Consider the following 576,716-nt stretch of genomic DNA (forward strand, 5'->3'; position numbering starts at 1 on the left):
ACATGGATCTATGCCTTCAATTAGTAAAAGCACCTCCCCCACAGTACACAAACGTTGGCTAGGAACACAGTTAACCTTTTGAGCGCCCCTGATGTTAACCCCTTCCCAGCCAGTGTCATTAGTAAAGTGACAGTGCATACTTTTAGCACTGATCACTGTATTAGTGTCACTGGTCCCCAAAAAGTGTCAGTGTCTGATTTGTCCACCACAATATCGCAGTCCCGCTAGAAGTTGCTGATTGCCGCCATTACTAGATAAAGGAAAATAAATATCCCATAGTTTGTAGACGCTATACCTTTATAACTTTTGCGCAAACCAATCAATATACTCTTATTGTGATTTTTTTTTTTTTTACCAAAAATATGTAGCAGAATACAAATTGGCCAAAATTTATGAAGAAATTAGATTTTTAAAATTTTTGTATTGAATGTGTTTTACTGCCGGTTCACACATATGCAGTGCGGGAACCCTGCAAATCCACTGTGGGTTCTCACATCGCACTCGACTCGCAGGCAGATCACACTGCTATATGCGAATCGCTGGGGGGTGTCAATACAAATTTAACGACACCCCCAGATCAGTTCGCATATCGCAGTGCGAACTGTCAGTTCGGACATGAATCGGATCGCATTGGTGTGAACACCCATGCAATCCGATTCTGGTGCGAACCAAAGAAAGGATCCTATGCTACTTTGATCCGAATTGCAATGCAAATTCAGCCATATAATCTGTATGGCTGAATTCGCAATGCACAGACATCGCATGTGATTTGCAGAGCAGTGTGCTGCGAATCACATGCGATGTCCACATTGCATATGTGTGAATCGGCACTTATAGTAGAAATTTTAAAATATTGTTTTTTTTCAAAATGTATGGTTTTTTTTTTTGTTTGTAGTGCAAAAAATAAAAATCGCAGAGGTGATCAAATACCACCAAAAGAAAGCTCTATTTGTGGAAAAAAGGACATAAATTGTATTTGGGTACAGCGTCGCACGAGCGCGCAATTGTCAGTTAAAGTAATGCAGTGCCGTGTTGCAAAAAATGGCCTGGTCATTAAGGAGGGTAAATCTTCAGGAGGGCAGGTGGTTAATTTTACCTGAAATCCAGCTTTATCCTTTATCACATTTTTGTTCCTTTCTGTGTCCCCTTAAAAAAATTCACCCTCTCTGAGTTCATCTAGAGAAGGAGAGAGCGCATTATGCATGTACACAGTTTGACCCACAGCGCCCACTAGGGGGCGAACAGTTGTATTGTCAGCCCATCCTGCAAATGACAGAATGGAGGGGGATTGAGGCCAGTGACGGGCCCCCAACAGCTGCATGTTTAATGGAAAGATATGCACCATTTAAAACAGGAGGAGCACTGGTGTTTACCATTAAGAGCATATGGAATTGCATCAGGGGATTTTGGAAAAATCCTGGTGAAGGTGGACTTCCACTGTAAAAGGACATTTAAAATACAGTTGACTGCTAGCATTCCCTTTGACATCAACTATGTTAACCATCTGTGCTTATAGTAAAAAAAAAAATTGTTTCTTGATGTTACTTATAAAATGGCAACATTTTAAATTCAGGTCCACTTTTTATGGATTATAATCACAAATCTATGACAACCAGAATACAAAAAAATAAAGTTCATGCAAATCTATTGAAAATAAATGCTGTATTACCAATAGAGAATAAATACTTACAAATTGTTTTTTTTTTTTTCCCACTGTGTAAGGAAAGATTTACATTGTAATAATAAAAAATAAAAAAAAGTTAAGTAACAATAAATGAAGTAAAACCCCCTTAAGCATATGATCACTCCATGAATGTGCTGTTCAGGGCCCTGTTTTGCTGGCACGGGGATCCCCATGCCGGCATCCTATTGATTTTTATTGGGACGCAGCGGCTGCACGGACACAGCTGCTGTGTTCCAATATGACATGCGGGTCCCCAAACTCACCCTGTCTGCATTTGAGGACCTGCACCCACATGGAAGTCAAATTGGGACACAGTTGGGTTGATTTACTAAAGCAAATAGACTGTGCACTTTGCAAAGTGCAATTACACTCTGCAAGTGCAGTTTCTCCAGGGCTCAGTAAATGAGGTAAAGATTCCCTTTGCAAAGAATACCCAAAGAATACCCAATAACATGCAAGAAAAAATAAATAAAAAAAACAACATTTTTACTTGTGTAGCACCCTCCTAGGTAGGTGCTAGGAAAATGCATTAAGTGTCTCCTTCTGCTTATCAGGGGAGCCTGATCAGTTAGTTTTGCCTGTCAGATGTTTCCAGGTGTGATTTATTGGGTCTAAGGGAGTCTCCCCACTGTTTCCATTAAGGGAGCTTGTTGGACAGTGGAGGAAGCCTAACCAATAGCACACCAGGGTTTTATGGCTGTCTCAGTGGGTGGGTATTCTCGCAATGCATCCTGGGATTTGCAATAAATCCTGAGGGAGCATGTGACAAAGTCCCAGGAGGAGATGGAGGTCTGTCTCTCCTCCTGCAGGTGTGAGGAAGGTGGTTCAGGCGGTCGGCCTATTGAACCAGGTGTGGAGCTGGGCTGCAGAGGATCCAGTGGAGCTGCTGGCAGAGTCTTTTGGGAAAAAAGTATCGTGAGTGCCAAGGGGTCTGCCTAGAAAAGGGGACCACTCCAGAGAAGTCACGGGATAAAGCAGCTAGCTCACACAGGAAGTAACAGTAAAGGGGGTGCCGTGTAGTTGACCCTGAAGATATAGGAACAAAGAGGGTGCCAGGAAGGGCCCTGAAGTGGTTCGGCAGTATAGTTTACCTCAGGGTACAGTTTACCTCAGGGTACAGATTACCTCAGGAAACTCATTGAATTCTACATTCACTGCTAAGGGCAAAGTGAAACAGCGGCCTAGCCGTGACTAGCGTTACTCAGTGTTACTCAGAATTTTCAAGTCCTCCCAGCCTATTGTGCATAGTGTATAAAGTTGGAGTATCCAACTCATTCCCTTCTCCTATCCAAGTTCTAAATGAAAACACAAAACCCAAAGCTACTGGACTGTTTCCTAACTGCGCCAAAATCACTCTGAAAATGTTGAACTGTCTTAACGTTGCTAATGGTTACCCAGGGGAATCCATAATCAGCAGCTCCCAAGGGAGCAGTGCTACACTTGCACATGATTGGATGATGGAAGTCAGCAGAGCCTCTGCTCATTTACTAAGCTCTGCAGCAACTGCTATTGCAAAGTGCACAGTCTAGTTGCCTTTAGTAAATCAAGCCCAGTGGCTGTGCATGCAACATGCTGACAAAACACGGCCCTGCACAAGGCATGTATGGAATCGCCCCCCCGTAAATGAGGCCTATTTGTCATTGGTTTGCACTGTAAACGCAGTCTAAATCCATGATAAATAATTTTCCACAGGCCTCTTTCACATGAGCTTAGAGATGCAGCAAAAGGACAAACATGGGTCATTTGACTGTAGAGTTAACCTATGTTTAAGATGTATTTCACACAAGGTAAAGGGATTGTAAAAGCAGAAGGTTTTTTATCTTAATGCATTCTATGCATTAGGATAAAAAAAACTTCTGTGTGCAGCAGCCCCCTAATACTTCCCTAAGCCCGTCTTTATCCAACAAAGCTGCCTAGGACTACCCTCCTTATTGGCTGAAACAGCAGCGCAGCCCAATTGGCTACCGCTGCCGTCAATCAAAATCATTCAACCAATCAGGAGAGAGGGGCGGGGCCAGGTTGCGGCTCTGTGTCTGTATAGACACAGGGAGCCGTGACTCAGCTCGGGTGCCCCGATAGCAAGCTACTTGCTGTGGGGGTAATCAAGAGAGGGGGGGGGAGGAACACTGAAGAGGGATCCGAGAAGAGGAGGATCCAGAATTGCTCTATGCAAAACCGACTGCACAGAGGAGGTAAGTATAATATGTTTGTTATTTTATTTATTTTTTTAAAATTAGACTTTACAATTACTTTAATGTGAGTAGAAAACGCTGCCCAAGCTCCGCCTCTGGTTTTCAGGGTTACTATAAACACTTATAAAATGTGCACTTAACATATTTTTGAACGCCATTGTTTTAAAGTTGTTGAAATTGTAAACCCTTACATATACCCAGTGAAGTGATTGGCCTCAGGGGATACACAGAGATAAAACATCTCCTACAAATCCTCAGACATAGGTTGTAATTGTCTATCTGCAGCCCTCTCTTCTCTATATCCTTTCAAAGTGCTGAATTTATAAGCTTGTCTGAGAGTTCAGAAAAAAGGAGGCGGAGAGCTGAAGTTACACTCTGCAGAGCTCAGTGAGGAGAGCTCTGACAGCTGATTGGAAGGAAGGGACACACCCCCCTTTCACACAGCACACAGGAACAGAGCTGAGGCTGTCAATCAGCTTAAGGTCCCTCCTGTGTCACCTTTTTTCTCCTGGTGTCCAAAAAAAACTTGTCAGAAATGACACTTAGTGCTCCTAATGGAGACAGACAAGTACACACTATAGAGGGGTATGTTTTGTTACAACCACTTGAACTACATAGTATATTGGCAAGTGATGCGGGTGTGTTAAAAACACTTTGCCGCATCTCTAAGCCCATGTAAGAGGTCTTTGCCAAAATTTGAAATGTAGCACAAAGAAGCTGTGTTTTCTTTTCGTACTGAGTAAGAGCACATGAGGGTCATCCTGGCAGGCACATGACGTCATTGTCATTAAGTAACCCAGTAAGTCTGTGGTGTGTCTAATTTATACTGCAGATGATCTGAAAGAAAGCTGTTCTATATGACAGACAGAAATAGGTAGCCATAGAGAACTGACTGTACCAGACTTCTTAAAAGGGCTCATTTACACGCTTTGTCTTCTGAAGAGCGATTAGCAGTGGATCGCTTTTCAAAGGGAGTTTGACAGAAGGTGTTATGTTGTCGCCTCATTGTAAGCCCCTAAAAGCTTGCACCACTGCTGTGAAATAGCATACCTTGCACACGGTTGCAGTGTGGCCCTATACAGGAAGGTAGGTGGGAGTAGATCCTATATACACATAGTATATAGGTAGGAATGAATTAGTAGGCTCTATACACAGAGTATAGAGTATATAGCGTGTATAGAGTATATAGTATAGAGTGTATAGAGTATACAGGCAGGTATGTATGTATTATGGGAGTATGTCAGAAGATTGTCACATATAGCACAGGTCTAAAAATATTTTGGCTGCAGTTTACCATGCAAAGGGCCTCTCTTGGCCTTACCAGCACTCTGCACTGGAGAAATGTAAAAGGGGGCCTTACTAACTACACTATGTTACCAAAAGTATTGGGACACCTGTCTTTACACACACATGAACTTTAATGGCATCCCAGTCTTAGTCTGTAGGGTTCAATATTGAGTTGGCCCACCCTTTGCAGCTGTAATAGCTTCAACGCTTCTGGGAAGGCTGTCCACAAGGTTTAGGAGTGTCTATGGGAATGTTTGACCATTCTTCCAGAAGTGCATTTGTGAGGTTAGGCACTGATGTTGGACAAGAAGGCCTGCCTTGCAGTCCTTGCTCTTGTTCATCCCAAAGGTGTTCTATTGGGTTGAGGTCAGGACTCAAGTTCCTCCACCCCAAACTCGCTTATTCATGTCTTTATGGACCTTGCTTTGTGCACTGGTCCAAATCATTTGGTGGAGGGGGGATTAGGTTGTGGGGTTGTTTTCCAGGGGTTGGGCTTGGCCCCATAGTTCCAGTGAAGGGAACTCTTAAGGTGTCGGCATACCAAGACATTTTGGACAATTTCATGCTTCCAACTTTGTGGGAACAGTTTGAGGATGGCCCCTTCCTGTTCCAACATGACTGTGCACCAGTGCAAAAAGCAAGGTCCATAAAGACATGGATGAGTGAGTTAGGGATGGAGGAGCTTGACTGGCCTGCACAGAGTCCTGACCTAAAACCGATAGAACACCTTTGGGATAAATTACAGCGGGGACTGTGAGCCAGGCCATCTCTCCAACATCAGTGCCTGACCTCACAAATGCGCTTCTGGAAGAATGGTCAAATATTCCCATAGACACACTCCTAAACCTTGTGGACAGCCTTCCCAGAAGAGTTGAAGCTATTACAGCTGCAGAGGGTGGGCCAACTCAATATTGAACCCTACAGACTAAGACTGGGATGCCATTAAAGTTCATGTGCGTGTAAAGGCAGGCGTCCCAATACTTTTGGCAATATAGTGTATGTTCCGGGATCATTTTTATTAGCTTTTTAAGAGGATTGCACAAGTCACGGTTTACATGGCAATTTGTATTGGATTAATTGGAGTGGTCATTAGGATGTACAAGAGACATGGTGGTACAGGGGTTGATTTACCAAAGGCAATTAGACTGTGTACTTTGCAAGTTGCACTCTGCAAGAGCAGTTGCTCCAGAGCTTAGTAAATGAGGTAAAGATCAGTGGCGGCTGGTGCATGAAAATTTGGGGGGGCAGCAAGACCCATCCACCTGCCAAAAGTGCAAGGTGTAAATAAGTACGATAAAACCTAATTATACTATCTGGTATAATTAGGTTTTATCATCCTTTTTTACACCTTGCACTTTATTTATATTTACATATTACATTTTTTGTATGTTCAGACCTGAGCACATTTGACACTTTATTCACATGTCATGTTACCAGATATTTTGGAAAAAAAGATGGTTGCTTTCATCCTACCTTTCTTCATGTTTGTGAATGTGTCTTCAATCTCCAGGGGTCCTTCTCTGCTCTGCTGTGGCGGCGCCGGTGAGGTGTTGCCAAGAATGAGTGCCTTTGATTTAAAAATGGCGCCAGACGGCCCCATTACGTAACTGCGCTTGCGTCCGCCCCGCCGAGCTTGTAAGAGCTTTCCTGAGCCCGGCAGGCGTCGGAACGGCACATGAGCAGTTACGATGCCAGCCCGCAACCATTTTTTTAACAAGCACCGGCTGCCCGTAACGCCGGGTATTTATGGGCAGCCCGATTAATGGGCGCTCGCTGGGACAATGTAAATTATCAAGGACAGTCTCCTATTTGCCGGGACTGTCCCGGCAAAAACTGGACAGTTGGCAAGAATGCAACATCATTTGTGCTTGCTTTTAATATCTCCTGAATAAACTACATTGCATCGTATGTGAGTGCCATCCTCTTTTTGCTTGTCCGTCATCCCGGTACTGATTTTTAGAGCCGCTCGATTGCTATTACAAGTAGCGGGAGGGGACATCCCCCCATCCTGCCGCCTTCAGTCGCTTGCTCGGCTCAACCATCCCCCCTGGGGTAGCCAAGCAAAGCCAGGATCGTTGACCTGGCTGGTTGTTGTGGGCATCTGTAGGCAGGGAGCTTATCAGAATCTGGAAGCCCCTTTTACAAGGGTCGTGATTAAAAAGGGATCTACATTTGGGTACATTTTTAAACATTTTTTAATAAAGGACTTGTCAAAAACTCATGATGTGTCTTTACTCACTTTTTTGGTGACTGGATAGGCGTACTATGTACCCCACACTCATTCACATAGGGGGGGTCAGGATCTAGGGGCCCCCTTGTTAAAGGGGTCTTCCAAATTTTTATAAGCCCCCTGCCCGCAGACCCCCACAACCACTAGCCAGGGTTGTGGGAAAGAGGCGCTTGTCCCCATCAACACAGGAACAAGGTACTTTGGGGTGAGGGCATGTGGCCTGGGATGGTTCAGGGGGCCGCTCGCTCATCCCCTCCCCTTCCTGACCTGCCGGACTGCTAAGGGATAAGGGTCTGGTATGGATTTTGGGAGGGACCCCAAACATTTTTTTTGCCATTTCTTTCAAAATGCACCGCAAAACGCATCAACCGCAGCCGCATAGTTGTGAACCAAGGGTTAGACGCATATCTAAATCTACCCTTAGAGGAAATAAATACCTGGAAGTGTTATAGTTACACGTTCCTAACAATGCCTTCACTGAACATTTTATCTGATGTTCGGTCCACTTTAAAGTAACACTAAACTCTGATTTAAAAAAAAATCCTATTTAAGTGTAACACCCTCCTAGGTTGGTGCCAGAGAGAGAGTAACATTTTGGATCTTTTTTGCTTACCAGAAAGATTGCCAGGTGAATCTATATTGTTCTCTGCCTACCGAGAGCAGGATCTGCTAGTGAGGTCTGCTCATTGTGCTCAGGTGCAGCTCAGTTTGTCTGAAGTCTTTCACACTGGTCCAGTAGGGAGGCATATTGGACAGTGGGAGGTAACCTGACAAATGAGTGCACAGGCATTTAGTACAGCCCTGGTGATTGGCAGAGGAAGGTGCATCGGTGCATGCTGGGACATTGTATAAATGCCTCTATAGAAATTGCCATGTGGCCTCAGGTGGTCAACCTGAGGACCTGAGAGTCAGAGAGGAGCTGAACCCGGAAGTCCTCCAGAACTTACTGGAAGGGAGACACTGGAAAGGATCTGATTCTGCATACAGTACAGATCTGTGTCATGGAGCCTTTCCTGAGAGGGCAATCCCTTCAGCTAGAAGAGTCAGTGGACAGGTGTCAGTCAAGGGGATGCTAGAGAGTGTCCTGAAGATAAAGTAGTTGCATCAAGTTTGCTGATAGAGAGAGAGCAAGAAGACTTAACCCCTTTCTATACAAGTGGCAGTATGGTTAAAGCAGTGTGACTGCTTCCACAAGTAACCTGGTGAGGCCAAGTGAGAGTTGTTCCTTATCAACTGTAAATAGTTGGAGTATCCCACAATTCCCTTCTCCCATCCAAGTTCCACAATAAATACCAAAAACCAAAAGCCCTGGACTGTTTATTGAGTAACAAGTTATTGGGAATAAGAATGGATGTGTGAACTGTCCCTAAAGGCCCGTACACACGTGCAGATTGTCGGCCGAAAAGATTTGGCCGACGACCGATCGGTCGATTTTCGGCTTGTTAGTATGATGCTTCCGACAGCCGACAGCGCACTTTCGGCCGAACAGAATCTGTCATGCAAGCATTAAAATTTTTGTATGCCGACACCAGAACGGCCGATTGTTCGCCAGTCAGTACAGATTTTGGCCGACAGACAGCAGATTTGCAAGACTGGGCATGCTCAGAAAAGAAAAAAGACAAGGAAAGTTAACCATCACATGACATTACTTCTGCAGTTGGCTGTTGTTGGCCGACAAAATTCGTGTGCAGTCTTTTGCACTTTTCAACAGACAAGACAGCCCGCGGACAAAAGACGGCCGATCGTTCGGCCGCCGATCGGTACGTGTGTACGGGGCTTAAGTGACTGTCTGCAGGTAATCAGAGGAGGCCAGAGAAGTCATAACACAGCAAGCCCTACGGGGACAGTGCCACACAAGTATCTATTCCTAACTCAAAAAGGTCCCTACTTCTTTTTATTGCTCTCAGACTTTTACGAATCTCCAAATCCCATTTTTGCTGCTGTGATCTGACATCCTGTTAGAGAATGGCTATGTTCCTCCTCCATGGTCCCACTGTGCGTAGGAAAGTAGTCACCCTCTCTTTTTTCCTCCCGAGATAGACTAGGGACTATAGGATGTGAAGTGTGCATAGAGCAGTGCACATGTTCACAAATAATGGGCACTGCTTGTTCCAAACAAACAGAAGTGAGGGGGAAATGCAGAAGTTTGGGAGCAAATGGAGGACATTACAAGAAAAAAAACACAGTAGAAAACAATTTCACAGAAAATAGATTACAGGGTCATTAAGCAGTGGACATGCATGGATTATTTTTGGCAAAAAAAAGATATGGTTTAGTGTCATTTTGAGATTTACCCAAACCGGGGCGCCACGAATGTGGTGCAGCTGTGCATAGTAACCAACCAGCTTCTAAGTTCAGCTTGTTCAAATAAGCTTTGCCAATAAAACCTGGAAGCTGATTGGTTACTATGCATAGCTGCACCGGATTCTGTGTGCACCAGTTTTAGTAAATCTCCCCCTTTAAGTCCATAGATGGGACATTTGCGGAGAGATCTGGTCTTGTCCTCTCACAGCTGTGCACTTCACACATATTCTATCAGATTGACATGATTTGTAGCAGCTGTCTCTGGTCACGGAAAACGCCATCATCCATGTTTGTTCTGGAATCGGAGCATTCTCTGTAGTCACTTTAAACAGCTTAATTCTCACTAGGTGCCTATTAGGATGTCACTGGACATTTCCAAGAAAGATGATGCCATTTAGTGTGAATTATTACCCCGCCCCAAAGACTGGAGGTGACACATTTAATGATCTGATCACCTTCATTATGACAATCTAGAACTAAGGCTGATGTGGCCCAGGCTGTTTAGCAGCAGACTATACCGGGCTGATTTATTAAGGCAGTGCAGGGAGCATGACAGCGTGTCATAAACTGTTAGTAACCAATAAGGCCCCATGCACACTGGGAATTGAGCCCCTGTGCATGAGATTCTGCTGTTTCAGGTGCAGCATCCAGCCCTGTCACTGGCAGCCTGTGCAACACTGCAGCTGCGGCCGGACGATGCCCCGAGTAGTACTGACATTTTACTGATTGGGATTACATATATCAGGATGGTGTATCTCCCGCACATCGATTTAACAGTTTCCCAGAATATTTAGGGCAGTCCATGAATGATAATCATCACAGGTGCTTGTTCCCACAACCGACCTGTGAAAACATCAAATGGCTGGTGTCATTATTGATCACAGGTGCAGGACCATGACAACTGCTGATTGATCAGAGCTCAAGATGGCAGCTTCCTTGGCTGTAAAGGATAGGAGGGTTTAGTTCCACTCAAAGGAGTTTATTCCAGCATTGAGGCTTGCTGAGAAAGTACACTGAGCTGTGTATCTGCATGTACAGTCTAACACTCTGCTTCTCAATCTTCTATCAATCATGGCACCCTTTTACACTATGCCTAATCCTGAGGCACCTCAGCTAGAAATGGAGTCTCACTCCCCTCATCTTTTTACATAAGATTTCTCAGTCCCCCCCTTTTACATCACCCATCACCCTTACCCCCTACCTTTTACATCAGAGTCCTCAGCCCCAAAACCGTTCACATCAGAAACTTCAGTCCCCCCCCCCCATCCTTTCACTTCAGAGTCCTTAGCCCCCCCCCCCATCCTTTAACAACAGAGTCCTCAATTCCCCCTTTCACATCAGAATTCCTATCTACTCCCCCATCCTTTCACATCAGAGTCCTTGGCTCCCCCCCTCCATCCTTTCACAACATAGTCCTGAGTTCCCCCTTTCACATCAGAATCCTCATCTGCTCCCCCATCCTTTCACATCAGAGTCCTCAGTCCCCTCCATCTCCCCATTCCCCAATCTCCAGTCCCCCCCCATACTTTTACATCAATATCCTTAATCCTGCCCATCCTTTCACATCAGAATATTCAGTCCCCTCCCCTTCCACATCAGAGTCCTCATCGCCCCCCCTTTCACATCAGAATCCTCAGTCCCCCATTTCACATCAGGGTCCTCAGTCCCCCCCCTTTTCACATCAGAATCCTCAGTCCCCCATTTTACATCAGAGTCCTCAGTCTCCTCCCCTTTCACATCAGAGCCCCCCCCCTCCTTTTACACCGGAGTCCATAGTTCCTCCTTTCACATCAGAGTCCTCAGCATTATTTATGTTTAGTTACTATTTTATGCTATATATATATATATATATACAGTATATAAAACAAAATATCCAGAAGAATAGTCAGACAGCAGAGCTAAACAAGAAAGGTCAGAGGAGTTCTGCTGTACATTGTGAACTGGTAAATAAACAGAAGGTATGCAGGGGCCCCATGACCTTAAGGCCCCAGTGCAATGGTATTTACCCCTCAGTCATTATTGAGGATCAACAAAAAACGAAGAAGAAGCATTACATTTGTATGTGACATACTTTACTGGAAAAGTTTGCAAAAGGGTGGATTGGGTTGAATTTTAACAATGTACCATAAATCTAATTACTGGTCTACCACTTGTACAGTCATCATTACAGACCACTGAAGTTTTTTTTGTGGGTTCTGTGAAACCATTTACTAATATTTAAAGTAATCCTCTCCAGCGGTGGCATACATGGTGCTAGCAGGAGGAGAAAGGAAGCACATTGCTGCTGACATGTATGAAGCACATGCCAGAATCCCCTGCTGTGCCTAATGCTGTGAGTTCTGATCAGGGAAATTTTGTAGTACTTCCTGTTTTAGTAAAGCTTTCCCTTCTTCCTTGAACTCCTACTGGCCAGTAGGCTTGTCCATCATAGTGATGGGCCATTAGGAATATGTGGGGGTGGGGCTTAGCTTTAAGCTCTGACACTTGCCTGATCAGACTGCTCACCTTTCTTTTGCTCCCCACATTGCTTTTGTCAGCTGCCAGAGTGGAGGTAAGAAGACCTGTGTAAGCCCAGAGTCACTCTACCTGGAGGACGCTCTCCCCACCCCCACGTGACAACGCTGGGCCAGTTGCCAGCACTTTACAAATAAAGGAAGGGGAGTGAGTCACATGTTCCTCCATACCTGGAAGTACTTTGTTTTTTGTGTGCTGCTGATGGCTAACTAGTACAGAGGGAGAGGAAGGAAAATACTTTTTCATGGGAAACTCCCTGATTTTAGGGGGCTGTCCTTGGAAAAAAGTGCCCCTGATTTTTTCATTGGTTGAAAGAACATGTCCCTGATTTCTGTCCAGCACTAATAATGGTGTCCCTCGCTTGGGCGGCTGCAGGGTACTCCATCTTAGCAACATTTCTGTGATAGAGATGGGGAAGGGTTGTGTCTGCACTGGGCTGTGTCTGGGGTTATTGATGATGTGACATTCGGATATCCTGGGGTCTACCTGGTCCCTCCCCTCTCGGGTTGTATAGATATTTCAGTGGGAGGACAATAGATTATTTACCACCTTTCTCTTCTTTGTGATGGTGACATGCAGGCTGCAGTGCACACCAGGGCGTGAAGCTGGTAAGTCAGCACTACACTAGGTTAGCAGGCCAGGACAAGGTGTGCATTCAGGAGAAGCATCTGCCCCATGCACATGTTTTAATCTGGAGGCCCCCATGTAAATCAGTAGCAGTAGACACTTGTGTAGGGTGACCAGACTTTCCCGGTTTCCTGGGACAGTGTCCCTGGACCAAGTCTGTCCCCGGTTTAGTCCCTGGATTCAGGGCCAGATTACTGTAGACAGGGCATCCGATGCTGGCTGAGAAACAACTTGGAGGCTCGGATGCAGACGATTTTACTGCCGTTCCTGCTGCTGTTCAGTGGAGGAGCGGCAGAGCCAAAAATTGACACTATGGAGGAATGAGAGCAGGAGGTGAGCAGATGGGGGGGGGGGGGCTGTTTGTACACAGGTGAGGGCAGTGGGGGAGCAGGGGTCAGAGCTGATGCAGATGCATGGAGAGATGGAGAGTTTAGCTGTTGTGGGGTAAGAGGTGGCTGCAGAGATAATCTGTGAGAGAAGGGTGCAGAGGTGAGCTATGGATGTGGGCGAAAAAAGTGTTCTCTGTGCATAGCAAACCTCTGAACCCTGCACTCTATGCCTAACTCCCTCCTGTTTATTATGTAGTCTGGTGCCCAGCGCTCTGTGTATTATGTAGTCCTGTGCCCAGAGCTCTGTGTATTATGTAGTCCTGTGCCCAGTGCTCTCTGTATTATGCAGTCCTGTGCCCAGCATTCTGTGTATTATGTAGTCTTGTGCCCAGAGCTCTGTGTATTATGTAGTCCTGTGCCCAGAGCTCTGTGTATTATGTAGTCCTGTGCCCAGAGCTCTGTGTATTATGCAGTCCTGTGCCCAGCATTCCGTGTATTATGCAGTCCTGTGCCCAGCGCTCTGTGCATTATGCAGTCCTGTGCCCAGCGCTCTGTATATTATGCAGTCTTGTGCCCAGCTTTCTGTGTATTATGTAGTCCTTTGCCCGGTGCATTATGCAGTCCTGTGCCCAGAGCTCTGTGTATTATGTAGTCCTGTGCCCAGAGCTCTGTGTCTTAGGTAGTCCTGTGCCCAGAGCTCTGTATATTATGCAGTCCTGTGCCCAGCATTACATCTTTGGTCCTGTCAGAGTCCCCCCACTTTCTTGTGTCCCCCCTCAGAGCCCCGCCATGCACATTTGTGTCCCCATCACAGCCCCTCCCCCCTGCACACATTTATGTCCCCTCAGGGCCCCCTACTTTTTGTTTCCTCCTCAGAGCCCCCCCCCATGCACATTTACATTTATGTCTCCTTCAGAGCCCCTTCCACTTTTTTGTGTCCCCATCACACTCCCCCTCAGAACACAGTGTGCCTCCAAAACAACTAGCAACAAACCACAATCTTTAGTACAGAATTGCTGCACCTTCCAAGACACTTATGCTACCAGTGAACGGGAGCCAGAAGGTGCAGCGGGCCTCCACTGAAGTAATTAATTGGCAGTCCTCGCAAACAATAGCACAGTGCGGGGCCGGGAGGGGCGGGCTTTGTCAGGTTGCAGAAGCTGCTCTGCATTCTGCAGGTGGAGGGGAATAAGCAGCGGACGTCCCGCAACCTGACAGAGCTTGAGCAGAGGCCGGTCCCTGCGGTGAGTCTGAGGACTCAAACTGTGGGACTGAAAAATGTCCTAGCAGGCAGGCCGTACTTTGGAGATCCCTGCTCCACACCCTGCATGTTATCCAGAGATGTATAGTAACTACAACTACTTCACTATTGTACTTAAGTACCGAAAGGCGGTATCTGTACTTTCCTAAAGTAGAATTTTTTTCTCCTACTTCCACTTTTACTTCACTACATTTTTTCGATGATTTCAATACTTCTACTCCGATATTTATTTTTTGTGCTGCATAGTTACTCGTTACAATTATAAAAATTACCACTACCAGAACAGTAGATGGCAGGTTTCATGAAGCTCAAAACATGTGTATTATCAGCGCATACGAAAATAAATGCTACTGTATGTATAAATAAAAGCTGCATTTGAAATAATAAAAAACAATATGATGTTCAAACTTTTGACTTCTTTCTTTAATAACTACATAACACAGTACTTGTACTTTTACTTTCAGTACTTGAGTAGCAATTTTTTTTTTCAAAACTACTGGTACTTTTTGTTTCAGTACTTGAGTAGCAAAATTAAAAAAAAAAAACTACTTGCAATACTTAAGTACAAAAAATGTTGAATACTTTAGTACTTCTACTCAAGTCACTTTTTGATCGAGCACTTCCACTTCTACTCAAGTATGGGTTTCGAGTACTTTATACAACTCTGATGTTATGCACTCTTGACCCAGAGCAAAGTAGGCTTACGTGGTATTAAATCTAACGCCTTTAAGCCACTCCCACTGTTTGGTGTCGCATGTTCCATGTGCAGCTTTTATCCCTGCCCCCTGCTCCGCCCCTGCCCCAACCTTAATAAGAGTGGGCATGATCAGTAAGGTGTCCCTGGATTTCATTTTGAATGTCTGATCACCATAGCTTAGGGGGCCTCAAATTCTGTCACTGACATCACCAAAGGGCCGCACATAATGTTCAATATATGTAATGCTTGAGAGGACTTGCAGAAAATGCAGACCTAACAGAGAAAATGAGGGTCAGAAAGTTTGGACATGCTACTTTATTGGCTGGGGTTATGCTGTAGAAGACAATTAAAACTGGGAACATGTTACCTGAGATTAGTAGAGATCAATGTTATTACTAAAATCAATGTTTCTCTTACGTCCTCCGACAGTCGCCGCCCCTTCATATTCGTCACCAATGGGTTATTGACCTTTGCTCCGTAGGAGTGGCTAGACGACAGAATATGTTAATATCAAAGCTTTTAGCATACCCCACCCCCAGGGGGTGGTCCCCTCAGTCGGTATCAAGGGTGTTGGCTTTTCTTCAAACGATCAAGGGTCAGATTTCTGCTCTGGCCGTTGTCTTTCAGCGCCCTGTGGCGTCTAATTCTTTAGTTGGCACCTTTGTTCAAGGGGTGCGGCATCTGGTCCCTCCTAGGAGGGAGCCTTTGCCTCCATGGGACCTATATCTTGTTCTGTCCGTGTTGCAACATGCTCCCTTTGAAAAAATCAGGGAGATCTCGTTGTCTATGTTGTCCAAGAAGGTCGCCTTTTTGGTGGCAATCACCTCGGCTCGTAGGGTGTCGGAGCTGGCTGCCTTGTCCTGCAGATCTCCGTATTTGGTGGTTCATATGGATAAGGTGGTCTTGCGTCCTAACCCGTCTTTCCTTCCGAAGAGGATCTCGGTATTTCACCTCAATGAGGACATTGTTCTGCCTTCGCTTTGCGCAAAGCCTAAGCATCCAAAGGAAGTGGCTTTGCATTCCTTGGATGTTGTTCGGGCGATCAAGGTTTACCTGTTGTCGACTGAATCCTTTCGCAAAACGGATTCTCTATTTGTCCTTCCAGAGGGACCTCGGAAGGGCATGGCGGCGTCGGCTTCTACCATCGCCAAATGGATCAGACAGACCATTGAGCAGGCCTATGCTTTGAAGGGGAAAGTTCCCCCCATGCCTGTGAAGGCGCACTCTACAAGATCTCTGAGTACGTCTTGGGCCTGTCATCATCGGGCTTCTGTGGCCCAGGTGTGTAAGGCGGCGACTTGGTCGTCCGTTCACACCTTTTCAAAGTTCTACAAGGTGGATGTTCAGGCATCGGCAGATGCTTCCTTTGGCCGCAAAGTTCTTAGTGCGGCAGTGCCTTAGGGTCCCTGGTTTGGGTCCTTGGCTGTTGGGGTATTTTTACCCCTGGGTTACTTGTTCTTTCCTGGGTTGTTGCTCCTGTTGAGCAAGTTTTTTTCACGTTGCCCAGTTGGTTTCCTTCCTTTGGTAAGGTTCCTTTCTCTGATGTGGGTATTGCGTTGCCTTAGGCACGGCTGCTTTTTTTCCCACCCCTCATGTCTACACTGCTTTGGGACGTCCCATTGGTGACGAATATGAAGGGGCGGCGACTGTCGGAGGACGTAAGAGAAAACTGAATTTTTGTAAAATCTTACCTGTAAAATTCCTTTCTCTGAGTCCTCCGACAGTCGCCGCCCCCGCCCCTCTTTTGGGGTTTTGTTTATGTACTCTACTGCTATGCTACTGAAACTGAGGTTGGAATGCAGGAAGCAGGAGGGTATTGACTGAGGGGACCACCCCCTGGGGGTGGGGTATGCTAAAAGCTTTGATATTAACATATTCTGTTGTCTAGCCACTCCTACGGAGCAAAGGTCAATAACCCATTGGTGACGAATATGAAGGGGCGGCGACTGTCGGAGGACTCAGAGAAAGGAATTTTACAGGTAAGATTTTACAAAAATTCAGTTTTTCACTGCGGACTGCTGAGGTCTGAGGACCACACGCCATATGCCAAAGGGCCACAGGTTGGGCACCAAGGCCTTAGGGTATGTGTTGCTGGGGAGGGGGGTAGCAAAACACAGGTTTTTATGAACTATGTTAGCAGTTACTGTATGCCAGGTCAGATAAACAATGATAGAAGGCCTCAAATACTTACCTTTCCCAGAGAAAATACTGCTCTGGTTTCATTCATTTTCATTGCTGGTCATATAACCACACGTCTATGTTATATGGTCACATAATCTCGGTGGAAGTGGAGAATCAGCAGATCTGAATTCCGGCCTTGTATTAAGCTCACCACACGTTACACCCTGGAACTGTACCTGTTAGTTGTTGGAGCTACCACCATTGTCCTCCTTCTGAAAATGCTATACACTCATGGCCCACTTTGTTAGGTACAGTAATCCCCCGCTCCATCGCGGTTCAGTTTTTGCGGTCCCGGTAATTCGCGTTTTTTTTTTGTAATGTTATTTTACTATATAAATCATTAAAAATGAAATATTTTTGTGTTTTCCATAGCTCTTGCTATGTCTCTTAGTATCTTTTATGTGTTTAAATGAGTTTCTATTGTTTTAAAAGTGTGTTTAAAGACCTTAAAATGCTTTTACACGTACAGTGACAGTAAAAAAACATGCCTACAATGCATTTTAATAGGGTTTTTCTATTTCGCGGAATTTCACTTTTCGCGGCTGGGTCCGGAACGTAACCCCCGCAATGGAGGGGGGTTTACTGTACTACTGTTCAATTGCTTAGTAACACAAATTCCTAATCAGCCAATCACATGGCAGCAACTCAATGCTTTAAGGCATCTAGACATGGTGAAGACAACTTGAAGTTTAAATCGAGCATCAGAATGTGGAAGAAATGGGATTTAAGTGACTTTGAACGTGGCATGGTTGTTGGCGCCAGGCGGGCTAGTCTGAGTATTTCAAAAACTTCTGATCTATTGGGATTTTCACACACAACCATCTCTAGGGTTTACAGAGAATGGTGCAAAAAAAAAAAAAAAAAAAAAAAAGAAAATATCCAGTGAGCGGCTGTTGTATGGAGGAAAATGCTATGTTGATGTCAGAGGTCAGAGAAGAATGGGCCAACTGGTTTGAGATGATAGAAAGGTAAGGCAACAGTAACTCAAATAACCACTCGTTACAACCAAGGTATGCGGAATACATTCTCTGAATACACAACAAATTGAACCTTGAAGCAGATGGGTTACAGCAGCAGAAGACCACACTGGGTGCCACTCCTGTCAGCTAAGAACTGGAAACTGAGGCTACAATTTGCACAGGTTTACCAAAATTGAACAATAAAAGATTGGAAAAATGTTGCCTGGTCTGATGAGTCTCAATTTCAGCTGCGACATTCAGATGGTAAGGTCAGAATTTGGCATGAACAACGTGAAAGCATGGATCCATCCTGCCTTCTATCAACGGGGCAGGCTGGTGGTGTAATGGTGTGGAAGAAATTTATTTCTGATGGCTACTTCCAGCAGGATAATGCTCCATGTCACAAAGCTTAAATCAGCTCACCACTGGTTTCCTGAACAGGACAATGAGGTCACTGTACTCCAGTGGCCCCTGCAGTCACTAGATCCCAACCCAATAGATCACCTTTGGCATGTGGTGGAATGGGAGATTCGCATCAGACAAATCTGCAGCAACTGCGTGATGCTCTCATGTCAATATGGACATCTCTGAGGAATGTTTCCAGCACCTTGTTGAATCTATACCACAAAGATGTCGGGCAGTTCTGAAGGCAAACGGGAGTCCAACCCGGTACTAGCAAGGTGTACCTAATAAAGTGGTCAGTGAGAGTATATGGAGTAATGATGACCGCCCTCAAGTGGATTTTTAATTAAAAGTTCCATAAACATTATGGCGCTTTTCCACTGCATAGAACCGTACCGGCTCGGCACGCTTTTGTGCTTTTCCACTGCGGTACCGCATGGTATAGGGTCGGAACGGTTCGGTACGGTACGGTATAGGTTTGCTTTTCCACTGCATGGAACCGAACGGTACGGTACGGTACGGCTCTGAAAAAACAGTACCTACTCGATTGTGGTTCCAACAGGTACCAAACTGGTACCATATCCCACAATCCTTTGCATGCAGTCACTACTAGCCACTGATTGGTCAGAGAATCACACCCACCCCGTTGTTATCCCACCCACTTAACTTTAGTACTACTTTAGTTGAAAAGCAAACCTATACCGTACCGTACCAAACCGTTCCGACACTATACCATGCGGTACCGCAGTGGAAAAGCAAACCGGGCCAAGCAGGGCCGAGTAGAGCCGAGCCGGTACTAGCCGGTACTTGCAGTGGAAAAGTGCCATTATAGACTACCTTGTAATGTTAGGCCCGGTTGAGACCATAAATGGTGCGATCTTGTGCGTGTGGTTTTCAGCTCAATTTCAATGAGCTGCCAAAATGCGCAGGAACACATAAAAAGGGCAGGAGGCGCAACTTTTTAAATTGCAAAACACCAAACAACATGATACTGCGGTACCATGCATTTTGGTGGCCACGAAGGCGCATTTTCAAGATTTATTGACACCCCACATGCCTGCAGCCGGCAGTATGTTCTCATGGGGTGTGGGAAAATGCATTCCATCATCACAATAGGTGTGAATAGCCCTCATACGCTGCTCCTGATGACGTCACTAATGACGAAACGCGTAGAGCGTGGTCACGCCAGTTCCGCTTCCTGTTGACTGAGACGCACATCCGGCCGGTGGAACGCACCGCGTCCCGGAACAACCGCTACACGAGGGTGTTGCGGTCCCTAGGACATACATGCACTTTTCTCTTATATTAAATGTGAGTATTGTATTTTATGATTTAATAAAGCACCATTTTATTACAATACAATTGCGCAGTCGTGCGAGGCTGTACCCAAATTAAATTGATGTCCTTTTTTCCCCACAAATAGAGCTTAAATAAACAAAAAAGAGTGACAATTCTGAAAAAAAAAACAATATTGTTCACATTCTGCTATATAACATTCCCAAAAAAAAAAATCACAATTTTTTAATATTTTAGGCCAATTTGTTTTCTGCTACATATTTTTGGTAAAAAAAAATCGCAATAAGCGTATTTTGAAAAAGGAAGGGGGATCCGTGCTTCGGACAGGGATGAGGCTGCTGCCTACCTTCAAAATATGGCCCTGTGGGGGGCTATATATAAGAAAAGAAAGGGGGGGGGGGTGTATGAGATAGATGGTGCTGCCTATGGAGATATGTTTGGTGAAATCACATGTACCAAAACAATACACTGTATTGAAAAATCATAAGACAATACAAACTCATCAGGTAAAACACATTGCATATGATATATATATATATATTTATATATATATATATATATATATATATATATATATACAGTGCTTTGCGTAAGTATTCGGCCCCCTTGAACTTTTTGACCTTTTGCCACATTTCAGGCTTCAAACATAAAGATATAAAACTGTAATTTTATGTGACGAATCAACAAGTGGGACATAATCATAAAGTGGAACGAAATTTATTGGATATTTCAAAATTTTTTAACAAATAAAAAACTGAAAAATTGGGCGTGCAAAATTATTCAGCCCCCTTAAGTTAATACTTTGTAGCGCCACCTTTTGCTGCGATTACAGCTGTAAGTCGCTTGGGGTATGTCTCTATCAGTTTTGCACATCGAGAGACTGAAATTTTTGCCCATTCCTCCTTGCAAAACAGCTCGAGCTCAGTGAGGTTAGATGGAGAGCGTTTGTGAACAGCAGTTTTCAGTTCTTTCCACAGATTCTCGATTGGATTCAGGTCTGGACTTTGACTTGGCCATTCTAACACCTGGATATGTTTATTTGTGAACCATTCCATTGTAGAGTTTGCCTTATGTTTTGGATCATTGTCTTGTTGGAAGGCAAATCTCCGTCCCAGTCTCAGGTCTTTTGTAGACTCCTTCAGGTTTTCTTCCAGAATGGTCCTGTATTTGGCTCCATCCATCTTCCCATCAATTTTAACCACCTTCCCTGTCCCTGCTGAAGAAAAGCAGGCCCAGACCATGATGCTGCCACCACCATGTTTGACCGTGAGGAACAGGTTAAGCCTCGAAACGCGTCAGCCGTCATCTTATCGGATATGGACTAATTTATGGAGTACTCCTGACATTTGAGCAACTGAGCTCGATATGATCTATTTTCACCTATGTTTGTGAGTAGCCATTTTTACATGTTGCATGAATAAAGCCTGTTAATGAGGATAATGCGCTAGGTCGGTGCGCCCTTTCTTTGTTGTTCTTGTTTTTCTTTGCCTCTAGGACAGAGTCTCCCACCTCAGCTGTAGATCTCTGCAGTTCATCCAGAGTGATCATGGGCCTCTTGGCTGCATCTCTCATCAGTCTTCTTGTATGAGCTGAAAGTTTAGAGGGACGGCCAGGTCTTCGTAGATTTGCAGTGGTCTGATACTCATTCCATTTCAATATTATCGCGTGCACAGTGCTCCTTGGGATGATTAAGGCTTGGGAAATCTTTTTGTATCCAAATCCGGCTTTAAACTTCTCCACAACAGTATCTCGGACCTGCCTGGTGTGTTCCTTGTTCTTCATGATGCTCTCTGCGCTTTAAACGGACCTCTGAGACTATCACAGTGCAGGTGCATTTATACGGAGACTTGATTACACACAGGTGGATTCTATTTATCATCATTAGTCATTTAGGTCAACATTGGATCATTCAGAGATCCTCACTGAACTTCTGGAAAGAGTTTGCTGCATTGAAAGTAAAGGGGCTGAATAATTTTGCATGCTCAATTTTTCAGTTTTTTGTTTGTTAACAAAGTTTGAAATATTTAAATAAATTTCGTTCCACTTCATGATTGTGTCCCACTTGTTGATTCTTCACAAAAAATTACAGTTTTATATCTTTATTTTTGAAGCCTGAAATGTGGCAAAAGGTTACAAAGCTCAAGGGGGCCGAATACTTTCGCAAGGCACTGTAAATAATCAAAAGTGCTTAGTGCCTAGTGCCCGCACGTGACCGACGTATACCTACGGCGGTTTGCGCAGGAGCGGCTGCCTGCGGCGGGCGGTCGTAAAGTTGTTAAACCAGGACACATAATAATTACACAGGTTCTGTGGCTGAATAAGGTGGTAATTAAACTCACTTAGTGCCTTATGTGCATTATATCAGCCTCAGAACCTGTGTAATTATTATGTGTCCTGGTTTAGAGGGATAAGTGGCAACCCTACTTCGACGTGACTTTGCAGCGACTCCGATGCGACTTGAAGCAATGCCTGTGTAATCTTGAGGACTATGGACCTCAAGTCACATCAAAGTAGTGCAGGGACTACTTTAAAGTCCAAAAAAGATAAGTGCTATACAGCACCCCACTCCTGCGCCCAGAACCTGGTCCTCAGGCTGCCTCAATCCCGGAACTCGTGCTAATACTTGGCATCCACTATGGCTAGGCTTTGCTGCCCCTTACGACCGGGGCGGTCGACCAGACACTGTAGATACAAAACAAAGAAAGGGCGCACCAGCCTAGCGCATTATCCTCAGCGAGTTTATTAAATCAAAATAAAAATCAGCTACTCACAAACATTCGTGAAATTCAGGCACATCAATTCCATAAATCCGCCTCATAGCAGAGGTCCGATATCTCATTGAAAGTAGAGGGCTGACGCGTTTTGAGGCTGTGCCTCTTCCTCAGCGAGTTTTTGATTTAATAAACTCACTGAGGATAATGCGCTAGGCTGGTGCGCCCTTTCTTTGTTTTGTATCTACTACTTTAAAGTCGCTGCGACTTGAAGTCGAACAGACATAAATAGTTTTTATTGGAAATCATGGGGTATGACTTGTCATGGGACTTTGCAGTCCCAAGTTGCAGGACAAGTCACACAAGTGTAAACGGGGTCTAAAGGAGAATGTACAATCAGATTGTAATGTGTTTAGAGGGATTTCCCACTTTCTGTACTGACAGGAAATGAGGGGAATCTTCCCAATAGTGAAACAGGTGACAATTAAATACTAGACCAAGGGTCTACCTCTTCCTTGCTTTAGGGCTCTGGTCACATATTGGCGCCCTGGATAGCAGGCAGAACCGGTGCGATTCTGCCTGAGATTCCAAATCACAGCAAATCGCAGGACGCCCGCTCGATTCCCCTCACTTCCAATGGCACCCCAAATGCGGTGCGATTTTGCCGTGATTGTTGCCCGATGAATCGACGTAAAATCACGCAAACAGAATTGGGAGACGTCTCGCCTGTCGCCTAAAATAAGTTCTTGTGCTCCACCTTTTTGAGCTTCAGGCGTTTGGCTTCAGGGGACTTGGAGTGGAGATTTAAACCAACTCCATAGAAAATAATAGATTTTTCTTTCTCCTCCAGCGGTTTTAAGCTACAAAACTCTGAGGTGTGAATAGGTCCTTTTTGTATAACTTGAGTTTCTGTGGCACAATTATCGCAGGACAGCTAGCCCTTTCAGTTCAAAAGACTATCGAACGTATAATGTGCTAAAATGCATAAAGAACAATGTGTCGTAACGCTCAGGTGTCAATGGAGTCTTAGGCTCCGCTCACACCATCGGAGTGTATGTGCGATTTGGTGCGTTTCCATGCGTTGTGTGTACGGCAGCCCATTCATTTCAGCAAACTGTCCTACGTGCAAGAAACGTTAAAAAAAAAGTCCCTGCCCCTTCTGCACAGAATACATGCATTTTTGCGCATGTGAAAATGTGTGCATGGAGATGCCATTAGGAATTCGGAAATGAATTAAAGTGTTACTAAACCCAGGAGCCTGCATTCACTATATCCGGTCTCCCACAGTACACAGAGCATGGAAATGCCATTATTTTAGTAAATATAAACTTCTAAATACCTTTTCTCATCAGCAGTATATAGCAGCTTCTATTAGTGTTTGGTTAAAGTTTTCATTCTCCTCTGACTGTCCAATGAGGCTGCAGGATCCCTGACCCTCTGTCTGGACAGTGTTGATTGGCCCTGTGCTGATCACATGCACCCTCCCAAGAAAAAAAACTATACTCTCTAGCAGTACACACCATTGTGCAGAGTGGCTCCAAAGGCTCTGTGATATCAGCAGATAGATTGGGGACAGTGGAAAATGGGGAGGATCAGAGAAGACACAATCAAACAGGCTTTTTACACAATGCGGAGGATTAACCCCTTAGGTTCCACAGTGAGTATAACAAGCTTTACTGTATATACAGACTTATTTTACCATTGTGGGTTTAGTAACAGTAAGAAGTAATGGCACCACTGCATTTCTGTGTGTTGCAGGAAAGCGCACATTTTTTACATGTTCTCGCAATGCTGTAGTGGGAAGTTCTGTGAACACAGCCTAAAAGAGTCTGGAGAAAAGCTTTGAGCTCTCGTTTACATTGGAGCGATTTGTCATGCGATTTGACAGGTCAGATTGCATGACAAGTCACAGCCTATTGCCAGCAATGATAGGAAAAGGGGAAGGCAGTTTCTATGCCCCCTTTTCCTCATTGGAGAAGTGGCGGGAAGGGAGGTTTCAAGTTCTTCCTTTGGCGCAGTAAGGCAGGCTTTATCCCTTACTTTTTCCTCAGGGAAAAAGGGCGGGAAGAGCTGCCTGAGGTAGTATAATGTAGGCTGAGGAGGTCACGTGTATTGGGCCTATATTCCCCATCCCTCCCTCCCCCACACAGCGCAGAGACAGAGCTGCCATCAGCCTGCTCAGCAGGGGATCGGCGGATCGATCCCCCGCTGAGAAAAACGGAGTTCGCCGACGGACTTCAAGTGTGAAAGGGGCCTAAGTGTTGGTTCACATTTATGCGATGCGGGAACGCTGCGAATATACAGTGTGTTCCCGCATCGCATCCGCACAACAGGCAGTTCACACTGCCATATGCGATACGCTGGGGGTATCAATTCAAAGTTAACTACACCCCCAGATCAGATCGCAGTGCAATCTGAAAGTTCGCACAGAATCGGATCACACTAGTGTGAACCACCATGTGATCCGATTCTGCTGCGGACCAAAAAAAGGGTCCTGTGCGTGTTTCAGTGCGATTGCGGTGCGAATTCAGCCATACAAGCTGTATGGCTGGATTTGCACCGCACAGACATTGCATGTAATTTTAGGAGAAGTGCGCTCTGAATTACATGCGATCTCTGTGATCGCAGAAATGTGGTTGTTTTAATAATATTTTAAACCAATAATAAACGGCCGCGGCCAATAAATTCCCAAGTATTGTGTGTCTGCTTTATTTATTTATTTATCTATTTATTTGATTCAAGTTTTTTATTAAATTGTGAGTGCCGGGTCAGACTTGTGCGATGCGGGAAGGCTGCGAATTCGCAGCCTGTTCCCGCATCGCAAACGCACATCTGGCAGTTCACACTGCCATATGCGATACGCAGGGGGTGTCAATTAAATGTTAACGACACCCCCAGTTTGATTGCATATCGCAGTGCGATCTGACAGTTCGCACAGAATCGGATCGCACAAGTGTGAACCACTGTGCGATCCGATCCTGATGCGGCTGAAAAAAAGGGTCATGTGCGACTTTTGTGCGTGTGCAGTGCGAATTTCAGCCATACAAAGTGTATGGCTGAATTCGCACTGCACATCCGATCGTTGTAATGAAGGAGCAGTGCGCTCCGATATTACATGCGATCGCCGCACACGCTATAGTGTGAACCGGCACTTAAGGTAAAGGTGATTGTAGGAGCTCCTGCCTACTATCCCATGGAAGCATTCCTATCGGTGCGATGCAGCTCCGCACCAATTTGCAAATGTAGCTCCTGCACTACTTTTGGTGATTTTGGGCGTGAAGTCGCACAGATGTATTTCAAGTCGCACTGAAATTCGGCTTTGAAATTTGTGCAATTTCAGGTGAAGTTGTGCGATTTCAAAGCCGTGTTCCATGTGAATGAGGGCTTAGGGACATTTCTTTACCCAGGATTGGTTATCTAATTGCTGTACACTGTATGAGGTTTTCCTAAAAACGCATGCTGTTTATAATGCACAGTGCTTTTATTTCAGAGGTAATGCAATTGTATGCTGAAAATCAATATATGAACCAAGAAAAGCAGAAAAGCCTGGCTTTTGATGCCATCCCCTTCTGTATGTGCACACATCTTCCCAGCCTCTACTTTGACAGCCCCAAGTGTTTCCCAGAATCCTCCCCTCCACTTGTGATTGGTCAGCTGCAGTGTGGGCTGGTGTATGCCTGGGAGACTTGCAAGCTTCCCGAGTGATAGAGAGCACAAGACAGCGCTGTTAGCAAGGCTCATCCTCTGAGCAGGGACTATGGTCCTTGGCACACCACCACCCTATCTTTAAGGCTCTGTCTTCTGATTTGCAGAAAGGAGTGTCAGAGAATTAAACTGGAAGTCCAGGCGTCTCATCCTTCCAGGGGGACTATGAGCAGGATGACTGGGATCAGATCCAGCACTCAGCCGGGGGCAGATGGTAAGTTGGAAAACTTTTTTTTTCTCTTTATAAATCCACAATGCCTGTAAGCTGCTTTTGGGAGAGCAGATTTATGCTGTGTGATTTAACCTGTGCCCTCCCCCCCCCCCTGTCCTGTTTCTGGAAAGCAGCGATAGGGCTTATTCCCTGGAAGAAAACGTGATTTAAGTCAGCTTTGTTATTTGTTAATTTGATGTCTGCATCGAGGAAGTCCCAGGACTGATAGCAAACAATTGCCCAGTGCTGGATTACTACTGACGAGCCCTGATGCTAAATCCGCTCATTTACAACTGAAGTGCTATGGCGTTGTAGTGGGGGGACGGCTGGTGGACTGACGGTTTGGCTTTTGCTTAACGGACGATCATATTAAAATATTAAATTGTATATTGCTTCCATTGTGCGAGATCTATCATGAATGATTGTCATCAAAGGGTACCAATGCAAGAAAACGAAAAATTGGGGGTCCCTGTTCAACTATCAGGTGTATAGATATAGAAATAAACACGTGTAAGCAAAGAGTAGCCTTTTTGAAATATTAAATTGTATATTGCTTCCATTGTGTGAGATCTAACATGAATGATTGTCATCAAAGGGTACCTATGCAAGAAAAAAAAAATTGGGGGGCCCTATTCACCTATCAGGTGTATAGATATAGAAATAAACACATGCAAGCAAAGAGTAGACTTTTTGACACTTTGACCCTCTAATGGTCTAATATGCAACCGGGGACAGACCAAGAACACCACCTAGATCCTGCCACCTGCCTGCCCACATATGGTGTAAATGGGACCCCAATTCCAGGGGGCCCTATTGCAGCTGCACAGTCTGTGTATATGCCATTGTCTGTGATCATAAGGAAGAGGATGCTGTGTATGAATATGGCAGTCCATGGCTGATTGCTGTCATTATTTGGCTAACCTTGATAAGAGTTAAAGTGAGACCATCAGGTTAGATATATGGAAGCTGCCATTGCAGGCTCAAGAGTTAGTTCCCTTTCACACAGGCGGACCGTTCAGATCCGCCTGTCTGTTTTTTTGGCAGATCTGAACGGTCCCCCCATGCATCTCTATGGGGCATCGGATGTCAGCGGAGACATGTCCACTGACATCCGATCCGATCTGTCAAATCTGGACGGATGGAAACCCTATTTTCCATCCGTCCAGCGGATCGGATGAGAACGGACCGACGGTCCGTTCCCATCTGATTCCCCCATAGAGATGTATGGGGCTCTGACAGCTGTGTCTCTGCACACAGTGCAGAGAACAGCTGTCATTCTCCTGCTCAGCGGGGGATTGGCGGATCGATCCCCCCCGCTGAGAAAAACGGAGTCCGTCCAACGGACAGTGTGTGTGAAAGAGCCCTTAAGCAAGCCATAGGTTATTCAGTTTTCTTTCCTTCTACCACAGGTTGAAGGAAAGAAAATAGCTTGATTTCCCCAATAAACACAGTGGGCTGCAGGGGAATCCCGCCTACAGCACAATTGTGTTCTGCTGGTGTGGAGCATTTCCTGACGGCAGAACTTAATTACTGCTGGAGGCTATAGCTGCCGGCAGTAATCGCATGCAAAAACTAGACAGGCTGCTATGCTGAAGTCGACCGATGGATCACTTTCAGTATAACCAGCCTCTCCAAAGATGGTTCTGCTGAACCAGCCAAGATTCGATCCATCTATTACAGGTTTTATTCTAAAGCCCCATACACACGTGCAGATTATCTGCAGACTTTTGTCTGCAGATTTACCAAAACCATATAATATGAGGTCAAACCTAAACACTTTCAATTTGTATGCAATCCGGCAGGCCCTTGCACTACATAGAAAAGGTAAGTCTGCAGACAAAAGTCTGCAGATAATCTGCACGTGTGTATGGGGCATGAGCAAAGCTTCACTGTGTTGTAAGTCACTGACCTACAACATCAAGCCGGGCAGGCGAATAGACATTTTAACCTTTGCTGGGTGCATGCTTATTTTGGGTTAGTGACTCACTAGTTTTGTACCATCAAGGGTCAGGATAACTTTCTGGGAACCTGTGAATTTAAGGGCTAGTTGGGGGGAGATATTAAAAAGCACACTGGTGCAAAGCATTGCGACTGTGTCATTATAACACCCCCTTTGACTGTCTTTGCAGTTTAACGGGGGGCTGTTGCATGGGAACACTAAAAACATGGGTCTAAATGATCCCCTCTTGCATTCTGTGAAAAGTACCGCCAGCGAACGCAACCCCTGAAACAAAAGGGGTTGCACCAGAAATGCCCTGCCACCGAGTGCAATGCACACAATTGAGACGCTTTGGTGTGGCATTAACGGGGTTAAAACAGGTAGTGAGGAGGTGACATGTTGCCTCCTCACCACTTGTCAAACACATCTGAAAAGTGATCTAAATGTGGATCGCTTTTCAGATGCATATCAATTTAGCCACATATCTTAACATAACCTTTAAGGCAAATCGGCAAAGGCAGTGCCCATATCTCTGACCTCCCATGTTCTCTTTAACTGAGCTTTGCAGCTTAGGGGTTTATATTTCATGGCAGTAGCAAGGCATGCAAATCTGTTACTGTCACTTTGGAGTCTCACTTCTTCTGCAGCACAGACAATTTCATTCTTACTGCTTTCCCAGTGATGTGATGGTGAGCAGACCAGCGTAGCCAAGTTCAGGGATCTTACTATCTTACCACCAGAGTCCATGAGAGATGAGATTAAAATTTTCCATGAATCTAAGATTAATGGAATATTAGTTTTGGATGGAGTCCCTCTTTAGGTCTGGGCTTGTAGCCCCCCCCCCCTCCCAGATATTGGTGAAGCTGTGTTCTTGCTGAAGCACTGAGAGTAACGTCCGGGACATATGACTTTGTATAGGGATCGCTCTGACAAATTCCTCTCCAGTAATATAAAGACTATATTGTCTGTACTTCATGTCTGCTTTCAATAGTCCAGACTACAGCCGTTGGGATGGAAGGGTTTATTTTTTCTGCCATAGAGGCCTAAACAGCTCTTATTAGCTATACTGTATGTATATATGTATATATATAAACCCGACAACGGTCCACACTCTGGAAATGAAATCTTTTATGTGTAACAGTCTACATTGACCCAATAATGGCTGGACAATTGTCACCATTGCAGCTGTCAGTTATTCCACTGGAAATCATTGAGCGCTAAGCTGGAAGAGCTCACAGTGCAGCATGGAATGTAGATAATTGGTCGGTTATTTAACCCTTTAATGAATAGGTTCATTCTGTTTTAAAGATGAGTGAATCAATTGATTGGCTGGGGTGCACCAGGTGCTGTGCAGCTGGCCCTATAAGTTATCAGTTGTAGGGCCCAATCACCCTGGTGAGTGCGTTTTTTTTTTTTTTTTTGGTGCGCCAACTTGCATTGCGGTAAAGGCCCATTCACACTTGCTTTGGCCTCTGAGATGTGATCCACATTCAGATCGCTCTTCAGAGAGCATTAAGCCCCGTACACACGTACCGAATGTCGGCCGAACGATCGGCCGTCTTTTGTCTGGTGCTGTCCTGTCGGCTTTAAAGTGCTAAAGACTGCACACGAATTTTGTCGGCCAACAACAGCCGACTGCAGAAGTGATGCCATGTGATGGTTAACTTTCTGTGTCTTTTTTTCTTCTCTGAGCATGCCCAGTCTTGCTAATCGGCTGTTTGTCAGCCGAATTCTGTACTGACTGGCGAACAATCGGCCGTTCTGGTGTTGGCCAACAAAAATTTTATAGCCCGCACAACAGATTCTGTTCGGCTGAAAAGTCGCTGTCGGTTGTCGGAAGCATCATACTAACAAGCCTACAATCGGCCGATCGTTTGGCGGCCGAATATTTACGGCCGACAATCGCTACGTGTGTACGGGGCTTTAGATAGGTGGTGAGGAGGTGCTGTATTACCTCCTCGCCATCTGCTATAACTCCCTAAAGCCCGCACTAGCACCTAAGGTGTCTGAATGATCCCCTCGGTTGCATTCGGTGAAAAGTACCACCAGCAAACGCAACCTCGTGAAACAAACGGGGTTGCGCCACAAATGCACACAGTTGAGACACTTTGGTGTGGCATTAACGGGGTTAAAACAGGCAATGAGGAGGTGACATGTTGCCTCCTCACCACTTGTCAAACACATCTGAAAAGTGATCTAAATGTAGATCGCTTTTCAAATACACGTCAATTTAGCCGCACATCCTAACATAACCTTTAAGGCAAATCGGCAAAGGCAATGCCCATATCTCTGACCTCCCATGTTCTCTTTAACTGAGCTGTGCAGCTTAGGGTTTATATTCCATGGCAGTAGCAAGGCATGCAAATCTGTTACTGTCACTTTGGAGTCTCACTTCTTCTGCAGCACAGACAATTTCATTCTTACTGCTTTTCCAGTGATGTGATGGTGAGCAGACCAGCGTAGCCAAGCTCAGGGATCTTACTATCTTACCACCAGAGTCCATGAGAGATGAGATTTAAATTTTTCATTAATCTAAGATTAATGGAGATATTAGTTTTGGATGGAGTCCCTCTTTAGGTCTTCCTCTCCAGTAATATAAAGACTATATTGTCTGCAGTTGCAGGGAGCTTGCAGAACAGCCCAGTCACTTGAATGGGTCGCACTCATCGGGTGCTGTGCCTGCTAAATGCGACAGGGCCATGCTACTACCCCTGCAGCTAAAGGAGGATCAGTTGGGGGCGGTAAAACGCAGCTCAGTCTCGGGGGTTTTACTGCCCCTCAACCACTAGTGTGAAGGAGCTGTACTGCACAATGTAATCACATTATTCTCTTTGGTACCTGTTACACCAATGCAACATGGTGCAGTGTCATTTTTTAAAAGGTGCAGGTGCTTCTGTTGGTGCAGCATAATGAGTTTTTTTGACGCAAAGACTTTAAATAGAGCCAGGGTGGATAAAAATCAATTATTTTTGCTTTTAAATAAAAAAAAAAAATCAGACTTGTTTGATTTAAATCTGATTTTTTTTTTTTGGATTTTTATAGAATTTATTATTATAAAATGCTTTTGGAGTAAAAAATAAGATACATTAATAATTTAGTTTGTTCAGCATGAAATGGAGCTTAGTTATGTAGCATGAGGCTGTATATTCTGCAATATTTACATTTTTTGGTAAACTCACAATGAATCCAAGCTCTGCAAGCTAAGATACAGTATCTCACAAAAGTGAGTACACCCCTTATATTTTTGTAAATATTTTACTCTTTTTTTTTTTTTTTTTTTCTCATGTGACAACACTAAAGAAATGACACTTTTCTACAATGTAAAGTAGTGAGTGTACAGCTTGTATAATAGTATACATTTTCTGTCCCCTCAAAATAACTCAACGCACAGCCATTAATGTCTAAACCACTGGCAACAAAAGTGAGTACACCCCTAAGTGACAATGTTCAAATTGGGCCCAATTAGACATTTTCTCTCCCCAGTGTCATGTGACTCGTTAGTGTTACAAGGTGTGAATGGGAAGAAGGTGTGTTAAATTTGGTGTTATCGCTCTCACTCTCATACTGGTCACTGGAAGTTTAACATGGGACCTCATGGCAAAGAACTCTCGGAGGATCTGAAAAAAAGAATTGTTGCTCTACATAAAGATGGCCTAGGATGTTCCTAGGACACGGCGCGACCCCAATCTTGATAAAGAGCCAATGACGTGGCTCTTTACCCATATGATCGGCTGTGTCCAATCACAGCCGGTCACATGTAAATGAGGAAGTGCTGTTTATCGGCTCTCCTCGCCTCAGACTGTCAGAGTGTGTGGCCAGGAGAGCCAGTCAGCGGCTCCTCAGAGGAAAGTCCAGGAAAGGTAATCAGGGCACTGACCATCAGTGCCCTGATTACAGTAAATTACAATAGTGCCCAAAAAGTGCCTAATCAGTGCCCACAGTGACCTCAATCAGTACCCATTAGTGATGCCAGTCAATGCCCATCAGTGCCTGCTCATCTGTGCTGCCCATCAGTGCCGTCTGTCAGTGCCCATCAGTGCCGTCTGTCAGTGCCATCCATCAGTGTCCACCAGTGTCATCCGCCAGTGCCAATCAGTGCCACCTATCAGTGTGGCATATTAGTGCCTCCTCATCAGTGCCCATAAATGCCACCTCATCAGTGCCGCCTCATCAGCGCACATCAGTGAAGGAGAAAAATTACTTGTTTACAAAATTTACTGACGGAAAGTAAGAAAACTTTTTTTTTTTTTTTTTTTCAAAATTTCCTGTCTTTTTTTCTTTGTAAAAAATTTTTTTTGTAAAAAAAAAAAAAAAAAACGGCAGGATGTCTGCTGGAGACGTCCTCTGACGAAACGCGTAGGGTGGAGTCTATTAAGTCCTACGTCACTTCCAGTCTTTGGAGCTCGAGCCGTGGAACGCGGAAGCGTCCCGGCTAGCACGCTGATCTATAGCAGCCTACACTGTGAGTCACTACGTGTCTTTGTCATATTGATTGCATTTATATATTACATCATGGGGCTTCCTCTCCTTCGTTTGAGCATATAGATAACCCGCACTGTGCTCATCTGGACTGGAGTGAACCCCGGATATATTTTTTCCAGCTTTGCAATATTGCCAACTAACAGGTTGTATAAAAGGTGCGACACCTAGTGGTCACACAGGTGGATGCACTTTTTTTATTCTCATTGGAACTCTTTTCTATTTATAATTTAATAACAGTTCCTTCACTACTTTTTTGCACGCAGCACTTTCAGGAAGAATTCTTTATTTATTTTCATTTTTATACATTTATTATTTATTTGGAGCTCCGGCGAGCACCTACCCTCACTTGAACCTGCACTGTATAGTATTTCTGATTTGGAATAAATTTATCACTGTTCTTGTCTATTTATTTATTGCACTAGCACTTCATTTATTCACGGCACATTGTCTGTTTTTAGGACAACAATTGAGTATCTTCCCCAGATCAGTGGGGTAACTTTGTCACTTGTGCACTTTACATTTATAATCATACATCTTTTGGTTTCTCCATCATTTTGGTACACCATTCTTTCTAGCACTTTATTATTTATAGGTAGCGCCTTTATCAACCTTCTTGTATCTTATTTCATCTCTAACCCCTAGGGGTTTGGTTGTTGGCAGCTTACACCTCTATATATACCCACTATATATATACTGTCCCCAAACTCCATAGCGCTGGTCACTTTTGTCTCTTCACAGCACTCAAAGCTGGCCTGGGCAAGAAGGGGGTGAAAGTGCACTGTATTGAAGTGGTTAAACATACTGCTCTTACTTTTTATTCAGCACACCCTAGGGCAATGCTAGTGTTCTTTATTGCACATGTGCAGTGCACTAAGGGGCAGCTGTGTTTGTTTTGCCCGTGTATGCTTATTGGTGCTATTTAAAATTAATGGCAAAATACCCAGCATGTTGCACTAAGCATGCAGTTCTATGCTCACACAAGTAGGAATGGGCCCTGACCGAAGGTGACCGAGCACGGGTTTCTAGTGTGGTATTAATGTGTCTGAAATTTTAGGTTGCAGGTTTATATTTGGAAGATTTGCCCCCTACAGGTCAGATTGCCAACTGTACCCTGAATCTCTATTGTTACACTGTGCGTTGCGGTACCCCATACACATGTAGAAAATGCACTATAGGACAGGCAATGAAAGAGTGAAGACATGCCAGGGGTGATTCAGGGTGCATGAAAATATGCGCATGTGTTTTACGTGCAAATTTATTGTGTGTTTTATATACCGTTTAGCGTGTGCTGCATTTTATGAAGTAATTTCCTGACTCCGGTTTTTTTTTTTTAATTGCCCTGATATTGCACTTTAAAATTGGAAATATACTCCCCTTCATTCCAGTGTTGCGGTGTCCCGAAGCTCCTTCACTGGCCGCTCACGACTTTGGCCGGTGGTTCTGGTTTCAGATCTTCAGCTGTTTTGATTAGCCAGTCTGGGGTGACATCACTCATGGGCATGCATTGGAGTTCATTCATCTTGGCAGATGGCAACATTTTACACCAAGTGTGGGCAGGCAGATAAGAAACGTTATGCAGTAAAGACATAGGATGTCTCTTCTGCCATAAAAAACTGCCTATTGGGAATTTTGTTTATTAATAAAGTTCCACTTGAAAGCAAAACTGTGCTGGGGGGTCAGGAGCTCTTAGTATAATATACAAGTATACACAGCATATTGACCCAATATAAAAGACTAACTGTTTAGTTCATCCTCATCCAGTGCTATCAGGGCTATGCTCTCTATTTCTGCCCCACTTCTCCTTCCATACTTTATTGATTTATTGTTTCTTTTTTCTTAGAGCATTGGGCAGCCAATTCTGATGTAACTACTAACCATACAGTACATGTTGGAAATGCATTATGTCAGCACCTGACTCCATTGAGATTCATGCTGACAAGCGTTTTAGTAAAATGCTGCATTATCCATTTAAATACATGCAGCTGCTTTCAAATGGAAAACACAGCGTTTGGCAAGGAAAAACTGTACTTGACCTGTTTTGCTTATAGTTCAAACACTCCTTATTAGGAAATGCTGCAACCATCAGAATGCATGACAGTGCAAAGCAAGTCAAGCCCAGTCTGATCTGTCATGTCCTTAAGGGCTCTTTCACACAGGCGGACCGTTCAGATCCGCCTGTCCGTTTTTTTGGCGGATCTGAACGGTCCCCCCATGCATTTCTATGGGGCATCGGATGTCAGCGGAGACATGTCCGTTGACATCCGACCCGATCCGATCCGTCAAATCTGGACGGATGGAAACCTTATTTTCCATCCGTCCAGCGGATCGGATTGGATGGGATCGGGTGAGAACGGACTGACGGTCCGTTCCCATCCGATTTCCCCCATAGAGATGCATGGGGAACTGTCAGCTGTGTCTCCGCACACAGCGCGGAGAACAGCTGTCATTCTCCTGCTCAGCGGGGGATCGGCGGCTCGATCCCCCGCTGAGAAAAGCGGAGTCCGTTTGACGGACTGCTGTGTGAAAGGAGCCGAACATTCAGGACCCCTGCACACCATTTCCAGTGTGGGAAACAAGCATTACCGCACAAGAACGCATCTGTTAATGGCATCCCAAACGCATCTAGCAAAGTGCACACATTTGCAGCCACCAAACTGCATGGTACCGTAATAGCCTGCAATTCGGTGCAGAGCAATTTTTAAAGTCACACCTGCCTTACTTTTTGCTCGTTCCTGTGTGATCGGCAACCCATTGAATTAAATAGGCTGTCAAAAGTGCTCCATATGCAAACGTGAGTGTTGTGGGGTGGAATGACCCTGTTACAATCAGTATTGTCCAGGTAAAAAAAAAAGTCTCTCTCAAAGCAACTGGATGTGAAAAGGAATCCAAGGTCTTGCAGCTCCTTCCACTGGGTAATCCTCAGTAAAAACTAAAAGAAGTAACAGAGAGTACACTGGCATAGTGTAAAATCCTCAAAAAAATGTATTTATGTTCATAAAAGAACTGCAAGTATACGCATGTTGCAAAATAATGCATAAAGTCTCTGACCGACAGGCATAGCTGTCCAACCTTTAAAAACTGGACCACCAACAAAAGCATTACAGTCAATGTAACATCCTGACACTTGTTTCAAGGGCACATCCTCTTTAGCCATCGAGTTCTGATAAAGAAGGTACGCCCTTGAAACGCGTAAGCTAGGATGTTACAGTGAGCCAGTGCTCTTGTTGGTGGTTAAGTGTTGACGGTTGGACAGCTGTACCTGTTGGTCAGAGACGTTATGCATTATTTTGTGACATACATATACTTATGGTTCTCTTGTTAGAAGAATAGTGTATATAAATAAAATTAAACAGTTTTTTTATTGGGGATTTTACTTTCTTTCTTCTTTTTCCTTCTTTTCCCTTCTTTCTTCTTTCTTCTTTTCCCTTCTTTCTTCTTTTCCCTTCTTTCTTCTTTTCCCTTCTTTCTTCTTTTCCCTTCTTTCTTCTTTTTCTTCATTTTTATTTATTTATTTATTTAGTTTGCCATGTGTACTGCTCAGTTAAGGTCAATAGGATTTTTGCTGAACTGCATCTGAGGTGCATTTTAAATGCATATCAAGTACAAAAAAAAAAAAAAACCCACCTGTCAATATGAAAAATTATAAAAATAATAAATAAAAACATTCACTGCACTGCAAAAAGATGAATACTGCAGCAGGAAATAGTTCTGTTCTATTCATTTTTATTTTGCTTTTTAGTGGAGTTCTGCCTAAAAAAAAAATATATATATACTGTATATATTTATCATCTTTAGCATGTTAATATAACTTTCAAAAGTTGTTTTCATTTTTTTAAAATCTGCAGCTAAAATAATACCTGGTGATCCTGCCATGAATTTCCTGGGGCACACACTTTTGCTTTAGGGTGACATTGCTCTGTCCAAACTCCTAACTGTGCTGTTGTATTGGTACATACTCTCCCAATGGAAATTGCAAGTGACCTTGACAACACACATTGCACAGGCATTATTGCTGCTCCAAAAGATACAATAAACTAGTGGGGTGATTCAATGTGTCATTGTTCACTTATAACTGGAATATCCTTTGGATTGAGTGAATCTGTACATATACAAAGTACATGTGGCAGTAGCGGAAAAACAAACTTAGTTTTGGATAGTGGAGAAGCAAATAACATCTGAAGCGCACAATACTGTAAGTCCAAATTTCAATCCTAAAAAAGTCTTACTGAAAATAGTTTGTATGATTACGCTAACTGAAATCTAATACTTCGTAAAAAAATCCTTTGATGACAGCTGCAAGACTCCTGTATGGAGAAACTAATCGCATGCATTGCTCAGGTGTGATTTTGGTCCATTTTTCCACACAAACAGTCTTTAAATCTTGAAGGTTCCGTGGACCTCTTCGATGAACTCTGATCTTTAGTTCTTTCCATAGATTTTCTATTGGATTCAAGTCAGGGGATTGGCTGGGCCATTCTACTAACTCTATTTTCTTTCTTTGAAATTAATTGAGAGTTCCCTTGGCTTTGTGTTTGGGATCGTTGTCTTGTTGAAATGTCCACCCTCGGAATCTATGACCGTGCTTACTTCATTCTCTCCGCTTGTGGGGCGCTGTTAAATATTCAGCCAATCTTATCTCCCCCCATTTGCCTCTAATGCGTCTCATCCTTTGCCCCATGTTCAAGCCTGGCTATGTTAATCCTCTGCAATTTTCCTGGTAGATGGACCACGGTTTCGTGGACATCTATTCACTGTTCACCCCAACTAAAATGCTTCCCTTTGGCGCTCTTAGATCCTTACATGATATCCCCTTACGTGAACATTATAGATACCCCCGCTCCGACACTTCCTCCAACAACTAATCAAATCCAAACCTTTGCCTTACACGTTGACACCCTTCGAGAGCCTCTGTAGGGCGAGACCCCACTCCCCGGGACTCATATCGCTCTTTTATGCCTCTATTAACTCTCGTGACAAACCTCCGGTCTCCACTTATCATTCGCAGTGGGAAACAGAGTTGGGGAGGCAGTTAGATAAGGAAGACTGGCAACATATGACAGCTCTATCGAAGTGTTCTCGTAATGTACTGATCTTAGAAAATGCCTATAAGGTGTTCTACAGATGATATTGCACCCCTGCTAGGTTGGCCAGGTTTATACCAGCATATTCTCCCCTGTGCTTCCGGGGATGCTCCCAGGAGGGGACTATGGCCCATATTTGGTTGACATGCCCCAAGGTTTGCAGACTATGGATCAGGGTCTACGCTCTGCTTCGCAATATTTTCCATATTAATTTAAAGAGAGACTCATATGAGGCCCTTTTATGTAAACCGATACTTGAACTGTCTCGTCCGCAACGCCTATTGGCTCATCTGTTTACTGCTACGAAATTTGACTATTGCCAGGTCTTGGAAGACTCCATTGCTTTGCTTCGAGGCAGTCAAAAACTTTATGAATGACATTCTGACCAATGAAAAACTGACCGCTATAGTTACTGATTCCCACGATAATTTCCTTAAAGTATGGGACCCCTGGATGTTGTATATTACTCCGTCCAGATTCCATGCGACACAATTTTATGACCACTGACAGATTAGGTGAGTAACATTGATTATCTCATTACAATGGCATCTGAATGCCGGTGGAATATATTCAGCAGCAAGTAAATAATGTTGTCCCCGAAGTTGATGTGTTGAAAATAGAAAAAAAATGGGCATGGTTGTTTGTTGTGTTTGGTGCTGTGTAGCTGCAGACCAGTCATGGTGCCCATGCTGATCCATGTCCACAGCAAAAAGCTCCTACAGTGAGTACATGAACATCGGAACTGGACCAAAAAGCAATGGAAGAAAGTAGCTAGGTCTGATGAATCACATTTTTTTTTTTTTTACATCATGTGAATGGTCTGGTGTGTGTGCGTCACGTACCTGGGGAAGAGATGGCACCAGGATGCGATATGGGAAGATAGCAAGCCGGCAGAGGTAGTATAATGCTTGGGGCAATGTTCTGCTGGGAAACCCTGGGTCCTGCCATTCTTATGGATGTTACTGGACATGTACCACCTACCTAATCATTGTCCTGACCAAGCACACCCTTTCAGGAAAAGGGTATTCCCTGATTGCTGTGACCCCTTTCAGCAGGATAATACACCCTACCAGACTGCAAAAAAGGAGGTTGGGACTTTAAATGAGATGCCAGACTGCAAAAAATTGTTTAACCACTTGCCGCCCGCTGCCCGAATATATACGGCGGCGGTCAACCCCTCCCAGGCAAAGTGACGTACCAGTACGTCACTAGCCTGGGGGCGAGCGCGCACCGCCGGAGGCGCGCTCCCGCCCCCGCTCGTACCCGACGAAGCTGGCGCGTGTGACCGGCGGACCCGATGTCCGCCGGTCACTCGCGATCGTCGGGTAGAGAGGGAGAAAGGCAGGCGGCTAATGTAAACAAAGCCGCCTGTCACTCTCCCCTGTGTAAAAGCACAGATCACTCGGTCCTGCTATGTAGGACCGTTGATCTGTTCTGTTACACCACTAGCCACATCCAATGACAGTTAGAATCACGCCCCTAGGGACACACTTAACCCCTCCCTCTCCAATAAAGTTAACCACTTCCCTCCCAGTGTCATTTTTACAGTAACAGTGCATATGTATAGCACTGATTACTGCAGTAATGTCACTGGTAGCCCCAAAAGTGTCAAAAATGTCAGTCAAGGGTCCGATCTGTCCACCGCAATGTCGCAGTCCCGAAAAAAAATCGCAGATCGCCGCCATTACACGTTAAAAAAAAAAACAACAAGAATTGCAAAAATCTTTCCCTTAGTTAGTAAACGCAATAACTTTTGCGCAAACCAATCAAAATACGCTTATTGTGATTTTTTTTTTACCAAACATATGTAGCCGAAAACAAATTGGCCAAAAATTTAAAAAAAATTAGATTTTTACATTTTTGGGGGGGGGGGGGGGGGGGATTTCATAAAAAAAAATGTGAAAAATATTGTTATTTTTGCAAAATTGTCGCTCTTTTTTTGTTTATAGCACATGATCAAAAAATCGCACAGGTGATCAAATACCACCAAAAGAAAGCTCTGTTTGTGGGAAAAAAAGGACGTCAAATTCGTTTGGGTACAGCGTCGCACGACTGCGCAATTGTCCGTTAAAGTCACGCAGTGCCGAATCGCAAAATACCCCCCTGGTCAGGAAGGGGGTAAAATCTTCCGGGGCTGAAGTGGTTAAGAGTAGTTTGAGGAACGCAACAACGAGTTTGAGGTGTTGACTTGGCCTCCAATTTCTCCAGATCTCAGTCTAATCTAGCACTTGTGAATGTGCTGGAAAAACAAGTCTGATTCATGGAGGCCCAACCTCCTAATTTACAGGACTTATTGGATCTGCTACTGACCACTTGGTGCAGATATCACAGCATACCTTCAGAGGTCTAGTGAAGGCCATGCCTTGATGGATCAGGGCTGCTTTGACAGAAAAAGGGGACCTACTCAATATTAGGTGGGGGGTCATGAAGTTATGATTGATCATAGTGTGTGTACTTTTGTGTATCTATATATGTATAGTGAATATATAATCCTATTATAATAGTACAGTAGGAACAAAGCAATAAAAACCAGTCAAAGGCTATAACACTTCTCTGCTCCATCAAAATCGTCTAGTGTTGGGCAATAAATGGGAAAATTAAATTAAAAAAAAAAGCTCCTTCCTGGTCAGTTATATTTTCTTCTTCCTCGGCACTTCATATAAATCCTTCTCTATTTTTCAGATTTGCCTGCGGCCTCTGTATGTGCAGCGCTCCCCCCCTCCCTCGCTCTGACTGTGCGTTTGTTTGGGTTCCGTATTGCAGACAGGCTATTCCTCAACATCAATTTAATACTGTACTACGGGGTGTGATTATATTTTGTGCACAAACAGCTATTCTTGTGTAGAACTGTAATGATCGGAGATTACAAGTCTAGTTGCCAGACGGCTAATTGCAGGCAAAACATGTCGGCAGCAATTAAAACCTGCTAAAGTGGGCACGGGAAAGCAAAATATGCAGATGTGAAATATGAATTGCGACCGCTACAAAATAGAATACAAAAAGAGCAATGGTTTTCAATGCCGCTAATGCTTCTCTAAGGATAAGACCACATTCACTCCTCAGTGTTTTTCTTGCCTTACATTTTTATAGCTCCCAATTTTCCATTATTTAAACTAAAATTTTCACCTACTTAAAGCTGAACTCCGGAGAAAATTCCAAGGTACTCTTGAAGTTGGACTTTCCCTGCATTGCAAGGGATACATTCTCATTTTTGTCCAGGGAGCCATTCAAAACAGTTTTACTAACCTTATCCCTCGGTCCTGCAGGCTTCCTCTCCATGCAACCGGTCCCTCCAAGTGTTTTGTCTTTGGTGCTCCGTCGGTCACAGGCAACTATGATGTCATCATATACAGTGCAGGCCCGAGCATCTGCCAAAGAAAGTGAGGATGCTAAAGGCCCATCCACACTTACTATGCGAGTGGTAAAGGGAAGAAAAATTATTTTTATGGTACCTTTTAGAAAAAAAAAAAATGCAGCATTTAACCCTTACAGAGCAGGAGGAAGTCCCTCTGTAAAGGCATTTTTAAATATATCTGACTTTCAGCTTTGATTGTGTTGCTCCACAATTAAAATTCTGCAATTTTTTTTGTCAAAAGGGAAATTACACTTTCCTCATCCAGATGCAAGGGACTGACAAATACAGACAGGTGAGTCTTCTCCCTGCACATTTTAGTGATCCTGTTACTGGCAAATTTTTACCAGTACAAGATCGCTAGTGTGACATTGGCTAAATGCCAAATGGTCATACAAAGAACTTGTAATGGGGGAATTGGGTTAAATTCCTTCAATATGTAATGGAATAAGTCTTTAACCGGAAACCCGATCGCCGGCGCAATTTTACTGCAGCAGGCTGGCTCTCCTCCGCGAACCAACAAACCGTGATCGCTCCCTACTGAGAGAGAAGGACGGTCAGCTGTTGTAAATGCAGCCAACCGTTCTTCTCTCTGAAATGATCACAGAGCGCCTGTGAGCCTTCTATATAGGATCACAGGTCTCTATGGTCATTTTAAAAGCCCATCCCCCAAACAGTTAGTAAACACTCCCCTACGCTCACACTTAACCCTTTGATCACCCCTAGGTTAACCCCTTCCCTGCCAATGTCATTATTACAGTAACAGTGCATATTTTTAGCACTGATTACTGTAGTAATGTCACTGGTCTCCCCCAAAAGTGTAAAAAATGTCTGTTAGGGGTTCGGTCTGTCCGCCGCAATGTCGCAGTCCTGCTAAAAATCGCAGATCGCCGCCATTAATAGTAAAAATAAATAAATAAATAAAGATGACATAAATTCCCTTAGTTTGTAGATGCGATAACTTTTGCGCAAACCAATCAAAATACACCTATTGGGATTTATTTATTTATTTATTTTTACCAAAAATATGTACAAGAATACAAATTGGCCTAAAAGGATGAAAATGTTTGATTTTAATTTTTTTTTTTTTTTTTTGGGGGGAATTGTTATTTTGCAGAATGTGAAAAATATTGTGATTTTTTTTTTTTTTTTTTGTTTATAGCGCAAAAAAATAAAAATTGCACAGGTGATCAAATACCACCAAAAGAAAGCTCTGATTGTGGGAAAAATAATTACATAAATTTTACAGCATTGCATTGGATTGCAGTTGTCAGTTAAACTAACGCAGTGCGGCATAGCAAAGCCAGGTCATGAAGGGGGGAAAATTTTCCAGAGGTCAAGTGGTTAATCTACCATTGCAAGAATGACACAGCCATTGGCTACGTAAAAATATAGGTAAACTCCCAGGATGGTGTTGGAACAGAAGGAATAGTGTCATAAAGCCAATGACCAAATGTAGTCCTTTGTGGGGAAAAAAAAAGGACATCAGTTTCATTTGGGTACAGCTTTGCACGACCGCGCAATTTGCTGTTAAAGTAAAGCAGTACCGAATGGCAAAAAATGGCCTGGTCATTAAGGGGGCAAATCCTTCCTGCCCAGAACTGGTTAAAGATGCCTGTCCTGAAAGGGAATTTAATTGGCTGCCATTGCTGATCCTTATAAAATTATATTTTCAAGTTTTTTGAGCCACTGACCTGAAAAAAGCATGCAGCAAGTGAAGTCAAACTAAAGTTAGAACTCCTAATCCAGGTCAGTGGCTCAGAAACCATTGAAGCCAGAGAGAACGCTTTTATTTTCAGGCAGCACACTTTCTTAGCAAATTTAATTTCAGCTCTAATTTAAAGTGTATGTCAAGGTAAAATAAAGAAGAATATGCGGTACATCGCTTCAATACTTTATTCCTTTAAAGTCCCTGCAAGTACAGAAAAGTTCCTGTTGATCTGCCAGAAATGCAGTGGGCTCCTAAGTCCTATATATCCTACAGTTTGTAGACGCTATAATGTTTGCATGAACCAATCAATATACGCTTATTGGGGGTTTTTTTTTTTTTGTAGCAAAATACATATTGGTCTAAATTTATGAATAAATCAGTTTTTTAATTTTCCATGGATAGGTTTTATAAACACAAAGACACAACCACACCATAAAGTCCTGCAAGGTATAGAAAAAATATCCCACAAACAGGTGGAGGGAACTTTTCCACACATATGTGTTGTGATATGTTTTATAGCAGAAAGTAAAAAAATAATTTTTTTTTATTTTTTTTAACTGTTGAAATTTTTTTGTTTATAGCGCAAAAAATGAATGAATAATTAAAAAGTATCACAAAATTTTATTCAAATATAATGACATACAAATTACATATAATAATCATATTTAAAAAATCTACATTGTTTGATCACATTTGATCATTTCATTAGAGAGCTCCCATAAAGGGTACACAGTGATGCATAACCGTTGCTGGAACTACGCGTTTCGCAGTGGGTGCTTCCTCAGGGTTCAGCAAGAGTGTTTATACATTCATATTAAGCATGTTATCATGATCCTTGTTTGGTGGTCAGAGTGGGAAGTGTAGAATTTATATATACATTTTTTTTAAAAACAAATAGAGGAGTCTGCCATAGATCCCTGTATAGCTTCATACAGCGACAGGTATTAGATATAAGAAAGTGGGATCAATTTTTATGCTCTTATACTGATATACTGTCAGTGAAGAGAGGTATGAAAAAATCAAGCTGGGATAACAGATGTAAAGCAAATTAGTGCGTATATGTAGAGGATCTGTCAGAGTAGATCATCTGCCATGCAGTGTTTGTCTCAGGTTTTGATCACCAGTCGGTCTACAGGCTGTTAGCATTCAAGCTTATTTTCCACCATATTCCCATCTTTTCAACCGAGGTAAGAGCTTACACAGTTATCTTAAGAGGCACATTTAAATCCCCCTTGGTATAGCTCGACCAGTTTGGTTGATCTATACCCCCCCCCCCCCCCCCTGTTTTTTCCATATTTACACTATATGGGGGAAGGTGCCATTATACTCTTTTTTTTGATTGTTTTGGGTCATGATCTCCCCCTCCACAGTTGACTCTCCTTGAGTAACTGCCCGTCTTCCAGAATCTCCTCCATGCTCTTGAGACTGTGCTGAAAGACACAGCAAACCTGGCAGAGGCAGGTATTGATGAGCCATCTTGGAGGAGTTGGACTGCCTCTGCAACTTCAATGGGGTCCTGGTATCTTCTCATGGTACCAGTAGTGACACTGGCCAAATGAAAAACTAGTGAAAAACAGTCAGAAAAGAGGAGTAGGGAAAAAAATGTCAGTGGCCTCCGCCTGTAAAACCATTCCCATTTTGGAGATTGTCTCATTGTTGCCCATCTAGTGCCCCTGTTGTTATTTTATTAATACCAAAGCAGCTGAAACTAATTAACAACCCCCTCTGCTACTTAACTGACCAGATCAATATCCAATGTGTTTAATTGACTTGATGCTATACTTTGATTGAAAAATGTTCCCTACATTTTTTGAGCAGTGTATATTCCTGAATCCATGCTAATTAATGTGGATGGAGAAATCTCCTCTGCCTGCTGTTGTATTCAGACAGCCGGAGCGCCCGTGGCTGTCTGAATCCCAAACAATGACTGATAGGTTGATTTGATTGGATGCAGTCATTGTTCGGGAAAGGAATCGGCCAAGATTCAACGTATTGCCAGCGTAAGAAAGCACTCTGATCTGTATAAATATTCAGGATCGGTGAAAGAACTGAAGACACTGGATCAGTATAACAGGCAGGCACCTAGCTTTTTTAAGTGACATCGACAAGAACGCCTAACACTTTTTTCCTTAAAGAGGTTGTAAATTCTGCAAAAAAAAAACCCTTGCATAATGAGGCATGCCCGCACACCGCTGACAGGTCTGACATTTTCCCCGGAGTTTCTTCCGGGTTTGCGTGCTCCGGGCAATGTTATTGGCCAGAGCCGTGTTGATGTCACTCCAGCGCATGCGCGCGGGAGCTGCCACTCACGGCGCGAGGCTCGAAGGGAATGGCACCTGTGGCCGTTCCTTCAGAGCGCGTGCGCCAGTGATGTCACTGGCTGCATGTAATGTAAATATCTCCTAAACGGTATACCTTTTAGAAGAAATTTGCACTACATATAGGTAGGCCTTATTATAGGCTTACTTATAGGTAAATGTCTGCAGAGGACGTTTACTTCCTCTTTAAAGCTCCATTCACACTTGTACAACTCCAAAATTGCGCTGACTTTGGAGTGCAACTTTGACGCAACTTCGGATGGGTGCAACTCGGATACAACTTTGGCTTTGACCAGTGATATTGGACAGCTGTTGCACAACTGTTGCATTGTATAACATTTAGGTACAATGTTCATGCAACTTTTGAGTGTTAACCTTTAAAGAGGAAGTAAAGCCTCCTCTGCCTCCTCTGCAACTTTTACCACTTGTACCTATAGGTACTCTAAATATCTCCTAAACATGTACCGTTTAGAAGATATTTAGCTTGCATGCAACCAGTGACATCACTGGCGCATGCGCTCTGAAGGAACGGCCGCTCGTGCCGTTCCTTCAGAGCCAAGTGCCGTGAAAGTCGGCTCCCGCGTGCGTGCGCGGGAGTGACATCACCGCGGCTCCAGCCAATCAGATGGCCGGATGCCGCAAAGCAGGAAGAATGACTGAACATGTCGCCCCCAGGAGGGAGATGAGCGAGCTGCACTGCGGAGCTTCGTTCTAAGGTAAGTATTTCATAATGAGCTAGTATGCGATGCATACTAGCTCATTATGTGTTTGTGTTTCAGGTGTTGTTTTTTTTTTTTTTTTTTTTTTTTTTAATTCTGAGGTTTACAAACTCTTTAAGTCTTCGCCCCCCAAATTGCCTGAAAGTCGGACCAAAGTAGTGCATAGTCACACATATATGAATGGTTATAATTGGAAAACATGGGAAAGGACAACTGGTGTCCAAAGTTGTGTGTGACAAGTTGCACAAGTGAATGGTGCCTTGAAGAAAAAGGTTTCGAATTAAAATATGAAGGCTTCACTTCTTTTAGTCATTGACCCAGAACAGGTATAACATGATGAGGAAAGTAATGTCAGAAGACTTGAAGATCCGTATGACAGCCAGGAAAGGTTTTCTGTGAACTGTATAAGTTCATGTTCCCAGATGTTCCTCTCGTGTTCAGGTTTGAAGATTGAGTACTTTCATATGTTTCATGTGGTATCCTGGTCTGTAGAAGTGAATTCCCACTGGTGTGTCCTCAGGGTTTTCAGTCATCCTTGTGTAAAGTTAGGTTAGTTACTTCATTACAGATCTCTCTGGAGGGCATTTATTGCAGCGTACCATGTACAGTAATCCCCCGCTCCATCGCGGTTCAGTTTTTGCAGTCCCGGTAATTCGCGTTTTTTTTTTTGTAATGTTATTTTACTATATAAATCATTAAAAATTTAATATTTTTGTGTTTTCCATAGCTCTTGCTATGTCTCTCAGTATCTTTTATGTGTTTAAATGAGTTTCTATTGTTTTAAAAGTGTGTTTAAAGACCTTAAAATGCTTCTACACGTGCAGTGACAGTAAAATAAACACGCCTACAATGCATTTTAATAGGGTTTTTCTATTTCGCGGAATTTCACTTTTCGCGTCTGGGCCCGGAACGTAACCCCCGCAATGGAGGGGGGTTTACTGTAATCCACATTTAGATAAGGCATTACAACAATTATCTATAAAGCAGAATACCTCTGTGAATCTATTATCTGCATTTCATCTGTGTACAACGTGTGGGAGCCGCTCACATTCCCTTTCTGTACAATAGATTGTACCGGTTTTAGAGGATTTGCATACTGTGCATCCGGAAAGTATTCCCAGCGCTTCACTTTTGCCACATTTTATGTTACAACCTTATTTCAAAATGGATTAATTTGATTATTTTCCTCAAAATTCTACAAACAATACCCCATAGTGACAGTGTGTAAAAGTTTGTTTGAAAAAATAAAAAAACAAAACTAAACGCATGTACATAATTATGCAGTCTTTACATACTTGTTTCACCAGACAGGAAGTGAAGATAAAGTTTCAACAAAGAACATGAGCTCAACTGTGCATTTTTACCACCCCCCAAATGCATGTCTAAATTTAGGCTTGCAGAACCCCAGATAGCGGTAAAAACCTTACAGGGCTTCTAACCCTCCTTCACTGACTCTCCCACCCACTCTCCAAAACTAATGTAGTACTACCCCCATGGGAGCTGCTTAGATCGGATTCCCCTGGGTTACCCGTAGCAACAACTTGTAAATTCTTAGCACTTTAAGGGCTCTTTCACACGGGCGTTTGAGAGCTCCGCTGCGGTCCTTTTTTTTTTTTTTCACGGAGCGGATGACATTTCTGTCATCCGCTCCGTGTGTCCGCATATCATCCCATCCGTTTGCGGATGATATGCGGACCTAATGTAAGTCTATGGGGATTGCGGATGACACCGCTGACATCCGATTTTTTTCCTTCCTTTCCGTTTTTTACACGGAGGAAAAATAGGGTTCTGTTCCGTTCGAAAAAACAGAACAGAACTGAAAGGAAGGAAATCGGATGTCAGCGGATGGTATTCCGCTGACATCCGCAATGCCATAGACTTACATTATGTCCGCAAATCATCCGCAAAAAAATAGGATGATTTGCGGACATACGGAACGCCCGTGTGAAAGAGCCCTAAGTCCTTGGCTCAGTCAGTAAACAGTCCAGGGGATTTGTTTTTTTGTGTTTTTATTTAGAACTTGGATAGGAGAAGGGATGAGTGGGATACTCCAACTTGTTAACTATGCACAATCTTGAGGACTTCTATCTGTATTAAATGCGGCAAGGCCGCTGCTTCACCCTGCCACTGAAGTGAAGTGTTGAAAGGCGAACTATACTATAGATTGCTCTTCAGGGTCTAACTTGGCACCCCCTTTCTCACTGACTCTGTGTGCTGACCTTCTGTCCACTGACCTCACTAGAGTGGTCCCCTTCCTGGGCAGACCCCTTGGCAAGCCCCCTGGTACTCACAGACACTGTTTTTCCCAGGTAGCTCTGCTTTCAGCTCCACTGTCAGTTTCCTTAGGACTACTCCGGTTCGGCCCCACACCTGGCTGACTAGGCCGACTGCCTGTGACCAACTTCCTCAGCATGCAGGAGGAGAGGAGAGACAACCATCGCCCTAATCCTGGGATTCTGCTTCCCGCCAAAGACGCCTTGTCACACATGCCCTCAGCTTTTATGGTCAAACCCAGGATGCACTGCGGTTGTGCCCTCCCACTGGGACTGCCACAAAAGCCTGTGTGTGCTGGCTGGGTTTCCTCCACTGTCCAACAGACTCCCCTATTGGATACAGTGGGGACACTCCCTCAGACCAGGTGAATCACACCTGGACACATGTAACAGGCATAACTAACAATCCTGCTCCCTGATAAGCAGAAGAGCAAAACAAATGCTTTTACCTATCACCTGTCTAGGAGGGTGCAATAAAGTTTTGGGTTTAATAGAAACTTTCTGTCTTCTAACACGAAAGAAGACCACATGATATAGCTTTATGAAATGAGGCTGAACAAGTAAAGCGTGCCATTCTTTTTATTTTGGAGGATAAGTTCACTGACTTTAAATCAGTGAGCTCCTCCATGTTTATAAGCACTGTTGTGCCATAGTTTTAGCCATGAACATTTGCTTTTCTAACAGCTGTAGAGTAGACTGAGGAAAGCCAGAGATGTCACGCATGTATAGCAGCTTGTGACCCGGAGCTGTGTGTGCAGAACAGGCTTGTAAAACCTTCATTGTAAAACAGCTGTGTAGAGCCAGGGCGGGAGACGGCGGCTAGGCCCGGCACTGACATAGCTGCCATCTGAGAAGCAGGCAGAAACTGGGCAGCTGTGCGGATGACATGCCATGTGATCCTGTTGTAAGCCTCGTGGCCAGCAACTGCCAGAAGCCAAATGTTTATATACACATGTAGGATGGTATAGCCGTGGAAGAACAATGTGTCAGTTATGTACCGAAAAATTCCAGCAGTAGATTTGTGTTGTTGAGCACTTAAAGCCGTAGTATACCGATTTTTTTTTTTTTTTTTTTTTTTTTACTTTTACCTACAGGTAAGCCTATAATAAGGCTTACCTGTAGGTACAATGAATATCTCCTAAACCTGCACGGTTTAGGAGATATTTGCACTGCATGCAGCCGCTGACGCTAGCGGCGCATGCGCTCTGAAGGTCCAGCGGATCTTCAGAGTTCCTTGCCACTCAGAGCGCCGGAGCCGCCGAACCCGGAAGAGACGCCGAGGGATCATGTCTGCTCCCACAGCGGTGTCCGGGGGTCCATGTCGGGGCTTCGTTCTAAGGTAAGTATTTCATAATGAGCTAGTATGCATTTTTTTTTTGAATATACTACCGCTTTAAACATAAGGGGCCTGTAGAAGCCAAATATCATGCAGAGAAATAAGCAAGCTGACACAGTTAATCTCCTCATAAAATGCTAGTTGCCTGGCAGTCATACTGATCCTTTAATGTCTATACTTCCTCAAACTCTGACTCAGAATAAGAAGGCATAAGGTGAAATCAGAACTCCAGCCAGATGCTGCTTGGTGCCAAAAAGAGGAAAACTAGAACCTCTGTTAGAGCTTTATTTCTGTCTGTATCTGCATGGCAGATTATACCCTCACTTCCTGCGTTTTGAAACCATTGTCACCAGGACAAAGCAGTAAAAACCTGACAGTTCTAATCCTTTTCCATTCTGCGTCTGCAGGAGCTTGGCATTGCACTCGCAATCTGCTGATCGCTGGTGCAATCACAGACTGCAGCGTAAAAAAAATAAATAAAATAAATGCACATTAATTTATTTTTTTTTTTATTCGCGAAATTATGATGTGCGTTTATTTTTTACAAATAGTGAATTTTAGGCCTGGTTCCCACTAGTGCGACATACGCTGTGACTTTGGGAGCACATGTCGCATGACCTGTATAAATCAAGTGTTTCCTATGCGAGCCGCCGTCTTAACTGGTCTGACACAAGTCGGTCTGACTTTGAAAAAGGTTCCTGCACTAGTTTAGTCCGACTTTGGTCCGACTTCAGCCCTTTTCAATGAATTGAAGTTCAATCAAAGTTGGATCATCATCTTAACTGATCGACTTGTGGCATGCGACTTGTGCTTTGAGGATCTTGAAGGCCCTTTGGGTCTGGTATGGATCTTAAGGGAAATCCCCATGCCAAAATGTTTTTATAAAAATGGCGTGGGGTCCCCCCAAAATAAATACCAGGCCCTTATCGGTAAGGAAAGGGGGGATGAGCGAGCACCCCCCCTCCTGGACCATACCAGGCCACATGCCCTCAACATTGGGGGGTGATTGTTTTGGGGACAAGGGCCTCTTCCCGTTAACCCTGGGCAGTGGTTGTGGGGGTCTGCGGGCAGGGGCCCCTAGATCCCAACCTCCCCCCTATGTTAATGAGTACCCCTTCTCATTCACCCAAAATGAGAGTCAAAATTAAATAAAAACAATACACAGGTTTTTGACAAAGTCTTTTATTTAAGTAGCTCCAACGTGTGTTTTCTCCTGTAATGTCTTCTTCCATCTGTTCTTCTCCTCTGCTGGTTCTTCTCCCTCCGCTGGTTCTTCTCCCTCCGCTGATGTTGTCCCCTGACGCTAGCTCCTGCTGTTGTCGGCTCACACTGTCTGCCATTTCTTATATAGCCATGTGGCTATATAAGCCGGGATAAGAGATGGAGTGCAGTTGGTCTCACTCCACATGGGACAGGAGCCAGCACTAGAGGCATCGGCTTATGCGGCTCTTGCTCCCTACTACAGCTCCAACTTTGCAAGTAGTCCCTCTGCATTTCACTCGGTTTGATGCTCTGGAATGGCGGGTCAGCAAGCCCAGACTGAGATCTTCCATTCACCTGGCTGAGATGTACTGGTTGCTTACCCCGCATTACATACAGTATCTCACAAAAGTGAGTACACCCCTCACATTTTTGTAAATATTTTATTATATCTTTTCATGTGACAACACTGAAGAAATGACACTTTGCTACAATGTAAAGTAGTGAGTGTACAGCTTGTATAACAGTGTAAATTTGCTGTCCCCTCAAAATAACTCAACACACGGCCATTAATGTCTAAACCGCTGGCAACAAAAGTGAGTACACCCCTAAGTGAAAATGTCCAAATTGGGCCCAATTAGCCATTTTCCCTCCCTGGTGTCATGTGACTCGTTAGTGTTACAAGGTCTCAGGTGTGAATGGGGAGCAGGTGTGTTAAATTTGGTGTTATCTTTCTCACTGTCTCATACTGGTCACTGGAAGTTCAACATGGCAACTCTCTGAGGATCTGAAAAAGAATTGTTGCTTTATGTAAAGATGGCCTAGGCTATAAGAAGATTGCCAAGACCCTGAAACTGAGCTGCAGCACGGTAGCTAAGACCATACAGCGGTTTACCAGGACAGGTTCCACTCAGAACAGGCCTTTGCCATGGTCGACCAAAGAGGTTGAGTGCACATGCTCAGCGTCATATCCAGAGGTTTTTGTTTGGGAAATAGACGTATGAATGCTGTCAGCATTGCTTCAGAGGTTGAAGGGGTGGGGGGTCAGCCTGTCAGTGCTCAGACCATACTCCGAAACACTGAATCAATGTGGTCTGCATGGCTGTAGTCCCACAAGGAAGCCTCTTCTAAAGATGATGCACAAGAAAGCCCGCAAACTATTTGCTGAAGACAAGCAGACTAAGGACATGGATTACTGGAACCATGTCCTGTGGTCTGATGAGACCAAGATAAGCCTATTTGGTTCAGATGGTGTCAAGCGTGTGGCGGCAACAAGGTGAGAAGTACAAAGACAAGTGTGTCCTGCCTACAGTCAAGCATAGTGGTGAGAGTGTCATGGTCTGGGGCTGCAAGAGTGCTGCCGGCACTGGGGAGCTACAGATCATTGAGTGAACCATGAATGCCAACATGTACTGTGATATACTGAACCAGAGCATGATCCCCTCCCTTTGGCGACTGAGCCATAGGGCAGTATTCCAACATAACGACCCCAAACACACCTCCAAGACGACCACTGCCTTGCTAAAGAAGCTGAGGGTAAAGGTGATGGACTGGCCAAGCATGTCTCCAGACCTAAACCCTATTGAGCATTTGTGGGGCATCCTCAGATGGAAGGTGGAGAAGCACATGGTCTCTAACATCCACCAGCTCCGTGATGTTTTCATGGAGGAGTGGAAGAGGACTCCAGTGGCAACCTGTGAAGCTCTGGTGAACTCCATGCCCAAGAGGGTTAAGGCAGTGCTGGAAAATAATGGTGGCCACACAAAATATTGACACTTTTGGCCCAATTTGGACATTTCCACTTAGGGGTGTACTCACTTTTGTTGCCAGCTGTTTAGACATTAATGGCTGTGTGTTTAAGTTATTTTGAGGGGACAGCAAGTTTACACTGTTATACAAGCTGTACACTCACTACTTTACATTGTAGCAAAGTGTCATTTCTTTAGTGTTGTCACATGATAAGATATAATAAAATATTTACAAAAATGTGAGAGGTGTACTCACTTTTGTGAGATACTGTAGTATCTAATTTATCCATGAGCAGAGGAGTAAAAATAACCATGGAAGCATCACCCAGAAAAAAAAGGGCAGAGGACTAGTCACCAGTCATCAGCATTGCATGTGGTCTCCCTGCAGCAGATCTTTTCCCCAGGATGGAATTACCATGCCTTGTTCTGCACTGTGTCATAGTGCGGAGGCAGGTATTGGAACGGCTCTGCTTCTTCATGGCAGAACTGCCCTCCTAATTCTTGATGATTGGTTAAAGCATATTCAAAATGATTTAGTAGGAAAACTGGAGATTGACAGATTTACAAAATGAATGAATCAGAAAGAGGGAGATCCTTGCACTGCAGGTCTTCATACACAGTGCCTTAGAAAAGTATTCATACCCCTTGACATTTTACAACCAAAAAGGTAAATGTATTTAATTGGGGTTTTAAGTGATGTACCACCGCATAGTGGCACAATATTGTGAAGTAGAAGGAAAATGATAAATGGTTTTCAATTTTTTTTACAAATATCTAAAAAGTGTGGCGTGCATTTGTATTTGCCCCCCCTCGAGTCTATACAGCTGCAAGTCTTTTTGGGTAGGTCTCTACCAGCTTTGCACATCTAAAGAGTGACATTTTTGCCCATTCTTTTTTGCAAAAAAGCTGAAGCTCTGTCAGATTGGATGAAGCGCGTCTGTGAACAGCAATTTTCAAGTCTTGCCACCGATTCTCAATTGGATTTAGGTCTGGACTTTGACTGAGCCATTGTAACGCATGAATATGCTTTGATCTAAACCATTCCATTGTAGCTCCGGCTGTACGTTTAGGGTCATTGTCTTGCTGGAAGGTGAACCTCCACCCCAGTTTCAAGTCTTTTGCAGACTTGAACAGGTTTTCTTCTAATATTTCCCTTTATTTGGCTCCATCAATCTTCCCATCAACTCTGACCAACTTCCCTTTTCCTGCTTAAGAAAAGCATCCCCAGAACATAATGCTGCCACCACTATGTTTTACGGTGAGGATGGTGTGTTCAGGTTGATGTGCAGTGTCAGTTTTCCGCCACACATAGAGTTTTGCTTTTAGTCCAAAAAATTTAGTTCCCCATATGGCTTCTCAAACGGCAAACAGGACTTCTTATGGCTTTCTTTCAACAAAGGATTCTTCTTGCCACTCTTCCATAAAGGCCTTCATAATGCTGTTTGTTCACTAAGGTTCTATAACAGACTTCTGAAGGCTTCACAGAACAGCTGTATTTTTACTGAGATAAAATTACACACAGTTGAAATCTATTTACTAATTAGGTGACTTCTAAAGGCAATTGGTTCCAGTAGATTTTAGTTAGGGGTATCAGAATAAATGGGGCTGAATACAAATGCACTCCACACTTTTACAATATTTATTTGTAAAACAATTTCAAAACCATGTGTCATTTTCCTTCCACTTCACAATTATGAGCCACTTTGTGTTGGTCTATCATAAAAAAAAAAAACGAAATAAAATACATTTATGCTTTTGGTTGTAATATGACAAAATGTGGAAAAATTTCAAGGGGTATGAATACTTTTTCAAGGCACTGTACATCTTCCTCTCCAGCAAGAGAGAGCAGCACTGCAGTGACACCACCAAATCCCACACCAAATCTCATAGTATTTGTCAGAAGCAACAGTACCTTATATGATCTCACACAGCAGATATACAGTGGTGATCTAAAGTTTGGGTAAAAATTTTTATTAATGTGCATAAAGAAGCCAAGGAAAGATGGAAAAATCTCCAAAAGGCATCAAATTACAGATTAGACATTCTTATAATATGTCAACAAAAGTTAGATTTTATTTCCATCATTGACACTTTCAAAATGACAGAAAAAAAAAAAAAAATAGCGTCTGCAAAAGTTTGGGCACCCTGCAGAATTTATAGCATGCACTGCCCCCTTTGCAAGGCTGAGACCTGCCAGTGTCTTGGATTGTTCTCAATCATCGTCTGGGAAGACCAGTTGATGTCAATCTCAAAGGTTTTAAATGCTCAGACTCCTCTGACCTTGCCCCAACAATCAGCACCATGGGATCTTCTAAGCAGTTGTCTAGAAAACTGAAACTGAAAATAGTTGACGCTCACAAAGCTGGAGAAGGCTATAAGAAGATAGCAAAGTGTTTTCAGATGTCAATATCCTCTGTTCGGAATGTAATTAAGAAATTGCAGTCATCAGGAACAGTGGAAGTTAAAGCAAAATCTGGAAGACCAAGAAAAATATCAGACAGAACAGCTCGCAGGATCGTGATAAAAACAATTCAAAACCCACGTTTGACTGCACGATCCCTCCAGAAAGATCTGGCAGACACTGGAGTTGTGGTACACTATTCCACTATAAAGAGATACTTGTACAAATATGGTCTTCATGGAAGAGTCATCAGAAGAAAACCTCTTCTACGTCCTCACCACAAAAATCAGCGTTTGAACTTTGCAAATGAACATATAGACAAGCCTGATGCATTTTGGAAACAAGTTCTGTGGACCGATGAGGTTAAAATTGAACTTTTTGGCCGGAATGAGCAAAGGTACGTTTGGAGAAGAAGGGGCACAGAATTTAATGAAAAGAACCTCTGTCCAACTGTTAAGCATTGGGGTGGATCAATCATGCTTTGGGGTTGTATTGCAGCCAGTGGCACAGGGAACATCTCACGAGTAGAAGGAAAATGGATTCAATAAAATTTCAGCAAATTTTGGATGGTAACTTGATGCCATCTGTGAAAAAGCTGAAGTTAAAGAGAGGATGGCTTCTACAAATGGATAATGATCCTAAACACACCTCGAAATCCACGGGGGATTATATCAAGAGGCGTAAACTGAAGGTCTTGCCATGGCCTTTCACAATCTCCTGACCTCAACATAATTGAAAATCTATGGATAGACATTTAAAAGAGCAGTGCGTGACAGACAGCCCAGAAATCTCAAAGAACTGGAAGACTTTTGTAAGGAAGAATGGGCATAGATACCTCAAACAAGAATTGAGAGACTCTTGGCTGGCTACAAAAAGCGTTTACAAGCTGTGATACTTGCCAAAGGGGGCAGTACAAGATATTACCTCTGCAGGGTGCCCAAACTTTTGCAGACTCCATTTTTTTGTTTTCTGTTATTTTGAAAGTGTAAATGATGGAAATCTAACTTTTGTTGATTATATTATAAGAATGTCTTCTGTGTAATTTGATGCCTTTTGGAGATTTTTCCATCTTTCCTTGGCTTCTTTATGCACATTAATACAAATTTTTACCTGGGGTGCCCAAACTTTCGATCACCACTGTACAGCGATGAGACTACAGAGCAGGAGGGCCTAGGCATAGGCACAAGTCTGCAAGAGCACTGCAAATTTTCAGGAGGAATTGATTTTTCAGTGTACTTCTTAACAAATCTTTTTGGGTATAGGTTCCCTTTAAGGTCACCACAGAAGATGCAAAGCCACTCCTTGTAACTGGAAACAAAGAATTTTAACCTTTTTATATAGAGAAAGTATTCTTCACTGTAATATGAAAATGTGAAATAGCTGCTCAAAGGAACTGGTTCTAGTAGATTCAGTACATTGCATCAAAAAATAAGCTGAATGTGTTACCTAAGGCGCATAGTATAAATAACTATGGCCACCAACAATCCGCGGGAAGGAGTCTTCTTTCTTCATGGAAACGTCTTCAAAGCTCAGTGTAGGCAAAAGGCTAAATGCATTAATATGAATAAAAACATTTAGTCCTATGTGTTTTTTTTTTTTTTTTTTTTTTTAGACCAAACAAAGAAACCCAACGACTTACATTTCTCCACTGCAGTGAAAGCAACACACCTTAGACTAGGCTGTGATTGGTTATAAAAAGATCAGTTGAACAATGTACTCGCTGTAGGTGTAGGTCATTTCCATACCTCATGAAGTTTGACTGGAATACTCCCAGGATGTTGCTAAGTGAGGCCTAGTCATTACAGCTCATCTCCACCATCACAGGAGTGAGCTTTATCTTTAATTCAAACTGCCTCACATGCTCAGTGTTTGAGAACTTGCTCCTGCGATGGTGGAGGTGAGCAGTAATGACTAGGTCTCACTGGGTTAGGTTCACACATATGCGAACTGGATGCATTTTTAACCACTTGCCCCTCCCAGGCAAAGTGATGTACCGGTACGTCACTAGCCTGGGAGCCAATAGGGGGCGAGCGCGCGCCGCCGGAGGCACGCTCCCGCCCCCACTCGTTCACTAGGAAGCCCGCGCGTGTGACCGGCGGACATTGGGTCCGCCGGTCACTCGCGATCGTTGGCTGTGAAGGGAGAAAGGCAGGCAGCTAATGTAAACAAAGCCGCCTGTCATTCTCCCCTGTGTAAAAGCACACATCACTCGGTCCTGCTATGTAGGACCGTTGATTTGTGCTGTTACACACACAGCCACATCCAATGACACACTTAACCCCTCCCTCTCCAATAAATTTTTTTTTGTAAATTTCTTTTTATTAAAGTTTTGAACAAGCAAGACATACAAAAACACAGTAGAAAAAAAGACAGTGGACAGGCTCTCCCCAACATGAGGGAACCATATACAAGCAGTAAACCCCCCCCCCCCCCCCCACCCAGGCTACCCAACCCCCAAATACAACCGGATGTTTCCCAAATAGGCTAGAACAGGGGTGGGGAACCTACGAAGTCATCTGGTCCGGCCCCCCATGCAGCTGAGTCTGTGTCTCTCAGCTTATCTGTCAGAATGGAGCCGATGCTTCCTGTATAGTTCCTGCTCCGTTATGACAGTCTGAGTGAGTCACAGGCAGAGAGATATCAAATGCACTCCACCTGTGACCAATACAGGAAACCACCTCTTCCTCCAGCGTGGCGCTGCTACACTTCTCCTAGCCAGCATTTCCCGCCAGCAGCACACACAGCAGTACCAGCCAGAGCCAGCAGTACCAGCCAGAGCCAGCAGTACTCACAGCAGTACACACAGCAGTACCAGCCAGAGCCAGCAGTACCAGCCAGAGTCAGCAGTACCAGCCAGAGTCAGCAGTACCTACAACAGTACCAGCCAGCAGTACCTACAGCACAGTACCAGCCAGCAGTACCCACAGCAATACCAGCCAGCAGTACCAGCCTGAGCCAGCAGTACCCGCCTGAGCCAGCAGTACCAGCCAGCAGTACCCACAGCACCGTACCAGCCATCAGTACCAGCCTTAGCCAGCAGTACCCACAGCAGTACCAGCCAGCAGTACCTACAGCACAGTACCAGCCTGAGTCAGCAGTACCCACAGCAGTATCAGCCTGAGCCAGCAGTACCATCCAGCAGTACTCACAGCACAGTACAAGCCAGCAGTACCCACCAGCAGTACCAGGCAGCTATACCCACCAGCAGTACCCGCCAGCAGTTCTTTTCAAAACTTACCACCACAAAAAAGTCGACTGTGCTCCCGACTGACTGACGCAAACCTGGAAAATGTGTCGCGAGTAGCAACATCATCAATACCAGCTAACGTCACACACCTCACCAAAAAGAAGCAGTTGCAGCCATCACATTAGGGGGAGTTAATTAAATGTTTGACAAAATATAACAGGCTAATTTTTAAGGTGATAATTTTGTACGGCCCCCGAATGGTTTTATAAATACCCAAATGGCCCTTGGCAGAAAAAAGGTTCCCCACCCCTGGGCTAGAATATTAGGACCCGGAACGACTGAACCCAGGCACACCAAGCATCCAGTCGTCCCGGCTCCCAGTTCACACACAAAAGCATCACTCAATTAGGTGGACAGCATCAAGGCAAATTTCAGAAGTCATTTACCGCACCGTATCAGAAGATTCTACCCATGCCCTCCACACCTTCTCAAACTTCTTGGGGCAGCCTCTGGACAGATAGGCCGCTTTATATAGAGGCAGGACAGCATTCACCAATCCCTTCCAGTACAATAGGGAAGGCGGGGCTACCTTCTTCCAATGCAACAATATGGCCTTCCTCTCCAGTAAAGTTAACCCCTTCCCTCCCAGTGTCATTTTTACAGTAACAGTGCATATGTATAGCACTGATTGCTGTAGTAATGTCACTGGTACCCCCAAAAGTGTCAAAAATGTCAGTCAAGGGTCCGATCTGTCCGCCGCAATGTCGCGGTCCCGCAAAAAAAATTGCAGATCGCCGCCATTACTCGTTAAAAAAACAAAAATGACAAAAATCTTTCCCTTAGTAAACGCAATAACTTTTGCGCAAACCAATCAAAATACGCTTATTGTGATTTTTTTTTTTTTACCAAACATAGGTAGCAGAAAACAAATTGGCCAAAAATGTAAAAAAATTTTGATTTTTACATTTTTTTGGGGGGGGGGAATTTCATATAAAAAAATGTGAAAAATATTGTTATTTTTGCAAAATTGTCGCTCTTTTTTTGATTATAGCGCATGATCAAAAAATCGCACAGGTGATCAAATACCACCAAAAGAAAGCTCTGTTTGTGGGAAAAAAAGGACGTCAAATTCCTTTAGGTACAGCGTCGCACGACCGCGCAATTGTCCGTTAAAGTCACGCAGTGCCGAATCGCAAAATACCCCCTGGTCAGGAAGGGGGTAAAATCTTCCGGGGCTTAAGTGGTTAACCGCATCTAATTTGCATAACGTGAAAGAAGATTGCTTTCTACTGTGCCTGTCCACATATGTCCAGTGCAGCTAGAGTGTGGATGCCGTGCGAATTCACATATGTGCGGCTGCGGTTCCCAGCAGGGGGTCATGTGCATACCCGTTCACCAGTTCAGGTGCCAATCAGGTCCAGATTTATGCCTGAATTCGCACCTGAACCAGACCCAAAGTCACACAGGACCCTTTTGGAATGCGGACTGCAGCCGCCCTGGACCTGTGTGAACCAGCTCCATTGCGAGCCGGGCACACTCGCATGTCATGTAAATTTGATGCAGGGAAACCCGCATCCAATTCGCACATACACTATTCTACCAACAGTATTGGGAGGCCTGCTTTTTCATGCATATGAACTTTAATTTCATCCCAGTCTTAGTCTGTAGGGTTCAATATTGAGTTGGCCCACCCTTTGTAGCTATAATAGCTTCAGCTCTTCTGGAAAGGCTGTCCACAAGGTTTAGGAGTGTGTCAATGGCAATGTTTAACCATTCTTCCAGAAGTGCATTTTGGTCAGGAACTGATGTGGAAGAGAAGGCCTGGTTCACAGTCTCTGCTTTAATTCATCCCAAAGGTGTTCTATCAAGTTGAGGTCAGGACTCTGTGCAGGTCAGTCAAGTTCCTCCATCCCAAATTGGCTCATTTGTGTCCTTATGAACCTTATTTGTGCACTGGTGCGCAGTCAACGTTGGAACAGAATGGGGCCATCCCCAAACTGTTCCCACAAAGTTGCAAGCATAAAATTGTCAAAAATGTCTTGGTATGCTGAAGCTTAAGGCCCCTTTCACACAGGGAGTCCAAATAGGTGGACTCAGTTTTTCTCAGTGGGGGATCGATCCGCCGATCCCCCGCTGAGAAGGCGATTGGCAGCTGTGTCTCCACGCTGTGTGCAGAGACACAGCTGTCAGGTCCCGTTTTTCTCTATAGGGGAATCAGATGGGAGCGGACCGTCTGTCCATTCTCATCCGATCCCATCCGAGCCGATCCGCTGGACGGATGGAAAATAGGGTTTCCATTCGTCCAGATTTGATGGATCAGATCGGAGATCAGCTGACATGTCTCCGCTGACATCCGATGCCCCATAAAGATACATGAGGCATCCGTTCAGATCCGCCAAAAAACGGACAGGTGGACCTGAACGGTCCGCCTGTGTGAAAGGGGCCTCAGAGTTCCCTTCACTGGAACTAAGGGGCCAAGCCCAAACCCTGAAAAACAACCCCGCACTATAAATCCCCCCCCCCTCCACCAAATGATTTGACCAGTGCACAAAGCAAGGTCCATAAAGACACGGATGAGCGAGTTTGGGGTGGAGGAACTTGAGTGGCCTGCACCAGTCCTGACCTCAACCTGATAGAACATCTTTGGGATGAATTAGAGCGGAGACTGCGAGCCAGGCCTTTACGTACACATAGTGCCTGACCTCACAAATGCACTTCTGGAAGAACGGTCAGACATTCCCATAGACACACTCCTAAACCTTGTGAACAGCCTTCCCAGAAGAGTTAAAGCTGTTATAGCGGCAAAGAGTGGGCCAACTCGATATTGAACCCTATGGACTAAAGCCCCGTACACACGTACCGATCGTCGGCATACAAACGTCGGCGGATGAAAGATCTGCCGATTGTACACGTGTTAGTATGGTGCCTCCGACAGCTGTCTGCGCACAATCCGCGGACAAGAGTCTTTCTTGCAAACATGAAAATTTTTGTCTGCGGACACCAGAACGGACGATTGTTCGCCTGTCAGTACAGAAATCAGCCGACAGACCGCAGATTTGCAAGACTGGGCATGCTCAGAAAATAAAAAACACAGGGAAAGTTAACCATTACATGACATCACTTCTGCAGTCAGCTGAAGTCTGCGGACAAAATTCTTGTGCTGTCCTTGTGCTGTCTTTGCACTTTTCAACAGACACCGACATCCCGGGGAGAAAAGACGAACGTTTGTATGACGACGATCCGTACGTGTGTATGGGGCTTAAGACTGGAATGCTATTAAAGTTCATGTGGGTGTAAAGGCAAGGCGTCACAATACTTTCAGTAATATAGTGTATGTGAACCCAGCCTCAAGAAGAGTTTTCTGAGCAGTGCGGTCCGGCTCAGGTGCAACTTCAGGCCCATTGGCCTCTATGGGAACACTTCTGAATAGCACATGTCATTCCGATGTGAACAGGATAAAACTCTGACCTGATCCTGGTCAAAATCTGACCTGAAACGCTAAACAACTTCTTTGTTAATTAGCTGTGAAAACGGTGCTTCAATTCGCACCGCACATGTGTGAACCCAACCTGAGCATTGTCCCGGTAGTATTCAGACTTCATGAGGTATGTAAATGGCCTACACCTATAGCAAGAGCATTATTCAACTTGTTATTGTCTATAGATGCCCCTTATCTGCATAGGGCAGTTTTTCGGTAAAGGTGAACTATCCCTTCAACATGGTTTTTTTTTTGTTTATTTAAATCTGCCTTGACTTGTGCGTCACCTTCTCCTTCCGTCTTCATGTGCCAGCGGCATGCAATGCAAATATGCAAACCATACGTATGTGAGACATTCTAGTAATGCTGCAAATTATTTTAGCTCGAAGTGAATGGAATGGAAAAAGTTATTTAGAAAGTTTCTTTCCTCTTCAACACACTGACAGTTTGACAAATCCTTATCTGAGGTTTAGAAGGGACCACTGGGGTTGGCAGCGCCACTTCGCAGTGCTGATTTTGCAGAATGGTTGGGCGAAGGATTATCGGGCCCTGAACAGATTGAATTTAAAATTTCTGGCATCAAATCTCATGTGTGCAGTTTAAGAATATCATTCGCCGTTAAGACTCTGACTGAAGCGTATTCAGCAGAGGCACACTTCAAGGGAAGGTCATATTTAAACAGATTAGGGCTTAAGGAGATAATTCCCGTTGAGGGAAGACATGCTAATTAGAACATTTCATTTAGTCACTTTTAATGTATGTGTGGAGAATTTCCAATTCTGGAAAAGCCTGACATCAATTAAAGTTTTTAGTAGATATAAGACACATATAAATGGGGAACTGCAAAATATACAATAAATACACTATATTGTCAAAAGTATTGGAACACCTGTCTTTACACGCACATGAACTTTAATGGCATTCCAGTCTTAGTCTGTAGGGTTCAATATTGAGTTGGCCCACCCTTTGCAGCTATACCAGCTTCCACTCCTCTGGGAAGGCTGTCCACAAGGTTTAGGAGTGTGTCTATGGGAATGTTTGACCATTCTTCCAGAAGCGCATTTGTGAGGTCAGGCAATGATGTGGATGAAAAGGCCTGGCTCGCAGTCTCTGCTCTAATTAATTTCAAAGATGTACTATGGGGTTGAGGTCAGGACTTTGTGCAGGCCAGTCAAGTTCCTCCACCCCGAACTCGCTCATGCATGTCTATATGGACCTTGCTTTGTGCTCTGGTGTGCAGTCATATTGGAACAGGAAGGGCCAACCCTTAACTATTCCCACCAAGTTGGGAGCATGAAATTGTCCAAAATGTTTTGGTACACTGACGCCTTAAACAGGAAGTAGAGCTTCCTCTGTAACTTGTACCTATAGGTAAGCTTATTATAAGACTTGCCTATAGGTACTGTAAACATCATCTAAACATGCACCGTTTAGGAGATATTTACTTTGCATGCAGCCAGTGACATCACTGGCGCATGCGCTCTGAAGGAACGGCCGCCTATGCCGTGAACGGCGGCTCCCGTGCGTGTGTCATCACAGCTCCGGCCAGTCAGATGTCCGGATGCAAACCTAGAAGGAAGACGGCTGAACATGTCGGCCGTGTCACCAGTGAGCGAGTGGCACTGCGGGGCTTCGTTCTAAAGGAAGTATTTCATAATGAGCTAGTATGCGATGCTTACTAGCTCATTATGCCTTTTGTCTTTCAGGTTTTTTTTTTTTTCTTCTGAGGTTTACAAAATCTTTTAAGAGTTCCCTTCACCAATAAAAATATCTTTAAAAAAAAAAAAGAGTTCCCTTCACTGGAGCGAAGGAACCAAGCCAAGCCCTGAAAAACAACCCCACACCATAATCGCCCCTCCACCAAATAATTTGGACCAGTGCACAAAGCAAGGTCCATAAAGACAAATGGATAAATGAGTTAGGGGTGGAGGAACTTGACTGGTCTACACAGAGTCCTGACCTCAACCCGATGGAACACATTTGGGATCAATTAGAGCAGAGATTGTGAGGCAGGCCTTCTTGTCCAACATCATTGCCTAACCTCACAAATGCGCTCCTGGAAGAATGGTCAAACATTCCCATAGACACACTCCTAAACCTTGTGGACAGCCTTTCCAGAAGAGTTAAAGCTTTTATAGCTGCAAGGGGGGGGGGCACAACTGAATATTGAACCCTATGGACTAAGACTGGGATGCCATTAAAGTTCATGTGCGTGTAAAGGTAGGCGTCACAATACCTTTGACAATATAGTGTATATATAAATGAGGAATTCTGTGCAAAATATTCATCGCAATACATATGTACATTAATTTGCTTTATTTGTTTCTGATTTGTGAATGTACGCATTTTTTTTTTTTTTAAGGCTGACCTCTAATAATAAAATATATTCTCAATAACTGGAAAGGATATAAATCCAATTTGTGTGCACTTATTGCCTTTGCAAACCCAAATTTTACATTCTGAAGTAGTGTTGACGTCATCACTGTGTTGTATATAGCATGTGCAGAGAGCAGGGCTGTGAGAGGAGTCCAGTAGCTCCGCCCACATCAGGCTGCCTGCTAAAAACTACAGGAGGGGCGGAGATGAGACCAATTACCCTGCACAAGGGTAGAGAGTACCAGGGACTGGTCTTTATTACAGGAAGCTCGAGGCAACGTTTTACACTGGGTTACTGCATAAATCTGGAAGAAATGCACAAATCACACCAAGATTAAAGGGAGAATACATGACTCTTGTATTTAAATGCTATTTACTTATCCTAGAGTTCAGCTTGAATCTCTTGCTGCCCATGTAACATTTAAATGTCCACATGCCACCCATATACGTCAACAGGCTGCAGAGGTTTCTGTGCTCCCTGCTCAATGACTGAGCTGTCAAAGACGGCTCCTGGTTTCTAGTAATGATTGGGAGCTGGCAGGACCAGCTCTTGATCATGTGACCACTGTAAAAGCCAGCCACAGTGGTCATGTGATCGGCAGACCTTCCCACCCCTCAGGCATAATAACCCAGTTACTGGTACGCCATGACTGAACAGAAAGGGTGGGCCCTAAATGAGCAGTTAACTCTTGCAGCATGAGTGCAGGGAGACTTTTCAGATTTTCCAGGGCTCAGCTCTAAAGATGGCTGTATCTTCTTTTAGACATGCAAGACTCCTGTAGCTTCACATTGCTGTAGTTTCAGGATACTGTTTTGTTTGAGAGCTGCTGTACATATGGCTTTTACCAGCCAGGATGTTGCTTGGCACATGTCTGAACCCTTTTTGTTTTACTGGAAACATGACAGCAGAGACAGGAAATGACATCATAACCATGTACAGTAGTTCCATTAAAAAGAACATTACGTTATGCAAACATTAAACATAACCTAAACTGCCACCTAGTAGCTCAACCACTAAACCCAGTATATAATATGAGAATGGTTGTTGCACCTATGATTGCACACACAGCATGCTAACACCCCCACTCAACCACTACTTATCATTTACGGTTACGTCTGAACTTCTTTAGAAGGTCTGGGTCACCATTTGCAGACAAACCCACGTTCATGTTTTGCTAACAATATTCTGTGGGGCAAAATCAATGACCATTTGCAGATACATGTGTAGTGTAAAGCCCCGTACACACGTACTGATCATCGGCCGTCTTTTGTCCAGGGCTGTCGTGTCTGCTGAAAAGTGCAAAAGACTGCACACGAATTTTGTCGGCCAACAACAGCCGACTGCAGAAGTGATGTCATGTGATGGTTAACTTTCCTTGTCTTTTTTCTTTTCTGAGCATGCCCAGTCTTGCTAATCTGCTGTCTGTCGGCCGAAATCTGTACTGACTGGCGAACAATCGGCCGTTCTGGTGACGGACAACAAAAATTTTAAAGTCTGCACGACAGATTCTGTTCGGCCGAAAATGCGCTGTCGGAAGCATCATACTAACAAGCCAACAATCAGCCGATCGGTCGTCGGCCGAATATTTACGGCCAACAATCGGTACGTGTGTACGGGGCTTTAAGCCCCGTACACACGCACCGATTGTTGGCCAACTGATCGGCCAACTTTTGTCCAGTGTTTGTTGGTTGAAATATGCTCTAGACTTGCACTGGACTTTTGTTGGCCAACAAAAACCAACTTCAGAAGTGATGTCATGTGATGGTTAACTTTCCGTGTGTTTTTTCTTCTCTGAGCATGCCCAATCTTGCTCATCTGATTTTTGTCTGCCGAAATCTGTACTGACTGACGAACAATCGGCCGTTCTTTGTTGGCCAACAAAAATTTTATAGCATGCACACCAGATTTTTTTCGGCCGAAAATTCGCAGTTGGTTGTCGGAAGCATCATACTAACAAGCCGAAAATCGGCCGATCGGACGTTGGCCGACAATTTACGGCCAACAATCTGTGCGTGTGTACGGGGCTTAAGCTCTTTCTCATACTTATCAATGTTTTACCATGATTTTTTTAAGATGTTGGCTGTCAATAAAATTGACAAAGAGTTGTACAGCTAACAGAATACTTTTTTAAATCTTAGAATGGAATGCCCAAAAGTTCAGGATTAAAGTGCACGTTTTTTGGGAGGAGATTTCCCCTCCCTTCCTGCCATGGTGACACAAATGGAACTCATTGGGATTTGCCCCAGTGAAAGGAAACCCCTCTTTGTTGCCACTGAGAAAAATATGAAGACTGCTATCTATTATTTCCTTTTGAGACTTCTACTTGACTGTCATTCTCTGGATCAAAATTAAACCAGAACTTCTAATATTCATACTTTTTCCAGGGTATTTGCTTGAAAGGGACTATAGCTATTTGATTATTATGATGTCCAGGGAACTACTCCCTCCTGTGAGGACATCACTGCGCACATATACAGTGCCTTGAAAAAGTATTCACACCCCTTGAAACTTTCCACATTTTGTCATGTTACAAACAAAAACGTAAATGTATGTTATTGGGATTTTGTGTGATAGACCAGCATTTGTATTTGTATTCAACCCCTCCAAGTCAATACTTTGTAGACCCACCTTTCGCTGCAATTACAGCTGCAAGTCTTTTTGGGTATGTCTCTACCAGCTTTGCACATCTAGAGAGTGAAATATTTGCCCATTCTTCTTTGCAAAATAGCTCAAGCTCCGTCAGATTGGATGGAGAGCGTCTGTGAACAGCAATTTTCAAGTCTTGCCACAGACTCTCAATTGGATTTAGGTCTGGACTTTGACTGGGCCATTCTAACACATGAATATGCTTTGATCTAAACCATTCTATATTTAGGGTCGTTAGCCTGCTGAAGGATGAACCTCCAGTCTCAAGTCTCTTTTGGAGACTCTAACTGGTTTTCTTCGAAGATTGCCTTGTATTTTGCTCCATCCATGTTCCCATTAACTCTAAACCTGCTTCCCTGCCCCTGCTGAAGAAAAGCATCCCCACAACCTGATTCTGCCACCACCATGTTTCACTGTGGGGATGGTGAGTTCAGGGTGATGTGCAGTGTTAGTTTTCCGCTACTCATATCATTTGGCTTTTAGGCCAAAAAGTTCAATTTTGGTCTCACCTGACCAGAGCTCCTTCTTCCATATGTTTGCTGTGTCCCCCACATGGCTTCTTGCAAACGGCAAACAAGACTTTTTTTTTTCAACAATGGCTTTCTTCTTGCCACTCTTCCATTAAGGCCAGATTTGTGGAGGGCCAGACTAATAGTTGTCCTGTGGACAGATTCTCCCACCTGAGCTGTGTATCTCTGCAGCTCCTCCAGAATTACCATAGGCTTCTTGGCTGCTTTTCTGATTAATGCTCTCCATGCCCGGCCTGTCAGTTTAGGTGGAGGGCCATGTCTTGGTAGATTTGCAGTTGTATATGTGGTGTGGGGTGCGCTAAACAACAAATAAATAATGAATATATAACATATATCTATGTGTGAACCAAATCAACAAAAGTAAATATATATAACATATATCAATCTGTGAAGCCAATTAATAATGCAAATCAATTGGTGCATAAACATAAAAGTTCATAAGTGTCCATAAATATTTTGCAGGTGAGTAGAATTGTATTCTATCCGAATAATACGTGTATCCACCACCGAGTGAAATTCATCCTTACCAAACGGAAATAAATAAGGTGCAACTATATTTTCTTGTGCTGAAAAAATATCCAATCTCCTTGTGAACAAACACCACGTGTAAATCACCAAGAATTAGCCTCTTACCAGATGGTAATAGGTATGCACTTGTTCAGTGAAACCACCGCCTTGCTTCCTCTTTAAAATCCTGAAGTGGGATGTAGAACCGCTCTACCTTTCTTTCTCCACTAGATGGCAACGAGTACCAGCAAGAAACACAGCCTCATCCTTCTTTACAAGCTCACAAAACCACTGTGTATTAAAGGAAAAAAAAGGGCTAATAGTGTATTACCCTTGAGATTTATTCAAAAAACAGTTGATAATGCACTTACAATTAGATGTCTTGTATTCAGCATAAACATAGGCATACGAATTCCTGCAAAGGCTTGCGGCCGGCTGCAGCACGGACCGCAAGTTGTGTGTGACGTGTGCGCCTCCTAATCTGACCGGTTTCTTCCCATAGGACTTCTACTGAGACAGGAGTACTGGCGCATCGTCACTTCCGCTTTATTTATACAGGTGGAAGCAGATTGTCTAACTTCCGGTGTCTGTAGAGCAGGTAGTATAAAACATTGATCCATAGCACATCCTGGTGACACAGGAAGTAAACACTTCACTTCCTGTCTGCACAGGAAGCAAACACTTTACTTCCTGTCTGCAGAGCAAGTGTCTGCAGAGCAGGTATGCTTTGGAACTTCTGGCTGATAGCAATTTAAGGCAAATTACTTAAATATGGGTAACTTTCCTTGTGTTAAAAGGAATGTATAAAAACATACTTTATTATTTGTTAAAAACAAATGTATAAAAACATCGATCTATGGCACATCCTGGTGACACCGGAAGTAAACACTTTCCTTCCTGTCCTACAACACACTGCTTTAGGAGCGTAGTGGGAAAGGGGTGACACCGGAAATATGTGTATAATAAAATGTATTGAACTATATTAAACCATATGCTCCAATACAAATTTAAAATAAATGTTAAAAGATAACTAAAATATAAAACCTGCCAAAATATATGTGGGGATCAACAGTTTTTATATTTTAGTTATCTTTTAACATTTATTTTAAATTTGCAGACAGGAAGTAAAGTGTTTGCTTCCTGTGCAGACAGGAAGTGAAGTGTTTACTTCCTGTGTCACCAGGATGTGCTATGGATCAATGTTTTATACTACCTGCTCTGCAGACACCGGAAGTTAGACAATCTGCTTCCACCTGTATAAATAAAGCGGAAGTGACGATGCGCCAGTACTCCTGTCTCAGTAGAAGTCCTATGGGAAGAAACCGGTCAGATTAGGAGGCGCACACGTCACACACAACTTGCGGTCCGTGCTGCAGCCGGCCGCAAGCCTTTGCAGGAATTCGTATGCCTATGTTTATGCTGAATACAAGACATCTAATTGTAAGTGCATTATCAACTGTTTTTTGAATAAATCTCAAGGGTAATACACTATTAGCCCTTTTTTTTCCTTTAATACACGGTGGTTTTGTGAGCTTGTAAAGAAGGATGAGGCTGTGTTTCTTGCTGGTACTCGTTGCCATCTAGTGGAGAAAGAAAGGTAGAGCGGTTCTACATCCCACTTCAGGATTTTAAAGAGGAAGCAAGGCGGTGGTTTCACTGAACAAGTGCATACCTATTACCATCTGGTAAGAGGCTAATTCTTGGTGATTTACACGTGGTGTTTGTTCACAAGGAGATTGGATATTTTTTCAGCACAAGAAAATATAGTTGCACCTTATTTATTTCCGTTTGGTAAGGATGAATTTCACTCGGTGGTGGATACACGTATTATTCGGATAGAATACAATTCTACTCACCTGCAAAATATTTATGGACACTTATGAACTTTTATGTTTATGCACCAATTGATTTTCATTATTAATTGGCTTCACAGATTGATATATGTTATATATATTTACTTTTGTTGATTTGGTTCACACATAGATATATGTTATATATTCATTATTTATTTGTTGTTTAGCGCACCCCACACCACATATACATTTATCTATATTCAAAAGCACTGAATACCGGGAGCAGCTTCAACACACTATCAGCGCACCCATCCCCCCTTACAACATTCTTTAATATCTTATTGAGTTGCAGCAGATAGTATAAGATGGATATCTTTGAGTATCATAGCAAGCGCAAACTTGCAATAGAAGAGGTTTTTGATAAAAAACCATCGGAAGTTTCCGATCTAAGAGGTGTATTTATGAGGTTAAAAAATGTGATGGTGGCGGAATTACATGCCTCATGGGATATTGCCTTTTTAGAAAAATACGTGGAAGAAAAAATGGTCCCAAGGAGTCTGAGATGGAATGTCTATCCAGACCAAGGAGACCCGGACCTATTAGAGTGGTCACAATTTTTCAACGGGGCCGGCATGAGCCTCCTAAATTTTTTAATAGACAAGAAGAGAAAAAAAGTACTGAAATTAAATAAGGAGATTTTGGAAATAAAAGAAAAATTATTGCCCTCCATGCAGGAGGAGGCGTATAAAATTTACAATCACGAGTTGAGAGAAATTATGGCGATGGAGGAAGAAGAACAAAAGATCAAGAAGAGGAAAAAGTTCTTTAGAGATCTTGAGGACTATAAAACCTCTAGAGTATTTAAATGGCAAAATGCTCTAGAAGGAGGAGAGATCCTTAATGGTGAACTGGCCCCTATGGAGGAAGGAGCCAGTGAAGCAGAAGCTATAGCCTCTACTTCTAGAGAACCTAGTAGGCCAGTTAAAAGAAGTGAGAATTCTCAAGAAAAGCCGAAAGAGAATATAAAGCTCAAGCCTTTGAAAGAAAATGTATCTAATAACCAGAAAAAAAGTAAAAATAAAGGGAAAGGTGATAATGAAAAAGGACGTCCTAAAGTACAAGATTATAGGAGGGAATACGAATATCGTCATCCCTCATCTGATAGGACGCGGAGACGTTCAAGATCAAGGGATCAAAGAAATCGTCATCCTTCATTTGAAAGGACTTGGAGACGTTCCAGATCAAGATCTCCAAGAAAAGTGCAAGTAGATTACATGGGAAACTACTTGGACACTCCACATACACCTAGACCTTATCCTACTGGTTCTCATAACAGGTATGAGCCTCTTAGACATGAGAGATACGAGGAGAGAAACGATCGGAGAGAAACACCTCCACAGAAGACTCCAATCAGTGCCAAAAAGAAAAATTTTTTAGGCCAGGGTCCCAAAAAAGGGAACCGAAAAAAGTGAAAAGGGGCTGTAGAGGGGGATCCAATCGGAAGCTCAATGTAGAAACCAATGGAATTTTTAATCTCAGTGGGATCACATTGACGAACTCCGAAAAGCATACCCTCAATAAAGAGCTCAAGTACGCTCCAAAAAAACAATTGAATAAATTCGAAACCTTTATTGACATCCACAAGTATGTGAGAAAATTGAATGTCAAGCGGCACTTTTTGTCCAATGCTTATGAAAGAAACCATGTTTCTTATACATCCACCACTTCCATTCCAACAGGTCTTAGGAATGCTTCCTTATTTAACCCCCAAGGAGTACAGAGTCACCATGTGACCATTTTTAAGGACCTAGTTTTAAAGGAATTGGAAGAGAAGGAATTTAAATCACAACCGCAGAGAGATCTGAAAAAAGGTGTGAAATCCCTTTGCGAGAATAAAAACCTCGTGATAAGACCGGCGGATAAAGGTGGGGGTATCGTTCTTCTCAATAAGGAACAATACACTGAAGAAATGGAGAGGTTGTTATCTGATAATGGCACCTATGAAGTTTTGAAAAAAGACCCCACCTTCAAATATAAGAAACAGTTGGAGAAAATAGTGACTAAAGGTTACGAGGAAGGTATTATAAACAAAAAAGAGAAGGAATTCTTGGTACCTTTGGCTCCCAGGATTCCGACCATATATTATCTTCCCAAAGTACATAAAAGCCTCACTAGACCACCTGGGAGGCCCATAGTGAGCGGAATCGATTCCGTTACCTCCAGGATTGGAAGGTATGTGGACCACTTTCTGCAACCCCTGGTCCAAGAAACCCCTTCATATCTTAAAGATACGGCTCAATGTATCCAGGAAGTGACACAATTAGAGGTGGAGGGAGACGTACTGCTGGTCACGGCAGACGTGACGTCTTTATATACCGTGATACCCCACCAGATAGGATATGAAGCGGTATGCACTTTCTTGGACACTGATTATGAAATACCGATGGACCAGAAGAAGTTCATCCTGGATCTACTCATTTTCGGCATGGAGCACAACTATTTCTATTATGGCGAAAAGTTCTACCTACAGAAAATGGGCGTAGCTATGGGGGCCAAGTTTGCCCCCAGCTTAGCCAATTTATTTATGGCACTGTGGGAAGATAGAAACATATATTCCAACAGACCCAGGCAACTGGTTATGTGGAGAAGGTACATAGATGACACGCTGTTAATATGGCAGGGAGAAGAAGATTCACTGAGAAGGTTCATGAGAGATCTGAATTGTAATAATTGGGGGATCAGGTTTTCTTATGAATTTAGCAAGACCTCAGTGAACTTCTTGGACCTAGTCATATCCAGGGTAGGTTCCAGTTTTTCCACCCATACCTATTATAAGCCGACTGATAGGAACGGCTTTATAGCCCTGGACAGCTGTCACCATCCAGCCTGGCTCAGATCTGTACCCAAATCACAATTCAGAAGAGTCAGAAGGAATTGTACCGACAGCCAAGTATTCCGGAAACAAGCTATGGTCCTGAAAGAAAAATTTCTGGAAAAAGGCTACAAACCAGAAGTGCTAGAGAAAGAAATTCAGACCCTGGAGTTAGTTGAGCAAAGAAGTTTGATACAACCTAAGAAAGTTCAGAACCCAGGAAAAACCAGTTCCAAGTTTGAATTTGCTTTCATTACGAGATTCTCACAAAACTACAAGTGGCTAAATCATGTATTCCGGAAACACTGGGGAGTCGTACAGAAAGATAAAATTTTAGGACCCATGCTACCAGAAGTTCCACCTATCATTTACAGGAAGGCACAGAACTTACGAGATCTGGTAGCCCCCAATCCCATTGATCCTCCTACCATCCCAAAATTTTTTCCTGATATGAAGGGCTTCTTTCCCTGCAGGAGTTGCAGAGTGTGTAAAGAAGCTCAAACTATCAGGACTAATAAATTTCATTCAACTGTGACAGGTAAAGAGTACCCCATTAGAAATTTTATTTCCTGCCATACGAAAGGGGTTGTATACCTTTTACAGTGTGAGTGCAATTACCAGTATGTTGGAAGAACCATACGTACTGCCGCCATACGTATTGGAGAACATCTGACCAACATACACAAAGCTTTTCCTGGGCATAGTGTATCCCAACACTTCGCCCAATGTCACAGAAAAAATCCCAAGAGGTTAAAAATCATAGTTATTGAGAAATATACACCACACTGGAGGGGGAGCAATCTGAGGAGGTCTATATCCAGGAGGGAAACCTTCTGGATATATGAGCTCGGCTGCTCCAGACCCCGGGGACTCAACATAGAGTGGGACATAAACGCACACATTAATAACTGTTGATCCCCACATATATTTTGGCAGGTTTTATATTTTAGTTATCTTTTAACATTTATTTTAAATTTGTATTGGAGCATATGGTTTAATATAGTTCAATACATTTTATTATACACATATTTCCGGTGTCACCCCTTTCCCACTACGCTCCTAAAGCAGTGTGTTGTAGGACAGGAAGGAAAGTGTTTACTTCCGGTGTCACCAGGATGTGCCATAGATCGATGTTTTTATACATTTGTTTTTAACAAATAATAAAGTATGTTTTTATACATTCCTTTTAACACAAGGAAAGTTACCCATATTTAAGTAATTTGCCTTAAATTGCTATCAGCCAGAAGTTCCAAAGCATACCTGCTCTGCAGACACTTGCTCTGCAGACAGGAAGTAAAGTGTTTGCTTCCTGTGCAGACAGGAAGTGAAGTGTTTACTTCCTGTGTCACCAGGATGTGCTATGGATCAATGTTTTATACTACCTGCTCTGCAGACACCGGAAGTTAGACAATCTGCTTCCACCTGTATAAATAAAGCGGAAGTGACGATGCGCCAGTACTCCTGTCTCAGTAGAAGTCCTATGGGAAGAAACCGGTCAGATTAGGAGGCGCACACGTCACACACAACTTGCGGTCCGTGCTGCAGCCGGCCGCAAGCCTTTGCAGGAATTCGTATGCCTATGTTTATGCTGAATACAAGACATCTAATTGTAAGTGCATTATCAACTGTTTTTTGAATAAATCTCAAGGGTAATACACTATTAGCCCTTTTTTTTCCTTTAATACACGGTGGTTTTGTGAGCTTGTAAAGAAGGATGAGGCTGTGTTTCTTGCTGGTACTCGTTGCCATCTAGTGGAGAAAGAAAGGTAGAGCGGTTCTACATCCCACTTCAGGATTTTAAAGAGGAAGCAAGGCGGTGGTTTCACTGAACAAGTGCATACCTATTACCATCTGGTAAGAGGCTAATTCTTGGTGATTTACACGTGGTGTTTGTTCACAAGGAGATTGGATATTTTTTCAGCACAAGAAAATATAGTTGCACCTTATTTATTTCCGTTTGGTAAGGATGAATTTCACTCGGTGGTGGATACACGTATTATTCGGATAGAATACAATTCTACTCACCTGCAAAATATTTATGGACACTTATGAACTTTTATGTTTATGCACCAATTGATTTGCATTATTAATTGGCTTCACAGATTGATATATGTTATATATATTTACTTTTGTTGATTTGGTTCACACATAGATATATGTTATATATTCATTATTTATTTGTTGTTTAGCGCACCCCACACCACATATACATTTATCTATATTCAAAAGCACTGAATACCGGGAGCAGCTTCAACACACTATCAGCGCACCCATCCCCCCTTACAAGATTTGCAGTTGTGCCAAACGTTTTTTCATTTTCGGATGATGGATTGAACAGTGCTCCTTGAGACGTTCAAAGCTTTGGATATTTTTTATAACCTAACCCTGCTTTAATACTTTCCACAACTTTCCTTCCACTTCACAATTATGTTCCACTTTGTGTTGGTCTATCACATAAAATCTTAATAAAATACATTTAGGTTTTTGGTTGTAACATTACAAAATGTGGAAAATTTCAAGCTGTATGAATACTTTTTCAAGGCACTGTGTCTGTATATATGTGGGTGAATTCAAACTAATCATTGTCAGAATAAGACTTCATGTAAACTGCTATACAGGGGCCATACAGTGTGCAGAGTCTGTGTAATGACTTTCCTGGGACCCGCTGCTGCTGTATACATCTGTCCATAGAGGTGAATTAGAAGGTACCGCTGTATATGGTGATATGGTGGGCATTGCGTAAAGCATCCCCATGGGCATGGACGTATACTTCATAACGTGTTTGAAGCATATGTCTGTACGCTTGCGGATGCTTTGGACAACACCCTGCACATAATTGCTTTTCAGCACATCTTCCAATTAATCTCCATGGGTTACCATATGCAGCAGCAGCGGGAAAGTGATTTCACAGACTTTGCACGCTGTACATCTAATTGGTTGAAGTATAAGGAAGACCTTACATTCATCGTCCTTTTTTTTTTTTTTTTTCAACCAGCAGGTTAAAGAAATAAGCTGATTGATTCCCCCATCCACGCATCAAATGTGTGGATGGGGGATTCCTCCCTCTGTGCTATTGTCTTCTAATGGTGGGGAGCCGTTCGATGTGGATGGGGGAATCCTTCTGCTGTGCTATTGTGTTCTTACAGCGGGGAACCTTCCCTGTCGTCAGAATACAATGATGAGTGGTGCCGGCAAGGATAGATTGGGAAAAATACAACTGGCTGGTTGTACAGAAGTCGATTGGTAGATCAACTTTTGGTGCCCATACATGGTTTGAAATTCTAATTTTGATCCATGTATGGCCAGCTTAATATATACCAATAATAGCATCTATCTTTTGATTTTGGCTGTCTAGAACAGGGTTTCTCAACTAGGATTTCTCCAGAGGTTGCAAGGAGTTCGCTAAACAATTTCTACCTCTCAGATAAGTTCCAACTGACACCATTGATCATTTTCACTATTTGTAAGGGTGTCATTCTTCCCAATGACTACAAGTGTAAGGAGCATTCTTCCCCCTGACCATCACATTAACCACTTACCGCATACTAACGTAGATCTACATCGGTAAACTTTGCGGTAGTGTACCGGGATGATGCCTCTAGCTAGAGGCATCATCCTGGTACCGTGGTTTAGAGCCGACGGTTGGCTTTCTGTCGGTAACGACCGATGCTGCTCGGGAGCCGCTCGATCGTTACCCGGGTGAGCGGGAGGGGACGCCCCCCCTCCTCCCGCCACCTTCTGTGGCTTTTAACGGGGCTCCCGTCCCACCAGGAGCCCCGAGCACCCAGCTGGCACGTCCGCCGGCTGGATGGAGTCCCGATCAATGCCGGAAACGGCTTTGATTGCGTCTCCGATGACGTAACCCAGAGGCGACCTCCATGACAGCAATTCCGGGTTACTGTGCTGCAAAAGGTGGCAAATTCGAAAAACGGCTGTATGCAAAAACGCTGTTTTCGGCGTTTTGCATACAGGGAAGTGTAGTGGAGGGGTCTAGGGTCTTTTAGACCTTCGATCTCTCCATAAAGAGTACCGGTCACTGCATATTGGTGTCACAAGGGATGTTTACATTGCTTGTGACAGCAATAAAAGTGATCAGATTTTTTATTTTTTTTTAAAACTGTAATAAAGTTAAAAAAAGAAATAAAAAAAATGGGGAAAAAAAAAATTTTAGCCGCCCCCGTCACCGTTAGCTCGCGCACAAAAAAAAAATGTATACTGAAGTCGAGCCGCGAATGAAATCGCTGTTCAAACCACACATGTGAGGTATCGCCGTGATCGCCAGAGCGTGGGCAATAATTTAAAAAAAGAGCTACACTCTAACTCTAAACTGGTAACCGTTAAATAAATTTAAAGTGTCGCCTATTGAGATCTCTATTGACCGTAGTTTGTCGCCATCCCACAGGGGGGCGCAATTTTAAACCGTAACATGTTGGGTATCTATTTACTCGGCGTGACATCATCTTTCACAATATGGAAAAACAGTGGGCTAACTTTACTGTTTAGTATTTTTTAAATGCAGTGAAATTTGATTTTTCAAAATTATTATTTTTCCAAAAAAATGGCGTTTTAAAGACCGCTGCGCAAATACCGCGTGACAAAAAATATTGCAATGACCGACATTTTATTCTCCAGAGTCTTTGCTAAAAAAAAAAAAAAATATATATATATATATATATATATATATATATATATATATATATATATATATATATATATAGATATAATGTTTACGGGTTGTAAGTAGTTTTCTAAGAAAAAATACTGGTTTTAACTTGTGAACAAAAAGTGTCCGAAATAGGGCTGGGGCTTAAGTGGTTAATGTATCATCATTTGTAGATATAGTACTTTAGTACTTTTTAGTAGGGGTTCCCTGAGACTGGAAAGTTATTTCAAGGGTTCCTCTTGTGTTGAAAAGATTGTGGAAAGCTGGTCAAGAGTGTAATCTCCGAGACCAGAGCTTAAATTGTAATATACGTTTATGACCATGTCTGACTTTTTCTAATGAGTGTAATGACAATCTTGACATTAGAAGAACCCTTTTTGCCTATTTTAAGTGGGGAATTTGAAGGAGAGCTGTAATTGTGCATACAATCACTGTCCATTTACCATGAAGGATGAAATAGAACTCTTTTCAGCTTGAAACACAAGAAATGTGCATGATGGATGCCGTATTTTTTTCCTTTTATGATTTGTGTGCAGAGGGATATCCATTGCGCTTTTTCTTTACCTGAAGTGACAACCTGTTTAGAAATGAGTATTATTAATTAATATCATTGTTTTACTTGGATAAGCATTTGTTAAACATTAAACATACTTTTTAGGCTTTGTATGGAAATAATGAACACTAATCTGATAAGCTTTGACATCATGAAATGGAAAAAAATATTTTGTGTGTGCTTTCATCATGTGTTAATTAAGGTCTTTGAGTGGGAATATTGGGGAGGGGTGTACACACCCGGAATATATCCTATCTATGTAACCGGAGCTTGGTTTATAAAATTTTGCCATCTCTACTAGGATGCTCATTGCCCTCTGTTCTGTGTGTAGGGATCTAGAATGCAGCCAATCAGATAAACAGGTAAGATTTAATATATAATTCTATGTGTAAGCAGAAATTATTTATGTGAATCCTTAAAATGACCTTGTTTAATTTGCTCCCTTTCTGTCTCTTAAAATGAGACTAAACTTCCATGTATGATTTTTACCTATAGGTAAGCATATAATAAGGCTCACCTACAGGTACTGTAAATATCTCCTGAATGGGCACCGTTTAGGGGATATTTATTTTAGATGCAGCTGATGATGTCACAGACGCATGCGCTCTGAAGGAATCGCATACCTGTGCCGTTCCTTCAGCGCCATGCTGTAAACGGAAACTCCTATGCGCAGGAGTGATGTCATCGCTGACTCCGCCAATCGAATAGCGCAAACCCAGAAGGAAGACTGGGTGAAGATGGAAGCGTCTTCAGCGGTGACAGCACGCCACTGGAGGACTTCGTTTTCAGGTAAGTCTGTCATAATGTGCTAGCATGAAACTTAAACTGCCCAGGGTCTGATTTATTTATTTATTTTTCTTGATGGGGTTTACCACCGCTTTAAATATACCATTGAAAGCTTTCTTGTATCTCTTCAATAAGTGCAAAAAATACCGGTTGATTCTGCCACAAATCCAGTGAGCTGATAACGTGCCTGTGTAGATTAACAGTTAGTACTGTTCCTAGTTCTCTCTGTGGACTATCCCACAGCATACCCCTATGGTATGGAAAGAATGGAAGGGAAAGGATTTCTATAGTTTTAAAACACTTTCTGGCTTGGGGGGGTCACAATTTAGCTTCTCCATTGATACAGTAAGCTGTCCTGCAGATGTAACAGTTAGAGACTGAGACAAACCATTAACACTGACTGGTGTACTTACAGTGATCAACTTTTATTTAGTTATGTAAAACCTTTATCCCAAAAGGAATAAAACTGTCGCTGTTGTTGCATGCACTATTGTCTCTGTATTCCAGTGTGATTTCATTCAAATGAATAGGCGGCAAAATCGCACTACAAAGAAACACGCAGGATTCTGGTGTGAACCGACTGTGAGTTAGAAAAAGATGGAAAGAGAGAAAATTGTTTTTTTTAATTGCTTAAAAAGCTGGAGTTTGGCTTTAGTTTTTTAGTGTATCTAAATCTGCTAGTGCATCTAACACGCCTCTCCCCCCAGACTGACAATGCTGTTGTCCAAAGGTGTCTCTGTTATTCCTTTATCACAGTCTTTACTTTATGAGCTGCATTCAAGAGCAGGGGGAGACATCAGACCCCTGATGTCTCCTTAAGGTGTTTCTGTCACCTTCCCATGATATCAGATAGTGGGCTGCTATCCCTGTTGTGATGGCAATAAAGTTAAATGAAAAAAATATATTGTAAAAAACAAAACAAAATAAATAAATAAAAAAAAAAGAACCCTGATCCCGCCCCCAGCATATGCTGAAATGCAGACATGCATAATGTCCTGCGTGCTTATGTTAACAGCGATTGCACCACACGTGCATGTGAGGTATTGCCATAAATGTCGGAGTGAGAGCAATAAATCTGGGGCCAAAATTCAAGGTTAACTCTAAACTGATGACCTATAAACCATTGCTGATGAAACATTTTCATACTATAGTATGTAATGAGTTATATGTTTAAAAGAGAATTATGGAGTTGTTCCCCCCCCCCCCAATCATACTTAGGTGGATGTAGCATTGGTCCCCCGCCAGTTCTAACACTGAGAAACAGGCGATCAAACACCGCTGATCGCTTGGTTCTCAGGGCTTCCTAGGCAGAGATGACTGTCAGTCACCACTCTCTGCTCTGCCCCCTCCCCCCTCGCCCACTGCATCGCTGGGCTGTGGAGGAGAGGGCAGGAGCAGCCAGCTCAGGCTCTCAGTGGCTCGCTGAGAAGTTGAGCCAGGTGCCAGACCAGGCATGTGGGCGGATCCCGACTTCATTGTTGCGATCTTGCCCGGGCCTGGACCGGCTCTATGACGTCAGACGACAGTGGGCTTCAGCCCGCTGTCTGCTGAAAATGAGTCACAGAAGTGCAGAACGAACTGCACTTTTAAGATGTGAGTAACTAGCTTATTGATCTGAAACAACTGTAAGATTTCCACTGGCAGGAGAAACTTTGTGGGAACATTGAAAGGAGGTAAAGCCGATGACTCCTGAAAGAGTCACTGGATTGTAAATGTTGCTATAAAGACCCTGTGAGGCCCATCAGTAAAAAGTTGAGTTGGCTCTGTTAATTTCAGAGAATTGCAGATGAGGTTGGTGAATATATTAGTTTGCTTGGATTTGTCATACTATCCTGCCTTTGCAATGAGTGGTAAATTTTATTTTAATTATGTTGGGAGTACGGAGGGATCCAAAGTAAGGATTCTTTTTTTTTTTTTTTTTACTTTTAGTTTTCATCAATACAGCATTTTAAATATACATTTACACAGCATATGCAAATGATGATGATTCTACAATCAAGAACCATCACAATAATAAACAATCGTAGCAAACAACACTCAAACTAATAAGGAAAGAAAAAAAAAGGAAACCTCTTTTTAAAATCTCCTACTGTATCATATTACATATAAACTCTATAGTCAAAATGTGCCATACACAACTAGTTGTAGGGTCGCCATCAAAACTAAGCACAGGAATTTCCGCGCCCGCCCCTATAAATTCGTAAGTGTTAGTGAATATTTCCAGGGTATGATAATATAATTTTCTATGGTATAATATAAATTACACTTACAAATTTATAGAGGCGGGCACAGAAATTCCTGTGCTTAGTTTTGATGGTGACCCTACAATTTGTTGAGTATGGATCAGGGGTGGACTGACAACTCATGGGGCCCCCGGGCAATCAGAGATCATGGGGCCCCCTGTGTCCACACTCAAGCCACACGAAGCCCCACCTACAAATTGCAGCTCAGCCACATAGAGTGGGCATTTAAATATCTACCACAGCATAGCCTGCATGGAAGTTCCTGGCTTCTTTCTGTAGTGTGTAGCCTCTCATGGGGCCCCCTACTGACCCTGGGCCCTCGGGCATTGCCCTAATCCCCGAATGGTCAGTCCGTCCCTGGTATGGATTCTACTGAGATCGGGTTCACCTCCACTAAGACCCAAATTGGAAGTAGCGGGTTTGCTGTATTCTAGTAACCCGAGAGTTGGGACTGATAGGTTGTCCTGATGTTTGTGTTGGAATAATATTTTCTGGTTTAGGCTGAATTTTTAGTACTGCTCCAGTTGAAGGATAGTAGTTTCTGAATGAAGCGCATATGTTGGATGGAATTTTGATAAGGGGCATGCAGAAGGAAATAAATTATTTAGGAAGGAGGATCATTTTGAATGCAGTGATGCACCCCAATCAGTAGATATGGTATTTTTCCACAGTTCAGAAAGTAGGTGGAATTCCCTTAATAGAACAGGCTTGTTGGCTGAATACAAAGTATCTAAAACTGGATACACACTATACAACTTTTGTTGGTAGATTTCCTTTGGATTTACCATCAACTATAGCCCCGTACACACGCACAGATTGTTGGCCAACCGATTGGCCAATTTTTGTCCAGTGTTTGTTGGTTGAAATGTGCTCTAGACTTGCACTGGACTTTTGTTGGCCAACAAAAACCAACTTCAGAAGTGATGTCATGTGATGGTTTCTTCTCTGAGCATGCCCAGTCTTGCTCATCTGATTTTTGTCTGCCGAAATCTGTACTGACTGAGGAACAATCGGCCGTTCTTTGTTGGGCAACAAAAATTTTATAGCATGCACACCAGATTTTTTTCGGCCGAAAATTCGCAGTTGGTTGTCGGAAGCATCATACTAACAAGCCGAAAATCGGCCGATCGGACATTGGCCGACAATTTACGACCGACAATCTGTGCGTGTGTACGGGGCTTATGTAGTGCAAGGGCCTGTCTAATTGCATACAAATGAAAAGTTTTTAGGTCTGACCTTATTGTATGGTTTTTGGTAAGTCTAAAGGAAAAAATCTAAAGATTATTGTATAGTGTGTATCCAGCTTTAGAAAAGGTAAGGCAAACCCCTAAATATTGTAGATGGGTAGGTTCCCAGTTGGAAGGAGAAAATCTATAGCGTGCATTAACCGGTTGCCGACTGCTCACAGTATATTTACTGCGGCAGTCAGCCCCGGCCAGGGAGAGTGACGTAGGTCTACGTCGCTCGCCTGTCACTCCTTTTAGAGCCAATAGCGGGCGAGCACGCACCAGCTGAGGCGCGCGCCCGCCTCGGCTCGTTCACAGAGGAGTGCGGGCGTGTGACCGGCGGACCCGATGTCCGCCGGTCACACTACGATCGCCGGTACAGCGGGAGAAAGACAGAGCGGCTTATGTAAACAAGCCGCCTGTCATTCTCCCCTGTGTAAAAATGGAGATCAGACGGTTCTACTATGTAGAACCGTTGATCTTTGTTTTTACACTAGGAGACATGTCCCCCTACAGTTAGAATCACGCCCCTAGGACACACTTAACCCCTCCCTGTCCAATACAGTTAACCCCTTCCCTGCCAGTGTCATTTTTGCAGTAACAGTGCATATATATATATAGCACTGATTACTGCAGTAATGTCACTGGTACCCCCAAAAGTGTCAAAAATGTCAGTCAAGGGTCCGATCTGTCCGCCGCAATGTCGCAGTACCGCAAAAAAAAATCGCAGATCGCCGCCATTACTCGTTTAAAAAAAAAAACCCCAAAAATGACAAAAATCTTTCCCTTTGTTAGTAAACGCGATAACTTTTGCGCAAACCAATCAAAATACGCTTTTTGCAATTTTTTTTTTTTTTACCAAACATATGTAGCGTAAAACAATTTGGCCAAAATGTTAAAAAATTTTGATTTTTACATTTTTTTGGGGGGGAATTTCATATAAAAAAAAGTGAAAAATATTATTTTTGCAAAAATTACGCTCTTTTTTTGTTTATAGCGCATGATCAAAAAATCGCACAGGTGATCAAATACCACCAAAAGAAAGCTCTGTTTGTGGGAAAAAAAGGACGTGAAATTCGTTTAGGTATAGCGTCGCACGACTGCGCAATTGTCCGTCAAAGTCACGCAGTAAAAAATCACAAAAAATCCCCTGGTCAGGAAGGGGGTAAAATCTTCCGGGGCTTAAGTGGTTAAAATAATACTTAGTAATTCTGCTATGAAAGTCCATAGTATTTCCTGATCACAGCTGTCTCCTAAATGCGCTCCCATTCTGTCACATGCTGTCTTGGTGGAAACTTCAAGTGGCTATGATGATCAAAATTTTGCAGACATGCTTCACTGTTGTCACCATCGCCACCCTGAGCAATAACATGCAGCTCACAATGGAGCATGTGTACAGGGAATGGCTGAAAGAGGCTAGAGGAGATCAGCAGGGTGAAATACCAAGTGGGTAGACACTGATTCCTGAATTCATATCAAGTTTTAGGTTTCAGCATTGACAGTGGTGTTCTTTTTTAATGTAAGTTTCATAATTCGTCTCAGTAAATCACTAAACTATCAGCACATCTTTTTCTCCAAGTACTGTGACTATGTCGGCTATTTTAAGCACCAGTGAGAAATGTGTAATGTTGAAGCAAACAATAAATCCTTATCTTCTAACTTTCCACTAATAATAAACATTTGAAGTGGAAACACACTATCCTTTCATGTAATGGGTATTTTTATGCCATGTTGGAAAGAAAAACAAAACTATGTAATAGTCCATGAACAGATTTCTTTTATATTGAGTGCTCATTCGACAAAAAGTACTGAAATTTTAAGTTTTATGTTCAGAAATTATTTGGTAGAATTTCTTCCATTTAGATGAACGTGTGAGAACTTATTACTGATTATAAGGCAGTGCCTACAGCCATCCAAGGCAAGCAAACTAAGTACAGATTTGTATAGTGTTTGAACTAGAAGTCACCCACACATCAGCTTTGCATCCATTTTTCTTTGCTTGTATCTGAATTTTCAGACATTTTGCAATGAATAGCTTTGAATATACCATTTGTGTGTTTCTTGATTTTCTTTCACTGGAGTTGAAATTATGATGGTAGTTATTATTGTAATTTTTGCTCCTTTTGAAATTTTATCCAGTTGAGCATTGGTAAAGATTTGTATTTCTCAACCTTTTTTCAGTCAAGGCACCCTTTAAAATTATGGACAATCTCAAGGCACCCTCCAAAATTATGGACATTCTAAAATCTAATACATATTCTAATAGTTTTACATAATGCAGCAACATCAATACACGTAGGCAGGGCCGGGCCTACTTTGGGTCCTGCTGGGTCCACTGGACCCAGGCAGAACTTCGAGAGGGGAGGCAAATTGACTCCCAAGAAGATTTTTTTTTCCAGCAGTTTGGTGTGCACCACCGGCACCAGATCAGATGTACAGCTTTCCTCCACCTATCCCAATGGCGCGGCGGGTCTGTCCCTTCCAAAAGATTGCATCACTCCCCCTCCCCTCCCCTACCTTATTTACACAAGACGGAAAGCATGGCAGGTCCGGTCAAAGGGCGGGACTTTTCAAGTTGAGAAGCAGGTGATTTGGTTACTAGACAGCGGGGCGGTCCTAGCAATCATTCACCTGCCTTTCACATGAAAAGTCCCACCCTTTGTCCAGACCTGCAATGCCTCCCGTCTTGTGTAAATAAGGTATGGGAGGGGGGGGGGGGTACTGCAGTCTTGTGGAAGGGGCAGTCTGTAATATCAATGGAGGCCTGTGATAAGGCGGGGCTGTGATGAGGGGGGACTGTGATGGAAAAGGAGTCTGTGATGGGGGAGGGGGGGGGGAGGTGGTGGAATCTGTAATGGGATGGTCTGTGATGAGGGGAGTCTCTGATATGGAGTTTGTGTTTCAGAACTGAACATAATGGTATGTCGTATCATTTTGCATATAGACAAGGTGCTGTTGCATGTAAATCTGACTTCCTGATATATTAAATTTTTTTGTGGAGAGGGGGTGGGGGGCAGCATTTCATTCTTGGACCTAGGCAGCACAATGTCTTGGGCCAGCCCTGCATGTAGAATACCCAATGTTGGAGGTGATTTCTTTTTCCAAAGCAAATACACTTTTGCAAACTGGTAATGACTAGTATTCCAATGTTTCTCTTCCCCCTCAGTTTTTCTACAACACTTAGCTAATGAGACCCCAAAGCTGATGGAGAGGGGCAAGGGAGGATCAAACAAGAATGATATTCAGGCAACTGACATCCTTCTTATCAATTGATGATGTAATTGGCCCTTAGGAGGTTGGCAGCTAGAAGGTTGTAATAGTGTACAATGAATACATTACAATACATGACATCACTTCCGAATGTTTATTATGTCGTACGAGAAATTTCATAACTTCGGTAAACTCTTCAATGTTAATGTGAGACTAGCATGCAAAAAAACAGACAATAATCTCATCATGTGTACCAGGCATAAAGCTATGTATATGACTGCCTTTTGTAAATTGATGCGTTACATAGGTGGAAGGTGGGACTAATAAAAAGCTTCTGTGAAGGCAGTGAAGCTTGCTATAGAAGCGAGGCATTGCAATCCTGATTTTTGTTATTCATGGTGTAACTACACCTAAATTGTAAAAATTTAAATTGTTGTAATCCTGCGAGCTGCTTAATTCCCTGACTAAATGAGCTCAGCCCTTGGCAATGGCCACAATCCCAAATCTCTGCTATTATTCACGTTATAATGAATTGCTGCGCTACTGGTGCCCAACCAAAGCCTCTACATTCAAACACATAAACCACAAGTGTATACTATATTTAGTTGAGAATAATCATATCCTAAAATAAATCAAACTCCTACATTTAAAATATTGTGCAAAATAAAATAGTGAATCAAACTTAAACTAATTATTTAAATACAAAATGTATGCACAATGACAAAAATTGAATGACCTATATATTTATGGAAGAAAGGAAAAACGCTGCTCCAGGTGTATAGTGTGTGGTGATTGCCAGGAGATAGGATATCCAGTAGAGTGCTGGCCCCGGCCTGCCTCCGTGGGAACACTTGTAGGAAAAGAAATAGCCGCACATCCAGGGATTCCAATAGGATTCAAATACCTTTATTTCCAAAAAGTTGCAAGTGATGACACCAAAGACACCAGCATGAAGTCTCGTTGACGCGTTTCACACATACATCTTGTGCTTAATGATTAAGCACAAGATGTATGTGTGAAACGCGTCTTAAACATATTTAAGTGCAGCTTCTTTTCCGTGCATGCAACCAGTGCATCGCTCCAAGATGCTCTCCCCTACCAGGAATAATCTCACCTGGTGTGGTGGACCACCACAATTAAGTGGGGTCAAAAATCGCTTTCTAGCCTATTAATGGTTTCATCCAGCTCCTCCAATCTCCTCCTCAATAGGGGTTATGACGGTCTAGATAACATGTGTACAAAATATAAAAAGAGACCAATGGTGCTTATACCCTTTTAAAAACAATTTATTAACAAAGCCAATCTCGGGGTACTCACTCTTTACTGGGGCTTCCAGCGCAGCAGACTAATACAAGCAAAGCAGTATATTCCGTTACTGGGATGATTCCTTCTGTCTAAGCAAACAGCCTTCTGACACTCTCTAGTCCTCAGCTCCACACTGATTCCTGGTGCCGTCACCGTCCTAGCTCCTCCCCTAGGCATGTCAACACAAGGTCAGGTGTCTTCCTCAGGGGGATTTCTGATCTCTGAAATCCCCCTGAGGAAGACACGTGACCCTGTGTTTCACATACACATGTAGGGTTTATTGCTGATGTGGAAAAAACAGCCAAAAACATTTTGTTTCCTTGTAATCTTAACCTCTTGCTGACCACCCACTGTAGTATTACTGCGGCAGGGCGGCTCGGCTGCGCAAAATCACGTAGTACTACAAGGTTTCCTGCATGAGGTCTCGGCGGCGCATGCGCTCCACCGGTGCTGCTGTGTTTAGACACATCGGGAGGCAGGCCGCGGGAGAAGCAGCCGCAATTGCCGCCGGCCTCCCGCGATCGTCAGAGAAACTGATAGAAGACCTGCCTGCTTATGTAAACAAAGCAAGCGAGTCTTCTGTCAGACAGGCAGGGAGAGATCTCTCCGGTGCCTTTCACAGAACCATTCCCCCACACAGTCAGTAAGTACAGTCAGGTCCATAAATATTGGGACATCGACACAATTCTAATCTTTTTAGCTCTATACACCACCACAATTGATTTGAAATGAAACAAACAAGATGTGCTTTAACTGCAGACTTCCAGCTTTAATTTGAGGGTATTTACATCCAAATCAGCTGAAAGGTGTAGGAATTACAACAGTTTGTATATGTGGATAAGGGGGGGGGGGTGGGTGCTAGGGGGAGAGCTGTGCAGTGAACACATTAAAGTAATTGTAAAGTCGCGTGTTTTTTTTTTTTTTTTTAAATACCAAACATGTTATACTTACCTCTTGTGTAGGTGATTTTGCACAGGGCGGCCCCAATCCTCCTCTTCTCGGGTCCTTCTTCGCTGCTCCTAGCCCCTCCCTCCTGCCAAGTGCCCCCACAGCAAGCAGCTTGCTGTGGGGACACCTGAGCCGAGCTGCATATCCATTCAGACGCAGAGCTGCGGTTTGGCCCTTCCCCTCGCTCTTCTGATTGGCTAACTGAATTTGATTGACAGTCATTGGGCGGGTGTGTCTCAGCCAATCAGGAGGGAGAGTCCCGGGTGGCCGAGGGACTCGTGGGCATTGCTGGACAGAGATGAGGCTCAGGTAAGTATTACGGGGTGCTGGGGAGGCATCTTCACACAGAGGGCTTTTTATCTTCAAGCATACAATGCATGGAGATAAAAAAAACCTCCTGACTTTACAACTCATTTTAAGGTAAAAAACCTTCAGTCTTTAGAACTACTGTACTTTAGATTCTGTTCTGAAATTGGAGGATTTGTGGAACTTTAGGCATTATAAAGCCTCCATACTTCGGTCCACTTCTTACCTGGTAGCCAGACCTCATTATTGGTCTCAGCTGTCCACAGCCCTGTATATTGGTTAGTTAGTGGCTTGGATGAGCAGACGTTAGGTTTGTCTTATGCTATGGACTTGCTGTACAAGTCCCATTGAACTGTTTTCTGCCTTGCTGAATAAAAGTGCAGAACAAACCTGCTTTGACTGTTCCTGGATGTCCTTATGTCATTCATTGTTTACTGCTGACCATAACAGCTGAATCTGTCCCCCTTACTGTGCGTGTCCGTATATATGTATGTATGTATGTGTGTATATATCTATATACACACACACACACAATCTTACAAAAAAGAGTACACCCCTGAAATTTTTTTAATCCTTTTCATGATTTGACAACACTGAAGAAATTACACTTTTGCTACAATGTAAAGTAGTGAGTGTACAGCTTGTATAAATTTGCTGTCCCCTCAAAATAACTCAACACAGCCATTATTGTCTAAACTGCTGGCAACAAAAGTGAGTACACTCCTAAGTGAAAATATCCAAATTGGGCCCAAAGTGTCAATATATTTTGTGGCCACCATTATTTTCCAGCACTGCCTTAACCCTCTTGGGCATGGAGTTCACCAGAGCTTCACAGGTTGCCACTGGAGTCCTCTTCCACTCCTCCATGATGACATCACAGAGCTGGTGAATGTTGGAGACCTTGCGCATCTCCATCTTCTGTTTGAGGATGCCCCACAGATGCTCAATAGGGCTTAGGCCTGAAGACATGCTAGGCCAGTTCATCACCTTTACCCTCAGCTTCTTTAGCAAGGCAGTGGTTGTCTTGGTGGTGTGTTTGGGGTCTTTATCATGTTGGAATACTGCCCTGCGGTCCAGTATCTGAAGGGAGGGGATCATGCTCTGCTTCAGTATGTCACAGTACATGTTGGCATTCATGGTTCCCTCAATGAACTGTAGCTCCCCAGTGCCGGCAGCACTCATGCAGCCCCAGACCATGACACTCCTACCACCATGCTTGACTGTAGGCAAGACACACTTGTCTTTGTACTCCTCACCTGGTTGCCGCCACAAACGCATGACATCTGAACCAAATACGTTTTTTTGGTCTCATCAGACCATAGGACATGGTTCCAGTAATCCATGTCCTTAGTCTGCTTGTCTTCAGCAAACTGTTTGCGTGCTTTCTTGTGCATCATCTTTAAAAGAGGCTTCCTTCTGGGATGACAGCCACGCAGACCAATTTGATGCAGTGTGCTGCGTATGGTCTGAGCACTGACAGGCTGACCTCCCACCCCTTCAACCTCCTGCAGCAATACTGGCAGCTGGATGGATTGAAAATGGCTAATTGGGCCAAATTTGGACATTTTCACTTAGGGGTGTACTCATTTTTGTTGCCAGCGGTTCAGACATTATTGGCTGTGTGTTTAGAGTTTTTTTTAAGGGGGCAGCAAATTTACACTGTTATACAAACTGTACACTCACTACACTACATTGTAGCAAAGTGTCATTTCTTCAGTGTTGTCACATGAAAAGATATAATATTTACAAAAATATGGGGTGGGGGGGATCACTTTTCTGAGATACTGTGTGTGTGTGTGTATATATACGCACATTTTAAGTGCAGTTGCCTTTCATGCAGAATACAGAAGCTTTGAACACTGGTCATTTTATGCTTAAAGTGCTCCTAAAGTAAATATTTTTTCCTTGTTACCAACTGGAGCTGAATAATCAATCATTTCAGAATATTTTTAGTCACATTTTCTTTTTTTTTTTTTCTTTTCATGTTATGCAAGTCAGCTCAGCGATGACCGCAAATGGCTTCAGATTGTCAAAATGAATTACATTCCTTCTACCCTAAATCTGGCACTAGATGTCGCCAGTGGGCTTAAATAGAAAAAAAAATACAGATATTGGTTTAAGTTGGAAGTAGACATCTCAGCTGAAAGAGTAATGGAGGGATAATAGAATGTTCACCCAGATAGCAATCTTCTGTTTGCTTTTAAAATACACAGTAAATAGTAATTTGGGGAACAGAAACTTGAATACAGTGAAAGTCCACTTCTACAGAAGAGGGTTATGTTTTCACAAAGCGATCTTGAGAATAGGTTTTGCTATTATAATTTCTCTTTCTAAACATTCAAGTTCAAATGCTACAAGTCTACAGGGGTACAAGAAAGAATGACACACTGTCACCATTCATATCTCCGGAAAGTAGGCCGTTTACTGAAACATTGCAGCCATTCTTTGAAATACAGTCAGGTCTATAAATATTGGGACATCAACACAATTCTAATCTTTTTAGCTCTATACACCACCACAATGGATTCAAAATGAAACAAACAAGATGTGCTTTAACTGCAGACTTTCAACTTTAATTTGAGGGTGTTTACATCCAAATCAGGTGAACGGTGTAGAAATTACAACAGTTTGTATATGTGCCTCCCACTTTTTAAGGGACAGATTAACAATCATAAATCAAATTTTCACTTTTTAATACTTGGTTGCAAATCCTTTGCAGTCAATTACAGCCTGAAGTCTGGAATGCATAGACATCACCAGACGCTGGGTTTCCTCTCTGGTGATGCTCTGCCAGGCCTCTACTGCAACTGTCTTCAGTTCCTGCTTGTTCTTGGGGCATTTTCCCTTCAGTTTTGTCTTCAGCAAGTGAAATGCAGGCTCAATCGGAATCGGATCAGATGTTTGACTTGGCCATTGCATAACATTCTACTTCTTTCCCTTAAAAAACTCTTTGGTTGCTTTTGCAGTATGCTTCGGGTCATTGTCCATCTGCACTGTGAAGCGCTGTCCAATGAGTTCTGAAGCATTTGGCTGAATATGAGCAGATAATATTGCCTGAAACACTTCAGAATTCATCCTGCTGCTTTTGTCAGCAGTAACATCCTCAATATATACAAGAGAACCAGTTCCGTTGGCAGCCATACATGCCCACGCCATGACACTACCACCACCATGCTTCACTGATGAGGTGGTATGCTTTGGATCATGAGCAGTTCCTTTCCTTCTCCATACTCTTCTCTTCCCATCACTCTGGTACAAGTTGATTTTGGTCTCATCTGTCCATAGGATGTTGTTCCAGAACTGTGAAGGCTTTTTTAGATGTTGTTTGGCAAACTCTAATCTGGCCTTCCTGTTTTTGAGGCTCACCAATGGTTTACATCTTGTGGTGAACCCTCTGTATTCAGTCTGGTGAAGTCTTCTCTTGATTGTTGACTTTGACACACATACACCTACCTCCTGGAGAGTGTTCTTGATCTGGCCAACTGTCGTGAAGGGTGTTTTCTTCCCAAAGGAAAGAATTCTTCGGTCATCCACCACAGTTGTTTTCCGTGGTCTTCCGGGTCTTTTGGTGTTGCTGAGCTCACGGGTGCGTTCTTTATTTTTAAGGATGTTCCAAACTGTTTTTTGGCCACACCTAATGTTTTTGCTATCTCTCTGATGGGTTTGTTTTGTTTTTTTCAGCCTAATGATGGCTTGCTTCACTGATAGTGACAGCTCTTTGGATCTCATATTGAGAGTTTACAGCAACAGATTCCAAATAGCACACTTGAAATGAACTCTGGACCTTTTATCTGCTCCTTGTAAATGGGTTAATGAGGGAATAACACACACCTGGCCATGAAACAGCTGAGCAGCCAATTGTCCCATTACTTTTGGTCCCTTAAAAAGTGGGAGGTACATATACAAACTGTTGTAATTCCTACACCGTTCACCTGATTTGGATGTAAATACTCTCAAATTACAACTGAAAGTCTGCAGTTAAAGCATACCTTGCTTGTTTCATTTCAAATCCATTAGAGCCAAAAATTAGAGTTGTGTCGCTATCCCAATATTTATGGACCTGCCTGTAGTTAGAACATACAGTAGATGTCTGCAGCAGACCAACCTAGACCATACACCAACAGACTGGGTCACCTGTTCTCTTTTGACTGTAGGTGTTTTGGGACTTAGCACATTTGGCCATCCACAATGGTCATTTACTCCCTTTTAATGTCTGTAGCATGAGACCAGTCACCTACTATTTAATTTTTATTTGACTGCCACCTGTCAATGATATAGGGTGCGGGGGAATGACAATAGGTCAACCTTTTGTAACCTATTTACGTACTCTAGAGAAACCCTTTCCAATAATTTTAAATTTTCTGGGAACTCTTGCTTGAATTTATTCATTCTACATTTCATGATGAAATGGCATGATTAGTAAGCTGTTGAAAGTTTTTAAAATAGGATAATAAGCAATGAAAGACTTTGACATATCTAGAGTATTCAACACCTACAACCAATTATTTTACAACACTCCCTTGCTCTATATGTCAATAATAATCATGAAATATGGTCAATAATAATGGCCATATAAGAAACACCAACTGTGAAAATTGTAGTGTCCCCCAATACTAAGTGTCAGTTGTTGTCCGTGAAGAAATGCCCCTTACATTGGTGGTTAGAGATGAAATGCCCCCCTTTTTATATTAGTGACCAGTAGAGAAATGCCCCTTACATTGGTGGTCAAGAGAAAAGCCCCCTTACATTGGTGGTCAGTGGAATAATGCCCCCAAGAATTGGTGGTCAGTGAAAAAATGCCTCTTTACATTGGTGGACAGTGGAAAAACACCCCTCTTGCACTGGTGATCACTGTGTATATTCAGGCCCCTTCACCGAATGTCAGTAGGAAATCACCCTCTTAAATTGAAAGTCATTGTAGGTCCAAATTTTAACAGCTCTGTATTTGGTGAGGTGTTGCCGGCATCAGAATTGCCAGTGTGATCCTACCACAGCCCCCTGACAACCTCCAGCTTCCAAAATAGGGGTCCAAATATAGTACCTAAATAGATACCTACTGGCCTAGAAAGCAGGTGAGGGGCATATACAGAACGGTCACTTAAGATTAGTTAATATTCTTTCAATCTACCAACACGTTTGTAATGCAAGGGCATGTGTGATTAGGTACACAGCGAATGGATGCTTAGGTAGGCTCATAGTTTTGGTAAACCTAAAGAGATTTTACAGATATTATCCAATACAATTTTAATGCATGACCATACTAAAATGATCTCTCCTGGATAATAAATTGAATACTATGAAAATGAAAATAAAATGAAAATAAATAATTGTCAGAGAAAGCTTTGTTGGAAGCTGGCATTGTCTGAATTGGGAGCCACATAGTCCCGGAACAGTAGAGCATGGCAGTATCCCTACTCGAAAGGTGAATAACAATATAAAGAATAGAGTTAACACATTTGATCTGTCTAGGAGTTCATAACTTTTTTTTTTTTACTTCTGTACAATGCAAGATAAATACCACAGCTTAGAGGATGCTTGACTGGAACTGAGTTGGCTTGTGTACTCGTCTATTGGATTCAGAACCCATGGTTTACCATAGGTCTTTAAAAACTGTTCTTTTTCAACTTCCTTTAACAGACAAAGCTGTCCAGCAAAGATTGCAAATATAGAATTGAGACAGGGTGTAATGGTCATCTTTTATTCCTTTATGTAAAAGCTGCTAGTGTATCTAGCACTACCCTCCTCACAGGTTGACAATGCTGCTGTCCAAGGCTGGCTACATTGCTCCTCCATAGATACGGTAGAGGAGTGAGCCACCTTAGGACAGAAAATGTGTTCCTGGCCTGATCACCAGGTGAAAACCATGAAACTAATAAAACTATTTAATCCACCCATCTAGGGGTTGGTAAGCTGACATATACTGATTTTTTGTTTTTGAGTTTAGATGAACTTTAAACTTTAATTTGCCTTTATTTAAGATAGGTAAAATAGTGTGTATTACCAAGTGTAGTAATAGTAACAAGCTAGATTAAAATACTTATTCTCCAACTGTTAGTTTCCTGGGCAGGCTTATTTGCAGTTTTTATATACACCTGCATATTAATTCTTCTACCCATTTATATATATATTTAACATTCCTTCCAAGATTTTATTACAGATATTTATTAACAATTTATTTTATACATACATAATATATTATATTTCTTGCCTTCTCTCCCCTTTTAGCTATTTACATATATAAACAATAACACATATTTATCCTGCAATACATATGTTTATTTATTTGATCTCCTCCCCTCTTCTGCCTTTTTTATTCAATTTATTCAATTTTAATTTTGATTTATTACTTCATTTTCCATTTTTATATGTACAACACATTCATCATGCAATACACATTTTTACCCACTAGATGTCCTCCTTTCTCTCATTCCTTTTTAAATTATATAATGTCTAATATATTAATGTGGAATCCATACTTAATTTTGTTAATAAAATAGTAATTTTAATTCTCCCTGTATGTATTTATGATGGTTTTTGTATTTTTTTACATGGCACGGTCAACATATACATATATTCACTAAGGAATGTCAGGTTCCGTCTGTTTTTTTCCCTTTTTTCTACTTCCCGCCTTTGGATCACAGCAAATTTCTAATAATCGGCATTATCGCTATAGATTGGAATGTTTTTGTCTATCCCCCGCCATTTTTTAGAAGCCTCAGATGCATTACCGCCTTTTTTCCGCTGTCTAGATCCTTAGCGGTTGCCGCTGCCTGGTAACCATCATGTACATAAGGGTAGGTACAGGAAATTATGCGACGCTGCAGAAGACGTCTTACCGCTTGTATCTACTGCTATATTGTGAGTGCCTATTTACTGCATTACTTAGTTTAATAAAACAGTTTAAATGGTATCACACTATTGAGTTCTCTTTGCCCTACACGACCCTCCTACCCCAAAATATCCCGGAGGAGTTGGGACCCACCCACGGACCATCGGACAGATCAATTCCCTGATAGGAGAGGACCTTAGGAGCCTGCCTTTCCGGTTGGAATACCCCGGACCCCCAGGGACGCCCCGCAAAACCTCCCCTCCCCACTATAGAAGGGAACCAGGAGATACCGAAAATGAGCGCTAATTAAATTTTTATACCCGCTCTATACCCCTGTGTGGGTTGGGTATATCTGGTTAGTAGGTTTTTCTTCCTTAGGGGTCACCCTACATCTCGCCAGTCACCCACCACAGGGTCTTTGTAAAAGTTATCATCGGCGTGGGCACTCATCAAGTTTTGGAATATTTATCTTCCTTTATCCATATATCACTGGACTCATAATTACTATTTGGACTTTATCCCTACCAGACACCACAATATATTTGTTAATTTATTTCTGTGCACCTTATTGCACCATTGGTGGTCACATTTTATATATTTATATCACCATTCGCCTTTTATTTATAGTGCAATATTTCCAGCACTTTTTGTTACTGCCACTTTACCTCGATATTTACACTATTATATTTTTACACTACTATATTTATTTATTCATCACTTGTGTGTGTGTGTGTGTGTGTGTGTATATATATATATATATATATATATATATATATATATATATATATATATATATATATATATATATATTCACTTGGTCACTGTAAGTTCACTCTATCACTGGTTTATTTATTATATTATATGTGATATGTGTATTTTATATTTTTATTGTGTTTATTGATTGGCCATATCAATCCATTGTACACTACATTTTTATCACTCTTTTAGTGCACTTATTTTTATCTATTTATTTATTTATACATCATCACTTGTATACAGGCAGCGCCACCACCCATATTTTCATTCACCATTTCATACAGCCTGCGTGCAGAGGTCAAAGCTGAAGAAGGTTGAAAGGGAGATGTGGATGGGGGATGCAGAGGTAAGCAGCCGTGGAAAAACTCTGCACTCTGTGTGTAGCCTACCCCTGAACTTTGTAATCTGTATGCAGTGCACCCCTAAACTCTGCACTATGTACTTACTGCACCCCAAAACTCTGTACTCTGTGTGTAACCCCCCCCCCCCCCCATCCCTTGAACTATGCGCTCTGTACATAATGAACTCCTGGTATTTAATGTCCCTTTAAGACCCTCCCTCTGTTAGTGAAATTTGACCACGACCAATATTTTATGTATGTTTGTGGGGGGGGGGGGGGGTTAGGTTCCTTTTCCTATTTCCTGAAGAAAAAAAAGCCCTGCCTGTCACAGGTGCCTGTACCTTCAACTAATCTGTCAAGCCATTAAACGACTGGTGTCATAACTCATCACATGTGCAGCATGTAGCAGAACTAAAGTCGAATGCAAAAAGATTTGTGAGCAAGCAGGTTATTTGTCACAGAAGAGACATGCTATGTCACCTCTGCAAGAAAAGGAACTTACCTGCCTACTCACAATCTTCTCTCAAATGTTCACTGAGCTGCGCATGTTGCTCATTTCCAACTTGTTGCCTGTGTCCTGGGATGGCTGAACTGCTGTGCATGCTTGGGAGTTAAAGAGGAATTCCCAGTATGGATTTCCCAGTATGGATATATTATATCCAGCTTGCACCTATATACAGTATCTCACAAAAGGGAGTACACCCCTCACATTTTTGTAAATATTTTATTCTATATTTTCATGTGACAACACTGAAGAAATTACACTTTACTACAATGTAAAGTAGTGAGTGTACAGCTTGTATAACAGTGTCAATTTGTTGTTCTCTCAAAATAACTCATTAATGTCTAAACCACTGGCAACAAAAGTGAGTACATCCCTAAGTGGAAATGTCCAAATTGTGCCCAGTTGGCCATTTTCTCTCCCCGTGTCATGTGACATGTTATTGTTAGAAAGTCTCAGGTGTAAATGGAGAAAAGGTGTGTTAAATTTGGTGTTATTGCTCTCACCCTTGCATATTGGTCACTGGAAGATCAACATGGCACCTCATGGCAAAGAACTCTCTGAGGATCTGAAAAAAAGAATTGTTGCTCTACATAAAATGGTCTAGGCTATAAAAATATTGCCAAGACCCTGAAACTGAGCTGCAACATGGTGGCCTAGACCATAAAGCGGTTTAACAGGACAGGTTCCACTCTGAACAGGCGTCGCCATGGTCGACCAGAAGTTGAGTACATGTGCTCAGCGTCATATACAGAGGTTGTCTTTGGAAAATAGACGTATAAGTGCTGCCAGCATTGCTGCAGAGGTTGAAGGGATGGGGGGTCAGCCTGTCAGTGCTCAGACCATACGTTGCACACTGCATCAAATTGGTCTGCATGGCTGTAGTCCCACAAGGAAGCCTCTTCTAAAGATGCTGCATAAGAAATCTCACAAACAGTTTGCTGAAGACAAGCAGACTAAGGACATGGATTACTGGAACCATGTCCTGTGGTCTGATGAGACCAAGATAAACGTATTTTGTTCAGATGGTGTCAAGTGTGTGTGGCGGGAACCCAGGTGAGGAGTACAAAGACAAGTGTGTGTTGCCTACAGTCACGCATGGTGGTGGGAGTGTCATGGTCTGGGCTGAGGTTGCATGAGTGCTGCCGGCTCTAGGGAGCTACAGTTCATTTAGGGAACCATAAATGCCATCATGTACTGTGACATACTGAAGCAGACCATGATCCCCCTCCCTTTTGGAGACTGGGCATTACAACCTGATAACGACCACAAATACACCTCCAAGACGACCACTGCTTTGCTGAAGAAGCTGAGGGTAAAGGTGATTGACTGGACACGCATGTTTCCAGATCTAAACCCCATTGAGCATCTGTGGGGCATCCTTAAACCGAAGGTGGAGGAGCGCAAGCTCTCTAACATCCACCAGCTCTGTGATCTCATCATGGAGGAGGGGAAGAGGACTCCAGTGGCAACCTGTGAAGCTCTGGTTAACTCCATGCCCAAGAGGGTTATAGCAGTGCTGGAAAATAACGATGGCCACACAAAATATTGACACTTTGGGCCCAATTTGGATATTTTAACTTAGGGGTGTACTAGCTTTTGTTGCCAGCGGTTTAGACATTAACGGCTGTGTGTTGAGTTATTTTGAGGGGACAGCAAATTTACACTGTTATACAAGCTGTACACTCACTACTTTAGATTGTAGTAAAGTGTCATTTCTTCAGTGTTGTCACATGAAAAGATATAATAAAATATTTACAAAAATGAGAAGGGTGTACTCACTATTGTGAGATACTGTAACTATATTGGAAATCACTGAAGTAGACATCACTACTCCAAGGATCTCCACTAGCTTCAGGGTCTTCTGCAGAGTGGCTGCCCTGATGCATTGTGAACACAGGGGGTTGGCTCTTATGCACAGGTGCCATTTAAAGAGCGCTCTGCATTTTCTGAATGGTGCCTGTACCAAGTGGGCAGTGTAACGATGTATAAAATATCCACATCTGGAATTCTTTTTTAAAGCTGTTGTAAACCTCAGACATGAAATATGAACAAAACATATCCCTGTGTTCTTGTCTCATGTGTTCCTCTGCTATCAGTATCAGTCACTTCTAACAAAATTTCCTGACCCCAATAGAAAAAAGTGACACTGGAGGAACCAGCAACACCCAGCCTGTGATTGACAGCCACAACTCTGTTCCTGTGTGCTGTGTGAAGCAGTGTGTGTCCCTTCCCACCAATCAGCTCTTAGCTCTCCTCACAGAGATCTAAAAAGTATAACTTCAGCCCCTGGACACTGCTGTCTAGAAGCTCAGACAAGCTGTATGAATTCTTCACTTTGAATAGCTGTAAAGAGGAGAGGCTGCAGATAAACTGGTACATCTTATGTAGCAGGGTTTGTTTTCTCCTTATCACCTAGGCTAGTCACTTCACTGGGTAGATGTAAGAGTTTATAACCACTTTAAGTCTTCACACAGCCTTTAGACTTCCTAATCAAGATGGCTGAAGACTGGCCACCTGGAAAAAAACAGGGAAAATGGGCCAGCTGGGGACTTTGCGAACCTTGGACCATTGGAGAGGAGGTAAGCACTGCTGACTTTAGTTCCACTTTAATACATTAAGGCTATAGTTACTCAGTAGCCTTTTAACACCTCTAAGAATACTTCAGTGGTAAAATACGACAACATCTAATATAAAAGTGTGTTGTACCAGTAAAAGGCTGTACAATTGTATGGATTCTAAGTAATCTACTAATATTCAGAAAGAAAATTTGTCACATTGTTATGATGAACACATTTGAGGCTTGGTCACAAATCATAGAATCGTACAATAAGGATTGTGTATTCTGCAACTTACTGATTGTGATGTGGAAGGTTTTCTGATCCAGCTAATGAGCTGTCACCATGAATCCTGTCTTCCAAAACCGAGATTCTGCCTGCACAGAGATATTACATACACGTTCTTCTCTGTGAGATGGAACACATTAACAGAACACACAAGGGACTAGATTATTGCTTGTTAGCCATGACATTTCATGTGTTGGTGATTATTAATTTGACTGATAAATGAAATTCACACTGTCTAAATGAATAGAAATTTAATTTCTGAAACCTAATTGGCTGGTTAAATATCTGGCCCAGGCACTGGCTTAAAGAGATCTGTGCATAATCAACACATTCTGTACACCAATTTTGGGCAAACTTTGCAAGGCCAGGTGAACAATGCAACAAAATGGAGAGTTAGCAACTTTTTGGAGCCATTCGATTCGAACTTGGTTTCCTAAAGGCACTGTTTGCTAGAATAAGCTTATTATATTTACTGTTGATATTAATGGCAAGACTTATCGGTTGCCCGTGTCCCTATGCCTTTCCATGAGACCATATTGAATGTATTACTTAGACTGTTTTTTACTATGTTAAATATGGAGAATCATGATTCCTTCATTTGATTATCTCAGGTCTGTGACACTTTGGTGGCAATGAGAATTATGGTTTAGATAAGGGATGGGTAGGGTTCCCCCCCCCCCCCAGTCCATATCAGTCCCTTTTGGGTCTGTTATGGATATCAAGGGGAACCCCACGCAAAATTTAAAAATAAAACCGCGTGGTGTCCCCTCCAAAATCCATACCAGACCCTTATCTGAGCATGCAGCCTTGCAGGTCAGGAAAGAGGGGGGGGGGGGGACGAGTGAGCGACCCCCCCGAACCATACTAAGCCACATGCCCTCAACATGGGGGGGATGGGTGCTTTGGGGCTGGGGGGGGGGCTGTCTGAAGGTGGGGGGCTTATCAGGATCTGGAAGCCCACTTTAACAAGGGGGCGCCCATATCCCTGCCCCCCCCCCATGTGAATGGGTATCGGGTACATCGTACTCCTACCTATTCACCGAAAAAGTGTAAATGTAAAAACCACAGAACAGTTTTTGACAAGTCCTTTATTAAAAAGAAAAAAAATTGTGTCCCTCAAAGTAAATCCATTGTTAATCACGACGTGCGCTGGACCCAAAAAATGTACTCTTAAGAGGCCCACCCCCCGCAAATCCCCACAACCATAGCCCAGGGTTGTCAAGAAGAGGCCTCCCCATCAAGATGGGGACAAGGTGCTTTGGGGGGCACCCCAAAGCACCCTCCCCATGTTGAGGGCAAGTGGCCTGGTATGGTTCAGGGGGGGGGCTGCTCCCTCGTCCCTTTTCTTTGCCTGCCAGGCTTCGTGCTTTTATAAGGGCCTGGTATGGATTTTGGAGGGGATCCCGCAACGTTTTTTTTTTTTTTGTTTTTTTAAATTCTGTCATAGGGTTCCCCTTAACCACTTAAATAACAGGGCACTTTCACCCCCTTTCTGCCCAGACCAATTTTCAGCTTTCAGTGCTCATTGGCATCTATGGGAAATATTGGTCAGCTTGACATGGCACTGATCCCTGTCTTTAACATTGGCGTCTATGGGAAATCTTGGTCAGCTTGACATGGCACTGCTCACGAACCATAAGTAATGTGGACACCAAACTTCGGGAAGCATCGAGAGGAGACACAGGACTATAACATATCCATACATTTTAAAAGTGGGGTATGCCTGTACACTATACTGACTGCACTAAACTGACTGAACTCACTATCCACTAACTACCTGCCTAATCACCATTGTCACATACGATGCACGGCTGTCGTGTAAGCAGCAGCCTTATATAGTGTGGGGTGTGGACTTTGCCCCTGCGCCATGATTGGCTAAAGGCACCCTGCCTTTGGCCAATCATGGCTCTGACAGGACATTGTGCTGTGATTGGCCAAGGCATACAGGTCAGGTGCATGCTTTGGCCAATCATCAGCAATCAATGCACTGCAACAGCGCAGTGCATTATGGGGCGCTCATCGGCGGGCGAACTTCCCGCCGAGCGCCCCATTTGTTTGTGTGTTCAGCGAATACACAAACTGCTGATGTTTGAGTTGAACTTACGTTTGACTCGAACACAGAGCCCATCCCTAGTTCAGATAGGTGTTCCAGCTTGACAGCAACTATGCAAATATCACTTTTTGGGTAGAGTTGGTGTGTATATTGGGACTAACCAGCTGCAGAATTTTTCATTAAAGTCCAGAAATGGAACGATAATTGATTAATATTTTAGGAGTTGTATGTTGGTAGCTGTATGTGTTGGAAAACTGAATGTTTTATAGTAGATATACTTCTACTTTTTCAAATTGCAAGCCCAACTATTAGTAATACAATCTCAACTGTCAGTATTTCATTTTTGGGACTCTAGTTGTAATTCTGCATCACATTTCTTAACAGAACCTTATCAAGGAAATATCATTTTTAACAACCTGGGGTCTCAAAAAACTGAATGTTGAGCAAGTCCTTTCTGCTGGTCTTATAATATATAGAGGCCAGGAACTTTCTTTCTCTCCTTTTTTTTTTTTTTCAAATTAGGTCGGCAGCACCACCCACAGTTGAAGTTGAGTATTGTAGCATAGCTAAAGAATGAAAGGGTCGTTGGATGACAGGAACTATAAACACTACAGGTGTCTGTTGCTGTTTATAGGGTGGGAGACTACAGAAGAACTATCATCTCTAGTTTTTACATATATTTTATTATAGTGAACCTGAATTAAGTGTAATACTAAATACTAAAATAACCTCTCTAGCAAAAAGCTGACAACTAAAGTTATCACGTTCCATTTTCATCACACTATTTTCTTCCTGCAATCCAATTGAAGTGGCAGTGCCAACTTTTGCAAAAGGTGAGCACCAAAGGTATGTCCACTCTGCCCATGTGATCATTCCTAGACTTGATGGTAGGTCACCAAACACTAGGCAATGCACTGTGGCATGGGCAGCAATGGGTATATTATTATTATTATACAGGATTTATATAGTGCCAACAGTTTGCGCAGCGCTTTACAGTGTGGGGGAAGACAATACAGTTACAGTACAATTCAATACAGGAGGAATCAGAGGGCCCTGCTCATTGGAGCTTACATTTGCTTCCTTAAGTAGATGTGGTGAGACTTCTAGGCAGCTCTTGGCTCACCTAAAAATAAAAAAATCTCACAAAAATTAATATGTGCCCTCAACTATTAACTATTGGTTATTTGCTAATTCAGTTCCTTTAATATTTTTATTCTTGCCATAGATTTCCTTTAAAGGGTTGTCTATTGCAACAGGTGCATCCGAGCTCTACCTGCTGTGTAATCCCTCATCAGCCTCCAGGACACGGCACTCAGCCTGGGAAGTCCTGGCAAACTTCCATAAGGGCAGCACAGTGGCTAAGTAGTTAGCACCTCCGCCTAGCAACACTAGGGTCGCCGGTTCAAATTCAAACAAAAAAACTTCCTGCCTGGAGTTTGCATGTTGTGCCTGTGTGTGTTTTCTCCGAATACTCTGATTTCCTTCCACACTTCAAAAGACATGCTGGTAGGTATATTGGATCCTGTCTAAATGGGCCCTAGTATGTACAGTATCTCACAAAGTGAGTACACCCCTCACATTTTTGTAAATATTTTATCTTTTCATGTGACAACACTGAAGAAATGACACTTTGCTACCATGTAAAGTAGTGAGTGTACAGCTTGTATAACAGTGTAAATTTGCTGTCCCCTCAAAATAACTCAACACACAGCCAGTAATGTCTAAACTTCTGGCAACAAAAGGGAGTACGCTGGAAGCTCAACATGGCACCTTATGGCAAAGAACTCTCTGAGGATCTGTAAAAAAGAATTGTTGCTCTACATAAAGATGGCCTAGACTATAAGAATATTGCCAAGACCCTGAAACTGAGCTGCAGCACAGTGGCCAAGACCATACGGCGGTTTAACAGGACAGGTTCCACTCAGAACAGGCCTCGCCATGGTCGACCAAAGAAGTTGAGTGCACGTGCTCAGCGTCCTATCTAGAGGTTGTCTTTGGGAAATAGTGGTATGAGTCCTGCCAGGATTGCTGCAGAGGTTGAAGGGGTGGGGGGTCAGCCTGTCAGTGGTCAGACCATATGCTGCACACTGCATCAAATTTGGTCTGCATGGCTGTCGTTCCAGAAGGAAGCCTCTTCTAAAGACGATGCACATGAAAGCCTGCAAACAGTTTGCTGAAGACAAGCAGACTAAGGACATGGATTACTGGAACCATGTCCTGTGGTCCGATGAGACCAATCTAAACTTATTTGGTTCAGATGGTGTCAAGCGTGTGTGGCTGCAACCAGGTGAGGAGTTACAAAGACAAGTGTGTCTTGCCTACAGTCAAGCAGTTCATTGAGGGAACCATGAATGCCAACATGTACAATGACATACTGAAGCAGAGCATGATTCCCTACCTTTGGAAACTGGACCGCAGGGCAGTATTCCAACATAACGACCCCAAACACCCCTCCAAGACAACCACTGCCTTTCTAAAGAAGCTGAGGGTAAAGGTGATGGACTGGCCAAGCATTTCTCCAGACCTAAACCTTATTGAGCATCTGTGGGGCATCCTCAAATGGAAGGTGAAGGAGCGCAAGGTCTCTAACATCCACCAGCTCAGTGATGTTGTCATGGAGGAGTGGAAGAGGACTCCAGTGGCAACCTGTAAAGCTCTGGTAAACTCCATGCCCAAGAGGGTTAAGGCAGTGCAGGAAAATAATGGTGGCCACAAAAAATATTGACACTTTGGGCCCAATTTGGACATTTTCACTTAGGGGTGTACTCCCTTTTGTTGCCAGCGGTTTAGACATTATTGGCTGTGTGTTGAGTTATTTTGAGGGGACAGCAAATTTACACTGTTATACAAGCTGTACTCTCACTACTTTACATTGTAGCAAAGTATAATTTCTTGAGCGTTGTCACATGAAAATATATAATAAAATATTTACAAAAATGTGAGGGTTGTACTGCCTTTTGTGAGATACTGTATTAATGTGAGTTAAGAACCTTCAATTGTAAGCTCCTTAAGGGTGGGGACTGATGTATATGTAAAAGTACAGCGTAAATTGACATTGCTAAATAAGTACCTGTAATAAATACAGTCCATGAAAACAAGCAAAGACTGCCACTATGAAAATCGACTAAATACCTATATAAACTAGCCTAACCCATTGCCGGCCTCACCAAATGCGACTCCATCTTCCTGCGAATTCTGCTGAAAACTGACACTTCTGGGAGTGTCAGTCTCCTGTGATTCCTCCTGCTTACCGCTGGTATTATTGTAACCTATAATTTTCCTTCTAGTTGGCAAAAAGAACCAATGACCACTGAAGCGGACACAGGAGATAGACACTCCCAGACGTTTTGATTTCGCAGCAGACTTCAGGGGGCAATTCCATAGTGTTTGGCGGCACAAGCAGTGGTATAAGGAAGTATATACTTGGATCTTTTGAAAGTTTATCTTAGATTGGAATGTCTCCCTCAATGTCAGGGACTCGAAGGTCATCTCCAGTTTGAGATTTTCATGCCTATCACCTACAGATCTCTAGCTGCACATTTAGAAGTTGGGGGACAGTATATACAGGTCCCTCTCAAAAAATTAGCATATTGTGATAAAGTTAATTATTTTCTGTAATGTACTGATAAACATTAGACTTTCATATATTTTAGATTCATTACACACAACTGAAGTAGTGCAAGCCTTTTATTGTTTTAATATTGATGATTTTGACATACAGCTCATGAAAAACCAAAATTCCTATCTCAAAAAATTAGCATATCATGAAAAGGTTCTCTAAACGAGCTATTAACCTAATCATCTGAATCAACTAATTAACTCTAAACACCTGCAAAAGATTCCTGAGGCTTTTAAAAACTCCCAGCCTGGTTCATTACTCAAAACCGCAATCATAGGTAAGACTGCCGACCTGACTGCTGTCCAGAAGGCCATCATTGACACCCTCAAGCAAGAGGGTAAGACACAGAAAGAAATTTCTGAACGAATAGGCTGTTCCCAGAGTGCTGTATCAAGGCACCTCAGTGGGAAGTCTGAGGGAAGGAAAATGTGTGGCAGAAAACGCTGCACAACGAGAAGAGGTGACCGGACCCTGAGGAAGATTGTGGAGAAGGACCGATTCCAGACCTTGGGGGACCTGCGGAAGCAGTGGACTGAGTCTGGAGTAGAAACATCTAGAGCCACCGTGTACAGGCGTGTGCAGGAAATGGGCTACAGGTGCCGCATTCCCCAGGTCAAGTCACTTTTGAACCAGAAACAGCGGCAGAAGCGCCTGACCTGGGCTACAGAGAAGCAGCACTGGACTGTTGCTCAGTGGTCCAAAGTACTTTTTTCGGATGAAAGCAATTTTGCATGTCATTCGGAAATCAAGGTGCCAGAGTCTGGAGGGAAGACTGGGGAGAGGGAAATGCCAAAATTCCTGAAGTCCAGTGTCAAGCACCCACAGTCAGTGATGGTCTGGGGTGCCATGTCAGCTGCTGGTGTTGGTCCACTGTGTTTTTATCAAGGGCAGGGTCAATGCAGCTAGCTATCAGGAGATTTTGGAGCACTTCATGCTTCCATCTGCTGAAAAGCTTTATGGAGATGAAGATTTCATTTTTCAGCACAACCTGGCACCTGCTCACAGTGCCAAAACCACTGGTAAATGGTTTACTGACCATGGTATTACTGTGCTCAATTGGCCTGCCAACTCTCCTGACCTGAACCCCATAGAGAATCTGTGGGATGTTGTGAAGAGAAAGCTGAGAGACGCAAGATCCAACACTCTGGATGAGCTCAAGGCCGCTATCGAAGCATCCTGGGCCTCCGTAACACCTCAGCAGTGCCACAGGCTGATTGCCTCCATGCCACGCCGCATTGAAGCAGTCATTTCTGCAAAAGGATTTCCGACCAAGTATCGAGTGCATAACTGAACATAATTATTTGAAGGTTGACTTTTTTTGTATTAAAAACACTTTTCTTTTATTGGTCGGATGAAATATGCTAATTTTTTGAGATAGGAATTTTGGGTTTTCATGAGCTGTATGCTAAAATCATCAATATTAAAACAATAAAAGGCTTGCACTACTTCAGTTGTGTGTAATGAATCTAAAATAAAGGAAAGTCTAATGTTTATCAGTACATTACAGAAAATAATGAACTTTATCACAATATGCTAATTTTTTGAGAGTGACCTGTAATATTAGGCATTTCATAGGCCATCAACTGTCATCCTAAAGACGACCTCTGACCCTCTGTTTTCCCTTTGCAATATCGCCTCCTATATTTCCATCCTTACTAGCTCACAGCATATGTGTACTGCTAAATGTCAAGTGCTCCTTAGTTTGGGACTGGCAAATCCATGTATTGTACATCTTTTTACTTTTTGACAGTAAGTACATTTTTTTTCTGTATAATGTAAAAGTGACAGTGGAACAAGGCAAATGGCTGTGACACTCCCTGGCTTTCAGTATGGTCTCATCAGCAATACAGATTAATCTCACAGGCTTTGTACTTGTGTAATTGACAGTTCCATTAACATGTACTGATATCTTGTTTTATTTTTCCAAAGCTGTGGATGAGCCTTGTAATTTATTCAGAGCGCCTCCTCGAAATGAAGTCTATTATTCAATGCGCTGGGTTTTAAAAACTAGATTAAATGAGTGTGCCTATTAGCAGAGATTAGTGCTGTGTGCTGCAGCTGGAAGATTTACTCTGATTGTCAGCATGAGTTCCTGTGTCAGACAGACGATAAGGAAAGGTCCCAGACTTGCTGTGCTGGGTTAAACTAGGGCATTAAGAGGATGTTAAATACAGTATTACCATTCACCATACCAGCATTGGATAAGATGAAATGTGTTTTCTGGCACACAGTTCAGTGGTTCCAACAGTGGCCATGTCAAAGTGGGTGAAGGGGTCCTGGCTCTGCTAAGTGCTGGTTCCACAATCCTATTTTTTAAATGGACAGACACTTCCCTTAAAGTAATATCAAAACTTTTTTATTAAGAGTGGTGAGGCTTGTAGCAGAATGGACACTGAGAATATGGTTTGGATTACTTCAAATGGGACAGTAATATTTGTCAACAATAAATCTCAAGGATCCATGTTAAAGGCCTAGCTGCCTATTGCCAATAAAATACTGCCTGACACAGTCAGACTCATAGCAGATGCTAATATCATCAGCTCAACCACCTGTCTTCCACACATTGTTGATTATGCTGATTTACTCACCTATTGTCTACTGTTGGTTCTGTGTTTACACTTATAATAATGTGTATTGTACTTCAGGGGCTCGATGACGGAAAGGCTGCTAGTTTATTGGCTCAGGTTGATTGAATCACTGTTATCTATTAGTTGCTGGTGGGATAGTAGAATACTGTTTGTGTTGATTGTGTTATGTTGGTTGAGTCTGTGAAATGTTTACTTGTCCCTAGTTCCCTCTCAGGTCCGGCGGGGAATGCCCCTGGAAAATGATTCAAGAAACCCCTTGCATGGGGAATCGTATAAAAGCCAACTGTGGCTGAATAAAAGTTGTTGTTGACTCCCAGAACTGTGTGTCATCCAGTTACTGGGGGGGGGGGGGGATTTTACCTTGGATATGTTAGTACTTTCTCAGCTTCAAGGATTATACAGCGGAGATACATAGGCTGGGTATTGGAGCTCCGTTACACCTCTGTCAGGTTTTAATTGTTGTCTGTGTTCCTGCTGAGCAGCTTTGTCCTGGTGGTCTTAGTGGCCATTATAACTGAGGTTATAAGTAGGAAAAATCCAACATTTTGAAATGTCATCCGTGCAAGAATAGAGAGAAAACCTTCCAATGGGGGCATTTGTTTCAATTACAACTGTCGCTAAGAGATGTTTTATCCCACTTTTCGTTGTGTCTACAGGACAGGGAATATAGGGAAAATCGCTTGAATTGGAAACAGACCGAAAAGACAGCCAATTTAGTGTGGGGGGGGGGGGGTCAACCATATCCGGCTCTATCCAAATAAAAGAAAAAGTTTTGACTATTAAGTACTGTATATAAAAAGTGAGCCTGAGATGAACAGGGACTGCCATTGCTGGCATGCTGTAATTGAGTGTTTTGAAAATTGTCAATATTCCTTATGTTTATATGCATACCTCCCAACTTTTTGAGATGGGAATGAGGGACACCTATTAGAAAATGTATGTGAGCATAGGACACACCCCCTGCCACACCCCCTTAAAGGAGAAGTATACAAAAAGAGTATATAAACACACAAGTGCTTTCTTTTTACCACTCCTATTCTTTTATAATGACTTTTGAAATTTACAAATGCAGCAATTTAGAAATTGGATGAAAGATTTAGAACTGGGAAACACTTTTTGGAGGATAAAAAGTGCTTTTTATATACAACTATATAGATCAGACCAAAATGAGAATGAAAGAGGACAGAGGGACTTTGTTACAAATCAGGGACAGTCCCACCAAATCCGGGACAGTTGGCAGCGATGTATATATGTTCCAGGTCAGCGGCTTTGGGAAACATTGAAGTCAATGCATCAGCAGGCCAGCCAGCAACTAATATTTTTAGAAGGAATGGTAGCCCCCCATTATTCTCCCACAATAGCTTTTCCTTACCTAAAGCGGGTCTAAAGGCTAAAGGTTTTGTACCTTAATGCATTCTCTGAATTAGGGTAAAAACCTTCTGTATGCAACTCCCTCCCAGCTCCCCTTTATACTTCCCTGAGCCCAATTCAACAATGTACACAAGAGCAGAGGCTCTCTCTCCTCATTGGATCAGAGACAGCAGTGGATGGCATTGGCTCCTGCTGTCATTTACAGCCAGTGACGAGGGAGCAGGGCTGGGCCTCACTCTGGGTGTCTTGTGGACAAACACAGCACGACTTGGGAGCGAGCATGCACGTGTGCCCCCATAGCAAGCGGCTTGCTATGGGGGTGCTGGGCGGGGGGGGGGGACCAGAAGCACCAGTGTGGGACGTGAGAAGAATGCATAAGCACATTGGGATGGCTTAGGAAGAAAAGACATTAGGAAAGGTTTCCATTGATTATGATGTGATTGCAACTGTATTAGTGCACTTGTGACAGAGACAATTGAGTAGTCCCTGATACTTTTTTTATCTTCACTAACATACAATTTTTTTAGGACAAGCTTTGGGGATCTGTCCCCTTCTTCATGGTCCAAGCAGTACTAATTCACAAAGTTTTAGCAGAATGTTAAAATAAATTAGTTAATTGGCTATGAAAAGTGAAATTCCGCCTGAAATGGTAAACTTGGCCTTTAAGCCTTGTAGTGCAGGGGTAATTTTAAGACTAACCTGGAGTGTGATATTAAAGTGTTACTAAACCCAGGAGCCTGCATTCACTATATCTGGTCTCCCACAGTACACAGAACATGCAGATGCAATTATTTAAGTAAATCTAAATTGCTAAATACCCTTTCTCATCAGCAGTGTATGGCAGTCTTGTTACATCTGTCAGTGCCTGGTTAAAGCTTGTAGGAGGAGTTTTCATACTGCACTGGCTGTCCTGTTAGTATGCAGGACCCCTGACGCTCTGTCTGGACAGTGCTCATTGGCCCTGTGCTGATCACCAGCACTCTCCAAGGAAAAAAAAACCCTCCAGCAATGCACGCCAGACTGAGCATGTGAAGTCTGACTCCAATAACCCTGTCTTTTTCAAACATGTTTTGGGGACAGTGGAAGAAGGGGAGGATCAGAGAAGACAGGATCAAACAGCCTTTTTACACAATGCAGAGGATTAACCCCTTAGGTTCCACAGTTAATATAACAAGCATGCTTTACTGCATATGCAGAGTGATTTTACTGGTGTGGGTTTGGTAACAATTTAAGTAAGTTGCATGGATAGTTGTGCCCCGGACCACAAAACTTGTGCACCTACCCGAGATCAGAATAAGCAGCCCTACATTATGAAGGAGATCACTATTCATTTGTGAATGCAGCCAACATTTCAATGGCAAGCAGCACCATGATATTCATACATTCCCACCACAGCTAGTCCTGTTTTGGTGAAAGAATCTGTATGTGTTTCTGTTTAATAAAATATATATATATATATATATATATATATATATATATATATATATATATATATATTTTTTTTTTTTTTATAGTAGACTGCACATTTACCTGAACACCAGCATTGCCTGACTAGGTTTTCTTCCAGCATTTACACTTTGCAGCATGTCATACCGTGCCCACAATACTTGAATAGATAAACATATAACTATAAAAAAAATGCATATAATTTTTTTATATATATAGTAAATTATGTGCAAAAAAAAGCAAATGCCCAGTGAAAATAATCAATATTACTATAAATACAAACACATGTTGAAATCAATTGTGCCTTAAAATATCAATTGTGCTTATTAAATATAAAGTGAACAATAGCATATAAAGTGATCAGTGCTACCAATCATATGTCTTTTCATGAAAAAAAAAAAAAAAAAAAATATATATATATATATATATATATATATATATATATATACTGTATTTTCTGGCGTATAAGACTACTTTTGAACCTCAAAAAAATCCCCCAAAAATGGGGGGTCGTCTTATACGCCGAGTATAATATCTCCAAGGTAACCTAAGTATAAGTATTACCGGTAGATGAAAATTAGGGGGGTCGTCTTATATGCCCAGTCGTCTTATACGCTGGAAAATACGGTATATTAGTCCAACCATACAGTATTCCACCCTTTATATATCTGTACTCCTCTGAGGGCAGGAACTGGTGATGTTGCTGCAGGAGAGAGTTACTCAGAAGCATGCACAGTGCCCGGTGTCTCCACCCGTGTCCCCCTCTAGTTGCCTCACTCACCAGAGAGATCTCCCCTCAAAGGGGGTATCCAGCCTCCTACAGCACCACCTGGCGGTATAAAGATATCCAGGGCCACCCCTAGGGTATTCCTCCTTGGTGTTTCTTACTCTCCAACGGTTTCAAACATAAATGCAAATGTCAAAAGACCAGCTCCATAGCGTAATACCGTAAATTAAATTTTATTTGGAAAAACTGTATAGCACTTACATTTAGTATGAAAACATTCAGCCTTGTAAAAACTAGGAAGTCCGGGACGCGATGCGCTCCATGGACCGGAAAACCAGAAGTGACGCAATGACGCTGTAACTCCGCCCTATGCATCAGTGCGATGATGTCAGTGTGACGAAATGTGTAGGGTGGGGCTACAGCATCATTGCGTCACTTCCAGATTATATATATATATATATATATATATATATATATATAATTTTTTTTTTTTTTTTTGCACGAAAGGACATATAATTGGTAGCACTGATCACTTTATACGCTATTGGTCACTTTATATTTAACCACTTGCCGACTGCCGCACGACTATTTACGTCAGCAGTCAACCCCTCACAGGCAAAGCGATGTAGGGCTACGTCGCTAGCCTGTAAGGGTTTTGGGAACGAGCGCGGGCCGCCGGATGTGCGCTCCCGCTTGGGCGTGTGCCCGCGGACCCGATATCCGCCGGGCACTCGCGATCATCCGTGACAGCGGGAGAAAGGCAGGCGGCTAGTGTAAACAAAGCCGCCTGTCAGTCTCCCCTGTGTAAGAATGGTGATCAAACGGTTCTACTATGTAGGACCGTTGATCACTGTTCTTACACCTCAAGCCACAGCCAATCACAGTTAGAATCACGCCTCTAGGGACACACATAACCCCTCCCTCTCAAAAAAAAGTTAACCCCTTCACTGCCAGTGTAATTTTTACAGTAACAGTACATATGTATAGCACTGATTACTGTAGTAATGTCACTGGTAACCCCAAAAGTGTCAAAAATGTCAGTCAAGGGTCCGATCTGTCCGCCCCAATGTCGCAGTCCCGCAAAAAAATCGCAGATCGCCGCCATTATGCGTTAAAAAAAAAACAACAAAAATGACAAAAATCTTTCCCTTTGTTAGTAAACGCAATAACTTTTGCGCAAACCAATCAAAATACGCTTTTTGCGATTTTTTTTTTTTTTTAACCCAAACATATGGTAAAAATAAAATTGGCCTAAAATGTTAAATTTTGATTTTTACATTTTTTTGGGGGAATTTCATATAAAAAAAATGTGAAAAATATTGTTATTTTTGAAAAATTTACGCTATTTTTTTGTTTGTTTATAGCGCATGATCAAAAAATCGCACAGGTGATCAAATACCACCAAAAGAAAGCTCTGTTTGTGGGGGAAAAAAGGTCGCCAAATTAGTTTAGGTACAGCATCGCACGACCGCGCAATTGTCCGTTAAAGTCACGCAGTGCCGAATTGCAAAATAGGCCCTGGTCAGGAAGGGGGTAAAATCTTCCGGGGCTTAAGTGGTTAATAAGCACAATTGAAATTTTAAGGCATCATGTGTTTTGTATTTGTAGTAATATTGATTATTTTCACTGGGCACTTGCTTTTTTGCACAAAATTCGCTATATATATATAATGCATTTTTTGTATTTTTTTCTAGTTCTATGTTTCTCTACTCAAGTATTTTTGGGCGCGGTATGATATATGACAAATTCAGTCTAACACTCTGAGGTAAAATAGAGCAGCGCCAATACCCACTCCTCTTTGCAAATTCACCTTTTAGACACCACCACGGTAGACAGTCTAAGTGGGGGCAGCAGCTATATATTACAATTCAATCCATAGTGTGGAAACGCATAAACAAACCATTGGGGGAGATTTTCCAAAACTGGTGCACACAGAGTTTGCTGCAGCTGTGTATAGTGCCAATCTGCTAACTGTCAATGAAAGTTTGGCATTAAAACCCGGAAGCTGATTGGTTACTATGCACAGCTGTACCAGATTCTGTGTGCATCGGTTTTAGTAAATCTCCCCCATTGTGACATTTTTTGTGCTTGCTGTTGAACTGAATTGCATGATGACTTCTTACAGCTCTTTTCAACCCAAAGGGCAAAATGAGAAGACAACCAGCGCTCAGGTGAGCAATCCCGGGGCTGTGGGTGGTGGCCCCAGCACGCCACCGCTGCAGCAGTAGAAATAAAGGAGATATTGGCCGCACACCACCAGCTGCTAGAAAGATTAATCCTTTATTAGCATACGTCAAAGGTACACAGAATACAGAAATAGACGCGTTTCACACTTTCAAAGTACTTGTTCACTACCTGAAGTGAACAAGCACTTTGAAGGTGTGAAATTCGTCTAGCTCTGTATACTGTGTACCTTTTGACGTATGTTAATAAAGGATTCATCTTCCTAGCAGCTTGGTGGTGTGCGGCCAATTTCTCCTCCATTTCAACTCCAAGGGCAAGATATGACCATCTGAAATCCCAGTTCTACACCAATGCTGCAACCTTTGCAAAGACAAATGGTGCTGTCACACTCCCGCAATGGAGTCGTCTTGGAGCAGAATACATAATTAATTGATGACTATTGTTTTGACCTTGAGGATGAAAGCAGAGATATGAGCTACTGGAAATACATTTAACCACTGGAGACTCCATAAGGCACGATAAGCCATCAGGTGATTTAAGACCCTGGTACCCACCCGAAAATGTCAATAATTTTTGGTTGAAACAGACTTTAAAAAAAAAAAAATTGCAGTTCTGAAGATATAGTTCCTGATATAAGGGATAATGTCTAAGCATGTACTAAATGTATAAATATACTGTATATATGCCCACTTTAGAGAATTTTGTGCTCAATTTTGCCATTTCAGGTCACTTTAGGACGTATTTGTGCATTTATGGGCCTTACACCTAGTTCACAATTGTGCGACTTGTCATGCGACAAAGTTGGATGGCAATTCGTACCCCATGTTTTCTAGAGATTACTCTTCATATGTGTGTGACAAAGTCACAGCGACTTCAAAGTAGTTCATGCACTACTTTGGTCTGACTTTCATGGAACTTAGGCTCCGTTTCCACTATTGCGACTTGTTGTGCGACTTGACACATGTCAAGTCGCGCAGTAAGTCAAAAGCCATTCATTTCAATTTGGCCCGTTCTAACTGCTGCGACTTGAACAATAGTTCGTGTACTACTTTAGTGCCGACTTCAGTGCGACTTCCTTCTATAATGAGGGACAAGTCGCACTGAAAGCCGCAAACAACTTACACTACGAAGTCGCACTAGAAGTAGCACGACTTCGTAGCCGCGATAGTGGAAACGGAGCCTTAAAGTGATTGTAAAGTCCTTTTTATTTTTTAATAACAAACATGTTATACTTACCTGACCTGTGTAGTTGGTTTTGCACAGAGCAGTCCTGATTATCCTCTTCTCGGGTCCCTCTTCGCAGCTCCTGGCCCCTCCCACCTGTTGAGTGCTCCCAGGCAAGCAGCTTGCTCTGGGGACATGGAGCTGCTGGTTGGCCCTGCCCCTCTCTCTCCTGATTGGCTAAATGACTTTGACAGCCGTGAGAGCCAGTATCGCCGCAGCTGTGTCTCAGCCAATCAGGAGAGAGAGTCCCGGACAGCTGAGAGACTAGTGGACATTGCTGGACAGAGATGGGGCTCAGGTGAGTATTAGGGTGTGCTGGGGAGGCTGCTGCACACAGAAGGCTTTTTATCTTAATGCATAGAATGCATTAAGTTAGAAAACCTTCTGTCTTTACAACAGCATTAAGGGCCATAGACTTCAATGTTAATCCTCAAAAGTTGCATGAAAGTCATACCTGAATTTTTTACATGCAACAGTGGATGCGACTTTGCAGAGGGACAAGTCACATCCCAAGTCGCTCCCATCCAAAGTTGCATCAAAGTTGTTCAAGTGTGAATGGAGCCTTAATGCTCCTCAAGCTAGGTGTTGATTGGCATGTATTATTTTTCCCAGCCCATTATATTTAATCCCCCTTCTGAGAAAACCCAATGTCAGGGGTGCCAGCAGAGCCGCACAGGCACAAGCATATTTATATTCCCAATGTGACATGCCTGTACAAAACATGTTATTTATCCGAACATTAACAATCCACCTGCTAGATAATGCAGGATCTCATGACTTGGTTATCATGGCTGCAAGCAATCCTCCTCACAGTTTGATGATGGAGGACACAATACAATAAAAAAGACTAAGGTCCCATTCACACAAGGTGATAAGCTGCATGTCCCATGCAATGCTATCTTGTCCCAGCATGGAGATACACAGGATGAGTTTGGGGACCCACACCCGCATGCGTCTGCATGTCACATTGGGACATAGTGGCTGTGTCCGTGCAGCCAGGTGTCCTAATAGATAACATTGGGATGTCGGCACAGGGATGCACACAATACCTGTGCATCCCAGTGCTGGGAACAAAAATAGCCCTGCACGGCCATGCATATAATCGGGCCATGTGAATGGGGACTTAAAACCAAATTTTACACAATCAGTAGATGTAAATCTATATCAAAACGAAAGGAAACGGTACATAATCTACTGGTGGAATAAAGTGTAAAGTATATGTAAAGCCAAACATTTTTCTTTTTGGATAGAGTAGAGAATAGGTTGAGATCCTGTTAGTCTTTGTCTCATTGGGGAAATAATCCACACAACCTGTCCCAGAAACACAGCAGGAAGTGAAAGGAGGTCTCCAGAGCAACTGGAAATCCCCTCCTAGACAGTTGTCACCAGCACAGCTTTTCCCAGTGGAAGATTTCTCCTGTTCTGTGAAGACTCAAAAATGTTGGATTTCTCAACCAGAGTCAGTGGTCCCCAGGACCAGTAGGTCAGGTGAATCTATGAGCTGCTTAAGTACTTTATCCCATTATCTAAATATTCCTTTAGGCCTTGTTCCCACCAGCCCACATAATAAAAGGAGTGCACGCTGGTAGACGTTGTGTAGTGGCGGTGTAATCCATCATTACAACACATCACACGGTTTATTTTTGTTTTCTAACTTTATTGAAGTGTCATAAATTGGCATGTCATTTAACTGAATGCACTGCAGCACATTGCCAGGTGCTGCGGCCACACGTAGTGGAGTGAGTTGTAGTGTGCAAAAATGCTTACATGCTGCATTTTTAGTCGGCGCACAATTGTTTTATGTGTGCCTTTGTGTTTAGCCTGTGTTGATTTGTGCAGATCAACGCATCTGAATCGATATGGTGTGACAAGCCCTAAATCACTGTATTTGTGTTATTGCAAAAACCTTTAAGATTCTTTCTCAACTCTCAGACCGCATTGAAAACAGGAAGAGGAACGTTTGGTTGCTACAGGCAAGACAGACTGATGAAATTCAGACAAATTGACAAATGCTACAACAGTGATTAATACAGCGCAGTCTGTTCTGGGTGTATTTCTCAATCAGACCAGCAGGTGGCTGTAGTTGTTTAATAATTTCATGGTTATATAGGGACGGAGCGATGAATAGATTGGTGACATTCTGTTACTTTGGATTACAGTGTAGTATTTTTGTAGGGTAAAAAAAAGAGAAATTGCTTTTAATTAATTTCCTTAATTTGGAAATTATCTGGTTTATCCTTTGTTCTAAGGTGAATCTATCACATCCTATCCTGGAGAGGCCACAGCATCCCACGAGCGCTGTTCAGATGTGCATTAAATTGTGGAGTTAAGCCTTCCCTCTGTCGCCTTACAACACAGTGTTAGAGCCTTAGAAACCAATAGGGTATAGGATTGTAAAGTAGGGTGACCAGACGTCCCCGGTTTCCGGTCTGTCCGCTTTTGTCCCCGGATTGCAGGGGTGGCGCTAGGTGCAGGGCCGATCCTGGGCAGGTGCGGAGGTAGAGGGGGCGGTCCGTCCCGGAAGGCACACACTGGGGGGGGGGGTGTCAGGCCGGCGTTGCCCACTGTGTCAGCTTCAATTTGAATCGCTGGATGCCCGCCGTCACACAAAGTCCGCCTCCTGGTTTGGGTTTTTTGATAGACAGCACAATTGTCCAATGCCAGGACATGTGCTGTCTATCATAGGTAGGAGCTGATCCAGAAGGCGGGACTTGTGTGACGGCGGGCACCCGGCGATTCAAATTAAAGCTGACACAGCGGGCGTTGCCCCGTGTGATGATCCGGCCGGCTCTATTCTTCTCTTCTCTCTGATTCCCTGCACTGGTGAGGCTGCATTGCTGTGCTCTGGTAAGGCTGCATTGGATGGGCACTGATGAGGCTGCATTGCTAGGCACTGGTGAGGCTGCATTGGATGGGCACTGATAAGGCTGCGCTAATGGGCACTGATCAGGCTGCATAGATGTGCACTGATCAGGCTGCATAGATGTGCACTGATCAGGCTGCTTTGATGGGCACTGGTAAGGCTGCATTGGGTGGGCACTGGTGAGGCTGCATTGGATGGGCATTGGTTAGGCTGCACTGCTGGGCACTGGTGAGGCTGCATTGATGGGCACTGGTGAGGCTGCATTGATGGGCACTGGTGAGGCTGCATTGATGGGCACTGGTGAGGCTCCATTGATGGGCACTAGTGAGGCTGCATTCTTTATGTAGCACGCTCCTGACCGCTACTTAGCCCTGCATTCTTTATGTAATGCACTTCTGAACTCTGCACTCTGTTTTTTTCTATTTTATCTTCATAAAATTTGGTAGTCCTATGTGAAAAAATTCTAAGTATCCTTTTTTTTTTTTTTTTTTTTTTATCTCATGGACGAACTGTGAGAAATAACGTATGTATCATACAATCATTCCATAAACACATCCCACATACACTGCATATATCATTGGAGGAAGATATGCTTATAAAATGGTTTACCATTTGCCGATAAAAAAAAAAAATATATATGTCCCCGGGTTTCATTTTAAAAATCTGGTCACCTTATTGTAAAGTGTTGGAAGAATTTTGAATTTGGTCATGAGAAAAATAATGGGAGGCTAGAACTGCCCTCCTGAAAATGCTAGTGTAGCACCCTCCTAGAGATAGAGTATAGTTTTTAATCCTGTCTGCTTACCAGAGGGATTGCAGGTAAATCTATATTGTTCTCTGCCTACCAGAGAGCAGGATCTGTTAGTAAGGTCTGCTCACTGTGCTCAAGTGCAACTCATTCTATCTGCAGAGTGTTTCACACTGATCCAATAGGGAGGCATGTTGGACAGTGGGAGGAAACCTGAAAAATGAGTGCACAGGTATTTGATACAGCCCTGGTAATTTGGCAGAAGAAAGTGCCTCGTTGCATGCTGGGATACTGTATAAATGGCAGGAGCACATGTGCTGGGGGTCTTTCGGCTGGATAGCGGAGTCCCGGAGGGAGGGGACAGATGCCTCCTCCTCTGTAGAGGTGCCATGCGGCCTCAGGTGGTTGACCTGAGGGCCTAAGGAGTGCTAGAGAGGAACTGAACCCAGAGATCCTGTGAAGCTGACTGAAAGGGGAGACACTAGAGGATTCTGCAGTACAGTGAGTCCAGATCTGTGTCAATGGGCCCTGACCTGAGGGGGGGCACCCCTGCAGCTAGAAGATTCAGTGGACAGGTGTCAGTAAAGGGGATGCTAGTGAGTGTCCTGAAGATAATATAGTTCACCAAGTCTATTGCTAGAGAGAAAAGAGCAAGGAGACTTAACCCTTTCCATACACATAGCAGTATGGTCAAAGCAGTCTGACTGCTTCCACAAGTAACCTGGTGAGGCCAAGTGAGAGTTGCAGCAGAATATCCTATACTTTTGCTATTGTGTATAACAGCCCTTCTCAACCAGGGTTCCTCCAGGGGAAGCTAGTGATTTCTAGAGCTGAAACTAATTCGGCTATCTGTAAGGGTGGCATTCTGACCACATAGTAAGGATTGCATTCTTTGTACTTACCACTAATATAAAGGATGTTTTTCCCAATGACTCCTGGTGGATTGGTTTCAGAAAAGGTTCTCTGAAACCTGAAAACTATTTTAGGGGTTCCCTTAGGCCACGTGTCAAACACAGGGCCTCTCTGTGCAGCCACAGCAGCCCCCTTGTCTCCTCCTCCCCTGGTCTCAGAATTAAGCAGACTCTGACAACTAATTCCAGTGCCCCTGCACTTTCTGATTTCCAGCTCTGCCCCTAGATTCCTCCCAGCCGCAGCACAAGATAAGGGGGTGCACTGTGATGTAAGGGAGGGTGAGGAATGATGATGGGGGGGGGGGCTGTGGACAACCAGTCTTATAGATGCATCCAGCCCTTTGCGGGCAACTGTAATGCTGATGTGGCCCGTGATTAAATTCAGTTTGACACCCCTGCTCTAGGGTAAAAGGTTGAGAAAGACTGGTGTAGATTGTATTAGCTGAGGATTACACCTTTGCATTGCAGTAACACACTACAGTGATTGCCACTAGCTTCTGTGCCCCGTGCCGAGCAGCTGCCCTGCTGCTTAGTGAACACAGGAGATTGCTCGCTTGGCACGGCTTCCATTCAGAGGACACTTTGCTTTTTCTCAATGAACGTAAAGCATTCTCTGATTATATGAGGTGGAAAGGCAAGGTAGTGATATCATGATTTCCAACTCCTCCAGTTGGAGAATACTTTACATTTGCAAAGCATTCTCTGAATGGCTACTGTGCCAAGCAATATAATATGTAGCAGGGCAGCCAGTTGGCACAGGACCTGGAAGCTAGTGATGATCACTGTAGTATTAATGCCTACTGCAGTGATTTTCAGCCTCTACAGGGATCAGCCAGGTATGGCACATACATACTGACAGTGGTCCAAGCTGGAAAGATATCTATACCTAAACGTCTACTTTAATGGGTTCGTTTCACGTATTTACAGCTGTGGCAGGCATCTTATTACAGCTGAGGCAATGTTCAGTTTGGTGGGCCTCTAGGGTGTTCTGACATAGCCAAGTCATGAGGTAATCTCATCCACACTGAGAGACGTGCCTCAGGGGGATGCTACCATTGTGTCTCAGTGATGTCACTACTATTAAAAACACACAGGTGTATTGTCTCCAAGGATCACACACTTGCTTTCGTTTTTTTGCCTATTACTAAAAACCGACAGACCCTGAGTGCTTTCAGGGCCTCCTAATACCTTTTACATCAACGTACCAGCCTTAGCTACACATTTTCCAAGCTCCCATGTCTAAAGTATACCTCCAACTCCCTTCTTTATTCCGGCATTGACTAGACTCATCGCCTTCCTGCTGGGAATTCAGCCTCAAGCAGAAAACACTTGGGTGAAGCTAAATACTATGTTACCACAGCTATTCATAGAACATCCCTGTTCATTCACACAGGTTTTCCTGTTGTTTTACTAGGAGGTATATGATGACACCGTTATGGATGGTGGCTGATGGGCTGTGAATAAATCACGTTTGATCTTTTGACCTTTTGCACTGTTGAGGTCTAATTATCAGCATCTGGCCATGTATCATCCTCAGTCAGACTAGCCTGTGGTGATCCATGGGATACAGCCTACTCTATTTTTGATATTTGAAGTGGGAAAGCTGTGTGAATTAGGTTGAAGGGATAAGTGTCCCAGGGGGGGAGCTCTGTTGGCTTTAGATTGATGAATGAAAAACAAAATCCGAGTCAGGCCTCTTCGAGCTGGGGGAAGGGTGCCTTCATCTGGCCGTGCTTTGAGCCTTTGAGGTGGAGGTGCAGCGTAAGTCTCCTGTTGCTAAGAGACAAGGTAGAAGCGCCCAAATCGCCCGCTGGTGTCCATTGTGAGTCAACAGGAGAGAAAACCGTAGGGCTAGAGGAATGGCAACACATCCTTTTAAACTGGGTGTTCAAAAAAAAAGTGTGAAGTTTGCTGATTCAACCTGAAATAAAGTCGATGTAAACCTCCAGATATGAACTATGAACAAAGCATATCCCACTATAGTGTGTACTGGTCTCAAATAAAAGCTCTAAAGCCCCATACACGATAGTCGTTTTTTCTGTTCAACCCCTGTTCAATGAACAAAAAAACTGACAGCTCTGGGGGACCCGCTGTACTAACTATCTGACGTTAGTACAGCAATCTCCACTGCTGTTCTATTGTGTTCTGACAGGAGATGCCCCCCTGCCAGAACATTCCGGTCTGCGGTCTCAGCCAATGGCTGCAAGGACTGATCGGGAGCTGGTCGACAGACCTTTTTTGATCATGCCCCTTCGACAGAAGCCGGCTTCTGTCAGACCAACTCCATTACACACGGGCTGAATGTTGGCTAGTTTCTATTGAACCAGTCGATGCTGTCTGACATTCGCCCCATATGTACTAGGCTTTAGTGTAATTTCTGTTTGCTGCTTTGTTTCTGTGCAGTCAGCATGAATCACTCCTCACTATTTTTCATGACACCAAGAGAAAAATGGTGACAGGGGAGGGACTTCCAGCTGATTGACAGCCTCAGCTCTGTTCCTGTGAGCTGTGTAAAGGGGGATGTGTCTCTTCCTTCCAATCAGCTGTCAGAGCTCTCCTCACTGAGCTCTGCAGAGTGTAACTTCAGCTCTCCGCTCCTTTTTTTTTTTTTTTTAACTCTTAGACAAGCTTTTAAATTCAGCACTTTGAACAGCTGCAAAAAAAGCGAAAACTGCAAAGATACATGTACAACTTTTATAAGAGGACTTGTTTCATCTCTCTGTATCACCTGAGGATAGTCCCTTTTACTTGATATATGTCAGCGTTTGCAACCACTTTAACATATATAGGTGGACTGTAATCATTCTTCACTGTTTAATAAAGCGGTCTGTAAACTATAGTAGAATTTTGTACAAAAATGTTTGTTTTTGGAACGCTTGTTTGATCTTCAAGTGGTTAGTGGTGTCAAATTAACATTGTTTTCAACCATAGTAAAAAATTGTTCTTGAACAAAATTCTGGGACCTCGTTCACACGGGCCTACTAGAGTGTACACCCATGCGAGGGCCATGTTTGCCCACATGGGTTTCATGCATCTCCATTCAGGCAGTCCCATTCATGTCAGTTGGGATGCACGGGCATACAGTGAGGGGAAAAAAGTATTTGATCCCCTGCTAATTTTGTTCGTTTGCCCACTGACAAAGAAATGATTAGTCTATAATTTTAATGGTAGGTTTAATTTAACAGTGAGAGACAGAATAACAAAAGAATCCAGAAAAACACATTTAAAAAAAGTTATAAATTGATTTGCATTTTAATGAGTGAAATAAATATTTGACCCCTTTGCAAAACATAACTTAGTACTTGGTGGTAAAACCCTTGTTGGCAATCAGAGGTCAGACGTTTCTTGTAGTTGGCCACCAGGTTTGCACATGCCTCAGAAGTGATTTTGTCCCACACCTCTTTACAGATCTGACTCCAAGTCAATAAGATTTTGCGGCTGACTTTTGTTCAGCCCACATATTTTCTATGGGATTAAGGTCTGGAGACTGGCTAGGCCACTCTAGGACCTTATTGTGCTTCTTCTTGAGCCACTTCTTTGTTGCCTTGGCCATGTGTTTTGGATTATTGTCATGCTGGAATACCATCCACTACCTATTTTCAATGTCCTGGCTGAGGGAAGGAGGTTCTCACCCAGGATTTGACGGTACATGGCCCCGTCCATTGTGTCTTTGATGCAGTAAAGTTGTCCTGTCCCCTTAGCAGAAAAACACCCCAAAGCATAATGTTTTCACCTCCATGTTTGATGGTGGGGATGGTGTTCTTGGGGTCATAGGCAGCATTCTTCCTTCCCCAAACACGGCGAGTTCAGTTGGTGCAAAAGAGCTTGATTTTGGTCTCATCTGCCCACAACACTTTAACCCAGTTCTCCTCTGAATCATTCAGATATTCATTAGCAAGCTTCAGACAGGCTTTTACATGTGCTTTCTTGATAGGGGGACCTTGCGTGCGCCTCAGGATTTCAGTCCTTTACGGCGTAGTGTGTTACCAATTGTTTTCTTGGTGACTATGAACCCAGCTGCCTTGAGATCATTGACAAGATTATCCCGTGTAGTTCTGGGCTAATTCCTCACTGTTGTCATGATCATTGAAATTCCACGAGGTGAGATCTTGCATGGAGCCCCAGACCTAGGGATTGACAGTGTTTTTGTGTTTCTTCCATTTTGCGAATAATCGCTCCAACTGTTGTCACCCTCTCACCGAGCTGCTTGGCGATGGTCTTGTAGACCATTCCAGCCTTGTGTAGGTCTACAATCTTGTTCCTGACATCCTTGGACAGCTATTTGGTCTTGGCCATGGTAGAGAGATTGGAATCTGATTGATTGCTTCTTTGGAAGGATGCCTTTTGTAAGGTAACAAGCTGAGATTAAGAGCGCTCCCTTTAAGAGAGTGCCAGCCAAAAGCAGAACTAAACTCTTATTACAGCCAAAGATGCTGCCATCTTGGTCTCTATATGATCTGCTGTTGTCATGGTGCTGCACATGTGATCAGTTGTAAAACCAGCCATATGGCTTGACAGTTCCATTGATAGCACAAGCAACTTTAACAGTTATCATTCATAGCATGCCTTGAATGTAACTGCTTTAGGGCTCTTTCACACGGGCGTTCCATATGTCCGTTTTTCATCCCATCCGTTTGCGGATGAAAAACTGACATAATGTATCTCTATGTAAATACGGATGTCATCGGATGATCATCCTCTGACATCCGTTTTTTGTCAGTTCAGTTCAGTTCAGTTCAGTTTTTTTGAACGGAGGAGAACCCTATTTTTTCTTCCTTTCAAAAAACGGAACTGAAGCAAAAACGGATGTCAGTGGTGTCATCCGCAGACATCCGTATTTACATAGACATGCATTATGTCAGTTTTTCATCCGCAAACGGATGGGATGAAAAACGGACATACGGACCAGATGACACAAGTGTCATCCGTGTCCGTTACAAGAAAAAAAAAAAAGGACCTGATCGGGCAAAAAAAAAGGAACGCCCGTGTGAAAGAGCCCTTGGGAAACCATTAAATTGATTGGTTAATTACAATTTAACAGCTTTCTTTCATTCGGTCTTCCCCTGCAGCTACATAAAATTTTATGTAAGGAGGTGAAGAAAATTACGCACTCATAGAAAAGAAGAGGGCTATGACATGCAAGGAAGGAGGGCTGTGCTAGGAATCTGACTCTTCCTGAAGTAGTTTAACATTCTAGAAGGTTCAAAGACACATTGCAAGTCAAAAATATATTTTATGGAAAGGAAAAATGTTGCAATAAACATTTAAATAATTCGATTTTTCTATGCTGTTAGCTGCTTTTTACCTGCCAGTGACAGACAGTGTTTCTGTAAGGCCCCATTCACACGAATGCGTTTTGTAGCTTGAAGCTCGAAGCTCCAAAATGCTGGAGGAGAAAAAAATCTATTTTGAGCGTTTACTAATAAATGGAAACGCATCATTCAAGTTTTTGTGCACATTTGTGTGATTTTCTGCTTAAATGAAAACATTTAAAAATACTAAAATAGTGACAATATATGAACAAATAAATGCAAAATAAATACAGAAATAACAAAAATCATCATAAATAATAAATAAAATACATTAATATGTAATAATACATAAATAATAATTAACCCCTAACCTTAAAAAATTATAAATTGAATATTATTATTATGATTGGTGATAGTAGTAGTATTATCACCCTAACAGAAAAAAGTAAAAAACAATATATAACCCTAATCCTAACCCTAACCCCAACTCCTAATCCTAACCCTATCCTAACCTTAACCACTTGCCGACCGCCGCACGACTATCTACGTCGGCGGTCAGCCCCTCACAGGCAAAGTGACGTAGGGCTACGTCACTAGCTTGTGAGGGTCTAGGGAGTGAGCGTGCGCCACCGGAGGCGCTCTCCCGCGTGGTCACGCCCCCCCCGCGCGTGTGACCGGCGGACCCGATGTCCGCCGGTCACTCTGCGATCGGCGGGGGAGAGGGAGAAAGTCAGGCGGCTTGTGTAAACAAGCTGCCTGTCATGCTCCCCTGTGTATGAAGGATGATCATACGGTTCTACTATGTAGAACCGTTGATCACTCTTCATACTTCTGAAGCCACAGCCAATCACAGTAGAAAGCACGCCCCTAGGGACACACATAGCCCCTCCCTTTAAAAAAAAAAGTTAACCCCTTCACTGCCAGTGTATTTTTACAGTAACAGTGCATATGTATAGCACTGATTACTGTAGAAATGTCACTGGTACCCCCAAAAGTGGCAAAAATGTCAGTCAAGGGTCCGATCTGTCCGCCGCAATGTCGCAGTACCACAAAAAAATCGCAGATCGCCGCCATTACGCGTTAAAAAAAAAAAAAACAACAAAAATGACAAAAATCTTTCCCTTTGTTAGTAAACGCGATAACTTTTTTTTTCTTTTTACCAAACATAGGTAGCATAAAACAAATTGGCCGAAAATGTTAAAAAATTTTGATTTTTACATTTTTTTGGGGGGGAATTTCATATAAAAAAATGTGAAAAATATTGCTATTTTTGCAAAATTTACGCTCTTTTTTTTGTTTATAGCGCGTGATCAAAAAATCGCACAGGTGATCAAATACCACCAAAAGAAAGCTCTGTTTGTGGGAAAAAAAGGACGCCAAAGTCGTTTAGATACAGCGTCGCACTACCGCGCAATTGTCCGTTAAAATCACGCAGTGCCGAATCGCAAAATACCCCCTGGGCAGGAAGGGGGTAAAATCTTCCGGGGCTTAAGTGGTTAACGCTAACCTCTTACCCTAACAAAAACAAAAATGTGTTTCCAGCACATTTGTAAGGTCAGGCACTAATGTTGGACAGAAGGCCTGGCTTGCAGTCTCCGCTCTAATTAATCCCAAAGGTGTTCTATTCGGTTGAGGTCAGGACTGTGCAGGCCAGTTAAGTTCTTCCACCTAAAACTCGCTCATCCATGTCTTTATGGACCTTGCTTTGTGCACTTTGTGGGGGAGTGAATACAATAATGTAGGTTCCCTCTTATATCAGTAACGCTCATCCCCCTTTACCTTAGTGTATTCACTCTGCGGAACCAGAGTCGTTCCCCCCCCCCCCCACATTCCTAGGGATCCTGGTGTTCCCCTTTTACGTCAGACTGCAGGATTTCCTCTTTACAGTGCACAAATCCTGTTGTAAAGGCAAGCTCTGATGTAAGGGGAAATGCTGCAGACCCTGATGTAAGTGGTCACCAGAACCCCCCTTACATCAGAGTTCCCCTTTAGATTATCTGCAGTGTTCCCCTTTAAGTTCCCTTGCACAGTAAGGGGGAATCCTGCAGACTCTTGTATATGGGAGAACTCTGTGCTGGAAAAATGTTTTTTGACTTTTGTTTAACTTAAACACATTGCTATAGCTTTAGCTAAATTTTTATAGCTTAAATATTATTTGAGTTGTTTAATACTGAAAACAGCCATTTTAGGTACTTTTTTACAGTGTCAGTAAAAATTGTGGCTCTGTCGGTAAATTTTTGGATTTTTGCCAGTAAAAAATTGGTGCGGTTTGTTAATTTCGGCATCCTGACAGTAAATTTCACTTCAGGGGGTTGGCAACACTGGCGCAGACAGCCCTTGCATGGGTGTATGCATTGACATGTGGCCACATGGACAAGGTCTTAAAAAATTAAATTTCAAAATATAAAGTTCAATATTTGGAATTAACCACTTCAGCCCCGGAAGGATTTGCCCCCTTTCTGACCAGGCCCTATTTTGCGATTCGGTACTGCATTACTTTAACGGACAATTGCGTGGTCGTGCGACGCTGTACCCAAAAGACCTTTATATCCTTTTTTTCCCCCACAAATAGAGCTTTCTTTTGGTGGTATTTGATCACCTGTGCGATTTTTAAATTTTTGCGCTATAAACAAAAAAACAGCGACAATTTTGAAAAAAAAAAAAACAAAACAATATTTTTCACATTCTGCTATATGACATTCCCAAAAAAAATGGATTTTTGTAAGAACTTACCGTAAAATCCTTTTCTCTTAAGCTCATTGACAGACGTAGTCTTCTTGATTCTCAAGAGCTGGGTTATGTTGTCTCCGCAGGAGTAGGACTAGGCAGAATGACAAAACGTTCTGGCTCCACCTTAGGGGCAGTCCCTGAGGGTATATCCTCCCTCTCTCTGCTACAGGGAATCAGTTCTGTTTAAAGCAGTACAGAGAATTTAACCCAACCCAACTCAATGATAGAGGGGCGGGTACTACGTCTGTCAATGAGCTTAAGAGAAAAGGATTTTACGGTAAGTTCTTACAAAAATCCATTTTTCTCTATCGCTCATTGACAGACGTAGTCTTCTTGATTCTCAAGAGCTGGGACATCCAGAAGCAGTGCCACAAATGAGGGGTGGGATTGACAAAATCAAATCCAATCTAGAAGGCCCAACCGGTGCCAAACTAGAAGTTTTAAAGGCTCATTATAAACAAAGAATGAGACTAAAGAAAAATTTTCCAACGGAAAAAACCCTCGAGGTAGACCACTGGTCTCCTCAAATTGCGGCCTGCAAAACCTTGCGGCCAAACGAGGCATCAGATGATGCCATTACATCAACTTTATAATGTTTAGTAAAGGTATGCACCGACGACCAGGTAGCCGCCTTGCACACCTGGACCACTGACGCCTGATGGCGAAAGGCCCAAGACGCACTAAGTGCCCGAGTGGAGTGCGCCTTAACAGGGAACGGGGGCTCCCGACCCTTAATAGAATAAGCCTGTACTACCGTCTGTCTGATCCATCTGGAAATGGTCGCGGCAGATGCAGGCAACCCCTTTTTGGGTCCATCTGGGATCACAAAAAGTGAATCCGTCTTGCGAAACGAGTCTGTCGTTTTCAAGTATACCCTGATCGCCCGGACCACATCCAAGGAGTGTAACGCAAACTCCCGAGGATGACTGGGCTTAGGACACAGGGAAGGTAATACAATTTCTTCATTCAGATGAAATTCTGAAACCACTTTTGGTAGGAAGGATGGATTCGGACGAAGAACCACCTTATCTCTATGAACCACCAGATATGGTGAACGACAAGATAATGCGGCCAGTTCTGACACCCTGCGTGCAGAAGTAATAGCCACCAAGAAGGCCACCTTCTGGGACAACGTGGGTAGAGGAATCTCCCTAATATCTTCAAAGGGAGGTTTCTGAAGAACCGACAACACTAAATTAAGATCCCAGGGGGGTAACGGCGCGTGCACTGGCGGAGCCAGATGTCGCACCCCCTGGATGAAATTCCGCACCAAGGAATGAGTAGCCAAAGGCTTCTGAAAGAAGATGGCTAATGCTGAGACCTGACCCTTGATAGTACTCAAGGCCAGTTTCTGCTCAACCCCTTGTTGCAGAAAAGCCAATATTCAACTAATCGAATAAGACCGAGGACGGAACCCCAAAAGTTCACACCATGCAATGTAGGACTTCCATGTGCGATGATAAATCTTTCTGGAAGTCGCTTTCCTTGCTTCAACTAGAGTAGGAATAACTGAAGCTGACAAACCTTTGTCCTTCAGCACCTGGGTCTCAATAGCCAGGCCGTTAAAGCCAGCGATCGTAAAGCAGGATGGAAGATCGGTCCCTGAGACAGTAGATCCTCCCTGAGAGGAAGTCTCCACGGGACGTCCGCCACCAGTCTGACCATGTCGGCGTACCAAGCTCGACGAGGCCAGTCCGGAGCTACCAGGATTACTGGGATTCCTTCCTCCTCTATTCTGCGAAGAAGTCTTGGCAGTAACGCGAGAGGAGGGAAGGCATATATTAGCTGGTATTGCCCCCACGGGCGATCAGTGCGTCTGCGGTTTCTGCTAGAGGATCGCGGGAGCGAGCCACGAATCTCTGAACTTTCCTGTTGAATCGTCATGCCAACAGATCCACATCCGGGGTGCCCCACCGTAGGCACAACTGGTGAAAAACGTCTGGATGGAGGGACCATTCCCCCTGATCCAGGGTCTGACGGCTGAGATAATCTGCCTGCCAATTCTCCACCCCCGGAATGAACACCGCAGAGATTGCTGGAACAAATCGTTCCGCCCAGCGAAGAATGCAAGCCACTTCTTTGGCCGCTCGGGCACTCTTGGTGCCCCCCTGGTGATTGACATAAGCCACGGCCGTGGCATTGTCCGACTGGATCCGAACCGAGCTGCCCTGGAGCTGCTCGGTCCAGTGAATCAGACAAAGTCTGATCGCTCTCAGTTCCAATACATTTATCGGTAACCTGGATTCTTCCGGGGACCAAAGTCCCTGGACAGATAACTGACCGAGAATTCCTCCCCATCCGGATAGACTGGCATCCGTGGTCACTGTCGTCCAATATATTGGCAGAAATTACTTTCCCTGGCTGAGCATCGGAGACCGAAGCCACCATACCAGAGACTCTCTGGTATGTTTGCTCAATCGGATCTGATTGTCCAGGGATTCCGGATTCCGATTCCATCTGAGAAGAATCTCTTGCTGAAGAATTCGGGTATGGGACTGGGCAAATGGGACTGCTTCGAACGAAGCCACCATCAACCCCAGAACCCTCATGCAAGTCCGAAGGGAAGACCAGCTGTTGGACAGTAACAACTGGACTGCAGATTGAATCTTTCGGAGTTTCCCTACCGGAAGAAAAACTCTTGTCCTGACTGTGTCTAGAATTAGACCCAGATATTCGAGCCTCTGGGTGGGAACCAGAAATGACTTTTGCTGGTTCACCAGCCACCCGAATTCCTGTAAAGAAATCATAGTAATTTCTATGTTTTGTAGCAAGGTCTGAGGAGACTCTGCATGAAGCAGAAGATCGTCTAGGTAACCTAGAATCGATATACCTCTTTGGCGCAGAAGTGCCAACATTGGGGCCAACACCTTTGTGAAGACCCGCGGAGCCGTGGCGAGACCGAAAGGTAACGCCACAAACTGATAGTGGTTCTCCTCTACGGAAAAGCGTAGAAAACGCTGATGTCCTGCGAAAATGGGAATGTGAAGATAGGCGTCCTTGATGTCTATGGACGCTAGGACATCCCCTGGATGCAGGAAGGCTGCTACCGTGCGAATGGACTCCATTCTGAATCTTCTTATGTTGACGAAAGAATTGAGTGCTCTTAAGTCCAGAATTGGACGCACTTTGCCCTCTTTCCTGGGTATTGTAAACAGGTTTGAATAAAACCCTTGAAACCGTTCTGTCCAAGGAACGTGGACTACCACTCCTTGTTGTAGTAAATCTGTGACTGCTCTCCGCAGATCTTCTAAACGATCTGCGGATAGTCGGATATTGGAAGGGAAGAATCGCGCCGGTGGGAGAGATCGAAACTCAATCTTGTACCCTGACCTTATGACTTCGCAAACCCATTTGTCCGGGATTCTGGAAAGCCATGGATCCGGGAACCGGCGAAGACGTCCCCCCACCCCAGTTATGGGTGGGGGCGCACCTTCAGGCTTTGGATGGTTTATCTTCAGGTCTGGAGGGGGCGGGCTTTTGCTTGCCCGACCAACGACCCCTGACGCCTCCTGCAGGAGCTTTGGAGGACTTAGTTTTTTCACCCGCTGGACGAAAAAACCTCTTGTGAGCAGAAAAAGAAGGCCCTCGTCTTTGACGAGTTCCTCTACCTTTAAAATTTTGCGGTAAAAAGGTGCTTTTTCCACCGGTGAGATCCTTAATGATCTCATCTAAGTTGGCTCCAAATAGACGCTCTCCTGAAAAGGGGATATTAGCCAATGCTTTTTTGGAACCTTGGTCGGCTAACCAACCTTTTAGCCACAGTGTACGCCTGAGAACCACTGCTGAGACTGATGCTCGCGCCATTAATGGAGTGGCGTCTAACGCCGCATCACATACAAACTGTAACCCCTGTATCATTTGTTCCAACAAATCTGATACCGCCTGAGGGACTTCTTCTAAGTCCCGGCGTAACCACTTGGTCCATTCAGTTACAGCCTGCGAAACCAGACCAATAGCAATTATTGGTCTGAAAGCTGATCCAATCAAGGAAAACATGGTGCGAGACATAGCTTCTATCTTGCGATCCACTGGATCTTTAAAAGACGGAGCGTCTTCTAAAGGAATAACCGTGGCTTTATTCAATCTAGCAATAGGTGAATCCACCACAGGTGGTTCTGTCCATTTCTTAATAAGGGTTTCCTCAAACGGATAACGCCTGTCAATGCGTTTAGAAATATTAAAAGTGCGTTTTGGCAGACGCCATTCTTCTTCGATTGGATTGCCAAAACATTTGGGCAATGGAAAAACCTTCGCCACTTTGATGCGCTTTTTAGTCCCAAAAGGGATCTCAGTTTCAGCTATTTCTGATGGAATACCCTGTAACCTTAAAGTCTCTTGAACAGATACAATGAGTGCGTTTACCAACGCTTCCTCTCGGGCTATGGCGGATGCCGAAACATCCTTCTCACTGTCTGAAGAGACAGGACCCGAGACACCAATACCAGATGAAGTACCTGCAACTGCAGAAATAGGCTCAGAGTCTGAATCCGAGGTTTCAGATAATAAGGGGTTAGGCGGGGGTCGCTTTCTTGCGCCCTGTCCCTGACAAGCCACTTCCACCCGGGACACAAAAGTTTCCATAATAGCTGACAAAGATTCAATTGTCAATGTGGTGCTGGAGGATCCCGCAGACCCCTCGAGGGGATCCGGAGGAGATACATGAGTGGCAGGGTCCATGTTAATACAGGACACCTTTGCCAGCAAAACAAAAAAACTTTTTCTTTTTTTTTTTTTTTTTTTGTGTGTCTCCCCCTAGCGCAATAGCGCCCCTCAGAGTACCTGCTTCTCGATCCCAGAGAGAGAGAGAGGGACCCCCAGGGCTCACCAACCGATGCAGTGCAGTTTCCAACAAACTGCAGTCAGCGTCTGTCTACACAGACTGGAAGGAGCTGTTTGCTTTTTCCCGGGCAGAAGGCGTGGCTCCGCCCCCTGTGTACGCCTTCCGGCGTTCCCAGCTCTCCACGAGGTAGCTGGGCTCACAAAACATGGCCGCCCCCATAGAAGAGACATAAGACTCCAAAAACATGGCGGCCGGCGTGACCTGAGGACATACATGCATTCGGTCTACGGCAAAATGGCGGCGGACCGCCGATATCGTCTTCCCAGCACATCCACCTGCACTCTGCTAAGAGGTGACATATGGATCTACAGAGATACACTGCACATAAGGTAGGATTATACCTCCTATGTCTGCTGTAATGTTACAGTCTGCTGGGTAGAGTGTTAGCTCTTGAACCAAGTCCACTTCCCACAAACACATGCTGTATTACAAGGGGGACTTGTAAGTATCAGATATATACTGACCATATATGGAGGGGCCCATAATATATACTGCCTCATAATGAGGAAAAAAGGGAACGTTTACTCACCATACCGAACCGACAGGCACCCTCTCTTCACAATACCCTCTCCACCGGGGTGGGGGTTTGTGGACGCCTCGACTCTCTGGTACCTGGCGTCCAAGCGAGACTTTTAACTCGCAAAGTCAGTCCCTTTACTGGGACTCCGTCGCGGCCGACCCAGCGCACTGGTCTGCACGCGTAGGCAGAAACCGGGGTGACCACTGGATCTCAACATCCAGCCCGTCGCCCGGCCCCGCATACTTACTTGAATATGTCGCGGCCGACCAAGCGCAATGCCATGGTCTGCGCGCGCTCGTAGGCCGGCTGGGGTGACCACAAGTGTCGCCCAGTCCGGCATTTTTGCTTGAAGATCTCACAGGAAAAAACACTGGAGAAAAACTACCTAAAAAATGTCTTTTTCTTAAAGAAAAAAAGTCTTGCCAGGACCAAAAGATCCCAGCAAGGAACTTAGGTCCTTACTCCTGACTAGACAGAAAAAAACTGATTCCCTGTAGCAGAGAGAGGGAGGATATACCCTCAGGGACTGCCCCTAAGGTGGAGCCAGAACGTTTTGTCATTCTGCCTAGTCCTACTCCTGCGGAGACAACATAACCCAGCTCTTGAGAATCAAGAAGACTACGTCTGTCAATGAGCGATAGAGAAAAGAATTTAAAAATCAAAATTTTTAACATTTTAGGCCAATTTGTTTTCTGCTACAAATTTTTGGTAAAAAAAAACACAATAACTGATTTATGACTTATAATGACTATGGTAAAGATATATGTCAGAATATGTGAGAGAAAAAAAAGGAGGAAAAGGTAAGTAGGGAAAGCTTGGGGGGGGGGGGGGGGCAGGGGGGCAGCCACAACTCTACATAGCTGGTAATGCTGAAGGTCCCAACTTCACCTTGAGATAATTTTTCATCAACTGTTTGTTTAATTGTGATATTCATGGATGAAACACGGTTTTTACTTACACATGTGGGTTCTGAAAAAGCAGGAGATGATGCAAGCAGGCAACCCAGACCAAAGAAATAATTCATTGGCAAAGTTAGAATTTTTATAACCAATTTATATTTCTTCTGAAAATATACGGGTAATGCTGAATGATTATGCCCAGTATTTCTTTTTAAAGCAAACACTGGTAGTTCAGACTGGCTGTCTATGGCTTGCTTTATATTTCCTGCATTTCCTGGCTCTGCTCCCAAAACACTAGATTCTGGCACTGGTAGATCTGGGCAAGGAAAATCCCAGCTCAGGAGGAAACAAGGGGTTAAACTTACAGTAGATGATAACTGTTGGGATGAGTGTTACTAGGAGGGTGGGTGTAGGGGTTAATTTACACCTCGGTGTTTCTCATGCAGTGCAGCTTAAGTGTTGCGTGTCTTACATGTGTTGGCTTCATCCCTAGATAACGTGCATGTTATTGGAAATTGCACTTATGATTTTGCAGGCAGAATTATTTTCAGCGCCTGCAACACACCAAACCCTAACAGCCATAATGTTAGGGTTACAGGAAAGGTTATTATTAGGATGGTGTAGGGTAAAGTATTGCTTAAAACAACCAGTGACCAGATTCTGGCTTTAAATGGTCGTGTACCCATTTTCTCCCAGCTATGCAGCCCTAAATTGGCCATACATACACTATATATTGTGATAAGTGTTGGGATGCCTGCCTTTACATAAACTTTATTGGCATCCCAGTCTTAGTCTGAAGGGGTCAATATTGAACCCTACTGACCTGTGTATATGCAGTAGGGCCTTAAGGTGGAACAAAAGTTCCACTGTCACAAACTGCAAGCAGACAGGATCTATATTGCAGAAAAGACATGCAGTGTGTCTTCTGCAATAAAATATACCTTGTGCAGTAGTGACAGCGCCCAATCAAATAACGTGCATAAATAGTCCAAATTAAAGTCCTGCCCCTTTATTGTGTAAATTACACAAAAACATCCATAATAAACCTAAAAAAGGCGCTGTTTAAAAAATGACATATATATATATATATATATATATATATATATATATATATATAATATATGAATGTGCTGATTTATAATGTATCCTGTGGCATAGACCACAAAGATAAATAGATGTGAGTCAGTGAGGTGCCTCTCTTTAATATATAATATATATATATATATATATATATATATATATATATATATATATATACTGTGTGTGTGTGTGTATATATATATATATATATATATATATATATATATATATATATATATATATATATATATATATATATAATAGCACATTAAATATCATCAAATAAGTGCCTCTAATACGTGAATAGCTCAATCCATATAATTTAGTTGATAGATAAATTAGAATACATAAATAAATCTCATAAAGTAGATAAATGGAACAAATAAGTGGATACAGTGCATATCAAAATGAAAGTGCTGAGTGCATATATGAGATAGTCCAATCTTTCAGTGTCCAAAGTAATATCAAATATTGAAGTGAGAGTGATGGCTATTGAACTCCCCATACCATAGAAGAGAATAGTGGAATAGTTTTCAAACAGTGGGTAACAATAAATGATATATACTCACCAGATCGCTTCAGGCCTCAAGGACCTATAACACTTAATAGAAACCAATGGCTGGTAGTACTTCACCCATGGATGTCTCCCACACTCCAATGATATCAGCAAGATATGAACGCAAAATTATACAATATATGATGCAAACCAATGTTTAGTATCGAATCTCCCTGGGATCTTTCCACACTCCAAAATTATGAACGCTATATGGACACAAAAAAAAACATATATAGTGTAATACCGTATTATTGAGCCCAAAAACAGAGTAAAACAATGTAAATATGCTTACATTTAAAAGTTATGACACAGGAGGGTACAATCCATCTGTTCTATAGCACCTATTGTATGTAGAATCATAGTCAATACCCCTGCCTGCCCCTATAGACATAAGATTGCTGCCTAATATGCCCTTAGAAAAATTGGATCAAGAGATTGTCATCCCATGTCTATGGTCTACTTAACTGAAAAAAGTTTTAAGAGCAATTCATCATGATTAAAGTGTACGGCGAAACAGAAGTTTGATAGAATTTACTGAACCCGGATGTGCGTGATGTACAACATCAAAGAACAATTTTAGGATTATTTTCAATTTGTAGGTATTACAGGATCCTGAGTAATATGATACGACTGTCACAAGTTATCTGGCTAGACTGGAGCTAATGAATAGTACTTGCGTAGGTCAGGTAATAATAGGACTTCTAGGATTTGAACATTGTTAAACTTTCAGTGCGAAATAGAAATACATTTTTATTATTACAGGTCAAGAATTGTGAACTTTGAGGCCTCCATTGACCTTGCTACATATTGAGTCAAAACTCTTTCAGTTTGAAACACACATTGCGTCCATTGTTTGACATGGTTTTGTTTGCCTGAACTTTGAGATGAGAAGCTGTGTCATCTGCCCCACAAGGAAAATGTGTTTGACAAACTTTTAAATACAATACTCAGAAAGACAGATAAATAAATCGCTTATCACAGGTGGATCGGCCTTTGGGGGAAAAGGTTTACATAAGACATCCTTCCCCTGGTCTTGAAACACGAAAAACCAGAGAGGTCGTAAAACTTTATGTTCAGGCCATGACTCACACAATGGGCGAAACTCAATTTCAGGATAACACCTGTGTTCAACCATACACAATGCAAGTAAACTATTGTTTCCACCCTGAGAAGACAAACAAAACTGTCTGGACAAAGACGAGAATCTGTCATTTATTTACCTAAACACAAACAGGGGGATAAAGTTGTTGAAATCTACACGGAGTCACATAAACATTGTCACTTAGATTGATGAGAACTGCAAATCTCAAAATGAATTTCAGAAAATCATAAATTGATATCTCTGCCCCATCATATACAAAAGGTGTTTTGGAACTATGATGTTATGACAACCTCCTACTGAGAAGTACATTATATTCTATCATATAGTAGTGTCAAATGGTCAGAAATTTCACCCATATTTTATCATCCAGTCCAAATCATAAATGTACTGTTGTTAACATAGTAATCCCTTAAATGGATAATACTCTAATTGGAAACAAACCATGTATAGAAAAAGTTACATATACAAGCTGTTGTGTATCAATATATATAACTGTATATGTATCTATACAATTCTTACTGCTACTAATTGAAGTCTTGGGTTAAAAAGTAAAGTCCAATATATATATTACATAAGATATATTAAATATTAGAATAGTGTTACCAAGATTAATCTTTATTCAGATACCTGGTGGATTAAATGGACGTCATAGATGAGAGCATGATTACATTTTATGTTTTTTTTATAATAGTCTTAAATGGAGAAATTTTAATTAATTTTAATATACTGGTTAACCAAGAGGTGTCACCCTATGACATCACCAGTTAATGAATAAGATGTTCCAACCAATAGGAATAATGTTCCTCCCACTGGGTTTGGCTTATGATAATTTTTACTGCCCTTTTGTTCAACACAAAATAAAAAGAAACCAGAGATGTAATAAGAGAACACAACACAACAGACACACACAAGACACAAGACACATCACACTTACAACATACACACTACTAACAGCCATGCATAGACTCATCTACACAGACGCCATCTTGGTCCACCCTGTATCTGAACCTTTGAGGGACGCCAAAAGAAGCTCCTCCCTAATTGGCCACCATCTTGGAAATGCAGCCATCTTAAAGGAACCTGGTAACTACTATTCTAAGCTAAGCGGCCATTTTAAATATGGTAATTATGCCTTGCTGTTATTTGATTATTATTCAATATTGTTATGTACTTCCTTAAATGTTTTACATTTCCTATTTAAAGGGTAACGAAAGTACAATCCCAGCCGTATAAACCATATGTAGATTTTTCTCTAAAGAGATGATTTTTGTTTTTATAACATTTTTTAATATCAGATTAAGCGCATTATTTGCAATTTTACGTCTTCCGTTTTGCATGGCTTATTCTCACTTCATCTGCAGTGGAATGACTTTCGGCCATGTGATTCGCAGACTATTGTGGTCTGATTATATAGAATATTAATGTATGGTTCATACTACACCTGGGAAAAACATAATCTTGTTTTATTTTACTTCATCGTTTAGCTAAATATCACATTGCATTTATCGTTTTAAGTTGGTATTTTATGTAAGGTTATCTCTTTGTGTCACTCAAGTATGATCATTTATGGTGAAAATATGTCTTGCGAATAAATATTCTTATATATATATTCCCTACTGTAGACTGCTTCACTAAGATTGGTATATGCTTTTAAAAAGAAATTAACTGATATAAAAAAAAGAACTTGGGAAAATTGCGTGGTATACTATGAGTGTCTGAACAAAATTAATTGGGTTTTTTTTCTTAGATATTAAATTATTTGCCGTAATCGGCTGGAGGCACTGCGTCATAATTCTATTGATAGTTCAGACACCGCCTTTTAGTAATAAATTAAAAATAGTCAAATTTTATACCAAAACGCACAACAACATGTGACTTGCATGTGAGAACATAAGCAAGGACTTTAATGAACTGTTCTTCCACCAGAAGGACTCTGTAGTCCATAAGCTGATTGGTCGCAATGAATAACAATGACGCTTGTAACTCTAACAGACTGTAACCTTTGATTAATTCTGAAGATAAGTATTAATGTACGATGAGCTGAACAATATTCACAGCACGCAGCCTGTTCCCTAGGAAATGCATACTAGTAGATCTCAACTGCTTTTTTTATGCACCCGCTTTGACATACGATATTTATCAAGTACCCTTGGTGTGTCTTGGTTTATACCAGATATCCCTTCCCCAAAAGCCTTATCTATGCAATGGGCCAGGTCTTTAGTTGGCTGGGACCTCCAGATGCTGCATGCAGGCAGCCCATTCATGTCTATGGGGAAGCTGTGGCTGCAGGCAGCCCATTCATGTCTATGGGGAAGCTGTGGCTGCAGGCAGCCCATTCATGTCTATGGGGAAGCTGTGGCTGCAGGCAGCCCATTCATGTCTATGGAGAAGCTGTGGCTGAATGGAACCAGGTGCTTGTCCAAATTTGACAGCCCCGAGTTTGAGGTTTGGAGACACGCCCCCAAACCGTTGTTCAAGGCCTCATTCACACCCTATTTACCTGCCAGGAATGCACAGGATTTCCTTGCAGCCACATGCAGGCAGCCTGTTCAGACTGATGACAGGTGGACAGCTGCAAGGATCCACGTGCATCCCTGACAGTACATCTGTGTGGGACCAATTACAGATCAGAAGGCAGTCTGCCTGTTGGTCCCACATGGGTGAAGATGGTCCTCTACATGGGTGTACAGATCAATACACGGCCAAATTTGAATGGTGCCAAATTGGAACAAGCGACTGTGTACGTGCAGCTGCTGCTTTCCTATAGGCATGAATTGGCTGTCTGCTTTCAGCACCTAGCATCCTCTAGATCTTCTACATATGGATCGGTGTGTTCCCAGACAAGTATTTTCTCTGTGTATAATATGCAAGATGAGTCATGTAGATGGTTTTGTACATTTTAAAGTTTTAAGCTAAAAAAAGTAAGAATATTTTGACCAACAGCATGTTTAAAGTACACCTAGGTGTACATTCACTAAATTACCAAAAGTATTGGGATGCTTGCTTTTATGCTCACATGAACTTTAGTGGCTAGTCTTAGTCTGTAGGGTTCAATGTTGAGTTGGCCCATCCTTTGCATGTATAACCGCTTCAACTCTTCTGGATAGGCTGTCCACAAAGTTTAGGAGTGTGTATGGGAATGTTTGACCATTCTTCCAGAAGTGCATTTGTGAGGTCAGGCACTGATGTGGACGAGTAGGCCTGGCTCGCAGTCTCCGCTCTAATTCATCCCAAAGGTGTTCTATTGGGTTGGGGTCAGGCTAGTCAAGTTCTTCCACCCCAAACTTGCTCACCCATGTCTTTATGGACATTGCTTTGTGCACTGGTCTTAGTTCCAGTGAAGGGAACACTTAAGGTGTCAGCATACTAAGACATTTTGGACAATTTCATGCTCCCAACTTTGTGGGAACACTTTGGGGATGGCCCCTTCTTGTTCCAACATGACTGTACACCAGTGCACAAAGCAAGGTCCATAAAGACATGGATGAGCAAGTTTGGGGTGGAGAAACTTGAATGGCCTGCACAGAGTGCTGAACTCAACCCGATAGAACATCTTCGAGATGAATTAGAGTGGAAAATGCGAGCCAGGTCTTCTTGCCCAACATCAGTGCCTGACCTCACAAATTGGCTTCTGGAAGAATGGTCAAACATTCCCATAGACACACTCCTAAACCTTGTGGACAGCCTTCCCAGAAGAGTTAAAGCTGTTATAGCTGCAAAGGGTGGGTCAACTCAATATTGAACCCTACAGACTTAAGACCGGGATGCTTTTAAAGTTCACGTGTGTGTAAGGGCAGGCATCCCAATACTTTTGGTAATATAGCGTAATGTAAAATTTAGAACCTACTTTATTTTTTTTTTTTTTTCAGGAATGTCAAGGCAATTTAAAATCTATGTAAACTAACAATTAACTTTCCTTATTAGTTCATCTTTTGTCTTTTGCTATGGAAAGTGTTTTACCTGTCTGAGAAGTACATACAACACCTTTTTATTACATACAATTAAATTAATCCTGCCAGAAAACTAGTGAGCTTGTAAGTTGTGCGCTCTGCAAATGTTGCTGTGAAATCTCAAGCAGTGTTCTCAGCTCTGCCCAGTTCCCTGTTATAAACCACAGATGCATGGTGACTGTAAGAGTAAAGGCCCTTACACACGTAGCCATTGTCGGCCGTAAATATTCGAGCGCCGAACGATCGGCCGATTGTTGGCTTGTTAGTATGATGCTTCCGACAACAGCGACTTTTCGGCCGAACAGAATCGGGTGTGCATGCTATAAAATTTTTGTTGGCCGTCACCAGAACGGCCGATTGTTCGCAAGTCAGTACAGAATTCGGCCGACAAACAGCAGATTAGCAAGACTGGGCATGCTCAGAGAAAAAAAAAGACACGGAAATTTAACCATCACATGACATCACTTATGCAGTCGGCTGTTGTTGGCCGACAAAATTCATGTGCAGTCTTTAGCACTTTTCAGCCGACAGGACAACACTGGACAAAAGACGGCCGATCGTTCGGCCGACATTCGGTACGTGTGTACGGGGCTTTAGGCTCCATGTACACGGGACGTTGTAAATGGCCGTTTAGGAGCAGTTGGGCGTTTTTTTCAGAAGCCCCTGAACGCAGCTCCATGTTATCTTATCTTATCTGTCCATGTACACCGGGTCGTTTACAGTCATTTGCAGGCAGTTGCGTTCAGGGACTTTTTTTAGAACGCAATTATTTGCGTTCGAACGTGTGTTTCCCGGCGTTTCAAACGCGTCTGAACGTGTCCGAACGCGATGACCCGCGTTTAGCGTTCGCGTTTTTCCATTTTAAAGGGGAATCATTTTTTTGACCTCTAGGAACGGTTCTAAACGCAAACGCCCGCTAAATGCGGGTGCAAACGCGACTTAACGGACGTTTCAAATGTCCTAAAAATTCCAGCATTCAAAGGGACTTTTAACAACGTCCCATGTACATGAAGCCTTAATATACACGGGACATTTTAAAACCTCTCCTGAGCCCTGGAACTTGACAGCTAGTAACCAACGGTTAAAAACGTCCGTTTTGCCTTGTTTACATGCCACGTTTATGCGCGTTTTCGTTTAGTAGAAGAAATGTATTCCCATTGAAAACACCTATAAACAAAACGCTTATAAAATGGAGTTACTGCGTTTAAACGCGTTTGCACGCTGTTGCATGCATTTGGTGTTTCAAATGCCAATAAACTTCCAACTGAACGCATTTTTTTTTGCTTTAAAAAAAAAAATGGCACTAAACTCAACTGCCTCTAAACGACTATAAACGACTCAGTGTACATGGACAGATAAGATAACATAGAGGAGAGTTCAGGGGATGCTAAAAAAAAAAAATGCCCAACTGCTGCTAAACGTCCGTTTATCAGCAACAGTGTATATAAGGCCTAAGTTGTCTCCCTGGGACAGGAATTGTGGTAATGGCAGGATCGCAAGGTAAAATAAAAGGGGAAAAATGGGGAAAAACTAATATAGCCACCGCATCTAAAAACTGATGAGCTGCAATTATATATTTGGTCTTGTGTTTATATACACTTTACTCAGAAAAAATGTAATTTTATTGTTTTTAATAAAATAAATCACCTTCATGTAATGTTTTTTTTTTTTTTTTTTATCAGTGTTTGGTTAATGTTTTACAAACCCTGTCTCTGTATATTGTGTGTAAATACACTGCCCGGCCTAAAAAAAAGTCGCCACCTGGAATTAACTAAGCAACTCAACTAAGCATGCAGCCACTATCCTATTGGATAGTTACTGCATGTGCCCAAAGAATGAGGTCAGCTGACTACCTGAATACTGAATGGCCAGGTTATCCCATCAATGGGTTTTTTCCTCCCTGATGACACGGGCATATTCCAAGATGACAATCCCAGAATTCATCGGGCTCAAATTGTGAAAGAGTGGTTAAGTGAGCATGAGACTTCATTTTTACACATGGATTGGCCTCCACAGAGTCCAGAACTTAATCCCATTGAGAATCTTTGGGATGTGCTGGAGAAGGCTTTGCCCAGTGGTCCGAATGCAACACTGGGCGGAAATAAATCTTGTGACATTGCAGAAGCTTATTGAAACAATGCCACAGCGAATGCATGCCGTAATCAAAGCTAAAGGTGATCCAATGAAATATTAGAGTGTGTGACCCTTTTTTTGGGTGGCGGTTTTTTTTTTTTTTTTTTTGGCCGGGCAGTGTATAAGTGATAGTGGGGGCAGACCTATTTTTATTATTACATATATAGGCTCTGTTTCCTGCTTAATGTTGCTGCCTTGCTTTTCCTATTGTTTTACCGCATGTATACCAGATAGCATTTGTATGACTGAATTTATAGACTTTCTAATGCCTTTAAAGCTGGTCATAGATGGACTGTTTTTTTTTTTTTTTTTCTTTTTTCATTCCTCCGTCCACACAAGTGAGATCGATGAAGGAATCTTCCCTGCTGAGACAATGTATTCTGACAGCCAGGGTCGCTGTTAGAAATCATGGGGCCCTGTACGGCCTACCTGGCAGGGCCCCCTTTGCACCCTCCACCCTTCCCCTGGCCGCTCTCCTGACCCAGTCCCATCATCTACCGATGTTTTCTCGGGACCAAGAGCTGTTTTCAGCAGCTCTGTCCTTATGCTGGGAGTATCCCCCCCAGCCCATAAACATTGCCTGCCCAGCGATGCATATGTGTGGCTTATGGGCATTAAAGTATCCTGATATGTGCCTGCTGTACCATGTACCTGTATGATAAACTATCCTGTTTTATTTGAATTACTTCCTTTATGAGAAATTCCCTGGTGATCCTGCTAGTCCCTGTGCTTTCTGTCTAAAAACTGACCCCAGGAAGCAGGAGAGCACAGCGTGGTCAGTTGTCTAGCTGTGCTGGAAACTCTGTGTACTCTCTTCCAATGATCAGACTTGCCCTGAGGCACTTGCTGCACAGCTATTCACTGGGAAGCTCAGTGTGCTTCTGCTCCTCCTCCCCCCAGCTGTTATGCAGCTGAGAACAGAGTGAATGTGATCACTTATATAAAAGGGAAAAAAGTTATCTATAATGTTTTTTTTTTTTTATCTATGCACAAATGTTTTGCCTTTTATTTCTCTTTTAAACTGAATGGGTTGTTTTACAAGGTATTTCTTTACAATCATTTTAAGACCAAGCTCTTCCACTACACATATGGGTTACTGGGGCTTAAAGGGGTAAAGGGAAGTGGTGGGGGTGGAAGGGGCTCAGCTGCTTGTTTCTATTGCCCCCCCAAATGCAAGTGTAAAGTAGAATGTCACTGTGCTTGTTATCAGCACAATGATAATCACACGTAACACTGTCTGTGCCACTGCCATGCAGTACATTATCATAATGCTGATCATAAAATAAGCACAGTGAGTATTCTGGGGACTCTAACCAGATACTAGTGTCACTCACAATGCAGCCAATTCACCCACCATCGCCAACTTTAGCCTTGCTGCTGTCAGCTGCTTCACATCAGTCTCAGTACCTGAGGGAGCGTGTACATGAGATCACTCCGCCAGGGAAGGCAGTGGGCAGCCAGTCAGAACTACAGTTGAATAGTGCAACATGCCGTGCAGAATTATGTGCCTGCACCCTTAAAAAGAAGAACAAGTTCCTCCTTTGCTCTCACCTCCTGGGCCCCTCTTTTGACCTGATTGGGCCAAGGATAATGTAATTTTACACCTTCTAAGCAAGAGGAAGGGGGGTATAGTTTAGGAAGCCCTCATTTTGTATTTTGGAGAAACGAACGTTAAAGCTGTCCGGGCCCCCCTTTTGAGCTGATGGGCCCGGTACAACAGGACCGGTTGCACTGTGTGGGAGTGATGTTAACGCAGCCCAACCATTCATACAACCAAGGTCCACAAACTCTGAAGGAAGACCGGATGAAGATGGAAGCTCTGAGTTTGGTGACAGCGCGCCACTAGAAGGCTTCGTTTTGGAGGCAGGTCTGTTATAATGTGCTATGGAGGGAACAAACGGGGGCGCCAGCCTGGGGCAGTAGTTTAAAAACACAAATTATTTATAAAAAATGTATAATAGATACTCTGCATATGTTACAAAAAATGTCTGGGTCAAGTGCAGGTGTCCCTAGCATCTAAGGCAGGTGATGCAACACTGTAAAGCTTGATGTGTCTGTCCAGACCGCAAAATGTCAGCTCAGAAGCTGATAATCAGCGTGAAACGCACAGACCTCTAAAGAGGAACCGGATACTTTGAAATGAGTCACTTGACTATTCTGAGGTCTCCCATTGGACGACCTGGCACGGCCGCTGTGAGTTCCACACCGGGTACAGGCTTGTCAGCTGGCGGTTTGCTGTCATTGGCCTTCGATGCCGGGGACACCTCCACTTGACCCAGACATTTTGTCTGACATATGTTCATTATAGCACCACCTTTGTACGTAGCTGTTATACATTTTTTACTTAAATAACGAATTGGTAACCCAAAAGAAACTGCGCAAATGGTGATATTCGATGATAAATTATTAGTCAAATGTTGATTTATATGTGAGGAATTGCTTCCATAGTGCAAGCTGCAATAAAAACGTGTATACGCATAAATAGTGAAAAGGGGTGAATATATTGCGCTTAAACACTTAAAACACAACCAAAAAAGTGCTTGTGTGCATAAACATATACCGTATATACTCGAGTATAAGCCGACTTTTTCAGCACATTTTTTGTGCTGAAAAAGCACCCCCTCGGCTTATACTCGAGTGAGAAAAAAAAAGAAAATGGAGACATGCCAGAAAGGATCAGGAATGACCGGGAATAATGGTGTATCTCACCCCCGACCCTCCCGCCCCGTATCCGCCGCCGTTAATACAGTTAAAAGGCTGAAATAACATCACCCGCCGCCTGACTCCTCTGTAGCAGAGGAGCAGAGGAGACAGCCAGCGAAGAGTCAGTGGATGAGCTGCGCCCGCACGTCACACCGTGGGAGGAGCCAGTGCTGGCAGCCGCGCTGCTGAAGAAGAAGTAGTGAAGAAGTGACAGGGCCAGGCCGGGAGCGGGAGGCAGTGAGGGAACAACTTACCCGAACACCTGCCACCATCTGCATTACGGTACGGTATATATTTATTTTTATTTACCGGCATTTATGATTAACCTGGGTTGGAGTCTGTTTATTATAATGTGTGTTCTCCATGGCATCCAGAATCAGCCCTGTAATGAATAAAAAAAAATGCAAGTAACATCCCCAAGGACAGTGATGTGCTTTCCTCTGAGATGCCACCTATTTGCTGGTGATGGCTCTTTCTGCCACTGATCAAAACTGTTACTGGTACTGGTATGTGAGTTTAGGGGGGGGGGGGGGGAATGGAGGTGAGGTGAAGGCCTAATGTGGGTTGAGGGGGGTTGGGGGTGGAGGTGTAATGTATGTGCTGCGATGTACCACTGTAATGTACCACTGACCACAACTCAAGGTTTCCTTTTTTTAATATGATATTTACAGTAATTTAGCTGCTGCATTTTCCACCCTAGGCTTATACTCGAGTCAATCATTTTTCCCATTTTTTTGTGGTAAAAGTAGGGGTCTCGGCTTATATTCGGGTCGGCTTATACTCGAGTATATACGGTAAATAAATATATATATACTAGTGAATAAATATATATGAATAAATAAATAAATATGTTGTGAAAAAGTCCTTAGTGAAATAAATCAACAGTCCTTAAAGTGCCCAGTGCAATACGGATCTCTCAGCAATGACTGAAAATCACTTTAGCTTCAAGTGAGGGACCTCCACCATAGGGACTTTCTCCACCCAGTGCTCAGGGTAAATACTTCTTACCGAAGCTGGTGGACCCCTTAATTACAGGGGGTCTAAAACAGCATATATGGTCCACAAATGCCTCCAAGCTATCCTTTAGGTCCCTTAATATGGCTCAGCTAGCACAAGGAACTCCAAGTATTTCCAGGGTGGTATGGGGAAAAAGATAAGGAAACTCTGATAGTGTAGTATGTTCTAATAATGGGGTTTATTAATAGAAATGCACTTACTCAAACATCATATACAGATGCCTTCATAGGGTAAATGCAGCATGGGTTCGGTGTACGGGACGCTCCTCTGTTCCTGCGTATCACCAACCCGGAACTCCACGGTCTCACGTTCCCCCGGGGGAACGTGAGACCGTGGAGTTCCGGGTTGGTGATACGCAGGAACAGAGGAGCGTCCCGTACACCGAACCCATGCTGCATTTACCCTATGAAGGCATCTGTATATGATGTTTGAGTAAGTGCATTTCTATTAATAAACCCCATTATTAGAACATACTACACTATCAGAGTTTCCTTATCTTTTTCCCCATACCACCCTGGAAATACTTGGAGTTCCTTGTGCTAGCTGAGCCATATTAAGGGACCTAAAGGATAGCTTGGAGGCATTTGTGGACCATATATGCTGTTTTAGACCCCCTGTAATTAAGGGGTCCACCAGCTTCGGTAAGAAGTATTTACCCTGAGCACTGGGTGGAGAAAGTCCCTATGGTGGAGGTCCCTCACTTGAAGCTAAAGTGATTTTCAGTCATTGCTGAGAGATCCGTATTGCACTGGGCACTTTAAGGACTGTTGATTTATTTCACTAAGGACTTTTTCACAACATATTTATTTATTTATTTATTCATATATATTTATTCACTAGTATATATATATTTATTTATATGTTTATGCACACAAGCACTTTTTTGGTTGTGTTTTAAGTGTTTAAGCGCAATATATTCACCCCTTTTCACTATACATTTTTTACTGTATATTAAATCTGTGTTTTTAAACTACTGCACCCAGGCTGGCGCCCCCACTTATTACCTCTTGTTTTGCAGAAATCGGCTTCTATTCTATGGGGAGCTGCCACCAGCACAATATACTTTTGAAGGACTTTTATTGATTTTATATTATGGATTTCTTTTATTAAAGGACTTAAAGGACAAGGATTAAAGGACAATGTGCTATAGTATGTGGTGCATACTAGCACATTATTAGGTTATCCTGCAGGAGACCACCTTTCCTTTTTCTTTTTTTTTTATTGCAGTTTTCTATTAATGCTTACATGTCCCCTGTTTTGTGTTATTAAGTGTGAATATTAAAGTGGAGGAAAAGCCTTTGTGTGTGCCCCTTCTCTGTAGGCGCCACCATGCCGAGACCTGAGAGGTAGCCTGATGAGCAAATTATGGTGCACACAGGGCAGGCTGACAACGCTGCTGCTAATTGTGAGGGCAGTGGCCTAACTTTATAAAAGGCTTAAATACCAGCGCTATGGAGTCTCAGTACCTTAATTGAACCAGGATAGTGGTTACTGTGGTGTAAGCTGCCCCCAACCTACCTCTGAGGTAGTAAGTTGGAAAAAATTGCAAGAAAGTTGGGACCGGCGCTACCACTTTAAATCAAAAAGTTGTGTGTTTGTGCAGTCTCAAACCTGCATGAATCATACGTATTGTGAAAGTGCATTTAGTGCATACAGTGCGTTTAAAATTGCCAAAGTGCTGCGTGATAGTAAAAGCTTCAATAAATTATTATGGGCTGTGCTCAGTGTACCATATATCACATATACATAAGTATATATAAAAAAGTGCTAAGTGCTGTTAATACCATTAGCCACGTGAGTGATTATACGTTTGTGACAGTATATGGCGCCGGTGGATCTCCACCTGTACCGCCGCTGCTTACCGCACTTGTAAAGTAGATCACTCAGTCTTCCTCAGTCATGGCCAAGGAGAGAGAGACCCGTCACCACCAACTGTTTATAGGAGAGACCGTATGTGTAGTAGGCCTGTTAAAATGTCAGGTTTAGACAATTCCATCATTAGTCCAGGAATAGATCAAGCACGCCCCTAGGGACACACACAGCCCCTCCCTCCCAAATAAAGTTAACCCCTTCACTACCAGTGTATTTTTACAGTAACAGTGCATATGTATAGCACTGATTACTGTAGAAATGTCACTGGTAACCCCAAAAGTGTCAAAAATGTCAGTCAAGGGTCCGATCTGTCCGCCCCAATGTCGCAGTACCGCAAAAAAAATCGCAGATCGCCGCCATTACGCGTTAAAAAAAAAACAACAAAAATGACAAAAATCTTTCCCTTTGTTAGTAAACGCGATAACTTTTGCGCAAACCAATCAAAATACGCTTTTTGCGATTTTTTTTTTACCAAACATAGGTAGGATAAAACAAATTGGCCGAAAATGTTAAAAAATTTTGATTTTTACATTTTTTTTTTTGGGAATTTCATATAAAAAAATGTGAAAAATATTGTTATTTTTGCAAAATTTATGCTCTTTTTTTGTTTATAGCGCAAAAAGTAAAAAGCGCACAGGTGATCAAATACCACCAAAAAAAGCTCTGTTTGTGGGGAAAAAAGGACGTCAAATTAGGTTAGGTACAGCGTTGCACGACCGCGCAATTGTCTGTTAAAGTCACGCAGTGCCGAATCGCAAAATACCCCCTGGTCGTTTAGCAGGAAAATCCTCCGGGGCTTAAGTGGTTAAATTGTCTATACATGTGGTCACCAGGTTACAAACAAGATAGGGACTGTAGGTTTGTTCTTAAAGCGGAGTTCCAGCCTTTTCTGTGTTTATTAAAAGTCAGCAGCTACAAAAAGTGTAGCTGCTGACTTTCAATAAACACACACTCACCTGTCCCACGGTCCAGCGATGCGGCCGCCCAAAGCCTTGATCCTCTCCCTCTGGTCTTGGCGGCGCCAGCATCACTAGTGTGGGCACCCAGCTGTGACAGCTTGCGGGTTCACAGCCGTGTACCCACTGCACATGCGCGAGTTGCGCTGCGCGTCTTGATTGGCCGGCAATCTTCTGGGACCTCTGACATGTCCCAGAAGATTGCAGGGAGGGGGAGAGGAGAACTTCCGCTCAGGGTGCCGCGGCGCTCTGAGCGGAAGTGGGAGCGGCTACCTGTCAAAACTAGGTACCTGCCCCCCCCCCCCAAAAAAATGACATGCCAAATGTGGCATGTCAGCGGATTAGGACTACCTAAAGCAGAAGTTCCACTTTTGGGTGCAACTCCGCTTTAAGTCGAATTTGTTTGTAAGTCGGAACAGATGCATTTTTAGCCCAAGCCAAAAGAATAATTTTTACGTTTTTTGCATAGCATAGGGAAGGGTTAACACCCCTGTACTGTTTGTTTTGCTGTCTGTACCCCTGTTCAGAAGATGTCACCTCACTTTCTGTCCCTATAACAATTGGATTTTGAAAATTTTGGGTTGTTGTTGAAACAAGGATTGGTGATAAAGTTTCAGTGAAGACACCTTTTTCCCATGATAACTCTTACTGGAGTGAATTTCCCTTCCTAGGGGGAGATTTCTCCTCACTTCCTGTTGTCTCCCTCCATTTGTAAGTAGGAGTCGCTTGTAAGTCGGATGTTTGTAACTCGGGGCTCGACTGTAATCAGGAAGATTATACGTATGTAGAGAAAATTTGTGACAGACCTTCCAAGGTAAGGGAAAAAGATCTGTGCGGTTTTACCTGCAGCTGCACTAAGATACGGCACATCTCTGGACTGTGCCAATTGAAATAATATACTCCCCCCCCCCCCCCCCCTCTGATTTTTGGAACAAGAAATAATAAACCAATAAGAATAATACAAAAAATCCAATACGATCTAAATTACAACCCAACCATTAAACCATTTAAAGATCTAATCACTAAGAAATTCCACATGGAAATTATTAACTAAAAGATTTGCTTTTGAAAATGGCACATTACCACTACAGCATAAACTAAACGGACCTGTTTAGTACTGGGCATTCTGCTGTTTGTGTCGTTTTTTCAAAATTAGCTCCAGGACTACAATTTTTACGTGTACTGTATCTAGGCCCATGAACTACAATTTAATGTATTGCAGCTGGGAGTCCCTTCTGACTGTGAATGTGATTTTTGTTCGTGAAAAATCATACTTATTGCAAAGTGTATCCTGAAATTGACCAGAGAATATAAAACATTGACATGGCAATCAAACACACATTTTCGGGGTTTGTTTTGAAATGTATTAAGACTGTAATGGTGTTATACAATTCTTTGAGAAACCATTTATTTGAATTTCTGTATGAATGTTTAATGGAATTCTGCTGGTGCACGGTCAGATTTAGATGTGATATCTGCATTAGTTTGTATTTTTCAGGGTCTTCTGCCAGAACAGAGTTTCTTTCTTCCAATAAAAAAAACCTCTACATGTTAACATTAATTTTTTTGGAAGTTCCACTTTAACCACTTTTCGCTAGCCAGAGCTGCTGTTTTAGGAGGGGGAACCTGCTGATCATGCAACACTGTTATCGACTGCACAGTAGGGATGTAACGATATCAAAATCTCACGGTACGATACAATTTCGATATTGACCTCACGGTACGATATTAATTGCGATATTGTGGAAAAGCTCATGGTATTGTTAAATAGCTCATGATAGTGTTTGTGATAATAATAGCGAAAAAATACCGACATTTATTCTGCTTTTGCCAGTCAACAGGCAATTTATTGTATTTATGGATCCATGACGACATAAAACACTGATCACATAGTGCTTTTAAAGTGCAAGTTGTAGTCAGGAACATCAATATTCTGTATAGTAATATTTGGTTGCATAACTGATTCTTCTGTGCAATGTTCAAGTTAAGAAGCAGCTAGAACAATTGTAAACAAACAATAGGCAATTCCCTTTAAGTGCAAACAAAGATCAAGTTAAGTCAGGTTTAAATGTGCAAGGCAAATAAAGGCAGCCTTTTAAAACTGGAATTTAGGAACATAACTTAAACTTAAATAAAATAGTCAGTCAAAAAGCCTTTAAAAAAAAAACTGACCTATCATTTAGCTTATGTTCACGTTTTTCATCAGAAAGATCAAAATATCTACATTGCAAGAAAAAAAAAACAGTAAAAAAAATCCTTAAACTCTGGTCTATGTAGTTAACAATGATTTGTTCCGCGGGACTGTGTTTATTCCTCTTGCTTTTTGACGGACACCTGTCCTTTTAATATTGTAACCCAACCACGACGATATCGAGACACGACCACGACGATATCTAGACGACCACGACGATACGATATCGCAATATCTTCGATATCGTTACATCCCTACTGCACAGTGCTGTTGTCAAGGAGAGCCCATGCTACTGGCTCCTGTTCAATGATATTTGAATGTGAGCTGTCCATGACAGCTCAGTCACAGTTCAGGGTTCTGGGGGTGCCAATGGAGCATGCCCCAGAACAAAACAGCAATTTTTATATGCAGCAGCTAGACATTAAACCTGAGCTTTGCCTAATTTTTTCTTCAAGGCCCCATGCACACAGGGCGTCAGAAAAAACGAGCTGCAGAGCCACTTCTAACGCCAGGAAAAAGCAGCTGTAAAAACATGCTTTTTAGTAGCTTTTCCCATTGGCGTTATCGCACGTTTGGCCACGTTGGCTTTTAGCAGCATTTTTTCTGCCTCCATTCAAGATCAATGGTTGCCTAGGAGCTGTCTTTGATATGGCTTTGAGCCCATTGATTTGAATGGAAGTCACATCACAAGTCGGATCAGGATGATTCGACTTGTGGTGCGACTTGCACTCTGAGAATCTTGAGGGGGAACTCCACGTCAAAATGGGGAAAAAAATGGTGTGGGGTTCCCCCCAGGTTCCAAACCAGGCCGTCCGGGTCTGGTATGGATTTTGAGGGGAGCCCCACGCCGAAAAAGTGGCATAGGGTCCCCCCCAAAATCCATACCAGACCCTTATCCAAGCACGCAGCCCAGCAGGCCAGGAAAGGGGAGGGGACCAGCGAGCTCTGCACCCCCCACCCCAAAGCACCTTGCCCCCATGTTGATTAAGACAAGGGCCTCTTCCCAACAACCCTGGGCGGTGGCTGTGGGGGTCTACTGGCAGGTGGCTTATCGGAATCTGGAAGCCCCCTTTTAACAAGGGGGGCCCCAGATCCCGGACCCCCTCCCTATGTGAATGGGTATGGGATACATTGTACCCCTACCCATTCACCCCATAAAAGGCAGTGTATGTAAATAATGACAGGAGAAGTTTTGAGAAGTTTATTAAAAATCTTCATCCCGTCTTCTCCGCTCTGGTCTTCTTCCCTCCGCTCTTCTTCCCTTGCTCTTCCCATTTTGGCGTGCAGTTCCCCCTCAAGATTCTCAGAGTGCAAGTCGCACCACAAGTCGGATCATCCTGATCCAACTTGTAATGTGACTTCCATTCAAATCAATGAGCTGCCATAGGGAACCATTGATTTTCACATAAAAAAAAAAACAAAACTAAATGTATAACGTGGCTTAACACTGCATAAGCAACGTTAAGCAACGTTATTCAGCCTCTAGCAGCTTCAGACGTTTTTACAGCACTGACGCTGGTCCTCAGAACATGCAGGCCCTGGGTTTTTTTTGCAGCTTAAAAACACCTATGCCACTCGGAGCTCCTAAGAGCCTGTGTGTGCATGAGGCCATTTAATAACATGGGGGGGGGGGGTGCTTTTTTAATCTGCAATAAAAACCACCTGACGCTCCTAACAGCAGCTGCAAAAACGCCCTGTGTGCATGGGGCCTAACTGTCCCTGTCCCTCGTTTGGTGTCAGCATTTTATTTTAGGTGCCGGTCTTCGGCTGTCTTTATTGGCCAGCCAAGGATGATGTCACTCCTGCACATGTGCAGAATGCAGAAGTCAGTCATCCTTGCACACAGAGACTATGGCAGCATTGTAAAATGAGCTGCGCATGTACATGTTAGGGAAGACCACAAGCCGGCAGGTAGGTGTATCTTACTGCAAGAGACATTGCATGTTTTTTCTGCAATAAAGATCCTGTCTGCTTGCAGTTTGTGACAGTGGGACTTTAGTTCCACTTTAAGGCCCTACTGTATATACACAAGTCTGTGGGTTCAATTTTGAGTTGGCCCACACTTTGCTGCTATAACGGCTTCAACTCTTCTGGGAAGGCTGTCCACAAGATTTAGGAGTGTGTCCATGGGAATGTTTTTTTTTTTGAAAGGTGTTTATTTAAATTTTTGCATAACAGTAACAAAAAGAAGACACAAGGGCAACATTGCCCATAAAACAAGTGTAAGGCAAGCATGAAAATTACACAAGGGTATCAGAGGACATCTTAACCTAACACCACAGAAGGGGGGGGGAAAGGGGGGGGGAATAGAGAGGGGCCTAACGGCCCAAAACAAGGGGGGGAAGGGGAAAAAATGTGATGCGTACCACAAAGAGCCAGGAGGGCCAAGCAACTGCGAGGCTACACTCCCAACCGGTTGTCACAAAGATGGGGGGGGGGGGGGGGAAGGAGAAAGGAACATACCAACAAGACTAACCATACCATACACACCCACACATCCACAATCACACACCATCCCCTACCTCCAGGTACCCACCCCCCAAGATAAGGGGGGGGGGGTATAGAACAAACAACTCATGTAATAAAACAATTATAAATCGCATAACATCCGGGGCTACTCAGACTCAGTCGAGAGATAAGCTGGAGGGCAAAGGGGCATCTGCCCAATACGAGTCTTCCACATCAAGCCAGGGCTGCCAGACATTAGTGAACTTTTTAGGACACCCTCTACTCTTATAAATTAGCTTATAAAGCGGAACATCACTGCGCACCAAAGTATAGAACTCCTGTATGGTAGGCGGTTCAGCCCTCCTCCAATGTAACAAAATAAGTTTCCTGGCATAGAACAGTAAGATGCGGAGCAAGATCCTAGGGCGTACACGATGTACAATGTCATTCAACACACCCAGCAGGCCTACCTCAGGAGTAAGAGGGACCGACAGGTGCAGTTTATTAGTAAAAAAGGCAAAAACAGATGTCCAGTAACCTTTAACATGGGGACAGGACCAGAACATGTGGAGCAAGTCCGCAGCAGGACAGCCGCACCTAGGGCAAGCGGCTCCCGGGGCTACCCCCATACGGACCAACTTCTGGGGTGTATAATGCAGATGATGGATAAATTTAAACTGTATTAACCTATTATTCGAACTAATAAGATCCTGAAAACAAACCTCCGTGGCCTCCTCCCATGTCTCCTCTGTCAGGTCGGGCAAGAGCGCGACCCACCGGCCCATGGCCGTTTTAAACGGGTCAGCACCCGCCGCCTGCAGCCTCATATAAAACGTAGTGACCATTTTATTAATCCCTTCAATAGACAATAACAGCTCCATCGGGGATTCCCCGAGCTCCAGGGTCAGTCCCGCAAACTGTGCACGGGCGGCGTGGCGTAATAACAGGTATTTAAAGAAAAAACGGTTGCTCACACCATGGTGGGCCTTCAGGTCATCAAAGGAAACAAAATGAGACGACCAAAAGACGTGAGAGACATGGGTCACCCCAAGTCCAGACCACCAGCCCGAATCCGGATGACCATAGAGCTCGGGGAAGTTGTGATTATCCCATAATGGGGCATTGGGAGACACAGCAGGCGTCCCCACTAACAACTTATTACCAGCATGCCAGGCCAACCACCCTACCTCCATAGGAGAGTTACGGGAGCAGCGTCTAGGGACAGATCTGTGCAGGGCATCCGTAGCCTGTGCCTGCGAGCCATGCATGGCCAATACGAGAATGGTGGAGGAGTTACCCGGAGAATCGCCGAGGCCATCATACAAGTACGTAAGCTGGGACGCAATGAAGTACTTATAAAGGTCTGGACACGCCAGGCCCCCCTGGAATTTGGAGGCCTGGAGAGAGGACCTGGCTATGCGAGGGCGGGAGCCCTGCCAAAAAAAGGAGGTAAGGGCAGAGTCAATTTTGTTGAACAACCGCCTAGGTAGAAAAACTGGGGAAGCCCGAAAAACATAAAGGAATTTAGGTAAGTAAATCATCTTAAAAATGTTAATCCTGCCAATGAGATTCAGTGGCAGTGAAGACCAGGTACGCAACCGAACCTCCATGTGGGCGATAATAGGCTGTACATTCAAAGAGCTATAGACCTGGAGATCCGTGTGTACCCGTATCCCTAAGTATTTAAACGCTGTAGAGAGGGAGACGCCAAAACGCTGTAAAAAACTATAATCCGCGGGTGGGCCAAGCGGAAAAGCTACCGATTTATCCCATCCCACTCTAAGGCCGGACACCCCGCCGAACTCCTCCACCACTCCCAGCAAGGCTTCAAAGGAGGACTCGGTGCCATCCAGATATATGAGGGCATCATCCGCGTACAGCGAAATTTTCTCCTCCAGGCCACCACAAAGGATACCACCCACCGTCACCGTCTGTCGCACCGCCAGAGCCAACGGCTCAATGGCAAGGGCAAACAGTAGCGGCGACAGAGGGCAGCCCTGCCTAGTACCACGGTGGAGGGAAAAGGTCGCAGACACATCCTTATTCGTACAAATTCTGGCTAGCGGCCGTGAGTAGAGCAGACGCACCCATCTGATAAACTGGAGGCCAAACCCCATCTTCGACATAACCTGCCAAAGGAAGTCCCATCTCACAGTATCAAAGGCCTTCCGAATATCGAGAGACAACACCAGGCCACTCCTCGCCTCCTTAGTTGCAGTGTATTGGTGTATATGGAGCCTGCGAATATTATCATACGTGCTCTTCCCAGGCATGAACCCATTCTGATCGGGATGGATAAGGGTAGTTATAGCTTTAGCGAGGCGGGTAGCCAAAAGTTTTGCAAGAATCTTCACATCACTGTTAAGCAGCGAAATGGGTCGATATGAGTCACATAGTAAGCCGTCCTTGTCCGGTTTGGGCAGTACCACGATGAGTGCCTCCCGCATAGATGCCGGGAGTTCACCCTCATCCAGGGCCACCTTATAAAGGTCCCGCAATCTACTGGCAAGATCCCCGGGGTACTCCTGGTACCATTCCGCGGGCAAGCCATCGAGTCCTGGTGTCTTATTAGATGGCAGGGAGCCAATAGCCGTTTCGATCTCCTTAGTTGTCAAAGGAGCGTCCAACATCAGCCTGTGGGCATCGGACAACACCGGAAAGACCAACGAGTCCAAAAACCCCACAAGCTCGGTCTCGTCAACCGCCCCCCGCTCCGAATATAAATCAGAGTAAAAGGAGCGGAATGTCTCATTAATTCGCAGTGGGTCCGCCACTACCGAACCATCAGTCGTTCTAATCTGGGCAATCGATCGGTCCACGTAATCCGCCCGGGAGAGAAAGGCCAGAAGTTTACCATTCTTCCCACTATGTTCATGCAGTCTAGCAGCAAGATACAGTTGCTGTTTACGAGTCATGTCAATCAAGTGTAGTTTAAGGGCCGTATGAGCCCCAACCAGGGCATCCCGGAGCACCGGAGTAGGGTCGGCAGCGTAACGAGCACGCGCAGTAGCCAGGGAGTCTTCCAGCTCACGCAAAGCAGCCCGGCTGGAACAGCGATGGGCCGCGATGCGGGAGATGTAGGCGCCCCGAGTAGAGGCCTTAAAGGCATCCCAGCGGGACCCCGCGGTAGAGGAGTGAGCATTAAATTCCCAGTAGGAATTCATATCCTGGAGGACCAAGTCCCGCAGTTCAGGCGCAGAGACCCATAAAGGGCTGAGCCTCCACGTCCGAAAAGCGACCCTGTGGCCCAACATCAATTCAACCGTAAGTATAGAATGGTCCGAAAGCGTCTGAGCAACGTAGTCCACAGAGTGAACCAAAGGTGTCATGTCAGAGGAAGTCAGGGCATAGTCAAGCCTGGAAAGAGCATTGTACGTTCTAGATTGGCAAGAATAAACCCTCGCCACCGGGTGGCGCAGGCGCCAGACATCAACATAGTTACACGAGGCACACCACTGACTGAACAGCCTAGACTCATGTTGGAGGGGCCGCAAGCGGTCCAGGATAGGGTCCAGGACCGAATTAAAGTCCCCCAACAGGAGAGTAGGAACACAGGGAAATTCAGCCAACCCCACACTCAGGTCCGAGAAGAAGGCAGCCGTAACAGGAGGAGACACGTACACCACCACCAGGAGGAGCTGTACCGCATGTATTTGGCAATGTAAAAATATGTAGCGGCCAAACGGGTCCGTGAGCACCCTGGAACACACAAAGGGCAACCCCTTACGGATCAGTATGGAGACCCCCCTAGCGTAATTAGAGTAAGTGGAGTGGTAGGAACTAGAGACCCAATATTTGTGTAGCGCACGGGTGCGAGAGCCAGTCAGGTGCGTCTCCTGCAAACACAGGACATGCGGCTTATGGCTCTTCAGGAAATCAAACAACATGGCCCTCTTAAATTTTGAGTTCAGACCCCTCACGTTCCAGGAGACACACGTGACCCGTGACATAGATAAATCATCAAATAAGCAATGAAGGGCTGTAAAACCCAACAAACCAAATCCCCAGGTACTGCAGCGTGATCCCGGAGGCAGAGGAAGGCCACAGAAAAACAGTCACACACATACACCTCATACACACAAACACACACCCAACCAAACAGAAAAGACATAAGACAAGAGGGGGGACAGGGCTCACAAAAAGAACAGCCCCAGCCCCCCAGCACACAAACAATCGGGGAGAAAAAAGGAGGGGGGAGGGGGGAAAAAACAAAATAACCCCTCAGAATCCCCTGCCCGGACGCCCAAAAGAAAAAGAACAAAAAAAAAAAAAACAAACTAGGCGCGGGCTTTATCCCAAAAACTTGTACTGGAAGCGAGAGAACGTGGCCAGCCAGGGTCAGTCGGCTAAGACCAACCTGGGCAATGTCCCCAGCATGTAACCAAAGGAAAGTACACAACTGTAGTGTTCAACAAGTCAAGGGGAAAAAAAAAAAAATGTAGAACAAGGGGGAATCAAAAAACAAGGCAGCCCCTAGCTCTAGGAGGGGGAGCTCCCCTCACCAGAAGGGCTGTAAGGCATCCTAACACTCCCAGAAAAAGAGTCCAAGTGGTCCTGGGCGGGAGACGGCCATCACCAAACTGAACCAAAACAGCATCCAAGAAGACAGATCAGGTATCAGGGGCTCGGTGTCCAGACCCCCGGTCTTGGCGAGGCAGGGACTCCAACCAGGAAACAACAGCACCAGGAGACTGGAAAAAATGTGCTTTATCTTGATAGGTGACTCGAAGGGTAGCAGGAAACATCATGGAGTATTGCATAGCCCTTTCCCGGAGCATCTGCTTGGCTTGTTGATACTTAGCCCGCAGAGTGCGGACCACAGGAGAGTAATCTGGGTAAAGAGAGACCACCGCATTGTTAATCTTCAGGTTCCCTTTAATCCTGGCAGAACGAAGGATAGAGTCCCTGTCCCTGTAGTTCAGGAAGCGAATTATCACTGTGCGGGGGGGGCTGCCCACAGGGAGAGGCCTACCTGGTACCCTGTGAGCCCGCTCAATCACAAAGCATGCGGACAGGGAATTTTGGCCAAATTCCTCCTGGAACCAGCTTTCCAGGAAGGACACAGGGTCAGACCCCTCAACCCGCTCTGGCAGCCCCACCAGCCGTACGTTATTACGGCGTAAACGGTTTTCCAAATCGTCCATCTTGTCCTCCACACTTTTAAGCCTCTTCCCGCACTCTCAAATCAGGGACCAGGGGGTGTACAGTGTCCTCCAAGTCACTAATGCGACGTTCCGTTTCAGTAACCCGGTCCCGGACTTTGCTCATGTCCTGGCGCATGATAGTAATGTCCAGCTTGAGCTCTGCCACCTTCCCCATAAGATCGGAATGATTTACCTTGAGGGCCTGCAGAACGTCCTTCAGGGTGGGCTCCTGCACCGGATCGTCATCCATCCCATCCGCGCTGGGGGACGTCTGGGAGAGAAGCTCCGGAGGAGCCGAGGCACCCGGTGAATGCGGTGGAGAGGCTCCGGATGCCTCCCCAAACAGATCCGGAGTGGAGGCCGGGGAAGGCAGAGGCATGGTGGAGCGGCGGCCATCTTGGCAGGACCGGGTGGTAACGCTCATCCTGGCCGGAGGCTGCTTTTTCCTCTTGCCCATCCACCGAAATGGCAACCGGAGGCACCCAGAACACTGCACTGAACTCCCGCAGCAAGAAAAAACGAAAAAGGAGCGTAGGATTCCAAGGATGGAGCAGGATTACAGCGAGGGGAGCTCAGAGCCGCCAAAAGCACGTCCGCTCACATGTCCCGCTAGCCACGCCTCCCGTCCATGGGAATGTTTAACTATTTGATGAGATGATGAAGATGAGAAGGCCTGGCTCACAGTCTCTGCTCTAAATAATCCCAAAGGTGTTCTATCGGTTTGAGGTCAGGACTCTGTGCAGGCCAGTCAAGTTCCTCCACCCCAGACTTGCTGACCCATGTCTCTATGGACCCCGTTTGTGCACTGGTGCAGAGTCGTGTTGGAACAGGAAGGGGCCATAAGGCAAAAAGCATGTTGTTGCAGAATCCTACCTTTTTGTTATTCTGAAAAAATCACAGTTTCTCTGTGCTGAGTGGGTCTAATGGGAGTGGTTTCATATTTATCAATCAGCTTTGCATCTGCAGGGCACTAATGAGGAAATCTGTTGGGCCTGCATCCCTTTTAGACGTGTTCCTATTGAAGTATCTCACCAAAAATGACATTTTTGTTGCAGGGGATGCCAGAAATCTGACTTGTATCTTAGGCAGACTTCTGGGAAAATCAGTGAGCCAATCACACAAACAGGAAATTATGTATCTAGGGTGTGATCAGTACACATTCGGTGTACAAAACACCTCCAGGTAGCCATATTGCATTTACTGAAAATTACAGCGGCATCAGATTGACAAGGAAAGGTAATTTTTAATATTCAATTGCAATAGGACCTGTGTCGCAATTGCATACGCTATATTATTTCGTCTTTATTTGCATTCCCTCCCCCCCCCCCCACGAAGGTGGAGCTACCCTTTTAATGTGTGCATGTAAAAGCAGGTGTCCTAATACTTTTGACAATATAGTGTATGTGTACTGCTGTCGTGCAGGGGTTATTTATTTTTTTTTCATTGCAATAGTTGTTTATTGTAGCACAGGAAATGTTACTCTTATGCCCAGTACACATGATCCGAAAATCGGACGACGTTCCGTCCATTTTTGTTTGGTTGCTAGGAACTCTCAATAATATTCGCAAACGGGAGAGGTTACTTACGAAACAAATTTTCTCGGACGATGATTCAAAAGCTTCCGGTATGCGTAACCACGCTGTAGCATGTGAGGGGAAAATGTCTACTGCTCATGCGCTGTCTACTGCTCACCATTTTTTTTCGGACGAACAACATACTGATAATACGATTATCGTACGATGTGTTATAATACGATCAAAATTTTTATGCTTGCGCGACCGGATAATATCGGGCGAACTGTCATGATTGCCTCTCGTAAGCTGCGTACTAACGATCAGATTATCGTCCAAACTTTTCACAAGCGTTATTTTTCGTCCGATTTTCGGAACGTGTGTACGGGCCATTAGGCTCCGTTTCCACTAGTGCGAATTGTCAGGGGACTGCATAAAGTAGCATTACAAGTCACAACCCATTGATTTTAATGGCACCCATTCCAATCTATGCGACTTAAAGTTGCAGCGACATTGAAAAGGTGCCTGCACTACTTTGATGTGACTTTTGTTGCGACTTTTGAGTCAGAGAGTGTTAAGTCAGATCAAAATTGCACTCTAAATCACGTGACTTTGGCGTCACACTAGTGGAAACCTAGCCTAAGAGCAGAACTAAAGTCCACAGATACTTGTCTCCATACCAGTTCATCAGGGGGCTGACATTTTCCCTACAAGCTTCTCCAAGGGAGCCGGTTGTTTGGCTGCATTGATTGGGATGCACATGGTAGTCATACATGCCAGAACACAGGCACAGTGCCGATAATGTACTCTAAGCTGTGCAAGTGTACCTTCAATAAAAATTGTGGTAGGTAGGTAAGTTCCTTTTGTTGCAGAAGAGACTTAAGCCCCGTACACATGCATCGATTATTGGCCAGGAATTTTCGGCCAACGTCCGATCGGCCGATTTTCAGCTTGTTAGTATGATGCTTCTGACAACCGACTCCGACTTTTCGGCCGAAAAAAATCTGGTGTGCAGGCTATAAAATTTTTGTTGGCCGTCAACACAACGGCCGATTTTCCGTCAGTCAGTACAGATTTCGGTAGACAAAAATCTGATGAGCAAGACTGGGCATGCTCAGAGAAGAAAAAACACACGGAAAGTAAACCAGCACATGACATCACTTCTGAAGTAGAATTTTGTCAGGCGAGAAAATTCGTGTGCAGTCTAGGCACATTCCAACCAACAAAACACAACTCTGGACAAAAGTCGGCCGATCGGTCGGCCGATAATCGTTGCGTGTGTACGAGGCATAAGCTGTCTTTTCTGCAGTAAAAAGCTCCCTACTTGCAATTTATTTATTTTTTTTTGACGTAGGTTTGATTCCACTTTAACATAATAAGTTACAGTTCCACATAAAACATGCCACATCTGTTACGTCAATGAAAGGTAAAACCTAAAGGTAGGAGATGCCCCTGGCGGAGGAATGATTGACAGCTCTATTCAAGCCTCTTGTCCTAAGCAACGGAGGGGGATCTCACTTGGGACGAGTAGAAGAGACACAGGTCCTTTGAAACATGGACCAATAAGGAATCCTCCCACTGTCCCCAAACAATGCGTTCGATGACAAAGCCCTGATGGACGTATGTTTATAAATAAGCAAGGAGCTTCCTTTAAATCTGGCTACAGCTGAAAGGGGACAAGAAAAGAAAATCAGGACATTGGGTAAAGTTCTCTTGGCTGCAGAATCCCAAGCAGTCCTCTTGCAGATCCTCTGTGCTCACTGGGTGCTTTTGTCATCCCCTACCCCCCTCCTCATTTCCCTCCCCTCTGCACATTTATTTCCATGGCAACAATTCCAAGGCATTCTGCAGGCTGCAAACTACTTTCTCCACGCAAGCTGGTATTGTCAGGGCTCAGTGCGTCCGCACAGCTCGGAATGAATTAAGGGGCAGGAGATGGCTAGTTACCGGAGGGGCCCAAGGACCACGAGAGGACAAGCAACCTTCAAATGACCTCATCAATCCTGTACTGGTCCAAAGTGAGCATTTCGGATTGATCCCGGAATAGAAGGTTTGGATGGAACGTTTCAGAATCGGGCAAATGGTGCTGCATTGCTGGTAAGCTTGATGGGCTGCTCTCTGATACCATATTGATGGCTTGTGGGTTTTCCAAGGAGCCTGGTGATGTCTCTCTTGCATCCTTAATTGTCTGCGAATTGATCTGCATCCTCCGAGCTTTGGTTACATATGTCCTTGAGGATGTCTCCAGCACTTATGACCAGCATCACGTTGGATCCAGGCTGGCCATGAAACGCATGGCTGCTTTTCTGTTTATTCTGTGAGCTTGACTGGGCTTGTTCCGCAGTGCAAAGACTGCAAGGCGTAGTAACCCGTAGCAACCGATCTGAGTTCAGTTCACGTAAGTTGGACCTCTGAAAGATTAATGCTGATTGGTTTCTATGGGTTACTGCACATTGACGAAAAAGTCAGGAATGCTTTTCATGAACACGTAAAGTTGCACATTCATGTTTCATTGAATACCCTTTTTTTTTTAGAAATCAAAACTTGAGAACTAAATACGTTTGCAAATTGGATCTTTACTGTGTTGTAAATTAAGAAGCGTGCAATCCATTTTATAACACAATTAATCTCATCTTTAAATATAGCAGGCAGAGCAGCAAATGGGGAAAAAAAATTAAAAAGTGTTAATTGAATTTTTTCATTACCTTGGATCTGTACACCAGGCTTTGTGAGAACATGGAATTTGGGAAGCCCACTATAGACAGCACGTGGGAATGTACAGAATTTGAACCTTATTCCTTGGCTGCAATAGATACTCTATTGGCATAATGCAGCCAAATCGGTAATTTGAACAATTTACGCGTTGTCAACTAATTTGTCAGAAAATTTAAATTTTGCTTTACAATTTTTTTCATGCTGAAATTTAAATGATTTAACAGTAATGGAATATTGTGCTCAGAGTACGCTTCTTAATACAGTCTGCATCCCAGATTTTCTGCCATTCCTGGGTTTAATAGCAGCCTAGATGGCAAATCCTTAAGATTTATGTTTGGGTTATCAGAGCCGTCCTGTTGATTGGTGGGAAATGTGAATCCAATTCACTTCCCTGTATATATTCATTTTGACAAGCACGCTGTCAGCAGTGTTGCCTTGGCGACCGGTGGTCCTATGTGATGGCGCGCAAGATAATGGTGATGATTCAGGGGTCTTCAGATGTTGCTCATCGTTTTAGAATCCAGAGGCGGCTCAGCCTCTCAGGATCATCGCAGCAAGCTCAAGAGAGACGCATGTTCCATTCAGCCAGCTGTACTAATGCTGCATGTACAGCCATTATTGCTGAGTTCAGTGTAAACTAGGCCATTCAGAGAGGTTTAATTGTCTGGAAGGGACTCCGCTCTGCTGAGGTTTGACAAGTAAGGCCTTAAATATTCATTATTATGCTTATAGTAATGTACGGTGGTTGCTGCTGTTGTGCGTGGGGAATTGCCTGTTGTAATTTGCACTTAGAGTAGCTGTTTAGCTGAGTCAGCGATTTCATTTCCAAATGTGCTGCTTGGGGTGTAAAATGCACTATTCCTCCGCAAAGTTCTGGGCCTGTCGCAGAAAAAGAAAGTGGCTTCTCTGAAGACTAGCCATTGCACACAATGCAATTTAATGTAGAAATCAGTGCAACAAAATGGCAGCACTTTAAAGGGCAGTGACAAGTGCAACATTTAATATTGTTGGATCCAACCGGATTCATTTATGGAGAGGACTAGAAGCAAGAGCAAGACACCCTGCAAACCCTATCATAAGCTTGTGTGGCATGTATCAACGATGTCATGGTAGAACCTCAAAAAAAAAGAACAATGGCAGCTGCTCTGATCTCTTTGACACTAGCAAAAAGAGAAAGGTGCACAAGGGCAGGGTAGTATACTAAACCATACAGTATGTAGTGCAAGGGCTTGTATGACTGGAAACAATCTGAATTGATTGTTTAGGTATGTCCTTATATTACATAGTTTTGATAAATTAAAAGATTGTATGGACATTGTACAATCTGATTGTATAGTGTATGGCCAACTTATGTTGCCTACATCTGCAAATACATATGAAAACCATATTATGAGGTCAAGAAACCTGTGATAAGTATGGCTCCTAACTTTAAGGCTGGGTTCACACTATTGCAAATTGGATGCGGGTTTCTCCAAGCATCCAATTCACGTGTCCGGAGATTGTGACCTGATCTCTATAGATCCGATTCACATATCTCCGGACAGAATTGCACGGGAGTCATGTACGCTTTCTGGTCCGTTTCAGGTCCGAATTCAGCCAAAAATTCTGACTGAAATCGGACCTGGAATGGTGAACAGAGGTGCACAGGACCCCCGCTGTGAGCCGCTCCGCGTGGCAGTGTGAATCTAGCCTAAACTATTTATTACAATGTAATAAACTATCACATAATCTTCAGCTCCTAGATTGCTGTCATTTACTTGCTATTACACTGTAGCAATATTTACCATTGAACCCTTCCCTTATTGATGTCTTTGCATTATGCTGCATGGAATGTTTTGTCAATATTCACATTATGCTAGCTATAGAAACACTCACTGTTGGAACTGCAAATATAGATTCTGTTGCTGGGAAGTGATTTGTATCTCAGCTAAAGAACTTTTGCTGCCCGCCTAACTCCCCATTCACATCGGAACTGGAAACCCACATTAATTGCGCATTTCCCATACCATGTTCCTAACACACTGGCTGTGCGATCTGCTGTAGGTGCCAGTAGATTCCTAATGACACCCCCAAATGCAAATCACAAGCTTGGTACATTTGTCTACACCGGATCACATGGTACCTCAGTACCAAGTTATCCAGTTGCAGTGCGTTTTTAAAAGTAGTGTCTGCATTACCTTTGGTGTGATCCAGTGCAATTTTAGCCAATTCAATTGAGCGTGGAGTGCGTATGTGTGCAATTCCCTGATCTGCAGATTGTGGGTGCAATGTCAGGCTCCTGCAGACTCTTAGTACAGCTGTCTGCCTGTCCCTCCCTTATGGACTGACTGTTACTGAAGTGCAGGAAGTGTCCATGAACTATGAGAGCGCTCACCAGAGCCCTAACAGTTCAGTTGAGAACTACAAGCTGTCTGCTACAGTGGAAGATGGTACATGTAGTCCATTCATTCACAGAACTTTGTGAATGAAAGATGTGGCTGTGTGGGCGGATGGGTGTAACAGGTCAAATGTTGCAAAAGGTGACCTTATCCTTAACAAAATGCCATATGCACATAACCTGATGTTGTGTAGGTTTCTTTCTTATGTATGTTTTTCCCTTAGAAAAACTAGATTGGTTTTGGGCCCATTTTTTTTTTTTTTTTTAAAGTCTATCTTTTTATAACCATTTTATACCTGTTTTTGTCATGTGGATACAATCTTTGTTTTATAATTAACAATAAGTGCATGACAAAGGATTCTCAAACCACTGCAGGTGAGCAGTGTTAATTTTGGCAGCAAATTTCAATTTAGTTTTAGTCTTAGTCTTAGGACTAAAATGGCATTTTAGTTTTAGTCCCATTTTAGTCTTCTGCAAGTGTTTTAGTTTTAGTCGTATTTAGTCGACTAAAACTCCAGTACATTTTAGTAGACTAAAACATCCTACATTTTAGTCGACTAAAACTAATTTTAGTCATCTATAATCGAATGGGTGTAGTTCAATTGTAATTTGTAATGCATTATTTAAGCATTTCTCTACAATTTCCAAACTCATTATATACTACTGCTGGTCCTGGAGTGAAAAATCGAATATGTTATTATTTATGGTATTAAGCTTTGAGCATGCACCAGTATTAATTTTGGCAGCAAATTTCGATTTAGTTTTAGTTATAGTCTTTTGACTAAAATGCCATTTTAGTTTTAGTCGTATTTTAGGCTTAAGACTAAAATGCCATTTTTGTTTTAGTCTTATTTTAGTCATCTGAATTGTTTTAGTTTTAGTCGTATTTTAGTCGACTAAAATTGTGTTAATATAGTCGACGAAAACGTTTTAGTCGGTTTTAGTCGACGAAATTAACACTGCAGGTGAGCTAGATAGACAGCTCAGCAGACAGTTCTTGTTGTAGGTACACTTGTCTCACTAAAACATTTTACTCAAACATCGTAGAAGGAATGAGAATTTTTACTTCTGCAAACACTGGGCTTATTTCAGCACAGTGAAAAGTTGAAATAGCTCAATGTGTGAAAAGTAGACTTGAGCTCCATCTTTTGGCTAAATAGAGGACTACATACTATTGAATAATTATTGCTAGCAGATATAGCAGCCACTAGCAATAATCAAAAGTGTATCCAGCAGGCTGGTTGTACACAAGTTGATCGATTGATCAACTTGGTACATTCAGACTGCACACACATGGTTTGAATCTCGGCTAGTTCCTGTTAAACCGGCTGAGATTCAAACCATCTATGGCTGGCCAGGTGGTAGTTGGTTAGTATTCTGTACAATGCTTCCAGGTTGCCATATTTTATTGAATTTTTACAGAAAATTATAGTGATTGCAGATTGAAATTGAAAGGTAATTTTTAATAACCTTAAATTACAGTATGGGTTGTGTAGCACTTGTATATACTATATTATTTTTTTATTTGCTATACTTTATCCTTTAATTTAAATTGGAATTCAAGCCAAAAGTCATTGGAGGCTTAAACCTGTTTTAAAATGTGAAGGAAATATCTTCTACAGGGACACAGATGTAACACTTCTTAGTAAGGTGGAAAAAGTTAGGAAAATAGGAACCCTGTCCAAGGATTGTATTGCTTCAACTGATGAAAGATTCTTCTTTCACTGTTGCATGACAGGTGTCAACAAGGCACGACAAGTTGTAGATTTCCAGACAAAAATTAAATTTTCGGTTTTGTTCCTTCCCTGTTCTATTAAAAACCTTGGAAAGCTGTTTAGATCTGTAAATATAACCTGTCAAACTTTTTAGAATTGGATGGGAGCGAATGATATGTAAGTTGGTTGAAGAATAAACCAGACAGCTTGTACAATGTTACTTGCTATGATGTTGAGGCAAGGATCAGAGTGCCACGTGAACACCACAGTCAGTCTCAGTTTAATACTGCAATATTTTCCTACATCTTTAGAGGAAGGGAAGATATTTATATGATTGGCTATGGTTACCTGTAGTCTGCATCAAGTGTTTGCTTTTAAATTTCTTCTACCATTATAATATCCCATAATATGGAACTGTATACATTCCTAATACTTAACATTTAGTATAAAAGTAGAAGTTATAGTTTTAAACAAGGTGACCCAAATTGACCCTCTTTCGCATGGGTGTTGGGCTTGGTGGTACCACATACATGCAAATATAGTCAGGAAATGGTAATAAAGAATGGCTCTCCTTGTAGGCCAAGTATGGGGCCTACAAAAATCTCGCATTGATCAACCCAGTTAATTTTAGCTTCCCTTACGGGAAACATAGTCAGAAAATAGAGCAGTGTTTGCTTTGAGAAGAACTTTCCCAGTCAGTCTCTGAAGAATTGTTTCAGGAAGTACATTTCCAGTGACCCTGTAAAGAGAATACTGAGTTCCTGCTGCAGTGGATAACACAGAATGCAGGCTAAAGTAAACTGAGTGAAGCTTCTGACATAAAGCTTCAGTTTTTAGTTTCTTCCTTCTTGGTTTCAGGTATTGCTTGGAAGAGATCTTTGGTATGCCTACTGTAATTCTGTGGTAGGCTGTCAAAACCTAATATCTTGGTAATCTCTATAAATGCTAGGTCACCAATTTGTGTATGCGAAAGCTATTTTTTCTTTTTCATTCGTAAGGGGACAAGGCAAGAATGTCTGTCTGCTGTCCCCAGCTTTATTTGCACTAAAGATCTACCAGTAGGCCCTATTACCAAAAAAGTTGTGCTGTATGCCCATGACATGGTTCTTTTAAACAATCCCAGTCCTTACCTTAAGGAAGCACTGGCCCTAATTTCATCTTAATCCCCTATAACAGGTTTAAATGTCAACTGGGTAAAGTCCCTTGCCATTGATCGTGAGGTAGGTAATTTGGCTGACCCGGATCTGCCATTGCGGTAGACAACTACTGCTAAATATTTGGGCGTGGTGATCTCCTCTAAGGCATCGGAGCACTGTTCTCCAAATCTAATGTCTTCATTGCATCTGGTGAAGCAACATATGACCACACGGTCCCATCTCCCTCTCTCCCTCATAGGCAAGATTACCTTAAAAAATTAAGTTGCTCCCATCTATTCTTAGTCATGCCCCGTTGTGGATACCAAGGAAATATTTTAGACCATTTTGAACCTGCAATGGTTTCTTTCATATGGGGTTCAAAACGACCAAGATTAGGTTGGTGGTATTACAGAGACCACGGACACAGGGTCAACTGGCATGTCCAGATTTATTTGCTTATTACATTGCCGCTTTGCTTACTCATGCACATAATTGGTTGGTGGCAGATGAGACCAATGCAGCGGTGGTACTGGATGCAGCAGGTCTTGGTTCATACGAAGCCTTGCGTAACATGCTATACAGAGGTCCTTCGGCCCTCTTTCCAATTACGCATTCCATGAGAACTATCATTAAGGCTAAGCAAATGCAACACCCGATATCCTCTCACCATTTTTTGCCCCATACACCGCTGTGGTTAAACCCCTCTCTCAAGCAATTTTCTCTTTTTCCAGACCCTAACATGTGGGCTTCTAAAGGCATTAAATAGCTTAACCAAATTTGTACAGGGGTTGTCCTTCAAACCTTTGGCTTCCTTAGATTGACATATTCTCTCTTCCTTTGACATCGACTTAGTGCCTACCAGTAGTATCAAGTAAGGTTACCTTCGGTATTGGTTGCCAACCACCTAAGTTTTGTGCGTTCTGTATTGTTTTTTTGTGTTCTTAAGCCCCTGAGTGTGCCCAAAAGGCTTTGTTTTGTATGCCTTATCTTTTAAATAAAAAAAAAAAAAAACGTGCAAAAAAAAAAAAAAGGTGAACCTATCCTTTTAAGTTTGAGATTTTTAGGATTCAGAGTGGCGGGTAATGATGGACAGCACCTGTACCTCTTAATCCTGTCAAGTGTTTTGTTTTAGTAGTAACAGATTTTACTGCAAATGCTCTTGATAGTGAGTGCATTACTAACATAAGATCTATCGTCAGCTCAGAGACTACATAGTGAAATCCCCCCTCCCCCAGCAGCTACTATTGGTATACATTGTGGTAATTGCCACATAATGAAGATAGCTGATGCATATTTGGGTAGAAGCACAAACGCTGCAAAGAAATCCCCTAGATAATGTAGAGATTGATATGTTGGTCTCTTTAGAAGCTATTCTTGTGTAAGTGGAATTGTTTTTTGGGGAAGGCGAGATACATTGTAAGAGGACTGCGCTAGAGAACAAATATATGTAGATACAGTGTGTGTATAGTGTATGCACTCTCACAGTGGTATGTTTAAAGGTTTCCAATCCCCTTTTTATCAATGAAGTAGGATAACGATGTTGCATTGGAATAAATTAGCACAATATCAAAGATTTTCCAGCCTTTTGGCTATTTGTTGGACAGCACAGTCTACTTCCTTAGCCGGGCCAAACTGCTCCAGTCTCAGCCTCTGTGCTTGACTGGTTTTCCCGGTCTCCAAAGTAGACTTCCAGTCTGCTCACATAGGCTAAAGCTGGCCATCCATATACATGGCACATTTTCGGTGACTTCAACCACTTCCTAATCCTGTTAGAATAAAAATCTCGAACAATTAAACATGGAAATTAGTGGTTTCAATTGACGACAAAGAGATCAGGATAACAATGCCTCAGTCAAACTTGATGAAAAAATCTGATCGCATTCACTCTTTCACTTTTTTAATGAACTGTATTGAAGCTGTTCGTTTATAGCCCAGTTTGCTTGCACATGGTTGATCAAAATCATGGGTGGTAGATTGCTTGTTTTCAGGCAATAACGTTCAATCTGATGTTCAATTTTTAGTTGATTGAAAGTGGTTGAAATTGTCTGAAAGTTGCCATGTATATATTGTATGGCATGCCTAAAGCGGAACTAAACCCATTGATTTAACTCTTTCCCGAAGCCTTTACATTCAAGGCATGCCATGATTGGTTGTTTGTGATCTCAACCAAACTGTCAAGCCCTCAAATGGCTGTTGTCATAACTGATTACATGTGCAGTACCATGACAACTGCAGGTCAAACAGAAGCTAAGATGGCAACTTCCTTGGCTGTGAAGGATAGGAGGATTTAGATCTGCTTTAATGCATGACCGAATCCAAATGTAAAAATGTGGGTATAGGATTGTGTATATGGGATTGTATGGTTGGGTTTTCAATACTGTTTTTTTTTTGGTTGAACCAGATGGACTTGTGTCTTTTTTCAACCTGACTAACTATGTAACTATGTAAAAATGTAATACATTTTAGTTTACCAATCGTATAAATGTGGCAGCTGCATTTGTTTTCTTCTTTTTTTATGCTTTTTTTTCAATTACTTTCTTCTGGTGAGAGAGGAAGTCTATTTGTCAACCTCCTTTAACAACCCAACCTGTTCAGATAAAAGTGGCAGTTAGAGGGTGGAGACAAACCATTTGTTACTGACAGGAGTGCTTATAATGGTCCGGTTTAAATTATTTTTGTAAAGTCCGTTATCCCAAAAGGAAAAAAAAAATCCTTACGGTAACTCCCTAAGAAGGGTTAGCTGTAGTTTGGCTTTAATTTGTTAGTCAAGTCCATCTAAATTTGCTAGTGCATCTAAGACTATCCTCTCCACAGGCTGATAATGCTGCTGACCAAGCTGATCGTTGCTTCTCTTTATCGTGGAGACACCCTAAGGGTCCTTTTTTCACGGCCCGCATTCCGTTGTGGACCGTGCTCTGTTTAGCGGGGATCGATCCGCTGATCTCTGCTGAGCCGGCGGATGACAGCTCCGTCTCTGCACTGTGTGCAGAGAGGGAGGTGTCAGAGCCCCGCTGCTCTCTATGGGGAATCGGATGAGAGCGGACCGCTTGTCCGCTCACATCTGATCCGATCCCCTGGACGGATGGAAAATAGGGTTTCCATCCATCCGGATTTCACGGACAGGATCGGATGCGGGTGTCAGCAGACATGTCTCCGCTGACATCCGCTGCCCCATAGGGATGCATGGAGGATCAGATCAGATATGCCTAAAAAACTGACAGGCGGATCTGATCGGACCCTTTGACAGGAAGTATGTTACTGGGTGGATCACTGCATGAAAATAAAGGGGAAAAAAACCCATTAAAAACAGAAAATGAATTTAGTTACCACAATTAGAGATACTGGCTTTTAAAATCTACAAATGCAGCAATTTAGAAATTGGGTGAACGGTTTAGCACTGGGAAACACTTTTTATGAAAGGTAAATAGTGCATTTTATATACAACTATATAGATCAGACCTAAATGAGGGACAAATGAGGAGGAAAGAGGGACAGAGGGACTTTGTTCCAAATTAGCGACAGTCCCTTAAAATCAGGGACAGTTGGGAGCTATGCAGGTGCATGTCTGTTCAGGGCCAGGCATGCGGTCAACATGTCCTTACACACTGCCTTAGCAGCAATAGCTTCAGCAGGATAGCTCTGACTGACTGCAGGCTCTTTACATTTAATAGAAAGCTCATCTGTCTCTTATTAGGCTTCCCAATTGGGCTACCTGCTCTTATCCTTACTAGATTTGGCTGGCAGTGTAATTTACCACATTAGCAGTGTGACAGCCAGTATGTCTGTCACAATATTTACACATGATCAGCTGAAAAATACTTGATGGGTTGTATTGCCCATTGGTTCCAGAAGCAAGATCTTACATTTGAATTCCCTAGCCTGTGCCATATGCCCTTCGCATACACCAGTAGATCACTGGCAATATTTAGGGCCTGCCCACATTAGGGCATTGAAGTAATGCATAAAATACAGTGTGGTGTGTTGTGATGATATTTCAAATTATTGCCACCTAAGGCACCTAGACAGTGCCCAAATGTGAGCCATCCTTGCATTGTTGTGTGCTGCCCATTCAAAATGCCACATGTTACCACATATGTGCTACTGCAACATGCTAGTGTTAATAGGCCCCTGGTGTTTTCATTAACTTTTAGAGTACAGAAACCCAATGAAAGTAGATGGAACATCATATCTGGCTAGAACAGAAATGGTAAATGTTGAGTGCCCAAGAAGACAGGACTGGGTTGAAAATGGTGACTGGATGGACACAGGCTGCATTTTATTAATTTTCAAGTAGAGATGGGGATGAGGAAACAACATCAGAATGGTGTCTGTCATATGCACACTGCTGATTTTTGTAAGTGGACCTGAAGTAGATGGGGACATGACTACTCTGGGTAAGTATTTAGCACTTTTTGGATTCCAGCACTGGGGTCCTGGATATAAAAACCAACTGGAAAAATCTGCATTGAGTTTGTTTGAGTACCTGCATGATGCTCCAGTATCCTTTGATAACCCAGAAAAACACTTAAGTTAATTGATATTTGAAGAAACTTCATAAGGATTGAGGTCTGAATCATTCAATGTAAGCTCTTTCCTTGGGCTGGTTCTGATGTGATTGGTTCTGTTTATTCTCTAAAGCAGGGATCCTCAAACTACGGCCCTCAGTTTGAAGACCCCTGCTCTAAAGTGTTCTGTATATATATGTTTTTTTTTTTGTGGAAGTTTTTAATATTTTGTGTACTCTAAAATGAAAACATATAGCAAATAAACAATTAGAGATAAATATTACATTTTGGAATGCTCATGTTTAACAAAATGTAATCCAAATTTGTGACCCAATCGTCCGAAAACCGGGAACCAGCCGACTTTCTACCCGTGTGTACAGCTTCTTGTTTGACAGAAGCCAGTCTCACAAAGGGCTTCTGTCGAATGAGCATGCTGGAAAACCAGCAGCTTATCAGCGCTCACAGCCAATGGCAGTAAGGGCTAATCAATGTGTTCTGGCGGGGGCAGTCCCCCAATGGTGGAGGGGGGCAGTCCCCCGTCAAAACAGAATAGCTCAGTGGGGAGATTGCTGTACTAACATTGGATGTGTTAGTAAAGGGATATGTATATTTTCTTACATTCAGCCCACTGGGTTGAACGAAAAAACTTGTGTGCACCAGCATAAGCCATCCTTTGCAGATCCAACAGCTGAGCATACTTGTGGCTTTATTTCTACTATAGAAATCATCATTGTCGGCAAAGTTCTTCCCAACGCAAACGTGTTGTACTCATTGCTTTGCTCTTACCCTTCTGTCCATTTCATTCCAAACCAGCTCAATGGGGTTTAAAGTAGATTAAGCTATAAATCAATATTTAAATGTTCCCTCCCCGTTTCTCCCCATGATTCTGCATACATTTAGTAAATTGTATTGTAGGCTTTTTTAGTGGTTTATCTATGCATTCTTGTGACCACACAGCTCCAATCTCTCACTTCTTCTGGTGGACTTGGTACAGCTGGTGAAAAGGAACTCTAGAGCCATGGATGCTGGTGGTTGATGTCACTGTTCTATGGACTTGGCCTCCCCCCCCCCCCCCCCATATTGTTAGAAAATGTATGCAGGGCCATAGGGGGAAAAGGGAGAACACATTTAAATGTTATTTTATTACTTTGCCTTTTCTTCTGATTTAAATCTGGAGATTGTGCTGGACATTCTATAGCTTGAAGCCTATGAGGTATATTTTGGTTCTTTATCATATAATAAATATTTTAGCTGATGCTGGCTGAAAAGTCATGTATAGTTGTTCGTATCGTTTGTTGTTCGTGCATCAAAGTAGTAGGTCAGGCTTACCTGTGCCCTTTCATAGGGAAAAAAACCTTTGTCACTGTAAATGCTAACTGAAATCCCCGAGAGTGTAAGAGGAGAAGTTGACTGTGAATAAACTGTATGTGTATAGAAGAGTTCTGTATATTCCAAGACTCCCAACGAGCCAGACCAGAATAGCTAGTTATTCAAAAGCACATTCTGTATTGTGTGGGTGTTTGTTCTAGATTAAAATCTTACTCATGTTGAGATTTATGTCTGTGTGGAGGTAATTTAAAATGATTTCCAAGAAAAATGGAAATTCCCTGTTTGTTTGGGCTTCCTACCTCCCAAACCTCTCTTGTAATCAATGGTGAGACCCACTTCTTGCTGTTGTCTACATTACATAGCAGACTTGAGTTTAGCCAGCTAAATACCATGATTTTTGTAGATGACCTTTGTGATTTGTGGGTATGCAGCAATACAATATTTTACTAGCTGATAGAAGTGCAAAATTTGTAATGCCCTCTCTGTTTTGAGAAAATTTGAGCGGTACAGAAGGAAGTGGGACACTCTCAAGTAGGGGGTCTCACAGAAACTAGCGACATTAAAGGCAAACTCTATTGTAGGTATCAACAAGTATTACATGTACATGTAATACATTTTAAATGTATTACATAGTGCACAATTAACCTTTGAAACTCAACTCTAGCCTAAACTTTGGTTTTTGAAAGAACAGGGATAATAAGCTGTCTGAAGCTACTGGGGAAATTTACCTTTTATCTCATGACACCTTGTGATATCCATATGCACAATGTGTTACAAAAGTAAAGATGAATCTGCCCAAAAGAGCTACGGAAAAAAAAAAGATCTAAACCTTTTTTGACCTTTCTCAAAATCAAACCATACTTTGCATGTTTGTGTTAAAGTTATATGTTTGTGTCGGCAGTACCTTGGTAGGAATCGAACTTGGAACCTTACACTATGAGTTTTAACATGCCGGTCACCCCTGTAGCTCACTTTGGCTACTCAACAAGATGTCAGGCAGGTATCTCCCTGAGATTGAGTGGTGAGGAGATGTCTGCCCTCAAATGAGTCTCAGCTGGACCAGGACATACCTTGTGCATGGCCAACCCATGGTACTTTTGTCTTTCCACGTCTCCATAGAAGGAGAAAGATCAGATCTGTTTAGGGTTGAAAAACTCTGAGCAATGACAACCTTCTCAAAACATCAGAGCCTCAGGTGTTTCTAGAAGGTTGTCATTGCTTATAGAGATTTTCAAGTCTAAACTGGTCGGATCTTTCCCTTCTATGGAGAAGTGGGAAGAGAAAAGTGCCATGTGTTGGCCAAGCACAAGGTATGTCTTAGTCCAGCTGAGACTCATTTGAGGAAAGACCTCTCCCCACCTCTCATTCTCAGGGAGATGTTTCCAGGGGCATATTATCATCCTTCAGCTAGGTCAGAAACCACCCCATTGCCTACCCTTTAAAAATGTGAATCGGTTGCTTTTTATGGTCAAGCTGTAGCTGTACCATTTTGCTTTGACCAGGACCTAAAAGTACTCACAGTAGTTCCAGTTTTACCAGGACTGTCCTTTTTATATGTATATTTTTTTCTGGTATGTTCAGTTATGGTCCAGGCGTGACAAGTCCCATAAATTGGAGCAGGATTGATGTGTTTCATGAGAGCTTTTCATAAAAGTTCCAATATTTCCTGTTGTAGCTTAAAAAATGTAATGTGACACATTAGGAAACACAAATAGCTGGGAATAGATTCTCGGGTTAAGAATTAGGTCAATGTAACATTTAAAAGATCTGTGATGGATTTACAACAGCAGACTTGGCTCAGCATAGACTAGATTACATTCTCCAGATATCTCCTAATATATAAACAAACTGGAGCTCAAAATTACAGTAGTAGGATAATGCAGTCATTTTAAGCTTTGTTGTTTTATGTAACATGCTGAAAGTTCAATTAACTAAACCGATGCTGCAGTTTAAAGAACATCTGTGACTTAGGAAAGGATACTGTAAGAATAAAAAAATGCACTAAATTTAAGAACAGATTAAAGACATTAAATGTTAGTTCTCATATGCCGTATGGTAGCATGCGAATAATAGCAGTTTTGAGATGGAACGCAGGTTATGCTATGGCCAATGTGTTAGAATTCCCAAATAGGATGGATGGAATGTGATCAGCACAACAGTTTTTGTGAGCACATAAATACCCTTAAAACATGCAGAGAACATAGCATATGTTAAGGTTATATCCATTGCCCAGAATCGAACTAATGTTTAGCAAAAATGTTTAGCCTGTTTTCTATACTCTGGCCTTTGCTGCGTCCAACTTCTCTAAGCAGATATACTTCCAGCTGTCCACTGTGAAAATGAAAGGGCAATGGGACTTAAGCATCTAATTTGTTATACTTGGTTCTGTACACCAATTGAAACTTTGCAGATGCAGACCCCATATTCAGTATTGTCTGTGAAAACAATGAAATGCATGTGATATAAAATAACCTAACCACAGCACTGGTCAATAAGATTTGGAGTTCAGCTTCATATCAACTAAAAACCTGATGACCGAGTTTAGACAGTGGTTAGGAGCACATAAATGTGGTATGGCCATCCTTAAAAGATGTAGGTTTCTTTCATAAGTGTGTAGATCCATGCAGTGGTATCATCCTAACCATAGAGCTAGAGTGTGGTCAGATGTTTCTGCACCATCTGAGCACCTCTAGGTCTAACATTCTAGGGAGTATTTCACTGTGCCCTGCTGATAAATTTCCTTCTATGGAGAGATGACGGGGAAGGAAGGAGCAGGAAGTAGTGGATAGACTTTCAATAAAGGGGTAGGAGAAGAAAAGCAGCGCCACCTCAGTGTAGATTAAAAGGTTATTTATTACATAAAAACAACGTAGTAACTCACACAGAGGAAATCATTGATCAGCAAATGGTGATGGTTCATCTGCAACACTGCAGGGATGTTCGGGAAGTACACTGTGGCGGCCGTGGTCCTGGCTGTGCCGGTGGAGTCCGACACTTCCTGTGGTTCTGGCAGCGTTCAGTATCCAGGCTTACATCCAATAGTGGCAGGGGGGTGATGGCGTTCGGAGCATGCGTGCTCCTTCCTCAGGCGATGCTGATTTGTGTGACAGACTGGGAGTTTTATAGCTAAAGGGACTCAGGGGGCGGGAGCTTGTTGCTGTGGAGATGCAATATATACAATGAGTCATCAGGTCAAAACAGGAAGTCATATGACAGAAAGTCTCCGGGGGTGGGGGCCTGTTGCTGTGGAGATGCGGTATATACACAGCAACAGGCCCCCACCCGCGGAGACTTTCTGTCATATGACTTCCTGTTCTGACCTGATGACTCATTGTATATATCGCATCTCCACAGCAACAAGCTCCCGCCCCCTGAGTCCCTCAGCTATAAATGCCTGAGGCATGCATTGATGTGAGGGTGGTCTGATTCATGAGGGTGGCCTGAGGGCCCAATGTCCTCTAGTGGGCCCTGTGCTCACTGCCCGGCACCGTGGAGCACGATTGGCATTTGCCATTGAACACCAGAATTGGCATGTCTGCCACTGGCGCCCTGTGCTTTTCACAGATGAGAGGAGGTTCACCCTGAGCACATGTGACAATTCTGGTGTCCGATGGCAAATGCCAATTGCGCTCCACAGTGCTGGACAGTGAGCACAGGACCCACTAGAGGACGTCAGACCCTCAGGCTACCCTGATGAAGTCTGTTTCTGATTGTTTGGTCAGAGACATTCACACCATGGACCTGCTGGAGGTTATTTTGTAGGGGTCTGGCAGTGCTCATTCTGTTCCTCGTTTCACAAATGAGCAGATACCAGTCCTGCTGATGGGTTAAGGACCTTCTTTGGCCCTGTCCAGCTCCCCTAGAGTAACTGCCTGGCTCCCGGAATCTCCTCCATGCTCTTGAGACTGTACTGGGAGACGCATCACACCTTCTGGCAATGGCACGTATTGATGTGCCATTCTGGAGGAGTTGGAGTTGGACTGTCTGTGCAACCTCTATAGGGCCCAGGAATTGCCTCATGCTACCAGTAGTGACACTGACCCTAGCCAAATGCAAAACTAGTGAAAAACAGTCAATAGGAGTAGCGAAAAAATTTCAGTGGCATCCACCTGTAAAACCTTTTCTGTTTTTGAAGGTTGTCTCATTGTTACCCATCTAGTGCACCCTTAAAATTTCATTAAAACCAAAGCAGCTGAAACTGATTAACAACCCCTTCTGCTTCTTAACTGACCAGATCAATATCCCAGGAGTTGAATTGACTTAATGCTATACTCTGAATAAAAAGTGTTCCTTTAATTTTTTTTTTTTTTTTGGAGCAGTGTGTGTATGTATGTATGTGTGTGTGTGTGTGTGTGTGTGTACATATATATATATATATATATATATATATATATATATATATATATATATATGTGTACTATTGTTCTACAAGTGCAGAAGTTCTTATAGGACAACCTACATGTTCATTACAATGAGAAAAGCCGGCACAGCACTGAATATCAATAAGAGAAAATCGTAGTGAAATGCAGCCACACAAGACTACGCATTTAATTCTTGACGCCCTAAGCATGGCTTCTATACACATGTAACATACACCTTAAATAGCAATCTATCACATGTGAAAAAGGGAGGGGGAAGACTCTCACACATATCTTAAGAGACTACAAAGAACATATATTTGTATATATATATATATATATATATATATATATATATATATATATATATATATACACACAGTTGGGCAAAAAAGTATTTAGTCAGCCACCAATTGTGCAAGTTCTCCCACTTAAAAAGATTAGAAAGGCCTGCAATTTTCATCATAGGTATACTTCAACTATGAGAGACAAAATTAGAAAAAAAAAATCCAGAAAATCACATTGTCTGATTTTTAAAGAAGTTATTTGCAAATTATGGTGGAAAATAAGTATTTGGTCAATAACAAAAGTTCATCTCAATACTTTGTTATATACTCTTTGTTGGCAGTGACAGAGGTCAAACGTTTTCTGTAAGTGTTCACTAGGTTTTCACACACTGTTGCTGGTATTTTGGCCCATTCCTCCATGCAGATCTCCTCCTAGAGCAGTGAGATTTTGGGGCTGTCGCTGGGCAACACGGACTTTCAACCCCCCCCCCCCCCCAAAGGTTTTCTATGGGGTTGAGATCTGGAGACTGGCTAAGCCACTCCAGGACCTTGAAATGCTTATTACGAAGCCACTCCTTCGTTGCCCGGGCGGTGTGTTTGGGATCATTGTTATGCTGAAAGACCCAGCCACGTTTCATCTTCAATGCCCTTGCTGATGGAAGGAGGTTTTCACTCAAAATCTCCCGATACATGGCCCCATTCATTCTTTCCTTTGCACGGATCAGTCATCCTGGTCCCTTTGCAGAAAAATAGCCCCAAAGCATGATGTTTCCACCCCATGCTTCACAGTAGGTATGGTGTTCTTTGGATGCAACTCGGCATTCTTTCTCCTGCAAACACGACGAGATGAGTTTTTGCCAAAAAGTTCTACTTTCTCCCAATCCTCTTCTGGATCATCCAAATGCTCTCTAGCAAACTTCAGACAAGCTCGGACATGTACTGGCTTAAACAGGGGGACACGTCTGGCACTGCAGGATTTGAGTCGCTGGCGGCCTAGTGTGTTACTGATGGTAGCCTTTGTTTATTTAGTCCCAGCTCTCTGCAGGTCATTCACTAGGTCTCCCTGTGTGGTTCTGGGGACCTAGTGAACCGGTCTCTGTTCTGTGCATTCAGAGATGGTATTCTGCATACCTTGGTTGTAACGAGTGGGTATTTGAGTTACTGTTGCCTCTCTATCATCTCAAACCAGTCTGCCCTTTCTCCTCTGACATCAGCAAGGCATTTTCGTTCACACAACTGCCGCTTACTGGCTAATTTTCTCTTATTCGGCCCATTCTCTGTAAACCCTAGAGATGGTTGTGTGTGAAAATGCCAGTAGATTGGCAGTTTTTAAAATAATCAAACCAGCCTATCTGGCACCAACGACCTAGGTATGTTGAAGTGCATTGGCAGCCGATTCATTTTGAATTGATTGCCTTAATGCAGCAAAGTAAATTGGCCCTCAATAATTTGGGCTCATGTAGTTTAGGAAACCCACTTGCCTTTTCATCTGGATTAATCCTGAATGGTTACAATACTGTGTTTATTTTCTCCAGGAAGTTGGAATTTGAAACACATAAGAGGATAGACATGATCAGTTTAACCTATAAATGGTTTACAGCATTTGTATTGTAACAAACCCCAGTTGAATGGATGTTCAGCTTATTAAATCTTTTGCAGTGTGGGATTTAAATCAGGATCCCAAAATAATTTAGGTTGTGTGCAGCCAGGCTGTAAATCTCCGATAACGATGGGGTTTACTGAGTAGCAAAGTATTTTTAATCCTGAGTCAACACTGTGTTCTTGTGTACTGGGAATCTCAAGATCCTCAGAAGCTGGTTGTCTTAAAACTATATTACTATGACCAAGATAATTCTCTGCAAATATATATATATGTATGTGTATATATATGTGTGTGTATATATATATATAAATGTAAAATTATTATTATTTTTTTTTAAACAACACCTGACGAAAGAAGATGCACTATATTTACCTTTCCAGTGGCCCATTTGTTGAAAATCCACTGCTTCACTGCTCCCTAACAACTGCATGAATTTCATACATCCGGGGTGTGAAATATCTGCTCCTCTGCAATGTGCTGTGCTTCCTCCCACCCGCTTGCATGTCACTACAGGATGTACAAGCTGTTGGTAGGAACCTCAGCAAGTGGCAAAGGGAACAGATCTTTGACCCACTCAAAGTGTCAGTTACCTTACACAGCCAAAGAACAGCGATGTGGCCACATCTTAATACATTGGTCAACAAAAGGTTAGTTGATTGCCTTTTTTTTTTTACAGCCATGGAATTGCATAAAAACTACCCGGAATTGACCAGGTGTCATGGTCAGTGGTCAGGCTTCGAGATCCGTAGCTATAGCAGTAGAGAAGTTCCCACCGGCCAGCTAGAGAAGTGCGGCAACATGTCACCCTGGCACATGACGCGGGCTCATCCGAAGTGCAGAGTCTAAGCACTAACCAGTGTTCACCAGAGCTCCTGAAGGTGGAGATGGGTTTTGCTGCATGTTAGTACCAGATCGCTGTCCTCAGTATTGCCCCACCAGGAGGTGAGCAAACCAGAGTCCTGCATCAGATATAGCAAGTAGGGATAAAACAGAAGCATAGTCCATAAAAAAGCCAAAATCGGTAACAAGTGGTCACAGGTTGGGATTAGGCAGAAGAACAAGCCTAATGCCAGTAACAAGTGATAGCAGAGATACAGAATGCTGTAGGGGCAGCAAGTGCGATATTGGCAGGAGAAAGCATTATAATCTGGCAAACAGGAAGTGCAAAGGCATGGCTTGAATTGGAAGTTCATAGGAGGAGTAAGGAGTTCAAGGTTAAACAGAAACAAGGCAGGATTGTCTAATGGATCAAACAGAGTTCTTTCCAGCATCTCAGGTTGCTTAGCAAGAGGAGACATTGCCAGACACAGCAGAGGTCGCAGGTTCAGACCTGGCTCTGGACACAGGGACAATTTAAGGGGGGCATCATATAATAACAATCAGTCTGACTGATTGAAAAAAAATATTTTTTGTTTACCTGTCAACTTTCATATGTGCATGAATGCCTGTTTTCATGTTGTGCTATCAGCTGACATTTTTCAATTTTGTTAATAGCTTCTTTCCTGTAGAATGTCTAGAGTACTTAGTATATGGCCTAGTTGTTGGTCAGTGAGGCTGGAGCTGTTGGGTCAGGGAAGTCTTTGAGTAAGTTGACATTTTTAATTTAGTGCTTAAATATCCCAAATAAACACCTATGCCACAGATCTTAATGTATTTGTACAAAAAAAAAAAAAAACATGTGAACATGCATTTGAGTGTATGTTGGGGTAACTGGGAGATTGTGGTGCTGAAATATTTTGCATAAGTTTGACTGTTTCTGAATGTCTATTGCCAATTATTCTAACACCAAGCCGATTTAGTCTTGAAAAGTATTTAGGAGAGATTTGTTCCCTAAAATACTTTGGAGTTTAGTGAATCGTTCTTTAATGGAGATTTTAGATGAGTTTAAAACTGAAAACCAGATAAAACCACAAGACGGGTCAGTAGTTAAAAGGGTGGAAGTGGCTTCCTTGCTATTGATTTGCACATATCCCCTCCAAGGTCGATATGTACATTGCTGTCACGGTTGGACTTGTCTGCACAAAAGTGTTAACACACAGTCCCGCAGGATGGTGATTAGATGAGGGGATGATGCATAGACTCTTCTGCTTTGACCTATGTCTTGCATGGTTCATCATATATAATGATTAAAGCTGTCATCTGCTCTTATCAATGGGATGCGGTTCTAGCGTGGAGCCTGGGGGGAATGTCTTTTCTGTTTAAATATATACAGTGTCACATTGTCACATTTCATGCTAAATTTGTAGTTTACGCTATTTCCTTGTTACTCAAGAATTAATAGTAAATAACCTCGTGCTGAACTCTTTCATTGTTTAAGGATTATTATGTTTGCTCTATGAAACACTTTTATTATGGGATACATACAACATGCATTATGTAATGGAAAAAGGTGTATAATACAGATATAGTACATATTAAATGTAAAATAAATAACAGTATTTTAGTGTTCTTGGGCATCATAAACATGAAAGAAAACCAATAAGTATGGGGCTTATGCTCACATTTAAATAATTGGTCATGAAGTAGAATTATGGGCTCCTATCAAAAAAAAAAAAAAAAATATGTGCATCAACCCTCAATTAGAAGTGTTCTTTCACTTACAGTTTTCTCTTAAAGCGGATGTAAATAAACCCTCACATATACCCAGTGAAGTGAACAGCTGATACACAGAGATTAGACAAATCTCCATACATAAGTTTTATATGCATATCTGCTGTCTTCAGCTTTCTATATTCTTTAGAAAGTGAACATTGTGTTAGAATTTTTACTTACTTTTTCAGCACTGGGTGTTAAGTCCTGGCATACGCTGTGTGACAGCCTATTGGAGGAAAGGGAACCCCCCTCCCCCCCACGTAGGCAGAGCTGTGTTGTAAATAGATCAGCTCTCTTCTAATCTATTTATAGCACCCACCCGACACAAATTTTCAGCTGCTTCTATCTCCCATGTCAGAGAACTTGTCAGAAGTTATCATGGTGATAACAGAGGAATGAAGCGGCAGAAAGGCACAGGACTTAGGGCTTTGGAGAGAGATAAGTAAACACTACAGATATATGTGCCCAGCTCAAATTTCATGAATTGGGTTTACATCCACTTTAATCCTTCTACAAGGCACCACAAATACCTGTTGATCCTGCCAGTGAAGTCCACCTAATGTAGCTTCCTGTGATGGTGTGCCAACAATGCTGCATGCTCCTTAATTCAGAGCAGAGTTGCCACTTTCATGTAGCCTGTATCTGCTTGTACAACAGTGGGATGAAAAGATTTTGCATAGGGCATGGCTATCAGCATTGTCACTGCTGATTCACAAGTCTGTAGCTTATCAGTTAGCACCTGGCCACACTTAGCCTTGCCCTCTGCTTTCTGGATTGACAGCACTGTCTCTGTTGTTGAAACCATCCCGCAGGGAGCTGCAGTGTCTTGCAGGGGAAGAGAGTGAGACACAAATGAAGGAGGATATGACTCAGTCATGGAAAAGGAAGTTTTTTTTGTTTCTTTAAGGGACGTGTGCATCACATAGTATCTGATTCAGGACACAGGAGTCTTTAGTTGTATTTTAAAGCAGACCTGTGCTTTACTGATGCAGGACAAAGTAATAGGTTCTCCCTTTTGCCTTCCTCCACAGCAGCACATAACCATTTTTTCTTCACTTTCCCACTGCAAACAAAGAGATATATACTTGGAAATTCTAGATAGGGAAGCGCATATGACTCAGTTCCCTACTTCTCATGCGTCAACTATAATAGTTAGTCACCTTCGTATAGACGTGTTCAATGTGAATGTGACTAACTACTAATAGCTATGTGCCATGACCTTGGTGTTTATTTATAAGGACCTTCAAAGATATACTGTAGTCATTCTTGTATAGCTTTCACAAGTGGATGCTCCAAAGGGTATCTTAGCAGCCTCCAATTTCATGGCCTAGCCCTAAGGTTCTTTTCATTTGTTCCATCTCAGTCTGCCTATCTGGAAAGCTGGACTCACCTAGAAACAAACCTGAAAACACTTTTGTCCCGTACACAAACTGTTTTTAAAAAGGCTGCACATGGAAGAAGTAAATTATTACTTACTTTCCCTGCTGCCTACGCTACCAAAAACAACTCGGCTGCAAAGGTTTCTGAAATGGACACTTCCAGGAGTGTGGATTTCCAATCTCCTCCACATTTCTCAATGGTTCATCCTGTCAACCTCTATTTTGATACTGTAACCTGTAGTGATGTGAAAGTTGGAAGGAGAGACCAATGAGGCCAGTACTTGAGGACAACTGCAACAATTTCTCCAGAGTAGATAAGGATTTCATTATTTTGTTTTCTATCCTTGTAGGACTTTTACATGTTTTTGAGAAACTATGAGTTAACCTATAATAAATATTTGAAGCTCATTCGTTCATAATACATCATATGTATTGTATCATAATACATCGTATGTATTGTATCAGAATACATCATATGTATTGTATCTTAATACAATATGATCCAAAATGCAATTTTCTAATTTAGTTATATTGTAACCTATTATATTTGACCACTGATAACTTGTACAACTTGCCTAGACATAATTATTTGGATAAAACTTGCTTAAAAAAATAATAAAGCAGCTCATACAGGGCAAAGCAAAAGGTTAATTTCATTGTTCTTTTTCTGACTCCCTCTCCCAACCTCTCTCACACCCCCCTACTGCTAAAATACAAAACATATAGTGTTTTTTTCATGCATCTTTTCTATAAACTTTAAGGCCACGTTCACATTATCGCATCCCGCTATGCAAATTCGATATGTAATTTTGCGTGCATTCACTTGAATGGGCTGCCATATAAATGTTTGTCACTTTTTGGGGTGACCAGATTTGTGTGAATTTTAAAGGAGGACTTTGCCAGGTTTGCCATGTGATCCTATCGTACGACAATTGGAGCAGAATTGCATTGCTTTTGGGGTGCTATTAAAGAATAGGGCACCCAAACGGGCACAGCGCATTGTGCTGTGATTGCCACGCGATTTGGGATCCCAACTCGCGACGTGTGAGTGGAGCCTAGCTATATATTTTTTTAAATTATTATCCAAAAGGGTTACAGGCTTGGTTTGTGTTGAAAGAATCAACATGTTGCTGTTTTTGGAATGAAATATCAGTACTGTAAAAAGTAATTACCCTTTTCTGATCATAAGGATAATCCACACTTGGCTCGTGGGTTGTTTTCTTATACATGGAAGAGGGAGAAAAGGGAGCAAATTAGAGGCCCTGCACTGCCTACAGTTATTGTCTCTCCAGCTAACTAAACAAATTAGTTTGACTTTCAATAAAGACAAGGTCATCTTAGACTGATCTGCACATTTTCTTTTCCCTGGAAATAAGAGCACAAAAACTCCTCGGATCTAAGAGTTCTCGTGACCATCTTAACCAAACATTGCTATTTTAGTTGGCAAATTAAAACACTCAAGTGAAATGACATTTTGTAGAATTGCGCCCTGGAGTGCCATAAAGTGGCGCTATGATGTCTTGGGGTCAATTTTCATTTTTAAATACAAGTTTTTAAACTGATATTTCTTTAACTATAGAAAACATAGTGCATTTTTCAATAAGCATGTATTTTGAACGTTTGCAATTTTTAGTCTTAAGCATAATATAGAAAATATGCACAAAACACAATAGTAGGGTTCATTTACTAAAACTGGAGAATACAAAATCTGGTGCAGCTCTGCATAGAAACCAATCCGCTTCCAGTTTTTTTTTTTTGTTATTTTCGTCAAAGCTAATGGAAAAAGCTGAAGCTAGAAGCTGATTGGCTACCATGCACAGCTGCACCAGATTTTGCACTCTCCAGTTTCAGTAAATCATCTCCCCTATATTTCATTTAATGGATAGTGTAATGAAAAAAACCTTAACAGGCACTTACTGTTACTAAACCCAGGACCCTGCATACACTATATCTGGTCTCCCACAGTACACAGAACATGAAAATGCAATCCTTTTAGTAAATATAAACTTCTAAATACTTTTTATCATCAGCAGTATATAGCAGTCTTGTTATGACTTCTATCAGTGTCTGGTTAAAGCTTGTAGGAGGAGTTTTCATTCTCGTCTGAAAAACCATATATGTACTGAGCGCTAAAGACACAGATGATGGATGGATAAGTGAAGGGACCAGGGCAAACCTGTGCAGCTGCCTCAATGCACCTGGAGTGGTGAAAGCTTAATAGGACTTGATAAAGTGCATATGTGCGAAATGCGTTGTCACGGCAACTGATCAAGCTTGCAGGCCATGCTGCTTCCCCCGCGCCTTTCCGCTGGTTCTTCCTGTTTCTGCCCTCCGCTGATCATGACCTCATCTGAGCGTGCTGCTCTCTGTCAGGCCTTCCGAGCGGACACACCGCATCCACCAGGGTTTTCAATGGGCGCCCTCCTCTCAGGCCATCTGTGGTGCTGGATGACCTTCTCTTCTATGCCAAGGGCTTCCGCAAAATGGTATCTTTGGTTTTATATCGTAATCCTAGTTTATCTATGGTTATTATTTGGAAATAAACTGTTGACATTTTACCTTTAGCCCCTAAGGCTCTGTTCTATGCGGAGATGAATTAGAGACAGTGGAAGAAGGGGAGGATCTGAGAAGACAATATTAAACAGTCTTCCTACACAATGTGGGGGAATAACCGCTTAGGTCCACAATGAGTATAACAAACATGCTTTACTGCACATACAGTCTGATTTTACTGTTGTGGGTTTAGTAACACTTTGTTGGGCTGCCCTCATATTAATGTGAATACACAGTACATGTAGGCGCAATCCAGGCTAACAAAATGACAGAGCAGGGGAAAAACCCTAAAAGCACTGGCAGGGTTGGGGGCTGGCACCTTTTTATCCCTAGGTGAGCAGTAACATTTAGGACAGGTTTGCTTACCTTCTTTATCAATGGTTCCCCCTGGCTGCTGACTAGTTAAGGAGCACCCATATACAATGCCTTGAAAAGGTATTCATACCCCTTGAAATGTTTCACATTTTGTCATGTTACTACCAAAAAATTTAAATAAATTTTTTGTGATTTTATGTGATAGACCAACACAAGTGACACATAATTGTGACGTGGAAGGAAAATGATAAATGGTTTATACATTTTTTTTACAAATAAATATCTTTAAAGTTTGGCATGCATTTGTATTCAGCCCCCTGGGTCCATACTTTGTAGAACCACCTTTTGCTGCAATTACAGCTGCAAGTCTTTTTGGGTATGTCTCTACCAGCTTTGCACATCTAGAGAGTGACATTTTTGCCCATTCCTCTTTACAAAATAGCTCAAGCTTCATCAGATTGGATGTAAAGCGTCTGTGAACAGCAATTTTCAGGTCTTGCCACAGATTCTCAACTGGATTTAGGTCTGGACTTTGAGCCATTCTAGCTCATGAATATGCTTTGATCAAAACCATTTCATTGTAGCTCTGGCTGTATGTTTAGGGTCATTGTCATGCTGGAAGGTGAACCTCCACCCCACTCTCAAGTCTTTTGCAGACTCTATCAGGTTCTCTTCTAAGTTTACCCTGTATTTGGCTCCATCCAACTCTGACCACCTTCCCTGTCCCTGATGAAGAAAGCATCCCCACAACATGATGCTGCCACCATGTTTCACGGTGGGGGTGCTGTGTTCAGGGCAATGTGCAGTGTTAGTTTTCCACCACACATAGCGTTTTGCTTTTAGGCCAAAAAGTTAAATTTTGGTCTCGTCTGATCAGTCCCCCACATGGCTTCTCCCAAAATGCAAACAAGACTTCTTATGGATTTCAAAAATGGCTTTCTTCTTGCCACTCTTCCATAAAGGCCAGATTTGTGGAGTGCACGACTAATACTTGTCCTGTGGACATATTCTCCCACCTGAGCTGTGTATCTCTGCAGCTCTTCCAGAGTTACCATGGGCCTCTTGGCTGCTTCTCTGATTAGGGCTCTAATTGCTGCGCCTGTCAGTTTAGGTGGACAGCCATGTCTTGGTAGGTTCGCAGTTATGCCATAGGCCCCTTTCACACGAGCGATCCGATCAGATCCGCCTGTCAGTTTTTTAGGCGGATCTGATCGGATCCCCCATGCATCCCTATAGGGCAGCGGGTGTCAGCAGAGACATGTCAGCTGCCATCCGCATCCGATCCTGTCCATGAAATCCAGATGGATGGAAACCCTGGATGGAAAGACGGTCCGCTCTCATTTGATTTCACCATAGAGATGCATGGGGCTCTGACATCTCCCTCTCCACACACAGAGCAGAGAGGGCGATGTCACCTTCCTGCTCAGCGGGGATCTGTGTTTACGATCCCCTACTGAGCAGCACGGATCCGCCTACAGAGGCGGACCGTGTGAAAGAGCCCATACTCTCTTTATTTTTGGATGATGGATTGAACAGTGCTCCGTGAGATGTTCAAAGTTTGGGATATTTTTTTTTAAACTTAACCCTGCTTTAAACTTCTCCACAACTTTATCCCTGACCTGTCTGGTGTGTTCCTTGGCCTTAATGATGCTGTTTGTTCACTAAGGTTCTATAACAAACCTCTGAGGGCTTCGTAGAACAGCTGTATTTATAGTGAGATTAAATTACACACTCTATTTACTGATTAGGTGACTTCTGAAGACAATTGTTTCTACTAGATTTTAGTTAGGGGCTTTAAAGTAAAGGGGGCTGAATACAAATGCATGCCACACTTTTCAGATATTTATTTGTAAAAAATGTTGAAAACCATTTATCATTTTCCTTCCACTTCACAATTATGTGCCACTTTGTGTTGGTCTATCACATAAAATCCAAATAAAATACATTTATGTTTTTGGTTGTAACATGACAAAATGTAGAAAATGGCAAGGGGTAGGAATACTTTTTCCAGGCACTGTATATATGATCAACTATCATTTCCTGTCAAAGGGTACTATAATATAATTGACAGCATATTTCCTATTGTGATTCATTACCTTTTTTTATTTCTGATATCTGAACCAACAGCCTTTCCATTTGTTGGTACATATGTTTACATTCTCCCGCTGTTGTCCTCCACCTGCATTTACTTTAAAGTGATTGTAAAGTCTCGTGTTTTTTTTTTTTTTAAATACCAAACCTGGTATACTTACCTCCTCTGTGCAGTTAGTTTTGCACAGGGCAGCCCGGATCCTCCTCTTCTCTGGTTCCTCTTTGCTGCTCCTGGCCGCTCAAGGCAACCCTCTTACCTCTGCCATCCTATGATGAAGTTGTGGGTGCAGCTCGATTGCTGTGAATAATAGGCAACCCGATAGATCATACCTTTCGTGGAGGGATCTCCTTCCAATTGGAATGGAAGATATAGAAGGAGCAGTTACCCTTCACTGCTCATTCAGCATCTTACGTTTGAATTGTAGAGAGATTGTTAGTCTTCCACATCTTTCCCTACTATATTTTTTACTACGTCATCTCAAAACTGAAATTAAAGCCTCAGATATGCAGAACAAAGATGATTATTTTAAGAGATTGTTGATAAAAGTGAAAGAAAAAAGTACAAAAAGCAAAGAAACTAGTATCATGTTAACCAATCCTATTATGAATCTGCTTTCTATGGGATTAGGCTGGTGTCGATGGGCAAATGCACTTTTCTTCTAGGTGCATTCTGCCTGCATTTCAGATGCATTCACAGTCCATTGAAATATACATTTGATGACCTACAGTTGACCCCCTTGAGACCTACATTTGACCTCCTTCTAAGCTGTATCAACCTGCTTTGGGCTGCATTTAAATTCCTTCGACTTGACTTGAGAGAAGCAAGCTCTGATGCAAACAAAAGCCTGCCTTGGCAAAGATATTGGAAGTAATAGAACCAATGATTTATTGTATATTTCTTAACGCAAAGTAGAATATTACACGGAGAATAAGCATGTCACATATTCTCCTCTGCCAACTCGGAAGTACATGTTGTTTTTCAGGCCGTCTAATGGGGGATTGGGGAGATGGGTAGTGTGAATTACAAAGGTACTGACTCCTCATTTCCCCTCATTTAAATATATCTGGTCATTTCTACAATATAGGCAACGTTTTTGTTCACTTTAAGGAACAGAGGTATCACATGGTTAGGAAAGGATTGCAAAGTCTGGAAACTTGGACTGCAAGTAGATAAAACCAATCAATACTACAAGATATGAAACCAGACTGCTGTCTATAAGGACTGATAGTGAGAGGAAAGCTCAAGTACGTCAACAATGTAATTAGATGGCTTGATCCACTGGAGAAGATTCTAATCATGGGAAAGATCGAAAGTAGAAGAAATAGCAGAGCCTAATTCTAAAAGATAGTGCTACTGAAGAAATTAATGTGAACTTCTCAGAGATGTACCTGCTGACAGACAGGCCTGGCATACCAATATCCAAACATTAGGCAGATAGAGAGACTGCCCTCTCAGATATGCTTACTCAATCTGAATATACGCATGGTTTTCATTCCCTATGACATTGGGGATGGTTCTATGTGGCCATTGCCAAATCTGCACATTTGTTGAGCGAACTGGGGTAATCACCAATGCGAATAGTTCACATGTTTATTCTATTAAAAGTTTGATTAACTGTGCCACTACTCGAGTGATTTATAGTATACAATGTCTATGCAATAAATTTTACATAGGTAAAACTAAGCGCCAACTATGTATCCTCATTAGTGAGCACCTCAGGGATATCTGAAAAAAAGACCCAGACAGTCCCTTAGCACAGCACTTTCTTCAACTTCATTAGGCCAGCACCACTGGCTTGAATGTAAAGGGCATTTTTGCTGTTAAATTAAGCAATAGATGAGGTGACTTTGATAAAATCCTTTTTAAAAAAGGAAAAATCTGGGGTTTATAAATTAAATACCCTTGCACCCAATGGCCTAAACAAAGAACTACATATACAAGTGTTTCTGGACTAGTGTTTTTTTTTATTTTTTTATTTTTAATTCTAGTTAACGTTGAAGATTAGCCTAAGGGGGATTATCTTTCTGATCCGTTCTCCCTACTTTGTGTCTAGACCACATCTTTCTGTGGGCACGGGATGCACATGCCCATCTGCCAAATATGAATGTTTGGTGACTAATTGGAATAGCAATTCTAATTTTGATACTTTGTGCATAATGATACATGTCCCCTTTAAATGTATGGACAAGCTGGGTTTGTTGGGGTATTTTAAGCACGTTCCATCCTGAAGAAGCTGGGTTTCTGGTGAAACGCGTTTATATCATGTAGGAGTGCGCCAACCGCCACCAGTCACATGCCAAAAATGTGAGGCTGTCACAGGATCCTGGATTGAGATGGATGTGTGCCTGTACTGGTGGAGCGCAGCGATCATCTGTTTCAGCATTGCGGGGCTCTGTGGACACCTGCTGGAGCTGCATATTTGGATGGGATCAAGAGCACTCAGCTATCAGATTTGGCATACACACTCCACACACAGCATGAGATTTGGCTGCGAGCTGTGAGTATCCAACGTGCTATACGAAGCATAGAGGTAGCATTGTCATTGACTGAAATTAACCTGTTAAAGGTGCCTGCTCTTTGCCTATCTCCTCCGCTCCCTAACTGCTAATGCCATATCTATTGCTCATACCCTACATTTTATATAACAAGCCTGCTTGCTCTTGCTGCTGCTCAATACCCGCTGCTCTTTACCTTCTGCTGACCTGCTCGATGTTTGTCTGATCAGACTGCTACATTGGTCCTTTCCGATATGGACACACCAAGGCCAGCCGAATACGGATCCCAGTCTAATGCATTTTTTTGCTGATCACTGTGAGTAATTCAAGTGGAACCATCATATTATTTTGACAATTTCTACAGCCAACCAATGCTAGTCCCAATTCCATTGGTAACTTTATTGAATCTGGGACTTTGATATTGCAATAGTAATGGACTGTGAGCAGATTCTGTTTTCAGGTGACTGGCCAACTAATTCCTGTCCTGCACCTGATGCACTATCAGAGTTACTATACCAGAAGGTTTTGCCATATATCTTTTTGATATTGTTTATATGCTCAATTAGCTTATTGGGATGAGCAAGTTATTTGGTTGATGTGAGTGTGGCATCCGACATACCTGTTTGCACAATGTAGACAACATTGTCTTTTTTATTGGTGATAGTGGGTGGTTTTTGTTTTTTATTGTTGTATTTTCACTCCTTGAATTTTTGTACAATAATACATGATACTTCACTTTGTTCTATTACTACAATTAACGTAACCAATTAAAGTAACCGATCCCCAGTGGCTCATCCATATGGTCCTTAGGGCAGTCTGCCTATCTGCCTAATGTTTGGATATGCTTGTGGTTTGGCCATAGAGCCCCACTTTATCTCTGAGTGAGTTGGAGGGTTATTAGAGGTCCTTTCTCGGATACCTCAATATTCAACAATTTCCTTGTCCTGTGTTTTTCCTGGCATACCAATGTCCATGAAGTCATAAGAGTTTGAAAGTGTATACAAACCCCATCAACTAATTTTCATATTTGCCTCTGTTTGGTATGTTAAATATTCAGTACCCTTAATAGTGTTTGTTTTAACTTTTCGATAAGTGCACAAAATACCTGTTCCTGCCAGAAATTTAGTAAGCTGATGACTTCATATGCATCACTGTTATCAGTAAGCATTGTTTCCTGCTCATTGTACAGTAGCATGATTAGTAGTTTTTACATTTTTTTTATAAAAGAATGGGATTTGCTTAACTCAAGAAATTAAACAAATATAATGTATAGACAGAGAAACACAGTGACAATTGGAGTGCCTCCATACATCGATAGTCAGTGTAGACAGGAGAACAATTTGCCAATGCTCTCTTCTCTAAGAACCCCTAGTAACCTCTGGAGGAACCCCAAGGTGTCACAGAAACCCGCTTGAGAAAGACTGCTATAGGCTATGTATGTTTGCATGTGCAATATGGGAATCATCTTGTTTTTCTATCTACTTTCAAAAATAGAAGTGTAATTTGTTTATTTTTAATAATTAACAAAATAGAAAGTAAATGAACAGAAGAGGAATCCAAATCAAATCAATATTTGGTGTGACCACCCTTTGCCTTCAAAACAGCATCAGTTATTCTTGGTACACTTGCACACACTTTTTAAAGGAACGCGACAGGTAGGTTGTTCCAAACATCTTGGAGAACTAGCCACAGATCTTATGTGGATGTAGACTGCCTCAAATCCTTCCGTCTCTTAATGTAATCCCTGACAGACTTGATGTTGAGATAAGGGTTCTGCAGGGGCCAAACCATCTCTTCCAGGACTCCTTGTTCTTCTTTACACTGTAGATAGTTCCTAATGACATTGGATGTTTGGGGTCATTGTCCTGCTGCAAAATTACATTTGGGGCCAATCACATGATGGTATGGTATGATGGATAAGTATCTGCCAGTATTTCTCTGCATTGAGGACACCATTGATTGGGCAGGAAGGCTTTGTTCAGCAAGTCCATGAGGAAGCACTTGTACCTTTTTTTTAGTGTTCTGTCAACATCAGCAGGCTTTTACAGTAGAAAGTGGAAGATAGTCCTGAGCATCATTCAGCTTGCTTATGTAAAGGCCTATGGACAGCTGAGACTAATAATAAGATCTGGTTACTGGGTAAGATGTTCACCTAGAAATGTAGGGGTTATCCCACCCAGAGCTCAACAGAACCCGTGGGCTCCAGGACCTAGAACAGAACTTAATATTCTGTGAAAACAAAACATATATTTTCTTTTTGAGCTATAAACCCTAAAGCCTCTCACCATGTGTATGTATAGAATTTTAGGTGACATATATAGAATCCACTAGGGAGATTTGCATTAAAGTGAACCTGTTGCTTTGCATTCCATACTATATCCTTGCAGAATATGCTTTCTTACCCACCAGACTGGCATAGTGATCCTTTTCGTTGTCTTGTTTTGTAATCTAAAAGTGGCCACAAGACCATAGAGACAGCAATAGCCATCCTGGTATATATACATAGGGGCGCCAATAATGTCTATGGCACGCTGCTTGTGCCAGTTTTCAGATGAAAGGTTGTACAACAGACCTATCCTGTCGCATCAGCAGTGCATTTACAATAGAAGTTCTGGGTGGCATGCATGGAGTGGGGGCAGCTACAAGCAGCTGTTTCATGAACAATACAACCAGCTTAGGTCTTTGTTTTCATTTTTTCTTCTACAGAAGAATAAGCTTATCTTTGAGGCTCTTGATGAGCTGCCTGAGGTTTTCTATTCTGAAGGAACCGTACACCGCTTGGTCAAACCCCATTACGTCAGGGTCAACAACTGTGACACAAACTGTGACAAAACTTTTAGATCCTTTTTTGATGAGTGAAGTGTATTTTGAGTCGGTCAATCAAAACTAAAAGAGCTGGGAGGAGTGCCCTGTGGCGGTGGTGATGAGCAAATAGAGAATGCTATATGTCTAAGCTGACTGCTTATAAAAAAGAGCTTCCTCGTTACACAATGAATTCTTCAAAAAGCAAATAAAAGGAAGGAAAGAAGTAAGAATTATCTCATATCAACACTTTTAGATCCAGCTTTATTTTACAAAACACTTAGGAATTAAAAGCAGGAAATTGATCACTATGGATTTCACAGGGTTTGTTTCATCTCTAATGGTAAGAATTTAGCTCTTGAGTTTTCGGGCCTTCTCACATGCCAAGCTATGATGTAGGGGGTTGGGGCAAGAACTGCAGCAGAAGAAGTGAGTCTCCATGGTGTGGTGAGCAAAGCTAAAAACTCTTATAAAGAAATTCAACTACAGCTGCTCCAGAGATATAAAGTTATGCCTCGTACACACGCATCGATAGTTGGCCGTGAATTTTCGGCCAACGTCTGATCGGCCGATTTTCGGCTTGTTAGTATGATGCTTTCGACAACCGACTCCGACTTTTCGGCCGAACAAAATCTGGTGTGCAGGCTATAAAATTTTTGTTGGCCGTCAACAGAACGGCCGATTTTCCGTCAGTCAGTACAGATTTCGGCAGACAAAAATCTGATGAGCAAGAATGGGCATGCTCAGAGAAGAAAAAACACACGGAAAGTAAACCAGCACATGACATCACTTCTGAAGTTGGTTTTTGTTGGCCGAGAAAATTCGTGTGCAGTCTAGAGCACATTTCAACCAACACAACAACACTGGACAAAAGACGGCCGATCGGTCGGCCGATAATCGTTGCGTGTGTACGAGGCATTAGTGTCTGACACAGTTGCTCAGAATATAACACTAACTAATTAAGTAAACCTGTAGTGACTAAAGTATGGGAGCTGCTGTTGCTGACCTCTGCATCTAAAAATGCTTGTTGGTTGGCTGTCTTCCTCACTTTAACATACAGTATTACTTTGAGCCATTGATTGGGAGTTACGACCTTAACTTTGCTTGCTGCATGCTCGTTCCAGGTCAGTGACGGAAAGTATCGAAGCCAGAGATGACCAGACCAGGCAACTATCATTGTCATAAACAGGTCAGCAGTGGAAACCTTAGTTTCTTCTTAATACAGGTTTGATTAATAGCGTATGGAAATTGATAGCAATTGGGTTTCTAAATGGAACTGAAGGGGAGATGGAAATAAAAATCAAAGGTTACGCATTAACAATGGCATCAATGGTTCTTTAGAAATACAGTATAACCACAACATTGAGTTCAGCAGACAAAGATGTGGGAAGCCGTAATGATGAAACAAGGTCAGATTACGAGGTGTACAGATACAGAAGAATAGGCTTATGTAAGAGTAATAGAAGTGGTGGAGCTTTGCTTGTTCTAAGGGTGTTTAATCAGGAGTCACAAAGTATTGTCCTGTCTCCCTATCGCTCTGCCTACTTATTAACCTGTCAAGAATCTGGATGGGAAGTCTCCTACCCCTTTCTCTAACATCTTTCACAGTCGTTGAATTTCAGGACAGGCTGACACACAAGCTAAGGCCTGGAATAAATTGAGTATTTTAGGAGGGTGGCGTTCCCACAAATCTCCATAGTCTAGTCTCACTGCATGACTTGCTAAAAGTGTCCATGTTGTTTATATTCAGAAGAGGCATCTTCTTTTTGGCTTGGCCAGTCGCAGGCAGGGTGAGTGAAATATTGGGCCTTAAGGGAATTTGATCCTGAGAGCCCCTCTATAGACCAAAGACGAACTTGAGTTGACTGTCCAGTGGAACAGTAAAGGAAACATGCCAGCTTGTTGTCTATGATGAACGCTTCATAGTGTTTATCCGTAAAGTGTAACTAAAGCCAAAACTTTGTTTTCATTTTTGATAGAGTAGAGTCAGACCCCGTTCACACTGGGGCGACCTGTCAGGCGACCTGGTCACCTGACAGGTCGCCGTAGGTCGCCTGCCATAGAGAAGCTGTGGACCCGTTCTAATAGGAGCGACACAAGTCGCTCCGACTTAGAAAAAGGGTCCGGAGCTTCTTTGGGGCGACCTGGAGCGACCTGCATTGACTTCAATGTTATGAAGTCCGTGCCGGCCGCTCCGAGGTCGCGGTGCAAGCTGCGCGCTGCAACTTCACAGGTCGCCCCGGCAAGTCGGATCGCCCCAGTGTGAACGGGGCCTAAGGGTATAACCCCTGTTTTTTTTTTTTTTTGGAATCTGTGCCCCCTTGTGGAGATTTCCCTTCACGTCCGGTCCTGTAGGCAAAACGGGAAGTGAAAGTAAATCCCTCCAAAGTTAGAGAATCCTGGTATGTCACCAGTGCTAGTGTCCCCATTGGAAGATTTACACAGTTTTTTCTGATGTCAACCCAAAATTTGGGATTTTCATTTACTTTCACTTTCAATGATGACGGTAACAGGACAAATAGATCAGATGAATCTTCCCAACGGGTGCACAGACAGATCTGTGTGTGTGTCAATTGATGCACACAGCCTGACTTGGGAACAAGCCTGCAGGTGCACCCTAATAGGAAGCAGGTTCCTGTCATGACACCCTGAAAATAGGTGGAACCCAGAGCATCAATGGGGGACCCCAGAAGAGAAGGTTCAAGGCCACTATATTTAATACTATTGCACAGGGCAGGTAAACATATTATGATTATTATTTTAAGAAAAAGTCTTTACAAACTCTTTAAACGTTCCCTGTTTATAAATGTAACCCTACCCCTGTAGGAGCCGCTAGATATATTACCCAGATCTTCTGCTATTTCAACTTCTGCAGCCAGGCACACAGTATTTTCTTCCACAGCCAGATGCACTCTTCCACTCATTTCTTTAATAATCAGTCAAGGGGTTTTGGTTGTTTTTGGTGTTTTTATTGTAGAACTTGGATAGGGAAGGGAATGTAGTGGGATACTACAGATTCAACTAGTTACAATAAGGACAGCTTCTATAACTGAACTGTAGAATTACTACCTGATGCACCCTGTACTCTTGAGCAAGTCCTCTGTAGGGTGATGGACTGTTGCTCCTTAGGATACTAGCCAGTATATTCTTTCTGCACAGAGGTGGGTAGCCAGAGAACCAAGCCCCAATATCTTTACAGTCTGTATTCACAAGGCCTCTGGACTGAATGGTAGACTCCTTTCAATCCTCCAGCAGCACTGTCCAGTAATACCACACAGATCTTCACAGGGACGGCTCCCCGTCAGTCAGCTCTTTAGAACACTCGGGCCAGCACGCCAATTTTCAGGCCTCCCACCCATGGCCACAGCACCCCCTCCTTAGCTGGACTCTCCTCTCTAGTCCAAGACCCCTTCCTGTGTGCTCCACCGAATATAAATACCCTTCCCAGCATGCATAGTGGCCCCCTATGCTTGTAATTGGCTGAGATGGCTTCATCTAACAACTTCCTAGGTTGCCTGCATACAGAGGAGCCAGAACCAGCACCCCTTTGAAACACAAAATACTTCCTTACTAATCAATGTAGCTTTCCTGTTATGCAGGGAAGCTGCTATGTTTTACCTCACAGTCTCCTTTTAAGCATGAGACCACACTATACTAAACTACACTATATAGCCAAAAGTATTGGGACACCTGCCTTTACACCCATATGAACTTTAATAGCCTCCCAATCTTAGTCCGTAGGGTTCTATATTGAGTTCACCCACCCTTTGCAGCTATAACAGCTTCAACTCTTATGGGAAGGCTGTCCACAAGGTTTAGAAGCGTGTCTGGGAATGTTGGACTATTCTTCCAGAAGCACATTTGTTAGGTCAGGCACTGATGATGGAGAGAGGGCCTGGCTCGCAGTCTCTGCTCTAATTCATCATAAAGTTTTTCCATTGGGGTGAGGTCAGGACTCTGTGTAGGCCAGTCAAATTCCTCTATCCCAAACTCATGCATCCATATCTTTATGGACCTTGCTTTGTGCACTCGTGTGCAGTCATTTTGGAACAGGAAGGACCATCCCAAAACTGTTCCCACAAAGTTGGGAGCATTAAATTGTCCAAAATGTCTTGGTATGCTGACGCCTTAAGAGTTCCCTTCACTGGAACTAAGGGGCTAAGCCCAACCCTTTAAAAACAACCCCACACCATAACCCCCCCACCAAATGATTTGGGCCAGTGCACAAGGCAAGGTCTATAAAGACATGGATAAGCGTTTCAGGGTGGAGGAACTTGAATGGCATCAACCCGAAAGAACACCTTTGGTATGAATTAGAGCGCAGACTGCGAGCCAAGCCTTCTCTCCAACATTAGTGCCTAACCTCACAAATGCCCTTCTGGAAGAATGGTCGAACATTCCCATAGACACACTCCTAAACCTTGTGGATAGCATTCCCAGAAGAGTTGAAGCTGTTGTAGCTGCAAAAGGTGGGCCAGCTCAATATTGAACACTAGGGACTAAGACTGGGATGCCATTAAAGTTTATGTGGGTGTAAAGGCAGGCGTCCCAATACTTTTGGAAATAAAGTGTATATGTATCCTAGCAACCTACCCAGGAGGGTGCTACATAAAGGATGTCTTATTTCAGCAGAAACACTTATTGCCTTGTACTTTGGTATAAGTGCCTATTTTGGGGAACTGATAAAGTGAGCTATATATCATACTAAACCCGCATTGTGAACTAGTGGCGGGTGCACTTTAGATAAGAATTTCAGTGCTTGTAAAAAGTTGGATGTTTGAAAGTCCTTAATGTGGAGCTAAAACCTTCTTTTCTTAATGGACATACTGTAGAACAGGCATGTCCAACCTGCGGCCCGGAACCGCAGGCAATGCAGCCCACTGCCCCCTGACAATTTTTTTATTTTTGCTGGGGAGGAAAGAAGTCGAGTTGGGGGCACGGCCACAGCGGCTTCCAACTAACTGTAGGCAGAGGCTGCCTTGTAGGGGAGGGGAGGAGGGGGGCAAGAGCCGCCGGATTACAAACAGAGCAGGGATTTCCTGATTGTCATATGAAGCCCCGCCTCCTGGACCAGCTCCTATGATAGACAGCACATTGGTGACGTCTATCATAGGAGCCGGTCCAGGAGGCAGGACTTCGTATGACAGCAGTCGCCGGGTAAGCTGGAGTTCCCCGCTCTGTGTAATCCAGCGGCTCTCCTCTCTTCACTGCAGACTGCATTGGATGGGCACTCACTGGTGAGGCTGCATTGGATGGGCTTGCACTGATGAGGCTGTATTGGATGGGTACTGATCAGGCTGCATTGAATGGGCATGCACTGGTGAGGCTGCATTGGATGGGCACGCACTGGTGAAGCTGCAATAGATGGGCACTGTTTAGGCTGCATTGGATGGGCACGCACTAGACTGCAAGTGCCGTGCGATCTCCGGCTGCTGCTGGAGACTTAGGATGTCTGCAGTCATTGACAGAGCCACTGCTTCCTGTATAGTTCTGGCTCTGTATACATACATACATACATACATACATGTATGAATAAGGACATGACCTTTTCTGGCTGCCTAAGTCACATGTGCTAGGGTTGCAACTATTCCCCAGCACATAATTGTAAATATCCCAGCATGTGCAGTGTTTCTGACTCCTACCACATGACCACTTCAAATCACTGAAGTGGTTAGAGTGTTCCTTTAATATCTCTCAGAAGTAAACCTCTGTATACTGATTCCATTTCATTTGATCATCCTCTAGTTGTGTTACATTAGTACTGGGGGACGGGGCGCGGCGGGACGGAAAGGTCACGGCAGCATTTTAGTACTTATATATCTTAATTATAATATATATTTTATATGCGGCCCGAGAAAATTTCTCTACACTCATTGTGGCCCAGAGAAGCCAAAAGGTTGGACACCCATGGTGTAGAAGCTGCCATCCTAGCCTATGTTTGATCTGCGTTTGCCATGATGCTGCACATCTGATCAGTTATGACACCAGCTATTTGTTTGAGAGTACAAGCAACTGTGTGACAGTTCTCATTCACAGCATACCTTTCGTGTAACTGTTTTGGGAAACCGTTTAATCGATGGCTTTAATTCCTCTTTGAAATCTTTAAAAATAAACAGCTTTCAGATGAGTGGTGGCCATTACAATCAGCAGGGGATTCTTGAACAGATTTCCTGCTGGATCGGAACAGAACAGAAGTCACTTTTGCGAAATCCAGGTCCATTCAGGTTTTACCTCCCACCTGAAACAAGACCAGTGTTAGGTCTATAGGCAGGTGGATGTAAACGGATATGCAATCATTTACCTCCAATCCAACACAACCCTTTTCAGTTTTTGTGTTTCTGGACCTAGATAAACTCAGAGGTATATGGATGTAACGGATGCACGTGCATTTACATCTGCATGCCTACAGACTAACATTTGAGCTTCTGTTCAGATCCGCCCGAAAAACCTCACTCATCTGAAAGTATCCTTATTTAACTACTAATATGCAAAGCAGGTTCCTGACAGTAAATCTGTATCTGCAGCCATTTTTTCCCCTTTTGGGTAAAGTAGGGAAGGGTTAGAAACTCTTTCGATATTTCTTGCTGTCTGTATCTGCACTGGGAAGCTTCACTCCCTATTTGTCATGATGATTATGTTCACCGGGACAAATAATGGGAGAAAATCCAATTGGAACAATAACACATGGGAGATGTTCCAATTTGGACACATGAGCTATAAACAGTCTAAGGGGCCATTCACACCAGTCTGGTCTGCTGAAAAGCTCCTCATTTGTTAACCACTTCAGCCCCACCCACCGTACCTTTACTGCGGCAGGCGGCCGCTGCTGGGCAAAGCGACGTAGCCCTATGTCGCTGGCTCAGGAGACTCTAGGGGGCGTGCTCCAGCCCCCGCTCGTTAGCTGGGAAGCAATCGCGTGTGACTGGCGGCTCCAATGGCTGCCGGCCACTCATGATCTCCCGCAGCAGAGAGAGAAGGATAGACGGCTGATGTAAACACAGCCGTCTGTCATTCTCCCCAAAGTGATCACAGAGGCTATGTGAATTTGCAATATAGGATCGCATGTCTCTGTGATTACTTCACAAGCCACGCCCCCTGACAGCTAGAATCACGCCCCTAGGGACACATTTAACCCGTTGATCACCAGTACAGTTAACCCCTTCCCTGCCAGTGCCATTTTTACAGTAACAGTGCATATTTTTAGCACTGATTACTGTAGTAATGTCACTGGTACTCCCAAAAGTGTCTAGAATGTTAGGGGTCCGATCTGTCCACCGCAATGTCGCAGTCCCGCAAAAATAAAATCGCAGATCGCCGCCATTGCTAGTAAAAAAGTAAAAAAAAAAAAACAATAAACATAAATCTTTCCCGTAGTTAGTAAACGCAATAACTTTTGCGCAAACCAATCAAAATACGCTTATTGCGATTTTATTTTTTTTTTACCAAAAATATGTAGCAGAAAACAAATTGGCCTAAAATGTAAAAAATTTTTAGATTTTAACTTTTTTTTTGAGAATTTCATATAAAAAAATGTGAAAAATATTGTTATTTTTTCAAAATTGTCGCACCGGTGATCAAATACCACCAAAAGAAAGCTCGGTTTGTGGAAAAAAAAAAAAGGATGTCAATTTCGTTTGGGTACAGCATCGCACGACCGCGCAATTGTCCGTTAAATTCACGCAGTGCCGAATCTCAAAATAGGGCCTGCTTATTGAGCAGCCAAATCCTCCGGGGCTTAAGTGGTTAAATGCTTCATTTGAATGGGCTCCCCAACTCCCCACAAGGGAGCAAAAATTGTGCACACAGCATTTTCGGCAGTGCATCAGGACACACATTGGTGCGTTGATGCTTGTTGCGTTGTGCTGCTGCACTTCTTTCAGAAATTTGCTCTAGGGGGCACCACATCGCACCAGCGCAAATAACAAGTGATACAATAGTGTGAACGGGTGTATAGCCTCTTTTCTTTGGACAGATCTTTCATTTTTCTGTTGTGTCTTGAAACAGGACGCAAAGGAAAAGGGACACAAACCGCAAAAAAATTAGATTTATACTGTTTATCATATGTCTTGGCCCTTTTCGTTTCTATTCCATTGTTCTGAGTAAGATTTTAGCTCATTTGAGATGAGAGCAGGGAAAACTCCATATTCATCATAAGAGCCAAACATTATTATTATTTATTATTATACAGGATTTATATAGCGCCAACAGTTTGCGCAGCGCTTTACAATGTGAAGGAAGACAATACAGTTACAATACAGTTCAAAACAGGAGGAACTAGAGGGCCCTGCTCGTTAGAGCTTACAATCTAGAAGGGAGGGTCAAGTGAAATAAAAAGGCAATAACTGTGGGGGATGGGTTGATGGAGAAAAAGGAGGTACATTTGTTAGGGGTTGGTAGGATAGGCTTCTCTGAAGAGGAGTGTTTTCAGAGATCGCCTAAAAGCTAATAGAGTGGGTGATAATCGGACAGATAAGGGTAAGGAGTTCCATAGGATTGGAGAGGCTCTGGAAAAGTCCTGGAGGCGAGCATGGGAGGAGGTGATGAGTGAGCTAGAGAGCAGGAAGTTTTGAGAAGAACGAAGAGAGCGATTAGGTTGGTATTTTGAGATGAGGCTGGTGATGTAGCTGGGGGCTAGGCTGTGGATTGCTTTGTAAGATGTTGTAAGTATTTTGAATTTAATTCGTTGGGTGAGCGGAAGCCAGTGGAGGGCTTGACAGAGAGGAGCGGCGGACACTGAACGATTTGGTGAGGTGGATGAGTCTGGCGACAGCATTCATGATGGATTGAAGGGGGGATAGCCTGTGTAGAGGTAAGCCAATGAGAAGGGAATTGCAGTAGTCGAGGCGCGAGATGACCAGGGAGTGAACTAGGAGTTTTGTTGTGTCTTTGGTTAGAAAGGGGCTTATTTTGGAGATGTTGCGGAGGCTGAGGCGGCAAGATTTGGACAGCGATTGGATGTGGGGTTTGAAGGAGAGTTCAGAGTCCAGGACAACACCTAAGACCTTGGCATGTGGGGATGGGCTGATGGTAATGCCATTGATATTGACGGAGAAATCAGGGGAAGGGGCACGTGGTGGAGGAAAAATTATAAGCTCGGTTTTGGATGGATTTAGTTTGAGGAAGTGGTGAGACATCCAGACCGATATATCTGATAGTAAATTAGTGATGCGTGAGGAGACTGAGGGAGAGAGCTGAGGAGTGGATAGGTAGATTTGGGTATCGTCAGCGTAGAGGTGGTATAGGAAGCCGTGGGAGGCTATCAACTGACCTAGAGAGGAGGTGTAGATTGAAAATAGGAGGGGTCCAAGAACAGAGCCTTGGGGGACTCCAACAGAGAAGGGAAGAGGAGAGGAGGAAGTAGAATTGTAGGTAACGCTAAAGGTGCGGTTAGATAAGTAGGAAGATAACCAGTGAAGAGTACAGTCACGGAGACCAAAGGCATGGAGTTTTTTGAGGAGGAGGGGATGGTGAACCGTATCAAAGGCAGCAGAAAGGTCCAGAAGTAGGAGTACAGAATAGTGTCCATTGGTTTTGGCCGTTAGCAGATCGTTTGTCAGCTTTAGGAGTGCAGTTTCAGTGGAGTGTTGAGGCCGAAATCCAGACTGAAGAGGATCAAGGAGGCTATTCTCGGCAAGGTGGTCGCACAGTCAGTTGTAGACTAGACGTTCGAGGAGTTTGGATGAAAAGGGGAGCAAGGAAATAGGGCGTAGGTTGTTCAGATCGGTTGGGTCCAGTGAGGGCTTTTTAAGTATGGGGCTGACTAGTGCATGTTTTAGAGAGTTGGGGAAGATGCCAGAAGAGAGGGAGAGATTGAAGATGTGGGTTAGATAGTGTAGAATAGGGCCAGAAGGTGAACGTAGCATTTGCGAGGGAACAGGATCCAGAGGGCAGGTTGTTAAGTGGACGTTGGCAAGTAGTTTAGCAACCTCGTCTGTAGTGGCGGGGTTGAATGAGGGAAGTAATGATCGCACTTGTGGGCGTGAAGCATAAGGCATGGAGGAAGGTATCTGAACAAACATATTTCTTTAATTAAGACCTGTTCAGCCTGGAGAAGGAGCTTTTAGGAACCCCTACCCCTAAAAAAAAAAAAAAAAAAATCACACTTCTGTTTGTATATCTGGGAGATATACACAGTGACATCTTTTTTTTTTTTTTTTTATGGAAAGCTTCAGCTACAAATATGGGAGTATTTAATTGGCAGCCTAAGGATGCTTAGAGGAAACCCGCTAACTGGTGTTAAGGCGCACGTGCAGTGCATTAATGGCATCGCCTAGACAATCACCGCTAATTTTAATAGCTCAGATGAGCCTATAATTTTAGTCTATTTAAATTAATGTAGGAGGTGTCAAGCCATGCTTTATAATTGCAAGTCAGCAATGAATAGGAATGTTTTATTGTTCAGATGTTTATCAAAGGTATAATTAAATCATGATATTGTTTTTTCCAGACTTTGAGTAATAGACAAAAACTTCTTTGGGCATGGAATGACCCATTTTTAAATTATAGGTTGTATGTTCGTTCATGGAAGTAGACTTTCTGCAGAATACATAGCACAGGCTAGCTATAGTATGACACGTGAGGCTGATCTATAATAGGTTAATAATTCATGACTAAGGTTTAAACGCCTGAATACAGTTTTGCAACTTTGTCACTTTAGTAAAATTGTACATATCGCAACTACTTAGTGTAACCAGGTGAATTATATCTTGTTTTTTTTTTTTTCCAGGACAAGTTGGGTATTCATTTAGTGGTACATGGTAATAGACATGCCCTGATTTTTTTTTTTTTTTTTTAAACGGAAAACTTGCACAAAAGAGTAAAAATATAAAAATAAAATAATAATTTTTTAAAGTTTAGCTGTATATTTCTTGCTATTACCATAACCTACCACTAAAAAACAACCCAAATGAAAAATTCTCCAGCGCTTGTCGAGCGCAGTGAATACCACACATGTGTATGTCATTTCCTGCATTGATACATAGTTATTCTGGTTGAAAAAAGTCCAACAAGTTCAACCAACAGAGAGAGAAAAAAAACGAAAACCTACACACTCAAATAGAAAACCTCAATAGTACACTATTCTATACTCAGTTAATCCAGAGGAAGGCAAAAAACACAATAAAGCATGAATCCAATTTTCTTTGGGGGGGGGGGGGGGAGAATGTCAACCTGATTCCCTCAAAAAGCAATTGGATATTACTGGGGATCAAATTTACCTATAAATATTACTATCCAGTATCAGTAAAAATATCAATATCAGTATTTGTTGTTTATATACATAGTAGGGCCTAAAACCAGTAGTTAGCCTTTTGCTTTTATTGTCCTACCCAAAACACACTGACACAAAGTTAAAAAATGTTTTTTTTTTTTTAATCCTACCTAAAATACATTGACCCTGACATTTAACTGTGACCATGATATTTAACCCAAACCTTGGTCATACTAACCCACAATGAAGCATCAGATCAAGATCTCCTGCTTAGATTGAAGGGTACAATTAGATAAGTTGCTGTGGGGAATATGTGTTAGGGCTCTTTCACACGGTCCGCCTCCGTAGGCGAATCCGTGCTGCTCAGCGGGGATCGATCCGCGATCCCCGCTGAGCCGGCGGATGACAGCTCCGTCTCCACTTGCAGTGCGGAGAGGGAGGGGTCACAGCCCCCGCTGCTCTCTATGGGGAATCGGATAAGAGCGGACCGCCTGTCCGCTCTCATCCAATCCCATCCGATCCGATCCCCAGGACGGATGGAAAATAGGGTTTCCATCCGTCCGGATTTCACGGACAGGATAGGATGCGGATGGCAGCGGGTGTCAGCGGACATGTCACCGCTGAAATCCGCTGCTCCATAGGGCTGAATGGGGCATCCGATCAGATCCGCCTAAAAAACTGACAGGCGGATCTGATCGGAACGCCCGTGTGAAAGAGCCCTTAATTTCCTCTGGTTTCTGTAAAACTGTAATTTTAATATTTTCAGCAGAATACAATATGGAGAACAGACTGTAAAACACTGGTTAAAGCTGAATTCCAGAAATGTAGCCACTTCTCAAAAAGTGAAGGCACACTATGAGTTAAGTCCAAGAAGCTACATGACATCTCCCGGGCAATCCTTACATTTGACAGGTTTATTCATCTGCCAGAGAAACACTTTGGGATCTGAGATAGAGGAGAAGCACATATATCAGCTATGCCCTCCCCTCTGCTGCCCATTCACAGAAGTCTTTGTATTTTGTGAATGTGTTCACATAATACTAAGGCTTCTGTGGATGGGAATGAGGGGAGGGGAGGGCATAGCAGCTGCAGCGACTCTCCTGTTCAAGATGCATAGCTCAGAAGAATTAGTGTCAGGCTTCAGGAAATACAGTGATCACTTTCTTTTGGGAGTACTATAAAGCTGTCAGATATAAAATAATAGAGCTAAGCCCAGGAGGTGCCATGCACCTTGCTGGACTTAACTCATAGTGTGGCTTTAGCTTTAACTTCTCCATATACATAATTTTAAATAAACAATTCATTAACCTGGGCAAAAGAAACCTGAACACGTAGTAAAGGCACAGGTTACCTTCAGTGGAAACCATGGACTTCCTAAAGACAGGAGGGACATTCAAACTCTTTATGTACTTAAAGGTTTCAGTCATATTGTTCAGAAGGCCATAATTTTCAATATAAAGCTGAAACCTCAAACTAGGAGGAGAAACGCTCATGTTATAATATATGGTATATTCCCTGCAAATTAATGAGTTCAGGGTTTTCAAGTAAATGAAATACTACAGCATATAGTACAAACGCAATATTTAGACAATCGTGCTTTTTCAACCTTTTGGCTACAGTTCTGGGAAAGCCCTTTTCTGTTACAACCTGACCATGCATGACGCCAGGTCTATAAAGACATGGGAGTATTGTGTGGAGAAAATGTGTGTAGTCGATGCTCAGTGGTTATATTGAATATAAATCAGTAACGTGAATCAGTTTTTAAAATGAATCAAAATACATGCCGCCATATAAACATTTGTAAAAAAAACTCACACAATTTTTAAAAATGTATAAAAATCTGTCCACAAATGAAAGTCCAATAATAAAAAATGAATATCCAAGTGTCTGTATTTTGCCCAAAAAAACAACAGAGGCTCCATTCCCAGTAGACGCCTGTTACAGGGAAACGTATAGGGTGGAGCGGCATCTGTGACATCATCACACACGTTCCAGCTGACGAGGTCCGTGGCCTTGCTTACTGTTTGCTTGTATCGCTGGTTTTATGCTTCGGATGTGTAAGTGCAATACAGTTTTTATTAAATGGTGGTTTTAATATACCACACTATGAAGCCTCTTCTGTCTTTCATATATGCTTGAGCTTATTTGCGATATACCAGCTATATGTCTCATGTAAAGCCAGCAGATTCCTGTAATTAACAGCAGTGTTGAGTTTGGGAGTGAAGGATTTGATTTAAAATTTCCAAAAAACCTGTAGAAAACCAGTGGGGGCTACAGCTTTGGAGCGAGTTTGATCTCAACTTGAGATCATACATTTCTGGTAAAAGGCGTGAATACATGTGGGGATGGCACCTTTTTTGAACACTTCACGTGTTGTTTTTTTGGGCACCATATAGCCACTTGGATATTCATTTTAAGAGTGGACTTTTTCATTTGTGGACTGATCTTTATGAATTTTTGAATTTGATTTTTTTTTTTTTTTTACAAATGTTTATATATTGGCACATATTGTGATTAATTTTATATTGATTCAGGTTACTGTATTATTTATGTTCACTATAGTCACTGAGCATTGCTTGTCTGTGGATAAGGGATGTGCACTTGGTTTCTTTTCTTTAAAAAATATATTTTACTGAAAGAGTAATATACGCTTGGAAGACTTCCAGCAGGGGTAGAGAGTCGGTCAACAGTAAGTAAATTTAAAAATTAAACATGCTTGAGATAAGCATAGTTCCATCCTATTAAAAAAAAAAAAAAGACTGATTGGACAACTTAATATTTTTCTGTCATCCATCTTTTATGTTCTTTTTTAAAAAAAAACAAAAAAAAACAGATTCAGAGCTATCCGCGCTGTAATTATATACAAATCTCAACTTTAAGATAAGATGCATTTGGCTCACACCCTAAACACAGCTTATACATTTATGTCTTTATAATTTTCATATAAATTCCATGGTTTAATGATGAGTTTACTTTAAAGACAAACGCCAATATAATCAAAATGTTTTAATCATTCCTTATAGAAGAGCTGTTTAGATTTCAAGTAGAAAGAACTTCACTTGTCACTTTTTTTTTTTTTTTTTATTAACTCCCGCTTACTTGTTATTCAGCATTGTCCTTTATTCAGATATTCACCTAGGCAGTGTTACCCTCCTGCAATCCACTGACTGAGTTCAACAGCCCGGTTCCTACATCTTCATGTTGGGCTTACTCAGTTATTGGAAGCCGGCTGCCTCTTCCGAGTTCAGCCCCGATGACATGGCCTACAGTCACCCACCAGACGGTGCTGCTCCTGCAGCCTATTGTGACATGTGATGTAAATATCCCAGGAGACTAAGGGAGGAGGGACACGTCATTCTTGCATGGGCGAAATGGCAAAAAAAAAGGGGGGCGGACACGGACAAAATTTAGTTAAAAATAAATAAAACAAGCAGCAGAAAAAGAATGGTGATTTATATTGTGAGGGAGACGGTATAGATAGCTAAAGTGGATCTGGAGAGTGAGGGTCTGCTTTATTAATTTTGCCTTTTTTTATCTTTGTAATGATTTTTGCCATAGGCCTGTTTTGGTCTCCTAACTCGAAGCTTAGTAAAACTAGGCTTTAACATATTGGAGAGTCCGTATAACCATGCTGGGTCCATTAATATTGTTAGAGCGCACTGGACTCTTGGATGGTGTGCCTGACTACATAGTCAATTATGTAGGTAGCATTAGTATCTGGAAAATACATTTTGATAAATAAGACTGTATATACAGTTTGGGAACCTCTATACAATTACTACGAAAATAATCTGTACCCTGAGAAGTTATTGCATTTGAGACTGATGCTAGGAAATTTTGCTAAGGGCTCCATCCAGAGTTGTATAAAGTACTCGAAACCCATACTTGAGTAAGTACAAGTGCTCGATCAAAAGTGACTTGAGTAGAAGTGGAAGTGCTCGATCAAAAAATGACTTGAGTAGAAGTACTAAAGTATTCAACATTTTTTGTACTTTTTTTTTAATTTTGCTACTTAAGTACTGAAAGTAAAAGTACCAGTAGTTTTGAAAAAAAAATTGCTACTCAAGTACTGAAAGTAAAAGTACAAGTACTGTGTTATGTAGTTATTAAAGAAAGAAGTCAAAAGTTTGAACATCATATTGTTTTTTATTATTTCAAATGCAGCGTTTATTTATACATACAGTAGCTTTTATTTTCGTATGCGCTGATAATACACATGTTTTGAGCTTCATGAAACCTGCCATCTACTGTTCTGGCAGTGGTAATTTTTATAATAGTAACGAGTAACTAAGCAGCACAAAAAAATAATATTGGAGTAGAAGTATTGAAATCATTGAAAAAAATGTAGTGAAGTAAAAGTGGAAGTAGGAGAAAAAAATTTTACTCTAGGAAAGTACAGATACCGCCTTTCGGTACTTAAGTACAGTAGTGAAGTAGTTCTACTTAGTTACTATACATCTCTGGCTCCATCACACATAATTATACCCCCTGAAAAATATAGCTGTCCTGGAACATGCCAGAGATGCTAGAAGTAACATGTTGGCAGTGCCAAATTGGCTAGGATAGGGTACAGTATCTAAACACAAGCTAAACTAGCAGACATACCATATATCTGCATTTCCATCTTTAATGAGAGCTTGTCACTAACTTAAAGATTGTCACTAACTTAAAGAATTAGAGATCGAAACACAAAGTTATTTAAATGCACACTTGCAGTGTTTTTACTTTCCATACATTTATATTCACATGTAATACATTTACTAGAGAATTTGACTATTCCAGTAGGAGTGAAATCCTTAGCATAGCTACACCGTTTTTGCACATCCTAGCCCTTTTTCAGGGATGTCTAATTCCTCTCTGTGCTGACCAAGCTCCTCTGCCCCTCCCCTTATCTCCCTACATTTATTTTTAGGTATCTGCGGGAGAGAAGTGAATTCCGGCACCCAGCAACAGTCTTTAGGCTTTTGAATGTCTACACAAAGGAGGCTTTGAAAGTTTGCAATGGGTGGTCTGGCCATAGGATCTCTTTAAGCAAAACCCAATGAGCAATATTTATTGGCACCTCTAACAACTATGATATATGAATGGCAGTCAGCTGCAGAATGTGTATAGGCAGCATTTGTGATATTATACTGATACAGGGTTGAACAGTAAGTTTGTAGGTTAGTCATTTTCTATTCTCTGACCTGAATCTTGTGTGTGTTCAGAACTGGAATGGTGCTGATCCTGCCAACTGACGCAGAGCAGTGATCACTGGTTCTCTCTGAGCTCAGTCACTAATGTTTAGATTACAGGTTCAGATTCCAACTCCGTCTTTCATCTTTCTGCTTAAGTGAATAACGCCTATTACATCTGGTTAATAATAACTATGGTATTGATGTAATTGCGCCTGCTAAAAGGGCTGTGACTGGTATATGGACAAAATAGTTGGGCATAATGAACAATCCTTACATCAGAACTTGTAAGTTTAACACCATGAGTTTGCATGCAGAAGTTCAAATAAAAATTCACTCTAATGAATTATCGAGACTTGATCTTGACTGACGCTGTGTGGGCTATGTAAGTATCAATTGAGTACTCTGCCAGGTCTTGGCTCCCCTAAAGGGTTAAATTATTTGAGTGGTTTCTGCTGTAGTTGGAGTTTCTGCACTTAGGTTCCCAATGCAGAATAAGATGAATATGTAGCCCAATAGGGATTTGTTTTATTGCTTAGTTCGGGGATATTAGACTTCCTAGGGGCTAGGGTTTTAGAGTGGACTTGAGTATCTTTAAAAGTCAGCATGAATACTTGACTTTCTGAAAAGTGTATGCAATAAATTCCCCTTTAACAAACATAACCCTGCCCAATAATGATGCAGAAACGTATTGGGTTTAAAATGTAGTCCAGTTTCTAAAAAAAAAAAAAAAAAACTGCTATCCTGGTCTCCAGTAGAGATTTATCTTTACTTCTGGTCCCACTGACACCTCTAAAACAGATTTTTTTTTTATTGCTTTCTTTGTTCTCTGCAGAGATTTGTTCTCACTTCCTGTTATGTCTTTAGGACAGGAATAGGAACAAAAAAACCCCCTTTTTAGCCAAGAGGAGAGAGTTTTAAGATTATCAGCTCTTCTTTTTAGTGATGCGGTGTCTTTGTTGGGCAATTTACTCTCATGTCCTGGTAAAACTGAACTCCAGGGAAAGGAAAAATGTTCCCTTGCAGTGAAGCTGTTCCCTCGCAGCAAGGCTTGAATGCTCATGTAGCCAGGAGTTGGCTAAATTGCCTCTGTTATCAGAGGACACTCTCTACAGCATGTGCCACAGTGAGGCTGTTCCCTCTAGTGCTCAGATTGGGATCCTCCTTGTTACGTCCTGAATGCAGAGTGAGTGAAAACGTACAGAAGGGTGGAGGATCTTGGGACATGTAGTCCAAAGAGCTCAAAACTACATTAAACCCAGATCGTGGTGGACTACAAGTTCCAGCCGGCTGGAGGATTTGAACAGAATGCTGGGAGAGGGAATAAATAGCCTGTGTTGAGGAGGAGTCAGTCTCTTGGGATCACGGCCTTCTTCTGGGAGCAGTGATCCGGACTAGGGATGCACCGAAATTTTCGGCCGAAAATGGGTTAAAAATGCCGAAATTAATGGCCGCCGTGAGGAAGGAGGAGGGCGCAGCGCAGGTTTGAAAAGTCCCGCCTCTGGCCGGCAGCCCGCCTCTCAATGATGTCCCTACTACTGCAATCTGTGCATTAATGAACTAACAGACCGGGCGGGAGGGCAGGCGAGCGGCCGCTAATAGCTGTAACTATGTGAGAATTCACTTCACTTCCCTGTCAGCGGCACAATGTGCATGAATGAACTGACACTCCGGGCGGGGGGAGCGGCCGCTAAGAACTATAACTATGTGAGCGCTTCACTTCCCTGTCATGCGGGTAGTGACAGGGAAGTGAAGCTCACATAGTTATAGTTATTAGCGGCCGCTCCCCCCGCCCTCCTGCCCGGAGTGCCAGTTCATTCATGTACATCGTGTCGCTGACAGGGAAGTGAAGTGAAGGCTCACATAGTTACAGCTATTAGCAGCCGCTCGCCCGCCCGGTGTGTCAGTTCATTCATGCACAGATTGTAGTAGTAGGGACATCACCGGGAGGCGGGCGGCCGGCCAATGACACGTCTTTTGAATAATGGACACCGGAGGAGCTGAGTGAGTAGGAGAGGGACGCTAAGGGTGGGGGGGGGGGGGGCTGAGGCGAGCTTACCATTGGTATTAGTAATATGCAGCATGAGGGGGTTAATGTATTGTCACTGCTGCATTAGTGACCAACCAGTGGCAGTTAATTAACCCCTTTGTGCTGCATTAGTGCAACCAGTATCAGTGCAACCAGTGTTAATTAACACTGATACTGGTTGCACTAATGCAGCACAAAGGGGTTAATTAACTGCCACTGGTTGGTCACTAATGCATCAGTGACCAGCAGTGACAATACATTAACCCCCTCATGCTGCATAATACAAATACCATTGGTAATTAAATTAACCACTTGCCAACCCGTCACAGTACATATACTGTGACAGGGTGGCCGCGACAGGTGTACGTCTGTATGTTTTTGGTGTATGCCCCTGTTCTATCTAATTAAAAATTATTTGGGGGGGAAAAAGTCATTTTCGGTTTCGGTTTTCGGCCAAGGGCATCCTGCATTTTCGGTTTCGGCCCAAAATTTTCATTTCGGGTGATCCCTAATCCGGACGTTTGGAGAGACCGCGGCTATGTTGCGGCCTAGACAGCAGGGGAGAGCCTCCAGAGAGCGTGTGTGGATGCACCGGTTGCCAGCAGGGTCCAGTCGTCGGGTGGCAGCCAGGAGGTCACCCACATCGCCAGCATCACATATCTAGCTGAGCCGTGGCACTGGGAGGTGTGGGGTTGTGCACCGTCCTTTGAGCACAGTATCTGCGGAGGCCTACTGTAGGATCTTCACACCATCCCTCCTGAGCTTCGTATTGCTTAGGCTGGTGAGCAGGCATATGCTTGCCCTCTTTGCAACTAAAGACACTGCATGCAGACATCTTTACTTTACTTTTCCTTCTTCATTAGAGCTTAATGAAGAGACATCTACAATACCTGTTGTGCTATTGTATGTCATCTCACCCTTACTTTGGACCCCATCACTTGAGCTAGCTGAAGATTCAAGACACGTAAATCAAGGAAAAGACTCCTTTTGTCTTCAGATCCTTACGTCTCCGTTCACACCTGAGCATAGCAACTTTTAGGCATTTGTATTTGGTAGTTTTTGGAAGTGTATTGCAAGTGTTTTACAGTTTCAGGTGTTTTTGTTTATCCTAGCCCTATAGAAAGTACTAAAGGGAGGTGAGGAGGAGAAAATTACGGGTGGAGAGCTGCTGTTTGAGCAGAAATCGTGCGACAAAACTCTTGTAAAACACTCAAGTCATGCATTTTCAGGTATTTCTAATATAGTCTATGAGGCCAAAAATGATTGTAATCTGCCAAAAAGAAACTCCTGTACTTTTTTTAAGAGGTAGGTGTTTTGCTTTATGTGCGATAGAACGTTCATATGTGAACAGGGGGCACTGAAATGAATGGGATTAAGCTTGTTGAGCGTTTTTAGAGCTTCAAGCAGAAAATTGCTCAGGTGTGAACAGGGCCCTAACACAAACAGGCTGGGCCCTGGCCACTGACATGCCTGTATATAAAAGTAAAAAAAACTCTGATTACAGTGCACAATCTACTGGTGACGCCACCTCCTGCCTGTACTGACATGTTTCGATTGGATACCGCCAATCTTGGGAAAACCTAAGGCTCCATTCACACTTGTGCCACTTGTCATGCAACATTATTTCCCATGTTTTCCAATGATAACTATTCATATATGTGCGACCTAAAGTTACAGCGACTTCAGAGTAGTTCATGCACTATTTTGTCTGACTTTCATGCAACTTGAGGGCCATAGACATCAATGCTAACCCTCAAAAGTTGCATGAAAGTCGTCCCTGAATGTTATACAATGCAACAGTTGTCCATTATCACCGGTCAAAGCCAAAGTTGCACTCCAAAGTCAGTGCAACTTTGGAGTCATACAAATTTGAATGGAGCCTCAGTGTGCATGTCATCAAAGTGTCTTTATTTTATTTTTTTACTTTTATATACATGCTGGTTGTCAGTGGCCAGGGCTCAATCTGTTTGGCTATGTTGATTAGTGCTCCTCTTCATTGCTGTGCCACTATTGTACTTGTTGTTAGGCACACACGCTTGCACTGCATTAGCAACATTAAAGCAACATACCACTAGCATTCTAAACTTGAGTTTAGGAGCTTTTGGCATTTTTTTAGCAAAGCTTCTAAACTCAACTCCATAAAAGCCTATGTGTCAGTGTACACATCGGCTTTTAGCAGAGTTTAGGATCTGGTGCGGTTAGGGGAGCTTCAACCTTCCTCTCCTGACCGTAGAAAAATCGCGTTCAGGATAGGAACGTGGGAAAACACAAACCACTGCAAAATTGTTAGCTGTGTTTAGCGCTTTCTTGCGGCTGTGGTAAATGTAGGCAGGGAGTACATTGAGCCTTATGAGTGCGCACTGCAAGATTTGTTTATAGTGTTTGATTTGTGCTGATTTTGGATGATTCTGGCTGTCTCTTAGTTGGCTGTCCCAAAGATCTTTTTAACCACTTTTTGCTCTCCTATGTGCGCTTGAGTCATTAATTGGTAGTTGAAGATTGGTTAAAGTGGTGCTGCGTACTGTAGCTGCTTACTTTTAATATTAGGACACTTGCCTCTCTTGAAATCCAGCGATGTCGGCACCCCAGCCAATGTTTCCATCGGCTCTTGGGTGCTGCCACCACCATAGCCTGTAAGGGAAATCATCAGTGAAGCCTTGTGGTACTCACTCCCCCCCACCCTCCGAAAAATTCCAAATGTGGCACCAGAGGGTGGGGGTAATAGATAAGTGGGGGGGTTGACAGATAAGTGGAGCTTCCACTTTTGGGTGGAACTCTGCTTTAAGTTAACTTCTTTATGCCCCCAGATCGAAATGACCTTTAAACCCAAGCAGCGCATTTTTTCTTTCCCTGGTGATAGGCTTTAAGCCATTGGTACAGGAAATGTTCAGGTAAGACCTCCAGTTTAAAAGAGAAGTATGGGAGTTTTTTTTACTTCCCTAGGTGGATGCAGTATCAGTCCCCCAATACCTCCTAAGGCTGAGAATGGAGCGACCGCAGTCCACTTGGTTCTCACAGCTCCCCAAGCAGAGAGCTGCTGGCTGTCAGTCAGCAGCTCTCTGCTCTAACCCCGACCCCCCCCCCCCCCCCGCGCTCACTGGAGTGCTGGGTTATGGAGGGAGCAGGAACGGCCAGATCAGGCTCTCAGCAGCTCATGGGGAGCTGAGCCAGGTTTACCAGGGATTTCACATAGAGGAAGCAATACAAAGAGAACCAGGTACACTCTACAACAGACACATCAGGAATATGAAATGTTGGGGTAATGTACTGTATAATTTTATGCTACAGATTACAAAGCCGATTTTGGACAACTGAGTGTTTATAATCTTGGGGAAAGTTTGAGAATAGTCTTTTCTGTTCCAGCATAAATGTGCAAAGTGCAAAAAGCCAGCTCCACAAAGATATGGTTTAACAAGTTTGATGTGGAGAAACATTCCTGACCCACACATAGCTTTGTCCTCAGACTTATTAAACATAGTTACATAGTTAGTGAGGTTGAAAAAAGACATCAGTCCATCCAGTTCAACCTATGATGTGTGTGTGTGTTTGCTTTTAGCCGTACATTGTATACCCCTGTATGTTGTGGTCTTTAAGGTGTCCATCTAACAGTTTTTTGAAACTATCAATGCTCCCTGCTGATACGACTGCTTGTGGAAGAGAATTCCACATCCTTACCGCTCTTACAGTGAAGAACCCCTTACGCACTTTAAGGTTAAACCGCCTTTCCTCTAGTTTTAGTGAGTGGCCACGAGTCTTATTGTATCTCCTTTCTCTGAATAGTTTGTTCCTTATGCTCGGGTCGCCAGTACAGTATTTGTACATTGATATCATATCCCCCCTCAATCGTCTCTTCTCCAGAGAGAATAAGTTCAGGGCTTGTAGTCTTTCTTCATAGCTGATGTCCTCCATCCCCCTAATTATTTTTGTTGCCCTTCTCTGGACTTTCTCCAGTTCCAGCACATCCTTCCTGAGGACCGGTGCCCAGAACTGGACAGCATACTCCAGATGTGGCCGGACCAGAGTCTTGTAGAGCGGGAGAGTAATCTCTTTATTTCTGGAGTGAATCCCCTTTTTTATACATCCCAGTATTCTGTTGGCTTTGCTTGCTGCGGCTTGGCATTGCATGCCACTTCCAAGCCTGTTGTCTACCAGTACCCCTAAGTCCTTTTCCATCCTAGACTCACCCAGAGGTTCCCCCCCTAGCGAGTAGCTTGCTTTCTGGTTTCTGGCCCCCAAGTGCATTACTTTACATTTTTCAACATTAAATCTCATCTGCCATGTAGTTGCCCACTCCGTTATTTTGTTCAGGTCCGCTTGCAAGGTTTCCACATCCTGCATAGAAGATATTGGCATGCCTAATTTAGTATCATCCGCAAATACTGAGATTGTACTAGATATCCCCTCCTCTAGATCATTTATGAATAAATTAAACAGGATTGGTCCCAGGACAGAACCCTGGGGGACCCCACTTTCCACACCCGCCCAATCCGAGTACTCCCCATTAATCACCACCCTCTGTACTCTCCCCTGGAGCCAGTTCTCTATCCAGGTACTCACCTTATGGTCCATACCTATCTTCCTTAGTTTGTACAGTAAGCGTTTGTGGGGAACGGTGTCGAAGGCCTTTGCAAAGTCCAGATACACCACATCCACAGGCTTACCTTTATCTAGGTGGCAGCTCACTTCATCATAGAAGGTTAATAGATTGGTTTGGCACGAACCATTTTTCATGAATCCGTGCTGATTAATACTTATAATACCGTTTTCATTACTAAAGTCTTGTATGTGGTCCCTTAACATCCCCTCCAATATTTTGCAGACTACAGATGTTAGGCTGATCGGCCTATAGTTACCCGGGATATATCTCGCCTTTGTGTTCATGCACACCCCTCTAAAAAGTAATCCCCGGTAGATCTCTTTCTAGAGAGAGGTTGATAGGCATCTGGGATGCAATGTTTCTCCCCTCACAGCCTGTTTTAACCTTGAAAAGTCAACACTACTGCTCTGCAACCACGTGTATTACATTTACTTGAATGGGTCTCGTTTGGGGAGGATTTCCTTTTAAATGCAAAATGATATAACCTTTTTTTTTTTTTTTTTTTTACAGTCGCAGCTTGTGCATCCGCCATTGCAGCTAACAGAGTTAAAACCATGGCTCAACTGCCTATTTTTACTTCCCCCTAGCTGCCCATGTAAACAAGCCCTTTAGGATGAATTGGAATGTTGGTTGTGAGGCAGGTCCAACATCAATACCTGACCTCTCAAATGCTGTTTTGGCTGAATGGGCACAATTCCAACAGACACACTTCAAATTCTTGTGGAAAGCCCTGAAGAATTGGAGGTTGTTATAGCTGCAAAGGTTTTTTTTTTTTTTTTTTTTTTTTAGGGGGGCACCTCTATATTCATGCCCATGTTTTTGGAATAGGTCCATTGTCCAACAAACTGATATAGGTGTCACGTTTCCAGAAATGTTTGGTGATATAACATACATTCACTGGAGTACACCCAAACAATCTTGTATAAATGAGGAAATATTATTGAAATATTCCTGTAATCTGGAAAGAATAATCTGTTTATGTGAACTTGATGAGTTGCATTGACCTCTGTTATGTACTGTATTTCTAGGGAATGGCCCAGATCTGGAGTTTGGCCATTGGGAATGTCCCTTAAGTTTAGCATTTGAAAATATTGAAGAAAACTTCCTCTTTGTACACTTGCTGTGCTTTCCTCAACACAAACAGAGAGATATATATCCACTTTGTGAACATCAATTCCACATAAATCTAGATACTTCCTTGTGTAAGTAGCAGTGCGATGATTACTGTGCTGCACATAGCCTGGACATATAGCAGAGCCGTTGGAGGGAACCAACATACCCACCCTCCACAGGCTGCCTGCAGGAAATCGCAGGAGGGGGCAAAAACACAACCAGTCACCCTGCACAATCAGAGAGCAGCAGCGACCGGCCTTTTTTTTTACACAAAGCTCCTGCAGGGTACTTTCCAACCTTTGCAGTAGACTAAAGCTGGTCATAGACAGTTTGCGTCTCGGCCAATTCAACAGGAATCACACGAGATTCAAACCATGTATGGGCAGGCAAAATGTACCCAAGTTTATCAATCTATCAACTTGGGTACAACCAGCATGCTGAATTTTACATGCGACTATTGCAGGCAGCTGTTACAGCCGCTAGCAACTGTGTTCTCCCAGCCGGGACAGCTTCCCTTGCCTGGAGAACACAATGGCTCGATGGGACGGATTCCCCTGTCAGAACCGTCTGTGTTGATGGGGGAAATAAGCGATTTTCTTTCCTGCAACCCGTGGTTGCAGGAAAAGAAATTGCTCAGTCTATGGCCGGCCTAAACGACCCTGCAGTGTGGGGGCAGAGGATCAATGCAAAGGTTGTTTACATTGTCCTATTTCCAGTTCATCTGTATGTTGGCATACTCTATGCAAATTTTAAACCAGTTCCCGATAAACCGCATGATAATTTACTACATGGGCGGTCCTTTCACCACACATCCTTTGGTTGAAAAACCAAAGAAGTTGGACTGAAAATTGTCTGCCAAAGTCCTCTTTCACACAGGGAGTGGATTCAGTGTGGAATCAGTTTTGATCAGCAGGGGATCAGCTAACAGATTCCCCTGGTGATCAGAGCAGAGTGGGTTTGATGACACATCCATGTCTGCTCAGTTTTTGCACAGCGGACATGGAAAGAGCCCATAAACTGCTAATAAACAGACTCTGCTTGTCCATTTACACCCAACTACCCTTCGAGCCGATCTGCCTAAAATGAAAGAGGACAGATTTCCTTCCATTTTTGTTTTTTGCAGCGGTCCGAATCAGACCCAGAGGTAGGCAGAGGTATAAATGGACAAAAAATTACACCTGCCTGTCCATAGGGATGCATGCACCACTTGACAAGGTCCGATGGAAAAAATGACAGGTGGACCCGACCAGATCACTTGTGTGAAAGAGGGCAAGCTGCCCTCTTTCTGCCAGTGTTAATTTTGATGTCAAATTTCGATTCACTTTTAGTCATCTGAATCGTTTTAGTTTTAGTCAACTAAAATCTCAAGTACATTTTAGTCGACTAAAATGATTTTAGTTGTTTAGTTGGTTAAAATCATTTTAGTCTACTAAAATCAAATGGGTTTAGTTAAATTGTATTTATTATTATACGGGATTTTTATAGCGCCAACAGTTTGCGCAGCGCTTTACAACATTAGGGCAAACAGTACAGCTACAATACAATTCAATACAGTAGGAATCAGAGGGCCCTGCTCGTTGGAGCTTACAGTCTAAAAGTAATGCATTATTTAAGCATTTCTCTAGAATTTCCAAACTCATTACATACTCCTAGGGGAAAAATCTAATAATGTTATTATTTATGGTATTAAGGTTTGAACATGCACTACAGGCACAGATTTAGGCGTTGATATATAACCAGTGTTAATTTTGACATCAAATTTAGATTCAGTTTTAGTCATAGTACTTTGACTGAATAGTCGTATTTTAGTCTTCTGAATTGTTTTAGTTTCAGCCGTATTTTATTTGACTAAAATAGTGTTAATTTAATTGACGAAATTAACACTGGAGGCTGCATCCACTAAGATCCAGCTGCTGATCGGGTATTTTGACAGCCACTAATGTTAACTGTCAGAATATATTAGCTGAAGAAGGAGCTTTGGATGGAGGAATTTGTTAGATTTTAGTTTTTTTGTTTAGCCTACAAACTGAAAAAATAAAATCTTTCTATGGCCAGCTTGAGGCAAAGTGCATGAGTTGTTCCACACTGGATTACTGCACAGATCTGGAAGGAATACACAAAGGACACCAAGATTTAAGTAAGATTACAGATGGTTCTTGTATTTAGAGAAAATGTGTTTAGCCGGGACTTCAGCTGTAAATCACAAAATTGCGAAGCTCATGGAACATGTAACCATGGAGGATGTAGTACTCAAGGGTTTGCTCAAACAATGATACAATTGTGATAGACGTGCTTACCTTGACTGAGTGCCTGGGACTAAGAACCATTTAAATGTTAACTGGCCACATCATTTCAATGCAGATTCAGAAAAAAAAAAAAAATATGGGGTCCCTGGCAAACGGCGACACAGACGGTAATAAAAGCTTGATGTGGAGCCTATCTTCTGCCTGGAGTTAGCTTTAAACTGAACTGAACTGCTTTGATAATACAGGGCAAAGCAACTGGTTCACTGTAATGCCATTATGCGTTCCTTTTTTTTTTTGCATTTGCCAACTTTGGGAAAAGAGAAATACTAATATTTCTGGGTATAGGGTAGCATTTGACATACTTGTCTTTCTTCTATGTGTCAGTACTGGTGCTTGTCAATTGGCTGCTCAGGCCTGTGTATCCCCCAAGTAGGATTGTGTCAGAGCTTGCAAAGGGCTCTATCCCCTTGTTCCCTGCAGCAAATGGAACAGTCAGGGCTCGTTTACACTTGCAGTTGGGGGAGGGGTGGGCTCGTTTACACTTGCACTTGGGGGGGGCGGCTCGTTTATACTTGCACTTGGGGGGGGGGGCGGGCTCGTTTACACTTGCACTTGGGGGGGTGGGCTCGTTTACACTTGCAGTTGGGGGGCGTAAAAACCTGCAGAAGAGCTGCGTTTTACACCACTCCCTCTAACCTGCAAAGGATGCTATACAGGGGTATTTGGCAGTACTACCCATCGAACATGACCCATTCAAGTGAATAGGACAGTGCCATAACCATGTGAAAAACACATACTGTAGTTGTGGTGTGGGCTTTTAGGAGTTAAAACAAGCAGTAAGGAGGTGAAAACATCTCTTCACCCTCTGTTAAATGCCCTCTGAAAAGCAACCCTTGACGAATCACCAACGCAAGGTTAAATGAGGGAGAGAAGAAAGGTAAGTGGAAGCTGCAGCAGGGGCAGATGTAAAGTGAACAAGGGCAAAGCACAGACCTACTTAAAATCACTATAGCTAAACGTTATGTTTTGGGTCTTTCCATACAAGGCCTCATTCACATGGGCGTATTTAAGCGTACACCTGCATGAGGGCTGGTTTACACTTGAGGTAACCCTCTGAAGAATGATCTGCGGCACATGGCTTTTCAGAGGGCATTTTGTCACTTCCTCATGTGCACACGGTTGCAGTGTGGTTGCCACGCAGCTCCGTTTGCTTGAATGTGTTGCATCCCGCCGAATGTGATGAGGAATCATTTTTGCTGCGGCATGTGTATACCATTGTACAGCTGCCTTTTGCAGCTTATGGTGGCAGTAAAAATGTGATAAAAATTGGTTGTATACAGTTACATATACCCAGTGAAAGGACTATTCTTAGGTGATAAACAGAGACAATACACATTCTACTATAAAAGATGTACCTGTTTATCTGCTTTCTTCTCTTCTCTACATTCATTCAAAGTGCTGAATTTATAAGCTTGTCTGAGAGTTCAGAAAAAAGGGGGTGGAGAGCTGAAGTTACACTCTACAGAGCTCAGTGAGGAAAACTCTCACAGCTGATTGGAGGGAGAGGACACCACCTCCACGCAGCTTACAGGAACAGAGCTGAGGCTGCCAATCTGCTAAAGATCCCTCCCCTGTCACCATTGTTCTCTTGGTGGCAGGAAAAATTGTCAGTGATTTTTAGTGATAGCAGAGGAATAAAGCAGCAGACAGAAACGACACGGAGTGGTCTTAATTGAGATAAGTGCACACTGTAGAAAGATATATGCTTTGTTCATATTTCATGCCTGAGGTTTACAACCACTTTAACCACCTGTTTTTACTGCCCCCTCCCCAACCACAAGTGGAAACTAGGTATTGTGGCATTGGAAACAAAGGATCCTTATGATCAGTTTAACATTGATTCTGGAAACAATTATGATTGGAGTTAAAGAAATTGTACTGAAGTACAAATGTCTCCTTATGATTTTTGGTGAAGTTTCTTGCCTGTATGAACCGCTTTGTAAGTACCTGTACTGGCACCTGGCTGTACGTTCTATACAATATTTAATGTGATTGAAGTTACAATGCAGCTGGGAAGAAGCCAAACATTTTATGAATGAGAAATCTTCCCATGAAAAGAAAAAAGATGTGAACAGGTACTCACACCACAATATGGGAGGAACATCAGTCTTTCTCTTGCTTTCAAAGACTTCAAAGAAGCCTAGCAAAATATCGACTTTCATCCTGGTCTAGTCCAGAGCTCGCCCCACCAGATTCTTCTGTGGCTGGTTGCCGTTGTCCCACTATGGATTTCAGTATCCTTGTCTGCTGAATGGCCCAGAATGTGAGCATGTCAGAATGCAGGCTAGTGTTTTTATTGGTTCACACACTGCCACCTGAGCTCTTTTTAACCACTTTACCACCGGAGGATTTTGCTGTCTTACGTCCAGGCCACTTTTTGCGATTCGGCGCTGTGCAACTTTAACTGACAATTGCGCAGTTGTGCGACGCCGTAACCAAACGAAATTTACGTCCTTTTTTTCCCACAAACAGAGCTTTCTTTTGGTGGTATTTGATCACCTGTGCGATTTTTACTTTTTGCGCTATAAACAAAAAGAGCGTTTATTTTGAAAAAATAACAATATTTTTAACATTTTTTTATATGAAATTCCCCCCCCAAAAAATGTAAAAATCAAATTTTTTTTTAATTTTTGGCCAATTTGTTTTCTGCTACCTATGTTTGGTAAAATCACAATAAGCATATTTTGATTGGTTTGCGCAAAAGTTATTGCGTTTACTAACTAAGGGAAAGATTTCTGTCATTTTTGGTGTTTTTTTGTTTTTAACGAGTAATGGCGGCGATCTGCGATTTTTTTTTTTTTTTTGCGGGACTGTGACATTGCGGCGGACAGATCGGACCCTTGACTGACATTTTTGACACTTTTGGGGGTACCAGTGACATTACTACAGTAATCAGTGCTATAAATATGCACTGTTACTGTAAAAATGACACTGGCAGGGAAGGGGTTAATTTTATTGGAGAGGGAGGGGTTAATGTATGCCTGGTGCTTACTAACGTGTGTGGGGGGAGGTGACTGAGTGACACAGGGACAGATCTAGGGTTCAGCTATGCTGAACCCTGCAATCTGTCCCTGCCTGTCACTTAGGAGATCCGCCCGCTCTGTTTACACAGGCGGGCGGATCTCCAAACTCAATTCCCCGACGATTGGGGTAGAGCAGCGGCGATCGCCGCCGCTCCTCCCCTGGCCCGACTCCCGCTGTGACTGAAAACAGCAGGAGTGCGCCTCCCACCTACAGGGGGAGGAATCCAGAGACGTAGGTCTACGTCGCTGGATGGAATCGAGCCACTTTGCCGCAGTACAGTCAACGTGACTGGTCGGCAAGTGGTTAAAGTCTTGACCACAAACAAAGCCCAAGAAAGAGGTTGCACAGCATGGTCACCTAAAAGGAAGCAGCAAGGCTATGCAAAAGTACGCTTTTGGATATATATGGCCTTTTTTTTACCCATTATTGAAGCTACAGCCTCTGCTCCAATTTGACAGCCATGCAAGTGTGGGTGCGAGGCCCAGAACACAGACAGTGTACCTTAGTATAAAGCTGGCCATACACTAGCTGAAAAATCATTCGAACACATTTTCGAAAAACGAAAAATCGGCCCGTGAGAGCAGACGATTGTGCCATCATGTAATCACTGAATTTCGAACGATAAATCGTTCAATGGACGTTTTTCGTTCAGTTTGTCACATATATGCCTAGTGCAAAGAGTTTGGTCGAGAAACGCCTTAACATTTCAATTTATTGTTCGTTCGGCAGAATTTTCCAAACTGTTCCTTCGATTTTTCGGCTCTGAAAAGTTAAAAACGATTTTCTATTTGTGCCAATTAACTGGACGAAAAACAAACGATTGGACCAAATGACAGATTTTCAAACGCTTTTTCGGCTAGTGTATGGCCAGCATAAGTCTATGACCGAGCTCCCTCGCTAAATCTTTTGTATTGTTGAAAATGGAATACCCTAAAGGTGGCTTACCCCTTTGATATTCTGACATCAGGTTTCCCAAATGACCCTGACTGGACTGATGCACAAACAGCCAATAGGGGGAGCACTTATCTGTAGAAGAAATGAAATAGTGAAAATATGGCATATTATTAAAAGTGTGTAATGATATTGACACTTTTAATTACACATTATATTTATAATTCAACTTACTGGAAATACATGACAGTTTCCTTTATGCTGCAGACAGTTTTTATTTTTAAAGATGTCTCCTTACAGACTGCTGTAATTATTTCATCCCCCTCCATTCATTCATTCCAACATGCAGCTGCCAAACCAATATCGAGCAGAGCCATCCTTGTTCTGAGAGATGTACAGAGATTAAATGATCTTGAGAATAGACAGAAGGGCTTATCCTGATCCCTGCACAGTCTCACTTGGAGCACGTGTAAACTATGTATCTTCTTTTACTGCGCAAATAATGCAATCAAACGTTTAACATTAATAGTAATCTGTAGAGAGAGGAAGAAGATAAGGAAACATGAGGATGAATTAGTTGTGACTGTCAGTGGGGAATGCTGGCACGTTCCAACAAGGAGAAGAACCCCCCCCGTAATACTCCTCTTCCCTTTCTTCTTTTCTTGTGATTCTCTAACTCCTTTTGGAGGAAAATGTTTGGATTCCTTCAGATTTTCTCCGGTGTAGGCTGGAAAATATCATCGCAGCTCATTTCTTGCCACGGAAAACACCTGCTATATTCCTTTCCTCTAGTATTTGAACACTGCTTACTGTAAAAGCTGTTCTTTAAAGCTGAATTCAGAGAAAAATAAAAACCGCAGGAGGAAGGCTCTGTAGACAGCAATAATTGGGAACGGTTTTCTTCGCAGTCCGATAGCTATTATCCCAGATACGTCTCAAACAGCAACATCTGGATGTGCCTTATATACAATATTCATTTCAAAATTGATAGATTGGACCGCCAGCCCTTTATTGGCTATGGTTGGTACCCTTAAAGAGGAATTATCACAATGTTTTTTACATTGAGTTCCCAATGTATATGTAGTACTTTGTCTCATCTTTCTTGTTGCACTGTAACACTAGCAGGATGCGGCGGGGATTGGAAACCCGGGGACAGATAAAATGTGATTGGTTGTTAAGGACGCGGCGCCCCCCGCTCCTTAACAACCAATAATTGGCGGCATCCTTTTCTTTACATTTCAGCTGTTAGCGGGGAAATCCCGCTGACAGCTGAAAGAATCAAGCCAGAAGGTATCGGTTTTGGGTATCGTACATTTGCACGAGTACTGATACCCGTGCAAATGCCTAGTGTCGGCACCGATACCAGTGTCTGTATTGGTGGCGCACTAGTTAAAATCCCTGACAGGTTTGCCGTTTGTGTCACCTTGCAAAGATCTTCCTGTAATTCCCAGGGACAGAGAGGAAATCTCTATAAAGTAAGGGAAATCTAGACAGCTGTCATTAGAGCAAGAGTCCCCCTCGAAAGACTTCCCCTCTGTTCCTGTTTGGTGATAACCCAAAAGTCTGCATTTTCCATAATTGTCACCCCAGTTATGTCTTAAAAAGTGATGGTTCCAGGGCTGTCATCCTCAGCCTCGCTTTACTATCTAGTACAGTGATGGCGAACCTTGGCACCCTAGATGTTTTGGAACTACATTTCCCATGATGCTCATGCGCTTTGCAGTGTGGTTGAGCATCATGGGAATTGTAGTTCCAAAACATCTGGGGTTTCAAGGTTTGCCTTCACTGATCTAGTACCTCAATGACACGGCAAAAGCATGCAGCCAGTGTTGTGTGAAAAGCTGGGACTCTGATATTGCAGGCTTGTTTTAGGACAGAGAGGTAAGAAAGGAAAAGATAACAGCCCTGAAATCAGCACTTATTTCTATGCAATTAGGCTCCTTTTTAGATTGATTGGCCTGAAAAACAAAAATAAACTAGTAAACTAACAGCAGTAAACAAAAAATAGTTTACAGAGTAAGGCCTCATTCACACACACATACTATATCGTTTTCCCGTGCAAGGGCCATGTGTGCCTTCATGGGGGTACAGAGGTGTTCTGTGCATCCCCATACAGGCAATCTCATTCATTGGGGCTGAATGCTTTAGTACACCCCAGTGAATGAGGCCTTAGCTATTATGTTTCTTAAAGTTAGTATTGCATAAGCATATGTCCCTCTGTCACGTTTAATTGCCGTCTGTGTCTCTCTGAGGAGAGTTTTTGTCAGGGTTTTGATACTGTCTGTGTCCCCATAAAGGAGATTATACCTCACCTCTGTTCTGTTTGCTCACCTGAACAAGAAGTGTGAGGAAATCTGCCTAATGGGGGCACAGACAGAAATAAAATCCTGTCAGAGATCATAAAAAAAAAGCCTTCCTCACTCCAGAAATATGTTTTTATTGGTGTCTCTGTCCTAATTATGGGGATTCCCCCTCATTTCCTGTTTTGTCTGATAACCAACAAACAGACAGAAAGTTGAGAGATTTTTACCTCACTTCCTGTTCTGTCTGAATGTGGAGAAATGTCTTAAACGGGAACAAATACCGTAATTCAAATAATTTACGTCAGTAGTTGTGAGCTGACTGGGTGCATACTTATTCAGGGTGAGTCATTTAAAGCATCTTTAACCACTTCTGGACCGGTAGATTTTCCCCCTTAATGACCAGGCCAATTTTTGCGATTCAGCACTGCATTATTTTAACGGACAATTGCGCTGTTGTGCGACGCTGTACCCAAATAAAATGAATGTTCCCAGACATTGGTATTTGATCACCTTTGCGATTTTAATTTTTGCGCTGTAAACAAAAAAAAAAAAGAGCAACAATTCTGAAAAAAAAAACAATATTTTTCACTTTCTGCTATACAGTGTAACATTCTCAATAAAAAAAAAAAAAACTAAAAAAATCTATTTTTTTCATCATTTTAGGGCAATTTGTATTCTGCTACATATTTTTGGTAAAAATAATATCCCAATAAGCGTATTTTGATTTGTTTGCGCAAAAGTCATTGTGTGTACAAACTAGAGAAAAGATTTGACATTTTTATTTTATTTTTTTACTAGTAATGGCGGCAATCAGAGATTTTTAGGGGGACTGCGACATTGCGGTGGACAGATCGGATACCTAACTGAAATTTTTGACACTTTTGGGGGGACCAGTGACATCACTACAGTAATCAGTGCTAAAAAATATTCACTGTTACTGTAATAATGACACTGGCAGGGAAGGGGTTAACCCAGGCGTGATCAAAGGGTTAAATGTGAGTCTAGGGGAGTGTTTTCTAACTGTGAGGGGATGGGCTTGTGAAATCAACATAGAGACCTGTGTTCCTAAACTGGAGGAACACAGGAGCTCTGTATTGATTCCTGAGAGAACAACGATCTGCTGTGTATACAACAGCAGGCCGCCGTTATGTCTTCACATGGAGCGATCGTGGCCGTTGGCAATGTGGATCAACTTCCCCACTGGCGAGTGGGCGCGCGTGCGCCCCCAGGATCGCTCCCGTGGCGATTTGCTGGAACCTGCCGCCGTATAACTGTGGTGGCTGGTCGGCAAGTGGTTAAGCAAAGGGTCAACATGACCACACTGTTCCTCCATACATACAGTCAGGTCCATAAATATTGGGACATCGACACAATTCTAATCTCTTCTTGGCTCTATACACCACCACAAAGGATTTGAAATGAAGTACAAATTGTTGTAATTCCTACACCGTTCACCTGATTTGAATGTAAATACCCTCAAATTGAAGCTGAAAGTCTGCAGTTAAAGCAAATCTTGTTTGTTTCATTTCAAATCCATTGTGGTGCTGAATAGAGCCAAAAAGGTTAGAATTGTGTAGATGTCCCAATATTTATGGACCTGACTTATGTAGCACTGTCTCCATAGGGCTTGCTGTGTGTTGACTTCTTAGGCCCCCCTCTGATTACCTGCAGACAGTTGCTAGTGGGGGGGGGGGGGGGTTTACACCTCCCTCTGATTACCTGCAGACAGTTGCTGGGGGATTTTTCACACATCCATCCTTACTCCCACTTGCTCGTTACTCAATAAACAGTCCAGGGTATTTGGGTTTTTTATATTTATTTTGGAACTTGGGTGGGGAAGGGAATAGTGGGATACCCCCATTGAACTATTCACAGTAGATAAGGACAACTCATACAGATTACTTGTGGAAGCAGACACACTGTTTTTACCATACTGCCACTTGTATGGAAGAACTAAGTCTTCTAGTTGAAGGGACGGCCTTCACAATACAGGCCCCATGACAAAGATCTGCACTCACAGTAGGCAGAATCAGATCCTCTCCAGTCTCTCCCATCCAGTCAGCTCTGCAGGACCTCTGGGTTCAGCTTCTCTATGACTTTCGGTCCTTCAGGTTAACTACCCAAGGCCGCATGGCAACTTCTACAGAGGAGGGGCAGCTGCCCCCTCTCCCATGGACCTTGCTCTCCAGCAGAAGACCCCGAGCACACATGCCCCTGTCATTTATACAGTCACCCAGCATGCAATGAGGCACTTTCCTCTGCCATTAGCCAGGGCTGTAACAATGCCTATGCCCCTACTTGTCAGCTTTCCTCCTACTGTCCAATATGCCCTATTGGACCAGTGTAAAACATTCAGACAAGCTGAGCTGCACCTCAGTACCATGAGCAGACCCTATCAATAGATCCTGCTCCCTGGTAAGCAGAGAGGACTCTAAATTTACCTGGCAATCTTTCTGGTAAGCAGAAAGACCCAAAAACTATACTCTCTTCTAGCACCTACCTAGGGGGGTGCTACACATACATACATTTGAGATGCATCAGGATTTTGAGACATTTTTTCTAGTTAGCTTAGTAGTCTGTTACTTCACATGGAATGCACGGTGTCAGTTTTGCATTCGGAAAAAAAGTCCTTCCTGTCAAGATGGGGGTGCACAACATTCTGGGTGAGGTTGGGAAGATTCGGGGCCTTGAGGAGGACAGGTGGCGGCCGGGAGCCTGGACAAAGGCATGGAGGAATGTTAGGTCCTCGTAGCTGCTGTCTGTCAGTCTCTGGGTGTGCGACTTTTCTTTCTGTCCTTTGACATCCTCAGATTTTTGGAAAAATGCTGCTTGCATGGGATAAATGAGTAAGCGTTTCTTAGCCTGAGGGGGTGTTTAGGTGGCTTTGTAGAGTTGAATCCTGATAATAATAATATGAAAATGTGTCTTGGTTTGTATATTTAGTTTTCTTTGTTTATTTTTCTGGCAAAAAAGCTATTTTCTGTTTCTATGCTGATGTAAGCTTTTTTTGTTTATATACAGTGGGTACGAAAAGTATTCAGACCCCCTTAAATTTTTCCCTCTTTGTTATATTGCAGCCATTTGCTAAAATCATTTAGGTTCATTCTTCTTCCTCATGAATGTACACATAGCACCCCATACTGACAGAAAAACACAGAATTGTTGACATTGTTGCAGATTTATTAAAAAAGAAAAACTGAAATATCACATGGTCCTAAGTATTCAGACCCTTTGCTCAGTATTTAGTAGAAGCCCACTTTTGATCTAATACAGCCAGGAGTCTTTTTGGGAAAGATGCAACAAGTCTTTCACGCCTGGATTTGGGGATCCTCTGCCATTCCTCCTTGCAGATCCTCTCCAGTTCTGTCAGGTTGGATGGTAAACGTTGGTGGACAGCCATTTTTAGGTCTCTCCAGAGATGCTCAATTGGGTTAAAGTCAGGGCTCTGGCTGGGCCATTCAAGAACAGTCACGGAGTTGTTGTGAAGCCACTCCTTCGTTATTTTAGCTGTGTGCTTAGGGTCATTGTCTTGTTGGAAGGTAAACCTTCGGCCCAGTCTGAGGTCCAGAGCACTCTGGAGAAGGTTTTTGTCCAGGATATCCCTGTACTTGGCCGCATTCATCTTTCCCTCGATTGCAACCAGTCTACCTGTCCCTGCAGCTGAAAAACACCCCCACAGCATGATGCTGCCACCACCATGCTTCACTGTTGGGACTGTATTGGACAGGTGATGAGCAGTGCCTGGTTTTCTCCACACATACCGCTTAGAATTAAGGCCAAAATGTTCTATTTTGGTCTCATCAGACCAGAGAATCTTATTTCTCACCATCTTGGAGTCCTTCAGGTGTTTTTTAGCAAACTCTATGCGGGCTTTCATGTGTCTTACACTGAGGAGAGACTTCCGTCGGGCCACTCTGCCATAAAGCCCCGACTGGTGGAGGGCTGCAGTGATGGTTGACTTTCTACAACTTTCTCCCATCTCCTGACTGCATCTCTGGAGCTCAGCCACAGTGATCTTTGGGTTCTTCTTTACCTCTCTCACCAAGGCTCTTCTCCCCCGATAGCTCAGTTTGGCCGGACGGCCAGCTCTAGGAAGGGTTCTGGTCATCCCAAACGTCTTCCATTTGAGGATTATGGAGGCCACTGTGCTCTTAGGAACCTTAAGTGCAGCAGAAATCTTTTTGTAACCTTGGCCAGATCTGTGCCTTGCCACAATTCTGTCTCTGAGCTCTTCAGGCAGTTCCTTTGACCTCATGATTCTCATTTGCTCTGACATGCATTGTGATCTGGAAGGTCTTGTATAGACAGGTGTGTGGCTTTCCTAATCAGGTCCAATCAGTATAATCAAACACAGCTGGACTCAAATGAAGGTGTAGAACCATCTCAAGGATGATCAGAAGAAATGGAAACCACCTGAGTTAAATATATGAGTGTCACAGCAAAGGGTCTGAATACTTAGGACCATGTGATATTTCAGTTTTTCTTTTTTAATAAATCTGCAACAATGTCAACAATTCTGTGTTTTTCTGTCAGTATGGGGTGCTATGTGTACATTCATGAGGAAGAAGAATGAACTTAAATGATTTTAGCAAATGGCTGCAATATAACAGAGTGAAAAATTTAAGGGGGTCTGAATACTTTTCGTACCCACTGTATATATTTATTTATTTTTTCATATATGTAACTATGTTTTATTATGTATATAAGATTTTAATAAACAAAAATGTACACATGCCGTATTTATCGGCGTATAACCCACACTTTTTCCTCCTAAAAATGGAGGGCAAAGCTGCAGTGCGTGTTATACTCCGATATCTAAAAAAAAAAAAAAAAAAAAACCTCAGGCAGTGCCAAGAGGCAGAGAGGGGCGGGCCTGGCTGAGGAGAAGGAAGGATGAGCAGTTGCTGTCATAGGAAGTCCCGCCTCCTATGATAGACGGGAGAGTGGCTGGGACGTGTGACATCTATCATAGGTGCCGGGACTTCAGATGGCAGTGGCCGCTCGTCCTCCCTTCTCCTCGACCCTGCCCACCCCTACTCTGTGTAATGGCGCTGGCGAGGCTGCAATATAGGATACTGCGCTGGCGAGGCTGCAATAATGACACTGTGCTGGCGAGGCTGCAATAATGACACTGCGCTGGCGAGGCTGCAATAATGACACTGCGCTGGCGAAGCTGCAATAATGACCCTGCGCTGGCGAAGCTGCAATAATGACACTGCGCTGGCGAGGCTGCAATAATGACACTGCGCTGGCGAAGCTGCAATAATGACACTGCGCTGGCGAGGCTGCAATAATGACACTGTGCTGGCGAGGCTGCAATAATGACACTGCGCTGGCGAGGCTGCAATAATGACACTGCGCTGGCAAAGCTGCAATAATGACACTGCGCTGGCGAGGCTGCAATAACTGACACTGGGCTGGCGGGGCTGCATTCATGGGCACTGGTGAGGCTGGATTGCTGGACACTGCATTGATGAGGCTGCATTGCTGGACACTGCATTGATGAGGCTGCATTCATGGGCACTGGTGAGTTCAAAGCAGTTTATTTCAAATTTTAACTTTTTTTCCTGAAATTTCCCTCCTAAAATTGAGGTAAATACCCCTACCCTCCATGTTATGGAGAATAGGAAAGGGGAAAGTGTTTGTAGCCCTGTCCTAGGGTGACCATGCTTCCCCTCTGTAGGGTACAGTACAGTGAGTGAGCTATTCCTGAGAACTATAGAACACCCCTCCTCCATGCTATAAGGAATATTAGAGGGAAAGGTCCTGTCTTAGGGTGACCACCCTGGTCCCTCATACATACAGTACATTGAGAGGCCTATTTGTAAGGACTGCAGAATCCCTGCAATCCCATGTAATGGAGAATTTCTATCCTATGCTGACACTCTGCTTTTCCATAGATACAGTACAGTGAGTGAGTGTTGTCACACTAGGACAGGAAATGTGTTGTGCTAGGCTCACATTACTGTGACATGCATTCTGCTTGTAGGCAGCTTATTAATTTCAATGGGCTGCCCTACCCGCAGAAACACAGGGCAGGGAAAAAAGTCCCCAACCTTTTCTTTTAAATCGCACTTCACTGAGCTGCATGGTGCTACAGTACCGTGCACATTGGCGCGTGCAAAATTTGGATGCCGTGGTTGCCAATGCGTAAAAGTGCCAATAACAATTATTGGCGCCCTAGTAAATCTACTAAAGTGTAGAGCGTTTCTCTGCAGGTTAGGAACGCATGTGTGCAAATGCAACCTGCAAATATGTGAATTTAGCCTTATTGGCAGAATTTTAAACTGAAAATTGGGGAAAAGCCTGAAAAAATAACTATTCAAACCATTACAATTAAGGATGATTAAAGTGGTTGTAAAGAATTTTTTTTTTCACATGAAATACCAAACATGTCATACTTAAATGCTGTGTGCAATGGCATTCGCACAGAGCAGACCCGATCTTCCACTTCTGGGATCCCCTGCTGGCACTCTCCATGCCACTGGCTCCTGCTGCTGCCTCTGTGTCCTTTGAGAACAGGGAGAGAGGAGGAAGTCGTTGCAGATGGGCACAGTGCTGAATCAAGTGAGGACTGAGAGAAATATGTTAGGGGGGATGAATTAAACTACTGGGACACTTTTTATCCTAAAGCGGTTGTAAAGTCACTTTTTTTTTTCCCCTAAAATAAAACACATCCTATACTTGCTCTGTGCAATGGTATTGCACAGAGCAGCCCTGGACCTCCTCTTCTGGGCTCTCCTGTTGGAACTCTAGGAGTCTCCTCCTCTCCATGTGCCACCATAGGAAACTGCTCCCTATGGTGACACATGTGTGGGTTTGCTTCTGTGCCTGGCTGAGTGTATCCACTGACAAACGCCATGCCCCCACTCTACATAGGATTTGACTTACAGTAGCGGGACCTAATGGTTCCCGCTGCTCTCAGCTAGGTCTGTGAGAGAGCAGAGAGCTGCTGCAGATGGGCACAGCACTAGATCGATACAAGACTCGAGTAAATATTGAGCGGGAGAGAACCAGCTGCTGAAATGTTTTTTTTTTTTTTATGTTTACTTTAAAGCGGAGATCCAATCAAAAGAGGAAGTTCTGCTTTAAGGCCTCCTCCCTCGCCTGTTTGTAAAATGGCACTTTTGGGGATGGGAGGAGAGCAGGTACCTGATTTTGACAGGTACCCGCTACCACATCCACTTGGACCACCTAGGGCTGCAATCCGAAGCGGAAGTTCTCCTGTCCCCCTCCCTCCCCTGCTTCCTCTCTGCAGTCTTCTGGGACACGTAACCGGTCCCAGAAGACTGTGGGAACATTCGCAATGTGCATCGCGGCTCGTACATGCGCAATGGGCACCCGACTGTGAAGCCGCAAGCTATCACAGCTGGGTGCCCACAGTTAAGATGCTGGGGACAGACGACAGGAGGTGAAACGGCTCGGGTGAGTGGGACAGGTGAGTGGCTGTTTTTTAAGTGTCGGTTCACATATATGCGATGACAGACACCGCATGTGATTCGGAGCGCACTGCTCTGCAAGTCACATGCGATGTCTTTGTGAAGCGAATTCAGACATACAGATTGTATGGCTGAATTCTCTTCGCATTCGGACACAACTCACACAGGACCCTTTTCAGGGTCTGCACCTGAATCAGATCGCATGGGTGTTCCCACCTATGAGATCCGATTCATGTCCAAACTGACAGTTTGCACTGCGATATACGAACTGATCTGGGGGTGTCATTTGTTTTGAATCCCCCAGCAATTTGCATATGGCAGCGTGAACTGCCTGCAAGTTGAATGCGATGCAGGAACCCGCAGTGGATTTGCAGGGTTCCCGCATCGCATATGTGTGAACCGGGACTAAAAGTCAGCAGCTACAGTTTTTGTAGCTGCTAACTTTTAATTTTTTACACAGGAGTTGCATTAGGTAGAAAACCTTATGACTTTGGGACCACTTTAATGCAGGGAATGTATTAGGCTGGATACACACTATACGATTTTCTTTCCATTTTTTTTTCCTTTAGATTTACCAAAACCATATAATACGAGGTCAGACCTAAACACTTTCAATTTATATGCAATCAGGCAGACCCTTCCACTACATTTTTGAAGGAAATCTAAAGGAAATCTAACAACAAAAGTTGCATAGTGTGTATTAGGGATCGACCAATTATTGTCAAAGCCGATATATCGAGGGCCAATCTGCACTTTCTCAAGAATCTCGGAATTGGCCCCTGAGGGTACCGATATTGCCGATATTTCGGTAAAGTGCTTGTACTGGAGTGATGCCTGCAGCTAGAGACATCACCCTGGTGTTGGCGTCCATAGCCGACGGTCGGCTGTCTTGTAATGACAACTGATGCGGCTGAGAAGCTGCTCAGCTACAAAGAGTGGGAGGGGACGCCCCCCTTCTGCGGAAGACCCGGGCATTCTACCTGCACGGTCACCAAAGACCCGATCAAAGCCGCATTCGGCTCTGATTGGGTCTTCGTGTAAAAACCTGGAAGTGATGTCATGACATCACTTCCGGGTACTCTGCGCCAAATTAAAAAAAAATGACAGCATTCAAAACAGCCAAACTTAGCATTTTGAAAGCTTTTAAATGCAGAGGAGGGGTTTGGGATCTTTTAGACCCCCAGATCCCTCCACAAGTGTACCTGTGTAAAAAAAAAATAAAAAAAATTTTTTTTAAATGTCCGAAAATATTGGCCGCTACCGATATGCAATGACCAAAATATCGGTATCGGCAATAAAAAACGATATTGGTCGATCACTAGTGTGTATCCAGCTTTAACAAGTTTTGTCTTTAGAACCACTTTAAGCTGCACTTCATTAAACTTTTTTCTTGGTTCTAGATACATTTGTAGGTTCGGTTCACAGTGTTTTACCGTGCTGGCTGGTGTCAGTGTCATCTGTGGTAGGAAGTGGTGCAATGCATGTTTTTAGCACATTGCACATTTTTTTTACTTTTAATTGCCACATAGTGACACTTCATTCATGTTGCTGCACAGCAGCAGGTGCATTGCGGTAACATCCAATGCCCTGCGGAAAACATAATGTGAACGGGGCACATGGAAAACAATTGTTTTTTATGTGCCGTAGTAGTGCCCTGTGCAGGAAAAACCCACATAATGTGAAGAAGCCCGAAGAGTCTGTTCTTAGGGCTCAGGAAACAGGTTCTGCAGAGCTGTTTGCCAGACACCATGACATAGCATAACTGAAGCATCTCTCAGCAAGAAATGGTGGTATTTTCCACATTGTTTATAATTTGTGGATTAGCAGATGGCTGTAGGATTATATTTACTGACAACATTGCAATGCATGTGACACATCCTCGATGCATGTGAAATATGACTTGAAGCCAGTTCCTGATCGGTCGTCTTCACACGTAACATACCAGAAATGTAATGCTCGGTCACTCTGGTAGACGCTCTTGAAGTTTCAAAATAGGAACTAGTATAAGTTCAGGAAGTGATGTGCAGTGCAGCAGATATAGACAAGGCTGCTCTCCCTGCAAGGTACGGTACCTGGCTATTGTGCTACAGCTTTAATGTCTTATGTGATTGCTGGATTTATTTCAGGCTGTATATTTACAAGAACTTGTTCTCTGTATTCAGTAGATTTGATTGTAGTATATTCTGAGAAGATGCCTTTTATGTAGAGCTACATCTAGGCAGCTCATTTGCAAGTCCGTGTTGAAAGTTTAACTACCTCTTGTCTAAAGACTTGTCTGTTATTCGACTTTGTAGCTGCGTATCATCAAGGCAGTGATGGGTTTTGGGAGAAGTTTATCTTTAAATGCCAAAAATGTTCATGTTTACCCTAAGGTTCTTGCTATTTTAATAGTTACTTGGACAGTGAGGATTTGGTAAGTTGTGTTTGTAGATAAAAATGTTCGTTCACCCAAAACTCATAGCTCAGTCTTCAACCTGCGATAACCTACAGCACCTTACACCAATCAGCTAAAACTTTATGACCACTGACAGGTTACATGAATAACATGGATTAGATAATCAATGTATAACAATATAATATTGAATATTATATTATGCAGCAAGTAGACATGTTGTCTCTGAAGTTTGTGTTGAAAGCAGAAAAATGGGCATCACAGTTTTTTTGTGTATTGGGCTGTGTAGTCACAAACCAGTAAGGGTACCCATGCTGACCTATGCCCACAGCCAAAAATGCCTACAATGGGCACGTCGGCATCAGAACTGGACCACGGAGCAATGGAAAAAGGTGAAAGACAACAACAAAAGAAGGGCGCACCGACCTTGTGCATTACCACTGAAAAGGTTTATTGCAATCCAAAGACAATGTACATTATACTCACAAACAAGTGATGATAGCGCACATAAAACATAATGGAACCGGTCATCTCCAAAATAACCAGGAAACCCCTGTACTGGACGACGTGCTGGTGTAAGCAACTGTCTGGCTGGGCTAAAACCCATGCAATGGAAGAAGGTGGCCTGGTCTAATTAATTACGGTTTCTTTTATATGATGTGGATGGCTGGGTGCGCGTGCGTTGCTTACCTGGGGAAGAGATGCCACCAGGATACAGTATGGGCAATATTCTGTTAGGAAACCTTGGTTCCTGCCATTCTTGTGAACCTTACTTGCCATCTACCACCTACCTAAACATTGTTACTGACCAAGTACACCCCTTCATGGAAACTGTATTCTCTGATGGCAGTGTCCTCTTTCAAAAAAATATTTCACCCTTCCACACTGCAAAAATGGTTCAAGAGTGGTTTGAGGAACAGAACAACGAGTTCAAGGTGTTGACTTGGTCCAAATTCTCCAAATCTCAAGCCAATCGAGCATCTGTGGGATGTGCTGGAAAAACAAGTCCAATCCATAAAAGCCCCACCTTGCAACTTACAGGACTTAAAGGATCCGCTACTGACAGCTTGGTGCAGATATCACAGCTTACCTTCAGAGATCTAGTGGCATCCATGCCTTCACTGGTCAGGGCTGTTTTGTCAGAAAAATGGGGACCTGCTCAATAATAGGTGGGTGGTCATAAAGTTATGGCTGACTAGCTCTCAGAGAATACGGGGGCAAAATCCCTTAATGCTGAACTCTGGGCAAAGTGAAAATCCTTCTCTGTAGTGAGGCTGCCCCCCTGCACTGCAAGGGTTGGGATCTAGAGTACCAGGTAAAGCTGTTTGAATCACCTGATCTTACACTCCTGCACTCTCCTCCACGCTGCAAGGCTGGTCCCTGCAGCTTCTTCTCCCCCCTCTATGATCTGGCATTTAAGGCCCCTGACATCTTAAAGACTGATGTAGGGCATTGGACATCAGGATGCTGGGGAACAGTTCAATGCTATAGCATAGGGGAGCGCTGTCTACCAGGGGATAAGGAAGGCCCATTCATGTCTATTGGGAGTCAGCAGCTGCAGGAACACAGCCGCTGGTCCCAATTTGACAGCTATGTGGGTCTGCCTGAATGGGACTGCCTGCATGCGGAGGAACAAAACACCTGTGCAAGCAAAAACGACCCTTCGCAAGGGTGTACAGATCAGTATGCTCACGTAAATGAGGCCAAGCCCTTGGGGGCCAAAATGCTGCAGGCTCTCCCCTGCCAGCAAGGAAGTGACACAGAAGGTGCCCTAATTCATTCATTTTATGTTACAGGGAGTACAGCAGAAGGGGTGAGACACCTACCATTTTACTTTTTTTTTAAAGGATACTGTCATGAGAGGATTGTGGAGGCTGGCTAAATCCTCCTTTTGAAATGCTAGTTCTCTGGCTGTCACTTTGCTGCTTCGGTTTCAGTGCTGCCTGAGTAGCTGACCTGGAACAAGTATAGATATTAGGAGGTTTGACGCTTGTTTATAGCATGTTTATTCAAGGCCAGTGATTTAGAACACACCGGCTACGGGCATTCGTAAAGAGGACCTGCAGTGACAACCCTCATACTTCTCTCCTGACATAGTCACTTTAATAATTGCAGATTGCAGTGTGTTTGGGGGGGGGGGGGGGGGTTGAGGGCTGGGAACACCCTCAACATTGCTTTGTAATATTCTCAGTATGTAGGTGTATATGGGAGGAGGACTGAGAACTTTGGGGGATCTCGTCTCTGGAGTCTGGGATTTAAGGCTATGTTTACACTTTGTAAAGAACATGCGCAAAATTGGGTGCTTTCCTGACATACACAGTAACGCTCTGCCCTTTTAACAGATGTGCAACAGTACCATTAATTCTTAATGGCACCCCAACACATCGGCTGACATGTGCTTCTGAATACATAGTGCCGCACCACCATGCATTTCGGTACGGCACAATTTTACAAAAGGGCCAGGGACCACTTTTGCACGTAGGGTGGCCCATTGTGTGAACAAAGCCTAAAGATAACCACTGGATGATTCAGCCTATTTACTATTTCAAGATCAAGGTGGGCTTACTTTTTGTGTACCTGTCATGGTCCGTTTGTCATGGTGACAACTTGCAATGATGCTGTTCAGGAAGCCTACATAAAGAAAATGTTACAAAGTTAATGTTGCAATGGATAATTTGGCTGAGGTACGTAATCCAATCCCTGCTTTTAACAGGCAATTGCTTGATTGCTCAGACCGAACAAGATTAGAAAACCAAGATAGCGGAAAACAAACCTAGAGGGTCTGTAGAGTATAAAGATTGCCTGAAGCTACACAGATGACTTTCATGGCTATGGGACGCACACGTGATGGCTGCACTTGTTTCCCTTTCTGATGAATGGCGCTGGCACTGTATGCTAGTACCATGAATCTCCTCTTCCTCCACTTTCTTTCTACTGAATCTTCTAAACTGAATGCTTGTGACAGCGCCCATGGCTAGAGTATCAGGGGATGATCAGGCGTTGCATGTACTTTTAACTACCCTTGTAAGCATAACCATCCTCCCTACCACCCACTATCCTCCCTCTTTGTGCTTGGCCGATACGGGCACCTGTCGATCGTTGCGACGCAGGGGGATGGGACCGACGGCAATATAAAAAATGTAAATAAACCAAATGACATGATACAGTGTAATCCGTTAGGATCACAACTTTGTATCATGCCATTTCACCACAGGTTTGCACCTGGTGACTTTTCCTGTGCCCTGCCTGTGCTTTTCCAGTTCTTTGTGCCTGTAAAGTAGAGAACGACCATGGCGTCCAAAAAGTGTTCTTTTTGCACAAAAATGCTTCTAGACTAACTGGAAAACAGCGACAGCACAACGGAGTTACTTGAAGAACTGAGCGATAGCGATTCGTGGGAAAATTCGTCATCAGGTACAGAAAATGACAACGGCGACGATTCTCATGTCTCTTTCTGGCACATAGCTCCGTTGGAAATTTTGAAGAAATATTTGATATACTTCCCAAATTCCACAAGCTATGTTCCAGAAAGAGACATCAGAATCGTCGCTGTCGTCACTTTCCGCACCTGATGACGAATTTTCCCACGAATTGCTATCGCTCAGTTCTTCAAGTAACTCAGTTTCGCTGTCGCATTTTTCCAGTTCATCTAAAAGCGCTTTTGCGCAAAAAGAACACTTTTTGGACGCCATGGTCGTTTAAAATTTTCCAGGCACAAAGCACTGGAAAAGCACAGGCAGGGCACTGGAAAAGTCACCAGGTGCAATCTTGTGGTGAAATGGCATGATACAGTGTAATCCGTTAGGATCACAGCTTTGCATCATGTCAATTATTGTATTTACAATTTTGAATTTGCCGCCGGTTCCACCCCCCTGCATCGCAACGCTCCCAGGGAAGGGAACCGGAAGGCAAGTGCAGGTATCTGCAGAGCACAGAGCGGGGAGAGAGTGTGAGGATGCCTGCAGGATGGCGGGGGATTGCAGGGAAGATGAGTGTGATTCTGGGGTAATCCCGAGTGTGGCTCGGGGTTACCACTTTTGGTACTGAAAATTAACCCCGAGCCACACTCGGGAAAAACGCCAGGGAGGTTAAGGTAGATATTAAGGCAAAAAACACATTTCCTATTTTATTTTCGATATAGTAAGTAGCTCAGGGACCGGACTCAGGAGGGCAATAAATTACAATGGCTGTACACACGAAATTGACTCTCAGTCCAGTTCACACATATGCGATGCGGGAACCCTGCAAATCCACTGCGGGTTCCCGGATCGCACTTGACTCACAGGCAGTTCACACTACCATATGCGAATCGCTGGGGGTGTCAATATAAAGTTAATGACAACCCCAGATCAGTTTGCATATCGCAGTGTGAACGATCAGTTCAGACATGAATTGGATCGCATAGGTGTGATCTGATTCTGGTGCGGACCCAAAAAAGGGTCCTGTGCGAGTTGTGTCCACATGCGATGCAAATTCAGCCATACAATCTGTATTCGCATTTGCATCGCACAGACATTGCATGTAATTTGCAGAGCAGTGTGCTCCGAATCACATGCAATGTCTGTCATCGCATATATGTGAACCGGCTCTCACAGTGACACCGACAGCAGTCTGCAGCAGCACAGATCACGGACATGGCATGTCCCCTCCCGAGTAACAGTGACAGTCTCTCTCCATGCCAGGTGGTCCCTTCCCTCCACCCCTTTCCAAACAACACTGACAGTCTTGCTCCTGACTTGCTTTGCTCCCGTCCCGCAGCTCCAGCCACTCCACTCTGCTCCCTTGCACCATGACATGACATGCTCAGGCACTGCCTCTGTTAGACCAGCCTCCCCGTTGGCGCTGCCCGAACACACTGTGGTAGACATTAGGATGGTCTCGGCCGGCTCCGGACCGGAACTTAACATGCGCTGTTCAAGCTGAGCGTCATAGCCATATTTTTTACTGGCAACTTTTTCCTGTCACTGGCATTCAGTGCTGTTATTTTTATTGACTGCCAGTAAAAATCCGGTTGGCAACACTTGGACAGACGCAGGTTATCTAGTGTCTGGTTATCAGGCACTTAGGTCCTTGTCCTAGCAACTAGTCCTACCTTCTATAGCACCATAGGCGGAAAGGAACAGATCAGCAACCCTGTAATGTGGGTTCTCCACTGGTGATGGCTTTACTGTTTTTGCAAAGAAAGTGGGTTCATTTTCGCCATTTCTTATAGGGGAGACCGGCAGTGAAGACTTGCTGCTTCACAACCGGCTCCCTACTGTGCATGCGCGACCCGTGCTGAGCTTTGTGAATGGCCCGGTGACGGGGGAAGGAGGAGGAGGGGGGACAAACTTCCGGGTGATTTGGAAGTCAGCTGGAAGTGGGAGGGGGTACCTGTCAAAACCAGGTACCCACCAGGGCCATCTTACCGAATTGGCACGCTGGGCAGTTGCCCATGGGCCCCACTTGCTCGGGAGGCCCCACAGGCTCAGCGACCCAGCCCCAGCCAAGCATTTGTCCCGATTCCCGTGTGCATCCCGCCGCCTTACTTAGCAGGTGGCAAGCGACTGTTGGCCCTGCGCTGCTGTCAGGCCACTTGGGCCATGAAGGGGGAGCCCACAACTGCAGGAATGTCTGTCCGCCTCCACGGGAACAGGCACACACATGACAGTCGAATGTGACTCCCGTCCGTGTGTGTGTTCCCCGGACCCAGCCCCTGAACTTGGAAACTGTCATTAGCCTGGCACTGCTGTACCAATAAACATCGCCTTATCGTTATTTGCATTTTTATTCTCATGGGTGATGTGTAGGCAGGGCCCCAGTGCACTGCATTGCTCAGGGCCCTTTAATGCTCTGAGGATGGCACTGGTACCCGCTCTCCCCCCTGCCCCCCCCCCAGAAGGCAGTGAAGGGGGGAGGAGGGAAACAAGTAGAACTTCCCCTTTTGGGTGGTTCTCTGGTTTAAATGCTTAAAAAATGTAACATGTCCATTTTTTTTTTTTAACTGTACTTACCGGCATAGATGAGATCCAGCCACATAGGAATGAATGGGATTTCTTCTTGAAATGCATTCTTGTATCTTACTTTATGTTCACGTGGAACAATTTGGTCAGTTTTCAGCACAGCTTTTTATATATATATGTATGTATGTGTGTGTGTGTGTATATATAGATATATATATATATATATATATATATATATACATACACACACACACATTTCTCTGTATACTGTTTAGTTCTTTTCTGTTAAACCGATTGGTGAAAGTTCTGTCACTTTGACTTCCTTCTTCCGTACAGCAGTTGGTAGTTTTATTACTTACTACTTCCACTTTTTGGCATCCAGTAACGAGAAGGAGAGCATTACTTATGTTAGACTGTTAACCACTTTACTAGAGCATTTTGCTGTCTTACGTCTGGGCCACTTTTTGCGATTCAGCGCTGTGCGACTTTAACTGACAATTGCGCGGTCGTGCGACGCCGTACCCAAACTAAATTGACGTCCTTTTTTTCCCACAAACAGAGCTTTCTTTTGGTGGTATTTGATCACCTGTGCGATTTTTACTTTTTGCGCTATAAACAAAAAAAGAGCGTTTATTTTGAAAAAACAATATTTTTAACATTTTTTTATATGAAATTCCCCCCAAAAAAGATGTAAAAACCAATTTTTTTTTAAATTTTTGGCCAATTTGTTTTTTGCTACCCATGTTTGGTAAAAAAAATCACAATAAGCGTATTTTGATTGGTTTGCGCAAAAGTTATTGCGTTTACTAACAAAGGGAAAGATTTATGTCATTTTTGGTGTTTTTTTTTTTTAACGAGTAATGGCGGCGATCTGCGATTTTTTTTTTTTTGCGGGACTGTGACATTGTGGCGGACAGATCGGACCCTTGACTGACATTTTTGACACTTTTGGGGGTACCAGTGACATTACTGCAGTAATCAGTGCTATAAATATGCACTGTTACTGTAAAAATGACACTGGCAGGGAAGGGGTTAATTTTATTGGAGAGGGAGGGGTTAATGTATGCCTGGTGCTTACTGACGTGTGTGGGGGGAGGTGACTGTGTGAGACAGGGACAGATCGGATGTTCAGCTATGCTGAACACTCCGATCTGTCACTCCCTGTCACTGAGGAGATCCGCCCGCTTGTGTTTACACAGGCGGGCGGATCTCCACACTAGATCCCCAACGATCGGGGCAGAGCAGCGGCGATCGCCGCTGCTCCTCCCCTGGCCCGACTCCCGCTGTGAATGAAAACAGCGGGAGCGCGCCTCCGGCGGCGCGCGAGCACCGCCTACAGGGGAGGAGTCTGGCGACGTAGGTCTACGTCGTCAGACGGGATCGTGCCACTTTGCCGCAGTACTATTCCAGTACTCAGTGGTAAAGTGGTTAATAAAGCCAAGTCATCTCAGACTGATCTGTACTTTTTCATACCCTGGAAATAAGGGCACAAACTTCTGGAGCTCTCAGAGTTCTCGTGACCATCTTAACCCAACATTGCACTGTAGGCAAATTAAAACACTTGAGTAAAATGACATTTTGTAGCATTAAAGTCCTGTTAATCCCTCTGTTTTTTGGTACTTTCAGCAGCTGATTTGATGTCCTAGCAAGCATACAACTTCTTTATCTTTTGTTCTTGCCTATATTCCAGCACAGGTTCCATGACTGCTGCCCCAGTTTTCCAGTTTCCGGGTGGCTCCATAGGAAGCTGCAAGGGAAAGGAGCCGTGCATGCAGGGACTAGAGTTAGATCTCCTTACACTGTGTGCATCAGTAGAAACACAAAGCCAGTAGCCCTGAATGCCCAGGCTCTTCCCTGCTCCTCCCTTTTCTTAGCTAACTCTCTGTCTGGAGACTGCACTATCCATGCTTTCCTGTGAATACCAGAAGTTCAGGGAAGCAGCACTGAGAAAGTAGGAGCCAGCAGCATTGAAAGTTGTAAATAGCGAATGTTGAGGTAGACATTTTAACAAATATTTTCCTAGGGAATGTTTTTATTTTCTCTTTATTTTAAGAGGATCTTCAGGCTGTAAGAAGAAAAAATAGGTCAACAGCTACAAATACAATAGCTCTCCTTACCGACCAATCTGCGACCAACCGAATTGACCTGTCCAACAGTACGTGTTAAAAACAGGGGTTTAGTTGCACACATTTGCAAATACATGCATACTGTTGGACAGGTCAATTCAGTTGGTCGCAGATTGGTCGGTAAGGAGAGCTTGGAAATCTTTTTGTCTTGTTATATGCATTGCCCTTCCAATGCTCCTTGCTGCAGAGACCAGTTACAGGTGTGGACAGTAACCAGTTGTTTTTGTTACAAATACAATAGCTGCTGACTTTTCTTGAAAGAACACTTGCCTGTCCAAGGATCCAGCACCATCCGCACCCAAGACAGTTCTTCACCAGTCTTCAGGTCCCCAGCGCTGCCATCAGGGCAGGCCTTACCATTGGTCCTGCTGGGTCTATTGGATCCAGGCGGCACTTTTAAAGGGGCAGCAATTTGATGCCCAAGATTTCTTTTCCAGCAGTTTTGTGTGTTTTCATTTTGCAGCGTATTATGAGAAATGTCCCCATCTCATAATGCCGCCCGTAGTGCAAACTGATGAGTATGAGGAGGCGGGGCATCTCCTCCTGGGAACATCTCTCTCATGTTTAGGGTGTGTGCAATGACGTCAGACATCAGTGCACTCCATCTCACGCAGGGCAGGCTGGATCTTCTAGGGCGGAGGCCGCGGCAGACACAGGAGTGACAGGAGGACTGAGGACAGACAGTGGGTGTTTGGTGGACTGGTCTGGTGGTGAGTTATGGAAGAAAACAGTATACATTGGGTACGGAAATTATTCAGACCCCCTTAAATTTTTCACTCTTTGTTATATTGCAGCCATTTGCTAAAATCATTTAAGTTCATTCTTCTTCCTCATGAATGTACACATAGCACCCCATACTGACAGAAAAACACAGAATTGTTGACATTGTTGCAGATTTATTAAAAAAGAAAAACTGAAATATCACATGGTCCTAAGTATTCAGACCCTTTGCTGTGACATTCATATATTTAACTCAGGTGCTTTCCATTTCTTCTGATCATCCTTGAGATGGTTCTACGCCTTCATTTGAGTCCAGCTGTGTTTGAATATACTGATTGGACTTGATTAGGAAAGCCACACACCTGTCTATATAAGACCTTCCAGATCACAATGCATGTCAGAGCAAATGAGAATCATGAGGTCAAAGGAACTGCCTGAAGAGCTCAGAGACAGAATTGTGGCAAGGCACAGATCTGGCCAAGGTTACAAAAAGATTTTTGCTGCACTTAAGGTTCCTAAGAGCACAGTGGCCTCCATAATCCTCAAATGGAAGACGTTTGGGACGACCAGAACCCTTCCTAGAGCTGGCCGTCCGGTCAAACTGAGCTATCGGGGGAGAAGAGCCTTGGTGAGAGAGGTAAAGAAGAACCCAAAGATCACTGTGGCTGAGCTCCAGAGATGCAGTCAGGAGATGGGAGAAAGTTGTAGAAAGTCAACCATCACTGCAGCCCTCCACCAGTCGGGGCTTTATGGCAGAGTGGCCCGACGGAAGCCTCTCCTCAGTGTAAGACACATGAAAGCCCGCATGGAGTTTGCTAAAAAAACACCTGAAGGACTCCAAGATGGTGAGAAATAATATTCTCTGGTCTGATGAGACCAAAATAGAACTTTTTGGCCTTAATTCTAAGCGGTATGTGTGGAGAAAACCAGGCACTGCTCATCACCTGTCCAATACAGTCCCAACAGTGAAGCATGGTGGTGGCAGCATCATGCTGTGGGGGTGTTTTTCAGCTGCAGGGACAGGACGACTGGTTGCAATCGAGGGAAAGATGAATGTGGCCAAGTACAGGGATATCCTGGACAAAAACCTTCTCCAGAGTGCTCTGGACCTCAGACTGGGCCGAAGGTTTACCTTCCAACAAGACAATGACCCTAAGCACACAGCTAAAATAACGAAGGAGTGGCTTCACAACAACTCCGTGACTGTTCTTGAATGGCCCAGCCAGAGCCCTGACTTAAACCCAATTGAGCATCTCTGGAGAGACCTAAAAATGGCTGTCCACCAACGTTTACCATCCAACCTGACAGAACCGGAGAGGATCTGCAAGGAGGAATGGCAGAGGATCCCCAAATCCAGGTGTGAAAGACTTGTTGCATCTTTCCCAAAAAGACTCCTGGCTGTATTAGATCAAAAGGGGGCTTCTACTAAATACTGAGCAAAGGGTCTGAATACTTAGGACCATGTGATATTTCAGTTTTTCTTTTTTAATAAATCTGCAACAATGTCAACAATTCTGTGTTTTTCTGTCAGTATGGGGTGCTATGTGTACATTCATGAGGAAGAAGAATGAACTTAAATGATTTTAGCAAATGGCTGCAATATAACAAAGAGTGAAAAATTTAAGGGGGCCTGAATACTTTCCGTACCCACTGTATATAATATTTTCTAAATTATATATTAATAAGTTATTACTGTTTTTTTTTTCTTTTTTTGTACCTATACCCCACAAAGCAGCCCCTTACCCCACCACAAAGCAGCCCCTGAACCCCCCCCCTTCAAAAAAAAAAAGCTGCCCCTTACCCCCCCCCCCAGTGCAGCCCCTTAAAACTTTTGCATATATGTGCTGTTGCATCTGACTTCCTGATAAATGTAATATATGATATAAAATAATGGATGTGGTGCCCTTTTGGTGGGCTTGATTTTTTGGTGGAGAGGTCAGCATTTCATTCTTGGACCCAGGCAGCAAAATGTCTTGAGCCAGGCCTAGCTGGCATGTACATAATCCTAAGGGAAGCTGGTTGTGACTCCTTGCAGTTTCACAGCCGGCTTTCCATTGCGCAAAAATATGCGTGAGCCCCGCTGCGCTTTGTGAATGGTGCCACAGCCACAAAACCAGGTACAAAAAAAATTGTTATATAACCGCCGTACCTGTAGCCGAGCCAGCCTGCCGCAGTATATCTGCAAAGGGCGGTCGGCAAGTGGTTAATTTTCACTAATTGTTTTGAATGTAGGTTCTGTAGAATTCAATGACATGCTTTTTTTTTCTTCAGTTTTAATTTAAATATGCCTATTTATGTGCAAAACCACTCTAGTCTTTATACATGAGTGTAATTTTCCAAAAAATGACAAGGGCTCAATGTGATGTGAAAAGATACACAGCAGTCTCCCGACCCCTCTCCAAGTGCCATTGATTTTATTTGCTCCTTGGTGCACATAGCTCCTCACCATTGGAGGTGTTGTCTCCGATTACCACCCTAGATGTGTCATTAATTACCATCTGATACATGTTCTAGATGTGGGTGGATGTTCCTTATAGCAGGCTGGCTTTCATTTGAACATTGACAAATACGTGACTAATTATTTTCCTTCCCTATTTTTTCTTCTACATGGTATTCTGCCATCACTGAGGTTTGAGAATTTAGACACTTGTACCTGAGATGTAGAGCCACTGATTAGTGCTAAAAAACAAATGTACTTCCAAGGTCTTCGATGCCCCCACTCTGGATGAAGGAGCACAGGGGGTCACCCTTGGACAGCAGCATTGTCAGTCTGGAGGGAGGGGAGGGTTAGATGGACTAACAGAAAAAGATGCACTAACAAACTAAAGTCAAACTCCAGGTAACACTTTTTAAGCAGTTACAGCACAGTTTTGTTTCTTTTGGGATAAAGGTTTTACATAAAACCTGATCATTGTAAGCAACCATGCCAGTGGTAAATGATTTGTGTCAACACTCTAGGGCCACTTCCACATGGGGGGCTCTGTTGGAGTCCATCTGCTCAGCTGATCCCTGCTGAGCAGGTGGATGGCTTTTGCGGAACGGAAATAGACACAGCCCACTCTCCTCTATATGGAAGGTCAGATGTAAACAGACCACCTTCCCATTTACACCCGACAGCCATCCGATCCAATCTGCCAGATAGATGAGGAATGGATCCCCATCCGGATAAGATCAGATGTTGGCGAGTGTAAACTGACACATGTCCGCATTACACCTGCTGCTCCATAGAGGAGACTGGAGGGTCCGATCGGGTCCGCACGTGTGAAAGGGCCCTAAATGTTACATCTGCAGGACAGCTTGTTTTGTTGAAAAGCAACAGACTTAAGGCCCGTACACACGTGCAGATTGTCGGCCGAAAAGATTCGGCCGACGACCGATCGGCCGATTTTCGGCTTGTTAGTATGATGCTTCTGACAGCCGACAGCGCACTTTCGGCCGAACAGAATCTGTCGTGCAAGCATTAAAATTTTTGTATGCCGACACCAGAACAGCCGATTGTTCGCCAGTCAGTACAGATTTCGGCCGACAGACAGCAGATTTGCAAGACTGGGCATGCTCAGAAAAGAAAAAAACACAGGGAAAGTTAACCATCACATGACATCACTTCTGCAGTCGGCGGACAAAATTTGTGTGCAGTCTTTTGCACTTTTCAGCGGACACGACAGCCCGGGGACAAAAGACGGCCGATCGTTCGGCCGACGATCGGTACGTGTGTACGGGGCTTAACTGGCCAGATCACCAGGTAAAAAAAAAAAAGAAAGAAAGCCTAAAAAGGAAAACGAATGCAGCCACTGTCTCTAAGTATAGGTAAGCTGCAATATAATAAATGTTTGCTGTAGGGTTTAATATTGCTTTAAAGCTGACGTTAAGGTATGGTCATTTTAACATACTGTAATTACATTGGTCCGGTTTGGACCAATGTAAGTATGTACTGTATCTGCCATGACTGTAGGATCCCTGTGGAGTCTGGAAATCCCTGTAGTAAGCACTGCTGCTACAGAGTCTGCTGCTAGCTTCCGGGTCGCATGCTGAGCGGTTGCCCTGCTGCTTGCTGAACACAGGAGGTTGCTAGCTTGGCAAGGGCGCCATTCAGAGAACACTTCTTATTTTCTCAATGAATGCAAAGTGTTCTCTGATTGGATGAGGTGGAGATTTTTATGTCAACACCTCACCTCTCCACCTCATCCAATCAGAGAACACGTTGTATTCTGTGAGACAGTGCAAAGTGTTCCCTGAATGGTGCCTGTGCTGATCTAGCAACCTCCTGTGCTCACAATGCAGAAGGGCAGCCGACCAGCATGGGTACTTGAAGCTAGTGGAGATCACTAGAGTAGGGGTGCCTAGTACAGTGATTTCCAGCTTACATGGGGATCCCGCAGATATGGTGCATACATACCTTCATTGGTCCAAGCTGGACCAATGTAACTACGGAACAACTGTCATATTTAAACTTTAGCTTTCAACAAACAGGCTGCAGAACGAGAGTTTCGGAAAGATACATTCGGAGCACACTCTAGTGACAATGCTGCTCTGAATTCAGAAGCAGTGCAGCAGTATTTTCACCCCATCACAGGAAGCTAAATGAGGTGGATTTAACTGGCAGAATTAGCAGGTATTTGGAGACTTTGCTGAGGGACTAAGAAAACAGTTAGTGGAGATGAACTAATTAGGTGCTGCAGCACCTTCTCTCGCTTCTCCGCCTTTTGGCTAAGATCAAGCGTAGTATCTGTTCTTATCAGTGTTGGAATGGAACCTGAAGGTTAGTATCGGTGGTGGCCTAAGTTAACCGGGGCGCTCTGGGCGTAACTGGAGGACCGGAGTAGGCCAAACCAGAGAAAGCCGGATGGTTCCAATGCCTTCCTGATTTGAATGGGTCCGCCCCTACCAGTTTGAAGGGAGCGAGAAAACTGGATTGGTTCCGTGGCCAGTTAGTACTGCTCCTGGATGTGATAGGTAAGGAACGGCGGTGGCGGTGGGGGAGCCTTTCCTCCTGGGTTGAATCTGGCCTTGCAAAAGGCTTGTCCCCAGTTGAAGGTAGGTTCTCCCTAAGCTATCCAAAGTTCTGATGCCTCCTGGTAGGATAGGGCTACACTCGGTCTGGCCTTTGGGCCGGGGTAGAGAAAGCCCGTAGTGTATGTGCCCCTGGGGTGGCAGCCCAGGGGTGCCTTAATTCTCACTGGTGAGGGGCAGCTCGCCTTGAGTTTTTCGGCACCATGGTCACTGCACCTACACACTTTTTTAAGCACCTGCCTCTTGGGCAAGGCCTTTTGGCTTCGACCAGAGGAATTTTTATTCCGGCCGGAAGGCCTGCCTTTGTTTTTCACTTGGGCACTAATTCACCTCTCCACTTCCCCTCCCCCACCTTTGTGTTTGTGTGTGCTTTTTCTTTGTAGTTTGTCACTTTTCTATCACCTTTTTTTCACCTGCACGACTTGTAGGGTGTGGGTCCTCGGGCCCTGCCTTGAGTCTTGGGAGGGGGTGGATATGGCCTTTTGGCTTGGTCTGCCCTCTCTCATGGGGTCTCCCTTCAGGGGAGCCCCACTTAGTACTCGGTGGGGGCTGTTTCGGCAGTCCCCCTGAAGAACGGGGTCAGTCTGGTTTCGGCCAGACAGACCATGAGTACCTTAAATCCCTGTCAGGAGTCTTGCGCCCCGGGGGATCGAGGTTCGGGTCCTACCTCTTCGGAGGGAAGACCATTTGTTCGCACACCCTGTGCACTTTTTGTGTTCCTCACGTTGTGTGTGTGCACTTTTTTATGCACCGGGTGAAGTCTTTTGAGTGTGTTTCACACGCTACGGGCTTAAAAAAAAAAAAAAAAAATAGGTGCTGCAGCACATATATTTTTAATGGGAGGCCATAGTTCTACTTTAAAAAGTAGCATTTGCATTAGTAGCTTGAGGGCAATTCTTTTATGACTAGGGTAATGTATGAGAGGCATTCAAGTCAAACTGAGACTTTTCATTTTACAGGTATGTAGCACTACCCCCGTAGGGGCTGCTGAGTATCGATCTAACGTGAGCCTCCCTTGGATTATCCTGTTGTCAGATATCGGGTATTTTCACACACTGTCAGGTGCTCACACACTCTTTTGCTTTTTGTCTCCAATGACCAGTCTAGGGGATTTGTTTCTGGTGTTTTATTTGGAGAAATTGGCTAGGAGAAGGGATTTGTGGGATACTTCATATTCAACTATGTACAGATGAGGACTACTCTCACTTGGCCTAACTTAGTGGAACTGAATAGCAGATCTTCTGCTGAACCATACAGCACTTGCATGGGAAGAATAAGTATTTTGCTTGTGTTAGCAGCAGACTCTGAACTCTGTATCTTCAGGACACTAACCAGTGTCCCCTTGTGCTTACACCAAGCCTTCTGACTTTCTAGCACCAGGAGGGGGGATTTTAACAGCAATAGTCTCTAGGATCCCTGTGGGAAGCCTGTACTCACAATGCCCTGATTGCAGGTCACCTTCCTTCGAGATACCAGACGAGATGCATGGACATCCTCCCTCAGTCAGCCCTCAAGAGTCCCTGGGTTTCAGCATCTGTTTCTGGCCCTCAGGTCGACCACCTGAGGCCGCATGGCAGCCTTTGCTGGGGAGAGACAGCAGCCCCCTCCCCACCTGGACTCCGCTCTTCAGCCGAAGACCAGGAACCCCATGTGCACCTCAGATATAAGTACAGTCACCCAGCATGCATCGGGGCACCTCCCATGCCTATTGGCCAGGGCTGTACACATATCTCCTGCTCTCATCTGTATGGTTTCCTCCCACTGTGCAATACACTGTATCACTATTAGTGTGTAGTGACTACAGCGCTGCCCTAATAAAGTGCATTCAAATAATGAGCAAAACATTCATATATTGTGATAGAAAATAAACATTTGGTAAAGTGCTCAAGATAAAGTGCTAGCAGTGTTAAAAAGTGCTAGTAATAAAAGTGCTGAGTGCAGTATCAAATCAAATTGTCCATAAACATGAAAAAAGTCCATAAACTTTAGGTGAGTCTTGCTGCAATGTGAATCCAAAGTGGTGTGTTCCCCTCCTATGTGCCCCCTCTCACCAGCTGTATGTATAAAACAGGCTTTGATTATATATGCTCCTTCCTCTACTCCTTCCACGTATTGGTGTTTGGCTGTTAGTGGTATTGTCTTGTACCTGGATGTCCTTGAACCGGAAGGTTCCTTGTTTCGTAGCTTGCAGCCTTCGGACCTGTTGTGCCACAGAGAAGCTCTGGAGTTTGTCAGTGATTTTTCGAGCCTGATGCTTAGCTTGGACTCACTAGCCCCACCTGCTGTCAGTTGCGAACGATGTGCAATTTACCCAGCTGTGAACAATGTGCAACTTGACCAGCATTTAAATAGCAGCACTTCCTGTTGCTGAGTGCCCGTTTGTTTGGAATATCTTCCTTGGTGTACTGCTTGCTCTTTGATAAGACTTTCGCGTATGAACTTTTGCCTGTATTCTTGACCCCTCTTCAACCTGCCGAATCTGTACTTCACCGCCAGCTTGTGTATGACTTCTGCCTGCCTGACCATTCTTTGGATTACGTTTGGATACCGCTTTGCCCGATCTGTTGCCGGCCTGATCTCTGACTACATTTTCGCCTGAATCCTCAGCACTCAAACTCCACTTCGGACTTTACCTAACAGGTATCCAATTCAGGCATATGACCGTATAATCACTCCTTATCACCACCTCTTCTCCTCCATTTCACTCTCCAAATGTGAACCAGCGTAGGTATCACCATAAAAAGGATGGGAGAACATTCATAGTGTAAAACTGTTAACTTTTATTAAAGAATAAAACGCAATTGCACTTACATAAAAATGATCACTAAAAGCAGAAGAAAATCCAAAAACTTTCTCGGCGTGTTCTCATGTGGCAGATACTAGTCACTGACCGGCCGCGCTTGACATGTTTCGCCCCTCCCACTGGGCGTCTTCAGAAGCTCTGAAGACACCCAGTGGGACGGGGTGAAACATGTCAAAGGCGGGTGGTCAGTGACTAGTATCTGCTCTGAAGACGCCCTGTGGGGGGGGGGGTGAAACATGTCAAGTGCGGCCAGTCAGTGACTAATATCTGCCACGTGAGAACACGCTGAGACAGCTTTTGGATTTACTTCTGCTTTTTATTGATCGTTTTTATGTAAGTGCAATTGCATTTTATTCTTTAATAAAAGTCAACAGTTTTACACTGTGAATGTTCTCCCGTCCTATTCATGGTGGTGATACTTATACTGGTTCACATTTGGAGAGTGAAATGGAGGAGAGGAGGTGTGGTGATAAGGAGTGATTATACGGTCATATGCCTGATTTTGATACCACTAACAGTCAAACACCAATACGTGGAAGGAGCATATATAATCAAAGCCTGTTTTATACATACAGCTGGTAAGTGGGGGCACATAGGAGGGGAGCATGCCACTTTAGATTCACATTGCAGCAAGACTCACCTAAAGTTTGTGGTTATTTTTCATGTTTATGGACTATTTGACTTGATATAGGCACTCAACACTTTTATTACTAGCACTTTTTAACACCGTTGGCACTTTATGTTTAGCACTTTACTAAATGTTTATTTTGTATCGCAATACATTAATGTTTTGCTCATAATTTGAATGCACTTTATTAGGGCACCACCGTAATCACTACTAGATTAGGTTTTTACCATCAACACAGCAACAGCCTGATTAATTAATTACTTACCCAAAAGGATTCACAAACCTTGGCGCAGGGTCCACACCCATTAATTACTGTATCGCTATTGAATCATGGTGAAACATCAAGCCAGGATGAGCAGCATCAGAGCACACTGGGCTGGTTCTTTCCAACAATTACAGCTCTCTGTTAAACAGACAGCTCCTAGATTTACCTGGCTTTCTTCCTGTAAAGCAGAGAAACCAAAAACTATAGACACCTTCACTAGCACCTATCTAGGAGGGTGCTACAGATATAAAAAGGGATGCTAGCGTGGCAGTACTACATGCAGTAGTAAGTGGCAAGTGTGTCCTATTACTAAAAGGTGGAACACATGTCGCTGGCCAGTCCAGAGACCATTAATCAAGATGGCAGACAACAGTGTTGGTGTGTACATGTAGTGATGATGTTTCTTGTGAACAAAGGTGGATATTCACATAAGACTTCAAGCACAGCACGGTGAGGAGATGCTCAGCCTCAGTAAGACGTTTGAATGGTACAAATGTTTCAAAGATGGCTGTACATCCATCAGTGACGATCCTGGCTTCCCAGGCCACATCAGTAATTTCTGTGAACATTCAGCGTGTGGAACGCTGTATAATTGAGGCATAACCTGTTGTGAAATTGCACAAGAGGCTAATCTTTCTGTGGGAATGGTGAACGCAACCATTTACAAACATTTGCATTTTCGAAAAGTCGTCTTCTAAATAATGTGCACACGCGTCTGTGGAAAATACAGCCTGGTTTGATCGCTTAGGGCGTCCTGTTTCTCCAGGACAAGGTACAGGCTCAAACTGTTCATCGCCCTACATGCGCATTACAGCAACTCGGCTGGGAGGTATTGCCACATCCTCCTTACAGCCCGGACCTCGCTCTGAGCGATTTCTACCTCTATGGTCCCCCTAAAAGAGTTCCTCAGAGTGCCCCCATTGCCCCTGACTGTGCTGAGATTGGCTGCAGCACCAACCAGTCACCCGACAATCGGCTCCAGACATTACCCAAGAGAGCCCTGTGTAGGTAAACAAACACAGGACTCTCTTCTGACCGCAGCAATGTGCTGTTTTTTTCTTCCTGCAAAGCACATTGCTTAGTAAAAACAGCACACACAGTAACACGTTTGCTACACATTTAACCCCTTGATCGCCCTGGATGATAACCCCTTCCCTGCCAGTGTCATTAATACAGTGACAGTGCATATTTTCTATTAGTGTCACTGGTACCTAAAAAAGTGTCAGGTGTCCGAATTATACACCGTAATATTGCAGTCCTGCTATAAGTCGCTGATCGCCGCCATTACTAGTAAAAAATAAATAAAAATTCCATAAATATATCCCATAGTTTGTAGACGCTATAACCTTTGCGCAAACCAATCAATGCACACTAGTTTTTTTTTTTTTTTTTCTTTTAACAAAAATATGCAGCAGAATACATTTTGGCCTAAATTGATGATGAAATCAGAATTTTTTTTTTTTTTACATTTTTTTTATTGGGTGTTTTATAGCAGAAAAAGTAAAAAAATATATATTTATTTTTTCAAAATTGTTTAAAGCGCAAAAAATTAAAACCTCAGGGGTGATCAAATACCATTTAAAAGAAAGCTCTATTTTGGGGGGGGGGAAAGACATACATTTTATTTGGGTACAGTGTCGCACGACCACGCAATTGTCAGGTAAAGTAACGAAGTGCTATAGGATCTTCTAGGTGTCTGCATTTGCCATTCATCTATATTTTTTCGTTCCCTTGAAATGTAGGGACAACAGGATATCATGTGAACCTGGACTAATAATCCATTTTATTCAAGGATAATTGCATCCAATTTCCAATTCTAATTTGAAGCTCTGCAGGCAATCAGGATTCACAGCAGGAAAAAAAATGAACAAATTCTCCAGCTCAATCTGATAGGCCCTCTAAATTCTACATTGCCCATCATGGATCAATACTTACCAACCAACGGAAAACAGAATCCATACAAGATACTAATGAACTGACTCTGCAAAACTAGCATACTACAGCAGCAGTTGTATTTACCAAAGCAGTGACTTAAGGAAAGCTCTAAGAAAATATGTAAAAGTACCTTTTTAGTTTGCATGTGTATTTTGTAATAAAAATATATATTTATATATATATATATATATATATATATATATATATATATATATATATATATATATATATTAAATATCTAAAATTGAATCAAAAATATAGCCAAAGATACAGTGAAAGACCATAATCAGGCATTATTGTCAAGTGCAATTAACTTCTGCAGTATATACATTAGCAAAGAACAATTTACTATACGTAGGGATGATATTTTAAAAACCAAGGATCCAGTGAAGAGAAGGAAAAAGGTAGGGAGGTGATAGAGGTCAACCAAGGAAAGGAGAAATGGTAAGCAAGTATATATCAGCATGCCGAGTATCAATAATTTAGATTGGCAAGTATGAGATGTAATCAAACGACTTGCATTCTTCAGACATCATGACAGTATGCAGATAGAGTATGTAGAGTGTGCAACCTTGCCATCATTGAGCTTGATCTGTACTGCGAGAATAAATGGAGAGAAAATAACAAAGAAATTGTGGACTAGCCAGGCGAGGAACAAAAGAACTGAACAAGCAATTAAAACGAGGGAGGGAGCATGTTGGTAAAATAACGTTGTCCAGGGGTAATGTACATGTGCTTTGTCATTAAAGCAGAACTTTACCATAACAACTTGATAAAAAAATAATTTTCTTTAGCAAGGAAAATACATTCTACAGTGTGCTGTAAATTGCATCCAGAATTGCTCCTGTTTATTTTTGCTGGAGGCTGCCATTTTTACTGAAGCTCAAACCCCCTGAGCAGCAGTAAATCTTCAAGCTGTCAGCAGATTGGCCTCTAGTGGCTCTGATTTTCAGCATAGTGCCAAAAATGGAGAAGAACTGAGCTTGTGCAGAGCAGGTCGAGACAGCGTATTACTGGATTTGAAACAGTATAGGTCACACATGTGCCAAACACACGGCCTGCAGGCCAAATCCAGCCCTTCAGTCCTTGTCATGTGGCCCTCGCACCCAGTTTTGCAGCCAGAACAGCAGAACTCCAGTCTGTCACCTCCATCTCTCACCCTCTGTTCCCTGCACCGTGAGACAGAGCCACCTACACAGGGAGGTACTAGAGCCAGGCAAGGTAGTGGAGAGAGATGAGAGGAAGCTTCAGAATGGAGGGTTGGGGTTTCACACTGCGAATTTCACCCCTAAACCCTGTACTCTGTACAAAGCACACCCCTGAACTCTGTACGTAACACACTCCTGAACCCTGCAATCTGTGCATAGTGCACTCCTGAACCCTGCACTCTGTACACAGCGCACTCCTGGGCTCTGCACTCTGTACATAGCATAATCATGAGCTCTGTACATAGAATAATTATGAGCTTTGCACTCTGTACATACATGATCATGAGCTCTGCACTCTGTACATAATTCAGCACTCTTTACATGGCGCACCTGTACATAACTCAGCACTCTTTACGTAGCGCACCCCAGATACAACCAGCTCTTTTAGGGCATCCATACTGCTGATGCGGCACGTAATGAAATTGAGATACCCCTGGTTTAGGCACTTATTTTTTAAAGTGATTGAAAAGTCTCGTGGTTTTGAAAAAAACAAAACAAACATGTTATACTTACCTCCTCTGTGCAGTTGGTTTTGCACAGATTGGCCCGGATCCTCCTCTGCTCGGGTCCCTCTTGGCTGCTTCTGGCTCCTCTCTTCTGTTGGGTGCCCCACAGCAAGCAGCTTGATATGGGGGCACCCAAGCCAAGCTGCAGCCCTCTGTATCCATTCAGACACAGAGCTGCTGTTCGGCCCGCCCCCTCTTTCTCCTGATTGGCTTACTGACTTTCATTGACAAGGCTTTAAGGCTTAATAACCAATTTAAGTCTCCCCAGTGGTCTTACAGTCAATAAAAACTAGTCTAAGATGAGAAAACAAAACAGTTTTGGCTTTAGGTACAGTATACAATTTAGGAACCCTATATTAAATGAGGCTGACTGCCTCAAAAAATCTACCCAGGAGATTAAAAGATTATAAAGCATATAACCAAATGTGATTCCTACTTTTCAAAGTTTAACAAAAAAACTAAAAATAAAACATGTTCTTAAACAAAGATTATCTGATCAGCTATAGCGATCGAAATCTGTAAAATTCCGTAGAATTATCACTGTAAATCAAAAGTGTAATTCATTCTGTGTGTTTTTCTTACCACTACTGAGAAAGGAAAAGGTCTGGTCTAAAAAGCAGATCATTTTTGTAACAGGAAAGTGCATTATATTTTCAGTGAGTACATACCTTGGAGTTATTATTGCTATGCATACCTGTAGGTCAGCCTATGCTTCACCTTTTTACCAGAAAACCGGTTCATTGGATTTTCCCCTTCCCCAGCAGCACATACTCACTTTATTTTTATTTCCTCGTTACTCTCTTCAGCCTTCAAACCCGGTACCTCTGCCTGGAAATTAGCCCGGTATAGTTTTTTTTTTTTCTGTATATATTATTGTGAATTTACTAAAATCCATAGGGTTTTCATAAAAATTCATCAATGAGTATACACGGCCTGTATACTAGCACATGTGTGACTTTTCCTGGCAGCAAAAAATTTCCCAGCAACTGGGACGGATTCGCCAGGACAGCCCCACATCTCAAACCTCTGTCCTAATGATGCAATTTACCAGTTATGTCCTGCGAGTTCAGCATCACCCTGTGATATCGCTTCTCTGCCTTTTGACTACAATCTGTATCTGTTCTTATCGGTGTCCAGTAGGGGTGCTGTCATTCTGGCTTGATGGGGGAGCTGGAGTGGCTGGCTATATACCCCTGCTGGAGTGATGGGGGCTTCGAAGGCTTGTACCGGTTGGAACAGAAGTTGAGGTGCCCACAGGCTGTCGGGGCCCGGGAAAACTTGAGCGGATCTACCTTGTCTGACCATGGGCTGGAAAGGCAGAGAGTCTGCGGTGTCTGTGCCCCCTGGGAGTGGTCACCCTAGGGGTGCTCTTAGTAACACTTGGGTGTGGGACCCCAATGTGTGAAATGGCACATGGTCACAGCCGCTAAAACCTTTTTTGCACTGGGCCTTTTGGCTAAGTCCGTGACAATTTTTGTCTTCCAGGTCTCAGTGCCCAGCTCCACTGTGTGTCACTCTTTGACTTTTGTGTGCGTTTTCTTTTCACTAAGATGAAGGGTGTGAGTCCTCGGGCCTGCGCTTACGTCTAGGGAGAGAATGTGTGGCCCTCGGGTTCCTTCCTCCCCTGCGGGTGTCTCTATTCAGGAGAGCCCCTCAACCTAGTATAAGATGGTCCGACCTAGAAAATGGGGTCTGCCAGGCCTTCTGGCTAGGCAGACAATTGGAACCCTATGTCCCTGTCAGGAGCCTTGATCCCCGAGGTCAGGGAGAGGCCCTGGTCCTGATATCACTGAGCATGTGCAATACGCCCGAAGTGAAAAAAGGGTATTAACTAAGGGGATTGTGGCTGCGAGTGGACAATTCCTGCATATTTTGGGGTGGGATGTGCCAGAAAGCAGGTGTGGTCTGAGTGTGACCAATCAGAAGATGGGTGGTTATATACTAATGTGTTGATAAGTATGGCATGCTCTGAACCATCACATGCACTTTAGTGCAATAGCTTTTGCCATGGAATTTCACACTGTCCTGAAAAATGATTTGTAGCTTACAGCTTTGGGGTTTAATGTAAATGGTTACCATTAACTTGTATACATGCCATCTTATTTATTTCCTTTTGTATGACTCAACATTTTAAATGTGTTGTTGCACTTTAACTATACAGTTTTAATTATGAATTTCAAGCAATTAAATCAAGTTGGACCAGAACTGGTGAGATAAGTGGCCTGTTACCTGTTTACAGGGAAGTATTACATTATTCAATACAATCCTACCAGTCCAGCGTACAATACGTGGAAAGTAATCACCAACAGTTGCTTGTATGAGGTTAGTGAGGCTGCCTACAGTATATTACACCCCACATTAAAGTGGGACTCCAGCCAATAATTTTCAAATTTTATGTTGCATGGGTAAGCTTTTGCATCCTATTTGGGTTTTTTTAAATTTTTGTTGGCAGCGTCCCAGTTACTACCAGAACAAACGTAGAGCGAAATCTCCAGATCAACATCCAGATGTCCTCCAGACATTGGAACAGTAAGAGATTTACAGGAGGTTTGATCTCTCTTCTGTGACTTGTGTCGACAGGACAAAAGAAGAAATCTCACCGAAGAGAAAACAGACCAAATAAAAATCGGAGGTTCTATCTCTTTAACCTCTTCAGCCCCAGAAGGTTTACCCCCCTCCATGACCAGGCCATTTTTTGCGATACGGCACTGCGTTACTTTAACTGACAATTGCGCTGTCGTGTGACACTCTACCCAAATAAAATATATGTTATTTTTTTCCTACAAATAGAGCTTTCTTTTGGTGGGCATTGATTACCTCTGTGGTTTGTATTTTTTGCACTATAAGGGCTGGTTCACATTAGTGTGATCACAGGGATCGCATGTATTTCGGAGCGCACTTTTTATAAATTACATGCGATCTCTGTGCAGTGCAAATTTCAGCCATACAGTTTGTATGGCTGAATTCGCACCGCAATCGCACTAAACACGCACATGACCCTTTTTTTTTTATCCTCAGCAGCAGTGCGATCCGATTCTGTGTGAACTTGCAGATCGCACTGCGATATGCGATCTCAACTGGGGGTGCCGTTAACTTTTAATTGACACCCCCTGCTTATCGTGTGAACTGCCAGGGGTGCGGATGGGATGCGGGAACACGCTGCATATTCGAAGTGTGAACCGAGACTAAACAGAAAAAAAAACATAAAAAGGCCAACAATTTAAAAAAAAAAAAACCTATATGTTTTACTTTATGCTATAAAACATGCCTAATAAAAAAATGTAAAACGTATTCATAAATTTAGATCAATATGTATTCTGCTACATGTCTTTGGTAAAAAAAAAAAAAATCCCAATAAGCGTATATTGATTGGTTTGCGCAAAAGTTATAGCGTCTACAAACTGAGATATATTTATGGATTTTTCATTTTTTTAAAATTGTTTTTATTAGTAAGGGCGGTGATCAGTGATTTTTAGCCAAATTGTGACCTTGCGGCCAACAAATCTGACACTGACACTTTTTTGGGGACTAGTGACATCAATACAGTGATCAATGCTAAAAAAAAAAAAAATGCACTGTCACTGTACTAATGACACTGGCAGGGAAGGGGTAAACACCAGGAGCAATCAAAGGGTTAAATGTGCTCCTAGGGGGTGCTTTCTAACAGTGTGGGGATGCTTTGGTTGGGGGGGGACAGAGATCTGTGCTCCTGCTTAGCAGGAACACAAGATCTCCATCTTCCCCTCTCCTGAGAAAGATTGTCGGGTGTCCGCAAACATGGGGTCCGCTGTACCCACTGATTGGCTCCCGCTGTGTCCAATCAGTGACCCAGTGCAATAAATCACATACAGGTAACGTGATTTCATGCAGGAGGGCCTGCTGCAGTATATCTGCGTGGGGCAGTCCGGAAGAGGTTAATGCTTCATACATCTAAAACATGGAAAGGGCTGTATTTACTATAAAGCACTTGATCCATTTGTATCGGAATTGGGGTAGCAATGTATTGGTCGACAGTTGAAGACAGACATTAGGGCCTTTTTCCTTGCAAGAAAAATGTTTCCCTTTAAATCCTGTGGGACTTTTCACACCACTGCTTTACGGGCGCGTTATAAAAAGTCCTTAATGCTGCTTCTTTGGTGCGGTTTTTAAAAATGCACCAAAATTGCAGCTTCCCATTAAACTGAATGGAAAACGAGGCACAATACCAGGGAAACGTACTGCAATTTTACATTTTCGGTGCGTTTTCGGGTCACATGTCCATTTTTCACAGGTGTAGGCATGCACAGAAATGCACAGCAAACGTATCTGATTCACAGCAAAATCATGGTAAAAACGCAAATGTGTATTTAACATGATTTTGCTACACAGCAGTGTGAAAGTACCCTTAATGTCCATATGTGGCTTTTGTGAAACCACTTCTGTTGTCCCTAAAAACATTTTGCACATTTGGGTAACTGCTCCCAATGCCCATATCTGACCTTTGACACGACTGTGGATAATCATACATGTTTAGGATCAGGCATCCTGAAGTTGTGGTAGAATATATTGGGTCCCCAATCTGCCCGTGTATGTAACTTAAGAGAAAAAGCATTTCACTTTGTCCGCTGACACCCGATCCGATCCGTCAAATCTGGACGGATGGAAACCGACGGTCCGTTCCCATCCGATTCCCCCATAGAGATCTATGGGGCTGTGACAACTGTGTCTCCGCACACAGTGCGGAGAACAGCTGTCATTCTCCTGCTCAGCGGGGGATCGGCGGATCGATCCCCCGCTGAGAAAAGCGGAGTCCGTTTGACGGACTTACTGTGTGAAAGGAGCCTTACAGTTGTACATCCTGGTTTTAATTTTCCTAAAAAAAAAAAAAGGGAAAGACATGGTTTGGACTAACGGACAGGGCTTGTGTTAAAGGGCATTGTTTTTTATTGGTGTCTAGGGCAGTATAAGCTCGAGTTTGGTACATGAGTTATTTTTCTGTGTCAGTTATAAGATTATATGCAGATACGTATTTATTTTGCTCTACCTAATAATTCTTAAGATGGAAAAGTCTGGCAACAATATGGGTATTACTTCTTTGTAAAGCCGATTTAAATTTACCACTACAGTTACAATTCACTAAGCAGTAATTTACTAAGACTCTTAGGCCCCTTTTTACACGGGCTTTCTGATCAGATCGGCCTGTCAGTTTTTCAGGCGGACCAGATCGGATGCTCCATGCACCCTTATGGAGCAGCAGATGTCAGAGGAGACCCCTCCACTGACACCCGCTGCTATCTGATCTGATCCTGTTCGTGTAGTCCAGACTAATGGAAACCCTATTTTCCATCCGTCTGAAGGTTTGGATGAAAATGGGCAGGCGGTCCGTTTTCATCCAACTTCCCATAGAGGAAAGCGGGGGATCTGACAGGTCTGTCTCTGCACAGTGAGCAGAGACAGACCAGTCATCGGCCTGCTCAGCGGGGATCGTCGGATCGATCCCCCGATGAGCAAAACTGAGTCCGCCAGGTGGAAATCCCGTGTGAAAGGACCCTAAGGAGCAGGTCATATAGTGATATAAAGATTACTATGTACTGTATAATTCTAGTCTCCAAAAATGTATGCCTGTAAAGTGTTCACCTTTCCTTTACCTTCAGTACTTGGATCACAATCCTCTTTTGCTTTAGCCTGAAATATGTGACACCATATTGTCAGCTTGAAACTATTTGTTTGTGTCAAAATATGTGAACAAGCCTGAACTGTATTACCTTAATCCCTCTTTCACATGGACTGCAGTTTTCAAATTGTGCGACTTCATCTGAAATCACAAGATTTCAAAGCCGTATGTCAGTTCAACTTGGAACACATCTGTGCGGCTTCATGCACCGATGTCTATGCAAGTCGCACTCGAAATCACCAAAATTAGTGCAGAAACTACTTTTTCAAATCAATGCAGCTCTGAAAAGTCAGCGTCGCACCAATTTGAACAGTGTTAATGCCGGCAATCGGTGCAACTTATCATGCGATTTGACCTAACCAATTGCTTGACAAGTCGCTCCTATGTGAATGGGAGCTTAGTCGCCCACAGACACAATTGTTTAGAGATTCTGTTCCCTATGTGTTAGCAGATCTTTACTTTCTGTGTTCAGCCTATTTTAACCTGCCTGTTAACAGTAAATGGTGGAACATGCATGAACAATTGACCACCTCATGATTTCTTTGGGCCAGTTTCTCCCATAAATAGGTACATTCTATTCTGACATGCCCTCTTGTGTTATATTTCAGCTGAGGTGCAGCATATATTGAAAGTGCAGCATAAAGGATAATATTGGGTAAAATGTTACATTTTTAGGGCCCATTCATACCGGGGTGGTCCGTGGTATGTTTAACTCACACAGGTTATATTAGGCAGTCCATGTACTGCCCAATGCTTCACAATAGGTCGAAAATAGTGCAAGCTGAATTTTTTGTGTAGCACCCTACAGGTAGGTGCTAGGTAAATATATAGTGGGCCTTGTCTGCCTAACAGCAGGGTTGTGATTTGTTTAGATAGGGTGTCAGGGCTTCCAGATGTGCCTGCTGAGGGGAGAAGTATCCCCACTGGCTCCTGTGAGAAGCTTCTCATAGGGTAGTGTGGGAAGCCCAATGTAACTACCCCAGAAGGCAGATTATGCTGCAAAGGATTCTGGGAGTGGATATAAGTTTGGGGGGAAGTGCGTAGCACGGTGTCTTAGGCGGGAGCAGAGTCCCAGGAGGGAGAGTGCGGCTGTCTCCTCCTGTCTGAGGAAGGTGGATGTCTCGGGGTGTCGCCTGAGTGTCCAGAGAGTGCTGAGTTGAGCTGAGGGAATCCGGTGTGCCGAGAACCTGAAGAGAGAGTGGGGTCCAGTCCCAGGAAAGCCTACACAGGTTGTGAGTACTGAGGATTGCCCTGGGGGTTTGCCTGAAGTTAGAGGGGACCACTCCGGAAGAGGTTCTTGGATCCAGTGCCAGCTAGCTGTAAGGGGTACCTAGGTTGAGGACCCTGAAGCTACAGAGAGGGTACATAGTCAGTGGACCCTGAAGAGTTTGAGGTTAAAGGGGGCACCTGCAGTTTGGGCCCTGAATTGTGCAGAGTGTGTCAGTTACAGTTACAGCTATACAGAGTTCTACTACATACTACCTCAAGTTGTGCCAGGCAGGGGAAAGAATACAGTGATTTTTACAGTGCAACAGTGTCAGGAGTTTTACAGTTCTCAGTCTTGGATCTTTTGGACCAGGGCTTCCCAAACTTTTTTGGGCTGAGACCCACTTCTGAATACAGTTATTTTTCGGGACCCACTTGCTTGTAATTAAATATTGTAAAGAGCTACAGAATTTGTTGGCGCTATATAAATGCAAATATTAGTTGTAAGTAATCAGCACCCTCATAGACAGTATAAAGCAGGCAGAGGACAGAAATCAACCACCCCAGGACAGGGATCAGCAGGCTATACGGCACTCAATCTCCTTCCTCTCCCAGCGGTCCGCAGTGAAGGTGAATCCCCTGTTTGCCCTCTCCAGGGCCCAGCACACCTCACCCAGAGTCTCCATGATGAGGAGCTCTATGCTGGCCTTGGTGTCCTGGCTCTTCTCCTTCAGATCCTCTACTGGGGTCACAGAAGCTGCCATGAACTCCTGACACCGCCGGGCCACCTGGTCCTCCTATGACACCGAGGCTGCCGTCTCTGCCTGCTATAGCTGAGATAATACCACCTCCAGACTAGCCACCACCACTGCCGCCAGCAGGACCAAGGAGCTGGCCCAGCACCCCATGAACATATCCTACATAACAGCCCACATACATACAAATACAACATTACAATGCCATAGAAATGGTTACTCACTGATGCAAGTATCCTCCTCGCGGGAAATGCAGACCAGTCTCCGTAAACTGCGTGGGCAGAGTCCTGAATCCATTGCGATTTGACTGCTCTGGCTCTCTGTAATTTGTGTGGGCTCGTACAGCACAATTTAAGCTGGCCCGCTCTCAGTGATTTCTGGCTCAGCGCGACCAACTCAAACGCAGCTCGCCACCCACCAGTGGGTCCCGAGCCACAGTTTGGGAACTCCTGTTCTGGACTATAAGTCAAGGATTTAGCACTTCTTCTGTTTTACAGAATATTCTCAGTGTCCGTGAGCGTCGGCTGGCGTCAAGGAAGCGCCAACGGGCATTTCAGAAGTAAAAGTCCCAATTGTAATTAGTTTAAGCCTCAAGGAGTATCCCACTCATTCCCTTCTCCCATCCCCTAATTCCAATAAAAAACCACAAAGATGCCGGAGTTGTCACTGCTTCAGTTGTCACACCCAGGGTCACAGCTTACATGGGCTGGAGAGATTACCGGTACTAATCAGACCCACATCAGGCCAAAGGCCTGGAAACCTTACTACATTTGTAAGGGAGCACACTCTAAAGTGCAGTAGTATGTAAGCATACGTTCACATATGTTTGGGTCCGGAACGTGTGCATAATCGCAACACCTTCCTGACCCACACAGAAACGTGACAGCACCTGTGCGCATTTTCGCATGTGCAAAACAGCATGGTGCCACCACCGTGCAGTTCCGTGTGGTGTGTTTTTAAAAGAGTTGGGGACTTCTTTCCCCATTTTTCTTGCAGGTACAGCAGCCCATTCCAAAAAATGGGCTGCTGTACCTGTGATGCATGGTCATAAATGCACAATGCACATATGTGAACCTAGCCTTACTGTGGGTTGTGGTGCTCTGTGAAGGTGCATTGTGCTGCTTGCATAATGAATGGCACTGCAGCATGCCAACCCACTTAACAGTGGTGTGAAAGGGTCTATGACAGGGATCCTCAAACTACGGCCCCCAGCTGTTGTGGAACTACACATCCCAAGAGGCATTGTAAAACTCTGACATTCACAGACATGACTAGGCATGATGCGAATTGTAGTTCCTGAACAACTTGAGGGCCATAGTTTGAAGACCTCTGGTCTATGATATACAGTATCTGGGCTGAAAATAGATTTTTGAACTGAGGCTGGTGTGTGTATACACTGCTCAGCATAAATCAGTACACCTAGCAGATTTGTCAGAAAACCTTTTACTTTCCCTTCAGAATTAACATTTTCTATGGGACACTATACTACAAAATACTCCCACAAATGCAGGCCATTGATTGCAACCAAGATTTGTTAATTTGCACATACAAAAAAGTATTTTTCCTAACAAATTCATTCAAGACCATGTTGCAAAAATGAATACACCCCAATGAAAGTCTTAGGCTCCATTCACACCATGGCATTCCGTTTTGCGGTCAGAATCGGCGCAATTCTGCCCACAATTCGGAAATGCCACAAATCGTTTGACGCCCTTGTGATCCCTGTTACTTTGAATGGCACCCAAATCGCGGCACAATTTTGCAGCAATTGTCACCCGACAAATCGCTGTAAAATCACGCAAACAGAATCAGATCGGAACGCCATGATGTGATTGGAGCCTTAGGAGATAAGCTTTAGACAACAACACCCTAATTACCAGAATTCAACTACAGGTGAGTCTATTTATTCATTAAAAAGATGTTTTTGCCCCTTTTTAAAAAGAAAACAAGTAAAAATTAAATCCACTTCTAAGAGAATTTTGCTACTTTAATGAATTCAAAGTCTTTGCTTTTTGTACTGCTTCTGTACGCTGTAGTGGGGATTGGGAAACTCGTCAACAATTTCTACTGAGTGATCAAGGCTTTGCCTAATGAGACCCCAGAGAAACTTTGATGAGCAGGACTGTAATTTTCAGGCCTGTGGAATCTCAGGCTCAGAATGGTGGTGTTCCCAGAACACCAGGGTGCTGTCAACAGAAAACTGCAAAAAATGGAATGATGAACAAACAAAAGTCAAGGCCAAGCCAACTGTTCGTGTATTTCAGTTGATTTTTGAGACGTTTGTGAAATATTCTCTAGACATAATTTTTATGTAATAAGTGCCAGCTCATGCCCTTGAAAGTAAAAAAAATAGAATATTTCATTCCTTCTTTGGCTGTAGGAGAATGGCTTTCTAAGCTGTAAGATAAACACTTGCATTTTTGCCGCAGGTCACGCTGTGGCTCACATTCTTGTCATTTTGGAGAGGGAAGATTCAGAATTGTGTCTGTTGATAGAGAGCAGTGTCCAGAGCAAGCCACAAGACTCTATATGAAAAGTTCATTGTATTATCCTTAAGGCAGCTCATTTCCCTCTGACCTAAATACCTCTTCTATTGTCTCATCAGTTTCCAGCTACTGAGCTAACTGCTTGTTTAAGGTCATAACATCTCTGGCTAAAAAACTGCATATTTTACTTAACCCCCCCCCGGGAGAAGGGACAAGGGGCCTGTGACAGATAGTTTACTCTAAGTAATAACTTTCTAGGACTGTACTGACACTATCCAGTTCAAGATTTTAATGCAGGGATCCTCTAACTACGGCCCTCCAGATGTTGCGGAACTACACGTCCCATGAGGCATTGTAAAACTCTGACTTTCACAGACATGACTAGGCATGATGGGAATTGTAGTTCCTGAACAACTGGAGGGCCATAGTTTGAAGACCCCTGTTTTAAGGGGACCTTATAGTGTATTTTCAGTAAGCAAAAAATTTGAGTTCTAGTGTTTACCTTAAGGCCCCTTTCAGACGAGCTTTTTGTCAGTCTGCTTTTGTCCCATGACCGGGTCAGTTGAGGATTGTTGGACTGAATGCATTAAGTTTGGAACCATGTCCACTTTTGTGAACCAGACTGGATGTTGGCAAATATAGGCCGAACGTTGCCATTTTACCCTCTTCAGCCCCAGAAGGGTTAGGTTTAAAAAAATATCTCAAGCTATGAGCATCTCAGGGAGCACTGTTCAATCCATCATCCGAAAAAGGAAAGAGTATGACACAACTGCAAACCTACCAAGACATGGCCGTCCACCTAAACTGACAGGCCTGGCAAGAAGAGCATTAATCAGAAAAGCAGCCAAGAGGCCCATGGTAACTCTGGAGGAGCTGCATAGATCCACAGCTCAGGTGGGAGAATCTGTCCACAGGACAACTATTAGTCGTGCACTCCACAAATCTGGCCTTTATGGAAGAGTGGCAAGAAGAAATGCAATTTTTTGTGATACGGCACTGCATTACTTTAACTGAAAATTGCACGATCGTGCGACACTGTACCCAGAAAAAGTAATGTCCCGACAAATAGAGCTTTCTTTTGGTTATATTTGATCACCTCTGCGGCTTTTATTTTTTGTGCTATAAACAAGAAAAACTTTTTTTACTTTATGCTCTAAAACATACCCAATAAATTATTCCAATATGTATTCTGCTAGCTACATATTTTTGGTAAACAAAATTCCAATAGGTGTATGTTGATTGGTTTGCGCAAAAGGTATAGCGTCTACAAACTATGGGATATTTTTATGGATTTTTTTTCTTTTTTTACTAGTAATGGTGGCGATCAGCGATTTTTAGTGTGACTATGACATTGCGGCAGACAAATCAGACACTAACTGATACTTTTGACACTTTTGGGACCAGTGATATAGTGATCAGTGCTAAAAATATGCACTGTCACTATACAAATGACACTGGCAGGGAAGGGGTTGACATCAGGGGCGATCAAAGGGTTAAATGTGTTTCCTGGTAGTGCTTGTTATCTAGGGGGGGCTGCTTTGACTGAGGGAAGACAGAGATCCGTGTTCCTGCTTAGCAGAAACACAAGATCTCCATCTTCCCCTCTCACAGAATGGCATTCTGCCTTGTGTACATAGACAGACCGCCGTTCTGCCTCTTTCCCGAAAGATCATGAAGTGTCGGCGAACATCGAGTCCGCCGGGCTCCCGCTGTGTCCAGTCACAGCGGGAGCAGGCGCCGGTAACGCGTGCACACGCCCCTGACCCATTTCACAAAATCACATACAGGTACGTAATTTTGGGCAGGGGGGTCAGTAGTGACTGTACAGCTTGTATAACAGTGTAAATTTGCTGTCCCCTCAAAAAAACTCAACACACAGCCATTAATGTCTAAACCGCTGGCAACAAAAGTGAGTACACCCCTAAGTGAAAATGTCCAGATTGGGCTCAATTAGCCATTTTTCCTCCCTGGTGTCTTGTGATTTGTTAGTGTTACAAGGTCTCAGGCACGAATGCGGAGCAGGTGTGTTAAATTTGGTGTTATCGCTCTCACTCTTTTATACTGGTCACTGGAAGTTCAACATGGTACCTCATGGCAAAGAGCTCTCTGAGGATCTGAAAAAAAGAATTGTTGCTCTACATAAAGATGGCCTAAGCTATAAAAAGATTGCCAAGACCCTGAAACTGAGCTGCAGCACGGTGGCCAAGATCATACAGCGGTTTAACAGGACAGGTTCCACTCGGAACAGGCCTCGCCATGGTCGACCAAAGAAGTTGAGTGCACGTACTTAACGTCATATCCTGAGGTTGTCTTTTGAGAAATAGACGTATGAGTGCTGCCAGTATTGCTGCAGAGGTTGAAGGGGTGGGGGATCAGCCTGTCAGTGCTCAGACTGTACACCGCACATTGCATCAAATTGGTCTGCATGGCTGTCGTCCCAGAAGGAAGCCTCTTCTAAATATGATGCACAAGAAAGCCCGCAAACAGTTTGCTGAAGACAAGCAGACCAAGGACATGGATTACTGGAACCATGTCCTGTGGTCTGATGAGACCAAGATAAACTTATTTGGTTCAGATGGTTTTAAGCATGTTTGGTGACAACCATGTGAGGAGTACAAAGACAAGCGTGTCTTGCCTACAGTACTTTGTTTTAAAAATATACTCATCTTTTACATTGGGAAAATGTATAAAGTTTGTTCCCTTGAAATAATTGGGACATCATTAATATTGTATGGTCATATCAGTTATCATTCAGATTACCGATGACCATAGACTAACCACTAAATCAGCTGATGAAATTGTTACATTTGTTTGTGTTTTTTTTTTTTTTTTTCAGGTTGTGGCTGTACAACTTTTCAAGTCAAGTGTCACATTGAATTAAGTCCATTCATTAAGACTCCGCACGCTAACCCAATACCATGTATTCAGCAAGCTGGAAAGAAGCCGCGGGCAAAAGCACTGCCAATCAGGAAGTCAAATCTAGAAAAACCTCAAGGTTGGTATTTAATAAGCTGCAATATTTTTTGACATTTTTATTTGGCAAAAGAGTTTTGTTTACAGACAAACATTTAAGGCTCCTATACTATATAAAAATTATTATACTATATATCATCTTTAATATGTATGTGTATCCCAGTCTTAGTCCGTAGGGTTCAATATTGAGTTGGCCCACCCTTTGCAGCTATAACAGCTTTACCTCTTCTGGGAAGGCTGTCCACAAAGTTTAGGCATGTGCAAGGTCAGGCACTGATGTGGACCAGAAGGTCTGGCTCACAGACTGTGAGCCAGGCCTTTTGGTCCACATCAGTGCCAGACCTTGCACACTCCTAAACTTTGTGGACAGCCTTCCCAGAAGAGTTGAAGCTGTTATAGCTGAAAATGGTGGACCAACTCAATATTGAACCCTACGGACTAAGACTGGGATGCCATTAAAGTTCATGTGCGTGTAAAGACAGGCTTCCCAATACTTTTGGTAATATAGTGTGCATATATATATATATATATATATATATATATATATATATATATATATATATATATATATATATATATATATATATATATATAGTTTGTGTATGTATATGTATATATATATATATATATATATATACTGTATGTGTATAAACAGTGCCTTGAAAAAGTATTCATAGTCCTTGAAATTTTCCACATTTTGTCATTACAACCAAAAACGTAAATGTATTTTATTGGGATTTTATGTGAAAGACCAACACAAAGTGGCACCTTATTGTGAAGTGGAAGGAAAATGATAAATGGTTTTCAACATTTTTTACAAATAAATATCTGAAAAGTGAGGCGTACATTAGTATTCAGCCCCCTTAATAATTGCCTTCAGAAGTCCCCTAATTAGAAAACAGAGTCCACCTGTGTGTAATTTAATCTCAGTATAATTACAGCTGTTCTGTGGAGCCCTCAGAGGTTTGTTAGATAACCTTAGTGAACAAACAGCATCATGAAGGCCAAGGAACACAGTAGACAGGTCAAGGATAAGGTTGTGGAAAAGTGAAAAGCAGGGTTAGGTCTAAAAATATCTCAAGCTATGAGCATCTCAGGGAGCACTGTTCAATCCATCATCCGAAAAAGGAAAGAGTATGACACAACTTCAATCCTACTAAGACATGGCTGTCCACCTAAACTGACAGGCCGAGCAAGAAGAGCATTAATCAGAAAAGCAGCCAAGAGGCCCATGGTAACTCTGGAGAAGCTGCAAAGATCCACAGCTCAGGTGGGAGAATCTGTCCACAGGACAACTATTAGTCTGGCCCTCCACAAATCTGGCCTTTATGGAAGAGTGACAAGAAGAAATCCATTGTTGAAAGAAAGCCATAAGAAGCCCCGTTTGCGAGAAGCCATGTGGGGGGACACAGAAAACATGGAAGAAGGTGCTCTGGTCAGATGAGAACAAAATTTAACTTTTTGGCATAAAAGCAAAACTCTATGTTTGGCAGAAAATTAACACTGCACATCACCCTGAAAACACCACCCACACCGTGCAAAATGGTGGTGGCAGCATCATGTTGTAGGAAAGCTTTTCTTCAGCAGGGACAGGGAAGCTGGTCAGAGTTGATGGGAAGATGGATGGAGCCAAATACAGGGCAATCTTAGAAGAAAACCTGTGAGTCTGCAAAAGACTTGAGACTGGGGCAGAGGTTCACCTTCCAGCAGGACAAGGACCCTAAACATACAGCCAGAGCTAAAATTGGAATGGTTTAGATCAAAGCATATTCATGTGTGAGAATGGCCCAGTCAAAGTCTAGACCTAAATCCAATTGAGAATTTGTGGCAAGACTTGAAAATTGCTGTTCACAGACGCTCTTTATCCGTTCTGACAGAGCTTGAGCTTTTTTGCAAAGAAGAATGGGCAATCATTTCACTCTCTAGATACAGTGTGTATATATATATATATATATATATATATACGTAATTCTTGTGAATGAGCAGCCCAAACCAACTGTATACATTATATATAATGTAAATATATATAATAAATGTATACAGTTGGTTTGGGTTGCTCATTCACAAGAATTACATGCAAAATAATGGTACCGCTTTCAGCACCTAAAATCCAAAAGAATCATACCACCAGGGAGGTTAAGTGGAAGAGATGATCGGCGCGAGATAACCCCTATGCCAGTGTCAGAGGGCGTATCATCCAACTGTAACATCTTGTAATTGCCGGGTGCTCGCTGACACACACAGTCTCGCCTCCTAGCCCGGCTTCTTTGATGGACGTCACACGTCCTGGTTGGCCAGGTGTTCTGTCCATCAAAGAAGCTGGGCTAGGAGGCGGGACTGTGTGTGTCAGCGAGCGCCCGGCAATTGCAAGCTGTTACAATTGGATGATCTGCGCTCTGACATTATTCAGTCCATCGGCTGGCCGGCAAAGTGCGAGCAGGCGAGTGGAAAATTTGAGGGCTGGTCTATAACATAAAATCCCAATAAAATACATTTACTTTTTTCATTGTAACATGACAAAATGTGGAAAATTTCGAGGGGTATGAATACTTTTTCAAGGCACTGGGTGTGTGTGTATATGTGTGTGTGTGTGTATGTGTGTGTATATGTATATGTGTATATATATATATATATATATATATATATATATATATATATATATATATATATATATATATATATACGTATTAGGGCTGCACGATATTGGGGAAAAAATCACATTGCGATATTTGTTCCCCAACGATATATATTGCGATATTACCCACCTCTTCCTGGTGTACATGGTACAGTCGCCTCCCCTCCGTATTTGGTACCTTCTTGGCAGCCTCGGCCCAGGTGCGCTCCCTCCGCCTCTTCTGTTTGTCCCTCATGATCGGGCTGTGAAGTCAGGGGGGAATATCTCTGGATGGGGGCAGACGGACACGCGGGAAGTGGGGGTCACGCTGGAAGTTGCAGTCCTCTTCACCAGGCGGCTCCTTCGCACCGTAAGCACACTCCCAGTTACCCACAATACACTTCCGCCCCACAGCACAGCGAACCAATCACGTAGTGAGTAGCGGCACAGCGAACCAATCAGGTGTGCAGGCACGCTTGATTGGTTCCCTGTGCCGCTGCTCACAGCGTGCTGCTCACCGCCCAGTCAGAAGAGCTGCAGAACACCGGATTTAACATGTGGGACGGCTGTATTCGTCTGCCTTCACGGAGTCCCCAATATCGCATGATCCGGCGATGTGAATATCGCCCACGGCCGCAGCACGATATTCGATGTTACATCGAATATCGTTCAGCCCTAATACATATATATCTATATATATATATATATATATATATATATATATATATATAGATATATATGTGTATATATATCTATATATATATATATATATATATATATATATATATATAGATATTTATAGAGAGATATATATAGATATAGATAAAGCCTAGTATCTCCTTCTGCTTATCAGTGGAGTTATGCCTGTTGCATGTGTCCATGTGTGATTCATCTGGGCTGAGGGAGTGTCCACACTGTGTCCAATAGGGAGGCTAGTTGGACAGTGGAGGAAACCCAGCCAGTGACACACAGGCTTTTGTAGCTATCTCAGTGGGTTGGCACAGACGAGTGGTGCATCCTGGGATAGGCTATAAAAAGCCAAGGGCACATGTGGCAGGGTGTCTTTTGGCGGGAAGCCAGGTCCCAGAAGGAGGGTGACATTTGTCTCTCCTTCTGCTCCTGTGGATGGTGGTTACAGGCAGTCGGCCTTGTGAGCCAGGAGTGTGGAGATGAGCCATGAGGTCCATGAAAGCTGACTAGTGGAGTTGGAGGCAGAGCAACCTTGGGGAAAAACAGTGTTCGTGAGTACCGGGAAGCTTGCCGGGGGTCTGCCCAGGAAGGGGACCACTCCAGTGGAGAGTCGGTGGACGGGTGTCAGCCCACACAGCAAGTGAGAAAGGTGGTGCCAATTTAGAACCCTAAAGAGTAATTCAAGCAAGAACATTTGATCTATCTTCACTTCAATGGCAGGGTGAAGCAGCGGCCTTGCCGCATTCTAAAGTCAGTTGTCCTCACCATTGTGAATAGTTGTCCGTTGGAGTATCCTACTCATCCCTTCTCCAAACTAAAATCTCAATAAAACCATAAAACCAACATCCCCTGGATTGATTGACTGAGCCAAGAACTTTCATTGCTGTTTATCTGCTGTCAGTTGCTAAGGGTAACCCAGGGGAATCCAGAAAGTGTAATTCTCAGCAGTCCTCTATGGGGCAGTGCTACATACATACATACATATACTGTACATACAGGGAGAGCGTAAGTGGTGTATAAGTATATGTACACACACACAAAACATATATATGCATAGTGTATATCTATGTGTTTATATAGTGTTTGTATTTTTCTTTTATGAAAACCTGTTATTTCAACTGCATACTTTCTGAAGATACCCATAGACAGTAGATGAAAGTCTCGGATTCTCACTTTTTAACTTTTTTTTAAGTGAGGAAATTCTAGGAGAATTCTAGTATCTGTAGGGTACCTGTTCATAAGGAGGAAGAAAGATCAAGCATCCAACCATCATGTAACAATTACATTTTATAGGAGTTTCACCTCCCCCCCCCCCCCCCACCAGTGGCGTACCAAGGGCCCCCAAGTGCTACCTGCCCCCCCCCGTGCTCTCCACCCCCCTGGTTTTCCCTGCCCGCCCCCAAGTGCTACCTGCCCCCCCCCCCTGTGCTCTCCACCCCCCTGGTTTTCCCTGCCCACCCCCCAAGTGCTCCCTGCCCCCCCCCCCAGTGCTCTCCACCCCCCTGGTTTTTCCTACCCACCCCCCAAGTGCTACCTGCCCCCCCCCGTGCTCTCCACCCCCCTGGTTTTCCCTGCCCGCCCCCCAAGTGCTACCTGTCCCCCCCCCCCCAGTGCTCTCCACCCCCTGGTTTTCCCTGCCCACCCCCCAAGTGCTACCTGTCCCCCCCCCCCCAGTGCTCTCCACCACCTGGTTTTCTCTGCCCACCCCCCAAGTGCTACCTGTCCCCCCCCCCAGTGCTCTCCACCCCCCTGGTTTTCCCTGCCCACCCCCCAAGTGCTACCTGTCCCCCCCAGTGCTCTCCACCCCCCTGGTTTTCCCTGCCCGCCCCCCCAAGTGCTACCTGTCCCCCCCCCCCAGTGCTCTCCACCCCCTGGTTTTCCCTCCCCACCCCCCAAGTGCTACCTGTCCCCCCCCCAGTGTTTTTTCCCTGCCCACCCCCCAAGTGCTCCCTGCCCCCCCCTGTGCTCTCCACCCCCTGGTTTTCCCTGTCCACCCCCCAAGTGCTACCTGTCCCCCCCCCCCCAGTGCTCTCCACCCCCCTGGTTTTCCCTGCCCACCCCCCAAGTGCTACCTGTCTCCCCCAGTGCTCTCCACCCCCTGGTTTTCCCTGCCCACCCCCCAAGTGCTACCTGTCCCCCCCCAATGCTCTCCACCCCCCTGGTTTTCCCTGCCCACCCCCCAAGTGCTCCCTGCCCTCCCCCCCCCAGTGCTCTCCACCCCCCTGGTTTTCCCTGCCCATCCCCCAAATGCTCCCTGCCCCCCCAGTGCTCTCCACCCCCCTGGTTTTCCCTGCCCGCCCCCCAAGTGCTCCCTGTCCCCCCCCAGTGCTCTCCACCCCCCTGGTTTTCCCTGCCCGCCCCCCAAGTGCTACCTGTCCCCCCCAGTGTCTCCACCCCCCTGGTTTTCCCTGCCCGCCCCCCAAGTGCTACCTGTCCCCCCCAGTTCTCTCCACCCCCCTGGTTTTCCCTGCCCACCCCCCAAGTGCTCCCTGTCCCCCCAGTGCTCTCCACCTCCCTGGTTTTCCCTGCCCGCCCCCAAGTGCTCCCTGTCCCCCCCCCAGTGCTCTCCACCCCCTGTGCCTTCCAACCAACCCTGCAATGCTTTCCAAACCCCCTCTTAATTCTCTCCAGCCCCCCCACCGTGCCCTTCAGCTCCTCCAGTGCTCTCTGCTTCGCCTGTGCTCTCCGGCCCCCCTAGTGCTCATCTATCTTCTATCATGTCCTCAGTCTCTGACCATCTCTTGTATCATGTCTGCAGTCTCTGAGCATCTCCTGTATCATGTCCTCAGTCTCTGACCATCTTCTGTATCATGTCTGCAGTCTCTGAGCATCTTCTGTATCATGTCTGCAGTCTCTGACCATCTCCTGTATCATGTCTGCAGTCTCTGACCATCTCCTGTATCATGTCTGCAGTCTCTGACCATCTCCTGTATCATGTCTGCAGTCTGACCATCTACTGTGTCATGTCTGCAGTCTCTGAGCATCTTCTGTATCATGTCCTCAGTCTCTGACCATCTCCTGTACTATGTCTGCAGTCTGACCATCTCCTGTATCATGTCTGCAGTCTCTGAGCATCTCCTGTATCATGTCCTCAGTCTCTGACCATCTCCTGTATCATGTCTGCAGTCTGACCATCTCCTGTATCATGTCTGCAGTCTCTGACCATCTCCTGTATCATGACTGCAGTCTCTGACCATCTCTTGTATCATGTCTGCAGTCTCTGAGCATCTTCTGTATCATGTCCTCAGTCTCTGACCATCTCCTGTATCATGTCTGCAGTCTCTGAGCATCTCCTGTATCATGTCCTCAGTCTCTGACCATCTCCTGTATCATGTCTGCAGTCTGACCATCTCCTGTATCATGTCTGCAGTCTCTGACCATCTCCTGTATCATGACTGCAGTCTCTGACCATCTCTTGTATCATGTCTGCAGTCGCTGAGCATCTTCTGTATCATGTCCTCAGTCTCTGACCATCTTCTGTATCATGTCCTCAGTCTCTGACCATCTCCTGTATCATGTCCTCAGTCTCTGACCATATACTGTATCATGTCTGCAGTCTCTGACTGAGCATCGCCTGTATCATGTCTGCAGTCTCTGACCATCTCCTGTATCATGTCTGCAGTCTCTGACCATCTCTTGTATCATGTCCGCAGTCTCTGACCATCTCTTGTATCATGTCTGTAGTCTCTGACCATCTCCTGTATCATGTCCTCAGTCTCTGACCATCTCCTGTATCATGTCCTCAGTCTCTGACCATCTCCTGTATCATGTCTGCAGTCTCTGACCATCTACTGTATCATGACTGCAGTCTTTGAGCATCTCCTGTATCATGTCTGCAGTCTCTGACCATCTCCTGTACCATGTCTGCCGTCTCTATCTATTTATGCTGAAGGTAGGACTGTGCAGGGGAGGCAGAGAGTGCAAAAGGAGGAACTGTGATTAGAGAGACGGGGGAGGGGGCAGACGGCAAGGGGCACTGTGATGGGGGGCTGTGAAATTTGTGCAATAAATATTCTTGAAAACATTACAAATTTCTGTGGGTGTTTTTACATTTTAAAGTTGGGGGGGGTGCCAGATATGGGATCCGCCCGGGTGCCAAATGCTCTAGGTACGCCACTGCCCCCCACACTAGATTGCTGAGCCACTTGTCTAAGTGGCCAAGCCCCTAAGTACAAGCTCATACTTCAAGCTCATAGTCCACAGGAATGAATTAGGAGTGCAGAGATCATGCATAGGCTTGGCCAGAAAAAGATTTGGCAAGCAAGAGGGATGTAGTCAGCAATATTTTGCTGGATAGGAGACAGGTGAGTATAAGACTGAAAGGGAGGCGGGAGGGAGATCACAATATAAATGTATGTACAAAAGTGTCACCTGCACACTGAACTGCTCGTGTTGAGCTTTCTATTAGTAACATTGATAAAACCAGTGATGTTTCAAAGTCACAAATGGGCTCCTTCATCAGGCACTAGTAATAGGAATGAATCAAGAGTGTGGAGATTATGCGTAGAACCAACCAGGAAAGTACTGACAAGCATTAATGTAGTCAACAATATTTTTCTGGATTGGGGACAGGTGATTATAAGACTGGGAAGAAGGGCAGGAGGAGGGGGCACAATATAAATAGCCACATTATAAATGTAAGTGCAAACGTGTCACCAGCACACCAAACTGCTCATGTTGAGCTTTTCTTATTCACATTGATAAAAAATATTGTTGTTTCAAAGCCGCAAACTGGCCACCAGTAATGAAGAAACCTGTTGGTGGTTGTTGCTTTTTCAACACAAATAGGGTAGCCATTGCTGGCCTGTCACATCACAAGGTTACGTACTGTTTGGAATGCACCCAATCTACAATTCCAGCATATAAGGGTAACTAAACCTAAACTGTACATAAACATAAGATGACAGTAGAGAGGGGCTGGTTTCGGGGAAAAGGTATATCTCTTTGTGATAGGGGCTGCACAGGCAGCCTGGTAACTTTATGAAGGGCCTCATCTTTCAATGTGAAATGATTTGTGGCCTGCTATAAGCTTTTATCAGCTGCTCTACATATTCAAATCTGAATAGTAGCTATTTCACTATATCTTGCAACAGTGATTCCAAGATATATATTTTATCGCTTCTCCTGGCCTAATTAAAAGCCATATAAACAAATGTGCACGTGGGCTCACTATATCCCAGGGTTTATCTATAGCCTGGTCTGGCACTGTTTGCTCTGCATATTAGACTCTTTTCCGCAGTAAAAGAGTTACTCAGAACATAGCAAATATTGCATAGGAGGAAGGAAGCATGACAGTGGTTAGCCACAAATATAAAGAATTATGTGTTTATGTGTGGGAGGAAATAGGAATATGTCACTGCACTTATGTGTACATTTCTAACGCATCTATCTGGGTTCACCCTAAACTCTTTCAAGACAATAGGCTTTTACAGTAAAAGTACAAATAAATTATTAAATAATGAACCTTTTTGAGTAGTTGTCAGCTATCTTGTTTCCTTATACTTGTGCTGGCTTTTTGTGCTTTGTTTATTTTCTATAAACTTAGTGGAGTAGAAGCATGACCAAGTCCTTTATAAAACGATGGCAAAGACCGAATGTGTATTTGTATTATATTATAGTGTATTATAGTATAGTTGTGTGTGTTTGTGCATCAAAAATACACTGTGCATTAGATGTTCCTTTACCACTGGAGGATTTTGCTGTCTTACGTCCAGGCCACTTTTTGCGATTCGGCACTGTGCGACTTTAACTGACAATTGCGCAGTCATGCAACGTCGTACCCAAACGAAATTTACGTCCCTTTTTTCCACACAAACAGAGCTTTCTTTTGGTGGTATTTGATCACCTGTGCGAATTTTACTTTTTGCGCTATAAACAAAAAAATAGCGACGATTCTGAAAAGATAACAATATTTTTCTCATTTTTTTAAAAGAAATTCCCCCCAAAAAAATGTAAAAATCAAAATTTTTTATCATTTTAGGCCAATTTCTGCTACATATTTTGGTAAAAAAAACGCAATAAGCGTATTTTGATTGGTTTGCGCAAAAGTTATTGCGTTTACTAACTAAGGGAAGGATTTCTGTAATTTTTGGTGTTTTTTTTTTAACGAGTAATGGCGGCGATCTGCGATTTTTTTTTTTTTGCGGGACTGCGACATTGCGGCAGACAGATCGAACCCTTGACTGAAATTTTTGACACTTTTGGGGGTACCAGTGACATTACTACAGTAATCAGTGCTATAAATAGGCACTGTTACTGTAAAGATGACACTGGCAGGGAAGGGGTTCATTTTTATTGGAGAGGGAGGGGTTAATGTATGCCTGGTGCTTACTGACGTGTGTGGGGGGAGGTGACTGAGTGACACAGGGACAGATCGCAGTTTCAGCTATGCTGAACCCTGCAATCTGACCCTGCCTGTCACTTAGGAGATCCGCCCGCTTTGTTTACACAAGCGGGCGGATCTCCACACTCGATTCCCCGACGATCGGGGAAGAGCGGCGGTGATCACCCTCCCCTGGCCCGACTCCCGCTGTAACTGAATACAGCGGGAGCGAGCCTCCCCTTGTGGGGAGGAGTCCAGCAAAGTAGGTCTACATCGCTGGACGGAATCGAACCACTTTGCCGCAGTAGCACCAATGTGAGCGGTCGGCAAGTGGTTAAATGATAAGTGAGGTTACACAATTTGTGCATATATAATCAAAATAAAGCGTGGTAGTGCAAATACACTATGGCCATCTCACACAGTCTTCATCCTCTTCTGGACCACATATCCCATAATCCAATACGCCACTCTTCAGGAGAACCTCAGAACAAACCGCAAACTTTAAAGAAACAGTACGTCCGCCTTAATTATGCTGGTAGCGATTTTCTCACTTGGCTACATCAGTCATGATTTATATTGCGCAACAGTTTGGATTAGGATTAGGAGAGCCCTGATCATGGAGCTTACTAACTAAAACAAAAGGGCAAGTGATACAAAAGGTAATAGCTTTGGGGAAAGAGCTCATGGAGAAGGTCAAAATAAGTTTTTACGTAAGTAGAAGTGAGGTAGGCTTCCCTGTAAAGATGAGTTTTTAGGTATCTCCTAAAGGCAGACAAAGTAGGAGATAACTGGACAGATTGGGGTAGGGAGTTCCAGAGGACTTGAGAGGCTCTGAAGAAGTCCTGGAGGCGAGGATAGGAAGAGTTGACAAGGGAACTAGTGAGCAGAAGGCTTTGGCAGGAACAGGTGGATGATTTTGGTGATATTTCGAGATGAGGTTGGAGATGTACCTGTGGCAAAGTTGTAAATTGCTTTGTATGTTGTAGTTAGTATTTCTCTATCGCTCATTGACAGACGTAGTCTTCTTGATTCTCAAGAGCTGGGTTATGTTGTCTCCGCAGGAGTAGGACTAGGCAGAATGACAAAACGTTCTGGCTCCACCCTAGGGGGCAGTCCCTGAGGGTATATCCTCCCTCTCTCTGCTACAGGGAATCAGTTTTTTTCTGTCTAGTCAGGAGTAAGGACCTAAGTTCCTTGCTGGGATCTTTTGGTCCTGGCAAGACTTTTTTTCTTTAAGAAAAAGACATTTTTTAGGTAGTTTTCTCCAGTGTTTTTTTCCTGTGAGATCTTCAAGCAAAAATGCCGGACTGGGCGACACTTGTGGTCACCCCAGCCGGCCTACGAGCGCGTGCAGACCAGGCATTGCGCTTGGTCGGCCGCGACATATTCAAGTAAGTATGCGGGGCCGGGCGACGGGCTGGATGTGAGATCCAGTGGTCACCCCGGTTTCTGCCTAAAAGGCGCGTGCAGACCAGTGCGCTGAGTCGGCCGCGACGGAGTCCCAGTAAAGGGACTGACTTTGCGAGTTAAAGCTCGCTTGGACGCCAGGACCAGAGAGTCGAGGCGTCCACAAACCCCCACCCCGGTGGAGAGGGTATTATGAAGAGAGGGTGCCTGTCGGTTCGGTATGGTGAGTAAAACGTTCCCTTTTTTTCCTCATTTATGAGGCAGTATATATTATGGGCCCCTCCATATATGGTCAGTATATATCTGACACTTACTAGTCCCCCTTGTAATACAGCATGTGTTTGTGGGAAGTGGACTTGGTTCAAGAGCTAACACTCTACCCAGCAGACTGTAACATTACAGCAGACATAGGAGGTATAATCCTACCTTATGTGCAGTGTATCTCTGTAGATCCATATGTCACCCCTCAGCAGAGTGCAGGTGGATGTGCTGGGAAGACGATATCGGCGGTCCGCCGCCATTTTGCCGTAGACCGAATACATATATGTCCTCAGGTCACGCCGGCCGCCATGTTTTTGGAGTCTTATGTCTCTTCTATGGGGGCGGCCATGTTTTGTGAGCCCAGCTTCCTCGTGGAGGGCTGGGAACGCCGGAAGGCGTACACAGGGGGCGGAGCCACGCCTTCTGCCCGGGAAAAAGCAAACAGCTCCTTCCAGTCTGTGTAAGACAGACGCTGGCTGCAGTTTGTTGGAAACTGCACTGCATCGGTTGGTGAGCCTTGGGGGTCCCTCTCTCTCTCTCTCTGGGATCGAGAAGCAGGTACTCTGAGGGGCGCTATTGCGCTAGGGGGAGACACACAAAAAAAAAAAAAAAAAAGTTTTTTTGTTTATTGCTGGCAAAGTGTCCTGTATTAACATGGACCCTGCCACTCATGTATCTCCTCCGGATCCCCTCGAGGGGTCTGCGGGATCCTCCAGCACCCCATTGACAATTGAATCTTTGTCAGCTATTATGGAAACTTTTGTGTCCCGGGTGGAAGTGGCTTGTCAGGGACAGGGCGCAAGAAAGCGACCCCCGCCTAACCCCTTATTATCTGAAACCTCGGATTCAGACTCTGAGCCTATTTCTGCAGTTGCAGGTACTTCATCTGGTATTGGTGTCTCGGGTCCTGTCTCTTCAGGCAGTGAGGAGGATGTTTCGGCATCTGCCATAGCCCGAGAGGAAGCGTTGGTAAACGCACTCATTGTATCTGTTCAAGAGACTTTAAGGTTACAGGGTATTCCATCAGAAATAGCTGAAACTGAGATCCCTTTTGGGACTAAAAAGCGCATCAAAGTGGCAAAGGTTTTTCCATTGCCCAAATGTTTTGGCAATCCAATCGATGAAGAATGGCGTCTGCCAAAACGCACTTTTAATATTTCCAAACGCATTGACAGGCGTTATCCGTTTGAGGAAACCCTTATTAAGAAATGGACAGAACCACCTGTGGTGGATTCACCTATTGCTAGATTGAATAAAGCCACGGTTATTCCTTTAGAAGACGCTCCGTCTTTTAAAGATCCAGTGGATCGCAAGATAGAAGCTATGTCTCGCACCATGTTTTCCTTGATTGGATCAGCTTTCAGGCCAATAATTGCTATTGGTCTAGTTTCGCAGGCTGTAACTGAATGGACCAAGTGGTTACGCCGGGACTTAGAAGAAGTCCCTCAGGCGGTATCAGATTTGTTGGAACAAATGATACAGGGGTTACAGTTTGTATGTGATGCGGCGTTAGACGCCACTCCATTAATGGCGCGAGCACCAGTCTCAGCAGTGGTTCTCAGGCGTACACTGTGGCTAAAAGGTTGGATAGCCGACCAAGGTTCCAAAAAAGCATTGGCTAATATCCCCTTTTCAGGAGAGCGTCTATTTGGAGCCAACTTAGATGAGATCATTAAGGATCTCACCGGTGGAAAAAGCACCTTTTTACCGCAAAATTTTAAAGGTAAAGGAACTCGTCAAAGACGAGGGCCTTCTTTTTCTGCTCACAAGAGGTTTTTTCGTCCAGCGGGTGAAAAAACTAAGTCCTTCAAAGCTCCTGCAGGAGGCGTCAGGGGTCGGTGGTCGGGCAAGCAAAAGCCTGCCCCCTCCAGACCCGAAGATAAACCATCCAAAGCCTGAAGGTGCGCCCCCACCCATAACTGGGGTGGGGGGACGTCTTCGCCGGTTCCCGGATCCATGGCTTTCCAGAATCCCGGACAAATGGGTTTGCGAAGTCATAAAGTCAGGGTACAAGATCGAGTTTCGATCTCTCCCACCGGCGCGATTCTTCCCTTCCAATATCCGACTATCTCCGGATCGTCTAGAAGATCTGCGGAGAGCAGTCACAGATCTACTACAACAAGGAGTGGTAGTCCACGTTCCTTGGACAGAACGGTTTCAAGGGTTTTATTCAAACCTGTTTACAATACCCAGGAAAGAGGGCAAAGTGCGTCCAATTCTGGACTTAAGAGCGCTCAATTCTTTCGTCAACATAAGAAGATTCAGAATGGAGTCCATTCGCACGGTAGCAGCCTTCCTGCATCCAGGGGATGTCCTAGCGTCCATAGACATCAAGGACGCCTATCTTCACATTCCCATTTTCGCAGGACATCAGCGTTTTCTACGCTTTTCCGTAGAGGAGAACCACTATCAGTTTGTGGCGTTACCTTTCGGTTTCGCCACGGCTCCGCGGGTCTTCACAAAGGTGTTGGCCCCTATGTTGGCACTTCTGCGCCAAAGAGGTATATCGATTCTAGGTTACCTAGACGATCTTCTGCTTCATGCAGAATCTCCTCAGACCTTGCTACAAAACATAGAAATTACTATGATTTCTTTACAGGAATTCGGGTGGCTGGTGAACCAGCAAAAGTCATTTCTGGTTCCCACCCAGAGGCTCGAATATCTGGGTCTAATTCTAGACACAGTCAGGACGAGAGTTTTCCTTCCGGTAGGGAAACTTCGAAAGATTCAATCAGCAGTCCAGTTGTTACTGTCCAACAGCTGGTCTTCCCTTCGGACGTGCATGAGGGTTCTGGGGTTGATGGTGGCTTCATTCGAAGCAGTCCCATTTGCCCAGTCCCATACCCGAATTCTTCAGCAAGAGATTCTTCTCAGATGGAATCGGAATCCGGAATCCCTGGACAATCAGATACGATTGAGCAAACAGACCAGAGAGTCTCTGGTTTGGTGGCTTCGGTCTCCAATGCTCAGCCAGGGAAAGTCATTTCTGCCAATATATTGGACGATAGTGACCACGGATGCCAGTCTATCCTGGATGGGGAGGAATTCTTGGTCAGTTATCTGTCCAGGGACTTTGGTCCCCGGAAGAATCCAGATTACCGATAAATGTATTGGAACTGAGAGCGATCAGACTTTGTCTGATTCACTGGACCGAGCAGCTCCAGGGCAGCCCGGTTCGGATCCAGTCGGACAATGCCACGGCCGTGGCTTATGTCAATCATCAGGGGGGCACCAAGAGTGTCCGAGCGGCCAAAGAAGTGGCTTGCATTCTTCGCTGGGCGGAACGATTTGTTCCAGCAATCTCTGCGGTGTTCATTCCGGGGGTGGAGAATTGGCAGGCAGATTATCTTAGCCGTCAGACCCTGGATCAGGGGGAATGGTCCCTCCATCCAGACGTTTTCCACCAGTTGTGCCTACGATGGGGCACACCGGATGTGGATCTGTTGGCATCACGATTCAACAGGAAAGTTCAGAGATTCGTGGCTCGCTCCCGCGATCCTCTAGCAGAAACCGCAGACGCACTGATCGCCCCGTGGGGGCAATACCAGCTAATATATGCCTTCCCTCCTCTCGCGTTACTGCCAAGACTTCTTCGCAGGGTAGAGGAGGAAGGAATCCCAGTAATCCTGGTAGCTCCGGACTGGCCTCGTCGAGCTTGGTACGCCGACATGGTCAGACTGGTGGCGGACGTCCCATGGAGACTTCCTCTCAGGGAGGATCTACTGTCTCAGGGACCGATCTTCCATCCTGCTTTACGATCGCTGGCTTTAACGGCCTGGCTATTGAGACCCAGGTGCTGAAGGACAAAGGTTTGTCAGCTTCAGTTATTCCTACTCTAGTTGAAGCAAGGAAAGCGACTTCCAGAAAGATTTATCATCGCACATGGAAGTCCTACATTGCATGGTGTGAACCTTTGGGGTTCCGTCCTCGGTCTTATTCGATTAGTCGAATATTGGCTTTTCTGCAACAAGGGGTTGAGCAGCAACTGGCCTTGAGTACTATCAAGGGTCAGGTCTCAGCATTAGCCATCTTCTTTCAGAAGCCTTTGGCTACTCATTCCTTGGTGCGGAATTTCATCCAGGGGGTGCGACATCTGGCTCCGCCAGTGCACGCGCCGTTACCCCCCTGGGATCTTAATTTAGTGTTGTCGGTTCTTCAGAAACCTCCCTTTGAAGATATTAGGGAGATTCCTCTACCCACGTTGTCCCAGAAGGTGGCCTTCTTGGTGGCTATTACTTCTGCACGCAGGGTGTCAGAACTGGCCGCATTATCTTGTCGTTCCCCATATCTGGTGGTTCATAGAGATAAGGTGGTTCTTCGTCCGAATCCATCCTTCCTACCAAAAGTAGTTTCAGAATTTCATCTGAATGAAGAAATTGTATTACCTTCCCTGTGTCCTAAGCCCAGTCATCCTCGGGAATTTGCTTTGCACTCCTTGGATGTGGTCCGGGCGATCAGGGTATACTTGAAAACGACAGACTCGTTTCGCAAGACGGATTCACTTTTTGTGATCCCAGATGGACCCAAAAAGGGGTTGCCTGCATCTGCCGCAACCATTTCCAAATGGATCAGACAGACGGTAGTACAGGCTTATTCTATTAAGGGTCGGGAGCCCCCGTTCCCTGTTAAGGCGCACTCCACTCGGGCACTTAGTGCGTCATGGGCCTTTCGCCATTAGGCGTCAGTGGTCCAGGTGTGCAAGGCGGCTACCTGGTCGTCGGTGCATACCTTCTCTAAACATTATAAAGTTGATGTAATGGCATCGTCTGATGCCTCATTTGGCCGCAAGGTTTTGCAGGCCGCAATTTGAGGAGACCAGTGGTCTACCTCGAGGGTTTTTTTTCCGTTGGAAAATTTTTTCTTTTAGTCTCATTCTTTGTTTATAATGAGCCTTTAAAACTTCTAGTTTGGCACCGGTTGGGCCTACTAGATTGGATTTGATTTTGTCAATCCCACCCCTCATTTGTGGCACTGCTTCTGGATGTCCCAGCTCTTGAGAATCAAAAAGACTACGTCTGTCAATGAGCGATAGAGAAAAATGGATTTTTGTAAGAACTTACCGTAAAATCCTTTTCTCTTAAGCTCATTGACAGACGTAGTACCCGCCCCTCTATCATTGAGTTGGGTTGGGTTAATTTCTCTGTACTGCTTTAAACAGAACTGATTCCCTGTAGCAGAGAGAGGGAGGATATACCCTCAGGGACTGCCCCCTAGGGTGGAGCCAGAACGTTTTGTCATTCTGCCTAGTCCTACTCCTGCGGAGACAACATAACCCAGCTCTTGAGAATCAAGAAGACTACGTCTGTCAATGAGCTTAAGAGAAAAGGATTTTACGGTAAGTTCTTACAAAAATCCATTTTTTCAATTTTTTTATGTTGGTCTAGCTGAAGCCAGTGGAGGAATTGGTAAAAAAAAGTGGCAACTGCAGATCGGTTAGCAGGGTGGGTGAGTCTGGCAGCAGCATTTATGATAGCAATGGCGAAGCCAGACATTCTTTCACCTGGGCCAAAGACTCAGTTTGGTGTCCCTCTCCCCACCCGAGCGAGATGTTCTCCATCCACACACCCCCAGCCCCCTGCCCAGAGAGAGAAGTTCAAGTGTAATAAATAAATGAGCCATAAGATGCTGATAATAGTATTTTCAAACTCTTGGTAGTATTGACTCGCTGCTCATGTAGTGTGAAGGTCTACACAATGCCTGTGTGAGCTTGAATGAGGCGATTAAACACCTAACTCCCATAGCAAATTAGGAGGGGTGTCACCAGTAATGAAGAAGTGAACCAAGAAGCAGGTCTTTAATCAGGCCTGCTTGTGTGCCCTATTCTTCCTTCCTGGTGGTGCCTCTTCTAATTTCTCGCAGAGGTGGGGCTTGAAATCACCTCATTCGTCAGTAATAGTTTGCTTATTAAAGGCCTGCCCCACTGGGCTTTTTTTTTTTCTTGTGGCGGCACCCTACTTACCTGCCGTGTGGGTGAGAATTAAATGAAGCGGTTTCAAGCCTCGCCTCCAGTGTGGATTAGAAGGTTCACCGCCAAGATAGAAGTGAACTGATAAAGACCTGCTCCTGGGCTTTCTTCTTTTGTAGCTGTAGCGCCCCTTACAATCTGCCGCAGAGGTGAGATTTGAAATCACTTCATAAAGTGCTGCTGCTTTATTCTGGCATGACAGCTATGGGTTGCCACCTTTTCTTCAAGCCAAACTCAAACACTTTAGCAACGCACGGCAGCATTGGGGGGGGGGGGGGGACCAAGACCAAGGGAGAAGACAGGGGGGACCGGGCAGCAGCAGGAAGGGGAAGTTGAACAGGAGTAGTGGTTGGGGCAGCATTTACTAATCAAATCAAATCAGCTATATTTTCCTCCTGCAGCTGCTGAATGCTGTCGGGAGGGGGAGGAGGAGATGCAGGCTTTCAGTGGCTGCAGAAGGAAAATACAACCAATCCATTCTAGCGAATGCCGCCCCCCCTTCCTGCCCAGGTTTGACTGCACGAGCCCCCTAGAGCAGGGATTCCCAAACTACGGCCCTGCAGTTGTTCAGGAGCTACAATTCCCATCATGCCTAGTCATGTCTGTGAATGTCAGAGTTTTACAATGCCTCATGGGATGTGTAGTTCTGCAACAGCTGCAGGGCCGTAGTTTGGGAATCCCTGCCCTAGAGCATGGAGATGGCAGCACCCCTCTCAATATAGCACCTAGCAGAACGTGCCCCCCCCTGGCCTGTAGTTTTGCCTTGCATGATCAACAGAAGGTGGGATAACCCGTGTAGAGGTAGGTCAGAGAAGGGAGTTTCAAAAGTAGAGGCAGGAGATAACTTTGAAGTGAATCGGTTGCTTTGTGGTGGTGTTTAAAAAGGGGAGAATTCTGGAAGTTTTATACAGGTTAAGGCGGTATGATTTAGTTAGTTTGATAAAGGGCCTGCAGGAGAGGTCAAAGTTTATGATGGCACCTAGCACCCTTGCATGTGTGGAGAGACACATAGTTGTGCTATTGATCTTGATAGTAAAGTTAAGGGAGAAGGATCGGGGGAAGGAAATATTACAAGCTCAGTTTAAAACAGAATAAGTTTGAGGAAGTGATGTGACATCCACCCTGATATGTCGCTTGGTAGATAAGTGATATGTGAGGGGATATAAGGGGTGAGCTGACGAGCAGAGAGATAGATTTGGGTGTCATTAGTGTATATGTGGTATTGGAGGCCATGGGAGAATTTAAACTGGACACCCCCGTAATAGGGAGTGTCCAAAAAAAGGACTATCATGGCATTTGAAAATTACTTTTGGAATGATATTACATTTTATAGCTAATGTAAGATATAAGTGATTTGGATTACATACATTCTAACAGACGAGGGTCAGAATTTATATACAGTGCCTTGCAAAAGCATTCGGCCCCCTTGAACTTTGCGACCTTTTGCTACATTTCAGGCTTCAAACATAAAGATATAAAACTGTAATTTTTTTGTGAAGAATCAACAAGAAGTGGGACACAATCATGAAGTGGAACGAAATTTATTGGATATTTCAAACTTAGTTAACAAATAAAAAACTGAAAAATTGGGCATGCAAAATTATTCAGGCCCTTTACTTTCAGTGCAGCAAACTCTCTCCAGAAGTTCAGTGAGGATCTCTGAATGATCCAATGTTGACCTAAATGACTAATGATGATAAATAGAATCCACCTGTGTGTAATCAAGTCTCCGTATAAATGCACGTGTACTGTGATAGATTCAGAGGTCAGTTTAAAGCGCAGAGAGCATCATGAAGAACAAGGAACACACCAGGCAGGCCTGTTGTGGAGAAGTTTAAAGCCGGATTTGGATACAAAAAGATTTCCCAAGCTTTAAACGTCCCAAGGAGCACTGTCATGCGATAATATTGATATGGAAGGAGTATCAGACCACTGCAAATCTACGAAGACCTGGCTGTCCCTCTAAACTTTCCGCTCATACAAGGAGAAGACTGATCAGAGATGCAGCCAAGAGGCCCATGATCACTCTGGATGAACTGCAGAGATCTACAGCTGAGGTGGGAGACTCTGTCCATAGGAAAACAATCAGTCGTACACTGCACAAATCTGGCCTTTATGGAAGAGTGGCAAGAAGAAAGCCATTTCCTAAAGATATCCATAAAAAGTGTTGTTTAAAGTTTGCCACAAGCCACCTGGGAGACACACCAAACATGTGGAAGAAGGTGCTCTGGTCAGATGAAACCAAAATCGAACTTTTTGGCAACAATGCAAAACGTTATGTTTGGCGTAAAAGCAACACAGCTCATCACCCTGAACACCCCACCCCCACTGTCAAACATGGTGGTGGCAGCATCATGGTTTGGGCCTGCTTTTCTTCAGCAGGGACAGGGAAGATGGTTAAAATTGATGGGAAGATGAATGGAGCCAAATACAGGACCATTCTGGAAGAAAACCTGATGGAGTCTGCAAAAGACCTGAGACTGGGACGGAGATTTGTCTTCCAACAAGACAATGATCCAAAACATAAAGCAAAATCTACAATGGAATGGTTCACAAATAAACATATCCAGGTGTTAGAATGGCCAAGTCAAAGTCCAGGCCTGAATCTAATCGAGAATCTGTGTAAAGAACTGAAAACTGCTGTTCACAAACGCTCTCCATCCAACCTCACTGAGCTCTAGCTGTTTTGCAAGGAGGAATGGGCAAAAATTTCAGTCTCTCGATGTGCAAAACTGATAGAGACATACCCCAAGCGACTTACAGCTGTAATCGCAGCAAAAGGTGGCGCTACAAAGTATTAACTTAAGGGGGCTAAATAATTTTGCATGCCCAATTTTTCAGTTTTTTATTTGTTAACTAAGTTTGAAATATCCAATAAATTTCGTTCCACTTAATGATTGTGTCCCACTTGTTGATTCTTCACAAAAAATTACAGTTTTATATTTTTATGTTTGAAGCCTGAAATGTGGAAAAAGGTCGCAAAGTTCAAGGGGGCCGAATACTTTCGCAAGGCACTGTATCTAAACCCATTACAAGAAACTTCTCTTATCTGCTCCATTTTGGTCTAGTAAATATACCAAATGCATATCTGTTTTATAAGTGCAAAGAAATGTTAATCTTGTCAGAAATTCAGAGATGTCCTGTGTTTTGTATTCTCTGGCTGTGCTCTCTCAAAGAGGCTTTTTAGCCCTTCTAGTTGGTAGGACTACAACTCAATGGGGTAGACTTACTAAAACTGTTTTAACTGTGCAGCACTGCCTCTTGAGGACTGCTGGATTGAACACCTTGGGATTCCCCCTGGGTTACCGTTAACAACTGCAGCATGCACAATTTAACTCTTTACTCTCTGGCTCAGTCATTGAACAGTCTAGGGGATGTAGTTGTTTTTGTGGTTTTATTTAAATTAGGAATGGGGGAAGGGAAGAGTGGGATACTCCAACTTGAACTATTCACAGTAGATGAGAACTTCTGTCCGAAGATGCAGCCATGGCTGCTGATTCACTTTGCCACTTAGATGAATTAAGGTTAAGTCTCTATGTAGATGACTTGTTAGCATGAATTATCGTGACTATCCTACCCTGGGGTGGCCCCCCTCAGGTCAGGCCCCTAGACACGATCCCCTGTACTCACGATACTGTTTTTCAAGGGTCTCCAGTGTTTCTACCCCTCCAGTCAGCTCTAATGGACCTCTGGGTTCTGCCTTCCTGGTCCCCAGGCTGATTGCCTGTGACCACGTGCCACTGCTACAGAGGAGGCAGCCGCCACCCTCCTTCCGAGACTCTGCTCATCAGCCAAAGACCCTGCAGCACATTTGCTCTTGGCTTTTATACTACACCCCAGAGTGCACAGAGACAGTCAGTCTGTGCCAATCACTGGGGCTGTAGCAAAGCCTGTGTACCCATTGGTCAGATGTCCTCCACTGTCCAATATGCCTCCCTATTGGACCAGTGTGAAACCCTCCATAGACCAGCTCTTTCGCTAGCACCTACCTAGGAGGTTGCTACAACTGTTTTAAAGCTTTTACCTTCACCTTGTTAAATTAAGCTATGGCAATAAAACCTGGAAGCTGATTGGTTTCTTTGCAGAACTGCACCAAATTTTGCACTCTCCAGTTTTAGTTAATAACCCCAATTAGTGCCCATGAGTTGAAGGTTAAGACAGTGAGTGTGGTTAACCACTTGCCGACTGCCGCACGACTATTTACGTCGGCAGTCAGCCCCTCACAGGCAAAGCGACGTAGGGCTACGTCGCTAGCCTGTAAAGGTTTTGGGAGCGAGCGCTCCCGCGCGGTCACGGACCCCCCCCTGCGCGTGTGCCCGGCGGACCCGATGTCCGCCGGGCACTCGCGATCGTCCGTGACAGCGGGAGAAAGGCAGGCGGCTAGTGTAAACAAAGCCGCCTGTCAGTCTCCCCTGTGTAAGAATGGTGATCAAACGGTTCTACTATGTAGGACCGTTGATCACTGTTCTTACACATCAAGCCACAGCCAATCACAGTTAGAAACACGCCCCTAGGGACACACTTAACCCCTCCCTCTCAAAAAAGTTAACCCCTTCATTGCCAGTGTCATTTTTACAGTAACAGTGCATATATATAGCACTGATTACTGTAGTAATGTCACTGGTAACCCCAAAAGTGTCAAAAATGTCATTCAAGGGTCCGATCTGTCCGCCCCAATGTCGCAGTCCCGCAAAAAAAATCGCAGATCGCCGCCATTACGCGTTAAAAAAAAACAACAAAAATGACAAAAATCTTTCCCTTTGTTAGTAAACACAATAACGTTTGCGCAAACCAATCAAAATACACTTTTTGCAATTTATTTTTTATTTTTTTTTTAACCAAACATATGGTAAAAAAAAAAAATTGGCCTAAAATGTTAAATTTTGATTTTTACATTTTTTTGGGGAATTTCATATAAAAAAATGTGAAAAATATTATCTTTGCAAAAGTGACGCTCTTTTTTTGTTTTTAGCGCATGATCAAAAAATCGCACAGGTGATCAAATACCACCAAAAGAAAGCTCTGTTTGTGGGAAAAAAAGGACGCCAAATTTGTTTAGGTACAGCGTCGCACTACCGCGCAATTGTCCGTTAAAGTCACGCAGTGCCGAATCGCAAAATAGGCCCTGGTCAGGAAGGGGGTAAAATCTTCCGGGACTTAAGTGGTTAAGTAGTTTAACAAAAAATAAAAACTGGGCAGGGCTAAAACCAACGAGTCCACAAAAACCCAGTGTGTTTTCACCCCACAATAGGAAATTAGGAGCTGAGTGCATTTCTGGCAGATCAAAGGGTATTTTTCTGTACTTACAGGGTCAGAGATAAAACTGCATGTCTTGCGTGATGTGCAGCATGTTTTACTTACGCTTACGAGGCTGACATCAGCTCTTTTAATGTTGCACATGCTTTGCAAAAAAACATCCAGTAAATGATCACTGAAAATGGCAATGTATCCTGCTGATTGAATGATGTCACTGGACAAAGCACACACTGTTTTTTGTTTAGAAATTTTTAGGGAACATTTACAGCCATGAGTTCAGGATAGGAATGCTGATGAACTGTCACGGCCACTTTTCTAGCATTATTATCTACTGAACACTGTTTTTGTATTGTAAACATAGACCATGCTGTCCACTGCTGTAAATATCTAAACTCTGACTGCCCTGTGGTCTAAGGCAGGCCATATAATATACAAATTTTTAATTCAACCAGTGGGTTGAACAAACAAAACGTGCCAATTCCTCCATCCACACATTCGAGGTGGATGGGGGAATCACTTCTGCTGTGCTATTGCGTTCTCACGGTGGGGAGCCTTTCCTGCTGTCTGAACAGAGTTGCTGGCTACAGTAGGCGGTGCTGATTGTTTAAAAAAAAAACTACAGGGTGGTTGTACAGAAGTCGATCGGCAACCAGGGTGCCCGTACATGAATCGAAATTTAGCCAGTCACTGCTTAACGACCAAATTTTAATCTATGTTTGGCAGCCTTAACCTTAATGGGCACCCCCCCCCCCCCCCCATTGCATGTGATTACTGTTTACGTTTTGCAATTGGCAGTGTATGAGCCTTTTTTAATTATTAAATGTGTATGAGAGAAGACTCCCAGTAATGTTTTTTAATTTACTTTTAAATGACTCTCGCAGTCCTCTGTACAGTAAAGCTCAGACTAGCGAAAGGAAAAACAGCACGTTAAGCCAGTCAATTGTGCTGTAGTCCAAGAAGCATGAAGTTCAGGTTTAACTACAAGGCTCTAAAACTAAATAAAAGGCACATACTGTATGAATCTCTAATAAGTAAGCCTCCAAAATTTTTTTTACAAATGTAATATTTATTTTCTTGCAAAGGCTCACTCATGATTAGCTCTTTTAGTGTGCATTTGTTCCAGGGCCAAGGCTTTAAAGCCCAACTCGGGGCCTAGGTCATTTCCAGTTTACCTGCCCCCCACCTCTTTGGAGCTGCTTTAGCACCTTAAAGTAAATCTATATACTGTACTTACTTTTTTCTAGATGTCTTTGGCGAGATCTGGTGATGTCACAGATCCTCTTTGCCGTTTTCTTCCTCCAGTGATGGGCAGATATTAAATGCTGCATAAAGCAGTGCCACGTTATTCTGCTACTTTCTGTAGCATTCCTTCTGTGAGTCCACAATGGGGGCAAAACCTTGACCCCTTGGCTCACAGCTAGTTGAATCACATTGGGTGTCCTTCAACCCAGAAGAGTGGTACCCAGGATCTGGATTGTGGTGAGTGTGTGGGCCTGTGGGGGGCAAAACCGGAGAGCAAAAAATAGGGATAGTCTGCGCTCGGACAGCTAGACACAATATAAGATCAAATGAAAGACCAAATAAATATATATATAAGTGAAGGCAGCCAACTAAATAGTGGATTACAAACTAAGTAGGAGCATAAAAGGAGTTGTAGTAGCGCCAAACACTGAATGATAAAATATCAATAAAAATATCAACAAAGTATCACTATAAATTGTCCATAAAAAGTCCCATAAGTCCAATAGATGGAGGAATAGTGAAGACAAGATCCCAACTTCCAAATGTGCAGATGATAAAGAGCCAGCACCCAATCGTGATATGTGCACCAACTGCTTACCAGATATCAATGGATACAGGGCGATGAAACAAACTCAGACTATACCATCAGACAAGGAAGGGTTCAATTCTTAAAAAACCTCAACTCCAATGTACCTCGATGAAGAAAGGCAGGACAATAGTGTAGACTGTATGGACACTTGTTTATTAAAATAAAAGAATCATACTCACAGATTTGTGAATGAATAAGGCATATTGAATAAAGGGCCGCGGTATAAGTAGCGTGCTGCTTGTTTCCAGGTCGCCTGACGCGTGTTGTCAAAGTAGTGACATCATCAGAGGCGGAGAGCAGGTGAGAATAGCCACTGAAGCTGCATTATACTTGAGCTTAAATGAATCATTCAATTGTACCAGCATCAGGAATACTGCACACTGAGATAAAATTTATTATTTCTTTAGTAAAATTAATGCCAGGAATTATTTCTATTCCAACATGTTTAATGCTAGGCATAGCGCTCAAATAATTATGATTCTTTGAGAAAGCAATGTGCCTAACATGAAACATGTTACAATAGAACTTGTACCTGTTGGATATTTAAAAAAAGGAAGAATAATATTTTGCATCTCAGTATGCAGTGTTCCTGTTGCTGGTAAAATTGATTGCTGCGTTTTGAAATGGGCTGAGCCAGCACCTGAGATATGATCATGGAGTATGGAGCCTGATCTCCTCTGGAGTGGTATGTAAAATATGATATTAAATGTATTATGTAAACCAGTGTGCACTGTTTGAAGACCCTTATATCGATTACCCTTCTGATGGAATTATGTTTTTATAGTACCTCCTAAACCAATCCATCTACAATCAGGAGGCCAGGAGAAGCCTGGCCAGAAAATTCCTCCTCCTCCCTCAAGACCTCTGCCTTCTGCACCGAAAGTCACCAGGCGAACGAGGGAGAAGATCCAGTCTGACAGATCCGACATCAGCGCTCTCATCCAAAAGTTTGAAAATATCAGGTAAATCTGCACCTTAGCCATCATGACACAAGTATCCAATATGTGTGCACTTAAATTGGTAAACGTCTCTAAAAAAAAGTCGAGTGGTGAATGCAGAAAACATCTGCATTTTTTTTTGTAATGAGACTCTTTCGCAGGAATAAAGGTATGCCTGTTGGTAGTATAATCGTGTTACATTTTTTTCTAAACTGGCCACAGTGCTAAACCATAGTGGTGTTTATTATACCATTTGAAAACTTTTTTTAGTGACCTGGGAGCCCCAAATCCCAGGGCAGTGTAATATGCAAAATTCAATTTTTCTTATAGTGACAACAGCTGCGCCATACCACTTCCTGCACCTTTCAGTTGGTGCACCATTATGATGGGTGGTTTTATTGGCTACCAGGAAGGTGAAAGAGAGGGTAAGTTATTTCTAAGATATAAATTTAGTTTCTAATTTGACATATTGGAACACCCTGGGATTCAGGGCCTTTGGGGTGTACAAGAACATTTTTAAAAGTACATGTAGACACACACAAACCAGTCAGCTTCCAGCAGTCTTTTCTGCTGTCCAGAATTTTTGATTGGGTTCTCAGGGTGACGCGAAATGCTCTTGTTAGCACACTTTTCATACATAGGCCCCATGTACAGGCAGTCCACGGGTTACACACAAGATAGGTTCTGTAGGTTTCTTCCTAAAGTGATTGTAAATGATCACCTTGTAAAAAACAATCTATTCGGTTTAAAATAGAAATGAAAGGGAAAACATTTGTGTATAGATATTATAAAAATCTTTTTTTCCCTTTTTTATAAGTGATCACATTTCCACTGCTCCCTCTGTTTTCAGCTGCATAAGAGCTGGGGAGGAGCAGCAACAGTACACTGAGCTTCCCAGTGACAGGCTGTGCAGAGGGGCAGGGCCGTTTGAAGGAATTTGGGGGCCCCAAGCAAAATGGACATGGAGGCCCCCCCCGCACACACGCAAAGCCTACAGGAACCACAGCATAGCCATACAGTTTAAGTATCTCTATCTATATATTTATATATATATATATATATATATATATATATATATATATATATATATATATATATATATATATAATATAGATATATAGATAGATAGATATAGATATAATAAAGAAAGCAAGAAAGGAGAGAGAGAGAGAGAGGAGGGGGACAGATAAACAAAAAAAGACATAGGAAGACTAAGATTAGAAGGGAGATAGAAAAAAAAAAAGAAAGACGTTTTCAGACCTGTCGGCACTCGGCAGATGTAGAAGCAGAGGGTCCTAGCAGCTACTTACCCTGATGCTATCTGCTCCTCACTCATCCACACCGGCTGCAGGAATTTTAATTGCATTTAGAGCCCTGCTATCTGTATACAGTAGGAGCTGTCAGTCTGCACTGTCCATGGGTTGGTCCATACTCTGCATAAAGTCTAGCTGGTAGGCCAGGGATCTCTCTTGTGTCTGCAGATCTTATCAGACTTTTTACAGACCTGTTGAGGCAGAAAGGGGCCCCCTTGAGGGAGATCCCGATAACAGTGTCATTGCACTTTACTGCATTGACGATCAAAGGGGCGCTCACAGCCTTACACAGTGTTGTTGCATTTATTCTTAACCAGTCGTTGTCTTGGGGCCCCAGGCCAGCTCGGGGCCCCAAGCAATTGCTTTGTTTGCCTGCCTTGTAGCAACGGGCCTGCAGAGGGGGCATGTCAGGACAAATCTGATCATTGGAGGAGAACAGGCTGAGTTCCCAGCATTGCTAGAGAACTGACCATGCTGTGCTCTCCTGCTTAGCATGGTCAGTGTTTATTAAGAAAGCAGAGGGACTGGCAGGAACACCAGGGATTTCAAACAAAGGAAGCAATACATAGAGAACAGAAGACTAGTTCATAGAAGTACATGGTACAGCAGCCACCTATCAGGAATATGAAATGTTGGGGTAACAAAAACGTTGAATTTGTATGCAAGTTAGAACAGGTACACGTTTTTTGGATAGCATAGGGAAGGGAATGCCCCTGTTCAAAATATCTAATCTCACTTTCTGTCCCTGTGACAATTCGATTTTGAAAATTTTGGGTTGTCATGGAGACAAGGATTGGTGATAAAGCTTCAGTGGAGACACCTTATTCCCATGATAACTCTTAAAGGAGTTAATTTCCCTTAAAGCGGTTGTATACTGCTGAAAAAAAACAAAACAAAACAAAAAATGCTGCAAGACAAAGGCATAATGAGCTAGTATGCATCGCATACTAGCTCATTATGAAATACTTGCCTTAAAACGAAGCCCTGACATGGACGCCTGGACACCGCTGTGGGAGCTGTCATGCTCCCTCGGCGTCTCTTCCGGTTTCGGCGGCTCCAGCGCTGTGAGTGGCTGGAGCCGCGAAGACGTCACTCCCGCGCATGCGCGCGGGACTCACTTTCCGGCAGGTAGCCAGCAAGGACCTTCAGAGCTAGCGTCAGCGGCTGCATGCAGGGCAAATATCTCCTAGGAGATATTAATTGTACCTACAGGTAAGCCTTATTATAGGCTTTAAGGGTAGATTTCCTCTCACTTCTGTTGTCTCTCTCCGTTTTTGGAAGTATGAGGCGTATGTAAGGCGGATGTATGTAACCCAGGGACTGCCTGTACGTAATGTTCTTGTATAGCTTAATTGACCAGGCAAGTATGTTGCAATTTCCATTACATGGAAAATGTGGCCAATATATAAAAATAAAGTTAAAGTATAAAGAAAATTGATCCTGAGACATCTCTTGAATGCAGCTAAGACGTGCAGCCCTGCCTGCTGGTGAGCAGAGACTCCTCCCTCAATCCTTTAATAGATAAATAAAGGTGAAGAGATTGAAAGGATGGAGGACTTAACACATGCCCAAAATAATTGGACAAATATCTTCAGTAAGACCTGGTTTTATTGCCATAAGTTCACTTACACAGATGAGGGCAAGCACCTTCTAGCAGGACAGAATCAAATCCTGCTCCCCTCCATTTTTTTTTTTTTTAGTTGGCTTACCGAACTCCTGAATTGTTTACTTTTGTACCCACTTTCCCCCCCCCCCCATTTGTAATTGTGTGTGAGACCCCCCCACCCCCAATGGCTCCCCCACCCCCCTGAAACCTTATAATGTGACCATCTAATTACCCCCTAACCCCCTTTAAAATATCACCCCCTAGTTGAACTCACCTCCCTCCACTTTGCTTTCTTCCACTGGTCACCCTTTCAGTTAATGGAGCTATGTAGCCGAAGGAATTCCTTGTTGCTCAGTTGTAGTTGACCACTAATTTCTATTCTTTGTTAGAATTAATTAGTAACTGTAGTCATTTTCTGTGTTTTAGATCATGCTTTGTTTCTGGTAATGTACAGATGAATACCTTTAAACATACTATGATGGTAGGGGGAGTTCACTTCTCCACCTACAGAATTCTCATGTTTTCTTTCACTCTAACTACAAGGATTGTGATTTAAAGGGCAAATCTTTATTTAAATGTCATTCCTACCAGCCACACACATCCAACTCCCTTCCCTCACTGGTACTTCGGAGTATGTGGGAGCATGTGATTACTCCATACATGACAACACAGGTGATTGGCTGCCCAATTTGGTGGGAAAAAGTCCTCAGCCCTGTGCACAGGACACCTGGTGGACAAACAGAGAATTGGCGCGGGGCTGAAGGAATGGTATGGGTGTGCAGCTGTTGGGGCAAACCCTAAAGTGATCATGTTGTTTTGCCTTATTGGGCAAATCATAGGTTCACTTTCAAGGGGAGAGTATAGCTTTTTAAAAACTTCTTAGATATACATGCAGAATTAATTGGCTTAATTGGAAAAAAAAAATTTCTCTTACGTCTTCCGACAGTTGCCGCCGCGTCTAAGTCATGACTTCCGCTCCGCAGGAGTAGCTACCCAATGGTGATGACTTAGAGGCGGCAGCGGCGACTGTCAGAGGACTCAGAGAAAGGAATTTACAGGTAAGATTTTACAAAAATTCCGTTATTACTGCTTTGTTAACTTTTTTGAAACCTTGTTATACATGTATCATAAGTAGTTATAGTGTACTATTGTATGCATATGTGTTGGCAGCTATATTTGCTCATTACTTATCAAGCTCATGCGTTACTGCTCAGTAGTGCTACACAATGGTTGAGCCTTGCCAGTCCTTTGATATTACTATTCATCTTATTGAAAACTGTGGATGCTTGGCAGCTTCTAATACGTACATGAAATAACCAACAACTTCAAGTAGCAAAGGGGCCATGTGATCTTTGACTAGGGTTTGGGTTACACGAGCAAGCATTTTTTAATGGGAAAATAATGCTAAAATGTTTTGTATTGATTCACATGTACTGTGAAGTTTTATGATGATTAGTTTACTTTGAATTAGCTGTTTTGTCTGGCAAACCTGCCAAGCTGCTTTTTTGCATACCTTTCATGAGACAAACAAAATAGTTATTTTTTTGTCCCTGATGTCCTTGTTTTGCACATGCAGTCTGCTTTCTGAATGCAGGATATGGAGATTATGAATTATTGGATTATGTAGGGAACAATTGTGTTGGTCACATGACCAGAGATGTATAGTAACTAAGTAGAACTACTTCACTACTGTACTTAAGTACCGAAAGGCGGTATCTGTACTTTCCTGGAGTATAATTTTTTTCTCCTACTTCCACTTTTACTTCACTACATTTTTTCAATGATTTCAATACTTCTACTCCGATATTTTTTTTTTGTGCTGCATAGTTACTCGTTACTATTATAAAAATTACCACTGGCAGAACAGTAGTTGGCAGGTTTCATGAAGCTCAAAACATGTGTATTATCAGCGCATACGAAAATAAAAGCTACAGTATGTATAAATAAAAGCTGCATTTGAAATAATAAAACAATATGATGTTCAAACTTTTGACTTCTTTCTTTAATAACTACATAACACCGTACTTGTACTTTTACTTTCAGTACTTGAGTAGCATTTTTTTTTTCAAAACTACTGGTACTTTTACTTTCAGTACTTGAGTAGCAAAATTAAAAAAAAAAAACTACTTGCAATACTTAAGTACAAACAATGTTGAATATTTTAGTACTTCTACTCAAGTCACTTTTTGATCAAGCACTTCCACTTAAGTCACTTTTTGATCAAGCACTTGTACTTTTACTCAAGTATGGGTTTCAAGTACTTTATACAACTCTGCACATGACCAAACAACTCATCAAGTGACAGCCCATGTGCCTGGTGGGCAGATGAAGAAACAAGTATTACCTTGTAAATTTTTGAGTAGAACCTATTGTTGGGAATGTGGGGACAGAATATAAAACACAAAAAGAAGAATATTACAATGGTGAATCAAATGTGCAACTATCTAAAAGGGATAGTGTGAGAAAAATCCTGGCATTGAAGTTAACATATATTCATGTCCTTTAGAGTGCCACTAAAGGTATTTTTTTCCATTCTGGATACAGGAAGGGTGGGTTAAAACCCCTGTCAGGTTTTGTTTTGCCATCTAGGTCTCACAGGGGAGGTTTCCCTTCACTTTCTGTCCAATAGCCATAACAGGAAGAGAGAGAAAGTCCCCCAAAAGTAAGGGAATCCTGGGGTGTCACCAAAACTAATGTCCCTGTTCCAAAATTTCCCCTCTATTACTGTTTTAATGTCAACCAAAATTTTGAGGTTTTCTTTTACTTTCACTTTTATGTGATAACGGCAAACAGGACAAGAATCTCCCTAATGGGGGGGAGGCACAGACAGCAATAAAAACTGGCAGATGTTCTAATCACTTTCCATGCTGTTCAAAACTAAAAAAAAATGAGTATTGCCTTCAGTTATACTTTAAGCATTCCGTTATAATTTAAAAACTTACAATGCTTACTCCTTATAAATTTCTGCTTTGCATTTCCTCAGACAACCTACAGAACTTGTCAAACACAACCGTCTCAACTCCTATCTAAAAATGGAACCTGGCTCCGGACCTTCCAAATGCCCTTGCCCATCAAGGAAAGATTCAGCGGGTGAGGGTGGATTGTCTGCTGATGAACTGACTGGTGCGGAGGATAATGAACCTGCTATTTCTCACAATACAGACCTCTCAAGTCCCGATAATGTTAAATTTAAGGAGCTAAGTATCACTGACATCAATAACTGTGAGGAAAGCTCATCCATGCATCGAAATGGGGAACCTACCAGGGACAATGGCAATGAGGAACTTACAGTAGATCAGAACGATAATGGTAAAATTCCCAATCGAGACAGTGGTATCGACAGCCCTTCGTGTAGCGTGGTAGGGGAGGTGTTTTCAAATGAAGAGACTGTAGAGCAGAGGAAACTTACTTTACCTGTCACCACACTTGAGATAAGTAACCGTGTTTCTGTGGATCAGAAGAGGGACTCCACTCAGGATGAGGATAGTGACATGGATGAAGGAAGCAGTGAAGAACACGAAAGCACAGAATTGACAAAAACAGAAAGTATCGACACCACAAAGGTAGGTAGCTTAAATAAAACAACTAATGCCAATATAACTTTCTTAATATATTCTAGTAATGCAAGACTAATTTTATAGATGCGTGTGTGCGTGCGAGACTGTATATTGTAAGGGGTTATTGGAAGCAGTAAACCATACAATCCAAGTCCTGCACTTTTATTTAGCAAGGCAGAAAACACTGTTTCAATGGAGGAAGGCCTTATTCTGCAAGCCCATAGCATTCCTGACTAACATGTTTTCCTCCAGTGGGTTCCCCAAAATAAACCAGCAACTTGTACCTTTTAAGCCGGGTATGCACAGGCTGAATGTCGGGAAACATTTGCCAGTTCAAAATAAAACGTTCCGACATTCGGCCCGTGTGTTTGTCGGTCTGACCAAAAACCAGCATGCAACCGACTCCCGATCAGCGCTCTGAACTAATGGTGGAGAACACTGATCTAAGTGATCTGGGGGCCGTCCCCCTGTCAGAACACAACAGCTCAGCGGGAGAAATTGCTGTACTAATGTCAGATAATTAGTACAGCGTCTCCGACCGGAGCTGTTAGTGTGTACTGTTAGTGTGTACCAGGCTTTAGGTGTTGTGTCAGCCTTTTCACCAAGCAGCAGGCTGTCACAGCAGAGAATGAGTGCTCAGCATCATCAGCTCGCATATATAATAGCCTATGGACAGCTGAGTAATAATGAGGTCTGGCTACCAGATAAGATGTGGGCCTAGGAAGGGAGGTTTTATCCCACCCAAAGCTCTACAAAGCCTACGGGCTCCACCCAAACAGAACCTATTAAAATGGAAGGAAAAGCTTGCTATCAAATTGAATCCCTGCAATGAGTTACACCATACTATAACATTGATATCTTTAAATTGTGTAATTGATGTTTCTTTCTACCTTTTATTCTGTAAAACACATCCCCCTTACGTGATTTCATTGACACTGATGATATACAGGTCCAGCAGTTGTTGGGCATTACTCTTGCCTTATGGTGGCGTCATTTCTGGAAGTGATGTGCGTAGCTGGTGGATGTGAACATTGGGAGGGTTTCTATGATATCAGGAAGCTAGGCAGAAGGAATAAGGGCAGAGGCCAGGTGGGACAAGGGCATGGTCCGGCGGGATGGGGTAAGGTTGGGCCAGGGGCAGTGATGGGTGGAGTTGTGCTGCGTTCCTTACTCAGATTCCAGGAAGTGCCTATAAGCAGCCACATTCGGCTTCACAGGCATTCTGTTGTAGGTGAAGATCAGGAGGATTGCTGATTGTCTATAATCAATCAGCAATTTCGTTTATGCTTATAACAGAAATGTGATTTAACAAACATATAAGGCAAGGGAAGATTTTCATTCTTAATTGTAGTTCAACTTTAAGCTTATTATAAAGCAAAAATCATCAACCCCGGAGCCAGCCCCCTGTCCTTCCCCACACACACATTAATATAGTCACAAAAAAACTAAACCGAAGAACTGTTAAGGAAAAAGTTAAAATACTTACCTGTACACCAGGCCTCAATATTTGCTCTCTTCTGGTGCCAGATGGTATGTCCCCAATGCACACTTTAGTTTCATCCTTTGACAGCTATGTACTACTTTGTCCTGTACTGGCATTGCAGTTGGTACGAGGAAACCACCACATGCAGGAAGGAGACAGTATTTGACACATCCATTACTGTTAGACAGGAGTAGCGCCTCTAGCTCTGCAAGAGAGCAAATACTCATCACCAGCTGGACAGGTAGGTAATGAAAACTATCTTATACAGGGTTTTTTTTGTTATTCAAGTGACAGGGTCACTATACATTAGGGTTGCCACTAGGGCTGAACAATAGTCGATGTGATATCGACTATCGTTCTGCGGACGTGGGCGATATTCATATCGCCGAAGACACGATATTTAGCATTAGGCAGGGAGAAGTCGGGACTCGGGGGAGGAGGACAACTCAGTGCTGGCAGCCGATACATGCGTTTTGCTTTTGGCTGTGATCGGAACTCTGCCCCTCCAGCCCAATGCAATCCAGCCCTCCCAGCTCTGCCTCTAGTCTCCAGCCGACCATTACTCCGCCCATTGTCTCTCCTGGCTGCATCGGGGGCGCGCACGGGGGCGGGATCAGGCTGTAATGTTTTGTAAATAGATTCAATGGAGAGACAATGGGCGGAGCAGGGCGGAGTAATGGTCAGCTGGAGACTAGAGGCAGAGCTGGGAGGGCTGGATTGCATCGGGCTGGAGGGGCGGAGTTACGATCACAGCCGAAAGCAAGGGGAAACTCGTTTCTTTGGGGAAACCGATATCGACACAACAGAGTACACAACTTTCCCCTACCTGCCATGACACTTGTACACAGTAGTCAGCTCCTCCGCTCTCTCTCTCCTTCCAAGGTACACAAAGTTTCCATTGACCTAGTTTAGGAAGCAGTCTTATCTGGCCGGCTGCCCCGAATCCCCCCTTTGTCCCCGGTGTCATGTCGGGCTCTACCTCCTACCACCACTGTGAGTCCCGACTCTGCCTAATCCACATTGTCAGTGTCTTCTGCATTCCACCCAGAGAAATATTGTGATCTATATAGTTGAAAACCAAATATCGCAATTTACTTTTTTTCCCAATATCGTGCAGCCCTAGTTGCCACCATAACTTGCTTGCTTAGTATGTTGATTTTTTTCTGTTTTCTAATTAAAAAAGTAACAGTTGAGTGTGAGCACCTCATGCTTCCCGAAAAGCACTGCCTGCACCATAATAATTATGGTCTTTCATGGTCTTCAGCTGACTGCAGCTTTCATGCTAACAAAATGACATATGAGTAAGCAGTCAGCTTGCCCAGCACAGTCCATCTAAAGCTCCAGGGGTTGCCTCTACCTTGGGTGGGGAACATCCGCACACTAGATGGCTTTCCACATTTATTTTTCAAGCCGGCTTAAATGGAACCTTTCAGTAACTTGACAAATATGTTTTAAAAAATTCTGGGCATTTCATAGTATATGCCAAATAGTACCCTTTTATCGTGAAAAAGCAGCTCTTGAGCTCCAATTACGTTTTTTTGCTCAGTGTGAGGTAATGTCTTAGGTCTGCTGCAGGCAGAAGAAACTATTTCCTCAGTCTCCCCTCCCTCAATCATCAGACTGCAACATTATAATTTTGTAGCAAGTTACAAGGTAAAAACAAAGATGGCGCCATTATTCTGATGACAAAAGCACATCAAGACATTGTCAGGGAGAGTACTGTGAGCTCTGCAATGGTAAATACTTGGTAATTTCATACTTATGAATTACTTAGCATTTGTATGTATCATTAAAATATATATATCTGTATGGGGTGCATGGTTAAATAGTCCGGGCATGGCCCCTGATGATCTAGTTCTGGACCATTTGTTATTATAATTCCTGGAGGTGGCACTCGGGTTAATTGTTAATTTTTGGTTCACTTGATGGGGTTGGGAGAGTTTCTTGCATTTCCGTATGCTCTGTTTTTCTATTCTTTTATATGGATTGAATTGTATTTATATACGATAAACTTGGGGGGTGAGTGGCATGGTGTGGCCTAGGCATTGTGTATGGTTTGCTGTAGTCATCCGACAATGTTTCTTTTATTGAATGTAATGGTGTGAATTTTTCTCAATAAAGTTTTTTCTTGATTAAAAAAAAAAAAAAAAAATATATATATATATATATGATTTAGGACCTACGTCCAGATACAACATTTTCTCTACCGCCCTGGTCTATCATCTCTATGGACGTGACCCCACACACCGTTTGAAGCACTCTTCACTAGAACCATCCCACACCAAAACATGATCTCTGTAATATACGGTATTCCTCTCTCTTTCCAGACCCCCCACCAAGGGCCAGTAAAGCATGCCAAGCTTGGGAACAAGATTTAAATATGGGAATTGTCTGCTGAGGAATGGGAACGTGTTTACATGTACCTGCACAAGGGATCTATACATTTTCTCACACAAGAAAATGGTTTCAAGATCCTATCTCAATGGTACAGAACCCAGGTGAAAATACATACATTTTCCCCTAGCACCTCTCCCCAGTGCTTGCGCTGTGGTAGTAATCTGGGCACCCTTTTGCATAGTTGGTGGTCCTGATCCCGTTCTACATCCTTTTTGGAACACCATCACTACCAAGTGAACCACATATGCATTAGACTACAGTCTAGCACATTTCCTCCTTCACCACTCTTCCCTTTCTAAAAAAAAAAAAAAATCATACTTTAAATCCCTTGCAATGCATCTTGGTAATGCAGCTAGAATGTGCACATCGGCAAGCTGGGGCATTTGGGGCCCCCAACGCTTTCTGACTGAGTTAAACTTCTTCAAAGAGCTGCAGAAATGGAAGACCTTCTCCATATAGCACTTGATACCCCCTCATTTGGGCCTGTTGGCACCATTACCAAACATCAGCTGATTTCACCTGACTATTGATAAACACCTAGTAACATATATCCCAAGCTGGGGACACTTCAGGTGAACCCTCACCTATTTGACCTCTCCCACTCCCCCCCCCTTTTTTTTCTCACTCTCCCTTTCTCCTCTCCATGTAGGCCCTGATCCCCTGCATCAATAGACATAAGGCACACCTGGCGCTCATCGATCTGTTCAATGACACCTCAAATTAGGAACATAGTTCTTAGGCATAGAGTTTGGCTCTATTTGCTTATCTTGTGTGCCCTATGAGGGTCATCGAGCTTTACCAGGGCCACCATATTTTCTATAATTTCTGGTTTCTTTATATTCTCTTTTTTTTGCCAAGTTACATTCTTTTACGTTGCTTGTACATGACACCATATTGTCGTATGTATACATGGGAACGGTTACCATATCTACTGTACTCTTGTTTAATCGGTCTTGTTTCTACTCTCGTACGGAGTTCCATTTTGTTTATTGTACTGAATCTATTTTGAAAACCCTAATTTATTCTTTGTGAAGATAAAAAATATATCTGATGCTAAGTTCACTTTAACAACCACTTAAATACCATCCTGTATATATACTTTCATTACCAAGCCATGTTTTTCAGTTTTTAGTGCTGTGATAATTACTACATAACTACTACATAAAGCAAAAAAGATTTAAACATTTTGAAAAAAAAAACTGGTATTCTGACTGCCGATCACATTTCTGGAGGCCCTAAAATGCCAGGAAAGTACAAAAACCACCAAAACGACCCTTTTTTTAAGTAGACACCTAGAGTGATCAAATTTTTTGCCACAATTTTTTGGAAATTAAGAAACATTACTGGTATTAAGGTGCTTAAAAGTCACCCACTGAAGCTAAATATCCCCTCCATCTCAAATCATTGGTGGTCAGTAGAATTTTTACACCTCCACGCCCCGTCAATAGTGGTCAGTGGCACTTTGGCCTCCACTTTCCGGCACCTTAACCACTTGCCGACCGCCACAAGTACATATACTGCGGCAGTCAGCCCCTCACAGACAAAGTGACGTACCAGTACGTCACTAGCCTGTGAGGCTCTGGGGAGCGAGCGTGCGCCGCCGGAGGCGCGCTCCCGCACCCCCCCCCCCCCCCGCGCGTGTGAGCGGCGGACCCGATGTCCGCCGCTCACTCATGATCGTCCGTGACAGCGGGAGAAAGGCAGACGGCTAATGTAAACAAGCCGCCTGGCATTCTCCCCTGTGTAGGAACAGTGATCATACGGTTCTACTATGTAGGACCATTGATCATTGTTCCTACACCTCAAACCACAGAGAATCACAGTTAGAATCACGCCCCTAGGGACACACACAACCCCTTCACTACCAGTGTCATTTTACAGTAACAGTGCATATGTATAGCACTGATTACTGTAGTAATGTCACTGGTAACCCCAAAAGTGTCAAAAATGTCAGTCAAGGGTCCGATCTGTCCGCCCCAATGTCGCAGTCCCGCAAAAAAAATCGCAGATCGCCGCCATTACGCGTTAAATAAAAAAAACAACAAAAATCTTTCCCTTTGTTAGTAAACGCGATAACTTTTGCGCAAACCAATCAAAATACGCTTTTTGCGATTTTTTTTTTTTTACCAAACATAGGTAGCATAAAAGAAATTGGCCGAAAATGTTAAAAAATTTTGATTTTTTAAATTTTTTTTGGGGGGAATTTCATATAAAAAAATGTGAAAAATATTGTTATTTTTGCAAAATTGTCGCACTTTTTTTGTTTATAGCGCATGATCAAAAAATCACAGGTGATCAAATACCACCAAAAGAAAGCTCTGTTTGTGGGAAAAAAAGGACGTCAAATTCGTTTAGGTATAGCGTCGCATGACCGCACAATTGTCCGTTAAAGTCACGCAGTGCTGAATCGCAAAATACCCCCTGGTCAGGAAGGGGGTAAAATCTTCTGGGGCTTAAGTGGTTAAATCACAAGCTTTCTTCTATTGCTGCATTTCTCCACCTCTCCTTCCTTTCATCTTTCAATCAAGCTGCAATCCTCCCTCCTTTGTTGGAGGAAGCACAGGGCTGTGAAATGCAAACACGCAGGCAGTTTTCCTTATTTGTTACCACTGCTGATTGGTTGATTGGCTCTGTGCTTTTTTTCCTGGAATTCAAATGGCACGCTGACTTCCCCTGTGTATTTTCTGCAGCGCCATTTATGAACAACGCTCCACAAAATTGGATCCACCTACCCCCGCCATCTTTTGCAATATAGAAGTACTAAGGTGGTTAAAGGTTTCTCTTTTTTAATAACCTTTAAGCCTTTTTAGAGTGAGATCCAAATAAGAACCTAGATGTTTCATTAATAATAAGTCCCTTGGTTGCCAAGATTGCTTCTTTACCACAGTGTGATTAATAATAAATGTGGTTCAAAATGAATGGTAAATTGGGTTTGAAGGGTGGAGTTGTAACTAAGTCTGAGGTAAAATTGAAGTAAAGTCTTAATAGCAACAGAAAGAACATGGAATGGGAGTTTTTCTACCAGTGAATGTCTCTTCTAGAACTGGAGGGGTGAGCAAGAGTCAATTATCTGCTTCCACAAACTCATTTTCACTCTGAAAACTGATTTTCTGTGTTGAATTCTTAATCCTCAGAAGGCGTCCCACAGAATACATCTTTTACTGTGATTGCTGTATATGTTCATTTCAAATGTAATAAATAACAGGAAAATGTGCAAATGTAGTACAAAAAGCCCTGTATAATTCAGGAATATTTACAGTTTTCTCTTACGTCCTCTGACAGTCGCCGCCCACAGGTGTGTCTATGTAAATTACTTTGTTTTTAACAAGTCTTATGCCTAGCTTGCTCCTGTGGATAAGAGGTCAATACCCATTGGTGAAGACTGTATGAGTGGGCGGCGACTGTCAGAGGACTCAGAGAACGGAATTTGCAAAAATTCTGTTATTTCATAGCAATTGTTTGAAGCAAACCTGGGCTTAGTTTGTTTAGGGCAAAACAGGATTGCTTTATGGGTGTAAAATTTAACATTTTGAAAAATACGCCTATACACGCGTGAGAATACCTGCTTGTGGGGGCGGTTACACATGCATGATGTTTTCTGTCGTGTGGACTAAAATAGGCTGTGGCTCCAAGGCGCCACAACAAGAGGCAGGCGTATTTTTCCCTGTATGCTTAACTCTATGACCAAGTGCAAGAAGCCTAAAAAGCACCCCATTAAAGTGACCCTAAACTAATAATTTAAAATTATTATTAGATTTCCAGTATTTTTTCTTATAATAAAAATGTATCTTCTATCCCACGCAGCCTCTTCAGAATCTGCAAATTTATTTTATTTTTCATTTGTGACCCAACTTTCTTTTTAGAGAATTTGGGTCATTATAATCAGCTGGTGCACTCGCAGTGTTCTGATTATAAAAGCTGCTGGGTTAAAAGTATTTTACTCTTGGGGATTATCTCACAAACACTGAATTTCCTATTGCAGAGGGTGCACAAAATGTGCAGATTTCTTGGAAAATCTGTGAACTAATCTCAGAAGCAAGAAATTACATTGGGGGGGGGGGGGGGGACACCTTCTATACACCACTGGTGTACAGTATGCTTCCAGGTTGCCATATTGTTTTGAATTTTACAGACAATTACAGTGATTGCAGATTGAAAAGGAAAGGTAATTTTAACAAAATTAAACCTTTTCTAAAGCCATTTATAATTAAAACACGAAAACATGTTATACTCACCTGCTCTGTGCAATGGTATTGCACAGAGGGGCCCGAACCTCCTCTTCTGGGGTCCCCAGCAGACGATCTTGGCTCCTCCTCCTTTGTGTCTGCCCCCATAGTAAGCCACTTACTTTGGGGGGCAAATGTGCATCCCCCAGCTCACTGCTTACAGGATTTGACTGCCTAATTCTTCTGTGAGAGAAGATGCGGGGGGGGGGGGGTGGCTTGGCACATCGCTGGGTTGATACAGGACTCAGATAAATGTTTGGGGGGAGCAAAGCAAGTGGCAAAACATTTTTTATCTTCATATAGGGAATGCCATCTCTTTAAATTTCAATATGGCTTATCTAGCATATAAAACTACTTTTGAACCTCAAAAAAATCCCCCAAAAATGGGAGGTCGTCTTATACGCCGAGTATAATATCTCCAAGGTAACCTAAGTATAAGTATTACCTGTAGATCATGTAATAGGGGGGTCGTCTTATACGCCGAAAAATACCGTATTTCTTTTCTTTTTTTTACTATATGTTTTCTTCCACAAAAGTGGAGTTGTCCTTTAAATGGCCAAATGCTTGTGCACAGCTTATTCTCCATCAATGACTGGCCCTTGTATTGGTACATTAAATATTCCATATCATGTTCCTTATCTAAAATGTTTCATTATACTCTATTGTGAGAACACTGTTACAAAACCCAAATTTGCACTAACTCTGGATCTCTAATTGCTGAAAAATACAATTTACCAACATAACATTTAGATTCTTTTCAATTAAACACTTGCAAATGTTAAGTCATCCCAAGTCTCCGCAAATGTGAAGTAACGATAGAAAAATGAAGATGGATCTTTTGGCTTGAGCCAGCACTTTGTTAATCAATGGTTGTTAATGCTGTACACGCATTGAAGGTGATGCTACTAATTATAAGACACTTGCGAAGTAAACAGCCGATTAGCATAATTACTGGTATGGAAAGGCCAATGCAGTAACCTTTGAATTTACAGTCTGGTGAGCATAACCACAGAAGAACAAGTTGGGGTTCTTTTTTTTTTGCTGATTCCACTGTTTGTTCCTTTGGTCTTTTGTTTGCTGAGACGCGTATACACCTATGCTGGACACAGAAGACTCAGCTCCTGTGTAAAACTGCCCATAGATGGGTCATTTCTTTTTATTAGCCAGAGGGCTGATTAAAAAAACACTAGTGAGGTGGATTGTGGAATCTTTCCCGCTGTACTATTAAATTCTAACAGCGGGGACCCCCCAGTGTCAGAATATACTGATCAGGGCTGCAGCCGTTGATCAAATGAAAAATTTCCAAAACCCCGTTCAGTCAAGGGGGGACCGCAATAGATGGATCGAAGTTTGGCCGGTCCTCGGTGAACCGGCAAGTTGCAATTCATCTATGGCCATCTTAACCACTTTAGCTCCGGAAGGTTTTACCCCCTTAATGACCAGGCCATTTTTTGCAATTCGGCACTGCGCTAATTTAATGAAAAATTGCACAGTTGTGCGACACTGTACCCAAATACAATTAGATTTTTTCCCCCCAAAAATAGAGCTTTCTTTTGGTGGTATTTGATCACCTCTGCGGTTTTTAGATTTTGCGCTATAAACAAAAAAAAAGCGACAATTTTGAAAAAAACACCATATTTTTTACTTTCTGCTATAAAACATTCCCAATAAAAAAAATTATCAGTTTAGGTCAATTTGCATTCTGCTACATATTTTTGGTAAAAAAAAAAAATCCCAAAAAGCGTATTTTAATTGGTTTGCGCAAAAGTTATAACGTTTGCAAACTACGGGATAGATTTTTGGAATTTTTAGTTATTTTTTGTTTTTATTAGTAATGGCGGAGATCAGCGACATTGCAGCAGACAGATCGGGCCCCTAACTGTCATTTTTGACACTTCTTTGGGGACCAGTGACATTAATACAGTAATCAGTGCAAAATATTATGCACTGTTACTGTATAAATGACACTGGCAGGGAAGGGGTTAATACTGGGGGTGATCAAAGGGGTTAATGTGTACCTAAGTATGCTTACTAACTGTGTGGGGGAGGAAGGTTCTGTGACAGGCACAGAGAGATCGAAGTTTCAGCTTAGCTGAAACTTCTGATCTTTCCCTGCCTGTCTGACAGAAGACTTGCCTGCTTTGTTTACATAAGCAGGCGGGTCTTCTGTCAGTTTGTCTGACGATTGGGGGAGGCTTGCGGCAATCGCCGCCGCTCCTCCCAAAGCCTAGTCTAAACAAAGCGGGAGCCCCGCCGAGACCTCGTGCACGAAATCGCATAGTACTACGTGATTTCGCACAGCCGAACCGCCCTGCCGCAGTAATACTACGGTGGGCGGTCGGCAAGAGGTTAAACTACAACTAAAGGCAAATCTTTTTTTCTTTCAGTTTTGGATAGAGTCAAGAGGGGTTAAACCGCTTGACCATTTTTATTGCTGCCCTCCTTAAGGAGATTCACCCAATCTATTTGTCCTGTTTACCATTATCATTGAAAGTGATGTAAAAAGAGAATACCACATTTTGGGTTGTCTCCAGAAAGTAATAGAGGGGAAATCTTCCAATGGGGACACTAGTTCTGGTGACCTGGGGGGTCCCCAAGGTTCATTTGCAGGGATTTCCTCCAACTTCCTTTCTGGCTGTGGGACAGGAAGTAAAGGGAAATCTCACCAATGGGACAAAAAAAATTATGTTGAAAGTAAATCTGGCAGGGGTTATAAGCCTCCCTTACACTATCCAAAATGAAAATAAAATACAATTTGCCTATAGTTCTAGTTTAAAGGCTAGGTTCACTAACCCATGTTTTTAAAAAAACACCCACAGCAGCTGCATTTTGGGGTAGGTGATCCTGCCCACCCCTGAATACCTTTTTGTTTTTTGTTTTTTTCTCAAAGAGGCTAGTTTGCCACAAACACGAGACAAGGGTTTAACAGCAGTTGCAGCTTGGCACATTGACTTGAATGGCTGAGTTTGACCAGTGGTTCCCCCTGCGGCATATGAGAACCTTCTGTTGCTGTATTTTAGACTTTAGGTTTGCAGTCAGGAGTCGCCTGGTTGTAGTTCTAGGTATAGCTTTTGTTATGTTAGCACAAGTAAGTATACATTTAGGAGTAAATAAGAGCGTGGCACACTTAGCATATGTAAAACAAGGTAGCGCTAATATGATAAAAATTATCAGAGGCTTCTGATGACGTCAATTTGATGACGAAACGTGGACCTTACGTCGGACGACAGAAAGCCTATACTGCGGTCTTTGCAGATTTTGTTTACATGCCAGCTTTTCATGGGTTTTATGTAAATTCATCTCTTAATAAACTTTATTTGCTTTGGGAAATACTTCACTATTCCAGTCTCCTTTTGTTCTGAGGTATTTAATCTTCAAACTAAGCTGGAATCGCCCGTTCATTACTTGTCTGGTATCATTACTGCCGAATACTTGCCACCAATGCCTTACATGACCGCTCTATAATTTCAGGGTCATGTCTATCCGGTAAACAGTTTGAAATACCCATGGGGTGACCGCTGCATCTCATATACCTCTACTCACTGGTGCTGGACGTACTTTCCCTTCACTTTTATATGGACTTTTATGTATAAATATTCCACCTCTAATATTTGACGTTGGATGTGTTTTTTCTTTTTATTAGATTATGGACTTGTATTGTCGTCATTTTTATCATATTGGCGCTACCCTGTTTTACATTATAATTTTGGGTGTGTAATCTTACCTTTATGGTTGGCTGCCTTCCAATTAAATTGTTCTGTATGTAGTGTGTTTCAAGCGCAAAATATTTTCTCACACTTAGCATATGTGACAATCGGAGCGGATCATTTTTAACCACCCCCTCTTTTTTTCATAATCATCATGCACTGAAACCTATAATAATAGTGTCATTAGTGGTCAGTAGAAGAAGGACCCTTAATGGTGAAAACAGCCTTCTTACACTGGAGATCAATGGAAAGAATGTCCTATTACTTTGGTTCTGAGTTCAGAGGTGGTCAGTGTAATGCCCTCTTATTTGGTGATAATGGTCACTGGTCCCATACCTAGCCTCTTGATGTTTGAGCTGGAACTGTACAGGCTCCGTCAGGTGGGTGATCAACCCACCAATGCCCAATGCTCCAGTACTCCTAGTAAACTTTGGAGGAATCCTGTTTGAAAAAGACCAAACTAGTTGGGTAAAGCACCAATATAACAAAAAGTGGTTTTGAAGTCAGAGGCACTGTTTTCTGAGAATCTTATTTTTGTCCATGCTAGTGCCATCCATAACAGGCCATGGATGTCCAGTATGGTCTGACAGCATAAAGCAGTAATAACATTTTAGAAAGTTTTAGATAAAAATGTATACAGGAAGTCCTCTACATATGAACCTTCCAGTTGCAAGCTTTTAAAGATGCAAACATATTTGCACAGTTCGTTTTAGTTTACCCTAGCAGGCTGAGTGAAAAAAAAAAACTGACAGATCACGTACCAACCCAGGCAATGTTGGTGCAGCGATCTCCCCAGCAGTGCTATTGTGTTATAACAGGGGGAACCCCCCCCCCCCCCCCCGGCCAGAACACACTGATCAGTGCTCGCAGCCTTTGAAACTCTGTAAGTTGGACTTTACGAATGATTTCACAGGAGTAACACAGAACTATATACAGTAAGTGACTTACTGTATATAGTTCAGACGTTCAGAAGTCCCTAGGAAAGCAATTACGTTCCCCTGCATAAAAATACATGCAAAACCAAAACTTTTTATTTAGGTTCTATAGTGAGGAAGTGTTCACATATCTGTCAGTTGTTTTTTTTTTTTTTTTTTGCGGTCTATGGAGATTCACCATCTTTATGTGTTCTGGTGACCATTTTCTCAGGTATAGAAAGTGATGAGAATTTTTAAAGTTGTCATAAAAACAGGAGGTGAGGGATAATCATCCAATGGGGACACCGGTGTCGGTGACAATTGGCAGAAAGTAGATTTCCCTCCTTTTTGAAAGATTTTCTCTTACTTGCAGACAGTACATTTATTATATTTATTTTGCACAGGTATTTATAAAGCACCAACAATTTATGCAGCACTTTACCCAACAGTACATTAAAGCTGTAGTATACTGCAAAAAAAAAAAACAAAATAAAATCTTTCCCCTGCAAGTTTAAGGAGTTGTAAAGGCAGAAGGTTTTTTTTATCTTAATGCATTCTATACATTAACCACTTGCCGACCTGGCCATAGTGGAATTAGGGTTACAGCGCAGTCAGGTTATTCTGGGAGGGAGTACTATGTCGTCCTCCCAGAATCGCGCTTCCCGCATGCCCCCTGGGGTGCGCACACGGAATTTCCCTTGCTCGCTGGGTCCCGGGGACCTGGCGTATCAAGGATCATGGTAAAGGGCCTATGACAGCGGCCCTTTACCACGTGATCGCTCCGTCCAATGACCCAAACCAGTGCATGTCCGGTTCATTTCTCTCCTCTCCTCACACACTGTACACAACGATCGGTACAGCGTGCGAGGAGAGGAGAGAAACTGCAGCTGCACCCATCCTCTGCCTCCTCCATACCTCAATTATGCCCATCCGTGCCTCATCCATGCTTCATCCGCGCCACATCCCTGCCTCATCCATGCCACATCCATGCCTTATCCATGCCACATCCATACCCGTCCGTGCCACATCCATGCCTCATCTGTGCACCCCCATGCCACCACAGTGCTCATCCGTGGCTCATCCATACAACATCCATGCCACATCAGTGCTCATCCATGGCTCATCCATACAACATCCATGCTCATCCATGCCACATCAGTGCTCATACATGCCATGCCAGTGCTCATCCGCTCATCCATGCCACGTCAGTGCTCATCCGTGCGACATCCATGCCACATCAGTGTTCATCAATTCCATGTCATTGCTCATCCGTGCCACATTCATGCCATGTCAGTGCTCATCCGTGCCACATCAGTGATCATCTGCGCCACATCCGTGCCACGTCAGTGCTCATCCATGCCACATCCATGCCACGTCAGTGCTCATCTGTGCCACATCCATGCAACGTCAGTGCTCATCTGTGCCACATCAATGCTCATCCGTGTCACATCCGTGCCACATCAGTGCTCATCCGTACCACATCAGTGCTCATCCGTGCCACATCCATGCCATGTCAGTGCACATCCATGCCATGTCAGTGCTCATCCGTGCCACACCCATGCCTCGTCAGTGCTCATTCGTGCCAAATCCATGCCATGCCAGTGCTCATCGGTGCCACATCACTGCTCATCCATGCCACATCCATGCCATGTCAGTGCTCATCCGTGCCACATCTGTGCCACATCAGTGCTCATCAATGCCACATCATTGCTCATTCGTTCCACATCCATGCCACATCAGTGCTCATCCGTCCTACATCAGTGCTACTACAGTGCTTATCCGTGCCCTACAGTGCCTCACAATATTATAATGGGAAGTCAGGAAATGACAGTGCTCCCTGAATGTTGGGCCTATGTTTGTGGCCAGGCTGTGCAAAAGTGTCACACATGCGGTATTGCCATACTCAGGAGGAGTAGCAGAATGTATTTTGAGGTGCAATTTTTGCTATGTACATGCTATGTGTTAGAAATATCTTATAAATGGGCAACTTTGTGTAAAAAATTTTCTTTCCACAATTATGATTAAATAACCAAAAGAAAGCTCTGTTTGTGTGAAAAAAGGACTAAAATTTCATATGGGTACAGTGTTGCATGACTGAGTATTTGTCGTCCAAAATGTGAAAGCAATGAAAGCTGAAAATTGGTCTAGTTAGGAAGGGGGTTTAAGTGCCCAGTGGGTAAGTGGTTAAGATGAAAAAAAAAACCTTCTATGTTCAGGAGCCCCCCTAATACCTACCCGAGCCCATCTCTATCCAACGATGTTGCAGGAGTTTCTCAGCTGCCCAAGAAAGCAGAGCGGAACGATTGGCTTCCACTGCTGTCAATCAGGAGAGAGGGGGGGGGGTGGGGCTGGGTCACGGCTCCATGTCTGAATGGACACACGGAGCTGTGACTCGGCTTGGGTGCCCCCCAAGCAGCTTGCTGTGGGTGTACTCGACAGGAGGGAGGGGCCAGGAGCACAGAAGAGGGACCCGAGAAGAGGAGGATCCGGGCTGCCTCGTGCAAAACGAACTGCACAGAAGAGGTAAGTATGACATGTTTGTTATTTAAAAAAAAAAAGAAAAAAATGAGACTTTATAATCACTTAATCACTTTAAGAGCATAATGTACTAGTATGTTTCACATGCTAGCACATTATGAAAGACTTGCCTTAAAACTAAGCCCTTCAGCAGCGTGCTGACAGAGATTCCATCTTTACCTGATCTTTCTTCTGGGTTGGCTGGGTCCAGCCATTTGAATGACTGAGCTTTGATGATGTCACTCCCACACCTATGCGTGGTTGTCAAGGCCACGGCACAGCTCTCTCGAACATCATGCTGTCCAATAGGACTGCAGTGCACATGCGCCGGTGACTTCACCAGCTGCTACTAAAGTAAATATTTCCTAAACAGTGCACATTTAGGAGATATTTACTGTACCTATAGGCAAACCTTATTATTGGCTTACTTGTAGGTATACTGTAAATAAGTGGCATTTACTATCTCTTTAGCATCATCCCTGCCCTCAAAAAAGTTAGGTCTCTAACTGCATTCATACTAGGGTGAATTTGGAATGTGCTAGGAAACTCGCTCAAGCACAGAGAGAACATGCAGATACTGTTCTGACCAGGATTCCAACCAGGGACAACAGTGCTTCAAGTCAGAAGTGCAAGCCACTAAGCCACAGTGGGACATTAGGAGAAGTAGGGCCAAAGCATTTTTGGCCCTACTTCTCTTCTAGGTAACAGGAGTGCACTTACTTGTGCTCTCCTATGACCCACTATCAGTCGACAGTGGGCTGAGACTCATTGTTGGCTGACATCACTGTGGCCGGCTGGGCCTAACTTCAATCCACCAAAATATCTAATTGGCAGCAAGCTCAGCCTTTCAGCTGAGGGCTGAAAGCCTGATCCAGCTGCTCCCACCCTCTCTCCAACCTGGCATTACAGTGAGCGCTGGAGGGGCAAAGCAGAGAGGGGTGACTGACAGTCACTGCTTTCAACTTCAAGCAGACAAAGAACTGAGCGATCAACAGTCATGTGACCGCTCATTTGCAGGATAAGAGCGGGGGGGGGGGGGCAGCTGCAGCATCAGACTGATGCTGCTGTCAATTCTGACATTTGTATGTAATCAGACAATTCCGGTTTGACCTAACACCAGAGTTGGATCATCCAAAAGGCAACCCGGACAGAAGCCTAGAGCCAGGTGGATGGTAAGGGGGCCCAACTACAACCTTTGTGCTCCTCAGAAAAACCAAAACCAGAAGATAACACAGTTAGTCAAAGCTTTATTCCCTACTTGTCACTTCACATGAGTATGCACTTGTAAGTAGTTGGTGTTTGATGGAGTGGGCCATATGCATACAGACAATGCAAATAGGGTGGCAAAACGCTACCTTGCTCAGGGCAACCCTGAAATAGCTGAAAATTAAAGGAGGTGTTTGCATGGTTATGAAAACACATACCTATATATTCACACACTGCTAATCTTGAGTGCAATGGATTTAACATACATCTATATATTGATCAGAGAGCAAGCATTCTGCCCAGGGACATGCAGTCTGGGTAGGCAGTAGCTCAGAAATCTGGGGGGTAGGTAGCCAAAGTCCTACCCCACTACTGGTCAAAATGTGAGGCACCCGGGACCTATGGTCCTGGAGATACGGGGCTCCTTGTGCAGCCTGTCAGAAGCTACACACAGCGCGGCCAGTTTAAATTCAAGATGGCACACGTTGTTTGCAGCACACTGAGAGGATGAGCTCACAGTGCCTCTGACAAACAGAGACAACTGAGCTCAATGGACAGCTTGGAGCCTTGGACCAATGGTAAAGCACCATTGGTCCAAGTTGTCCAATAAAAATGCTGCAGTGGAGGCTCTCCTCTCACTGCAGTGTCATAGAAAGGGGCATGCCTAAAAGAGAAATATTCCCTCCCAGCCCTCTTAACTACAAGGAAAAAACATGGGTTTATAGGTATAAGGTTTACCCATAATCCTATGTTTTTCTTACACAGTTAAGAAGGAGAATCTGCTGCTGCTGAAAAGGTACTTTTTTTAAAGCGGTTGTAAACCTAAAAAAAAAAAAAAACCCTGCAAGACAAAGGCATAATGAGCTAGTATCGCATACTAGCTCATTATGAAATACTTACCTTAGAACGAAGCCCTGACACGGACCCCCGGACACCGCTGTGGGAGCTGACATGATCCCTCTGCGTCTCTTCCGGTTTTGGCGGCTCCGGCACTGTGATTGGCCGAAGCGGCGATGACGTCATGCGCGGGAATCATTTTCCGGCAAGCTCCCGGCAAGGAAAGCTGAAGGTCCGCCGGACCTTCAGAGCGCGTGAGTGGCTGCATGCAGTGCAAATATCTCCTAAACCGTGCCTGTTTAGGAGATATTAATTGTACCTACAGGTAAGCCTTATTATAGGCTTACCTGTAGTTAAAAGTGGAAAAAAGCGGTATACTACCGATTTAAATTCAAGCAAAAAAATATATACTATTAGGCTATAACATAATCATTTATTATTTATCTATTTGCTGTGAAATTACTGGTTACAACTTCAATAATTTGTCCGTTAAGCCTTAAGCCTTAGGCTTAAGTACGTTTTTTTTAAATCTAGTAAATTACCTTAAAAACAATATATAATATTTGTATATTACTTACTTAACCACTTGCCAACCAGGCCAATTCTGACACTTCTCTCATACATGTAAAAAACATAATTTTTTTGCCAGAAAATTACTCAGAACCCCCAAACATCATGTATGTTTTTTTAGTTGGACTGTTTCACTGTTTTACCCCTTGTTTTAATTTTCCCTGCATGTCCATTTTTAGTAAATAACCCTTTATAGTTTGCTTGTTAATTACTGAATATTACTGTTATATTTCTGGCTTCAGAAAATAAAGAAACATGTTTTATTTTTCTACACTCGTTATTGTCATTTTTGCTAGTCATATTGTTTCCAGCATCAACAAAATGGGTGACTGGAAAACATCTTAAAGCGGAGTTCCGGCCACAAAATCGACATAGCCGATTTTGGGCCATCCGCTTGCTATAGCTCAAATGAAAAAGAAATGGGTAGTTACGATTTTTTTTTTTTTTTACTTACCTTGTAATTGCAGAAAAATATACTCACCTTTCTTCCACTTCCTCCCTTCGGCGGCCGCGGCCCGCGCCGTCACTTCCGCTTTGCAATGATTCCTGGGAGCTGAACGTCATCGCTCCCAGGAATCAAATGCGCCTGCACCGGCCCCGACGTCAGTTCCGGTGTAGGCGCGTCATTCCTTGCTAAACAGCTTCTGGGCATGCCCAGAAGCTGTGCAGGGATGACACTGCAGACCCAGAAGTGACGGCGGGGCCGGCGCAGTGCATCGTGGGACGGAAGAGGACACAGAAGAGGACGCGCTGGCTTCAAGCTGCCCACACCTGAGATGGCAGCGCTGGAGAAGAAAGTTTAAAAGTAAGTATTTCTTCTTGCAGGTAAGTGCGAACCGGGACAGGTCAGAGGCTATCCATTGTGGAATGTACTAGCCCTGACTGTCCCGGGGGTATGTTCTTTGAAATTTTTTTTCTGTGGCCGGAACTCCGCTTTAAAGGGGCAGCGTTTGTAAATGTTTTATTAACCAGTTGCCGACTGCGCACAGTATATTTACTGCGGCAGTCAGCCCCGGCCAGGCAGAGTGACGTAGGTCTACGGCGCTCGCCTGTCACTGGGATTGGAGCCAATAGCGGGCGAGCGCGCGCCCGCTGCGGTGCGCGCCTGCCTCGGCTCGTTCAGGAAGTAGTGCGGGCGTGTGACCGGCGGACCCAATGTCCGCCGGTCACTCGCCGATCGTCGATACAGCGGGAGAATGGCAGAGCGGCTTATGTAAACAAGCCGCCTGTCATTCTCCCCTGTGTAAAAATGAAGATCAGATGGTTCTACTATGTAGAACCGTTGATCTCTGTTTTTACACCAATAGCCATGTCCCACTACAGTTAGAAGCACGCCCCTAGGACACACTTAACCCCTTCCTGTCCAATACAGTTAACCCATTCCCTGCCAGTGTCATTTTTGCAGTAACAGTGCATATATATAGCACTAATTACTGCAGTAATGTCACTGGTACCCCCAAAAGTGTCAAAAATGTCAGTCAAGGGTCCGATCTGTCCGGCGCAATGTCGCAGTACCGCAAAATAAATCGCAGATCGCCGCCATTACTCGTTAAAAAAAAAACACCAAAAATGACAAAAATCTTTCCCTTTGTTAGTAAACGCGATAACTTTTGCGCAAACCAATCAAAATACGCTTTTTGCAATTTTTTTTACCAAACATATGTAGCATAAAACAATTTGGCCGAAAATGTTAAAACATTTTGATTTTTACATTTTTTTGGGGGGGAATTTCATATAAAAAAAAGTGAAAAATATTGTTATTTTTGCAAAATTTACGCTCTTTTTTTGTTTATAGCGCATGATCAAAAAATCGCACAGGTGATCAAATAACACCAAAAGAAAGCTCTGTTTGTGGGAAAAAAAGGACGTGAAATTCGTTTAGGTACAGCGTCGCACGACCGCGCAATTGTCCGTTAAAGTCACGCAGTAAAAAATCGCAAAAAACCCCCTGGTCAGGAAGGGGGTAAAATCTTCCGGGCTTAAGTGGTTAAATGAGTAGAACTGCAATCGCCTTCATAATGAGACTTGAATACGTAACTTGTGAATACAGTATGTAACCTGTATGTATCTTGCTCTGATGATAGCCAGTCCCACACCAGCCACTGACCTCGCCGCACGTCCCTGATTCTGCCATATTCTTTTACTGATCTTGCTATAGTGTACAGAACATCATCTTTGCTTCTCATCAAATAGTTCTGTGTCTGTGGTTATAACTTGTGGAAACATGCTAGATTCTATATTTCAGCTTCTTCAGTCAAAGTTCCTCTTTAAAATAGTTGACTGAGAAGCTAACTACGTTTATGTAAGGTTTCTTCCCCATTTTTCTTAGCTTCAGTCAAGTATACTCAATATCTTCCGCTTCAGATAATTAAAAGGCAAAATACGCAGTTAGCGTGGATGCATGTGAACTCTCATCTGCCAAAATATTTCTAATTCTGTTCAGTTGCTCTCACATTTCATTAAACAGATGTGTTTTTGACATCACTTTTCAAATCCCACATCTGTGAATCTTGCTGTTATTTCAATTGCTACAGTCTGCTTATTGCGCTATGAATGAGCTGTGATACAGTAATAAGGTCCTTTCTTCAAAGCCCAACTCTAGGCTAATTTTTTAAAGGTCCCCCAGCAAGGGATTAACCACTTGCTGACCTTCCGCCGCAGATATACTGCGGCAGGCTGGCTCAGCTGCGTGAACAGCCATACCTGCACACGCCCCTCCATTAGGCAGTGGGGAAGCAGATCCACAAGGCCGGGGGCTGTGATTGCCCCCAGGCACCCGCGATCGCTCCCTTGGAGAGAGAACAATGGTGTGCTGGTCTTTGGAATGAACACAGAGCGCCTGTGATCCTCCTAATTAGGAACACAGGTCTCTGTGTTGATTTCACAAGCCCATCCCCCTCACAGAAAACACCCCCTAGGCCTACACTTAACCCTTTGATCGCCGCTGAGTTAACCCCTTCCCTGCCAGTGTCATTATTACAGTAACAATGCATATATTTAGCACTGATTACTGTAGTAATGTCACTGGTCCCCCCAAAAATGTCAGTTAGGGGTCCAATCTGTCCGCCGCAACGTCGCAGTCCCGGTAAAAATCGCTGATCGCTGCCATTACTAGTAAAAAAAAAAAAAATTTAAATGACATAAATCTTTCCCCTAGTTTATAGATGCGATGACTTTTGCGCAAACCAATCAAAAAACACTTATTGGGATTTTTTTTACCAAAAATATGTAGCAGAATACAAATTTGCCTAAAATTATAAAAAAATATATTTTTTTTTTACCTTTTTTTTAATGAGAATGTTATATAGCAGAATGTGAAAAATATTGTTTTTTTTTTTTCCAGAATTGTCACTTTTTTTTATAGCGCAAAAAATAAAAATCGCACAGGTGATCAAATACCACCAAAAGAAAGCTCTATTTGTGGGAAAAAAGGACATCAGTTTTTTTGGGTACAGCGACGCACGACCATGCAAAAGTCTGTTAAAGTAATGCAGTGCCGAATCGCAAAAATTGGCCTGGTCATTAAGGGGGTAAAACCTTTCAGTCCAGAAGTGGTTAGAGCAATAAAGCTTCTCTACTCACTTGCTCTCCTGTGCTGTCCCTGGTAGTAATGCCTTTCCACCAATAGATGTCCTCAGTCTTTTGGGTTGAATGATGCCCAGCAGGACGTCTTATGAGCGCAGGGTGTTATGAACCCCTCCACCTGACCTGCATTTATAGTGTAATGCTTCAGAGAGCAGTGCCCATGTGATAACTTCACCACCACTCTCTACATCTGGGTTTCTCAACCAGGGTTCCTCCAGAGGTTGCTGGGGGTTCCTTGAGCAATGAGCAATTTCTGCCTCTCAGATAAGTTTCTACTGAACCCATTGATCTTTTTAATTATCTATAAGGGGGTGATTCTTCCTAATGACCACAAGTGTAAAAAGCATTCTTCCCACTGACCATCACACACTAATGCACAGGTGTCAAACACAAGGCCCGCGGGCCGAATGCGGCCCCCCAGGCCATTTCATGTGGCCCTCGCACCTCTCATGCAGCTGTGGCAGTCCCCTTGTCTTTGCCCCCACCTTTTCTCTGTAGTCGGCAGCAGAAAGGACAGAACTCCTTTGCCAGATCCTGCAGTACTCTGTGCAGCTGCAGAAAGGCTTGTCTTTGCCCCCCCTCCTCCTCCTCAGCAGTCCGCATCAGAGAGGGGGGGCAGAACTCCTCCTACAGATCCTGCACCTCTCTGTGTAGCCGCAACACCACCTTGTCTCTGCCTCCCCTGACTCCAGCCCTTCTCTGGTTCTTTTCCAGACCCTGCACTTCTTCCCAGATCCTCCCTCTGATAAGGGGGTGCATTGTGATGTAAGGGTGTAAGGGGGCGTGGGGTGCTCTGGACATCTAATCTTACAGATATAACCGGCCCTTTGAGGGAAACCATAATGCTGATGCGGCCCGCGATGGAAGTGGAGTTTGACACCCCTGCACTAATGTATCATGAGTTGTACATAAAGTAATTTTTAGCAGGGGTTCCCTGAGACTGGAAAGCTATTTCAGGGGTTCCTCTGTGTTGAAAAGGTTAAGAAAGGCTGCCCTACATCATTGAACAGTTGTGGAAAAGAGGCGAAGAGTACCCTGAACATCATGTGACTAGGCTGAAGAACTCTTAAAAAAGTGGATGGATGGAAAACAATTAGATTTATATTAATTGGCTAGATTCGTCCTTCTGTACTGATGACTGTTGTCACCAAGAAAGAAAGTGTTTGGAAATCGAAAATGTTATAGTTGTCACCAGAACAAAAGGTTTAGGGAGGGTCTTCAAATGAGGACACATATTCTGGGGACAACTGTCTAAAAGGGGAATTCTCCTCATTTTGGGAGATTTCCTCTAACTTCCTGTGCATCTCTAGGACAGAAAGTGAAGGGAAATGGAATTAGTGATACATTATAGTAGAATAGTACATAGACAGCAAATAGTATTTTCAGTCTTCCCTACAGTATTGAAAACAATAAAATAAAGTTTTGGCTATACGTACACTTCACATGACCCTTTGATTGAATCGATAGGAAAAATGTTATGACAGTTTTTTTTAATGATTCTTAAATTAGATCATTTTTGTACAGACAGGCACGGGAGAAACAATATTCAGGCAATGGCCAAACAGATTCAGCTCAAATGGTACATTGCTGCAGAAGAAAATACTCGGTATCAAAAGACATGTTACAGTATATTGAGCACCACTAATGGATGGCTGTTATGGCAGTTTTAAAGTGTTACTAAACTCAGGACCCTGCATGCACTATATCTGGTCTCTCACAGTATACAGAACATAGAAATGTTATTCTTTTAAATAATTGCAATTTTTTAACTATTTGCAATTAGTTCATAGAAAATGTAAACTGCTAAATACCTTTTCTCATCAGCAGTACATAGCAGTCTTGTGACTTCTATCAGTGTCTGGTTGAAGCCTGTAGGAGGAGTTTTCAGTCTACTCTGACTGTCCATTGAGGCTGCAGGACCCTTGATCCTCTGTCTAGACAGTGCTGATTGGCCCTGTGCTGATCGCATGCACCCTCCCAAGGAAAAAAAAATAAACTCTCTAACACTACACACCAAACTGAGCATGTGCAGAGTGCCTCTAAAGGCTCTGTCTTATCGGGAGATGAATTGGGGACAGTGGAAGCTGAGGATCAGAGAAGACAGGATCAAACAGCCTTTTTACACTATGCGAAGGATTAACCCCTTAGGTCCCATAGTGAGTGCAACAAGCATGCTTCACTGCATATACAGACTGATTTTACTGTTGTGGATTTAGTAACACTTTAATGGCAATTATTTTTTTAATTAAAATAATAAATATTTTATACTCCCCTGCTCTGTGCAATAGGATTGCATAAAGGAGCAGCGAACCTCCTCTTTTGGGGTCCTCCACTGGCAATCTTGGCACCTTCTCTTTTGTGTCTGCCCCCATAGCAAGCCCTTGCTATGGGAGCAGACGTGCTGGCTCGATTCCGAGATGGGCTGTGTGCATCTATTGACCCACACAACACTGCTTGGCACTTCCCCTGCTTTCTGCGCACAGGATTTGATTGACAGTAGCAGGAGACTATTGCTCCCGCTGCTGGGAGAGAGGACCCTCAGACTCGAGTAACTACTGTACTAAGGGGGGGGGGGGGGCACAGCAAGTGGCAAAAAATTTTACCTTTAAAACCACTTTTTTTTTTTTAATGGAGGATGCATGTAGGAGTATTTTCCAGTAGTATTCTTAATATCATCAGTAATATGAATGGAACCATATAGAAAAGGCACAGGCAAGGATATTAGTCCTTTTTTCATGTAAAAAAAAAATGAATTCTTAGATATCGGCATGAAGCCAACATCAACATGTTCTCAAGATGTGTTAATTATTCCAGTAGATGTTTTCTGCTAAATGTGAAAATAAATTGTTCAAGCTGGTACAGACCTCTGAATGCAATTTCTATTTTCTACCCACTTGTTTTGCAGTGCACAGAAGCCCAGAAGCTGTTTAATATTGCAAATGAACTGCTCCACACTGAAGAAGCCTATGTGAAAAGGCTACATCTCCTTGATCAGGTACAATACTCCTTATTTGTGAACCAAACAAATTTCAATGCATCTAACCACTTGAGTGACGCTGCATACTGTTACAGGCTATTTAAAAAAATGGTAAAGGATTGAGAAGACAATATACTGTATTTTAGGATGACACTATTCTAAGCATATTAGTGTAGTTATAGATTTCTCATTAGTGTCTCCTAAATCTGGGTGCCGCTTGTCAATCACAATGCTTCTTTTCTGCCAGTCCAGTCACTGACAAAGCTATACATAGGAGCATCTCACTGCCTAGTCCTTTGCCCTTCTATCAATAAGAATTTAGCACTTTGTCCGAGCAGATCAGTTTGAAACTGAATGAGCAAGTAGCCAGAATAGTTGCAACTATTCGGCATGAATATATATATATATATTTACAAATACTTTTTATTAAACAGTTTTTAACTTTTACAAAACACGTACAAAAAAGGTACAAGGAATGAATATATTTAGTAACCTCCCATTATAGTGTCAAATGCCCAAACCAAATCATGATTGTAATAAAATGACAACAATCATTATCAGTGCTAACTGATAGAATGTGGTCATGTTTAACTGAAATTGTTCAGGTTTGGTTGAATGTGACTTACTACTACTAGCTATACCATGACCTGGATAAATGAAATAGTTCACAGACATAATCTCAAAGTAATGATATTTTAGAAAAAAATACACTGCTCAAAAAAATTAAACACTTTGAAAACACATCCAATCTCAAAGGGGAAAAATCTCATGCTGGATATCTATACTGATATGGACTGGGTACTGTGTTAGGAATGAAAGGATGCCACATCGTTTGATGGAAATTAAAACGATCAACCTACAGAGGGCTGAAATCAAGGACACCCTGAAAATCAAAGTGAAAAAATGATGCAGCAGGCTAGTCCAATTTTCTAAAATTTCATTGCAGCGACTCAAAATGGTACTCAGTAGTTTGTATGGCCACCACGTGCTTGTGTGCATACCTGACAACATCAGGGCATGCTCCATTTGGGAGGACAGATGGTGTCCTAGGGTATTTCCCCCGAGATCTGGACCAGGACATAATTGAGCTCCTCAACAGGCTGAGGTGCAACCTGGTGGCGTTGGATGGACCGAAACCTAATATCCCAGAGGTGTTCTATTGGATTTAGGTCAGGCAAGCATGGGGGCCATTCAATGGTATCAATTTCTTCATCGTCCAAGAGCTGGTTGCATACTCTTGCCACATGAGGCTGGACTTTGTCGTACACCAGGAGGAACCCAGTTTCCACTGCACGAGTGTAGAGTCTGACAATGGGTCCAAGGAATTCATCCCGATACCTAAGGGCAGTCGGGTTGCTATTGTCTAGCCTGTAGAGGTCAGTGTGTCCTTTCATGGATATGCCTCCCCAGACCATCACTGACCCACCACCAAACTGGTCATGCTGAACTATGTTACAGGCAGCATAACGTTCTCCATGGCTTCTCAAGACCCTTTCATATCTGTCACATGTGCTCAGAGTGAACTTGCTCTCATCTGTGAAAAGCACAGGGCGCCATAAGGGGGACCTGCCAATTCTGGTGTTCAATGGCAAATGCCAATTGAGCTCCACAGTGCCAGGTAGTGAGTGCAGGGCCCACTAGAAGACGTCAGGCCCTGTTTCTGATTGTTTAGTCAGACACATTGACACCAGTGGCCTGCTGGAGGTCATCTGGTAGGGCTCTGGCAGTGCTCATCCTGTTCCTCCTTAAAGGAGTAGATACCAATAGTGCTGATGGGTTAAGGACCTTCTTTGGCCCTCTGTCCAGCTCTCCTAGAGTAACTGCCTGTTTCCTGGAATCTCCTCCATGCTCTTGAGTCTGTGCTGGGAGACACCGCAAACCTTCTGGCAATGCCAGATATTGATGTGCCACCCTGGAGGAGTTGGACTGCCTGTACAACCTCTATAGGTGCAGATATTACCTAATGCTACCAGTAGTGACACTGACCCTAACCAAATGCAAAACTAGTGAAAAACTTTCAGAAAAGATGAGTAGTGAAAAAAATGCTAATGGCCTCTACCTCTAAAATCATTCCTGTTTTGGAGGCCGTCTCATTGTTGCCCATCTAGTACTCCTGTTGTTAATTTCATTAACACCAAAGCAGCTGAAACTGATTATCAATGCTCTGAATAAAAAGTGTTCCTTTTCATTTTTTTTGAGCAGTGTAATATGAGTTACAATAGAATGTTCTACTCTTTTCTATAATTTTCATTGAGTTTTTAGGGAAAACAACATTGTCAATATAGAAAGACAGTGTGATTACATTCTCCAATATGGCCAAAATATTTAGTAACAATAAGGCAATGGAAATCTGCTCACAAGAACTTACTATAATTTGTATGCCTTCACAGTCATAATTAGAAAACCGACAGAGACATTCCCTATTCTGCACCTATACATGCCCCTTGTATACATGTGGCTGCAGGGCAGGGAATGCCCCTGCGGCAGATGATAGGCCTATTACAGGTGACAACTTCCTAGCGGGCTCGGATATGTGGGTTTGGGAGAGCATCCGCTCATGCCAAAGATCATCCCTAGTCATGATAACCCAAGCTCATCCCTAGTTGTGATATGCAAGTAAGTCAGTTGATCATCATCAAAGAAAAAAGCCCCTTATAAACGTGCGTCTGCAGGGTGGGGAATGCCCCCAACATGATTGGCCCAAAGATGATCGCTTCCTGGCGGGCTTGGCCTTATGAGTTTAGAAGGGCATCTGAACCCAACCAAGCTCATCTGTAGTCATGATATGCAAGTTAGGCATTTACTCATTGATGGACTATAGAAGCCATTTTTTCACTCTTCTGACAGACATGTTCACTCTGACAGACATGCTCACTCTCTTCTGTTCAGACATGCAGAGTTACATAATGCCACAGCACTTAAGGTAAAAAAGAATATAAAAGAAACAAAGGGAACTATAAAGGTATGAATCCACTAGGTATACAGAAGAGAAAAAAGTAGAACTAAATGCAAAACTTTATATTTTACCTAAACATTGGGTAATATATTGTGCTTGTGTACACTAAAATTCAGATCTATGTTTGTTCAACTACCTTGGAGGGCAGAGGAGGGATCAGGGATCTATTAGACCCCTTAGCTCTCCATAAGGAGTACCTATCACTGCCCAAAGCTATAACAAGAGGTTTTGTTCACCCCTTGTGATAGCAATAAAGTTGAATGAAAAAAAAAATAAAAACTGATTTAAAAAAAATGATTTGAGGTAGAACTAATAGGCAAAACTTTTATTTTTTTTCATTTTGAATAGAGTGAAGGTGGGTTACAACCCCTGTCATCTGTGTCCCATTGGGGAGATTTCCTTTCACTTACTGTACCGTAGCCAAAACTGGAAGTTTAAGGAAATCCCTCCAAAGAGCAGGGATCCCTGGTTGTTAGCAGGGTCTTCAGAGCTAGTGCCCCCATTGGAAGATTTCCCATCGAGTCCTTTTCTGGTGACAACCCAAAATTTTGGGATTTTCTTTCACCTTCACTCTTGCTGATAATAGTCAACAGGACAAATAAAGAGGGTGAATCTCCCTAACAGAGGCACAGACAGCAATAAAAACCTGACAGATGCTCTAATATCTCCATCTATCCAAAACTAAAAAAAATGTTGCCTTTTGTTATACTTTAGGGTCTCCCTCCTGTCATTTAGTACTGCAGATAATTTTTCATTGATCATTATCCAGGAGGGTTTATTTGTTAGCAAATAGAATCCAGTACAAATGAGACTAATTGGGATACAATCATAAACCATCTTGGCAACGCCCTATTTGCTTTAATAATTGGAGTAGTTATAAATGTCTTAGATGCCCTAGCTGCTATTTCATACCATTATGCCAATTCTTTCTCTTTTCCCAGGTCTTGTCTATGTCCTTCTATTCTAATAGAATATTGTACTGCTTGTACTGTATTACCAATTTGCATGTAATCTCTGCTTCCTTAACCTCTAGAAAATGCCCATATTCTGTCAGTATTTGTGAACTAATGCTTAATTAAACTATTTTAGGTATTCTGCACAAAATTAGCTGCAGCGGGAATTCCGCCTGAGGTGACGACGGGTATATTTTCTAATATTTCATCCATCTACTGCTTTCATGGCCAGTTCCTGTTTCCTGAACTAAAGACGCGGATTACCCAGGAGTGGTGTGTTCCTCACCTATTTTACCATTTGCTAAAAAAAACATTTTAGTACATTAGTGTTGTCAAGCTGTTAAAAATTGCCATACCTAAACTTCAGCTTTCCAGAAATAACCTGTTTGAACAGCCAGAATAAATGGGATATTCCTGTAGGTTTGGAAGTTTTTGGCCATGTTAGTGTCTATTATTTAAAAAAAATGCAATATTTGAGTTCATGGTTTGCCTGTGGTTGTGGTATGAAGTACGCCATTACTAGTCTAGAAAACAACATCATTAGGTCAGTTAAAGTGGTTGTAAACCCACTCATATACCCAGTGAAGCGAATAGCTTCAGGCGATACACAGAAATTAAATAAATCCTCCTACATAAGTTTCACCTGCTTATCTGTAGTCTTCTCTTCCCTACTCCCCTTCAAAAGGACAGAATCATGCTAAAGTCCTTCACCTTTCGTTAGTATCACAGAAGAGGGGGCGGAGAGCTGCAGTTACAGGGTGTGAGAGCTGATTGGAGAAAAGGGACACACCCTCCTCCACATACAGCACAGGAGTGAAGGAAGGATACAGAGCTGTGTTCTGAATAGACAAGTGTGTGCTGAGCTCCCTCCCCATGACAAATTTATCTCATGTGTCAGAAAAACTCCTTATAAGTGACACATGCTGATAACAGAGGAACGAAGCACCAGAGAAAAACAACACTTCGAGCCTTGGAAAAAGACAAGTAGACACTGCAGGTATATGTTCTTTGTTCAGATTTCATGACTGAGGTTTACAACCACGTTAAATCTGAATATCACAGCTTGTATGAATTTAAACATGGAGGGAGCAGACTCTTTAATCATCTGTTCATTCTTCATTCATGGATTATGTTTCATTCATTGATGCTGTAGTAATGGCTTCTATGACGGGAGGAGCTGGGCGGAAAGGGTAGGCATAGACAAATACCCTTGATGAGAAACTCTGACAGCTCCTTATTTCTAATAATCCCTGTCGCACCAGAATACTACGGCGGTAGGGGTCAATGGAGTATGAAAGATTTTCACTGAACTATAGCAGACCGTAGTAAAAGCTACTCATGACATTTAATGCAAGTGTTTTTTTTGTAGGTAAACTTAGGCTTTAAAAAGATCCTTTTGCCAGACAGTTCATTTTAACAACAATCTTTACATAAGATTATATGTGCATCTTAATGTTGCTCGGTGCAACATATTTGATGTGATGTAGGCAGCCCTAGCAGATTCAAAGATGTCACTTAAGTAATAGTCTATATTCAATGCAGCAGTGTTTCTCAACCTTTTTTCAGTCAAGGCACCCTTTAAAATTCTGTACAATCTCAAGGCAGCCCATTCTAAAATGTAAAAAAGCTAAACTAATAGTTTTACGAAATGCAGCAACATCCACACATATGGAACACCCAATGTTAAAGGTGGTTAAAGTGATTGTAAAGTCTCGTTTGTTTTTTTAACTAAAAAAAAAAAAAAAAATGTTATACTTACCTGCTCTGTGCAGTGGTTTTGCACAGAGCAGCCTTGATCCTCTTGATCTCGGGTCCTTCTTTGGTGCTCTTGGCCCCTCCCTCCTGCTGAGTTCCCACACAGCAAACAGCTTTCTATGGAGGCACCGAGCCGAGCAACAGCTCCCTGTGTCCATTCAGACACAGCGCCCTGCCCCGCCCCTTTTTCTCCGCATTGGCCAACTGACTTTGACAGCAGCGGGAGCCAGTGACGCTGCCCTGCTGTCTCAGCCAATGAGGGGAGTCTTATGCAGCCGAGACACTACTCCAACATCATTGGATCGAGATGGGGCTGAGGGGGGCTGCTGCACATAGGCTTTTTATCCTAATGCATAGAATGCATTAAGCTCAAAAACCTTCTGACTTTAAAACCACTTTAAGCCTAGGTTCACACTAATGCGGTTCAGGAAACCACGATCCGTGCATGTTTCCTGCACTGCATTCAAACTGCACTGCCCTTGTGATCTGCAGCATGTGTAAGTTCAATCTTAACGACGCCCCAAACACAAGTCACAAACACTGTGCGTTTTCCTGCACTGGATCACATGGTACAAAAGTACCATGCCACCTGGTTGCAGTGTGGTTCCAGAATTGGGGCATGCATGACTTTGGTGCGATGCAGTGCGATCTGAGCCCATTCAATGTGAATGGGCTCAAATCGCACCGCACTGAATCACATGTGAATTTAACAGGAATGCGGTGTGGTTCCTGTACAATTAACATGAGATTCATAGTGTGAACCAAGGCTTATTCTCCCAAAGCACACAGGTACTAACTAGTATACCAATGTTTCTTTTCTCCCTCCGCTTCTCTCCCTTGCTCAGCTAATGTGACCCCAGTGCTGATGGGGCAGGTGAGGGGATGCTGTGCAGGCTCCCAATGTCCTCCTTATCAACCAATGATGTCAGTGGTTGAAAGGACGCTGGCAACTAGAAGGTCGTAATGGTACACAACGAACCCCGTGGCTTTGTGTAACTAAAAGGCAGGCTTGATCCACCTGCTGGCTTGTATATAATTTTGGGCAATTTTTAGGTATTTTGCCAAGGCACCTCGGTCAAAAAAGGCTGATCTATAACATTTCTGCTTCCTACCCTGTTAGCTACGTAAAAGATTATGTAAGAAAGTTAAGGCCCCTTTCGCACGTGCTTCCGAATAGGTCTGACTGTCAGTTTTTCAGGCGGACCTGATCAAGTGCTCCATGCATCCCTATGAAGCAGGGGATGTCAGCGGTGACATCTCCTCTGACACCCGCCATTATCCGAACCGATCCTGTCAAGGAAATCCAGACCGTTTCCATCCGTCTGGAGGATGGGATAGGATTGTATGAAAATGGACAGGCGGTCTATTTTCATCCCATCTCCCTTAGAGGAGAGCCGAGATCTGACATGTCTGTCTCTGCAAAGTAAGCGGAGACGAACCTGTAATCGCCTGCTCGGCGGGGATCAGTGGATCGATCCCTGCTGAGCAAAACAGAGTCCGCCGGGCAGAAAGCCTGTGTGAAAGAACCCTTAAGGGAGGAACAGAAGAGCTGGGCCAGCACAGAGAATAATTAGACACTCCCAGAAGAGGAGAGGAAGGGGCTGTGCTACAGAATTGACTCTTCTTGAAGTAGTCCGTTTTTCTAGGAAGATAAAGGAACATTGCAAGTAAATAAAAAATAATTTGTGTAAAGAAAACACCGTAAGTGGGCATCTAAATGACTTGTCTGTGCTGTTGTGTGCAATTTTTAGATTGGTAACTGGCTTTCTTTAAAACAACTTTCTAGGAGTACAAACCCACGGATTGGAGATATCCTTCAAAAGCTTGCGCCATTCCTTAAGATGTACGGAGAATATGTAAAGAACTTTGATAAGGCTATGGATATAGTAAATACCTGGACTCAGAGGTCTCCTGTCTTCAAAGAAGTTATCCACAATATTCAGGTATTATGACTCACTGAATCTATTGATCGTTATCTTTAATGCCTTAAATATAGTGCTGCACTCACAGCTTATGGTTTCAAACAACCCCGCTTGCTAGTAGCACAAGTGCTCTGTTTGATGCTGACAACAGTTCATTGTCTGTGATCTCCTGCCTTCAGAGACCAGGAAACAGGAGAGGCTTAGGTCCTGTACTTGTGGCTTTTCTCTAACACCAGGGCCATCTGAGTGTTAGTGAGTTCAGCATTCTTGGTTGCAAAAGAAAGGAAATCTGTTCTCTAGAGGCAAAATACATTTCCTTGACACAAGAAGTTCAGGGGGTGTTAAGTACATGGTGACTGTGGCAGCCTCAGGCTCTGTAAGAGAGACCTATGGGTACAGGCCTTTGCAGTTTGGACAATGAGCGCTAATAGCCCTTTGTGCCAGTTTACTAGGCCCCGTCAAAGACATACGGGCTTCAGTTTGTAATGGAAAGCACTGTATATTTCCAGGGCCAAAAGCAGTTCTGAATCCTCCACTATCAAATGATTTATATTCCTTTAATGGAAATATGGACAAAATGTAAAATGAAATGTATGGTGTAGTCTGTCACTATCATTAAAACAGCCATTTTTATTTCTTCATAACATCATTTTATCAACTGTTAATCCTGCCAGTAATTCTGTTATTTTTCAGTTTCGTTAAACAGGGTGACAACGCTGGTCTCTCTGCAGTGAAATCTATGCAGTAATGGGCAGGGCAGTTTCAGCCAGACATTTCGTTTTAGATTGCATTAAAGCGGAGTTCCAGCCATTTCTGTGGTTATTAAGTGTAGTGTAGTGGCTGTCTTTTAACCAGTTCTGGACCGCAAGGATTTGCCCCCTTAATGACCAGGCCATTTTTTGCGATTCGGCAGTGCATTACTTTAACCGCTTGCCGACCGCCGCACGACTATTTACTGCGGCGGTCAGCCCCTCACAGACAGAGCGACGTAGTACTACGTCGTTAGCCTGTGAGGGTCTAGGGAGCGAGCGCGCGCCCGCGCAGTCACGGACCCCCCCGCGCGTGTGACCGGCGGACCCGATGTCCGCCGGCCACTCTGTGATCGTCGGTGCAGAGGGAGAAAGGCAGACGGCTGATGTAAACAAGCCGCCTGTCATTCTCCCCTGTGTAGGAATATATACGGTTCTACTATATAGGACCGTTGATGACTGTTCCTACACCTCAAGCCACAGCCAATCACAGTTAGAATCACGCCGCAATGTCGCAGTACCGCAAAAAAAATCACAGATTGCCACCATTACGCGTTAAAAAAAAAACCAACAAAAATTTCAAAAATCTTTCCCTTTGTTAGTAAACGCGATAACTTTTGCGCAAACCAATCAAAATACGCTTTTTGCTATTTTTTTTTTTTTACCAAACATATGTAGCATAAAACAAATTGGCCGAAAATGTTAAAATTTTTTAATTTTTACATTTTTTTGGGGGGGAATTTCATATAAAAAAATGTGAAAAATATTGTTATTTTTTGCAAAATTGACGCTCTTTTTTTTGTTTATAGCGCATGATCAAAAAATCACACAGGTGATCAAATACCACCAAAAGAAAGCTCTGTTTGTGGGAAAAAAGGACGTCAAATTCGTTTAGGTACAGCGTCGCACGACCGCGCAATTGTCCGTTAAAGTCACGCAGTGCCGAATCGCAAAATAGGCCCTGGTCAGGAAGGGGGTAAATTCTTCTGGGGCTTAAGTGGTTAATGGAAAATTGCACAGTTGTGTGATGCTGTACCAAAATAAAATCAATGTCCTTTTTTTCCCACAAATAGAGCTTTATTTTGGTGGTATTTACCCACCTGTGCGATTTTTTTATTTTTTTGCGCAATAAACAAAAAAAAAAAGACAATTCTGAAAAAAAAACAAAAACAATATTTTTCACTTTCTGCTATATAACATTACCCCCCCCCCCCAAAAAAAAATTAAAAAATCTAAATTTTCATCCTTTTAGGCAAACTTGTATTCTGATACATATTTTTGGTAAAAAAAAATAGCAATAGGCGTATTTTGATTGGTTTACGCAAAAGTTATCGCGTCTACGAACTAGGGGAAAGATTTATATTTATGTCATTTTTATTTATTTATTGTTTTTTTTACTAGTAATGGCGGCGATCTGCGATTTTCAGTGGGACTGCGACATTGTGGGTTATCAAAAGGTTAAATGTAAGTCTGGGGGAGTGTTTACTAACTGTGGTGGGAGGGGATTGTGAAATGATCATAGAGACCTGTGATCCTATATAGAAGAATCACAGGCGCTCTTGATCATTTCAGAGAGAACGGTCGGTTGTGTTTACAACAGCTGCCCATCCTCCTTTCTCAGTGGGGCGGCAATCGCAGGTGGCCGACGGCAATCGGTGCTGCCAGCTCCATGCATTGGGATCCCCGCTGCCTAGTTGGAGTGGGAGCGTGTCACCGCCGGCGTGCGCTCACACTTCAGCAACAAGCGCGTAACAGATGTAGTCCTATGTCTGTTCACGCGGGAGGGGCTGCCTGCCGCAGTAAAACTGCGGAGGGCGGTTCAGAACCGGTTAATAAACACACACTCACCTTCCCCAGGATCCAGTCATGCGGCCGCTGGAAGCCTCACTCCATCTCCTCTCTGCGGCCCTGGAATCACTAGTGATGGCACCCAGGTGTGACAGCTTGAGACTTCACAGCTGGGTGCTCACTGCGCATGCACGAGTCGCACTGTGCATCCTGAATGGCCGGGAAATATTCTGGGACCTTTGACGTGTCCCAGAAGATTGCAGAGAGGGAGGGGGAGAGGAGAACTTCCACTCAAGCCGCCTAGGCAGCCCTAGCAGAAGAGGGAGTGGGTACCTGTTAAAACTAGGTACCCGGTCCCCCCCCCCCCCAAAAAAAAATGATATGCCAAATGTGGCATGTCAGGGGTCAGGAGTAGTTAAAGCGCAAGTTCCACTTTTGGGTGAAACTGCTTTAGCGAAATGACAAACACTGGCAATGCTACATGGTTTGTTCCAACTTGCTGTACTTTTGCTAGAATGCTTGATCTATATGTAAGTGTGTAAGCTTATAAATATAGATAAAAAACCTGTAAAAAAAAAGAAAGCAATTCATATACTAAATACTATCATTACAAGTAACAAAGCGTCAATTTGTGCAATTTTTTAAATTAAAATACCAAACATGTTATACTCACCTGCTCTGTCATATTGCAAAGAGTGTCCCTAAACCTCCTCTTCTGGGGTCTTCAATCTGTGCTGTGGACTTCTCTTCTTCTGTGTCTGCCCCCATAGCAAGCATTTGCTATTGGTGCAGATGCGTGGGTTCGCTCCCAAGCCGTGCTCTCTGTGTACATAGACACACACACACAGCGCCACTTGGGCCCATCACCCACTCCCTCCACACAGGATTTGATTGATAGCAGCAAGAGCCAATGGCTCCCGCCTCTGTGTCTGAGGAGAGAGAGAGAGATGATGGCGATGCTGCTCTCATGCACATTGCTGAATCAAAAGAGGAGCCAGGTAAGTATTTAGGAGGGGGCAGGAGGGAGCTGATACTATAAGTTTTTTTTACCTTAATGCGTAGAAAGCATTAAAGCAGAACTTCAGTCTCTTAATCAACACTGACTATTTTTAATCATTATGCTGTTAACATTAGTAAATGGATAGGAAAGTATATCATGTTTACTTGTTTTAATTTTTTTTTTACATTTCTTCTGTTACTTCCTGGTTTCCAGGCCTAGGCAAATGATATCATACATCCCAGGAGTCTTCAGGAGGGGTGGAGGTGCTTTCTCAGCTAAGCTCACCATTCTGCTCACATACCTGAGCTAAGGGCAGATGGATTCCAGGAAGTAAATGCTACATAAATCATCTACCCTTACTCAAGATGGCAATGGCCAGAAATGCTAGGGGGTATTTTTCAAAAGGATTTCTCACATGAGGGGGAATTGCTTTGAATATTAAAAATGAATTTAAAACTGTTTTTATTCTCATACTCCCCGATTGTCTCTGGCTACCCTGAAGTTGCCTCTGGCTTTGGGGGGTCTGGTAGAAGAAAAGGTGAACCTGGGAGCCTTAGCAGGCAGCACCAACAAGAGGGTTGGTTCAGACACTTGCCCTTTTATTAGGCTTTGTGTATTGTATAATTTCGAAATGTGGGTTGACTTGATTGAAATGGAACAATAGTAATATACGTTGTATGGTATAAAAAGTTTCTGCCACTGGCAGTCTGTGCAACACGGAGTCGCAGAAGTCCACCCTTTTTAGATGGTGTTATGGTGTCAAAGCTTACCCAGGTGGATAATGTCAGTGTACTTCTCCTCCTATATCTTGATTGGTTACTCAGGCCCATGTTACGTGTGTGTGTGGGGGGGGGGGGGGGGGTCGCTTGACCATACCCAAAAACTATCAGTGGACACTCTCACTTTATCCCGAATGGACAAATTGACAGTGTCTCTTATTTCAAAATCAACTACTTCTTATGACTGATAAATGCATTTTATTGATGTTATTCTTGATCTTTAAGGATAGTTTACAGACGGGTATGGTGCCAGCTGATTGGAAAAAAGCCAACGTGGTACCAATATTTAAAAAGGGGCCGAGATATATCCCGGGTAACTATAGGCCGGTCAGCCTAACATCAGTAGTCTGCAAAATTTTGGAGGGGATGATAAGGGACCACATACAAGACTTTAGTAATGAAAACGGTATTATAAGTAGTAATCAGCATGGATTCATGAAAAATCGTTCGTGCCAAACCAATCTATTAACCTTCTACGATGAAGTGAGCTGCCACCTAGATAAAGGTAAGCCTGTGGATGTGGTGTATCTGGACTTTGCAAAGGCCTTTGACACCGTTCCCCACAAACGCTTACTGTACAAACTAAGGAAGGTAGGTATGGACCATAAGGTGAGTACCTGGATAGAGAACTGGCTCCAGGGGAGAGTACAGAGGGTGGTGATTAATGGGGAGTACTCGGATTGGGCGGGTGTGGAAAGTGGGGTCCCCCAGGGTTCTGTCCTGGGACCAATCCTGTTTAATTTATTCATAAATGATCTAGAGGAGGGGATATCTAGTACAATCTCAGTATTTGCAGATGATACTAAATTAGGCTTGCCAATATCTTCTATGCAGGATGTGGAAACCTTGCAAGCGGACCTGAACAAAATAACGGGGTGGGCAACTACATGGCAGATGAGATATAATGTTGAAAAATGTAAAGTAATGCACTTGGGGGCCAGAAACCAGAAAGCAAGCTACTCACTAGGGGGGGAACCTCTGGGTGAGTCTAGGATGGAAAGGGACTTGGGGGTACTGGTAGACAACAGGCTTGGCAGTGGCATGCAATGCCAAGCCGCCGCAAGCAAAGCCAACAGTATACTGGGTTGTATAAAAAAGGGGATTCACTCCAGAAATAAAGAGATTATTCTTCCACTCTACAAGACTCTGGTCCGGCCACATCTGGAGTATGCTGTCCAGTTCTGGGCACCGGTCCTCAGGAAGGATGTGCTGGAACTGGAGAAAGTCCAGAGAAGGGCAACAAAAATAATTAGGGGAATGGAGGACATCAGCTATGAGGAAAGACTACAAGCACTGAACCTATTCTCTCTGGAGAAGAGACGATTGAGGGGGGATATGATAGCAATGTACAAATACTGTACTGGCGACCCTAGCATAAGGAACAAACTATTCAGAGAGAGGAGATACAATAAGACACGTGGCCACTCACTAAAACTTGAGGAAAGGCGGTTTAACCTTAAAGTGCGTAAGAGGTTCTTCACTGTAAGAGCGGTAAGGATGTGGAATTCTCTTCCACAAGCAGTCGTATCAGCAGGGAGCATTGATAGTTTCAAACAACTATTAGATGGACACCTTAAAGACCACAACATACAGGGGTATACAATGTACGGTTAACAGCAAACACACACACACATCATAGGTTGAACTGGATGGACTGATGTCTTTTTTCAACCTCGCTAACTATGTAACTATGTGATAGGTGAATAGAACATGCAATCATGGCTATTCTTGCCAAAAATTATGGGCAATGAAATTTTTGGTGGAGAGACTCCTGTGCTAAAACAGCCAAACTAATTTTCAGAAATCGAAAACCAAAGCTGCAACCTAATGCCTAAAAGCCTAATATGGTGAATCAGGAAAGCTCTTCATTTTACACTAAAAATAGCTATTTCTTGTAAGCTCAAGACTTTCATTTAATGACATACCTTTATTGGAATATTACTTCAGGCTTTCATCATTTCAGTTCCTTTCGATCCTGCATTTACAATTCCTTCTGATTCTGGTGTATTGTGGGAGGATAAACATGAGAAAAAGACTTCAAATTCACAATGTGTTTTATGTCACCCCTGAGGCTGGAAGAGTTAAGGAAAGAGGGAACCTCTGTCAGGTTTTAATTGCTGTCTGTCTTCCTAATGTGGAGATTTCTCTATACTGCTGAACTGAGTATAAAGCGAATGCAAATCCCCCTAGTTGAGATGCACACAGCAGTTAAAATAAATAAAAAACTTTGTTAAAGGGTTAGAACTAGTGATCGACCGATATCATTTTTATATTGCTGATACCGATATTTTGGTCATCGCATATCGATATCGATATTTTGGTCATCGCATATCGATATCGATATTTTGGTCATCGCATATCGGTATCAGCGGATATCTGCCGATATTTTCGGTTATTTAAAAATTGTTTTTTTATTATTTTTATTTTTTTTTACAGATACTGTGGTGGAGGGATCTGGGGGTCTACAAGACCCCGAACCCCTCCTCTGCACTTAAAAGCATTCAAAATGCCAAGTTTGGCTGTTTTGAATGCTGTCATTTTTTTTAATTTGGCGCTGAGTACCTGGAAGTGAGTGATGTCATGACATCACTTCCAGGGTTTTACATGGAGACCCGATCAGAGCCAAATGCAGCTTTTATCGGGTCTTCTCTTTGGCGGCCGTGCAGGTAGGATGCCCGGGTCTCCCGGTGGGACAGGAGACCCGGGAGAGCTGCAGAAGGCAAAGGGGGGGTCGGGACGTCCCCTCCCGCTCCTTGTAATGACAGCCAAGTGGCTTCTCAGCCGCATTGGTTGTCATTACAAGACAGCCGACCATCCACTACGGATGCCGGTACCGGGGTGATGCCTCTAGCTGCAGGCATCACTCCGGTACAAGCACTTTCCCGAAATATCGGCAATATCGGTAACCTCCGGGGCGGATTCCGATATATATCGGGGAAAGTGCAGATCGCTTTGCCTATAATCGGTCGATCCCTAGTTAGAACCTCTTCACGATTTTTATTGCTGTCTGTGTGCATGTTGGGGAGATTTCCTCCTATTTCCTGTCCCCATGAAAGGGGACACCTGAACAGGAAGTGAAAGGACATTCCTCTTACTGGGACGCATAGAGCAGTAAAAAAAAAAAAAATCTATATCCTTTTTAAATATTTTTATGCAGATTTTTCTAAAGGAATAGGAATATAAGGGAAATAAAAGGTATGTTTATTAAAGTGGGGATGAATTTGAACCTCAAAAGATGTTTTTATTGCTGGTTTCATCCCTGTTGTGGACATTTCTCCTTACTTCTGTTTCATGTTTCACTAGAGCAAAAAGGGAGAATGTCTGCCCAACAGAGAGGCAGACCGCAATATAGAGACTCCCCCACACACCTTTCCCCCACCCTTTTCTGTAGCTGTAATTTTGTTTCCCCTTTAATCACTTTGTAATATAAAAATACTTTTTCTATACAGTAAAATCTTGGATTGCGAGTAACTTGGTCTGCAAGCGTTTTATAAATGAGCGATGTCTTGCAATACGAGTAGCAACTGAGTGGAAGCCTGCGGTCACACAGGGTACGATTTTAAAGTAGTGAGAATTAATGCCTGACTTCAACCACTACTTCAGCACTACTTCTGTGAGATTTGTAATGATTTGATATGACTTTAGTGCTACTTCAGTGAGAGGGGCTGTCCATGTCACAGGGAGGAACAGTGATGTTATGAACAAAAGTTTAGCAAAGGATTAATATTTAACTTATTTCAGACTCAAGTAAGAGAGGTGCCTCTAAGTGTAGCAATATGGTTACATTTAATGAAGGTTCAACATTTAGCAACTCACATGTTTGATGATTCAAACAGGCACATCTAAGTATGCAGGCATCCGGGGGTAAAGCTGTCCACATAGACCGTCCTCCTCCCCTCCGGCTCTCACCACTGTCAGTTTGCAATTGTGACCGGGAAGACTACCCTGCAGTAGAGTGATCTGAAAGCTAGGCTTGAAGTGTTCATGGAGCGCAGTGTGGAAGGAATGACGTCGATGGCGGTGCGGAGGGCGGTCTATGTTGACAGCTTTACCCCAGATGCCTGAAACATAGAAACATAGAATGTGTCGGCAGATAAGAACCATTTGGCCCATCTAGTCTGCCCAATATATCTGAATCCTATGAATAGTCCCTGGCCCTATCTTATATGAAGGATAGCCTTATGCCTATCCCATGCATGCTTAAACTCCTTCACTGTATTTGCAGCTACCACTTCTGCAGGAAGGTTATTCCATGCATCCACTACTAAAGTAATACTTCCTCATATTACTTTTAAACCTTTGCCCCTCTAATTTAAAACTGTGTCCCCTTGTGGTAGTTTTTCTTCTTTTAAATATGCTCTCCTCCTTTACCGAGTTGATTCCCTTTATGTATTTAAAAGTTTCTATCATATCCCCTCTGTCTCTTCTTTCTTCCAAGCTATACATGTTAAGGTCCTTTAACCTTTCCTGGTAAGTTTTTTCCTGCAATCCATATACTAGTTTAGTAGCTCTTCTCTGAACTCTCTCTAGAGTATCTATATCCTTCTGGAGATATGGCCTCCAGTACTGCGCACAATACTCCAAGTGAGGTCTCACCAGTGTATAGAAACATGCATACTTAGATGTGCCTGTTTTAATCATCAACCATACGAGTTGCTAAATGTTGTACTTAAATTAAATGTAACCATATTGCTACACCTAAAGGCGCCCCTCTTCTCTTTTTTATATTCTGTAACTCCTGCTGGATTCTGCTTTATGCATTCCCTATTGACACTTTTTTTTGTGGTTGTGGAACTAATCATCTGAGGTTCCATGATTTCTTATGGGGAAATTTGCTTTGATATACGAGTGCTTTGCATTACAAGCACGTTTCTGGAACGCATTATGCGAACAATCCAAGGTTTTACTGTATATCACTTTATGAATAGAGTGTGCAATGTATTTTTTTTTTTTATAGACCAGATGCGACACATTTTTTCTGACTTGATACAGTTTCCAATGGGAAATATGTTTTTTATTGCCTTTTAATAAATTGCTAGTAAAAAAAAAAAAGTTCCATCAATGTAGAAACACAAAAAAACTTAATATCAATGAGAAAATAAAGAATGAGTGAATCATCACCATTTCCTGACTGTGCTGCCAAAATGATTCCCTATTCAAGGAAACCTTCTGCTGAAGTCTGCTGAGAAGCCGACACCTCTGTGAGTGTCGAACTGCTTGTTCCTCCCCACAGCACTCACTGGTTTCTCCCTCCGACTTCCAGATATTTACAGGACACAGTTGTGATGTGGGGGTTGGCTGGAGGAACCACTGAGCCCTGCAGGGGGCCAAAGAGATTGACACTCCCAGAAGTGGCAATGGAGTGGTGTTCTGGTGGCAAGAACAGCAGGAAGGGTAGTTATTCAGTTTCTTGTTTTGCAGGTATACCAGTTTTGGTTTATGACAGTCTCTTTTTAAAGTCTCAGCGCCAACCAATGTTGTGTTTTTTTTTTAGCTTGGATATTGTGTGGAAGGTTTAGAACCTCTTTCAGGTGTTCTTTATTGCTTTCAGTATCTCAGTTTGGGAAGTTTTTATCCTTACTTCCTGTCTATTTGACAGGTGTCAGACAGAAGAGGAAATCAGGAAAGTCCTTCCCACCTTCTATTTGATAGGTGTCAGACAGAACAGGAAGTAACAACAAAAATTGGGAACCAATATGCCAAAATAGTAGGTCAGTGACCCCATACATTAAACGCCGCCAAATCTTTGATTCCAACTCTTTTGGGCCAACGATTTGTACCTACTCTGTCCCAATGGTTATGCAAAGTTAATGATCTTTATTTAATGGAAGAATTAACACATATGGCTAGGGGATCAATTGACAAATATTTTAAGATATGGGCATGCTGGTTTGAGGTGAAAACTACTAGACTGCACTATGATATAATCTCAGACCCCGAACGGTTTTTTACTTCTAATGAATTTTAATCTTGCATGTTAATAAGGTTAATTGTCGAAGTATGGCCTACATTTATTTTATTAATGATTGGCATAAGTCACAGTGCATTGTTTTTTTTTTTTGTTCCCTCCTTTCCTCTCTTTCTCTTTCCTTTTAAAAACTATGCGTTCTATGTAAGTGTTATTGTATGTCAATAATGTGATTTATTGGATAACTAAGTTAAATTTTGTGAGTTACATATTTAAGAGAACTGTAACTTATTATGATGATATTTCATGTTTTGTTTATTTTTTAATACAATATGTTGTACTGTTTTTCTTTTTAACTATGCAATAAATATTTAAAAAAAATTAAAAAAAAATAAATAAAAAATTGCTTGTAGATAGAAAATGGCAAATAAGCTAACTGGAAAAGGGATAAACTGACATATGCCTCTGGTAAACAAAATCATTAAACAATAACTCAGTATAAATTCCCATGCACATCTTTATAAATATCCCTCCTTTGTTTAAAATTACATTATTTGCCACATACGTGTATACTGTACTGCCTATGCATGTTAAAGCCTAAGTTTAACCAAAACTGTTTTTTTTTTTTTAATTTTTTAACCACTTAAGCCCCGGAAGATTTTACCCCCTTCCTGACCAGGCTCTATTTTGCGATTCGGCACTGCGTGACTTTAACGGACAATTACACGGTCGTGCGACGCTGTACCCAAACAAATTTGACGTCCTTTTTTTCCCCACAAACAGAGCTTTCTTTTGGTGGTATTTGATTTGATTTGACATCGGGTCGGCCGGTCACTCACGCTGGGGGGGGGGTTCCGTGAGCGAGCGGGAGCGCGCCTCCTCCCTTTGCCTGTGAGGGGCTAACCGCCGCGGTCGGCAAGTGGTTAAATCCGCACAAGGGACAGTGCTTACAATCGTTGTGAAGTGTCCCTTGTGCTGCTGGCTGATTCAGCTGAAATCTTCAGACTTCTGATTCCCCCCCCCCTAATTAACAGGGGTTAATAGAGTCAAGGGACCTAGCATATGCACCTATCAGGAGTGCCGACTGTGCCCGCCCTTTGTGCCCCCCTCCTTCATAGAAGCGGTACTAAATCTTCCATACAACAAAAGCATTCTATGAATAGAGTATGTATGATTGAAAGGCCTTCCTCCTCCATTCATAGACCTTTTTTCATTCATGGAAGCTAAATTACAGCTTCTATGAATCGAGGGGGTTGGCGGAAAGAGCAGGCATAGTGGCCACTCTTGATAAGTGCTTACGACAGGTCCCTTAGCTTGTTTTAACTTTCACAGCACCAGAAAATTATGGCTGTGGGGGAGAGGGTCAAAGGAGTGAACTAAATACACAACCAGCAGCACAAAGGGCCCACCATTAATTACAGTCCCTTGTGCTGATTAAAAATGTTTTTTCTAAACATAGGCTTTAAGTAAAAGCCTAGATTGCTGCTCTTTTAAAGAAAGTGATTAAAAATGTTTTTTCTAAACATAGGCTTTAAGTAAAAGCCTAGATTGCTGCTCTTTTAAAGAAAGTAACATTATCATGTTGAGTAATTTAATAGAAATAAACTGCAGCATGGTTTTGGAGCCATTAAATAATGTGCTATTTACCAGTTACATTTCCAGCAACTGATAAAGGATAGTGCAATAAAATGTCATCTTACATTTATTCTGATGTACAGACTATTAGAATCCTCTCATTATCCCTGGAAATACAAACTGCTGCAGAGTAGCATGTCAAATAATTGTAAATGTAAGCGATTTCCCTTCAATGGAGATGGATCATGTATTGTGTTCTAAAGAAATAAGGGCTGGTTCTCCATTGCACTGTTCCTTTGTTAACACGAAATGTAAAATCACTGCAAGAGAATTTTCTATCATTATTTTGCGTTAATGTAGCACTTAGCTGTACTGGGGAGTAATGTATAAGGGTCGTCATCTTGTCAAACACACTGCTATAAAACACTTTTAACACAGTGTATTCAAGTGGAAAATATTCTGATGTTTTACATGTCCCAGCTGAAAGCTCAAACATCTGAATTGTTTCCATTGCTTCCTAGGGACATTTTAAAAATACGAAATAAGTGCGCTACCCTCAACATTCATACAGAACGCCTTAAAAGTGATACAAATAATTCATAAAAAAGTCAATTCATATGTCATAAAACAAATGGCAAACAGATTTCAAAGGATACACCTTTCTAATAAAGTGCAACTTACTATAAAGTAATTCATGCAGTGCATATTACAATTTCTTGTGCAAAGAACTAATCTAAATTGTGACTCTGTAATATATACAAAGTTTATGAAAAATAAACAAATTACTATATAAAAAAAGAAAAAGAGTTAAAGTCCAAATAATATCTGTTCAAGTGCAGAAATAATCAGTGCTTATCCGCTGTTCAATATGAACAATATTCCATGCAATCCCCCTGGGCTCCCACCTCTGTGTGCAGACAGACAAGCTGCTTACCACAATGTAATATCCCATAAAAAAGATCAAACAGCGCTCAGGGTGTTTCTTTAAAGTGGATGTAAACCCTCACATATATCCAGTGAAGTGAACAGCCTCATATGAAACACAGAGATGAGACAAATCTCTCTACATATGTTTTACATGTATATCTGCTGTCTTCAGCTTTCTACATTCTTTAGAAAGTGAACATTGTGTTACAAATTTTTCTTCCTGTTTCAGCAGTGAGAGGGGGAGTCTAGGTGTACACGGTGTGTGAGCTGATTCGAGGAAAGGCACACATCCCCCTCCACATAGGCAGAATAATGAAGAAACTTGCAAAGCTGTGCTGTGAATAGACCAGCTCTCTGCTAATCTGTCTCCAAGTCCCTTCCCCGACACAAATTTCCAGCTGCTTTTATCTCCTGTGTTGGAAAACTTGTCAGAAGTTTTCCTACTGAGAACAGAGGAATGGAGCAGCAGAAAGACACAGGACTTAGGGCTTTGGGGAGAGATAGGTAAACACTACAGATATACAGTATCTCACAAAAGTGTGTATACCCCTCACATTTTTGTAAATATTTTATTATATCTTTTAATGTGACAACACTGAAGAAATGACACTTTGATACAATGTAAAGTAGTGAGTGTACATCTTGTATAACAATGTAAATTTGCTGTCCCCTCAAAATAAGTCAACAACTCAAAACCGCTGGCAACAAAAGTGAGTCATCCCTAAGTGAAAATGTCCAAATTGGTCCCAATAAGTCATTTTCCCTCCCCGGTGTCATGTGACTCATTAGTGTTACAAGGTCTCAGGTGTGAATGTGGAGCAGGTGTGTTAAATTTGGTGTTATCATTCTCACTCTCTCATACTGGTCACTGGAAGTTAAACATGGCACCTCATGGCAAAGAACTCTGTGAGGATCTGAAAAAAAGAATTGTTGCCCTACATAAAGATGGCCTAGGCTATAAGAAGATTGCCAAGACTCTGAAATTGAGCTGCAGCATGGTGGCCAAAACCATACAACAGTTTACCAGGACAGGTCCCACTCAGAACAGGCCTCGTCATGGTTGACCAAAGAAGTTGCACGTGCTCAGCGTCATATCCAGAGGTTGTCTTTGGGAACCAGACGTATGAGTGCTGCCCGCATTGCTGCAGAGGTTGAAGGGGTGGGGGGGTCAGCCTGTCAGTGCTCAGACCATGCGCTGCACACTGCATCTAACTGCTCTGCATGGCTGTCGTCCCAGAAGGAAGCCTCTTATAAAGATGATGCACAAGAAAGCCTGCAAACAGTTTGCTGAAGACCAGCAGACTAAGTACATGGATTACTGGAACCATGTCCTGTGGTCTGACGAGACCAAGATAAACTAATTTGGTTCAGATGGTGTCAAGCGTGTGTGGCCGCAACCAGGTGAGGAGTACAAAGACAAGTGTGTCTTGCCTACAGTCAAGCATTGTGGTTGGAGTGTCATGGTCTGCGGCTGCATGAGTGCTGCTGGCACTGGGGAGCTACAGTTCATTGAGGGAACCATGAATACCAACATGTACTGTGACATACTGAAGCAGAGCAAGATCCCCCTCCATTTGGAGACTGGGCCCCAGGGCAGTATTCCAACATAACGACCCCAAACACACCTCCAAGACAACCACTGCCTTACTAAAGAAGCTGAGGGTAAAGATGATGGACTGGCCAAGCATGTCTCCAGACCTAAACCCTATTGAGCATCTGTGGGGCATCCTCAAATGGAAGGTGGAGGAGCTCAAGGTCTCTAACATCCACCAGCTCCGTGATGTTGTCATGGAGGAGTGGAAGAGGACTCCATTGGCAACCTGTGATGCTCTGGTGAACTCCATGCCCAAGAGGGTTAAGGCAGTGCTGGAAATCAATGGTGGCCACATAAAATATTGACATTTTGACTTAGGGGTGTACTTACTTTTGTTGCCAGAAGTTTAGACATTATTGACTGTGTGTTGAGTTTTGAGGGGACAGCAAATTTACACTGTTATACAAGCTGTACACTCACTACTTTACATTGTAGCAGTGTCATTTCTTCAGTGTTTTCACATGAAAAAAATATTTACAAAAATGTGAGGGGTGTACACACTTTTGTGAGATACTGTATGTGCCCTGGTCAGATTTCATTAATCCACTTTAAGGAGAGTCGCAGCTCATTCTGCAACTGCTTCCTAAATATCACGATAAGTCCAACCTTCTGACTCCAGCCAACATACATATATCAAGAGCAAGGAGGAGACCTCATAGTGCATACTGTATATAAACCTTTTATTTAAAACATGAAGTATTGCACTTACATACAGAGAAGTTCATGGAGGCAAAAAAAAAAAAAAACAATCCACGAACGGCTGCGGCACTTCACCCTCGCCCCGTGCGTGCTGACGTCACCACTAACTCCGTCTGACGTGTTTCCCTGTAGAAGGCTTCATCTGGAATTGGAGGCTTCTTGGGGACATTGCCTTCTAGTTTCACATATTGTTGGGTCTTGATCACAACTGGAAATGAGCAATTTTTGATCTCCATGTGGATTGGTCATTTCAGCCTCCCACCGGCCTATGTGACTATTAGATTCTTAGGGCTCATTCACAGTCATTTATTTCCAATTGCACCGCAACACATATCTACAATTCTTTGCAATACGCCTGCACTATACTGCACTGCAACAGATGCGAATGCAGTAAACTTTGTGGTGAGCTGCATTTTGAAAAATCATTCAGAACCAATTTTTTTCATGCGTTACCGGCCCAGTCAAAATGAATATGTAAACCCAACACTTCCTGATTATCACTTCCCGAATATTCCTGGACCATGTATTTGTATGAAAAAGCATCCTGTTCTCTTTGTATTGCTTCCTTTGTGTAAAATCCCTCTGCTCTCCCATTAAAAGCTGACCACACTAAGTAGAACACACCTCTGTCAATTCTCTAGCTGTGGCGTGGACCAGCTGCTACAAAAAGAGCTACATGAGCTTGTGCTTTGCACCACAGTCTGCTAATCCACTCTTGCAATGTTTCGCATGCTCCCATGCAAAAATTTTATGAATGCAAATATGGGTACATTTATAATTTTTTTTCAAAAGGTGGACTAGGTCTTTATTTCTTCTACATATGCTTGAAAAAAAATGGCAATCTTGGCAATACAGGGGTCAAAAATGGGCAATTATATAAAATAGGTAGGCACCAAATAGTCATGTTTATCACAATATTTAGGCAGCAAATGGGCAATCATTGCAATACATAGCTTTGCAAAGACTATTATAGAGCAGTAAAGCGAGGGGTGGGCCGGGGGGTAAGAGCATTCCCCTAAGAAACTGTACTTAGGGGGAAATGCCTCCCTGCCCCTCTTCCTTCCCTCTGACTTGGGTGGCTGCATGCTTTTTCTGGGTCATTGACTAACACTGAGGCTGTAAACAATCAGCAATGGCAGTCTACATACTTCACTCAATACTTTTTTGTTAAATATTTATTTCAAAGAAATGATTGTTCAGAAATTGAACTGGGGATATGTTATGTGGCTAGTTTAGATGGAATAAGTGTTTCTTTGCAGCAGAGATACCCTGATCTGTGTCTGATGTCTGTCTTCTGTTGATTCCTTACAGAAAGATGAGGTCTGTGGGAACCTCACACTGCAGCATCACATGCTGGAGCCGGTTCAGCGGATTCCTCGCTATGAACTTCTCCTGAAAGATTATTTAAAGAAACTGCCGGAGGACTCGCTTGATAGAAAGGATTCGGAAAGTATGATATTTAATATCCATTTCTTGTTAGATGTCATAACTTGCACAATTGTCTTTTAGTTCTCCATCCCTTACAAGATCAGCTATGTTTGATAATGACTGTATTTGAATCACAGTGCACACTGAAAGCTATTTTGCCTCTGACAATTAGTCCCCTTAACATAACCTTGCGGTGCAGGATGACAAACAGGAATCTCTACACTGAATGAATGTTTAATATGTGTAATTGGATCTCGTTACAGAGTCCCTTGAGCTTATTTCCACTGCAGCGAATCACTCAAATGCAGCCATTCGGAAGATGGTAGGTGAAATTGTGCTCTGTTTTGTGGTTTAGCAGAAGGTTTTTCTGGTAAAGGGTAACTCTCCTTTTCTGTAAAACAGGACATTGTAAGACAGGACAGGGTGATAATGATTATTACTTAAAACTGAAAATCAAAGATGTAATACATTAAAGGTTACCAGGCCTTAGATGTGGTGGCTGCATTTGTTTTCTTTTTTTTTCCCAGGCATTTTTTTACTTTATTTTTCTAGAAACAGTGTGTTATGGCTGCAAAAGTTGTGTAGCAATACATTAGGGCTTATGTCTACACTATATTAATAAATGTTTTGGGACCCTGGCCTTTACATGCACGTAAAATTTAATGGTATCCCAGTCTTAGTCCGTAGGGTTCAATATTAAGTTGGCCCACCCTTTGCAGCTTTAAGAGCTTCAACTCTTCTGGGAAAGCTGTCCACAAGGTTTAGCAGTGTGTCTATGGGAATGTTTGACCATTCTTCCAGAAGCGCATTTGTGAGTTCAGACACTGATCTGGACGAGAAGGCCTGGCTTGCATTCTTGATCTAATTCATCCCAAAGGTGTTTGTCGGATTGAGGCCAGGACTCTGTGTAGGCCAGTCAAGTTCCTCGACTCCAAACTCGCTCATCCATGTCTTTATGGACCTTGCTTTGTGCACTGGTGCGCAGTCATGTTGGAACAGGAAGGGGCCATCCCCAAACTGTTCCCACAAAGTTGGGAGCAAAAAATTGTCCAAAATGTCTTGGTATGCTGACGCCTTAAGAGTTCCCTTCACTAAAACGAAGTGGCCAAGTCCAACCCGGAAAAACAACCCCACACCATATCCCCCCTCTACCAAATGATTTGTATCAGTGCACAAAGCAAGGTCCAAAAAGACATGGATCAGAGTTTGAGGTGGAGGAACTTGACTGGCCTGACCTTAACCCGATAGAACACCTATGGGATGAAGTAGACTGTGAGCCTGGCCTTCTTGTCCACATTAGTGCCTGATTACACAAATGCGCTTCTGGAAGAATGTTCAAATATTCCCATAGACACACTCCTAAACCTTGTGGACAGCCTTCCCAGAGGAGTTGAAGCTGTTGTAGCTGCAAAGGCTGGGCCAACTCAATATTGAACCCCGCAGACTAAGATTGGGATGCCACTAAAGTTTATGGGGTGTTAAGGCAGGCGTCCCAAAACTTATGGTAAAATAGTGCATATCCACTACCTCTATATCAAGGGTCTTCAAACGTTGTCCCTCCAGTTGTTCAGGAACTACAGTTCCCATCATGCCTAGTCATGGCTTTGAATGTCAGAGTTTTAAAATGCCTCATGGGATGTGTAGTTCCGCAACAGCTTGAGGGCCGTAGTTTGAGGATCCCTGCTCTATATCATCTACATGATACAGCATCTAACAATGTGGACTATCAATGAGGGACCCTTTACTATGTTCAGCAGTGTTAAGGTTGTTTTTAAATCTCTGCCTAAAACTATCATATTTATAATACCCTTATTAAACAACCTCCTACGTTTGGACTTATTTTAATTAGGTCTTTACTGTACTGGGGAACACCAAGGCTGATGGTGAATGTAACTCCTCCTGGTCCTCTGCGGCCCCTGCTTTCAGACTTTGTGTAGGTGTGATGGTTTTATGATCAATGTAGACTAAAGCAGAACTAAATGCTTTCTTTTATTTTTATATATTTTTTTGTCAACAGGCAGTTCTTTGTTGCAGAAGAGACATGCAGCATCTCTTCTGCAATAAAATAGGCTTACCTGCATTTCTGTAATCCTTTGCGGTATGTACACTGAGCTGCGCTTGCGCAGGTCAATTTACATTTCAGAAAGAAAAAAAAAACGGTGTCACCACAGGATGACGCTGTGGACACTGAGGTAATTATGTGCCGCGTCCTAGTTGAAATATATTGGGGAGGGGGTAGAACTAGATGGACTTTATTGGCACTGTAACCAGACAGTTAAGTCATAAAAAGTTAAATATTTTATTTAGAAAATGTTAAAAAAAACATATACATATGTGTACCACCACAAGTGCAAAACAAAGAACATCAAAGAACAAATGGATTAAGAGACAGAATCTTAAAAAACATATATATACTAATATACTCGTTGATATGACCGTAACCTCCGAAACCACCTTATTGGAGACAATGTAATATCTATAGGACTAATACAGAACAGAAATAACAAACAGCCCTAGGGCCATTCCCAATGGACTTAATTGTAGGTTAGGACCAATTCCAACGATGGCGGTGTTAGGAGGCTCGGTATTTAGTAATGTACTTCAGTCACAGACATACTCTACATGTTTCGCGCGGTAAGCGCTTCTTCAGGAGTTAAGTGAAGACTGTAACAATTCAATATAGCAATATTGATGGCAAAGTGTGAGGAAACACTACTTTTTCATTTTGTAGATATTGATGCCTGTGGTCACAGGGCAAACAACAAGGGTGAGAGTCCAGAAACGTGCCACTACCACCCAAAGAAACAGAAGGGTTGTGGGGGTGGGGGGATATTTAGGATATCAATTCTCAATCCCTTAGGTAAAACAGTTAATTATTGTAGTTCAGGAGGTCACAATAGAACATATAAATAGACGTTTGGATGCAGGAAAGCAGTCAAATGTGGTAGATCTCGGTATATATTCTATATCACGGATAGCTGGGTAGTGTATAACAAAGTTATTTTAAGCAGGCATCCCCCTACTAATCAATAGGGCGCAAGGTAAGCCTGAAAATCTGCCCAAAAATCAAGAGAATGTGTCTGTCCATGACACTCGCTGGAACGATCGTGACCTCCTGTATGTCCCTGGACATACAGGAGGTCACGATCGTTCCAGCGAGTGTCACGGACAGACACATTCTCTTGATTTTTGGGCAGATTTTCAGGTGAGTGAATGAGTAGCTTGGTGGTTTCCGTTGTTAAAAAAAAAAGGCAAATTTTAGAGATGTTTCGGAGGTGAAGTCTACAAGCTTTGGACAATGATTGGATTTGGGGCTGAAAGGACAGGTCAGAGTCCAGGATTACACTTAGTACCCTGGCATGAGGGGAGGGATTGATGGTTGCATAACTAATTTTGATAGAAAAGTCATGGAGGGGGGCACGGGCGGGAGGGAATATTACCAGCTCAGTTTTAGAGAGATTTAGTTTGAGGAAGTGGTGCGACATCCATATTGATATGTTTGTAAGTAAGTTAGCAATGCGAGAGGAGACTGAAGGAGTGAGGTGAGGAGTAGACAGATAGATTTGAGTGTCATCAGCGTAGAGATGGTATTGGAAGCCGTGGGCGGTTATCAAGTGGCCAAGGCAGGCGGTGTATATAGAGAAGAGTAGGGGTCCAAGAACAGAGCCTTGGGGAACCCCCACAGAAAGGGGCAATGGGGAGGAGGAGGTAGAGTTGTGGGTAACACTGAAGGAGCGCTGTGATAGGTAGGAGGAGAACCAAGATAGAGCAGAATCTTGGAGGCCAAGGGAACAGAGTTTATTAATATGTACAGTGCCTTGCGAAAGTATTCGGCCCCCTTGAACTTTGCGACCTTTTGCCACATTTCAGGCTTCAAACATAAAGATATAAAACTGTAATTTTTTGTGAAGAATCAACAACAAGTGGGACACAATTATGAAGTGGAACGAAATTTATTGGATATTTCAAACTTTGTTAACAAATAAAAAACTGAAAAATTGGGCATGCAAAATTATTCAGCCGATTTACTTTCAGTGCAGCAAACTCTCTCCAGAAGTTCAGTGAGGATCTCTGAATGATCCAATGTTGACCTAAATGACTAATGATGATAAATAGAATCCACCTGTGTGTAATCAAGTCTCCGTATAAATGCACCTGCACTGTGATTGTCTCAGAGGTCCGTTTTAAAGCGCAGAGAGCATCATGAAGAACAAGGAACACACCAGGCAGGTCCAAGATACTGTTGTGGAGAAGTTTAAAGCCGGATTTGGATACAAAAAGATTTCCCAAGCTTTAAACATCCCAAGGAGCACTGTGCAAGCGATAATATTGAAATGGAAGGAGTATCAGCCCACTGCAAATCTAAGAAGACCTGGCCGTCCCTCTAAACTTTCAGCTCATACAAGGAGAAGACTGATCAGTGATGCAGCCAAGAGGCCTATGATCACTCTGGATGAACTGCAGAGATCTACAGCTGAGGTGGGAGACTCTGTCCATAGGACAACAATCAGTCATATACTGCACAAATCTGGAATGGTTCAGATTAATCCTTTATGGAAGAGTGGCAAGAAGAAAGCCATTTCTAAAAGATATCCATAAAAAGTGTTGTTTAAAGTTTGCCACAAGCCACCTGGGAGACACACCAAACATGTGGAAGAAGGTGCTCTGGTCAGATGAAACCAAAATCAAACTTTTTGGCACTAATGCAAAACGTTATGTTTGGCGTAAAAGCAACACAGCTCATCACCCTGAACACACCATCCCCACTGTCAAACATGGTGGTGGCAGCATCATGGTTTGGGTCTGATTTTCTTCAGCAGGGACAGGGAAGATGGTTAAAATTGATGGGAAGATGGATGGAGCCAAATACAGGACCATTCTGGAAGAAAACCTGATGGAGTCTGCAAAAGACCTGAGACTGGGACGGAGATTTGTCTTCCAACAAGACAATGATACAAAACATAAAGCAAAATCTACAATGGAATGGTTCACAAATAAACATATCCAGGTGTTAGAATGGCCAAGTCAAAGTCCAGACCTGAATCCAATCGAGAATCGGTGGAAAGAACTGAAAACTGCTGTTCACAAACGCTCTCCATCCAACCTCACTGAGCTCGAGCTGTTTTGCAAGGAGGAATGGGCAAAAATTTCAGTCTTTCGATGTGCAAAACTGATAGAGACATACCCCTAGCGATTTACAGCTGTAATCGCAGCAAAAGGTGGCGCTACAAAGTATTAACTTAAAGGGGCTGAATAATTTTGCATGCCCAATTTTTCAGTTTTTTATTTGTTAAAGTTTGAAATATCCAATAAATTTCGTTCCACTTCATGATTGTGTCCCACTTGTTGATTCTTCAAAAAAAATTACAGTTTTATATCTTTGTTTGAAGCTTGAAATGTGCCAAAAGGTCGAAAGTTCAAGGGGGCACTGTATATGGTAGTATATTTGCAGATGTGCCTCCTACTATCTCCTGAAGAAGTGGACTTTTGGTCTAATAAACACGTAGATTAATCTTTATAGCTTTGCCGATCCTCTTTTTTGGCACAGATTTTGGAGACAAAAACATTGAAATATTAATATATTAAACTGGTATTTGACAATGATTATGTTTCTCTAAAGGGCATCATTAAGGATGAATAGGGCTAGGAGATCTATTTCCAATTATTTCAATGTATTTAATTTGTACTAGTGATCAACCGATATTGTTTTTTTAATGCCGATACCGATATTTCGGTCATCGGATATCAGTATCGGCCGAAAATGTATTTTTATTTTTATAAAGGTACTCCTTGTGGAGGGATCTGGGGGGTCTAAGAGACCCCAAACCCTTCCTCTGCACCGAAAAGCATTCAAAACGCCAAGTTTGGCTGTTTTGAATGCTGTCAGTTTTTTTAATTCGGCGCTAAGTACCCGGAAGTGATGTCATGACATCACTTCCGGGTGTTTTACATGGAGACCCGGGTCTTCTCTTTGGCGGCGGCGGTAGGATGCCCGGGTCTACCGGTGGGATGGGAGACTCGGGTGAGCCGCGGAAGGTGGTGGGAGGGGGGGCGACGTCCCCTCCCGCTCCTTGTAATGACAGACGAGCGGCTTCTCAGCCGCATCGGTTGTCATTACAAGTCAGCCGACCGTGGGCTATGGACACCGGTACCGGGGTGATGCCTCTAGCTGCAGGCATCACCACGGTACAAGCACTTTCCCGCAATACCGGTAACCTTGAGCCAATTCCAATATATCGTGGAAAGTGCATATCGGCCCCCCGATATATCGGTGTTGCCGATAATCGGTCGATCCCTAATTCGTACCATATGACGTAATCAAACTTTTATTGTGGACATAATAAAAGATGTTAAGGTGTTTAATCCAGTTATAGTCTTGAAAACTTTATGGTACATTTCAATTCTTTTTAAATGCAATCTTTGTCAAAATAATTGCTGGGATGTTGGTACAGAAGCTCCTTAATTTGAATGTCCAGTATATATCATCGGTTTCTTGTAATTAGAAGACAGAAGGCATAGAAATTCAAAAGTAATAAAACTTCATGTCCTTGTCCTGTATACAAATGATGTGAGCTATCTGTTTTGCTCATTACTGTTCCCTCTCTGCTTTATTCTCCCTCAGGCTGGGTATGCATGATCTGATCATCCACGTTATAAACACTGCACTTAGCGTATGTCTGACCTCCATACCTAGACTGTGTGGAAGCTTAGTCTAGGCACTTTTCTTCTCTTCACAGTGGTTTTTCTGCTGCTGTAGCTATAAAACACAGACCTATTTTCAGAATGATCTGGGGGTTGGGCTGGAAATATAGAGGAAGTTGTTGTCAGTGATATGTATGTTTAACCTCAATATATAACCAGGGCTGTTGTATAGAGTTTAGAGATGGCAATATAATATAGTTTCTCAAGAGCTCAAACAGAGAATTTCAGTAAATGAATTATTTACTGACTTCATCTTTTAAATCGTGATCATTATGCTAATGTTGATTTACAGACTTGATGCTGTGATGCTTTATTAATAAAAATGATCATTTTTTTACAAACTTTTTTTATAAATAATTTAGTTTGTAAACCTACTTTATATATTTTTTTATTTTTATTTTTTTTTACAAGCAATAATTTATTAAAGCTTGTACACATTACACCACATTGGCAAATTACATTGGGCTTTATAAAATACCGTACCTAAAAGTACTCCTTCAATGCATTCTTATAGTTGACAATGTTAATCCATTAGTTCAGACATATTTATCTTGTTAAAAAAAAATGTCTGCACACAATATAAAAAAGTATGAATTTAGAGCCAGATTTTGACTTTGCTCCCCTATATGCATATTTTGAGATGTGACTTTGGTACAAGTTGTCCTGTAAGCAATGCTTCAACCCCACCCTGATCGCAGTTCACCTAGTCCAATATATACTGTCTTTGTTCCTGATATATCTTTACTGTGCAATCCTGCCTATCGACATACAGCCTATCTTGCAAAAGCATCCCTGCTATATTTCCTCTTTATCCTGTGCAAGCAAGCGGAGGCCCCATTCATTTCCATAAGTAGAGCCTAGGGAGAGCCATACCCCGCAAGACTGCTGGAGGCCACCATGAGTACGGCGCTCCCTATAGGACGGTGTACATATGCAGAACTGAGTCCCCTAACTTTTTCTCCCTAATGCCTTTGACTCCATGAGCATTTTCCTTTTTTTTTTTTGGAAAAAAAACGTATTTTACGGGACAAATAGGTTTTTATTTGGTAGCGGATTTGGATACGTACAGTATACATACTTTGGTTTCTTGGTTTTTATTGGTTAGTAAAATTATGTTTCTGTAATTTTCTCAGAGAAAGACATCTCTATTCAGTTATTAAAACATTTTAACATTTCTAGTCTACCTCAACCTATTATCATTTATTGATTTTCTTTCAGTTAGGACTTTATTTCGTAGTAGATTTGTGTTCTGATAATTTTATTTACAATGTTTTTATTCGGAAAAAATTGTGAAAAAGAAGAAAATAGTAAAGCTCAAAGTGAATGTATGCATTTTACTAAGAAAAGCTTTTTTCCCCTTTTTAAAGGTATATTGCAGCACACAGAAAAATTCTGCACAGATTCTTATCATGAACAAAAGATAAGATTAAGTCGGGTTCAGGAGGGCGCAATTTAGCACAAAGTCTAAAGCAAAATACACACACACTATCAGTTTTTTTCCGTTCAACCCAGCAGGCCGAATAAGAAAAAAAATTGAAGAGCTCGGGAGGAGATCCTGCACTAACAATCTGATGTCAGTACAGTGATCTACCCACTGAGCTATAGTGTTCTGACAGGGGAACTGCCCCCCCCCCCCCACCAAACCTTTTTTCGGTCATGCCCCTTCGACAGAAGACAGACAGGCTGCCGTACACATGGACAGAATGTCAGCCAGTTTCTACTGAACCTGTCGATACCGCCTGCTATTCGGCCCATGTGTGCAGTGCTTAAAGTAAAAGTCCACCCTAAAACTAAAATCCCTGCATCTATAGATCTCCACGTTCTAACACTAACCTATCTAGCCCCGTAAAGAAGAAATCCGTATACATACCTTTTTTGAAGCCGATCTGAGTCTGTCTCCAGCGGCGGAAGCTCTGCAGAGAACACAGCCAACTAGGGCTGTGAAATCAATGGGGAGTGACGTCACCCATAAACTTACTATGGGGCTTCCGTTGTCGAAAGTGTCCTCTGCACACGCCTCCATAGCGAAGCCGCCGCTGACAGCTCAGCGTGGGATCGGGTCAGATCGGCTTCAGAAAAGGTATGTATACTGATGTTTTCTTTACAGGGTTAGATAGGTTACTGTTAGATCGTGGAGGTCTATAGATTCAGGGATTTTAGTGTTAGTGTGGACTTCTACTTTAAGGCTTTGCGATTGCTAAAAATGAAAAAACTCTTTTGTCACTTTTTTTAATGGGGGGCTGGATCTGGACAGTGGAAACTAGATTCAGACCCCTTATGAAGCCCTTGAACAGAAGATTACTTCTAATAATGATCAATTAACAGTGATCTACTGTTTCAGGGAGAGGCACTTCCCAACTTTTTCCATGATGTCTCAACTGAAATAGTCAAACCTTGCCTCAGGTAGCTGCAAAAAAAAAAAAAGTGTGCATCTGTGGGTCTGCTTCCAATCCAAAGTCGAGTTCTGCAATCAGAGCATGTAGGAACATAAGTTGTGGTGCTCAAAGGAAATTCCCCCTGAAGCTGTAATTATTCATATACAATTTAAAATAGGTAGCCAGTAATAAGAGAAAAGGTCACTCCTTTGTCTTTAGCACCTATAGACATAGGCCCAATGGTAAATCCCCAGTTGGTAATTGACTTGGTTGTTTCAGTGGCTACAAATAATCTTATTTGAGATGCAAATCTAGACTGCAGGAATGCGAGTTTATATTACATATTGGTTTGCAGTGTGGCCAATGATGGTCTCTACACTAAAATCTGCATGTTGGTTTTAATCTACAATGCTTAGCGTAGTAAATGGGTCATAAATAGACATAACTTACATTATTTCTGTTACTATTCCTCCCACTGACATCTAAAATTTGGCACTGTCCCTCACACTGACACCAATGATGGAGAACTCTTCCTCCCACTGAAGCCAAGGATGAAAAAACATTCCTTCTACTGACACCAGCGATGGGCCATTATTCCTGTCACTGACGCCAGTGATCGGCCCCTATTCCTCCCAATTGACACTAGTGATCGGACATAATTCCTCTCATTTAGTTCAGTGATGAGGCATCATTTCTCTTACTAACACTTATGATGGTGCATATTTCCTCCTACTAACACCAATGATGAAGCAATATTCTGTATACTGTTACAAATGCCTGAGTATGATTCCTCCCACTGATTGTAACAATGGGGCATTATTCCTCATTCCACTGGCCACCAGCCCTGGGTCATTTTTTCACTTCCATTGACCACTAAGCCTGAGACATTATTTACTCCAACGAACCAATGAGCCTGTAGCATTTTGTACTCCCACCGGCCACAGTCTTACCCCTCTAAAGTCTGAAGGACCATGAACTGGCCCATTGTTTAGAAAGTTTGGTGACCCCTGGTTCAAAATCTTGGTTGAGGCGCTGTGCTTTACTACCTGCATTAGCCAAGAATCTTACTATTCTTGTTCTAACTCCACTGCCATCTGCTCTGTGGACTTAAAGGGTAACTGTTCAGTAATACAAACCCTATTTACTTTTTATTTTTGCAAACTTAAATATGGTCAGACTTTTAAAAAGGCGGGTCAGCATCAGATCTTTGGTTAGACAGTAAAAACAAAACAATCCTTCTATGTGAGCAATATGATTAGCTGTTATGAGCAACATTTCCATTTTGTTTTATACTTAGGCTCCATCTAGAGAAGTGAGCAGGTGAAAATTGGATGAGCCAATAATTTGTTTCCTTCCTTGTATGTTGAAACAGGGGTACTTTAATTGGTCGCAAATTATCTTGTACCTTTTTCTGTTCTAAAATGACTCAGTCAACCCTTTTATAGGGCCATAATAACACCGCTTTTATAAAATGTGCTAATGGCCTTTTCTGACTGTCACTTGAAGGCACATCAGAGTTCCATTGATATTTTCTGAAGCGATACAGCCTACACAAAAATGTCTCGCATGTAGGAGTACCTCTGTAGACAGGAGAGGTCAGACTCACCGCTGGATCACAGCAGCCGCTCCAGTAATTGGGTTGGAACAAATGAAAAACACTGTTTGCTTTCTAACTTTAGAAAGAATCGTGTTCCAGAGAGATTGCTAGCATATGAATATTCTTTATAATAGAATCCTCACCTTGTTCTTGAAGTGAGACTTGCAGCTGTTAACAGCATCCTCATTATTGAAAGGGAGGATGATGATAAAAAAATAAATCCACTTGCATGCACTTGGCCAATAAATTTTATTTTGCCAAAAATCACAGAGCCAGGGGCATAACTATTTGTACTAAATCAATAAAGCACGCCTTGGCTATCAAACCTCCAAATCAATCACTCTTATGAGACATAATTTTATTGACACCTGAAGTGCTTGAAAATGCCAGAGATATATAAACATTTACACATGGGCAGTTTAAAATGTTTTATATTGTTTTACAGCATCATTTGTAAAGTGTATGTAAAGCCTTTTTTAGGTTTGGCTAGAGTAAAGCATGTCTAAGACCTCTGTCAGTTTTTTATTTTATTTTTCCTATTATTTTATTTTTTGCTGCGTCCAATCGGGCCAAGGAAATCCCCCTTTATATAGTTGTCACTGGAAGAGGTGTCTCTATTTAACAATTTTCCTAAATGACCGCTCAAAATTTTGGATTTCCCCCTATTTTTTTGTACTTGAGACAATGGTCACCAAGGCAAGTAAACAGGGCGAATCTTCACAGGGAGGGCACAGCATTAAAAACTTCTCAATTGTCCCAAAAGTTTATAAAAAGTTTGTCTTAATATACATTTTAAGCATATTTTTGGTTGCTTGGGCATTGAAAACTCTTCTGAGCACTTGTAATGGACATTTAAAAAGAATTACACTAATTTTTGGTGAGTGTTTCAGTTAAAATGCAAAAAACGAAAATGTTTTTTGCAGAACATTTTCTAGCCCCTGCCCAAAGTACAACACCAAATTGTGAACAGTTCCAACTTAGAACAGTGCAACTACTTGTGCCATAGGATTCTGCATGCAGTTCAAACCTCTGCAAAAAAAATCCCAGTTGCATGGGCAAGCTGCGTGTGTGTATATATATATATAATATATATATATATATATATATATATACAGTATATGTAGCACTACCCCCGCAAGGGCTGTGGGCAAATGGTGTCCCTATTACTGCACACAGGCAACACACATTTTCCATTTGCACCCAGGCCCAAGATGTCAGTCCCTTGGCTTTGGTTTTTATTGTTTTATTAGGGTTAACAACTTGGATGGGGTAGAAGAGTTTATGGGATGCCCAAAAACAACAGATGGGGGACAACTTCCTTCCAGTGTATACACATAGTCCTTTAATGATCAGTAGCAAAACTCCTTTACAGAGTAGGAGTTCTTAGTCACACTGTCTCAACTGAAGATCTCCCAGGGTAAGATAATAAACAGTTAAGCACAACGCTGTCCTTTAGAAAGTTTGCAACATGTGTCAGTCTCTGCCCTTGCAAGTCCCTGGGTGTGCTGGTGTATTCACTCCTTGTCCTCCTTGCTCCAGCTGCTCTCAGGCAAGATTCCTAGTCAAACCATGATGCTGAAAGTATCTTCCTAAGCCAGCCTGAGCCCAGTCTGGAGGTAAAGACCCCCCTAGACCTAGGACATGGGTGCTCAACCTGTGCCCTCCAGCTGTTGCAGAACTACAAGTCCCATGAGGCATTGTAAGGCTGACAGAAGCATGGCTCTCAAAGGCACAGGCAGGGTGGGACTTGTGGTTTTGCAGCAGCTGGAGGGCCATAGGTTGAGCACCCATAAATTGGTGGGGATCCCTCCTCCCACCGGCAGCCTCCTCAGCACTCCATCTTTCACCCAACTCCCCTGCTATCATAACTCATCCATATTTAGGGGCTGACCTTGCCACCCTGCCAGGACCCTGGGATTGACTAGGTTTCCTCAAGTATGCAGATCAACCCACCTGACCTCCGCCCACTAACTTCTTGAAGCTTTCCAAACTTCCAGATCCAGGGAGAGGCGCCAGAGACCTGCCTCTGTGAGTCATCCAGCCTGACCTGCAGTAAACCCTGATCCAGATTCAGACTCACCGTACCATTAGTCGATACATTTGTACATTTGCCTGCACTATTTTGGTAGCCCACCAGAGATATATGTATACTGTATATATGCACAGTCATATTAAAGCTGTCTAAATTATTTGCCCATGGCTCATGCTATTGCTTTATCATTGCCTTGTGCTGCTAGGTCCAGTTGAATTCACATGCCATGCAGAGGCCATCATTTCTCATGTGGTTTAGAACAGTAGTATCTATTTTATCATTTTCAACACTGTCCACTGTAGTAGTGGCAAAAAAATATGGTTTGTGCTGTTTTTTGACACTGTGATCAATTTACAAGTTAATAGAGCTTGGATGACTAGAAAAGACAAGAAAATAAAAAGTTGAAACCAAGAAAAGCAAAAAATGTAAAATACAATAATATAAAATTTTCTGAGCTGCCCATTGGAGTCATGTTGCCTTTGGAATTGTAATCCTCATTTTCATATATTTGCATATTTGTTTTTGTGATATTTTATTCAGCGCTCCTAACCGTTTCTATATGTTCTTTAAAGGAAAAGATGAATAAACTGCTGGAGGTGTATGAACGGCTGGGAGGGGAAGAGGACATTGTGAATCCCGCCAATGAACTCATCAAGGAAGGACACATCCAGAAACTATCTGCAAAGAACGGGACCACGCAGGACCGCTACCTGTACCTGGTAAATAATCGTGTGACCTTTTTCATTAAGTCTGTCCTAATATCTTGTTTGTACTACAGTCATAGGAAGTCATCAGTGAGCACACGGAGGAGATGATTATGGTGTGACAATTGCTGTGCAAAATGCTGTGTTGTAGGCAGGATCATACTGCGGGTGGTCAAGAGGGTATTATCATAAAACCTAGATTCTGCAAATCTAATACTAAGAGGATTATCTCTCAAGCTGTGCTAAAGGGACACTCACTGTTACCCAGGAAACAAAAACACTACAACCAGTTTTATACAGTATCGTATTTTAGGTTTTACATCAAATTACAAGTATCATTGTGTAAATGCTAATGCATATTTTGTATAAATGCTAACACATCAGTATAGATTTAATGTTGCATTAATGCATGCCACAGCCTGAGACCTGCTTGTGATTGTATTTTCCTGATTTGAAATAATACATGATTCATACTGATCCAATGCTTATGGGAACTGAACACAATCATCTTTTCATCTAAAAGAAACTGCAGGGTCTGCAGGAGATTATTAAGCGGTTTTATGCCTCTGCTCCATTCTGCAGTACAGGATTCAGGACCAAAAGCATTTACTCATGTGATCTTTGCTGTAGGAGCTAGATAGGCCAACCTGAATGGTGATCCTTTAACAAAGATAACCTAACCAGTGCCTATATTTTTGTTTTTCAAAGTTCAGAATTCTCAAAATAATAAGAGCTGTGTTCCTTTTTATTAAATTTCCAAGTATTTTGTGTAGCTATAATATGATCTTTACAATTATTATGATGAATAGCAACCTGGCAGACATCCTGTAAGATCATACAAGATTGTGTTTGTATCACTGGTTCTCTTTTCCCTCTAATCCTATTAAATTACTACATAGAAAATCATGTAGATTCATTCTCTGTGGTATGTCATGTCATGATTATTCATAGGCTTTACAGGACATAAGTAAATGTTCTGTCAAAACTTTGCACTTAGAGGCCTGTTTGTAGTGGAGAGCGGATAATGCTGGGCACATGGAGCCTGCACTATCCCATGGGGTTATGTCCATTTATCACTGCAGGGAAAAATCCTGTAGTACTAAGAAAGGTTTCTTGATTTTAACAGGTCACGTGACTGCTCTATGCCCCTCCTGGCTTCTTCTTTTTTTTATATATATATATAAATTCATTGGAATAAATGGCGCTCTGTTTCCCTTGGAGTCTGGAATGAAGTGGGCATATAACACTTTTGTAAAGCACATAACTGTTTTTAAAATATTTTTTTTTCTTTACCATGTTTTATTAAAGATTTTCAAAAACAAATAAAAGCAAAAAACGAACAGTAGGATATAGCGTCCTCCATTTTCAGTAACAAGAACATTGGTGGACAATCCAACATAATTGGTACAGACAGTACAGAAAAAGAAAAATAGAACATTATGAAACAATAAGTAGGAGAAACTCTGTAGTTTGCTTGTGATGTCAGTCCTGCCCCTGGGGCATCCAGACACCCCTTATTGGGAGCCAACTGATGGGGGCAAGGCTCAAATACGTAAGCGGGAGGTCCACATAAAGAGTGATCTAAAGTAAGGCGAGCTTCTCTCCTGCAAAGTATACTAGTAGACAAAAAGGGGGGGGTGAATTAGAAAGAGGAAGAGAGGGAAACCACCTCTGCCCTAGGGGTTCGCCATGATAGTGAGTTACAGTTCAAGAAATCGTATGGGTGGTTGTGCTGACGGAAAGTAGTCCAGCCAGGGTCTAAAATATATATATTTTTTAACAGGGTTATGCCATTGGGTTCTAAATGAGGCCCTTAGTCTGCAAATGAAAAATAAAAAAAAATAAAAATCTATATATATCATGAGCTGACCTTTGTCTCATAAATCAGTCACCTACTTGCAAAGATCTTTTATGGGGATTTCAGAACTGCCTGTTCTCGCAACAGTCACCATTGCCAAAAGCAATTCTCCTTTCCTGATTGGCCAGTGTAAATTTATAGGTGCCTTCCATGACTTTAAGAGGTTATATGTAATGTTACTTATACTTGGACACATTATCTGGCAGATGCTTCTATTTTAAACTTAGAATCACCATAGACAGCTAGATTATTAAAAGGAATGCTCCCTGTCATGTTTTACATGTCACTGTAAGGCTTTGTGATGGCTTCCTTTTCTGGAATGTTTCCTTTCTTCCTGTATATTTGCAAAATGTTAATAAAAATTTGTTTAAAAAAAAAAAAAAAAAAAAAAAAAGGAATGCTCCCAATTTGAGCTTTGAAACCTCTGAGCTGCAAAATACTAGTAGCTGTCCTGGGTTCAAACTGACCGTCCACATGACCTAGAACTGACAAGTTAAGTCATGTGATTAGCAGCATGTCTGCATTGTGGGCACCAATATCCGAAAGGGCTTCTAATTATAGCTGAAAATGTCAGTGTACCTTACTCTGCAGGGGGCCAATGACTTTGCAATTGCTACTCCTCTCAGTTTTAGTAGCACGATTTAGTAAATAAAAATCTTCCATGTAGCTCTAGTCTAATAAGACTATAACTTCAATCTCTCAGAAGCAAGAGATTAAAACTGCCCATGTAGCTTATCCCTAAAAAGACTCCAGATCCCCTTTAATTAAGAACACATAAGGGTTTTTGTAGCTGAAAGAGACAGATAAAACCCCCTGCCTTGTGGATACATGAGGGAGATGGCATATAAAACACGCAGAGTAGGCTGGCTAAAAATAATCCAGACAAGTATAATAGTGCCTGGATCCTGTTTACATGTGTTAATTAGAATATTTCATCATCATTTTCCAGGGGGCAGCTCAGGTCTCTGTCTGATGAGTCTAGACTGGTTCCCTGGTCAGGCTAACAAGCAGTCATCTCTGAAAATGATATCCGAGCTCAGTTATTTCAGTGGCTGTGCAGTGGTAAAATGTTTAAATTATAAAATGCACCATTATAAAAACAGACAGTGTTATTAGAGATGTCTATGACATCATACAAACTTGTATAGTTTCGCAGGGAGCATCGGCTGAGATTTTCGTACTACTAAGAATCCCAGTGAAGTTACTTTTGTGGTGCTAAACAAGCATGTGGGCTACCAACCCTTTGCTGATGAGACACATTATGAAAGATGAAACATAACTGTCCATGATCCAAGAAATAAAAATGCCGCACTCCGATACAGATATAAAAGTTCATTGCACATCCTGCTCAAACTCCACGCTCTAATGTATTTCACTCTGAAAAGCTTAAACAGGAACTTAGTACAGTTACATCCTCCCTCCTGCGCCAGCCAATTAAGATGTCCAAAGACCAGTACCCAGAAGAAGCCAAGGAGAACATGCCAGCGAGGGAACATTGGGCGGTTGGCGATGAGGTAACTATTGTGACTTTACTTGTGTACATAGAACATGGATGAATGAACTCCTTGAAGCCTGCATCTAAATAGGGGGGATGTTTGAGCGTTTGGAGAGGTGTCATCTCTTTATTACTACTGTAAGTGAGTGCTCTTGTCTGGTAATGCTTTATGAAGCTTTATTTGCACAATGGCCATCCACTTACTGGTCTGCTATTTCAGAATAAAAAGTTATTAGCAAGCATTTCTCCGTTTTATCATACAATAAAGAACAATTAAACTAAGAACCTAACAACCAATGATGTCCTCAGTTGATAAGGAGGATTTTGGTTGTCTGCACAGCATCCTTGTTTGACCCTCCCCTGCCCCTCTCTGTCAGCACTGGGGTCGCATTAGTTAAGTAATGTAGAAAAACTGAGGGAGAAGAGAAACCCTGGAATACTAGTCATTACCAGTGTGCAAAAGTGTTTTGGATTTTGAAGAATAAATTACCTGTAACATTCGATGTCCTATGTGTATGGATGTAGATGTGTTATGTAAAACTATTAGAATAGTTTTTTTATTTTTTAGAATGGAGTGCCTCGAGATTGTCCAAAACTATAAAGGGTGCCTTGACTGAAAAAAGGTTGAGAAACACTGCTTTAACACATATTTATGTACTGTAGATGATAGTTAATACAGCTGTCACATTAAAGTGATTGTAAAGGAAAATTTATTTTTGTAAATAACAAACAAGACACGCTTACCTGCTCTGTGCAATGGTTTTGCACAGAACAGCCCTGATACTTCTCTTCTGAGGGCCCCACTGGCGCGCCTGGCTTCTCCTGCCTTTGAGTAACTCCCATAGTAAACTGCTTGCTAGGGGGTACTTGTGCATGCTCGATATCGTGCCCCACTGTGTGCATCTATTGACACACACAGTGCAGCTCAGCCCTGCCCCCCTACTCCCCCATCATTGGAATTGATCGACAACAGCAGGAGCCAGTGACTCTTGCTGCTTTCACTGAGTCCAGTGAGGAGAGAGAGAGAGCAGCACTGGACAGAGATCTGGCTCAGGTAAGTAATTAGAGGGACAGGGGGAGCTGGACCTAAACTTTTTTTTACCTAATGCAGAGAATGGCTAAGACCCCATTCACATCTAGCAAATTGGAATCATGGGTGGAATTGCTGTGATTCTGCATGCAATTCGAAATTGCACTGCAAAGCTGGCAAAGCGCAGCACTAGTGTTTCTGTGCCATTCATTTTTAAATTCTTTATTTTAACAAAGGCACATAAATGACATACAACAGAGCCGCGCATTTGGCCTAAGAAACAACGCAATGTAAGAAATAACGTAAATATAACAAGAAAAATCAAGCAACACATCGTATGGTAGGAAATTAAGTATATTGTAATGTTCAAACTATCATTTGCAGGTAATAAAGGACAGTGTATGATTTTTATTTTATTGTTATATGCTTAATAGGGGGAAGCAGAGGAAAGGTAGGGGAGGCATCAGCAGGCAAGTACCCGTCGCCATTAATTTTTAATGGCACCTAAAACATGGTGCATTTTTGTCAAGCGATTCATTGCCCTAAGTTTGTGGCCCAAAAGAAGCTCCTGCTCTTTTTTTGGGCGCAAAGCTTCACTCAATGCAGTTTGCAGCAATAAATCGTGGGAAAACTGCACAACGTTTTAGCTGCTATTGAAAATGATTGACACACAAACACACATGCGGTGTTTTGCCAACATTGCAGTGCGATTTGGATTCTGCTCGCAATCCCAAATCACTAGAAGTTTACGGGGCCTTGAGGTAAAAAAACTTTTAGGCTTTACAACCCCTTTAATCAACTTTTAAAGCCCGTTTCTAATATTTCTAATATTAATTTCTAATATTTGTCAGGGCTGAAAAACATTTTTGCACTGTGGTACGTTACCACAACAGGTGTTAATGCACACTACGTACGTTGGCAAATTTTTTTTTGTAATGGCACACCAATGCAGTTCAAGCACACATGATGAAGCACACCACAATGCACAGAAACATGCTACCATGCCTCGTGTTGCACTGCATCAGAAAAAAAATACTGCCTGTCTGTATTTTGGTTCATTTTCCTCCGTTGGCAGTGTATTCAAAATGAACGGGCTGCTCTAATGCAACACATACACGTTACCAAGTGTTGCAATGCACTTTAGCACAACACACAAGCATAGACAGGCCTGAATGGGCCCCTTTGGGACTATCTTGTCAGATTTCACACAAGAACCTTCAATTAATTAACATATAATCAATATTCAGTGATGAATGCAGAATATAATGTCTAATTAAATAGTAGGTATTTACATGTTAGTTTGTCCAACACAGAAAAAAAAACATTATTGCTTTATGCAGTATGGATGTGGAACCGTGCAAAACATTCCTTTGTTCTGCTTTGGTTAACTGTTCATCCAGAGCAGCTGGTATGTAGCATAGATTCAGGTTAAAATACAAATACATAAAACAGCTGGAATTCACACATGAAATATAAATGTGCAGTGCTTTGCTCAATGCAGTATGTCTGCCACAATAGGAGACAGGGTCCATGAACAGATGATATATTTAAATACTTTGCAACATTGCAGGCTGGAAGTGTTCCCAGCGCAACGGAGAACATACAGATGTATACTATACTGCCTTTGCTGTACTGTACACATTGTATAAGGAGAGTGACAGTAGGGTGCAGGTAGGTACAATACTGTAAGTGCTAGCATGGAAGCACTTCTGCTTTTTCATGCTTCTGTTTCTTTCAGAGCGTTGTTTTTTTGAGTCAGGTCATTATAGAGGATCAGTCGGCCCACACAATCACGTTCATTAAAGGAAAAGTATAGTGTGTCATAGACGAGCACATACATTGAACTGTAATTACTCAAAAGGGGGGAACCAGATAGGACTTTAGCGGTACATGCTGGTTTCGGTCCAGAGTTCTCAGACCTAGTATGAATTTACCCTTTGATAATTCACTTGATGGTGTCTATCTACACATTTGACAGACTATGTATATGAATTTTGTCCTTAACTTGAGTATTCATTGACATGTTTTCATCAGATAGAATGTATAAAAGAACACAAAAGAAAGTAAGCTCCTGAAGAAGCGAAACATTACGAAACATGTTGAGCTTGTAACCAGTTTTATATCGCATTAAATTCCTGTGCCAAGACATCACCAGGTTTTATTTATTTTTTCCACTAGCCTTGACCGTAATATCCAGAGTGGGTTAAATCATTATTTGTGTTGTCTGTATTGTAATGTTTATCGAGTATACATGTGTTTTTATATAAACTTCTCTATCGCTCATTGACAGACGTAGTCTTCTTGATTCTCAAGAGCTGGGTTATGTTGTCTCCGCAGGAGTAGGACTAGGCAGAATGACAAAACGTTCTGGCTCCACCCTAGGGGCAGTCCCTGAGGGTATATCCTCCCTCTCTCTGCTACAGGGAATCAGTTTTTTTCTGTCTAGTCAGGAGTAAGGACCTAAGTTCCTTGCTGGGATCTTTTGGTCCTGGCAAGACTTTTTTTCTTTAAGAAAAAGACATTTTTTAGGTAGTTTTCTCCAGTGTTTTTTTCCTGTGAGATCTTCAAGCAAAAATGCCGGACTGGGCGACACTTGTGGTCACCCCAGCCGGCCTACGAGCGCGTGCAGACCATGGCATTGCGCTTGGTCGGCCGCGACATATTCAAGTAAGTATGCGGGGCCGGGCGACGGGCTGGATGTTGAAATCCAGTGGTCACCCCGGTTTCTGCCTAAAAGCGCGTGCAGACCAGTGCGCTGAGTCGGCCGCGACGGAGTCCCAGTAAAGGGACTGACTTTGCGAGTTAAAAGTCTCGCTTGGACGCCAGGTACCAGAGAGTCGAGGCGTCCACAAACCCCCACCTCGGTGGAGAGGGTATTGTGAAGAGAGGGTGCCTGTCGGTTCGGTATGGTGAGTAAACGTTCCCTTTTTTCCTCATTATGAGGCAGTATATATTATGGGCCCCTCCATATATGGTCAGTATATATCTGATACTTACAAGTCCCCCTTGTAATACAGCATGTGTTTGTGGGAAGTGGACTTGGTTCAAGAGCTAACACTCTACCCAGCAGACTGTAACATTACAGCAGACATAGGAGGTATAATCCTACCTTATGTGCAGTGTATCTCTGTAGATCCATATGTCACCTCTTAGCAGAGTGCAGGTGGATGTGCTGGGAAGACGATATCGGCGGTCCGCCGCCATTTTGCCGTAGACCGTATACATGTATGTCCTCAGGTCACGCCGGCCGCCATGTTTTTGGAGTCTTATGTCTCTTCTATGGGGGCGGCCATGTTTTGTGAGCCCAGCTTCCTCGTGGAGGGCTGGGAACGCCGGAAGGCGTACACAGGGGGCGGAGCCACGCCTTCTGCCCGGGAAAAAGCAAACAGCTCCTTCCAGTCTGTGTAAGACAGACGCTGGCTGCAGTTTGTTGGAAACTGCACTGCATCGGTTGGTGAGCCTTGGGGGTCCCTCTCTCTCTCTCTGGGATCGAGAAGCAGGTACTCTGAGGGGCGCTATTGCGCTAGGGGGAGACACACAAAAAAAAAAAAAAAAAAGAAAAAGTTTTTTTTTGTTTTTGCTGGCAAAGGTGTCCTGTATTAACATGGACCCTGCCACTCATGTATCTCCTCCGGATCCCCTCGAGGGGTCTGCGGGATCCTCCAGCACCCCATTGACAATTGAATCTTTGTCAGCTATTATGGAAACTTTTGTGTCCCGGGTGGAAGTGGCTTGTCAGGGACAGGGCGCAAGAAAGCGACCCCCGCCTAACCCCTTATTATCTGAAACCTCGGATTCAGACTCTGAGCCTATTTCTGCAGTTGCAGGTACTTCATCTGGTATTGGTGTCTCGGGTCCTGTCTCTTCAGACAGTGAGGAGGATGTTTCGGCATCCGCCATAGCCCGAGAGGAAGCGTTGGTAAACGCACTCATTGTATCTGTTCAAGAGACTTTAAGGTTACAGGGTATTCCATCAGAAATAGCTGAAACTGAGATCCCTTTTGGGACTAAAAAGCGCATCAAAGTGGCAAAGGTTTTTCCATTGCCCAAATGTTTTGGCAATCCAATTGATGAAGAATGGCGTCTGCCAAAACGCACCTTTAATATTTCTAAACGCATTGACAGGCGTTATCCGTTTGAGGAAACCCTTATTAAGAAATGGACAGAACCACCTGTGGTGGATTCACCCATTGCTAGATTGAATAAAGCCACGGTTATTCCTTTAGAAGACGCTCCGTCTTTTAAAGATCCAGTGGATCGCAAGATAGAAGCTATGTCTCGCACCATGTTTTCCTTGATTGGATCAGCTTTCAGGCCAATAATTGCTATTGGTCTGGTTTCGCAGGCTGTAACTGAATGGACCAAGTGGTTACGCCGGGACTTAGAAGAAGTCCCTCAGGCGGTATCAGATTTGTTGGAACAAATGATACAGGGGTTACAGTTTGTATGTGATGCGGCGTTAGACGCCACTCCATTAATGGCGCGAGCATCAGTCTCAGCAGTGGTTCTCAGGCGTACACTGTGGCTAAAAGGTTGGTTAGCCGACCAAGGTTCCAAAAAAGCATTGGCTAATATCCCCTTTTCAGGGGAGCGTCTATTTGGAGCCAACTTAGATGAGATCATTAAGGATCTCACGGGTGGAAAGAGCACCTTTTTACCGCAAAATTTTAAAGGTAGAGGAACTCGTCAAAGACGAGGGCCTTCTTTTTCTGCTCACAAGAGGTTTTTTCGTCCAGCGGGTGAAAAAACTAAGTCCTCCAAAGCTCCTGCAGGAGGCGTCAGGGGTCGTTGGTCGGGCAAGCAAAAGCCCGCCCCCCTCCAGACCTGAAGATAAACCATCCAAAGCCTGAAGGTGCGCCCCCACCCATAACTGGGGTGGGGGGACGTCTTCGCCGGTTCCCGGATCCATGGCTTTCCAGAATCCCGGACAAATGGGTTTGCGAAGTCATAAAGTCAGGGTACAAGATCGAGTTTCGATCTCTCCCACCGGCGCGATTCTTCCCTTCCAATATCAGTCTATCCGCAGATCGTTTAGAAGATCTGCGGAGAGCAGTCACAGATCTACTACAACAAGGAGTGGTAGTCCACGTTCCTTGGACAGAACGGTTTCAAGGGTTTTATTCAAACCTGTTTACAATACCCAGGAAAGAGGGCAAAGTGCGTCCAATTCTGGACTTAAGAGCACTCAATTCTTTCGTCAACATAAGAAGATTCAGAATGGAGTCCATTCGCACGGTAGCAGCCTTCCTGCATCCAGGGGATGTCCTAGCGTCCATAGACATCAAGGACGCCTATCTTCACATTCCCATTTTCGCAGGACATCAGCGTTTTCTACGCTTTTCCGTAGAGGAGAACCACTATCAGTTTGTGGCGTTACCTTTCGGTCTCGCCACGGCTCCGCGGGTCTTCACAAAGGTGTTGGCCCCAATGTTGGCACTTCTGCGCCAAAGAGGTATATCGATTCTAGGTTACCTAGACGATCTTCTGCTTCATGCAGAGTCTCCTCAGACCTTGCTACAAAACATAGAAATTACTATGATTTCTTTACAGGAATTCGGGTGGCTGGTGAACCAGCAAAAGTCTTTTCTGGTTCCCACCCAGAGGCTCGAATATCTGGGTCTAATTCTAGACACAGTCAGGACGAGAGTTTTCCTTCCGGTAGGGAAACTTCGAAAGATTCAATCAGCAGTCCAGTTGTTACTGTCCAACAGCTGGTCTTCCCTTCGGACGTGCATGAGGGTTCTGGGGTTGATGGTGGCTTCATTCGAAGCAGTCCCATTTGCCCAGTCCCATACCCGAATTCTTCAGCAAGAGATTCTTCTCAGATGGAATCGGAATCCGGAATCCCTGGACAATCAGATACGATTGAGCAAACAGACCAGAGAGTCTCTGGTTTGGTGGCTTCGGTCTCCAATGCTCAGCCAGGGAAAGTCATTTCTGCCAATATATTGGACGATAGTGACCACGGATGCCAGTCTATCCGGATGGGGAGGAATTCTTGGTCAGTTATCTGTCCAGGGACTTTGGTCCCCGGAAGAATCCAGATTACCGATAAATGTATTGGAACTGAGAGCGATCAGACTTTGTCTGATTCACTGGACCGAGCAGCTCCAGGGCAGCCCGGTTCGGATCCAGTCGGACAATGCCACGGCGGTGGCTTATGTCAATCATCAGGGGGGCACCAAGAGTGTCCGAGCGGCCAAAGAAGTGGCTTGCATTCTTCGCTGGGCGGAACGATTTGTTCCAGCAATCTCTGCGGTGTTCATTCCGGGGGTGGAGAATTGGCAGGCAGATTATCTCAGCCGTCAGACCCTGGATCAGGGGGAATGGTCCCTCCATCCAGACGTTTTCCACCAGTTGTGCCTACGGTGGGGCACCCCGGATGTGGATCTGTTGGCATCACGATTCAACAGGAAAGTTCAGAGATTCGTGGCTCGCTCCCGCGATCCTCTAGCAGAAGCCGCAGATGCACTGATCGCCCCGTGGGGGCAATACCAGCTAATATATGCCTTCCCTCCTCTCGCGTTACTGCCAAGACTTCTTCGCAGGGTAGAGGAGGAAGGAATCCCAGTAATCCTGGTAGCTCCGGACTGGCCTCGTCGAGCTTGGTACGCCGACATGGTCAGACTGGTGGCAGACGTCCCATGGAGACTTCCTCTCAGAGAGGATCTACTGTCTCAGGGACCGATCTTCCATCCTGCTTTACGATCGCTGGCTTTAACGGCCTGGCTATTGAGACCCAGGTGCTGAAGGACAAAGGTTTGTCAGCTTCAGTTATTCCTACTCTAGTTGAAGCAAGGAAAGCGACTTCCAGAAAGATTTATCATCGCACATGGAAGTCCTACATTGCATGGTGTGAACCTTTGGGGTTCCGTCCTCGGTCTTATTCGATTAGTCGAATATTGGCTTTTCTGCAACAAGGGGTTGAGCAGAAACTGGCCTTGAGTACTATCAAGGGTCAGGTCTCAGCATTAGCCATCTTCTTTCAGAAGCCTTTGGCTACTCATTCCTTGGTGCGGAATTTCATCCAGGGGGTGCGACATCTGGCTCCGCCAGTGCACGCGCCGTTACCCCCCTGGGATCTTAATTTAGTGTTGTCGGTTCTTCAGAAACCTCCCTTTGAAGATATTAGGGAGATTCCTCTACCCACGTTGTCCCAGAAGGTGGCCTTCTTGGTGGCTATTACTTCTGCACGCAGGGTGTCAGAGCTGGCCGCATTATCTTGTCGTTCACCATATCTGGTGGTTCATAGAGATAAGGTGGTTCTTCGTCCGAATCCATCCTTCCTACCAAAAGTGGTTTCAGAATTTCATCTGAATGAAGAAATTGTATTACCTTCCCTGTGTCCTAAGCCCAGTCATCCTCAGGAGTTTGCTTTACACTCCTTGGATGTGGTCCGGGCGATCAGGGTATACTTGAAAACGACAGACTCGTTAAGCAAGACGGATTCACTTTTTGTGATCCCAGATGGACCCAAAAAGGGGTTGCCTGCATCTGCCGCGACCATTTCCAGATGGATCAGACAGACGGTAGTGCAGGCTTATTCTATTAAGGGTCGGGAGCCCCCGTTCCCTGTTAAGGCGCACTCCACTCGGGCACTTAGTGCGTCATGGGCCTTTCGCCATCAGGCGTCAGTGGTCCAGGTGTGCAAGGCGGCTACCTGGTCGTCGGTGCATACCTTCTCTAAACATTATAAAGTTGATGTAATGGCATCGTCTGATGCCTCATTTGGCCGCAAGGTTTTGCAGGCCGCAATTTGAGGAGACCAGTGGTCTACCTCGAGGGTTTTTTTCCGTTGGAAAATTTTTTCTTTAGCCTCATTCTTTGTTTATAATGAGCCTTTAAAACTTCTAGTTTGGCACCGGTTGGGCCTTCTAGATTGGATTTGATTTTGTCAATCCCACCCCTCATTTGTGGCACTGCTTCTGGATGTCCCAGCTCTTGAGAATCAAGAAGACTACGTCTGTCAATGAGCGATAGAGAAAAATGGATTTTTGTAAGAACTTACCGTAAAATCCTTTTCTCTTAAGCTCATTGACAGACGTAGTACCCGCCCCTCTATCATTGAGTTGGGTTGGGTTAAATTCTCTGTACTGCTTTAAACAGAACTGATTGCCTGTAGCAGAGAGAGGGAGGATATACCCTCAGGGACTGCCCCTAGGGTGGAGCCAGAACGTTTTGTCATTCTGCCTAGTCCTACTCCTGCGGAGACAACATAACCCAGCTCTTGAGAATCAAGAAGACTACGTCTGTCAATGAGCTTAAGAGAAAAGGATTTTACGGTAAGTTCTTACAAAAATCCATTTTTTTATCAAAATGTATGTTTTTTTAATATCAGTGCCTCCAAAGTGCATATTTTCCATTTTTTGTATAAATACTTTAATCATGAGGATGTGGCACTATTTTTCATTGTATATGCACCTACAGTACCACCCTGTGTTGGTGTAATTGAGAATTTTTAGCATTGAACATTCTAAAGCTGGTTATACACATATCAAAATGACAGATTTCAAAATTTCAGTACTCTTTCTCTGCTCAACAAAAGCCAGTCTAACGTTTGGTTTCTGCCAAACGGTCCTTCTAGATAACCAGCATTTGGTCAGCACATGCAGCCAATGGCTGCAGCACTGATCAATGTATTCTGACAGAGGGGGGGGGGGGTGTTCTCGCGATCAGAATACAATAGAGCAGGGGGGGAGATCCCTGCATCCACAATGCTTGTGTGGTTGCACAGACCTGAGTTTTTTTTTTTTTTCGTTTAACACACTGGTTGAATGAAAAAAAGTCTTTGTGTTTATCCTGCTTAAAGAGTAACTCCACTTTTGTAGAGAAAACAACATTCCCCTCTGGGGGATCTATGTACATTGCAAGGATTTTAACAAACGTTATTGCAGATTCCTACCTTTTTGTTATTCCGAAGGAATAGCGGTTTGTTTTTCTGTGTCCATGATCAGAATGAAACTAATGGAAGTGGTCTTTTAATGATCAGCTGTTGCACCTGCAGGGCTTTAATGAGAAAAATCGCAGGGTCTGCATCCCTTTTAGATGGGATTTCCCTTTGGGTCCTTTCACATGGGCTGCCCGATCAGGTCCGCTTATCAGTTTTCCAGGCGGACCTGATCGGACCCTCCAGTCTCCCCTATGGAGTGGCGGATGTCAGTGGTGACAAGTCCGCTGACACCCACCGCTATCTGATTCTGTCCACAAAATCCTGACTGATGGTGGTCCTATTTTCCATCCACCTGGCAGATTGGATTGGATATGATCGAATGAAAATGGACAGGCGGTCTGTTTTAACCCAATCTCCCCATAGAGGAGAGCGGGACTGTGTCCATCTCCACTCTGCACGGTGAGCAAAGATGGAGCTGTCATCCACATACTCAGCGGGCATCAGCGGAACGATCCCCTGCTGAGCAAGCGGGTCTCGCAAAACAGAGGCGCCCGCGTGAAAGGGGCCTTTTGGGAGTACCTCAACAAAAATGCCATTTTTCGTGCAGTTTGTATCCTAGTGCATACTCATGGGAGAATCAGTTAGCCGATCACACAAGCAAGATATTGCTTATCTGGGGGATGTTCTGTATACCATCTGTGTACAGAACATCTCCAGGTAGCCATATTGCATTGCATTTTACAGAAAAGTAAAGTTCATTTTTAATAACATGTAATTACAATATGACTTGTGCTGCAATTGTATATGCTATATATATATATATATATATATATATTTTTTTTTTTTTGCTCATTATTTTCCCAAGAAAGTGGAGTTACCCTTTAAGACCAGGTAAAGGGGAACTACAAGCCACAGGCTGGTGGGGTATGTTGATAACATGTTGCTCAGGATCTGAAGGCTGCGGGTCCAGTTTTTATTAGCTTACAACATTTAGTTAATAAGACATCTTGAGCAAGATTGCCTTTTCCAAGTCCTTCTGTCTCCCCCTGGATATAGTTTCAGGACTCGTAGTGCTAAGAACCATTGGAGGCATTAAATTAATTTAGTGCTTTGAGAATTGGGTTGAAAAACGAATTCTGTGTTATAGCCCCTTTGAGGTTTCTTTACCTTGTGTAATTGCTGCCATTATGTCTGCAAAAGCTCAATGAAACCATCTAAAAGATAGAAGCAAAAGAGACAGTACAGAAAGATGCAATGGATTTAAACAGATGGCGCCGAGCACAAGTAAGGGACAGGGAATTTATTTAAAAAGTTGAGCATTTCTTTCTATAATTTTGCAGGAGTTCGAGGTGATTTTATGTTTTTTTTTTTTTTTTCAGAAATAATTGAGAAAGCAATCTGATTTATCGGAAAAATCTTATCATTGTGATTTAGGCCCCTTTCACACAGGCGTTCCGTATGTCCGTATATCACCCCATCCGTTTGCGGGTTATATACGGACATAATGCATGTCAATGGGATTGCGGATATCAGCGGATGACCATCCGCTGACATCCGATTTGCATTCTTTCAGTTCTGTTCCGTTTTTTTGGAACGGAACAGAACCCTATTATTTCTTCCGTTTAAAAAATGGAAAGGACGCAAAATCGGATGTCAGCGGTGTCATCCGCTGACATCTGCAATCCCATAGACATGCATTATGTCCGTAAATCATCCGCAAACGGATGGGATGATATGCGGACATATGGACCGGATGACACAAATGTAATCCGTGTCCGTGAAAAAAAAAAAAAGTGCCGGAGCGGATCGCAATACGGTCCGCTACGTGTGAAAGGGGCCTAAATGTTTTGAAATCATGTTCCTAGCAATTGTGTACAGTGGGGAAAAAAAATATTTGATCCCCTGCAAATTTTGTAAGTTTGCCCACTCACAAAGAAATTAAGGGTCTATAATTTTTATCATATCATAGGTGTATTTTAAATGATAGAGACAGAATATCAACAAAAAATCCAGAAAAAACACGATACAAATGTTATAAATTGAGGTACAGTTCAGTGAGTAAAATACAGTAAGTATTTGATCCCCAGGCAAAACATGACTTAGTACTCGGTGGGGGAATCCTTGTTTGCAAGCACAGAGGTAAGAGCCCTTTCACACGGCCGCTCCGTGTGTCCGCAAATCATCCTATTTTTTTGCGGATGATTTGCGGACATAATGTAAGTGAATGGCACTGCGGATGTCAGCGGAATACCATCTGCTGACATCCGATTTTCCTCCTTTCAGTTCTGTTCCATTTTTTCGAATGGAACACAACCCTATTTTTTCATCCGTGTAAAAAACGGAAAGGAAGGAAAATCAGATGTCAGCGGTATCATCCGCTGACATCCGCAGTGCCATATACTTACATTATGTCCGCATATCATCCGCAAACGGATGGGATGATATGCGGGCACACGGAGCGGATGACACAAATGTCATCCGCTCCGTGAAAAAAAAAAAAAAAAAGTCCCGCAGCGGACTAAAGCAGCGGAGCGGCCGTCTGAAAGGACCCTAAGACGTTTCTTGTAGTTGGTTACCAGGTTTGCACACATCTTAGGAGGGATTTTGGTCCACTCTTCTTTACAGATCTTCTCTAAATCCTTAAAGTGTTTGTTACAACAACACTTCATATTCCTGATATCTGCATGCCATACCATGTACTTGTATAAGAAAGAATCCTGTTCTTTGTATTGCTTCCTTTATGTGAAATCCCTGGTGTTCCTGCTAGTCCCCTTGCGTTTCTAATAAAAGCTGACCACACTAAGCAGGAGAGCACATTGTGGTCAGTTCTCTAGCTATGCTGGGAACTCAGTGTACTCTCCTCCAATGATCAGACTTTTCTTGACACTCCCCCTCTGCACAACCATTTACTGGCAAGCTAAGTGGGCTGCTTCTCCTCCCCCCAGCTTTTATGCAGCTGAGAACAGAGGAAATGTGATCATTTAAAAAAAGGCATTTATGTTTTTTTTTTTTTTTTTTAATATCTGTACAAATATGCGTTGCCTATCATTTCTATTTTAAACTGAATGGGTTGTTTTCATGTGATCGTTTACAATCACTTCAAGGTTTCTTGGCTGTCGCTTGGCAACTTGAAGTTTCAGCTCCCTCCATACATTTTCTATAGGTTTAAGGTCTGACTGGCTAAGCCACTCAATTACCTTAATGTGCTTCTTCTTGAACCACTTCTTTGTTGCCTTGGCAGTATGTTTTGGGTCATTGTCATGCTGGAAGACCCATCCACGACCCGTTTTCAGTATTCTGGAGGGAAGATGGTTCTTATCCAAAAGTTTACAATACATGGCCCTGTGTCTATTGGCCCTCAATGCGGCAAAGTCGGCCTGTACCTTTAGCAGAGAAACAGCCCCAAAGCATAATGTTTGCACCTCCGTGCTTGACTGTAGGGATGTTGTTCTTAGGGTCATAGTCCGCCTTTTCCTTTTGCAAGAGCGCCTCGGCTGTCCGGGATGCTCCCCCCCCCCACATTGGCTGAGACAGCAGAGGTAGCCATTGGCTCCCACTGCTGTCAATTAAAGTGTGTAAGCCAATGAAGAGAGAGTTGGTGGGGTTTAACTGTGGCTCCTTGTGTGAATGGAGACACAGAGCAGCGGCTCTGATCGGGTGGGAGGAGCCAGGACCCCCGGAGAACCTAGAAGAGGAGGATCGGGGCTGCTTTGTGCAAAACCACAGAGCAGGTAAGTATATCATGTTTGTTATTTTTAAACAAAAAAAAAAAACAAGACTTTAATATCATTTTAACCTTTGACATAAAAAAAAAAACCTGGAAGCTGATTGGTTTCTATGCAGAGCTGCACCAGATTTTGCACATTCCAGTTTTCGTAAATCAATCCTTTCGAGACAACACAGGAAGTGTGGAGAGGACACATGAGACCTCTTTTAGTTTTTTTCACTTTTCGAACAGATATAACAAAATGCCTTCAATTGTGTACCAAAAGGTGTAAAAAAAGAGATTTTTTTTGTTAAGTTTACATACAGTTTAAGTTGTTATGGTATACAGTATATTGCTTTTTTTCTTACTTTGTATTCCTGTGACACCAGGATAAGAAATAAAGATAATAGGAGTCTATGGAACATGAAGACACAGACCACAATATAAATTTCAAAGAGATGTTAAGCTTTCCCCACTATACTATAAGGGCTCATTTACACTAGCGCCCTCACTTGGTATGTGCGCCATTTAGAGAACACTTTGCATTTTTTCAATGCATTCTCTAATTGAATGAGATGGAGAGGCGGGGCAGTGGCATCAAGATTTCTACTTCGTGCAAGCAGAGAACACTTTGCATTCATTGAGTAAATGTAAAGTGTCCTCTGAATGTGCCCGTGCCGAGCGGGCGATATCCTGTGTTCAGTTAGCAACAATGCAGCCATATGGCACTATACCTATAAGCTAGCAGCAACCACTGTAGTAAAAGTACCTACTAAAGTCATTTACAACTTTCAAGGGGATCCCACAGGTATGGCCCAATCTGGATCAATGTAACTATATAAAATTGTTTTAAGATTTAAAAAAGTGACTGTTCTATGATCAAAAGACCATTTAAACCAAGTCACAGCTGTAGCAGATCACCTTCACCCACTGCTTCTTTTAACCTTTTAAACCTCATCACCTATTTTTGCACTGCTGTGCATTAGTAAAAATGCATAGCAGTGCAAAAATAAGTGAAACTATTATATTTATATCATATTTTAGAAGGAAAGTTACATATTTGGCATATATTCAATAGAGCATACATTTTAAATATTTTATTATGCTTCATACTGATTTTAATAACATTTCTTTTTTAATGAGTCAAATAAAAAAAAATACGGCTTATGAATATTTTATATTTACCACTTGCAGCCAGCAGGGAGGAAGACATCTCTACAAGCTCTTTCTACTGCTTTTGTGCAAAATAGATCTTAATGACTCAACCGTAGAACCATATCCCTTTCCCAAAAGCATTGTTTCTAACTGGAACTCCAGCCAAAACAATTTTTTTTTTTTTAGCGGGGAATACAGTGGGGAAGGCTTTTTACGATACTTGGTACAATCTAGTGGCCAAATGTGGTATTTTCAGTTTTAAATCATTAACCGGTTGCCGACCGCCGCACGACTATATACTGCGGCGGTCAGCCCCGGCCAGGCAGAGTGACGTATCGGTACGTCACTCGCCTGTCACTGACTTGCGAGCCTATCGCGGGCGGGCGCGCGCCCGCCGAGGCGCGCGCCCGCCACGGCTCGTTCACAGACAAGTCAGTGCGTGTGACCGGCGGACTCGATGTCCGCCAGTCACACTGCGATCGCTCCTGTGAAGGGAGAAAGACAGAGCGGCTTGTGTAAACAAGCTGCCTGTCAGTTCTCCCTGTGTAAAAGTGAAGATCTGTCCGTTCTACTATGTAGAACGGTTGATCTTTGCTTTTACACCAATAGGAATGTCCCTGCACAGTTAGAATCACGCCCCTAGGACACACTTAACCCCTCCCTGTCCAATAAAAGTAACCCCTTCCCTGCCAGTGTCATTTTTGCAGTAACAGTGCATATGTATAGCACTGATTACTGCAGTAATGTCACTGGTACCCCCAAAAGTGTCAAAAATGTCAGTCAAGGGTCCGATCTGTCCGCCGCAATGTCGCAGTACCGAAAAAAAATCGCAGATCGCCGCCATTACGCGTTAAAAAAAAAACACCAAAAATGACAAAAATCTTTCCCTTTGTTAGTAAACGCGATAACTTTTGCGCAAACCAATCAAAATACGCTTTTTGCGATTTTTTTTACCAAACATAGGTAGCATAAAACAAATTGGCCGAAAAATGTTAAAAAATTTTGATTTTTACTTTTTTGTTTGGGGAATTTCATATAAAAAAATGTGAAAAATATTGTTATTTTTGCAAAATTTACGCTCTTTTTTTGTTTATAGCGCGTGATCAAAAAATCGCACAGGTGATCACATACCACCAAAAGAAAGCTCTGTTTGTGGGAAAAAAAGGACGTCAAATTCGTTTAGGTACAGCGTCGCACGACCGCGCAATTGTCCGTTAAAGTCACGCAGTAAAAAATCGCAAAAAAACCCCTGGTCCTTTAGCAGCCAAATCCTCCGGGGCTTAAGTGGTTAAAATCCTTTTATCAGCACAGTAAATAGCAATAGCCTGATGACATTTTGTTTTTTGCCTCATTCACATAAAATGAATTTACATGCAGAGCATATTGTTATGGAATTATATATATATATATATTTATCAAGAGATTTCCTCCTTTAAATTATGAACCATCCAGCACTTGTTGCCAGAGCACAGTTTAAGAACAATTGTTTTAGACCGTAAAGATGTAATAACAGAAAACTCATCCACAATTCTGTTTTTGTGTTCTGTTCTAGTTTAACAGCATGATGCTATACTGCGTTCCGAAACTCAGGTTGATGGGACAGAAGTTCAGTGTACGGGAAAAGATTGACATTGCTGGGATTCAGGTGAGAATGAAAGAAACAGGATACCTGTGTCTATTGTTTTTCTAGATTACTTTTCCTGGTGGTTCTAGAGCCCAAAACCTGTTTTAGCCTAAAGCCGGCTATACATGGTTCGAAATTCGGCCAGCTTAGCAAGGACCAGCCAAATTTTGATTCATGTATGTGCAGCCTGATTGTATCCAAGTCGATCCATCGATCAACTTGGGCATACCCAGCCTGTCGGATTTATCTACATGCGATTATAGCAGTAACCATTGTATTCTGCCAGCCAGGAAGGTTCCCTGCGCCATCACTGGCAGAATACAATAGCGCTGCGGAAGGGAACAAGGTGGTTTTCTTTCCTTTCACCAGTGATGAAAGAAAAGAAAATTGAGTCATCTATGGCTTACTTAAATGTCTCCATTCACCTCATTTGTGTAATTGGAGAAATCCATTGGCTGAATGTAAAAATAACTAACCTGTATGGCCAGCTATAGAGTCAGTATGCAATACCAATATGTGGCCTGCTTGAATTATAATACAGTGTTCATGTATCAGGAAAGTGATTGTAAAGGAAACATTGTTATTTAAAAAAAAAATAATAAAACATGTCATACTTACCTGCTCTGTGCAGTGGTTTTACACAGAGCAGCCCTGATCCTCCTATTCTCGGGTCCCCTGCCGGCGCTCTGGGCCCCTCTCCCTTTCCAAATGCCCCCATAGCAAGCTGCTTGCTGTGGTGGCACTGGTGCGTGCTCGCTCCCGGGCTTGCTCTTTGCATCCATAAGACACAGAGAGCACAACTCAGCCACGCCCAATGCTCAGAAGTGGGAGCCAATGGCTGCATCTTAGCCAATCGGGAAGGAGAGACCTGGGCAAACCTCGGGTCTGGTGCACATCGCTGGATCAAGATCGGGCTAGGAAAGTATTGGAGGGGGCAGATGGGGGAAATGCACACTGAAATGTTTTTTTACCTTCATGTGTAGAATGCATGAAAGTAAAAAAGCTTCAGCCTTTACATCCACTTTAAAGCTGAATTTTAGGTACAGTGATTGCTGCTAGCTTCTGGGTCCCATGCCGAGCAGCTGCCCTGCTGCATTGGGCACACAGGAGATCACTCGCTTAGCATGGACACCATTCAAAGATCACTTTATTGGTGAAGTGAAGAGGCAGAGTGGTGATGTCATGTTCTCTACCTTGTCCAATCATTCATTGAGAAATTGCAAAGGAGTCTGTGAATGCCACCCTTGCTGAGCAAACAACCTCATGGCATGGGACCCAGAAGCTAGTGATGATCACTGTACTAGTGGTGCTTCCTAGAGTGATTTCCACCTTCCCCAGGGATTGGCAAGGTATGGTAATGCATAACTACATTGTTCAAATCGGGACCAAAGTAACTATGCAAAAATATCCACACCTAAACATAGTGTTTATTTAAGAATTTTCAGTGTTGCCATCAGATTCCCATGTGGAAAGTAATGTTGAACTAGGGATCTAAGTGGTAGAGATGGGCAAAATAGATAATGGCACAAGAAATAATGAGACCATATAAAATCAATTAGAAATTAAGTTCTAAAAATAAGAAACTGGGTACAAACTACTACTGTCACTATTCTAATTCAGGAGAAATGGTTAGGGCATCCTGAAGAATCCTTTCCTCTTTTTACCTGCCCTAGAAGTGATCAGTTTCCAGATCTACCTGACAATAGTTGGAGGATGACAGGTTTCAGAGATCCCTGTGCACCTGTGTAATCCACACAGTCTGTCCAACTCTAGCCCAGTCATTGTGAAGAACTGATGGTAATTACCAACTGCTGCTAATTCAAACAAGCTCTAAAAGTGACAAATGGAATAAATAATTGTAAATCTGATTGGCTGCAGAGAAACAACGACTGTTCATATTAGTAATCCTTTGGTAAATGAGTTCCCTTATGCCTATATTTTACAGTAGGGATAGTAAAGAAAGAGAAGAAAAACGCTTTTAATAATATCTTATTATTGGCAAGAAAAGTATAACTGCCTTCAATTCTTTCCAGGTCCAAGAAATTGTAAAACCAAACTCATCTCATACTTTTCTGATAATTGGGAAGAAGCGGTCACTAGAACTGCAAGCCAGGTATTTCTTGTATTCTTTTTTTTTTTTTAAACACCTATTCCAAAAAAGTATGTGTATTTGTTTATACATTTCTAATGCTAACAATACCCCTCTCATAATAATATATCACAAAACAAAACTGTTCAAGTTATAGATACACTACCTGTAAAACAATGCATTCTCCAGCTGGGTAATCCTGAAATTGATTTACCATAGCTATTCAGAAAGGATGCTGATTGCATTAAATGACATACAGATGCAGCTACAAAATTTGAAATAACCTTCAAAGTTGTTGTAAACCCTTACATATACCCACTGAAATGACTAGGCTCAAGTTATACACTGAATGAACATGCCCCTTCTACACAGTCTCATAGGGAAGCATGCACAGCTGAGGCTGTCAGTCATCTGCTGTGTGCTGGAGGGGGAGGGGGAGTGGCAGGGGGTGCTTGGGCTGGGCCATCGCCCAGGTTTGCTTGGTGTCTTTGCCTTTCTCAATCTTTTTACCCCATAGGAACCCTTAAAATACTTTTCAGGTCTCAGGGAGCCCTTGAAAGAACCTATTCAATGATGGTTAGTAGGAAGAATTCCCCTTGAATTGGTGTCTAGTAGGAAGAATACCCCACCTAAAGTGCTGGTCAGAATGGCTGTCTGTAAGGTTTGAATGGGTAAGAATGAAGGGTAGAATGATCATTAGGTTCATGCATCTGCCTCTGCCAAGTGGTGTTGACCCTGGAACTGTCCAGGTACCATCTAATGACAGGTCAGTCAACCAAAGCTCAAGGAGCCCCTAGCAACTTCTGGAGGAACCCTGGTTGAGAATGGCTGGCATAGACTGTCAAAAGTGACTCATGCAAATAGTGCAAGTGCACAGTATAGAAGAATGTGCTTTGTTCATTTTTCATTTCAGGGGTTTACAACCACTTTAAATCTGTGCACAAAGTAGGAGCATTAAAATAGGACATGGAAAATGGCATGGATAGAGTGTAAAAAAAGCTTGCCCTAGCAGTATTAAAATACAGTGCCTTTGAAGTTTATCCCAGTTCAATGAGCCCATGATGATGGATATTAAACTGCCAAATTCTGGGTATAAGGAAAACTTCTTATGTGTTATGTGTGCCTGCCAAGCAGCCAAGTGTCCCTGGAAAGCGGTTTGGCATTTGCATCAGCAGCTGTGTTGGCATAATATGTTATGTCAGAATAAAGTTCTGATAATTTTACATCTGCTGTAACACAAAAGGGTGAAGCCCTGAATTCACTGCACAGTATTACAGTAATTTGTGTGATCAGCTGTTTTCACATAACTTATTTGAGTGTTAAGTGGTCGGTTTAAGATGCATTCATAAAAATGTACTTGTGTTTAATGAAAGATCAGTTTCTTTATTGTGCTTTGTATTTGAGGTCATCGAGTTAAATAATTTAGTTTGTTTTTCCCTTTGTAGGACTGAAGAGGAGAAGAGAGAATGGATCCAGGTAAGTACACCACCATTAATTGTTTATATAACCTTGGAATGCCAGACAATATCCACTAGAAATTATTTTAGTGTAGAGAGTAATGCACTACTCTTGTTTATATATATATATATATATATAGCTGGATTCGGCTTTGATCAGGTCTTCGATCATGTAACCTGGATGTCTAAAAACCGCTGGACACCTCCTTCCTAGATAAAGTGAGCTTAAAGAAGGAGAGGGAGGTGTTATGTAGTCCTAACACCATGCTGTTCAGTGCAGTTTTCACAAGAGGACAAGAAATGTGTTAATGGCAGGATTACCTGATGAAAAATAATGCAGCCACCATATCAAAAGACCGATCAGCTGAAATAATATAAATTTTTGTTTAGGTTTGGATACACTTTAAGGGCTTTGGGTAGGTGATGGAACCATTTCTTTCGTAGGTCGTTTTCGATATGTGTATCCATTTCTGCTCCTGCTGGGCAGTCAGATTGTTGTAAACACCACTTTATCCAGCAGGAGCAATCACATTCACCACAGTCAGTGCATTCATGGCAGGATGGCTTTGACAGGCTGTTTTAATGAGATCTGATCTCCGATATGTTCCCTCTGACACCATTGCACTTTTTAGCTATCTGTAAGGGGGTAATTCTTTCCAATGACTTCAAGTGTAAGGAGCATTATTCCCACTGACCATCACACTAATATATCATGAGTTGTAGATACAGTAATTATTATCAGGTTCCCTGAGACCAGAAAGTTTTTTCAAGGGTTCCTCCGTGTTGAAAAGTTTGAGAAAGGCTGCTCTAAATTATTGAGTTTGGTTCTTTACAGTGAAGGGTACTGCTAATCCTACAACCAACAAAGACATATCAGACAATCGTGCAGTTCCAGCTGTGTGGAGGCTGTTTGAGAAAGGCCATTTCCTGATCCAGCATGACTGTGCCCTTGTGCACGTGCCAGCTCCAAAAAGGCATAGTTTGATTAGTATGGTGTGGAGGAGCTTGAGTGGCCCTCACACAGCCCTGACCTGAACCCTACTGAACACCGTTGGTATCAATTGGAATGCTTTGAAGCCACGTCTTCTCGCCCAGCATAAGTAACTCTTTTGGCTAAATGGGCCCAAATTTACGCAAACATACTCCAAAATCTTGTGGAAAGCCCACTCAGAAGAGTTAAGGCTGTTCTAGCTAGTTCGTAACAATGCCATGCCCATGGGTTTAAAATAAGATGTCTAACAAACTCATATAGGTGTGATGATCAGGTCTCTACAAACATTTAGCCATTTACTGTGTTAAACAAATATTCCTTAAAGACCTCCATCAAAAATGTTCTTTAATCATTAATTCTTTTTTTGGCCTCTTTCACTTCGGTTGGCAGGGTTGGGATGAGGAAGGGGGGATGCTTTTAAAAACAGGCAGTTGAGCTGTGGTTTTACTGCACCCAACCCACAAATTTAAAGCAGCAAGCTTTACATTTGGTTGGGATGCATTAGTCCCATTGAAAATTGCCATTTGGCCAAAATAAAAAAAGGCATTCAAGAGGCCTTCTGAATGCATGACATTGGCTGCTTAGGCGCACTCTGAAAATTAATCCACCTCCAATAAATTTTCAGAGAATGGGCAAATTTGAACTACACTAAGACTTGGGGTGGCTAAAGAGGGATCAGCAGGGACCAGCTGAATTTTGATCAGCGTGTGGCATTCCCTGTTCAACTGAAGCCAAACTGGAAAACCTTTGTTGATCAGCAGTGACATGTTAAAGCTCATATGAGATTTCATTGACTGGGTTTGGTTTCATGTATTTTACCCTGAGTAATTGGTTATCATTCCCACATTGGCAGATAAATTATAATTTACTTGAATAAATTCAATAATAATAATAATTTCAATAATTAACTTGAACGTATGGTTTACCTTTATTCAGGTCATCCAAGCAACGATTGAAAAGCACAAACAGAATAGTGAAACATTTAGAGCGTTTAACAGCTCCTTCACCCGCGAAGAAGACCATTGTCCAGACTCGCCGGTAATTATCACAAAATAATATAATGGGCTTGCAAATTATGGCTTTAATTATAGGAGCCAACTGAAATTATTTGTGTTAACATGCCGACCATTTATTTAGGAGTAGTGTTCTTGGGAAAAGAGAATTGAGATGTTCTTAAAATAGGCTTCAAAATTGTGGTGCCCCAATTCTAAGTATATCAGAAGTATGAAGCCACAGAACGGAAAGAGTCTAAATGAAGAGTGGTCCATTTTATTCATAAAAGCCAATCAAGTTCTCGCTTTAATTGTTGGCCCTATAAGCATGAAAGAGAAACAAAAATTGGTTACTAGGGGCATTAAAGAACATTGTTTTTAGGAATATTCAGTCATTAAGCCTGGGTCCTATATTTTTTTTCTGGTCCTTTAATGTTTTCAATGGCTTCTAATGCCCTTAGTTCCACTTGATCTTAATCAGAACAATGGCCTAGTGGTTAGCACTTCTGCCTTGTAGGACTGGGGGTGTTTAATTTGCATGGGCTTCTTACCAGGAACTCCAGGTTCCTCCCACACTCCAAAGACATACTGGTAGCCTAATTTCCAAATTGGCCCCCAGTATATGTGTATTTGCATTTAAGATGTTTTGATTGTAAGCTCTTCGAGAGCAAGGAATGTGAAATATCCCTGCGTAAATTGTCAGCACTTTATCAAGACCTGTAATAAATATTAAATACAATTAAATAAAAAAACAGCCAATTGGTAAATAGTAAAAATACCCATACACCTTAAGAGGAGATATCCACATTTTAACAATTCCTCCTTAGATGGTACATATTGGGACCTTCACAGTTTTTTGCAATGGGAAACTTCAATCTCAAATTCGCCTGCAGTGTAACTGGTAAAATTGAGATTTCAGTTCTTGGTCAGTTATACTTCTATGATGGCTATTTGTTATGGGGAGCAATAAAGACAGCTAAGGATATAGGATCTCACATTTGCTTGCAAAAGACATGTGAGAAGAAGGAATGTGTCTGTGTGTTGGGTGGATGGATGGATATGATCATGTATAAATGAATAAATCTGAGAAATCTAATCAGCAAGAAATATGATTGAATGTACACTATGGCAAATTCGTTTTGCTTGGTTTGGCTGATAATTGATCAGGACATCGTAAATCCTGAGGTTTAGCAGATACTGTACTACCTAATCTAAAACTGTCACCTGTTTCCAATCCAGATCGCAACCCCTGTGTCATGTGAGTCTGCACCCGGATCAGATGGCTGCAATTCACCTGGAGGCGTAAGTGATTTATTGTTTTTTTTTTTTTTAAATGTTACTCTCTGCTGTGAGGATATAAAAAGACACAATAATAAAAACAAAAAGATACATTGCACCATATTCATTAATATACTATTACCTGAATTTCCCTTGGCCTTTTGCAGTTCCTAAACAGCAGAGCTCAGAGTATGAGAGTAAGAAGTAGTACAAGAAGCCACTTAGTTCACATGCTGACAAACATGGTGATAAGAGGGGAAAGCAGAGTAATGAATGAACTTTGCTGCTTCTCCTTTCACTGTCCAGTCTCAGACTCGGAGCAAATTTATGACAGCCTGGGTTCATTAATTCATTGGTCGTAGTACTGTAGTAAGCGCGTACAATACATAAACACTTCTTTTATTTTGCCACAAAAGTGGCAGTGGTTGGAACAAACTGAACTACTGCCAGGGGTGTTTGAATAGATGAAATATTCATGATGCTCTCTGCGCTTTAAACGGACCTCTGAGACTATCACAGTGCAGGTGCATTTATACGGAGACTTGATTACACAGGTGGATTCTATTTATCATCATTAGTCATTTAGGTCAACGTTGGATCATTCAGAGATCCTCACTAAACTTCTGGAGAGAGTTTGCTGCACTGAAAGTAAAGGGGCTGAATAATTTTGCACGCCCAATTTTTCAGTTTTTTATTTGTTAAAAAGGTTTGAAATATCCAATAAAATGTGAACTGAGATGGTTGTCAGTTCACATGCTGACAAACATGGTGATAAGAGGGGAAAGCAGAGTAATGGATGAACTTTGCTGCTTCTCCTTTCACTGTCCAGTCTCAGACTCGGAGCAAATTTATGACAGCCTGGGTTCATAAATTCATTGGTCGTAGTACTGTAGTAAGACCGTACAATACATAAACACTTCTTTTATTTTGCCACAAAAGTGGCAGTAGTTGGAACAAACTGAACTACTGCCAGGGGTGTTTGAATAGATGAAATATTTGCATAAAAAGGTGATTGCTGCAAGCACCCCTGGCGATTTCTGTTTGAAAGCTATAGGAAGTATCAATGGACTACGAACTGCAAATCCATCTACTGCAGTGGAGAATGGGACTTGTAGTTTATTCATTTACAGATCCCTATGAATGAATGACATGGCTGTGCAGGCGAGGGAGAGGAACTCCAGCGTGCTGTCATGGGGATGGGGCAGTGACTCGGGGTGGGGAATTTGGAACATATTACACCCTAAATACAGATGCAACATAGAACATGTTAATAAAGAAAAAATCAGGTGCGCTAAATTCACGTGTGTCACAAGTCAGGAGGTGTATGACACTATAATAAGTATCTACCACACTCCTGTGATGTGTGCCTTGGTTGATGTGCAATCAGAATGGGTATACAATAACACTATATACTCATATACATAAACATAAATGTAAATATGACTGTGATGAATAAATCGTGGTGTATCAATGTCACTCCAATGAAAGTCAAAAAAGGACAACATAAACGTGCACGCTGAAAATGTTCAACATAAAGTGTCCAATAATTCAACCGTTGCCACCTCTGTGTGATAGGTGCAAAACATTAGAAAGGTGCATGTAGTTCCAACTATTCCCACACAGGCTTATGGTAAATCCACCTAGTAGATTCCCCTTGGGCTTGTCTGGTGCAGATAGGTCCCACCACCTTATTGGGGATTAGCCCCTTACCGGAAGGGAGAAGGTCAAGGGCGGAGTGTCTACTCAGTAGTGTAGTAGGGATTCCGGGAGAGCAGGCGAAACACTCAAGTGATAAATATAGCCTCTTACCAGATCGCTCGATAGTAGGGCAAGTATCAAACTGGTGTCATGGTGCCTCTTCCCAATCCTGATCCTCCACACTCTGGGTATGTCTCTCTGCTATCACGGGTAAGGACTTCCACATGTGTCTCATAGAAACAGAAACCGAACCATAGTGCAGTACCTTTCGTGTTTATTATAACATAGGATCTAATGCACTTACATTGGTGTTCTTCAGTAGTCACAAGAAATCAAACCGGTGGAGGAGAGACCGTGGCTGTCTGCAGTACGGTCAACGGCGACTAGCGATGATGATGCGGTGCTCCTCTCTGACGCGTTTCCTCTAAACAGACGTCTACGGAGATAGGAGTCCTATCTCCGTAGACGTCTGTTTAGAGGAAACGCGTCAGAGAGGAGCGCCGCATCGTCATCGCTAGTCGCCGTTGACCGTACTGCAGAAGGCCACGGCCTCTCCTCCACCGGTTTGATTTCTTGTGACTACTGAAGAACACCAATGTAAGTGCATTTGATCCTATGTTATAATAAACACGAAAGGTACTGCACTATGGTTCGGTTTCTGTTTCTATGAGACACATGTGGAAGTCCTTACCCGTGATAGCAGAGAGACATACCCAGAGTGTGGAGGATCAGGATTGGGAAGAGGCACCATGACACCAGTTTGATACTTGCCCTACTATCGAGTGATCTGGTAAGAGGCTATATTTATCACTTGAGTGTTTCACCTGCTCTCCCGGAATCCCTACTACACTACTGAGTAGACACTCCGCCCTTGACCTTCTCCCTTCCGGTAAGGGGCTAATCCCCAATAAGGTGGTGGGACCTATCTGCACCAGACAAGCCCAAGGGGAATCTACTAGGTGGATTTACCACAAGCCTGTGTGGGAATAGTTGGAACTACATGCACCTTTCTAATGTTTTGCACCTATCACACAGAGGTGGCAACGGTTGAATTATTGGACACTTTATGTTGAACATTTTCAGCGTGCACGTTTGTTTTGTCCTTTTTTGACTTTCATTGGAGTGACATTGATACACCACGATTTATTCATCTCAGTCATATTTACATTTATGTTTATGTATATGAGTATATAGTGTTATTGTATACCCATTCTGATTGCACATCAACCAAGGCACACATCACAGGAGTGTGGTAGATACTTATTATAGTGTCATACACCTCCTGACTTGTGACACACGTGAATTTAGCGCACCTGATTTTTTCTTTATTATTCTTTATCACCTTTTGGTTCTAAGGTTGCAGCTTCATTCACTTTACAGATCCTGCGCACCAATACTTTTTACACACAACATATAACATGTCATAAAGGAGAACTTGGCTTTTAAAAGAGACCTACCTCAATAAACAGGGACACTGCAGTTGCTTACCTGTGCTGAAATTGTATGTTGCCTTGTGTCATACTGACCGCCTTTAGGAGAAGGAAGAGAAGGACTGGAAAGCTTTGACCTGGGGAAAAAGAACAGCCAAGTGGCCCTTTTATGGTAGGAACAGATTTCTGTTCCAGCATCAGCTCACTTTGCACCTCTTGACATTTGGTCACATTGCATTTAAAAGCCACAAAGGAAATCAGTATATATAATGCCCAGCTGTTGTCACTGACTGTAGGTCCCACTCTGATAGATATATGAATGGTGAAGTGTCTATTCAGGGCCACCAGCCCAAGATACTGTACCTTATTAGTACTAGCCCACACAGGAAATATTCACATCCCAAAGCCCATCCCTCCCCTTTTCACTCACCCACATCAAGAATGCATTAACTACATTTTCCTGATCTGCATTCTTTATAGGATTAGAAAGTATTGAGGCCTGTGGGTAAGGATAATATTCTTTTAGCCTGACAACTAGCATTTTCATATAGAAGTTGGAAGTGGTGGTCCAGGTATTTGTCTCATGACAAGTTTACTTTAAGCCTATGTAAGCTGAATTTCTGCCTTGTTATCATTTTACTAATATTGCATTAGAAGGTTGGGTCGTGGGGGAGTTATGTTTGGCAGACACAGATTCAACTCTGGAAACAAAAGTAATGCTTTAGCAAGTAAGGTGGCTAAATAAGGTGCTATGATATACACAATATTACCAAAAGTTTTGGGACACCTGCCTTTTCACACACATACATTTTAATGGCATCCCAGTCTTCGTTCGTAGGGTTCAATATTGAGTTGGCCCACCCTTTGTAGCTAAAACCGCTTCCTCTTCTGGGAAGGCTGTTCACAAGGTTTAGGAGTGTGTCTATGGGAATGTTTGACCATTCTTTCAGAAGTAAGTTTGTGAGATCATCACTGGACTTCAAGTGTTTATAAGGGGATGACCGCTACCCTTTTTTAGAGCCGATGGTCAGCTCTCTTGTAAAAGCAGTCCTAACAGCTAACCAGCCGCTGAATTGCTTTTGCAAGCAGCGGCTTTATTGGGATCTCCTGTCCCACCAGGAGTTCTGTTCGACCAGCCGGCGCTTCCCCTGGCCGATCACAGAGCCGAACAAAGATTGGGTCAGCTTTGTTTTGCTCTGTGATAAAGTAACCCGGAATCAATGACTTTATATCACTTCCGGTTTCCCCCAGATGTAAACGACACCATTTTTAAAAATCAAAAGCACACAATCACATCGATCTTGGTGTGATCAAATGCTTTTAAGGGCAGAGGTGGGATCTCTCCATAAAGAATACCTGTCACATGCCTATTACTGTCACAAAGGATGTGTACATTCATTGTGACAGCAATAAAAGTGATAAAAAAAAAAATGAAGTGTCAGTATAAAAATAAATAATTGAAAGAAAAAAGGGAAGTAGCCCGCCCTGCACAAAGACGAATGTACGCAAACAGCGATCGTCCACATGTGAGGTATCACTACGAGTGTCAGATCATGGGTAGTAATTCTAGCACCAGACCTCCTGTGAACATCTAAAGTGGTAACCTGTAAAGGCTTTTAAAGCGTCGCCTATGGATAGTAAAATATACATCATTTGTTGCCATTGCACAATTTTAAAGCGTGACATATTTGGTATCTATTTACTTGGCATAACATCATCTTTTATATTTTATAAAAATTGGATTGATAAACTGCTGCACAACTACCGTGTGACAAAAAAAAAAAATGCAAACCCCCCTAATTTATTCTTTAGAGCCTCTGCTTTAAAAATATATAATGTTTGGGGGTTGTAAGAAATGTTCAAGCAAAAAAATACTGATTGTTACATGTAAACAAAAAGTGCCAGAAAAGGCCCGGACTTAAAGTGGTTAAATACAATGAAGGAGGAATCAAGGAGTGTAACCTTGAATAAATATAAAGACCTAAGAATAAATATAAAAGCAAAAAAGACTCTGCGCTATGAAAAATGATTAATATATATGTATACAGTGCCTTGCGAAAGTATTCGGCCCCCCTGAACTTTTGCCACATTTCAGGCTTCAAACATAAAGATATAAAACTGTAATTTTTTGTGAAGAATCAACAACAAGTGGGACACAATCATGAAGTGGAATGAAATTTATTGGATATTTCAAACTTTTTTAACAAATAAAAAACTGAAAAATTGGGTGTGCAAAATTATTCAGCCCCCTTAAGTTAATACTTTGTAGCGCCACCTTTTGCTGCGATTACAGCTGTAAGTCGCTTGGGGTATGTCTCTATCAGTTTTGCACATCGAGAGACTGAAATTTTTGGCCATTCCTCCTTGCAAAACAGCTCAAGCTCAGTGAGGTTGGATGGAGAGCGTTTGTGAACAGCAGTTTTCAGTTCTTTCCACAGATTCTCGATGGGATTCAGGTCTGGACTTTGACTTGGCCATTCTAACACCTGGATATGTTTATTTGTGAACCATTCCATTGTAGATTTTGCTTTATGTTTTGGATCATTGTCTTGTTGGAAGACAAATCTCTGTCCCAGTCTCAGGTCTTTTGCAGACTCCATCAGGTTTTCTTCCAGAATGGTCCTGTATTTGGCTCCATCCATCTTCCCATCAATTTTAACCACATTCCCTGTCCCTGCTGAAGAAAAGCAGGCCCAAACCATGATGCTGCCACCACCATGTTTGACAGTGGGGATGGTGTGTTCAGGGTGATGAGCTGTGTTGCTTTTACGCCAAACATAACATTTTGCATTGTTGCCAAAAAGTTAGATTTTGGTTTCATCTGACCAGAGCACCTTCTTCCACATGTTTGGTGTGTCTCCCAGGTGGCTTGTGGCAAACATTAAACAACACTTTTTATGGATATCTTTAAGAAATGGCTTTCTTCTTGCCACTCTTCCATAAAGGCCAGATTTGTGCAGTATACGACTGATTGTTGTCCTATGGACAGAGTCTCCCACCTCAGCTGTAGATCTCTGAAGTTCATCCAGAGTGATCATGGGCCTCTTGGTTGCATCTCTGATCAGTCTTCTCCTTGTATGAGCTGAAAGTTTAGAGGGACGGCCAGGTCTTCATAGATTTGCAGTGGTCTGATACTCCTTCCATTTCAATATTATTGCTTGCACAGTGCTCCTTGGGATGTTTAAAGCTTGGGAAATCTTTTTGTATCCAAATCCGGCTTTTAACTTCTCCACAACAGTATCTCGGACCTGCCTGGTGTGTTCCTTGTTCTTCATGATGCTCTCTGCGCTTTAAATGGACCTCTGAGACTATCACAGTGCAGGTGCATTTATACGGAGACTTGATTACACACAGGTGGATTCTATTTATCATCATTAGTCATTTAGGTCAACATTGGATCATTCAGAGATCCTCACTGAACTTCTGGAGAGAGTTTGATGCACTGAAAGTAAAGGGGCTGAATAATTTTGTATGCCCAATTTTTCAATTTTTTATTTGTTAAAGTTTGAAATATCCAATAAATTTCGTTCCACTTCATGATTGTGTCCCACTTGTTGTTGATTCTTCACAAAAAATTACGGTTTTATATCTTTGTTTGAAGCCTGAAATGTGGCAAAAGGTCGAAAAGTTCAAGGGGGCGAATACTTTCGCAAGGCACTGTGTGTGTGTGTGTATGTGTATATATATATATATATATATATATATATATATACCGTGCCAAACAAACATAAATGTTTAACACTCTGTGTATGAACGCATTTTCACTGCTGCCACCATAAATATAAATGTAAAGAAAGAAAAAAATGTCAGTGTATCACTCTTAACAGGTAGCGCTTTGATAAAAACAAAAATTATTTTCATTAGAACTGTTGTGATATTAAATAAAGTGTATGTAGTGTGAAACACCCAGTGCTGTTCTTTGTGCTGATGTTGTGCCAAAGCCCTATAAATCATAAAGTAAGTGAAGTCCTCTTTATTCAGAAGTACCACTACCAAACTCCACCTCACATGCCATAGGTGATCCCTCTCCCCATGGATGAAAACTCACCAGCTATTCTATTGTAAATCATTTTTGTTTTTATCACAGAACTACCTGTTAAGAGTGATGCACTGTCATTTTTTTCTTTGTTTAAAGAATAAGTATTGTCTTTGCATGCCTGGGGCAGCATGCTCCTGGTGTGGTCTGAGATTGGGGATCATTACTCTAGGACTTGAATTGCGATTTGGCTGTCAATTTGGAATGTTTATTTTTTTAACTTATGTAAAATTAGCTTATGTAAAATTATGTTTAGTTGTCTGCCATAGATGGTCAGACGTGCATAAAAAATTCTTTCCAGGATTCTATGTCCTACTCTTTTGTCTGAGAGGATTTCCATGAAATCAGTTAATACAGACTAAGAGCTGCACGCGATTACAAATAATTCAGAGCAGTGTGTTTTGGCTCTGGCAGGGATTAGGGGATTTGTTTTCGGTTCTACAATCATTATTTGATGAGACAGATTTGTGTGACGTGTGTATAATCAATTTGATCACTAGATGGCAGTGATGGGCAGGTAAAGAAACGCTTCTAACCTCTGATCACCCCCGGCCTCCAGATATTTTGTGTTTGTCACTTGTAAATGATTTGTGATTGCAGGCAGAACAGGCATGGTTAATGGTACATGTCATTTCAATAATAACTGCTGTCTCAAGTGATTGTTGTAACCTTCAGAACATAATCACCAGCAATCAGCTATGACTTTTCAGGAACTCTGTATTAATTACTGAAAAATTAGGTTCTAATTAATACTGGGTCTGATGCAGTTAGAGTTGATAAAGGATGTTGTTACTCTAAATAAGACCCACTGCAATAGGTAGCCCTTGTATTTAATTATTAGCATATACCTGAATCAGTTGCCCATTTTATGCTTCGGCTCCATGTACACAGGACGTTGTAAATGGCCGTTTAGGAGCAGTTGGGCATTTTTTTCAGTAGCCCCTGAACCCATCTACATTTTATCTTCTCTGTCCATGTACACAGGGTCGTTTACAGTCATTTGCAGGCAGTTGAGTTCAGGGACGTTTTTTGGAACGCAATTATTTGCGTTCGAACGTGTGTTTCCCGGCGTTTCAAACGCAGAAACGCGGCCGAACGTGATGAACATACGTTCAGCCACGTTATAAGTTTTTTTCTTCCATTCAAAATCAATGGTTCCCTATGGGAGCCTATTGATTTGAATGGAAGTCGCACTGCAAGTCGAATCCGTCGGATCAGGATGATCCGACTTGCGGCGCGACTTGCACTGTGAGAATTTTGAGGGGGAACTCAAGATTTTCACAGCGCAAGTCGGATCATCCTGATCCGACTTACGGTGCGACTTCCATTCAAATCAATAGGCTCCCATAGGGAACCATTGATTTTGAATGGAGGCAGAAAAAACGCTGCTAAAAGCTACGTGGCCAAATGTGCAATAACGTGCAATAACGCTAATGGAAAAAGCTACTGAAAGCACGTTTTTACAGCTGTTTTTTTCCGGCGTCAAGAAACCACTTTGGAGCTCGTTTTTATGACGCCCTGTGTGCATGGAGCCTCACAGCGCAAGTCGGATCATCCTGATCCGACTTGCGGTGCGACTTCCATTCAAATCAATAGGCTCTCATAGGGAACCATTGTTTTTGAATGGAGGCAGAAAAAACGCTGCTAAAAGAAACATAGCCAAACGTGCAATAACGCCAATGGAAAAAGCTACTGAAAGCACGTTTAACAGCTGCTTTTTCCCGGCGTCAAAACGTCCCGTGTACATGGAGCCTTAAAGTGTCACTAAACCCACATCATAAAAAAAACTATCAATAAATTGGTGTATTACATGTTGTTCATACTCACTCAGTCACTATAACATTTGTTTTCTGTATTTTGCAAAAAACCTGGTTGCTCCTGCTGCTCTCTTCTGTCCATGTCCCCAATGCAGTTGGGGATTTTGAAGAGCAGTGTTAGCAGCTCTGCACATGCTCAGTTTTCAGTGAGTTTCTATGCTAAGCTTTTCCACCCTAACACATCTGAGCAGCCCATGTGACTACAGAGTCACAGATGTGGGTGTATACACAGTAATACATGATAGCCCACTCCCTCCCTGCTCCTTCATGCCAACTAACTAGCTAAACACAATAGAGGTGGGATATTACATATAGAATGATGAAGGGGTGTGACACAGCATGTGGCTGGCAGAAATCCACCCACACCATGTTATTGCCAAATAATAGTGAAGATTTGATTTCAAATATATGACAATTTAAAGTTGTTTATTAATATTAATTAATTTTACTCTGAATTCCAAAGGCTTTTTTTTTGGTTTTTCATCTTAAACTTTGGACTAGAAGCTCCTCCTGCATATGTTTCCCTGCAGACAGGCTGGGAAAGAGCTGGACCATGTGACAGCTGTATATCAATTAGGAAAAAGGATACTTGGGCCCCTTTCACACTAGGAGGCCGTCAGGCGGACTCCGTTTTTCTCAGCAGGAGATCGATCCGCCGATGAGCAGGCAGATGACAGCTGTGTGCGGAGACACAGCTGTCAGGTCCCCATGCATCTCTATGGGGGAGTCGGATGGGAACGGACCGTCTGTCCGTTCTCATCCGATCCGCCAGACAGATGGAAAATAGGGTTTCCATCCATCCAGATTTGACAGATCGGATGTCAGCGGACATGTCTCCGCAGACATCCGATGCCCCATAGAGATGCATGGGGCGTCCGTTCAGATCTGCCAAAAAAACTGACAGGCGGATCTGAACGGACTCCTAGTGTGAAAGGGGCCTTAGATTTTTTTTTTTTATTATTATTTAAATAATTACAGTGCCATCATCCACACACAGAAAGAGAAAAGATCATGTAAATTAAACATAATGTTTTTAAGTATCACTTTAAAAGCCTGCACAGCCTTTACATCCTTTGCAGTAATTAGAAGGGGTAAGCAGTGAGCTATATTTCAAGTGCTGCTTTATGTATTGACATACCTCTGTTAGACCTTGATGTCTGGCCTGCTGAATAAGCACCCTCTACAGACAGTTTACCTCCCCAATAAGACATAGAAGTTTGATCCAATGTAGTTTTACGTCTTAAAATTTAATACATAGGATGTTCACTTGAAGTGCCATTTGATATGTAAAAAGACATGTATAACCGTATGCCTGCTTTGAAGGCTAGCAGCTCACTAAGGAACAATGGAGAAGAAGTCTATCTAAAATACTAAGCTAACTAGTCTCAACAGACAGGGGAGCTGGGTTATACCAATACCAAATACAGAAATAGCAAGTTGTAGTAACACTGAACTGGCACTAGATGTCAGCATCAAGACATAAATACATACATACATACTGTATACAGAAATCCAATGTGCAGTAATCGCTATACAATGAGTGTTCCAGAGCACAGTGTTCTCCAGTAGAACGGGCTGTGTCAGGATAACCATTATTCACTATCATTATAGTGATTGTTATTATTATTGCTATTATTATCATTAATATTTTTTTTATTTTTATTTTACGATTGTACAATCAGATTATATAATGCATGATTTAAGCACATATCCGTTTTGAGATTTATTTTACCCAGTTTTTAATATATTTTATTACTTATTAAGTACTTATTATTAAGTTTTATTACTTTTTAGGTTAACAATTCTTCAATGCTTCTGTTGACATTGGTTGAGCCAGGTGGTGTCAAAAGGGACAATCAACGGCTTGAATTTTGGCCGATTCAGAATTTTGATCTGTGTGTGGCAGACTTCACAGCACTGTCACTGACCCGCAAATGTCAAGAGCTAAGACATTACCCCCCCTGGTTGCAGATGTGATGTGTGACTAAGCTTGCCACCTTTTCTTAATAAAAATACTAGACTTCTGATGCCCCAATTTTATGATTGGCAACAAGCCCCATTTTTACTAGCCAAGGTGGTCACAAAATGAAGTGTATCAAAAGCTGGAGTTTAGCTTTAACTAACTTTGGAGAGATTTGCACTAACTTTCTGTTTTGTCTACAAGACAGGAAGTGAAGGGAAATCTACTAAACAGAACACAGATGGAGAAAAACAAACCTGTTTGTGGGGAGAGCATTCCCTACTCTATCCAAAATGGAAAAGAAAATTAGCTTTAGATATACTTTAAGCTCCAGACAAGTCATTCAGGCCAAACCTGGGAGGGGCATCTTGGAAGACATATGTCATTAGTCTGCTGCAGGCAGAAGGAAGCATTTCCTCAGTCTCCTCTCCCCCAGTCATCAGACTGCAATACTATAACCTTGTAGCAAGTTACTAGAGGGGATGCAGCAGGAGCTGATCTGTGGGAGTCGTGTACACACTGTCCAGAGTATTAGGACTCATTCACACTAGTGTGGTCACTGGCGCTTTGCTACCAAAAAATAATGGGAGCCCCTTTTGCACTGCAATGAGGCCTGGAGTTGCGGTGCAGTTAGCTGCGATAAAATGCAAACATGCTGCATCTTATCACAGCACACAGGAAGGCGCCACATGTCACCACACAGCAGTGCAATGCACCACACTGCTGTGCGGTGACATGAATGTGCAGCCAAAACTGACAGCTGCCTGCACACTAAACTGCTCAGATTTAGTGTGCGGGCATGGTGATCAGGCCCTTAAATAAACTTCACACACACTAATTATTCCACATTTATGACCTCTAGGGAAACAATTTTAGTAAATATAGAATTACACCCAGTGATCCTGCATGCCCCCTGTCAATACTTGGTGTGCATAGACGTAACATAACAAATCTATATAATCATAGGCCCACTTTAAGTGCCGGTTCACACTAGGGCGACCTGTGAGGCGACCTGGTCGCCTCACAGGTCGCCGCAGGTCGCCTCCCATAGGGAAGCTGCGGACCCGTTCTAATAGGAGCGACACAAGTCGCTCCGACCTAGAAAAAGGGTCCGGAGCTTCTTTGGGGCGACCAGGAGGCGACCGCCATAGACTTCAATGTTATGAAGTCCGTGGCGGCCGCTCCGAGGTCGCGGCGCGCTGCTCGCACCGCGACCTCGGAGGTCGCCCCTGCAAGTAGCGTCGCGGTAATGTGAACCGGCGCTCAAGCAGAACTCCGAGCAGATGGCTAAATAAACATTAAATACATACTGTATGTTTGCACAGCAGGAGAGATGACCTAATCTTATTCTACTGCAGCTTCACTTTCACTTACAGAACCCTCCCCCCCCCCCAACCCTGTGACTGGACAGTGAAAGGAGAAGCAGAACATTGATTAGCTCATCTCTCGGTCACTCTGCTCTCCTCCAATCAGCATTGTTATTTGGACTGCATCATACCTGACTGCCTCTTTGTGCTGCTTCTCCCTCCCTGTTTCTGAGCTCTTCTGTACAGTAGACTACTTGGGGATGATACCAAGTCAAACTCAAGTACTTTTAAATAATACATGTACATACCTCCCAACTTTCTGAGATGGGAATGAGGGACACCTATAAGCAAAAGTACGTATTCATAGGATACACCCCCTGCCATGTCCCCCATACACGGAGAATTAATATGCAAAAATTGATTGGTTAAACCCACAAGTGCTTTTTTTTTTTTTTTTAACCACTACTATTCCTTTATACTTTTGAAATGTACATTGCAACAATTTAGAAATTGGATGGAAGGTTTAACACTGTAAAACACTTTTTGATAGATAAATAATGCATTTATAATACAGGTGTATACATCCGACCATAATTAGGGAAAAATGAGGAGCAAAGAGGGACTTTGTTCCAAATCCGGGACAGTCCCTCGAAATCAGGGACAGTTGGGAGGTATGCATGTACAATGTATTCTTGATTACAGAGGAGCTTTGTACCTTTTTTATCTGCCTGGACTTCAGCTGTAAGGATTAGGTTTAGGGGTCAGGTCGAAGGTGTTAAGTTTTAGAGTTAGACCCCTTTCACACATGTCCGTTCCGCCGACGGACTCCGTTTTTCTCAGCGGGGATCGGCAGGTGGACGACAGCTCCGTCTCCGCACACAGAGGTGTCAGATCCCTGCTCTCCTCAATGGGGGAATCGGATGAGAACAGACCGCCTGTCCGTTCTCATCCGATCCGCCAGACGGATGGAAAATAGGGTTTCCATCCGTCCGGATTTGACGGACAGGATCGGATCCGATGTCAGCAGACATGTCTCTGCTGAAATCCGCTGCCCCATAGAGATGCATGGGGCATCCATTCAGATCCGCCTGAAAAACTGACAGGTGGATCTGAACGGGGATCTTATGTGTGAAAGGGGCCTAAGGTGTTATTTTCAAGTTTATTAAATCCATTGTTTAGTTAGGATTATTTTTCTGGATGGGTTTAAAATTATTTTGGGGTGTTTGTGGTGTCAAAAGGGTTGCGCTTGTTTAGCTGAAAACGGTCACACCAACTTTTCAGCAGCTGCATAGAGTATGCCAGTCCCTAGGAAGAAGAGCCACGTGTGGCCCAAGGGATATTAGATGAGTCCTGCTGCTTTTGCCTGCGAGTGATGGTCCAATATTCAGTTCAATAGCCACTCCTAGGAAGCCACTGCCTTCTTGTAATACAACAATTTATTTAATTACATATCGCATGCTTTACAGCAGCCAGCTTCTCTGTCATAATCGTCACTTAGATGCTGGAACGTTGAGAATAATGAATAATTGAAATGATGATGGCCGTCTTTTTATCCAATTATGATTGCTTTTTGCTTATTCCCAGCTCTCAGGGATATGGAAAGCTTTGCGCTCAGTCTATTAAAGGTCCTCGGTGACATTTTGGAAGTTTTTATTATTATAAAATGTTTCAGAGTCTTTCAGAATGTAGCCATTGCGCTCACACATTGTTCATGAGTAGACATCTATCTCATTCAGATGGATTACATGTCACGTCTCCATTTTGTGGCCCATGACTCATTGTACATTAAAGTGACTGGTATTAAGCCAGAAAGAATTGATACATTGTAATAATCTGGAAGTACACAGCTGGCGGCTCCATCTAAATTGAAAATGCCATAAAAGTATAGAAAATGATGAATGTCTCGCAGCGCACGTTTTATGGCGACCAGCCTTACAACTGCCACTTTTCCCAGCAGTACTTGTTTCTGGGAAAAATAAAAACCATTCTAAAAACTAGAGCAGTGGCAGCAGCATACGTAGTGCTGTGAACCAATCAGATTTCAAAATTGTATTCTCATACGGCGAGAGTAACCGCGGCTGATGTTTGACTGGGTACAGTATGTGTTGCCAAACTTGTGCTCCACATAAAACAAGCCAAATGAACTGGCCTTAGGGCTGATGTATGAAAATATTGATCCAGACAGCCCTCGGTGAGACTTCAAACAAGCCCCTATAGCATGAGCGTGTATCAAAGTGTATCTAAATAAAACAATTTATATGTTGCAGTTCTATATTCTTTGCTGCATTCTTTTTTTTTAATTAGACTGTTTGTTAACCGGGTGATCCTGCCAGTAACACCCTTTTTATCCTAGGGTGACAACACTCGCTCACTGTACTATCTATGGAGAAGCAGCGTTGTCACCCTATGACAGGAAGTGTGTTAGGACAAGACAGGAAGTGTCAGGACTACAGAATACCTATGCTTTTGAGTTCATAGTGGAAGCATTGTGCTGCCTTACATTTTTTTGTTCGTTATTAGATCCGAGGTGACAACATTCAAAGTCTGGCTAGCACCCGTGTGAAAGCAGGGCCTAACTTAGATACCTTAAGTTGGAAGTAATCATCCACGCATATCGTACAATACCCAATGTCCTTTATATGAGTCATTCTTATTGTGCAGAACAAACAAGCACACAGTCTTTGGCACAGATATTTAGATACATTCAGTATATGCACAGCGTTGCTGAATTGCACAGTACTGCATATACCAACTACGTTACCAGAGGACGGCTTTGTCTAGCAGGGGAAGCTTTCCTTAAGAAGATGTATTTTAAGCGGTTGTAAACCTCAGAGAATAAATATGAACAAAGCATATCCCTCTATAGTGTGTATTTGTCTCAGTTAAGATCACTAAGTGTCATGTCTGTCCACTACTTCTTTCCTCTGCTATCAGCATGAATGACTTCTGAAAAGATTTCCTGACACCAAGAGAAACATGGTGACAAGGGAGAGATCTCCAGCTGATTGACAGCCTCAGCTTTGTTTCTGTGTGCTGTATGAAGGGGGATGTGTTCCTTCCCTCCAATCAGCTCTCAGAGCTCTCCTCACTGAACTCTGCAGAGTGTGACTTAAAGAGGAAGTAAACCCTCCTCTGCAAGTTGTACCTATAGGTAAGCCTATGATAAGGCTTACCTATAGGTACTGTAAATATCTCCTAAACATATACCGTTTAGGAGATATTTACCTTAAATGCAGCCAGTGACATCACTGGCGCATGCGCTCTGAAGGAACAGCCGCTGGTGCCGTTCCTTCAGAGCCCCGTGCTGTGACCGTTGGCTCTCACGCGCATGCGCGGGAGTGACGTAATCGCGGCTCCAGCCAATCAGATGGCCGGATGCCGCAAACCTGGAAGAAGGGTGACAGAACATGTCACCCATGAGAGAGGTGAGCGGTTGGCACTTCGGGGCTTCTTTTTAAGGTATTTCATAATGAGCTAGTATGCGATGCATACTAGCTCATTATGTGTTTGTCTTTCAGGTGTTTTTAAAAAAAAAAAATTCGGAGGTTTACGAGACCTCATTTAAGGTCTCTGCCCCCCCCCCCCCTTTTTTTTTTTTTTTTTAACTCTCAGACAAGCTTTTAAAATTGAGCACTTTAAACAGATGTGGAAAAGATAAGACTGCAGTTAGACAGGTACAACTTAAGAGGATTTGTTTAATCTCTGTGTATCACCTGAGACCAGTCACTTCATTGGGTAGATGTAGGGGTTTACAGCCACTTTAAGTTGAAGTAGCACCTTGCACTGATTCCACATCTCTGTTCCGAACACTAGAGGATCAGCAATGACTAAGCTGCCCTGAGCTGTCCCAACTTCACATGAACCTCTCCCTATGCTTTGTACTCTCTTACAAGAGGGTTACTGTCCATGACCATACACACAGAAGTGCATCAAAGTGGCTTAGGTTACCCTATTTAAAAAGTTTCCTCCCCAAAATGGCCATCAAAGTCAATCAAGGGTTCAGTGTCCAATCAGAACACTTCTCCTCTCAAGGCACTGTATGGAATCCCTAAGGGTTCAATTTTCTTAGGAGACTCCCTTTCCTGTGTAATAATGGCACAGAGCCACCTAAAGGCAGGAAGGCTAAGTGCACCTGCCTACACGCTCTAAGCACATTAAAGTGCTTTGCCATACATGGCCAACCATAGGTTCATTGTGGGAGGACATTTGGGCACACACATGCAACTTAACTGTCCTCTGATCACTCTGTATGCTGTTTATGTTAGAAACATGTATTGCCATCTGGATGTACCAGTTGAAAATAATGAAACTTCCAGTAAATTATTCACAAACATTGAAAATGTACACATACATTTAAATAAAAACTTCCTTTCCAGAACAGAGTATGTTCATACTTTAGGAGTTTAACTGAATAGAAGATGGAGAAGGGAGATGCAGACAAGAGATCCGCTGCTGGTTTATCTTGTGAACAGAGCGACAGTTGGATAAGGTTTTTTATTCATACAATTATTTCCCTGAAGATCTCTTGGCTGGCGGTGTTTACCGTTATTCATAGACCACTGCCAAAAGATCATGGCTGCAATCAGCTGGACCGAGCAACAATCCTTTAATGCTAATGCCCACTAGACTTGTTTTTTTTTGTTTTCTTATTTTCTTTGTATGGAGAAGCACATCATGCATGGTCAAACTGAAGGAGGGCCTGGGTAAAAAGCAGAGACTCCCCAAAGCTTGTATTGGAAAAATAGTCAATCATAAAAAATAATCACCTCTGGCTAGTAAACATTTTCGCTGGATATGTTTCAGCCAGCCAAGGTGTCTACTGAGCTCAGATGGTAATCATAGCTTGATTTTGGGATAACCATGTCATATGTATGGGTTTATATTGTTTTCCTTGGTTAGCCATGCTAAGATGCTTGAGTGTGATCAGATTGTGCCTACATGTCTGATCACTGCCTAGTGATTATGACCAGCTTTGTTCTTTTCATCTAATTTATTTTATTCTTTGCAATATCATGCTTGCTCTATCATTGTGTTGTTAAAATGAGATTTCATTAGGACAATGAGACTGATGTGAAAATGCTGGAAATGGAACCTTGACATGTTGCCTGTAATAACAAATAAGGTTGCACCTGTCCGTGTTCTAGTGCTAGGATAATAAAAGATAGGATCTGTCGGAAGTAATCAGCAAAAGCAGCCTAGTCTTCATATGTGATGTAATACGCTAATAAACCTGTTGGTGGCAGCCTTACCCAGGGAGACCAGTTACTGTTTCTGTACAGATACAGGTTTATTGTAACCAACAAAAAAAAAGAAAAGGATACCTTGTCCATGTACTTTGTCAATTTCAGTTTATATATATATATATATATATATACAGTATATATAGTTCTTATTTTATGTTCATTACATATTTGGATAACAGGAATAATGTGCACTTATCCATTTCACCTCTCAGCTTAGAACAGCCTTTCTTAAAAAAAAAAAAAAATACATTTTTTAATAAAAAGTAAGCCTGGAAATTACTTTCTGGGTTCAGGAAACTCCTGCTAATATTTCTATATCAGAAATAAAATCAAACAATACCGCGCTAATTTTTAACAGTAGTAAAAGCAGCCAACACAACAGAAGAAAATGTGTAAAATCAATAAAAAATGTGCAGTGTCAATACATAAACAATGATGATGAGCAGATGGTTAATACATTAAATAAATAATGTGAACGTGATAAAAAATTGTCCAATGTGTTGTGAAAAAATATAAATCCACAGTGTGCAATCAACACCACAGTCCAATGTATATGTGAAGAAATGAATCCACAAGGGTAGGGTAACCACCACCTGCAACAGGGGTGAGCTTACCAGAAGGTGTAGACCCAGTTTGGCATCACTGCCAAAACTCGAAGTACCCCTAGCAACCTCTGGAGAAACCCTGGTTGAGAATGGCAGGTTGCAAGCAATAGAAGATGCTTGTTACTTGCTTTTTAAGAGTTGCACTGTTTTAAACATTGTCCTTAAAGTACTGTAATTTCGTCATGAGAAAAGCATATGGACTGCCATTGTTGGTCCTCCTGTGAAAATGCTAACCACCCGGCTGTGTCTAACTTAAAAGCCATCTCCAATTTTTGGAGCATGTTTTCTTATGTTACACCTATATAAGGTGTAGCATGAAACATGGTCAGAGTCCACAGCCCCCTACTTTCAAACAGCCCCCCAATTAGAGAATCCCAGGGGCTTTTCTTCCAACTGCCTGTTAAGTTTCAATTCTGCACAACCATGCTTGGCCTCACCTGCACTGCAGCGTTATTCATTCACAGAGAGTTCCAAAAGAAAAGACTACTATTATGTCAAAGGGACTGTAGTTTTCAATAGAGCACAAGTGCGGTAATGTCAGACATTAACACTTCCACCTCCAGCTCAGTATGGAGGCGGAGTTGAAGTAAAAGTCTGCAGGATCCAGTGCATTGCACCCTCGATCCACTTATCATGATTTGCAATGCTTTGCAGGCTCAAGTGAAAAAAAAAACAAACAAAACCATAAATGCTTTTTCTTGCTTTTTGCAATAAGAGTGCATTTATTATTATATTTGCAAAAGGTGGAATTCGCCTTTAAATACTTTTGAGCCGCAGAGCAAAACATGCTGTAAATTGGGGATTTCAAAATATTCCAGTATGCGGGTCCTATTGTATATTTAAAAAAAAATCAGTTTTTAAATGATTAAATACATTTTAAATGAATAAATAAACATGTTAGGAGAGAAAACGTAATATCAGAAGCTCCCTGTCATATCAGAAGTCCCCACTCCACATCAGAAGCCTTCCGATCACATCAGAATTTCCCCTTCACATAGGAGTTCCCTTTTTACATCAGAAGCCCCCCATGTCTTCATAGCCCCCCTTACAAGTCGAAACCCTCCTTACATCGGGGTTCCTATTAGAGTTCCCCCATACATCAGTGCTCCTATCAGAGTCTTCCCTTACATAAGGGTCCCTATCAGAGTCTTCCCTTACATAATAGTTGCTATCAGAGTTCCCCTATACATCAGGGTCCCTATCAGAGTCCTCCCTTGCATAAGGGTTCCTATAATAATTCCCCCATACATCACTGTTCCTATCAGAGTCCCCCCTTTCATAAGTGTCCCTATCAGAGTTTTCCCTTACATAAAGGTTCCTATCAGAGTTCCCCTATATATCAAGGTCCCTATCAGAGTCCTCCCTTGCATAAGGGTCCCTATCAGAGTCCTCCCTTACATAAAGGTCTCTGTCAGAATTCCCCTATACATCAGGGTCCCTATCAGAATTCCCCCCATGCTGTACATCAGGGTCCCTATCAGAATCCTCCCTTACATAAAGGTCCCCATCAGAATCCGATACCAACTGGAGTCTGAGAATATGCCACTGATCCTAGCTGTGGACTGGATAAAGTCTCATAGAGGGCCATAGCTTGGAGACCCCTGCTGTAAATTAATGTCAAATCCAAATTTCTCATCTCTATATTTGTTCTAGGTCATAGACCTAAAAAGCATTAAAAGCAAAGCTTCATCATGACAGCCAGGGAGCTAACATATGAGGTCCGCAATGGCAGCCCCTATACTTTAATCTTGACAGAGTTACTTTAACTTTACGAACTTGCACATTCTAATAAAACATATGGATGTCTTTGCTTTTCTGTACACACAATTATTTAAAATGGCCATCTTTCTTTTGCAGCCAGAATCATTTAGAAAGTCTTCTAAAATAAAACGGGACAAGGAAAAGCATGGTTGTAAAGGCTGTGGAGAAAGCTTTAACTCGATTACAAAAAGAAGACATCACTGCAAGCAGTGTGGGGCGGTGAGTAATGGAGAACTTGTTTGATTTTCTCTTATCACTTGCAGACAGATTCATTAAGCCATATTGCAGCTTCTTGTCACATGGAACACCCAAGCCACCATCACCATATGCTGATACTCAGGGCTAAGGTCCTTCATATACTACTAGGCACATGAGCGATAGGGCTGTTTCAGTGGTGCTTGTCCAATTTGGGGACAAATTGCTAGCTTGGTGTCCTTCAGAAATTAAAAAAATATATATTGACAAGCACAGGGGTTTAGCAGTGGGGGGACCAAAATACAGTAGATGAATATAGGAATAAAAAATCGAGCTTTTCAGCTGTTATGCCTACCAAACAGTAGCCAATGCATGGTTTCAATCAATTTCCAACCAGAATTGTTTTAGGGCACACGTTACAACACGAGAGAGTATATTAACACACATGATTTCTGTGATGATGAATATATATGTTATGAATGGGCTCATAGCACTCCAAATCACAGCACACCATGATGCACAAAATATATACATCTATTTATTGCGCCTCACTTCAGCACAAGTGCATTTACCTTTTCGTATATGTGCATTGGAGTGCTTTTCAGAATGAAGGTTACCGTAATGTGCAGATGACCTTTTACCACATGGTACATGGCACATTTGTGAAGGCAGTTTTATAGTTTTTAATGCCTAAACGATTTTAAAATCATAAAAAAAATTAAAACTGAAATGATCTCAAGACACTTTAAAAGGTGTTCTCCATCAATTACTATCCAAATTTTAATTTATTATAGGTATTTATATAGCGCCATCAATTTATGCAGTGCTTCATAGAAATACTGTGCATTCACATCAGTCCCTGCCTTCAAGGAGCTCACAATCTAATGTCCCATTCATATATACACATACTAGGGCCAATTTAGACAGGAGCCAATCAACCTACCAGCATGTCTTTGGAGTGTGGGAGCAAACCGGAGTACCGGGAGAAAACCCTGCAGGCACAGGGAGAACATGCAAACTCCAGGCAGGTAGTGTCATGGTTGGGATTCAAACCTACAACCTTAATGCTGCCAGGCAGAAGTGCTAACCACTTAGCCACTAATTGTTCTCTCAAAACCAGGGATTGTTTGCAGTTGAAAATTGATTAAAAGCAACCAGTATGATGCAATTTAAAAAGTGTATCTAAACTTAACGTTGTATTCAACCCAAATGCAAACATTTATTATATTGCAGCATACCATTTATTAGATACTATGGGGTGCATAAGCTTTCTTTTGTTAGGCTTTCTTCTGTTTTCATCTGGTGATCTGGCCATTAAGCCTGTTGTTTTTCAAAAGAACAAGCTCTTCAGCAGGTATATCTGTTACAGGGATACGACTAAACATTCAGCACTGGCATGGGTGCTTATAATGATTAGTTTAGTTTATTTATGTAAAGTCTTTGTCCCAAAAGGGGAAAAAAAAAACAGTTTGTAACTGCTTATAAAGTGTTAGCTGTTTGATTTCAATTTGTTAGATTATTTAAATCTGCTAGTACATTTAACACTACTCTACCTACCAGACTGACAATGCTGCTGCCCAAATGTGCCCCAAGTTCTCATTTATCCAGAGTGGATGCATTCTAATGCAGGAGGTGTGCATACCTCCCAACTTTTTGAGATGGGAACAAGGGACGCCTGTTAGCAAATGTATGTAGGCAAAGGACACACACCCCTGCCATACCCCCTTAAAGGAGAAATCGACAAAAAAAAGATTAGTTCAACCCACAAGTGTTTTTTTTTACCACTACTATTCCTTTATACTGGCTTTTGAAATCTACAAAAGCAACAATTTAGAAATTGGATGAAAAGTTTAGAGCTGGTAAACGCTTTTTGAAAGAAAAAAAGTGCATTTTATATACAACTATATAGATCAGACAAACATGAGGGACAGATGAGGAAGACAGAGGGACTTTACTCCAAATCAGGCACAGTCCCTTGAAATCAGGGACAGTCGGGCGCTATGGGTGTGTTACTGGCAGGATCGCCAGGTGAAAACAAAGGGGGGAAAAGACTAAAAAGGAAAACCACATCTAGGAATTGGTAGGCTGCAATATATAAAATTTGTTGGTTTAATACCACTTTATGAAAAAACATCAAAATATTGCCACTTACCAGATTCTTGGATGTGGCGGCTCCATTATTTATATATATATATATATATATATATATATATATATATATATATATATATATAAGCAACATCACTTTCAGCCCTAGGGTAAGAACACTCACTCTCTGTGCTGTATTAAGAAGCAGCGTTTTTACCGTGGAATAAGAATTTTTTTAAGGCCTTGTTCACACTATCATGTTGTGGGAAATTGCATGGTTTAGTGAGTGTTACTGCACCGGAAAGCATTCACTCTGAATGGCACCTCAATGCTCATCACTTTCAAAAAAATAGTGCAGATCTGGTTTCTGGGCTTCTGAAGTGGCAACTTCAATTTAAATCACACTATAAAATATGTGTGCTTTAAAGGTAAGGTAGGAGGCTAGCTTTAGGGCCGGTTCACACTTTTGCGAGTGCGGCGATCGCATGTAATTCGGAGCGCACTGCTCCTTCATTACATGCGATCGGATGTGCAGTGCGAATTCAGCCATACACTTTGTATGGCTGAATTCGCACTGCACCCGCACAAAAGACGCACAGGACCCTTTTTTCCAGCCGCATCAGGATCGGATCGCACAGTGGTTCACACTTGTGCGATCCAATCCTGTGCGAACTGTCAGATCCAACTGCGATATGCGATCAAACTGGGGGTGTCGTTAACATTTCATTGACACCCCCTGCGTATGGCATATGGCAGTGTGATCTGCCAGATGTGCGTTTGCGATGCGGGAACAGGCTGCAAATTCACAGCCTTCCCGCATCGCACAAGTGTGAACCGGGACTTAGGACTAAAGAACCCCCCCCTACCCTCCGTCACTGTTACCCGGAGGGGTGTCCTGTAGCCCACAGAAAAGAGCTGGCTGAAAACAGTGCAGCAAAGGTATAGAGCACCGATAGGTACAAGCTTCCTGGATTTCTGGCAGGTTCAATACGCATTTGTTTGCACAGATATAACAAAACGCTTTCAATGGTATTTTTAACAAACCAAAAAGAGGTGTTCATTGTTCGAGTTTATATACACTTTAATAGTAAACTGCTTATTTGTCCTTTTTAAAACTGGTCTGTAATTTTTCTGTCCATCATTTTTGTCTGATATGTACTCTTTGCTTCTTGTAGGTTATTTGTGCAAAGTGTTCAGAATTCAAGCTCCTTGCGGAAAACAATCGACATAATCGTGTTTGTAAAGGCTGTTTCTCTCCGAGCTCTGCGGCATCTAGTCCCGGGGGAACTGACATCCTAGAAATTAAGAAGAAAGCTAATGTAGAGGTAATCTTTCAGGAAGCCACTAACAGGATATTAATTAAAGCAGTGTGGTGTTATGGCATCAATCCAATAATAGAATTGCTTCTTACCACTTCATTAGCGGCTCTTGTATGACTTAAGTTCTTTAGCGACAGTTTTCATTAACAAGTTTTAATGATGGATGCCAAATCGAAAAAAAAACAAAAAAAAAACGCTTTAATGGAAAAAAAGATATTTAAAGCACGATTTTTGTTTTGTAAAAAAAAAAACAATTCAACCTAAGTCAGGTAATTAATGGCAATAGGTATGTGTTTTAGGCTTTGTTACTTTCCCAATTAATTATACTAGGGTCTGTCAGCTCTGTTATATTATGTAGCTCTTTGAACTTTGAAGTCAATGGGAAAGCACTGCCTAGCGATTGTTGTGCAGTAATCTCATGTGAAATTTCCCTTCAGCTGTAAAAAATAAAAAAACAGGCATTCAGAAGGTGACAGTATCACCTATTGGATGCCTGCAAACATCTTTACAGCTGCCTCTGAAAAGCAATTGTGGATTGATTTACGGAGGATGGTGGCGTTTAACACTGCTGCCAATGTGAAAATTGCCTATAATAGACTGTTGTTTTTTTTTTTTATTTACAGGATATCATTAACAACCAAAATAAATGATATTTTGATTTTCCTATTAAGTGCATGGTCACCTATTTAAAAAAAAAAAAAAAACAATAAAAAACCCTAGCTCCCTTTTTTATCCACCTCATTGCCTCTAGCTGTGCCCCCTTTCTGCAGGTTTGTACCTACCTTGTCTGAAAGTGCAGCATCCTGCACAGTTTGCAGCCCAGCTGGTAACAAATCTAGAGCTGGGTTGCCCATGCCTAAACAATATATTTTAAAAATGTTGAATGTGATTTTAGTCATGTAGTGTAGGTATGCCCCATTCAAGTCTGTTGGTTAGTGTGCATATGCCGGAAACCCAGCGCAAATGTTTCCCTAACCAACCTGCAGAGAGAGTGGGAGGGCACAGCTATAATTTTTACTAAAGGCCTGTTTCAGCAATAACTTTGTCATTACTTCAGAATACTGAGTAATACATATATTGCTATTTTTCAGGACAAACAATGCATTCTTTTGATAATATTGTCTTGCAAAAAAAAAAGTTATTTTTTTTACGCAATCTATAGATAAAACTTAAAAATGTTTTTTTCTGGTTTATGATTCAAACAAACTTCTTTCGCCTTGTCATTATGGGGTATTGTTTGTAAAATTTTGAGGAAAATCATGAATTTAATACATTTTGGAATAAGGTTCTAACATAAAATGTGGAAAAAGTGAAGCGCTGTGAATACTTTCTGCATGCAGTGAATCTATAGACAAAAAGATGTAAAAAAAAAAACAAAACTTAAAAATGTTTTCTCTTCTTTTGAGGGTAAATCTCCTCAAAAGGGTTATGAATAACAATAAACACCAAACAGAAGCATATGTTCTTTTCCGTTTTGGTTTCGATTTAATAAAAAATGTCATAACTTGGCAAAGTTTGACATTGTTTGAATCTTTTTTGTAATTAGGAAAGTGGATCCTTGCTTTAGGCTTCCTAAGAGAGTTCCTTAAATAAAATAACCCTCTGTGCTCTCTTTAATTATGCGAAACCCCCGAAACACAGATAAATTATAAATATCACGCTTACCTAAACACACATATTGCTGATATAAAATTAAACAAAACAAATTATTTTGTTACATTAAACACACTAGTGAACCAAGTAATTCATAAAACAGAAATAACAATCTACTGTGTATATATATATATATATATATATATATATATAATGTAAAAAAAGTTCATACAATGCAGTCAGTCCAGTCTTCAATCTGCACATTGATGTAATGTGAATCTTCAAAACCACCACAAAACGTGTACTCCACCACCTGGTGCAGATTTTTCTGTATAAACAAAAAAGGAGAAAACCTTCATTCCAAGTAGAACCTCTTCAACAATAAAATATTGCCTCACAAAAAAAAAAAAAAATTAAAAAAAAAATAAAGTTGCATGTAGTATAATACTGTTTAATAAAATGTATTAAAGGCTAAGTTCACCTCCCCCCCCCCCCAAATTCCAGTTTCCCTATGTACTAATATACCATTAATGTAACTCTTTTGCAGAAAAGAAAAAGCTTCCTATATGTCAGGGATATGCAAACTGTGGCCCTCCAGATGTTGCAGAACTACAAGTCCCATGATGCATAGCAAGACTCTGACAGTCAAAAGCATGACACCCAGAGGCAAAGGCATGATGGGAGTTGTAGTATTGCAACAGCTGGAGGGCCACAGTTTGCATATCCCTGCTATATGTCCTAGACCAGGACCTACCTCAGCCTCCAGCTTGTTGTAAAAAAAAAAAAACTCCTTTAGTTCCTGGAAGGCACTTGGGTTGGGAAAAATGTTTAGACACAGGAAGAAGTTCACCAGCTGACCTTAACACACACCCTGCACCTGTCCTCTCCCTCTAGGAGATTGCTCCTGCCCACTCTGTACTGACATACAATCAATGTCAACAAACAACATTCACACTGAACAGACAGCGAGTGTCTTCCTCGCTTTGCACCTTATGTCGTCTTGCATTGATTGCTCATTTTCCAGATTGTGTAGGCGCTTAGTGATTACAGGCTATGTGGAGCAGAGCAGTAGTATTGAAAACAGAAGAAGTGTGTCCCTGGCATTCTTTTGTTTACATTTCAGCTCTCAGCAGAGAAGCCGCTGACAGCTGATGAGTCGTCGGTTGTTAAGGACGCAGCAGCCGGCTTCCCTGCCCACTCCTTAACAACCAGCTATTCTTCTCACAGAATTCAAATCGGTTGACCATTTTTTTTACCTTTTTCGAATTGTTCCGAAAATTTGGAATTCCTTGGAAAATTAATAAACAAAACAAATTCCAAAACTAATCAACAAAACAAAATTAGTAACATAACAAATCTAACGAGAAAATACCTGCATGTCTCACTTCCATTACAAATCCCAAAATGTTTTTTTCTTAATTTTAGAATAGTAAGAAAATCTGATTCTCCTATACCAAAGCCAACTATGCATCCAAAGCTACTGTTCAGCAGCACAGATTGGGCATATTATTATCAATTCATTTGCTCTATACTGCATACAGCTTTTTCATGGATTTGTTCCATAATCAGTGCAGCACATGGAAAACTGACCTCTAAGTAGAGCTTAGAGAGCATTGATAAAATACAACCAGCATAGGTGTGCGCAATCTATTGAATTTGTTTGTGCACGTGTGTGTGTGTCTACAGATATATGACCCCAACACATTGATTTCCCTGCCCGCACTTTGAAAGAGAAGTGCGTAAAGATGAGGAGATCTTCCTCATCTTCCTGCCGACACACAGAGTGATAATGCTAATGTGCATGGGATGATAGGGTGTGCCCAGGCACACCTGTCACACTCTGTGCACAGGCCTATGATAACCAGCTAGGTTATAGTGAGGTGGGCTAAAAGAAACCAGAAAGCCGTGCACTAAGCCAGTGGAAAGCACAGTAAAGTGTTTTCAATACAGAAGGTACAGTATATATATGTCTCAGAAATAAATGATGAAAGTGGGACAGATATAACCTTTTGTGTCTTTTAAAGACTTTCCTGTTCTTCACATTGGTCTCGGGGGGGGCGGGGTCCCGGGGGGGGGGGGTCCCTGGAGTCCCTGGAGTCTCTGGAGTCCCTGGAGTCTCTGTAAAACAATTTAGATTGAGTGTGAAAGTAAACCTGGATAAGCACTTGACCTCACATGAAGGAATATGGCTTAAAGACTTGACTATTAAAAAAAAAAAACAATAGTGCGACTGCACTGTGGTTTGGTTCTTCAGGGGTCATTAATTCATGTGAATTTGATTAGACGTTCATTGTAGCCTGAGCACCATTTTTAGGCCTTGTTTCTTAAGGCAACTCAGAGTGCTGTGATCCATAGAAACCAAACAGATTAACTTGATCTGGCCAAAGTACTGTAGTTTACTGATTGTACCGAAAATCTGTAGTTTAACCACTTGCCGACCACCCGCTGCAGTTTTACTGCGGCAGGCTGTCTCGCCTTCGCGCAACAACGTAGGGATGCATTGGTTCACGGGAGTGGTGCTGGGGGGCGAGCGGGCCGTCACCACTAGGCTGCGTGGATGCTGATCCATGGGAATGGCGGCCGTGATTGCCGTCGGGCACCCGCGATCGCTCCCCGCTGAGAGAGCAGGACTGTCAGCTGTTTTTAACACAGCTGACCGTGATTCTCTCTGAAATGATCACAGAGCACCTGTGATCCTTCTATATAGGAACACAGCTCTCTATGATCATTTCACAAGCCTATCCCACATATAGTTAGTAAACACTCCCCTAGGCTCACAAATAACTCTTTGATCACCCCTAGGTTAACCCCTTCCCTGCCAGTGTCATAACAGTAACAGTGCATATTTTTAGTACTGGTTACATTGTAATAATGTCACTGGTCCCCCTAAAAGTGTAAAAAATGTCAGGGGTTCCATCTTTCTGCCCCAATGTCGCAGTCCCGCTAAAATACGCAGATCGCCATTACTAGTAAAAAATAAATAAATAAGACCTACATCTTTTCCCTAGTTTTGTAGACACGATAACTTTTGCGCAAACCAATCAAAATACGCTTATTGAGGTTTTTTTTTACCAAAAATTTGTAGCAGAATACAAATTGGCCTAAAAGGATGAAAAATTTAGATTTTTAATTTTTTTTTTTGGGAATGTTATATAGCAGAATGTGAAAAACATATATAGTCTTTTTCAGAATTGTCACTCTTTTTTTGTTTATAACGCAGAAAATAAAAATCACACAGGTAATTAAATGCCACCAAAAGAAAGCTCTATTTGTTAGAAAAAAAAATACATTGATTTTATTTCGGTACAGCGTTGCACAACTGCGCAATTTTCAGTTAAAGTAAAACTGTGCTGAATCCCAACAAATGGCCTGGTTAAGAAGGGGGCAAATCCTCCGGTCCAGAACTGGTTAAAAAAATGATCTTAACTTAATAAATTTAACACTAAGGCCTCCTGTACACTGGAGGTTTGAAAACCTCTTCTGGATGCTGGAACTTGAAATGCTAGTGAACGAAGGTAAAAAAAAATGTCCATTTCACAACTTTACATGCCACGTTTACAGGCGTTTATCAATCTTTTTATTTAAAAACGTTTTTGCAGATAACAGTTTTTTCTCTCTCTCTCTCTCTCTCCCACTCCCTCTCCCTCTCTTATTTTTTTGCTTTCAAGAAAATGCCTCTAAATGCAACTGTCTCTAAACCACTATAAAAACTCAGTGTACGTGGACAAAAAAGGTAACACAGATGAGAGCTGCTGAAAAAAAACCCAACTGTTCCTAAACATCTGTTTATCAGCAGCAGTGTACATGGAGCCTAAGAGATTGCAGAATGGCGTGCTTTCATATTGTCTCACACTGAGATCCCATTCTGAAAGCTACTCTAATAATAATTGTGAACATCTCTTTAAGTTCAAAGCTAAATAGAATAATTAATGTATTCAGTCACTACAATAGATTCTTTAAGGCTGTATTAAAACTGACAATGGACTAGATCAGGGGTCTCCAAACTTTCCATACAAAGTGCCAGCTTACTGTCCTTCAGGCTTTAGGAGGGCTGAACTGTGGACAGTAGAAGTAGAAAATGCCCCAGCATCACTGAGAGTAAACAATGCCCCCTCATTGGTTTTAGTGGAAGGAATACTGTAGTTCCCAATTGTTGGTATCAGTGAGGGGAACAGTACCCTATTGTTGGTGTCAGTGGAAATTGTGCTGCATCATTTGTGTCTGTAGAAGGAATAGTGCCCCCAAGGGTCGGAAAAAGACAGGCAAAAGGCCACATTTGACCCCCAGATCGCAGTTTGGAGACCACTGAACTAGATTAACATTAAAAGAGAAGCATGGCCAAAGCTTTTTTTTTTTTTTTCTAGGTTACAGGGGTGCACTTATTTCTGCACTCCTGTGACCTAGATTCAACCGACAGCCAGCTAAAGCCTGCTATCAGCTGACACGACAGAGCTGGTCCAGGCTCTCGAAGGATACTGACTTTAAGGTTGAGATTCAATCAGATGCCTGGTTGGCAGCTGACTCAGCCTCTCAGTGTACCACTGAAAGCCTTAGCCACCTGCTCTTGCCCTCTCCTCAACCTGGTACTCCAGTGAGCACTGAAGGGGCACAGCAGAGAGCGGTGAATGACAGTCACCAGCTCTCTGCTCAGTGAAGACCGAGAACTGAGTGATCAGCAGTCATGTGATTTATTAGTTCTCAGTCTTAGAGCTAGCGGGGGACATCGGCAGCACTGGACCATGTTACAGCCATATAGGTGAAGTATATATGTTTTTTTTTTTAAAGATATCCCACACGTCTCATTTACCTGCACAGTACAGTATGTGGGTTTTTTTCACTTGAGAAATCTGTGAATTAACAAACTGATGACTTATTTTGGTACAATTAACATAGGTTATAGGAAAGTCAGTAAGAGGTTTGTTTTATGCCATGTAACCTAGGACTAACAACAATAAACTAAAGCTGGCCACACATGGGTAGAAATTCGAATGAAAATTCCTAGGAAAAGAATGCTCTAAGAAAGTTTGTTAGTCTTTCTAATCATTAGTGGGTCTAATCGACATTCATTTTTTGGCTGCAGTGATGAGTAAGTTCAAAGGAGATGGATGGAAATTTTTTTTCGAATAAAATAATTTCTAACAGTATATTTGGTTTTCATTCAGTAAAGTCCATTCATTCTAAAATCAAATGTTAAAAGCAAACAAAATCGTTTGAACGACATTCAAGGATTCTTAGACTTTTTGTACAAATGTTTCTAAAGCAACCCATAAATGATGCGATTTTCTTCCCTGCAATCAGGGGGATCTCTCCCTACAGTCAGATGGAGGAATCCCTCCTGCAGCGCTATTGTGTTCTGCCGTTGGGTAGCCTTCCCTGCCAGGCGAACACAATGATTACTGCTGCTGGCTTTAGCCACATTTCAGTAATCACATGCAAAAAAACTAAAATAAAAAACAGGCTGGTTGTACAGAAGTCGATCAATCATCTTCAGTACAACCAGCCTGCCTATAGATGAATGGACGAAATCCCTGCTGAACTGGCCAAGATTCGATCCATCTATGGCCGGCTTTAGCCTTTTTCCTAAGAATTTTTGTTAGAATTTCTCTCCATCTATGGCTAGCTTGAACCATATAAATGCCTCAAAGGAAGACATAAGGTTGAATTCAAAAAGGTAGATTGGCTTCCCCTGGTTTTGTCACCTTTAACGACTTAAGTTAATAAAACAATATAATGGTAATGCTGTGTAATGTTCCAGGTTGCAAGTAGATGGTATCTTGTAAACACAAGCCTTTCTTCCCAGTACACCTGTCATAATTACTGGGCTAATCAAATTGAGTCAGCAGCAAATGCATACCTAAGCAGGAGATACCTTTACTGAAAACTGAATGTCAGATTGATCAGCAGATCCAGTGTTATAGGCATCTAACATTAGATGTCAGCCTCCATATTGGTCAGTGAGCTTGCCCCTTATAATCTACTAGAATATTGGTTTGGGACATGGCAGGGCCAAACTTAAAGTGGTTAAAATTCTAAAAAAGAAAAAAAATGGGGTCCTGTTCCCCAGTGCTTGTGCTGTCTAACCTGTCCCACTCTAAGCTGTAAAAAACCTGCTTGATCCTGTCTGTTCCTGTGTCTACCTATGTAAACTGACCATGGTAATCATGGCTGCTGATCCATGATTAACATGGGCAGTTTATGTGACTCTGTCATCCCGCTGCTCTCCTTTCTCCCCCTCCCTCCCTGCCTGTCAGCTCCTGTGTGTGTATAAGCCTCCTATCCTGCCATTATTAATAGCTGGCAGTAAAGATAACTAAAGACTACTGCCCACCCCTCTCTTTTATGCAGCCATCCTACACTGTTTAAATGTTAGTGTAAAAGGATGCCTCTAAATACCTTATCTCTGATGTTTTCTGGGTGGTCACGTGACCTCTGGCTGCTTTCCTTCCCCATTTAAGGGCTACAGTGGGAGGGGCTCAGTGGTCAGCATAGCAGTCACGTGACTTCCCCGGCTGATGTCAGAGGGGGATCTTGGCTCCTCCCGCTGTAGCCCTTTGATTGGAGGAGTAGCAGCCGGAGGTCACGTGACCCACCAGAAATGATTGGAGATAGTAAGTTACTTGGTCAGCAATATAGAGACCCAAATTATGGCATCAGAGCGCATGCTGCATTGCAATGTATTGATACAGAAAAAATACACGAAAGAAAACCTGGCGCTTAGAGCTGACTAACAAAAAAGAAACCCAAGGAGCTGATTGAAGAAGACAGTGAAAATGGGTTGAAAAATTGAATACACACATACATTTTATTTACACCATACACAGCCCTTGTCATCTGCATTCTTTGGTATACCATTCCTCTTTTCAGACCACCCGTAGCATTGGCTCCCACTTCAGGTACTGTGTCATTACCCATGTTCTCATGGTGACCCGTGGATGTGATTTTTTTTGCCATCTTTATACCGGGGTCTTTTGTCAAGACATTTTAATAAACTGTGATATTTTATCTTTTACTTTTTTAGCCTTGTGTTTTTTTGTTTTGGTGAGCGCTAATTATCCCACTGTTTGTATTGCAATTTATTGTACTACAAAAACCACTAGTTTTAACAAATTTAACAAATTAGGTTTAGCAACAGAGTTGCGTTACATTAAACTTTAACATATAACATCTACCATTAACATTACAATAACTGTAATCCTTTTAGTGGTTGAAAACCTGAGACATAAAATATGAAAAAGCTTATCCTTCTATATTGAGTCTCCAAAGTACAAAGCTTGATTTCTCTATGCTTTCTGTGTTAAAATGGTATTGGGAAAGGGAGCTGCAGCTCTCAGCTTGTGACTCATAGCCACAGCTATGTTTGTTCTCTTTACTGTGTGAAAATGGGTGTTTCTCTTCCCTCCAATCTGGGCCCAGAGTTGTTGGCTGTGTGAAGACTTCAGAGCCCACTCCCTGCTCCTAGAACTAGGAAGAAATCCTTTCCTGTTTAGGTTTTCAGAATGATCTACAGAATAAATGGCTGCAGATACACAGCTACAATTATGTAGGAGAATTTTTCTCATCTCTGTGTATCACCTAATGCTAGTCACTGCACTGGGTACATGTGAGAGTTTTTAACCTTTAAAATGAAGCCCTTACTCAAACAAAGCCTCTATAATTTATCCACACCTCCCCATCCCCAAAACCTTAACCTTTACAGCCAAAGTCCATCTTAGGCCACAAAAAAAAATAAGTAAAGTACAGGCCGGCCTTCTGTAGAAATGAAAAAATAGCTCTTGCTACAATACTGACCCTATCTCCAGAACTGGCCTCTAAACATTTACCCACTCACTGACCTAGAGCTGGTACTCTTTTGGGTTTAATGATGCCATTCAGCTTGCTTTGAGCCCACCTCCAGCCATTGTCTCAATGGAAAATTATATAGAGAGATGCCTCGTGTCTTTAAGTGGTGCTCATTCTTTGCTATATTTAGGTTGCACCCATTTCTCAAAGAGGAAGGGAACCTGTGATGTCCCTTTACCAAATTCACCTGAAAGAAAGGTGTATATATACAGTTTTTTTTTTTAAATGAGCCAAGGTGTGCTGCAGTGGTGGAGAAAGAGGGAAATGGAGGAGAGTGATCCTGAGCCTAAAGTTGGGCTTATCCTCCAACACACGTGTCAAACACAAGGCCCACAGGCCAAATCTGGCCCGGCCATTTCATGTGGCCCTCGCACCCAGGGCTTTTTTTCAGCTAGAACGTGGCGGAATTCTATTCCTCCAGCTCTTTTCCTCCACTCCCCACTATCACTTGTAAACACAGAAGCCTTCTGAGGCTTCTGAGAGATGAGGGCTGTGGAGGGAGATACTGTATGTCCGGGGTGGGGGGGAGGGGGAGAGATCAGAGCCGAGGAGTAGTGGAAGTGAGATGTGGACAGCTTGTGAAAGCTGAAGCCTGTATAACGCACCCTGAACCCTGCACTCTGTATGTAGCGCACTTCTCAAACCTGCACTCTGTACACAGTGCCCTCCTGAACTCTTCGGGTAGCGTACTCCTGAACTCTGCATGCCGCGTACCTCTGAAATCTGCACTTTGTACATAGCACACTGCAGAACTCTGCACTTTGTACACAGCCCACCTCTGAACTCCGAATATAGCGCAGTCCTGAACTCTGCACTTTGTATGCTACATACTCCTGAACTCTACATACACAGTCTTACAGATACAACCTGCCCTTTGAGAACAACCATAATGCTGATGCGGCCCACAATGAAATGGAGTTTGACACCCCTGTCTAACACTTAACTATAATCCTAACCTTTTATCTAACACTGAGTGGACCTCTAAAGGGACATCCTTACCTTGTTGGGTTCTGCAGCTCACTTGAAATGTCCACTTTTTTATGGTAAGGAGATAACCCAGTTTGATTCTAGATTTTGCCACCGTCTGCACTGTGACAGATATTTTTCAAACTTTTGATGTCATTTTTCCAGCAACCCTGCTCTTTATATCAACTATGATGTGTATAAACAGACTTCTTAACAAACGTCTTCAAAGCCATCATTCACTCTGCTTGCACATTTTTATAGTATAGCCTTGACAGTCAATGCTTTTAGAGATTTAACAAACAACTTCAGGTTGAAGTGATAAACACTTTTAACTGCTTACTTCAGAATACGCTTTTCAGCAAAGTTTGTAATGAAGGAAAGAAGTGCTTTTATCTTGCACATGATAACTCTAAACTGGAACATATTTCTAAATGTGCCCTGAAGGCATTTTCAACAGCAAGAATTGTACTAATTTTCTTTAAATTAGCAAATTTTGCACTTTTGCTGGGAACATTAAAAATTGAAATGACGACAGGTTATGACAAAGCACTCTGAATGAAGGAGGAGTAGGGCCGCTTTCCAAAAAATGGTGCATAGTTCAATTATTGATCATTCAGTAACACAGTTACATACATTTTTCAGCCAAATGGTAAAGGCTTAAAGTGTCAGTCCACTCAAATTGGATATTCCCTTTTTGGGCAAATGGCAGCAAAAGTTGTACAGCTTAGTTGTAGGTTTTCCCACTCACAGAAACCATCATACATAGTTACATAGTAGTTGAGGTTGAATAAAGACAATAGTCCATCCAGTTCAACCTGTGTAGGTGTGTGTGGCCGTAATCATCTCTCATACCCCTGAATGTTCTGATCCTTGAGATGTACGTCAAGAGTCTTTTGAAAGCGACCATACTTCCCGCAGAAACCACCTCCTGAGGAGTCTCACACTGTAAATTAACTCGGAATGCAGCAGAAAGATTGAGACTTTGCTACTTTATCTTAAAGGATAAGTTCACTTGAAAAAAAAATAATAATAATTGCGCACAGCCACGCTATTTTTCAAACAGTGGCAGCTAGTACAGGGAACTTCTCCCCTACTGCTGCCACAGGGAGCAGGTGGTGGCTGCTGCATTAGGAAAATGTTACATGTTTCACCCTAAAATCTGGTGAATATGTAGCATGTTCCCAAAAGGGAAATTAACCTTTAAGGCATGAGACTCTATAACACAAGAAACATTTTAGATGACTAGTTGTAAGATTATTTTTATTAGAGAATTGGTTGTTTGGCACACTAGAGTCTAGCCACAGATGAAATCTCTGTTTTTAATGGACTATTCCTTTATACTGCATTTCAGATTCTCAGTGGTATCTGCATGTACTCCATGCTGGTTGTAACTACAATATGTCTTGGAGCATTGCTTAAAGATAAAAATTAATTTGCTCAGATGTAAGCACTCACTATGCACAGGATGACAGTGATGGGTTCTGAATGGCAGATATGTTTCCCTATTGTTTGGGTTGTGGTCCCTTTTAAGGGGGATGACTTGTATGTATTTTTGAGTATTCAGGGGTACTCACCCATGCAGAGTGAGGGTTTCCTGGGTAGTCTGCTTGCAGAGGAAGAGGGTTACAGTCTTCTCAGGATTGGTAAATCCTTGTTGGGGATTCAAAAGTTGGAGGCTCGGAGAGACGTTTGGGTGGGAAAGAGCCTCCAAACCCTGATTAAGAAAGGCTTTGGTCCTGAAGTGGCTAAGCCACCTGTAAGAGAAGCCTTAAGTGGAACAGTATGCCTTTAGCAGGGGTCTGTGAAGGGACTGTGTAGTAGCACACAGCTGAGTGTGCAGTTTTGACTGGCCGATAAATGCCGCACGGTTGCTGGAACTGCAGAGACCTCCTCTTTGCAACCCCTGAGGCAGGCGCAAACTTTCGAAATCCCTGTTAAAGGACGAGTGATACTGGTGGTGAGCCAAAGTGTTCTTTTTCCATTATATTAATGTTAGGGACTATTTTGCATTTGTTTTCATAAGAAGGCTCTGTAGTTTGCTGTTTTTTTTTTTTTTAAACGATTTTTGTTTGCTTTTACAAATGGCCGGCTGGTGATCTTGGGCTCCCCAGATTACAACTAGCATTTAATCAGAGAAAACTCTAAGCACAGTAGACCTTCCTAATTAATTTATCTTCCTAAAGTAGGTACAAAAGGTTAAAGTGGAGTTCCACCCATTTTTGGAACTTTAGATCTATGTAATCCCCTTTAAAATGGCTTTTACCAATGGAAACTTTTTTTTTTTTTTGTGCTAGTAAATACCTTAATTTCTGCTTTATTCCTCCTCTCCTCACTTCCGGGTCCGATCGGCGATGACGTCATTTGGCGATTCGCAGTGTCTGCTGGGATGTATTCTATTCCAGAAATCTAGCTTAGCTGAGCTGTAGTGAGCCGTGCCTGCCCCGCCTTCGCCCCGCCTCCTCTCATTAAGTTGTATTGTATGAATGTATTAAGGCCGTTCTCTGCCCCGCCTCTGCCCCGCCCCGCCTCCTCTCATTGGTTGTATTGTATGAATGTATTAAGGCCGTTCTCTGCCCCGCCTCCGCCCCGCCTCCTCTCTTTGAGTTGTATTGTATGAATACAACTCAATGAGAGGAGGCGAGGCGGAGGCGGAGCAGAGAACGGCCTTAATACATTCATACAATACAACCAATGAGAGGAGGCGGGGCAGAGAACAGCCTTAATACATTCATACAAAACAACTTAATGAGAGGAGGCGGGGCAGGCACGGCTCACTACAGCTCAGCTACTGCGAGATTTCTGAAATAGAATACATCCCAGCAGACACTGCGAATCGCCGAATGACGTCATCGCCGATCGGACCCGGAAGTGAGGAGAGGAGGAATAAAGCAGAAATTAAGGTATTTACTAGCAAAAAAAAAAAAAGTTTCCATTGGTAAAAGCCGTTTTAAAGGGGATTACATAGATCTATGTATTCCAACCTATTAAAAATGGGTGGAACTCCGCTTTAACTTTAAGAGGGTCATTCAGACCCTTTATTACGCAGGGACTTTAACTCTGGTTGCATTCAAGGAGATAATTTATTTTATAGACAAAGTCTACATATAAATTGATTTCAGTCATTGTAGGTAATACTCTGAGAGGAGTATCCAGTTACATGAGCAGGGCAAAATGGATTCCTGGAAAACCTTACTACAATATCTCATTGCCAACAGTTCATTGAAAGGAGAAGCAGCACACTGATACTCCTATCAGCAAGACTCTCCTTCTATGAGCTTGCTCTTTGCTAGCGCATGAGCACTGCAGCATAGCTGACTGGCTCCTTTTGTGGCTTCTTCCTGCAAGAGGCTGATACCAAATTTAGGTTATTACACTGCTTGCATTAAATTTAGTGATACATTAATGACTAAAGCGCTACATTTTATTTGTGTTGTTTACTGTATATATGCCTGGAGTTTTGCTTTAATGTTAATAAAATGGCTTTTATTGCATTTCTATATGTTATATCCATTTTGCACAGAACTGAAGTTAAACTTTAAAGCAAAAATAAAAAGAAAGCATCACATTTAAATTTTTATTTTACTGCCTCAGGCCACAAACTGCTCGAAGTTAGATTGTAATATATAGTTGTTATTTGCTATATTGATTTATGTTGAGCTTTTTCATTATCATATAGTTTTATTATAATGCAAGGCATGGGTAAGCACTGTTACTTTATTGCAGTCTGTTCTTTTATAATTAACCATGTCACTGAAATGACCACTTGATTTAATCCTGCAGCAAGAGAGTTTAATACGGATCAATGTAGCACATTAATTAATAGCGTTATAAAATTGGTATAAGACCAGTTTTATAGACATGAAATTCATTGCCTTGGCAAGCCCTTACAGAAGAGTTTGTGTTTTCCTTTGTTTCAGAGGCAAATTTCCCTGTCTCCGGAAAGCAGTGTCATGAGTAGCACCATCCTTTTCCTGGAAAAGGGGAAGACGTGGTACAAAATGTGGGCTTGTGTCCCCAAGAACGAACCTCTTGTCATGTATCTCCAGGGCTCCAGTCAGGTAAGAGTCACTGGCCCATAGGTGGATGTGTTTGTTCTTTGACAGTGCTTGTACAATCATTCTATAGAAGTCATGCTCAGGGTGAGTCCACCCAAAACTGATATTTTCTCTGTCGCTCATTGACAGACGTAGTCCTCCTTGATTAATATCAACTCGGGTTATACTGCCCTCTACAGGAGTAGGACTAGACAGGAAAGAAAACGTTCTGGCCACACCCTAGGGGCAGTCCCAGAGGGTATATCCTCTCACTTCCTGCTACAGCAAATCAGTTTTTTTCTGTCTAGTTAGGAGTAAGGACCTAGATTCCTTGCTAGGATCTTCAGTCCTGGCAGGATTTTTTTTTAGAAATACTTTTTTAGACGGCTTTTTTTTCTCCAGTGTTCCTGTGAGATCTTCAAGCAAGTACGCTGAAACTGGGCGACGGGCTGGATGTTGAGATCCAGTGGTCACCCCAGTTCAGCCTACGAGCGCGTGCAGGCCATAGCTCCGCGCTGGGTCAGCCGCGACATAGTCCCACTGGACGGGGACTGACCCTGCGAGTTAAACGTCTCGCCTGGACGCCAATGACCAACAGAGTCACGGCGTCCGTATTGGTCGACAGCCCCCCCACCCCGGTGGAGAGGGGTTCTGTCAGGAGTTGGCGCCCGCCTGGTTCCGGTATGGTGAGTAGAATGTTCCCACATCTCCCCCTGTCGGGTTTGTTGGTGGACGCGGGCCCCTCTCTGGGATGGTCGGACACTCGGTTTTCTGGGTCTCCCCTCTATCCTATAACAGGTCACAGATCCCCCAATTTGAGTGTGATTTTTGTGAATAGGAACCAGGAGGCTTGGTTTGGGAGCTGACTATCTAAAGTCACTATATGACTGTAAGGGTGACAGAAGTCAGTGGCAGACTACTAAAAGGCATTACTATTGAGGTATAGAGGTATCCTACCTGTCTAGTGTGTACACAGGCCGATGCCTATGCCTGAGTTACTGCAGCCACAGATCGCCATCCCTCCAGAAAGCCGGTCACTTCCACAGGCCACACAGCCTCCCGCAGGCCGAGGACACCTCCCGCAGGCCGAGGCACTTCCGCAGGCCGCACAGGCCGAATGCACACATCCCGCAGGCCGCTGCTAGCTTGCAAGCCGCCGCTATCCTACACAGGCCGCCGCCATTTTCCTGCAGATCGCACGAGGCCGCCATATTGGCGTAGCCTCGTGTCTCCAGCATGGGGGCGGCCATGTTTGAGGTGACCAAACACCTCGTGGAGTAATTGGGAGGCGCCGGAAGGCGTGTAAAGGGGCGGAGCCGCCTCCTTGGCCCAGGGAAAGCAAGCCAAAGACTTCCTGTCTGTAACAGACGGTGCTGGAAGCAGGTTGATAAGAAACTTCTGTGCATCAGGTGAGCCTTGGGGTCTCTCTCTCTCTCTCTCTTTCTGAGGGATCCAAGCAGGTAAACTGAGGGGCGCTACTGCGCTGGGGGACTAAGTTAAAAAAAAATTTTTTTCTTGCAATTAATTTTTTTGTGTTTGCTGGCAAGTGTCTTGTTACATGAACCCTGCCACACATATATCCCCACCTGATCCCCTCAGGGTGGCCGCAGGACCCTCCAGTACCCCACTTGTGATGATGCATTATCAGCGTTTTGGAGTCTTTGGTATCCCGGGGGGAGGTAGCCTGTCAGGGACGGGGGTCAAGAAGAGCGACCCCCGCCTACCCCTATGTCATCTGATACCTCAGATACGGATTCTGAGCTGGTCATTGCAGTCCCTTTTCTGGGGTTGTTGTCTCAGGTACGGTCTCCTCAGACAGTAAGGAGGACGCTTCTGCCTCCGCCATAGCACAAGAAGCATTGGTGGAAGCACTAGTTGTGTCTGTCCGGGAAACCTTAAATCTTGAGGTTACACCGGCAGAGGTAGCTGAGACACATATTCCTTTTTTGGTACTAGCAAGCCTACCAAAAATGGTGACGGGTTTCCCTTGCCCAAATAGGGTCGTCCGTAAATGAGCCCTGCTATTTCCAAACGCATTGCTAGGCGCTATCATTTTGAGGAATCCCTCATTTCAAAGATGGACGGTACCACCAATAGTGGACTCACCGATTTCCAGACTAAATAAAACCACTGTTATCCCGTTGGATTGACAGAATGGGCCCCACCCATCTCTGGGGTGGGGGGACGTCTTCACCGGTTTCCGGATCCAGGGCTTTCCAGAATCACGGATAAAGGGGTTCGCAAGGTCATATGGTCGGGATACAAGATCGAGTTTCGATCACTCCCACCGGTGCAATTCTTCCCTTCCAATATTCGACATCCCCGGGTCGCTTAAAAAGCTTTGCGGGGGACAGCTTGATACAACAAGCAGTGGTAGTTCCCATTCCTTGGAGGAGTTCTAGTCGAACTTGTTCACAATGCCCAGGAAAAAGGGCTAGGTGCGTCCAATTCTGGTCTTGGAAGAGATGGAGTCCATCCATACAGTGGTGGCCTCCCTGCATCAGGGGGATTTCCTGGCGTCCATAGACATTTAGGATGCCTATCCTCATATCCCCATCTTCGCAGGACATCAGCGTTTTCGTTGCTTTTCCCAAAGATCATCCCTGGTTCCCACCAGGAGACTGAACTATCTGGGCCTAATTTTGGATACATCCTTGGCAAGAGTGTTTCTCCATGCGGAGAAACTCCAGAAGATTCAGTCAATGATTCAGATGTTGCTGTCCGTCAACTGGCTGGGATTGATGGTCGCCTCCTTAGAGGCAGTACCGTTTGCCCAGTCTCATACCCGAATTCTCCAAAGAGGAGATTCTTCCCATATGGAATCGGAATCCCGATTCCCTGGACAATCGGATCCGATTGAGTGAGCGGACCAGGGAGGCTCTGGTCTGATGGCTTCGGTCTCCGATGCTCAGCCAGGGGAAGTCATTTCTTCTGATAAATTCCAGGTTACCAATAAATGTGTTGGAACTGAGAGCAATCAGACTTTCTCTGATTTACTGGACCGAGCAGCTCCAGGGCAGCCCGGTTCGGATCCAATCGGACTATGCCACGGTCAGGACTTATGGCGATCACCAAGGGGCACCAAGAGTGCCCTGGCGGCCATAGAAGTGGCCAACATTCTTATTGGGGGAACAGTTGTTCCAGTTCTCTCCGCGATATTTATCACGGAGGTGGACAGGCAGATTATTTCAGCCGTCAGATTCTGGATCAAGAGGAATAGTCTCTTCATCCAGAGGTATTTCACCAGCTGTCCCTTCATTGGGGCACCCCGGATATGGATCTGTTGGTAGGTTGGCTCAACAGGGCTCGCACCCGCGATCCTCTAGCGGACGCAGCAGACGCGCTGAACGGCCTGTAAAGGCAGTATCAGCTACTATATGTCTTCCCCCCTCTCAAATTGCTGCTGAGATTTCTCCGCAGGACAGAGGTGGAGGGAGCTCCAGTTATCCTGGAAATTCCGAGCTGGCTTCGTCAAGCCGGGTACGCCGACTTGGACAGGCTAGTCGCGGACGCTCCTTGGAGACTTCCTCTCAGGGAGGATCTGCGGTCTCAAGGACCGATCTTCCATCGTGCTTTACAGTCGCTGGTTTTAATGGCCTGGCTATTGAGACCCAGGTACTGAAGGACAGAGGGTTGTCAGCTTCAGTTATTCCTACTCTAATTAAAACAAGGAAAGCGACTTCCAGCAAAGTCTATTATCGCACATGGAAGACTTATATCGCGTGGTGTGAATCTTTGGAATTTCCCCCACGTACCTATTCGGTGACCCGAATCTTGGCTTTTCTGCAAAAGGGGGTTGAGCAGAAACTATCCTTGAGCATTATCAAGGGTCAGGTTTCAGCATTAGCAATCTTCTTTCAGAAGCCTTGGGCTACTCATTCCTTGGTGTCCAGGGGGTGCGGCACTTGGCTCCGCCAGTGCGCGCGCCCTTACCGCCCTGGGATCTTAATTTGGTGTTTGTCGGTTCTTCAGAAACCTCCCTTTTTAAAGTATCAGGGAGATTCCCTTGCTTACATTATCCCAGAAGGTGGCCTTCTTGGTGGCTATCACTTCTGCACGCAGTGTGTCAGAACTGGCTGCATTATCATGCCATTCCCCATATCTAGTGGTTCATAGGGATAAGGTAGTTCTTCATCCGAAGCCATCCTTTCTTCCTAAGGTGGTTTCAGATTTTCATTTGAATGAAGATATTGTGCTACCTTCCTTGTGTCCTAAGCCCAATCATCCTCAGGAATATGCGTTGCATTCCTTGGATGTAGTTCGGGCAATCAGGGTATACCTGGAGACTACGGAATCGTTCCGTAAGACGGATTCACTTTTTTGTGATCACGGATGGCCCCAGAAAGGGGTTGCCTGCATCTGCCACGACTATCTCCAAATGGATTAGACAGACGGTGGTACAGGCTTATTCTATTAAGGGTCGGAATCATCCATTCCCTGTTAAGGTGGTCCAGGTGGGCAAGGCGGCTACCTGGTCGTCGGTTCATACCTTTACAAAATTTTATAAAGTTGATGTGATGGCATCGGCGGATGCCTCATTTGGCCGCAAGGTTTTGCAGGCCACAATTTGAGGAGACCGGTGGTCTACCTCGAGGGCTTTTTTCCGTTGGAATTTCAGTTGAGTCTCATCGCATGATTGATGAGCCTTTAAAACTTCTAGTTGGCACCGGTTGGGCCTTCTAGATTGGATTTTGATTTCCATTTTCCCACCCCTCATTTGTGGCACTGCTTTGGGACGTCCCAAGTTGATATTAATCAAGGAGGACTACGTCTGTCAATGAGCGACAGAGAAAAATGGATTTTTGTAAAATCTTACCGTAAAATCCTTTTCTCTTAAGCTCATTGACAGACGTAGTACCCGCCCCTCTGTTTTTGAGTTGGGTTGGGTTAAATTCTCTAAACACTGCTTTGTGACATAACTGATTTGCTGTAGCAGGAAGTGAGAGGATATACCCTCTGGGACTGCCCCTAGGGTGTGGCCAGAACGTTTTCTTTCCTGTCTAGTCCTACTCCTGTAGAGGGCAGTATAACCCGAGTTGATATTAATCAAGGAGGACTACGTCTGTCAATGAGCTTAAGAGAAAAGGATTTTACGGTAAGATTTTACAAAAATCCATTTTTAGCCAGTAGATGGAGGTGCTAGGTCTACTTTAAAAATTAAACCTGCACTAAGAGAATCATATGTATCACTGATCTCTTTCTAAAAATGCTAGTTGCCTGTCTGTTATGCTGACATTTTGAGTCACACAAAAGCATGAAGATTAGGATTTTACTGCTTAGATTCTTGTTCCAGGTAAGTGTATCAGAAAGTACTGAGATTAAAAATGTGATAACATAAAAATGACTTTTTTTTTAAATTCCTTTATTGAGCAAAAAATTGCATCATACCATAGGCAATGAATACAAAATTAAGCTGGGAAACAAAGTAGTCTCGAACAGTAGATGGCGATGAAAATAATAGAGCACGCAGTTTGAGCACATCATCTAAATACTATACAGTCAGGTAATATAGCAGTTCCAACGGTAACTTATTTGACATAGAAAATGACTCCTTCAGTAATGTGTAATGAAATACAAATAAAGAATTAAAGTGAAGCACAGCATATAAACATAGTTCTGGATAGGGGAGCACACAAAAAGCCAAATCTTGATGCTACTAAAAAAGGCTGATACACGGGAAAACATACCTGTATACGTACCTGGCAGACGGTCATACGGCAAATCTAGATAACGAAGTGGGGAAAAAGTGAGGTAGGTAGGGAAAGGAAGAAGAGAATAAGGGAGGGAAGAGGGAAGAACGGGGTTCAGGAAGCGTTAGTAAGAAATAGAAAAGCCAGGTTGTGGAGAAAGGTAGGACTCTCCCGGAGAGAAATACAAGTAGACTAAAACATGTAACGCAGGTTGTGTAAACTCATTAAGATAGGCCATGGACTCCAGGTTTCATGGAAAGTACCCTCCGTGTTGTACAAAGTAGCCATGAGATTTTCCATGTTCCTGAGGTCATTGACCCTGGAAAACCAAAGGGATGAAGGCAGATTCACATGTTTCCAGTGTAGAAAGGATACAAGCCTTAGACGCATTCATTACCTGAATGGTAAGGTAATGGTAAAGGCCTTGCATTTTCTGACAGGTCTTGTTGACAAATGCAACAGACTTGCCGCAGGGTTGCCAGTTAACTCAACACCCGTAAGCTGTTTAATTATTCCAGTCAATTATTCCTCCTGCCAGAACGGCTGGATTCCTGGGAATTTCCAGAAAATATGGACCATCGTGCCACCCTCCGCTCCATACCGCCAACAGGATCTAAGTCTTTGGGGGAAGCTTTGATGAAGAGTGGTGGGGACCCTGTACCAACAGACGAGAATCTTATAACTGGTCTACTACACCCTGGTTGCAGTTGAAGATTTTTGTGCGAAATTGGGAATCTTCTCTCTTTATCAGTCAATTGAAAGCCAAGGTCCGATTGTTATTTTGAGTGGAAGAGCGGGATATACCCAGATGCTGGTCAGGTCAAATAAATAGGCTTTGTATTTCTTCTAATACAGGTTTTCTTTGAAATGGGATCTCATTCTGCTTATATAATTTTCCATTTAGTCCATTTAAAGTGACATTGTGACCAGGCTATGGATATTCAAGTATTTACATAATCTTAACAAAGAGCTTTAAAGTAAGCTCTCATTGACCTCTGTAGCTGCAGTCAATGTGAAGCTATTTATCCTCAAAGTTCAAAACAGAAGCACTGGAGACATTCTCTCAGCTGCTCAGCTTCCACTGCTTTCCCCTCCCCTCCAAACAGTGACTTAGAAGCCTTTCATTCTAGAAGGAGATAGCAAAGTGAACATTTGAGAGAGAGACTTGGATAACTTGAGTACTTTGTCTGTGAACTTTGAGGATGAATTGCTTCACAGTGACTGTAGCTACATGGGTCAGTAAGAGCTTGTTATAAGCTCATTTGCTGCATATTAAGAATATGCAAGTTCTTCAGTGTCTATGGCCTGGCTACTGGTTTTCTACAAAGAGAACAGAGCAGAGGTTAAAAATACCCCAGGGGAGTAAGGGTTGTGATAGTTCAAAGCAGGTGACAGAGAGTAAGAAACTACAGCAACCCAAATAAGGTATACATAAAGCAAGCATTGGATGAGATTATTTCTATTAATTCAACGTTGTATTTTATGAAAAGAGACAGAATAGTGCTGAAAAAACTCAGCTGGGGAAAGATGTGTAAATAAGTACCCACTGAATCAGTACCTAGGGCTACTATGTTCCTCTTGTACAACCAAAATAAAGCCCCAGGTAGTATTGCGTTTTGATCCTAGCTTATAAGTAACAGGGTCTCCTCCTTATTCTAGTTCGCAGGTATACCAAAATTGATGGAGCCAGTCTTCTCTTGGTGTAGGCAGAGATATAGTGATCCAAGAGCTGACAGCCAGCTATTTGGCCTTCTCTTGCCTGCTAATAGAGAGGCTCAATATTGTTGCATTAGCTTCCAGATTACAGCAGTATTTCCTGCAACATGAACAGCTAAATAAAGAAGTTAGTGCTGCTGTTTAAAAGCCACTATGTTACCAAGATGCCACGTGGAACAATGCACAGACGCAGGGTGAGGAGTCACAAGAAGCGCACAAGAAAGCCCCTTATATAAAAAATAGCGAAAATTGTTTTTTATTTCGGATTGACTGTTGGAGGTTAACACTACTTCAAAGTTTTTTTTGCTGTCCCCATTGGGGAGGTTTCCCCTCACTTCCTGACAGGTGTCACTAGGACAGAAAATGTTGGGAAGAATAAAAAAAACAATAAAAACCTGACAGAGCTTCTAAACCTTCTTCAGCCTATCCATACCTAACAAAAAGGTTTTGGAGTTCCAGTTTTTGGTTTATGAGTCTAGGAGACTGCAGCCCAAGGCCTGGCCATCCTCTCCCTTGTTTACCTGCTCAGGGTTGTCTTTACTTTGATTTGGAATGAACCTTGAAGAAAATATATTCTCAGTGCTGACATAAATGTGCACATCCATAATATATAGGTATATAAAGGTGTTTGTAATAGTTTGAGTACTCAGAGCCATCTGGCGTTTTATTCTATACCAAGATAAATATTACATCTTCAAAAAATAGCCGTTTAATTATCCTGCCTGTAACCTAAACACCATAGTAAGGGTCTCTCCTGTGCTCGGCAATCGTAAACTTTATGCTCCCTCTGAACGGGAGAGTGAGACGTGGCGTAGGAATTACTTTCACGCGTTTCAGCTCTTCCATTTGCATGCTTCTCAAGGTGATCATATAAACGCCACTTCTGCCAAAGCAAGAATAAAACGTGTGACTTGCCCTAATGTACTTTTCAGAGTAAGAAGTACATGCAAATGTTTGTTATACAGCTGCATCAGAAATGGATTACCATTTTATCACACAGTAACTTCTGCTTGTGCAGATACAGCTTGTTCTGTTTTATTTTGAAAATGCAAAGAAAAAAGTTATATTGTTTTTTTTCCTTTTTACGTTTTTAAGTTTTATAATTTGAGACCCATTCAAAAATGAAAACTGGAGTATAAAGGTTAGATTTTCAATTTGGATTGTATTTCAAATGATTTCACTCCTTTGTGGATCCTTTTTTGTAAATGTTTTTTTCTGCACTGCTACATAATAGCACATATCATTTTTAACATTTGCTTGAAAAAAAAATCAATGAAGCATTGAATGCAAAATAAAAACAGAAAGTGACTAGTCTGAATAACGGCTGCCAACAAAGATGGAAACAGTATAGTCACCCGCTGTGGTCAAAAAAAGTTTGTAAACACCTGATGAGTGTTTCAGCTGTCTAAATTGATATTTTAATTCTCTCCAAATTGGTGTTTGAATTGCACACAGCTTTACCTGCTGGTGGTTAAAGGTACTATTGGGGCCTTCTACCAGTTTACAAACTTCAGTTAGCTAAATTAAAGGGTAAGTCCACTTTTGTGGGAAATATGGCTACCTGGAGTTGTTCTGTACACAGAATGTGTAAAGAACGCCCCCACAGAAACATAATTTCCTGCTTTTGTGACTGGCTCACAGATTTTCCCAGAAGTCTGTCTAAGATACAAGTCAGATTTCAGGCATCCCCTGGAATAAAAATGTAATTTTTGGAGAGATACTCCCAATAGGAACATGTCTAAAGGGATGCAGGCCCAGCAGCTTTCCTCATTAGTGCTCTGCAGGTGCCACAGCTGATAGATAATAATAAACCCAGTCCTATTAGACCCACTCAGCACAGAGGAACAAGCAGTGATTTCTTCTGAATAACAAAAAGAAAGGCATCTACAACAAAGGTTGTTATAACCCTTGCAATGTACATAGATCACCCAGGGGGGAATATTTTTTTCTCAACAAAAGTGGAGTTACGCTTTAAAAAAAAAAAGTAGGAGAGTAATATCACTGCATTTTGTCAGTGCCCCCTTAGCTTCAGAAGTGCCTCTTGGAAATACCTTCACTCAGAAGGTCAGCTCAAAAGACATTAGTGTGAAGTAAAAAGTAGAAGTAACCGGAGTACACATAAAAGCAAGTTTAAGGCAGGTGTGAAAAAATGCTGTAAATTAAGAATTCTTTCAGAAATAGAAGTGTTAATAGTTTATCAATTACCAAAATGGAACAAGACCCTGGAAGGGGAAGGAGCCAGATCATAGCGCCAGCGCAGAGCTTGTGCTAGGAACCTCAGGGGAACCGTCCTTGAGTTACAGAGGAATCTACACCCCTACCTCGCCTTACGAAGCATCATAGATCCTGCTACCAATCCCTGAAACTTTTAAGAGAAATGAGAAAGGTGCCGGACTCTGGAGAGTAGAGCGAGAGGTGGCATAGCGTTGGCAGGCCGAGCCGCCTAAGGAGCCAAGAACGCTGAATAGAGCCGAAGTGACATGAGGAGGCAGGCTCTCGTTCCAAGGCTTGGCCGAGACGCTTCAGTTGAGTCTGCCTGGTCAAAACCCCACAGCGGACAGGCTATATCTACAAGCCATAAACAAGGAGAAGAGCTGGAGAGTCAACGGAGCCCCTAACGAGGGCCGGCAGCCACACACAGAGGCATCACCTCCTATTTCCCTACAATAAACCATCCTGTATTCACCCAGCACTCCCACGTCCACTAATTTACAGGATGTGTAACTATATTGAAGAGCTGCATATACCTGCATATACTTGCGAGGAGTGGTGAGTGCCCCCTTTTCATTTTGTTTTTCCATCTGGTGGACATATTTCTGTTTATGCGATTATATAAACCACATCTGAGAAGTCTGGCAGAAGGAAAGAGTTTACAGAGGCAGACAAAAAAGGGGGTGCAAAAGCCTTGAGGGGAGGTGTGTGGCTGTAAGAGAGGAGACAAGAGCAAAGCATAAGAGCCCAAGGTGGGGAAGAAAAAAAAAAGATAAAAACGGCAATGAAGGGAAAAACAGTCAAAAGAAGCGGAGCCACAAAATCCCCAAAAATAAGTGCTAGCCCCAGGACAATCAAAAAATATATGTTCCAAGAAGGGATTACAGATAAGATGGCCAATGAAAAACAATTAGGAGCCCCGGGAAACAGTTGACAGGAAGCAATAAAAGCGGATAGCATAAGCCATCGTTGGGAACAAGCATGCTTAGCCAATCGAAAACCTATTTAGAAGACGAAAGCAACCCGGAAAACAGAGATATGGAGGATCAGAGTTTAAAAACACAATTGCCCACAAAACTAGAAATGACGATATGTTTTCGTCAAACAAGAACTCTCTCTTAAAACAGACATAGCGACATTACCTGGTGACCTGGGTGAGATATTAACAAGAGTAGAAGACACAGAAAGGAGACTGGATACGCATACTCAAGCAATAAATGAACTGAAAGAAGAAATGAAAGCCCTACAGATTGAACGGAGGAACATTGCATATAAAATAGAGGATAAGGAAAATCGTAACAAAAGGAAAAATCTGAGAATCCGGGGTTTACCAGAGGCAACACAGGAAGACGATTTAATAGAGATAATGAACCAAGTATTCAAGTATAGGTATCTCCCCATATCAGATTACGTCTCTCTCTGTTCAGGCCAACCTCCTTCTCTTCAAATTAAAGATTTATCCCAATCTCTGGGCTTGCTGTGGAGGAGGGGGGCACGGAGAGAGAGAAAACATGACAACAATACAACCTATAATGTACGAGGGCTAAACTTCCCAGTAAAAAGACATAAGGGCCTAAAAGAAATGAAACCTTACTCCGCAGGAGACACATATACACATGATATGAAAATTAAACTGTACTCAAAACACCACCGAACATGGTACTCTGGGGATTCTACAGCTAAGAGATCTAAAGGAGTTGCATTAGAGTTTGCTAAAGATCTAAAGTTCTCCTTAGAGAGATGAGGGTAGATCCCAAGGGATGGTTTATGTTCTTGAAGGGGATTCTGCAGGGAACAGTGTACCCTAGCTAACATCTATAGCCCGAATTAAAATCCAAGAGTGTTTCTGAAGAGGGTTGTGGGGAAGTTGGAAGATTTTAAAAAAGGCAAACTAATCTTGGCAGGAGATTTGAACTTCTGTATGGAACTAAAGACAAACCGTACGTCACATGCACTGGGTAATGAAAGTTATCAGCTTAAAACTGTGAAGAAGAAATTGTACCAATCTCAATTAGTCAACATATGGAGAATTCAGCATCCAGGGATAAAATATTATACATTTTATTCCCCAGTGCATAAGACATACTCTAGACTGGAGTATATAATGGTAGATCATAGGTGGTTGGATGCAGTGGTTAAGACATCTATAGAAATAATACCCTTATCAGATCAGGCTCCAGTAAGTATTGAAGATGAGGATAATAGAAACCCAGAATAAGATATGTAACTGGAAGTTAAACGAGGAACTGATACAAGATAAAGTAGTGGAAGGTAAAATAAATAATGAACTACTGCACTACTTTTTGTTAAATGAAACCCCAGGGATGTCAGAAGCTACAATCTGGGAAGCACATAAGGCATATTGATCTCAATTGGAGCAAAAAAAAATAAGGAAAGGACAAAGGATATGAGGGTATTAATAACAGATATATGAACTAGAACATCAACATAAGAAAACAGCAGACCCAGAAATACATCACGTATTATTATTTAAAAGGGATAAAGTAAAAGAGCTAATGGATCAGGAAACAAGACAAACAATAATAATAACAATTAATAGAAGACAGATACCTATGGGGGAATAAACTTGGGAAACATTTAGCAACAATAGTAAAAAAACAGGAAAGCGGTAAACTTTATAGAAAAAATGAAAAATCATAAAGGGGAGATGGTAGATCATAGTTTTTACAGCTCCTTGTGCTCAGTAAGGCCGAAAGCGTCACAAGAGGCTGAACTAAAAAGAATGATAAAACCTCAAGATTATCTCAGAGGCAAATCTTCCCACAATTTCAGTAGATAAGTTGCAAGCTTTAGAGGAACCAATAACTCAAGAAGAAATTTTACTAGCACTAAATAACACAGTAACAGGGAAAAGTCCAGGGCGAGATGAGTTTACTATCTCTTTAGTACCCAAACTAAGTAGATATATGAACGGGCTGGGAGAAGGAAGAGAGACGAGGAGGGAATCATTGCAGGCCTATGTCACAGTTATACCTAAAGGGGGAAAGATACCACCCTATGCTCGAGTTATAGACCTATAGCACTGTTAAATACAGATACAAAATTATACGCAAAAGTCCTGGCTAAGAGACTATGAAACTAAAATAATTGATGCCCAAATAGGCTCATGCAGATTAATCCGGCTTTATCCCAGAGAGAGAGGGTAAAGATAACGGGATAGGACATTGCTTCAATTACAAAAATCAGGAAAAGAACAATCTCCAGCGCTACTTCTGTCGATAGATGCTGAAAAGGCATTTGACAGGGTTGACTGGCAATTCATGATGAGCACGATAGAAGAAATGGGAAATAAGATGATTCAGTGGATCAAAACCCTATATAACCATCCAACTGCCTCTGTAAAAGTAAATGGGAGCTTGCCTCCATCGTTCGAAATGTACAATGGAACAAGACAGGAATGCCTGCTCTCCCCCCTGCTGTTTGTGTTGTCACTAGAGCCATTATTGGCAACCATACAGAGATGGGGGGGGGGTTGAAAGAGAAGAGCATAAGGTAGTGGCATATGCCGATGACGTCCTGTTTTACATTTCTAACCCTAGAATAACATTGCTGAATTTAATAACAGAAATAAAAAGATGTGGAGGATATTCAAACTTTAGGGTTAACCCTGTAAAATCTGAAACTCTGAATATACAGTAAATAAGAACAAGAATGACAAACAAGCACTACTAAAATAATTCCCATTTACCTGGGGGAAAACATATTTAATCTACCTCGGGATAAAATTAACATCATCATTATAGAACCTATACTAAGTAAATTATATCCCATTACTCAACGAGAACAAAAAGGAAATTAGAAAGATGACAACAAGGCCAATCTCCTGGGTAGGACGAATAAACATGATTAAAATGATGATCCTGCTGAAAATTCTCTATAAATTCCAAATGTTACCAATATTTGTACCCCAGAAATATTTTAAGATACTGGAAACAATAATATCAAGGTTTATATGGCAAATTAAGAAACCGAGAATACGGCTCTCAGCACGGACTAGGGTTAAAACACAAGAGGGACTAGCTGCACCAGATTTTAAAAGGTATTATGGTTGAGTGGACAAAGAATAAATGTGATAAAAGATGGGTAACACTAGAAAACACACTAAGTAAAACACGGTTAAGTAATAATATTTGGGTTCCAAGACCGTATAGAATGTTATATGTATAAATTGCTTACACACAACCCGGAACCAACCCTAGTTTGCAAGCAACCAAGCGCTTAGAGAGGATAACTACCTCTAATACAGTGTGATAACAGATGCTGCTACTTAATAAAATAACATGAATAGGAGAATATGTGTAAATACAAACAATATGTAGATACAAAAAATCTAGTAGCGCAAACAAGAATGATAAGCTCACTCCCCAATCACAAACACTGAAAACTTGATAAAATCCAGTAAAGACTGTAGAAATAAATATAAAAAATATATATAAAAAATAGTCCCAACATGGATCAGTCCACCAAAGCAGCGTTGAAAAACGTATGACAAATAACGATATTCACACTGATGTATCCCTTGAGAAATCCTAATCGGTGCAGAAATAAAGGATCACCTTGACCACCACCACTGTGCTCTGAAGGGGGGAAGGTAATGCACACTCACCGACTTCACTGGCCCAGTGATTCTCACCACTGAGCAAACAAGCCACAATACAGCCACTTCCGCTCGGGACTCCGGATTGGGACCAATCAGACCAATGACAGGCTCTGCTGCATACACTTGGGGTTCCGGGATAGGACCGATAATGGGCTCAATCAAATACAAGGGACATGCAAGGGAAGGAAGGAATAGAGCTCCACTAGTGTGATAACGTATAATACTGGCTTTATTCCAAAATACACAATATATCACACTCACATGACATCAGTTGGATAATCGCATGTCCGGATGCCTGGCCAGGCGGCGTAACCAAGTCAGAGTGTACGAGGAGTGTGAGCACCCGGAAGGCGCGATCCGCGACGTGGAGTCAGGATACGGGTCCCGATGGGTACACACCTCCGGACATGCGATTATCCAACTGATGTCATGTGAGTGTGATATATTGTGTATTTTGGAATAAAGCCAGTATTATACGTTATCACACTAGTGGAGCTCTATTCCTTCCTTCCCTTGCATGTCCCTTGTATTTGATTGAGCCCATTATCGGTCCTATCCCGGAACCCCAAGTGGATGCAGCAGAGCCTGTCATTGGTCTGATTGGTCCCAATCCGGAGTCCCGAGCGGAAGTGGCTGTATTGTGGCTTGTTTGCTCAGTGGTGAGAATCACTGGGCCAGTGAAGTCGGTGAGTGTGCATTACCTTCCCCCCTTCAGAGCACAGTGGTGGTGGTCAAGGTGATCCTTTATTTCTGCACCGATTAGGATTTCTCAAGGGATACATCAGTGTGAATATCGTTATTTGTCATACGTTTTTCAACGCTGCTTTGGTGGACTGATCCATGTTGGGACTATTTTTTATATATATTTTTTATATTTATTTCTACAGTCTTTACTGGATTTTATCAAGTTTTCAGTGATTGTGATTGGGGAGTGAGCTTATCATTCTTGTTTGCGCTACTAGATTTTTTGTATCAGTATAGAATATTAGATGAAAATACACATGAATTGACTAGGAATGTGTTCAGGGTTTGGGACGTAACTTATGAACAAACAAAATGTGAATATAATTCACTATCAATTGCACTCATGGGGACAAAATACTTTTTACCTGGCAACGAGACACAATTTGGGGATTAAGGATAAAAATGCACAGATAAAAGATGTAATGGAAAAAGGGAAAATATGTTCCCATCAGGAACTGCAACACAAGAGGGATCTAATGACATTGAATAACTGGCGGTATTTGCAGCTAAGACATTTTGTGACATTACTGCCCTAACCTATCAGATCGTAGGATGATTACTCCTCTTTTAAACGTCTGTATAATCCCCAGATGGTTTTGAAACATAATATCTCTCGGATCTACAAAATTCTTACGGAAGATGGGGAGCCGAGAGTACCGACATTCATTCTTAGATGGGAAGAAGAATTGGGAATAGGCTTGAAAGAGCAACAAATAGACAAAGTCCTGAGAGCCATATATGGCCTGGCCAGAGATACTAATACGATAGAAATGGACTATAAATGTCTGGCCAGGGGGTACATTACCCCAGTTAAAGCTCATAAATATATGTTGGAGAATTACATATTATGCTGGAGGGGGTGTCTCTCAAAGGGTACTATGGCACACATATGGTGGGAGTGCCCAAAGATACAAGATTATTGGCAGAATATTCAACAATATATAGGGGAGATTGCTGATGACCCGTGTCTCTGTCTATTTCATAACACAAACAACTCAATAAAACTATAGTACCATATTTAATAAATGTAGCAAAAGGGGCAATCCCCAAAAAAGTGGTTGGACCCTGAGAGCCCTATGCTGAGGAACTGGTTTAAAAGAATTGAGTACATATATAAATATATAAAATGGAACACTTGTGTAGTAGTAGAGAGGACCAAATGGAGAGATTATCCGCTATTTGGAAGAGATGGGAGGAGTTCAAGAAAATGAGGAAATAAGCTGAGACAAGGGAAACCTAAAGGAGGATGATACCCCAGGAAGAGAAGGAGGTTTAGGAAAAGGGAGAGAGGAGAAAGGAGTAAGTGGTAAGACTGTAGAGGGGAGGGGGAAGGAAAGAGTGGGTGGGGATTTTGTTTTGTATACAGATGATTAAGGTTGTGTATTTTTGTTTATGAAAAATAATATAAAGGATACATTAAAAAAAAATACCAAAATGGAAAATAAATGAGCAGAAGAGAGATCCAAATTAAATCAATATTTAGTGTGACCACCCTTTGCCTTCAAAACAGCATCAATTCTTCTAGGTACACTTGCACACATTGGAGAACTAACCACAGATGTTCTGTGGATGTAGGCTGCCTCAAATCCTTCTGTCTCTTCATGTAATCCCAGACAGACTCAATGATGTTGAGATCAGGGCTCTGTGGGGGCCAAACCATCACTTCCAGAACTCCTTGTTCTTTTTGCTGAAGATATTTCTTAATGATATTGGCTGTATGATTGGGGCCATTGTCCTGCTGTAGAATAAAGTTTGGGCCAATCACACACCTACCCGATGGTACGGCATGATGGTTAATTATCATCTATATAGTTCTCAGCATTGATGACACCATTGATCCTGACCAAATCTCCAACTCCATTTGTAGAAATGCAGCCCCAAACTTGCAAGGACCACCTCCACTATGCTTTACTGTTGCCTGCAGACACTCATTATTGTACCGCTCTCCAGCCTTTTGCCAACAAACTGCCTCCTGCTACTGCCTCCTGCTACAGCCAGAATTTTCTTCTTTTTTTTTTTACTTATTAGTCCAGAGCACCTGCTGCAATTTTTCTGAACCCCAGTTCCTATGTTTTAGTACATAGTTGAGTTGCTTAGCCTTTTTTCCACATTGGAGGTATGGCTTTTTGGCCACAATTCCTCCATAAAGACCACCTTTGGCCAGACTTTTCAAGACCGTAGATGGGTGTATCTGGGTCCCACTGATTTCCTCCAGTTCTGTGCTGCTGGACATCTTCTGATGTTGAAAGGAAGTAAGCATGATGTGTTTTTCATCAATTAAGTTTCTGTGGCTGTATCTTTGGTCCTCAATGTTGCCTGTTTATTTGTGTTTCTTCAAAAGAGCTTGAACAGCACGTCCTGAAACCCCAGTCTGCTTTGAAATCTTTGGCTGGGAGAGACCTTACTGATGCAATATAACTTACCTTGTGTCTTGTTTCTGTGTTCAGTCCTGTCATCGTGTACCTGTGACATGGAACACAACTTCATCTTAGAAGCAAAGTTTGGCTATTTCTCACCGTTTTAAGCCTCCTACACAACTGATTCCATTTCAGTAAATGACAGGGTTTCTACTTACATATGAAATTGATAATCATTTGCACCTTCTTGGTATAATTGGTTAATCATACACCTGACTCTATTCCTACAAAATCCCTGACTTTGTGCAAGTGTAGGAATTTATGCTGGTTTGAAGCCAATGGGTAGTCACACTAAATATTGATTTGATTTACATTTTATTTTCTGTTTGCTCACTGTGCATTTTATAAATTGATTAAAAAAAATTAATAAAATATCTATATATTTGAGAGCATTCTTACTTTACATTTCTTCACACCTGCCTAAAACTTTTGAACAGTACTGCATATCTGTGCAAAGGTTCTCTCCTACATCCTGAGTAGTCAACGTGCCGTGTTGGGAGATTGTCAGGGCCATCTTTCATTCTTTGATATTGTACTCTCCATCATACAAGTTCTTTAACTGCCCAGCTGGAGACAAAAAAACACACCACGGCTATTGCTTATAAAACTTGTAAAGGAAAAAAAAAAAAGGAATAACACCGTCATCACAAGATCAGGCATTTACTTGAATGTGGAAAACAAAGTTCCAGCATCATTCCCCCATGAATTTCTCAGATCCACTAGTTATTTCATGCATTGCTATATAGAAGCCGTCACTAAATGGCGGCCCGCAGACCGAACACAGACTGAGAGACGGTCCTGTCAGGACCATCAGGCCGCCAGTATAGTGCCACATTTTAGCAGTCATTGGTTGCTGGGACACCCGCAGTGACATTGGCGACCAGAACTGGACAGAATATTTCAGATGCGGTCGGACCAGAGTTTTATAAAGTGGAAGGATTATAGTCTTATCTCTGGAATACATCCCTTTCTTTATGCATGTTGTAAGGTGGCACTCTGATTGGAACACATTTCTTAAGGGGACACTCTGATGGGGACATCTGCTATAAGGGGGTACTTTGACGGTGGCAACTGATTTATGGGGGTAGTCTAATGGGGGAACCCAATTTAATGAGTTTCTCTGGTAGGGGCACCTATTGAAAGGGTTGAATATCCAATTTACATTTATAGAGTATTACCAGAGTGTGTGGAGGAAACGGTAACAAAAGCACCAGAGAGTGTGACTTGTGCCAAGAAAAGGAAAGTAGACGCGTACAATCTTTCTCGACATAGACTTGAGATTCGGCCTCGGTCGGAAATTTTTTTTAGTGACTGGACCTCCTTGAATTTTAATTCAATACCCCTGCTATATAGCACCACCTACAATAAAGTCTTATAATCTTCATCATTTGACATCCAGTTACTAGAAGTCAATGGACTACATGGTCCCCGATCTCCATTGACCTGGGAGTGAGAAACCTCATTCCTGCTCACATGCTGGATGTAGTTGCCTCACAGCTCCAGAAAATAGGTCTTCTTTTCCTGACCGCCTCTGTGGGGGTCTTCCTTCACCTTCCAATTAGTATCGTTTCCTTAGCATCTTCAGTCACTAAACCGTACATGTGTTATATGCCACAGTATAAGTAATTGGGACCAAAATTATGTAAACACCCCTTGCACATCAAACTCAATGCAGCAACTGGGAGGGTTGTTATAATTAAAAAAAAAAAAAAAAGTCACAACCATGTAGGGGAAAACAATCTAAGTGGGTGTTTCTAACCAGGTATTTTCTGCTGTGCCTAAACCAGTGTTTCTCAACTCCGGTCCTCAGGGCACACTAACAGGCCAGGTTTGCAAGATATCTGAAATACATCACAGGCAATATAATTTGCTGCTCAGTGATTGCAGTATTCTAGTCTGCATCTCCCCAAGGTAATACTTAAAATCTGGCCTGTTAGTGTGCCTTGAGGACCGGAGTTGAGAAACACTGGTCTAAACATTGTGAAATAGGTTCAAAGATGCATAGAGAAGGAGACCCTTGGCTAATGCAAGGAATGAAAATGACGTGCTTCCTTCTGCCCTCAGCAATGTACAGTATCTCACAAAAGTGAGTACACCCCTCACATTTTTGTAAATATTTTATTATATCTTTTCATGTGACAACACTGAAGAAATGACACTTTTCTGCAATGTAAAATAGTGAGTGTACAGCTTGTATAACAGTGTAAATTTGCTGTCCCCTCAAAATAACTCAACACACAGCCATTAATGTCTAAACCGCTGGCAACAAAAGTACACACCTAAGTGAAAATGTCCAAATTGGGCCCAAAGTGTCAATATTTTGTGTGGCCATCATTATTTTGCAACACTATATAAATGTGAAAAAACTTCGCACTATCTCTGTGTATTAACCACCTATTACTCAACTCTAAATACTATAGGAAGCCGCTAGCACCACTGTGCATCCAACAACCGGTACAAAATGCAATAAATATATATAGTCACAAAGTGCAGCGCTCTCCTTCAATAAAGTGCATTCAAATTATAGTGCATTACTTAATATCTGAAAACTGTTTAAAAATGATCTATATATAATAAATTGCCTCTTTTCTTTTAAATATATATTGAGTCCATCAATAAAATATTCAATATCCGTGAAACAAAAGTTTGCAGTTCTATACACCAGGAACTTTACACAGTAATTGCCTCTGATCACCACAGTGCCCTTCACCCCACCTATGGGTGCCTTCTCACCTGTTTGAATAGACCTCACTATTTAAAAGTCTATATGTGCCTTGCAGTGTTATAGGTGGCACTGCTCCCACTGGCTGTACATTCCAAATCTGTGGCTCTCAGTGTGGTTTCAATCTTATAGGAGCCAAGAAGAAAGAACCATAGTTCAAATCGCTAATAAAAAGTATTTATTTCCATATAAAAATCCACTCACATTTCAGTAGTAAAAAAGAGCATTTCACAATACAATCCTCTGCATAGACCGCTCCACCTTGTCCCAGCGTAAATATGTTCCTGCCCACCTCACATATAGCGCCCAATGGGCTTTCTCAAAGGTTCAGAGCCTGAACCTTTGAGAAAGCCCATTGGGCGCTACACGAGAGGTGGGCGGTGATGTTATCACGCTGGGACAAGGTGGAGCTGTGTGTGCAGTGGATTGTATTGTGAAATGCTTGTTTTTTACTACTGAAATGTGATTGGATTTTAAAATGGCAATAAATACTTTAGATTGGCGATTTGCACTATGGTTCTTTCCTCTTGCCTCTTAAATGATTGATACCATGTACAGCCAGTGGGAGCGGTGCCACTTATAACACTGCAAGGCTCATATAGACCTCCTTTAATTAATAAGGTCCATTCAAGCAGGTGAGAAGACACCCATAGGTGGGGTGAAGGGCACTGTGGTGATCAGAGACAATTACTGAACAGTTTCTAGTGTATGGGACTGCAACCTTTTTTTCACGGACATTAAAAAATGTACTGACGGACTGTATATATATTTAAAAGAAAATATGGACTCACCTTAATTTATTATATAAAGATGATTTTTACACTGTTGTCAGATATTTATTTATGCACTATTATTTGACAGCACTTTATTAAAGGAGAGCGCTGCACTTTTTTGTGACTATATTTTCCAGCACTGCCTTAACCATCCTGGGCATGGAGTTCACCAAAGCTTCATGGGTTTCCACTGGAGTCCTCTTCCACTCCTCCATGATGACATCACAGAGCTGGTGAATGTTAGCGACCTTGCGCTCCTCCACCTTCCATTTGAGGATGCTCCACAGATACTCAATAGGGTTTAGGTATGGAGACATGCTTGGCCACTCCATCACCTTTACCCTCAGCTTCCTTAGCAAGGCAGTGGTCATCTTGGAGGTGTGTTTGGGGTTGTTATCATGTAAGGGAAAACTGCCCTGTGGCCCAGTCTCCGAAGGGAGGGGATCATGTTCTGCTTCAGTATGTCACAGTACATGTTGGCATTTATGGTTCCCTCAGTGAACTGTAGCTCTCCAGTGTCGGCAGCACTCATGCAGCCCTAGACCATGACACTCCCACCACTCACTACTTTACATTGCAGCAAAGTGTAATTTCTTCAGTGTTGTCACATGAAAAGATTTTAAAAGATTTTTAAATATTTACAAAAATGTGAGGGGGGTAGTGTACTCACTTTTGTGAGACACTGTACATGGAAGAATAGGAACACATAATAGTAGAATTTGATAAAAGTGACCAGGGATATGTCTAGAGTCATTTTTCTCCATCTTACACTGCTCAAAAAATGAAAGGAACACTTTTTAATCAGAGTATAGCATCAAGTCAGTTAAACTCCTGGGATATTGATCTGATCAGTGAAGAAGCATAGGGGGTTGTTAATCAGTATCATCTGCTTTGGTGTTAATAAAATGAACAACAGGTTCACCAGATTGGCAACAATGAGACAACCCTCAAAGCAGGAATGGTTTTACAGGTGGAGGCCACTGACACTTTTTTCCCCAACTCAATCATTTCTGACTGTTTTTTACTAGTTTTGCATTTGGCTAGGGTCAGTGTCACTACTGGTCGCATGAGGTGATACCTGGACCCTATAGTGGTTGCACAGGCAGTCCAACTCCTTCAGGATGGCACATCAATATGTGCCATTGCCAGAAGGATTGCTGTGTCTCACAGCATAGTCTCAAGAGCATGGAGGAGATTCCAAGAAACAGACAGTTAATCTAGGAGAGCTGGACAGGGCAAAAGAAGGTCCTTAATCCATCAGCAGGACTTGTATCTGCTCCTTTGTGCAAGGAGGAACAGGATGAGCACTGCCAGGGCCCTAAAAAAATGACCCCTGGCAGGCCACTGGTATGAATGTCTGACCAAACAATCAGAAACAGACTTCATGAGGGTGGTCTGAGGGTCCAACATCTTCTAGTAGGCCCTATGCTCACTACTCGGCATCGTGGAGCTTGATTGGCATTTGCCATTAAACATCAGAATTGGCAGGTCTGCCACTAGCGCCCTGTGCTTTTCACAGATGAGAGCAGGTTCACTCTGAGCACATGTGACATGTGAAAGGGTCTGGAGAAGCCGTGAAGAACGTTCTGCTGCCTGTAACATCATTCAGAAGGAACGGTTTGGTGGTCAGTCAGTGATGGTCTGGGGAGCATTATCTATGGGGGCGCACAGACCTCTACATGCTAGACAATGGCTGACTGCCATTGGGTATCAGGATTAATTCTTTGGACCCATTGTCAGACCCTAAGCTAGTGCAGTGGGTCCTGGGTTCCCCCTGGTGCACGACAATGCCCAACCTCATGTGGAAAGAGTATGCAGCCAGTTCCTATGAAGGAATTGATACCATTAAATGCCCCCCACACTTGCCATACCTAAATCTAATAGAACGCCTCTGGGACAACATGTTTCAGTCTGTCTGACGCCACCAGGTTGCACCTCAGTCTGTTCAGGAGCTCAGTGATGCCTTGGTCCAGATCTGAGAGGAAATACCCCAGGACACCATCCATTGTCTCATTGGGAGCATGCATACTAGCACGTGGGGGGGGGGGGGCATACAAATTACTGAGTACCATTATGTTGCTGCAATGAAATTTTAGCAAAATGGATTAGCCTGCTGCATCATTTTTTTACTTTGATTTTCTGGGTGTCTTTGAATTCAGCCCTCTGTAGGTTGATCATTTTCATTACCATCAAACGGTGTTGCATCCTTTCGTTCCTAACACATTTCCCAGTCTATATCAGTATAGATATCCAGCATTATATTTTTCCCTATTGAGATCTGATTCGTTTTCATAGTGTTCCTTAAATTTTTTGGAGTAATATATATAGCATTTTAAAATAAAGGGATATGTTTTTTTCTTCCAAAACGTGTTGACTTGTTTGATTTTTAATGTGGAAATGAATGCTTTTAGACTCTATAACCATTTTATGAGGCTTGTTTATTTACATTTCCTGAATCTGTTCTTTTTTTGGGCATATATGTATGAGGTGACAACCCATACCTGCATATAGAATTTCAAACCCCTTGCTTGTTGGCTGCATGTACATTATGTCAAGCATGCAAAATTTAGACGGAACTGTGAGTCGGTGCAGCAACCAACAGGTTAAAAATCTTTGTGTTTTCATTACAGCCCGATCACAAAAGCCATGAAGGATGGGGATAATGTAGATTTATAAGCCTGTACTCAGAAAGTAAAAATAATTTATCTGCCAACCGTTCCGAACCTGCAGATCTTTTCAGTGTCATATTGTCTCTGCTTTTTATGATGCTTTTTATCTTTCTGTGTATTATTTTCTCTTCCTGTCATTTCCCATCCTCGTAAAACTGCCTGACCCCTTTATTGTCGGTATACACAAATACAAGAGGATGAAGGTGATTCGTCATTCCGGAGCATGTTCCATGAGTGTGTGTGGACAGCAATGGTGCTGTCATTGTCAGGGGGTCACTGTGTTAGGATAGAGGGGCCCCATTGTTCTAGTTTCCCAATAGTCATATGTTGGCAATTTTGTTCTCTTTTAAATGGTTAGAATTATTACTGAATAGTAGCAGTAGTTAGTCATAGCCAGAACATATTTTATGGATTTGGGTGTAAAAGATGCTTGTAAATCATTTTTATATTACACGGGATTATCATTACCTATATTTCAGAGCTATATTAGAAGTGATTTTGCTTAAAGGCTTGGGCGCAAACATTTTTCAAGTATCTCAGCTTAGATTTCTAGGGGAACAATGGGGGGCTGGAACTATGCCAGCAAGGCTAATATGAACTGACTGTTAAAGGGGGAAATATTTCCAAATAACTCAGCCTGGATTTCTAGGGGAACCATGAGGGTCTGGGACTAGGCCAGCAAGGCTAATAGGGGCTGATTTTTCAAGGCGCAAACATTTCCAAGTATCTCAGCCTGGATTTCTAGAGGAACCATGGGGGTCTAGTACTAGGCCAGCAAAGCTGATAGGGGCTGATTGTTCAAGGTGCAATCATTTCCAGGTATACCAGCCTAGATTTCTAGGGTAGGCACGGGGATCTGGGACTAGACCAGCAAGGTTGATAGGGTCTGATTGTTAAAGGCGCAAACATTTCCAGGTATCACAGTCTAGACTTCTAAGGGAATCATGTGAGTCTGGAATAAGGCCATCAAGGCTGATAGGGGCAAATTGTTCTATCCACAAATCCAGTCACAAATCAGAAGTTACTCCTGCCCACACAATAATACCCCACCACCAAGGGGTGTATATTCTAACCTTCTCTAATTCAGTGGTCTCCAAACTGCAGACCGGGGGCCAGATGCGGCCTTTGCTTTCTTTGATCTTGCCCATGGAGCACTATTTAATTTACTTATACCAACAATAGGGTATAATTCCCCTCACTGACATTAATGATGGGGCACAATTCCTCCCAATGACACCTATGATGGAGCAAAATTTCTCCCAATGATACTAATGATGGGACACAATTCCTTCCAATGACACCAAGAAAGAGGCCCAGTGACCCTAATGATGGGGCACAATTCCTTCCAATGACACCAAGAAAGAGGCCCAATGACTCCTATGATGGGACACAATTCCTCCCAATGACACCAATGATGGGCCCCAATGACACCAATGATGGGACACAATTCCTCCCATTGACACTAATGATGGGACACAATTTCTTCCAATGACACGAACAATGGGGCTCAACACCACCTAGGATGGGACACAATTCTTCCCACTCAAGCCAGTTATGGGGCACAACTCTTTCCACTGATACCAGCGATAGTGCATTGTTTTTTCCCACTGCCGTCAGAACTTTTTCTACTCCCGGTGGCCACAGTCTGGCCCCCTAAAGGTTGAAGGACCGTAAACTGTCCCTTTGTTTAGAAAGTTGGGAGACCCCTGCTCTAATTGAGCATGCATTCCCACACCTTTGGCTATTTTAACCACATAAAGTGCTCATAAAGGCATCTGCAATGGTTTGTGTATACCCCATGCATATGTGCTCGTGTAAGGACACGTACATTCAAGAAACTGAAGTAAAGTATATACATTCATATGCATAATAGCAATAGCCACCAACCAATATTGATAATGTAAAGGTCAGGAGAGCTAAATACAATAATTCCTTAAATTTTTTAAAGGTAAGCTTTCTGACCAGAATCTGGTCAATAAGGCACAAAGTGAGCCTGGTCAGGAAAAGATTGAGAGACATGGGGTAATAACCTGTTGTAGTAGTAAAAACAACAGTACGATTACTTCTAAATGTCCTTTTTTTCTTGCAGGATGTCCGACCTCAACGTGCCATACCTCTGCCAGGCTATGATGTCAGTTTACCAACTGCCAGCGATAAGGTGGACTTAAAGCATGTGTTTAAATTAAGCCAATCCCAGCAAATATTGTTTTTTAGTGTTGAAGATGAGGAACTACTGATGAAATGGATGGGGCTTCTAAGTCAAGCATCTAAAGGAGAAACGACAGAAGAGGTGGAATGCCCTGAGAACGTCTAAATGTCAACATTCCAAAACTTGTAATAGACATTTCTTTAAGGAAAAAACAAAAGTTTATTTGAAGTTTGACAACCAAGTAACTTTCCTGACATGCTCATGTCTACATATTAACATCTGTGGTGTTCCCCATTTTTTGTAAATTTCCATATTTGTACTTGTGTACAATGCGTAACCTGTGTCCTGTGCCTCCAAATAGGCAGATCTTTGGACTGGTGTCTCGAGACTGCAGTGATAGCACAAAATTTCTTCAGCCTACTGTTTTGTATATGTGTATTTAAGAAAACAAATTCTAAATCCTGTTTAGTGCAGATTGTATCTGTGAAAAAGTTTAATGACTATCACCTATTGCCCAGAGTGGAAAGATCACATGACTGCAGACATGTGATTACAGTACCGTACCGATCTCACCACAGCAGAAATGGATCCGGACCTGAACTTGTGCAGCTATTGATCATTCCTACACTTCTAACCTCTTGGATGCCCGAAAGTAACAGCCATTTTGTCGTAACTGTCAGATATTGAATATTGCAATCAGGAGTGTGTCTACCCATTTGGCATGTTGTTTACTGATCGTGATGGGGGAAAAAAAGTTAATCAAGTGTTGTATTTATGTGAAGTATTAAGCAATTTGTACCAGAACAATCCATATACTCCATATGTGAAGAGACCCCAGATAAAGCACCTTCTGCATGTTTAAATGGCCGTAGACCCATTTTTTAAAAAAGTCTATGAAACAACTTTTTAGCACTGCTGGGAACGTACGTTTTTTTAATTGTTATTTCTTGTTAACCCTGTGTTTTTATTTATGATTTGTAAATAATGTTACATACATATTTTCAGACATTTTAAAAAGAAAAATAAGCTAATAAAAAAAAAAAAGTTTAGCACACAGTGATTTTGTGATCATTTTCCTAGGTGAATTTTTTTGCTTATTAAGGGCTCAATTACAATTGCATAGTTGCCAACATTTGAAAAAAATTTCCAGGGACACTTTGCAGCGCAGCTATCAATTACTTACCACACCCACTTCCCTGAAGCTCCGCCCACTCCGAATAATTAATCTCCGCCTACTTATCAGATTATAGGGTCTACTTCATAAAGAGAGAATTACAGGAAATTGAAAAGGGAATTGAAAACTTGAGGCCAAAGTAGCAGAGTTGGAATAATTCTCCCATTCAGCTGCACTACTTCTGCCTAAAGTTTAAAATTCTCATCACAATTCCCTGCAATTCTAAAGTGTGAAATGTGCTCAGGTGTGACCATACAAAAAATGGAATATGGAAATATAAATAAAGTGCAAGGTGTAAATAAGTACGATTATACTATCTGGTATAATTAGGTTTTCTTGTACTTATTTACACCTTACACTTTATTTATATTTACATATTACATTTTTTGTATGGTCACACCTGAGCACATTTCACACTTAATTCACCTGTCTTTGAATTCAGCCCTCTGTAGGGTGATAGTTTTCATTTACATAAAACAATGTGGCATCCTTTCCATCCTAACACATTACCCAGTCCATACCAGTATAGATCCTAACACATTACCCAGTCCATATCATCCTAACACATTACCGAATCCATACCAGTATAGATCCTAACACATTACCCAGTCCATATCATCCTAACACATTACCGAGTCCATACCAGTATAGATCCTAACACATTACCCAGTTCACACCAGTATAGATCCTAACACATTACCCAGTCCATACCATCCTAACACATTACAGAGTCCATACCAGTATAGATCCTAACACATTACCCAGTCCATATTATCCTAACACATACCAAGTCCATACCAGTATAGATATCCAGCATGAGATTTTTCCCATTGAGGATTGAGGTCTGTTTTCATTTTTTTGAGCAATATATATATATATATATATATATATATATATATATATATATACATGCACACACATACACATACACGGATATGTACACACATTTATCTAGAGCTAGAAAACTATATATATGTATCAATTAACAGGTGTAAAAATTATATCTATAAAAAAATGTTATTAATAGTAGTAATTAATGGAGTGTGAGGCCTCCAGCTTGTCGGAAGGTGCTCTGCCTCCCCCTGCTGGCGGATTTTGGAAAGTGCACCATGCTGACACCCTGCCTCCGGTGACACGTTAAATTTGCGACAGACGGGAAGAGTGAGCAGGCACAGAGAGAGAGACAACCTGCTGCCAGAACTACAACACCTAGCTGGGGTGAGAGCGACACTGTGTGGCACAAAATAAAAAAAAAAAAAAAATTTTTTTAAATGATTTACATTGTCCCTGATTAACAGGGACAATGTAAATTGCACAGGACAGGCTCCTATTTGCCGGGATTGTCCCGGGAAAAACGGGACAGTTGGCAGGTATGCAATTGTATCATAAAACAGAACAGAGGGTGTGCCAGCCTAGTGCACTTTATTATAATAAACATTTAAAAAAAGGTAGTAATATACTCCCAAACCAACAGGTACATCAAAGCTTGACATAATACAACAGCATCTTCAAGTCCTCAATACATCGCATCTTATAGCAGGACAATGAAAATCCAACAGGCTACCGCATTTCGAGGGACTTCCCTCTTCTTCAGGGCTCTGAGGAAGAGGAAAGTACCTTAAAACACATTAGCCTGTTGGATTTTCATTGTCCCGCTATAAGATGTGTTGTATTGAGTACTTAAAGATGTTGTTGTATTAGGACAAGCTTTGATGTACCTGTTTGTGAGTATATTACTTGCCACTTTTTTTTAACAATAAAAGTCATGTTTTGAGGATAATGCACTAGGCTGGTGCACCCTCTGCTTTGTTTTTTGATTTTAGTGTATCCAGACTTCCCTGGTTTTGAGAAGGCAGCAAGGCATGGCATGTTCATAAAAGCCAGGGTAGTAATATAAGCAACTATTACCTCTGGGGTCCACTCTCAAGCGCATGAGGTTGTGTACTTGTTTGAATTGAAATTAATTTACACTAGTGTTGTTCTCTGAAAAGTGATCCACATTGGATCGCTTTTCAGGGGGCGTTTGACAGGCTTGTCTCAATCCCTAAAACCCTGCACTGCCGCTCCAGAAATGTGTACATTGCACTTGGTTGTGGTTTGGCCTCCTGAAAGCAAAAGCGGATTGTTCACCCTGGTACAGCTGCCTTTTCAACTAGGGGTAGTGGTTGCGGGGTGGTAAAAATGGGACTCAACAGTGAATTTTTACCACCCTCCAACCGCAAATGTAAACTAAAACTAATGGTCAATGCTGCTCAGAAGTGATCTTTCATTTTTGCATGGGTGCCTATAAGTTGAGCTATAAACAGACTTCCTATATCTTTTGGAAATTCCAGTGATAATGGTGTCATGTGGCAAAATATTTTCGATAAATTGATAGTGCTCCACTGCTGGATTCTTCTAATTGGAAAATTATGGGCACATTCCCAGATACACTTTTATAACCCAAGGTTCACAAACCGATTGCGTGAAGTTTTCATAGTACCATTGCACAGCCTTTCTGCCTCCCCATCTTAGTCCTATACCTCTCTGCATGTAATGCTTCCTGTAGGCTGCAATGGAGTTACGGTAAGGCCTAAAAACATTTATTAGTGAATGTTCAGCAGTGTGCATGATCAGATGGAAGTTGAAAAGATGAGGTGGAGATCTACCTGAACAACATGAGAGACATCAAAGATTACCTGCACAGTGTCACCTCCTCACACCTAAATTGAAACCTCTAATTGCTGTACTAATCTTGTTCATTGTACAACAATCATGGGTTTTAATCAGGTGGTGAGGAGGCAACGTATCGTCTCCTCACCACCTGTCAAACACACCCGGATCACGTTTTAAAGGAACAACAATGCCTGCTGCACTTGTGAATTGGTTGCATTCAGGAGCAGCAGCAACCTTAGGGCTTGTTCACAAGTTGGGTAAAAGTCTGCGGTTGAGTCGTGGTTTTACGGCCACCAATTCCTACCCTCTTTTTATTGCTGAGGCAGTAGCCAAAGGTGTACACATGCCACAGCAGGAATTAAACCCCCTGTTTCTTTTGGTGGGTGCTACTGCCAGCCAAAAGGTGACCCATTCAAGTACATGGGGCACTCTGCAAGCACCCCACAACTGGGGCCCAAGGGGTTAAAGCAGGTGGTGATAAAGCAACACAATGCTGCCTGCTTTAACAGCTTGTTTGCTGTACTGCACAAGGCATTTGCAGAGCGGCCTCGTTCGCTTCAATGGGCCATGCTTTGCAGGTCCTACACCCAACAACCATGATAGGGCGTATAACTCCTGCTGCGACATGTGTACACCCCTGGCCACTGCAGCTAAAGGGGGTGCGATTGGGGCAGGAGTGATGAAAAAAAGTCTTAACTATGGGGTTTTACCACCCCAAACTACAAATGTAAATGTACCCCTTCTGTCCTGAGCCCCCTATAACAGTGGTCCTCAACCCTGGCCTACAGGTCCTACTAACAAGCCAGATTTGCAAGATAACTGAAATACATCCCAGGTGATGTAATTTGCTGCTCAGTGATTGCAGTACTCTAGTCTGCATCTCCCCAAGGTAATACTTAAAATCTGGCCTGTTAGTGGGCCCTGAGGACCGGAGTTGAGGACCACTGCCCTATAAGGCTGTTTTTACACTAATATGCTGCGGTTTACCTGGACCATAGGTGCAGCGCAGTGCATCTGTGAATTTCCTGGGTTAACTGCACTTTGCCATAGACTTCTATTATATCCTGCAGGTTTGGTGCACTTTCTGAAAGCATACCAAAGCTCCTGCATTAAGAAAGTACACCAAACCCGCAGGATATAATAAAAGTCTATGACAAAGTGCCGGAAAGCCAGTTACACTGCACTGCACCTGTGGTGTGAGTAAACCGCAGCACATCAGTGTGAAAGCAGCCTTATACTATTATGCCCAGTGTATTGCTTCAGACAGACCCAAAGACCTTTTCTTTCCTGCTGCTGGCACCACTCTGGAGACTTCTAGCTGGGATAAGAGGTGGAGTGCAGTTGGTATCACTCCATATGGGACAGGAGCCAGCACTACAGAGGAGACATCGGCTTATGCGACTCTTGCTGCCTACTACAGCTCCAACTTTACAAAGTAGTCCCTCTACAAGTCACCTGCCCGTGATCTACTGGTTGCTGACCACTGGTCAAAAGTATCTATCAATGATCACCATATCTGCACAAGCTTGTTGGACATCCCATTTCAAAACAATGGCCATGCATATGGAGCTCCCCCCTCTTATATGCCTTTAACTGTTTTATTATAAATGTCATTAATGCATTGACATTCCTCCTTACACCCAGTCTGTATGCTTTGCATACTATGGTCACCTGCTGACTTGGCACTATCTACAGGCAAATTAACTTTTCAAAAAGGCACAAAAATTTTAATTAGTGAATACCGTAGTTACTTCAAATAATTGCAGTACAGAGGATGTTTTTCCAGGCATTTGAAGTGTAAGGTGACAATGACTTTCCTAAGCATTGTCCCTATAAAATACCAACACTAACTGGGAACATGGAAGACACAGGGAGGAACTAGCTAGGTCTTAACTAACTAGAACCAAACAGGAGAGGAAGGCATAGTGAGATACCAAATCACATAAGTAAACACGTTATAGTGGCTCCTAAACCACCATTAGATGTCAGCATACTACAGAACAATAACCTGATGTAGCTTAGTACAACAACATAAAAGAAAAATACATATAAGTGGGACAGAACAATAACTGTCTCCACTCTTTCGGGAAGGATTTTTACATGGTTCGACTTTGATGTAAGTTTATGAGAATTTATGCCCATTTAGCCAAAAGGGTGTTTGTGAGGTCAGGTACTGGTTTTGGATGAGATTTGACTTGCAATATGTGTTCCAGCCCATCTCCAAACTGGTCAACAGGGTTGAGGTCCAAGCTCTGTGCAGGTTACTCAACTCTTTCCACACCAGATTTCTCAAACCATGTCTTCATGGACCTGGCTTTGTGTACAGGGGACTGTCATGCTGGAACAGGGACGGGCCTTCTACAATCTGTTGCCGTGAGGTTGGAAACATAGTTATTTAAAATGTCTTTATGTGTGGTAGTATTACCAGTACCCTTCACTGAACCCAGCAAAGTGGGGGCTCTTTTATCCATATAGTTGTTGTGGTGGTCAGGTGTCCACAAACCTTTGGCCATAAAGTTAGTTTTAGTTTATTTGAACATGTAAAAAAAAAAAAATACAAAATAAAAGAAGTAATCATTCAATAGTAGACAATCACAAAAGAACTTGTTACAAGAGAAGACAAAACTATAAAAAAAAAATTATTTAGTTTACATATTCGAAAAGGAGTTGGAAGAAGTACAAACTTATGTAATCGTTTCACGCCGACATAATGCATATATACAGCCTTACTGCACTGGGCTTTTTTTACGTAGGGTCGCATATATGTGTTCTTACCTTTGTGATGGGAGAGGGCCACGCAATTAACTCCCAGCACAGAGACCTGGGTCTCACTATCGAGACCTGAATCTTCCATTTCCGGGTCACCTGATTGCTTTAGTAGCCTTTGGTTGGCTATCACAGTGATCAGTCACTGTGAAGCTCGCCCCAGTGTTTTTTTTCTTTCTGTGAATGGAGAAGAAGGATACATTGTATCTTGCTCGTATGTTGCAGAAAGAAAAAAAAAGTGATTAAATAAAAATTTAAATACATAAAAAAGAAAGAAAAATACCTAGATCAAGGTTTGATCTAGGTCAGCGCCAGCATTAGTGTTTGGGTCAAAGGTCAGGGTCAGTATATTTTGGACAAGAATTTTTTTTTATTAATTAGCTTCAGTGTCCATTAGTGTCGGTGTGTTTTAGGTATGTGAATTTTACCCAATTATTCGGAATCCAGGGTGTGGGTTGCCATCGTCCCAATGAGACATAAACAAAAGGCAAAAACCCCCTAATTGGGAGGGACTATGTAGACCACCACACATCCAGTTGTATAAAAAATATATATGTTTATTCAAATCATTAAAGAAGGTTATATATAACTTGACACGTCACTTGTCTACGAAACATACATTTTCAGCAATAAAGTGTACGAATATATGAAACGCATGATATATTAAAAAATGGTAAACACAGCTTGCAAATGATGCTCATCAAGAGTGTACGGATGATGATGAAATCCGACGCGTTTCAGGTGAAAACAACTTTTCTAAGGGGCATGTAAATGGAGTTGTATGATTTCCAGCTTAGAAGTTCTAAACGATGAGAAAGCAGTGTAGGGTAAAACCAATGGAAGACGAACAAGGGGAGGTGTAGTAACGCTACCCCAATTGAAACACCAGGGGTGCCACCACCGCCAAGTCTCGAAAGATCTCACAAGGGTCCCGGCTAAAGCAGGCCAGTCAATTGTCCCTCAGTATATGGGATAGATCTAACTGTATCTGAGAGTATATCAATGTTTAGGTAAGGAGCTTTACTTTCGGAAAACATGTTACAAAGGCATGAAGGCTTTGCCTGATACAAAGGCAAGCTACACAATGAAAAGATAGATCTGCAAATCTTCATTTAAAAAAAGTTTACCTTCAAACAGGGAATGTTTTCCATTTTTCAGATATGTTTGTGTCTAAATATAACGTTGGAGGAACTTTTCTTTTCTAATGACCCATCTCTTACCCGGTGCAGAGTGTTCTGGTGAATCCTGACACTAGGGGAGTGCTGGAATTTGATCAAAGTCACTGCGGGGATGGCTAATTGCCATACTTCTGCTCTGATCTTTAATTAAACATCATTAATACCGTCTGATTTAAATGCAGCCCTTCAGAATTCCTGCTTGTGTTTCATCCTGGATTCTCAGTAAATTTTCAGAATGGGGAGCTTGGTGTTGGATTGAAGATATGACTTTTTGTAGTGCTAGTTTTATTTTTAAAGTAGAACTCCAATTTTGTTTTCTTTGGATACCCCCCATATAAAAATAAATTCCCAATTTCTACCCACACTTTTTATACTCTGGTGCAATCTCTGGTTTCATCCTGAGCCCCATGCCAGCAGTCCTCTTTGGGTAGAATGACATGGCTGTCATTCTGCCCATTTCCTGGGAACCCAACCTGTCATTTGGGGTGTGTCATCATGCAGGCTGGGCGCACAGTACACCGGGACTGAGTGGCACTCACCAGAGGAAGACGAAGCTGCCTTGATGTCACCAGACCAGCTAGAAGACTGCAGGAATGTTATATTCATGTGTCTCCCTCTAGTGTTTCCTTAGTTTATTGAATGCAGTGAATTTCACTTTGTAAAGAATACGTAATCACAAGCAAACATATAAAAAAAAAAAAGTATTTTTGCTTGCACTTGATTGGATGGTAGAAGTCAGCAGAGCTTCACCTCATTTACTAAACTAAGGGAAAATTCTCTTCAAAGTAAACAACCTACAATATTTGCCTTTATCATAGCTCACTGTCCCTGATTTGGAACAAAGTCCCTCTGTCCCGCTTTCCTCCTCAGTTATGATTAAGCGAATGTGATTCGTGAATTGCGTCAACTGCTCCGTTGTTCGTCTATCAGCCCATGATGTTTGTTACTTTGGAATAATCTTCATTCAAATAAATCAATTGATTTTTTTCATGTCTGAGTGCGGTCTACTTTCTTTTGTGATTAGGGGTACGATATACCCAATACCCATTCACATGGGGGGGGGGGATCTGGGGACCCTCTTGGTAAAAAGGGCTTCCAGATTCTGATAAGCACCCCACCCGCAGACCCCAACAACCACAGCCTAGGGTTAGGGGAAGAAGCCCTTATCCCCATCAAAACCTTGGCTCCACCGCCTAAGTAAAGGAGGTCTTACTGTTAACCACTTGCCGACCGCTCACGTTGCTGTTACTGCAACAGAGCGGCTCGGCTGGGTCCAGCGACGTAGACCTAGGTCACTGGATTCCTCCCTCTCTCGGCAGGACACGCCATAGGCTCGCTACTGCTGTATTCAGACACAGCGGGAGTCGGGCCAGTGGAGGAGAGGTGGTGATTGTCGGGGAAAGAGTGAGGAAATCCGCCCGCTTTGTCTCCTCTGTGACAGGCAGGGACAGGTCACAAGACTCAGCATAGCTGAACCTGCGATCTGTGTCTGTGTCACACAATCCCCTCCCCCCACACACGTCAGTAAGCATGAGGCATACATTTAACCCCTTGATCTCTAACAGTGTTAACCCCTTCACTGCCAGTGTCATTATTACAGTAACAGTGCATATTTATATTTATTTACACTGATTAATGTAGTAATGTCACTGGTCCCCCCAAAAGTGTCCAAAATGTCAGTTAGGGGTCCGATCTGTCCGCCGCAATGTTGCAGTCCCGCAAAAAAAACGCAGATCGCCGCCATTACTAGTAAAAAAAAAAAAAACAATAAAAATTACAAATCTTTCCCGTAGTTAGTAAACACAAACCTATCAAAATATGCTTATTGTGATTTTTTTTTACCAAAAATATGTAGCAGAAAACAAATTGGCCTAAAATGTTAAAAAAATTTGATTTATACATTTTTTTGGGGGAATGTTTTATATCAGAATGTGAAAAATATTGTTTTTTTTTTCAAAATAGTCGCTCTTTTTTTCAAAAATTAAAAATTGCACAGGTGATCAAATACCACCAAAAGAAAGCTCTATTTGTGGGGGGAAAAAAAGACATAAATTTAATTTGGGTACAGCGTCACACGAATGCGCAATTGTCCGTTAAAGTAACGCAGTGCCGAATCACAAAATATTGCCTGGTCAGGAATGGGGTAAAATCTTCCGGTCTTAAAGTGGTTGAAAATACGCTCATTGAGAATTTGTTTGTCAAAGACATGTAGCTAAATACATTTTGGCCTAAATATATGACAACAATTTAATATATTGGATATTTTTTAACTGTCAAAGTAGAAAATGTCAATTTTTTCGCAAAATTTTCGCTCTTTTTTTATTAAAATCGCAAAAAATGAAAAGCGCAGAGGTGATCAAATACCACCAAAAGAATGCTCTGTATGTGAGAAAAAAAGGACATACATTTTGTTTGGGTACGGTGTTGCATGACCGCGCAATTGTCAGTTAAATTTGCGTAGTGCCAAGTTGAAAAAAGTGGCCTGGACGTTAAGCAGGAAAATCCTCCGGTCTTAAAGTGGTTAAAGAATACAAATCATTTAACTTAAAAATCATTTAACTTTTCTTCATTTATGTTCTTTTTCTAAATGTATTTTAAGTTTGTCTAAACTTTTTACCGTGCTGCAAATTGATTGAGACTTCTGGGAGATCACTGAGGGGTTCATATTAAACAAGTGATATTTGTGCTTCTGTAAGCGGTTAAATGGTTTTACCCATAGCCGTTTAATAGCTGTGCGCTCCCCTCGGGCACTTTCTGCTCTGCCAATTTGCTGGTGTCATCTAGAATGAGTAAGCCACTGTTTGATAACATTATCTGGAGAAGCGGCTCATGCTGATTGGTTTTAACCTAGTTTTTGAATGACAAGCGCAAACCTTTCATTCTTCTTCCTCCAAAATTTGGGTTTATGTAATCGTCTTGAAAAGCATTCATTAATGTCAGTAAAATTCCATTGCGCTCAGCAGAATGAGACTGACAGAAGTTAAAGGGAGATAGTATTTATTTGCTGCACCTCAATCTCCTGCATGACCCGTTCTAATGAATGGCATCAGACGTATTTGCTTCTACGCTTCATTAAAATAAATATGAGCTGATTAAAGAGGCAAACAATTCCAATTTCTATTGATCTATTAGGTAAGCAGGGCTACCTCTAAATAAAAAGTACAGATTTTATTTTTTTTTATATTTCTAAGTATAGTAAAACTCATTAGACAAGTTAAAGCCGGATTAACCACTTCAGCTCCAGAAGGTTTACCCCCCTTCATGACCCGGCCATTTTTGGGATACGGCACTGGGTTACTTTAAATGACAATTGCACAGTTGTGCCACACTTAACCCAAATACAATTGATGTCCTTTTTTTCCCCACAAATAGAGCTTTTTTTTGGTGGTATTTGATCACCTCTGCAGTTTTTATTTTTTTTATAAGAAAAGCGAATTTTAAAAAAAACAACAAAAAAAAAAAAATATTTTTTACATTCTGCTATAAAGCACATCCAATAATCAAAATTAAAAAAATCTATTTCTTCATCAATTTAGGCCAATATGAATTCTGCTACATATTCTTGTAAAACAAAGTCTAAATAAACTAATATTGATTAGTTTCGGCAAAAGTTTTAGTGTCTACAAACTATGGGAGAGACTTATGGAATTTTTATTTATTTATTTATTCATTTATTTTTACTAGTAATGGTGGTGAACAACGACTTATTGCGGCAGACAAATCGTACACCTGACACTTTTTGGGGACCAGTGACATAATACAGTGATCAGTGTCATTAGTACAATGATCAGTGAAACTATGCACTGTCACTGTACTAATAACACTGGTAGGGAAGGGGTTAACATCAGGGGCGAGCAGAGAGTTAAGTGTGTCCCTAGGGGGTGCTTTCTAACTGTGTGTGTGTGGGGGGGGTGCTTGTACTGTGGGAAGACAGAGATCCATTTTCCTGCTTAGCAGAAATACAGGATCTCTGTCTTCCCTTGTCACAGAATGGCGGTCTGCATTGTTTACATAGGCAGATCACAGTTCTGCCTCTCTCTCGGGAGCAATTGGCTCCCGAGAGAGAGCCGCTGATTGGCTCTCGCTGTGTCCGATCGCAGCAGGAGCGGGTCACCGGCGTACGGCTTACCTGTACACAATTCTGCGCACAGGAGCTGCCATCCCACAATAAATATATGTGGAGCGGTCAGCAAGGGGGTAAACCCAAAACTAAAAATGTAATATATTGCATCTTACCAATAAAGATGAAACTCCAGCTAACACTTTATAAGCAGTTACAGCAAACTGTTTTTTTTTTCTTTTGGGATGAGGACCAGTTCACACCACATGTAGTCCAGTGTGTTTTTTTTTCTTTTTCCTGCATCAAAAACGCATGGAAAGAAGGATATATGGTTTCCAATGGCATAGTTCACACCAGTGCGGTCAGTTCCAGGGTTTACCAGTTCCGTAAACAAAAAGTAGAATCTGCTGCATTTTTCCTGCACTGGACTGTACTGGAAGGCTGGAATGTATTAAAAAACGCACCAAACCCCAGTACAGTGAAATAAAAAGTAACGCGTTAAAAACACAAATGCAGAAATACATTTGGAGTGCGTTTTTGTGGGGTGAACCAGCCCTAAAGGTTTTACATACAGCTGCAAGAAAAAGTATGTGAACCCTTTGGAATGATATGGATTTCTGCACAAATTGGTCATAAAATGTGATCTGATCATCATCTAAGTCACAACAATAGACAGTCTGCTTAAACTAATAACACACAAAGAATGAAATGTTGCCATGTTTTTATTGAACAAACCATGTAAACATTCACAGTGCAGGTGGAAAAAGTATGTGAACCCTTGGATTTAATAACGTTTCCTGTAGTTGCAAATTAGACGTGCACAACGGCCAGGAGTAATTCTTGACCATTCCGCTTTACAGAACTGTTTCAGTTCAGCAATATTCTTGGGATGTCTGGTGTATATCGCTTTCGTGAGCTCATGCCACAGCATCTCAATCGGCTTGAGGTCAGGACTCTGACTGGGCCACTTCAGAAGGCGTATTTTCTTCTGTTTAAGCCATTCTGTTGTTGATTTACTTCTATGCTTTGGGTCATTGTGCTGTTGCAACACCCATCTTCTGTTGAGCTTCAGCTGGTAGACAGATGGCCTTAAGTTCTCCTGCAAAATGTCTTGATAAACTTGGGAATTAATTTTTCCTCCGATTAAGGCAATCCGTCCAGGCCCTGACGCAGCAAAGCAGCCCCAAACCATGATGCCCCCACCACCATACTTCACAGTTGGGATGAGGTTTTGATGTTGGTGTACTGTGCCTCTTTTTCGCCACACATAGTGTTGTGTGTTTCTTCCAAACAACTCAAGTTTGGTTTCATCTGTCCACAGAATATTTTGCCAGTATTGCTGTGGAACATCCAGGTGCTCTTGTGCAAACTGTAAACGTGCAGTAATGTTTTTGTTTGGACAGCAGTGGCTTCCTCTGTGGTATCCTCCCATGAAATCCATTCTTGTTTAGTCTTTTACGTATTGTAGATTCGCTAACAGGGATGTTAGCATTTGCCAGTGACTTTTGTAAGTCTTTAGCTGACACTCAAGGATTCTTCTTCACCTCATTAACCACTTTACCACCGGAGGATTTTGCTGTCTTCCGTCCAGGCCACTTTTTGCGATTCGGCGCTGTGCGAATTTAACTGACAATTGCGCGGTCGTGCGACGCCGTACCCAAACGAAATTTACGTCCTTTTTTTCCCACAAACAGAGCTTTCCTTTGGTGGTATTTGATCACCTGTGCGATTTTTACTTTTTGCGCTATAAACAAAAAAATAGCGTTTATTTTGAAAAAATAACAATATTTTTCACATTTTTTTTATATGAAATTCCCCCCCAAAAAAATGTAAAAATCAAATTTTTTTAAAATGTTTGGCCAATTTGTTTTCTGCTACCTATGTTTGGTAAAAAAAATCGCAATAAGCGTATTTTGATTGGTTTGCGCAAAAGTTATTGCGTTTACTAACTAAGGGAAAGATTTCTGTCATTTTTGGTGTTTTTTTTTAACGCGTAATGGTGGCGATCTGCGATTTTTTTTTTTGCGGGACTGCGACATTGCGGCGGACAGATCGGACCCTTGACTGACATTTTTGACACTTTTGGGGGTACCAGTGACATTACTACAGTAATCAGTGCTATATATATGCACTGTTACTGTAAAAATGACACTGGCAGGGAAGGGGTTAATTTTATTGGAGAGGGAGGGGTTAATATATGCCTGGTGCCTACTGACGTGTGGGGGGGGGGAGGTGACTGAGTGACAGAAGGACAGATCGGATGTCCAGCTATGCTGAACACTCCGATCTGTCAGTCCCTGTCACTATGGAGATCCGCCCGCTCTGTTTACACAGGCGGGCGGATCTCCTCACTCGATTCCCCGACGATCGGGGCAGAGCAGCGGCGATCGCCGCTGCTCCTCCCCTGGCCCAACTCCCGCTGTGACTGAACACAGCGGGAGCGAGCCTCCGGCGGCGCACGAGCGCCGCCCACAAGGGGCAGAGTCCAGCGACGTAGGTCTACGTCGCTGGACGGGATCGTGCCACATTGCCGCAGTAGCAGCAATGTGAGCAGGGCGGAAGTGGTTAAGCAGTCTGCGCTGTGCTCTTGCAGTCATCTTTACAGGACGGCCACTCCTAGGGAGAGTAGCAGCAGTTCTGAACTTTCTCCATTTATAGACAATTTGTCTTACCATGGACTGATGAACAGCAAGCCTTTTGGAGATACTTTTATAACCCTTTCCAGCTTTATGCAAGTCAACAATTCTTAATCGTAGGTCTTCTGATAGCTCTTTTGTGCGAGGCATTATTCACACATACCTCCCAACCGTCCCGAAATCCGCGGGACTGTCCTGCAATTTGAAGTGAGTCCTGGAGTCCCGCGGAGCTGGGCTGAAGTCCCGGAAAATCTGGCCGGCCATCTCTGCTCCCCCCTCCTCCTCCCAGCTCTGCCTCCGTCTTCGGCTCCCGATCCTGCTTCTCAGCGGTCCTAAAGTCGGCGGCTCCGTGTCATGTCAGTTCTCGGCGGCTCCTGTTCCTGCCTCTAAGCTGCCCCGATGAAGGGTCTTACTTGTGAAAGGTAAGAGGAATCCTTTTGGCTTGGAGCTGAGTGAAGTGCTGTGAAACTCCTCGGCTCCATGCTACAGTCCTGACACAGTCCTGAGAGCTGGGGGGGGGCATTACTAAGAGAGGAGGGGGAAATGGGGAAAGAGCTGGGGGGCACTAGTAAGAGGGGAGGGGGGAATTGGTGAGAGAACCTGGGGGGGGCATTTTATAAGAGCAGAGGGGGAGTTGATGAGAGAGATGGGAGGGCATTGGTAAGAGAGGAGGGGGAAATAGTGAGAGAGAAGGGGGGCACTAGTAAAAGAGGAGGGGGATAGTGAGAGAGCTGGGGTAGGACACGAGTAAGAGATGAGGGGGGGCAGTGAGAGAGTTGGGGGGTTATTAGTAAGAGAGGAGGGGGGATTGATGAGAGAGTTGGGGGGTTATTAGTAAGAGAGGAGGGGAGAATTGGTGATAGAGTTGGGGGGTAATTAGTAAGAGAGGAGTGGGAATTGGTGAGAGAGTTGGGGGGCATAAGTAAGAGAGGAGGGGGAATTGGCGAGAGAGCTGGGGGCATAAGTAAGAGAGGAGGGGGGAATTGGTGAGAGAGTTGGGGTGGTTAGTAAGAGGGGGGGATTGGTAATAGAGCTGGGGGGCATTAGTAAGAGAGGAGGGGGAATTGGTGAGAGAGTTGGAGGCATTAGTAAGAGAGGAGGGGGGAATTGGTGAGAGAGCTGGGGGGCATTAGTAAGAGGGGAGGGGGGAATTGGTGAGAGAGTTGGGGGGGCATAAGTAAGAGAGGAGGTGTAATTGGTGAGAGAGATGGGGGTCATTAGTAAGAAAGGAGGGGGAATTGGTGAGAGAGCTGGGGGGGGGGGGAATTGGTGAGAGAGCTGGGGGGGGGCATTAGTAAGAGAGGAGGGGGGAATTGATGAGAGAGCTGGGGGGGCATTAGTAAGAGAGGAGGGGGAATTGATGAGAGAGCTGGGTGGGGCATTAGTAAGAGAGGAGGGGGAATTGGTGAGAGAGCTGGGGGGGGCATTGCTGAGAAATCTAGGGTGGGGGGCAATGGTGAGAGAGCTGGGGGGGCATTTGTGAGAGGTGAGAAAGCTGGGGGGCATTAGTGAGAGCTAGGAACATTGGTAAGAGAGCTGGGTTTTTTTTTAGCACACCCCTTAAGCCCCTACCATGAAAACTTTAGCCACACCCACATTTTGCCATTTTTGCACGCGCCGCAGCTCACTTACTCCCTCAATTGTCCCTCATTCTGAAGTTCAAAAGTTGGGAGGTATGTTGATATCAGGCAATGCTTCTTGTGAAAAGCAAACCCAGAACTGGTGTGTGTTTTTATAGGGCAGGGCAGCTGTAACCAACACCTCCAATCTCATCTCATTGATTGGACTCCAGTTGGCTGACATCTCACTCCAATTAGCTCTTGGAGATGTCATTAGTCTAGGGGTTCACAAACTTTTTCCACCTGCACTGTGAATGTTTACATGGTGTGTTCAATAAAAACATGGCAACATTTCATTCTTTGTGTGTTATTAGTTTAAGCAGACTGTGATTGTCTATTGTTGTGACTTAGATGATGATCAGATCACATTTGATGACCAATTTGTGCAGAAATTCATATCATTCCAAAGGGTTCACATACTTTTTCTTGCAGCTGTAAATAAAATAAAAAAAGCTGACCATTGTAAACCCCCCTCTTAGTAGTAAATAGTTTGTTTCATCTCTGTAAACTGCAGAACAGCTTGTTCTGTTAATTAACAGCAGACTTACTGGATCACCAGGTAAAGATAAAGGAAAGAAAACCTAAAAAAGAAAACAAATGCAGCCATCACATCTAAGTATTGGTAACCTGCAGCATATTAAATGCCTTCTTTTAGGTTTAATGCCATTTTAAAGATGAACCCTCTGCAGATATAAGAGAGACAAATGAACACAGCTCTATTTTTCTTAGAACATTGTTATATGTATGTTGAATAACACTTGGTATCCACATTTTGCAGTCCCAGTACAGTAGATCTCAGACTGGGAGATGGAGAAGGGGAACAAGGAGCCACTGAGGTGTGCTGCAATCCTCATGTATAATCAAGGGACATACTGATAGATGGAGAGTGCAGAGTGCAAAAACAGAGTTCATGAATCTGCTGCCTCTTCTTTCACTGTCTATTCACCGGCTAGGGGTGGGACAAGACCTACAGTCAGGTCCATAAATTTTGGGACATCGACACAATTCTAATCTTTTTGGCTCTATACACCACCACAGTTGATTTGAAATTAAACAAACAAGATGTGCTTTAACTGCAGACTTCCAGCTTTAATTTGAGGGTATTTAGATCCAAATCAGGTGAACGGTGTAGGAATTTACAACAGTTTGTATATGTTCCTCCCACTTTTTAAGGGACCAAAAGTAATGGGACAATTGGCTGCTCAGGTGTTCCATGGCCAGGTGTGTGTTATTCCCTCATTATCCCATTTACAAGGAGCAGATAAAAGGTCCAGAGTTCATTTCAAGTGTGCTATTTGCATTTGGAATCTGTTGCTGTCAACTCTCAATATGAGATCCAAAGAGCTGTCACTATCAGTGAAGCAAGCCATCATTAGGCTGAAAAAAACAAAACAAACCCATCAGAGAGATAGCAAAAACATTAGGTGTGGCCAAATCAACAGTTTGGAACATCCTTAAAAAGAAATAATGCATCGGTGAGCTCAGCAACACCAAAAGACCCGGAAGACCATGCAAAACAACTGAGGTGGATGACCGAAGAATTATTTCCCTGGTGAAGAAAACATCCTTCACAACAGTTGGCCAGATCAAGAACACTCTCCAGGAGGTAGGTGTATGTGTGTCAAAGTCATCAATCAAGAGAAGACTTCACCAGAGTGAATACAGAGGGTTCATCACAAGATGTAAACCATTGGTGAGCCTAAAAAACAGGAAGGCCAGATTAGAGTTTGCCAAACATTATCTAAAAAAGCCTTCACAGTTCTGGAACAACATCCTATGGACAGATGAGACCAAGATCAACTTGTACTAGAGTGATGGGAAGAGAAGGGTATGGAGAAGGAAAGGAACTGCTCATGATCCAAAGCATACCACCTCATCAGTGAAGCATGGTGGTGGTAGTGTCATGGTGTGGGCATGTATGGCTGCCAATGGAACTGGATCTCTTGTATTTATTGATGATGTGACTGCTGACAAAAGCAGCAGGATAAATTCTGAAGTGTTTTGGGGAATATTATCTGCTCATATTCAGCCAAATGCTTCAGAACTCATTGGATGGCGCTTCACAGTGCAGATGGACAATGACCCGAAGCATACTGCGAAAGCAACCAAAGAGTTTTTTTAAGGGAAAAAAGTGGAATGTTATGCAATGGCCAAGTCAATCAACTGACCTGAATCCGATTGAGCATGCATTTCACATGCTGAAGACAAAACTGAAGGGAAAATGCCCCAAGAACAAGCAGGAACTGAAGACAGTTGCAGTAGAGGCCTGGCAGAGCATCACCAGAGAGGAAACCCAGCGTCTGGTGATGTCTATGCGTTCCAGACTTCAGGCTGTAATTGACTGCAAAGGATTTGCAACCAAGTATTAAAAAGTGAAAGTTTGATTTATGATTGTTAATCTGTCCCGTTAATTTTGGTCCCTTAAAAAGTGTGAGGCACATATACAAACTGTTGTAATTCCTATACCGTTCACCTGATTTGGATGTAAATACCCTCAAATTAAAGCTGAAAGTCTGCAGTTAAAGCACATCTTGTCTGTTTTATTTCAAATCCATTGTGGTGGTGTATAGAGCCAAAAATATTAGAATTGTGTTGATGTCTCAATATTTATGAACCTGACTGTATATGTGTCACTTAGGCTGGGTTCACATATATGTGAATTGGATGCGTTTTAAACCGCATCCAATTTGCATAACATGTGAATGTGACCAGCTTTCAATTAAGCCGATTCACACATGTGCGGGGCGGCCGCAGTGCGGTTTTGAAAATGGTCCTGTGCGTTTTTGGGTCCGGTTCAAGTGCAAATTCAGGGAAAAATTTGCACCTGAACCTGTGGACAGAAACACACCGGACTGCAGACTGCAAACTGCATGAACCGTATGTGAACCCTGCCTTAAAGTGATACTACACAATATCCTAATTCTCCAAAAATAATCCATGCACATCCATTACTAATTGCTTAATGCCTATAATCTATTTTTTTTATGAAATTGTTATTTGCTGTATTTTTTTTAGATAGAATTGCATACTTGAATAGATTTTTTTTTCTTTTAAATTATTTTTCTTTTTTTTCTTTTCTTTTAAACCCACTTAAACTTTAGCAGGGAGAAATCAGACAGGGCTGTAGTATGTGGAATGGATAGACAGAAGTACAAATTCTGTGACAGGTATAACCATCTGAATAACTATTTAGCCATCTGAATTGTTTAACTTTTAGTTGTACTTTAGTCGACTAAAATAATGTTAATTTAGTTGGAAAATATTTTAGTCGGAGAAATTTGCACTGGTTGGCTGTCATGGAGGTCCTCTTGTTTCAATGCTTTCTGAGCCCCTGACCAAAAACCTAGCATGCCCGCACTGAAATCAGATTGAAATCAGAACTCCTAAATTAAAAAAAAGAAAACAGACTAAACAAAAAAAAAAAAATGTGTCTATACATTATGTCTTTATATAGTTACATAGTTAGGTTGAAAAAAGACAAAAGTCCATCTAGTTCAACCAACAAAAGGAAAAAAAAAAACATATAATCCTATATACACAATCCTATACCCACAGTAATCCAGAGAATGGCAAAATACCCCAGCAAAACATGATCCAATTTTCTACAGCAGGGGAATAAAATCCTTCCTGATCCCCAAAAGGCAATTGGATATTCCCTGGAGTATCTCTATCTATAAATGTTAGTATCCGGGTATAATGTGTACATTTAGGAAAGAATCCAGGTTTTTTTTTTAAATCTACTGAGCTGGCCAGAACCAGCTCTGGAGGGAGTCTATTCATTGGCTGAACTACCAGGGGTGCAGCAGTCGCACTTGCTCAGGCCCTAGAGTTCTGCCACTGAAGGGGGGCGTCGTGTGGTCGCCCCCGGCTGCTGCTGGGGGGGGGGGGGGGCTGAGCTAAGCGGCATCCTCTTCACTGGAGCCTTGACCGCCCCACCTATCTAATCTATGTGCGGAGGCGGTGGAGGTGGACACTGACAGAGTAAGCTGACACCAATAGAGTGAAAGGGGGAGGAGCTCTCCTCTCTGCAAGGAGACCCGTGACACACAGGCATCTCTGGAGGTACATGAGCACTGAGGGGGAATCGATGACCAAGTAAGTAACTTCCAAATGTCAGTGCAACGGATCCCATCCTCCACTACCTCTGCCTCTTACATCTACAACAGAGGCGATGGGGGATAGAGATGAGCTCTGTGGTGGTGGTGAGGGGTTATGGCACCACCACTGCCACTAATCCATCCCCCCTCACTGCTACTAGTGCCACCCCCCTCACCACCACAGCTGACACTAATCCCACCCCTCTCACTGCCACTGATCCCACCCCCTTCACCACCATCGCTGCCACTGATCCCACCCCCTCACCACCACCACTTCTGCCACTAATCACCCCCCTCACCACCACCACCGCTGCCACTGATTCCACTCCCTTCACCACCACCACCGATGCCACTAATCACCCCCCTCACCACCACCGCTGCCACTGATCCCACTGCCTTCCCCACCACCACTAATCACCCCCCTCACCACCACTGCTGCCACTAATCAACCCCCTCACCACCACTGCTGCCACTGATCCCACTCCCTTCACCACCACTGCCACTGATCCCACCCCACTCACCACCACCGCTGCCACTAATCACCCCCCTCACCACCACCACTGCCACTGATCCCACTCCCTTCACCACAACTGTTGCCACTGATCCCACCCCCTCACCACCACCACTATCACTAATCCCACTCCCTTCACTGCCGCTGCCACTAATCCCACCTTCACCACCACCACCACTGCCACCAATCTCATTCCCTTCACCACCGCCACCGCTGCCAACGATCACCCCTCTCACCACCACCACTGTCACTAATCACTCCCTTCACCACCACCACCGCTGCCACCAATCACCCCCCTCACCACCACCGCTGCCACTGATCCCACTCCCTTCACCACCACCAGTGCCACTGATCCCACCCCCCTCACTTCCACCACCGCTGCCACTGATCCCACTCCCTTCACCACCACCGCTGCCACTGATCCCACCCCCCTCACCACCACCGCTGCCACTGATCCCACTCCCTTCACCACCACCGCTGCCACTGATCCCACCCCCCTCACCACCACCGCTGCCACTGATCATCCCCCTCATCACCACTACTGCCCCTGATCCCACCCTCTTCACCACCGCTGCTGCCACTAATCTCACCTCTTTTTCCCACCACCACTGCTACTCATCCCATCCCACCACAGCTGCCACTGATCCCACCACCCTCACCACCACCACCGCTGCCACTAATTCCACCCCCTTCACCACCACCACTGCCACTCATCCCACCCCCTTCACCACCATCACTGCCCTTCATCTCACCCCCTTCACCACCACTGCTACTTATCCCATCCCACCACCACCACTGCTGCCACCCATCCCATCTCACAACCACGGCTGCAACCCATCCCATCACCACTGCTGCCACTCATCCCATCCCATTCCACTACACTGCTACTCATCCCATCCCACCACCGCTGCCCTACATCCCATCCAAACCCATCACCACTGCCACTCATCCCAGCCCTACATCCCATCCAAACCCATCACCACTGCCACTCATCCCATCCCACTGCTGCCACTCATCCCATCCCACCACCACTGACACTCATCCCATCCCACCACCGCTGCCACTCATTCCATCCCATCAACTGCTGCCACTCATCTCATCCCACCACAGCTGCCACTGATCTCACCCCTCCACCACCGCTGCCACTGATCCCATTCCACCCCCCCCCATCACTACCACCACCGCTGCGACTCATTACAACCCCATGCTCCAGGGGGTCCTTGCCTCACCCCTGTACACCTGGATAGGAGGGGCAGCGGGGCGGCATATAGAGGATCCAATCCCCTCTCTGCTGCAGGAGTTCCTCTATATGCTGCCCCTCCTATCCAGGTGTACAGGGGTGACGCATGGGGCTGGGTTGCCCTTCATGATTTCTTCCACCGGGGCCCTGAAGGTTCTAGTTACGCTTCCGAGTCTATTCCACATTTTTACAGCTATTACTGTGAAGAAACCTTTCTGTATTTGGAGATTAAATCTCTTTTCCTCCAGATGTAAAGAGTGCCCCCTTGTCCTCTGTGATGACCTTAAAGTGAATAACTCAACACCAAGTTCACTATATGGACCAGTTGTGTCATACATGTTGATCATATCCCCCTATTCTCCTCTTCGCAAGAGAGAATAAATTCATTTCCTCTAATCTTTCCCCATAGCTGACCTTTACATGCCTCTTATCAGTTTGATTGCCCTTCTCTGTACTTTCCCCGGTTCCTTGATTTCCTTTTTGTGAACTGGTGCCTAAAACTGAACTGCATATTCCAGATGAGGCCTTACTAATGATTTGTACAGGGGCAAAATTATCTCTCTTAATACAAGAAAGGATTTTGCTCACTTTGGAAACCACTGCTTGGCATTGGGTGGCATTAATAAGCTTATGATCTACCAGAACACCCAGATCCTTCTTCGCCATTGATTCCCCCAGTTGTTTCCCCCCTAGTATGTATGATGCATGCATCGTCTTAGCTCCCAAGTACATATTTTTACATTTATAAACATTAAACCTCATTTGCCACATAGTTGCCTAAAAAAACAGTACATTGAGGTTGGCTTGTTAGTTGGAGACATCCTGTAAGGCCGTTAATCCACTGCATAGCTTGGTGTCATCTACAAAGACTGAAATGGTACTTTTAATCCAGACCCTATATCATTTATAAATATATTAAAAAGTTAGGGGCCCAACACTGAACCTTGGGTACACCACTGATAACCTTAGACCATTCAGAGTATGAATCATTACTACTACTCTCTGAATTGCGTCTTTTAGCCAGTTTTTATCAATTTACAAACTGATCTTTCCAAACCTGTAGACTTTACCTTTAGCTGTGTGTGGGGAACTGTGTCAAATGATTTTCAAAATCCAAGGTCCACAGCCACGACACAAGTCTGACAACTTCTGTCTTTCATGAATCCATGCCGTCTGTTACCTAAATTATTATTATATTTTCAAGCAAGAACTCATCCACATGGTCTTTTATTAAACTCTCCAGTATCTTCCCAACTATAGAAGTTAACCTAACAGGTCTATAGTTACTAGTATAGTAATAAAAAAAAGACTTTGATCCCACTTAAATATAAGCACCTTATGCCAACCCAGTGGTACTATTCCAGTCCTTAAAGAGTCCCTAAAAATGAGAAACATAGGCTTTGAAATGACAGAGCTCAATTCTTTTAAGATCAGTGGGTATATGCCATCCAGTCCATGTGCTTTTTTCACCTTTATTCTGTCTATATATTTCTGGACCATATCTATTTTGAGCCATTGTATATCATTTGGGGGCTGTGTAAATATCATCCCTATTATGGACATGCTCTCCCCCATGCTCCTTTGTATACAAAGAGCTGTAGAAAGTATTTAATGCATTTGCCTTCTCCTTGTCCCCAGTCACCCACTCCAGATTATTTTGTAAAAGGCCTACATGCTCAGAACTTTTTTTCTATTAATATAATTAAAGAATTATTTGGGGTCTGTCCTTCAGTCTTTTGTAATCTGTTGTTCGTATTAAATTTCTGCAGCCTTGATTTCCTTTTCATATATTCTGTTGTATTCTTTGTAACATTTAAACGATGATAGTGTTCCTTCATTTTTGTATTTTTTAAAAGCTCTTATTTTCTAACTTTGGCCGTGAGCTACATAGGTTTTATTTTTAGCCTTTAAAAAGTATTGCCCATGGGAATAAACTTTGCAGTGTGTTTACATAAAGTTGTTTTAAAGAATTCCCATTTCTGTTCTGTGTTCATCGATGTCAATATCCCTTCCTAGTCTAAGACTTGGAGAGCAGCCCTCTTCCTTGAAAATTTTGCTCTCTTAAATTTAAGTGTTTTTATATTTCTACTATGTGCTTGTTGCTTACAACTTACATTAAATGAAATCATGTTATGGTCACTGCTACCCAGATGTTCTTTTATATGAACATTAGTAATAAGCTCTGCATGGTTTGGGATTACAAGGTCCAGCAGAGCAGCATTTCTAATTGGGGCCTCTATGAACTGTACTATAAAATTTTCTTGTAATAGGTTTATACATTTTGCACTTTACCTGTTCCTGGAGTGCCATTACTTCAGTCAATTTCAGGTTGGTAAAAATGCTCCATTATTATTACTGTCCCAGCCCTTGCAGATCTTTCTATCTGTGTTATATCTATTGTAATCTACTGTAATCCTTTTTATTGTAGGTGTTCCACAACAGTACAGATTGATTTTCCATTATCATTGCTGTCGGTAACTATACAAAGTAAAATTAGTAAAGCTGACCACAGCAGGGTGTATATCTCCTGAGTACGACAAGCCCGAAGACATCTGCCCGTCCTCACACGTGACACATTAGTACAAGCGCCCTCTGTGATCCTTCCCCGACAGGCAAAGCAGCACGTGTGTTACTTTAATTCTTTTACTTGCTTCATAGCAAAGGAAAAGATCAAATCTTCTCGCAGGGGTAAGTTCTGATGATTTGAAGAACTTCTCTGTGTGCTATTATATGCCTTCAACCATCTTCTAACATAACCAGAAATAACCAAGTAATTGTAAGTGAAAATCAGACACATCTCCTGATTTTATTTGGCTGTTTATGTTCTAACAAGTATTATTAGTAGAGACAGTCTATAACAAGCAAAAGAACATGGATTGGTTTCTTTAACCCGCATGATTCCAGCAAAGGATTGCTTGCTAGTAGTGCAGGGTGGGACCAGGTGAGCCTACAACAGAATAGAGGTTTCTGTTGTATGGGGGGAAGACGCCAAACTACGCCCCCTTTTCCCCAGATGTGTGTGCCCACGATTGCCCTCTGCAATTGGGGCCTATAATACTAGTACTACAGAGTTTCTTCTGCCAGTCTAACCGTTGACAGAAAAAAAACGTTCGCTGGCATTTTCTCCCTAGTGCCGGTACCCTTTTCTGACTGTTCTTCCCATACCCCTAAGTACACCACTCTTGGAGACAATGAATCTCACCATCGTTGCTCCTCTGCTCAGGCTCCTCCTGTCAGGTAGGGCAGCCTCCAAGCAGCATGATGGGTCAGCAGGGTCCCATCTTTTTTAGATCTTTAGTGAGACCTTATTTGGAATACGGTGTCCAGTTCTGGAGACCTCACTTACAAAAAGATATTGATAAGAATCCAGAGCTGGGTAGCAAAAATGGTGAAAGGTCTGGGGAATAAAACATATCGAGAGCGACTTCAAGAGGAAGTAAACCGTTTTTTTTTTTTTCCTGGCCTGCAAAGTAAAGCCATACTGTGCTAGTATGCTTCTGCTGGAGGCCGCATCTTTTTCAGCCGTCTTCCTTCTGGGGCCACCGGTCATGGCACAGGGCTCTGAAGAAATGGCACGGGTGGCTGTTCTTTAAGAGGGGATGCGCAGATGACATCACCGGCTGCATATACAGTAAAGATCTCCTAAATGGTGCACATTTAGGAGATATTTACGGTACCTATAGGTAAGCCTTATTATAGGCTTACCTAGAGGTACAAACAATCGATGAAAGTTTACTTTCACTTTCAGGAACTTAATATGTACAGTCTGGAGGAAAGAAAGGAAATGGAGACATGATTGAAACTTTAAAATACATCAAGGAGGGTAAATAAGTTTCAGGAGTGCAGGTTTTTTCAATATGAAACCAAAATCAAGAACACAAGGACATGCTTTAACTGGAGGAAAATTCAAAAGTTGAGGCTTGGACTAAACTTCCATCAGAGTGAGACAGTCAACAGTAAATGGCTTCAACATGCTTGGGAAAACATAGATCTATACTCTACTAGACAAAAAAGGTAATAACTTACCAACCAGCCGCCGTCGATATACAGCGGCAGGTTCCCTCGAATCACCCTACCTGTACGGCGGTATGCAGGAGTGATCCTGGGGGCATGCGCGCGCCCCCATTCCCCAGCAGGGAAGCTTATTCATGGGGCTGGAGGCCGCGATTGCTGTCAGGCACCTGTGATCGCTACCCCTGGAGAGAGAACAGCGGTCTGCTGTTGTAAACACAGTAGACCATTGTTCTCTCTGGAATAAATACAGAGCTCCTGTGTTCCTTCTATTTAGGAACACAGGTCTCTATGTTGATTTCATAAGCCCACCCCCACACAGTTAGAAAACACCCCCTAGGCTCACATTTAACCCTTTGATCCCCCCTGGGTTAAACCCCTTCCATGCCAGCGTCATTAGTACAGTAACAGTGCATATTTTTAGCACTGATTACTGTACTTATGTCATTGGTCCCCCCCAAAAGTGTCAAAAATGTCAGTTAGGGGTCCGGTTTGTCTGCCACAATTTCGCAGTCCTGATAGCTGCCATTACTAGTAAACAAAAAAAATCTAAAATATGCTTATTGGGATTTTTTTTTACCAAAAATATGTAGCAGAATACAAATTGGCCTAAAATGATAAAAAAAAATGTGATTTTTACAATTTTTTTTGGGGGGGAATGTTATATAGCAGACATTTGTAGTGTGATATCGGCGTGGAGAGAGATACAACAGAGCTCTGTTCAGTGCTACTAAAGAGTTAGTATGCTTTAGTGTGCTATTATAATTCTTTTGTCAGTGTAGAGAAGCCGTCATTAAATGGCGGCCCACGGTCCAAACACAGACCGAACGATGCTCCTGCCTAGCCCGTCAGGTCGCCAGTGTACAGTGCCACATCCCCACTCCACAGTCATTGGTTGCTGGGACAACGAACGTCCCTGCAACCAATGACATTGTGTGTGTGCCCCGCCCCCTGCTGTTTACTCTTTCACAGCTCCCGGCCAGGCCCTCAGGTGAGATGTGACGTTATGTCCCCGCCCCCTGCTGCTTGTCATCTCTTCCTCTCTCACTCAGCCAGGCACAAGGTATGATGTGATATGCCTGCCCCGCCTCCTTCAGCAGAACTCCTGCCACAGCTCTCAAAGCCTCGGTGTAGCTTGTTATCTCTGTTAGTTCCCGCTCCCTGCCTGTTTCAAGGTATGTGGGGTGTTTACAGGGGCACGATGATGGGCACATTTACTCTTAATGTTCAGGGCACATTTAATGTAAGGTTCACTCTGATGGGCGCAACAAAATGTGCACAGCAGTGTGTTTCTTAACATAAAATATGCCCATTAGTGTGAACATTTACATAAAACAAAGGGCACTCTAATGGACATATTTTTTGTTAAGGGGCACTCTGATGGGCAAATTTTATGTTAAGGGGCGCTCTGATGGGCACATTTTGTTGTGCCCTTCAGAGTGAACCTTATATTAAATGTGCCCATCAGTGTGCCTCTTAAGCGAAAATGTGCCCATCAGAGTGCCCCTTATTTAATGTTAATGTTCACTCTGATGGGCACATTTTATGTTAAGGGGCACTCTGATGGGCACATTTTATGTTAAAGGGCACACTGATGGGCACATTTATTGTAAGGTTCACTCTGATGGGCATAACACAATGTGCCCATCAGATTGCCCCTTAACATAAAATGTACCCATCAGAGTGCCCCTTAATATAAATGTACCCATCAGAGTGCCCCTTAACATAAAATAAGGGGCATGCCGATGGACACATTTTATGGTAAAAGGGCACACTGATGGGCACATATTATGTTAAGGGGGCACTCTGATGGGCACATCTGATATGATGGGGGACACCTGATGTAAAGGGGCACTGTGATGGGCACACCTGATTTGATGGGGACACCTGATTTAAAGGAGCACACTGATGATGGCACCTAATGTAAGGGGGCACTCTGATGGGGACAAATGATGTAAGGGGGCACACTGATGGGAGACACCAGATGTAAGGGGGCCTTCTGATGAAGAAACCTGATGTAAGTGGGCACTTTGACAGGAATACCTGATGTAAGGGGGCAATCTGATGGGGACACCTTATATAAGAGGGTACTCTGACAGTGGCAACTGATTCATGGGGGGCACCCAATGTAATGAATTACTCTGGTAGGGGCACCTGATGTAAGGAGGAACACAACTGGGGACATTTACAGAGTATTACCAAAGTGTGTGGAGGAAACAGTAAGAAAAACACGGCTTGCGCCAAAAAAAGGAAAGAAGACACGTACAATTTTTCATTGTACAGACTTGTGATTCGGACCTCGGCTGGAAAAATTTTTTAGCGACCGGACCTCCTTCAATTTTAATTCATTACCCCTGGTGGAGAGTATCAATTTAGTATGAATCTAGTGATAAATCAGTCAGTGTGAGTGTAGTAAACGTTCATTTTTACTTTAGTGTGAATCTAGTGATAGTTCAGTGAGTGTAGTGAGTAACCATTCATCTTTACTTTAGCTTCAGTTTGTTTTGTCTGGGCAGGTTTACTGCATTATAGTTCAGTGCGTAAGTGCATGTTTAGGGAAGTATATTTCTGTGCATTACCGCACGTTTAAAAACAGTATATTTCTGTGCGTTACGTGCCGTTTAATGTAGTATATTTCAGTGGGTTACGTGCCGTTTACCACAGTATATTTCTGTGCGTTAGTGCGTGTTTAACCACTTAAGCCCCGGAGGATTTGGCTGCCCAAAGACCAGGCCCTATTTTGCGATTCGGCACTGCGTGATTTTAACGGACAATTGCGCGGTTGTGTACCCAAATGAAATTGACGTCCTTTTTTTCCCACAAACAGAGCTTTCTTTTGGTGGTATTTGATCCACTGTGCGATTTTTACTTTTTTGCGCTATAAACAAAAAAAGAGCGACAATTTTGAAAAAATAACACATTTTTTATATGAAATTCCCCAAAAAAATGTGAAAAATAATTTTTTTTTTTAACATTTTAGGCCAATTTGTTTTCTGCTACATATGTTTGGTAAAAAAAATCGCAATAAGCGTATTTTGATTGGTTTACGCAAAAGTTATTGCGTTTACTAACTAAGTGAAAGATTTTTGTCATTTTTATTGTTTTTTTTTTTTAACGAGTAATGGCGGCGATCTGCAATTTTTTTTGCCAGACTGCGACATTGCGGCGAACAGATCGGACCCTTGACTGACATTTTTGACACTTTTGGGGGTACCAGTGACATTACTACAGTAATCAGTGCTATAAATATGCATTGTTTCTGTAAAAATGACACTGGCAGGGAAGGGGTTAACTTTATTAGTAATCAAGGGGTTAAGTGTGTCCCTAGGGGCGTGCTTCTAACTGTAAATGGGCGTGGCTAGTGAGGTAACCACAGAGACATACAATCCTACATAGCAGGATCGTATGATCTCTGCAGTTAGATCAGGGAGAATGACAGGCGGCTTTGTTTACATCCGCTGCCTGCCTTTCTCCCTCTGCAACGGGAGATCGCGAATGACCGGCCAACATCGGGTCCGCCGGCCAACCGCGCGGACATCTCAGGCGAGCGACGTAGTACTACGTCACTTGGCATGTACGGGGCTGAGGTGGTTAAGGCAATAGATTTCAGTGCGTTATTGCACGTTTAACGCAGTATGTTTCTGTGCGTTAGTGCACGTTTAACACAGAATATTTCAGTGCATTGGTGCACGTCTAATGCAGTATATTTCTGTGCATTATTGCACGTTTAATGCAGTATATTTCAGTGCGTTACGTGCCATTTACCGCAGTATATCTCAGTGCAATAATGCACGTTTACCACAGTCTATTTATGTGCTTTACTGCACATTCAACGCAGTATATTTCAGTGCATTACTGCACGTTTAACGCAGTAGATTTCTGTGCGTTGGTGCACGTTTACTGCAATAAATTTCAGTGCATTACGTGCCGTTTAACACAGTATATTGTACAGCATATTGAACATACAGTAGTAGGGAGTATACAATAAAGTAAACAATAAAGTAAATGAATGGTCAACAATCAGTCTAGCATTAAAAAAATTAAGGAAAAAATTTGAGAAATGACCAGTTTAGTGGCATTTTTCTCATGCCACTCAGGATTTCAAAAAGAACATGCAATAACCTGAATAGAAGAAAAGAAAAAAGCAATCAAATGAAAATTATAAGAAAATAGATACTGGTCCTATACCCAACCCAGATCCTTCAACTGCATCTTCTCACCAACTAGTTTGGGATGTTGTTCGCCACCACAATGAGTCAATAAGAGAAAAATATGTATGCATTGATTAACTTTTACCAAATGTTTGGGGCAAGATATCTAACTTTACATCTGCAGTAATCTATCCAATACCAGATGAGCAGGAGCAAATCTCAGTGTATCCAGGCCAGCCATATGGAGTACAATTTGCGGTTTGCATGCCTATGTTGATTATGTCAGTTTTTCTCTTATTAATAAAGAAATTACCTGATCCATCCACTGTTTGACCATGGGAGCACGAGGAGATAGCCACATTTTAGCAATCTGTTTGCGGGCTACACATAATAGCCTTATGACCGTAATATGAAGTGGAGCAGGATAAAGTCCTTCATCAATTGCCCCCAAAATACAGATCCGTGGGTCTAATGGTATTTTAAGAGACAAGACAGTAAAAATGGTTTTTATGACCCCTTTCCAATACCTATGGAGCTTCGGGCATCTCCACAGCCTCTTGTCTTTCACATTTGGAACATAGGGAAGAGTCTCGTCTGCCCCAGCTGTGCAGCTGTGCAGCTGCACTGGCGTACGATAAGACCTATGCAATATGAACAATTGTGATAGCTTACGTGAGGGGGATACCAAGTTTAAGGGCAAGGACTGTAGACACAAATCCCATGTATCCCCATCAATACCACCCAGGTCATGCTCCCATCTGCTCCTGTAGGGCAGCCTAGCGGGGTCATGGATATTAGCAGTGAAGGTCGAATATACTCTGCATATCATACCCTTTTTGTTAATGGATCGCATCACATCCTCAAGCAGGGCATGCTTTACTAGCGCCAAAGTAGAACAAGTTTGGGTCTGTAAAGCATGTCGCAACTGGAGGTACTGGAGCTCCGCAAAAGATCTCAGAACATTCTGACTGTAAATTTGAGAAAAATATTTTATTCCAGAAACCCTCCAAGACTTAAATTCCTCAAGAGTGAAGAGCTCTTTTTAAGATGGATAATGCCATCTCTTTAAGAAACCCTGTAATTCCTAGATATTTTTTAAAACTACTCCATGCTTGTTGCATTAGTGTAAAAGTGGGACCTCCGTCTGGGATATTAGCAAATTTCCCTTCTAACAGGGATAAAAGTAATAAATCAGAGGACTCTCCCAGTAAAAGTCTGCCTATGGGATCTGTAGGATCTGGAAGTCTCCATCCAGCCATATGTTGTATCCGAGAGGCAAGAAAATACATTTTAGGGATAGATACTGCCAAGCCTCCCTGATCTTTGCTATATTGCAAGGTAGTTAGTCTAATTCTGGCTGTTTTTTTCCGCCAAATAAGTTCACAGAAAAGGGTATCTATATGTACAAACCAACGTCGGGGTATCCACTGTGGAGCGTTATGCAGTATGTACAGCAATTAGGAGGCCCAAATCATTTTTATTACGTTCACTCTGTCAATTACAGTGAGGGGGAGCTTGCACCAAATGTTGCTTTTAAGCTTAAATTGTATAAGGAGAGGAAGTAGATTGAGCTTTAAATATTCTATTGGATCTGCAGTAACCTGTACCCCAGGTATTATAATGAGGTAACTATCTTAAGATCTTGAAGAGCCTCTTGAGCAGGTAAGAGGGGGCCATCCAAAAGAAGCAGAACCAATTTGTTCCAATTAATAGAAAATCCAGAAAGTGTGCCGAATCTTTTAATCAAATTCATGGCGTTGTGAAGAGAGGCATCGATATCCCCCAAATATAATGTAGTGTCATAGGCACATGGACATCTTATCCTCACATCAAAGAGAAGGATCACTATTGGTTGGCAACCCTCCTTGACCACCATTACAAGGGAAAAGTCTCAGAACTCATTCCGTCCCCACAGAGGGTGCAGAAGATGAAATCTCTTGAGGACACTTTAAAGAGGAGTTTAGCTAATGCTTTTCCCAACTCTGGTGTATATGTAGTTTTGAGGCTTCTGTTGGTCAAGAGAGGAGCGGTGGAGAAGGGGGCCTCCTAAGTGATGCCTTTCACAATTTTTTTAGTCCTCGCCGCCCACAGCCCTCAGCTTCCACATGCCATCGGCACATCTGCATCATATGGTGGACGATTATCTAGGGGCAAAAACAGAGATGGAGAACTTTCCAGTTGACCCACTGAGTTACTGGGTCATGAGAATAGACCACTGGCCTGAACGTGCCCAGTATGCACTTGAGCTGCTGGGCTGCCCTGCAACCAGTGTGCTTTCCGAACAGTCATTTAGTGCTGCTGGAGGTTTTGTTATTGATTACAGAATGCGTCTGTCCACACACTCTGTGGACCATCTAACATTTATCAAAATAAATCAGTGCTGGATTACCAGCAGCTATGAAGCCCCTGATGCTGATGTCACTAATTAAGTGTTTTTGGGATGTCTCTGCAAGACATCTAGGCTGCCTAGTGTTGTGGGTGTTGATTTCATCTGGAAGAATTTTTTGGTGTAGGTTTCATGGGCACAATTAATACCCAAAGACCCTTTTTTCCGCACATGTTTGACAGGTGCATATCATTTAAATTTTTGACAGCAAGGCCAAATCTTGCTTTCATCAAGAGTACCTCTATAGGGTTATGGTGTGAAGGCACCACAGACACCCAAAGATCAATTTTTCCATACCTGTTCGACAGGTGCATATCATTTCAATTTTTGACAGCAATGCCAAATCTTGCTTTCATCAAGAGTACTCCTATAGGGTTACGGTGTAAAGGCGCCACAGACAAACAAAAGCCAATTTTTCCCCCTCTCTCTGTCTCTCACCCCTTTCTCTATCACCCCCTCTGTCTCTCTCTTTCTCACCCCCTCTCTCCATCTCTCACCCCCTCTTTGTCTCTCACCCCCTCTCACCCCCCTCTGTCTCTCTTTCACATCCCCTCTCTCTCTCTCACCCCTTCTCTCTCCCCCTCTTGCCCCCTCTCTCTCTCTGTCTCCCCTCTCTCTCACACTTCCTCTCTCATCCCCTCTGCCACTTCCTCTCTCATCCCCTCTCTCACTCCCTCTCTCATCCCCTTTCTCACTCCCATCCCTCTCTCTCACCCCTCTCTCACTCTCACCCCCCTCTCTCTCTCACCGCCTCTCTGCCTCTCACCTCCCCCTCTCATACCCTCTTTCTCTCTCTCACCCCTCTATCTCTCACCACTCTCTCTCTAATCCTTTCTCCCACCTCTCATTCTCACCCCCCCCTCTCTCACACCCCCTTCTCTCTCACCCCCTCTCTCTCTCATCCCCCCTCTCTCTCTCTCTTATTCACCCTCTCTCTCTCTTTCACCCCCCTCTCTCACCCCCTTCCTCTCTCTCTCTCTCATCCTCCTCTCTCATCCTCTCCCTCTCTCTCATTCCCCTCTGTCTCTCACCCCCTCTCTCTGATCCCCTCTTGCTCTCACCCCCCTCTCATTCTCATCCCCCCCTCTTACCCCCTCTTTTGCTCTTATCCCCTCTCTCTCTCTCTCTCACCCCACCCTCTCTCTTTTTCTCTTACCCCCTCTCTCTCACCCCTTCCCCTTTCTAACCTCCCTATCTCCACCATCCTCCATATCTCTCCTACTTTCCCATCTCCCCCATGTCTTTCTCCCTCCTATTCCTATCTCTCCTCCTGCTTTTCCCTCTCCCCCCTTCTGTAGAAGTGTCTGTAATATTTCAGGTTCTCAGTAAAAAATATGTTCTGTCAGTAGATTTCCATGTTTTCTCGGTGTAAAAAAAAAAAAAAAGGTTGGGGCAGCCCTGTCAGGAAGGTGCTGATAGGAGCTGAACGGCTGCACAAGACGAGTAATCCCTCAGTCATGTAACCAGCAGGCGCTACCTTTAGCCTCCGAAAACCACAACCCATACTTGCTGCGGTGTGCGCCGCACATATTTCTCTGGCATGGATCATACACATAGGTCCACTGCTTTCATAAAACACCCTGGTTGTGTATAAAGATGGCTCCTGCATGGCACCCATCTTTAAACATGGAAGTACTTCTACAGAAAGAATGCTGGGACTTCCTTACAGGCTATGCAGCAGTAGATTACTAAAATGCCCCCTCTATGTAGCTGAACTGCGATAACTAAATGATCAGGCTCACAAAGGTTCCCAGAGGCATGGTTGGAAAGCCCTCAGGCACCTGACATGTTCTCAGATGGCTGCCACCTTTGAACCTGTTAGGTGTTCGGTGACTTTCCAGCAATACCAATGGGAATCTCTGTGAGCCTAAGCTGCAGACAAGAATTGGGGCTCTTCTGTGCAGCCGAGCTGCAATGTGTGGAGGATGCCTGCCACAAACGCATGCAATGTAGGCAGTGCAATATGTAGGTGGGGCTTTGTGTGGGTGTGGCTTGAGTATGGGAGGGGAAAAAGGGGGCCCAATGTTCTCCTATTACTGGGGGGCCCCATGAGTTCTCAGTCCGCCCCTGGCCAGCCTTATATATATATATATATATATAGAAGGGAGTGGATGGAGACACTTAGCTGCCAGACCCTGTTCATATCTCTCTGTAGCGGGAACTCACACATGTTTTTTTTTATGTTTTAGGGCATTTTCACTCACCACGCATAAGGCAGCCCATTTACTTGAAAAAGAAGAGGAAGAAGAAGAGAAAAGGAGTGTGGTGTGGTTTTACCATGCTTTTTGGTGCATTTGCAGCATGTTCCTGAAACCCAAGGCAAAGCGTGCATTTTCTGTGCTGTTTGCCATACTTGGAAAGACACAGATGTGACTGCAGTCTCATTGTTCTTGTGCAAACACACCATTTTCAGTTTCAGGCCCCATTCACACCTAATGTAGTGGGAGGGCAAATTGGTTTGGCTCATTTTTCCTGTGACATGAATAGGACAGCACGTTGATTTCAATGAACTGCCATAAACGTGGCAATAATGCTCATTGGAAATGTTGGCGTGATGCAATTTCCATATTTTTTATGTGCCTTTGCTGAGTTTGTCACTTTCTTTTTTACATGGCAAAATTTGTTTTCTTCTGCGTTTGGGGTGCCAAAAGCGCAACTAATTTTTGGTGTATAAAGGTGGACATACACTATATAATCTAAATGTGCAATCTCTGTACTCTGATCTCATTTAGATTTACCAAAACTTTAGAATAGGAGGACACACCATCTATCCAATCACTCTCTATCCAATCAGGCAGGCACTACATAGTTAATGGCAGATCTAAAGAAGATTGTATAATCAGATTGCATAGTGTGAGCTTTACAGAACCCAGGACACACTTCTCCTGTTTTCAGTACTACAGCTCTGATTCACATAGGCTGTTATCTGATCGCTCAGCTCCTGCACACTCTGCCAAATAAACAATTTATACAAGGTCCAAAAAATATGTAAAAAGTAATGGCTGTATATTTAGTGTGAACGATGATTACTGATTGATTGCATTTGAAAACTATGCACCTGAGGAGGTGGGTGGGAGCTCTCTCCTGGAAGGGGAAGGCATCTGCAGGGTGTCTGCTAATCAGGTCAGCTGGTGAACTCCTAAGGTCTGTCCAAGAAGGAATGGAGAAGTTTTTTTTATACAACAAGCTGGACACTGAAATAAGGGCTGTGTATGATAAATATAAAGGTTTAGCTTTTCTGCAACAGAAGTACATCAATGCTATATTGGTACATAGAGGAGCAGAAATTTAGAAAAAAAAAAGTGAACTTATAGAGGTTGTAAACCCTCTCTTATAACATGTACCTATAGGTAAGCCTTCAATAACGGTTACCAATAGGTACTGTAAATATCTCCTAAACTTGCACTGTTTAGGAGATATTTACTTTTAATGCAGTCAATAACGTCACCTGTGCTGTTCCTTCAGAGCCCTGTGCCGTGATCGGTGGCTCCAACGCGCATGCGCGGGAGCGATGTCATCGGGCCTCCGGCCAATCAGATGGCCAGAAGACATGAACCAGGAAGCAGGAGGGCTTAACATGTCAGTCGTCCTGATGCTGAGCAGGCGGCACTGCGGGGGTTTCGTTCTAAGGTAAGTATTTCATAATGGGCTAGTATGCGATGCACTTTGGTGGTTAGATGGTATGGGTTCATTTCAGTGCAAATGTTCAAGAAGATGGGAGCTAAAGTGACTCTGTCAACAAAAAAATAAAAAAAGAGCAGGGATTACCTGGAGGCACCTGGATATGTCTGCTTATTCCTGCAACTGCCTAATTCATTCCTATTGGCTTAGGCTGCAGCCCATCATAGCAAGGAACCAATATGAATGTAGGGGTTGAATGGAGAGAGCACATGTATGCAAAAGAAGGACAGAGACCAACTAAAAGTCTGTTTAGAGAAGAAGAGAATTCACTTTTTATCTTACAGGTTCCTGATTCTCTAATAAGACAATAAAGTATATAAGATTCACACCAGTGTAAACTATCAGCATATAGAGTCAGATATCAAGAAAAAAAATACACTTTCTTTCTGGTACAAAAAAAGTTTATATCCAGATGTCCACAATTTAGTTTTATAGGCACAAGGCCACCTATTACTCACCTATGGTGTCATGTTAACCGTACTGATCTACATAATAGCAAAGAAAGGCAGAAAAGGCCTAAAATAATTTCTTGAATTCCGGTATCTTGCGATTATGAAGCAAATTCTGCCTCTGTGGTTTAATTCATCTTCTCATAAGTATGTAATACCTGAAACGAGCACTTGACTCCTCAACTGTGCTTGTCCGGGGGACCATTTTCATTTCACATCCAAAAGGTAATATAATTACTTAGCCTCTCGTAAGAATTCATTTTGTTCATGTCATGACTTTGAAGATTTAAGATCTGACTCTCATTTACTGACCTTCATCCGAGCTCTCAAAGATTGAGTTATGGAGAGAACTAGCAATCAAGCCTTGAGCCATAAAAATGTTTCATTTGTACGGAAGATCACAATCGCTTATTGTCTGAAGACAAGTATGACAGGCCATTTTCTTCCGAAATAGGAAGTCAAACAACATCTCACAAAAGTTGGGGAAACTTCCTGCTCTGGACACCTTGATTATATGGTAGGAGTGGACCAGGAAGACAGAAGCTGTCTAGGTGTGATTAAATTCGGTGTGTTTGTGAGACATGCAGAGTATTGTGAAGGGGGAGACATAGCCAGAATGTGAAACAATTCAGTTATAAAAAATAGAAATACTTCAAAGCTGTGAGTGCTTTACTGAATCTCCATTTCTATCTGATTCAGTGGTTACATACCATTTGGACTACAAATGAGATGGTACAAAGTTATAAGAACACATAATGGTAGGTATACAAAAGAGATCTGAGCAATATCACAAACTAGTCCATAGTTGGATATTTTGCAGATGGTTGCAGAGTCCTTTTTTTATCCATTCCAGAGGATGTAATGCTGTAGTTAAAAAAATAAATACATAAATTACAGTTTTAGTTATATTACTTACCTGTAATAAAGTATGTCCCACAATGTGCAGGCTCCTGGATTCTCTAGAAATCTCTGCATATACCCAGCAAAGTGAACAGCCTCAGGTGATACAGAGATGAAACAAATACTCCCTCATTGGTTTTACTTATCTGCAGTCTTCTCTTCCCAACACCCCTTCAAAAAGGGCAGAATCATGTTATAATCCTTCTGCATCTGTTAGTATGACAGAGGAGGGGGCGGGGAGCTGCAGTTACACTGTGTGAAAGCTGATTGGAGGAAAGGCACACACCCCCCCTCCACACAGCAAACAGAAGTGAAGGAAGATACAGAGCTGTGTTCTGAATAGAGAAAGCTGTGTGCAGAGCTCTCCTCCCCCATCACAAATGTATCTTATGTGTCCAGGAAAACTTATCTGATGTGACTCATGCTGATAACAAGAGGAACGATGCATCAAAGAGAAACGACACTTAGAGCTTTGGAGAGAGATAAGTAAACACTACAGATATATGTGCTTTGTTCAGATTCCATGACTGAGGTTAAAAAAAATAACTTAAAAAAATAAATAAATAACAAATATTTTATACTTACCTTCTCTGTGCAGTTGGTTTCCTCCTCTTCTCGTTCCTGCTCCTGGCCCCTCCCTCCTATCAAGTGCCCCCACAGCAAGGAGCTTGCTATGGGGGCACCTGCTGCAGCTCAGTGTGTCCATTCAGACATGGAGCTGATGTTTGGCTCCACCTCCTCTCTCCTGATTGGGTCACTGACTTTAATTGACAGCCGTGGGATCCAATGGCGCTGCGGCTGTATCTCAGCCAATCAGGAGTGAGAATCCCAGGACAGCTGAGGGACTCGTGGATATCGCTGGACAGGGAGGGGGCTCAGGTAAGTATTAGGGGTTCTGGGGGGGCTGCTACACACACAGACGGCTTTTTATCTTAATGCATAGAATGCATTAACATAAAAATGCTTCCTGACTTTACAACTCCTTTAAGTCTCCAGGATGAACTGTAACTAAAGGTGATCCAGTAGGGACAAGCCCCCTCCTGCCCTCTCTGCTAAATAAAAAAGTTCTTTCACTTATTTCACTGAAAGTATTGTCAAAGAGAGAACTGTGATTGGTGCAAGAGGTAATAAACAAATACTTAAGCCCCCGTTCACACTGGGGCGACCTGTCAGGCGACCTAGTCGCCTGACAGGTCGCCGTAGGTCGCCTGGCATAGAGAAGCTGTGGACCCATTCTAATAGAAGCGACATAAGTCGCTCCGACTTAGAAAAAGGGTCCGGAACTTCTTTGGGGCGACCTGGAGCGACCTGCATTGACTACAATGAAGTCCGTGCCGGCCGCTCCGAGGTCGCGATGGGAGCAGCGCCCCTGCGACCTGTGAGGTCGCCCCGGGAAGTAGCGTCGCCCCAGTGTGAACGGGGCCTAAAAGTGTTACGCTTAGATACAGTAATTAAAGTGGTATTAAACCCAAAACAAAAAATTGAATATATTGCAGCTTACCAATCATTAGATGTGATGGCTGCATTAACTTTCTTTTTTTAGACTTTTTTTCCCCCTGTTTTTACCTGGTGATCTGGCCAGTAACACCCCTCCTGTATTAAAGTGCCCCCACTCTGGATGAATGAGGACAGGGGCATATTTGGACAGCAGCATTGTTTGTCTTTGGGGATGGGAGTGTTAGATGCATTAGCAGATTTAAATGCACTGATAAATTGAAGCCAAACTCTAGCTAACACTTTATAAGCAGGTTCAACAAACCTTTTTTTCCTTCTAGGATAAAGGTTTTACATAAATAAATGAAAGCTGATCATTATAAGCACCTCTGTCATTGCTAAACAGGTTGTCTCATTCCTGTAACTGCAAAAGAGCTTGTTGTTTTGAAAAACAACAAACATATTGGCTGGATCACCAGATGAAAATGGAAGAAAAAAAGCCCAAACAAGAACATTATTGCAGCTATCACACAGAATTGATAAGCTGCAATTTATTAAATGTTTTCTTTTTTGTTAAAAACTGCATTAAATTGGTTTGGGTATAGTGCAATTTCTTTCTTGCAGTGGTATCCTCTCTGTAGTACAGAAAACATGTGCTAGGCAAAAGAACAGACTTTAAATTAGAACATTCAAGAATATAAAAGTTAAGAGCACTTTCACTTTTATTGAAAAAAAAAAATTAAATAACCCCCTCTGGTGATCAATACATTGCAGGGATCTTACCTGTTTCTGCTCTGAAGAAATAGCTGTTTGCTTTTGTATGCATTTTGGATACTGATTCTGAATGAGAGTGACTTTTTCAATACCGATCAGCTGATGCACTTGCAGTGTTCTAATGAGGAAAGCTGCAAGGTCTGCATCCCTTTAGAAATGGTTAACCCTTTAGGAGTATCGCACTAAAAAAATAAATTTCTGTTGCAGAGGATGCCTAAAATCTGACTTAGATCTCAGTGCAGACTTCTAAGAAAATCATTGAGTCAATCAAACAAGCAGAAAATTAAATTTCTGGGGGTGTTCTGTATACCACCTATGTACAGAACGCCTCCAGGTATAGAAAATGACAGTGCTATAGATTGAAAAGTAAAGGGACATTTTTAATATCATTCTATTACAAAATGGCTTGTGTTGCAATTACATCCACAAACACACATATATATATATATATATATATATATATATATATATATATATACACAGTGCCTTGCGAAAGTATTCGGCCCCCTTGAACTTTGAGACATTTTGCCACATTTCAGGCTTCAAACATAAAGATATAAAACTGTAATATTTATTGTGTAGAATCAACAAGTGGGACACAATCATGATGTGGTACGAAATTTATTGGATATTTTAAACTTTGTTAACAAATAAAAAACTGAAAAATTGGGCGTGCAAAATTATTCAGCCCCTTTACTTTCAGTGCAGCAAACTCTCTCCAGAAGTTCAGTGAGGATCACTGAATGATCCAATGTTGACCTAAATGACTAATGATGATAAATAGAATCCACCTGTGTGTAATCAAGTCTCCGTATAAATGCACCTGCACTGTTATAGTCTCAGAAGTCCGTTTAAAGCGCAGAGAGCATCACGAAGAACAAGGAACACACCAGGCAGGTCCGAGATACTGTTGTGGAGAAGTTTAAAGCCGGATTTGGATACAAAAAGATTTCCCAAGCTTTAAACATCCCAAGGAGCACGGTGCAAGCGATAATATTGAAATGGAAGGAGTATCAGACCACTGCAAATCTACGAAGACCTGGCCGTCCCTCTAAACTTTCAGCTCCTACAAGGAGAAGACTGATCAGAGATGCAGCCAAGAGGCCCATGATCACTCTGGATGAACTGCAGAGATCTACAGCTGAGGTGGGAGACTCTGTCCATAGGACAACAATCTGGGAGACACACCAAACATGTGGAAGAAGGTGCTCTGGTCAGATGAAACCAAAATTGAACTTTTTGGCAACAATGCAAAACGTTATGTTTGGCGTAAAAGCAACACAGCTCATCACCCTGAACACACCATCCCCACTGTCAAACATGGTGGTGGCAGCATCATGGTTTGGGCCTGCTTTTCTTCAGCAGGGACAGGGAAGATGGTTAAAATTGATGGGAAGATGGATGGAGCCAAATACAGGACCATTCTGGAAGAAAACCTGATGGAGTCTCCAAAAGACCTGAGACTGGGACGGAGATTTGTCTTCCAACAAGACAATGATCCAAAACATAAAGCAAAATCTACAATGGAATGGTTCACAAATAAACATATCCAGGTGTTAGAATGGCCAAGTCAAAGTCCAGACCTGAATCCAATCGAGAATCTGTGGAAAGAATTGAAAACTTCTGTTCACAAACGCTCTCCATCCAACCTCACTGAGCTCAAGTTGTTTTGCAAGGAGGAATGGGCAAAAATTTCAGTCTCTCGATGTGCAAAACTGATAGAGACATACCCCAAGTGACTTACAGCTGTAATCACAGCAAAAGGTGGCGCTACAAAGTATTAACTTAAGGGGGCTGAATAATTTTGCACGCCCAATTTCTCCTTTTTTTATTTGTTAAAAAGGTTTGAAATATCCAATAAATTTCGTTCCACTTCATGATTGTGTCCCACTTGTTGATTCTTCACAAAAAATTACAGTTTTATATCTTTATGTTTGAAGCCTGAAATGTGGCAAAAGGTTGAAAAGTTCAAGGGGGCCGAATACTTTCGCAAGGCACTGTATATATATATATATAGCACCCTCCTAGGTAGGTGCTAGGTAAAGTATTTATTTGCTCCATCTGCATATCAGAGGAGCCTGATCTGTTAGTTATGCCTATTTCATGTGTCCAGGTGTGAGTCACTTGGTCTGAGGGAGTGTCCCCACTGTATCCAATAGGGGAGCCTGTTGGACAGTGGAGGAAGCCTACCCAGTGATACACAAGGTTTTGTGGCAGTCCCAGTGGGAGGGCACCACCCCAGTGCTTCCTGGTATTGACCATAAAAACTGAGGGCACATGTGACAGGGCGTCTTTGGCGGGAAGCAGAGTCCCAGGAGGAGGGTGACGGCTGTCTCTCCTCCTGCAGTCTGAGGAAAGTGGCGACAGGCAGTCGACCTAGTGAGCCAGGTGTGGAGCTGAGCCTCGAGGGTCCTGGAAAAGCTGACGGTGGAGCTGCAAGCAGAGTCACCTGGGAAAAACAGTGTCCAGAGGGCTTGCCAAAGGGTCTGCCCAGGAAGGGGGACCATTGCAGAGAGGTCAGTGGACAGAAGGTCAGCTCACACAAGCAGTGATGTTAAAAGGAGGTGCCAAATAGAACCCTGAAGAGTAGAGTAAAGGGGGTGTCAAGTAAAACCCTGAAGAGTACTCTACCAAGTAGTTCGCCTTTCAGATACTTCACTTCAGTGGCAAGGTGAAGCAGTTGCCTTGCTGCATTCAACATAGCTAGAAGTCCTCAAGTTTGTGCATAGTTACCAAGTTGGAGTATCCCACTCATCCCTTCTCCCATCCCAAGTTAATAAAAACAACAAAAAAACAAATCCCCTGGACTGTTTACTGACTGAGCCAAACACTTAAAGTACTAAGACTTCACAAATCGTTGCTAAGGGTAACCCAGGGGAATCCACTTCAAGCAGCTCCCAAGGGAGTAGTGCTATATATATATATATATATATATACATATATATGCAATCCATATGGTCAGAAAAAATAAGCTATATGTAATAAAATGGAATGACACGGGGAAAAAGTATTGAACACGCTAACGGAAAATGTATTTAATACTTCGTAAAAAAATCCTTTGTTGGTAATGACAGCTTCAAGACACCTCCTGAATGGAGAAACTAGTCACATGCATTGCTCAGGTGTGATTTTGGCCCATTCTTCTACACAAACAGTCTTCAAATTTCAAAGGTTCGATGGGCCTCTTCTATAAACTCTGATCGTTCCTTCTTTCCATAGATTTTCTATTGGATTCAAGTGGAAGAATGGGTCAAAAATCCCACCTGAGCAATGCATGTGACTAATTTCTCCATACAAGAGACGTCTTGATGCTGGCATTACCAACAAAGGATTTGTACAAAGTATTAAATACATTTCAGTAAGCTTGTTTAATACTTTTTCCCCGTGTCATTCCATTTTATTACACTTCCGATAAGTTTCAAAAAAGGAGTGTCTTTATTCCACATCAATCGAATTGGCAAATACAGATACACACTGTGAGTGCAGGACAATCGGTGATTGTCCTGCACTCACAGTGTGTATCTGTATTTGCCAATTCGATTGATGTGGAATAAAGACACTCCTTTTTTGAAACTTATCGGAAGTGCGGTCATTCCTTTTGTTGTTTGAAGCTATCCTGGATTGCGGATCCGACCGGCACCTGATTCCAGCCTCACCTAGAGCGGTCTTCCCTGTTTGGATTCTGCTTATTCCATTTTATTACACATAATTTAATATCTGAACTTATTTATTTTGGTTTCTTTGTATGTATGGATTGTATGTATGGATTGCATGGGTTGCTACCAACATGTGGTGAACATTTTATGTCAATAGCACCTTTAGAAATATATTTACCTAGAAAAATAATGATGTGTTCAATACTTATTTTACCCACACACTATATTGTCAAAAGAATTGGGACTCCTGCCTGTACAGGCACATGAACTTTAATGGCATTCCAGTCTTAGTCCGTATACCATTCAATATTGTGTCCACAAGGTTTAGGAGTGATGTTGTACGAGGAATCCTGTTTTTTTGGGTTGAGGTCAGGACTCTGTGCAGGCCAATCAAATTCCGCCACTCCAAACTCACTCATCCATATCTTTATGGACCTTGCTTTGTGCACTGGTGTGCAGTCATGTTGGAACAGGGAGGAGCCATCCCCAAACTGTTCCCACAAAGTTGGGAGCATGAAATTGTCCAAAATGTCTTGGTATGCTGATGTCTTAAGAATTCCCTTCACTTGAACTAAGGGGCCAAGCCCAACCCCTGAAAAACAACCCCATAATCCCCCCCTCCACCAAATGATTTGGGCCAGTGCACAAAGTAAGGTCCATATAGACATGGATGAGAGAGTTTGGGGTAGAAGAACTTGACTGGCTGCACAGAGTCCTAACCTCAACCCAAAAGAACACCTTTGGGGTGAATTAGTGTGGAGACTGTGAGCCAGGCCTTCTCTTCCAACATCAGTGCCTGACCTCAATGGGCTTCTGGAAGAATGGTCAAACATTCCCATAGACACACTCCTTGTGGACAGCCTTCCCAGAAGGGTTGAAGCTGTTATAGCTGCAAACGGTTGATCAACTCAGTATTGAACCCTACGGACTAAGACTGGGATGCCATTAAAGTTCATGTGCGTGTTAAGGTATTTGCTATATATTTTTTCCATGAAAGCATCTTTACCCTTTATCTAGTAAAAATATTTTTTTTTATTAACCAGTTCCTGACTGCCTACAGTACATTTAATGTCTGGCTCCTACAGGCAAAGTGACGTAGGCATACGTCGCTCGCCTGAAGGCCGCTAGGGAGCGAGTGCACGCCGATTGCGGTGCGCTCCCGCTCCCAATCGTCAGCGGGGAAGCCGCTGCATGTGTCAGGCGGCTCCGATTGCCGCCTGACACCGGTGATCTCTTCCCGCTGAGAGAGAAGGATGGTCGGCTGATGTAAACACAGCCGACCGTCCTTCTCCCTGAAATGTAGGATCGCATGTCTCTGTGATCATTTCACAAGCGCAACCCCCATACAGTTAGAATCACTCCCCTAGGGTCACATTTAACCCCTTGATCACCTATACTCTTAACCCCTTCCCTGCCAGTGTCATTATTACAGTAACAGTGCATAAGTTTAGCACTGATTACTGTAGTAATGTCACTGGTACCACCAAAAGTGTCAAAAATGTCAGTTAGGGGTCTGATCTGTTCGTCACAATGTCGCAGTCCCGCAAAAAATCGCAGATCGCCCCCATTACTAGTAAAAAAAAAAAAAAACATTAAAAATGACATAAATCTTTCCCGTAGTTAGTAGACGTGATACATTTTTGGGTAAACCAATCAAAATACGCTTATTACGATTTTTTTTTTTTATCAAAAATATGTAGCAGAAAACAAATTGGGCTAAAATGTTAAAAAATTTTGATTTTTAATTTTTTTTTTGAGAATGTCATATAGCAGAATGTGAAAAATACTGCTATTTTTTTCACAATTGTCGCTTTTTTTGTTTATAGAGCAAAAAATAAATTTTGCAATGGTGATCAAATATCACCAAAAGAAAGCTCTATTTGTGGGCAAAAAAGGACAGAAATTTTGTTTGGGTACAGCGTTGCACGACAGCGGAATTGTCAGTTAAAGTAACGCAGTGCCGAATTGCAAAATAGGGCCTGGTCATTAAGGGGACAAATCTTTCCGGTCCAGAAGTGGTTAATACATATAAAAATCACTGGATATAACCAGTGTTCAACTGATTAAAAAGTCCAAGGTGCAATTGAATTATATATTCAGGAAGGTAGGAATCACTTAGAAGTGTGAGCTTTCCACTTGGCACTTGTACATCTATCACCTTCTTTCAAAAGGTCAAGGCATTTCATAGATTACATCCACTTCTTTAGGACCGGTATAAAAGGAGTCAATATCATGCAGCGGTAAGATATGTTATTAGCACCATTAGAGAAGGAATTAAGATTTAAAACCAGTTCAGTGGAATGAACGTTCTCCTTGCCTCCAAGCCTACAAACGTGTCCCAAACAAAGGACAGAGTCCACTTGCTGAACCCTTTTCACATTGCGACTGCAGAAAAACAGAAACGGTTCTTCCAGTTAGGTCCTCTCTGGAGTGGTCAAAATAGAGAGGATCTTTCTCAGCCATTGGGTGAAAATAGGTACATATTGAAAATTAAAAATGTACATATCAAGTTCTTACACCGACACTTACTTCAACAACGTAGAATTAAATAAAGAGAACAAATATGACGGCCAAATTATCAGACATACAGTGAATTACATTTTAAAAGGGGGGTTTGTATCTTAACTACCTCAATACCAGGCACTTAAGCCCCCTTCCTTCCCAGGCCAATTTTCAGCTTTTTTGAATGACAATTGCGCGGTCATGCAACACTGTACCTAAACCAAATCTGTGTCATTTTTTTTCCCACAAATAGAGCTTTCTTTTGGTGGTATTTGATCACCGCAAGGTTTTTTCTTTTTTGGTGCACAAATAAAAAAAGACCGAAAAGTTTGTTTGAAAAAAAATAAAGTTTTTTTGTTTTATGTTATAAAATTTTGTAAATAGATATGTTTTTTCCTGCACTAATGAGGCCGCACTGACAGGCACTGATGAGGAGGCACTGATGGGGTGGCACTGATGGGGTGGCACTGATATGCAGCACTGATGGGGACTGATAGGTAGCACTGATATGCAGCACTGATGGGCACTGATAAGGGGCACTGATAGGTAGCACTGATATTCAGCATTGGTGGGCACTGATAGGCAGCGCTGATGGGCACTGATAGGCAGCACTGATGGTCACTGATGGGCACTGATAGGTGGCACTGATGGGCACTGATTGGCAGCACTGATCGGCCTTGATGGGCACTGACAGGCAGCACTGGTGGGCAATAATGGGCACTGGTGGGCAGCACCCCCCCCAGGGCTGCACTGGTAATCGATGTTCTGATTACCAGCACAGACCCCCCTCTGATCAGTGAGTAATTAGTAAAACTCACTGATCCCCTGGCTGCAGCACAGATCGTCTTCTTCTCCTCACTGACAGTATCTGTGTGAGGAGAAGAAGAGATCAAAGCTGTTACAACGGCTGTATTTACATTACATGACGGCTGTGATTGGACACTGCCGTCATGTGATCAGGAGGGCCAATCACAGGGCCCTCCTGCCAAAACTTGTTGCTCTGTGTCCAAGGGACACAGGCACATCGAGATCGCGCCGCTGCGGCGGCGCAATCTCGCTCCTTCAGCAGGACGTTCGGGAACGTCCGATTAGAAGGACGAGACTCCCACCCGGCCGTATATGTACAGTGGCCGGTTGGGAGGTGGTTAAAGATTCTTAGTCAGATGGCTTAGGCTCCTTTCACACATACAGACTGGACCATTTGTCTGTTTTTTATCCATCTGTTGACGGATGAAAAACGAACATCAATGCATTCCTATAGAAAAACAGATGACAATGGATGATCATCCGTTCACATCCATTTTCATCCACTTCCGTCAATATCCATTTTTTTTAACAAATGAAAGCCCTATTTTTCTTTTGTTAAAAAAACAGATCGGACGAAAAACGGATGTAAACTGACAAACAGTCAGTTTTTCATCCGTTTTGGCATTGGTAGTGGATGTAAAAAAATGGATGAAAAACGGATGAAAAAATGGATGAAAAACTAATGAAAAAAGCATGAAAAATGGATTAAAAATGGATGAAAAACAGATGAATACTTCATCCATTTTGACGTGACTGAACTGATGAAATGAATGGTCCAGTCCGTTTGTGTGAAAGGGACCTTACTTTACACACAAAAACTGTTTAATCTCCTTTTTAGTTGCAAGAAGAAACAGGAAGAAGAGATGTAATAGTAGGGCTGGGCGATAAAACGATACCGATAGGTATCGCGATAGTCCCGTGCTCGGTAGCAATAAGAAAACTTGAACGATAAATCGAAAAGTCCGCTCCGACGGGTTTAAACTTTTAAAAATGGCGCCGCCCGGCGCCAACACGTCATTGCGCACGCGCCGCCGCCGCTCGGGAGAGGCCCGGGAATAGCCGAAATTACACGAGCGGTGGCGGCGCGTGCGCAATGACGTATCGGCGCCGGGCGGCGCCATTTTTAAAACGAAGGCGCCTCTGGAACAGGTAAGTGAAACAGCTTCACTACCTGCCGTTATGCAGGGCTGCGGGCACACTACAAGGGATGCAGTGCTGCGGGCATAGTCCACCTGTACCATGCCCACAGCACTGCATCTGCTGTAGTATGCCCACAACCCCGGATCCTCTTGTACCATGCCAGTACCCTGCATTCTCCTGTACCATGCCAGTCACCCTGCATTCTCCTGCACCATGCCAGTCACCCTGCATTCTCCTGCACCATGCCAGTCACCCTGCATTCTCCTGCACCATGCCAGTCACCCTGCATTCTCCTGCACCATGCCAGCCACCCTGCATTCTCCTGCACCATGCCAGTCACCCTGCATTCTCCTGCAACATGCCAGTCACCCTGCATTCTCCTGCACCATGCCAGTCACCCTGCATTCTCCTGCACCATGCCAGTCACCCTGCATTCTCCTGCACCATGCCAGTACCCTGCATTCTCACCCTAGGGTCCTTATTTTAAATGGGTAATAAAAAATATCAATATATATCGATATCGACCGATATGAAACACTGATATCGTGATACAGTTTTCAGCCATATCGCCCAGCCCTAAATAATAGTGCATGATGGGAGAAATAAAGTACACATGTGCCATCTAGAGGAAATTAACAATATAGACACAGAAACTTTGTGCATGCAAGTACAGGGAGGGTGGGGAATACTTGATTTCAGATGGTAGGGGATTCTTGAATTCTGATGTAAAGGGGAGTGGGGGTGCTCTGGACATCTAGTCTTACAGATACAACCGGCCCTATGAGAGCAACCATAATGCTGATGCAGCCCGTGATAAAATCGAGTTTGACACCCCTATTTTAGCATAAACAAATTTGTTAAACTTTGCGGTTCATAGGAATTGCAAAGCTATAGAAGAGACTTCATGAGTGTCAGAATATGCATCTCATATTAAGAGTCCATATCCTCCACAACAACCCTAAAAAGTCCAACTCTAAATTTCTTCAAAACATGGGGAAATCTGTGCACAAAATTGTTTAGGTGTATAAGGGACACCAACCACTACCAAGTGATCTGGGTGTACACTTTGCAGACAGTAGGACCTCTCAGACATAGATGTCAATGCAAGCTTGTTTCAGGCAGCATCTGCTGTAAGTTTTAGATAGCTTGTTTTACAACGTGTCCATTATTTTAATACATTTTATCAATGGTATTACACTATTTGAAGCCTTTCTCTATTTTTCCTGTGGATTGGGAGAGCATTTACCATCCCTGCAGAACTGGGGAAAAGTTTAAAGTGCTAGAGTTTTTCCATTATGGAAACAAATGTACAAACAAATTGATCTTTATACATGCCAGGCCTTACTGTCTGCTGACTGTACACCTAGATCACTTGGTGGTGGTTGGTGTCCATAATACATCTAATGGCTTTTGTGCACAGATTTCCTCATTGGCTTGAAAGATTGAACTTTTTAGGATCGTTGTGGAAGAAATGGCCCCTTATTATGAGATGTATATTCAAACATGCAAGTAGTCTCTTTTAAAGCATTGCAGTTCATATGAGATTGTATACAAGGACTTTATAGCTTGTTCTTTTTTGCTGGCTACTTGTATGTGTAGCAAGTTTTCCAGGCCTATGGCCTGATGTGGGTCTGCCATCAGTACCGGTAACCTCTCCAGCCCATGTGAGCTGCGACCCTGGGTGTGAGAACTGAAGCAGCGACAACTCCGGCATCTTTATTTGTGATTTTTATTGAATTTTTTTTATTTTTTTAAATTCTTTATTTAAAGGTATGCCATGAAAAAATAAGGAACAACCATACTACAAATCAGTTGAAAGATAGCGACAGAAATTCTCGCTACAACATAGTACGGATAACAACCTGGTGTAAGACACACGATCACAGAGCATAGAAATATAGTGTAACCTGGGCTCTCTTTGTCGTCTTGTCTTCAGTACTTAGTCATTCACGTGCAGTATTGTTGTAAACAAGAGTTTGTGTGGAAGGTAGTCCAGCGCCACCCACCCAAGCGGAGAGGGGTAGGAATCCCCGCCGGTTTCTAACACTTGGCCGGCAAGGGGGCCCACCAAATCCCACACCTGAAGTGGGGAGGACCCCCGGACCAGCCCCCCACCCTTTGTTTGAAGCACACCTAGTGGTATTTTATAACTTAATAGGAGGGATAGGGCAAACATAATGCCCTAAAGCAGGGAGGAGGGGGAAGAGATGTAAGAGAGGGGAGAAATTGAGGTGAGAGAGAGGGGGGAAGGAAATGAAGAAGAGAGGGGGGAGGGAGAAAAAGATAGATAGAAAAGTGAAAAGTGGAAGGTGGGGGTCCGCTCCGTCCCACCCGCAGGCACGACAAGCCGGTTAAGAGTAGGATAGAAAATCGTTGGACAAGTGAAAAAGATCCCAGTGAATCCAACGCGTTGTGTGTTCCTCCGCCTTGTCCCTTAGAGTTGCTGTAACCTGTTCCATTTGCCGTATATCATTCACTCTGGTAAACCAGTGAGAAATAAGGGGGGCATTCGTTGTTTCCACCCCACCCGCAGGCACGACAAGCCGGTTAAGAGTAGGATAGAAAATCGTTGGACAAGTGAAAAAGATCCCAGTGAATCCAACGCGTTGTGTGTTCCTCTGCCTTGTCCCTTAGAGTTGCTGTAACCTGTTCCATTTGCCGTATATCATTCACTCTGGTAAACCAGTGAGAAATAAGGGGGGCATTCATTGTTTCCACATGCTAGGTATACAGGCCCTGGCAGCGTTCTGCAAATGTTTCAGCAACGATTTGCGGTACCGCTTGATTGACATGGGCGTCAAGTTGAGGAGAACAGCAGCAGGGTCATCTAGTAGAGAGTAGTCAGTGAGTTTATGTACAATATGTAGTACCTGCTGCCAGAACGGTCTAAACTTGGGGCATTCCCAGAAAATATGGAAAAGAGTACCTGCCTGAAAACCGCAGTGCCAACAAGAAAGGTTATGTCCTGGAAAGATGGTGGATAGAACTACTGGGGTACGATACCACCGTGTCAGAATTTTGTACGAGGTCTCTTGATATTTGCTACATAGAGAGGATTTATGGGCAAAGAAAAGTATCTTGTTTTTTTGGTCCGTTGTGAACGTAGTGTTTAGGTCCCTTTCCCATTTAAGGAGGATCGAAGGGTCATGTTGGGTGGTCATTGAGAGAGGGAAGTATGGAGTAGTAGGAGTAACATATGTGCTGCTGTACAGTATCTTGCGCGATCAGGGAGACCTACACCGCCAGCAAGTTTGGGGCGCTGTAGGAGTGAGTGTTTCAGTTGCGGGTGCTTTCCTTGCCAGACGTATCTGATAAACGCTGAGCGGAGTTTACGAAAGAACACTCAAGGTATTTTAACTGGTAGGGCTTGCAAGAGGTACAGGAGGCGTGGCATCACATTCATTTTGAGGACATTGCATTTCCCGAACCAGGAAATTGCTAAGTTTTGCCAAGCTATTAGGTCAGAAGACAGGGTGACCATGAACGGTTGAAAGTTGTGTTGAAAGATATGGTTGATATTAGCCGATATTGCTGTCCCCAGATAGCGGATAGTCCGTTCTGCCCATCGAAATGGGAAATTCGAACTGAGAAGCGCCAGTGCTCGCGTTTGGAGGTAAATGTTTAAAGCTTCTGATTTTTGGACATTAATTTTGAAATCCGATATAGAACCATAAGAACGAAGTTCAGACATAAGGACCGGTAAAGAAATGTGGGGTTTTGATAGAAAAAACATCAGATCATCGGCATAGGCGGCTACCTTGTGATAGTAAGAAATGGTAGGTAGACCCGTGATGTTGGGGTTGTTTCTGATGTGGTGCAGTAGTGGTTCCAGAGATATAACGAACAGGAGTGGTGACAGTGGGCAGCCCTGTCTCGTGCCATTTCCTATCATAAAAGGGTCAGAGGTAGCACCATTGACACTAACCGTGGCTGAGGGGTTCGAATAGAGTGCTGAAATCCAGGCCATGATGTTGCGTGGTAGACCAAGGTGTCTCAGGGTAGCCTGTAGAAAAGACCAATTCACCCTGTCAAAGGCCTTTTCAGCGTCAATAGACAAGAGAATCATGGGTAGGTTAAGATGTTTGGCTCTTTGGGTGACATTAATAGTTCTTATCGTATTGTCACTAGCCTCCCTGTTACGGATAAAGAAAACTTGGTCTAGGGGGATAATGTGCTGTAATATAGGGCCAAGTCTTTCTGCCAGAATCTTTGTAAAGAGCTTCAGATCACAGTTGAGAAGGGAAATAGGCCTGTAGTTTGCAAAATGGAGGGGATCCTTATCGGGCTTGGGGATGACTGCTATTTTTATTGAATTTAAGGGGATGGGAGAAGGGAATGAGTGGGATACTCCTTTAAGCTCCAACTAATTACACTTGGGACTTTGCTTCTGAAAAATTGCCCGTTGGCGCTTCCTTGATGCCAACCAGCCAATGCTCACTAACTCTGAGAACACTCTGTAGAACAATAAAAGTGCTGAATCCTCGACTTGTAGGACTGAGAACTGTAGAACCTCTGGCACTGTTGTACTGTAAAAGTACTGTAAAAGTCACTGAATACTTTCCTCTGCCATGCCTGGCTTGAGGTAGTATGATGTAGAATCCTGTATGGCTGTAGCTTTAACTGACACACTCTGTACACTTCAGGGCCCAACTACAGGTGCCCCCTTTTAACCTTGAACTCTTCAGGGTCCACTGACTATGTACCCCCTTTACAGCTAGCTGACACTGGATCCCAGAATCTCTTCTGGAGTGGTCCCCTCTAACTTCAAGCAGACCCCCAAGGGCAATGCGCAATACTCACAACCTGTGTAGGCTTTCCTGGGACTGGACCCCTCTCGCTCTCCACAGGCTCTCGGCACACCGGATCCCCGCAGCTCAACTCAGCACTCTCTCTCTGGACACTCAGGTGACACCCGAGACATCCACTTTCCTCAGACAGGAGGAGAGACAGCCGTACTCTCTTTCCTGGGACTCTGCTCCCACCAAAGACACCGTGCCACGTACTTCCCTCCATACTTATACCCACTCCCAGAATCCTTTGCAGTATAATCTGCCTTCTGGGGTAGTTACAAGCTGGGATGTGTCCCCTGATTGGGCTTCCCACACTTCCCTATGAGAAGCCTCTCACAGGAGCCAGTGGGGATACTTCTCCCCTCAGCAGGCACATCTGGAAGCCATGACACCCTAGCTAGATAATCACAGCCCTGCTGTTAGGCAGACAAGGCCCACTATACATTTACCTAGCACCTACTTGTAGGGTGCTACATATGTACTAGTGAGGATTGATCCATTTAGTAGGTTCAAAAAGTGCAGTGCATTTGTTAAGCTGCCTGTGTAGTTCTGACGTTGTTTATGTTACCAGTGTATATCTATATATATTTATTTGGCATTACTCCTGTCTTGGTATATATAATGCAGCTTTTGGTTAAATAAAGGAATTACAAAAAAAAAAAAAAAACCTTGCAGTGCAGGTGCAGACCCACTGTAAGAGGGGATTTTCCAATTTTCTGTAGTTGGGCTTTATGGGAGAGGTAGGGCCTAATCTCTTTTGGCCCTACTTCCCCTGTAGATCACAGGAGTGCACTTTGTCCTGTATTCCTGTGACCACTGTCAGCTAACATCACTCAGACATTCCAGACTTTGGAGGGATCTCGACTTTAATGTCGGCATCCACCCAGATGCCTGACGGGCAACTAGCTCAACCTCAGCACGGAGCTGAGAGCCTGAACCAGCCACCCCCACCCCCTAAATAGCCCAACTCTCCAGTGAGCACTGGAGGGGCAGAGCAGAGAGCTGCTCACTGCTCACTGCTCACTGCTTGCTGAAAACCAAGAACCGAGCAATCAGTGGTGTTTGATCGCTCAGTTCTCGTTGTAGAGAATGTGAGGGCCAGATACAGCATCAGATTAATGCTACATTCACCTAGGTGAGTATGCGCTTCTCTTTTAACTGGCAATTATATTGTACTAAACATAACCTTTTATCTAACCATAAAATTATTCAATTTCTTATTTTGAAAAGCCAAACTGAAGGAAAAGTAGTGATGAAAAACCAATAATTTTTTTGCTCATTAAGCTTTATGATCCGTGTGACTGGAAGGGTGGCAGGGTTGAGTCCTTTGCCTACATAATTCATGTTATAATGTGTTCCTCTTTCCCATCATTGGATATATGATTTGTTCCTTGCCAATGTACTGCAGTACAACAGCAAAGCATTGCAAGATTTTTTAAAACATTGGTTACCATGTTACCTTAATCATACCTTTTTCTTTATTCTTGTCTTATCTCTTTTTGTTGTTTACAGAAGATGACTTTGCTTGCTAGAATAGTTTGTCGATTCTATCATGGTTACGCACAATCTACTCATTAAAAATAAAGGTGACTGAAACATGCTTTCCTGACGCATTAGATGAATTAGAGTCTTATACATTTCGAGCAGGTGCTGATGAATAATTAATGTCTCTCAACACTTTTAATAAAACTAGCACTGCTACCAGCTACACTGTGCTGACCTGTGAAGATCGTTACTTGCCTTTACAATTATGAAAGGATCTATGCACTTGAAAATGAGTAGCTCTAATGATAATGTCTTTTATATACCCTTCCATCACAATAGCCAGGTGCTGTTAGAGACACTGAGATTAAATAGAAAACACTTGTTTTGAGTTAATCAGGCCACTGCCACTTGGTTCTCCTTGTGTCCCCAACGTTAAAGTTGTTTTACTTGGAAAATTAAGATTGTCACCTATTTTCGCAAATTCTTACTGTAGTAGTCTCAACTCCAACTCATTCCAAATGTTTGAAGTTCATTTCATGTCATGTAAACCATCAAGGCATGTGTTGTAAAACCTCAGCATATAACTTGACAATATTACTTATGCAGACCATACATGGGTTGAATTCCAAACAATTTTCTTTAGAAAATCAGACATATTGTGCGTTTTGTGATCCGACAGTGCCACCATTGATTTTGAAATTTGATCAACCAAGGCTTTACTTTCACCCCATGTTACATAGTTACACTGGTTGAAAAAAGACACAAGTCCATCCAGTTCAACCAATAATAAAAAAAAAAATCATACAATCCCATATACACAATCCTATCCATATACACCATCCTATACCCACAGTTGATCCAGAGGAAGGCGAAAAACTCCAGCAAAGCATGATCCAATTTGCTGCAGCAGGGGAAAAGATTCCTTCCTGATCCCCCCGAGAGGCAATCGAGTATTCCCTGGATCAACTTTACCTATAAACGTTAGTACCCAAATACTTTGTATATTATGTACATTTAGGAAATATTCCAGGCCTTTGCTACAGAAAATAATTTTCGTGGCCGGGAATCTCTTTTTTTTTCCATGAATTTTCTTTTCAGGGCATATACACATTTCTTTTTCGATTATATTTATTACACGATTCTCATATCACGATTCTCATATCACTGATTAGAAAATTGTTCATTTTTCAAAACATTTCCAACATGCTTGATCACTCAAATTTGATGGCCGCACGAAAATCGGATGTTGCTGTGGTCCACTAATGGTGCAGAATTTAAACAAAAATTCTTAGATAAGATTTTCGAAAGAAAACTCTTTCAGAATTCCACCCATGCATGGCCGGCCTTAAAGCGGAGTTCCGGCCACATACACATTTTTTAGCTAAAAATACCCCCCTAATCCTAAACTAACCCCAATTACACTAACACTAACCCCACATTACAGTAGTGTACAGTAAATTAATAAAGATAAAATCTTATCTTTAAAATTGAATGAAGAGCGTGGCCATCTCTGGTGTGGGGGTCTGAAGCCGCTGTGTCCCCCGCTGTGTCCTTCTTCCTGGTTTCAACCAACCAGAATGCCAATCACATGCATTGTAGATTGCGATCGGCAATCAGAGTAGCGGCCGGCCATTTCCATTGCATCCTGGGATTGATGACGCTTATCTCCCAGGACGCAATGCAAAGGAGGAAGAGACGTCAGGGGCTGCAGCAGCATAAGGAGGAAGAAAACTTCTTTGTACCTGGAATGCATTTTGGACGCCATGGTCATTCTCTATTTTCCAGGTACAAAGAATTTGAAAAGCACAGGAAGGGCACTGGAAAAGCCACCAGGTAAAATCCTGTGGAAAAATGGCATGATACAGTGTAATCCGTTAGGATCACAGCTTTGTATCATATCATTTGGTTTATTTACATTTTTGAAATTGTCGCCGGTTCCCCCCCTGCGTCGCAACGCTCGCAGGGAAGGGAACCGGAAGACAGGTGTCGACATCGGCTGAGCACACAGCGGGAGGATGGCGGGGGGACGGCGGGGGATCGCAGGGGGAGGTGAGTTTTAAAATATAAAACAACAGATTTCCATGCAAAACAATGTACCGCTTTTGACCCAGAGAAGAGACTGGATGAAGGGTCAGCATGACTAAAGTGAGGACCAGGTCAGGGAAGGGTTAAACCTCAGTCATTTAGTGGTGAAGGGGTGTAGTTCTTACCTTATTGGATGATGAAGGTAAGATGGGCAGGGAGGAGCCACAAGGGTGGTTCATGCAAGGGATGGTGGATGTTCATTACGGAAAGTTCAGGCGAAGAGAAAATTTCCCTCCCTCCCGCCCTGTATTCTGGGTTACTGGGGTATTAGGGGCCTGGGTTACTATTTTGGGTTTTGAATTTTTAGGCAAGGACTTATCGCAAAGAAAAAAATATATATACTTGTCACAGCAGTTTAGCGGGTCAGTGTTTAACTATATTGTTACAAAATTGGGGGCATATCTTGGGTATGGCATTCCCACCTGGTTGGTTATTGGTGGTTATCCCAGGAGCTAGGTCCCGGGGGGGAAAATGTAAGAAGGTGTGAGGTTGTAACATCTTCGAGCCAGTCAGGGTGCGGCTGAGGACATGGGCGATTACAGTTATAAACTGTGCCTTAAGCACACCTAAAGACCCCTTCCTGGTTGCAATGTTGATTGTTAATTTGTTTTAATTTATGTTATTTATTCATTTGTTAAAAAAAGGTCTGCTGTTGCCATTTAAACCCACGTCACGCGGTTTGTGTCTTCGTTTAGAAAGGTTAACGGATCAAGGTTGACAAATCTTTTAGTCATGTGTACTGCTGTCTGTTCAATGGTTCTTCTGGAAAACCAACATTCAACCAGTGTTTTATGGCATAGTGTGGGGAAAGGGGGAGTCCCCGCTGTGGGAATACAATAGCACAGAGGGACAGATCCCTGCGTCACACATTGTCATGTTGATGCGGGAATCTGTTGGGTTGAATGAAAAAACTGAGCGTGTATTACCAGATTGGCAATATCCGCTCCCCAGATTGACAATGCTGCTGTCCAAATTTTTCTCCATTGCTCCTCCATCCAAAATGGAGCCACCCTAAGACAGGAAGTGTGTTACTGGTCAGTTTACCAAGTGAAAATAAAGGGAAAATAGCAGTGGTGTATTTTAGTTTTGTGCTGCCCTAGGCATGACTAAAATTGGGCGCCCCCTTACCCCTCCTATGTAAATGTGCCCCACTCCTTCCTTTTAAATGGATGTGACTCCCTCCAAAATTGAAGGACTACAAGTCCCAGCATGAACTCCTGAGTTCTCATGAGGGAGGGGGATGAGAAATAGAGAGGGGGGTAGGTGAGGGAGGGAGGTAGAGAGAGAGTGGGGATGAGAGAGAAAGAGAGGGGGGATGAGAGAGAGAGGGGGGTGAGAGAGAGGGGGATGAGAAATAGAGAGGGGGTGAGAGAGGGGATTAGAGATAGAGAGAGAGGGGGGATGAGAGAGATGGGGGGGTGAGCGAGAGAGAGGGGAGGGATGAGCGAGAGAGAGAGAGATGGGGATGAGAGAGAGAGGGAGATGAGAGAGAGGGGGATGAGAGAGAGAGAGAGAGAGAGAGGGGGGGATGTGAGGGAGAGAGAGAGCGAGAGGGGGGATGAGAGAGAGAGAGAGGGGGGGTGAGAGAGAAAGAGAGAGAGAGGGTAGGTGAGAGAGGGGGCGAGAGAGGCAGCTCTAGCAACTAGTGGCCAATAGAGTCTGAGGTGGAGGGGGGCTTTTTTTGACACCCCCCTTCAAAGTGCCGCCCTAGGCCTGGGCCTTGTCGGCCTAGGCCAAAATACAGCACAGCCACAACATTTAAGTAGAGATGTATAGAACTGTTCGCCGGCGAACAGTTCCCGGCGAACTTAGCATGTTCGCGTTCGCCGCTGCCGGCGAACATATGCGATGTTCGGTCCGCCCCCCATAAGACATCATTGAGGCAAACTTTGACCCTGAACTTTACAGTCAGCAGACACATTTCCAGCCAATCAGCGTACCTCCCTCCCACACCCTCCCACCTCCTATAAATAAGCAAGGGCAGCATCCATCTTAGATCATTCTGAAGCAGTGTGTGTAGTGAGAATAGGGAGAGAGCTGCTGCTGCTGCTGCTGCTGTTAAGCTAGGGACAGTTAGTCAGTGTTCCTGGTCTTGCAGTGTTCTTGGTCCACTACTGCTGTAATATCAGCACCCCAAAAAGCCCTTCTAAGGGCTGGTATTTGTGGTTTTTTTTTTTTTATATATATATATATATATATATATACCTAGCGTCCCCAAAAGCCCTTTTAAGGGCTGGTAATTGAGTTGTTTCTTCATATATATATATATCTATATCTATCTAGTGTCCCCAAAAGCCCTTTTAAGGGCTGGTAATTGAGGATTTTTATATTTTTATATATATACATATATATATATATATATAGTGTCCCCAAAAGCCCTTTCAAGGGCTGGTAAGGTAATAGATTTTTTTCTTTATATATATATATATATATATATATATCTATTGTACACTGCAGTTGCCTGCCCGCTGTGTGTGAGAGGCCACAGACCTACCACAGACTGTACTGTGTGCACACCACACTCATTTCGGGTGGCACAGGCACAGTACCTGGCATTTTAAAAAATATTTTTTTTTTCTCTGTCATAATTGCAGTGAGTGCTGTGTCAGGTCCACAGAGTGCACTGTACCCACTGCAGTGCACTGCCCACCACTGATATATATACGTTGGCACAGCATCTTGTTGCAATAAATTGAAAAAAAAAATATTTTTTATTATTGCAGTTGCCTGGGCTGCCAGTGACTGTCAGGTCCACAGAGTGTACTGTGCCCACTGCAGTGCCACTGTGTGCCTACCCACCACTGATATATAAGGTGGCACAGCAGCTTGCAAAGTAAAAAAAAAATATATATTTTTTTAAATTGCAGTTGCCTGGGTGCCAGTGACTGCTGTCAGGTCCACAGAGAGTGTACTGTGCCACTGCCCACCCACCACTGATATATAAGGTGGCACAGCAGCTTGCAAAGTAAAAAAAATATATATATTTTTTTAAATTGCAGTTGCCTGGGTGCCAGTGACTGCTGTCAGGTCCACAGAGAGTGTACTGTGCCACTGCCCACCCACCCACCACTGATATATAAGGTGGCACAGCAGCTTGCAAAGTAAAAAATATATATATATTTTTTTAAATTGCAGTTGCCTGGGTGCCAGTGACTGCTGTCAGGTCCACAGAGAGTGTACTGTGCCACTGCCCACCCACCACTGATATATAAGGTGGCACAGCAGCTTGCAAAGTAAAAAAATATATATATATTTTTTAAATTGCAGTTGTCTGGGTGCCAGTGACTGCTGTCAGGTCCACAGAGAGTGTACTGTGCCACTGCCCACCCACCACTGATATATAAGGTGGCACAGCAGCTTGCACTCATAGTACAACAGTAACAACACATTAAAAAAAAATGACAGGCAGAGGCAGGCCACCCCGCAAGGGCCGTCGTGGTCGTGGTGCTGTGATTTCCTTAGGCTCTAGAATAATGCCCAGTGTTCAGAGGCCACCACAGCCCCTGAACTCAAAAAATTCTGAGGCCATAGTTGACTGGCTTACACAGGACACCCAATCGTCTACAGCTTCCGCTCGGAACCTTAATGCACCATCCTCCTCCAGCTCAGCTTCGGGCACCTCTCAATTTACCACTCGCCAGCCCACCGGCACCACCACCAACACTAGCACCACAGCCGCTTCACTTGATCCGTCAGAGGAGTTATTTTCACATCAGTTTGAAGAAATAAGTGATGCGCAACTATTAGTGCCAGAGGATGTAGATAACGGGGATATGTCTCAGTCAGGCAGCATTATACACATGGACGTACATTGTGATGATGATGATGTTGTACCTGCTGCTGCTGCCTTTGCTGAGTTGTCAAGTGAAGCGGCTGATGATGACGATGTGTCTGTGGATGTCACCTGGGTGCCTGCTCGAAGAGCAGAAGAAGAGGGGGAAAGTTCAGATGGGGAGACAGAGAGGAGGAGGAGACGAGTTGGAAGCAGGGGGAGGAGGTCATCGCAAGGAGCTAGTGGCGCAGTCAGACAGCATGTAGATTCGGCACCCGGGGTCAGCCAGACAGCACGCCAATCAACGCAAGCTGTTGCCACCACCAGAATGCCGTCCTTGCAAAGCTCAGCAGTGTGGCATTTTTTTTGTGTGTCTGCCTCTGATATCAGCGATGCCATTTGTAACCTGTGCCAAAAGAAACTGAGTCGTGGGAAGTCCAACACCCACCTAGGTACAACTGCTTTGCGAAGGCACATGATCTCACATCACAAACGCCTATGGGATCAACACATGAGTAAAAGCAGCACACAAACTGAAAGCCACCATCCTCCTCCTGGTCCAGCATCTTCAGCCACGTCAACCACTGCTGTCCTCCATGCCCCCTATCAACAACCCGCCCCTCCGCCTCTCACCTTCAGCAGTTCCTGCTCGTCACCTGCCCACAGTCAGGTGTCTGTGAAGGAAATGTTTGAGCGCAAAAAGCCAATCTCGCAGAGTCACCCCCTTGCCCGGCGTCTGACAGCTGGCTTGTCGGAACTCTTAGCCCGCCAGCTTTTACCATACAAGCTGGTGGAGTCTGAGGCCTTCAAAAAATTTGTCGCTATTGGGACACCGCAGTGGAAGGTACCCGGCCGAAATTATTTTTCACAAAAGGCAATCCCCAACCTGTACTCTATTGTGGAAAAAGAAATCATGTCACGTCTGGCACACAGTGTTGGGGCAAGGGTCCATCTGACCACTGATAGCTGGTCTGCAAAGCACGGTCAGGGCAGGTATATAACGTACACTGCGCATTGGGTAAACCTGCTGGCGGCTGCCAAGCATGGAATGCGTGGCTCTGCTGCAGAGGAGTTGGTGACACCGCCACGACTTGCAGGCAGGCCTGCTGCCACCTCCTCTACTCCTCCTACTCCATCCTCTTTGCTAACCTCCTCGGCTGAGTCCTCTGCTGCTGTTGCGTCTTGCTCCACACCAACTGCACCCCCCCAGCTCCCCAGGGGCTATTCCACATGCCGGATACGACAGTGTCACGCTGTCTTGGGGTTGACTTGCCTGAAAGCAGAGAGTCACACCGGACCAGCACTACTGTCCGCCCTGAATGCACAGGTGGATCAGTGGCTGACCCCGCACCAACTGGAGATCGGCAAAGTGGTGTGTGACAACGGGAGCAATTTGTTGGCGGCATTGAATTTGGGCAAGTTGACACATGTGCCGTGCATGGCACATGTGTTGAATCTGATTGTGCAACGTTTTGTGCAGAAGTACCCAGGCTTACAGGACGTCCTCAAGCAGGCCAGGAAGGTGTGTGGCCATTTCAGGCGTTCCTACACGGCCATGGCGCACTTTGCAGATATTCAGCGGCGAAACAACATGCCAGTGAGGCGCTTGATTTGCGACAGCCCGACACGTTGGAATTCAACACTGCTAATGTTCGACCGCCTGCTCCAACAAGAAAAAGCGGTCAACGAGTATTTGTATGACCGGGGTGCTAGGACAGCCTCTGCGGAGCTGGGTATTTTTTTGCCACGCTACTGGACGCTCATGCGCAATGCCTGTAGGCTCATGCGTCCTTTTGAGGAGGTGACAAACCTAGTGAGTCGCACTGAAGGCACCATCAGCGACATCATCCCATATGTTTTTTTCCTGGAGCGTGCCCTGCGAAGAGTGCTGGATCAGGCCGTAGATGAGCGTGAAGAGGAAGAGGAAGAGTTGTGGTCACCATCACCACCACCAGAAACAGCCTTACCATCGATTGCTGGACCTGCGGCAACACTGGAAGAGGAGTGTGAGGAAGAGGAGTCAGAGGAGGAATGTGGCTTTGAGGAGGAGGAACACCAACCACAGCAGGCATCCCAGGGTGCTCGTTGTCACCTATCTGGTACCCGTGGTGTTGTACGTGGCTGGGGGGAAGAACACACCTTCAATGACATCAGTGAGGACGAGGAATTGGACATGAGTAGCTCGGCATCCAACCTTGTCCAAATGGGGTCTTTCATGCTGTCATGCCTGTTGAGAGACCCTCGTATAAAAAGGCTGAAGGAGAACGACCTGTACTGGGTGGCCACGCTACTAGACCCCCGGTATAAGCAGAAAGTCTGTGACATGTTACCCAATTACCGGCAGTCGCAAAGGATGCAGCAGCTACAAAATAAGTTAAAAACTATGCTCTACACAGCGTATAAGGGTGATGTCACAGCACAACGGGAATCCAACAGGGGAAGAGGTGAAAGTAATCCTCCTCCTACCACCACAACCACGCCGGCAAGGACAGGACGCTTTACAGACGTCTTGTTGATGGAGGACATGCGGAGCTTTTTTAGTCCTATGCATCGCCACAGCCCTTCGGGGTCCACCCTCAGAGAACGACTCGACCGACAGGTAGCAGACTACCTTGCCTTAACTGCAGATATCGACACTCTGAGGAGCGATGAACCCCTTGACTACTGGGTGTGCAGGCTTGACCTGTGGCCTGAGCTATCCCAGTTTGCCATTGAACTTCTGGCCTGCCCCGCTTCAAGTGTGCTGTCAGAAAGGACCTTCAGCGCAGCAGGAGGTATTGTCACTGAGAAGAGAAGTCGCCTAGGTCAAAAAAGTCTTGATTACCTCACGTTTATTAAGATGAATGAGGCATGGATCCCGAAGGGACTGACAGTGGGGGATGCATTTGACTAAAAAAGGCCTGGTGATGACTGAGATGCCTTGGCCTAAAAATGGTCCACACGCTGCTGTATATAATCATTCTCTGCATGCCGGATGACTTACGTGACGTCTCCGCCACCAACTACGGTTCAAGCAGCAATGTTTTAGTGCACTTTCTGCCTTAAAACCTCAATTTTTCAGGCCGCTGCTACAGCAGCGGCTGCAACAATACCTACTTTTTCATGCATGTGTACATGCCTAATTTTTCTGGCCTCTGGTGCTACACTGTGGCTGCAAAAAAACAAAAAACAAAAAAAAAGGCACATACATGTGTCAATTCCCCTTCGTGATCGTTACCTTGTCGTGGTGAAGGGGCTTGCGTATCACAATGAAGCGATCACCTCTAGGATTGTGTTGGCACACCCCAGATGATAAGGTCGTTGCTTCATTGTGTACAGACCAAAAGCGATCCGCAGGATAATTTTTCATAAAAAAAACATTCATTTTCTTTCATTCTTTCTGCGGAGCTGGGTATTTTTTGGCCGCGTTACTGAATGCTCATGAACAATGGCTGTAGGCTCATGCGTCCTTTTGCGGAGATGACAACCCTGGTGGTCAGTCGAACCCAAGGCAACATCATCGACCTCATCCCATATGCGTTTTTTCTGGAGCGTGCCCTGCGAAGAGTACTGGATCAGGCTGTAGATGAGCATGAAGAGGAAGAGTTGTGGTCCTCATCACCACCAGAAGCAGCCTTGTCGTTGTCAATTGCTGGACCTGTGGCAACGCAGAGAGAGGAGTCTGAAGAAGAGAAGTCAGAGGAGGAAGGTGGCTTTGAGGAGGTGGAATACCAGCCACAGCAGGCGTCCCAGGGGGCTTGTTCTCACCTTTCGGGGACCCTTGGTGTTGTATGTGGCTGGGTGGAGGAAGAGACCTTCAATGATGTCAGTGAGGACAAGGAACGGGACATGGCTAGCTTGGTATCCAACCTTGTGCAAATTGGGAGTTTGCGGTTGTGCAAATGGACTGACTGACTGTTAAACGGGGAGTTTGGTCTGTCAGAGTTTGGTCTGTCACTGTGAAGCGGGCAACGGGCGTAACCCTTACACTACTTGACCGATAAAACATCATACCTGATCGTATTCACACACTGGATGTTTTAGTGCTGGTTTACACTGCCGCTACCACTAAAGTAGCGTCGCTTCCAGTGCGACTTTGGCGCGACTTAGCGCGACTTTGGCGCGACCTCATCGCGAGGTGACTTTTTATTTGGCCAATCACAATATCATGTTTTGTTACCGTCACCTAATTTCCTTTTCCTGTTTTTTGTTTTACATATTTCCCCATGTGTGCAGTGTTGTCTGTGTCATAGCTCAACTGATAGGCATGTTTGCCTTGGCATATCATATTTCAGCTTGCCAGAAAGAAAAAAAGACAGCTGGAAAGACACTGCATTAGTTTTCTACTAAAAATCATAAGAAAAATGCTGTTTTTTTTGGGTTGTGGACATACTACAGAGCTGAAACTTGACAGGTACACTTTTTAGACCCCCCAGACACTAAATACAAAAAATGACATGCCTGCCTAAAAAAATGCCCGATAAATGCCTGCAAGAGAAAAAGACAGCCGCAGAGAAGCCGTATTCCTGAAAATATAAGAAAAATGCTGTTTTTTAGGGGTTCTGGACATGCTACAGATCTGAAACTTGACAGGTACACTTTTGTGACCCCCCAGACACTAAATACAAAAAATGACATGCCTGCCTAAAAAAATGCCCGATAAATGCCTGCAAGAGAAAAAGACAGCCGCAGAGAAGCCGTATTCCTGAAAATATAAGAAAAATGCTGTTTTTTAGGGGTTCTGGACATGCTACAGATCTGAAACTTGACAGGTACACTTTTGTGACCCCCCAGACACTAAATACAAAAAATGACATGCCTGCCTAAAAAAATGCCTGATAAATGCCTGCAAGAGAAAAAGACAGCCGCAGAGAAGCCGTATTCCTGAAAATATAAGAAAAATGCTGTTTTTTAGGGGTTCTGGACATGCTACAGAGCTGAAACTTGACAGGTACACTTTTGTGACCCCCCCAGACACTAAATACAAAAAATGACATGCCTGCCTAAAAAAATGCCCGATAAATGCCTGCAAGAGAAAAAGACAGCCGCAGAGAAGCTGTATTCCTGAAAATATAAGAAAAATGCTGTTTTTTAGGGGTTCTGGACATGCTACAGATCTGAAACTTGACAGGTACACTTTTGTGACCCCCCAGACACTAAATACAAAAAATGACATGCCTGCCTAAAAAAATGCCCGATAAATGCCTGCAAGAGAAAAAGCCAGCCGCAGAGAAGCCGTATTCCTGAAAATATAAGAAAAATGCTGTTTTTTAGGGGTTCTGGACATGCTACAGAGCTGAAACTTGACAGGTACACTTTTGTGACCCCCCAGACACTAAATACAAAAAATGACATGCCTGCCTAAAAAAATGCCCGATAAATGCCTGCAAGAGAAAAAGCCAGCCGCAGAGAAGCCGTATTCCTGAAAATATAAGAAAAATGCTGTTTTTTAGGGGTTCTGGACATGCTACAGAGCTGAAACTTGACAGGTACACTTTTGTGACCCCCAGACACTAAATACAAAAAATGACATGCCTGCCTAAAAAAATGCCCGATAAATGCCTGCAAGAGAAAAAGCCAGCCGCAGAGAAGCCGTATTCCTGAAAATATAAGAAAAATGCTGTTTTTTAGGGGTTCTGGACATGCTACAGAGCTGAAACTTGACAGGTACACTTTTTAGACCCCCCAGACACTAAATACAAAAAATGACATGGCTGCCTAAAAAAATGCCCGATAAATGCCTGCAAGAGAAAAAGCCAGCCGCAGAGAAGCCGTATTCCTGAAAATATAAGAAAAATGCTGTTTTTTAGGGGTTCTGGACATGCTACAGAGCTGAAACTTGACAGGTACACTTTTGTGACCCCCCAGACACTAAATACAAAAAATGACATGCCTGCCTATAAAAATGCCCGATAAATGCCTGCAAGAGAAAAAGCCAGCCGCAGAGAAGCCGTATTCCTGAAAATATAAGAAAAATGCTGTTTTTTAGGGGTTCTGGACATGCTACAGAGCTGAAACTTGACAGGTACACTTTTGTGACCCCCCAGACACTAAATACAAAAAATGACATGCCTGCCTAAAAAAATGCCCGATAAATGCCTGCAAGAGAAAAAGCCAGCCGCAGAGAAGCCGTATTCCTGAAAATATAAGAAAAATGCTGTTTTTTAGGGGTTCTGGACATGCTACAGAGCTGAAACTTGACAGGTACACTTTTTAGACCCCCCAGACACTAAATACAAAAAATGACATGCCTGCCTAAAAAAATGCCCGATAAATGCCTGCAAGAGAAAAAGCCAGCCGCAGAGAAGCCGTATTCCTGAAAATATAAGAAAAATGCTGTTTTTTAGGGGTTCTGGACATGCTACAGAGCTGAAACTTGACAGGTACACTTTTGTGACCCCCCAGACACTAAATACAAAAAATGACATGCCTGCCTAAAAAAATGCCCGATAAATGCCTGCAAGAGAAAAAGCCAGCCGCAGAGAAGCCATATTCCTGAAAATATAAGAAAAATGCTGTTTTTTAGGGGTTCTGGACATGCTACAGAGCTGAAACTTCACAGGTACACTTTTTAGACCCCCCAGATGCTAAATCCAAAGAAATTTTTTTTTTTTTTTTTTTTTAATTTTTCCAATAATTGGCTCTCTATCAAAAAATTATAATTTTTAAGAACTTTTTTTTGCGTGATCCCTCTCCGGCATGCCACAGTCCAGGTGTTAGTCCCCTTGAAACAACTTTTCCATCACTATTGTGGCCAGAAAGAGTCCCTGTGTGTTTTAAAATTCGCCTGCCTATTGAAGTCTATGGCGGTTCGCCCGGTTCGCCGGTTCGCGAACATTTGCCGATGTTCGCGTTCGCCGTTCGCGAACCACGAATTTTAGGTTCGCGACATCACTACATTTAAGGACTAATAACCGGCAATATAGGAAATTTAGGAAATTTAATACAGTTTAAATGTTGTTTTTGGGCTTCATTTTAAAATTCACTTAGGATATTTTTAAGTAAAGTGTTTATACATTAGACAATTGTGCACAAAATAAATCTTTTCTAAAGCTAATCTGAAAATAAAATGTGGCAAATCTGACTTAGAGACACCATAGGAAATATGGTGTTGCTGACCCTCTAAATATGAGCAGGATTGTTATAAGAAATTCCAAGTGAGATGCATTTGACACAAATGTGATAGAAGCTGCATGCATTAAGTTGATATGGGAAGGTTGAATCTGAAGTGTCATGGCCAAATCTGGCAGGGACATTTCTCTGGACAGGAGCTTGGCTAGTGAAACAGATGGGCTGCAGCCCTGCCAACTAACCTCTCTTTTTTGAAGACTCATAATCCCAGACAAACAACAACATATTGCACATGTTGATGTGCTGAATCCCAGTTTGTGGACATGTGCTTACAATAAGTAAATAATAAACTCAAAGTGATTATTGTGTTGCCAGCTGTTAGTTTTAAGGATGGTATAGACTTTTTTCAGATTTATGCCTTACATGAAAGTGTTTTTTATCAGCTCTGCATTAAGACACTGGTGAGCCCAGGGCTAACATCTCACTGGACTCATTCTATCTTTTCATGCCCTCAAAATGTAAAAGCATGGCAATACCAGATAAAGAGACAAAGAGGGAGAGAGTCATCTGCTTGGTGGAACTAAAAGTCTTAGCAGACATGAAGTTTTGCTCTCTCTACAGTGATATCATTTGGGGCAGGAGGTCTGGAAATCAGCATTTTAAACATTGGTGGTAAAGTATTTTTTCCAGAGTATGCAATGGTTGTCCACATTAACAGACCTCTCAGTTGTAGCGTATACAGACGTATTCAGTATACTAAAATCATCCTCCTCCCACAGTAAAGAAATACGTCTGGTGACCTTGGGTAACAGCAGCTCACCCAGGGATAGAAATGGATCTTGGTCTGGTTGGCCAATAATTAGGTATGCGACAGAAGCCTCTTTTTTTCTGTAAGGATAAAGTAGCCCTGCTGTGAGGTGTGCTTTAATGGGACTTACCATGAAAAAAGCATGGACGCTGCTATTTGTGACATGCTGCTGATAATGCTTCTTTATTATGGTCAACTTTAAAACTTTAAGTCACTGGCCTGAAACATACAATATATGCAGAAAATGACCTCTGACTTTTTCAAAAGGGAAAAAAAAAGGTACACCCTGCCATGTGGAACTTTTTTTCCCTATTGGTGTGTACACGTGGCATGCAATAGGGTAGCCATGCCACACTGAAGTGAACAGGTAAGCATAACCTAAAACAACATGGTTAAAAAAAGCCCAAGCCTTCTCTATGTATACAATGACTTTTGTCCCAGCATTGTACCCAGAAATAATGCATTAACTATGGCGCTATATGTGGCAGTCCCACAAACACACATAAACCTTGAGGACAAAAAAAAAAACTATAAAACTTTCTTTTCCTTTTTATAAAACTATTACAATTTTTTCATGAACTGGGTGTGGACCATACCACCAGAAAAGTGTTGCTAATGCTTAATTGACTTCCCCTATTTGTGTGTTATATTTTCTTAACCCACATGAAGGTGTCCCTGTCATAGAAGGTTGCATGTGTTTGCGTGCCAGGCCAAAGGTCCACAGACCCCCCGAAGTTCACCCATCACAATAAAGAACCAATAGGAAAGTTAGGGTAGCAAAAGAGTAAGACGAAGGGCCTGCTTACACTAGCAATAGCCTTTGTCATCCCTCCAAAAAGGTTGCGGACAGCCAGCTGGGAGGTGTTATGTCACCTCCTCATGGCTCAAAAAGCCCACAGCAACAGCAGTATTGCACGCAATTGCAGGGCAGTTGTAACATGGCCCCATTCATTTTAACAGCAGGGGGTGTAATTTTTGCTGTGCATATGTATAACCCTTTCTGGCCATTGTGTTAGTTTAACGGCGGGGCCGCATGGTGCCACAGCTTAGCTGCCTATTTTTTCCAGCCCCACTGGAAGCATGTGTGAACAAGCTCTAAGTGTGTTGTTTTTTAGTGTATATATATATCTTTGAATCTCCAAAAAGGGTGCAGAACTTCAATATAAAGTGCATCAAACACTTATACAACCAAAAGTGCATGAATATGAATATATGAAATAAAAGTGCATCCAACTGTTAATTTATATATATAAAACCTTAAAGCGGTTGTATCCCGCTTTTTGACACTTTTACCTACAGGTAAGCCTATAATAAGGCTTACCTGTAGGTACAAATAATATCTCCTAAACCGGCACGGTTTAGGAGATATTTACAGTGCATGCAGCCGCTCGCGCGAGCGGCGCATGCGCTCTGAAGGTCCGGGGGGACCTTCAATAAAGTTGCCGGGAGCTTGCCGGGAAAATCACTCCCGCGCGCATGCGCGGGAGTGACGTCATCGCGGCTCCGGCCAATCAGCGCGCTGGAGCCGTCTCTTCCGGCCAATCAGCGCGCCGGAGCCGCCGAACCCGGAAGAGACGACGAGGGATCATGGCAGCGCCCGCATCGATGTCCGGGGGTCCGTGTCGGGGCTTCGTTTTAAGGTAAGTTAAACATAATGGGCTAGTATACGATGCATACTAGCTCATTATGCCTTTGTCTTGCAGGTTTTTTTTTTTTTTTTTTTTTTTTTTATAGGGTTTACAACCGCTTTAAAAAAGTGCCACTATAGTGACTATTAAGTGCTAGTGCTTATAAACATTCAGAAAGTTCAATAAAAGTCCCAAAGTCACAAAACATCCACTTGCGACCTTCAATAATGGGGATTCCCAGTGCAGCAAACTATACGCTGTGTAATCAAAGATTGAAGAACTTCCCCCTCTATTCACTCTCCGGAAAGCTCATAGGCATTAGAATGCCATGTTAAACTCACATAGACTCCATTCTCTGATCCTCAGTCCAGACTTTTTGCATCCAAAGCGGGGACCTGTGTAAAAATTGCTCACCCCACGGAGACTATAAGAAACGTTATATAGTGTAGTATTTATTTATTAAAATGGATCCACTAAAAACAACAAAAAATTCCACGTGGGAACAAACACAATAAAAGCGGCTGAACTTACTAAGATGACCGCCGATCCGGGACTTGCAAACAGCGGTGTGGCATCAGCACCTAAGGCTCCACCCAACACGTTTTGCGCGTTATGCACGTCCTCAGGGGATGGGCCTACCGCTGGTGTCAATAATTTTGAAATCAAGCACGCCATTTTGCTGTGGAACAACAGCAACCATATTCTCATTGCCAAAAATTACTGAGTGTAGGAAATACAAAACAATACAAAGAAATATCTCTTCTTTCATTCAATTAGCAGTTGCCACAAAGATGATTTACTATACAGTAAACAAAATAAAAAGGGAATAATCTGCTTATTGTTTTGATATGCAGTTTTCATCGTGTGCTGTTTGAATTGTTCAGATTTATTACAGGTTTGCTTTATTTAAGACACTCGGCTCTGTGCAAAATGCAAGAACTACAAAGGCATGCAATTTAATAAAGATTTTCCAGTTTCAGTAAAAATTTGACTTGGGGTCACTTTTATATTTAGAGGAGAATTACCGTGTACTTACCTTGAACTGCAATTTAAAAATGATTTTCCAGTATTGTTGATAATTTGACTTGGGGCCACTTATATATGCAGAGGAGGATTAACCAAATGTACTTACCTTGCTGCTGACTGAAAGAATGCTTTCTTATAAATAAACACTAGAATAATGTTTTCCAGCTCCCTTTCTGTGAAAGGGTAATTACACAGTATGTTATACATAAAAGAAATAAAGGACACAGAAACGTACTGCAAATAAACTTTACATTATTTCCAAAGTTCAGCTTAGTGAAGGGTATGATACAATCAGTTAAGCCTCGTACACACGCAACGATTATCGGCCGACCGATCGGCCGACTTTTGTCCAGTGTTGTTGTGTTGGTTGAAATGTGCTCTAGACTGCACACTAATTTTCTCGGCCAACAAAAATCTACTTAAGAAGTGAGGTCATGTGCTGGTTTACTTTCCGTGTGTTTTTTCTTCTCTGAGCATGCCCAGTCTTGCTCATCAGATTTTTGTCTGCCGAAATCTGTACTGACTGACGGAAAATCGGCCGTTGTGGTGACGGCCAACAAAAATTTTATAGCCTGCACACCAGATTTTTTTCGGGCGAAAAGTCGGAGTCGGTTGTCGAAAGCATCATACGGCCGATCAGACGTTGGCCGAAAATTCACGGCCAACTAGCGACGCGTGTGTACGGGGCATTAGACAGTGAGTGAATCGTTTTGCCGGAAACAGTTTACTGATCCTACAGTTATCTTTCATAGGACTCTTGGATTCCCTACTTTAGTAGGAATACCCAGTTTTAACTATCTTCCCTCACTCCTATGAGTAGGAATTTAGAGTAGGAATCTACTGTTTTGGGTATTAGCCTGGTGATGCTCTTTCATCTACACCACAGGGCCCTACTTGCACTGTATTCAGTACACATGAAACATCACTTGACTAAGGAGTCTCATAGGGTCTCAACAGCATAGGGGAAGTTGTCCAAAAGGCTTGTTCTGCAAAACAGCCAAAGTATGCACATTTGTACCTTACCTCCGATCAGCTCTGCCCTTCCACTCCTTACCTGTCCTAGCAGAGGGGCATCTGGTTTGTAATTGGTGAAAAATCCTTCAAAGACTTTTCACATCTCTGCATATAACTGCATGTCTTTTTATGCTAGCCAATGGGACTGTTAACAATAAATTACTAGCTGTGGGGCAACAATAAATTGTAGGCCTATAGGCATGAATGGAAATATAGTTATAAAGTGAGAGCTCACCTCCAACCCAGAGTAGCAAACCTCTATTGGATGAAAACAACAAAGAAATATATGTATATACAGTATCTCACAAAAGTGAGAACACCCCTCACATTTTTGTCTTTTGCCATGAGGTGCCATGTTGAACTTCCAGTGACCAGTATGGGAGAGTGAGAGCAATAACACCAAATTTAACACACCTGCTCCCCATTCACACCTGAGACCCCGTAACACTAATGAGTCACATAACACCGGGGAGGGAAAATGGCTAACTGGGCCCAACTTGGACATTTTCACTTAGGGGTGTACTCACTTTTGTTGCCAGTGGTTTAGACATTATTGGCTGTGTGTTGAGTTATTTTGAGTTATTTTGAGGGGACAGCAAATTTACACTGGTATACAAGTTGTACACTCACTACTTTACATTGTAGCAAAGTGTAATTTCTTCAGTGTTGTCACATGGAAAGATGTAAGGAAATATTTACAAAAATATGAGGGGTGTACTCACTTTTGTGAGATACTATACATAGAAGAAAAGGAACACAGAATAGTATAATTTGATAAAATTAACCAGGGATATGTCTATAGTGATTTTTCCTCCATCTTACTCAAAAAAAATTAAAGATAGCAAAGTGTAATTTCTTCAGTGTTGTCACATGAAAAAATATAACAAAATATTTACAAAAATGTTAGGAGTGTACTCACTTTTGTGAGATACTATATATATATATATATATATATATATATATATATATACACTATATTGTCAAAAGTATTGGTACGTCTAAGTCCGTAGGGTTCAATATTGAGATATTGATTTGGCCCAACTTTTGCAGCTATAACAGCTTGTGAGGTCAGGCCATGTTGTACAAGAAGGCCTGGCTCGCAGACTCTGCTCTAATTCATCCCAAAAGTTTTTCTATCGGGTTGTGGTCAGGACTCTGTGCAGGCCAGTCAAGTTCCTCCACCCCAAACTCGCCCATCAATGTCTTTATGGACCTTGCTTTGTGCACTGTTCCAAATCATTTGGTGGAGGGGGATTATGGTGTGGGGTTGTTTTTCAGGGGTTGGGATTGGCTCCGTAGTTCAAACATGACTGCACATCAGTGCACAAAGCAAAGTCCATAAAGACATGGATTAGGGTGGAGGAACTTGACTGGCCTGCACAGAGTTCTGACCTCAACCCGTTAGAACACCTTTGGGATAAATTAGAGTGGAGACTGCGAGCCAGGCCTTCTTGTCCAACATCAGTACCTAAATGGAAGAATGCTCAAACATTCCCATAGACACACTCCTAAACCTTGTGGACAGCCTTCCCAGAGGAGTTGAAGCTGTTAAAGCAGCAAAGGGTGGACCAACTCAGTATTGAACCCCACAGACTAAGACTGGAATGCCATTGAAGTTCATGTGCGTGTAAAGGCAGGCGTGCCAATACTTTTGACAATATAGTGTATATACTAAAGGTAACAATAGTAAATTATTAAGCATAGGAGCACTTGCCTGGTAATCCCTTCTTCTGGTCTGGATTTAGCAGCAGCTTTTCCATGGACAGGAAATATGGTCTCAGACTCAGGCATTCACAAAAAACAGATAGTAGAGGGCAGAAGATCCCTACACAAGGAAGAACAAAGCTGCTTATGGTTATCCTCAAAGACAGTGTCCCTATAAGTGGTGTCCAGGGCAGTTCTGGTAACACAGGTGAACAGCTGGAGGGATCCATGGCCCAAAAATGAAGTGCCAACCGTTTGGACCTGCAGTATTGTGGTAACAATCAGGTAGGTGCTCCCCACTATATCTGTTTTTTTTTTCTTAGAGAAGCCGCATGCAATTAGGCTTCAGCTTTGCTGTTCCCACATTGGTTCTGACAGGGGGGAACCACGTACCTGGCTGCAGATAACTTGCTCTGACTTATTAGGTATAACCTATTAAACTCCTGTGGAAAGGAAGCTGAGAAACTTTTTCGCTGTCCAGAGTCTTCATGGGCATTTTTTCTTTATCTGGATGAGGGGAGAAGTTACTTTCTCAGCTGAGAACATCCCCCTGCCTGCATGACTAAGCTAATGGCAGATGAATTCCAGGAAGTAAATGCCACATGAATCATCTGCCCTTACTCAATATAGCAGCTAGAATTACTAGGGGGTGTTTTTCAAAGTGATTTCTCAACAAAATAAAGCAGAGCCATGGATGTAAGTGAGTGAGTTTGCTTTGAATATTAAAAATTACATCTGAGCATACTGAATACGATAAATTGTTCTCAGTAAAAGTTAAGATTTCAATTTTACTAATACATTTCAGTGTATTCATGGATTCTCTTCATCAGGGCTATAATGAAGTCCTATTTGCACCTAGGTTTATTCCTTTCTCTACCTATAGAAATGGCAGTACATAGAGAAGATAGTTCTTTCTTTTTCATCTTACTGTAGGTACTTTTTATTGATCAACATAATGGTATTTGGTAAGGCTGACTTGTCCCCTCCCGATTCATAACGTGTATTTTTTTTTTTTAATGATAGGCCCACTATAACGAATAGATATTTACTGGCATTAATGCAGTTACAACACCTTCTATATGCTGAAGAAGTGAAAGTGGATAATAATGCGCTTCAATAGTAAACCAACAATATTGATGTGTAAAACAAACAAATCTTGTAGGTGCAAAAATAGTGCACAAAATTGGAGGACTTCAGAATAATGTGTAAACAAAATACAGTTCATCAATAACGTCCATAATCAAAAATGTGCAAGTAATATGTTTAGTGGTGAGTCCACACTTAAATGGTGACTGTGTTCAAATTCCAACGTAGTGAATGGCCTCTTACCATGTGTTAGACAAAACAGAGCCTCCAAATAAACTTGACAAATGTGATAATAAAATAACGCCCAGTGATAAAGATGGACTCTTACAAGAGATGATGGAGATAAAAACTTCAAGCAAAGTAGGTAGATGATCCCATGTTAGCAGGACTGAAAAGGTGGAGCACTCTCCTTGAGGATCCTCCAGATCACATCCACCCACAGCATCCAGAAAAAAACGGTGCGGCTCAAGATGAAATGGCCCAAAGATGCATTCCCAAAAGAAAGAAAGGGACTAATAGTGCATTATCCTTTAAAACCAAATTTAATAAAGGCAAATACACTTACAGCAATCCAAGTTAAAAAGATGCAACAAGCTGAAGAACGTCACGGCCGCCTGCAGAACGGTAACGTGACAAAATGACAGCGCGACCAGCTCCTTCCGACGCGTTTCCACACAAGGGGTCGTCTACTGGGACTGGAGCAATAGACGTTTATTTATTCGTTTATTTATTCGTTTATTTGGAGGCTCTGTTTTGTTTAACACATGGTAAGAGGCCATTCACTACGTTGGAATTTGAACACAGTCACCATTTAAGTGTGGACTCACCACTAAACATACTGTATTATTTGCACATGTTTGATTATGGACTTTATTGATGAACTGTATTTTGTTTACACATTATTCTGAAGTCCTCCAATTTTGTGCACTATTTTTGCACCTGCAAGATTTGTTTGTTTTACACATCAATATTGTTGGTTTACTATTGAAGCGCATTATTATCCACCTTTACTTCTTCTACATTTCTCTAGTGCTGCTTCTACTTACTTTTTTGCGCACTTTTTTTTTTTTTGACCTTCTATATGCTACCTGACAAAATTATGAATGGCAGCAGCAGTATCTCTCTTATAATTCCCTAATTTTCATTCATGTAATCACGGACCCCCGCTGGTTTCCCAACTAGAGGTCAGACACTAAGGGGCCATTATAGGTATCATGGGGTGAAATGTATGTAAACAGGAAATGACTTTGGGATTGAACTGAGCTGTGTATCTATCACAGCTGTTGTTAGCAAGAATGCCTTTGGTCAACACCATTAGCGTCTTAGTGGATAGTCGTCATTTTCAATGCTGTTCATTTTGAAGGTAATGATAAATGACCTTATGAGCCAGCATAAATATGAATTCTGAGGGGAAAATGTTGACTTTTTCTGCTACAAAGTATCACGTCAATAATAATTATAGATCTGCTCATGACAAGACATAAAATGAACGCATCTGAAAAATAAATTGCACCCCCAGTCTTGCCAAATTAGGTCCCGACAGTCCACACAATGCTCTTACTTCATTTTAGGCTGAGCTCATCCACTTTCAGCTCCAGAATACCCAGAGCAGACCTGGCAAAATTCAGGCCTTCTGCAAGTTTGAATAATGTCGATGTAAAGGCAAAAATCTTTTTACTTTTAGATAAAACTTTTTACTTTTCCCCTTACTGCTTGTCTTAGAGATGCAACAGGAAATGAGAGGAAATCTCTCTATGTGAACGTAATTCACGAGTTAGGCTACGTTCACACTGAATTCGTCCATTCAGCCACTGTCAGGCATACATAGAAACATAGAAACATAGAATGTGTCGGCAGATAAGAACCATTTGGCCCATCTAGTCTGCCCAATATATCTGAATCGTATGAATAGTCCCTGGCCCTATCTTATATGAAGGATAGCCTTATGCCTATCCCATGCATGCTTAAACTCCTTCACTGTATTTGCAGCTACCACTTCTGCAGGAAGGTTATTCCATGCATCCACTACTCTCTCAGTAAAGTAATACTTCCTCATATTACTTTTAAACCTTTGCCCCTCTAATTTAAAACTGTGTCCTCTTGTGGTAGTTTTTCTTCTTTTATATATGCTCTCCTCCTTTACCGAGTTGATTCCTTTTATGTATTTAAAAGTTTCTATCATATCCCCTCTGTCTCTTCTTTCTTCCAAGCTATACATGTTAAGGTCGTTTTACCTTTCCTGGTAATTTTTTTCTGCAATCCATGTACTAGTTTAGTAGCTCTTCTCTGAACTCTCTCTAGAGAATCTATATCCTTCTGGAGATATGGCCTCCAGTACTGCGCACAATACTCCAAGTGAGGTCTCACCAGTGTTCTGTACAGCGGCATAAGCACTTCTCTCTTTCTAGGAGGTGATCATCCTATCTCTTGAATGCCTCCTTCTTTTTGTTGCCAAACCACAATTTACAGTTGGACTATCGTACCGCAACTATGAGCTAAACATTTGGCTCGCAGTTGCGGTGGCGCCCTTTTGACTTGAAAGGCTGAGTTTGACAGGCGGTGTCAGCTTTGCATGCTGCTTTAAATTTGCCGTGGCATGTGAACAGACCCTGCTGACTGTATTGGTGACTTTGCATGGTCAGTTGAGGGTGGTAAAACCATGGCTCAGCTGCCTGTTTTTACTGTCCCTTGGCTACCCGTGTAAAAGAAGCATAAAAGAGTCATCAAGGAAACTGGTGCCCCCATTGGTAATTTTTTCCTCACCTCTTGCTCTTATGTTAACTCTAAAATTTTGGATCTCCCATCATTTTCTGACTCAGTGATACAGGTCATCGGGAGAAATAAATGGATGGATCTCCCCCGTGGGGTCACAGACATAAAAAAATAAAACTAAAAGAAGATTTAACCCTTTCCTACTATATCCAAAACTAAAAAAAAAAATGCCTTTACATACATGTTAACCATGCCATCCCACCCAAATCATTGGGCAAGAAACTTGTCATTGGAAGAAACAAAGCATGGAAAAGCAACTATATAAAATACATTTTTCTCCTCGGTTTATACAAACAAAAAGGAGCGGATATAATGAACAAGACAGTAATGTCAATAACATTATGGTGAATGTAAAATTTTGACTGACAGAAAACTGTGCTCAAAAAAGACTAGAAAAACATAATGTGAATAAATCACTAGGACCATATAGATTATACCATATATAGTTCTAGAGATAGAGTTCTCAAAAAGTTTAGCCATGTTATAGCTAGACCATTATTTCTAATTTTTAAGGACAGCTTACTGATTGGAATATTACTGGGAGATTGGCGAAAAGCAAAGAGGTACCAATGTTAAAAAAAAAAAGGGAAAGTACACACCAGTAAGCCTAACACTGATAGTATGTAAACTATTGGAAGGAATACTAAAGGACCATATCCATGAATTTACTGATTAACCACTTTACGACCGCTCACAGTAATATTACTGCGGCAAAGTGGCTCGTTATCGTCTGACGACGTAGTACTACGTCGTCAGACACTCCCCCTTCTGGGCGGCGCTTGCGCGCCGCCGGAGGCTCACTCCCGCTGTTTTCATTCACAGCGGGAGTCGGGCCAGGGGAGGAGCAGCGGCGATCGCCGCTGCTCTTACCCGATCGTCGGGGATCGAGTCTGGAGATCCGCCCGCTGTGTGTAAACACAGCGGGCGGATCTCCATAGTGACAGGGAGTGACAGATCGGACTGTTCAGCATAGCATGACTCCCTCAGTCACCTCCCCCCCTACACGTCAGTAAGCACCAGGCATACATTAACCCCTCCCTCTCCAATAAAATTAACCCCTTCCCTGCCAGTGTCATTTTTACAGTAACAGTGCATATATATAGCACTGATTACTGCAGTAATGTCACTGGTACCCCCAAAAGTGTCAAAAATGTCAGTCAAGGGTCCGATCTGTCCGCCGCAATGTCGCAGTCCCGCAAAAAAAATCGCAGATCGCCGCCATTACGCGTTAAAAAAAAAACACCAAAAATGACAGAAATCTTTCCCTTTGTTAGTAAACGCAATAACTTTTGCGCAAACCAATCAAAATACGCTTATTGCGATTTTTTTTACCAAACATAGGTAGCAGAAAACAAATTGGCCAAAAATTTTTTAAAAAATTGTTTTTTACATCTTTTTGGGGGGAATTTCATATAAAAAAATGTTAAAAATATTGTTATTTTTTCAAAATAAACGCTCTTTTTTTGTTTATAGCGCAAAAAGTAAAAATCGCACAGGTGATCAAATACCACCAAAAGAAAGCTCTGTTTGTGGGAAAAAAGGACGTAAATTTTGTTTGGGTACGGCGTCGCACGACCGCGCAATTGTCAGTTGAAGTCGCACAGCGCCGAATCGCAAAAAGTGGCCTGGACGGAAGACAGCAAAATCCTCCGGTGGTAAAGTGGTTAAAATAGTATCATTAGTAGTAATCAACATGGTTTCAAAAAAGGTTCTTCCCAGACCAAACTTTGAATATTCTATGAGGAGGTAAGCTGTAATTTGGATAGAGGAAGGCCTGTGGACATAGTGTATCTAAGTTTCCCTGAGGCATTTGATATGGTATCCCACACATGCTTAATTTACAAATTAGGTCTTTCGATTATATTGTTTGTACCCGGATATAAAACTGGTTGCAAGAGTTCATTTAGAGAGTAGTGAATAATGGCATATTTTCTGAATGGTCTAGAGTTGTGAACAGTGTACCCCAAGGCTTTGTCCTTGGACCAATTCTGTTTAAAGTGGAGTTCCACCCAAAAGTGGAGCCTCCGCTTATCTGATTCCTCCCCCCTTCCGGTGCCACATTTGGCACCTTTCAGGGGGAGGGGGGAGTGGGTACCTGTTTTTGACAGGTACCCTGTACCCACTTCCGTTGGACCTCGCGCGGTGAGGTACATCACCAGTTTGGCCCCCCTCCTCCTCCCTCCTCCTTCCCCTGCTGCCGGGCCAATAAGAGAGCGCAGCCTGCTTCGCACATGCACAGTAGGGAACGAGCTGTGAAGCTGTGAGATTTCACTTCCAGGTTCCCTTACCAGCAATGGCGGTGGCAGCACTTGACAAACGATGGAAACATCGGCTGGGGTGCGACATCGCTTGATTTCAGGACCGGTAAGTGTCCTAATATTAAAAGTCAGCAGCTACAGTATGTGTAGCGGTTGACTTTTATTTTTGGAGGGGGGTGGAACTCCGCTTTAACTTGTTCATAAACGATATAGAGGTTGAAAAAAAACAAAGTTCAATCTCAATGTTTGCTGACATGATAAAGTAAAGCAGGGCATAACAGGTTTAGCAACTTTACAAGAAGACCTTAGAATAAAGGGGTGGGCAGCTAAATGATGGTGGAGGAATAATACTGAAAAATATAAAGGAATGTACTTAGAAGGTGTAGCAAGTTTTCCAAGCCTGTGGCCTAATGTGGGTCTGCCATTAGTACCGGAATCCTCTCCAGCCCATGTGAGCTGAGTCCCTGGGTGTGACAACTAAAGCAACGACAACTCCGGCATCTTTGTTTGTGGTTTTTATTTTAAGTTAAAGGGGATGGGAGAAGGGAATGAGTGGGATACTCCTCAAACTAATTACAATTGGGACTTTGATCCTGAAAATGCCCGTTGGTGCTTCCCTGACGCCAGCCGGCGCCAGCCAATGCTCACTAACACTGAGTACACACTGCAACTTGATAGAAGTGCTGAATCCTCGTCTGAAAGACCAGAAGATCCAGGACTGTGAAACTCTAGAGCTCCTGACACTGTTATGCTGTACAATTCACTTGATACTGTCCCCCGCTTTGGCCAGCTTGAGGTAGTATGAAGTAGACTCTGCAAATCTGTACTTGCAACTGACACACTCTATACAATTCAGGGCCCACATGCAGATGCCCCCTTGACTGTAACTCTTCAGGGTCCACTGACTATGTACCCCCTTTGCAGCTAGCTGACACTGGATCCCAGAACCTCTTCCGGAGTGGTCCCCCAGGTGCAATCTGCAGTACTCACAACCTGTGTAGGCTTTCCTGGGACTGCACCCCTCTCGCTCTCCGCAGGCTCTCGGCACACCGGATCCCCTCGGCTCAACTCAGCACTCTCTAGACACTCGGGCGACACCCGAGATATCCTCTTCCTCAGACAGGAGGAGAGACAGCCGTACTCGCCCTCCTGGGACTCTGCTCCCGCCAAAGACACCGTGCCACGCACTTCCCCCCAAACTTATACCCACTCCCAGAATCCTTTGCAGCATAATCTGCCTTCTGGGATAGTTACCAGCTGGGATGTGTCCCCTGATTGGGCTTCCCACACTGCCCTATGAGAATCCTCTCACAGGGGCCAATGGGGATACTTCTCCCCTCAGCAGGCACATCTGGAAGCCCTGACACCCTAGCTAAATAAATCACAGCCCTGCTGCTAGGCAGACAAGGCCCACTATACATTTACCTAGCACCTACCTGTAGGATGCTACAAAGGTAAAAATATGAATGCACGTTATTCGCTGAGGGGGGGCCTCTGGGGGAATTGAGGATAGAAATAAATCTGGGGTCCCTTGTAGATCACAGCCTCTGCAATAGCATAAAATCCTAAACTGCATAAAGCAAAATTAGTAGACTATTAGCACGCTTAAAAAAGAGTATTTACTTAAGTGATAAAACTATATTTCTAGCATTTTACAAAACTCTGGTTCGGCCACATCTTGAGTATGCCATACAGTTTTGGTCTTCCATCCTCATGAGGGATGTCCTTGAATTTAAGAGATTTCAGCAAGAGACACAAAGCTAATCAGGGGGCTGGAGGACCTCAGTTATAAAGTTATGAGGAAAGACTACTAACATTAAATTTATTCTTCCTGGAAAAAAGGTGCTTAAGATGGGATAGACAAATCTTTGTGGTGATATACAAATCTTTGAATGGTGACTGTATCTTTGGGAGAAAACAAATTATTTTACGTCTCTAAAAAAGAAACGTGGCCATACAATGAAGATGGATGAGAGGAGGTTCAGTCTTAAAGTGTTACTAGACCACAACAGTATATCAGTCTGTATATGCAGTAAAGCATGCTTGTTAAACACACTGTGGAACCTAATGGATTAATCCTCTGCATTGTGTAAAAAGGCTGTTTGATCCTGTCTCCTCTGATCCTCCCCTTATTCCAGAGTCCCCGAACCATCTCCAGGTGGTAGAGAGGCTAGGGGACAAGCAGCACATGCTCAGTTTGGTGTGTATTGCTAGAGCGTTTTTTTTTCTTGGGAGGGTGCATGTGATCAGCACAGGGCCAAACAGCACTGTCTGGACAGATGGCTAGAGGTCCTGCATCCTCATAGGACACAGCGAGAGCCAATCAGCGGGTCGGGTGGCCGCGATGGCCTCCGGGACCCGCCTATCGTTTGACGGAATGACAGAACAATGATCTGCCTATGTAAACAAGATAGACCACTGTTCTGTCACAGAGAAAGAGAGAGATCTTGTGTTTCAGCTGAGCTCTCCTTTCCTTTAGTGCATCCAATCCCCCCTACAGTTAGAAAGCACTCCCTAGGAGCACCCTTAACCCCTTGATCACCAGCAGTGTTAACCCTTTCCCTGCCAGTGTCATTTATATAGTAACAGTGCATTTTTTTAGCACTGATCACTGTATTGGTGTCACTGGTCCCCAAAAGTGTCAGATTTGTCTGCCGCAATGTCGCAGTCCCGCTAAAAATCCCTGATCACCTCCATTACTATTAAAAACAATTAGAAAAATAAAAAGCCATAAATCTATCCCATAGTTTGTAGACATGATAACTTTTGTGCAAACCAATCAATATACACTTATTAGGATTTTTTAATCATACATATTGGCCTGAACTGTTGAAAAAATTAGATTTTTAAAAATTTTTACTGGGTATGATTTATAGCATAAAGCAAAAATATTGTTTTTTTTTTTTCAAAATTATTATTTTTTTTTGTTTATAGTGCAAAAAATAAAAACCTGCTGAGGTGATCAAATACCACCAAAAGAAAAAGGAAAAAAAAAAAGGACATCAATTTTATTTGGGTACAGTGTCGCATGGCCGCGCAATAGTCAGTTAACCACTTTTGGACTGGAAGATTTCCCCCCTTAACCACTTGCCTACAGTACACTTTCACCCCCTTCCTGCCCAGACCGATTTTCAGCTTTCAGCGCCCTCACACTTTGACTGAGAATTACTCAGTCATGCAACACTGTACCCATACAAAAATTGTGTCCTTTTTTTCACACAAATAGAGCTTTCTTTTGATGGTATTTGATCAATACTGGGTTTTTTATTTTTTGTGCTATAAATAAAAAAAGACTGAAAATATTGTGAAAAAACGCATTTTTCTTTGTTTCTGTCATAAAATTTTGCAAATTAGTCATTTTTCTTCACAAATTTTGGCCAAAATTTATACTGCTACTTATCTTTGGTAAAAATAACCTAAGTAAGTGTATATTATTTGGTCTTTGTGAAAGTTATAGAGTCCACAAGCTATGGTGCGAATCATTGAAAATTGATCACACTTGCTCACACCTGATGTACTGAAGGCCTATCTCATTTCTTGAGACACTAAAAAGTCAGGAAAGTACAAATACCCCCCAAATGACCCCTTTTTGGAAAGTAGACATTCCAAGGTATTTAATAAGGGGCATGGTGAGTTTTTTGAAGTTGTAATTTTTTCCCACAATGCTTTTCAAAATGAAGATTTTTTTTTTTTTTTTTTACAAATTGCCATATTAACAGGTTATTTCTCTCACACAGCACATGTATACTTGCAACTACACCCCAAAACACATTCTACTACTCCTCCTGAGTATGGCGATACCACATGTGTGAGACTTTTTCACAGCCTGGCCACATACAGAGGCCTAACATTCAAGTAGCCCCGTCCGGCATTCTAGGAGCACAAATTACACATATAATTTCCTGACAACCTATCGCACTTTTGAAGGCCCTGGAGCACCAGGACAATGGAAACCCCCATAAAATGACCCCATTTTGGAAAGCAAACAGCCCAACGTATAATTTTTGAGGCATAATGAGTCTTTTGAATATGTCGTTTTTTTCCACAAGTTTTTGGAAAATGTGGAAAGAAAATGAAAACACATTTTTTTTTACACAAAGCTGTCCATTTATGCAATATTTCTAACACATAGCATGTACATAGCAAAAATTGCACCCCAAAATACATTCTGCTATTCCTCCTGAGTATGGCGATACCACATGTGTAACACTTTTTCACAGCCTGGCCACACACATAGGCCTAACATCCAAGTAGCGCTTTACACAAAGTTGTCCATTTATCCACTTTAAGACTGGGCCTATTTTTGACACTTGGTGTTTACAAGCTAAAATCATTTTTTTTGCTAGAAAATTACTTGGAACCCCCAAACATTATATATTTTTTTTTAGCAGAGACCCTAGAGAATAAAATGGAGATCGTTGCAATATTTTTTATCACATCATATTTGCTTAGCAGTCTTCCAGATGCGATTTTTTTGAAAAAAATTCACTTTTTTGAACTAAAAAATAAGAAAACAGTAAATTTAGCCCAATTTTTTTCCATAATGTGAAAGATAATGTTACGCCGAGTAATTAGATACCCAACATGTCATGCTTCAAAATTGCGCATGCTCACAGAATGGCGCCAAACATTGGTACTTAAAAATCCCCATAGGCAATATTTTAAAAATTTCTGCAGGTTACTAGCTTAGAGTTACAGAGGAGGTCTAGGGCTCAAATTATTGCTCTCGCTCTAACGATCGCGGCGATACCTCACATATATGGTTTGAACACCGTTTACATATGTGGGCGGGACTTGCGTATGCGTTTGCTTCTGCAACGGGGACAGGGCGCTTTAATTTTTTTTTTTTTTTTTTCCTATTTATTTTATTTATTATTTTTTTATTTTTACACAGTTTAAAAAAAAAAATGTTTTGATCATTTTTATTCCTATTACAAGGAATGTAAACATCCCTTGTAATAGAAATAGGCATGACAGGTCCTCTTTATTGTGAGATCTGGGGTCAAAAAGACCTCACACCTCACAACTACACTAAAAAAGAAAAGAAAAAAAAAATTGTTGAAAGAGGAAAAAAAAAAAGAAAAAAAAAAAAAGCGGCCCTTTAAACCGGTTGCTAGGCAACGTCTTTTGACGTAGCTCCGGTCCTCCAAGACCATAGAGTTGAGTGAGGGCCATCTTGCCCTCACTTGACTTCCTGTCTCTGAGGATTCGGGACCGGATAGTTTTCCCCGCTGCCGGCGGGTCCGGTAAGCTGGGAAAACGTCTGGGACGCGGCAGGAGGGGGGGGGGCACCTCTTCCCCTGCACCGTAAGGGTAATTCCGCGGCGAATTCGCCACTGGGACCACCCTTATCTGAAAGCCGACCGCCCGCCGTTTCAAAAAATACCGGGGTTATGGGGGCTATCTGCTGCCATAACCCCAGTATTTAGCTTTTAATGGCCGACGCATATAGTCGTTAGGCGGTCAGTAAGTGATTGCATGTATATGGCAAACAGGTGACGATGACTGATGGGGTGACAGGTGACGATGACTGATGGGGTGACAGGTGACAATGACTGATGGGGTGACAGGTGACGATGACTGATGGGGTGACAGGTGACGATGACTGATGAGGTGACAGGTGACGATGATTGATGAGGTGACAAGTGACGATGATTGATGAGGTGACAGATGACAATCACTGACGGGGTGACATGTGACGATGATTGATGGGGTGACAAGTGACGATCACTGATGGGGTGTCAAGTGACGATGATTGATAGGGTGACAGATGACGATGACTGATGGGGTGACAGGTGACGGTGATTGATGGAGTGACAGGTGACGGTGATTGATGGGGTGACAGGTGACGGGCGATGGTGACTTATGGGTGACAGGTGATGGGTGATGGTGCACGGCGGTACTGATGGCAGTCTCTGGTGACCGGTGAATTTTAGGCTACGTTCACATGTGAACGTAGCGATCGCGGGCAGAATCACTGCGATTCTGCCCGTGATCCAGAAATCATTGCAAATTGCGGGACGCCTGTGCATTGCCCGTGATTTGCAATAGCACCCCAAACGCTGTGCGATGTTGCTGCGATTTCCGCCTGCCGAATAGCGGTAACATCACGCAAACAACGCATGACACCCCAAAGAAGCTCTTGTACCTTTTTTGGGCGTCATGCGATGTTTGTGCGATGTTACCGCGATTCGTCAGGTGGAAATGGCGGCAACATCGCACAGCGTTTGGGGTGCTATTGCAAAAAACGGGCAACGCACAGGCGTCCCGCAATTTGCAATGATTTTCGGATTGCGGGCAGAATCACGGTGATTCTGCCCGCGATCGCTGCGCTCACATGTGAACGTTATGGGTGTCAATTTCTGGGCACTGATGAGGTGACTGATGGGTGACAGGTGACATTGGGGGGGGGCTGAGGACTGTGTGGGGACCTTTATTAGTGTGATTTTAGTGTGATTTTTACTTTTACAGGTACACAGAGCAGTAACTCACTATTTCTAGTTCTTCTCCCCTCACAGTGGAAACTGTATGAGGAGAGAAGAGCTAGTAACACTGAGTTACTGCTCTTTGTTTACATTTTCTGATCGGCTGTGAATGGATTCACAGCCGATCACATAGTAAACAGTCACTGTCAGTGACTGTTTACTACTGCCAGTGACAGCTGTGTTCCTACGGAACACAGTGCCACCGACATGACCGCGCTGCGCGCTCCCGATCGCACATGCGCGGTCATCTCCCGGCCGCCTCCATTGTGATCGGCTGTGTCATTGGAACACAGCCGATCACGTGGGAAACAGCCACGCCCAGACACCGGCAGTGCACGGCGGCGCGCCCGCGATCGCGCGCCTGCCGTGCATTTCCTGGGTCACGTCATATGACGTCCGCCCAGGATAATAGCCGCACCGTCCCGCCGTCATATGACGGCGGGCGGGCGGTAAGTGGTTAATGACCAGGCCATATTTTGCTATTCGGCACGGCGTTACTTTAACGGACAATTGCGCGGTCGTGCGACACTGTACTTAAATAAAATTGATGTCCTTTTTTTCCCACAAAAAAAGCTTTCTTTTGGTGGTATTTGATCACCTGTGTGATTTTTATTTTTTGCGCTATAAACAAAAAAGTGTGACAATTCTGAAAAAAAAAAAAAAAACAACAATATTTTTCACATTATATATAACATTCTCAAGAAAAAAAAAATTTAAATCTAAATTTTTTTAACATTTTAGGCCAATTTTTTTTCTGCTACATATGTTTGGTAAGAATAAAATTGCAACAAACGTTTTTTTGATTGGTTTGCGCAAAAGTTAGAGCGTCTACTAACTACGGGAAAGATTTATGTCATGTTTATTGTTTTTTTTAAAGTAATGGCAGCGATCAGTAATTTTTAGCGGGACTGCGACATTGCGGAGGACAGATAGGACCCCTAACTGACATTTTTGACACTTTTGGGGGGGACCAGTGACATTACTACAGTAATCAGTGCTAAAAATATGCACTGTTACTGTAATAATGACACTGGCAGGGAAGGGGTTAACATTGTGGGTGAACAAGGGGTTAAATGTGAGCCTAGGGGAGTGATTCTAACTGTGGCGGCGTGGCTTCTGAAATGACCATAGAGACATGTGATCCTATATAGAAGGATCACAGGGGCTCTATGATCATTCCAGGGAGAAGAACGGTTAGCTGTGTTTACAACAGCCGACTATCCTTCTCTCTCAGCGGGGAACGATCACGGGTGTCAGGCGGCAATCGGAGCCGCCTGACCCGTGCATCAGCTTCCCCGCTGCTCCCTGCTCGCGACCAAAGTAGCCGTACGTCAGTTTGCCTGGGGGAGCCACACTGCTGCAGTAAATACATGGCGTGTGGTCGGCAATCGGTTAAAGCAACGCAGTGCAGTATCGCAAAAAATTGCCTGGTCATTAGGAAGGGTAAAACCTTCTGGAGCTGAAGTGGTTAACCAGAGTCAGACACTGGTAGAAGTAACAAGTGTAGCCCTGCCCCCTTGGGGGGGGGCTTGTTACATGGGCATCCTCATCACCTCTTACACCCTGAGCCTGCTCCAACCCATCTGACACTATCAGTTCTGTCATGGTAAATAACCAAGACCACAATGTTGCAGTGAATAAACAATTTACTGCTCTTCTGGCTTTTGAAGTGAAATCAGAGTATTCAGACAAAATCAGAAATAACACAGTTGTTGCAAAGAAAGGTATCCTGAATTCCCAGCCAAGGATTTATACCTTTAAGCTCAGCACCCAGGATCCAGAACACAGGCCACACATACATACAGAAATCAGTGTGTATGTATGCTAGAGGATTGCGTTCTACAATAGTTAACAATACTTTAACTAAACAGATATGGTTAGAGAGTCACCGCAGATAAAAGCGACTATACTTAACGACTTAAATGCAAGGGAGACAATATAATGATATAAAATCAACTAGCAGAGTGCAATCTGTATACTACGGGGCCCCCTTTTTATACTACGGGACCCCCTTTAAGATGAACTGCAACGTCTCCTGGAGAGTGAGGCCTCACTTGTCTACACCGGCAAGGAATCCCACAATCCAAGGAAAGTATTTGTAATCCAACAAAGGAAAGTAGGTTGAACTATATTCCCCAAGGCAACGGTGGTTGTAATCCACAGAGAGTCAAATGTAGTTCATCCTATGCACCACAACAGGTTAACAGCCTAGCTAGAACTGGATTGAGGGCTTAAGTCCGGATTCACCCACCTAGCACTATATTTGTATCTGCAGTGTCAAGTGGTTTGACTGAGTGTCAGTAGGCCCTTATCAAAATATACAATATATTTGCCCTTTCAGGAATCAGTCTAGGTCTGTATTGTAATAGAGATGTAGATACTGGATGTCTCTCACCCAAACCGGGAGATCTGCTTCCCTCTGCGACCAGGCTCCTTTCAAAGTCTCCGTCCGCCTGTCAGCAACCTTCCGCTCGGTCACGCCACCGAGACTCCTCCGCACACTCACACCGCCGGCTTCACTCCGGTGTCCGCCACTAGGCCTCAGCCTAAGTTCCTGCGATCCACAGCAGCTCTTCCCCTTCTTTCCAGTGTGCTGTCCTCGAGGTAAGAGAGCAAAGCAAAGTCCCGCCTCCCTTTATATAGCCACCCCCTGCAAGCTCTGCGCGTCCTGTTGCTCCCTGGGAGAAGGGTCTCTCTGTCTCAGCAGTCTATGATCCTGGGCCCTCCCGGACTACATCCCCCATAATGCAAAAGTCACTGTCTTGCATAACTTTAATAACAACAACAATACTAGCAGTGCGACCCGGCTACACAAGCCTGTTCTAACTGCTGATCAGAAAAGGTATTTAGCAGTTTATATTTATTAAAACTATTTAATTTAACTAACTATTTTAAATTAACACTTTGAACTGTGTAAGGGGTTCTCTACTGTTAGAGCGGTAAGGATGTGGAACTCCCTTCCAAAAATGATGGTGTCAAGAGGGAGTATAGATAAATTCAGAAAACTTTTAGGTGTCTTTCTTAGTGAATTCAATGTATAGAATTCAATGTAAAGGGATATGGAACATGGTAGTTACATAAACATGCACACACACTCAGGTTCACCCTGAAGAACAGAGGTTCATTGAAGTGTTTTCAATCAGGTATTGAAAACACCTGTGGATGTCAGGGAGCAGCAATAAAGCCTAATAAGCACCAATTAGGCAGCTTTAAAATTACTGTGATACTCAGCTCCTTCTAGACATTTACTGGTGTGGTTACAAACATGGTGAAGTCAAGAGAATGGTCCAGGATGACAAGAGAAGAGGTGATTACTCTTCACAGGAAGGGCAATGGCTATAAGAAGATTGCAAAGATGTTAAACATACCAAGAGACACCATAGGAAGCAGCATTCGCAAATTCAAGGCAAAGGGCACTGTTGAAACGCTACCTGGTCGTGGCAGAAAGAAGATGCTGACTTCGACTGTGTTCGAAAGTTCCCCTGTGACTGCTGAGGAACTGAGAAAAGATTTGTCAGATGTGGGTACTGAAGTTTCTGCTCAGACAATACGGCGCACACTGCGTAATGAAGGCCTCCATGCCAGAACTCCCAGGCGCACCCCCTTGCTGTCTCCAAAGAATAAGAAGAGTCGACTGCAGTATGCCAAAAGTCATGTGGACAAACCACAGAAGTTTTGGGATAGTGTTCTGTGGACTGATGAAACAAAATTAGAACTGTTTGGGCCCATGGATCAACGCTATGTTTGGAGGAGGAAGAACAAGGCCTATGAAGAAAAGAACACATTGCCTACTGTGAAGCATGGCGGGGGTCAATCATGCTTTGGGGCTGTTTTGCTTCTGCAGGTACAGGGAAGCTTCAGCGTGTGCAAGGTACCATGAATTCTCTTCAGTACCAGGAGATATTGGATGACAATGTGATGCAGTCCGTCACAAACCTGAGGCTTGGGAGACGTTGGACCTTTCAACAGGACAATGACCCCAAGCATACCTCCAAGTCCACTAGAGCATGGTTGCAGATTAAAGGCTGGAACATTTTGGAGTGGCCATCACAGTCATCAGACTTAAATCTGATTGAGAACCTCTGGTGGGACTTAAAGAAAGCAGTTGCAGTGCACAAGCCTAAGAATGTGACTGAACTGGAGGCTTTTGCCCATGACGAATGGGCGAAGATACCCGTAGATCGCTGCAAGACACTTGTGTCAAGCTATGCTTCACGTTTAAAAGCTGTTATAACTGTAAAAGGATGTTGTACTAAGTACTAAGATTGAATGTCACTTGGGGGTTGAATAAAACTGATAATGATGTGAGCACAGAAAAGACATTTGTGGTTATTTCATTATAAATGTTATGTTATATTTGTCTGACCTACACGTGCCTCTTTGATTTAATTGTAAGCAGGATGACTGAATGATCAAAATCAATGTCAAACTGGCCAAAACAATCAATTTCAGTGGGGGTTGAATAATTTTGAACACAACTGTACATAGCCCTGGCCAGTGGTTTTAATAGTTGCAAATGCAGATTATGGTTTTACTGCTACTCTACTTGGATACAGAAGTCTAGCCTTATATACAACAAACTCTGTTTTCTGTGCAATTCTCCATCATCTCCGGCACAAATCCAGACATATAGATTAAACAACAGGATTAACAAAAAAAAACATAGTGAGCAGCCAAGCTGACAGGTTAGCAACACAAAGAAATAAATAGCATTGGGGAACAGATGTGAGAACACACATTTTAACAGTGAAAATCTGGAGATAGAAAGACAGCCTAAGCAAAAGAATCCACTTTACTGCAAACAGGAAAAGCAAGGCTTGTGTGAATCTGACTACAAAATATAAGCACAGCATTGCCTTTTTGACACGGAAATTAGTTACAAGAAGGGCGTTTTTTCCTGAAGTATGGATGTAGGTACTCTTCCCTCACTCCGAACACCCTTGTCTCTGCCCCATACCCACCCCAGAGTATCATCCCTTGTTTCCTTGTCTCTAAAAATAAATTCCAGCAACAATAAACTCCCCAAGCAACAATAGATTTCCCCCGAGCAACAACAGTTCCCCCTCTAGCAACAAAAGATTTCCCCAGCAACAACAGTCCCCCCTCTAACAACAATAGATTTCCCCAGCGACAACAAACCCCCCTCTAGCAAAAATAGATTTCCCCAGCAACAACAGTTCCCCCCTCTAGCAACAAAAGATTTCCCCAGCAATAACAGACCCCCTTTAGCAACAATAGATTCCCACGGCAACAGCAGACTCCCTTCTAGCAACAATAGATTCCCCCAGCAACAGCAGACTCCCTTCTAGCAACAATAGATTCCCCCAGCAACAACAGACTCCCTTCTAGCAACAATAGATTCCCCCTGCAACAACAGACTCCCTTCTAGCAACAATAGATTCCCCCAGCAACAACAGACTCCCTTCTAGCAACAATAGATTCCCCCAGCAACAACAGACTCCCTTCTAGCAACAATAGATTTCCCCAGCAACAATAGATTTCCCCAGCAACAGACCCCCTCTATCAACAATAGATTCCCACGGCAATAACAGACTCCCTTATAGCAACAATAGATTCCCCCAGCAACAACAGACTCCCTTCTAGCAACAATATATTCCCCCAGGAACAACAGACTCCCTTCTAGCAACAATAGATCCCCCCAGCAACAACAAATCCCCCTCAATAGTTTATTCCAGAAGCCATCATTTTTTCCCCAGCAACAATAGATTTGCCAGTAACAAAAGAGCCAACAATAGTCCCACACAAGCAACAATATTCTCAGCCAGCAACAATAGATTCCCCTAGCAGTCAGCAACAAAAGACCCCTCCCATCACAGTAGATCCTCCCCAGGAACAAGAGTCCTCCCAGCAAAACAACACCCCCAGCAACAATAGACCCCCCATCATCAATAGACTGTTCATCAGCAAGCAACATTAGAATCCTCCCCCAGCAACAAGAGACACCCCAATATGTCAGTGCAGGTAGGGGCAGGGCCGGACTGGCCTCCTGAGATAGCGGGAAATTTCCAGGTAGGCTGCCTGTCCTGGACCGCTGTCAACTAGGAGCTTTGGGACCTTTTTTTTTTTACAAGAACAGCTCAGAGAGAAGTTGCGGCTTTGCTGTGAACAGGAGGCGGGGCTGGCTGAGGAAATAATCTATAGTGGCGGAGGGCCTGAGGAGCAAGTGGCTCCTCCTCCGTTCCATCCAGAGCCAGTCAGCAGGCAGTGTAACCTTCCTCCCCCCTGCCCCTCTTCAGCCCGCCACATTTGACTGTAAACAGGTACTGGAGCGGGGCTTAATGGGGGTGGCGGGAGGGGGATACAAAAAGGTATGACCACAATACAAATCCTGCAGCACACACAACTCTAGCTGAATGGAAGCAACAGGATCATTGGGGGCACCGTCACACGTAATGCAGGTCGGCTGCAGTGTATTCCAGATATCTATGTGTCAGGCAGTGTGCGGGTTACCGATCAGCCTCCTCTCCCTCTTGTCTCTTACTTTTTTTTTCTTTAGCTGCCAAATCTGACCTGCACATTGCTTGAATACACTGATAAGATCACTGGAAGACTCTACAGCAGAATTCTATGAGACCAGGAAGGAACACATGGTTGTTAACCATTTCAGCTTCTATTTAGCCAGAGCTCTGTGTGTGCTGCATGGTGTGTTCGATCTTTTTTTGGAGGATTTCCTGCTGGTTCAGGCTTGAAGCTTCACAAACCCATTAACTGTTTACGGTCCTTCTCTAATCTTGAGCAGTTCACTGTTGGAAATTGGATGTGCTGCTGTCTTCTGTCACTTGGTTGTACTTTCAAAGGAATATTACTGACTTTATCTTGCAGAGTTGGTTTAAATAGAATGGAGCAGCTCTGCAATACTATTTACTTTTATACTTTTACACTTTTACCCATGTCTGCAATCTCTAACCATCTCCTGTAATGTGTCTGCATTCTCTGACCATGTCCTGTATCATGTCTGCAATCCCTGACCACAGGGCCATCTTTAATATTGATTGAACCCTGGAGAAAATTTTTCTTGGGCCCCCTTGACCGCTCTTAGACAAATAAAAAATAGCAGGAAGACTCAAAATCAGTTTACTGCACCAGATCAGGCAGCAATTGGTTGCCAGAGGTTACAGCACATCATTACTGCTCACTGATGGACATACTACAGGAGATGGTCAGAGACTGCAGATCTAGTACAGAAGATAACTAGAGACTGTGGATCTAGTACAGGAGATAACCAGAGACTGTGGATCTAGTACAGGAGATAACCAGAGACTGCAGATCTAGTACAGAAGATAACCAGAGGCTGAGGATCTAATACAGGAGATAAAACGAGACTGCGGATCTATAACCAAAGACTGCGGATCTACTACAGGTGATAACCAGAGACTGCAGATCTACTACAGGATATAGCCAGACGCTGCGGATTTAATACAGGAGATAACCAGAGAGACAGCAGACATACTACAGGAGATAACCAGAGACTGTGGATCTACTACATGATATAATCAGAGACTGCAGGTCTAGCACAGGATGTGACCAGAGAGAGCAGTGATCAGACATGATCTCCTGTATCATGTCTGCAATCCCTGACCATCTCCTGTAATGTGTCTGCAATCCCTGACCATCTCCTGTATCGTGGCTGCAATCCCTGACCATCTCCTGTATCATGTCTGCAATCCCCGACCATCTCCTGTATCGTGTCTGCAATCCCTGACCATCTCCTGTATCATGTCTTCAATCCCCGACCATCTCCTGTATCGTGTCTGCACTGGAGCTCCAGTCCCAGAAGCCGACTTGTTAGTGGAAACGCGTCGGGGGGAGCTAGCCGTGTTGCCATTGATCCCGGACTTACTGCAGAGGTCCTCGATCCAATATTTACATATGCTGTTTTTTCTCCTGAAAATGTAAGTGTTACTCTTTCTTATTGGTTCAATAAAGTGAGGTAATGCACTATAGTCCCCTTCTCTTCCTTGGGCATGTTCTTGGTGGCGATATCCCCTTGAGTGGAAGCCTCTAGATCCCCACATTTTGGAAGCAGATGGTCGCTTCATTCCTCTTGTGAATTGTCTCCTACAAGCTGACCTTAACGGACTCCAGGGTTATACATTATATGTTTGCATCTCTCCATCATCTGGTAAGAGTCCCTTCTTAACACTGGGTGCATCACATGTACATTAGAGCACTGTCTGGATCACCGTTTGGGAAGAGGTTACCCTTACCCTCCATCACTCCCCAACCCCACTATATTCTTTGGATTTTCAAGACCTTTGCACAGTTTCACCATTTGGAATATAGACTTTGTTTTTAGCTGAACATCAGCAATCACCATTTTTGTGAACATTTGTGTTCCATAATTTTTAGCGCACTTTGTAATTGATGTTTTTCATTTGTTACAACCTTTTCACATATTTATATTTTTTCAGTGCTGCTTTTTCCCACTTTCTTTCTTATTTAAGGTTCGCGCACCTATTTTTCTTTTCACCATTTATACTTACCTAAGCCGCCGATCTCCATCCAGCTGTGTGCATGAGAGCAGCGGCTCTCTCACTCCTCATTGGCTCAGAGAGAGCAGCGGGAGCCATTGGCTCCTGCTGCTGTCAATCATAGCAAGTGAGGAGGGAGCAGAGTGCTGGCTGAGCCGTACTCTGTGTGTCAATGGACACATGAAGTGGGGCTCGAGAGCGAGCATGCAGATGGCTTGCTATTGGGGCACTTGGCGGGTTGGAGGAGCCAGGAGCGCCAGCGGCAGACCCAAGAAAATCATTTCACAAAACAGGTAAATATACTATGTTTTTTATTTTAATGTAAAAAAAAAAAAATGTGAGCATTTACAATCACTTTAAATGTCAGCTTTAGGTCTATACAAGGGAGGGTTAGTGTGTGGGAAGCTTAGTTTAGGGCATTATTCATTGCTGAGAGCTCTGCACAGAAAACTATCAAAGCCGAAACCTTCAATGCTTTGAAACCTAATGTATCGGAATTATTTCATCTGTGATTTTGGAATGAGAATTGAACATTATATACTGCTGATGAGCTGAGCACCACTGGCCTAAAATATAGAGCCATTCATTTAACGTCCATACACCTGTTTCTGGCTTGTTTAGCCCTCATCTATGCAAGATAAAGAAACCTTAACTATTGTGAGGAAGTGTTTCTTGGGAAGCTACACTGTATATACCTTACATTACTTATTTAACTTACTGTATATATCTTACTTACATTACTACCGTATATACTCGAGTATAGGCCGACCCGAGTATAAGCCGAGGCCCCTACTTTTACCACAAAAAGATGGGAAAAATCATTGACTCGAGTATAAGCCTAGGGTGAGAATGCAGGGCGGCGGGCATGGTACAGGAGAATGCAGGGTGACTGGCATGGTGCAGGAGAATGCAGGGTACTGGCATGGTGCAGGAGAATGCAGGGTGACTGGCATGGTGCAGGAGAATGCAGGGTACTGGCATGGTACAGGAGAATGCAGGGTACTGGCATTGTGAAGGAGAATGCAGGGTACTGGCATGGTGCAGGAGAATGCAAGGTACTGGCATGGTGCAGGAGAATGCAGGGTACTGGCATGGTACAGGAGAATGCAGGGTACTGGCATGGTACAGGAGAATGCAGGGTACTGGCATGGTACAAGAGGATCCGGGGTTGTGGGCATACTACAGGAGATGCAGTGCTGTGCGCATGGTACAGGTGGACCATGCCCGCAGCACTGCATCCCTTGTAGTGTGCCCGCAGCCCTGCATAATGGCAGGTAGTGAAGCTGTTTCACTTACCTGTTCCAGAGGCGCCTTCATTTTAAAAATGGCGCCACCCGGTGCCGACACGTCATTGCGCACGCGCCGCCACCGCTCGTATAATTTCGGCTATTCCCAGCCTCTCCCGAGTGGCGGCGGTGCGTGCGCGGTGACATGTATGCGACGGGCGGCGCCATTTTTAAAGCTTAAGCCCGTCGGAGCGGACTTTTTTTTCCTTGACTTGAGTATAAGCCGAGGGGGACGTTTTCAGCACAAAAAAATGTGCTGAAAAACTCGGCTTATACTCGAGTATATACGGTATTTATACATTTATTACTATTACTATACTATTTATACTATTTATTTTATAGTGCATACATATTTTACAGCTTTTTACCGAGGACATAAAAACATTTAATAGTTACATAGTTAGTCTGGCTAAAAAAACACACAAGTATTCAACCAAAAGAAGGAAAAAAATACACCCCTCACATTTTTGCAAATATTTTCCTATATCATTCATGTGACAACACTGAAGAAATGACACTTTGCTACAATGTAAAGTAGAATTGCTCTTCTGAAACAGTTTTTTTCTTAATCATGTGACCGGCATGGCACCAATCAGGGCTGTGCAGACACAGATTCAAACTGCAGTAACAGAAGGCCCTCCCAAAGATCTTTCCCTGCAGATACAAAAGAACAGGAAAAGACCACATGAACACAACATTTATGCAGGAATAAAGTACTCTGAGGATTAAAAAAAAAAAAAAAAAATACAGGGACATTATATACAGTATCTGACAAAAGTGAGTACACCCCTAACATTTTTGTAAATGTTTTATTATATCTTTCCAAGTGTCAACACTGAAGAAATTACACTTTGCTACAATGTAAAGTAGTGAGTGTACAGCTTGTATAACAGTGTAAATTTGCTGTCCCCTCAAAATAACTCAACACACAGCCATTAATGTCTAAATCGCTGGCAACAAAAGTGAGTACACCCCTAAATAAATATGTCCAAATCTGGCCCAATTAGCCATTTCCTTCCCCGGTGTCATGTAACTTGTTAGCATTACAAGGTCTCAGGTGTGAATGGGGAGCAGGTGTGTTAAATTTGGCGTTATCGCTCTCACTCTCTTATACTGGTCACTGGAAGTTTAACACGGCACCTTATGGCAAAGAACTCTCTGAGGATCCGGAAAAATATTATTGTTGCTCTACATAAAGATGACCTAGGCTATAAGCAGAGTGCCAAGACCCCGAAACTGAGCTACAGCACAGTGGACAAGACCATACAGAGGTTTAACAGGACAGGTTCCATTCAGAACAGGCCTCGCCATGGTCGACCAAAGAAGGTGAGTGTACGTGCCCAGCGTCATATCCAGAGGTTGTCTTTGGGAAATAGACATATGAGTGCTGCCAGCATTGCTGCAGAGGTTGAAGGGGTGGGAGGTCAGCCTGTCAGTGCTCAGACCATACGCTGTTGACTGCATCAAATTGGTCTGTGTGGCTGTCGTTCCCAGAAGGAAGCCTCTTCTGAAGATGATGCACAAGAAAGCCGGCAAACAGTTGCTGAAGACAAGCAGACTATAGACATGGATTACTGGAACCATGTCCTGTGGTCTGATGAGACCAAGATAAACTTATTTGGTTGGTTCAGATGGTGTCAAGCGTGTGTGGCGGCAACCAGGTGAGGAGTACAAAGACAAGTAAAGCATAGTGGTGGGAGTGTCATGGTCTGGGGCTGCATGAGTGCTGCCGGCACTGGGGAGCTACAGTTCATTGAGGGAACCATGAATACCAACATGTACTGTGACATACTAAAGCAGAGCATGATCCCCCCCCCCCCCTTCAGAGACTGGGCCGCTGGGCAGTATTCCAACATGATAACGATCCCTAAACACACCTCCAAGATGACCACTGCCTTGCTAAAGAAGCTGAGGGTAAAGGTGATGGACTGGCCAAGCATGTCTCCAGACCTAAACCCTATTGAGCATCTGTGGGGCATCTTCAAACGGAAGGTGGAGGAGCGCAAGGTCTCTAACATCAACCAGCTCTGTGATATCATCATGGGGGAGTGGAAGAGGACTCCAGAGGCAACCTGTGAAGCTCTGGTGAACTCCATGCCCAAGAGGGTTAAGGAAGTGCTGGAAAATAATGGCGGCCACACAAAATATTGACACCTTGCCCAATTTGGACATTTTGTACTCACTTTTGTTGCCAGCAGTTTAGACATTAATGGCTGTGTGTTGAGTTATTTTGAGGGGGACAGCAAATTTACACTGTTATACAAGCTGTACACTCACTACTTTATATTGTATCAAAGTGTAATTCCTTCAGTGTTGTCACATGAAAAGATATAATAAAATATTTACAAAAATGTGAGGGGTGTACTCACTTTTGTGAGATACTGTATATATATATATATATATATATATATATATATATATATATATAGAGTATACAGTATATACACATACAGCATAAACAGTCCTATATATACAATCCTATACCCACAGTTGATCCAGAGGCAGACAAAGAACCTCAATAAAGCACAATCCAGTTTTCCCCAGCAGGGGAAAAAATTCCTTCCTGATTCCCAAGAGGCAATCAGATATTCCCTGGATTAACTTTACCAATAAATATTAGTATTCAGTTAAAATATGTGTATCTAGGAAAGAATCCAGGCCTTTCTTAAAACAATCTACCGAGCTGGCCAGAACCAGCTCTTAAAGGGAGCCTATTTTACATTTTCACAGCTCTTACTGTCAAGAAACCTTTCCACATTTGGAGATGAAATCACTTTTCCTCTAGAAGTAAAGAGTGCCCCCTTGTCCTCTGTGATGACTGTAAAGTGAAAAACACACCAAGTTCACTATATGGACCACTTATGTATTTATACATGTTGACCATTTCCTCCTCTCAAGAGAGAATAAATTCAGTTCCTCTAATCTATCCTTATAGTTGAGCTCCTCCATGCCTCTTATCAGTTTCGTTGCTCTTCTCTGCAATTTCTCCAGTTCCCGATATTTTTTTTATGAAGTGGTACCCAAAACTGAACTGCATATTCCAGATGAGATTTTAAATCAGTACCTGCACTTAAATCTACATGCCAGGAAACTTAAATATGATCCCTTGGTGGGCTGCACCTACCCTATAAGGGTTAATTGCTCATTTAGGTCTGGGGGACTTTAAAAAATAGATTTACTTACTCACGCCTCCGCTCCTCTGCACTGCTAGACCAGTCCCTGCAGATTCTCCCCCCTCCTGTTCCAGCAGTGCAAGTCATCAAGACCAATGCAAGGTCCTTAGCCTGAACAAAATGAAGCCAAGTGACAGTCCCCCGCCAGGGCATGGGGGACTGCCGCATGTTGGGGGAGAAGAGGATCTGGTAAGAAAAGGCACTTTTCCTCTCCCACGGTCTAAATGTGTTATTAACTCTTGCAGTGTGGGCACAGCCCCACGGCAAGGGATCATTTTCAAGTTTCCCAGTATTGGGCTTTATATCACACCTGTTCTTTGTCCATGCAGACTAAAAGAAAATGTTTGCTTTAATGCCCCCTCTCCAGCTGTACATACTTTTTTCTTATCAGTTGCTGGGACAAAGGAAAATACTTGGCACTTCCAGGTATGAAGGAGTAGGTGACTCACTCCTCTTATATGACATTACTGGTACTTCATAATTGGTCCATCACTGTCAATGGGGGTGGATGGAGAGTCTGCAGCCCTATATAAGCTCAGAACAGAGCAACTTCAGGTGACAGCGCTGGGACAGGCAGTGACAATGAGTAGCTGTTGCTGTGGAGGATGCCACCAGTGCCCATTTACTCTTATAACCAGAGATGTATAGTAACGAAGTAGAACTACTTAAGTACTGTACTTAAGTACCGAAATGCGGTATCTGTACTTTCCTAGAGTAGAATTTTTTTCTCCTACTTCTACTTTTACTTCACTACATTTTTTCGATGATTTCGATACTTCTACTCAAGTATTTTTTTTTTGTGCTGCATAGTTACTCGTTACTTTTAAAAAAAATTACCACTGCCAGAACAGTAGATGGCAGGTTACATAAAGCTCATAAAAATGTGTATAATGTCATTTGTAAATCAGCGCATACGAAAATAAAGGCTGTGTATAATAAAAGCTGCTATACCAAATCTTTCCAATAAAAAGAAAATATGAAACAAACAAATAAATTGTGCTACAGCGCTTAAAGTGCATCAAGAAACTACTAACAAACACAACTTGGCTGTGCGAATAAAGTGCCTGTGCAATCGATATAAAATCATTGTTGCCCCCAGTGCCCTGCCCACACTCCACACAGTATCAAAAATAAAGTGACATGAATGTGCTAAAGCCTAAATGCAGTGAAAATAATTATTCCCACAATGTAACAGTAAATTCAATTCATATAAAATATGACAATAAATCACAATAAAATAAGTTATGAAATAAGTTAGGTCAGGTGCGTGCAACAAGTTGAAGTGTGTAAACCTATCTATAACGAAAAGTCCATAAATTAATTCCAGTGTGCAAATCTAAAGTGTCACTTCACTTGTCAGATGCTTCCACCTCCTTCAGTGCTCGAGTGACCGACCAACACACTTAATGGTGGTGGCACTGGTGGATAGCGTCTGGGTGGCACTGGCACTGACTGCACTGGTTCAAAAAGCCATATATATTTAATTATTTCAATTCTCAATCTCATAGGTCCTCTCCTCATAACATATTAATAACTTAGGTGATGAACTTCTTGGCGACCCTGGCAGGATGACGGGGACACCCGCCACTTCTGGAGCCGAGCCGCTGTGATTCCCCAACATGTGACAAAGTGACAGCCAGGAGATCTAGTGGCTAGTAGTGCTCAACAATACCGCTTTTATATATAAAAATGAAATAAAATATACTGACTCACAATTTAGTAGTAGGTAGCGTGTAGCAGTAGGCAGCACAACTCAATTCAATCAATCCCACAGCCTCGATCGCGCCGCGGCCCGCGGAATCACTGTCATGATCATCAAGTTAAGACCGCACAGGAGGAGCCATGCTGCCGTCTTCCCGCTCGAGGTCTCCGCCTCTAGACGTGTTGTGTGTCACTCAGACTCCACCCCTTAGGGCCCTTACTGAGAGGAGTTGTGACACGGGCGGCGGGACGCGGGAGCATTTTCTTCGTCATCTCATCTTCTTCTCTATGAGGTGAGTGAGGTGGACCGTGGAGAGGGCCTAATCCTTGCCATGGCAAATGTGCCATTTGAGAATCAAATAATCAATATAAAATATTAATATATTACATACACACGGGTCATGGGTGGCTTTTTTGAACCAAGAAGAGTGAGACTGACGGCTATGATGATTATCTGACCATCCATGGTCCATGGACCATAAGTGTTGTGTTGTGGTGGTGCCTGTGCTTCCTGCGGCCTGCCTCTGCCTCTGCCTGTGCGGCTGTGCCTGCCTCTGCAGTGGCCACTGGCAGTGGCACTTGACTTGAGCAAAGCAAATGAGCACTACTAGTGTGAAGGACAGGTGGTGGAAGCATGTTCTGACAAGTTCTTATAATGAAAATAATATAGACAGCTTTTTGAACCAGTGCAGTGCCAGTGCTACTAAGGTGAGAGGCAGAGAGAGAGGCTATCCAGTCCACCACTTTACTTGAGCAGATCACAGAAGAAAGGTGGAAGCATCTGACAGCAAGTGACAAGCACTTCTTAGATTGCACACTGGAATTCAGTTATGGACTTTTCCTTATAAAGTTTAGTTTACACACTTAAACTTGCACCTAACTTATTCACAATCACAACTTATTTTATTGTGGTATTGTCATATATATTTTATATGAATTACATTTACATTGTGGGAATAATTTGCACTGCATTTAGCACAGACATGTCACTTTATTTTTGATACTGTGGGCGATGATTTTGAATACAAGAAGAATATATATAATTGCAGGCACTTTATTAGCATTTTTAGCACAGCCACTTTGTTAGTAGTTTTTGATGCATTTTTCACTTTAAGCGTTGTAGGTTTGATGAAGCTGGCCTGGCACATCATCATCAATTGAGCAAATCAAATCAAACCGCGATTAAGAAGACTGCGCATGCTCCTGTTCTGCCTTTTGATCAGCTGAAAAGATGGAGGAACCAAAAACACCACCTTCCACCCCTGGCCCTTCAACTTCCAGTGATCTGCCTGGCTGTGAGAGTGAGGAAGCTCAGGAAGGAGACCACCCCTGGCTTTAAAAGGGGAAGGGAGGGACATACTTTATCTGTTTTTTGTTTACAAAAAGTTACAGCCTAAGGAATTGTGATTGTCCTTTAGGTTAATCATTTGAATAAATCATTTGAAATAATAAAAAACAATATGATGTTCAAACTTTTGACTTCTTTCTTTAATAACTACATAACACAGTACTTCTACTTCTACTTTCAGTACTTGAGTAGAAATTTTTTTTCAAAACTACTGGTACTTTTTACTTTTAGTACTTAAGTAGCAAATTTTTTGAAAAAACTACTTGCAATACTTAAGTAAAAAAAATGTTGAATACTTTAGTACTTCTACTTAAGTAACTTTTTCTGCGAGCACTTCCACTTCTACTTAAGTCACTTTTTGATCGAGCACTTGTACTTTTACTCAAGTAGAAATTTTGAGTACTTTATACAAGTCTGCTTATAACCCACACATTGCACCCCTAATGTGTCAAAATTCCCCACAATAAAAAGCATCTGTTCCTATCTCAGAGTTGCAGTGCTTTTTTTTTCTGCAACGTCCATTTTTTCAGTGTTTGAGTGCACCGGAACACTCATAGAAGTCAACAGCAACGCAACAAAATGTACGGGGCAAATACATTTATGTACATGTGCTAATACCTTTGTTTGCCCTCCCCCTTTCTTTTTTAGGGAGAGGAGGTTGTCCATACAACTTCCCTGCAGTTTCTATGGTTGTGTGTTTTTTAATAATTGGCCAATTATGATTTTCTTACATAGATAGTGGGTTTTGTATTGTTTAGATACTTGTGTTTATTAAAGCCATTTTCTACATTACTATATGTGTCAGGTCACTTCACTAGGTCCTCTTACATTATATTTGCTTATGAATACAGCATACAGTGTATACATTTGAGGTTGATCTCAGTCAGGTTTTTATTTCTCCTTTTTTTGATTTTCATATATGAACGCGCTCCCTCATAATAGAACCTAATTTAAGTTCACCTCTCACAAAGTATTAAAAATTATTTTATTTTTTTAGTTTTTCAATAATACTGCTCACTGATTGGTTGCTAGAGGTTACTGGACATCCTTACCACTCACTAATTGATTGCTAGAGGTTACTGCACATTATTACTGCTCACTGATTGGTTGCTAGAGGTTACTGCATATCCTTACTGCTCAATGATTGGTTGCAAGAGGTTAGTGCACATCATTACTGCCCACTGATTGGTTGCTTGCCTGCACACCATGGACTGGGGAGGTGAGGGGACCCATCAATAGGTAGAAAACTCCTAGGGTTACTAGGACTCCTGGGATCAGTGGCAACGTTGAGGAGGAGGGTGTGATCAGTGGCAATGCTGAGGGGTAGATTGAATCAGTGGCAGTGGTAGGGGGATGGGATTAGTTAGGGGCAGTACACTGTGGCAAATTCTGAATCATGTAAAGCAAAGGAGGAAATCTTTGGCAAGTTTATAGTGGGGGAGGATTCTACACTGACCACAAATGTGAGGGGGGATTTTACACTCACCACCAATGTAAGGGGCAATTCGCACTGACCACAATGAAACCGGGGATTTTACACCCCCAGTAATATAAAGAGGGATTTCTACACTGACACCAATGTAATAGGAGCTTTTACACCAGCCACCAGTGTAAGGGGGAATATACAATGACCTCCATGTAAGGGGGAATTTACACTGACAGCCATTGTTGAGGAGATTTGTACTGACCACCAATGTAAGGTGACACTTCTACACCGACCATCAATGTTAGGGGGGGGGATTTACACTTACCACCACTGTAAAGGGAAATCTACACCGATCACCAATGTAATGACAAATTTACACAGACAACTAATGTAAGGGGGGCATTCACACTGACCACTAGTGTGAATAAAAGGATTGTACACCAAGCCCCAATGTAATGAGAAGATTTACACTGACCACCAATGTAACTCAAACATTTAGCCTGCATTCACATTTCTTGTGTCAGGAAAGCATGCAAATCACTTTCCTGACACCACAGAAATGTGCTGCCCATTAACTGGTACACAGCAGTGGCATTAATTGTTAATGACACCCTCACGCATCTGCTGAGATGTGCGTACTCACATCGACCAAAATTCATGGTGCTGTGCCACCATGTTATTTTAAAAAAGGGTTCCACCTCCAATTTGCTTACCTTTGTAGAACAGGTTGATGGTAGGCTTAATGACCTCCGCTGTAGGCAGGACTTTCAAGCAAGCCCCTTTACCTCCCCAGTGGGCAGCATTCAGCAGAAGCGAAGGTGGATATGACCTCAGGGGGTCATGATATACCTATGAATGCTGCCTCTATTTACATATATATGCAGCTGATCCATGGCTATTTACATATTAATGCCACATGATATGCAAATCATTGCAGGTTTTTTACATGTAAACACAGGGTCCGCAGGTGAGTTATCTGTACACGGCAATAGGGCAGAACTGGGCAGCATTAGTAACAGAACTTCACACAGAGATATCGGGATACAGCATGGGACTAAAATTTCAAGGGACAAGGGAATTTAAACAGGAAGGGATTGTTGGCAAGTATGAGGCAGCTGCTTTGAGCTCCACAACAATGATGGGGCCCAGGGCAGCTGCCCCTTTTGCCCTGCCTTAAAAACAGCCCTGGATACAGCATACAGTGTACACATTTTAGGTTGAGCTCAGTCTGGTTTTTATTTCTCCTTTTTTTGATTTTCATATATGAACGCACCGACAAATCCCTCATAATAGAACCTAGTTTAAGTTCAACCCTCACAAAGTATTAAAAAATATTTACATTTTTTAGTTCTCCATTCTGTCTTGAGGACACATTTTATTTTCCTTAGTTTAAATCAAAATGTATTTTACATATCTTGATGCGTTAACAGCAGAAATGACCAAACCTTGGTCAATGATTGTTGATTCCATCAACTCTAAATTCTAAAGTGTAAAACACATTGAAAACGGTCCCTGGCATGTAATTGTGCACTGGTCACATTCACCTGCTTCTTTACATCATTACTTGTACTTTGACATATTTGTTCTTTAAAAAAAGACTTATTAAAGATCTATTGAAAGTGAAAATCAGCGTTAATAATGTATGCCCACATATAAAGGAAACGTATGTTGATGCAAGACAACACACCTGCCTAACACTACAAAAAATTCACCTCTACGCACACCCATAGACCTAAATGGGCCAGAAAAGCTTACAATAAATGTCAAAATAGGTATTATTGTTCACCTATCAGTATTTATGTCTCTTTTAAGAATTGGGGAAGGAAGCTGGGTAATGCTAAAAAAGGAAGACCATAAAAAAAAAAAAAAAAAAAACACCCTGGGTGTAACTGAATCTTTAACTGGACTGGAAAACAAAAGGTCTAATTCGTTAGCCATTCTACTACCCTAAATGGATTTATTCTCATAAAGGACACACAAATGATATGTATAGTATGTACAGTATCTGGTTTTATGCAGTATACTGTCTAGTACATTTTTTAGAAAAGAGTTCATTATTCCTCTAATGTTATATACCATAAAATAATGCCATTCAGCAGCAAAGCTTTATTTTCTAAGCATATAAAAACTAGTTGACTATTCATACACAGGCGGCTTTTTACTGCTGATTGCTGACACCCATTAGCAATCCCACTTTCACAAAATTGTGCCCACTTCTACTATTGTGCTTTACACTTTGCAGTTGGCATCTCTGTAGGAGATGATATGTTGCTGATTTGTGGGGTTGTTTTGCTGCTGATTAGCATGCAGAGGCTGAAAAATCTATGACTAGTGAATGACTCCCCATAGAAAAACCCACATTGTACACATACATTTGCTGCATTTTCTATATACCTTAGGCCCCTCATTCTACAACCTATATGCACCTGTTGTATCAATTGAAAAAAAAATGAAAACTGAAGTCTCAGAATTAATTTACCCATTGGTTTTGTGTTCCTTGAAGAGACTCTTTCATCTATGCTCATGACCAGTAATGACCAAGTCTGCATGGCATTTCACAGGACAGGTTTCCTGATGGTGGCAACAATGGACATTACAAGCAGTTGTGCTAATGCAATGTGTGTTGCCACGGCTGCAAAAAAGAGACAGAGACAAAGCTTTGCCACTTTACAATGAGGGGGACGACACAGTTCCACCACCTCTGGCTTAGGCCTTCTGTTCCCTGTTTGCCACTATCACTTGTAAACACAAGACTATGACTTCTGTGTTTAGAAGTGACAGCTTGTCTCCCAATGGTTTCCAAAGATCTGATCTCCTGAGTGGCTCTCACTGAGTGCAGGATGGGAACAGGCAAGATGCAGGTAACGGGGGTGCAGTGCAGATGCTGAAACCCCACACTGGATGATCTCCCCGCAAGTGAGAGAGGCGGAGCCAACTACAATGTGCAGGGAGGTACTAGAGCTAACTGGATGCTTTAGACCAGGGATCCTCAAACTACGGCCCTCCAGCTGTTACAGCACTACACATCCCATGAGGCATTGTAAAACTCTGACATTCACAGACATGACTAGGCATGATGGGAATTGTAGTTCCTGAACAGCTGGAGGGCCATAGTTTGAAGACCCTTGCTTTAGACTAATACAGCAACAAAAGTAAGATGTGGAAGATGGTGGAACTTTTAAGGAGGGGGGAGGAGAAAATGGGGGCAGTGGAGGGGGGGGGGGGGTTACATGCAGAGGTCAGAGCTGAAGAGGGGTGAAAGTGATATTTGGGTGGGGGATGCAGAGGTAAGTAGCTGTGGAAGAAGACTGAACTCTGCACTCTGTATGTAGCACATCCCAACTCTGCACTCTGTGTGTAACCCCCCCCCCCCCCCGAAACTCTGCACTCTGTACGTGATACACCTCTGGTATTTCATGCCTTTTAAGACCCTCCCACTGTTAGTGAAATTTGATCACATCCATTATCTGTGTGTGGGGGCAGAGTGAAGGGATTTGGTGGGGTCGTGGTTGAGTTCCTGTATGTATTTTCTGAGAAAAACTCCCTGATTATTTGGGGTTGGGAGTTCCAAAGGATGGGGGCAATTCTGGAGAAGTCCTGGAGACAAGTGTAGGAGGAGTTGAGGAGGGAGCTAGAGAGAAGGAGGTCTTGGGAGGAGTGAAACAGACAATTTGGGTGATATGTGGAGATGAGGTTGGTGATGTAGTTGGGGGGGAGTGTTGCTTTGCATGTTGTAGTTAGTATTTTACATTTTATATGCTGAGCTAGTGGAAGCCAATGAAGAGACTGGCAGAGAGGGGCAGCCGTCACAGATCAATTATAAGGTAGATAAATCTAGCAGCATTTATGATAACAAGCCCTAAAAAATATGTCTGTAATTTCTTCTTTCCAGACAGCCCTCTTAGCTATCATTAAAATACCATCTTTAAGTGTTTACTTTTAATCCACTAGTCTTATCTTTTTCTGCTAATGCTCTAGTCAAATGGAGCTGGACAGGACTTGAGGATTAATGATCCATAAAAAAATCTATAATGCTAGTATGTAATGCTAAAACCTTTTCTTCTGGCTTAGCTTCTATAGCTGTACATATACATAAAATTATATTTTAAGGGTAAATATATCTTTTAGATTGTAAACTCTAACGAGCAGGGCCCTCTGATTCCTTTTGTACCAAATTGTATTGTAACTGTAATGTCTGCCTTCATTTTGTAAAGTGCTGTGCAAACTGTTGGCGCTATATAAGCCCTGTATAGTAATAATAATAATAATGTTAATAAAAATGAATCGATCAGTGTTGAACAGGTACATTTTTTGTCAGTCTTATATGTATGGGTGGTTCCTGCGCTATCCGAGGTCGTATATGTTTCCCTTCCTGCTGCTGCACCACAGTACTGGTACCAGGAACCAGTCAATACAATAGTGCAATTTGGGTGGGTGGTGCGCTTCAGAAGTGAAAATGTAACTTCTAAGGGTGTGGCTTAAAACATGGCTTAAAATGGTGAATATATAAAATAAAGACGTGTTCCTGTGATAAAATTGTGTTGTCGTTAAATTATGCCGTGGTGATCAAACAAATAAAATGTAAATAAAACATTACAATATATCTTCTATACGAAAAAAGTGCTGAGTACTTCAATTTCATAAAAAATCAGTAAATAAATAATCCGTTAATAAAGTATAAATATATAGATGGAACTACAAAAACCAATTAAAGGTGCTTTGTGCTTTCTGAAATAGATAAATAAAGTGCACTGTTCAAGGTGTCCATTCATAAAAATCCGAAAATCAGGTACAATTCCCTTCAATAACTTCAAAGAATAGAAAACGTGCTCTCATGCAAGAAGTAAGGGTGTTGTGACTTGCTGCCTCCACCAGGTGTCACATCTAGGTGTTCTATATTCTCACCTCAATAAGGTGTATATTGCGCCTGTATGTAAAGCTTAGCCTCCGGGTAACATGTAGGCTTTTGCTAATTCCAATCTCCTGTTTCGACCTCCGGGTGTTTTCCTGTCCTGTCCTTTCAGCTTTTGGGGTGTTAAGCTTTCTGACGTCCTTAAACTCCTTATCGTAACCTCGGGCTGGAGGCCAAGGTCCTCCCTGTGGTCCGCCAACAAATGAAATATCCAAAGTAAAAAAAACAGCCGATGACCACTCTTCTTGCTGTTCTCCTTCGTTTGACATGTGCTGCAGCACATGTCAAACGAAGGAGAACAGCAAGAAGAGTGGTCATCGGCTGTTTTTTTTACTTTGGATATTTCATTTGTTGGCGGACCACAGGGAGGACCTTGGCCTCCAGCCCGAGGTTACGATAAGGAGTTTAAGGACGTCAGAAAGCTTAACACCCCAAAAGCTGAAAGGACAGGACAGGAAAACACCCGGAGGTCGAAACAGGAGATTGGAATTAGCAAAAGCCTACATGTTACCCGGAGGCTAAGCTTTACATACAGGCGCAATATACACCTTATTGAGGTGAGAATATAGAACACCTAGATGTGACACCTGGTGGAGGCAGCAAGTCACAACACCCTTACTTCTTGCATGAGAGCACGTTTTCTATTCTTTGAAGTTATTGAAGGGAATTGTACCTGATTTTCGGATTTTTATGAATGGACACCTTGAACAGTGCACTTTATTTATCTATTTCAGAAAGCACAAAGCACCTTTAATTGGTTTTTGTAGTTCCATCTATATATTTATACTTTATTAACGGATTATTTATTTACTGATTTTTTATGAAATTGAAGTACTCAGCACTTTTTTCGTATAGAAGATATATTGTAATGTTTTATTTACATTTTATTTGTTTGATCACCACGGCATAATTTAACGACAACACAATTTTATCACAGGAACACGTCTTTATTTTATATATTCACCATTTTAAGCCATGTTTTAAGCCACACCCTTAGAAGTTACATTTTCACTTCTGAGGTACATTTTTTGCTTGTATATGTTGTGGTTTTTTTTTTTTTTTTTGGGTAAAAAATGCAAAAAAAAAGTAGAAAGATTTTTAACAATAAAAGCAAATTAGTACTTATAATGGACAGCTACCCAAAAGGATCTCCTTTGGTACAGGAAAAGATCACAGATCTACTATAAATGGGCTCCCAGGTGGTTTATGCAATAATCTACTCGTATGCATCACATATTAGCATTATGGCAGACACACCTGCCAAACAAATCCCTCCAGTGCTTAACTGTTACCGCTTCCCTGATCAAAAGCACTTCCATCTTCTCCTTTGTCCTTCTTTTGGGTTTGCTCTCCATAGCATTACATCATCACAACACAAAGCGGTGCCGTAAATGCATGCTGAACTGCACGCTCACCTGCACTGCTGTAAAATAGGGCCAGCAGCTTTATTCAGACAACCACTGCATCCCAATAGATATGAATGGAATTGACTGCCTGTGGGTGTACAGAATACCTGTGCACGCTGCCCAGGTGAAAATGGCCCTTCACACAAGTGTATGTATTGGTCCACCGTTGTGGGTGAGGACTAATTTAAGAAAGTTCCCATCTTGGGACATACACAGCAATGAATACATTGAGGGCATATATGCAAGTAGGGATCCAATTTCTCCTACTCCTACAGCACAGCACAATCACAGCTGAAGAACTCCAGTGTGTCCCTGCGCCCAATCCAGCTAAGCATAACAAAATGGCAACCACCCTAATCAATTTAGAACTAGTATTTAAAGTAAGGTGCACAAAAAGGATTTTTCACAGAATGGACACAGCTAGCTTCCTATAATTCTCAGAGAGCCTAACATTGGAATGGCCCATCTTCTCAAAGGTTTTTCTGACTTTTTGCCTTGACTCTTGCTGTATTCTCCATAGATATAATTAGAGAGTCTAGAAAAGGGAGTATCTCAAGGGTCATCATAAAGGCACATCTAATGAAAGAGGTATGCAGTTTGATCCAACAAATGCCTGGTTTAAGTCCAACATTTATTGGACAGTGTATTGTTCTGCATGTCTGTCCTCTAGCCAGGTGATTGATGGCTACATTTGCTGATGCATTATTACTATTACCAGAGTTGCGGTGGGGGCTGGTGGCCTGTTTCCGAATATGTAAAGGGTCATAATCCACTCATCTGTTCTTCCACTGTCTCCAGTGCTGTGGCTAGCATCAATATATCAGTGCTGTTTATTTTTGCTTTTGAGGTTCAGCAATAAAACTTCATCTTTAAAAAACTGATTACCTTTTCTAGGATAGGACGGGGTAGTGGAAGTCTATGTAGCCTTCAAAAAATATTCAAATTGACAGCATGCCTCACTGATGACCGCTTTTGTTCTTCAACCTTGAAGAAAGACTCTTCATTTTACAGACCTCGAATTTGGGTGAGATAATTGCAAAGAGGTCTGTTAAACGTACCTCAATTCCTCCAGTATAGGGATCATACATAGCTTTTGGTAGACTAAGGTTTGAAGCTTAGTATTACTGCTGTATGTGACCCACGTGAGATCTGTTTTCATTGTTGGCTCTGCTGTTGCACGAAGGCCCATGCTCTACTTTGTAGTCAGGTGGCTTGTGATACAATAATGCCAGGATCACTGCCTCTGTTTCAAGAATATACACTTTATTGCCAAAAGTATTGGGGCGTCTGCCTTTACGTGCATATGAACGTTATTGGCATCTGTAGAGTTCAATATTGAGTTGGCCCACCCTTTACAGCTTTACCAGCTTCAAATCTAAAAGTATTCTTTCAAAAGCGGCCATTTGTATTGTGATATTGGCGTGGTGAGAGATAGAACAGGGCTTTCTTCAGTGCCACTAGAGAGTTAGTGTGCTTTACTGTGCTATTCAGATTTTATTGTCAGTGTAGAATATCAGTTTAGTGTGAATCTAGTAATAGTTCAGTCAGTGTGAGTGTAGTGAGTGTGACTATTAATTTTTTACTTTAATGTCACTTTAGTGTGAATTTAGTATTAGTTCAGTCAGTGTGAGTGAAGTGTCCATTCATTTTTACTTTAGTGTCACTTTAGTGTGAATCTAGTAATAGTTCAGTCAGTGTGAGTGTAGTGACTATTCATTTTTACTTTAGTGTCAGTTTATTTTGTCAGGGCAGGTTTACTGCAGTATAGTTCAGTGCGTTAGTGCACATTTAACTAAGTATACTTCAGTGCGTTACTGCACATTTAACACAGTATATTTCAGTGTATTTGTGCATGTTTAACGCAGTATATTTCTGTGTGTTACTGCACGTTTAACACAGTATATTTCAGTGCGGTACTGCATGTTTAACCCAGAATATTTCAGTCTTTTACGTGTCATTAAACACAGTATATTTCAATGCGTTTGTGCACATTTAGCGAAGTATATTTATGTGTGGTATTGCACATTGAATGCAGCATATTTCAATGCATTAGTGCACGTTTAACACAGCATATTCATTGCGTTACTGCACATTTAACACAGTATATTTCTGTGCGTTAGTGCATGTTTAATGCAGTACATTTCAGTGCATTACTGCATGTTTAATGAAGTATATTTCTGTGCATTACTGCACACTTAACGCAGTATATTGCAGTGGATCAGTGCAGTTTTACTGCAGTATATTGTAGTGTGTCGGTGGAGTGTGTCTGTGTAGTAAAGTACTCAGGTTAAAGTGCCCCAAACACCACTTTCCATTGATTAAAGTGCATCCACGTACGCATTTCCACATCTTTATAACATTTTGTTAATAAGCACCCCCCATCATGTCTAGGAGGCCAACAAGGAGAGGCAGACGTTCCTATAGCACTGTGAGGGGGTCATCAGCGTATGTTTTCACAGGCAAAAGTGGACGTGGTCAGTCCTCAGGCAGGGCATAATTTCCTCTGTATAGTGATGTTGCCCATGTTATCCAGCCACAGCATGCAGAGGAGGTTGTGGACTGGCTTACTAAACCATCCTCCTCATCCTCCGTCACCTAAGCAGAAACTAGTGCGCAGCCCACTGCAGCTGCCAGAGTGGCTAAATCTCCCTTCTTGTCCACAGCTATTCCTGCCTAAGCCCCCAGCATCAGGCATGGAGGAGTCAGCTAAGTTATTTGAACACAGCGTCAGCCACTTGCTCCTTGATGATGCACAACCATTACTTGATTCAGATGTTGGTTCTGAGGTTGAGGAAGGCAGGAACGTGAGCCTACAGAGAAGGGAGAACACTGGTACACAAATTAGCTGTTCCCCCAGCTGCAGTGTTTTGCCAAGTTGTCTCCAGTGGTAAGGAGGATGGAGGAGATAATGATGATGAGGTCACTGACGTGGCTTGGATAGATAGAGCAGAGAAGGAAAGTGAGGACGAGGCACAACCCCAACGAGGTAGCCTCTATGAAAGAGTAAAGAGCAGCCACCCTATTACATCACATTGTGGAGCTGTTATCTCCCAGCACCCTTCCCACAGCTCAGCTGTCTTGGCTTTTTTTAGCACATTTGCAGCGGATCACACTCTTGCAATTTGCAAACTTGTCTTAGGCAAATCCAGCCTGACAAAAACACCAGTTATTTGGGTACCACATGCTTGAGAAGGCATTTAATCTCCCACCACTCAGCCCCTTGGCAAGAGCACCTGAAAGACACACAAAAGGGACACATTTCTGTTCCTTGTCCTTACTTACCTCAGTCTACTCACGTTATACTTCTTGACCTCTCAGCAGCCTCCACTGACTGGAATGATGGCATAGCACAGTGGGTCCCACAGTGGGCTGTAGACTATAGCTGGCAAATTTCTCTGCCCAATCTGCTGCAGTGGGAAAAAAAAATACAGTCACTGCCACCCACATGCCCAGCGTCTAAATGCAAGCTTTTCAAAGCTGCTTGCTTTAAAGTTCTGCCTTTCCGTCTGATGGATTCTGCCCCCTTCCTTCAATTTTCAGAATGTGCTGTACCACAATAGCAGGTTCCCAGTAACTATTTCTAAGGCCATTCCAGCTCTGTACCATCATGTGGAAGGCAATGTTGTGACTTTGTTGAGCAAGGCAGTCAGCCGTAAGTCCACGTTACTGCTGACACATGGCCTACAAGCATGGTCAGGGATGCTATATTTAATTCACAGCACAGTGGGTAACTCTGCTTGCAATTCATAAGGATGCAGGACAGGGCTCAGTGCTGCAGCTTGTTGTGCCGCCACATCTCCATACAGCTAGTGGTTATGATGCAAGATTTCTCATCTCTATCCCCTCCTCCTCCTACATGCCCTCCTCTGCTGAATTGTCCTATGAACCACAAGTACTACCTAAGCGTTCAAGGGACTATTTAATGAGCCAAGCAAAAAGGTGCCACGCAGTGCTTCAGTTGGTGTGTTGGTGTGTCTAGGGGACAGGAACCACACCGGAGCAGAGATTCTTGCAGCTCTGCAGGAGCAGGCCCAGATGTGGTTCACGCCACCTCAGTTGGAGCAAGGAATTGCACCTGTCACTATTTGAGGAGGCCACAAGGATATTGAGCCGTGACAATGTATGCATCCGTGACACAATCCCTGTTGTGTTCCTGCTGGAGCAGATTCTGTGTGGCATTATGGACAGGGCACTCGAGGCAGAACAGCGAGAGGAAGAGGAGGACTTACTTTCGTCTCAAGGCTCATTTATGCAGCCACCATTCTTCCTACACCACAGAAAGCAGAAGAGGAGAGGGAGGAGGAAGAGGAGGCTTCTGGCAGTTTTGGAGGCATTGGAACAGAGGAAGACATACGTCAAACCTTAAGAGATGGTTTTCCATCCCCAGAACCTTTGGGAGTAGTACGTGGCTGGGAGGAGACAGTTCCAGATACTGTAAACCTTAGTGACCCCGAGGAGTCTGATTCTCATGCCTTGGCAAACTTGCGGTGCATTGGCTCCCTCATGCTTCAAAGCCTACAGGAGGAAAGTCTAAGAACTCATCCCGTCCCCACAGAGGGTGCAAAAGATGAAATCTCGTGAGGACACTTAAAAAAGGAGTTTATATAATGCAGTGTGGTGGAAAATGTATTTTTGAGGTTTCTGTTGGTCAATGGTCAAAAGAGGAGCGGTGGAGAAGGAGGCCACCTAAGTGATGCATTTCACAATTTTTTTGTCCTCGCAGCCCAGGGCTCTCAGCTTCCACATCCCATTGACAGCCTCTGTATCATATGGTGGACGATTATCTAGGGGAGAAAACAGAAATGGAGAACTTTCCAGCTTTCCATTGAGTTACTGGGTCATGAGAATAGACCACCGGCCAGAACTTGCCCGGTATACAATTGAACTGTTGGGCTGCCCTGCTTCCAGCATGCTTTCCAAACGGGCATTCAGTGCTGCTGGAGGTTTTGTTACTGATAATAGAACGCATCTGTCCACAGACTCCGTTGACTGTCTGACATTTATCAAAATGAATCAGTCCTGGATTGCCAGCAGCTATGAAGCCCCTGATGCCGATGTCACTGATTAAGTGTTTTTGGGATGTGGAATCTGTGCAAGACTTCTAGGCTGTCTAGTGTTGTGAGTGTTAATTTCATCTGGAAAAAATGTTTTGGTGTAGGATTTATGGGCACAATTAACACCCAAAGACCATTTTTTACGCACCTGTTTGACAGGTGTATATCATTTAAATTTTTGACAGCAAGGCCAAATCTTTCTTTCATCAAGAGTACCTCTATAGGGTTATGGTGTGAAGGCGCCACAGACACCCAAAAACCAATCATTCTGCACCTGTTTGACAGGTGCATATCATTAGAATTATTGACAGCAAGGCCAATTCTTGCTTTCATCAAGAGTATCTCTATAGGGTTACGGTGTAAAGGCACCTCCGACACCCAAAGACCAATTTTTCCACACCTGTTACTTCTATCCAAAGTCTGTGGAAGAGACACCAGAAGTTATCCAAAAAATCTCTAATATTGTTCCCAGTGAATTACATTGTGGCCTCATCATACAGACTGGCTCCCCAAGCTGTTGTTTATAAAATAAAGAAAGCTTGCAGGGAAAATTAAATTTTTTTTGGCTTTACAAATGCAATTATTTCTGCAGCAGCTTCTATAAACAGTACAGATGTGCCACTTTACAGGAAGACTAAGGGGACCCCCAGGCACTATATTGAAATGAATTTTTAATTTTTATTGTTATTTCTCATTTTTGTGCTTTCACTGTAAACATCAGTAAATCACTGCTCATTTAAATATGACCTTGTTTACAAACTTTTTTCATTGATATGTGTCCGCTAGGGCAGTACCCAGACCCCCATATCCATTGTATGTCCAATCACTTGCACATAAGCCTTTAAAATTTACACTTTTGATTTTTACAGTTCAAGTCCCATAGACTTCAATGGGGTTCGGTATTCAGTTTCGAACTTTTGCAACGTTCGAAAGTTCTGGTGCGAACCGGATAGGGGGTAATTCGGCCCATCCCTACCAGCAGGTATGTGAAATATCTCTGTTGTTACAAGCAACAAATTAAGACACAGTAAGAGCCCAAGACTTCCCTCATTCCATCCAAAAAGAGAAGTTTTGGGTGAAGTTCTACTTTTGTGAAAGACCTGGGTAAAGTTCCCAACAAGATCAATGAGTTGAAGCAAAACTTGTAGATTGAATCCTCCACGGCAAAATCAGATCTGGGTTGACTCAACTTTAAAAAGCAAATAAAATGCAATTCTGCATGCTGTAAAACTGAGAGAAGTTTCACTGCATATTGCTCCTGTCCTTAGAGAGTTTTCTGGCCAGCACAGCACAATTACACACCCAAAGAACTGAACATTTTTCCTGGACCGTCGCCTTCATTTGCATACATTGTCATTCCAGCTCACTGAAACATTTATCTCGGCTCCTAAGCAATGTTGTGCTTCTGTTTCATACAACAGTGCTTCATTTTCCTATTTTATGATACCATTTACACTCGTGCCATGAATATGCTAATCCATACAGCCATGAATCAGTGAATGTCGGGAGTCAGTTAACAAAAAAAAAAAATGGACTTGTTTGAAAAATTTAAAAATGCTAATTTTGATCTTTGGTTGATGAAATGAGTTTTTCATCATCTGACTTGAAGCACTGTAGCAAGACTTACACATCTGTAATGAATAGTTACACTAAAGCTGCACAGAATTGAAATGCGTACACCTGCTTGGATTTAAAGGAAAATGCCAAAGAAAAGTAAAAAGTTCAACTAAAAATCTATTTAGTGTACAGATGTCTATGGTTTGTTTCTAGATTCGCTGTCTGGAAGAAAAAGTATATATTTTCCCTAATATTTTAAATCTGTAGACAAAGAACCCAAATTAACCATCGCACACAGTGCAATTCCACCATGTAGATGCTCTTATCTATAGTAGTATCTTGATGAGAAGACACCTCTAGTGCACATGGATATTGCTCTTGTAACAACCTGCTTAAAGTTTACGGAACTGCTATTTGAACTGTAGCACCCTCCTAGGTAGGTGCTAGAGACTGAGTATAGTTGTGGCTCTGTCTGCCTATCAGAGGACCAGCAGGCACATTCTATATTGCTTTCTTCTTGAAAGAGAGCAGGATCTGTGAGTTAGATCTGCTCATGGTGCTCAGTGTGTGATTCATCTGGTCTGGGGGAGTTTTTCACACTGGTCCAGTAGGGAGGCATATCTGACAGTGGAGAAAACCTGACCAATGGGTACACAGGCTTTGATACAGCCCCAGTGATTGGCACAGACTGCTTTCTCTGTGCATCGTGGGGTGTGGTATAAAAGCCAGGAGCACATGTGCTCGGGGTCTTTGGCTGGTCAGCAGAGTCCAGGAGGGAGGGTGACGGCTGTCTCCTCTTCTGCAGCAGTTGGTGTATGGTCCCAGTCAGTTGGCCTGGTGAGCCAGAAGGAAGGAGCTGAACCCAGAGGTCCAGGAGAGCTGACTAGCGGGGTTGAGACACTGGAGAACCTGGAAAAACAGTATCGTGAGTACAGTGGATCGTGTCTAAGGGCCTGACCAGGAAGGGGGCCATCCCGGAGCAGAGTAGTCAGAGGACGGGAGTCAGCTGGTGGAGTGAAAGTGGTTGCTAGGCGAGTAACCTGAAGATAAGTGCTAAGCAAGCATTATATTCAGAGACTTTACCTCAGATTCATCTAGTAGCAAGGTGAAACTGCAGCCTTGCCGCACCTTCAGATAGAAGTCCTCAGCATTGTGAATAGTTCAAGTTCTGGAATATCCCATTCTTCCCTTATCCCATCCCCGTATAACATAAAAACAACAAAAACACCAACCTCTAGATTGATCATTGACTGAGCTGGAAAGTAAAGTGTACTTCTAATCCTTACTCACCCTATCCAAAACTAAACGAAAAAAAGAACAGACAAAGTATTTGAAGACTGTGTTTCCTACGCATTTTAAAACATACCAACATCTCAAATATACATAATCGGAAAAGAATGGGGTTTTTGAGGTGCACATATATTAAAAAAAATTAAGGTTAAACTTTACATATATAGTATAGCAACAATATATGTATATTACAAATAAAATATTATAATTTTTAACCATACAAAACATTTTTTTACATGTGTACCTCAAAAATTAAAAAAAAAAGTTTTGGCTAAAATTGTTTTAGGCCCAACTTCAGCCCAAATTTCTTTTTTGTTTTGGATAGGGCAAGAAAGGGTTAGTGCCTCTGTCTGCTTTTATTGCTGTGTCCCTATTGGTAAGATTTAACCCAGCTTCCTGGGAGGACTTCTCTCCAATGAGAACACATACAAAAGATAAAACAATGTAGAATAAGGATTCAAACTTCTGCCAATGCTTTTATTGCTCTCTGTGATTTCCTTTCTTGGTGATACCCACACTCCCTTGTTGTGTGAGTATCACAAGGACAGGAAGTGAGAGAAAAATCTCCCCAATGGGGGTCACAACATAATAATTTGCAAAAATAGTAACCTACACTATTTAAAACTAAAATAATTGCTAGAAACAGGGCTTTTAGATTTAAAGTGGATGTAAACCAGATTCATGAAATTTGATCGGGTACATATATCTGTAATGTTTACTTATCTTGCTAAAGCACTAAGTCCTGTAATTTTCTGCTTCTCTGTTCTTCTGTTATCATTATGATAACTTCTGACAAGTTCTCTGACACAGGAGAAAAGAGCAGCTGGAAATTTGTGTCCGGTGGGTGCTATAAATAGATTAGCACAGCACAGCTCTGCAAGTATCTTTGTTCTTCTTTCTATGTGGAGGGAGGTGTGTGCCTTTCCTCCAATCAGCTCTCACACAGTGTATGCCCGGACTCCACTCCCACAGCTGAAACCGGAAGAACAAATTATAACACGATGTTCACTTTCTAAAGAATATAGTAAACTGAAGACAGCAGATATACATGTAATACTTATGTAGAGAAATGTGTTTTATCTCTGTGTATCATTTGAGGCTGTTCACTTTACTGGGTATATGTGAGGGTTTAAATTCACTTTAAAGGGACAGAATATTGTGAGTAAGTTGTAAAATAGTTAAGGATAGTTAGTTAATGTACTAATTGGAAATGTGCTGTTGAGGCTGTTGAGGATGGCTTGAATAGTATAGCCCATGGATATCGCTTACTCTCTGGTAAACATTCCCTTAAGCACAGCACTGATTATATCACCTGAACCAGACTGGAGTTACAAATTTTGGTTACATTGATATGGTGGAAAGGTGTACTTATGTCTTTAGCATTCTCATTGTCTTCTTGACTTAGCATAAGCAGTCTAAACTTGGCAATGAACATACAACGAAGCAATGAAATTGAACATGTTTTTCTTTTTTGTTTATCTGTCCAGAGAATGATTGTCTAGAGGTGTCCAACAAACGACTATTGTCATCCAATTATGTAATGTCTATGTATAGCAACAGATCACCGTGCATAGTTAAAGCAAACTTGTACTTGCCAATACAGGACAAAGCAATAGGTTGACAATAATGTAGACCTCCCAAGCAGCACATATTTTCTTCCCTTCATTCCCATGTCACTAAGACCTAAATTAAAGCCCTGTTTTGTGGTTTACACAGGGCTTTGGCCTTCCATTGTAATAGTGCTGATTGGTCCAGTACTGTCTCATGGAGCACTGTCTCATAGGGTACTGTCTCATGCTCCTCTATACTCAACAATACTGGGTATTTCCTTTGGCGCCTTAAGTGTAAGGGACCTGCAGGGAAGTAAAAGATATGTAATTATATGCTGGGAGTATATGGGAGATTAACCCTTTATTTAGCTTTTTAATGGGCAAAGTACAGGTTGCTTTAAAACTTATCTAAACAACAAAAATACTAAAATGTTATATATTGCAGCGCGCCAGTCCTTAGTTGTGGTTGATATATTAATTTTTATTTTCCCCTTTATTCTCACTTGGTAACCTTTCAACTAATCTCTTGCCCCCTTGTGTCTACACTTTCCTTTTCCATTATATCAGTAGGGGCAGCAATGGTTGTTACACAGACTGGACTTGTTTGCCTCCATTACACGGTGATTGATGGAACTAGTAATACTGTATACACAAGAAAGATGACGATATTAATGATCTTTTTGCATTTCTGGCAGGATCAACAGGTATTTTCTGTACTCACTGAAAATGATCTTATCCTGAAAAGTGAAAACAAAATGCAGCCATTAAATCTAAAAATGGGTAAGTTGTCATATATTACTTTTTTTTTCTCAATCTTATTTTATTAGAAAATACAAGTGTACACAATAAAAAGGGAATACATATTTTCTCTCCAGAACCATCTTACTTAATACCACTTAACATGATACCAAGTATTTCATGTTAATGTTAGAAATATAGATATCAAACATTTAATATCCAACAAACATGGCTACACAGAGTACTTTATCTTACAGAACCTTAATATATTGTTAGTAAGACCAACTCATATCATGATTATAATCCCATAATTAAATGCTCCTCTGAATATATAATTTAATCCTGATTTACAAATACGTCAAAATGTCTTAGTTGGCTTAATGACTTTATGTAAACACTCTCAACCGAACAGGGGGAAAAAGAAAAAAAGAAGAAAAAGAAAAAAAATATAAAAATAAACAAAAAAAGTACAAAAAAACACAAAAACACAGAAAATACGCACAGAAAGTATGCACTCTGCTATGATGATATATCAGTGGCCCACTTAACAAACTCAGTTGAATCCCAAAACTCAGCCCACACAGACCAAGTATTCGCAAAACGTTCCAAATCATCAAGTTCTTGCACAAGTAAACGTTCCGAGGCTTTATTTTTATCCACCTCTACTGCCCACTCCATAAGAGAGGGCACTTCTGATTGTCTCCAATATCTAGGGATCACATTTCTCATAGAAGCCAAAAAATGGCACAGAATATCTAACTTAACCAACCTGAGAGGTCCCAGTGTCAAGGATAACAGAGCTATCTCAGGGTAAGGAGTCATTGTGGTCTCTGTCAACCTGCAGTGCAAAGCAAAAACATTTTCCCATAACTTCAGGATTTGGGGGCAGTGCCACCATATATGTAGCATTGTGCCCCTATACGAGGAACATCACCAATATACATTGGACGATGTAGAATCTATATATTTGATAGTAGACGGGCATCGATACCATCTGGTTAGTAGTTTAAACCCCTTTTCTTGAATCCTAATATCCACAGAAAATCCATGGGTTAGAACAAAGCACTTATGCCAGTCCAAAGGGGAAAAGCATGCCTGAGTTCCCGTTTCCACACCCTAGTGTAGGAAGGGAACTCTGGGCGAAAGGCCTTAATCAGTAATCCGTATAAAGAAGAGAGTACATGCCTAGGAGGGTCTGTATGAAGAAGCATACCCTAAAGTTCCAATGGTTCCCCTCAGACATCTGCCAGGGAAGAAAGTACATAGGTATGAAAGAACTTGTTGTCTCCACATCCATGCTGTCATCTTTTGAGAGTATTTTTGAGTTGAGGGGTCAGTCAATAATAATGTAGGATCTGCTTGTAATATTTGGGCCACGCGACGATGATCCTTCTTATTCCATGGGCCAAATCGTGTACTCTTAACAGCCGCTGGAAATTCTGGGGTCCCAAAGAATGGTGACATTGGTCCCCAAATCTTAGAAATTGAACCAGATTCCACCACATTGTCCCAGACCCGTAAGGTCTGACGTGTCATTCCAGCATATATTACTTTTTTGTTTCTGGGTTTAGATACGCTTTAAGCAGTCTACACTTCATCTTTAAGTAACTAATTTTTTGTAGGTAATTTATTATATTTTTATGAAACAATTTTGCCTGAATAATGACATGCTTTTCCAGGCTGGGATGACTACCATCGCTCTCCAGTAATTATAATGGCTTGTTGACGGTAATGTGACTTCAGGAAGTGGCACATTTCCAGTCTAATGCACCTTGCAATCTTTATGCATCAGTCCAACGCTGGTAAAATTGATGAACACATTTCAAAAGTGAATATGTAACTGACTTAGCTTGGGAAGACATCCTGGGAATTGTGTTCTCTGAGGCGTTTATTTTTACATTATATACTTGTTTTGTTTTCTGGCAATACAATTCCAATAGCAAAGAGTCATTTAAAGAGATTGAATGGTACAATGTAGCTGAAATAACTATGGTAGAAAGAAAAGTGCTTAAAGCAAACCTGTGGGCTGGAATCCTTATTATAACCGGCAGAGGAAAGATAGTGCAGACGCTGCGGGCAAAGTGAGCAGAAGGACCTGTTAGCCTAAAAATCACAGCACTCAAAGCCCCTGCCACCAGATCATCCATTACTTTCCCTATGATTATGTGTGCATTTAATGTATTTTATGCATACTGTTTACCTGTAAACCTTTTTTTTGTACACTTGCAAAATCCCTGAAACTGCTGCTGGTCGCTACCATCTTGGATGTCAGCAGCCCCAGTAGATTCAGAGCTGTCACTTAATTAACACTCTATAGCAGTCTTTCTCAACCTTTTCAATACAGAGGAACCCTTAAAATAACTTTCCAGTCTCATGGAACCCCTGCTAAAAATGACTATATCTACAGCTCATGATACATTATTTTGATGGTCAATGGGAAGAATGCTCTTTACATTTATGGTCATTTGGAAGAATTGCCCTCTTACAGACAGCTAAAAAGACCAATGGTGTTAATGGGAACTTATCGGAGAGGCAGAAATTGCTCATTGCTCAAGGAACCCATAGA

At 42.9% G+C, this 576,716-nt stretch overlaps 1 protein-coding gene across 1 annotated transcript; it reads left to right on the forward strand.

Moving 5' to 3' along the window:
* The first annotated feature begins 26,382 nt into the window (after positions 1-26,382).
* On the forward strand, positions 26,383-455,463 carry FGD3 (FYVE, RhoGEF and PH domain containing 3). The gene is made up of 19 exons (XM_082266526.1): positions 26,383-26,593; positions 270,501-270,659; positions 295,768-295,945; positions 301,824-302,403; positions 326,745-326,834; positions 330,862-330,998; positions 334,267-334,423; positions 350,733-350,871; positions 351,113-351,171; positions 364,128-364,274; positions 383,946-384,038; positions 386,051-386,130; positions 387,552-387,582; positions 389,491-389,592; positions 390,786-390,848; positions 410,778-410,900; positions 414,140-414,289; positions 428,599-428,739; positions 454,368-455,463. Exons 1-19 carry the CDS (start codon positions 26,545-26,547, stop codon positions 454,590-454,592), a joined length of 2,703 nt encoding a protein of 900 aa, XP_082122652.1. The 5' UTR covers positions 26,383-26,544; the 3' UTR covers positions 454,593-455,463.
* Positions 455,464-576,716: the final 121,253 nt, after the last annotated feature.

This window comes from Pelophylax lessonae (genome assembly GCF_965119305.1).
Source record: "Pelophylax lessonae genome assembly, chromosome: 8".
Lineage (NCBI taxonomy): Eukaryota > Metazoa > Chordata > Amphibia > Anura > Ranidae > Pelophylax > Pelophylax lessonae.

Bases quoted from the DNA above. Each gene is read 5' to 3' on its own strand.
- FGD3 (XM_082266526.1), top strand. From the start codon at position 26,545: ATGAGCAGGATGACTGGGATCAGATCCAGCACTCAGCCGGGGGCAGAT. The intron at 295,946-301,823 runs GTAAATCTGCAC...GCATTTCCTCAG, and splicing joins CAAAAGTTTGAAAATATCAG to ACAACCTACAGAACTTGTCA. The intron at 414,290-428,598 runs GTAATCTTTCAG...CCTTTGTTTCAG, and splicing joins AGAAGAAAGCTAATGTAGAG to AGGCAAATTTCCCTGTCTCC.